Raw genomic sequence first — 569553 nt, 5'->3', positions numbered from 1 at the left:
TGCTGTTTTGTGACGTCAGCCTGCGTGCTGAATGTTTTCGAATCTTTTTGAGTGTGGACGAACGAAAGCTGAGCTCGGAAGAGTGATACTGTTTTGATGGAAATAAAGAATGATTTATTAAGAATTTTTTTGTCTTTATTCATAATGCACCCAGCCTCGGGTAGAGGCAGGCCCGCAACTGAACGAACTGTTTTAAATATATTTGATTTATATATTTTCTGTGTTCTTCGTAACACTAGTGCTTTTGATTTTAATGTTAAATTTCATGCATGCTTTTGTTAAATATGCAGGTACATTTTGAAGAAAATCAATTTGAATGCTCTAGGCAAGATGGGCGTAAAAAAACTCAAGCCCAATGCTATGCCAACTCTTTTCAATGTGCCTAATCAACACCTCCTTATAGAAGGAAGCCGGGACGCATGTTCCTAAAACGTACTCGCCGTACCCCCTGCTGTGACAATGCTGAATCACTATAGGCTGACCGACTTGCTACGTAAAAAACGTCACATGTTTGGTCACGTGACAAGCCGATTGCATGGATTCTGAACTGTTGTGAAAGTGTAATTTGTAGTTTGCTGTATAAGACGTAATAAATTTTGTATGCATATACAATTCTGAATTAATAATAAATCGCTAAAAGGTACAGCTGGTAAAGAATATAGAACACAAACCTTTTCAGACATAACGCTTGAAGTATTTTATTTGGACGGCATAAGATATGTTTACTAGGAAGACAAATTTCGGCAAACAAAATATATAATTATGCAAAAAAAATTTCGTTACCGGAGCATAAAAGTATTTATTATTGTACTTTAGATTTTCAAATATCAGAGGTTGTGATATAATGTAAGAGAATTTTGATTTAGCATTAGAGATTCAGTTTTGAGGGAGTTGGAGCTTGGCATGAAGGGATTTTTTATTTATTTTTTAATAAAACAAGATTGGTTTTGTATTTTTGAAAATTTTGGACAGAAGAACAGTTTAATCTTTTAATATTTCATTGGTATGTTAATATTTTCTGGAACTAAAATTAAAAAATGGAGGAATGTTAATATTTGCAGTAATAACCGATATTCTGAAAAAGAATATTGTTTTCGATTATTTAAAAATATAGAGCAACTTCTGATGATGTCTGTCTTTTAAAAAGGTACAAAAAGGCAAACTAGAACACTACTTTGTTATTGTCACAAGTAATGTATCAAAAAACATTGTTTCAGTTTGGGATGTGGGTATTCAGTGGCATACTAATTTATGTGAATCGCAGGAAAAAAATAAGCATTCAAAAACTTGGAAACGGTCATTATGGTATTTCTAGGCAATGTTTGGCATGGTGAATTAATAATTTCAAAAAATTGTGTAGTGGATTTGTCATTCGGAAAGCACTTTGCAAGGTTGGAATGTGCTCAGAATATCATGGTGTGCCTTGAATAATAAGAAGAAATGCTTACCAGCAAGGGTCAGAATTCAATAGAGCCAGGATTGTTGCCTATAGAGTGTGTGGATTATCGTTCTGTGATATCGCCCGTTGCACTACTCGACATCCAACCACTGTTAAGCGAATATGGCATGTATGGAATGCTGAGGATTATACTGAACGGCATGCAGGATCTCATTGCCGTCCCATGATTAATATCCGAAAGGACAGGCATATTGTGAGGTCAGCCCTCCAAATTTACAACCACATCACAGACCATTAGTCAGAAAACGGGCATATTTGCAGCATGCCCAGTATCTGCTCGTACGGTATGTCAACGTTTGCATCAGCATGGACTATCAGCACAGTGTCCATTACTTTAGCTTTCCTTAACAATGCAGCACAGAGAAAGATGGCTACTGTGGTGTGTCCAACAACAAAGCTGGATATAGGAGGCGTACAATGTCGTCTTTTCAGATGAGTCCCGTTTCTGTGTGCATTATTCTGATGATCGTATAAGTGTCTAGAGGCTCCAAGGAGACCACACATTGCCTGGTTGCATTCAGTATCAGCATAAGAACCCTAATGTGATGGTATAGGCAGCCACTGAGCACATGGCACACACATCTTTAGTTCGGATCGATGGTAATTTGAATGCCAGATCGGTACATTTGTGACATCTTACATCCAGGGGTTGTGCCCTATCTTTAAGGCCTGCCAAATGCAATCTTCCAACAGGATAATTCAAGACCACATGTTGCACATTGTGTTCTGACCTTCCTCGGTATGCAGTGCATTTGATTGCTGCCCTGGCCTGTACGGTCTCCAGATCTGTTGAAAATACCTGCTCGTGGTTTGCTGAGGACTGGCCTAGCAACCCTCTCCATCTAATACGATTGATGAAGTGTGGCATGGACTTGAATCAGAATGGAATGAGATGCCGATTTCTGTCATTCAAGTGAAATTCTACTCAGTGCCTAACTGGATAAGGGCCGTTTTTAGCTGCCAGGTGGAGCAGTTGTTTCGACTGATTTCGCACCCTTGTAAACCCCCAAGCTGCTTACAAATTTAATCATTTTATCTTCATGCCATATTATTTATGCACAACAAATATTTTTTTTTTTTTTTTGCTTTCCTTCATGCTATAGCAATTTTAATGGCTATTAGTGTATTATTGATTAACAGTTATCTAAGAGACTTCAAGAGTAAGTACTTTACATAGTTTATAAAACTATTGCATATTTCTGTATAAAAAATTATTGATGCAGGATAGATAGCGCCTAAAGACTTCATGGAGCCATCAATGGAGTTGACAACACATTCATATTAGATGATTTTCTTTTATACTTTTCCCAACCACCAGTAAATTGCAAATAAAAAACAAAGTGACTTACAATTACAACATAGCCAAACTGTCCTGAAGTAAACATTAACAATATATACAAAGCCAAAATAATTATATTCGCATAATATGTGCATGACACTTTGTTACTAATAAATATCAGAGTGTCTTGGATCAAATTAATATTTGAATATATATTAATTAGGGATATCTTTGAAGATATAATTAATAGCATCATTACAACAATGTAAAGTATAGTAAAACCACCCACTACTAGACAGTTACAGGATTGCTATATATGTGTACAGTGGTTCTCTGCTTCGAAATCAGGAACTCTCTATTTAATGGGGTATATCTGATAACGTGAAGTGTGCATTGCTGGAGGCTTGACTTATATTATCATCATGTTGGGAAAATATTTTGCATCATGACATAATTTATGTGCATGATAAGATACATAAAGCTGTTTTGAGTGATATCAGCTGTAAATTTAGAAAGACACTTGGTACACTCCCTTATTAAAGTGGCTTTTCCATAGGTCTTAGGCATTGTTTAAGATTACATAAAGCAGTCAAGTTGATTCATGATGAATTACTAACTCTATCTCAGATTTTATTATACTTATGAAAGCTACAGATCGTGTTTAATAAAAAACACCAGAAATAATCACTGTCTTATTGACTAGCCATTTAGTCGCTCTCATACCATTTGCCATTGTGGCATAATGATATAAAACTAATGCCTTAGTAGCATTGCTCAGTCAACATCATGATATTCATGAAATTTTCTAAGGGATAAATCAAACAAAAATGTAAGCAAAAGTCTTCTAAAAGATTATCTTCCCTAGAAAATACTAGCCAGATTTAAGACAAAAATACAGCATGTCTTCTGAGAAGAAAATAATTACTTACAAAATCATGTTCCCAACACTAATAAAGCACCTAATTATATATTAAAATTTCAAAAGATCTACACAATTGATATTCAACTAAGTCTTGTATATCTATTATTTGGCTTCATAAAGTAATATGTTGTCTAAAATGAAGTAGTCATATAAAAACAATATATTTTTCTTAATGATGGTTATATAAAATTTCTTAATAGAATGGTTTTTCTGAGTAAATGAATTAGAGTTTAAAACAATAAATATAATAGTGCTATAATAAAGCTTCGTAGGACTAAGGCTGGATTTCCTGCTAATTTGTAATTTAGATTTTTTTTCTGCTTTGTGAAACTTTTCTCTTCTTCATAACATCATGCTTTTAATGTACCTTTAAAAGCTAATTAATTAATTTTGACAAGTATTTTGCTTGAGAGATGATCTCATGGAAGCTACTAAATGATATTTGTCTCATACCTGCTTTTCTGAATAGAAAATACATGAAAGACCAAGCCAGCCATGACCTGCCTGAGATCAGTGTACAAATGTTTTGTGTCTTTAAATATGAAGCTAGGTTAAGTGATGTATGTTTAGTAAAACTTATATCTTTATAATAAAATATATCATAAATATATTATACATACATAAATATGTATCACAGAACATTTGCTTAGATACAGCTAGGATAATTTCTCTTGTTAATGTTATTTTGCACAGATTTTTTAATCAAAATTGTCTCTAAAGTAATGTGCTATAGATTTGTTTTGAGATTTAGAATGATGTCAGACAAAACTGGACAAACTTTATATTTTCCTAGATCCAAATTTTCCAACTTAATGGAAATAATGCTTATTCATCACATGAAGTAAAATTCTGAGAAGGAAAAAAAAAACTTATGAAAGCATTTTAATGAAAAATTAATAACAAACAGCAATACCGGTTTCTAGGAAATGATGATTTAAGTGAAAGAAATATTAATTAGAAAATATGTAAACTGACGTTTAACATGTATGTTACAAAAGTGCATAAAAGATAAGTTAAGTAAAATGTGTTTCATCAAAGAGTAAAATCTTCTATTAATGATTTACTATGAATAAATTATTAGTAGTTATGTGTACATTTGAGAAAGAGTATGAAAATCATCAGTACAGCGAATATGTTCTACTGATATTATCACTTAACGCAGTTACCATTTGACTGTTAATAGACAAAAATATAAAAATTTCCTCAATTTATTTGCAGAATGATTGTGGATGAATCTAAACAACATAGGAACATTTCTTTAGATCAGGGGTTTTCAACCATGGTATACAAAGAAGCAAAGTATTTTTAACTATTAAATTAAAAAATTAAAACCCAACATCCTGATTGAGTTTTTTTTCTAACACTCGTAAATTTATGTGATTTGAGCTTTGTTCAGGAGTGGTGGTGATATTAAAGGTTTTCAATTTTTGTTTAGATGGTACGCGTTAGTCAAAAGGTTGAGAACCATTGCTTTAGATTAAATATTAGAAGAAAATGATAATTGCAGTTTGTCTAATTTGTAGATTTCCACAATGATTTAATATTTTGGGGGGGTTAACATTAATATAAATAACTGTTGTAATCTTAAAACACTGATGGCCCTTAAAAGCATAACATTATTGAAGACGGGAGATAAAGCCATATTTATTATACAAATAAATTTTAATACATGGTTTAACTGTACATGTGTAAGCAAATCAGTTAGATTTAAAGTACATGGTTTAAAAAACAGTTAAACTTGGAGTATACCACCTCGTACAGCCATTGCATGAAGATAAACAGATACTGGATGTGCACCTAGAATATGTGAGAAAAGTAGATTTCAGTTATTACCAGTTTTCAGCTGATGTAGCCACGGGTAGACTGTGGTACGTTAGTTTTTTTATAATCATAGGCCTGATATATTCAGTGGATAACAGATCTGATGAAATCATAGATCGAGGGATTAATAGATCAATAAAAAAAAATGGTGGGAATTTAGGATTTGTTCTCTGTTATGTGCCATACATTCCTTGTTGATCACTAGTTCTAGACAACCTCTAAAGATAGACAGCAGTGAGCTTCGAAAACCTCAGAGTAATAATAAATGATTCATCAGATTTTAAAAACACTGCCTTTTCATAAATGGTATACATACAATAATCAATTTTTGGAAATGAACTAGAAACTAAAAAATTACCTCGCATGCTACATACATTTTATGAACATTGATCACATAGCACACTTCCAAATGGCTATTGATTTCACGTTTTTTGTACGAGTTTCCATACTGCATCATCTATCACATTTGAAGTCTTCGATTGGGCAAACATTAAGGAGTGCATTTTTTGTACATAATGTACTGTTAATATGTTATGTACAAAATGCACCTGGTGCTCACATGGTATTTTTGTACATAATGTAGCTGGTGCTCACATAACATACACAGCAAAACATTTGTTGTACGTAAAGAAAATTTGGATAATTTCTCATTCTTTACTTGGATTCAATCATTATAATATGCATAATATTTTCGATATTAGAATTTTTAAATCTGATAAATCATTTACAGTAGCCCTAAACAATAGCGCCTGTTCAACTGCACATTAAACATGGAGGCTGTTTTTTTTTTGGGGGGGGGTGTTTAATTTATTTGATTACAGTATAGTAACTTGGCTAAGGGTAGAGGTACTTTCAAAGAGAAGTTAGCTTATACATATTTCATATATGCAGAAAACTATGAAAACACACATGCAGCCAACCTGTTCGCTAGAATGTAAACCCAGGTCGAATTATCAATATTCAACTACTTTACTGCTTGGCTGCTAGCGAAGCCAGAGCTACATATTTTATCACCTAAATAGAATAACTGCTGCTTGCAAATTATGCCTTCCAGTTCCTGCCAAAATTCTAAAAATTTTGACGCTCCTATGTCTTGCTGCCCATTGCACTCATACAGGTTGCCCTGGCCACCGATGAGCATTAAACGTGAAGGCAACTGGAATGTAATGGACCATACGATTACACTTGGTTTCAGACCTGTATGGGGATGCATAATGCATGACATAATGCATTTAACGTGAAATTAGCATTAAACGTGAAGCAAGTGCAAGCATTAAACGTGAAGGCAACTGGAATGTAATGGACCATACGATTACACTTGGTTTCAGACCTGTATGGGGATGCATAATGCATGACATAACGTGGCATTTTTTTGATGCAGACCATGGATGTGATCCTTGATGGTGTTGATGTATTAAGATTTATCTGGAAAAAATTCATTTATATCATTTATCCTTCTATTTGCAAAGTTCTATGCACAACTATAGCTGTAGTCACTTATAATGTTCTAACGAGGGTTTGGTTAGGTTACTTGAACATGGCAAAGCATCTAAGGGCTGCTAATTTTTTCTACCAAAGTTAGCTGAAACAATGGTCACTTTAAAAAAAAAACTACTTTAACTTTTTGCTATGTAGCACTTACTTAGTTCTGAACTGAAGAATAATATAACTGTAAGAGCCATATATACAGATTATGTTATCTTAATCAATGAGTCAAACTAATGAGTTCATTCACCAGCTCAGGTAGGAAAACCAGATCAAGTAGGATAGTGCTTTTTTTTTTTTTTTTTTAACATAATTAAATATAAAGTATAAAGCATATGTGCTTTAAAAATGATGATTCAAATTGTGACAAAGGTATCTATTTATTATTAATACATGTCAGATTTTTAGAGGTAGTTATTTCCCAGCAATGATGTCTGTGCGTTTTCTTTGGTGGTAAAATAAAAATCTCATAGATTGAAATAATAATCATTCCAAAAGCATATTGCAATAGTAAAGTTCTGATATATGCAAATAAATCATTATGTGGAAGAAAGAAAATTGGTTTGAGGGAAGCACAGCTTATTAATTTTTGTTCATCACAGTTCACAAAGTATATAACTTACTCAAAATAATTCTAAAATGATGAATTTTGGTACTTTCTAATTTTCTGAACCTCACCAGAATGCTGTGAAAGAGTATTGATGGTCTAAACCATGATGCGAAGAAAAATTTATGTGGCTACACATGTCACTAAAAATCATTTATATCGCAACCCAAGTATACACATAGCATTTTCCCATACAGCACTTCTCCAGATATTTTCACCAGTGTGGTTGCAGATTATGATCCCTCCTATGGGAATTTCAGTACTTCAGCATTCAGGTGGACCACATACCACAGTTTCTGTTGTCTCTGGTAAAATCTTTGGCGATGTTGCTTTCTGCATGCATACAACATAAAAGGCATCACATGCCTCTCTTTCCTTTCTCATTTTAGGATTCTGGTGCCAAAATTTTGCAATTTTCTGTTTTTTTTTTTTTATTATTATTATTATTATTAAAAAGATTTATAGGGAAAACAACGGTAAAAAAAAGCCTAGAATTGTGCGTGTCTTGTATTGAAGAAGAAAAATGTAAAACAATAGGTGGTGGTGGATGCATCGTTGAAATAAATTTAAAGATATGCAAACAAACATCCCTCTCCTAACTCACCAACAAGTTTGCAAATGCTCTTCAAAGTTGCCAATGAGTTCATGACTTTTCAGTGCCAATGAGTTCATGACTTACCACATCTGTGGTAAGAATGTAAATTCCATATATTTTATGGCTGTTGTTAAAGATGGAATTAAACACAGGAATTTTAATTTAAATATAGGAATTTTAATTTAATAACTTATATTATTATATTTGTTTCCCTTAATGGGAGAGCAAACATAAATATTGGTGCAAAATGTAGTTTAAAATATTAATGGTAAATTTAAAATACATTCAAAATGCAATTTGTCACACTAGATCATCCCAATCTTCAAAAAAAAAAAAAAAAAAAAAAAGGTAATGAAGTAGAAATAGATAATGGAAATGACACTGTGTATTTTAAAATACAGTCAAAAGTCGTTAATCCGGACTCGTCGGGACTTCGGCGATTCCGGATTATCGATTTTTCCGGATTATAGATCATCAGTTTAAATCTCGTAAGATGGCATGCAGAAATTCTAAAATTAAAAATATGAAACCGTAATTTATGAAATAAAGAACAATTATGATCTAAAGGGTATCAAAATTTACAAAAAAAAAAAAAAAAAAAAAAAAAAAAAAAAGCTTAATATTTATTTGTTTATTTTATTAAACATTTCTTTCAATGTAAGTTGTTTAAGTTGCTTCGTTTTATGTGAGAATACTTTCTCTTTAATTCTATAAACAGACATAATTTCTTGTTCAATTACAAAGTTTCGCTATTCAAGGCCCGTTAATTGCTGTGCCGAGAATACCGACTAACTTGTCAATCGAAATTTTTTCGTTTTCACTAACCTCTCTGTCACATTCTTCATGTCTTTATCCATTTTTTGCAGCAATTCCACTTTTTGTTTGTTGGACATCGAAACATACTTTCGTTTTGTAGATCCTTTGGAAGTTCCAGCATCGGAAATTCTATTTGACATAATCGAAAGTTCAAGTTTACTTTTATAAAATTGCTCTTAGAGTCTGCAAAAAATAATAAGCGGGATCCAATTCGAAGATTAAGGAACAACGCAATCATGAACATTAACTGAAATAGATAATTTTAGCTTAGACCGTCCGTTATACATTAAACGCGCAGGCGAAAACGTATTCTGCACTTGAGCACACGCATATGCGCAGTAGTCAAGGTCTTAAGCGCACGCGTAAAACGCCTGTGCGCATGTGCCAACGCGGCGCATGCGCAGAAAGTTTTTAGCTTTGAGGTCCGGATTATAGATCATTCCGGATTATGGGTGTCCGAATTAACGACTTTTGACTGTATAAAGGAAAATTTAGGATAATCCAAGCAATGTTTATGTGTCTAAAAAGTATATTCCTTACTACCTAATGCATACTAAAAGTTACTGATAAAATTAACTGACAAGTTACTTTTAAAACAAGAATATTAAGAGCGATTCAAAGGTTATATTTAATTTAATGGACAGTAGGCAATGTAGGCATATATATTTTGCTGTAAATTGACTGGCAAATGTTATTCAGTAAAGGCAAAGATCCCACGTGTGCTTTCTCTATATAACTACTTTGATCTAGTCCATCATTAACAATATTTTCCCTGGGATTCCATCTCAGAGTGAAAACTGAGATAAACTTAGTTGTATAATTGTAAACTTTCTAATCTTGTTCTTAAAAATGTGGTTGTATCACGATAAAAGATTAATAAACTATGTTAAATATTGTTTTTCCAACATTTCATTAGCAAAATGGGTACTATTCCGTTTTGAGGACCGTAAAAAATTGCACCGAAAATGTATGGGCAAAAGCGCCAAATATAACAAACGCGTCCATTTAACAGCGCGCCAAATCTAGCGTACGCGCTGATTTCAGATTGCGTAAGTTTATATAGTTCTATATTTCTTAAAACGCCATTGAAATACTAGTTTAATTTTAAAATCCTTTTTTAATATCCTATGGATTTAACAATTTGGGAATTGCCCATGACGAAAAGTCGGCAATAGAATTTTGGGTAAAGTGCAGAATTACGCACTGTTTGACGCGTTTTTAACAAGGAGGTTAGAATTAGAGCTACTAGAGATACAGGCTGACTCGTCAGCCATTTTGAATCTAAGCTTTAGGGTTGCAATTTAGGTGTGGAGCGGCAACTTTGGCTCTTTAGCGCTGTCCGCTAAAATTTAACATTCTAGAGAATCCGAATTTCAGCTTTTTTCTGCACTCCTATAAAGATGTGTGGCTTTTTCCCCTTCTTTTGTCTGCAGTACAGATTCTTTCTCGTATTTTTTTTTTTTAAATTGCCAAATTTCTCGTATGATTCAAGTTATTTTAAAAGTTTCTAAAACATTTTCACATATCATATTTCAAATTTGTATTTTTAGTATTAATACAATTTGCCAAATTTGTATTTTTATGCTTTCTTTTTGAATTCCTTTATTGAATTTTCAATTTTTTCTTTTAAATACACGCATAATGTTATTTATCTCAAAATGTATTTTTTGACAAGAGCTTTCCCTCAACCACATTCTTAATATGGTTGAGGGAAATCCCTCAACCTCCATTAATTTAGGATAAGGTTTAATCTTTAATTTTTGTTTTTTTATTTTTACTATGTTATTTGAATTTTGCTCACATGGAATCAAGCGTCTATTACTGTAGCAAATTTGTTAAAAATGTTATTTTGTGTGTGTTTCCAGAAAAAGCTGCTAAACACTTTATGATTTTAAATACTGATTCAAGATATACACCTTTAAATTATAACGCTTTTAGAATGAAGTGCAGAATGCTATAAAAATTACTTCAATGCTCAGATGACTGTGGGATTCATAGATTTAATAGAGTAAAAAATTCTATTAATTTTTTTTTCTTTATTTAGCTATAAACAATATTAAAATAATACACACACAAATAAATAAAAATAAAAATAATACCTTTACATACAGAATTTACAGATACTATTTACTTATAAGTTTATTTGTTGTTGATGGTTACTTTTTATTATACTTGGAAAAATTATACTTACATACATATGCTCTTAATATTACACGTATCTGAATATTTAAATGATAATTCCATAACATAATAAGATTCAATCTATATCACAGCAAAGACAATACTTAAATCACAGTTCTTTTATTAATTAATTTGCATAAGTAAAAACATAAAAATATTATTTAGCTTCAAATCTATAAAATAAGTCCTCTAGTAACAAACATATGACAAACACATATAGTGAAAATAAAGATAAATAAATAAAAATGTTTTGCTTTTTGTTCTAATGTAGTGCAATTCAGTCTATTATATTCAAATTTTATTAAAACATACTGCAGTAATTGAATTTTTTCCATTATACATCAAACAGCTTTATATAGAAGGATATTATATTAGTTTTACTTTTAAAACTAATATAATATAATTAATTCTCATTTATATGCGGAGATGTTTGAATAAATGCAAAAAACCATGTCCCTGACACAGTTCATTTGGGGCTAGCAGAGAACCACGATATGGCTGCCCAAACCAGAACAGAACCCCCGCCATGTTTCACTCTTGGCAACAAACAGTCTGTATTATAGGCTTGAGATGGCGTTCTCCAGACGTAAACTCAGCTAGAAGTGGGAAACAATGTGAAAGAAGACTCGTCAGACCATATTATTCACTTCCACTGCTCTATAGTCCAGGCTTTATGATTTAAACACCACCTTTTCCTGTAACGGGCATTAGCGTCACTGATGAGTGGCTTCTCAATTTCAGCACGGCCAGCAATTCCCTGTTTATGAAGCTCCCTTCTAATTGTTTTGGTACTCACAGGGTTCGGTAACACAACATTCATTTCAGCAGTAACTTTTGCAGCTGTGGTCTTCTTATTTTTCGTCACAATTGCTCTTAATGATCGTCTGTCACGATCGCTCAGGACACACCTTCGTCTGCCCTGTGATTTAGCAGATGATGTTTTTCCGCTTTTCAAATATACGGAATAAATCTTCGATACAGTACCTCTTGAAACACTAAACACCTCGGCTACCTTGCTTACGGAAGCATCTACCATACGTGCTCCAACAATTTGCCCACGTTCGAAGTCTGTTAACTCTGACATAATGCAATGACAACCTCATATAACAGTACTCCGACAACAACTGAACTGTTTAGCACATTTACGAAGTTGTATAGGTGGCGTCAGTAGTCAAAAACGCCAGCGCCACCTACATTTCATTAAAATCAATCTTTCTTTTCAAACATGCATTTCACAAGGTGTTTCCATATTTTTGTCCATCCACTGTATCTCATTGATATATTATAAATATAGCTTAAACATGTTTTATGTGCATACCCAAAGGGGGTGGGAAGTAAGCCTTGATTCAAAATCTGTTTTAAAGCAATAAGTAAATAAATAAAATACACTGGTTCTATTAGAATGTCAAAAAATACTGTTATGTATTCTATAAACAAATCCAAATTATCACATCATACTATATAACCCTGGTACAAAAGAAGAAATGTCTGATTAGGAACATACTCTATTTATTTGGTAAAAAAGAAGAGTAAAACATATGCAACATCCCATTATGAAAAATCCTGCAAGCCATTACAATACTATAAGACATTAATTAGTAAGGTAAACATCAGTTGATCATTCTTTCACAACAGGAATAAATGTTTCATTTAAAATTCCTAATAACATGCCAAAACAGATTCACAATTGATGCCTCATTTAAGGTCACACAAAAGTAAATCCGATTTAGCTGACTATGAGATCTTCTATTGTAGAGGACTTTCTAAGGAGAACTGGCTTGTATTCACATTACACATGGGGAAAAACCACAAAAAAAAAAAAAAAAAACCAACCATGCAGGCAGCCTGTTCGGAAATAGAACAGAAGATGGAACTCCCAGCATTCAGTAACTTTAACCATTCAGCTGTTGGTGGGCCTAATTATTATTCGAAGAGACAAACAGCAATTTTTCAGTGACAACTACTCTACGTTTTTACAGACAGAACTGAACAGCAAAAACTTCTTAAACTCTTGATTAGATTCGTTTACTTTCTTCCTTTTAAAAGCAGGAGATGCAAAACTTTGCCGCTGCTGCCTTTTATTTTGAAGAAGCTTCTTGAGACCAATTCCACGGGCAGTCAAATAATATTTTATTATCTTTGTTTTGATATTGCAACAGGAGGGAATATTTACCTCGCCTGCTTTCTTACAAATCATATTAACAAATTCCACATCCATAGTTACATTTCCATGTATTATTTCGTCTAAAAAATTTTGAATTATTTTTTCACACAGAAGGCACAATTTAAAAATTTCTGGAGAAGGACATTTAAGCCCACCTAAATTTGCAAAATTAATTATGTACTGCTTATTTTCATCAATGGAAGGAGTATTTTGCTCACAAACTAAGAGAAATCGTGAGCATGAATTACAAGCATTTTTCAAAACAGAATTTATTGCAGCTCCTGCAATATAACAGACGTTATTTTCCTCACTAAGGGTGAGATTCTGTAGAGATACATCAGAAACTTCTGGTATGGTAACAGGCTCTAAAGCTTTTTTCTCCTTCAGAAATTCAAATTCATCTTTCACATAGTTTAATAAGTAAATATCTGAATCAGTAGCATAACTGGAGTTCTTAATGTCAGATATAAACTGAGATAAACAGATAAGTTTTAATGCTTTCACAGCTTGCAAAGCACTTGGCCTCAAACCAGCTTTTCTGCGTATCTGAGAAAATACATTTTCTAGAGCATCTTGTGTCAATCTGCTCGTCAAAATAAACTGAAAATCATTCAGAAAACATGCTTCTGCTAACTGTATGGCTGATAAAGTAGAAAAAATCAAACCAGTATGTAATGGTTTCCACCCTTTACCAATTTCTATAAGCTGTATAACATTAATAAATTCAAAAAGTAACTCAATTTTTTTGCTTTTATTTGTCACAGAAATTGAGTTCTTTCTACATCTAGAGGATAGCATTTGAAACCACTGACATATAAATCTTATCCACCATGCTGTTGTAAGAGCATTAGGGCTTATCTCTTTTAAAGCTACTGCCTTCTCCAATTCCACAGCTGTTTTAATTGAAAAAAACCTCACAGCAGAAGCAACATTCATTTTATCAAAATGTGAGGGGAAGAGGTCTTCTTTGCTGAGATGATGCATAGTTCTCAAACCACAATTTTGGTTTGTTTCAGTAATCCAGATATCTTTTATAAATCCTGCAGATACATGCAAAGTAACCAAATTTTCTTTATTGCAAACATAACTGGGCAGTTTTATACTATGATTAAGAGTTGCAGACCAGAGATTTTTTAAAAGATGTGGCACATCTGCAAATACATAAATAATTTTGCCCTTAATTTCAGTAGTGAAATTATTTCTTTGGTTTCGAGAAACAGATATTCCCAAAGAATTCCACAGGCTTCTATTTACTGCTGCCATATCGCTAATAATACCAGCAACATTAAATCCAACAGAATTGACAGCTTCGATAACATTGACAAGTTGTTTGAGCTGGCATCCTGTTACCTGTCCAGTTATCTCATGGGCAAACACTTGCTTCCATTTCAGCTTCAAACCTCTTAGTAAAATAACTAAATAGTGATTTTCTGTACCCTTTTGATTTCTTAATGTACATTTACCAATAAATTTACGTTTTGAAATATCAAAATCAGGATTGCCAGAAATCTCCATTTCATCCAATGATAAAATACAGTCTTTATCACTAGCATTCATTTTTTCTCCTTTAATTTTCAAAGGTTCAATCATCTCACTGATGACACCAAAATTCATTTCAAGACCTTGAAGTCTTTTATTTAAAGTGCTGTATGAAGGCACGGAAAACCTATTCTGTGCAAGTAATTATAACCATGCTTGCCCAAGGCAAATCTAACTTTGAGGCCTTTTATTATTCCCTCGTTAGACCATTTTGCAATGCTTCTACGAGGAATTTTCAACATTGCTATTTGTTCATCTGAAAGAAATGTTTTCACTCCTTTCAGCAATTCCTCATGCTGTACTTGAAGGTCATGAAGTTGAATTTCAGTGCTATGCTATTTTTTTAAAACATTAATTTCATTTTTTTTTTGGTTGCTGTAAGTTCTTTCAGTAATATTTTGTTCTCACATTGCAGAAGCGAGATCAATTCAGTCTGCTGTTTTATAAAATTCCTTAAAAGAACATCCTGGAATAAAGAAAAAATCTATATGAATAATCATCAAAGAAGGGGGGGAACACAACAAACAAACAAAAAAGATCTGAAAGGTTTCAGATTTTAAATTACACCCAAAGGGGCCTTTTTTTAACATTTTGTGTTTTACCTTTATTTATTAAATATCAAGTTTTTCAAACTTAAACTATAAAATTCAATTCAACAGCAATATTGCATGATAATTTTAAAATGAACATATCTTCAGAATTCCCGATTCATTGTCTCACACGCTGGAGATAAAAGTGTCTTTTCTGTACAACATTGCCATTGCTCGCTTTGAAATACTCAAGTTTGTTAATCAAAAATTCGTTAAAGTTTTACAACATATAAAATATATATTAAAAGAAATTCCGAATTTCAAATTTGGTCTTCCAGATGTCCATATTCACAGTAGAATTAAGTCATTCAAAATTTGATGGCTCTAGGTACCGTTGTTTTATCAGAATGCAAAAAACATACATGCATTTATGAGTCTTCATTATATAATTTCTTTAAATATAGTACAGGGGGATAATATTTGGTGGCAACAATTTGAAAAGTGATGCAGCCGTTTATAGTGTTTCAATACAAAACGAAAACAATAGTCCTTCAGGGACAAAGCCCCTTTGGATTAAATGTCAAACTTAAACAGATAATAAATCCACAAAATAAAAATGCAAGTTCCATGTCTCTTTTCCTATACTGTGGTGGGTTTTTAAATTTGACTCTATTGTTTTCAGCATTTTCTAGATTATTTTTGTTTTATTTTCTAATATTTAAAATTTATTTCACTTAAAAATAGATTTTTAAAATTTATTTCCAGCTTTTCAAGGGATCGATTATCTCCATAATCATGAGCAATTTAATAACACAAATTATCAACTTATATCACAGCCTTCACAAATGCTGATGAAATTAATTAAAATTAATTACAATTTGGTTGCAAGATGAATCTAAAGGTTGTTTTTGCAAACAAAACTGAAATTTACATAGAGAATTTGCAACTATTGATGAAATTAATTACATTCCTTTTACCAAAAAATTACTTTATAGAACATTTTAAATGCATATATGGAAGTAATTTAATTATACATTAGTTATCAACTTACATCAGAGCCTTCACAAATAGATGGTATTTCATTGCAAAATGAGGCTAAAGGCTGTTCTTGCAAACAAACCTGAAATGTACACAAAGAATTTGTAAATGCTGATGAAATTAATTACATTCCTTTTACCCCCCCCCAAAAAGTTAATAGAAACGTTTTGTATAAGCAAGCAATTTAATAATACACTAATTATCTTACATGAGATCCTTCACAAATAGATGGCATTTTATCACAAGATGAAGTTGAAGCTTGTTCTTGCAAACAAACCTGAAATATATATATAAGAAATTTAGAAATACAGATAATATAAACTACATTCATTTTAAGAAATAATTATTTTACATAACATTTTATAATTCATAAATAGATAATAAATTGTTAACACTCAAAATTCAAAAATAATTCCATAGCACAACAGCCAGATATAGTACAGCTGTTTAGCAACCATAAGACAAACAATTTCATATTTCAGAAATCGTATAAAAATTCATTAATATATGTAAAACATATGACATTTAATAGCTGCTCAAATGAAAACATAGAATAGATTCTTTACTAGCAGCTGTTATTTCATCAGAAGGTAATGCTAAATGTTGTTGCAAACACACCTGAGATGTACTGTAATGTACACATTTGCAACCACTGGTGAAATGAAATAAAGTGCATGATTATGAAGATGGAAACATTAAAAAAAACATAGTACAGTTTACGAATAGATGTTAAAAAACTATTAAAATTTTTTAGAAGTGCAAAATGGCAATTTACATCAGATACTTCGGCAGCAAAATTTATTTCTCCAAAATATGAAGCTGAAGGTTGTGGCAAATGAACCTAAAAGAAATTGTAATATATGAAATATGTGGAAGTGAAAGAAATTATAAACTCTGATCGGATAAAAATAAATACAAATAATCATTACCATTTTCAAAGTAACTCAACTTATAAAAAAGCATAAATACATTGGACAGTTCATAGCATTCATACTTCTTAAACATAAGTAAATATTACGTTAATATATTTTTTAATTTTAGAAACAGTGTTAATACTTTTTAGAAAAAGTTTATAATACTAAATATTTAATAACTGTTCAAATGAAGACTTACAACAGATGGTTCAGCAACAGAAATCGCTTCAGTTGATAAAGGTAAACCGTGCAGCAAGCCACCCTGAAGATGCAAAAATTATGAAACACATATAAGTAAGGATACCTGAAAATGCTGATAAATAAAATATACTTAATGTAATTTTAATAATAAATAATATAAATAATCCTAATAAGTTTTGTAAATCTTTAAACAAAAAATAACAACATTCAGACAAGACATATAAGACATTAAAATATACATTTAAATCAATATATTATAACTATATTATTGTATTACTCAAGATTAAAATTATTATTTTCAATATTATTTCTTCTACTTACTCCATACATATTTCTCTCTATTTATCTGGAATTTAAAATTAAGCAAAAAAGCAACTTTATTTTAATACAAATTTTGATTTAAACTCTTTTGACTTTGAAGGCAATCAGATACCGGTTTCTTTCTTTTAGGAGCAAATTTGAAGAAACCAGCCCCATGTATGACCGTCCTCGAAAAACTACAAAAACTTTATCCAAAAACTACATCAAATTGAGGTTTTATGCTTAATTTTCAATATATGATTATAATAACAAAGTACATACTTAATTATATATATAACAACAGCAAAATTTTAATTTTTTAATCTAATCTTAGGGACTGTAATTACAGCTTTATCACATAATGCCTTAATTTCAATATTTTTATTCTTTTATAAAGCAATTTAGTCCATTTGTAATAAAAACATATTTTTTTATGAAAACCATAGAAATAAAAAACACATACATTACAAAAATTGGATGTAACTTAACGGTGCTTTGGTAAACCAATGCCTTTTAGACGCTGTGGGGTCAACAGTTGTGGGGGATTAGGCACATTGAAAAGAGTTGGCACAGCATTGGGCTTGAGTTTTTTACGCCCATCTTGCCTAGAGCATTCAAATTGATTTTCTTCAAAATGTACCTGCATATTTAACAAAAGCATGCATGAAATTTAACATTAAAATCAAAAGCACTAGTATTAAATTACAGTTACATATATTATAATAATTTAAGAATGTAATTTTCTGATAAATTAAAATTTTTTTATGAAAATAGAACAAAATTTTTAAAAAGTAATCATGTTTGTAAAACTACTTAAAACATATTTCCTGCTCACACACTAAAAATAAATTTAAAGTACCTATAGTTAAAAATACAACATTAAGATTTGCTACTACAATAAAGGATAATAATGGGATCAAAACGATTCATCGAATATTTAAATTAATATTTAACTTCTTAAAAATGTCTAAAAATACAGAATATATTTATCTTTCTATAAAGAAAAAACAAAATCATTTATTATTTGGATCATACCATCCAGTTTTTAACATTGGCGCCAACTATCCGATTTGGCGACAATACATCAGAATCAAAACATAGAATGCTACTTTAAATCACCAATCGTACAGTAAAATTAAAGAAAGAAAAAGGCACATCACATTTCTAACTGAGCACAAAGTTTACATGAAATGTATGATATAAATTTTACAAACGGTATAAACTTTTCACGATAACAAAAGAAACAACATGAAACAACGATATTTTACTGCACAAACACATACACATTCCGCAGTTGATTTTGTACTTATAAAATCAGTTGATCGTCAATAAGTGACAGTTAAATGAAAATAAATATTTTAAAGTACCAAGAAGAGTAATTTTTCTAACATTCTATGGAAAAATACGAAGCTGAACTTACCTCACAAAGATACGCTCCTGGGCCCGGGATCCATTGATCTCGACGAGAATTAACTATCCATTTTCTTCGTCTTTCTTCATTTCTAGGGAAACGAAACATCCTAAAGTTATTTTTAGACTGATTCGAACAATTTGGTGCAGCACAACCACCCATTTTTCTGAAAATTAGGTCGGAATCGATCCACAAATATGTCAAGAAACCAGTGCTAATCCAATAGCGAATACCAACAAGTTAGCTTCAAAATGGATGATGATTCAGCTCCCCTTTATAGTAGCCTTAATCCGAACAAGTATGGCTGGAGTACGAGAAGCTTTACCACGTGACAAAACAAATGACGTCGAAAGCTCTATGTTACGTCTAAATTCTTCTAACCAATAGCAGCGAAGCAGCTCTCACAGCAGGAGGTACAGCGAGTACGTTTTAGGAACATGCAGCCGGGACACTGAAGCGAGGGAAAGCTCTGACGTCACAGGTAGTCGTCTCTGACCAACACCTCCTTATAGAAGGAAGCCGGGACACTGAAGCGAGGGAAAGCTCTGACGTCACAGGTAGTCGTCTCTGACTCACCTCGCTCCTTCAAACAAAATCAAAGCCCCGTAGTTGAGCCAAGAGCGACGAACGTGGAGCGGTTATTTGCGTTAGCGACAGAGTTTTTATATTGTCTCGTGCTTTTATAATTTCATACGATGCCTCATAAATGTGCTGTAGCCACATGTCGTGGTAATTATAAAAACGGACCAAAAGTGGCTGTATTCAAGTTTCCAAATGAGACTGAACTCCGGATGAAATGGATAAGGAGTCTACGAAGAAAAGATGGCTTTCAACCTACTAAACATACCAGAGTAAGTTCAATTTTACTGCATTTTTTATGTTTTGTATCTTTACATTTTTTTTTATTACTTTTATTGATAGGTATGTGATGTTTATGCTTACGATATTAGATTTTGATCTGTGGGTAAGAAGTTTTATGTTTGAAAGATTTTAATCTTGCCTGTTTTAATCATTTCAAAAAAATATTTTCCTTCAAAGTTTTATGAATGAAATAAAGTTCCATATAACAGGAATAATTCTAAATTTAGTAGTTACATAAATGCCAATAATTTGTAAATGCTTTCTAGTATACTGTGCAGGCAGATTCTGTAGTTATTCCAAATTTATCATAATTTATATGACAAGGAACTACTAAGTAATCATAATAGGTTTCATTTTAAAATTTTTGTAATGATATATGAAAGTTTGGTATGATGTATTTAAGGTAATTATTTGTATTTGGTAACCAGTGTTTGTTGTAAACAATTATCTCAAATATATAATTTTCTTTAAATGTAAATAAAGCTGTAATCATTATGATGAGCATTCCAGATTTTACAAATTACTTAAATTATACATGTAATTGAAATGATATTACTGGTTTTTTAATTCGTATTTCTGTATCAAATTATTTATTTAAATCATAGGGCTTATTGACTTCTGTTACTAAATATTAACATGCATCTAACTTTTGTACTCACAACAAGTTGATTTTTGAATATTTTCTTTTATAGGTATGTGAATTACATTTTCGATCAGATGAAATAATACGAGAAATCGAAATGTATGATGAGAAATCAGCAAAGTTAATTAAAGCCCCAATTTCTAGGCCACGTTTGAAAAAAGGATGCATACCTTCTCAGTTCCCTGATGGCCCATCCTACATGTCATCAAATTCTGTATCAAGAATGTCACCAGAAAAGAAGAAAGCTCGTTTAGAAGAGAAATACCTGGAGAAAGCGATAGAAGAAAGTTTGAAAATGAAAGAACGGTATGATAATGAACGATCATTTGAAAGTTTAATTGAATTCAATAATTGCCTAGAACATCAGATTTTAGAAACATTTTGGACAGCTGTACATACTGAAAATTCAACTATGTTACTTGATATTTTAAGTGACCCAGCTCCAGAAATTCAGAAATCGGTAGTAATAAATGAGGATTTAACAGTATGTGTTTATATTAAAAACATCGCTATAAAATCTATTGGTAAATTTGTTTTCCCTCTAAAAATTAGTAATGTAAATATGTTTCTAGAAGTACTAAAGGAAGTTGAAAGTCTGTCTCATAACTTACAAAATGAAGAATATATTAAGAATTCTATACAAATTGTGGATGATATGCTTTCAGAATTGAAAAGAGTGTTACCTGAAAAAGAAACTGAACTGAACTTCCTTTCAGAGCAAGTAAATAAACTAAATGTAAAGAAAGAGAAGTATCGATATACTCCAGATTTACTTATTTTTTGCAGTTTGTTAAACTCGATCTCACCGCATGCATACAAGTTTTTACGACATTCAGGTTACATTTCTATTCCCCATCCACGTACTATTCGTAGAATTTGTTCAACGTTTTCTCTTAATCCTATTACTGAGCAATTTAATGATGACTTTTTAGGATATGTTAAACAAAGATGCAGGATTTACAAGAAAATGATAAAACTGTAATTATTATGATGGATGAAGTGCATTTAAATTCATGTTTCGATTTTAAAGGAGGAAATTTGTGTGGCATGGCCTACAACTGTGAAAAAGCTGCTACAAGTGCTTATGTTTTTATGATACGTAGCTTATTATCACCTTTCAAGGATGTGGCACATATATTACCAGTTAAATCATTAAATGCTGAGGATCTGTATCAATATCTTAAGAAAATTATAATTGGTTTAGAAAATATAGGTTATAGAATTGTGGCAGTTGTCTCTGACAATAATTCAATAAATAAAAAAGCCATGTCATTATTTTGTATGCCTCCAAAAATTAGTATTGTGTATAAAAACCCTGCAGACTTATCTCGGCCACTATTTTTTGTTATTGACTCAGTGCACATCTTGAAGTGTGTCAGGAACAACTGGATAAATCAAAAAACTTCTGGGAAATGTTTATTTTATCCAAATTTTGAAAATTTTTCCAAGGTCGAAACAGCAGCATTTGCATGCATAAAAAGTCTCCATTCATTAGAGGCAGGCAGAATTGTAAAATATAGTTATGGTTTGACTCTGAAAGCTCTGTATCCAACCAATTTGGAAAGACAAAATGTCAAGCTAGCATTACAAATATTTGACAGTCGTCTTGCAGAGGCAATAATGGTTATTGGTAAAGAAAATAGTATTTTAAATTACGAAAGAACAGCTGAATTTATTAAAATTATATCTACATGGTGGTCAATAGTCAATGTCAAAAGTATCTTTAAAGGACACCATAAGATGAATGAGTATCAAAAGCCGTTAACTGTGCAAAATGATGATGTTAGATATATTTATTTAAATAAGTTACTTGAGTGGTTAGATCAGTGGAAACTTTTAGGCTGTTCTAGTGGTGGACTAACTAAGGAAACACATTTTGCATTAACACATACTAGCTGTTGAAAAAATATTTTCGCATCTAACAGTTACTGTTACACATTATTGTGAATTCCTTATTATTTTTTTTCTACTCATGTATGCTGTCTGTTTAACCTTGAGATCACTTGAAAAGTAATAGTAACGAAAAATTCATTTCTATGCATCTATGTAAATAAGTGTCTGGGTTGTATTTTAAGTGGTCCTTATTATTAATGTGGATATCAAATTAGTGTTAACATATGGTAAGATTCTTTATCATTATAATTGACTTGAAATATTGAAAAATTCATTTCCTTGCCCTTAATTTGTTGTGTAAAAAAGTGTCTGCGTTATGTTTTTATGTGGCCACTACTTTTATCATTTGGGTATAATTTTGGTGTTAACATGATAAAATACTTTATCAAAGTAACAGTTATATGTTTCAAAATGCTTACAAAATGTTATGTATATAATAACTGCCACTGTTATACTGGTAATGGGTCATTATACTTTTGTTGATATGGACAGATATTGACTGTTTTACATTCAGATGACTTGAAATATTGAAGAAGGCATGTCCTTTTTTTAATTTCTCATCGCGTAAAAAAGTGTCTCGGTTTGTGTTTTAGTGCGGCCACTACTTTTATCATTTGGATATAAGTTTGGTGTTGACATATGGTAAAATGCTTTCTCCTGATAAAAGTTATGTTTCAGCATGCTTACCGAATGATATGTACATTATATAACTCGTATATAATAACTGCCACTGTTATACTGGTAATGGGTCATTATAATTTTGTTGATATGAACATATACTGACTGTTTTATATTTAGATGACTTGAAATATTGAAGAAGGCATGTCCTTTTTTTAATTTGTCATCGCGTAAAAAAGTATCTCGGTTTGTGTTTTAGTGCGGCCACTACTTTTATCATTTGGGTATAAGTTTGGTGTTGACATATGGTAAAATGCTTTCTCCTGATAAAAGTGATGTTTCAGCATGCTTACCGAATGATATGTATATAATAACTGCCACTGTTATACTGGTAATGGGTCATTATAATTTTGTTGATATGAACATATACTGACTGTTTTATATTTAGATGACTTGAAATATTGAAGAAGGCATGTCCTTTTTACTTCCTTGTACGAAGCAAAAAGGAAGTATTGTAATCGCGAAAAGTTTCAGGCAGCATATTTCACCGAAAATATCCATTTTGACCGCTATCGAATGCAATTTAACGATGTTTTTGCACCATATCTGTACATAAGGACAGAATAAAATACTCTTTTCCTTCAAAAAAATTATAAAACTGCTTAAAAAAACTTAAACTAAAATTAATTCTGAAGAGAATTTTTCGTGGCTTCTGTACGAACGTATGTACGTACGTTCGTGCGTGCGTACATATCTCACATAACTCAAAAACGAGTAGCCTCAGAACGTTGAAATTTTGTATATAGGACTGCTATAACATGTATATGTGCACCTCGTATTTTGGTTGCAATCGGCCACACCAAACGTATATAAATATATTTATATATATATCCACTCTATGACTTGAAATATTGAAGAAGGAATTTCCTTGCCTTTAATTTGTCATCGCATAAAAATGTGTCTGGGTTATGTTTTAAGTGGCCACTACTCTTATCATTTTGATATAATTTTTGTGTTAACATATGGTAAAATGTTTTATCGAGGTAACAGTTATATGTTTCCAGCATGATTAGAAAATTGTATGTTTATAATAGCTGCTGCTATTATACTGGGAATGGGTCATTATAATTTTGTTCATATGGACATGCACTGACTGTTTTATATTCAGAGCACTTGAAAGATGATAATATTGAAAAATTCATTTTCGTGCTGTTGAGTGTTTGCTGCATAAAATGGTATCTGGGTTATATTTAAATGGCTACCACTTAATGTTTAGTAAGTGGTTATCATTTGGTGTTAACATACTGTAAAATGCTTTCTCATGATAAAAGTTGTGTTTCAGCATGCTTACAAGATGACAAGTTTATGGTAACTGCTGCTTTTATACTGAGAATGGGTCATTATAATTTATATTTTTTATATGGGCATGTACTGACTGTTTTACACTTAAAAATATTGAAAAATTCATTTCCTTGTCTTTAATTTGTTGTTGTGTAAAAAAGGGTCTATGTTGTGTCTTTAAGTGGCCATTACTTATATCATTTGAGTATAATTTTCATGTTACCATATGATAAATTACTTTATCAAGATAACAGTTATGTGTTTCAGCATGGCAACAAAATAACAGGTTTGTAATAACTCCTACTATTATTCTGGGAATTGGCTGAATAAAGGGTGTCTCTGATTAGGAGCACTCATTTCACAAACCTGTGATTTTCATGTGCATTTTGAAATTACCGGTGTCCCATAATTAAGACTGGTGGCTTTCTGGACAAATCATTTTGATATATTCTTTGCTTAAATTAAACAAGCCTGATAGCGAGTAACTTAGAAGATCACGATTTTAGCTTGGAAAAATTACAACAAAATTGTGTTGCATGTAGTGACCAGATACTTTCAAATTGGATACTGGTGCATAGGTAAAACATTTTTATTATTTTCTATATTTGAAACATTAACTGATAATCACTTCCTTTACACAACATCAATAAATGTTTTTACATATACTGGTGATGCTGACATCCATTTGCTGTTGAATGTATCTTTATATGCTTCATAAATAATAATAGCCATCGTATAAAATTTAATATCATTTGTGCACCTGAAGTGTTTTAAATGGTAATGGACGGTCTTCTCAAGTGTTTGCCCGATATTTATCCATATTATGGCAGTATCGTAATACATTTTGAAACTATTAATTGGCTGTTGTAAAAAGTTAATAACGGTGTTTGTAATTGCCAGACAAAATGGGTTGAAATTTAACGAATAGAAACTTGAACTTGCAGTATCAAAATTTAAATATTAAGGTCACATAGTCTCATCTTATTGTTTCTGATGAGACCCAATTAATATAGAAGCAGTTTTGAAATTTTCACACCTGTTAATAAATAAGAATTGATGAGATTTCTTAGTATGGCAATATGCTTAATGAGATTTCTGCTTCAATTTTTACAAGAAAGTTTGAATAATTTATTGATAAAAAGAGATCAGCTGGTTTTAACTTATTTGTATGTTATAACTTAGGTGTTGTGTTGTTATGCTGACTGCTTGCATAAAATTGTAAATAAAATTTTTTTATTTTTCACTTGTGAATCTTTATTTTCAAGTTCAGCTATATAACTAACACAATACAGTTAAGTACATATACAACTAATATTATTGGTTCTACAGATTTAAGCAATAATTTTAAATTGCACATTGAATTATTTGCTAAGCAAACCTCTGATATACTAATTTATTTGAAACTTGCAAGACACATAGCATATTATAGACAAAATTTAGTGCATTTTTATACCATTTTCTTTTAAAGACAAATTACTGATTGGAAGAAAAATGAAATGATAAGTAATAGTTTGTATGCAGATAATTTGGGTTTTTTTCATAAATATTAGAAAAATATAAAGCAATATTAAATTATGAGGGAAAAGTCAGAAATTCCTTTTTTGAGTTAGTATGGCTGATTTTTAACTTTTTAAATGCTGCTGTGAAACCTACAAGGAAGTATAATTCATTAAAGTCAAGAAATAAGAAACAAAAAATTCTTAAATTTATGTCAAATTTTATTGTGTTAAATTTTGAAGTAATTAAATTATTCATTATATATAATTGAATCTCTGAATAAAATCCCACCCAAGTATCTATATCAAATAGTGAAATCAACGTTAAGTACGGCACTAGCGCGCAGCCTGTTTTGTTTCGTTGCTCTCTCGGGGTTTCGACATAGACGACTACGCGTGACGTCACAATCCAGTGTCCCGGCTTCCTTCTATAAGGAGGTGTTGGCCTAATCCCCCACAGCGTCTAAAAGGTATTGGTTTACCAAAGCACCGTTCAGTTACATCCAATTTTTGTAATGTATGTGTTTTTTATTTCTATGGTTTTCATAAAAAAATATGTTTTTATTACAAATGGACTAAATTGCTTTATAAAAGAATAAAAATATTGAAATTAAGGCATTATGTGATAAAGCTGTAATTACAGTCCCTAAGATTAGATTAAAAAATTAAAATTTTGCTGTTATATATATAATTAAGTATGTATTTTGTTATAATCATATATTGAAAATTAGGCATAAAACCTCAATTTGATGTAGTTTTTGGATAAAGTTTTTGTAGTTTTTCAAGGACAGTCATACATGGGTCTGGTTTCTTCAAATTTGCTTCTAAAAGAAAGAAACCTGTATCTGATTGCCTTCAAAGTCAAAAGAGTTTAAATCAAAATTTGTATTAAACTAAAGTTGCTTTTTTGCTTAATTTTAAATTCCAGATAAATAGAGAGAAATATGTATGGAGAAATATGTATTCCAGATAAATAGAGAGAAATATGTATAAGTAAAAGAAATAATATTGAAATTAATAACTTTAATCTTGAGTAATACAATAATATAGTTATAATACATTGATTTAAATGTATATTTTAATGTCTTATATGTCTTGTCTGAATGTTGTTATTTTTTGTTTAAAGATTTACAAAACTTATTAGGATTATTTATATTATTTATTATTAAAGTTACATTAAGTATATTTTATTTATCAGCATTTTCAGGTATCCTTACTTATATGTGTTTCATAATTTTTGCATCTTCAGGGTGGCTTGCTGCACAGTTTACCTTTATCAACTGAAGCGATTTCTGTTGCTGAACCATCTGTTGTAAGTCTTCATTTGAACAGTTATTAAATATTTAGTATTATAAACTTTATCTAAAAAGTATTAACACTGTTTCTAAAATTTAAAAATATGTTAACGTAATATTTACTTATGTTTAAGAAGTATGAATGCTATGAACAGTCCAATGTATTTATGCTTTTTTATAAGTTGAAAGTTACTTTTAAAATGGTAATGATTATTTGTATTTATTTTTATCTGATCAGAGTTTATAATTTCTTTCACTTCCACATATTTCATATATTATAATTTCTTTTAGATTCATTTGCCACAACCTTCAGCTTCATATTTTGGAGAAATAAATTTTGCTGCCGAAGTATTTGATGTAAATTGCCATTTTGCACTTTTAAAAAATTGCCATTTTGCACTTCTAAAAAATTTTAATAGTTTTTTAACATCTATTTGTAAACTGTACTATGTTTTTTTAAATGTTTCCATCTTCATAATCATGCACTTTGTTTCATTTCACCAGTGGTTACAAATGTGTACATTACAGTACATCTCAGGTGTGTTTGCAACAAAATTTAGCATTACCTTCTGATTAAATAACCGCTGCTAGTAAAGAATCTATGCTATGTTTTCATTTGAGCAGCTATTAAATGTCATATGTTTTACATATATTGATGAATTTTTGTACGATTTCTGAAATATGAAATTGTTTGTCTTATGGTTCCTAAACAGCTGTACTATATCTGGCTGTTGTGCTATGGAATTATTTTTGAATTTTGAGTGTTAACAATTTATTATCTATTTATGAATTATAAAATGTTATGTAAAATAATTATTTCTTAAAATGAATGTAGTTTATATTATCTATATTTCTAAATTTCTTATATATATATTTCAGGTTTGTTTGCAAGAACAAGCTTCTACTTCATCTTGTGATAAAATGCCATCTATTTGTGAAGGATCTCATGTAAGTAGATAATTAGTGTATTATTAAATTGCTTGCTTATACAAAACATTTCTATTAACTTTTTTTAGGGGGGGTAAAAGGAATGTAATTAATTTCATCAGCATTTACAAATTCTTTGTGTACATTTCAGGTTTGTTTGCAAGAACAGCCTTTAGCCTCATTTTGCAATGAAATACCATCTATTTGTGAAGGCTCTGATGTAAGTTGATAACTAATGTATAATTAAATTGCTTCCTTATATACATTTAAAATGTTCTATAAAGTAATTTTTTGGTAAAAGGAATGTAATTAATTTCATCAATAGTTGCAAATGCTCTATGTAAATTTCAGTTTTGTTTGCAAAAACAACCTTTAGACTCATCTTGCAACCAAATTGTAATTAATTTTAATTAATTTCATCAGCATTTGTGAAGGCTGTGATATAAGTTGATAATTAGTGTTATTAAATTGCTCATGATTATGGAGATAATCGATCCCTTGAAAAGCTGGAAATAAATTTTTAAAATCTATTTTTAAGTGAAATAAATTTTAAATATTAGAAAATAAAACAAAAATAATCTAGAAAATGCTGAAAACAATAGAGTCAAATTTAAAAACCCACCACAGTGTAGGAAAAGAGACCTGGAAGTTTCATTTTTATTTTGTGGATTTATTATCTGTTTAAGGATAATAAATAGATTAATAATTAATAGATTTATTGTCTATTTTATCTATTTAATACAAAGGGGCTTTGTCCCTGAAGGACTATTGTTTTCGTTTTGTATTGAAACACTATAAACGGCTGCATCACTTTTCAAATTGTTGCCACGATATATTATCACCCTATTATATAGTGAAGAATTTGCATAAATGCATGTATGTTTTTCGCATTCTGATAAAACAACGGTACCTAGAGCCATCAAATTTTAAATGACTTAATTCTACTGTGAATATGGACATCTGGAAGCCCGAATTTGAAATTTGGAATTTGTTTTAATATAGATTTTATATGTTGTAAAACTTTAACGAATTTTTGATTAACAAACTTGAGGATTTCAAAGCGAGCAATGGCAATGTTGTACAGAAAAGACACTTTTATCTCCGGCGTGTGAGACAATGAATCGGGAATTCTGAAGATATGTTCATTTTAAAATTATCTTGCAGTATTGCTGTTGAAGTGAATTTTATAGTTTAAGTGTGAAAAACTTGATATTTAATAAATAAAGGTAAAACACAAAATGTCAAAAAAAGCCCCTTTGGGTGTAATTTAAAATCTGAAACCTTTCAGATCTTTTTTGTTTGTTTGTTGTGTTCCCCCCCCCTTCTTTGATGATTATTCATATAGATTTTTTCTTTATTCCAGGATGTTCTTTTAAGGAATATAAAACAGCAGACTGAATTGATCTCGCTTCTGCAATGCCAGAACAAAATATTACTGAAAGAACTTAGAGCAACCAAAAAAAAAATGACATTAATGTTTTAAAAAAATGGCATAGCACTGAAATTCAACTTCATGACCTTCAAGTACAGCATGAGGAATTGCTGAAAGGAGTGAAAACATTTCTTTCAGATGAACAAATAGCAATGTTGAAAATTCCTCATAGAAGCATTGCAAAATGGTCTAACGGGGGAATAATAAACTATGCATCATCTCAGCAAAGAAGACCTCTTCCCCTCACATTTTGATAAAATGAATGTTGCTTCTGCTGTGAGGTTTTTTTCAATTAAAACAGCTGTGGAATTGGAGAAGGCAGTAGCTTTAAAAGAGATAAGCCCTAATGCTCTTACAACAGCATGGTGGATAAGATTTATATGTCCGTGGTTTCAAATGCTATCCTCTAGATGTAGAAAGAACTCAATTTCTGTGACAAATAAAAGCAAAAAAATTGAGTTACTTTTTGAATTTATTAATGTTATACAGCTTATAGAAATTGGTAAAGGGTGGAAACCATTACATACTGGTTTGATTCTTTCTACTTTATCAGCCATACAGTTAGCAGAAGCATGTTTTCTGAATGATTTTCAGTTTATTTTGACGAGCAGATTGACACAAGATGCTCTAGAAAATGTATTTTCTCAGATACGCAGAAAAGCTGGTTTGAGGCCAAGTGCTTTGCAAGCTGTGAAAGCATTAAAACTTATCTGTTTATCTCAGTTTATATCTGACATTAAGAACTCCAGTTATGCTACTGATTCAGATATTTACTTATTAAACTATGCAAAAGATGAATTTGAATTTCTGAAGGAGAAAAAAGCTTTAGAGCCTGTTACCATACCAGAAGTTTCTGATGTATCTCTACAGAATCTCACCCTTAGTGAGGAAAATAACGTCTGTTATATTGCAGGAGCTGCAATAAATTCTGTTTTGAAAAATGCTTGTAATTCATGCTCACAGTTTCTCTTAGTTTGTGAGCAAAATACTCCTTCCATTGATGAAAATAAGCAGTACATAATTAATTTTGCAAATTTAGGTGGGCTTAAATGTCCTCCAGAAATTTTTAAATTGTGCCTTCTGTGTGAAAAAATAATTCAAAATTTTCGAGACGAAATAATACATGGAAATGTAACTATGGATGTGGAATTTGTTAATATGATTTGTAAGAAAGCAGGCAAGGTAAATATTCCCTCCTGTTGCAATATCAAAACAAAGATAATAGAATATTATTTGACTGCCCGTGGAATTGGTCTCAAGAAGCTTCTTCAAAATAAAAGGCAGCAGCGCCAAAGTTTTGCATCTCCTGCTTTTAAAAGGAAGAAAGTAAACTAGAATCTAATCAAGAGTTTAAGAAGTTTTTGCTGTTCAGTTCTGTCTGTAAAAAAGTAGAGTAGTTGTCACTGAAAAAATTGCTGCTTGTCTCTTCGAATAATAATTAGGCCCACCAACAGCTGAATGGTTAAAGTTACTGAATGCTGGGAGTTCCATCTTCTGTTCTATTTCCGAACAGGCTGGCTGCATGGTTGGTTTTTTTGTGGTTTTTCCCCATCTATAATGTGAATACAAGCCAGTTCTCCTTAGAAAGTCCTCTACAATAGAAGATCTCATAGTCAGCTAAATCGGATTTACTTTTGTGTGACCTTAAATGAGGCATCAATTGTGAATCTGTTTTGGCATGTTATTAGGAATTTTGAATGAAACATTTATTGCTGTTGTGAAAGAATGATCAACTGATGTTTACCTTACTAAGCAATGTCTTATAGTATTGTAATGGCTTGCAGGATTTTTCATAATGAGATGTTGCATATGTTTTACTCTTCTTTTTTACCAAATAAATAGAGTATGTTCCTAATCAGACATTTCTTCTTTTGTACCAGGGTTATGTGGTATGATGTGATAATTTGTATTTGTTTATAGAATACATAACAGTATTTTTTGACGTTCTAATAGAACCAGTGTATTTTATTTATTTACTTATTGCTTTAAAACAGATTTTGAATCAAGGCTTACTTTTCACCCCCGCTTTGAGTATGCACATAAAACATGTTTAAGCTATATTTATAATATCAATGAGATATATGTAAATGAAATAAGTCTCTTAGGTTAGCTCCTTTAATGAAAAAAGAACAAAATAAAAATGATATACCTTGAAAACAAGAATACTATCTGAATAGTGTTGGCTAAGATTTATTCAGATGGTTTTTTGCATTTATTCAAACATCTCCGCATATAAATGAGAATTAATTATATTATATTAGTTTTAAAAGTAAAACTAATATAATATCATTCTATATAAAGCAGTTTGATGTATAATGGAAAAAATTCAATTACTGCAGTATGTTTTAATAAAATTTGAATATAATAGACTGAATTGCACTACATTAAACAAAAAAGCAAAACATTTTTATTTATTTATCTTTATTTTCACTACATGTGTTTGTCATATGTTTGTTACTAGAGGACTTATTTTATAGATTTTAAGCTAAATAATATTTTTATGTTTTTACTTATGCAAATTAATTAATAAAAAGAACTGTGATTTAAGTATTGTCTTTGTTGTGATATAGATTGAATCTTATTATGTTATGGAATTATCATTTAAATATTCAGATACGTGTAATATTAAGAGCATATGTATGTAAGTATAATTTTTCCAAGTATAATAAAAAGTAACCATCAACAACAAATAAACTTATAAGTAAATAGTATCTGTAAATTCTGTATGTAAAGGTATTATTTATATTTTTATTTATTTCTGTGTGTATTATTTTAATATTGTTTTTAGCTAAATAAAGAACAAAAAAAAAATTAATAGAATTTTTTACTCTATTAAATCTATGAATCCCACAGTCATCTGAGCATTGAAGTAATTTTTATAGCATTCTGCACTTCATTCTAAAAGCATTATAATTTAAAGGTGTATATCCTGAATCAGTATTTAAAATCATAAAGTGTTTAGCAGCTTTTTCTGGAAACACACACAAAATAACATTTTTAACAAATTTGCTACAGTAATAGATGTTTGATTCCATGTGAGCAAAATTCAAATAACATATTAAAAATAAAAAACAAGAATTAAAGATTAAACCTTATCCTTAATTAATGGAGGTTGAGGGAAAGCTCTTGTCAAAAATTACATTTTGAGATGAATAACATTATGGGTGTATTTAAAAGAAAAAATTGAAAATTCAATAAAGGAATTCAAAAAGAAAGTATTTTTAACTAAAAATACAAATTTGAAATATGATATGTGAAAATGTTTTAGAAACTTTTAAAATAACTTGAATCATACGAGAAATTTGGCAATTTTTAAAAAAAAATACGAGAAAGAATCTGAACTGCAGACAAAAGAAGGGGAAAAAGCCACACATTTTTATATGGATGCAGAAAAAAGCTGAAATTCGGATTCTCTAGAATGTTAAATTTTAGCGGACAGCGCTAAAGAGCCAAAGGTGCCGCTCCACACCTAAATTGCAACCCTAAAGCTTAGATTCAAAATGGCTGACGAGTCAGCCTGTATCTCTAGTAGCTCTAGTACAGGCCTGCTCCACCGATTTGTGACGTCACAATCGAAGGCGATCGTTTCCACGGTAGACGCAGCCGACTGTTTCATTTATGTAGTGCGCAGCGTTTTATTTCCAACACAAAAGTGAAGTCAATTTAATTTTTACAACTAATATTTCGAATTTTAGGAATAATAACGTACTATGTTATATCGTAATGATATTTAAATATTAAATACCGATTTATTAAACAGAAAATAAAAATAAGATTTGAGTGATATTGTAAATTTAGCAGAGCTGATTTAAATTAAACTGAAACATATCTGAACTTTTATACGGAAATAAAATGGACACAAAAATTATTTATAAAAATTATACAGTATGATAATATCAATGAAAATATAACATATATAATGAACTAAACATGAGATGTTTTCATTTTGTAATAAAAAGAAAAAATATGTTAAAGCTCTCAGATGATTTTATATTGCTTAAATTATGAAGACTGATTTATACTGCTTGAATACTAAACAAACACATATAGTATTTCATAATAAAATTAATATCAATTCATTAATTCTAATATAATATTGCTTTATAATTGTTTTTGGTGCAATGATATTGAAGCAAAATGAACTCTTTCTTTTCTTTATTCCCATAAAGATTTTTCAAGATTCAATCAGAGATCCTAAGATGCTTTTTAATAATAAATACACATGTGGACATTAAGTGAAATACATAAATCTTATTAATACATTAATATATTAAAAGTATATCTGAAGTTTAGTTTACATATTGGAAAAAGATTCATTCTAAAGATGTTTTATAGCAAAAATATATTTCAAGTTCTCTTAAAAAAAGCAAGATCATAACTATGCAATCAATCCCAATGAGCATCATATCATGCTCCAAAAAATTCTTATGAAAAAAATCGGTACTTTTCCGTTTCGCCGGCGCAAATCTCGCCAAGCAGACTTTATTGGCGACAACATACAGTATACACGTAAAAAAATATTAAAAAAATGTTAGTTCTAAGAATTCTTTTTAAAAAAGAAGGCATAAACATTTTAATGTCGCTTAAAATTTTATAAAAAGCCAATAAATAAATACAACAAATTTGTAAAAAGACATTAAGAATTTACTATGCTTTCGTGGTTCAACATCCTGATTCGCCGGTTCATATCACGTGACCCCAAGCGATCTCATCTCACGTAAACTACTCTACAAAAATCTAATGCTCTTAGTAATTATCCACATTAATTTCAAGTTAAATCTTAATTTGGAACACAAGTTTAAATGCAAGAAATATTTCAATTCGTACGAATAGCTTACTCAGAAATTATGTAAAACTGCAGTGCTTTACTTCGCTAATGCATTCTCATTAGAATTGATGAATTTAACCCTTGACTTTACCTTTTCTATATTTTTCGGCTTCGGGTAAGTGCTGTGATTGCATCCTAATTAACTTAATTACCGAAAATTGCCTTAAACATAAAACTGAACTATCTGATAAAAATTATATGTAATGATATGCCAGTATTGAAAGAAACAATCAATCTGATAAGAAAAAGCTGCGACTTGTTTTGAAAATGAGGCGTAAAAGGTTACCAGCGAGAATATTTCGTTTGGCATGGGTTGTACCATTATTGGCGACTTTATCGCTTGCGCCGGCAAAACGGAAAAGTACCAAAAAATCTTATTAAAAATACACTCTTAATACATCTCATTAAAAATACACAATATTAAGCAATGAAAAATCCTGCGAGCCATTACGATAGTATAAGATACTGATTAGCCAGTTGAAATTATCATTTCACGTCTGCAATAAGTTGTCATTTGAATTTTCTAAATATTAATAATGGAACATTATTATTGCAGACTCTGATGCGAGGTCCACAAAAATAAACTTCATAAACTTGAATAAGTTTCTACGACTCACTGATATTACAATATATCATCTATATCATTCTATATCCCAAAATGGATATAGTTTACAGATGCTTAGTATTCAATTAATTTAGACATTCTTTTTTTTTCTTTTAAAAATATTTAAACTCTTTATACACCATATACTACTACATTAATTTGTATTGCTTAAATTAATTAGATTGATTTATACTGCTTAAATATTAAAAAGATATGTGATATTTCATAACAAAATTCATAAACATATTAATTTAAATAAAATTTTGATTTACATTTATGATTTTACATGCAATTCTATTGAAGCAAAAGCCATTTTTTTTCCTTTCTCATAAAAAGATTTCAACATTTAATCCAATATCTTAAGGTACTTTTTAATTATAAACATACAAGTGAACATTTTGGGAAATATATGACAAAAAAAGTTTTATTTTAAAGATGTTTTAAAGCATGAACATTATACGAGAAATCTTGTAGCATATCCAAAAATATATTATAAAATTCCCTGAAAACAAAGTGAGATCATAACTATGCAATCTACCCCAATGAGCACCATATCATGCTATAAAAAATTCTTATGAAAGAACATCTGATTAAATATACACTGTAAATTTATTTAATAATAGACAAATAGTAAAAGATGCATGCAGTATTAAGCAATAAAAAATCCAGCATATCATTACAATGTTATAAGATATTAATTATTAAGTTAAACATCATTAATTCACATCAACAAAAAGTTTGCCATTCAAATTTTTTAAATATGAATGCCAAAACAGGCTTATCATTGTAGCCCCTGATTTGAGGTCTACAAAAATAAACATGATTTAGCTAGTTGATTTGGCTTACGGCAAAGGATTTCGATTAATGTGCCTTGAACTACTACTTTGTTTTTTTTTTTAATCCAATCTATTAATGCTTGACAGTTTGAATCTGATTTAAATCCAGGTGGTTGTTCCATATAAATTGGTTTATTCAAGTATCCATTTAAATATGCAGTTTTTACATCAAAAATCTTATTTTGTAGTTTTCGTAAACATCATAATTTTCTTATTGATAGATCTTTCAACTAATTTCCAGACTTCATGAGCCTCCATTGAACTTAGTTCTTCTATCATTTCATACATCATACTACATAATCTTTTTTCATTGTTCTCGCTCGTCTTTTCTTCTGCTTTAGTTTTGGTAAAAATTGCTTTTAAATCATGATCTACAATTTGTTTATCTTAAAGCTTGTATAATTGAAGCTATATCTTTCTCTTTGTGGCGTTCCGACAGATACTTCAACTTCTATTCATGAGATGGCGCCACGTGTAAAATCCAGTTCTTAATCGGAGCAGCAAAGCGACGTCATTACTCACTCAGACTTCTCGACACACAACTGTACGCGAAGGTAGCATGAACTGTGTTCCGAGCTCTGTGTTGATCTCTGCAATGTAATTTAAATTGTAATTTAGTATTTAATATATTTTTTTGTTATAGGAGATTGTCTACTCTTATTTTCTTTAATTATATCATGCATTAAGCACACACGACCACCAAAAGTGGTGACCTTTTGACTGAACACGCTACTGAGAATGGATTTCCAACGACCCTAAGCCACGTGCATCCAAGGCATTCTGAAGAACTGACTACAACGTACCCCTTCAATTATTTCTAGAAGTATTGATATATATTGCTTGTGTTTTTTTTTCAAAGTCGTGCATATCATCGCAAGGAGCTTCAGCAAATCATCAATGTGATCTGTTCCGTTCCGCTGACTTCGCCAGTCATGCAATAATTCTTCGATCATTCAACGACAAATGTGCTACAACAGTGATTTTCGCTAAATGTGCCGCATCAGTAACTTTTGTGCAACGTGCTACGGCAAAATTCTTTTCTCAGTGTTCGAAAGTAGTGAATTGTTTTTTCATGTGCTACAGGAGTGATTTCCTTTTTCCTTCGAAAGTGCCTTAGCAGTGTGAAGTGGTGATTTTGTGCGTGCGCAATACAAAATTAACGCATTATTTTTTCTCAAATAGGGGTTTCTTTTCAAATGCATTTCGGTAAAATATTATTTGTGTGTGTAATTGCTGACCCTGTATTATTTGTGTGTGTATCGTTACGTAAATTTTTTCTGCATGGTTAAAATATTTATTGTTATCATGGTAAAATATCAATAGTGTATCCTCATGCTACAATATTTGTGCTGATAAGTGTTTATTATTTAAAGTGAAAATTATCTATCAGTATGCCCGACGATATTCCACCAGAGCCACAAATCACACGCGTTGCTGTGAAGCCACCGCCTTTCTGGAAAAATAATCCTTCATTGTGGTTCGCTCAGATCGAAGCACAATTTTCTATCGCTCGCATTAGTGAGGATTCTACAAAATTCAACCACGTAGTTGCAGGAATTGAGTCTGATATTCTGAATTCAGTGCATGACTTAATTCTCAAACCACCTGATTGTGATAAATACTCCAAACTGAAACAGCGGCTCATTGAAATCTATTCAGAAAGTGAATCTTCAAAAATACGTACTTTACTACAAGGACTTGAACTTGGAGATCAGCGACCTTCATACTTGCTGTCACGAATGCGTGATCTGGCAGGAAGCCATTTTAGTGATGACTTGTTGAAGTCACTATGGCTTTCGCGTCTCCCTAATAACATACAAATAATTCTCGCTGCTTCCAATGAAGATCTAACCCGTTTAGCAGCAATGGCTGACAAAATTAATGAACTTGTTACTCCAGCTTATGTCAGTGCTGCTAATGCTGCACCTTCCAGTTCATCCCTCGAACAACAAGTGGCTGAATTGACCAAAAAAGTATCTGAACTCTCTACAAGTCTTCATGCTTCACGGAGATACAATCGATCAAATCAGGGCCCACGTAATAAATTTCGTGCCCGAAGCAGGAGTCCATCTCGTCTTAATACTCGAACGCAGTACAAAGAACCCACAAGTAGCATATGTTTTTATCATATGAATTTTGGAGATCAAGCTCGCAAGTGTGTCCCTCCATGTACTTTTGAACAAGCGGGAAACTAAATGGGCGGTCTTCTGCTGGCCAACAGAATGTCCGCCACATCGACAGAATAGTACTGGCTGATTGTTCAACTCAGTTATGTTTTCTAGTAGATACTGGAGCTGACATATCAGTGCTCCCGAGAACTAAAACAAATGCTCACCAACTTAATAAACTTGTACTGTATGCAGCCAATGGTACCCAAATTGCAACCTACGGCACCAAACTATTGACACTTGATTTAAACTTGCGCCGGACTTTCAACTGGCCTTTTATTATTGCGGATGTAACTCAAGCAATTATTGGTGTCGACTTCTTGACACATTTCCACCTTCTAGTGGATGTCAAGAATAATTGCTTAATTGATGCTACAACTCAGCTGACATCACAGGGCCAAGCTTCTCACGTATCAAACGTACCTACCAACATAAGTGTTTTATCGGGCAGCACACGGTTTCATCGGTTATTAGCAGAATTCCCTGACATTTTAAACCCATCCAAATCAGGGCAGCATACTCATCAGCCAGAAGTGTATCATCACATTGAAACACATGGCCCAGCTGTATTTTCCAAGCCTCGTCGTCTTTCTCCAGAGATGCTAAAAGCTGCTCGCAAAGAATTTGAATTCATGCTAGCACAGAGAACCATTCGCCCATCTAAAAGTCCATGGGCCAGTCCACTTCACATGGTTAAAAAGTCTAATGGTGACTGGCGGCCGTGTGAAGATTATCGTCGACTTAATGCCATCACAGTCCCTGACAGATATCCAGTCCCACATATCCAAGACTGTACCCATCTTTTTCATGGAACAAACATATTTTCTACCCTCGATCTTGCCAGAGCATATCATCAGATCCCAGTGCATGCTGAAGATGTGCCTAAGACCGCAGTGACTACACCATTTGGTCTCTTTGAGTACTTATATATGCCATTTGGCCTTCGCAATGCTGGCCAAACATTTCAGCGTTTCATACACCAAGTACTGTCTGGCCTCGATTTCTGCATTCCATATTTTGATGATATCCTGGTTGCATCTACAGATGCGGAAGAACATTTTCAACATCTGCGTCAGATTTTCACTCGCCTTAAAGATCATGGATTAAAACTAAATCCATCCAAATGTGTACTTGGTCAACCCTCAGTTTCCTTTCTTGGATGTCTTATCACCCAGAACGGAGTTAAACCTTTACCGGAAAGAGTCAAAGCAATTAACGACCTACCTCAGCCCAAAACCATCTCTGAACTGAAGCGTTTTCTAGCAATGTTAATTTTCTACCGACGCTTTCTGCCAAATGCCGCAAAAACACAAGCCTGCCTACATGAGTTTCTGAAGAATAGCAAAAAAAATGATCAACGAGCTGTCCCTTGGACTGAATCTGCATCTGCAGCATTCGTGCAATGCAAACACGATCTGGCAAATGCAGCCACACTTTCTTATCACTCACCTAGTGATCAGCTCTCTATAATGGTAGATGCATCTGACACGGCCATAGGAGCAGTGCTTCAAGCCCATACCACTAAAGGACTTTCCCCAATAGCATTCTTTTCCAGAAAACTTACTACTGCAGAAAGGAAATACAGCACATATGACAGGGAGCTACTTGCTGTGTACTGTGCTGTTAAATACTTCCGGCACAACTTGGAAGGACACGACTTCATCATTTTCACCGATCATCGACCATTAACCTTCGCTTTTAGGAAAAACTCTGACTCATGTTCTCTTCGTCAGCTTCGACATCTGGATTTCATCGCCCAGTTTAGTACAGATATCAGATATGTCTCTGGTACTGATAATTGTGTCGCTGATGCCTTGTCTCGGGTAAACAATATCAACCTCACTACCCCAGATTTCTCTGAAATTGCAAAAGCTCAATTGCATGATGAGGAACTCAAGAACCTAATCTCAAATCCACAAACCTCCCTTCAGTTACAACCGCTGCACATTGATCCAACGCTTAAAATTTACTGTGACATAGAGAACAATAGAATACGTCCCTATATTCCTGTCAATTTTAGACGTGAAGTGTTTAATGCCTTGCACAATTTGGCACATCCTGGAATCCGTGCCACCAAAAAGCTGATCGCAGACAGATTTGTCTGGCCAGCAATGAATCAAGACATCACAGAATGGACTCGTTCATGTATTAGATGTCAACGGTGTAAAGTATCCCGTCACACTCACAGCCCCATTCAACAATTTAACCTTCCAGCAAGACGCTTTGATCATGTGCACTTAGACTTGGTTGGCCCATTGCCTCCTTCAAATGGTTACACTTACCTCCTCACTTGTATTGATCGGTACACAAGATGGCCTGAAGCCATTCCTATTGAAAATATATCCGCTGAAACTGTAGCTCGAGCATTCATCTCCCAGTGGCTTTCAAGATTTGGCATGCCTACCACCATCACTACTGACCAAGGCCGACAATTTCAATGTCACTTGTTCGCATCCCTCACCTCTCTTCTTGGAATTCGCCATATTCGCACAACACCATACCATCCATCTGGAAATGGGATGGTGGAACGCTTTCACCGATCTCTCAAACAAGGTCTGAAGTGCCACAGTAGCACACACTGAACAGAAGCCTTACCCCTAGTCTTGCTTGGTCTTCGCACAGCATTCAAAGAAGACATTGGTAGCACTTGTGCTGAAATGTTATATGGTGCAACCCTCCGTCTTCCAGGTGAATTCTTTCACCCAGAATCTACTCCAGTTATCGACCCTCCAACATTCCTTCAACGTTTACGTGAGACCATGAGCAATATCTCGCCAACCCCAGCATCTTCGCATAACCAGCCAAGCTATTTTGTACATCCTGCGCTTGAGACATCTTCGCACGTATTCGTGCGCAACGATGCAATTAAGCCAACTTTAACACCTTCATATGATGGTCCATTCAAAGTTGTCAAACGAACACCGAAACATTTCACCATCATCTGCAATGGCAAACAATCAGTGATTGGAATCGATCGTCTCAAACCAGCATTTCTAATGCAAGATCCAACAACTTCCTCATCAACATCACTCCCGGAAGAAAGCTTACATCCCGTAAAAGAGCAACCTAAAACTACCAGATCTGGAAGAAAGGTTAAATTTAACCCAAAGTACTTATAACGTACCGATGGTACTTGGGGGGGGGGAGTACTGTGGCGTTCCGACAGATACTTCAACTTCTATTCATGAGATGGCGCCACGTGTAAAATCCAGTTCTTAATCGGAGCAGCAAAGCGACGTCATTACTCACTCAGACTTCTCGACACACAACTGTACGCGAAGGTAGCATGAACTGTGTTCCGAGCTCTGTGTTGATCTCTGCAATGTAATTTAAATTGTAATTTAGTATTTAATATATTTTTTTGTTATAGGAGATTGTCTACTCTTATTTTCTTTAATTATATCATGCATTAAGCACACACGACCACCAAATCTTTACTACTTTTGATAATTTTAACAACAATCAACTTTAACGTCCTTCTAGTGTGAGGTAAATTAATTTTTTATCTCTTATTTCATCCCAACTTGAATGCTTTTACTTTTCAGAATTACAGCTGTATTTATGTAGGCATCTACAGATTCGTTTTGACTCATTTTCATTTGAGCTAATTCTTTCTACATTTGATGTGAATATCTTCTGTTCTTGCCGCCATTTCATTTTTTATTTTCTCCCATCATTTCTTTGTATTCTGTTCATTCACATATTTTAACGCTTATGGAGCTGTCACAGTCTAATTCATTAGATTTCTTGCTATCGCATTATCATCCCATATTTTCCAAGTTTTTATTTCACTTTTAAAATTAACATCTTCCTTTTTGTTGGTTCATCAGCTTCTATCACACTTGTCAATATTTTCAAACTTAATTAACTTTTGATTCTATTTGATCATATAAGGTAATTATCAATTTTATTTGCCCGTATAAGATAATTATCAACCAGCCCATTCGCCGAGATTGGAACTCCAGACCAAACTATCAGTTTTCAGCTATTTTACCACTCAGCCACTAGTAGGCAGCAGCAAGTTTCTATGGCTCAGTTAGTTTTTGGTCATTGGTTTCCTTTAAATTGTTATTTTTAACCTTACAGTAAATATTCTGCAATATATTGGAAATGCATGTGACACAACTTTTCAACAAATCATGCAATGATTTGCCACATTCACAAATATTATCATTCCAAATAATCCTGTTTTCAACTTTCTCTGTGATGAGATTTATTAATATACAATGTTGATATTTTGATGAAATATATAATTTCTCATTCATTTCAGATATTAGGATTGAAAATATTTTAAATGCAGAGGTATTAATGAAAAGCACGAATTCTGTTGGCCAAAATAAACCACCTCGATCAATAGCAGCTAAGTACGCAAAATCTTCCCAATATTCAACTATCATTTCTTTGTCAAGAATTAATTTTTTCCTGGAGAGATTACAATTTATATGTTTCAATACAGATCTACAAACATATCCAGAAATGTAAATTAGACACATTGTATCTTTTTCTGTAACATTAACATCGTTGGATTGATGCAAAACATCACCAAATTCCTTATCAATAAGTTGATCATCATTAAAATCTTCAATATCATTACAAGAAAAATGTTGTAAAATAAAAGAACCTTTCGCAGAAATTTCATTTTAAGCAAACTAATTAATTTTAGTTTTCTTTCCGACTCTATAATCTGCTGTAAGGATACATTATAATTACAGCCACTCATTTGTTGAAATTGACCAAAACGTCCCTCAAGGTTATCTGTCTGAAATTTTCCTGAAGGAATAAAAGGTAATTTAAATTCTTTTAACAAATACTTTGAAAGTTCATTCAATGTTGCTGTTGTATGGAGAAGAGCAACTTGGGCTTCTTTTGACAGTTTCCCCAATTTGTGACTTACAATTTTTTGTTGTTGGGGAAAAATCGTTCCATGATATAAGCCACGAACAAAACTGTGATAAACATTCTAAGCTTTTATCTTCTGTTGTCCTTATAGGCTGCATAAATACATCTCAAAACTGTAAGGCCTTTTTAGAGTGTTTAACATTCACAATTTTCCACCACTTTAAAATTACATCAATAAAATGTTTAGTTCTTTAAACATCTTTTCCATACCGAGTTCTATTATTCTGCGATTCAATTTGCAGAGCAGCTAAAATCTTTTCATCAAAAAGTTTAATAGCAGTACTTACATTCTGTTCCTCTATAGAAGACGGAAATAAAACTTTCCTTGATAAAGTTGGAGCCATTTTAATATTATAGTTTTTTTCTATTTTATACAATTTTTTAAATGTAGAACACTGGAATTGTAAACAATATTTGAGTTTTCAAATGACGGTATAAAAAATGTTTGGTTTGAATCGTTCTGATTGAACCAGTTGTTTCGTATAGATTTCGATAAATGAACTGGCTTTAGTGTAGAATTGGGTGCCCCTTCGATTGGCGACATTTTTTTAAAAATTTTGGCGATGAAACCTCACTTCTGGTTACCACAATAGTTTTAAATTTGTTTTAGCTTCCCAATTTTATTTAAATGAAAATAGATTGAGGTGCACATGGACATATTTAAGGCGCAATGCCTAGTTTGTGCAATTCTAGGATGTTTTTTTAAGTAAAAACAGATCGATGTGTACATGGACACAGATCTTATGCAATTCTTCGACTTCTTATTTTGGTTTTGTGTAGCGGCCATCTTGGAATTGTGACTTCCTGGCGCCGATCTTGGCGTCAAGAAGGAATCGCCAATAAACGAGGGGCACCCAATTGTAAACTTTTACCAATGAACTGTATCAAATAATGTAAATATAGGAAGATTATGCATGGTAGGGTTTATAAATGAGGATTTTAATGCACCAGCACAAAGCATTTTGAACATATTTCTGTTAATTCTATTATTGTCTTATATTAGAGTTATGATTCGATAGCCACAAGACTGTACATGGTCAATTACTTGTTTTGTAAATATTAATAATTGATGTGATGATAAGTTTTTTACGGGAAACATTGCTACAATATCTCTGTTTTTTGCTAATATAGCTTATCATAAATGTTTGCAGAGTTGTGGCCTCCATCTGCGAATTATCCGAAAAACCTAAAACACGACCACTTTTATACGAAACTTGTGGTTTTATATATATCACATCTAATAATAAATTGACAATTTTTTCAGAATCATTTAAAATTTCACATTTTTTTTTCAAATACATCCAGTGACTTGTTTGTAATCCAGAATCTGCTCGGCCAATTTTCAGAGATAACTTCCTTAAGTATGACGGATGAGGCAATATAAAATACTTACTGTTACGTATAATATTGTAGCTGTTTGGATTACAATAACATATAATATTGTAGCTGTTTGGATTACATATAACAAGACCAGGCAAAGAATTCTGCACTATACGAATGCTGTTTCATTTGCATTAATTGAATCTGTTCATACAAAAACTTAAATTTTTCAGAATGTGGATTATTTTCTGTTTCTGCACATTTCAACAGTAGTTCTGATATTTTATCTAAATCTAAATTGCAGTCATCATGAATATCAGAAGCAGAAAAACCATCCAAATGGCTAATCACTGTCTCAAGTTTAAACCATTTATCACATAGTTTTTCTTCTCCAAATATCCATTTGAACTTTTCAATGGGAATTTCATTTTCATTGAAAAAAACTCTTACATTTAAATCGTCCAATATTTTTAAAGATACAAGCACTTTTGAACAGTTTAAAAATTCTAATTTCGATAGCCAAAAGATCTTACCTTTGGTTATGAATATCCATGAAGAGGGAAGATCTATTTTTCTTGCAAAACCATTACTAATGCTGTTCCATCATCACGAACAGCTTTATCATCTCGAACGACAAATTTTTTCTTCAAAATGCTTAATGCATACACTACTGTGTTTGCCAGCTACAAAATCTTTGCGATTAATATTTTTTATCCATTTCTGAGAAAGTACAGGATACGAAGGAAATTTGAAAGTCGACACATGTTCATTACTGCTATCGTAATTTGATCGGCATTTAGGTACACTACACTTTCTTGGCATTCTAAAACACACTTTTTCTTATAAATTCGAATTCACAATATAATATTTTACTTTCCGGTAAAATACAAAATTTTTCAGAAGAAAAAACACATGTAAACAATTATCTCACTAGCACTAGTCCTACGGCGAAGCAATGTCAACTTACAAAATTGAAGGACTAAGATTATGACGTCAGATCATGTGATCATCAGATTGGAGCAGGCCTGTAGATATCTAGTTGGCCTTGGTTCAACTCAAACGGTGAAGCTTGACAGCCAAGTTCCTGTTATCGCTGTCTGGGATTACGTTTCACGCGTAAGTATAGATTTTTGTTTTATGTAATTTGATAACTATGGTAAAAAATATCACAATGTCATGCTGTTTTCTTTCCAGATGTAAAAAAAGGGATTTGATAATAATCAAAATATGTTAAATACATTTTAATGTTTCTGTTTATAGCTGGTATCTTTGTTCCTTAACATACAATGATGTATGCTAGGATTTAAACTGTATAATTTGAACGTTTTAGGTAATTCGTTTGATAATTTTCATGAAAAGTAAGACACCAATTGTTACTATTTTTATGAATTTTAAAGGTGTTAAATAAAGTAAAGCTTTTCTTTATGAATTAATTATTATTTATTTTAAAATTTTTTGAACTGTTAAGAATATAATTTGTGCATTTGATCAACATAAACTAACTTTCCTGTTGTTAAAATGTTTTTGCATAAATTTACAAATTTGTGGGCGGTATAGCGATAAAAGTAAGTAAAATATATTTACACAACTGAACATGTGGAAAGATGTATCCAAAAATATAGGTATATTTCTCTAATCTCTAAATTTTAGCTTAATTCAAGGCAATTTCTTTAAGATTCATAAATATGGAACGCGCATAAACCGAAATCACTGAATTCACATAAATCTGTTTTATTTTATTAATATTTATTTTCTTGTTGTTATAAGGTTGTTAGTTGTGAAAAGAATCTAAAACTTTCATTTAAAAAAATGCAACCTGTGACTATTTTTTAAGATAATTATCTGCTATTAGTTTCAGGTTAAATATATTTTAAATGATTCTTTAATAAACTACAATATTGTGAATAAATCAGAAATATCACTTCTTAAAGGAAAAACTGGAAAGTACACCCAACAGGTTGCTAATAAAACCTAAACAAATTCTATTTTTAAAGGCTTTAATGTTATGCACATGCATTTAGATTTCGAACTATTTCTTAATGACTTTCTGTACGTAGTATATTACGGATATCATCTTTATAACTTTGAAACAAAAAACTAACAATAGCGAAGTATTTCATTATAAATTTTACATATTTTTAGTGCAAAATACATGCACGGAACAACTTAAAAACACGTACGTTTCACTGCCGTAATGCAATGTTTCGAAGTTACAAACATGGACGCCGCTTGTTCGGCGGAGTTTCATTCCCCGATAGTGGAGGAAACTGCGAACCCTCCCTCCTTATATTCTAACCTCCTTGGAAAAATCAAGCATAGGTGTGAAGGAAAGGTATATAGAAAGCGCAGTTGCTAATCGGGATAAGGTTCGGAGAACAGCCTTGGTTGCGCCAATTTGGCTTCTTTAAGGATATGGGCGACATTTGATTATGCCAACGGAAGTAAATATCATGTGGGAAATAGGTGCTACGGAGAAAAGGAAAATACATGGGGAAAAACGGGATTAAGATGTGTTTATATTTGTTTGGTATCTGATTTTTAATTTTGTTCTGTTATGTTGCTAAATTAGCATTAAAAGTCGAGTAATGTACGGCTATTGCGAAAACGCAGGGCAATTACTTTTCAATCCGATTTTATATATGTATTAATATATCACATTCCTGCTCATATGATCTACATATGTATCAGATAACTAGCTACTTTTGACACTCATTTCTGGATGTGTATTATTTTACAACTTTTCCTGCTTTGAAAACCCAAGTATTGAAACATTATGTGTAGGCTTGTGAAAATATTATTTCAGATATTCTCGTATAATCTCATATTATTCAGTTCTTATATAACTATGATAGAAATATGCTTCTATTATTTACTTTAAAAATGCAGTATTTGATAGCCTTCCACATAGTAGCCATTCTAGAATTAGTTCTGTAATATTATATAATGTTAATTTAATTGTCTTATGCATTATTTTGTCTAAATATTCATTTTCATTAAGAATATATAATCAATGTAGCGAATGCGAGTTCAATATATTTTAAAGACAGACATAATAAACAAAAAATAAAAGGGAGACTACACATGCAACCAGATAAAAGTGACCATATTCTAAAGAAAGCTAATAAACTCAAAATGATGTGAAAGTATAGCCCATGCCATAAAATTCACTTAAGTATTATTTCTGAGTGGTAAAGCAGAACATATATATCCGAGTGCATTTTTTATATCTAAAATAAAATCTGTTATTAGTTGCTGATGAAAAAGTAAGAAAACAATTTTTATGGATAGAAATTTATGTAGCTGAGTATTGAAAAGTCTGATACTTCATCGACACTGAAATAGCAATTTATATATTGTATGAAAGTGAAAAAAAAGTGTTGTTTTTTGAAAACTTCAAAAATCTGAATAATTTTCAGAACATATTCTTAAAACAAATTAAGAATATACTGTTTCTTAGAAGTTATTTTTTTATAATTATATGCCATATACTTTATGTACAGATCAAGCATGTCCAAACTGAGAATCGAAATTCACAATTTACTCACGTTGTAATTTACTCATGTAATAAGCAACTCACGTTGTTTTGCTTTTGAATCATAATTGTCATTTGAAACAGAATTTGTGTGTCTTTTTAATAATTACTAATTAAATTTTTTGAAATCACATTGTGTGTATAATAATTTCAAACTATGCCTTATTTGCTAATCTCTGATAAGTAAAAACAAAAGTCAAACAGTGCCATACCTGTAACTACCATGCTGATATTACTCTTGAAATGTGTAGTGGTCATCAGCGTAGCAGAAAAGATAAATGTTTTTTTATCCTGGTAGCACCTGCATTCATAATGTACCTAAAATCGTACTGAATGCAATATAAATATCTGTGCTGTGATTTGCATTAGGAAATACAAAACATATCTAATGATCCAAATTTCCAACGAATTAGTTGTTATGTGATGCAGTAGTGAGGTTTGATCCCTATATTGATCCTGAAGTGGGCTGAAGGCCCACGCAATAGCAAAAAATAACTATACTTTTCTATAGCTCCAATAGTTTGAGAGCTTACAGTCTCATTCCCCTCATTTTTTCCATGCTTTTTACCATTACCATGAAGAGATTGTATAGATTAAGAGTCAAGTAAAAATCCATAGTTGTGTATTTTCAAATTACTGCTTTATTTTTACATTATTGTAAACAGCAGTATGTCGTTTCTCTTATTTTCAGTTTACTGCTATTAAAATCTGTTTTTAATTATAACCGAAAAAGAAAAATTGAAAATCTGAAGGAAAAGCTTTATTTATTAGCTATAAAAAGTAAAGTATAGAAAAGTTTACAATTCGTACATCCAAGGAATATGCTTCCTCGGATACCGAGCAAAATCAGTAACAGTTATTTTGGTACTGTTCTATTATCAAGGGACTGGATTCAGGAATGTATGAACAAGTGTTGGTATGTATGTGCTTATATGTGTATTTGTATGCACACATATATTTGTACTTATGCATACAATGAACACATACATGCATACATAAACGCATACATTCATTTCTGAACTCGATCCCGATAACAGCTATTTCTTTATTCGTGTAAATAAGCATTATTGTTGAAATAAGAAACCCTTGGCAATTTACTCAAAATATTTCTTTTTTATTGAAAAGCTTTGCTAATTTTGAAACATGATAAACACCTAATTGTGTTTCTTAAATATTTCTGAATTGTAACATGCAGCTCTTACTGACATGATGTCTGATGACTTTGAAACAGAATTAGGTAATACAGGAATATAACTGCTTCTGCAAATATTCTTAAATCTTTGTGAAACTTGCTCAGTCTTTATGAACCAACATGTGCAAAAGATCATTAAATACCAACAGGTGGTTTCTGGAGTTGGTTGCATAGTATGATTTTTACTGTTTTCAACTATTCTTAATTTTTAGTATCTACTCAACATTTTGTGAACTTATAAGTTCTACACAATAAAACATTTCGATTTCTGCATGGGTATTTCCATGGTTTTCCCTACCTGCAATTGGGTTGGCTTCATGGGTGTTTCCATGGTTTTCCCTATCTGCACCATGTATATGAGCTAGTTTCCCCGAGAAAGTCCTTCACGAAGGCATCCTCCCCTTAGAAAGAGAACCCTAGTTTGTTTTGCAATAATCAACTAAACCTAACCAATTATGACTGACAGTTCAAAATACCTCTAATATATTAAAAATATATTGAAAATATACCAAGTTTATACCTAAAATATAATTAAAATATACCAAGTTTATGAAACGAATTTACTTACATAATGTGAAGTGCCTAATTTCTTATTAACAGTTTCAGATATATACATACCTTAAAATTTATGATATACTGAGATTTATAATAGCCTGAGATATTTCAATAATTACTTTTGTAAAAATTAAGTAAGCTTAATTAATAAGCTGTTCACTAAAATTTTGAAATTCTGTAATAAATACAATTTTTTAAAATAATAAATGATAATTGAGTAATAAATGACGGACGGTCCCATTTTGGCAAACGTGCTCTGAAATGAAAATACACTCATATCCATAAATTAAGGATAATGCAAAATCAGGCAAAGGAAGAGTTAGAAGCAAAACGAATTTGACTTATTTGTAAAGCTTATTTATTAAACAAAAGGTAAAGAGCAAAAAAGGATGCTATATGTTTGATATTATTAAAAAATTAGCGATTTTTCTCCCTGGAGCAAATTACAAAAAAACCCTATTTACAAAAAACCAATATTACATGGTTGATATGATTGTTAATACATTGTATGTCTCCCAGACGATGCAATACAGTCCGTACAACGATTGACATGCTGAGTATCAAATTATCGATCTGATCTTGGGGGATAATATTACACCACTTAAAAAGCAATGCTCTCCGAAGTTCCGGTAGACATGTAGGAGGAGGTTGACGGGCTGCAACTCGTCGGCCAAGTATGTCGCACATGTGCTGTACTGGATTCAAGTCCGGTGAGAATGCCGGTCAGTCCATACGGGTGATATCCTCCGATTGAAGGCATTCACTTACGATGTTTGCACGGTGAGAACGGGCGTTGGCATCCATAAAAACAAATTGTGCGCCCATGACACCCCGAAACAAACGTACATGTTGTTCCAGAATGACGTCCCGATAGATTTGGCTTGTCATGGTTCCAATTTGAACTTGCAGGTCAGTTTTGGAACACAGAATAATTCCACCCCAAACGAGCACTCCTGCACCACCGTAACGGTGTCGCTCAATGATGTTTTCTTTTTGGTAACGGGTACCTGGAGCTCTCCATATGAAAGTCTGGTGAGAATCACACTGAAATCTAAACCTGGACTCGTCGGAAAACATCACACAAGCCCACTGTTGCGGTGTCCACAATGCATGCTCTCTACTCCAAGCTAACCGCAGGCGACAGTGAGTTGCAGTAAGTGGAACGCATCTGAAAGGTCTACGAGCATATAGACCAATCGGCCCTAAGCGTCTGTACACGGTCTGCCTTGAAATTGTCGTACCAGTGGCTGAAGAGAGCTGACGAGACAGGTCTGAGGCTGTGCTCCGCCTGTTTCTTTTGGCAGTAACTGCCAAATACCGTTCCTCATTCGGCGTTGTAACTCTGGGGCGACCTGTGCTGTAACATCTACTCACATTACCATCATCTTGGAATCGTTGCCAAAGCCTGGAAATGACTGGGCGATTCCAAGTTCGTCTGCTACTTCCAATTGGGTACGCCCACATTCCAGACGGCCGATAATTCTAACATGTAAAAAATCATCCAAATGCGTCCTTTGTGTCATAACTATTCGGTTATTGCACTGAAATGCTTATAAAGCGCCTGCGAACAATTTTACTTCTTTGCCTGTATTCCTTATATCTCACTCTCTTACACTCTCGTCATTGTGACGTACCATCGGTGTCATCTGGTTACTTCCTGAAATTCTTGAAGATGTGTGTAGTGATTTTACAGGTGATATATTTATTTTAGAGTTCGATTTCCGCGTGTCCGTATGAATTATCCTTAATTTATGGACATGAGTGTATATTTGAAAGCGTAAGATTGTGTATGCAAAATAAAGTGCAACTCATTAGCCAATGGTCTTGTATTTATCTTTTCCTATCATCGGCTGCTCTAGGAAACTTTTGCTTCAGCAGAATTCAAATGCCTACATGGCAGAAAGAATATGACATTCACGCCTTCTCTGAGATTTGATACATGAAATTGAACTAGGTTGAGGTGACAAATTCTCTTTGACTATTAGGATTATCTGGGTTACTTGTAGAAGGCTGACTGCTATCTTGGGGTTTAGATGAATCAAGATGACAACTTTTTTTCACTAGTTACATATTTAGTAGCATTTTTTGGAAGTTTTCTTCTGGCAATTTTAGAAAACCTTTAGATTTTCTTCATTACTACCAGCAAAATTATCTGGTTTCCTTTTAAGATGCAAGATTTCATTACTTTGTGTACTTAATTTATCTATTGTCAGGAAGTGTAGCCTGCTATAGAAATAAAAACCCATTCCTTTCTTTGCATAACATTAAGAGTTCTCCCCTTTTTTTGTTAAATATTTTTGGCAGTTTTCAAAGGTGAATTTATGCAAAGATCAATCTATGGAGTAGATTTGTCGAGCCAAACATAGTATTCCTTGATTAATGATTCCATACTCTGATCCAATTCTTGTACTAACACTTTGATAGTTTCAATACTACCTATATAATTTAGTAGTATTCTTATTCAGAATTATGTAGTATTCTTCAGTAAATGAAGTATCTATCTTGTTATGAAGTATTCACGCACAGGCTCATTCCAATCAATCTTTCCAAATAGAACAACATCACTCGCTCGCCTTCTAAGGCTGAAACCTGAATGTATGATATATACAAGGTATGTCTTATGAATGTGTACAATTATGATTTTTATGAAGGGTGCACTTTTAAACTGAATACTTTGCATAATAAGCATTGAGCAAGTTTTTAATTACACTGTAAGGATCCTAAGTTTTATTAACGTTTATTTTATTTTAAATCTTTACTATCACTTCTTATTTTCTACTTCTGGCCAGAATTAAAAGCTTTAACTTATTTATGCAAATTTGTCTTGCTAACGCTAATTTGTCTTGCTAACGTTAGCGCTTGCTAACGCTTACTTAAGTTGTGGCTTTTTGCCCAGCAAGAGAGAGGAAGGAGTTATTCGAAGCAGGCCGCTTGCCATAGTAGTTTTTACTCGGTTTCTGGTTGCTTTCAAGGCCAGAGGTTTAGTCCTCTTGATAATTTCAAACGTATCGTAGTTTTAGCAGCTCTCTGTACTACATACGGATTTTGTTAAATAATGGCCAATCTTAAAGTTAGGCACTTGTATATTAATCAAAAGTTAGTTTTAGTTAGAGTTTTAGTTAGTAGTTTTATATTCTTACGTTCAGACCACAAGTGGTTGGTCTCTGTATTCCGAAGTTCCGGAAATCTCTATAAAGATAGAAAAATAAAGGGTTTCGTATACCTTTCCTGTGAGTATTGTCTACTTCACAATTTATTGAACATAGCTTGAGTAAGCTTCCTGTTCCGAGTTAGGATAGTTCATGTTTCCAAAGCAAGCAAAGAGGAACACAAGTCCTGATAGTGGCGCCCGACGAAGAAGAATAACCATGGCCGAGTTTCAAGAAGAACCTGTGGTGCCTGCAGAGATGGCTCAGAATCCAGAAATGCCAGCTGCCGCCCTGGAAGGATTTGGGTACATCGTGGAGACCATGCGCGCATCGATGAAACCAGAAGCAACAAACATTCAATGGAAACTCACCGGTAACCAGTTTTTTGGAAAAATTGGATGACCACTTCATGCTGTATCCAGTCCATGAATTCCAGAATGTCACCTTAGCTACCAGCGCTTTGAGGAGCCAAGCGCTTAATTGGTTCAAATGTATAGGCAGAAACCTCTTGGGTCAAGCGGGAAGCCCCACCTATACTTACGAAAATTTCAAGACTGCCTTAGTAAAAGCCTTCCCTGTCGTAAGAAATCGTTCAAAATTAGAAGCGAACTCTTCAGCATATACCAGCAACGAATTGAAAATCTCTCAAGCTTTATTTTAATAAAAATTCACGTCTTTAAACTCTTGTATGGAAGCCCTCCGGATCCTGAGATAATCCAAGTGATTTTGCCGGGGTTACTTCCCCAAGTACAAGACTTTATTGAATTAAGGAATCCGACTACACTGGAAAAGGTATTTGAGCTAGCAATCCAGTTTGAAAGTAGAAGAACGGCGAACATTGAAAGAAGACGCCAGTACGAGCAACGAAGCCAATTTGGTGCGCCAAGACCACAGCAAAGGCAAGAACACGGCTACGGAAGCAAATCGAATCAGTGGGCAAGGAAACCTGAGTATCCAAAAACAACCGGCGAACGTCGACAGTTCAATAGTAAGCCAGAAAAAAAGTCTGAAGGCCAGCGGAAAAAGAAGGAAGGCATGGAAATTAAGAAAGAAAATTTAAACTAAAACGGATTTCTGCTGACGGGAGGGTGCGGAAATCCGAAGGCCAAGAAAACCCCTCTTCCTTCAAGTTAAATACAGTTATTGTGAAAAATTTGACTCTTCCAAAGATTGAAGTTTTGGTGAACAACATCCCAGCCACCGCACTCCTGGATACAGGCGCGCAGTGTTCCTGTGTGGCAGAAGATTTTTTTAGGAAGTACTTCGGTAGATACCGAATATATAATTCGGATAATACGACTGTGTTAGCTGCGCAGGGAGAAAGATGCAAATGCATAGGTAAAATAACATTATATATTCGCATTAAGGACGAACAAGTAAAGATCATGTTTTTTATTGTAAAAAATTTACAAGCACATGTCATTTTAGGGATAGATTTTCTTTCAGAGGCAGAAGCAACGCTGGATTTCAACCAAGTGTCCCTTAAGCTGACCATGCAACCAGTTCTGGAAGAAAAAAGAGAACCACCCACATTAAACCTCAACCACCTGCCTAAGGGAAAGCAACAAAAAATTCGACAAGTGGCTAGTGAATTTGCTTCGTTATTTAGTGATATTCCCGGATTAACTCAAGTTACTAACCATAGTATCGACACAGGAGATTCACTGCCAGTTCGCCACAAACCGTTTCGGTACGATAAGAATAAAGAAAAAATTATAGAGTGGCATATTCGAGATATGTTACGTAAAAAGATCATAACGCCCATCTCAAGTAGTTATGCCAGCCCGGTTGTGTTATGTAAGAAAAATAATGACTGTCCAGTAACACATCCGAAAAGGTGGCGTTTTGCAATTGACTATCGTAAATTAAACGCCATGACTAAATATCCGTTACCTATTATTGAAGAAATTTTAAGGAACATAACTTCTACGAAATATATGACTACGTTAGACTTAACGACTGGTTATTTTCAAATAGGTGTTAAACCAGAAGATGTGCCTAAGACTGCTTTTATAACCAAGTCTGGCACTTATGCATTCTTGCGTATGCCGTTTGGCATTTCAGGGACACCGGCAACATTTCAGCGATGTATGGACATTGTGCTAAGGCCTGTTCTAGGAAAGACCACATTTATCTATTTAGACGATATTATTATTACTAGTGATAATCTGGACCAACATGTACAGGATTTAAGACAGGTGTTTTCATTATTAAATGAGGCCGGTCTAAAGTTAATGTCGAAAAGTGCAAATTTGCAGCCCCTGAATTAAAATACTTAGGTTACGAAATATCTCAGAAAGGAATCCAGACGGACAAATAAAAAATAATCGCTGTGCAAAAGTATCCGCCGCCAAATACGGCGAAGAAGCTCTGTTCTTTTCTAGGACTTTGTTCATATTATAGGTCCTTTATAAAAGATTTTGCAGCTATTGCTGAACCATTGTTAAAATTAAAAAGGAAAAAGGCAAGATTCTCGTGGACGGCCGAAGCCAATAGTGCTTTCGAAAAATTAAAGCAAGCATTAACGCAAGCCCCTGTTTTGAAATTTCCTGAAAACGATGAGAATTTAGAAATTTCAGCGGATGCTTCGGATTATGTGGTAGGAGCGTTACTTTCGCAAAATCAGCAGCCCGTGGCAGTTTTTAGTCGAACTTTAAATCAAACACAAAGAAATTATTCCGCGACTGAGAGAGAGGCACTTGCACTTCTGTTAGCAGTGCAAAAGTTCCGAGTCTATTTTGGAAGGGCGCCAATCACAGTGTATTCTGATCATGCGGCGGTAACTAGATTGTACTCAGGGAAAAACTTATCCCCAAGGTTAATAAGATGGGCACTCAAGTTACAAGAGTATAATTTGGTAATTAAGCACACCCCCGGAAAGGAAAATATCGTAGCCTATGCCCTATCCAGAATAAAAATAGATGAAGAAGGTAATACTGTAAAGGTGGCAATGCTCACAGCATGTACGATACATTCCCGAGAAACTGTTATAACCGAACTGGGTAAGGACCCTGAATTTAAAAATATTTATGATTATTTAAAGGATCCTGAAAATTTTAGCCACCAAGATATTGTGGCGATAAGAAATAGGGCGGCCCATTACGAACTAATAGATGGTCTATTATTTTATACAAAACTACGAATTTCAACAACGAATTTCGACCTGTTATCCCAGTTAGTCTTAGATTAAATATACTGTAGGAGTTACACGACTCCCCTTAATCTTCTCATGCTGGTATTCGAAAAACCATCCAACGCGTACGCGAAGCAGTTTATTTTTCTGAGCTGCAAAAGTTAACAAGGGCGTATGTCCAGTCCTGCCCAACATGTCAAGCAGTTAATTATATTAATTTCCGCCCGGACGGATTTCTAAATAGCATTAGATCGGAATTTCCAAATGAAATAATTGGCATCGATTTATTGGGCCCTTTCCCAAAAAGTCAGTTAAATAAAAGTCGGTATCTCCTTGTTATGGTTGATCATTTTAGTAAGTGGACCAAAATTGTTCCCTTAAAACGAGCCTCCGCGAAATTACTTACTGATTCTATTTTAAATAAATATATTTTAAAATACGGGGCGCACCTAAAAGTTATATCGGATAATGGTCCTCAATTTGTAAGTAATATATTTGAAGACATGTGCCAAAAACTGGGCATACGTCATTTAAAAATGGTCCCGTATCGGTCGCAGTCAAATATAGCGGAACGGGTTAATAGAAAATTATCCGTAGTTATGTTAAAAATTTTCAGAAAAGCTGGGATAACTATGTAAATGAATTAGCTTTCGCCCTTAGCACCGCTAAACATGACACGACGGGCAAAACTCCTGCTGAGTTATTTTTAGGCAGAAAGATTATAACGCCGTTAGATAAATTATTTTATGTTCAATAAAGAGCCCCAGAATTTAAAATGGGCAATATAGAAAAATTAATTAAAGAAGCAAAAAAGAACACTGAAGTAGCACAAAGAAAACAGAAGCTCTATTATGATATGAAACGACGGGGAGTAACTTATAAAGTAGGGGATGAAGTGTTAAAAATTAAGCACTCACTTTCTTCAGCACCAGAAGATAAAACTGCCAAATTTTATCCACGATTTGAAGGACCATATGTCATAGAAAAAGTAACTCAGGCTGTAGTGGTGTTAAAAGCCAGCAATGGTGAAACCTGCCCCGCAAACGTTGACCAGATAAAACCATTTTATAATCGTAATAAAATGCCAATATTTCAAGATCTTTTGCAGGATCCGACACGGCAGGCAAAATTTCCAGAGGTGGAACAACGACAATCACAAGGGCATGCCATTAGTAGACAGGAGCAATTGAAAAGAAAGTTCCCCCGTTGGAAAACTGAAGGTAACAAGAAAAAGAAGCCGTTCCACCGACCAGAAAAGAGAGGGCACGACCACCCCCAGAATGAAGAAGGGAGAAGTACGACTAATGCAAAGAGAGCCAGGAGAAATGGCAGCAACTATAACACGGCTCCAAAACGGAAGATCTACCGATCGGATAGGAGTCTACGTAGCAAATGTCGACGAATTGATGAAGGAAGACCAGCTGCAGATGCAAAGAAGCAAGAAAAATTTGAACAGCCAGCAACGAGATCCAGGCAATAACGAGAGAGAGTTGTCCCGGTTCCGCCAAGACCAGCTGCCATCAAACGGCCGAGACCTCAAGCAGATGCTAAAAAGGTCTTCAAGGGTGACCGAACTGGAAGAAAAAGAAAGCTCATGGAGGAAGGCACCGAAGGGCGAACCCGCACAAGAAGGAAGATAAACCAGACGGTAGTCTTCGCCACTTTCTAGGACTGGGCAGAAAAAAGGATGTCTGAATATCACAAAGATAAGTAAAACTTTATGTTACTTTGAAACCATAAGTTAATTTTTCATTCTTACTGCAAGTGGCAGAATTCAAGAAGTTTTACCTCATGTGAGGCCTACCTTTATCGCCAAAAAGGCGAGAAATGAGTTGTTACCTATTTTGGTATTGTTTTTCAATTACTCGCGAGTAAAACTAAAATTATTGTATAATAGGAATGTGTAAATACTTGAATATTGTAAAAGCATTGATAATCTTTGAGAAAGGTACCTTAAGAAAATTGTAAAAATTATTGTATAAAATTTTATTTAAAAGATTCTGGCAAGAAAGAAGTTTTAGTGTGAAAGACTTTTGAAATGTAGTATTTCAATGTAGAAGAATTGGCACTTGTTTGGAAAAGAATAGAAGTTAACAATGTACTACTAATGTATGTTTTAAAATGCGTAAAATTAACGGAATGTTAATATGTCCTTATATACAATGTGAACCGTTATTTTAAAAGTTAGGAAATACTGTGATATGTTAAAAGTGAAAATATTAGAGTAATGCCAAATTTTTTTTTAACTTATTGGTGTGACTGTAAAAAGAGCAAATTATTGTAAATATGTGCTAAAGGTTGAATGAATGTAGTTAGGCTCTCTGACGCTACACTTCAGAGTTAGCTACTTTTCAGAATAGTACCTCAGGGTTTAGGGATGAATATAAGGTGTGTTCTGAGGTCTTGTTATGTTGAATTTTAACACGTTAGTGTTTTGATTGCAGGCGGTAGTGTTGAACACTTGTACATAGACACGCTCGTGTTTGGTGTTTTTCTTTACAACACATGTCAGAGAGCACGAGGAGATAATTAAATAACGTCATGAATGAAATAAGAATTTTAAAAGAGAAATATAAATATTCATGTTACTTGCCATTTGATTGTGTAACATTTCATTAAACTAGTTTTCCTTCCAGATCTCTGGAAGGATGGAAGGAACCAGATTTCAACTAAGAAACTCCTGTTTATAGATGCAGTACAGATGAAAATTACTTGTCCATGGAGTTGATAATGTAAAAACGACTTTTTAATTTCTAGTTTCTAGTGAGAAATGTTTGTAAAAGATTGGCCTCGCGTTAGATTCTAGAGCTAAAAGTTTTCAACAAGGTCGCTTTAGACCTCAGTTTCAAACTAATTAAATCTGGCGGGAAGTATGTAAGGATCCTAAGTTTTACTAACGTTTATTTTATTTTAAATCTTTACTATCACTTCTTATTTTCTACTTCCGGCCAGAATTAAAAGCTTTAACTTATTTATGCAAATTTGTCTTGCTAACGCCAAGTGCTTAAGTTGTGGCTTTTTGCCAAGCAAGAGAGAGGAAGGAGTTATTCGAAGCAGGCCGCTTGCCATAGTAGTTTTTACTCGGTTGCTGGTTGCCTTCAAGGCCAGAGGTTTAGTCCTTTTGATAATTTCAAACGTATCGTAGTTTTAGCAGTTCTGTGTACTACATACGGATTTTGTTAAATAACGGCCAATCTTAAAGTTAGGCACTTGTATATTAATCCAAAGCTAGTTTTAGTTAGTAGTTTTATATTCTTACGTTCAGACCACAAGTGGTTGTCTCTGTATTCTGAAGTTCCGAAAATCTCTGTAAAGATAGAAAAATAAAGGGTTTCGTATACCCTTTCTGTGTGTATTGTCTACTTCACAATTTATTGAACATAGCTTGAGTAAGCTCCCTGTTCCGAGTCAGGACAGTTCATGTTTCCAAAGCAAGTAAAGAGGAACGCAAGTCCTGATAACACAAGTATTATTGGGGGCACATGTATGAATACAAGTCATTTGCAAAATGACACCACAATAGTCTCCATATCACAGCTTAAAAACAGAAAATAAGTCCATAACTGTTCAAAGAAAAATGTAAAAATACAATGCAAAAATTTATTCCATCATAGCAAAAATGTGCCCACCAGTGCTTGAGCAGTAAAGTTGCTCAAAGCTGGTAGTTTGACCTGACTGCAATTCTAAGTAAACAGATTGGCTGCATGTGTAATGAGGATGCGAGTGAGTGTCTTAGAAAGTCCTCTATGAAAGCATGCTTCTGCTTATGCAAATAGCTCTCGCATACTTTGCCATAAACAAATCATGCTGATCAAACCAAATCAAATTCAAATAAAAATGAAAATCACAATAAAATAAGTCAAACTATTACTAAATAAGTAAATTAAAAGGTATGTAATTTGAGTTTAGCTGTAATTCTGTAAAATGTCCTATGCATTCTATGTTTTTTTCAGGAAGGGGGCAATTAGCTAATCTAGAATCAATATTATTGTTAAACATATTAATTGAATAACTGTATTGCTCTTACATGAGTAACAGATTTTACATGTTTCATTATTTACAATGCCTTGCAGATTTTCTATGCCTCATTATGTGTTAAATGCCTCATTTTGTTTTTATTTGGTAAAAAGGGGGATAATAAATTTCATTGCAAAATATTTTGATAGGTAGTTATGTATATGACTTATGATATGAACTCTATATTCAACTATCATATAAATACTATTTCTAATATACATAAAATTTAATTTTTATTTGCCTCTATATTCAACCCTCTAAGGTATAATATAGCATGGCTTAAGTAATAATTTTCACAATACAATGCATTGTGGAATGTGAAACATCAATACAGAAACATATTAAGTGCAAAGAACATAGAGAATAAAATGCCATTTTAATCATAGATATTTACAAGAAATAATGCTTGATTTTTATCAGAATTGTTCAGATGAACTGTTACTAACTGCAATACATGCATCACAATGACAAAGAAGTGATTGGCATATACTTTGAAAGTTATTCAGCAAGTCTCTGCTGCAGTGATGCTAATTGGCTGACAATGTCTGCAGTAGAATCAATCTCTGTTTCGTAAACAAGATCCACTGTCATTGTATTGCATGAAGTTTGCATTATCTATTTGTACAATTCATTTATAATAATTCTCAGATATCTTGCTGTAATCATAAACAATTACCAAGGACTTCAGTTTACTTAATTAAATTAAATAAATCCTGAAGGAAATATTGCAAAATTTTCACTATCACATTCTGTAAGTTGGAGATGATTTATATTTATGATAATTAAAATCAAAAATGAAACAAACTGTATGGTGTCTCTTCATGAGTCATAATTTCAAAGATCGTTTCGTTTCAGGAGTCAAGGTTGGGAGAGCATTAGAATTTCAAATCAAAACTTCAAGATTTCACAGAACACAGAAATAACATTTATTAACGATAAACTTAATGATATAGTATATTACTTCCGCCTATAGCGGCCATGAAAACATAATCAAGCATCAAAAAAGTATGACATGCGTCATTCTTCAAGTTCAAGCGTCAAAAGAAATATTTTTCATCGGCGCGCATCAAGAGCGCCACCTATCTACCGAAAAGACGGAGCATACTCCGCCCCGATGAACATTGGTTCATTACAACATTATTATAAAAATCTTCAATTTTAGATTTAAACAAGTTTCCCAAAAGTTCAACAGTATATCATATAAAATAAAAATGCATAATGACAAATTTAAATTGAATAACAACATTAAATTTAGCTCAAAATTTTACAAATAAAACATACTTACAATCTCTAGAAGGAAAACAAAATAATGAAACAGCTAAATTACCATAATCCACAATTCTGGCCCATTCTCTGAATCTGAAATATAATTGAATTAATAACAGTAAAGACACAAATTATGAATAAGCAATTAATGTTTTTTTTAGAGTCTTATTCACTCAATGGTAAGCGGGAAAGTTTATGTATAGGACGCTTCATTTCGCCCAATAAAGTTTTTAGTTTCACAACACGAACTTTTCCATCAGCACCAGGATATAGTTCAATTACTTGTCGAAGTCGCCACTTTAATGGAGGCAAATTTTCGTCCTTTATCAAGACTAAGTCATTGAGGGCTAAATATCCCTCAACCATTTGGTACGCCCTTGTAATTGTAAAAGATAATCTCTAGACCAACGTTTCCAAAAGCTCTGGGGGCCCACCAGCGGCCGAGCGGTAAAGTCGCTGAACACTGGTAGTTCGGTCCGAGGTTCGAATCCCGCGAACGGGCTGGCTCCATGGCTGTTTTCGTGGTTTTCCCCATGTGTAACGTGTATACGAGCCAGTTTCCCTTAAAAAGTCCTCCATGAAGGCATCCCTCCCTTAAGGCAGATAGCCCTCGAGTGCTTTGCCGTAATCTAATACACCACCACCACACCACCAAAAGCTCTGGAAAATTTTCTGTGTCAATTTCCATCTTTCAGCAGGGGTTAGCTTATTATTTGTAAGATCAGGTTCAGGAATTGCTGTTAATGTAGTCCCAATTAGGAAATGTCCAGGTGTTAAAGGATTAAAATCTTCAGGGTCAGATGAGATGGAAACTATTGGCCTGGAATTCAAACACGCCTCGATTTGTGTAATTAAGGTGTGAAATTCTTCATATGTCAGAACCTGGGTCCCAATAGTCCGCTTTAAGTGAATCTTCATTTTTTCCACTCCAGCCTCCCAAAGGCCTCCAAAGTGAGGGGCAGCAGGAGGATTGAAGATCCATTGAATATTATCACCGCTCAGGTAGTTTTGAAATGCTTCCTCAGAGGAAAGTGTAGCTATGTATCTTCTTAATTCTCGATCAGTCCCAACAAAGTTGGTTCCTATATCTGAAAAGATTTTTTTTGGGTTTTCCTCTGCGCGACACAAATCTTTTCAGAGATGCTAGGAATGCTTCAGTTGTTAGATCACTGACTACTTCTAGGTGAATGGCCTTTGTAGTGAAACATATGTAAAGGCAAACATAACATTTGTATCCCGTTCCCCCTCTTCCTTTCCTAGCTTTAATTAAAAAGGGGCCTGCAAAATCTAGTCCTGTATTCGAGAATGTTCTATCCGGCAATACGCGAGAAGCAGGTAGGTCGCCCATTATCTGACTGGATGTGCTTGTTCGATTTTTAAAACATTTTATACATTTCCAAATTATTTTTCTTACAATTTCTCGGCCATTAACGATCTAATATTTCTGTCGCAGAGCAGATAATGTTAATGTGCCTCCTCCGTGAAGGTTCACTTCGTGAAAGTGTTTGACTATCAATTCAGTAACTTGGTGACTTTTGGGAAGAATGATTGGATACTTTGTGTTTTCTGAAAGATTCGAGTTACAGAGTCTACCACCGACTCTAAGGATTTCTTCTCTATCAAGAAAAGGATTTAATTTCAGGACTTTACTGCTGAGATTCATTTTCTTCCCTGCTTTCAAAAGTCTGATTTCTTCTCTAAATTCGGAATTTTGCATGATTTTAAAAATCAAATTGCTTGCCTTATCCAATTCTTGAACTGTTAAAAAACCCTTGAGTTTTAAAAATGTAGGTTTAATATTGTGGCAGAATCTTAAACACCATGCAGTTACGCGTTTCAATTTTTTCCAGGATGAAAACCCGGATGTCAATTCAAATTCATCCTCTTGACCAATAACAGAACATACAGTAGTTTGACGCTGTTCTACCTGTTCCTCTTCCACCATAGGCTCGATCAAAGGATCAAAAGATGATGAAGGTAAATTTTTCTCTTTTATCCATACTGGTCCATTGAACCAAAGTTTATTTCCCACTAGATCAGAAGCTCTTAATCCACGTGAAACTATGTCAGCCGGATTGTCATTTCCCTTACAGTATTTCCATTGCGAAGGTGATACAACATCTTGTATTTCAAGTACACGATTAGCAACAAAGGGTTTCCATTTATCAGCGGTACCCCTGATCCAGTGAAGAACAATTTTAGAGTCACTAAAACAAAATACATTATCTTCTTGGATATTAAATAATTTCCTTAAATATTTAACTATTCTTGCGGCAATAATGGCTCCCATAAGTTCTAAACGAGGCAAGGTTAATTTTTTAAGTGGGGATACACGGCTCTTTGAAAGAACAAAAGACGTACAGCAAGAATCAGGATCACGAAAATATGCAACAGCTCCATGTCCCTTAAGGCTGGCGTCACAAAAGACAAAAAGCTCTATTTTATCGAAATTTATACATTCATCATTTAATATGTATTTTCTAGGAATACACAAGTTGAGAATAACTTCAATTTCAAAGTACCAGGTTTTAAATTTTTCGCTCATATAGCTGGGCAAAATTGTGTCTCAATCAATACCCATTTTCCATAACTCTTATAATAAGAATTTTATCCTGATAACAAAAGATGCAATGAAGCCAATTGGGTCAGAAATTTTTGCCACAATCTGTAATACCTTTCGCTTCGTAACGTGTTTCCAGTCAACTGGTTGTAAAATTTCTTGCACATCTAATTTCAATGTGTCCTCATCCAAATCCCAAATTATTCCCAGCAACTTTAACGTTTTCTTATCCAAATTATTTTCCTTATTAATTAAACCAATATCTTGCCAATGATTTTTTAAAGATACGGAATTTGATTCAAATTTTCTTAAATTCACACCAGCGTCTTGAAGAATTTTAACTGCATCAGTTGATAATGAGAAAACTTCTTCAACGGAGTCTGCTCCATGGATAAGGTCATCAACATATAAGGACTTATTTAACATGTCAAAAGCTTTGCTATATTTCTTTTCATAACCCTTAATATGATGTTTGATAGTGGCGGACAAAATAAACGGACTTGTTGTCATTCCAAACGGCACTCGGCACATTCGGAAAACCTTAAGGCCTAAACTATTGTCACTATCGTCGTAAGAATGATCAAACCACAAGAACCTTAAAAAATTTCTATCTTCACTATCAATTTGAATTTGGTGAAAAGCCTTCTCTATGTCTGCACAAAATGCAACTTTATGTACGCGAAATTTTAAAATTATGTCCAACAGGTTAGGATTTAAATTAGGGCCTGATATCAAACATTCATTTAACGATTTAGCTCCTTCAGACCTAGAGGAGGCATCATAAACTATTCTTATTCTTGTTGTTACTTTTCCTTCACGTATAACGGGCCTATGAGGCATATAATAACAGTTAGGTTCATTTTCAATAAACTTACATTGTTCAATAATCCCCTTTTCAACTTGTTCTCTAATTATATTATCATATTCATTATATAGGAAATCATTTCCCTTTAATTTATGCTTTAGTACTAAAAATCGTTGTTTAGCAACGAAACAATTATCAGCGAGTTGTGATTTATTGTCCTTCCAATAGAGTTTTGTTTCGTACCGGCCGTTATTAAATTTTAAACTGTCGTTAAAATGCTTAATAATATCCAAATCAGTTTCCGAAAATGTTTTGTTTTCATTTTCAATTCCTATCGAATACAATTTCCAAAATGACTGCAAATCAAGTGTGTTTCCTTCAACGGTAGATAAAAACGATGCATTAATTCAAGTATTATTATTTTTTACTTTACCCATCACTGTGTATCCAAATATCGTCGGTACTATAAACAAACCATCATTTATCATTGACATACTTCCTGTTTGTATATACCAGAATTGCTCCGCGCCAAGCAGAATATTTATGTTGTCATTAACGGGACTTGTATCCGAAAGTTCCAAACCCTTTTTAGTCATAAATTCTTTAATGTTTTGGCATGTTGATGGCGCCTGGAATTCTATTGATGATATTAATTCTATCCCGATAGCTTCTACAACAAGGCAGCGATCATCGTTTTTATTTTTTATTTTTAGACTATATACATCAAATTCTTGCGAGTTACCGCGCTGATTTCCAAACGAATAAATTGTTAGAGATTCTTTTCTAATGACTTGCAATTCTAAATCGCGCGCTAACTTGTGGGTGATGAAGTTTCGTTCACTACCTGAATCAATTAATAATCTTACGATTCTCGATTTATTTTTGCTTTGAGTAATAACAGAACATGTCTGTAAAAGCACACTATTTTCAGGTTTTAGAGTGTTACAGTGGGAAGTAGATACTAATGTTTTATTTTGCGTATCTGCGGATTTAACATCTTCCATTTCTTTCGATTTCAAACGGCAGAAAAGTTTATTATGATTTTTCTCGTTACAATTTTCGCATGGTTGTATTTTTGACCGACAATTCGATGACAAATGTTTTAGAAAGCATATGTAACAGCGACCTTCACGTTTTAATTTGTTTCATTTTTGTTCGTCGGAAAATTTCAAACATACAGACAGATGTATGTTCGTTTGATTTGCAGAATATGCAAAACATTTTTACCGATGTGTTAAAAGCAGAAGCTTGTGATTTGACTTTATAATTTTTGAACCCTTGTTTAGGATTAACCCCTGTGTATTTATTACCTTTTGAGCTATTAATCAAAATACTTGCTTCTCGGCATTCAGTTTCGATTTTAATGAACTCTATTAATTCACTTACTTCTATATTTTGGTTAGATGTTCTTTTTCTATGGAATTCAAGAGCTAAATCTTCAGGTAACAATTTAAAAATTATTGGGTTCAATAACTGTCCGTATGAACCGCTAGTAACATCTAAACTACTTGAATTTCTAACGCAGATTTGTAACTGATCATAGAGCTTTCTTAACTCAAAAACATTTGAAGAACTTTTAACTGGTTCTAACTGTAACAACATCTGCATGAATTTTGATATAATAACATCTTTACGACCAAACCTCTCTTCTAAACTTTTAATGCATAGATTATAATTTTCTTCAGATAAAGCATAACCAGAACACAATTATATGCTGAACCAGATAATAAACTTTTTAAATATGTAAACTTATCTATTTTAGATAAACTTGGATTAGAATGAATAGCATTATCATACGAATTAAAGAATTCAAGCCATTTACTGGGATCACCAGCAAATTTTTCAATATTTAATTTAGGTAACGTTACTGAAGCACTACTTGTAAAAATATTATTACCATTCAGAGTGCTACTAATACCATTACTAGTTGTAATTATACTTCTTTCAACAACTTCATTACTGTTAATTTTCTTTACTTTACTAACAATCTTAGCTTTAAACGTTATAATTTGTTCATCATACTCTTCACATACAAGTAGTTCGTTATCATATTCTTTTTCATCAATTATGAGAGCATCGATCCTTGAGTCAAGACTTTTAAGTTTCTCATGGTATTCAATTAACAATTCATATGATGAATTTAGATCTTCTAGATGTTCTTTACTTAATTCTTCCGATAATAATTTCTCAAGTTTATTTAGAAGTGTAGTAACTTTACTACGTACAATAGCACGTTTCTTTTTCTCTTTTGCTAAATCATCCATTATGCTTCGTTTTCAAAGATCGATACCAAGAACAAATAAATCAAAATTCTTACCTTTCAAAAGGTAATTCCCCTTTTCGCGGGTTTCAGACACCAAAAAAATGTGTATGGTGTCTCTTCATGAGTCATAATTTCAAAGATCGTTTCGTTTCAGGAGTCAAGGTTGGGAGAGGATTAGAATTTCAAATCAAAACTTCAAGATTTCACAGAACATAGAGATAACATTTATTAACGATAAACGTAATGATATAGTATATTACTTCCGCCTATAGCGGCCATGAAAACATAATCAAGCATAAAAAAAGTATGACATGCGTCATTCTTCAAGTTCAAGCGTCAAAAGAAATATTTTTCATCGGCGCGCATCAAGAGCGCCACCTATCTACCGAAAAGACGGAACACAAACTATTTTTAGTTTATTCTTATAGCATTTAAATCATTTAAATCCACTTTTATTAATTGCATACAGCATTATTTTATGACACCAGGAAATATTAATTTATTAAAATTTATTGAGACTTCTCAGTTCATAATGCTATATACATATATAAAATACTATTAAGATGAGGAAATGTTTAATGCAAATTACCCTTTCCATTACATAATGCATGTAACTAAATATGTGTTTAAATACTACAAAATATGTATCCTTCTAGCAGGTTTAATGAAATTTTTATATTTATACTGTAGTTAAAAATGAAATTGCATTTTGTCGAATTTTGAACAATTAAGACTTGAGAGCATTATCATGTCTAACAGCAAACAAATTTATCGCATACCTATTTCTAAAAAGTTATTATTATTTCTAATTCGTACAACAAATACTAAAAATATTAAATGTGCTATAAACTAAATATCAGACTGAAGCTACAAATGTCCCAGAAGAAATATACTGCAAATATGTTTAGTCTCAGAACTTAGGTCTGTTTAAGCCAGATATTTCTAGCAACTGTGAAGTAAAACTACCACTCTATAGGCAAATTTAAAGTTCTTCTGAATTCAGGTTACTGTACATAACTATGAATATGATATGAAAGCACACATTGACTTATTTTATTGCACTACGATATGAAAGCACAGATTGCAAGAAAGAAAGTACAAGAAAATGTTTATAGATTACTTGCAATCAATGCACATAAAATAAATACTAAAAAGCTATAGAATAAAACATGTTTGAACATCGATGAGTACAGGGAAGCATAACAAAGCAAATGAAAACAGAAAATAAAGCATTAAATAAATATTTACAGGTGCAAGACACTTATTTTTACATATATTATCAATATTTTATTCACTTATGTGCTACTTCTAATTTTATACTCTTTGCTTGATAAGAAAATAATAAACACAATACTATTTTCCGAATACGTATCCCGATCTGCTGCTACGGATAATCCCTTAGCAGGGAAAAAGTATCACCCTGTCCTCCTAGAAGTACGTCATCGGATGACAACCATAGCGTGGTCCACCATAATATGCTGTTTCTCCCCGTTTTGGCGTTAAGGCTGTTCTCCGAACTTTATCCGCCAATCGCATCTAACTTGATGATAACTAACGGTGCGAATAGCTAACAGACTATTCACACCACCTACGTTCGCGCATGCGCACAAGCAGCCCAGGTACCAGGCATTTTACGCCGATTTCCGTAAGGCAGGCGGCAGTGAGAGCGAAGGTTGTTAACCCTAACTGAGCAATAGAAAGGGTTGTTAATAGTTCACCAGGAAGAGAATAATTTTCAAGTAATAATTATCAGTTACAAAGACGAGGTCACTCTATATACAAGATAATGTTCAGCAAATGATAAGATAAAATAGGGATTTAATGATGGTTCTAATTGCAAGCGAGGGAGAGTAATTAGTTAAAAAATCTTTAGTGTATTGACAAAGAGGCTACAGAAATTACTTAAATTCTTTTATTTAACAGAGGAATTTTTATGCAAACTTAGATCCTATTCTTATGGCATAGGACTGTCAGAATTTATTATTCAGTAAGAAAACTTACTGAAAATGATAATATTCTTATATATTCATCACTTTTTCAGTATCCACACAGGTTTATAGGTTCAAATGCCATATTTCAAAATCAAAGTTTGTTTTGGCCTCCTCGGTGATTGCGGTGATTTGTGCCCAGAGGGCGCACCGCACAAAAAGTTAGTTGCGTTACAGAACGTAAGGGAAGCGGACACGCCAAAATGTCGGGCGTATTACCGCTAATTGAGGTAATTGCATCGTATCTGCCAGGTGGCAGAAAACTAGTATGATGTATCAATTCACATGCCAGGTGGCAGAATATGTCTATCATGTACATGCCAGGAGGCATAACGCTTGTAAATATGCCAGGTGGCATACGACTTGTAAATAAATTGTAAATAAATGTACAGTAAAATATCTTGGTGCAATAGATCAAGGAACACGCATCAACAACCTTCTGATCATTTGGATACGTACAATTTTTTCTGACCCACGCTATGAAATAAAACCTTACAAAATTTGATAAATCATTTGTGTGTGCAAATTTTTAAATCTAAATCTCTTACATTAAATTATTTCTATCTTTTAAATTACATCCCATTATTTATTTCAATTTAATTGATTAATGTGTTTGTACTCATATTTCAAAGTTCTTTGAAGCACTTTTTGTGTCCTGCAAATGCCAAGTATTTCCATAAAAAAATAAGCAGGCATACAAAATAATTCATTTAATAGTTCATTCATAATCTCTTTTAACTTATTTCATGTATAAATTTTCTACACAGAAATCTTCTGTCTGATTTCTAGTATCTTTTATCAGACGAAATTTTTCAAAGAGGAATGAATTAAAGGCTTGATTGCGCAAAACACATCTTTAAAGTTAAATGTATTCTAAGAAGTACAAAAAATGTCAACACGATTTTGCCTCCCCTTCAAATCAGTCATTTAAACTATTCAAACCGTTCAGGAAAAGGATAAACATTGCGAACATAAAAATCTGCCCTTTTTTATATATACTTTAATAAAAGGAAATGTGTTCCTTCTTTTGATAAGAAAAGGAACTCATTTTCCTTTCTAAACTTTTGAAAGTCGACAACGCTTAAAAAATGATAAATTACGCCAAGGTAGAAACCCGCCTTTGACAACTCAATGCGCATGCGTGGCTAATGTTGGTGCGAATAGCTTAAGCGGCTAATCGCACCGGTGGTGCGAATAGCATCGGCCTATAGAAAGAGGGGCAATTTCGTATTTCAGATGAGAGTAAAAAGGAACTTCGTATATTTTATACGAGTTCGAAAGGCCAGGAAGAAAAGATGGGACAAAATAAAGTAAAAAATAAATGGCCCAAAAGTAATGGAGAGGGGAAAAATTATTTATTATTTAAAAAAAGGGCTTATAGAAAGAAAAGGAAAGGAAGTAGGAGAATTTTGGTAAAAAAAAAAACCACGATTGTGTTCATGAGTGTAGTCAAAGGACGTTGATATCATTTACATTAAATAGAGTCTTCCAGGTGTGTGTAATGAGTGTGTTTTGTAAAGCTGAATAGATGTGTAGATGGGAGAAAATTAATAATAAAATGTAAATATTGGGGGTCCAGTCACATAACAGTAAAATCTAGTTTAGAAGCTAACTTTTGCTATAACAGGGAAACTAAAATTTAAAAATTTTTAAATTAAATTTCAGTTTTCGCCAAGAATAATTCACTTAACGAAATTCTTAATACATGGCAACCAAATTTCGTTTACCTTCCATTATGCCGGAGTAGAAAAAAAAAAGACGCTTCATTCTTAACTTTTTACACTGTGCATGAGCGGAAAAAAATTCACTTTGTTTTTACTTCCAAATAATTTTAGCAACGTGTGATGTTTTATCGCTTTCAACAAATATTTTAAACTAGCTGTACCCGCCCGGCGTTGCCCGTGCATTTAAAAATTGCAGATAAGTGAATAGCGCAGGAATAGTAGTGTAGGACATGTAGACTGTCTCCCTCTCTTCCCCCCCACAAGCTACAATAAAGAAATGAATTGTAATTAATCGATTTAATGTATCGTCAAAACAGCAAACTAACGCTAGAATAAAGAAATCAATTGTTACAATCGAACGTTATTTGAAAACAAATAATAATATCAGTGAGTCAAAAAAACCGTGATTAATTAATTATAAATAATTTTTTTAAAATTTTTCTAATTCAAAAATCGAAAATCGGGCTTCGAGGTCTGGTGGCCAGCCCCTTTGTGCTTCCGTATAAAAAATTCCAGGTCCCTGCGTGCGATAGATTTGGCTGGAGAGCTCGGTCAGACAGACAGACAGACAGATAATTAATTATAAATAATTTTTTTAAAATTTTTCTAATTCAAAAATCGAAAATCGGGCTTCGAGGTCTGGTGGCCAGCCCCTTTGTGCTTCCGTATAAAAAATTCCAGGTCCCTGCGTGCGATAGATTTGGCTGGAGAGCTCGGTCAGACAGACAGACAGACACATTACACTTGCTTTTATTATTATAGATTTCAAAACGCACCAATATATAAATTCACGCATATCTTCGGAAATTTTGAATAAAAACTGTAATTTTTTGCAGGTATGCTTAGAAGTACATCTGCTTTAAGATAATGATAAAAATTTTATAGATTATAATTCAAATTTTTTTTTTAAATTTATAAAAACTATTTAAAAATACAAATTTTTTAAATAAATAATAAAAAGTTGGTGAATTTTATTTGGAATGAACCTAAATTTCGAAATGTGAAAGGATGAATCAAATAAGTTTAATTAAAAAGAGAGAGATTAATAAATATACACCAAAATTAACACTGTAAGCGTAAAATATTTATTTTTCACATTTGATCAACAAATTAAACGATTTAAAAGAAATGTTCCGTTATTCCCCATATAAAATATTTTTATCTTTCACTTGCCAATGCTTTGCCATTTGGCAAAGCGTAAGATATTTAATTTTCCTTTCAATTTATTCTATCTGCTCTTGATTAATAACATACAGAAACGATTTAAAAACAGTAAATGATGTTCTTCATTCCAATAAATATTAACCATACTACTGGACTAATTATATATATATATATATATATATATATATATATATATATATATATATATATATATATAAATAATTATTTAGGCAGCGAGCTACGCAACTGGCTAGTTGATAAAATGTGTAACGCTAAGTATCACATGCTTGGTGTTGATTTGTCATTACGCTTGATTCAATAAAATTTTGTGTTGTTTTCTTCGTTATACATATATAATTATACTGGTTTCCAAAAATTAAAGAAAAATCACCAAAATAGCGATAATTCGTTCAAAAATAAGTCACTCCGTATAAAATTTGATTGTCTTATCAAATAAGAGTTGCTGAGTAAAACTGCAGTATGTAAAATAGTGGCCCTGGAATCAAAATACGCCATCTGCAAGGAGCATAAAACTGCATGTTTCAGATCAAGCCTTCAGATTTCGCTATGATCTCAGATAAAAAATCTGGAATAGCCAGTTTGTAACAATGACCTTCACGCATTATTTGCCCGAAGGACTGAAATTGTTGTGTAGCGAATTTAATATAATTAAGTGATTCATAAAAATTAAAATTTTAATTTGTAATTATTCAAAATTTGAGCTACACAACAAGTTTGGTTATATTCTTTTATTTTGCTTGTTAATTCTAGTGTAATCTATTTCGGCTATTCGAGTTTACGCGAACTGCGTCTTCAATCTTGTACATTAAGACAATGGATATAGGTGAATTTTCATGTAATAAATTCAGTTTTCCATGTTAAAAATTAATTTAATTTCTTAGTATCTAATATCATTAATTGCAGAAAAATTAGCTCTTTAATTTGACATAACTTTCGTTTTCCTAACTTTAATTGCATTTTAGTTATAAGCTTTAATTAATAGCTTTTTTCCGTTTTCATTGTGATTTCTGCTTTAGGGGAAGGAGTGCCCTCTTTCCGGTAAAATAGTCATTTTTTCGAGTTTTCAGCGCTCCTCCGTTGGGACTGCTTACAGGGTTGTTGAAATTCCAAGTTTCTCCCCTTCACTAGGCGTGGTTGTTTGGCGACTTAGAATTTCCGTTGGGGTTTCAAAGTGGTGGCTTGGCGAGTCTGTTAACATGAAGGAATGCTGTAGTTGCAACTGGTTTAACTTTTGGCGAGGAGTGAGTTGTGCCAAGTTGGTTATTCAGGCGCTCTCCCTTTTAAAGGGCTGTTTTGTGGGACGAGGTCACTTTTTGACACATTTTTGCTCTTTTGAATTGCTTTCTGATGCTGTTCGAGGCGACAGCGAATTCCGCCGAGGAAACGGACATTCGTCCCGTAAGAAATACGGGCCTCTTGGCTATGCGCTTTGAGCGCGGGCCTTAGTGGATTGCAATCTATGTCTTTGCAAAATTCCGTTCCTTCTTCAGCTTTTTTTTTGTGTGTTTGTGTATCTCAAGGAAAATATAAAGCAGAAAAGTTCTAGAAAAATGATGCGTGCTCCCAGTTCTCAACCATCTGATTGCCACTGTGGTAGTCGTTTACTATGCCATAGAAAGGAACCATTAGGCTTTAGCATACTCTGAATTGGAAAGTTAATTTACAACCGTTGCGTTTACGACCATTTAGAAATTGATTCGTGGTTTCCCGCTGATAGATTTCCGGAGTAATGGTCGGAAAATTTGTTCATCCTAATCTCCTCGTATCTCCAAATCCGGGACTATATTCAACTATTTAGCCGTAATTGGAACCTCGTTTGTTCATCCTAAAATGTACTAGAAAAATTCTCGGCTCCAGTGATCACTTGCTGCCAGCAGTTCTCCTGAGCTTCAATGGACTCTTTCATTTTTTTTTTCTTCTCCATGTGGTTCGAGTCTTCCTGCTTCCCAGCCACAGACAAGTTTCTTTTTTTTATGTTTTCTGTCTTGGTTACTTAAAGGTTATAGAATTCTGCAGTTAAATGATTGAATTAATTTAAATGTAAAACTTAAATATTTTTCTTTTAATTTGTTGAACCTTAAATTTTTTTTGTAGTTGACAAATTTAACTTAACTCTATAGAAATCATTGTTTTTTTTGTGGGTCGATTAAGTAAAAGTAGTAGATTGAATAAAGATTTATAACCTTATTAAAATTATTGTAACTTAACTTAATTGTAAAGAAAATTAAGTTCGTCAAGAAATTAGTTAATTGAACTTTTGGAGTTCCTTCATGGTGAAGATTGATTTGTAATAGTACCAGTATCTGAGCATTTTTGCTCGTCTCAGGATTCACTTGTTTGTAGAATTGTAAAAGTGTAACTATTTAAGTTTTATCCGGTTAAACAATATTTTAATAATCAAAAGAAAAAAAATGATAAATATTATTATGTACAATAACTATTTCTTTGTTTGATGGTATTGAGTGCAATAATTTCTTTCCTGTATTGATTATTCTGTATGAAGTGGAAGGCGTAACTTGTTAAAATTTATATTTTTTTTTCTCCCCGGGGAGGGTACTAATTTTGTTGTGTCGTTTTTGAAATTACCAATAAGGTAACCTACTAGTTGACCACAACACTAAAAATACTCATTTAACAATAAGATACTAGTGTCAATAAAAATTATCATTTTGCGTTGTGTTGAGTCCGGATTAACACTAAAATCAATTTGAGAAATAAACTGGTGAAAATCATGAGCACACAAAATGAATTAACCATTGATTGATCTAGGAAAAAAAACTTATTTATTTAACTCTTATTACAATTTATATATATATATATATATCCATTACTTGGAAAATCAAAATATATGCAGCAATTCAGTACTATTGTTTTACAAATCAAACTATTACTGAGTAATTATTTCTTAACGTTAGTCTTAGAATCTCTATTATAGTTACTTTAGCAATCATATAAACATACCAGAAATAAACTATAAATTAATGAACAGTACCCTCCCCGAGGAGAAAAAAAAATATAAATTTTAACAAGTTACGCCTTCCACTTCACACAGAATAATCAATACAGGAAAGAAATTATTGCACTCAATACCATCAAACAAAAAAATAGTTATTGCACATAATAATTTTTATCATTTTTTTTCTTTTGATTATTAAAATATTGTTTAACCGGATAAAAGTTAAGTAGTTACACTTTTACAATTTTAGAAACAAGTGAATCCTGAGACGAGCAAAAATGCTCAGATACTGGTACTATTACAAATCAATTTTCACCATGAAGGAACTCCAAAAGTTCAATTAACTAATTTCTTGAAGAACTTAATTTTCTTTACAATTAAATTAAGTTACAATAATTTTAATAAGGTTATAAATCTTTATTCAATCTACTACTTTTACTTAATCGACCCACAAAAAAAAAAAAACAATGATTTCTATAGTGTTAAGTTAAATTTGTCAACTACAAAAAAAATTTAAGGTTCAACAAATTAAAAGAAAAAAATTAAGTTTTACATTTAAATTAATTCAATCATTTAACTGCAGAATTCTATAACCTTTAACTAACCAAGACAGAAAACATAATAAAAAAAAAGATACTTATCTGTGGCTGGAAAGCAGGAAGAGTCGAACCACATGGAGGGGAAAAAAAAAAAAGATGAAAGAGTCCATTGAAGCTCAGGAGAACAGCTGGCAGCAAGTGATCACTGGAGCCGAGAATTTTTCTAGTAGATTTTAGGATGAACAAACAAGGTTCCAATACGGCTAAATAGTTGGATACATTCCCGGATTTGGAGATACGAGGAGATTAGGATAAACAAATGAGGTTCCAAATACGGCTAAATAGTTGAATACAGTCCCGGATTTGGATATATGAGGAGATTAGGATGAACAAATTTTCCGACCATTACTCCGGAAATCTATCAGCGGGAAACGACGAATCAATTTCTAAATGGTCCTAAACGCAACGGTTGTAAATTAACTATCCAATTCAGAGTATGCTAAAGCCTAATGGTTCCTTTCTATGGCATCGTAAACGACTACCACAGCGGCAATCAGATGGTTGAGAACTGGGAGCACGCACCATTTTTCTAGAACTTTTCTGCTTTATATTTTCCTTGAGATACGCAAACACACACACAAAAAAAAAGCTGAAGAAGGAACGGAATTTTGCAAAGACATAGATTGCAATCCACTAAGGCCCGCGCTCAAAGCGCATAGCCAAGAGGCCCGTATTTCTTACGGGACGAATGTCCGTTTCCTCGGCGGAATTCGCTGTCGCCTCGAACAGCATCAGAAAGCAATTCAAAAGAGCAAAAATGTGTCAAAAAGTGACCTCGTCCCACAAAACAGCCCTTTAAAAGGGAGAGCGCCTGAATAACCAACTTGGCACAACTCACTCCTCGCCAAAAGTTAAACCAGTTGCAACTACAGCATTCCTTCATGTTAACAAACTCGCCAAGCCACCACTTTGAAACCCCAACGGAAATTAATTCTAAGTCGCCAAACAACCACGCCTAGTGAAGGGGAGAAACTTGGAGTTTCAACAACCCTGTAAGCAGTTCCAACGAAGGAACGCTGAAAACTCGAAAAAACAACTATTTTATCGGAAAGAGGGCACTTCTTCCCCCAAAGGAGAAATCACAATGAAAACGAAAAAAAAAACTATTAATTAAAGCTATTATTAATTAAAATGCAATTAAAGTTAGGAAAACGAAAGTTATGTCAAATTAAAGAGGTAATTTTTCTGCAACTAATGATATTAAATACTAAGAAATCAAATTAATTTTTAATACGGAAAATTGAGTTTATTACATGAAAATTCACCTATATCCATTGTCTGTGCATCATTAGCGATGCACAGAGCTTGCATCGCTAATTATTATCTTCAGCAGGTTATCTTCAACTCATGGAATGGCCAGCTAGATCACGGAACCTGAAGCCCATCGAGCATGTTTGGGATGCTTTAGGAAGACATAAAGTTGCTCTCAGTCCTCCTCTTTAGACCCTAGCACATCTGCAATGCTTTGCATGAGCAATGGCTCTCACTTTCTGCGGAACTGATAGAATGCATAACTGACAGCATAGCACATCGCTATTTGTGTTGTACTGCTTTTAGGGGAGATCATATTCTACATTGAAGCTAATTTTCTTATACCAAACTGACACATCTGATATGTTCATTTTATGTTAATTTCTATAATACCATAACTGTCTGCTAATTTCTTTTCACGTTACTTTATATCTTAGTATATATTGTATATTGTGAGTCAGTTTCATTAAATTCTACATGTAACATTTTGAGTAATAGTCTTTTTTCTGATTTTTCTTATTTAATTAGTGTATTATTTAGGTAATAAGATATTTCTCCCACCTTCTTGGCATGCCTTCGTGGTGCGGTGGTCTGCACGCTCAGCGCGTAATTGAGAGGTCTGTGGTTCGATTCCCGGCGAAGGCGTTGCATATTTTTTCTCTTTCTTGCTTTTCCAAAAATTACCTAATGTTTCTACAGTGGCGCCCGAACTAAAACGGTTTTGGATGAGGATTCTCCTCACCCAGAATTTGCCGCTTGGGTTCCCTAAAAAAACCCATTCGCCCTGTAAAGGGAGAGTATGCAAGGTACTTCTCACGTCTTCTTGGCATGCCTTCGTGGTGTGGTGGTCTGCACGCTCAGAGCGTAGATGAGAGGTTCGTGGTTCGATTCCCGGCGAAAGTGTTGCATATTTTTCATCTGCCCTGCTTCTCCAAAAATTACCTAATATCTCTACAAAGTTAACATGTAGTTTTTTCTGCTGTCTCTTTACTTGCACATAAAATCTGAAACAATAGTATTAGTTTTAATTTGTAGGTTCATACATACCATCCTGGTGTTTTTATTATTTGAATTCTCAGTCTATATGTCACTAATGCAGAACTCAGCTGCTTTTTTCTTTGAAAAATTTTCACTGAGTTTTATAGTACTTTAGGTTATAGCCAAAGTGAGATTGAATTAAGATGGTGCAATGTGAATATTTTATACTGAAATCTTTATTCAAATATTTCCTCTTGGAATTTAAAAATCTGAAGTAAGTTTCAGTATGATTGGCTGCTACTGTTTTGTTTTGATTGGAATGTGGAATAAGAAATTTATTTTGGGAATGAAACCTAAAATTTAAACATAGCTCGAAGATTATGTAAATGCACTTTCCCGGGGAAAATATTCATATCAACAATTGTAAAGAGGTGTAAAGTCGAGGTTATTGTGTTTCAAAGAAAGGTATTTCTAATATATTAAATTTGAAAAGAAAAGACGTCTAGCTGAAGGTTAAAATGGAAAAATTTTTTTTTCACAAAAACCACAGATTAAGACTACTGGAACACGAATATCAAGAAAGTGTAGTCTGACTCAAAAAATCCACCGACTCAAAAATTCATCGGGACTGGGAATGTTTTCTGGCACTGTAAGTAAAATTATTCAAAAAAATTTAAGTTAAAAAAAAAATGATGTTTAAACATACAGTTTATCTGCTTTTGACAAACCATACTGACGAAAGAAAAAAAAATATAGAAAGTTATATGAGAAAACAAATTCTTCATTATAATTATAATCTACTGCGTAACTAAAACTATCTAACTGTACGTAATCCAAGGGCAGATAAAATCTCTTTAAAATTATATTTTCAAGGTCACCAAGGCAGCATATGATGATTAGTAATCTATATTAGCTTCCCTCTTGTTCCTTTTATTTAATCTTTCCCGCTGAGCCATTTATTCCACGCTTTTACCACCTGTGGAGCTTCCGCGTAAATTGCAGGTGCAATTTTAGTTACGTAACGATGTTTCCCTGTGTATTTAAGCTTCGGCTAAAACTTAGCGGCTTACAGAAAATATCCTTCAGCACTTGGTATACTTTAAAATGAAACGCAGCTTTAAGATTTGGTGGGAGGGGAAGAGGGTGAAGTAGAACAAAAACAAAGTAGAAAAGAAAGAGAAATAAAAACTGTAATTTGAAAATTTCAGTTTGGAATCTAACGCCTCGATGAGTTAAACTTAAATTAAAAAAAAAAAAAAAATACTTAAACATTTTTAAACGTAAGAGCCACAATCTTTTAAAAAAATTACAGTTAAGCAATTTTTTTAGAACTTAGCATCTAAAAAAATTTGAAATTAAAACTTGGTATTAAGATTGCAGTTTAATATATAAAACGATATGAAACGATGTAGTTAAGTTAGCCTTAGTTTAAGTCTCTCAGAAAATAGAACTATAGAACATAAAGTGTCATGTTTAAAATGAGCTTTATAGGCCAAAACTTAATGGTAGAAGAAAAAAATGAAATAATAGTATTTCATTATAAATTAATTTCCCATGGAGCTTTGGGCACTTATTTAATGAAGAAAAAATTTTAATTATTCAAGATATAGCTGTGGATTTATCCCACTGGATCGGTTGGGCACGAAGTTTGCATCCGATGCTCTTCTCTCAAGTGAGAATCCTTTTTATTTTTCCAGGATCATAAATTTGCTTTCTAGACATTAGGTATTTTTGATATGGGAGATGCGAAAATTAAGAAATGCCTTCGACGGGACTCGAACCTCGGACCTTTCGAATACGCGTCTAGTGTGTTGGCCATTACATCACGAAGGCATGCTAAGAGGGCGGGAGAAAGCCCTCATATAGCTTATAGCTTGCTGCAAATAATAAAAACGTAGAAGAAATGTTTATTATTTGAAGTAGGAAGATTAAAAAGTAAAGAAATAAACAAATTTAGAACTTTTATTATACTTTTGAGGAGTTCAAGATATTCCAAAGCGTATTCTTTTTCATCTTCATATAAAAGCTAAAACCAAAATAGCTTTTCGAATCTACTAATAATTCTAAAATTCACTGCATTAAATTTTGAAGTCCTTTCTTTTAGTAACATAAAACATTAGTCAATTTTACCAATTGGAAAGTTCTAATTTTAAAATGGCAAGCTATTAAATTCAGGGTGCTATATTACTATTACACAGGTTTCCAACAATTAAGCACGCGACGGCAAAATCAACAAAAAATGGAAAAATAAAGCTTTGATTAACACCAAATTGCATATTAAGGTAGAAAACAGGTTTATGCACGAAAAAAACTTTTGTACAAAAATGAAAATAATATTTAATTTTTATAAATCATACAATATCGTCATATTTTGGTTATTAAAAAATTAATGTTTAAAGTTAAAAACAAACAAAGCTTACATGAATAAGCTATGTGAGCCACTTTCTACAGATGTTCACACAAGTTTTACAGCGAGTGTCCATGCTTTCAGTGAGGTTATCAACGACCGCTAACTCTAGAAATGGATGAGATGCCTTCGTGAAGGGCATTTTAGGGGATTCTAAACTGTATCCTCATTACACATAAGGAAAAACACGAAAACGCTCATGCAGCTAGCCCGTTCGCCTAGAATTCAACACCGTTCAGACTACTGGTATTTTGCTGCCAATCGTTTGGCAGCTGGTGAGCGATGAGATAAACGAATTAATGTTCTAAGAAATTTCGTAGAAAATAGTAATAATATTTAAAATTAGGCAAAAAAGCAACCTTATTTTGGCATATATTTTGAATAAAACTCGGTCGATTTTGAAAGCGTTCAGACACAGGTGACTCTTCTTCAAGAGCAACAAAATTTTGATTGAAAAATATTGAACAAAACTTCGATGGCATTTATTTAAAATCTGCTCCAAGCTAAAGTTGCTTTTTTGCCTAAATTAAAATTTTACTAAGGAATGTTTCTTTACCATTTTATGTTCGCAGTGATAATTAAATAATTTTGGATCGCTATTTTGTATTTCGGGATATATTGAATATCCAAAATTTTACTTTTTTATTCATTTTACGGTATGAAAATTCAGGAGCGATGACATTCACAAACGGATTTAATTCATGTAAAGTAATAAGAAAGAATTAAACTTGCTTTCCAAACGAAATCTACGTCTTCCTCTATACTAATGATGCTATTAAAAGGCACTAATAAAGGAAAGTAAACAAAATATGTGTAAATCTCTAATAAATCAGACTGGATCGTAGTTAAAGTAATAAACAGAGGAGCGTTCTTTCACACAACATTTATTCACGAACACCAAAGACGAACTGATACATATACATAATTGACATCACAGTTTCTTTTTACAAACAAACATTACCGCCATCTATTGGCGATCTATGGATACACAATCCTAAACTTAACAGAAAGGAGCACAGTTTCCTACTCTTTCAAATTTTTACTGATACAACTTTAAACAAGATGACTCGTGAACTTCTGAAAGAAAGAACTTAATTATTTTGTTTTAATAATGATAAATTCTTAATGATCACCTCTGCATAAGAGGGTTCATTAATGAATAAAGTCATAATTAGCTGTTTGACCCACAGAGCGATAAAAACGTATTTTTCTCTCATAATACACTATCCTTTTCAGGACATTTTAAAATATTTTCCGTAAACCAGAGAAACCGAATGTCTTAATAAGGAATACTATGCACAAAATATTTATTTTTTAAAGTACTAAGCGGAATTAGCTCGTTAAAATGTTTTTGCTTTAGACATCAAGAGATATTTGCTTAATATGTAAATTGTTTATTATTTTCAGAAAAGGAAAAATTTTGTCTTTCAAGAGTGTGAGTTACGCCATAATTAGATAAAACTAGCTAAGTCATTGCTTGACGGGTTTTAAATGATTCACCTGTAAATGAATGCATAATATTTTGGGGTGCAGAAATCTTTCGTTATTTACATTAATGGTGGAAATGTTTATAGAAGTTATCAGTCGGGTATATTATAAATTATATACTGCCTGTGAAATTTAAACTTTTTAAATCTTGTTTGAAATTCATATATTATTACTAGTTTAAAATTTATACAGTCTATTTTGGAAGAGACTAAATCTGAAAAATAGTACTTTTTCCCTATAGCTCACACTTCATTCCAATTTAGTTTAACCTTCCCTTGATAAGTGCATTTATGCAGCGTGTTGAACTGAGCAACCGAAAAAAGATAAAAAAATTCAAGTAAAATGACTAAAAAATTTCCTTTTTTACTTCAGTTGGTTGTTCGGTTGTTTATTCCAATACACTAAAACGTATGAAGCCTACCTACCTGCCAATGTATGGGATACCTTCCTAGGAATTACAAAGGAAAATTGCTTCGTATTTATGTCCATAATTATGCTTCAATAGGAAATATTTTTAACGCTGTGGTAGTAGCTACGGTAAATTTCTATCAGAAAGATCACAACAGAAGGCAACAAACTGTTGTGACAAATGGTCTGCCTGGGAATCTTGGTTTACAAATTTGTTACCCATTCGAGCTGCACATTTTACTGATTTAAATGAAAAACTGTACACATTTCATCATATTAGATGCCAGATTAGGAGGTGAGCTTATAAAGTATTGTCTTCCTCCTTTCTGCATGCCTTCGTGTTATAACGGTAAAACACTCGGGGCGTATTCGAGAGGTACAGATTCGAGTCCCGACGAGGGGATTGCACATTTTTCATATCTCCTGCTTTAAAATAAACTAATGGCTGTACAAGCTACAAAAGCAACTTCTAGTGGCAGTAGCGTATATGGAGCATCGAATCTATAGAAAATTAACCTAAATGTGTTGCTTTTCTGGTATCTAATGTTTTACAAAAAGGTGTTAGATTGCCTTCTTTGGAAGCGTGAAAAGAATTTTACCGTCATTGGCGATCTGAATTTTCGAAATGGTTTTTACAGATCCTTTTTTTGAGAAGTATAAATAAATATTTAACAACGATATGTGGTTTGACAACAAAATTTTCTCGAGAAGTCTCTTCTCCGAAAATCAGAAACTTTAAAATATAAAGAATAAAAATGTTCAATAATCAGGACTTGAGATTTTCTGGTTAATCTCGAGACTTTTCAAGTTATAATTCTCAGCAGAGTAGCTGACTGATGCTAAAAATAGGATTTCTCAGTTGTGTAACTTTTCTTTTCAATCCATTTTCTGAAAATATCAAGAAAAGTGTGGCTGTTCTTGGGTTCCCTGTGATGGGGATTATATGAAAATCCACTTTGGTATCTTATATAGTTAAAAATTAAACATATATACATGGCAAATTCCTAATGTATTAGCAACCAGATGAACACCAACAACTTGGTCGCATTTAAACTCGAACATATTACCTGTTTATGTCATGCTGTTCATAAGCTGCAATACTGCATAACTCGAAATATATGAATTTTGAGTCTCTACAGTGGCGCCCGAACTAAAAGGGTGTTGGATGATGATTCTCCTCACCCAGAATTTGTCGATTGGGTCTCTTAGAAAAACCCAGTCGCCCTTTAAAGGGAAAGTATATAACATATTTCTCCCGCCTTCTTGGCATGCCTTCGTTGCTCATAGCGTAATTGAGAGGTTCGTGGTTCGATTTCCGGCGAAAGTGTTGCATATTTTTCATCTGCCCTGCTTCTCCAAAAAATTACCTAATGTGTCTACAAGGTTAACAGGTAGTTTTTTCTGCTGCCTCTTTACTTGCACATAAATTCTCAAACAATAGTATTAGTTTTAATTTGTAGGTCCCTACATACCATCCTGCTGTTTTTTTTTATTTGAATTCTAAGCCAGTTTATATGTCACTAATGCAGAACTAAGCTGCCTTTTTCTTTGAATAACTTTCACTGAGTTTTGTAGTACTTTAGGTTATAGCCAAAATGAAATTGAATTAAGATGGTGCAATGTGAATATTTTATACTGAAATCGTTATTCAAGTATTTATTCCTCTTGGAATTTAAAAATCTGAAGTAAGTTTCAGTATGATTGGCTGCTACTGTTTTGTTTTGATTGGAATGTGGAATAAAAAATTTATTTTGGGAATGAAACCTAAAATTTAAAGATAGCTCGAAGATTATGTAAATGCACTTTCCCGGGGAAAATATTCATATCAACAATTGTAAAGAGGTGTAAAGTCGAGGTTATTGTGTTTCAAAGAAAGGTATTTCTAATATATTAAGTTTGAAAAAGAAAAGACATTTAGCTGAAGGTTAAAATGGAAATTTTTTTTTTTCACAAAACCACAGATTAAGACTACTGGAACACGAATATCAAGAAAGTGTAGTCTGACTCAAAAAATCCACCGACTCAAAAATTCATCGGGACTGGGAATGTTTTCCGGCACTGTAAGTAAAATTATTTAAAAAAATTTTAAGTTAAAAAAAAAAAGATGTTTAAAAATACAGTTTATCTGCTTTTGACAAACCATACTGACGAAAGAAAAAAAATATACAGACTTATATACATTATAATTATTAGAATCATCTATATGGTAATAAGGCCCACCAGCGGCCGAGCGGTAAAGTCGTTGAACACTGGTAGTTCGGTCCGAGGTTCGAATCCCGCGAACGGGCTGGCTGCATGGGCGTTTTCGTGGTTTTCCCCATGTGTAACGTGTATACGAGCCAGTTTCCCTTAGAAAGTCCTCCACGAAAGGCATCCCTCCCTTTAGGCAGATAGCCCTCGAGGCTTTGCCATAATCACACACACACACACACTATATGGCAATATTAGAAGAATCATCTTCTTTGCAGCAGCAGTAATGGCACATATTTTAGGTCGGTACCACACTAACAGATGACATTAGTGTCTCTGTTGCATTTTTTGATTTCTCACATACACTGACTACAGCCGACTTTATTGAAATAAAGATCTCACAGATCAAACACGTTAAAATTTTATTATAATACTAATAATGGCATTGTACACTTAAACGACATTTCTGTGCTGAAAGTGAAAAAATAGTCATTGAATTCTTTTTTTTTACAAGATTTCTTTTAAAGAATTAAATTTTAAAATTTTCAATGTAGAAATCTCTAGAAGCAGGAAAAGTTTTCAATCCTTTCGGGCGAATCCCGCGAACGGGCTGGCTGCATGGGTGTTTTCGTGGATTTCCCCAAGTGTAACGTGTATACGAGCCAGTTCCCCTTAGAAACTCCTCCACGAAGGCATCCCTCCCCTTAGGCAGATACCCTAGTGTGCTTTGCCATAATTAAATTAAATACACCAATCCTTTCGCGAAGCAACAATGAAATAGTTTACAACAAGCGTTTTGCAATATACCGAAGTTTAATCTCCAATAATGCGATACCAAGCCGGATTTTACAGCTATCTAAAATTTGAAATATAAAAAATCTGTTGTGGATACCACATGACTTCCTTGTAAGGCCTATTAAATTATACACATTTTTGCTACACTTTATTTAAACTTCTTTCCTCGAATTTCATTAGCAGTATATTTCTCATTGAACTAATTCAGTTCTCGCTTCGCGACAAGGGAAAAATACATAAAAACTCAAAACATCATTAAAAATTATGAAATACTGAAAAATAAGAAACACCAAATGCAGTTACAAAAAAACTTTTACGGATGAAATTAGTCTCTACTCAAAAACAAGCAATTCGGCCAGCGGGCAGGAAGACTGATTTTTCGGTGTCCAGAACCGAAAGTTTATTTTTGGTCCCACTCGGTAAAAAGACACTTAAGTTGGTGCAAAAAAATCATTATTCTAATAAGAGTTTCAAATGTACACAAATGGCGTTTTCGTTATGCTTAGTAGCACTTAAATAACTTTTAAATTGTCAATAATTACACAACTATTGCATGCAGATTAACTAAACACATTAAAATCTTAACCGGAACATACGGACAACATAATTCAGTCACGTTTAAAGCAAAATTTACAATTAGCCAACATGTAAGAATAGAAAACCTGAGCTCCCCGAGCCGGGTAACAGAGTGTAACTTATATATATATATATATATATATATATATATATATATATATATGAGTACGTGTGTATATATACTTTTGATGCTGGCGATTGCATCCATAAAGGAAGGTGCACAATTTCATGTTATAGATGTCCCATATGGCAAAATTTCAACGTTCTGAGGCTATTCGAGTTACGCGAGATAGATACATGCACATACGTTCAGACGTCATGACAAAATTTCTTCTGAATCCGTTTTAAATGCATCTTACAATCTAGCTTGGGAAAAAGAGTACTTTATTCTGTCTGTACGTACATGTCACACAAAAAACATCATTTAAATAAATTCGTGAGCGGTGAAAATGGATATTTTCGTTAAAATATGATACCTGAAATCTTTCGAGTTTACACTACTTTCTTTATTTCGAACAAGGAAGTAGAAAGGTTCTATTTTGGAAACTTATGTAAATATAGACTATTATTGGGATATTTTGTGCTTATATTTTAATTAATGATGTAGAGCTTGAAACATTAAATATTTTATTTTGTGGTATATGTCATAATACGGTAGTATTATTAATAAAACCTAATTTCTTGTCTATAAACCTTTTCATCATTAGGAACCATGAACTTTTAGTAGTTCAACATAATGGAACTAAGCAATAGTCATATAATTTGAAAAAAAAAATATTATTAAGTAACATTAATTTTATAACTTTTTCTAGTTATTATTATTAACTGGACTCCTAAGGAGCCTTTTAATAATGTTTACTCCTTAATGCATCGATTAAGCACGTGAGGAATATTTAAAAACCAAGAAAAACTTTAAACACATGTATCTCAAAACTGCATCTTTCGAGCTTTGGCAGTATTGTAGCCTTGGAACGATATAATTCTTAATGTTTCAAGTCAGCAGCTATATCACCTCTGAATACTTTTTCGTTTTTGACAAAATTCGAAATCACTTAGAATTCTCAGAAAGTGCATATGTTGGCTTGAAATTTGGAGTGCTATATTCGTCAAGCGTTTTAGTTTCTTGACCAATTCCTTGTAAACATAGCTTTTAGAAAATTAGATCTTGAATTAAACCAGTATTTGACTAGTTGCAGCTAAAGAAAGTCAAATGATATTTTATGCATTTTGAACCAACTGTTTTAAAATTTTTTTTTTTAAGAAAGACTGCCGTAAAGGACAGCATCAGATTTAGAGTTTTATATTTAAAATGTTACACTCCCCACACGGTACTAAAAATAAAAACTCCTGAAAATGCACCATGATATTTGACAACTAAGCTGCATGAGATCGATAGTAACTGATACTTAACCTGTATTTTCTAATAGTCGTATTTTTTGAAATATGCTATAGAATGTTTTTTTTTCAGAGAAAGATTAGTGATTCTTTTGCCTACCATTTTAAAGTATTTCTTCTATTTTATTGTGTCAAACATTAATAAAAGGGACTTTTAATACTCCCGGAAACGTATAAATAGCCAATGAAAACGCGCAGAAACCTCGGGGATTAGGAATATCTGTTTGACAGCACAGCACACGAGAGTTGTCCCAGGGATGTTTTCTTGGAATCCATTGTGAGATACTGGCCTTTTCTCCCATTATACATGCGAAAAATAACAGAAAACTGCCATGTTTCCTTCCTATTCTTTGGGATTTCAATCTGGATCGAACTACTAATGTTCAGATAAAAATAATGAATAAGCGAAATCTTAAAGTTATTGGAAAAGAAAATATAATTAAAGAACAAAATATTTTTCAATACAGAGAGAACTGAAAATGCGAAGAGAAGTTATAAATGTTCTCTAGTTACGTGTTCAATTTCCAGTTCAGTTATATGGAGGAAATATAAATAAAAACGTATGAGAAAAATTTCAGTGATTTTTTTGTTTGTCTTTTGGCTGTACATGAACTTTAATTATTAAAGATTAATCATGGAATGCAAAAGTAAAAATAAAATATTTCTACGAAATTATATAGCAATTATTTTAATACTTTCGGGTTTCTTTCGAAAACAATGATTAAGCTCTTACAGTGATATGATAATCTTTTCTGACAGCTGCTCACGTATTTAAAATACGGACTGTAGAAATTTTTCGAAAACAAAAAGATTTATCCGCAAGAGAGATTCATCTAGGCAGGTTAATTAAAGAAGCCGAAGAACTGACAGAATTTGAATAATCTGAGTAGAAAGGCAGTATTTTCTTTGATTAAAAACCAAGATAAAAGTCTTCTTTTTTCCCCTTTGATAAAATTTTCTTTTTACTTAAAGATAAAATTTCTCTTTTCTTGGAAATTACAATATTGATGAGAAGTATTAATTGTATTTATAAAAGCAGAGGAAATTTCGTGTTCCTTTCTTTATTTCTTCTTTCCCCCTTTCTGATGGTTATGTAATACTTAAGATTTCTAAAACTGAGCTTATAAAAGAGTCTATTGCAGCAAATTATGATAAACCGATCATTAGTAGTTTCTATCAACGTGAGTTGAGTAAGGTTTGGATTAGATAATAGGAGGAAAAATGATTCATAGTAAGATTCTGTTATCGTCTATGTCACGTTACTTAACTAATGACTGTAATCAGAATTCAAAACTTTAGATTTTCTTCTCTTTCTTGAAGAAATGAAATTCGAAAATTCTTTATTTAGGTATAAAAAATAGTTTTTTTTTCTAGGTCCAAAGGGGTAATTTGCCTTGAAGGACTATTAATTTCCTTTTGGCATTTTGCGTCGAAAACTTTAAAAGGCTATATCACTTTTCAAATCATTGCTAGCATATATTATCGCCCTATCTTATATTTGTTTAAGGAAATTAAATAATAAAGAATCTCCATAAATTTATGTATGTTTCTCGCATTGTGATAAAACAACGGTACGTAGAGCCATCAAAATTTGAATAACGTAATTTTCCATAGAATATGGGCCTGTGGAAGCCCTAATTTGAATTTGAAATTTGCTTTGTTACCGATTTCATATTTAGTAAAACTTGAACGAATTTTTGATTAAAAACCTAAACGATTTCAAATCGAACAATAGTAACACTGTACGGGAAAAAAAAAAAAAAATTGTCTTCAGCGCGCGAGACTCTGTATCGGATATTTTAAGGATATGTTCATTTAAAAATTAATTTGCGATATTGATGTTGAACTGAATTTTATAGTTTGAGTACGTAGAACACAATATTTAATAAATAAAGATAACACAAAACGTTAAAAAAACGCCTCTTTAGACGTAATTAAAAATCTGAAACCTTTCAGACATTTTTTTTTCTTTACAATTTCTTATGTAAGTTATTATTATGATAAAATAGTAATGGGACAAAAGTCGACCTGTAAATTTTTAACACACGAATCAATTTTTAATGAACTTCGAATGAAATACTGCCAGCAGCTTATTTTTATGATTTAATTGTGAACTATATAATGCTGCTCTAATATGTAAGACAGACAATAAAATCATCTTCTCTTTTATTTTAGAAAAATAATAACTTATATTCTTGTTATTTGTATAATTAAAATTAAATTATAGAAAATTAAGAAACTCAAAAAGAATCTTTGAAGTTGTAAGACAACATGCGCTAAACAATTCTCTACAGGAAGATACATATGAGCCAATGTTGTCATTTGGTAAATCTTAAAATTAATATTCTTGTTTTTCTACTGATACTAATGATCATAAAGTTTAAACTCTGTTATTCTAATTCGTTCTTTGTTTCAGCTTAAGAAATATCTTTCAGATGCTTTAAAAATTTTACCGTAGCCTATATGAACTGTTATTGAAAGTAGGTTTTTATGCTAGAAGCATCAGTTTGGCGTAGGTAGTACCTGTTTAGAGAAAATTGTTTGGTGTGTGGTTTGTAACAGAAAAGATCCGTTGAAAGTATATTTTCTGTCCTTGAATTTATCACGCTTTCTAAGCGTAATTTACTAGTCTGTTTTTAAATAAAGCAAATTTAAATCTGAGACTGGTCTTAGTTGCACAGAAAAGTTTTTGAATTTTCGTAGAATATCCGCCAGGTCTCTCAGTTTCACGGATCGAATTATTCTACGGATTCTACGTTCTATGTGCTAAACATCTTCCTATAAGAAAAGCTATTAATTTTATCAGTATCTCATTTTTGTATTTATGAACATTACGTACATTTTTGTAGAAATTAGGGAATTATTTGCTCAATGGGATATCTGTTACGGACATGGTAGATTTACTTCTAGACTGTCCTTTTCTCTGATATTACCTACACTGGTGGTAGAAAATAAGAGAATTTTCCTACTTGGTCAATTATCTCCAGAACTGATGTACAGATCTTAATAAAATTTGGTGTGATATAAATGACATAATGTAAAAAACTTGCCAAACTATAATCGTAGTATACACGTAAGATCAAGCATAAAACTCATCGCCGCAAGAAAGTTTAAGAGCGGTTGCAAAACAGTGTAAAAGAAGTTAATATGAGGTATGAGCCCCTTAGCTCTCACAACGTCGCTTCATACTGGAAATAAGTCCGCGTTAGCTGCTGGTCCCACTCCTGCAGCAGCTCTGTTTTTGGGTCCTGGACTGTTATGGGTGAGGGAAGGGCGAGTTGAAATGGCCGTCGCAAGATCGTTCCAAATATATTCTATACCAGCGGCTTCCCACGTACACCTTTCATCATTGCCAAAAGAGCATTTTGTCCTCCTTTCCAAAGCTCGAAAAATATATATTATCATATTTATTTAGAATATTTTTACCGCGTGTTATAAGTTAATCAACAAAGTATAGAAAATATTGATAAATACTAAAACTTGAATTAAACCAGTTTTTAATCATTAGTTTTTAGTCATTAACTAAAATTAAATACTTACTATCGAAATAAAAGTCTAACTTCGTTCCTGCTTCTGAACCTACAAAATCCCCTCAGACGCCTGTTCTATAAGAGTATAAGGCTTACATTTACTTAGACTGCTCTTTTCTCTGGTATTACCTATACTGGTGGTCTGTAGATCTGGCTTTCTATTCCATCCGGTTAATACTTTAGAAAATCATCCACTAAACTATGAGGACATCTAGCCCTATAAAGAAGAGAACTACCATCCATGAAAACAAAATGAAAGAGAACTTCAATTGTGAAAGGTGAACATAGGAATCTACTATCTCTTCTCTAAACCTCGCAGTTACTCTATCACAGACATGAAAGTCTGTGCCACCATTCAATATGATGTTTACCTAAACCACCAAATCTCCGCTGTCATATTAGTCCTTTTCTCGGATCATGGAGAAGGTACTGTGTCCCTGGCTCTTTTCAGATAAAAAACGTCGAGAATCGGTGATTAAGCTGAATCAAGACTCGCCAGTGAATAAAACGTGATGTATGTTACGTTTCGTGAGCAGTGGAAGTAAATTTGTACTAAGTTTATTTTCTTAGTTTTAAACTGAAATAATTTAGCTACGTTATTTGCTACTGTTGCATTTATTTAGCATTTTGAGACTACCGTAAAAGTAGGAATGAAATATAGTCTGCCAGGTTTGTAGGTTAGACTTAATTTAGTTTAAGCGAACTGAGATTTTATATCTTAAATTTATGGCTTAAGACAGTAAACGACAGGTTTGGATAAGGTGCGATAAACAGGAACTGGGACAGTTTAACGGCAGCCAAGCATAGCAGCAATGAGAAATCGACTTCAGATATAAGTAAGTAACTTGGAAGTTTTCTGATGGAAGAGGAGTTTGTAAGTAATATTTGTTTGTTGAAATGCGGCAAAATTGTATCACTTATCCTTTTTTATTGTAGTAAAGACAAGCGTTAGTGGATTGTAAAATTCTAGTTGGCTAGATCTTTGCTTGAACTGGTGAAGCGACTATTTGCTAAGCTCAAATTGTATCAATAAAAATACGTGAAAAGGGTGAAAAGACCCTTTTATTCGACTCAAGAAACGTATTTACAGTTGGCACACCTGGTGTTTACAAATCTACGCCAATGCTTTTGGCAACATTTCAAAACAAAAATGTAAAATTAAAAATTAAGCCTAAGTGAAATAATGAGCCGAAGCTGTACAGAGATATTTAACGTGTAGCTGGCTATTAGCCCTACCACCGACATAGACTAACCGGCAATTATTATGCACGGCCATAAAACAGCAAGCTTAAATAGCAGAGAAACAACGTAGCCGAAAGACAGAACACGCTCTGTCTGAAATAATAATAGCTTAATATCATCTTTCTACCCTACTTTACATAACGAGTGAAACTGAAATCTCATCCTGGAAAGAAAGCATGGGTTGTAAACGAAAAACAATAGGAAAGATGGCTTCAAAATAAAATTAACTGTTATGTAAATTAGATAAATTCCCGCAGGATATTTTTTTAAATATCGAGTAGTAAACATTAGTTTATATATACTCATCGGTGTAATAATTATCGCACAAGTGCTGCTGATCAAATACTGAGCTATTTTGGATCAAACTCGGTGTAATTACTTGTCATAAAGCTTGTCTTAGCGGAGACATTTTATCTAATTCTAAACAGAATAAATTAAACTTTTAGGTTTAGTTTTCCTTGGCAATCTTATACTGTTAGGGGTCTAACTTCTTCTACATCTTGAAATAATCCTCAGACTCTGGAGATGTAACCTTACTTATACTCTGGAGATATGAATTTATTGCTGTTTCTCTACTTCGCACTTTACACAGTCTTTCTAAAAAAGAAAAGAAGAAAATAAGCCTTTTAGCCGCTTTTGTGTCATATTATTTTCCTTATCAAAATAACATCAATTCTTCTCAAAATTACTACAGTAAAATGAAAGTTAAATTGAAAATTGTGTAGTTTGGTTTCTGATAGCGTTTTATGGTATTTGATCTTTGAACGAGTTTGATTCAGCCGTGTGATAAATCTACATAAAGTTTTATACATAAAGTTTTATATACTGTATAAACATTTACTTTCTACGTTTTAACAATTGTATTTAAATTTTGGCTTCCTAAGGAATAATAGAATGAAATTGATTCTGGAGATCCGTAGTTTCCGAACGAAATATATTTTTGGAAGTTTATTCTGAAAGTAGATCAAACAGCATCAACAGAAAAAAATGCAGTTTGCTATTATTATTTTACTTTGCAGTAGAAACCAATCTTATTAAAAATATTTGGATATTAATTATATAAAAACTAATGAAAGTTAGAAAAGTAGAAATTGTTCAGATAAAATTATTCCATGAAATCTTAAAAAGGAAAACATAAGTGATCGATTTAGAAAACGGTGGAGAAACAGAAACTCGCAGAAGAGTAATATGTGTTATAACCATTTTATCTCGGCAGTCTCAAAAATCTCAAACAATCAATCTCAGAAAAGAAAAAAAAGGGGGGAGTAGCAAAAATACTTTGTCCTCGGTACTTTCTATGCATCCGGGTGCTTAAATCCGGAAATATTATTAATGCGGAATTCCTTTGCTACTGATATTCTTGATAAACGAGCTTTTCTCAGAACCTCGTTTTATTTACTGTTGCTTTTAAATTTTTCGCAAGGTCAACTAATTTTTTTGCATTGTTAACTGTATCTTTTCATTAGTTTCTTATTAACTATTCTGTCATTTTAACAGTTGATTAAACGACTTCGTGAAGTGAATAGAATATGCTAATACAAAATGGCGAAGTGAGGTTCGTTATGAATTATTCCTGGCAAAAGAAATCTTTTGACTATAGTTATGTTATAATATACTTACATATTTGTAAATAATTCGTTTTTCTATAGCTTCATACCATTATTTTTTTTTTACATAAATTTTGTACATCCGTTTGTTTATTAGCTTATTTCTGTAATTGGTGTAAGCAGGCTTCGTGACTTAGTAAGGAACTGTTATTATTCCTGTTACTGAACTCCCATGTCTGACCTAATCGCAACAGCCGTTCTAATAATTTTATCATGGAAAGGAGTACAAAATTGCGTCTGTCATTGTCCAGAGCCTTGAGCATCGCATAGGTGAATTATACAGGTAGTACAATTTTGTCCAATTTTATCCCAGATTTGAAGTAGAGCACCTCGGGTGGGGACGAGGGGTTTCCCAAACCTCTTTCTCTATCGCTAAAGAACAGAAGAGACCTTTCTCAGTTCACCATATATTTAGAGTGCCCCCATGCCGAAAAGGAAGTATACATTTACAACACCCATGCCTTCTCCGGGATTTGAACTCGGGCTTTTCTGTACGGTAATTAATCACTAGCCACTATCCCGCTTGGACCCCACCCCCAAAAAAACTAAGTTTCTGAGTAATATTAAAAACTTCTATATAAGCAATAGCCTAAAATCATTATACATTTTACAACAAAGTAATTTTAGTTTAATTAATACTGCAGGAGAGTTAGTTTCTACAAATTTTGCAGATTTTGCGCTCTTTGACCATTGTTGTCAGCCTCATAATTAAAATCACAATAAGAGCGAGACTATATTTGAAAACAGGTTCTAACTTTTCAGCTATTTTTAATAGCAATAATTAAGCTTTAATTCACATTATAGAGCACTGTACAGAGCAGAGTTCGCTTCCGCCCAGGATATCAGAACACTTGGCTGCCTGACGATTTGGCTTCATTACAAAGTTTGAAGCCAAGCCGTCAGGCGGCTTCTACATTCTGCTTACGATGAACTATTTTATTTTTAGACTATTTGGAACTGCGAATAATTATATTAAATAGTAACATACTATGCGAGAATAACAACATACATAATATGAGTACATGTACATAATAAAGGCACGATATCAATAACAGAGGAAGTATGAAAAATATACACTACTGGCCATAAAAATTGCTGTACCAAGAACTAAAGCAAATAGTAGAACCTTGTTTATCGTATATATACAACATAGTGAATTTGCAAGTTGTTTGAGAAACACGGAACTGCCACCTCTGGTAGCAACAAAGGCTATAATCCAGTTGGAGTCGCGTCGAACTGAGCTTGGATGAAAGATACGAGTGCATCATTCCACGCTCCAACTCTATGCCAGAGTTATAGTTACTGGGAAGTGATAGTGTATATCATTATCTCGCCATCTCATGACCAGATGTTTTCAGTAGGTAAGAGATCTGAAGAACGTATTAGATAGGACAATAGCGTACTCTGGAACGTACCAACCAGAGTTAATCAATCATAATGAATGGCGAGTGGAGACATACCAGTCTTTCGGCAAACCATGACCAGACGTTATCAACTGGTGAGAGATCTGGAGAACGGGTTGCACTGGGCAGCAGTCTAACATCATCTGTGATGAAGAAGGTCAGGACAGCACAGGTAACACGCGGTCACGCATTAAAGATCGAGTCACGGAAGCTTCGAAGATATGGCGCAGCCGCTAGCCTTACGACGTCAGAAATGTAATGGCAGTTGTTCACATAACCAGTTATACGAACACGAGGTGGATTAGTGGATTATTCAGTTATGGCAAAGCACACGAGGGCTATCTGCCTAAATGGAGGGATGCCTTCGTGGAGGACTTACTAAGGAAAACTGGCTCGTATACACGTTACACATGGGGAAAACCACGAAACCGCCCATGCAGCCAGCCCGTTCGCGGGATTCGAACCTCGGACCGAACTACCAGTGTTCAGCGTCTTTACCGCTCGGCCGCTGGTGGGCACGAACACGAGGTGATCGGGATGTGTATTCAGTGGCACCATGCCAGGCACTGGGTCGATGATGAATGCAAGTTGGGCACATTCGCTCTCCTCGTTGCCTCCACACACGACGTGATACTACTCCTGATTTCAGTGTCGTCGTTCGCGGCACAGCTTTAGGTGTATCGATGTCTGCTACAACGTCAGGGTAAGCCATAACAATCATCGCCGTTCTGGATAGTCCTTGATGCTACAGACATCATCAAACTGCCCGTGCTGACACTTTTTGAGCCAAGCTCCTGACTCCGGACACTTGAGAGGCTGTTCGATCCCTCTCTCGGAGTTAATGGCCCATGGCCTCTGATATCCTGCATGGCCTTCAGTATGGCCCTCATAGACCTATCCATTCCATATTCGCCAGACAGTCATGGAATTCCTAACAACATGAGAGGCAATGCAACAGAACGATAAACAGCAGTCTTCATAGGCCACAACCTTGTTATGGTCGAATTTCGACTCATGTTGGTAAGAATTTCTTCTACTAACACGAGGAAAGACACGATCTTTACACAAGGAACCAATATTCAAATACGATTTACACATCAGAAACCTGCTGTTTAGTTTTTTCCTTTATAGACAATGTAGATGTTACTACTGTTACCTGTTTTTTGAGCATGCACTGGAATGTTAATCATTTGCATATACCATCATATAGTACCTTTCCTCAAGCCTGACGTTTGTTACATGCCGCTTTCTTTGTGTAGCAATTTCAATGGCAAAAAAAGTATACAGAATAAAAGTATACTTGCGTTAGTTGAATAACCAAAAAGGAAAAATAAAATTTAAAGCGAATATATTATGCACGTCAATATCATTTTATGTTGAAAAGAGCATATTATACACGTCAAAAGGTTCTTAGAAGTATGCAGCGAAAATACTTAGATAAAAGGAAGAATAACACATATCAGCTGTTAGAGGCTACAATTGCATACTGATATAAATAAAATTACATCTTAATCTTTAACGGGTATAAGACAGTTAAATTATTACATAATATATTTAATATTATATGTAAAAATGCAGTGAATGCAATTAATTACAAGCTTTCACACTCATACTGTGATGCATTATGACGCTGGGGATATTGGAAAGCATTTACCTGAGATATTACGAGCAGAATTTCAACCATAGTTTCAGAATTTATTGTGCATTGTATTATTTTTTATATTATCCCAAAGAATTTAGTTATTAATGAAATTTGTAGGAGCGGGGATGAATGGAGTGTAGAAAATTCTCTGTTCTCTCTTAAACTATCAAACTGATTTCATTTGTAAATTCTTACTATATGCTGTGAAGTTTACTTTTTCTTTTTTTCTTTTTAGTTTTAGTTATACAAATATTTTGGGTGAACTGTGAGTGATATTAAAAGAATTTCAGAAATGCCTCATTACATTACTAAAATCTTCTGACCATCAATGCTATTTAAATATTTCCACGACTTACCTTTTCTTCTATATTCATGTTTTGCTTTTGTAACATTTTTATCAAACGAATGATTTTATTTGGCTTTTGAAAAAGTAAAGAAGAGAAATATTTCATATATCAATATAATACATAATATATCAAATGAGAACAAATTTCATGACAATTCAGTTTTTCGGAAGACAAAGCTACTTTCGAAATATTATTGTGACTCTAAAAGAGGTTTGTTAAATTAATTCGGTTGCATTCTTACCTTATAAAGCTGTTTTAAACAAATCACATGAACATTTGCTTATTTTAATTTGATGTAATAAACAGTATGACAAAATGCTGCTTTTTCCATGTCTATATAGCAAACATGTAAGCCTTACACGGCATTGGCACCATTGTTACTTAGCAATATACTGTTTTTAACAATGGCTACTGAGATATGTTTCACTAATTAAGAGTGCAGTAGATTTGTCCAAATGTTTTTGCGTGAAAATCCGCTTAATATTGTGTAAACTCTTTAAAGATTGCTAGATGTTCAGAAATAGCTATAACAAAAGTGAATTATAGAATCACGCATTAATACTTTACACATTAATTTATTTCCTCTGTTTTCCATATTAAATTAATAAAATCAAAAACATTTGAAATGGTTCGTAAACTAAGGCGTACAGTTCACGCCGTTTTTCTTTATTTCTATACATTTCGATTTCTTAGAAAATTTAGTTTTGGTTTTAAACATTCGGATAATTTTAAATTTGAAATATTATTAAGCAGACCTTATTAAAATCTTTGGCGAGTTGGACTGGGCCAGCTGCCTTAAGACTAAAACAGTGATAGAATCTACAAGTTTTGAATTAAGTATTTTGTGTAATGAGATCATTAAAAACGGGCAATTTAAAGTCAATTGTTTATATTCAATTAAAACTTTTGAGTTCGAAGTGGTATAGAAATCAAAGTAATTTGTCAGTATGACATTCGACATACAGTGTTGTCTAAGTTAAGTAAAGTATTTCGAGAAACAAGCATCATTAAATAGCGAATTCTTCTCGCATGCCTTTTGTTAGGAGACGAAAGAAACTTATGTTTGCAGAAAGATAACTACGATTCTACGAAGAACAGAAGGCGTATTCAAATAAATAAGGGTGAGATTTCCACTTGCAAATGTTCCTTCATTCTAATGTGAGTTGGGTTCAATTAAATATGCGTTTCACTCAAAATGATGGATCATATTATTACATTAAATTTCATATATTACATTAAATTCCATACTCACAATAATATTAACCCTGCATAAAATAATTATGTAAATATGTAGTGTTATCTATAAACTATTTTATACTTTTTAATAAGCAAATTAGATACAAGAAAATAGAACAAAGGAAAAATAAATACATAGTACGCAAAAGAAAGTGATGGTGTCGTATGTTCTTAAGCGTATGCAAGCCAAAATTACATAATATAATATTTCACAATACCGTAATATGAATGCATTTATATATATATAACCAGTTATTTTACGTTACATTAATAAACCTTCCTATCCTCCTTATTTCCATTTTTCTGTCAGAATGTAAATTTCGAGCTGGTGAGATATTCAAATAAGATAGAAAGTAGATGATATATAAAAGACGATTTTAGAGGGTAGAATCAGAGCGTGTTCTCTCTGCTAAAGGCCACGTTGCTAATTTCAATTCTTCGGAGAGTAGTATTCAATGACTTATTATAGTGTTATTCTCGCTATTAAGCTTGTCACGCCGACCTTTAGGTCAGAGCCAACTTGCATGTTACTTTAATTGAGTAGCCGTTAGGATAATTTATTTTTACTTAGTTAAGTCGCTTCATTATCTTTGATTTAAGCTTTAACTGCTGATTATGTTTTGTAAGAACGATGGGTGCCGTCTGTTAACTTTTCATTAGTTAAATAAAGGGTCCTCTGCACCCTTTCCTAGTCTCTGTGGAACCTTACAATACATAATTCACCTCTCGTCTTCAAACATTTCGTATATTTTACGTTTCCAAAAAATACTAAACGTTATATGTTTTACGTAATTAATTTACAAAATGTTTCTGAAATTTCAACTCGCATTTGGCATTTATATTTTTTTGAAAACTTAAACTTTTTATTGGTAATAACTATACGCTTAAATGGAGGCTATTATTTGTGTTTCAGACCATTCCAGTAAAACATCACAGATTTCAAAACTTCTTAAACCAGTAACATATCACAGCTTTCAAAGTTTCCAAAGTCCGTCGTTATTTTACATCATCTTAATACATCACTACGTTTTTTATGAAAATACTTAATTGCAATTTCTTAGCTATCACTATCGCAATTGTCTGCTTGATTCGTATTTGATTTCAGCCTTTAAAAGTCCACTTTATTATTTCCAGGATTCTTCACTCTGTTTTTGTTATTTTTAAAAAATTTCTTTCCTTTTTCCCCAGATGTAATTTTCCTGTTTGAAAGATCGTCATTTTGTGGTTAGGCGCATCTATTTATTATTATTATTATTTTATAACTGGCATCAGACACAAAATGTCAGAAACCGTTGTATAACGGAAGCGCATCCGAAAAACACAAAACTAATGAATTGTAGCAAAATTTACAGATATTCTTTCCATAATATTAGCCCTTAAAACTTATTAAGATAAGTTCTGGTCAAAAACAGTTACGATATTTGACAATTATGCAACAAAACAATAAATATTATCTAAGATGAAGCTTTGAAAGACCGTCCTTTTCTAATATGTTACAACAATGAAGAAGGTTACTTCTTCACACGAAGGTACGCTAACTCTGCAAGTCCAATTGTTTTAGCATTTTATAGACGTTTTTAACAGTGCGATTTAATTATCCCTGAAATTTACAATCCTGTTGCGCAAAACTAATTAAATTTAAAAAATATATACTCTTTTTCACTGATATATATTAATTGTTAGTTATACGCAAAAGAAATTCGAAGGAAGAGATATTAAGCTCATTGAAATTACAAAGATTGTCTTCGGTTTTTGTTTTAAAATTGATTTATTTATACCGAGACTGAATCGAAAAGAATTCTGTTACTTTGATAATTTAATGCCATTTCCCGTTAATGAAAAGGGCTCTCTTTTTTAGAAAGATGTTGTATATAAGCCGCTTTTAAAATTTAAAAGAAGATTTTAATGTTCACTTCCAAGACATTTAAAATTTGAATTTGTCAATATGGCTTATGGAACCGTTGAACTAAGATATATCTCATCTTTATATTACGATACAAGAAGAATTGATTGCATTAAAATAGGATGCTCAGGTATAAGTCTTATTCAAAACCCATGGTTACGTAAAGTTTTAAAAAGTCAAAACGTCACCCGACATTTAAAGTCATTTAAAAGTCACCCGAGAGAAATATCGCAAAATATAAACTGCTACTGAATAAACTTTTTTTCAGTTTTCTTACCTACTGAAAGCAAGTTTTAATAAAGTTAATGTTTCACGACGGAAAAAAGAAATAAGTTGAATAATTAATTTAATTAAGTTGAATATTAAGTTAATTAAAAATTGAGTTAAGCAATTTTATACGAAATATTCAAAAAATTCCATCAGCACACAAAGCGCAGTGATTACATTAATTAAAAGAGTTCCTGGGTAGATAGAATATAAGGCATTTCGTTTCTGAAACCTTGTTTAAAATTTAAAATAATAATATACAAAAAAATAATAAAACCTAAACCTACTAAATAACTTTTTTTCAAAACGTATGTTTATATTTCTATTCTAATTCCTATCCTTAAGCTATTTATATGAAATGTTTCATATTATGGTTATGTTTATATGCTGCATATGAATGGGTTCAAACTCAAATTACATGCTGGCGGAATTCATGATATGAAATCATCTAATAAGGCAGAATTTTTTTTTAACAAAATGATTTTTTCCAACAGAAAAAAATATTTTAATTAAATTTTAAATTTGGCTTAGTATATATTTCTCAAAACATACATAAACAGTAATAATAATAATTTAAAGGAAAAAAAATCAAATTTATATTTTTCTCTAACACTAAAATCTAAAGTTTTGTACTCGTAAAAGATATTGTTAATTAAATTTTGTAATTCAAACATACCGACAGCTAAAATTAAATTTTCAGACTGTCATTTATTTCAAATCATTTTTATATGTCTAATTAATCATTAGATAACTTGCTTTAAATCAATCTAAAAGTAAACAAATTATAAAATTCTCCAAACTTTCCAACTGGTACAAAACTTGTAAATAAACGATGACAACCTAGTTTTTTTCTCTTATCTATTAAGGTTTTCTTCGACACACACACAAAAAAATACATATGTGTGTATGTGAATAATTATGAACTTCTTTATTTCGTACTACAGCTTGGCATTTGATGGCGATTCGATTTTAATAAAGTTTGTAGCCTCGGTGAAAAATTACTAGAAATGATCTTCTTCATGGATTATGGATGCTTTTCTTATTAATTTTCACCTGTGAAAAACAGTTGTTCCCATTTCAATGTATTTAAAATAAAGCGATTATTATTAGTTCAAAAATTTATAACTGAGCATGTGATAATTTCACAAGTACGAATAAAATTTAATCAAATCTGTATTTTCAAATATTTGAGTAAGATTTATATCAATGATCGCTCAACGATCGTACTGCATTATAAATACGACAGTTGCACCCACTGCCTTTCAGTCTTGCAGATTTCTTTGCTCCTGACGAAGAAGGACTTGGACTTGTTTGCCCTCAAGGTTGCTGTGTTTCTGATTTTATGTTTCACTTGGGGTGTTTCTTTTTTTTTTTCTCATTTATGGTAGCTAATCTTGGTAATACAACCTAAAATAGCTTACGAGTAAAATCTGCTGATATCTAATATATATATATTTATATATATACCCATTCTATAACCTGACTCAGTAAGCCCAATTTTTTAATTCTTATATGTTGGTAAATTGTGTATTTTTTCTTTAAAATTTTTGAATTATGTTTGTTTTTCTTATGTTACCATTAAGGATTTTATATAGATTTTAATCTGCATGCAACAGTTGTAGAATTATCAGCAATTTTAAAGTGATGCTAAGCCATTTGTTTACGTTTGAAACTCTTAGTAGAATAATGAATTAAGTCGGTTTGTGGGCCAACTTGTGTCTTTTTGCCGAATGGCACCAAAAGTAAACTTTCAGTTTTGTGCACGGAAATTTGTCTTCTTGTGCGCTAGCCGAATTGCTTTGTTTTTCCATAGAAATCTAATCTTAATTGTAAAAATTGTCTTTTTAACTGTATTTGATGCTCAATGTTTTTCTGTGTTTTTTCAATTTTTAATGAAGATATTTTAAGGTTTTATGTATTTTTGCCTTCCCACGAAGTGAAAACTGAATTAATTAAATGAGAAATATATCTCTAATGAAATTCGAGGAATTAAGTTTAAATGATATGCAGCAAAAATGTGGATAATTTAATAGACCGCAGAAGGAAGTCATGTGGCGTCCACGTCAGATTTTTGTAATTTGTTGGCTATTGTATTGTTAGCAATGCTATCTTATTTTGCGGAGGAGGGGCAAAGAACAAAATTACAAGAAATTAACATTGCGAATATATTGCTTTACCTATCTAATCTTAATCAAGTATTTTGTTTCTTAAGTGAACGTAATGATTTAATCTAATGATTCTAATTTTCCCGTAGATGAAAGGTAGAGAGTATATTTAAGAGTACGTCGTTTTTGCAATTCGAAAAGGGGAATTACTTGTGGCATTCTGATTTGAATTTAAAATTAGTGGAAATGGTGCCGGAAGTGCTACGTATAATATTCCGTTATTTTACTATTTATGAGTTATACGATATGATGAAGACTGTCACCAGAAAAATAAATGATTAGATCTGAGTAAAATTTCGCAAAATAAATTATTTCCGCTAAAATTTTGATATCGAACTTTGAATTTTTTTTAAAACACTGAATTAATAAATTACCATCTCTGTTTCATTTCTTTTAATATATGTTTATTCATTTTTTTTGTTCAACGTTTTTACGATAAATGCTACTTTTCGAAAAATAATCTTTAAAGATGTTATCTTTGTTTATCAGAACATTTATATATGTATACAGGATGAAGCAGGGAAACAGAAAAATTTGAATTGATATTCAGTGCATGAATTAAGTCGGTTACAAATATATTTAACAAAAAATACGTTCCCGAGGATATTCCATTTTTTATGGTAAACGTAACATTTATGGCTTGAAGATAACTCTAAAAAGCTATCTGTAATGTCTCCATGTAGGTTCTGACAGGTTCTTATGGTAATTCAACGTTCCACAGCATAACATGTTCATTGGAATGCCAACAATTTTCTCTTCATTCCTCCTTTTTAGATCGGTAGTGATTGGAGGACGTCTGCCGTACTCGATATTTTTCTGACATCTCCACAGAAAATATTTACAGACATTGCGGTATCAGGAAATCTCTGTTATCATGGAATGTTACAGTTGTGTGAAACGATGCGACATCCAAAGAGCCGTCGAAAAACTACCCGAATTTCTTGGCAGTATTCTAAGAACATTACATTAAAACCACCAGTTTTGATATTCACATGTTTGAAGTTTTGCAGTCTTGGCAGAAAGAATTTTTCTTCCATAGCAACTTATTACACAAAAGTAACTGAGGCTGCAACACCATGTTATGTTTAGTTTTAGATAGTAAGTGCTTCTACCATGCGACGACTTCCTACTATAACCTTGGTACTGTGAAATGGATGGAGGAACCACACAAGAAAGTTTGTGCCTAATTAAGTGAAATGTTATTGTTACATGTATGCGGGGAGGTAGAAAAGGGCTTTCCGATATTCATAAGTGATGAATGTAATTGGCCTCTTCTTTAATTTCAGCCAGCACTTGTTCACAAAATGTTGCACCATGTGGTCATTCGGTTGAATTTATGCAAAGTTTGCAATTTTAACGATAAAATGTAGCTCCTTTGCACGACGCAGCAATCAAATGGTAACAACTCTTTTTGTTTTCGAACAGAGGAGCAAGGACTCCTCTCAATGGCAACCAATCTTTTTATTCTAAGATATACTCACAATGCGAATATTATTCGGGTAATTCTTCTTGAAGGTAGAATTTATTTATTCAAAATAGCGAGCCTGCTTTGTAATCGCCTGAGTAGACGCGTTCTAATAGTGACGTTTTAGCTCGTATGGACGCTGAAATTTAGTTTGTACAACAGCAGACATTTCTTACACTCTTCTCAATGCAGCATTATAATTAATAGTGTGCTCTGTTCCCTTTTTATGAATTGGGCCCTGAGTTTTAAAGCATCCTGTATGATCTTCGCCTCCCAATGGTGGTAGATGCTTACTCTAAATTTTTATAGAAATGCTAAAACAGTTGCCTATTACAAATAAAGTATCTTGAACCCGCACCTCAAATCAAAATTTACTCAAGAGATTACAGAAAGCTTCATCATCACAAAATCAATGGTTCTTTGTTACTTGGCTGAAAGCACATGCTGGGCAAAAGGTAACGAGGAGGCTGATATCCTAGCTAAAGAAACAGCTAGGGTCAAAACGAACAAAATTTATCAGTCCCATGGCGTGATTTGCACCTCAGGAAACTCGTAACTAGCGAATATAAATCTGAATGGCAGACAAGGAAGAAAGATGTATCAGCTATTCCCAAAAATAGACATTGCACCCAGTTCAATAACAAGAGAAATAACGTGGTTCAGACCTAGCCGAGTTACGGCCCCTTTCCCATGTTATGCAAGGAACATATCTACATCAGATCAGTGTGTATGTGGAGAAAGAAGCAACCCAGAACACTACGTATATAAGTGTTCTCTCATAGCTGAACATTCTCTAAAGTTACGAACTAAAAAGTGAAATAAATCTTTTTATCAGATATGCTATCTAGAGCAACCGTCTCAGAAAGGAAATCACAAACATAGTGAACTTATTGTCAACAAGAGGTACTGAGCTGTGCAACACAGTCTGAAATAACATAACAAAAAAATTCCATAATTGCCACAATATATACCTTAAGGTGACACTCCACGCAACTACAACATTCCAGCTATATAGCTGGACTCATAACAACGAAAACGTAATTAGAGCCTTCTGACTTGCCTAACTCTAAACCTCTATCATAAGAAAACCTAATAAATTCAAAAACCTAATAATTTATGCAGAACTTAGAATGCAACCTCAAACATCACACTTAACCATAACAGAGTAAAAAGGTTAACAGAACCCGAGCGTGTAAGTGTGAGGGGCACCAACTGTGAAAGTATCAATGAAAAAATGCAGTCGTTTCTTTCTAGATCTGATAAATACCTGGCCAAGCGGCAAATAGACCTAAAACCCACCAGAAAAAAGAAAGCCCACGGTGTGGAACGCATCGAATACAACGCATTGCACGCAACGCCTGTTGGGTCCCCTTGTGGCCCTGTGGAGTGTAGTTATCTGGATAATTAGTACGGCTAAGACAATACCCACATTGCCAGTGGTTAAACGATGGGTTAAACGCACTTCACCACATCCATATCCACATCCATACAATTGATGCGTTTGAGCTTGACTGTCATTTAATTCATAAAATATGATATTCATGAAAAGAGGGATGCGATAACTCTTGGAACAAACAGTTGAAAGGACCATTTATTTGAAGCTGTTTCAAAAATGAGACTCAATTACAGCGATTGCTTTTAATATATTACTAAAAACATTAAAGAGCTAAAACCTACGGAATCGTTCAACGTGAGAGAAAATAGTAACATCCGTAACAGACAGTATGCTAGAGTTGAGAGAACTATCTAGTCCTTTTTTTTAGACATAATTAGCTAATTAAAAATATAAGATAATTTGAAATTTTTTTCCAGCAATTAAATTTATTTGCTTAAAGGCATCGCATTGAACTATTGCCTTATTTGCAGAGGAAACACTAACTGGGCTCGAATTTGCCTCGCGACTTAAATTTTGGAAAGAAGTCTCAGAGAGGAATGGTGAATCAAGTAAGGCAAATCATCTCAAGGACTATATACCTACGGAGGGATGCTTTCGTAGAGGACATTTTTAAGGAAACTGACTTGTATTTACGTTAAACACGGGGCAAACTTCGAAAGCTCCTACGCCAGCCCATTCGTTGGAATTCTAATCCAGGTTGAACTAGCAGGTGTTTAGCGGCTTTACCGCTTGATTGCTGAAGATCAGAAAGTAGTGTAATAAATGCTACACTTATAAAAGTGTAGAGTGTTTTCATACACGACGTTAATTGCTACTGTAAATCTTTTTAAAATATTCATGAATCACTCTCATTTTATAAAATCCCCTTACAGTTTTTAAATTGCTAAAAATGAATTTCTCTAATATAACTTATAAGTAAAAGCGAACTTAACTCCGCTCTGTTCTTCAAGCTGTTTTATAATTGCCTATCGTTTTTCATTAACTTGCCCCGAAATGTTATTTTAGTCAGAAAATAACATTTCAGCATTTTCCTAAAGACATTTTGCTGTCGGTTTTCATAAACATAGTAACTGTACTTCTTTAAGTAATGTGTATGTATGCTACAGTGGCTAACAAAAGGCTTACTCAATTAAACCTGCGTTACTACTATCAGGATTATCTCAGAGTTGTGTTGTTTTGTACGAAATTTATTGAACGCTCGAAAGGGTTATGACAATTCAGCAAATTGTTCGTGCCAAGTCAAGCACGTTCTGCTGCCATACTCACGTCATTTCTGAGCTGTTACGTCAGTACTTCAGGTTGTTATCAAAGAGTTTCAATAAAACTTTACTTTCGAATTATCCGACACAAATCCCATAGAAACGTTTCAATTGCTTTTTCCTAAAACGATTTAGAGAGTTTAAAATATTTTTATTGCTCACTTTGTTTTATAAAGAGTATAAAGTAATTTCTTGAATTTTTTACTCTACTTATTTATCTATTAAAGAATTAAAATAAAGCTTTTAATTATGGAAGACTAAAGAAAGGAAAATCTTTTATCAGCTTATCATGAATAATAGGAAACGTAACGAGTAAAGAAATCATTGATATTATGAATCACCTGATCAATAAATATTATTGATATCTTTTAGACAAAGGGAAGAAGTGTCTATGATCTTAGCTATTGAAATTCGATACTAAATATCTACGATATTTGACGTTGCTTGTGTTTGAAGTTTCCGAAATTGCGAACATAAAGTGAGTTTTATCAGTGGGAAATGTAACAGAAAAGAGAGTAATTACCGTATTTGTTTGCATATTTCCCCAGTAGCTTTTTGGCGCAAGATACAGAATTTTTTTTAATACTCCCATATTTTCCCCTCTCTTCAAGGTGTTTTGAAAGTAAGCTTCTCTAAATTTTATGATACGTTCGTCCACATAGTGGTTGCTACGACTTAAAAGATATAGTAGAACTATAAATACAGATAATATACTATAGAAGCTCCAGCAACACTGAATGAACTGAGGCCTAGGAAATAGCAATGGACAGCAATAAGACCGGACAAGATTCAAGATTCATGGAAGTAGAAATGAAGAAATGTTTGCAATGTAAAAGGATAATATTGCGATAGTCACTAGTAGGTTGTCCATGAACACTTTTCAGTTATTATGTTCTTACTGTGAAAGTCTCTTTCGAAACTTAAATTTAAAACATAATTTTTCCCTCTCGATTTTCAGATGATAAAACTAGTAAAAAAAATAATAATAATATCTGAAAGCTTTCAGATTTTACATTACGCCTAAAGGAGCATTTTTTTAACGTTTTTGTGTGTTACCTTTATTTATTAAATATCATGTTCTTCGCACTTAAAACCATAAAATTCAACTCAACAGCAATATCGCAAAATAGTTTTAAAATGAGCATATCTTTAGAATTTCCGATACACAGTCTCGCGTGCTAGAGGTAATTTTCTTTCCGTACAGTTTTGCTATTACTCGCTTTGAAATCGTTGAGTTTCTTAATCAAAAATTCTTTAATGTCTGACAAAATATGAAATAGATAATAAAGCAAATTCGAAACTAAGGCTTAGAGATGCCCATATTCGCTGTAGGATTAAGTTATTCAAAATTTGATGGCTCTGGATACTGTTGTTTTATCACAATGCGAGAAACATACATTCATTTATGTAGATTCTTCATTATTGAACTTTTTAAAATATAATACAGTTTTGTAATATTCGGTGGCAACAGTCTGAAAACTGAATCAACGCAGAAAGTGAATCGACGCAAAATGCCAAAACGAAATTAATAAGCCTTCTGGGCTAAAAAGGGGGAAATATACGAGTAAATACGGTTCTCTACTCTCCGAAAAATGTAGTATGTACTATTCGGATTGCTTTTTGTTAGCTGAAACAATGATGAAAATGTTAAGGAAAGTTTTTAATGGGCATATTATAAAGTAAAACAATTAAACGTATTGAAAATTATGGCAATTAGTATAATTCTACATCTACTGTTTCATCATATGGATTAAAATATTCTGCTTTATAGTAGCAGCATGTAATGAGTAGATGAACAGCAAAGTACAATATATTAGGGAAAAGAATGATATTTAAAACAGTAACTATAATAGATTTTTTTCGACTCTGTTGAAAAGTCTGAAAATTCGCGTGATAGGTATGCTAAAGACATTATTTTGCACGCAATGTTAATATTTTCCAGGGAACATGGACTATAAATACCCATAACATGATGTGATGTGTAGCACAACATGATGTGATGTAATAGTCTCCGATAATTAGAAAGCCTCCGAGTTTCTTACTGCAAAGTACAGCATGTTACTTTGTGCTTTGCATTTGTCATCCATGTTCCTCAGCAAATGTTACACTCATAAAAGTCCAGATTTTGAATTGATATTTCATAGGCTTGCACATAGCCAATTCTTGGGGTGTTACTGTCCTGCAAGGCGTACGATATTTAATGCGTAATTCGAATTTGAACAATCTGTAATTATTTATCAAACTGAGCAATATACGAGTAAAAGCAATAAATGCACCTTTTAATAATGTAAGTCTTTTATTTTTAATAAGGAATGTAATCGGTGTAAATTAAAATCAATTTATTTTTGATACATCCTATTGATTATGATAATTTCAGCGAGCATTTACAACACTATTGAGATTATAAATTATTTCTTGTAATGCCATATATTACGAGTATGGTACGTACGTTTTAATATATAAAATGTAAATATGCTAAGTGTTTCCGATTAACAAATTACAGGAGTCACAAATATACACTTATTTGCAATAATATATACAGAATCATTTATCATTTGTCATTTATCGAAGAAATTAAATTAATCATTGCGAAATTATAAAAATGTTACTATTTTCTGTAACAATCTCCCAGCCCTTTCATTCTGTTTTAGTGAATTATAATTAAAAAAAAATAACTAACGCAGTCGAAAATCTAAGTTAACACACGAGTTTGAAACTAATGACTCAAATTTATTTTCACTCAAAAGCTAAAAGTATGTAGAAAACTGCTGTTTCTTGCAGCTTCATAACATAATAAGTAACTTTACATAATTAGTCGTAATGAACAAAGAATTCTAATGGCCATTTTGCTAGGCAGGTCCATTTCTTTTTCGCGCCAGCAAAACCTCCTCGAATATAGCATAAGATTATTCCAGGAAAATAAAATCTTGCAGATGGTTCTTAAAGCAGTTTAATGACGTAACTGTACACCAGGCTCTCTCCTGCAGCAGAATACTTACACAGATTTAGCGAAATTGTGATGATGAAAATAATCATTGCCTTTACGGCTGTACAATCATGAGCATAAGCATCTTTTTAAATGTTCATACTCAAACCTGCAAATCTGGAGAGAGAAAATTAAAAAGAATAAGAAGAGCACTAAAAGGTTCTCCTGTTTTTATCATATTTCATTGAGAACTTGAACTTAATATAGTAGCTGTGTTTAAAATGCAATAATGCTAAACAAAGTATTTCTTACAAAATATCGATGTATTCTTTGTCAAGATATTCCTGAGCAAGGGAAATATTAATAACTCATGATAGCAAATCCTTGATTAGAACAACGAAAAGAATGAAGATTGTCAAAAAACTAAAATATAACAATTTATATATTTAAATGTTAGCTTTTGTTAATTCATTAGAATTTTATTAGCAAGTGAATAACTGATAAATACTAATTCGTATTGCAAAGTGAGAATCAGTATTTAATCATAAACAAGAATGAAATGTGACTTCTCTTAAAGAGAATGTTAAAATCTGTTGGTAAACTTAAAATTTATTATTAACAAATTAATAACCGAGGTATAAGTCGCCTTTGAGTAACCAGGATAACACTGGATTTGCTTAACTCAAATTCACAGTTAACTCGAGGACGGTTAAATAAACACACGAAAGAGGGATAAATCATATTAGAATTAATGGAAAAATAGTATTAACGTTTTACTAACTTATTAATTTTTTACTAATAGTATTAACGTTTCAAGCAGTTTAATTCGGAGAATATTTTATTAGGTTATGTAAATTAGATCAGCATCCAAAATAAAAAGAACCCGCTGCAAATAATAGTAGAATAAGCCTAAATGATAATGAAGAATCTGCGTTATGAATGACATTAAAGATAAAAGAACTAGCATTAATATCACTGAGTTTAAATTCTTTCAAAGAAGTACCTTTTATTTTATGTTGCATAATACTTACGTAATCCAAATTACTTACTATTAAATCGCGTATTATTTAAGATAAAAACAACTTTTAAGTTTTATGGCATCATTCTTGTATTTTTCTTTTCCTTATTTTGTACAAGGCTGATGCTTTGCAACCGTATTTAATTTTATCTTTCCCGAGTAAACAAACATAACTTTTTTTAAGCAGAAGAATCGTTTAATATGCAACCCACTAATCTGACCCTGATTAATCGGCAGGTGACTGTAATTGCAAATGACTGTAATTTAATGTAATTTGCAGTTCTAATCAGCAGACTTAAATTAATTTTAAAAATGTCTCTAGTTTTTAAGTCTTGCATTTAACTGACACATTTCTGTAGTAGAATTCTCCTCCAAATGGATACAATAGTTTAAGCATAATGGTAGGCCTACTGTTCGATTGCGAGGGCACTATAACAGCATCTGCTACTACTATGCAGGTAATACTGAAATCCTAAATAACTTATTAATATGGGGAGAACAGCTGAAGGAGGTAGGTAGCACAGTTTATAAAGATTGTAGGGAGGCTTAAGCTAATCAATCAATTATTCGTGATTCTTCTAAAGCCCTTTTGTTTCGCTTTCATTTACTCTCATACTTCTGGAATGAGAAGGTAAATATGAAAAGGGATGTATAGAAACTATTTGATTAGCAAAATAAAAAAAAATCATCTTAAATTTCAATTGGAAATTATTTTGCCTTTCTAGAAATCTCTCTCTCGGGTTATTTAGGCTTAAATTTTGTATGGAATTCTTAATATTGTTTTATTTTTTAAATACTCTTGTACTTCCCAAAATATATAGCAGTTCAATTTCCATACAGTTTTATTTAACTTGGTTTCTCTTATAGAGTCATTAGGTTAATTGGAAGCAGAAAAGATGAAAAATATGCAACCGCCTTCGCCGGGAATCGAACCACGGACCTCTGGAATACCGGCCATTAATACACAATTCAGTGTATCAGTTTTATTAATGTATAGGTGTTAAAGGTTTCATTTCTAATAATGTATACATAGCCATGTAGGATAATTTATGTTCATGTATTTTTATTAATCGTCATCTTTCATATTTATCCACAAGTACCATCTCTTCAGTGTGTCGTTTCTAGTATTAATGTTTAAGTGTAGCACTTCTACTAATGTATATATAGCCACGTAGGACGATACGCGATTATGTGTAAATATTAATTGTCATCTCTCGCAATGATGCACAGGCATTACACTCAATGCAACATTTCTGTCAACTTACAGGTGCATAAAATGTCTTATTTCTATTCATGTACGCATAGCGCAGTAGGATAATACATGATTATGTGTTATCATTACTTGTTATCTTTCGTATTAATGTGAAAATATCATTGTCAGTGTACCATTTCTATTAATGTATAACTGCATCATTTACCATGTTATAAATGTATATTAATGTATAAGTGTATCATTTCTACGAGTATTACTGTATGTATAGCCACTTAGGATGATACACGATTACGTGTTACCATTATTCTTCATCTATCGTATAATGTATAAGTGCCATTTTCAGTATTTCATTTCCATTAACGTATAAGTGTTTAATTGTATCATTTGCACTAATATCTTAGCCAAGTAAGGTAATACACGAATATGTGTAACCTTTAATTGTCATCGTACACACAGATACACAATTTTCATTCTCAGTGTATCATTTCTGTCAACGTATAGGTGTGTATGTATCATTTTTATTGATGTGTGTATAGTCCAGTAGAATAATGTATGATTATGTGTTTTCATTTATCGCCATCATTTGTATGTGTTTATGCATATCATTTCTAGTAGTTTATGTATAGTCATATAGGATGACACACGATTACGTGTATTCATTGTTATCTTCTGCATTATTGCGCCAGTTGCGTCAGTGTTTCATTTCTTTTAATGTATAAGTGTTTATTGTTTGCCTATATCATTAATCACTTAAACCAATATACATATGTATCCAATGTACCTATACCACCAATGTACTTATGTATGAAACTTTTTATTAATTGTATACTGAAGCATATATATGCACACGCCCTTGTTTGGCCACGTCAATACCACATATTCTCCATTAATATATTCCCGATGCAGCCCTCTCAGGAAGTCGCCAGGGTTGTGTTGTTCTAAATAGGTGCGGGTACCGGACGACACCCGATTTGTCATATTAAGCCGTCCGGGTGTCCGGGCCCTGCATTCACCTGTCACCTGGAATACCGGCCTAGCGTGCTACCGTTACACCACGAAGGCACGCTATGGAAGTGGGAGAAATACCTTATACTCTGTCTGTTTATTTGGGATTAATACTGAAATTAAGTTTTGAACCCCTTCCACCAATCGAATTTTCTTTAAATGTTTTGCATATGTGCATTTGCGGTGATTCATGTTTCACAGGAAGTTTTAAAAAATTCCGTTTTCATCTTTTGTTTTAAATATAGTAATGATTTTTTTTTTTTTTAAATTCTTCTTTAACTTTCAAATTTACCATTGCAGAATTATGATTTTTGCGCATTACAAAAAATAAAAATATCTCCAAAATTATGTTTTTTTAAAGTTAAAACTAATGTTTTGTAAGATTCTCTACTGTGTACCTTAAGTTACAGTTGAATGTGAAGAATCTTAAAAACTATTAAGCGAATAATCGCTTGAGTTCGTGAGACCGTAAGTAAAACTTGGAAAGGTTTAAAAGACCTTTTATTATTCAAATAAGATTTAACAGAACTCCGTCTTAGAATTTTACAATAAAGCCGACACTAGGTCTTGAACTTAGGAAACTAAGAATTAAAACTTACTAATCTTAACTAAAAGCATAACAAAGATAGCCAAAGCTATCAAGATTCTAACGGAGTTGGCCCCTTAACGCTAATTGACTGCGAAGATACTAAGGGCCTAAAGTACGGCCGAGCGTAATAATAACTTAAGAGAGTAGCCTAAAATGGCGAACGCGAGCTGGCCAGAATCTCTGGTTTTCTCTGACTAAGGAAGTAAAACTTCGCGGTTAAAACTACGTTCTGGCCGAGAGATGTAAGTTGAAATTAAGAAGCGATAAGGAAAGGAAGTTCAACTCAAAATTTAACTGTTAATAAAATTAACATAATCCTTACAGTTTTATAAAGAAATCTTGTTGAGTTTTGGCGTTTTTTTTAAACTGCCCATTTTTTTAAATTGGCGTAATAAGAATGGATTTTAAATAAAACGATTTTATTCACAATTTTTAGTTGGAAAATCATAACTTTTTTTAAAGGTTTATTCATGGTTGTAAGTGATGATGAGATTGGATTTCTAAATCAAACATTAATTAAATGAGATGAGAATAATATTTATATAGACTAGTAAAATAATTTCCTTAGTTCAAAACACTGATTTTCTCTCTTTTTTTGCTCTCCTACATTTTATAAGCAGAAAAGTACAAAACGAAATGCATAAATTTTTTTAAAAATTACATATTTTTATTCAGATGCTGTAAAATATTTTCTTTAATTATAACAATGCTCTTAATCATATGTAACTAAAAAAACCGTAGGTTTTGTTATACATGGAATATATTAAGACATCAAAAAAATTTCAGTGTGAGTTACGTAAGCGATAGCATAAAAATGGCGTATAAAATCTGATTAGATTCCCTTGTGTAAAATTTGTTTTTCATAATTTTGAGTTAAAATCTTCCGTAATTAGCAGCCTCACGATATTATATGTTGTCGCATGTGACTAAAAATATTACAAAATTTAAATATTATTTTAGACGTTTTAGTATATTTGGTAAAAAACTTGTAATTAAAAAAATCATATTTTTATTTATTATTTTTTTAATTTTCAGTTTACTTGTTTATATTATGATTTGACACGATAACAGTTTTATTGGCTAGTTTTATTTATCTTTCCTTCCTGTTGTGACAGCCATGTGTTTTTGAAAGCCACTGCCAGCTCATGATAAAAACGGTACCATTACTATAAAAGTAACGCATAACGAATAACGCACAATCCCTGGAATATGAAAATCTTAAGCAAAACTCAATAAAATATTGAAATCGACAGCTTTCAACCGATTTTTAAAAAAAAAAAAAAAACACCTATCAATCACAGAGATCAAACATAGCCCAAAGCATCTCAAAAAAGAATTGGGGCCGAAAGGAAGGTGACGGAAGCACGTATTTTCACATATGTGATAGCCTCTGGGCAGCGTTTGCGGTGATGAGACGACTAATAACCAATGGGTATGGTCATTTCCGATTAAATATTCGATCACTTAAGGAAATAAATGCTTGATAGTTACTGCTATATTTTAAGATTACTCAGAAACACGTTATACTATACATGACTTTCCCCCTAAAACTGACTGTCGCGGCATAACAGTTGCTTGAAGTAAACCGGACTGCAGTCAGGATGAATATAATTTCATTGCTGCATAAAAATTTTCAAATATAATAAATTGTAAGTGTGCATTAAATATTAGATGAACTATTAGGGCATTATTTATATGAACAAAATCTTATAATTTTTTTATTGTAAAAAGTTTGCTTTTGCATCAAATGCACCTGTGACGAATCCATCATATGTGCTTGTTACGTAAAATCTGTTAATACTGTCAGCACCTTCTTGAAAAAACGTGTTGACGAAGTTGATGGTACTGTTCGATCAAATTCAAGTCAAGACATAGATAACATTGCAGAGTTTCATTTAATTTTCTTATTTTTAAGTATCTTTCCTATCAAGCCACATTTCATTTCCCTGCCAGACTGCAAATTTCCAGTACGCGAAATATAGAAATTAGGTAGAACGAAGAAAGTATTTAAAGGAAGGCTTTGCTGGGTGAAATCAGAGGGTGTTCTGCCTGCTTGAACGCCACGTTGCTAACCTTGATTCTTTAGTGTTTGGAATTCTGCGGTGTTGAGTTATTCTTGCCATTAAGCTTGTTTACGCCGACTTCGGTCAGAGTCAGCTTGCGCGATAGTTAAACTGTTAAGGCTATTTTGTACTTAACTTCATCAACTTTAAGTTCAATCGTTACCTTTTGATTTAAGCTAAAAACGTTAGCTTCTGTAGGCATGAATTGATGTTGACTATTAAACATTATCTAAGTTAACAAAGGGCTCAAAGTTAATACAGCCTTCTCATGATTATAGAGTACTTATTGATAATACACTAAATGGTTATTTCATAGTTGTTCTATATTTATAAACAAATTTGTAAAGGCTTTCACATAGTCGTTTTATAAGCTCCTGCATAACCAGTTGGTCACTTACACGTTCCCGTTTAAATCAGAAATAAATATCAGAAAGTATGTCTGGCGCTATTTGTGCACTTTATAATAGTGAAAACGTATTCAAAAAACTTTTTGACATTTTCTCGTACAGCATTTTAATATGCAAACTTATTGCGAGTTTCAGGCTTTCGCAAAGTTTATCTTCTGGAATTTAGTATTCTAAAATTTTCTATTAAATTTATATAACATGCATACAACAGACGTTTTTCTCACCTGAGAAATTTTAGTTCAGAGTACTTGATATGCGAACGCATTTTAAATCGTAAAATTAATGAGTTATGACATCTTTCTAGTGTTAAGGCAGAAGCTTACTAATCAGATAGTAAATTTCATTTTTCTTTTATTTACTTTTGTGTTCTCTTTATTCATGCAAAAATTCACATCTAGACGTATCATTTATTTTAATATACCAATTGTTTTAGAAAAATTGAAGCAATACTTAAACAAAACGAAAATGTAAAGAATTACGCATTTAGCTGGTTTATTACGTGATTGTACTATTCTTTGGTATTCATTATTTTCAGAATTTAAGAATTATGCAATTTTTTGGTATTCCTTTATTTATGAAACCGAAGTAAAGTTTATCTAACTCGTCGAAGAATGGAAAAGCAAAGAATGAACAGAAAAATTTGCTAAAATTTTGGAGACTTCTTGATAAATGAGCATAACCTATGATGAAGCAATAAGTATTGAAGCCAAAAATCTTCAAGCATCACAAATATTTCAAACAAGAAAGTGTGTCAACAAAAGATGACAATCAAATTGGTAAGCCTTAAGTTTAAATATAGTAATAATAATAAAATTTCGCAAATAATGAGAAGCCATCATTGAATTATGGTACGATTTTTATCTGAAATGCTAAATATTTCTACTTTCGCTGAGGAATTAAAGATAAGAAAATTGTATTCAAGGTTTATTCCTTATGCTTTGGTTAATGAATAAAAATCAGCGCTTTCTTAGCATTTTAAGCAATAATTTAGAAAGAAGCAAACAATACCGCTTTTCCATCCTCTATAAAATAGCTCGGAAGAATAGTTAACCCGGCGGAAGTCGCACCAAGAAAAGTTACTAGAGCGAGCGCGTGGGGTATCACATACCCCAATATTTAAAATACAATAAAAATAGCATAATTTAGTTTTAAAACTGTTTATTTTTTAAAAATTTTTTATTGTTTTGTTTACGTGTATTATAAATAAGTGAATAATAATTGGGTTTCAAAAAATTAATTTCCGACATTAAGGGGACTCATACACCTTAAAACCCATAAGATGTTCGAATAGGTGACTGTTGCAAGAATTGGGATAACTTATTTATTTTAAAAGCAATTACTACCAACTTTTTACAGCTGACTACATAATATAGCTGCTTTCTGAAATAGTAATCAGAAAGTTTGTGTTCCTACAAATATTTTTATAATTTAATCCGCTTTGTGACAACATTTTTCGTCATGTTTCCAACTTGCGCGCACAGTTTAAAACATTCTGTTTCATAATTTAATTCCATATCTAATATATAGCTTTTATAACATTTGGAAACTACTGTGAACCTAAAATTCTAAAAATTTCATGTTAAATTTTAATTTTATTTTGAGTTGAGTTTATAAAATGTATTTTATTAACAAAATTTGTAATGTTTTCGTCCATAAAATTTTTCAATATTAAAATATTCACCAGATTGTTGGTTCAGTTAGAAAATAGTGCCCATATAAAGAATTTCATCCAATTTCAAGTATGTACCATTAACCATTTTTAAAATATCGTGCGCGCAAGGTGGAAACATGGCGAAATATTTTGTCACAAAGAGGATTAAATTACAAAAATATTTGTGGCAACACAAACTTTCTGGTTACTAGTTTCCAAAGCAGCTGTATTATGTAGTCAGCTGTAAAAAGTTGGAAGTAATTGCTTTTAAAATAAATAAAATATCCCAATTCTTGCAACAGTCACATTTTCGAAGATCATGAGGGGTTTAATGTGTATGAGTCCCCTTAATAAACATTGCATTCACGTTTTTCTGTCCTTGGCGCGAGGGCAAAAAATTTAACACATCTTTCATACTTAGTTGTTTCGAATTTCATGCATTCGTTTTGATTCTTCATCGAAACTTCAGCTTTAGTTTTGCATGCAGTACGTCAATTTCTTGGAAAAGTATTAATCTCTGATCTTTGTTCAATACTTTTTTTCATTAATTGTAGTGCTAAGTCCTTCAAAAACAGACTTATGTTTCTTGTTGGTGGATTAGCAGTTGAATGTAATATAATTCAAGCATTTATTACAGCAACATTCAGTGCAGGAAAGAAAATTACCATTGGCCACCTTCTTGTTATTCTGGCAATTGAATAATTGGCTGACATTTCATCCCCCATATCCACTGCTCCTTTAGTCATACTATTAAAACACATAATTCCTGACGTTTTATTTTCTCCAATAGTATCATCTATAGTATGATCGTTATATAATGTTGAAAGCATAAGAACAGTTTTTCCTTTTTTAGGAACATCAGGAATTAATGTTTTATCTTTTTCGAAACCAAAACATTGTAGAAAATATTCTTAGTTTCATCTTCAGTTTCCGAAATGCAATCTTCATCGCTTTCAAATATTTCTAATAAATCTCACATGCCATGCGTTGCATCTCCAGTTCATAGGGACTCATTCTTTTTACCATAATGCAGTTAGGAATTTTTAAGAATTTAATGTCAAGTACTTTAAAATTACTTGCGAGTAGAAATATTTACTGTTACACTCTAGAAATAAATTTCTGAACTAAATATTCCGTCAGAAAAACACTTACACGGACAGGCGCGTGGGGTGTGTCATACCCCAGTTTGAACAAAATACCGATAAATCTTTTTCTGAAACACACAGGCAAAGAAAAAGCGGTTCTGAAAGTCAACCACAACTTGAAACTCAGCTACTGAAAGCAGCACAGAATTTCAATTTCACAAGTTAGGAATATTCCACTTTTATGTAGGGTTGGGGTATGATACACCCCACGCGCCTTCCCACGGGTTAAGATCTCTAACGCGATATTGCGGTTCTGATTCGAAAAGGAAAAGCGTCGAAGAGCTGGCGAACAATATTGTCCCCTGCAAAGAAGAAAGCAAGACAGAACAAAGCCTTCCAAGATGCATTTTTATCACTTTTCTTGATTAAAAAGGTATTATTTATGAATAATTCATGCGTGTATAGGACAAACTGAGAACAATATATTTTACTTAGAAGTAATGAAAAGAGCATGGAGCATTAAAAGAGTGAGAACTGAGTTATGGAAGAAAAGTAATTTTATTTGTTTCAACATAACGCATGGCACCTTTTAGTCGTAATCATGAAAAAATATCAAGCGAACGAGCCAATAAATTAATGCACTGGAGCATCCTCCATAACTCCCGATGTCCGAGGGTCTTCCACTCCCTTTCTTCCTACCACAACCTCTCGAGAGGACTTTATTAGACGTATTTAAACAGCCCCCATGCAGTACTATACATTTACAAACATTTATGCTTTCTCCGGGATTCCAATCTAAAAAGGTGTGTGTCTTCGCAAACGTTTTATTATGAAGATGACACTAGGAAATACTTTCCAAGTATTCCTAACCCACAGTATGTGATAAAACTACTCTTGAATTTCTTTTTGCTTCTTGAATATGACTTTCAAAGAAATGTCGGCATGGTTCCTGTAGCTCAAAAGTGGAAATGACTTCAAATATTTTGATTTAAAGTCCAAAAGAACATAATGCATTTTGTAAAATTATTGCTGCACAAAAGAATAATTTATAAATTTTTTTATTCCCCAAAGATCTGAAGCCTTAATCTTACAGAACTAAAAAACCAGATTCATGGTCATGATTCATGAACAACAAGATAATGTATTGCTACGTAATATCTATTGAGAGCCATCTCGTACATATATATGGCCCACCAGCGGCCGAGCGGTAAAGTCGCTGAACACTGGTAGTTCGGTCCGAGGTTCGAATCCCGCGAACGGGCTGGCTGCATGGGCGTTTTCGTGGTTTTCCCCATGTGTAACGTGTATACGAGCCAGTTTCCCTTAGAAAGTCCTCCACGAAAGGCATCCCTCCCCTTAGGCAGATAGCCCTAGTGTGCTTTGCCATAATTAAATACACCACACACACCTACATATATATACTATATATATATATATAGGCACAAGCTGTGTGTATAATCAAACTTCGCCATTTTTTGGTATTAAATAGTTAGAGGTGCAACGCCAGCATCTCTCTAGTACCATGAGTGACTGAAATGTTTCTGCACCTAGCTAACTTCTGCCCCACTTTTGAGGGAGAACATCCCGGAGGCGCCGGTACGAGGGTCTTCCACTCTGTTCCTACCCAGGACTTTGGTCCTGACGTGTATTCTGAGAGCTCCCTTGCTGCATAAACACTCTACAAATACAAAAATCAATGCTTTCTCCAGGATTCGAACTTGGGCTCATATTCATCATCGCTAACCACTATATCGGCCAGGAAAACGGATAAAAATTTAATGCAAAATGGATTTGTAGCCTAGAATTATACAATTTGGCCTAACTAAGCTGGCTCAAACTTTATTGGCGCTATTTAATTTCGACTAGCAAATGGCTAATGCCGGAGTATTAGCTGGTAGTGCATAAAGATGTAAGAGTCGCTGATAAAAGTTTTGTCTCTAAAGCATTGAGAATACGCCCCATAAAATGTCTTTAATATCATTTGCATCCTGGTAAGGGCAAGCGAAAAGGATAAGCTATACGAAAAATCTAAATCATGAAAATGGGTTAATTAGCATAAAATGCTTAATAAAGATTCATAATTTTTCCAGGTAGAACTGAGTAATTTTATCTTTACTGAAAACACATTTGCGGACAAAACGAAAGTGAAAGTAATTGATATTACACAATACATAATAGCGACAATGAAACAAAGCAACCATTGTAGTTATTGTCCGAACCCAGCTATAACATATGTGTAACAACGTACAATGATGAGTAATTTGCGTGATGCGGGAACATTGCACTTCCACGTTGTTCAATAGTAACAGGTGAATAGAAGTTGCAAGGCAGGGAGGATTGTAGTTAGTTATAAATGTTTTAGTGCTTCCGCAGCGTTCAGTAGTATTGGTTCAATAGAAGTTACAGCCGTACGAATATATTTTTATATAAAATGTATTACTTTCGTTCAATAATATCAGTTGAGGGAAATTTCAGGGCAGTAATCATTGTTGTTTGAAATATGTTACTTTTTTAGCGAACTAAAGAAACAATGAGCAGCAGGAAGTTATTTCATCAGAAATCGAATAACTATAATCGAGTGAGGACAAATTATGAGATGCGTGATCAAAGACTTTAGTGTCATTCATAACGTCATATCAGGTAAGAAGGAAAGCCCACAAAATACGAGAAGCGATTTAGCTTCAAGAAAGCTGTGGGAAGAATTGGTAGAGGTTGCCCACTAAAAATTTACTCAGTAAAGACGAATTTTCTATTCTTTATAAGTCAGGGGTAACACTTCATAGTTAATGTCATTAAAAGCAACTACAAAGAGTACAAGAGGCATAATATATTTCTTTACAGGGGTCTGATTACAGAGTTCATTAACAACTTACCTGCGTGATGACAGCGATTTAACCAAAGCGCTGGCTTGTTTGACGATCAATAACTTCTGTTTCAGTATCACCTTTCTATCGGATATCGTCAGAGAATACCACTGGATATCAAGAAAAAGACAAAATATTGTTTATGAGTGAAAGTTTTATTCAGTCTCACCTGTAATTCTAGACTTAGCTAATCTGTCGAAAGTTTGCAACATGGCATCTCACACCCTGAAAAAAAAAAAAAAAAAAAAAAAAATAGGTATGATAGTCATAGCGTAATTGTCTCTCCTTATGAGGTATTAGTTGGTAATGGACGCAGTGTTCTTGTCTTAAAGGTATCTTAGATAAAAAGTAGGTTGCCATATTTTAGACAGGTCTATTACAATGAGGATATCTTCTACAGTTAGATTGCTTCTAAATATCATTAGAGTCTAGACCTTTCGTGTAATCAATAAGGAATGTGAGGATATTTGGTGGATTAATTTTAGCTTTCCTTATTTCAAAATTCCGTGGAATACGTATGAGATTCTCTATGGAGATGTTTGTTGCAATTCAGCAAACAATGAGAAATGTCTATTAGTTGAAGATTGCTACAATGGAGGACTGCGTGATGTTCCCTTCAGAACCTTCAAAATGTTTCAGCTTTCTTTGGGGGTTCATGACTCCTCTCCATTTTGAAATAAATAAATAAAAATTTAAAAAAATCGGAAAGGTTTCTGATTTTAAATTACGTCCAAATTGGCGTTTTTTTTTTTTTTAACATTTTGTCTGTTACCTTTATGTATTAAACATCACGTTCTTCGCACTTAAACCATAAAATTCAGTTCAAGAGCAATATCGCAAAATAGTTTTAAATTAAGATACAGAGTCTCGCGCGCTGGAGATAAAAATGCTTTCTCTGTACAACGTTGCCATTGCTCGCTTTGAAATCCTTCAGTTTGTTAATAAAAAATTCGTTAAAGTTTTACAAAATATGAAATCGATAATAAAACAAATTCCAAACTGCAAATTTGGGCTTCCACATGCCCATATTCGCAGTAGGATTACGTCATTCAAAATTCGATGGCTCTCTGGACCGTTTTTTTTTATTACAATGCAAGAAATAGAGATACATATATGTAAATTTTTCATTATTTAATTTCTTCAAATATAATGCAGGACTCTAACATTTGGTGGCAACAGTTTGAAAAATGAAACGGACATTTATAGTGAACCAACGCAAAATCGCAAAACGAAAACAATAGCCCTTCAGGGACAAAGCCCCTATGGACTAAAAAAAAAAAAAAAAAAAAAAAAAAAAGGGAGGGGACAAATAATATTAAATTCCGTTTTGTAGTAAATCCATATCATACTATCACAGTGAAAAGGGCCCTGATACGGTGGTTTCCGTATGGAGTTTCTGAAGCCCAGAACCGAAAATTTTCTTATTGAATTATTAATTTTTGTGGTATTGCATGGACTAACGCTTTACCTAAACCGAACTCTTGACTGTGTGTTTTAAGCCCACCAGCGGCCGTGCGTGGTTGAACGCTGATAGTTCGACTTACTTTCAATTTTAAATGAACAAGTTGGTTGGATGGGTGTTTGCGAGATTTTTACTACGTGTAACGTGTATACGTGCTAGTTTCCCTTGGAAGTCTTCCACAAAAGCATCCCTCTCCTTGGAAAATAAGCGTCGCGTGCGTTGCCATAATGGAATAAATCAATGTGACTTTAATGATTATGGTGACCAACACTATAATGATGCCGTGTAGCACACACTGATATCCTGACACTTGAAAACAAATACTCATTCTATATTATACCACACATACAACACGAATAAGGCACTTAGAATATTTGCTTAGTTTTACAGTGGTAGTGCTATAAAGAATCCTGTCGAGTTTCATTACGTACGTACTGTTTTATTTTATTATTATTTTTTTACGTTTTAGAGATTTCGGAATAGAAGATTTTGCTTCCGCTCCTTTGTTTATCATTAATTTATTCAGTCGTCTGAAGGGGAAAAAAGAGGGATTTTATTTTATGAGTCGCAATTTATATAACTAAAAATCCATACATTTCTTACCTGTGAACCTCCCTTTACGGCTGAAACTTTCTTGAATGGGACTGAAATCTTTTCCTAATGAAAATTTAAAACCAATTAAGTAGGAAAAAATGTGACGTATATGGCTTCATGAATTTTATTTATACAGCTAGACATCCTTAAATTTAGAAAATCCATTCTTAAATCAGGTTCATTTACACTTGTATCAGCTTCCTGCCAGATCTATAAACAAAGGTTGAATGGAAGGTATCATTAAGTGACGATTAGATTACGTACGTAAATTTATCGAAATTCTGTAATATTCTTGGGAAAAAAAGAGACGTACACCTTTTACTAAAAGTTAGTAGATGTCATTTAAGTTGAATAATAATTATAATTTTAATCAACATTTAGTTGATTCCATAAAATTATTGTTTGTCCTAATTTAAGTGAAATAACGATAAAAAATTTTACATATTAGGTGACTTAAAAGAAAGAAAGGTAGATCATGCAAAATCAGCAAAAAGGTGGTCAATTGATGCCGATCAATTAGCGTGGTGCAAAATTCCCCCGTCCCAACCTGCAATTTATAAAAAGCGCTCAGTGTCTGAGAAACGCGATACATCCAGATTTGTTCTCATGTTGTACGAATGTAAAAAAATATTTGGGCCAATAACAATCATATTATCTGAACATATGATAACGAGTCTATGTAAGAAATTTCACAGTTTTGGCGAGTTTTGCATTTGGGTACCCGTAAAGGTTTATGTTATGGACATGTTAATTAAAGATTGGCTAAAATTAGCATTTCCGATTTTTACGTAAAACATATTCCCATATTTTTTCAAACGCAGATAGGAAGGCAGAAATAAGAAAGAAAAAGGCTTAAGATAATAGGTTCGCATACTTTTGATGAAATGTTATACAGCAAATCTGGCAAAAAATGTTAGCTAGATGTTTTAGTGACAGGTGGTTTCTTTAGTTTTGTCAACTACTTATGAAGCAACTACGAATTCAGACTCTTTCCTTTAACAGTTATCAAAACAATATTGCTCAATAACGGGAAAAATTAAAATTCTCAACTTTTATTCAAAATGTATCCTTCTAAGTTTATGATACATTTTGGATAAAAGTTTCTTCACTCTATATATCACAGCTGCGATTTTTGTCCGTAGTAAGTATGATATATAAAGATAACAAAATTTTAAAAAAATCTAGAAACAAGGTTAGTTAATGTAAGTTTTCCAAATTATTCGGATTTGAATATTGTTAAAACTTACTCTTTAATGTTTCAGATTCTAGTTTATTACCTAAAATGACTGTTTTCACGTTACGTTTCATTACGTTATATTATGCCACAAGACCTCCAACCGGATTCCGTCTAGTCGTTGCCCGGTTAAATAATATTTTTGAGAATAGCTGCCGTTCACCGCAAGAAAAAATGTTTAATTTATCATTGAAATTATAAAAAGGAATTTTCTGGGACAAACTGAGAAGATCGAAAATAATCGAAACATTTCTTAAAATAATAATAATACAAAATACACTTTAATATAAACAATAAAAATGCTTCTAACACCATCTTTTCATAAATTCATTCAGTTTTGAAAATTATGTCTCGGATCTGCTACTTTAAGATTTGTTTAAGAAACTATAATATTAAGACACAAACTATAATATGTATGTAAGTAAACTATAATATGTCCGTTATTATATTTAATATTTTGGATGCTCATTAATTACCAGTAGAATGCATCATTCAAATTATTATAAACTTAATAAAAGTAATATACATGTATTGATTTGCATATATATAGATAATTCAAAATTAAAAAGTAACAGTAATCCCAATTATATTTTTCATCCACTAGGTCTGACAACCTTCAGAAGGTTTCTCGAAGGTACTACCACCCCGCCCGTTTGAGAGACCGTAAAAGTTTTCTTTTCCCCCCCAGAATAGTACAGCGTGTTGTTTAAGTAAAAGCTACTACAAAGCATATATATATATATATATATATATATATATATGTTTTTAAATAAATTAAAGGTATATTTTTTAAATACACTGATGTAGTTAGCAATGCATCTAATTCATATGATTTAAAACACAAGTCAGTGACAACTTATTTAAACATTTTCACCATTAAACCGAAAAGGCAGACAAATTAATGAAAGAAGCTAGTGTAGTATAAATAAACGTGCAGTACTATAAAGACTGTGCGAGCAGAATTGGGTTGGAAAATAATCATGGAAAAATCAATTCTAAATATTCTAATTTTAAATGTTCCTCGAAAAATTCAGAAACAAGAGCAAGGTAAAGATTTATAAATGGAACTTATTTAACGAAGTTACCTTCAGTATCAGTCATGGCCTGCAGGAAACTTTAAGAACAGGCGCATTTCGCAAACTCAGGATCTTGAAACGTTTGACAGAATCTCTTCCTCAAATCAACTTTATTGCTATAAGTAGTTTTATTAGAGTTCTCAACTGCTTACCAGGCATAGCAGTCAAGACGATTGCAGTCAAGTGAGTTTTGAGGCTGCATATCAAGTGTAACAAGTTAAATAATCCATCCTGGAGCCATTTTTTATTTTTCAGATCGTACGGGGTAGTGTAGGGTTTTATTGTAAGACATAAGGTTTTGCTATGGAAATTTCTTTAATCTAAGGTTTGACTACAGTCGTTAAAAAGTTTCGGCACATGTTTGGTTTCTCTCAAGCCATTTCAAAGTTATGGGGGACATAACACTTCAGATCAGATTGATTTTGGGTCTTCCTGACAACTATGATCTTCACATCAAAATTAGAATCCTTTAAATGTTTTCTAAAAGTCTGAATTGTTCGAAATGACAACTTGGCTACAAAGTCGTTGCTGGTCATTAGGGAGAAGAGGGAGTAGAATATTCCTTCTCTACTACTCAGGCTATGCATACTTGCTCATTCTGTTTGGAATCTGCATTTTTCGAAGTCTTTACCGATAATGGAAAATACGGCGTAAAAATCATGGAATAAGAAAAGACCTATATTATCTGTAATTCTCCTGTTTAAACTAGCAGTTTTTATTCGAGCACCTTGTAATTTCAGAAGTCAAACAGTATTTTCTCGTTCGAACGTGCTGATGAGACAAAAGGCATATACTTAGAAGCTAAGTCTAAAGAGCCATTTAAAATATTCTATTCAAATGTTAAGAAGCAAAACAAACGAAAAAGGTATAATTTAGCTTCGAAATTTTAGTACTGTATATTTGCTTTCAATACTCTAGTTTTCCGCTGCTAATTTTTGTACTTTTTCAGATTAAGTTCATTTGAGTATGGATTTCTGGTAATTACATGATAATTGACAAAAATGTTTTAAAAGCCAAATATTACGTTTTTAACGTCATATACTTACTACAAAATAATGATTTAACACTTAAATTAAAATTTAATCTTTAACATTGGCTTTGAATTACTACTCTCTCCTGTTAAAACAGGAGGGGGAGCTATTATTTTACTATAATTGGCGAAATGTTACATATATCCTTTATATATATAAAGGATTACGGTACTTGTGTATACATTTGAATTATCTGTTCTCATGCTTGTCGTAACGATATCTTAAAAATATTAAACCATTGGTTATGCCCCTTAATGTTTTGAATTCAAATTTAATTTATTGCAGACATAAATGAGACAGATCTTTGTCTTACATATCGCTACTGTCAGATCATAAGTACAAAGGTCGTAAAATCTGAAAAAAAAAACAAATATTACAAAACCGTCGAAATCATCATGACACAGAAAAATTTCATTGCCATAATATCGAGAAGAAAAAATATACTCAAGGTGTCAATCTTTCTTACTAAAACTTCATAGTCATTACCAGAATGGATATTGCATTAATACTTTTATTGAATTTAAAATGTAGAGGAAATACTTAGAAAATACACAAGTCCTACTCCATTGCAAATGTCGGTTTAAACAGAAATCCAGCCATGTTGCTATTTACAGTCTCTTTATAATATAATTCACAATGTAATATTTTAATTTTTAAAGCTCAGCTATTTGTTTCTGTGTTGCCTTTTAAATATACAAGGATATAAACAGAAATTTATGAAAATATTATGAACAAGTTTTATTACCCTTGAAATACAATTAAAAAAATATAGAGATTGCTACTGAAAGATTATCAGTAAGTTTCAGTTTGGGGGTAAATGACAGTATTGTGGGAGAATAAGCTAGAAATTCTACAGTGGAGACATAATATTTCTAAAAATGCCTTTCATTTATCACAGTAATAGTATACAAGCAACAATAAAGACTATTGTAAAGAAGATATTGTCAAGAAAGGATGCAAAATTTTATAATGACATGCTTTGTTTACACAGATAAGCAATATAATGTTACATAATTTGGCAGATATATAAAAATATCTTTTGCGGGTGGATTGAAAATAAATTCTTTTTTGTCTTCGGTCAAAATTTTCTTCATTATGAAAATAAATGGTAATTAAAAATACCAAATATTATTTGTTGCAAATAATTTACGCTTTTCAATAGATGAATGTAAACAGCAATACCAAATATAACCAGGTGATATTTGTTATAAATTAAGTTTAACTAATAATTTATTTTAAATTCTCATTCAGTTTTTAAAATAGGATTTTGGTTATAAGGTTTTGGGAAACAGTATGACCTAAGCCTAAATATTTTTTTTATAACATATAAATAGAACACAACATGTATAAACATAGCCTTATGAACTAAGTTTTCACAAAATGTTTCTGTTCGTTACTCATATTCAGGGTGAATTGCCTTAGTTATGCTTATTCTTTGAGCTGGATTGTAGGTTCTAAATTGCTAATAGTTTTTCTTCTATTTTTAACGATTTCTCTTTTACTAATTTTTCAAAGCTCTAGGATTTCTTTTAATCTTGTTACATCAAATTCGAATTCTTTCAGCACTGTTTCATTCTTAGTATTTCTCGTTACCTAAAGAATAAGATAAATTAGGACTAGACTTTAAAAATTGCTTTGGAAGCAACCATATTATCAGTATTGCATTATTACTCATTATGTAATTTTTAAAAGGTTATTCTTATTTATTGCTCCCCATTTGTTGCCTAAAAAGTACTTTTATTTTTTCCTAGGATAAAATAAAAGTAATTCAATATCATTCAGAATTTTAACGAAAGCTGCAAAAATCAGCTTTTTTAAAGTTTCTAATATTAGATGCTCAGATCAGCTATTAACATTCTCATGAACGCGTAACCTAAAAAATAGATTTTTATAAGTTTTTGAAAGCATCCATACGATGCCAATGCACAAATAATGCTAACAATGTGAGCTCAAAAAGTGGAATAATCATATTTATTTGGCGAGATTTCATATAGCTCCTGGCAACCCTGCACCAATTGTGATCGTCTTTCTGCGGCTGGCTCCATAACTAGCAGGTGTCCAGAGCAGGCGGTAGTGTAGCCGGCGATTCCTCGCAACATTTGAATCGTAAGTGATTCTGAGAATTTTTTTGTTCTTTTTATCGTCTGCTCTGCATGTCAAAAAAGGTAGATTCCAGTTTGTCCAAAACAAATGGCAGTAGTTATTTCAAAACTTTTTTTTTCCCTTCTCTTCTATGAAAACTTTTTTTTCAAATGAATTACTCGTATTTAATATATTATTATTTATTAAATATTGAGATATTCTCTAAATCTTTCAACAATTTATTTTTTGTTTTTGATTAACAAAATACTTTAAATCAGGTGGATATTAGAATTATAAAATATTTAAAGAGGAAATTTTTGTTACTCTTAATACAATTTTTAAATTTATTACATAGAATATATTAATGAATTTACTTCATAGGTTCCATGTAAACCCATTTCCAGGCAGTTCAGGCCATTTTTAGTTCATTCTTTAGGGAAATTTAAATAAAATACATTTCTATTATTATTACTGTGACTAACAATGTCGTTCTTGTTCAGAAGCTCTAGGGGTCACTCGCCCCCGCACATAATTACATGCGCGGACAAGACAGAAATAACATTTCTTTTCGTTCGATAAATTATTTAGTTATTATTACAAAAGATGACATTTTTTTCCTTGCCGTGCGACGTATAATATAGTAAAAATCGTTACTTTCATTAATACATGATGCCTCTATTATTAAGCCAAAAAACGCAAATAATTAAGATGAATGTTCAAACCATACGAATAAAGCAATTACTGTATTGCTGTACATAATTAATGTAAAAATCCTTTGGAAAAAGCTTAGTATTGTCAATCAGTATAATTCAAAATACATAGAGAATAATGCTAAGAATTAAATTCGAAACTCTGATAAATTTAGCATCGAAAGTAGATTGGGGATGACTTCCCGGTTAATGCTGGACAGTCCCGGAATTTGAAACAGTGTCCTACTTCAGTGCATGTCTGGAAAATATACCGAGTTCTATAATTATGATTTTGTTAATCATATATGTATGTATTTTTGTATATAATTATATATACGGACTGAGGCATTTCTGTAAGATAAAAGTAGAAGAAATTCATTAATTCAATTATTATGTGTTATGGAAATATAACGGAATTCGGGTTGTCCATGTGAAAAAAGGTTTGTGAACGAATTGTGTGCTTTCTTTTTTAATTGTGGCTTATATCTGGAAAACAAGGTAATCATATCCACTCATTTAAGAAATTTTAAATGGATAAAATATTGAAATATCTGGTAGTTTGAAGGAAAATTATTCTGTTACAATTAATTTTATTTTTGCAAGAAAAGAAAAACTTTTTGAGGGTCTGATAGCTAATTAATTTATAAAGTAATGCATTTGAAATGATTTCAACAAATGAAAGAAGTTTGAGGGTCAAACTGAATTGTCACAAAACGAAGCGAGATTTTTTTTTTTTTTCTTTTTTTTTTTTTAATATTTTCAAAATAGGTTTTTCCCCTCCCTCCCTCAAATTTATAAATTGGAAAAATTGAACTATGTCTGACGTTACCGCAGGGCAAATATACATCATGCATTTCCCATATAAATAATATGTAGCTACTTTAGTAACTATTTTAATCACAAAATATGATATTTCTAAATGGTGTGAAGTGTTTAATTGGTACAGAGAACGAAACGTTCTGAAAGGAAATATATTGAGTATATAAATATTGCGTAAAATCTTAGAATGTAACAATATTTTTAAAAACTTTTTTGTTTTGTCGTTCGTGCTGTGAAAATTTAAGGATATTAAGCAACTGTTTATAATTAAAAATATTGCATATATTATTAAGTTTTTTTTAAAAGACGAAGAAAAATAAAAGGTAGTCATCAAATCTAATATTTTTTAATCAACTTCTTTTTATTGTATCCTTATTTAGATTTAAGTGCATATCATGTAATATAAATTAATTGTTCTGGCATTTGACCATTCAAGAATATTTGACTCCAAATAAATTCATTATCTTCCTTATCCAAATGATTAAGTATTTATATCGATTACTGGATTATGTCCACAACAGCGGAAATATTGTTGGTTTTAGAAAACTGCGTTCGGAGTTAAATTTTCCATTATGTCAGAAAATTAACTATCATTGATGACAATATTCCAAAAGAGAGGTTGATGAAACTAATGCGTATTTGTAGATGTTATAAATTTTTACTTTTTGATTTCTTGTTATTGCAAATTATAATTTTTTATTTAAAAATATTCATGCATTTAAATTATTGTACAATTATTTTTCATCGGGCCTTTTTCCACTTCATAAAAATGTTAAAACTCAGATAGTTTTAAATTCAATGTCTGAATAACTTCGGAAATTCAATACTTTCAATGGGGTAATTCTAAATGGAATAATTATTTTAATCTGAAAACCTCAAATTTTGATCTAACCAGAAGAAGTTATCCTAAATATCTTCAAAAAAAATTTTAAATATTAAAGCTTCAAATTTTAAAAAAGTAGAACATTGAAAAATTACGAAATAATTTTTTAAAAATTGTACGTAACAAGTGATGTTAAGAAAATATTTTGTTAATAACAACAAGGCTGTAAATGCTAAAAAGAGTTATCAGTTGGATGTATTATAAATTAAATGTGTTTTAATTTAATATCACTGTGTTACTAAAAATACATATGAATTATTAATGAAGTGCTTTTATTAAGTTTAATTAGGAATTGATTGATAAAATTTGAAAGACAAGTTTAAAATCTTAGGATAGGTAACTAACAATACTGTTAAGAAATGGCTATGCGTAAGAGCACATGGAAGATAAATCCTTATGTTCGCACAGCGTTGGCAAGGGCTATTCCGATATTCTTTCCTTCATTTGTCCATCAGTTTCTGAGGCATAATCGTGTTTATGGATATTATTTTCCAGGACAGAAATTTTATGTGTTAATCAAAAATAATGAAAACAATTTCGTAACATCTCCTTCGAGGTGTAAAAAAAATTAAAGCTTTTAGAAAATCCTCTAAGTTATCATCTCTTAGTTAGATAATTCTTGTGTGCATTACTATAATCAGTCAACCAATGTAAGCATTTTTTCAGTACCTAAAAGAGGCAAATTTTATCCTCAATGAAATTTCCTTACCAGCGGCAGGGTACGATTGCTGAACACTGATAATTCGATCCGGGTCTAAATCCCGATGAAGGTGTTGACCGCCTGGGAGTATTCGTAACTTCCCTCACGTCCAACTTGCATACGAACTAATTTCTCTTAAAACTTTCTCCAAGAAGGCAACCCTTTTCTTAGGCATAGACGGCCCCACCACTGATCAAATGTAAAAGACTACTGATTTGGTTTGGTTTATGCGATTCTGGCAAAGACTGAAGGACTATCTGCCTAAGGGTGCGATGCCTTTATGGAAGACTTTCTAAGGGAAACTGGCTCATATACACGTTACACATTTTCTCATATGTCACCTCATGCCACCACGAAAACGCTCATGCAGCCAGCCCGTTCGCGAGATTCAAACCTCAGATCGAACTACCAATGTTCAGCGACTTTACTGATCGAGCGCTGGTGGGCTTAAAAGATCGCTGAATACTTTAGTTTACCCTGGGTTCGAACCGAGACAAACGAGTTGGCTACGAGGTTGGTTTTCGTATTTTTCCCCATGTGTAAAGTGAATACTAGCCAGCTTTGCTTAGAAACTCCTCCACGAAGGCATATTGCTCTTAGACAGTTAGTCCTCGTGTGCTTAGCCATATTCAAGTAACCTTGCTTTAAGTAGATATCATTTGTATTCTTTGCCTTAATCAATTAATCTAATCTTTATGTGATTTAAATGAAAATAAAAGCAGGAAAGCAGAATTTTATTGGCATTTTTTTTACAATGCATATTGAAAGAGCAATATTTATATCTAAAATGATGTTTAAAAAATGAGATATTTTCTGTTCTTTATAAAAATAAGTATATCAGTTATTTTAAAAACTGTGCTATCCGGCATAACTCTGCTCCCTGAAGTTGGGATAACAAGGTTCTACTCTATAAATATATTTCAGAAACAGTGGGTAAAATTTCGTTCAACTATGTTATTAATTCCCATAAATTTAGTTTAAATCGAAAAGATTAATTATTGTCAATATAGCACTTTTATTACATTAATTTTTTGAAAAAATACATATGCTGTATTTCCGGGAGAACTAAACATATTTCACCAATAAATATCTTCAGTACAACAGCAGGAAAAAATATTATGAATGTTCTTTTGACATACAAAAAAAAAAAAAAAAAAAAAAAAAAAAAAAAAAACTGAAATGTTTCAGATTTTAAATTACGTCCAAAGGGGCGTTTTTTTAACATTTTGTGTGTTACCTTTCTTTATTAAATATCTTGTTCCTCGCACTTAAACCATAAGATCCAGTGCAACAGCAATATCGCAAAATAGTTTTAAAACGAGCATATCTTTAGAATTTCCGATACAGAGACTCACGCGCTGGAGATAAAAATGTTTTTTCTGCACAACGTTGCCATTGCTCGCTTTGAAATCCTTGAGTTTGTTAATCAAAAATTCGTCAAAGTTTTAAAAAATAGGAAATCGATCATAAAACAAATTTCAAATTTCAAATTTGGTCTTCCACATGCTCATATTCGTTGGAGGATTACGTTATTTAAAATTCGATGACTCTATGTACCGTTGTTTTATCACAATACGAGAAATATACATACATTTATGCAGATTTTTCATTATTTAATTTCTTCAAATATAATGCAGGACTCTAACATTTTGTGGCAACAGTTTGAAAAGTGAACCGACATTTATGAGTCCGACGCAAAATGCCAAAACGAAACTAATAGTCCTTCGGGATTCAAATCCCTTTGTACTAAAAACAGATATTTTAGTTATTTCTATTTTTGATTTTTTGATTTTCTTAAAGGAAGCAAATATTTTTACAGAAAAAAAAAAAAAAAAACAATATATTTGAGTTTCTAGAGTAAATATGCAGTGATTAAATTAGCACAATGAATAAATTCTAACAGAAGAGGCAACGTTTAAATACATTCTTGTAATTGAAAGTAAATTTAAGTAAAATTAATTGTAAAAATATTTAAATCATTTTTCTCTCTTGTTTACGTGTGATCACTAAATCATTCCATTTATGAGGAAATTAAATGGTAAATTTCAGATGCACGAAATATAGGACGTAAACTTAGACCTGTACTTCGAACTCAAAAACACTCTTTTTTTTTTTTTTTTTTTTTTTTTTTTGAATGTTCACATATAAAATTAGAGAGTTCATGTTTTACAAAACTCCTGTGTTGCAAACCCTGTTTCTCTGATCATGTAATTTATGAGGAGGTGTAATTAATTATGAAAAATGTGTATTGTATTCCCTTAATACGTAAATTTCCGTTCTGACGGCGGAAAAAATCTAGATGGAACACTAGTGTTACCACTGCGTGAAATATGACGTTTCTTTATCTTCTGCGCGTCATTTCACAAGCGAATTCTTAAAGTGCTGGAATTTTTCTTTTATGTATGATAGTTTTGTGATAATTCTCATTAAATTTACCGTTCACAGAATTATTTTGCACTATTTCTTAGTAAAATTTCCTTCTCTTCTGTATCATCTACTATGTAGGAGAATTTAGAAAAGTATCGGGGGGGGGGAGGAATTACTTCCGTGTAAATTTGATAGACCACCAACTCACAACTGATAATGCCTAAATACTTCTATCAGCTATCTCAAGCGGAAAAAGAAATGAAACGATATTATTTTCTGTAGCATTCTCAGCTGTCAATCAGTTTAAATTCGATGCCAAGCATTCTTTTGCTGTAGTATGCTTTCAGCTGTGAACATGCAATCATATTAGTTCCATTTCTGCAGAATATTCGTAAATTACATCAGTTAATCAACATTCAGTTACAATACTGATTTTGCGTTAAACAACTTTGCCCAAATATATAATATGACTGCATCTGAAGTTGGCTGGCATAAGCTGGAATTTTTTAGGAATAGTGCATTAGATTTATTTTTGGCTTGTGGCAATTTTAGTTTACAATGGATTTATCAGAACTTATCCATAATAGGAGTCATTTGAGTCTGTATTAGCATTCTTGAGCCACAAGTGTGCTGTAATAACGCATACCGTTAATCACAACATCCTAGATACCATCTTCAGCAAGCGTCAAATCCACAGTCCCCGTGTTTTCCTGAATTTTTTAAATTAAAATTAACTCGTCGTCCACCTTTCAAGAAATCCAAATAGCTACAAGAAGTATTCATATGCATCAAGGAAATGTAGGAATCTGAGCACTTTTCTTATCACAGAATAAGTTTAGAAATTCAAGTGTCATTTTTTAGATTATTCACTTAACAGAAAATTCTCAGGTATCAGAAACCAGTTCTCGTTTAGCATTCTGTATTTGTTTCCAAAATATTACAGATGTTGCATTTCTTTTGACCTAATTTTAAAAACTGTTAAAGAATACAAAATACTCTCAATGTGGCATTTCTTAATCCACGGTTATGAAACTCGAGACATAATAATCATTTATTTCTGAACTTTTCCTAAAATATGAATCGTTTCTATGACGTTTTCTCGTAGGTCATATTGTTTGTTCAACATTTCCTGCATTCATTATTAAGTTCGGTGCCCTCGGCAAGAAGGATGAGGAATACACACACTCTTAGAAAGAACACTAGAGGTTGCATAATTTAAACATCTTCCTCGTAAAATTTCAAAATAAAAAAATGATTTTCCTATGTAAATGCTATAAAATGCTTTCTTATTCAAATACAAAATAATAAATGATTTTCTTATTCAAATATATTCGAGATATTAGACTGCGATATTCGAAATGTTAGATGCGATTAGATCTAAGTATTTTCAGACTGCAATTATTTTATAGATCACAAATATGGAGAGGCTCAGTTTCTGTCGTTATTATGTCGATTCAGCTTTAATAGTGATTTATTGTTGTCTAATATTATTCTTTCAGTCTTCAAAATTCTGCGTATGATTTTTATCTCGAACATATGATCTTGCACAACTCAGCTCGTTTAAAAGAGCCAGCTAGATTATGAGAAAGTAATCTAACTTCACTCATCAGAATGCTGGTGCGAATCACCTTTGAATATTTCATGGCCAGTTTTCGTGGCTGATGGTACTGTTGTGGCTTGTGATGCAATTAAAATATTTTGTGCCTTGTGATGTGATAAAAGCTTTCAAAACCCTTGAAATTTCCATTGATAGATTTTTGTTGTATAGAGAAGGGTTTCTTAAACTTTTTTGAGTCGCGACCCCTTTTTATCAGTGACATTTTTTCGCGACCCCCAAGACCTCATAAGTATTGCGGAAATCCGACACACGCGTGACTGAAACTGTCAATTTTTTCACTTGTACTGTAATATACTATTGCAGTTTTAGGTCATTAATTTCTAATTTTAACACATAGAACAATGTGAAAGTTTTAAGTAAGTTACAGATGAAATGACAGCGCCACGTTCAAAGCAAGGAACATGAACGTTTATATTATAAAAAGAATGCGTCTCAACGTTTTCGTTTTTTTCTCTTTGTCTGTATTGTCTTATCTTGATCTATTTTCAGGTACATTGTGCAAAAGTATTTGGTAATTGTAAAATTATTATAATAAGTTAAAGAAATATCAAAACTGCTAAACATTTTGGCAACCCCCTGCTGCAGGTCCCGCGACCCACAGTTTAAGAAACCCTGGTATAGAGTATAGTCCTTAATTAATACTTTTTAACAGTTAAAAGTATTTTCAAGAAAAAATACTCAGCTTTTCTCATGATGTAGAGTATGCAGCACTTGATTTGGCATATAAATATCCAACATTAATGAAAGGCAAATCTGTATTTAAAGCGCTTTGGCCATCTGTTCTCTAAATTGAAAAAGAATGGAAATTATTGCACTGAAAAAAACCTGATATGACCGCACATGACCTCCAGCGAATTCTAGCACTTAAATAGCAACGAACTTAAAGTAAAATATCACTTCCGATTGATTGTTTGTAAATAAAATTGAATTGTTTTGGATACCTTTGTGTATATTGGTAAAAATATATAGAAAGTTTCCTAATACGAAATTTTAGATTATATTTTATTTATATTTGACCATAAGTAAAAATTGTTCGTTTTTTCCTAAATTTATTCCAACGTAGTCAAACATTTGCTCCCTAATTCAAAAGGGTTATTTTCCCCTTAGCCCAAAAGCCCAAAATTCAAAAGAGATATCGGCCACAAGCACAATGTTTCATAACTTCGAAAAATCTTCGTCGCTTGACTCGTCGTCATCTAAACCACAATTTATGCTAGCAGCGATGTAAAATAATGTTATTTTCACTTTTCCAAGCAAGGGGGAAAAGTAAATGTGGCGTCTTTCAATGAGAATTATTTTTGAAAAATCATGGCAACTAACTTAGTAGTTCATATAACGGAGCATAAAAGAGGATCGGTAGATCATCTTTATATGCTGGATCGGTTTATTGGTTGGATAAGGCTTGTTATTACGTTGGGTGGCAGAAATATAACAACAGATGTATTCCGCATTTCAGCCTTCAGATTGTTAACAGATTAAGTAGTTTTTATTTCATAGACCTAAATTTCGGATTTAAATTTAGACTTTCAGCAGTTCCGTTGTTCTGAAATTACTGGTCGATTACGGGTTTTAAATTATTGGTTCTGAAATTACTGCTGTGTCGATTTCGAGAGATTTACTGCATGTGAAAGAAATGAGGAGAAAGTATTAGAATCATTCAGGAATCTATCGGCTTGGGACTGATAACTGTGCGTAGTACATAGGAAAGTGAACTTTAATATCTTTTTTTAACTCCTGTTTTTTACATTATTAAAATAAAAGTTAAAGTACTAAACAGGAATTTAAATTGGAACAAGTGCTATCCTAATATAATGAGTGCTATTAGAAATTTGAGATAATGTAATAACTATGAAAATGCATTAATAAAGTGTTGATATTACGTACATTACTGAAGGAAAAGGAAGAAGCAAAGTTTAAATTAGCGAAATCGATGAAGACTATTGTATAGTTATTCGAACTAAGAATTTCAGTGAAAAAGGTAGATATTTTGAGTTTCCCGTAATTTTCAAATTTGTGTTTGACTGAATTTATTTTCCTTTTCTTTTCAAAGGAACTGTTCTTTTAAATCTGTTTTGATCTAAATTTTTACCGCATGTTCCATCTATCCTCCAGCCGCTATAACAGTGACAGTTTTCCAAAGATGTTTATTACCGATGCCAGTAATTGAACGGCTAATTATCGCTGAATACTGATAGCTGGTTCGGGTTCCGAAACTAGCGTGATGGAGTGGGTTAATGTTTGGTTTTCGTGATTTTCTTCAGATATAACGCGAATATGAGCAAGTTTCTCTTAAAAGATCTTCCACAAAGGCATCCTTCAGTCTGGACAGATAGCTCTCTTGTTATTTGTCGTATTCAAATAATCAAACCAGACATGTTTAGAGAACGTTTTTGAATTTGGTAATTGTTAAACTGACTATAACCACAGAATTTCTTTATAATTAATTATTTTGCTTCAGAATTTAAACTTTAGTTGTTGTTGCTTCTAAACGTTGAACATAATCTATATCAGATCCACGAATAACATTATGGCCAAAAGAAGGAAAGCGCCTGCCGTTGGCCAAGGCTTTGGGCACCTTATAGGTAACAATGCGCGTTTACCCGGCTGCGCCAGCTTCGATGAGAACAACTAGGGAGAATACATTCAAAACCTTCTACCTCACCTCTCTTCTTCTCAACCTCTCGATCGGACTTTCGGCTTGATGATATTTTAGGTACCCCCATGCCAGTAAGACGCTATAGATTTACAAATATTCAGATCTCGTGGAATGGACCCTATTTCCAGCAGTATGGCAGGTGGCACCACGAGTGACCACATCAATCAGGACAGCAATCTGCAAAATAGTTGCGACTTAAATCTGTAAAATAGAATAGGACGTTAGGTTGTGCTCTAAAAGAGAAAAAGAAAGTAACATTAAAAGATGATATTTAAATTTATTGAAAATAATTATCATTTTAATGAAAGATCTGAGCGTAAATTTCACAGATTTTGTATGCAGCACTTTGTGTTAACTAGCTAATTAACAATTAACAGAATTTTTAGACGCTAATAAGAATTATTGCCTTATAAATTGAATTTCAGAATGCTGCTGAGCAGAAAGTTATTTTGAAGTTGAATTCTTTTTTCAATGAGAAAGCTTTTATTTGCATTCATTGCAATGAGTCATAGCATTATTTGATTATGGCAAATCACTTGATAGTTATCTGCTTAAAGGAAAGGATGCGTTAGTGGAGGGCTTTCTAAGTGATACTGGCTCGTATACATGTTACACATGGGGAAAATCACGAAGACGCCCATGCCGCCACCCCTTTCGCCGGGATTCGAACTCGGACTAAACTACTAGTGTTCAGTGACTTTACCGCTTGGCCGCTGGTGAGCTTTACACCATAACCTTAAATGGAGCAAATAAAAATGGCATTTCTTCGTTCATCTGTACACATTAAACGTTTGTGTATAATGGCATACATTATAATTTCCATTAAACCGTGCATAATAAATAAAAAAAAATGATACTTTTATCCTATAGCATTGTGGAGAAATGAAACAAAAATATGGAGCAATTCTGATCTGACTCTAACTTTTTTTTTTATTTATGCTGCTTTTACAACTTGCACTTAAATTGCTACGTTTTAATTATACCTAAGGTGATGTGAACGTGTTATGGCGTAGCAGTTTTTTCATTAATAGTGCAAATAGAATAAAATTTAATAATAATGTTGAGAAGTATATTGTTCATAAATCATTCTGTTACCAAAATAAAAATTATGTCACATAGAAAAGCAATAATTTGCACAATTGTTAAATTTTTAAAATATGTAAGTGGCTAAACGAGATTATGGCGATTTGATAGAGTAACCTAACGCAACGTTACGTAGTAAATGGAAAGTTTAGGCTCTACTTATAAGTACAAAAAAGTTATTTTATTTTAATTTGAGTTATAAATTGTTTTTAATAGCAGCGTATTTCCATTTTCATCTGTTCCAATAAAAATCCTTTAAAACTTTTATCGTGATATTATGACAGAAATCTGTCATAGAGTAATTTAATAAAACCATTAAGGAACGATGTTTAAACTTCTTGTCCATGTTTTATCTGAGCAATGTAATCATTAAAGCAATAAAAGGAAGCAATTATTACAAAATACGAAATACGAAAAGTAATTGTTAAAAGCTTTTAGTTAAATATTTGCTGCAGAGAATGTATTTTTGAAATAAAAAGGAATTCAGTGATTCTGTTTGCACTACTTGTTCTCTTGGGTGACGATAAAATAGTTTGCAGACGAAAATCTTCATTTAAAGTTTTTCCCTACCAAAAATAAAAGAGTTGAATTTAATTATTCTTAAATAAACAATTAAAGGAATTCTGTATTGATTTATATTATAAAGCTTTTGTTCTACTTAAACTTAAGGCGCGATTTTTTCTCTTTCCTTTATTCTATTGCTATGTAGTCTCCTTTATTATTAAACTACTGTAGAAAGAATTTATTTTCTTTGAAGCATTTTATTGACTGTTTTATGGTATACACATAGATTCGAAAATAACTTTACTGTTTGCAGGTTTTTTTTTCTTTTATTTTTTGCAAAACCGCCACATAGGAAAAGGCATAAAAGGAAGATTAGTAAAATGTCCAAAAATAACAGCCATGGAAAAACGTGTAAAAAAATAGAGCTGTTTAATAAAATCTTTCGAATGGAGAATATTTTGTAGTTACTAAAATCTTTAAGTGTAACTCATGGAGGATAAATACTGTGTATACTTTTCGTTGGGTTTATGTTATTTTATAAAATTTTATAAACATTGTCTGACAACACACTTTTGGCTGACGTTGTGAGATATAAGTATCATACTAAAAATAAAATTTCCTTTCCTTATGTAATTTATTTAACAGATTATAAAAAAAGGCCGTTTCTATTACATTTCAATTGATTTTGTAAAGTTACTTGATCTAAGTCTAATAATGTGGTAGCGCGAAATGATACAGATGGCCAAAGTGCTCTTTGTGCTTTTTGACTGAAAATAGCGTTTATGACCGTTAAAAGAAACTTAAATGAAGTTCTGTAAAACTAATTACAGACATTATGAAACCAAAGTTTTTACGATATGAATTGGAACCCAAAATAATTTTGTAAAATGAAATACGCAATTAAAACTCTAAAAATCTTAAGGTTAATTTTTTTAGTAAAATTTGAAAAAATTTCGATATCAAATATTTTTTTTTTTTTAATTTTCAAGAATCTTGTTTAATCAAAGCGAGTATGCAGAGGAGCGAGTAGGTATTTCTATTTAACATAAACATTAAACATGGAACGCGCTCAGTTTCCTCCAGAAGGCAAAGAATTTGGCATGCAGAACCATCACAATTTGATACCGGTAATCTAGGTATAGTGAAATTGAAAGATTCTGAATCCTTTTTTTAATGAAAACTAGATATCAGCAAAATAGTTTTTCCGGAGTTCAGAGCTTAAACACTTCGTGTTTTTTTAGATTTAGGTTCGAAAGTTTCGAATAATGAAAACAGCTCGCAAATTTGGGTTTTCGAATCTTAGAGCTTTTTACAAGATCGGAAGGATTCGATAATTTGAATTTTTCATCCATATATATATTGGTGTTTATTTCCGTATCCAGCACCACATTTTGTTTTTAAGCCCACCAGCGGCCGAGCGGTAAATTCGCTGAACACTGGTAGTTCGGTCCGAGGTTCGAATCCCGCGAACGGGCTGGCTGCATGGGCGTTTTCGTGGTTTTCCCCATGTGTAACGTGTATACGAGCCAGTTTCCCTTAGAAAGTCCTCCACGAAAGGCATCCCTCCCCTTAGGCAGATAGCCCTAGTGTGCTTTGCCATAATTAAATACACCACACCACACACCATTTTGTTTTAAACACGAAGGATATTTTTGCAGAGAATTATCGCTGCTTCTGTAGTTAACGAGAAAGACTTGAAAAGGTTTAAACAAACTTTATGATTAAATGAGAACTTTGACATAAATGCACGACTCGTGCTTACAAATCAGACCACTACTTGTGGCGGTGTAACTTACAGAAATATAAAATACAAATTTCAAATTAAAGCTAAGTCTAATAGCCAAGGCCTACACAAAGAATTCAACGAGAAATTGGCTCATAACTTCTTAGCGACGTAACAATTTAAATATCGGCAACTGTAATTCAAAGCGGAATAATACAATCTTATCTGAAAAAGCGAACCTAGTAACGTAGCCTGAAAAACAGAGCTCCCAAACCTTACTTTAAATACTATCTCTTTCTACCTCATTTTGCATTCTGGTATGGAAACGGAAACGAGAAGTAAAGATCCAAAACATAAAATAACTATTAGTAAAAAATCATAGTAATAATCCTACAAACATTATTTAAGAATGTCATTTCTTCATTACCAATAAGTTCATTTTTATTGTTTATATTGCTGTTTAGAGATTTCAGGGGTAGTTTTCAGTTTGGGTATACAAACCGTATACAGTACGTAATGAATACATACATAATGAAGTGCTAATGGTACATAATGAAGTGATAAAAATTTACTGATCGAGCCGCGCGGTTATCTAGACTACGCAACGGTAAGTTAAGGTTTTGTCTATGTGCAGAGTGGAAGCGATGCAGACCGTGAAAAATTCATCCAAGTAGCTTAATGTAATTTAATCACATTACATTACTTATTGACAACGTGCAGTGGTCTTCCAGTAGTCGTTTTCCTGCATTCATCTGCTTTCCATATTTTTTTCTTCTTATTGGAAAATGAGAGATCTAAATTTCATTACACTGTTTGCACTGAGCTCTACATTATCTGATTAATTAACAATAAAAGAGCACAGTGTACCTATGAAAAACTTTTCTATACTTAAGCGAATGGAGGAAAGAAAACACGCCGTGTTAAGGTTAATGGACGACTATACTCGTTCATTATCATGGATGATCCAAACGCGGCAATATGTACAGTAACTATGAACTCCTTAAAGGTTTAAAAAAATAAAGTATAGTGAATAATGAAATTTCGATAAATTTTCTATTTTTGCTTTTCGAGAAAATGAGTTCTATTCTTTTATTTTCCAGGCATGTTGACAGTCTTTCTGATAATATGGCAAATATTGCACCAAGTTGTCATGTCAGTAAACTCGCGAAGTTTTTTTCCGCCCAGTGTTTTGCTGGTTGTTCTTCAATAATTGCATTCAGAATGTTCTTGTATGGTAAAACCTTTATGCACTTAGTTGCTTTTGTCTTTCTTAAGCTTCTGTTCTTTACATTCTTTAGTTTCAGTTTGAAAATTCTGAGTGTCATTGTCTTCAGCAAGGGCTGATACTATTACTTCTGCAGTGACAGAATCGCCTTCACTATGAAAAATCTGTTCTCCTCAGGCATGAATTAACATTAAATTTTTAGTTTCATTCAAAGACTTCACAGTGAGGATCTCTTGTTTTCATAGCCGGTATAGTGGTTAGTGACCTTGATTGCCATAGAGATGGACCCGGGTTTGAATCCCAGAGAAGGCATTGTTTTAACTGTCCTTCCTTTCATAGGAGGCAACAGTGGCCATATTAGGTGCTGCCATAATGAAATGGCCACCACTTCCAGCAAATGTAGTGGCGTAAGGCTAATGGTTCTTAAATAAAGCGCCGGCCATTAAAAAATAGATAAATAAAAAGTAAAAAAAGATAGACCTGTGATTAATAATTCGTACGAAAATTCTTCAGTGTTTTTAGTTATGCTTAGTTCGTCTAGTCTTTACTAGAACATATGATATAACCACAAAGCCTTTTTCTAAATCTTTTTCAATTCTATTTGAAAACGATTCACCAGGTTTTATTAAAAAGGTTCACAACAAAATAGATTTTTACTTAAAATAATATATATGATGGTTATTCTGATAATATGGCAAATATTGCACAAAGTTGTCATGTCAGTAAACTCACGAAGTTTTTTTCCGCCCAGTGTTTTGCTGGGCCAGTCCCCTAATACAAAATTTTTCAGTAAAAGAAAAGAAAGTAAAAGAATAAAACAATCTGTATTTGAGCTAGCATCACAACAACGCCATGAAATTCAGAATACAAACTAAAGGTAATATTAATATAGTTGAAAAGATCTGAAGAGGAAAATATAAGGTAAACCGTATTTCATTCTCCGTATTTAATCTAACACTAGGATGGTTTGTTGCACTGATAAATAATGATAAATAAAGTAACATTAGTAAGTTATCACAAATTAACAAGAAATATTTATAAGAAAAACTTCTATTTTTTTTTTTTTTTTTTTTTTTTTTTTTTTTTTTTAAGTACATTTTTCTTAAACAGCTTTTTTTTGGGGGGGGGAAGGAGACTTAAGACTTTTTATTCTATACGATTTTCAGATTTTTATTTCTCCTAGTTAAGGTCGTAAAAGACACATGTCCCATTATAACAATACAAATGCGGGTATAACATATACATTGATATCTTGAATCTTTTCAAACCAAAAATTCATTAAATTCACACAAAATATAACATGAATAAAAAATAAATTCGAAATTTAGGCTTCGATCAAAATTTGCTGGGTTTAAATGACACTACTTTTACACAGCGTGACGAATTGACACATTCACATACTCTACATTGCTTAGTATTAAGAGAATAGTAATGTTACGAATGAACACTAATGCAATAGTAAACATATGCATTGATTTCTTGAATCCTTTTTTAACACAAAATTCCTTAAATTCTCACAAAATATAAAACGAATGAAAAATAAGTTCGAAATTTAGACCTCGAAGTGCAATGTTCGGATGCAGGATTATGTACATTCAAAACCTGCTGGCTTTAGGTGACACTATCTTTACACAGCACCCTCATAATATTCTCCATTGTTTAGTGATAAGTTTTTATTATTTGGTCTTAAAATACTACACTTGATTTTTTTTCTGTGATAAATGATTGTAGTAATCAGCTTCTGAAAGTATTCTTTACCGTAAACCAGCAATTGTATTTAATAATTTTCTTTAATTTATTCCAGTAATTTTATTTTGCATTTATTTGAAATATAGCCAGACATGGGAAATGAAGAGTTATTTCTAATAAGTATCATTAACTGTCCACTAAATAAGCCGAAGGTTTTCTTCACAATATGACTCTTATTGCTAATTGTATGTTTCTAATTTTAGATTTCATTAGATATTTACAAGAATAGTAATCGCGCTCTGTAATTATCGTAAAATACAAACGTTAGCTAATTAAGAGGAAATTCTCGCCATATGTTTTCAGAAAGAATTCAAACAATCGATCCTTTATTTGGAAAACGCGGTAGACTGCTCCTATAAATTTTGTCGATATATACCTGCGAGTTAATGACTAAACCTATCCGATTCGTCTCTTAGAACTGGGTCTTTCTCAACATCGCAGAAAATTTCTAACCCACTGGAGCATTACGGTGAAGAGAATGGGATAAACTACATACGATGCGAAGAGGATAATTTGAAAATCTAATTAGTGCTACGGTGAATATACAGATAATTAATTCCCATATATCACTATCGCAAATGACATTCCTCTACCTTTTCGTCAATAAACCTCAATTATTACTCTATCTCAGGTCGAGATGACTAGTAGTCTGTTCCGAGTACAATATCTGACTCTTCATCCATCATTTAATGACTTCATTAAAGATGCTCATGTTAGATAACTCAACTTACGGGTTTAATCCTTTTAGTATATCACTTATCAGGTTCTGTGTTCCTCCTTACTTGCTTAGGGAACATTAACTGTCCTGACTCGGAACAGTGAGCTTACTAAAGCTATGTTCAATAAATTTGGGAAGTAGACAATACACACAGGAAGGGTATACGAAACCCTTTATTTTTCTCTCTTTACAATGATTTCCGGACTTCGGAATACAGAGACCAACCACTTGTGGTCTGAACGTAAGAATATAAAAATATTAACTAAACTCTAACTAAACTAACTTTGGATTAATCAAACAAATGCCTAACTCCAAGATTGGCCGTATCTTAACAAAAAGCCGTATGTAGTACAGAGAACTGCTAACACTACGATACGTTTAAAATTATCAAGAGGATTAAACCTCTGGCCTTGAAGGCAACCAGCAACCGAGTAAAACTACTATGGCAAGCGGCCTGCTTCTACTAACTCCTTCCTCTCTCTTGCTTGGCAAAAAGCCACAACTTAAGTACTTGGCGTTAGCAAGAGAAATTTGCATAAATAAGTTAAAGCTTTTAATTCTGGCCGGAAGTAGAAAATAAGAAGTGATAGTAAAGATTTAAAATAAAATAAACGTTAGTAAAACTTAGGATCCTTACGTACTAATGAATTGATGGGATTTAAATGTCGGAGGAAAGAGCCAAAGAGATCATTAGGACCCGATGTATCTCAACAACGTGAATTATTACCAGAATGCATGGTCTCAGCAACTTCAGATTGTGAGGTATGCTCCCAAGCTGAGAAATGTTTTCCTAGCAAAAAGATACTTCAGGCTTTGCGTTCGCTTATCATATAATTTTGCTCTAAAAATTAAAAATCTATGAAGTGTTATGTAATATTACTGTTAATTAAAAATGGAATAACACCTTTTCGAATCCGACTTCTGATCTTTAAAGCTTCTCGAATTACTCACTTAAGATTAATAATAAGAATGAAAAGGGAAAATATTATTATTAATAAAGCATATTAGTGAATGATAAATTTGAAAATTACATTTAATAAAAATTTTCATATAGTTGTAAAGTATTTTTTCCTTATCCGGCTAGCATCGGGAAGTCCGGAGTTTGAATCCCGTTGACAACAATGCGCAGGAATAAAATGCCTAACTGCACTGCTTCTACATGATGATAAAACATGATAATGCTGTAGACATTTTTCAGTTGCATGCAATCATGGCCTTTGACTCTTAATTTAAGTAATTATCATTTCTAAAATAAAATACAATAAAGCATTCACGTACTGGTAGCTTTAGCACAAACGAAGGCAGTGGACGTTCCGTTAACAGCATAGAGAAGCGTGAGAACATTGCGAAGATTAATATACTAGATTATGAAAGTTAAAATTCCTCTTCATTTCTATTAGTAGTTGAATGTTTTTGTTCGCAAATATATAGTTACGAATTTTGTATAATGTCACATGAGCGGCTTCAAGAACAGTGAAACTCTGCCGGAAAAACGCAATTAAGTCGATTTGACATTTAGTCTATTTGACATCTGACGAGGTATCTCGTTAAATTGGCCAGATATCGCAAAGCTGGTGACAGTTTTCGATTTTTGTTGTCAAATTTGGCGAGAAACGACCCAAAAGTCGCCAAACGCGATGACTATTTACGATATTTTGTCCGGTCCTCGTAGATCTATACTACCCGTAGATCTATACCGTTGATACTGTAATTGATCACTATATGTAATTGTAACTGTACACAACCCTTATTTATAATTGTAACCGTATTTGCCTTTACAGTTATTTCAAGAACTTGAAGTTTCTCGGCGACCGTGAGGGGGAAATATTTTAGACCGGAGAGAGTATCAGTTCTCGGTTTTTCAGTTCAGAGTAAACTTCGGAGCGTCGAGAGATCTCCGTGCGACCTTCACTCTTTAGATGCACTTTTCACTGCGTTATGTTTAACGTTCTTAACGTAGACTGAAGTGGTAACTACTTGTTTTTTGTCATACTGAGAGCTATACGAGTAATTTTGTGGAAAGTTCCAGAACTGTAATTTTTTTTTTTTTTTTTGAAAATAAATTCTATCAAGCGATTATGTCTTCTATGTGCATTCAATTCATTACGAACCCGAACACACGCAACAATAATAGTATTATTGGATAAAAGACAAATTTAAACTAAATCTAGAACTGGTTTCTCTTTTGCCGTTATGTAAGTATATGCGTCATGAACGTTCTGTGAAATCCATATGACAAGGATTGATTTTGAAATAACTTAGTTAAGAACATTTACTGAAAGCATACTATTCTTTTAAAATGGAAAGATGAAATAGACATATTTATGAGGTTTTTATAAATGAAATTTTATTTCACATATATGTAATGGAAAGCAAATTAAGAATACAGTTTTCAGAGGTAAAATGTTATTGTTGGAAATTAACAAGTCATTTATAATTTCTGCCTTTGTCGCAACTTGTGCTTTCCATGTCCTCACTAGAATTTAAATTAATTAGATAGTATTTAAGGTGAGGTTTTTTGATTGTAAATGACAGTAGGTTTCTACCTTTCGAGGACACGTTACTTCATTTCTTCTACTTCTGATAATTTTGTAATAATTCATCTTTGAGTTATTTGCTAGCTATATTTAAATTTTTACTCCAGTTAGAGTTTTTATCCAACTTCGATTTAAATTTAATTGTATAGTTAGAGTTTTGATCAAACTTAGATTTAAATTTAATTGTATAGTTTTTAACTACTAGGCTATGTTCTTAAATTTGAATTTGTCAGTTATTTTAGTTTACATCACCAAAAGTGGTGGTTGATTTTCTTAGTACGAGGAGAGAATTATGCTCAAAGGTCTATTTTGATAAAAACGTTTGTTGAAGTATTTTCAAGTCTGTATAGTTAATTTCCAGACACAGCAATAATTCGCTTTACGTTTATTAGGAGTATGAAATTATGTTTATGCTCCCAAAGCAAGTCAAACTCTATAAATGTATGCATATATTTATTAAAAAGATACAAATGAATTTTATTTGATGAAACACACAATTAAAGCTCTTAAACTTTGGACTAATTTTCTTGGTATAATTTATCAGCAAATATTTAATTACTAGTTTAAATTTTACACTTTTATAGAGATTTTATAAAATTAAAGTAAATATAGAGGGAAGAAGGTTATATCAAATGTTAACAAAATAATCATTATTTATGGAGTTCTAAATTCTTTCCACAAATTTAAGAAGTGGCATCCGGGGCCACCATGAGGTGACTACTGATCTGAGTGCACTGAAATTGTAACAATTATACTAAATGTTTTAATGAACTGTCCTATTAAACATTAATAAAAAAAAATTTCTGCGGTTTTCAGATAAATATTTAATGGGTGGTTTTAAAATAGACTTAAAAAAGTGAGCTCTCAAATTTATAGGATTTGAAGATTCGAATGTCTCATATTTACTGTCGCCATAGATATCTCTTCTTTCTACCACAGCTTATTTTCTTAAAAGCCTTTTTTCAGTGTGTGAAAAAAATGTAAAGAGGATTTTCCTTTTTACCGAAAAAGCCGAAATATAAGAAATGTCATTCCATTTTTGTTTTATATTTTGATTGAAAAATGTGTATTTCAACTGTGAACGATTTCGCTGGTTTAGAGCAGTTTTTGAGGATATTTTGATTGTAAAAAATACGATAGGAAAATACATTAATCTAAGCAGCTAAACATACAATCGTATTTCAAATCTTTCATATCAGCTGGAGCAGAGTCAGGACATTGGAACAGAAAAATGTAGAAATTGTTAAGTGGTGATGTGATAGAAACTAACAAACACACACACACACACACACATACATACAAAAAAAAGTAGTCTGGAAGGCATCGTATCTGAACGACCGCCCGAAAAGGTTTATTAAGATTTTATAGGCTTTCACTGAGCTCGCAATCTACCACTATGCTATTAAACTCACTCCTGATAACCCATTTGTTTTTAATCTTTTTAGATATATTATTAAGTGCCATTTTCTTCGCACTTACACCATATTCAATTCAACAGAAAATCACAAAAACTTTAATCGTAGCATATGTTTAGAATTCCGATGCAGTGTTAAAGTTGGCATACATTTTTATATTTTAGTCTTTTCTCAGTTCATTATACCAATGTCCAGTTTTCTTTTATTATTAACAGTTTGTGTGTTAACTTTATTTATTAAATATCACATTCTTCGCACTTACTACGCATAAAATTCAATTCAACATCAAAATCGCAAAATATTTAAAAACAGCATATCTTTAGAATTCCCGACAGACATTCTCTCTTGTTGAAGATAAAAATGTTTTATTCTGTACAGTGTTGCCACTGCTAGTGCTCAAATCGTTAAGTTTGTTAATAAAAAATGCATTAAAGTTTTACAAAATGTGAAACAGGTAATGAAACAAATTCGAAATTCAAAATTCGGGCTTCCAAGTGCCCATGTTTGGGTGCAGGATTATGATATTCAAAATTAGATGGCTCTAGTTACTGTCTATTTTCGCAGTGCGAGAACCGTTCATACATTCATGCAGATTCTTCATTATTTAATTTCCTTAAAAATAATACAGGGCGATAATATTTGATGGTAGCAGTTTGAAAGTGGTACGCCGTTTATAGCGAACCGATACAAAATTCCGTTTCGTGACTAATAGCCTCTTTTGGACTGAAAACTAATTTCATTCTTTTAGCCCTTAGCGAGCAATATTTACTATTCTCGAATTTCCGGCTCCAGTTCCATTAAATCCATTTCCGTCGCTGCTACCATCTGTGAGCCTTAATGTGTGATTGCTATCATCCCAATTTTAAGAAATGAATCTCCATTTCATAAATTAGTGTCATTCCTGTTCTTATTTTCTTCCTTTAGTGTTATTTAAGGAGCGATTTTTTTCTTTTTGTATATTAATATTGTAGAAGTATTTGAAATGGCACAAATCTGAAATTTTCTAGAATTTGAGTTCTAATAGGTTTTTGAATCCTATAAAAAAGGATAAGAAAAAGAATAAAAAGGGGAAAACTTGATATTAAAAGTTTTCACTAAAACAAAATTTAAAATCTGCGTTTGATAAAAAAAAAGTTTTGAAAAATATTTTATACTTACTAAGAAGTTACAACTTAAGCACAAATATAAAATTCTTGAATCTTAAAATTAATTTTCTCATCATAATTGGCAAAACATAATTGAGTATCAGCTCTGATTTCTAGAAATTCAAAATTCATCGTTCCAAATTACTATTAAGAAGTTATAAATGAAAGTTTTCTCAACGCATTTTGACGGAAAACAATTGAGTTGAATTTAATTAACAATTCAAAAGTCAGCAATCATGGCTGGGCAATTCAAATTATAAGACAACTGGAATCATTCGCACGATGCAGCCTTTTTTTCATCCAAGGAGGTTTAGTAGTTTTTAATCTATCTTCAGAACTACTGTGTGATACTGAGGATCATACTAAGGTGATACTGTTATTTAGGTACCACTGAAAATGCAACAATCGCGCTCTTTTTTTAAATGAAACAAATCAATTAAATTGGACATTAATAAAACAAATCCTTTTAAAAATTTTCTTTAAAATATTTTATTTTTTAATTTTATTAATTGTATTTTTTTATTTATTTTTATTTATTTATTTATTTATTTATTTATTATTTTTTTTTTTGTTTAAGGTTAGGATTCGGAAAAATCGAATGGTTAAAAAAAAAAAAATCGAAACGTTTCGAGTTTTTGGCTATCGAATCTTTTTCAAAATCTCCGGATTCGAATGGCTGTCCCATGTTTCTCATATAAATTAAGAGCTAAGGTCAATTATCTCTTTTCTTCACACCATTGTAGATTATGAAATGTTTCACAAGAACGTTCTGCTTTTATGAAATGGAGTATATGGTATACGTACACTCTGCACAAAATTTGGGTGAGTTCTATATCTCCCGTTCTATTAGGTCGTTTGGCGAAATTTAACTTGCGTTTTTCATGTCTCGAAAGTACGATACAGGATGTGAATTAAATTTATGTACAACTTTGTTTCAACATAGATATTTTGACACAAGGCTTGAATTGTAATTAATGATCGAAAATGTTTTTAATTTTCCATTTCCATGAAACTTGAATAAGATTTGAGATTCAAGAAAACTTTTCTCGTCATTCGAACAGTTCGAATCCAAACCTAAAGAATCTAATATCAACACCACATGACTTCTTTGCGCGACCTATTAAATATTCTTTTTAGAACAAAAACAAACTGTTAAATATTGTTAGGTACAACAATAAATTCATATTAAATATTTGATACTTGGATATTTATTATTATATTAACTAAACTGTTATTACATATGTAGTTAGATTTCGTTATTTTTCGAAAATTAGTTTTTTTTTAAATTTTATATTGCCCAAACATGAATATTTCCAACATTTAAAACACTTATATAATTGGAAGTACATGACTACGAAAATAAAGGTCGGGTAAGATTTTTTAAGCCGGGTAAGGGGTGGGTATATATCTATATACATATGATATGACCGATTGCTATAAAAAAGGAGATGCAAAACTAGATGTAACAGTCTCATAAACAGAATTTCAATTTTCTATGGCTAATCGTTTTTAAGTTATATGAAATATGTACATCCATACATATATATACGTATGTACGTACTGATGTCCGAAAAAATCTCTTTTGAATTAATTTTAAATCAGTTACAATCACTTTTGGAAAAACAGGTCCTTTATTCTGTGCGTACGTACAGACGTTCGCCCCCCCCCAAAAAAAAAGCCCGAACTCCTCTACTTCGTACAAGAAAGTAAAAAGCATAGCTCAAGATTAGTCTTACTTACTTCCAGTAGAAGCATTCCTTAAAAATATACTGTTGCTGTTTCAATGGACCTTGATCACTAATATCACGTCGTGGGGGTTCTCGCGGTGGTCATGGCGGTGCCACACTCTTAATCTTCCGAAGAAAATTGATGTGGCTCTAAGTTTACCAGTGTTAACATCTGAAATAATCTTCTTCCTTTTGTGCTTGCTTAAAGTAAAATATAAAAGATTTAAATTGTTAATCAAGTGTTTTCTAAATTACATTGAGAAAGTGTACCCCAGGATAAAAAAAATTAATTATATAATTTGTTAACTAAATTTCATTTGCATTGTTTTCATAAATGTTGTTTTCGTTTTAAAAACTGTATTCTTATATTTGTTTTTTTATTAAATGATGAATTTAATTTTTTTATTTATAGCTCTTAATATTAAATGAGAGTCTTCTCCCTTTTTCTCTTCTAATTCTGAAATAGAGGTTTCGGGCGATTCCAGATTCTTTTTGAATGCGGATTCAAGAAAAAAAATTCATTTCATCTCCATTTGTAAAAATTAGCAATGATCGTGTACACGGGATAATCGGCATTTTGTACCAATATTCAGTCTAAATCTCTTCCATTAGATGATTGGTGTAACAGAAAGTTGCCCTGCTTCAGTTTAGTGCCCAAAGGGCTTTCATAAATTGATGGAATGAGTATTGGTACCCTGAGGATACCAAAGTGACTATTATACTTTATCTAAAATCTTGGGCTGATGTAGGCAGATGCGCTGAATAAAATCGCTAAAACCAGAATGAAATATTGGAAAAGTTGTCTTCTATGGCAGGAACGTGATGTGATAGAATATTCAAACATGTTTTGGCTGTCATACGAAGTTTTGACGTGGCTGAAAGGCCTATTTACAGCCTCGATCACCCCAGATTCAACTTCATGTTAAACACCCTGAAGCCAAAAAGCCAGAACAGGCGCTTCCAGCAAATGTCATCTCACGTAAATTCTTTTTTTAGTAGAGAAAGACGAATGATAATTCGTTTAACCAAATTATCTGCCACGCTTTGAATCAGCAGTGTTGGCGCTCTTTAGTCTAGAGTACGCTTTGAAGCATCTGTAAATGTTGTTTATGGGTTATATACTGCATAATGACTGTGGATGTAACTGAGCGGCAAGAAGTGTGATCTTTGCCATTTACTTATGCTGCAGTTTTCTTGGTTTAAATTTTTTTCTATTTGATGTACAATTTACTGTGCTGGCTCACAGTGAGCCAACGGAATGGTTTTTCCTTTCTCACAACTATGATTGTTGATATCTTACCCTCTACTAAGCATATAATTTCTACAGTTCTACCCGCGGAGATCCCTTAAAATGAACTGCGACAATTTTAATATTTTGTAAATTATTAAGATTGGTAGATTATATAATGTAACTTGTATAAGTATATAACGGAAATCGTTGTAGTAAACGAACAAATTATATGCCTCTGACTTGAATTGTCGACACCTATAGCGGTTAGCTTGCGTTATACCTTATCATTATGTGTTAACCTCTGTTAGTCTACATACGCTTTTTATGACCATCTCTTATTCACTAGATATTCCAATTGAGTTACTTTTTATTTAAATGTAATAGTTTTGCTTACTTTAAGTTATTCTGAGTTGACTGTAATTTTTTGTTGTCTGAATTATGATTCTTATATTTAAAAACTAATATTATTACTGAAAATATTTATTACAGAGAAATAAAAAACAAATTATACGCTTTTTATGACCATCTCTTATTCACTAGATATTCCAATTGAGTTACTTTTTATTTAAATGTAATAGTTTTGCTTACTTTAAGTTATTCTGAGTTAACTGTAATTTTTTGTTGTCTGAATTATGATTCTTATATTTAAAAACTAATATTATTACTGAAAATATTTATTCCAGAGAAATAAAAAACAAATTATACGCTTTTTATGACCATCTGTTATTCACTAGATATTCCAATTGAGTTACTTTTTATTTGAATGTAATAGTTTTGCTTATTTTAAGTTATTCTGAGTTAACTGTAATTTTTTGTTGTCTGAATTATGATTCTTATATTTAAAAACTAATATTATTACTGAAAATATTTATTCCAGAGAAACTAAAAACAAATTATACTACTTTAGATACGCAACTAAGCAAAATTAACGTAACACAAAGTGCATTAGCTGTATCTGGAATTCAGTGGACTTCTATGAAATATTCTGAACAGCCTGCACACAAAGCCGAGCATAAATAGAAATCTGTCAATTAAGTATAGGCTTACTGTATGTGTTATTAATTAAATTTATGCAAATACTTGTATTTTTTAAAACCACAGGCCGTTGTTTGGATGATACATTTTTTTTTCTTTTGAGATACGTCATAATATCACGGATAAAAATAACATATAGTCCTTCGAATCAACGAACCACTAAATAAGTATAGAAATCTGGCTGGGTAGTTCATTTGCTAGTACAAGTAGCTCATATTAGCATTTAACACAGTTAAAGTGATACACTAAATGCTTTTAGTATCTTTATTACGATATTTGTTTCACAGAATAGGGAATAGTTTGTAAACTCGGTTAAATAAAAATTTGTCAATGTGAAAATTATTATTGCAATTCAAATATATTATTTTAATTAAATATCCTATACATGAATTTTTATAGCGAAATTATCGACTGAAAGGTAAAATATTTCTGATGGAATTATGCTAAAATGAACAATATTTAAATTAAGAATTGAGGATAATAAAATAGAAATTAGTATTATGGTTTAAAATTAAATAAAGTTTTCATCTCTTAAGAACTAATTTTAGCTAAACAATATAAATTTATTTTATGTGTTACATAACTTAGGGAGAGGAGTTTGGACATTCAGCTTTCACGCGAGTGTCATTTTAAATCATAGCCCTCCTTAACATAAATTAATAAAATTGCTTGCAGAATATGCTAGAACAGAGTTTCTTAAACTGTGGGTCGCGAATCCCATGGGGGTGTCATGTTACCTGCAGGAGGGCGTCGCCAAAAATTTTAGCAGTTTTGATATTTCTTTAACTTATTATAATAATTTTACAATTACTAAATATTTTTACATAGTGTATCTTTTTTACACAATGTTCACTCACGCGTGTGTCGGATTTGCGCAATGCTTATGGGCTTCCACAAATTTTTCGTAAATATTGTGTTGTCCTGGGGTCGTGAAAAAACTCTCAGTGATAAAAAGGGGTCGCTACTGAAAAAAGTTTAAGAAGCCCTGTACTAGAAGATGTTATTAGCTATGCAACATTTTTTTATGTAAATGCAGTACATGCATCATTTAAAAAATATAATTTTTTTATCTCAAATATTCATTTTTTATAATAGTGATTTAATCAGTTTTCCAATTAATTACTATTTTCTAATTATTTTGACATCCTGAGCTTAACAAATGAGAATAAAATAATTTTATTTTCAAAATATTTGTAAAAAGTAATTTATGGTGCCTTACGTGAACAAAAGCGTGAGGTATTTGATATTTTCTCGTATCGTTTCAGTAATTTTGTTTTTCTTTCAGATTCACTACAGGAAATGTTTTCAAAGAAGGAATAAAGAATAAAAATTCTTCTCCTCGAAGATTTACAAATGATTATTGAGCAACTGCATAGCAAAAAGCTATTATTTGTTCCTTGTACTTCCTTTTAGATTATACATCACCTACTAAACTGTCAAGAATTCGTCAGTCTGTTGATTTAGAGATGACCGTTGACAGCAGAAAAGATATCATTTTTTATTTTCTTAGAAGCTGATTCGACACTGATAGATGAAATTTCGTCTCTCATTCAGTCAAAAAATTAATAACAAAAACTCTTGAAATGAAACAGTCACGAACGGCAATTGTTTTATCGTAATTTTGCCCTGAATCCCAAGATAGCTTTTTGTAGCGCGAAAAATATGAAGTTTGACATCTTTGCTCTAGTTTGATTTTAATGAATTATTTATTACTTTTTTTTAGTTCTGACAACTATGTCTGAGACATATGTTCTATACAAGACATGTTTTATACTTTCTTAAGAGAATTAAATGCTACTCAAAACCAGTCTACTTGTCGTCACATCATCATCATACAGTCCATCAAATTCCACCCTTTTATATGAAGGATTTGAAGGAATGTGTCTGGCAAAATATACCTTTTTTGTCCTAATTTTGAGTGTTAATAAGTTAATTGTTTCAAAAGAATCCGTCTGATTGTTTATTTTGCTATCTTTTCTAATGAACTGTGACACTTTCACGGTAATGGACAGTCGCACAAAGTAAAAGTTTGTAAATTCATATTCGCAATGGCTATCTCACCAACTGCCAATGGGTCAGCTCCTAGACCCATGACATTGGCACCACCGTCGATGGGCAGACCAAGGAAATACAGTTTACCAGTCGTCTTCCCACGACCATCACTCTCTGTTTACGCAGCAGCAGCGGAGACTACAAAAGAATCCATTTCTCGTCGTAGAAAATTCAGTCAAGTGGGACAGGTAGTCGGCCATCGCCTGTCCACGACTATTGGATGGCGAAGTCCTATCTCACAGCAAGATGTAGTCAATCAGGCGAAGAGTCTGTGCGGAAGATATTTGAGAACTAAACTTCGGTCATGTTCTGCCGTCCACAAAAAGTTGGGACTCCAAAGGCTGAAGAGCGTCAGCAACTTAGCCTGTGGATCCAACACGGCAGAAATTGCTAATGAGCTCCGGTAAGTACTATATTCACCTTAACCTTTAGTATTTCTTCAAGACATGAGATGGATTTGATTTATTGATCTCCAAAACATGTGTTTCTCTAAAACACGTTCTCAAAACTGATATATTGCACTGCTGAGCATTTTCACTTTTTAATGTATTCATTCACACATTTTTTTATAAAAAATAGTACCCAGCTCCTCTTAGAAAAAATTGAATGTGGTTTTTAATGTATAAATAGTTAGCTTGCTTACATATATTTGTATAAAATAATACATTAACGGAAATTTAACACAGTTCTATAATTTTAGTAAAATGTAAATTTAATGTAAATTATGTGAAGAGCAATTAAAAAAAGTATTATCTTTTTCCCTATGTTGTATTAAAAATCTAATGTCTTAGTTGGAACCTTATAACAGAGTGATATGAGATCTTACATATAATATTATTTTACATACAGTCAACTCCCGACATCCTCCCTGGCATCGGATTGCAAATTAACCGTGCCATGTTTAAAGAAAGTTAAGTTTGTTTTAATGGGGAACGATGAAAAAATCACTATCATAAATCATAAGAATAAATCAGAACTTCCACAGAGATTGGAAAAAGTAAAGAAAATGCCTCGAACAATATCAGTGATAGCAGATGATATCTTAATAGTTAAGGCATTGTTTTTATCCAGAACACTACATAATTGAACTGTATATAAGCTGGAATATATAAACGTTGTTAAATAAGGCCATTAAAATGCACTATTAAATTGAAAGAAAAGTAAGTGCACAGCAATTAATGTTCCATTGAAATACAAGAAATTATTTAAACAAAAACATCGTTTCCTGTCTCGAACTGTAGTGTATTTTTCTAGTTTTATGTACTGATTAACTATTAAGTGAATTTATTCTCCAAATTAAACTGCAGAAAAATACAGGTAAATTGTTAATAGTACTCGTATTTTACTATTAATTATAATATGGGTTATTTTCTTCCTAACTACTGTCGGATTAAATGTGATTTTGGTCTAACCATGGGCATCGCCCCGTTTCTGCTCCGGTTAATCCGAAATCTACTATATTTTATTAATTAATTTTATCTGGCATTAGATTATAGCTAAACCCAGTAATATTTTTTTCTTATCACGAAATCATTTCTTTCACATTCTAACCAAGACCTTCAGGCGTAATAAATGAATGTATCTAACGTTGGTCACAGACCTGTGGGATATCATGGAGACATGACTTTGTGCAGTACACCATCCCAATACTGATCGATAGCATTCCTGAGGGAAGTACCGTCCGGTTTCGTATGTCTCTTCCCTAATCGAGAGTTGTACGACAGAATGTCCCGACGAATATTATTACGTAATTCTGCTATTTGCAGATCTGAAGCATTTAGTCTCAAAGGGACTAAAAAACAAGCTAGCCACTTTCGCTGAATATTCATTTGCTTACATTTGTTACATTTATTATCTTTTGAATTGTTTTTCGTCATTTTTTTGGTGTTGAATATCTTAAAACGTCAGTGAAGATCAAATTATATTTAATTGCTAAGCGATCTTTTTTAATGTGAAATTTATTTATGGTTTAAGATACCAAGGTTAGTTCAGAAAGAATCATCCTATTTAAAATTTCCATAGCTTTTATAACTATCAAAATAAAATGATGCTATATGAATGTAAAAAAAGGCTGTCAAGTTTTAGTTTAGGAGTAAGTCATACATTATCCACTCTTTCTCCTTAACACATCTTCATGTTTATCACACTGCCTTCTGCCCATGCATACTTAGAGTTGGGACTACTGATCGTATAATCAAAGTCTCATACTGATAACATCATTCTTATTGCTTTTACAACAATGTTAGCATGATTTTTCAGCTACCAATTTGCACCACGAAGAATAAATAGCATTTCCATGGTCGGAAGTGTGTGTCAGGAACAAAATTTAATCGGAGGCTTTCAGTGCAATGCGAAAGCAGTGCTCCATCACGTAAGAAAATATATGAGCGTATTGAGAAATTTGAAAGTGACCAGAAAATTATGATATCAAAGAGACAGAGAGAGCAGAACAACAGTCAGCCTCAATCATTGTCCAGAAAATTCAGGAAGCTCAAGAAATGGTACTGGTAAAGCGGCCACTTACCATCAGTGATGTAGCAGATTAGTTAAGGATCTGTCTGCAATGCAATTATCGATGACGAGCTCGAATTCCATAAAATTTGTGAGAGACGGGTGCCGAGAGGACTTGTAGAGACATTAGGTATTTTTGGAAGCAGGCAAGAGGAAAATTATGCAACTCCTTCGCCGGGAATCGAACCGTGGCCCTTTCAATTACGCGCTGAGCGTGCAGACCATTACACCACGAAGGCTCGCTAAGAAGGCGGGAGACATACCTTATATACACCCCTTTTAAAGGGCGACTGCGGTTTTTTTAGGGGACCCAATCGTCAAATCCTCTGTGAGGAGAATCATCATCGAACACCCTTTGAGTTCGGGCGCCACTGTAGAGACATTAGGTATTTTTTGAAGGAATTATGCGTATGGAAAAAGATAAAATTATGCAACGCCTTCGCCGGGAATCGAACCGCGGTCATCTCAATTACGCGCTGAGCTTGCAGACCACTACACCACGAAGGCTCACTAAGAAGGCGGGAGAAATACCTTATGGGTTTACCGAGAATAAGATAGCTTATCTTAGCTTATCTTAACAGACGATCGAAACATTAATCATTTTTGTCTGGATGTGCTTAGAACCCCCTTCCTAGAACTCATTCCTTTCCCTAACTATCATCTCTTTCTACTACTCTGCTTTGGGAGGTCGCAGATTTTCTACGGACCAAAAAATGTAGAAAGCGATACATACGGTTTTGCTCGAATAATCGAAAACCTTCTTAGAGGCAATACGCAAGCCTTATATTGTTGTACAAATTGTTGTAAAGGAAGGAGACTATATGGGAAAATGACGTCTCTACTTTTGTACAAATAAAGTGAAAAAAAAAAAAAAAGAAAAAAACAAGTGTGGCAATGATTTTTGACTTTTCCTAGTATATAAACAATAGATGGATAATATTTTTTTTAGAATGAATGGAATTGGTGTTTAAGCAACTGAAAGCTTTTTGCGTATTGTCATTTGCTTGGTGTAATTCGAACACAGTGGACTAGATCATTTAGTTTTAAACAGGTAGCCTCTACATCTCCTGCTATTGTAAACTATTTCTTCTTTTGGAGGCATGTGAAATATCAAGTGTTTGCTTTGTATCAATCCACAAGCCTAAACGAACTTAAAATATAAACATTTTCTTTTATACAATTAGCAGTGACACATAAAGCTGTGTTTGGCAGGAATTTCCACAGCGCCTTGATATTCGTGTCTCTAAAAAAAGTCACATCGAACATTTTTAGAAAAGATATTTTTCTCTGTATTTACGTTTCCGCGTAGCATTCTGTGTTGTTATTGTTTAGAACTATAAAGGTATAACGAAATATTAATTTAAAAAAGCGGATAATTTTTCTTCAACTATTTGTATATATGCCTGTCGCTAATTATTTAGGTTCTGTAATAAATGTTTCGTATACCTGCCTAGTACGAATACTGTACATACTGCAATAAATGACGTGTGTATTCCATAATATGTGAATTCTGCTTTGAGAATTGTTGAAGTTCTGTCGTTACAAATTTTTTAGAGTAGATAAAAAACATTTTGCCTTTCACAAAATCATTTACTGTCACCTTGTTATTTATTTTTCTGATATTCAAAACTTCCTTTCTGTTGTATTTCATAACGCAAAACTCGAAATGCTTTGAAATAATGTTTGGCAATTTTTCTTTTTGTGCCATGTTTCATATTGTTGCGTTTTTCTTCTGACACCAGTTGTTACGTTATATTCTTCCTTCACGTCGTACGGGGTTCGTGTGGATTTGGAGTGAATAACGACGACAGCACTTTATTTACTAATATTAATCAGAATAGCTCCAAAATCACTTTTACTGTCGTCGAAGATATACTATAAACACGCTGGAACATTCAGCGACGCAGCCTTCACATTGTCAGGCAATGACGGTGGAGACATCTTCACTGCAAAGCACCAGAGTACAGCTCCCTATTCTGCTTGGTCGTTCTCGGAAATCCACGTACTCTCGAGACTCTCCACGCTACAACTCGCGATGCACAGAGCACAGCTCCCGACTCTTCGGTTCAGTCGTTCCGAGCTCAACACGCTCTCTCGATGATGCACTTACCGCGATGCACTAAGAGACTCCTTCGGTGCACTCGACGACCCACTCGGCACTCACTGCCCAGCTGTCAAATCGATCGTCTCCGCACGGACTTAACTAGATGAGACACACACTCGACGAAGCACCCACTCGATACTAACTCGCTAGACGAGACACTAATTTGATACTAACTGACTGCGGACCAGCAGGGTTTATATAGCTTTCGGCTTGTGTTCGAGAACATTCTGGGCTAAACTGGTAAGAATTCGTTCCAGAAGGTTCTTCATCCATCCGTGGCATATCGCTAATTTTGTCTGCGAATTTCGCCAAATGTGGAAACCTTGTCTTATTTTGCCATTTTATGGCAACCCTAAAACAGCTTCGCAGGGAAGCCATCTTACCGCGCCTGTACATTTCGTAACAATATGCATTAAGTTTCAAAGAAGTTTCATGACTCTTCGACAGTTAGCCATATGCACTTGATACCGCTTTAAAAAATTGATCAAGTAAGGTTTGTTATCAGATTTATTAATTTTGGGCAGATGATTTTATCTTCGAAATATGCAAAAATGATGCTGAAAAAAAAAGCCGAATTTATTTTCAGAAATTAATTTCTTTTATTGGAGGAAGGAGAGAAATGTTAAAGAATGTAACGTCTATACACCGCTGATGTAAAAAGAAAGAAATAAGAAGAAATGATTTAGAGATCATACAAAAAATAATTTTACAAAATTTCGCTTTAGCATTTCTTCTAATTTATTATTATTAACAGTTATTTTAAACTTATTATTATTAACAGTTATTTTAAATTAATATTATTTAAAAGTAAAATTTATTTTTAGAAATCTGCAACCAAAAGCAGAACATGCGTTGCTATCTTTAGCAATGCTGATATTGAGTCCTCAAAAAATATTTTTAATATTAGCCCGGGGAAATTTTTATTATGAAATTCTTTGATTAACTTGGCATCTGAGAAAATGTTTTTCTTTAATACTGCCGCATAAAAACTTATGCTTCATAAAGCCGATAATACGGTACATTCGGAGCTTGAGCGATGCAGGATTATCAAATATACCGGATTATGGATTTCACCTAAACTAGTTAGTGGACGGCTGTTTTGTCGATGCCGAAAAGAATAGAAAAAAGGATTATCGGACTAAATTGTATATTGACGAAAATTTATATTTTTCACATTGTTGAATATGCTGAGAAATCAGATGGTATTTCTTTTAGTAACTCTGAAAGTATATTTAACGAAGAAAACTTATTAGTAAATAAATTAATTTATAATTTAATTACAATTAATCCGGTGAATCTTTACATTATGGTAACTTGGCGATTTTTTGGCGAAACTTTGGCGACCAACCCTGCTACAGCAACCTGCTAGTGTTTTTTTTTTTGGACGCCATTTTGTTTTCACGAAGTAAAGGCATGTTTTTTTTTTTTAACTCAACATTTTTTCCAACAATCTGCTAGCCGAATTACGCTTATGCTAGAACATTTATGGAGCAAAAGGGCTTAATCATGACGAAGATTAGGTGCGAAATTTGGAGCAAGTGTAGAATCGCCCATTGCTTGCCGCGTTTTTAAGAATTGCATATACACGGTATCCATGTATATGCAATTCTTAAAATTTAGTTGCATCACCATGATTCAAATTCTTAAAATCTATTTTCACTTAAAAAAACATCCCAGAATTGCACAAAAATGTCATTGCGCACATTCTTGACTTTATCCATGAAACACATCGACCTATTCTCACTTAAAAAGTCAAAGAAAATTGACAAAAATCCAATTCTCCTTACTCTTGTAAAAAGCGCCAAACAAATAAGTAGGCGATTCTGCACTTTAGCAACGAAATTGTTACTAAGTGCTTATTAGCTAAAATCCCCATTGGAATTTTCCGGAAAATGTCACATTACATGTCTCACGATCTCTCATTTCTCTGAGACAAAATAATCTGTGATTCGAACTGTGTACTTCTCAGATTATTGCTAAAGTCCTAGCTAGTAACCTTTATCGCCTTACCAAAATGTCGCCAAACTAACTGTTACCATAGTCTAAAGATTAGCCATTAATCCTTTTTTATTTGAAATTATCATAAGTACCAGAACATGATTATTCAAGTAAAATTGGAATGCTCATCAATATCATAGAGTCTTCTCTTAAAAATATTGTTCTTAGTATATGAATATTCAATATATTTCCAATATTATATAACTTGTTTCGCTTCGCATTTAATAATATAACGCTTCTATTCTCAACTTTTTCTAATTAATAATTCTCATCTTTTGGTGAATTGTAAAGTCACGGGTTTTTGTTTATCAATAATTTTAGCAAGCTGTGGGGTGCTATATGGTCTGCTACTGGTAATTAGTCCAACAACTCCAACAGATATAAAGCAAATTATTACTATGACTGGAATAACTACAAAGTCGTGGAAAAGTTTAGCCAACTTTTTTATTTAAAGAGAATTTGGAACAAAAATGCACTTTTTTACGCTAAAAATATCATTCAATATCATGGTGATGCAACTAAAGGGACAGATAAGTTCAAAATAAACGTGGAGCAGTAGTCAAAGACTGCGCAGTTAAATTTTACTCTATGTTGACTCAGTAATTCTAACCGTAATGTGAAAATCAAGTTGTCGGCAACGATATAATGCAAATCGAATAATTACAACTATCAGAGCTGGCAGAAACTGAAGGTAGCGCGCTCGCGCAGACCAGAATCACTGTCTTAAAATCCAAAAACTTTAGTTTAAATATTGGACATCTTATTTACATTCGTGGAAGGAATATGGAAAGGAGAAGTTAAAGTACAGATCCAAATCATAATGGCGAATTAGTTTTAAATAATAGCATTGCAAACCTTTGAAAATATTATAACTAATTAAAGAAATTAAACGAGATAATATTAAAGAAATTAAACGAGTTTAAACAAAGAATATAAAATGGTTAAAAAAGTGCGTAGCAGCTGTTGAGTCTTTCCAATTATCGTCGATGCTGGTAGCTCCGTATATAAAGGTTCCGGATTATAGTTGCAGGAAACCATTGGATTGCGAATGGCCGGATTTTTACTGTATTTAAGCTAAAAGGCAACTCCCGCCCAATATTCTGTTACTAATTTGATTCATTCCTTAAATTAGAACTATGGATTTGTGTGGAGAGATAAATATGGCATATAAATTTACAAACTATTTTTAAGATTAGCTTTTTATGTTGTAACTATTATTTCTATTATTGTTTAAATTTTGCATTAAGCTTTAAGTAAAAATACTTATGTATTAAATATTCTACTTGATCACCTTTCCTGTAGAATATAGGTCTCCATCTTCATTTTCAAGATAAAAGAGCGTTTTTGTAAAAGCAGGTATGTAATTTTCTTCCAGCGTCACAGGCCTGCGTTCAGAAAGAGATCAAAGGCACAGTATTTGCAGTTCATCGATAAAGCATTATGGGATTTTTCAAAGGCTATCAGTAAAAAATATAAGCTAGATACAATATGTTTTGGAATTTTCAAGAAACTTTGTCTCATTTTTCGATGCTTGTGACACAACTTTTTAACTAATAGTTCTGTGGGTAAAGAAGCGAAATTCCTCGTTTAAATATAGGAGCTTAAACATTGTTTTGATACTGTCTTCTTAACAATGAATGCTATGAAGAATATATGTAACGTTCCTTTATGTTAATTAACCAGTTATAGTATATTTTGAATCTTTATTGTCACTTTTCCTTTCCGTTTTCCCGCCAGAATGCAAATTTAGTTTGCGTGTATTTAAGGTGAGGTTTTTAGATTGTAAGCCAGAGCGTTTCCTGCTTCTCAAGGGCACGTTACTAGGATTGCTAGATGATAAGAATTTTAGTCTTTGACCTTGTATAATAATTACCGATAAATGATATCCACGCAGGTTGAGTTTTGAGTCAACTTCACGTTAAATTGATTGTGCAGCCTTCCGCCGCTAGCTTATTTGAAATTGATTGAATTGTACATTTGATTTACTGTTACTGTGAGTTATCTCGCCGCAAGTAGTTGGCTGAGTTGTAAACACCGAGTGTGCATTCTGTTCTTCTTTAGTTTTAAGTAAAGAGAGATTTTTACATCCTTCTCGAGTTTTAGTTGTTACTTTAGACTTAGCGATAACTTTCTTTACATCTACGAAGAGTTCCGACACTTTGGATGCTTGTAAAGAACACTAAACTCTACGTATATTTCAATACTAAAAATTCTTTTTAATTTTTTCTTTCCTTTTGCACGAGAAACGAAACTATATTATTATTATTATTATTATTATTATTATTATTATTATTGTTTCCTAATCTGATGGAAGATGCCGTGAACGGTTTCTCTAGTACCTTCCATTTGCAGAACCATTCCTCCTCTAAAATGCTTAGACATCCCTGCACACACTGCTGTTAACAGTGACGTAAAACCTTTACTATAAAACCTCGGTACTGTTTTTCGGATATCGTTTATTTTATGCCATAGGTGAGCGAATATAGTATAATGCGTAAAGAAAACCTTCCTATTTAACACAGACGCTTTCCTTTTTAAATTACTTATAGCTTCCCAACTAGAAGAGTTATCTCTTAATATCACGCCATTATCCAACATGCTATTTCAAATGCATTTTAGTAAGTGTGTTCAAACCTAAATAATGCTGTCATTTTTGTATGTATCTCAGCACCCCCAACAGAATTTGTGATTACATGACACGACTTATTCCTTTGTCGGTAATGACGAAAAATTTTTTTTCTAAGCAAAATTAAGTGCCAGCGTGGCTAATGGAAGAGAAAGTCTACAAAACTAAATATTAGATTTTCTAAGAACGGCTGTTTTCTCCTTCTTTGCCATTAAAGAAATTGGAAGTCTGGAACTTTTCTTTTATTTTGTAAAAGGATTACTGTTACGTGACCAGGCAGGAATGCTCCAAAGATATCACATACTTGCATTTTCGGAGATCAATCAGAAATATTATTAATATTTGAAAATTATTTAAGATAAATGTGCAGCTTGAATATTTAGAAATAACCTTGCTTTGCAAAAATTTGTTTTAAAATGTATTTTAGGCACATTTTTACTACAGGTTCATCACTGTAAATGATAACTAACAAAAAAAAAAAAAAAAAAAAAAAAACTGAAAGGGTTCAGATTTTAATGGTAGCCCTAAAGGGTTTGTTAAAGATTTTTACGTTCTCGCTGAGCTCGCGGTCTACCAGCCTGCTGTTGCACTCACTCCAGCTAACCCATTTCTTTTTAGCTTTATTATTAAGCATCCCTTTCTTCGCACGTACGCGATCTACAGTTCAGAAAAATAAGAAAATTTTAAAAAACAGCAAAAATTAGTGTTTAGGATTTCCGATGAAGTTTTAAGTGTTAGCATACATTTTTCTATTTTTTCTATCTTTTCGCAGTTTATATCAATGCACAGTTTTCTTAGTAAGATAGCTTACAAAACTTTTTTTTGTCTTTCTATTTTTTAACGTTTTATGTGTTAAATTTATTAATTACATATCGTGTTCTTCTAACTTACGCCAGATAAAATTCAATTGAATAGAAAATTCACAGAATATTTAAAAACAGTATAGCTTTAGAATTTCCGATATACACTCTCGCGCGCTGGAGATAACAATGTTTTAATCAGCACAATGTTGCCATTGCTCAAATCTTGGAGTTTATTAAAAATTAATTAAAGCTTTACTAAGTATGAGATATAAAATTCGAACTTCAATGTACACAAGTTATATTTTTATTTTATCTGCTATATTTTTATTTTATTTATTTATTTATTACTTTATTTTTTATTTTATCACATTCTAAAATTGCTGAAGTATCTGGATTTGGCAAAATTCCTTTAATATATTGTATATTAAGTTTTAGAAATTCTTACATTAAACATTCTAAACTTCTAAAATTTTGAGTTAAATTATTTCAGAAAATACTCTTAACATCTTCCATTAGGAAAGGAGCAGGAATAACAGTTCTATTACGTTTTGAATTTGTTTTAGTCAGTAGACATGTCTGTATTCAGCCTGAGTAGCGTAAGATTCGGATAAGCAGCTTATACTTTTCAGTAAAAATTTAATTCGTCGGATTTCTTCGAGAAACATATATACATTCATGCAGATTCTTTATTATTTAATCATATATTCAGGCAGATTCTTTATTTTTAATCATATATTCATGCAGATTCTTTATTATTTAAGCATATATTCAGGCAGATTTTTTATTATATAATTTCTTTAAAAGTAATACAGGGAGTTAATATTTCGCGACAACAATCTGAAAAGTGGTTCAGAGATTTAAAGTGATACACTTCCAAATCCCATTTCGAGAATAATCGCCCATTCGGGCTAACTCCCTTTTGGGCTAATGATCAATGAGAATCGGTATAATATGAGTAAAACCTTTCAGCTACGGGAATGGACATGACAACAGAGAAACAACAGAGAAATATGTTAATTTTAAAATTACATTGCGATATTGCTGTTGAACTGAATTTTATGGTTTAAGTGCGAAGAACATGATATTTAATAAATAAAGATAACACACAAAACGTTAGAAAAACGCCCCTTTGGACGTAATTCAAAATCTGAGACTTTTCAGATTTTTTATTTTTATTTATTCTTTTAAATTCAAATTCGGTTTATATTTTTTATTCAATGTAGAAATATTTGTTTGTTTTCCGCAAATAGATTAACGAGGAAACTAAACATTTAACAATTTTACTGTTTCACCATCGCATTGGCGACTTTAAAAATGGCTCGCTATTTTGATCATTTCACACTCATTATTGTAAAATTCACAAAATTAAAACTATCCAACGTCAGTCTCTTTTAAAATTTAAAAATTTTTCCGTGCTATGAAGCAATCTGTTTGCTGTCTTTGGAAAAAAGAATAATAACAAGTACTTATTAGGATATTTTCTTTAATGCCCTGCAGTATGCCTTTAGTGGGGTTCCCATTCGTCCTTTGGAATCACCCAAGTTCTCTTGCAAGCACGATTTTAAAGCTGTAATATCATTCTACGTCACACAATTTGTTTGCTTTCCATAAAGATTTCACTAATTCTTATTAATTTATTTATTTTCCAGTTTCTTTTCTGACTAGAAAAACTCAGCTTATTTTGAATACGCCGTCTCTCATACTACAGCAAAATCTTCATAACATGCACTCAATTAAATGCTAATAAAAATAATGGCACTTTTGAAGTTCTAAATTCGAATTTGATATTTAAGTCTATGAGATAAAAATATGTAATGGGATAATAACCTGAAGACTTAAATATGGAAAATATCTGTGCTATGTTTCTGCCGTATAACATAGCAAGTCTTATTCAACCAACGAAACAAGGAATTATCCGGAATATAAAGATAAACTACCGATAATTTTTTAATGCGTCGATGTGTGAACTTTGTAAGGAGTGTCCATGATTTTCAGAAATAATTCGCGAATAAAGACGTCACATTTACTTTGTCTCTTGCCTAAAAATATAGGGAACATTATTTTACATCGATATTGACGCATATTTCCATGTTTGAATACGTTCATAGATGGCGAGTTGGTTGAAGAAAGTTCTTCACAGATGTCTTTGATAATGCTAAATATTCGGAGAAGTGTGTGAACAGAAGTTAGTGAACAGAAGGTGCAACTACAGATATTATAAATAATTTAATTTATATTATAATAAATAGTATTTATATTTTTATTCAATGTAGAAATCGTTCCTTTAGTTTTAATGGTTTTCTTTAGACTTTTAGTTTTCAGCCATTGTTCTTTTAATTATAGTTTTTTTAGTTTATGTAAAATTTATTTATTAGCTCGGTTGTAGACAATTCTGTGTTCGTTACACTCTCTCAAGACGATGATGAATAATGAACATGTACTAGGGAATGAGAAAGATGATGATGAAGAGAATAGAAAGGAAAAAATGCAGACGACACGTAGTGCAAGAAATTTACGAAGCTGGAAGGAAGCTGACAAATGATCGCAGATTCTCGTAAAATGGGCTAAGCACATGATGTTATGATGGTTCACAGCAAATTTTTAAAGTTACGCCCGAAATCTTGTAAGCATGCATACAATCAAAGTTATACATCATTATACTAAAAAATTCATAAATGTCATGTGATAATATGTATGGTAATTGGGGTAATTTTAAAATGTTGTTTAATTTTGGTTTTCTGAAATAAGAAATCATTTGTGCATGATTTAATTTCAAATGATCGGTATGATTTCCAATATTATTTATTCAGTTGTGGCTAGTAAATTCAGAAACGCACCCAGCATTGACGTTGATGATTGTTTATTTAAATGGTCTTCATACGAAGACCATCTAAATAAACATCTGCAATTTCTGGCATCGCAAAACATGAACAGGTTAGTTTTAAAAATGCGTATTCAATTATCCGGAAAAATCTCAAAAACGACACCTCGCCGATGAGAGATTCTACTGTAAAATATCATTTGTTATGTTATTTTATATGTTATTATGTTATTTTTTAATCACATTTCACATTTAATACTCATGCCATTTTATTAATTTTAATTTTCATTCCAATTTACTGCATAAAACAATAGAATTTAAGGATTTATTAAGTCTTCTTCAGTCATCCTTCAGTCTTGTACGTGTAACTCGTCAGACCAATGGCAAGTGACTAAAATAAAAGTGGGATAAAGGCACATTACGTATCGCTGATTTACTAAAGAAAATGCACAGACATTTCAAACTTACACATTTATTATCTCAAAATGTAGCCAGTCTTCTGCGAATTGACTTTTTAGGTAACAATAACAATAAATAACGTTTCTTATTTTGGTAAAATTTATAATTATTCATGAACAAAATATTTCTTGGTATTCGCAATTGAAAAGTATGAAACAGAGTCAAGAGAATGAATATCCAAAACGTATTTCCTTCAAAAAATTTTAAGATAGCTGTTTAAACACATGCAACCACTTTTATCCATATAATATTCTTGTGATATATCAGCCGTGTGTCTATATTTATTCTCGTTAGCTCTGAAAGACATTTATAGGAGATATGAAACCTGACATCTATGGCAACTACTCATGCAAAGAAAACAAGAGGGAGCCTTCATGGGCGAAGTAGTTATCATCTTCTATTTATATTCGACATGGAGAAGTTTTTCTTTATCACTGTTAATTATACCTAACTACGTCTTTGAGTCGTAAAGGTCAAATGTAATATGGTTCGAGTTAGTATAGAATTTTGGATGTATTTGGTTCTATAAATATTTAATTAATTCTCGAACAATTAAGCTATTCATCTCATATTAGAAACAGTTTCAGAGTCTTAGTTCATTTAATCTTATTTAACTATAAGGTTAAAGTATTCCTTTATTTCTGAATTAAGTGAAATTCTTTCCGTTAGTGTTGCAAAGAATATTTTTGCCTTGTATTTCTAGGAATTTTCCGTTGAATTTTAGTTTAGGGTATTATAAATATTGGTTTCTTTTTTTTTTCCTCACGAATTTTGTTATTAGAAACAAACATCTAGAACTTTTTTTTTTCAGTTTTTGGAGAATGTTACGTGAGGCACGGCATTTATAATTCATTTAGTCTGGCAAATTTCGACATTCCAAGGAACAAAGAACTTTCATTTTTCATGCTCGCTGTAGAGTCATTAGGTTGTTTCTGGATGCAGGAAACGTGAAAAATGAGCGAAGCCCTCGCCGGTGTGCTACCGTTATACTACAAAGGTCTTCTGGAAGGAGGGAGAAAATACCTTATATAACCCCTCTTTTAAAGAACAACTGGGAATGAGGGGACTCAATCTCCAAATCCTCATGGTGATAAATTATTGTCCACCATCTATGAGTTTGGGCGCCACTTTTAGAGTCCTCAGGTTATTTTGAATTAGGAGACTTGAAAATGTACAATGTCCTCTCGCCGCGTCTCGAACCAGACCTCTTTAAAGCGCGTCGAGTATGCTTCCAATTACACCACAAGACACGCGAAAAGGAGGAAGAAAATACCTTGTATTGTAATTCCCTATTCTTAGAAATGGACCTGCAACATGGCGTTAATGCCGGCCATTCCACATCTCGGTGGTGAATGATCTTTTGCGCTCCATAATAATAAATTATTCTGTTCAAATAATTAAACAAAATCTGTTTAAGATACACTGTTGTATTAAAAAGTTCTCAGATTAGGCATGGTGCGTGCTAACAAATGGTAGCACAAGGTTGTACTATAGGGCTATAGGCTGCAGTAACCTTTAATCTTGGTAATGCCGTGAGCCAAGAAAGTCGATGTATTAACGTCAGGAATTATTATAGTGGTGGGTTTAGTCAGATTAGCGTTTACATCATGGATAAAAACATGAAACATGCAATCATGTGAAATTCAGCGTCAGACTGTGAAACTGGCTGCAAAGTTATTGAGCATGCTTCGACGAGTAATCGTCCGGAATGTTTTGAGTTGCACAGGTCCTTCAACGTCGGAGGAATGTCCCTCGAAGACGTGAAGTTATCCTTAAGACGTTCAAAGAGCGTCATTCCCTAAAATGTGGAACGAATTCGTAACTTTTGCATGCTGAACATCGTAAGACAATCAGCGACATTGCAGACATTGTCGTTGCGTCGTATGAACCATTTTCTAAGTCTTGGATATGGGATGTTAACATTTTATTCTCCATGATATTAATGCATCTTGTCACCAAGCACTGTTCATTTGTTTAGTCAAATATGGCAAAGCAAGAGAAGTCTATCTGCCTCAAAGGGGAGGGATACTTTACTGAAGGGCTTTCAAAGGGAAACTTAATGTTCAAAGGTATTTCAAAGATATTAGACATGGGGAAAATCATGAAAACACCGATACAGTTAATCCGTTCTCGAAACCCGATTAATTTATTTACATTTAGATATCTTACCTATTCAGCCACTGGTAAGCTTGCATTTGAATAAATTATTCCTGAATGTTAATTTGTCATGGTTTTTTCTTGTGGGCATTTTTACGAATTTCTGAAAAGTATTTAATACAGATTAAGAGTAAACGAATTATTGAATAAAAATTTTTATAACTTACTTTAACAATAAAGCCTAGAAGATATTCGAGAACTTTAAACTATAATATCTTTGCGCAGTAGTATGTGTAGGAATGTTTCTGAAATCACTTCCAAGGCACAAAATGTAATGCAATCAATATGCTCGTTACTCAGTTGCGTAAATATTACTAACTGACGAAATTACTTGAAATTTCGTAGGAGAGTAGGACTGACTAAGGACATAGAATGTTCACAAGCGTTCCAATTAAAATCTTGTTTTAAAGGGATACCTCAAATTGCGGCACTTATTTTCAATTTACCGCGATTCAAATGCTCACTTGGAACACCAACTACGTACCTTCAATCTCTTCAAAACATTCATTTCCAGTTTTTCCGTTTAAAATTCAACAGTGATACATGTAGATCTGTTCAAGTACTTGTGGCTGAACTTTTCCGCTTAAGTTAAACCAATTAATTTATTATGATACATGGCGAATAACGGAAACTTTTTTTTGAGTGCGCAGTGAGAACTCAGCAGTATCTAGATCTAGTTGCAAAAGTAGCTAAATTGACATCATTGCTACTGATTAATTTTGAAAGCTGAGTGTTAAAAGCGTGACGTTGTAGTTCAAGGTCTGTTAATCCACCCTCCCGTTCTCGATCTGAGTGTCGCGAAGCATCCATTCCGAGCTAGGGTTACGATCATAAGAGATCTAGGTTAGTGTTTGGATTGGAGTATAGAAAAATTATTCAACTTTGTACAGATCTGCAGTCAGATATTTTATAACTTTCACTATATTAAGTGAAATTAACTTTTCATAAAGGTGAGACTAAATCTTAAATTGTTTCGTATCCGAATTCTAGATGATTTTCGAATTTCTTGAATCCATCATATAAGAGCAACTATGAGAAGAAAAACTTATTTAATATTAAAAGTTTTTATGTAAAGTAAAACGTTTTACTACATTTTTGATAAATACATATACATTTCTAACTTCTGTTAAATAATTTGGGCTACTTATCTTTGCCGCCTAATGGTTGGCAATAAGCAGATATGTCTAATGGTCGGCAAATAATCGCCTGATACATAAAATAAGACTCAAAGTAATATAAAATATTATTAAAGCTATAATTATGTCATTAAAAGTGTTCCCCATGTAAAGCATATTACAGAAATATTATTCGCCTATTGAAAATAAAACTTATTTATTCCGTGAGCAGGTTTTGTAAATCAATAACTCTTCGTGAAAACAATTCCTTTTAAATTATTAGTGCTCCTACATAGTTTAAATTGGAGGTAGATTTTATTTATCAGGATGCTCGTGTTTTTCTTTAATAGATTTTTTATTCTAGTACTTCAAAAATTTCCTTGACATGCTTTAAAAATAATGCAGTATCTTAAATTTTGACACAATTATATAAAATAATTCCTGAAGAAAGTAAATAAAGTTTAGGGTTAAAAAAATATAAGTTGTACATAAGGAAGGATGCGATGTCTTTTAAGAGACTGTATTAACTCAGAGACTAGTAAAGTTGCAGGAAAATTATGTAGCATAAACGCGTTTCCCAAATCCAGCACTGAGAAGATTTAGGGCTGTGGTACTTGTCGGAGGAGCATGACTTTGCCGTAATCAAATAAACCAGACCATAGCATATGCCATCTCTCTGCACGTGAGGTAGCGGACGCCACTGCGCATATCGTAGCAGGAACTGTATATGTTTTGACAGGCTCATTGTTATAAAATAGTAAGCCCTCCGATTCTCTAACGAATCAAATAATGCTTTGAATTAAAATGACCAACCAATATTCCTGTGTCCTGTGCAATGTTCAGTCCTTGTTTTCACGAACGATCAGTCTCAAGTAAATTTTTGATGTACTAATTTGATCGCACTTGTCGAGCGCACAGAGAGGACTTAACTATTTGTCTGTTCATTGTTGAGGTAGAGTCATCGAGAGAACAGAAAGAACTAAAATATTTTACTGCTCAGTGATCTCTCTCAGATTGTTTTGGATCAACTTCATTTTCGAAAATATTACTTGCAAATATAAACACTTGGAGGGTTTTGGTCACTACTGCGGGAGTAACTATCAGGTTATCTTGTGTTGAGTGGCGGCAGGTAGCGTATCTGACTCCTTATAATGATTGGGTAAGGTTGTGAGGTTGCGTACTTTTACTGCATTTTAACTCAAAACATTATTTATTACAATTACGAGAAGCTCTTTACACACACACACATATATATATATGTATATATATATATATATATATATATATAATTCATAGATAGCATAGATAGGTATTAAAAATGAATTAATGAAAAATGAATTTTAGTCCTTGGTAGTGTGAGGAGTCTGCTAACGAAGTTCTCTTTAGTCGAGAGTACAAGAGCATCGTAGGTCTCTCTAGTCGAGAGTTCAGGAGCATTCTTCTGATGTTATTCCAATGGCGAAAATCTTCAGACTGAATTAGCCAAGCCTCCTTAATTTTACAGTAGCATTTTACATCCTCTGATTCGTTATACCTGGAACGATATCAGAGGAAAAGTCAGATCATTGGTTCATCACCCCTCCTGAAATCCAGAGGCCTTGACAACAGACAAGGTGCAGAACGTTAAAATATCCTGATACTACAGTCTGTTTATTATAAGAAAAGCTCTCGCCAGTTAGTCTGCAGCTGCCTATTGCCGTAGAAACGAGCCTCGACCCATTTTCCGTAGGGGTGTCTTGAAGACGAATGATAAACTGTTTTCCCCTTCAGCCAACAGTCGCCAAAAACAAAATAACAATAAACAACCCTTTGTTCGACTCTATTTGAAATATACTAGCCCTGTTGATATAGCGACCGCCACCTGCCAGACACTGTAACGGGGATGTACTTCTCGTATACAGACAGTAGTCATGAAGTTATGTCTCTGCGATGTCAAAAACATGTCGTGTGACACATCGTAAAGGCTGGGAGCAGTGAATTGCAGGAAACGCACACACGATTGACTTCTTTGTGGTCCGCCGCACCCTGACTTTGATCAGCTAAGTGCATCTGTAGTGGTTTAAAACTGAAATATCAAATTTAGTGTCATTTTCATACCCAGATATGCATATTTTTAAACGTAACCCTCTTTTTATAGTTATATTTTTTGCAATCTCAGCTGGTGTTGAGGTTACGATCATTATTTTAATAATTCGAAATGGACGAAAAAATAACCAAAACATTTAAAATAAAATGTGTTATTGTATTATTAAGTTCTGTTTCCTAAATAAGAAAGTACATAATTATTATTTTTGAAATACCCTCAGCTGCAGCTAGACGTCCACGATACACTTTTTCCCTCTTTTGCTTTCATTTTTCTTCTCCTTTTAGACCATATGACCACGATGGCGATGTCATTGCTAGCGCTAGGAATAATAACTAAAGTAAGAGTAAACAATAACTAAAGTAGACAACTAATGCATTAAAAATTCATTCTTCTCATTGTATCTTAAAACTAACATTAAAACATTGCGCAGAATGCAAATCATAAAATTAGGTCGTAATAATAAAGCTTATAACATACTAATAAAGCGTATAACATCCTATTCCACTGTATTATTGGAATCTTAAAATTTACAGTTTTAAATGTGTAAATAAAAAAAAAATAGCATCTTACCTATTTTCTAAAATAAAAGTTTTAAAATTTAGGATTCCGTTTTAAATGGCTTTACAAATCGTTGTCATACTTAACTTCAAAACAAACAATAATTAAACACTATCATATTTTCCAGTGTTTCCAAATACTGTATTAGTATTTTTGTACGCTAACAGTCCGTATAAACTTTGTGAATAAACATACCAGAAGACAAAAAAAAAAAAAAAAAAAAAAAAAAAAAAAAAAAAAAAAAAAAATGTTGAACCTTTTTCACAGCTCCAAGCAGTAACAATTTTTACAGGTGAAGATATTCAGAGCAAATCATTCTGATACTTTCATCAATTTACATACGAAATACAAATAGTATGGCGAATATATAAAAAAAAGTATGGCACATTTAACACTGCGTCCACGGCACACGCATTCTTCTTTAATAAAACATGTTTTGAGAAGTCTTTAATCATTACCATTTTGTTTCATTATTACATATCGAGTTTCATTTCCATATAAGCGTAATTCAATGCAACTATATGGGTGGGACTAACTTAGCGCGAGCTCGATCCTGTAAATGACGATCCCATGGCGATAACCCATGACGATCGAAAGATCCAAGATAACTTACTGCAGAAATCACTGCTCGCAAAATTCAGTTCCGTATTCTATTAAATATTTAATATTTTAAAATTTTTCCGTAAGTGCTAATAATTAAACGCTATTTGAAGACAGTGTCCTTTAGTTTATACATTTCTATTAATAACGTACTAATTTGAAAACAAGAGCATCGTCGTGTATGATAAATATATATGAACCTAGATGTATTTCAGTTTTGCACTAAAACCTGTTATGTAGAGTTGCATATTATTTATTTTTTCTTCCATTAAATTTTGTTTTCTAGTGATAAACGTAGCATATTTATGCAAAGTGAGCAAGCAAAAAACAATTGCTTGTCTTTTGAAATTTCAATCTTCTCTGTAACTGACATTTTTAACCTTGATTTATGATAAAGAATCCAACTTTCGAAATTACCTCACTTTGCATTCTGGCATTTTTATTTTATTTATTTATTAGTCCAAAGGGGCAATTTTCCCAGAAAGACTATTAATTTCGTTTTGGCATTTTGCGTTGGTTCACTATAAATGGCGGTTCACTTTTCAAATTATTGCCACCAAATATTATCGCCCTATATTATATTTAAAGAAATTAAATAATGAAGAAACTGAATAAATGTATATATGTTTCTCGCATTGTGATAAAACAACGGTACCTAGAGCTATCAAATTATGAATAACGCGAGTTTGCACCCGAATATGGGCATCTGGAAGCCCAAATTTGGAATTTGGAATTTGTTTTATCATATTTTGTAAAACTTTAAAGAATTTTTGATTAACAAACTCAAAGATTTAACAGCGAGCAATGGCAACACTTTAAGGAAAAAAAAAAAACTTATTATTTCCAGTGCGTGAAACTGTATCGGAAATTCGAAAGATATGCTCATTTTAAATCTATTTTGCAATATTGCTATTAAATTGAATTTTATGCTTTAAGTGCGAAGAACATGATATTTAATAAATAAATTAACACACAAAACGTTAAAAAAGAGCCCCTTAGGGCGTACTTTCAGATTTTCATTTTTCATTTATTTATTTTGTCTTTTTCTGATGTATTAAAAATTCTTCGCATAATAATAGTGAAATCATATTCATTTCTCGTAAAAATACATACTTCGAAATTTATAGCCGGTGAAATTTTTTTAAAGCTTTTTTTTGCTTTCTTTCGTATTTTAAACTATGTTTAAAACATTTCTCGCAGTCGAAAGTTATGAAGTGCAAAATCGTTGAAGACAGGGCAATTGATTGATGTCTAAGTCACTTACAAAAAATGCTACATATTTATTCCTTTTTATTTCGTGTTTTTTTTTTCTGGTACAGTTCAACATGACTATTATGAAAGATGACGGCAAAGAAATAACCATAAAAAAGGGGGTGTTCATAAGCATTGCAAAAACATGTAACCTGCTGACCAAGGACGTCATTTTCCACATCAAGCTTGGAATTTTAATGATCGTCATGGTTGTTAAAACTTATCACATTGAAAATACATTTTTCTGCAGACATTGTCGTGAAAGTTCATTGACTAGCGTCAGAAATTAAAAGCAAAAATGAAATATGTGAAACCACTATCTGAATGAACTGCGTATTGCCCCGACTGTAGATAATATGCTGTTTTTTTAAGTGGAATTTTGAAAACTAGTTGTTTTAACATTAAAATGCATAATAAGATAATTTATAGTTTATTTCTGAATCTTCACTAAATTTATTTACTTGGTTTCTGCCAAAGTATGGTATTTATATTGCAAACAAATCGTTGTGAATTTTGTATATACGTACATATCATGTTATTGAAATAATATGCTTGCAGTAACTCTTGTATAATGCAACATGAAAGACCTGAAGATTGTGAAAACCGCCAGAAAAATAAGGTTAGAGGGCAAGCCCTTAACGAGATAGTGCCAAGCTAGCGATAGTTTTGGCAACTAATTTTGTTGCCAGATTTGCTGAGAAATCTATCAAAGTTAGCAACATTTGGGTCCGCTCCCTGTACAACTGTAACTGGTCCTTCTGCATAAAACTGTAACTGCATATTCCTTCCAGGAATTTCCAAAAATTGAAAGTACTGGAAATTTCGCGGCGGGGAAAACTATATAAGACATAAGAGAGCAACGGTTTTCGGTTTTCAGTTCAGAGTTCAGAGTATTGAGAAATCTCCGTACGAGCTTCGCTGTTTAAATAGGCTTTGCATTATTTTATGCTTAACTTGCGTAGTTATTAGTGGTAATCATTGATTGGGCTCTGTCATACTGAGAAGATCTGTGAGAGCACTTTTGTGAAAGGTTCGAGCACTGTGAGGTGTTTATTTTGGGAAAATACATTTTATCAATCTGTCATCGTTTCTGTCTGCATTGAATCCATTACGAACCGCTACGCATGTAAAACATTAAATGCATTTCTTCCATATATCGTTATAATTTAGTGGTTAGTACATCTAGCTAGCAACTGATAGGCCTTGAGTTCGATTCCCAGTGAGGACACTATTGTTTCCAAAACTCCTATTCATAAGGAAAATCCGCATATTTTACAATGGCGCCAAAATTAAAATGTGGTGTATCTCGTAACAACTTTTTTAACTGACTAGCTGGAGTTTCCTTCATTCGAACTTTAAATGAAATTGGGAGAATGTAAGGAATTAAAGGCTTGTAGATGTTTTGGCGGTGAATGGGTCAGGACATTTAATATATATATAAAAGATAAAGTTCAAGATGAGCAAAAATTAAGATTATTCTATCTAAGGAATAAGGTGTGGGGGGGATATTTAAGAGGTCTCAGCATATATATGTGTATATATGCATATATAAAGACAAAAAGTAAGAAATCTAGAACTCATTTTACACAAATATCCCCTAAAAAGTGAAACCCAATACAAACAAATTTCAAAATCTTCAACAAATACAAAATAGGAACTAAAGAAATGTGAAATTAAACCCAAAAATTATTATATAAATATTCATCGGACTTAATAAAATCATCAAATTTTTACATCGGACTTAATAAAATTCCTCTTCTTTATTTTATTTTTCTGATATTGGTATAATTTTTGAGGTATCTATGATTTTTGGGTTTTAATTTCACATTTATTTGGTTCTTATTTTGTATTTGTTGGATATTTTGAAATTTGCTGGTACTGGGTTTCACCTTTTTTGGTGGCTTATTGTAAAATGGGTTCTAGATTTCTTTCGTTTTGTCTATCTATTTTATATATACGCACACACAAATAAGTTTTCTTGAACGTAATACATCAATTAAAGATCGTCACGTTTTACGGGATACTTAAATAATTAACCATATTCGTATATAGAGTTCGGAACTAAATGAGGTTGATTTGGATTATATTACTTGCAGATGGAAGGAACACATAATTTTAACCTGTAACAAATATGCTTAAATCTGTAACAAATATAAATATTATAGTACGAGAGTTCTGTTTAAAGGAAAATTTGTTTTACGTGAATTGTGTTGCCATTGCAATAAATGTTCACTAATATATTTTAAGATAAACTAACAAATAAAATAAAATTTAAAAAATGTTGGAAATTTTAACTTCATAATCATTGTTTCATGAAATGCAGTTTTTACCTTTTATTTGGTGATCTAAGCCTATTATAATTACTGCGCTAAAACACTGTTGAAATATCAATTTGAATATACTTTAAAAAAAACCCTCTTTTTTTTTGTTTCCCCCAGGTTGCTGGCCAACGAGCTGGAGAATTCTCATCCGAAGCTATTCCAAAGCGTAGCATCTAATCTAGGATTACATAGCTTTCCTTCCGAAGCTGTTGTACATAATGTGTTCGCTGCTGTTGCCGAAGAGATATTCCGAAACGACGTGACCTGGGGTCGTATCGTTGCTCTCTTTGCCATGACAGGTGCTCTTGCAATGGACTGCGTTAAAACCGGACATCCAGAATATGTCCTCGGCCTGGTGCAAAGGATGGGCATATTTGTCGAGAGTGACCTCGCACCCTGGATTTGTCAACAAGGAGGATGGGTAAGTATTTGAATTTCTTTTAGCTTTTTTAACCACTTTCATTTTCATGTATGTTAATGGACCAAGTAAGCCATACGACGTGTGGGTTGAGATAGCACGTGCCCAAGCTTTGTACTGATGATTGTATTCAGGTTTTATACGATATTCTGCTTAACATTATTCTTAGCGAAAGCTAGTAATAAACTGATGTTATTAAACACAAAAGAACTCGTTTCTGCACTATTTTTTACTCTGTCCGTACAGAATCTATGGAAAGTAGAGGATTATTCAAAATTATTCTCAATTCACTTCATTGCATTTTTTAACTGTGTCATATAAAATCTCAAAAGAGGAGTGTTTTTTCTTTAGATTTTTTAACCACATTAAGGCATTATGAGTTTCTAGCTATGTATGCTCCAACATATGCCTTGATGGACCAGCTATTTTTAATTTTTTCAAGGAAAATTGTCTATTGCGTTCATGACCCGGTTAACTCTTAAACAAAATGAAAATAGCTACCAGTTTGCCTTCACGTTTAATATGTCGTTGTCTCTAATAATAACATTTTAAACTTTTGATTTAAAGTGTGAAATTCATGAGACATCCTTTTAATATTAGCGATTATAATATTCTTTAGAAGACTACAAATATGTTTAATATTATTTAAGAATATCACTGCAGGATTAACATTGAGTTAAGTTAGTTCATAAGACTTTTAACTCATAAGACTTACAAGACTTTTCAGCAGTATATAAAATTAATAGTTGAAGATATTATAATTTTAATTAATCCAAACTGTTACGTTAAGACTCGGTAGAATAACTAGCATAATTATGTGACGCCATCCGTTGGAGGTTTATAGTAGCGGTAGATTTTCCATTGTAATCCAAATATGTTCATCATTCCATTACTTCCTGTCTATTGAAAAGGTTTTGTAATTGGAGTACAATTCGCACTCATAACATGTGATGCTGTCAGGATTTTCTAGGCTGAATGTTTTTCGAACACGAGTTCGTGGGAGTAATTGTTTTTCACTTATGGGACCGAATAGCAGCAGTTTTTGCTAGTTTTAATTTAGGCTTAATGTTTCTTTGTAAGTACGTAATGTTTTCTACTTTTCAATATGAGCTTTTAGCCTTAAAGTATTACGAATTATGCCATGAAGCATTTTGTAAAGCACATAGCGAGCAGTTAGCTTTTTCGACACTTTCTTTTTTTGCGATTTTCTAGATGAAAAATTTTTCTTTTACGTCTTTCCCTCAGTGCAAATTTGTCTGAATTCTTATTGCAATGTTACATTTTTTTGCGGCAATTTAAACATCGAGAATCATCTTTTGATTTATTTCACAATCTATCTGTGATTTGTTTTTATTAACATAAAATAAGTCTTTTTGCTCATACTATATGAATTCTATTGATTTAGGCATTTACTGCAGTACACTTTAATAAAAGTTAAAAATGAGTTTTACTAATTCCGTATAATTACATAATCCGCAATAAACAAGTTACAATTTACATACAGAAACCTACGCAGTATTTTAGAAGTGGCTTTGTATTTTCTAGCAATTTCATTTTATTTTACTGCCTTAATATTTTTCGAAAAGCAAATTGATTAAATGTGATTTATTCGTTGCTTAGCATCGAATGTTTTTTTTTAATTACCTCTTGCTTATATCAGCTACTCCTAAGACAAAATGAGATATTAATATTGTATTTGTAATTTTTTTAGTTTGTAATTGTTATAACTTAAAAATGATATAAGAGAAAGATTTTAAAATTGTAAAAATTAACAGATTGTGCATTAAATGTTTGAAAAAAAGACATTTTAATACTCTAAATAAAGGAAATTTTGTGTTACTTATTTAAACATGAATTTACTTATTTAAATAAAAATTTAGGGCTAATTTCTAACTTCTTACATTCGTTTGCAAAGTTTCATAAGTTTTAAAGAAAGCTAATACCTCTGCGTGCATTATATCATTAGACAGTTGCCAGACAGATTGTCTCATTTGTCACGTTATCGCTTTGTAAAATCCGATGATCACTTTGTCATGAGAAATTCGTCAAGATTGCGTCATTTAGCGTGGTAAAAGTAATTTATCTAAGCCTTAAATATGCTTAAATATAGCTTACAAACAGGATATTTATTTCTCAAATGTGTTGTTCTTTGTATAACTATCTGGAAAACAACTGTGTCTGCCTTTTGTGACAGTTGTAGTTATGCTACTTTTTATTGAACTTTGCATATGTTGTGCTTTTTTTTTTTTTACGGATAACACGTTTATGGTAATCGTTGTTCAAGAAGGGCAAACGGGCATGTGTAGCCAAATGCGTTTACTCCTTTCGTCTCTCTATGCAAAATTATTTAGTTATTGCAATATTTTAAACATTGTCTTTACTGTTGCCCTGAAATTGAACCATACTGCACTCATAAATCGATCCCATATGTGTTCAGCATTATATAAAATGTTTATGACATTAACTTAATTGCTTTGTAAAGGTATTCTGCATTTTCAGAGCCAGGAAATCGGCTATGCCCTTACTGATATTCAGACTACTGATGCGTAGTCTTCCGATGCCTAGTCGGATGTGCTATCAGTTACATTACGAGAGCATACGAGGAAGACGGAATAAATACTTAGATTCTTCCATGCTAAAGGGCGACTGGGAAGGGGGAATGGGACAAAATTAGTTAGATCCAACCGATGACGGACTGTTGTTGGACAATTGGAAGTCATCCTAGAGCTATTGCGTTTTTCCGCAATGGGAAGACATAAAATATAGCTACCGTATCTCGTAGATTCGAAACACGGGTCTTTCGACTTCTAGTCGGACGTGCTGCGAGTTACATCTTGAGAACATGCATGGGGTACACAATAATTCCTCAAAACTTTATAGATTGTATAATGTAAATGTAACCAAAAAGATCACTCAAATTGCATTGCAGAAAGACTTAATTCTGCTAAGTTTCAATTGTAAACAAATGTGGCTGCTATGGCAAAAAAAACATAAGGCTTAGCCGCACTTAAACAAATTTTAAATTGTTAATATTTCTACAATTATTGCACGCACCTTAACTAAAGGCATAAAGACCTTAACCGGAAGATAAGAACCACATATTTTAATCATTTTCAAAGCGAAAAATGCACAATTTGGCAATATGTAAGAATAAAAACTGAGCTCACTGAGCCAAGTAATACAGCGGATATATTTATATACATCTAATGCGGACGATTGCAACCAAAATGGGAGATGCACAACTACACGCTGTAGCAGTCCTAAAAATTTCAACGCTGTGAGGCAACTGGTTCTTGAGTTATGCGAGATATATATACGTACCTACGTACAGATGTCGCGAAAAAATCTCTTCTTATTCCATTTTAAATTAATTTTATAATCCGTTTGGAGAAAAATAGTCTTTTATTCTGTTCTTATGTACAGATGTCACTCAAAAACATCGTTAAATTGCATTCGATTGAGGTCAAAATGGATATTTTCGTTGAAATATGAAACCTGAAATTTTTCGCGATTACAATACTTCCTTTACTTCTTAAGTAAAAAAGCTGGGGTCGTTAAAAATGATAAAAATTACCCAGTTCTGGAGATCTTGCTCTGGTGAAAATTTTAATTTAATGATTTATTTAAATATTTTTATCAGTATTTCGAGTTTTACAAAAAATATTAGGCTAGATAAATTTCGAAAATATTTGATTAGGAAAACTTTTTAACGAATAGTAATAACTTATTATTAGAGTTTCTTTTATTTTCTGTTTCGTTTAGTACGATAAACTTAATTACTGATAAAATACAACTTTTCAGTATACTGGATTAAAATTTTAAAATTTGTTCTTAATCATTTCAAAAAAATTAAAATAGGAAAACCAAATTAATATTTTCTGTTTTAATGTTAACGGTGGCTGAATTAATTCCCTTGTTAATTTAAATTCTTCCCGTTAAGCGCTTTATTCCTCATTTTTCTTGAAGCTCAATTCGACGTTTCTTTTCTGCCATTTGAACGAGCAACTGAATAATAATGGTTCCAAATTTGTCAAGATGTCATTTTTCTTTTTCTGAATTCTTAACTCCTTCGCTTTGAATTAAGAAAACGCTGAACAATTACTGAAATAATTTTATTTTCTGAAGTATTTTTAGAAGGTTCATTAAGGAAGAAGGAAGATAAGAATGTTTATGAAATATTTAATTAAATTTTTTTTGTGTATGATGTACAGAGCTAAGAATATCGCATGCAAAGTAATTCAAATTATTTACATTTTCATTATAAATTTAATTAATTAAACTTAAATAGTTGAGTGTTCTTTCGTTCAAGAGCTTTTCTCTAGCTGAGATTTAGTACTTGCCATTTTTCATAACATAAAATCATGTTCAAAAATCTGATGTCGCCTGCACATGACCATTCGCCAATTCCATGTTTTGAATACTAACGATCTTATAACGTATCTATTCTTTTTGATCGCTTGTAAACGAAACTTAATTCGTTGTTTTAATAAATGGAGAAACCTCTAGTACGAAATTTTAGATATTAATTTATTAAATATAACTGACCATATGTAAAAACTGTTTTTTTTTTTAAATTTATATCAACATAATCAATTATTCCTGTATTTCGTTTTGTCAAGAACTGTATTTTATTGGGCAGTTGAATAACATGTAATTTAAATGGTTTTGAATTAAAGAAAATTAAATACTTGTAATATATTTAAAATAAATGTTTTGAAACCAATACCACAATCTAATTTTTTTCGATGTTATTTCTAGAGTATCCGCAAATCTAAATTCCTTTTGATCTGCATGTATATATTATCTCTGCGACATTTACGTATTAGTAAACCCGTTGCAGATTCGTATTCTTTGGTAACATCAAATGTACGAGAACTCTTAAGACTAAAGCGAATTATCGCTATGCCTTGTAAGTACTACATAGGCAGGGAAAGGGTGTAAAGAACCCTTTTATTTGAATTGACAGACGACACCACTCCTTTTTACAGAAGCCGAGAATTTGGCTTAAATCAAAGGTAAAGGATTAACTAAGAAGATTAAATCAGCCTAACGGATGCACAATTAGAATAACGCACAAAGTGGTTTTGACCTAAGGTCGGCGTACCAAGCCTAGTGGCGAGAATAACGCAACACTGCAGAATACTATTCACAAGGAAATAATATTAACAATGTGGCATTCAGCAGGCAGAACGCGCTGTAGTTCTATCCAAGCCTTCCTTTAAATACTCTGTTCTTTTTACCTCATTTGAATATCGTGAGAGCTAGAAATTTATATTCAAACAGGAAAATGGAAATGAAGAAGCGGTTTTAACATAAAATAACTTAAGTTAGACATTATACAGTAAGCAATCCTCATGAGTTTTTGAATGACACTTAAGTGAGACCCTATACAGTATACAATGCTCATCAGTTTTGGAATTGCACCTGAATAGTTTCTACCGTACGTTCCGAGAACAGAAACCAGTAAAACAATAAGTCTTTTCGAAATTGCTATTTGCCTTTTGCCTCTTCATCATCAGTGGTAACAAAGAATATCAAGTACATTTTTTAGTAACATGCCTGCATTACAAGAGATTTGAAATTATGCAAATGAAACGCTGTTATAAAAATTCTTCTTTTCTACGGCCTGATATAAATAAATATCTTATCTAGATATAATATAATGCAAATAGTTATAATATGGTGCTGCATTGTTTTAGATTAAACTCTTATTATGATTCTATATTTTTTCACACGAATCTGTTGAGTTCCAAGTAAAGTACCCCTTCCAGTTCATTTACAGTTCTCAGTCATGATATACATGTTCTCAGTCGTATATGCATATACGAGTTTTGAATGCCAAATTTCAGAAGTTTTAGATTATATCATAGCATTTCGTTTTACAAAAATCTGTTCAGAGCTTCAACTAAATTATCACTTCAAGTAAATCACACTTATTCATCATCATTATCAATTTTAGTCTAAATCGAATAAGTTGTTCTCTTGAGACAAAAATTTTAACTATTAAAATTGAAAAGTTTTAGATAATTTTAAATATATTTTTAAAAACTATCATGGATTTCAAGTAAGGTTACTTTCCCGGCTGTCTATTAAAAATTGCTACAAGCTTCAAGTATCACTTCCGGTTATCGGTTAAAAAATGCTGTGGGCTTCAAATAAACAGTAACTTCCGGTTGTTCAAATCAGTTCAATATCAAATCAGTTCCTTACTCGAATGAATTTAGTTTAAATACCGAAAATAGAAATTTTTTGGATGTTTGTTATAAAAAGTCATCGTGGACGAAGAAATCGACATCTACCGGACAGACAAATATTATCAAACATTATTGTAAAAATAGAAAAGCATGTTGTGGAGAATTCAAGATTATTCACTGAGAAACTCACTGTCGAATTTTTAGACTGAAAACATTACTTCCCTTATTAATGTATATACGTTAGAAAGAAGGGATGACGAGTATGCCATTTACCGTTCTTTTGTATATTTTCCAGATTTATTGCGCTACACGGCTTAGTTTCCACATGTAATTTTTTAAAATGCATCATACATTGTTGAGCAAAAATTAAATGGTCTTTTTATAACTCAATACCGCATTACTTTGTATCTCTAAATGGCGTGATAATATTGCCAAATATAATGGCCGTTATTGAAGTTTTCAAATGTATGTCTATTATACGAATAAATACAGAGAAATCGAAGAGTAATAAAAAAAGTAAGGATATACAAAAAATAACAGAAAATAGTAATATTTGAATGCTTTGAAAAGTATGGACCGATGTGGCTTTTGCACAAATTCATAGAAAGACATGGGATTTTTTTTAGTAATGAAAGATTTTATAGGCAGGATACTTACATTTTTCACTTGCAGGTTTAGTTTTAATTGTAACAGAAATATGTACAATGGGTACAGTGTATAAACCGTTAAACTTTTATAACAATACTGGAATTGCACATTGTTAAAAAATGCCATATTTATCAGCATTATTTTAGTAATTTTTAGAATTTCTTAGTTTTCTATGCATCTTATTTATGTCGCTGTGCTCTAAGTTGTTCAGGAAATATCATATCACATACAATATTTGTAAAAAAAAAAAAAAAAAAAAAAAAAAAAAAGTAGAGGTTATTTCATCTGAGGCAACAACACAGTTCGTGTTGCAATGCAAACGAAGTTAAAAAGTCTTTGAACTATTCGGCGTAGTATTGCATTTTTTGAAAAGAAACTCTACTTAGTTTTCTAAATTTTTGCCCTCTTATCCCTTGTTTTCTCGTATTAATATGATTCTTTAATGTAAACGTTTTCAAACAAATGAATTTATCATAAACGACGCGAAGACCAGTGAATGCCAAATACCAAAGAGGCTTCCCAGTGACTCCGTGAGTTATGGGAACAATGGAGCAAATGTGTGGAACTCTTTGAGCGTGTATATCAGCAGCTATATTATGAGATCTCGTATGTTTTGCTATCATAAACTGAGCTAGACGTTAGAAGAATGTTTAGAGAATAATCCCTGTCTTAACGCATGACAAAGTCAGGAGAAAGGCGTAAAGAACCCTTTATTAACTCGAATAAAGTTCACAAAATGGCACCAACTCGCCAACACTTTTGCTTCACTCAAAAAGGTAACGACTAACTTAAAATTAAATGACTTTAAATTTAGCCTAACGGCTTCGCAGGTTAATTACCGCGTAGGCTGGCTCTGACTCGAAAGTCGGCTTAAACAAGTCGGCCGTCAGAGAAATCTAATCGCTAGGAAATGAGAGATAGCAACGTAGCTTTCAAGCAGGCAAAACATGCTCTGAATTCACCTTCAAAAAAAATTCCTTTAAATACTAACTTCTTTCTACCTCATTTGGATACGATCACTAATTCATTTACATTCTGGCAAGAAAGTGTGAGTAGAAAGCGAGAGCGACTGGAAAGTCTGCTTCAAAATAAAATAAAGGGTGAATTAAGTAAATCCCCACAATATTCATATACAGTGTCTCACAAAAGTGATGGGACATTTGTGCTTTACAAAAGGAAACTGTAATAAAATAAATTAAAAAACATATAAAAATGTTTTGTGGGTGTGTTTCATACTTAAATTTAGTAACAATTATTACATAACATACATTTTCTCAAAATATTAAAATATTAATTAAAAAATACAATTGTTTGGAACGGAGCAAAAAATGGCTCACATAAGTGATGGGACACCATTAGATGCTACTACATACTACAATAAAAATATTTTTGGGTTTTTTTATTTTTACTCAAAAGCAATTGGCAATAATTTATAAAATCGTCTGCAGTATTTCTCTCCAGTTTGTTTTGGAATTTTTGTGTTTTTTAGCTCTGTGCAGCCATGAATGCTAAACGAAAAGAAACTTTGCTTGAAATTCGAAAATTAGTTATTAATTTGCATATTGAACGTGGAAAATCTATTAGAGAAACTGCTGAAACAGTTAACTTGAGTCATTCAACAGTTTTCAGTATCATTAAACGATATAAAAGGAACCATATGATTCAGGATAAAAGAAGACCTGGCCGATATATAAGCTATCCGATGGAATAAAGCGAATTATCGTTCGAAATATTAAAAAAAATCCAAGAATGAGTACTTCTAAAGTTGCTGCTGATTTACAAACATTATATAGAGTAATTGTTAATCCTGAGACTATTCGGAGAGTAATTCGATCTGCTGGATATCACAGTAGAGCAGCCAGGAAAAAATTCTTCATAAGTGAAAAGAATAGAAAACTCAGATTGGCTTTCGCAAAATCCAACATAAATAAGAATTATGATTACTGGAATGAAGTTATATTTGCTGATGAGAGTAAATTTAATATATTTGGTTCTGACGGTAGAATCTTGGTGTGGAGAAAACCCAGGGAAGAATTTCGCAAACATAACTTAATGCCAACAGTAAAACATGGTGGAGGAGAAGTTATGGTATGGGGGTGTATGTCGTCCGTTGGAGTAGGTAATCTTGTTTTTATTGACAGTATAATGGATCAGCGCAAGTATATTAACATTTTAAATCAAAATTTGAAATCTTCAGCACGAAAATTGAACCTTCATAACGATTTTAAATTCTACCAGGACAATGACCCCAAGCACACTGCTTTGAACGTTAGACTCTGGCTGCTGTATAACTGCCCTGAAATAATAAAAACATCACCTCAATCTCCAGACTTAAATCCCATAGAGAATATTTGGAAAGAATTGGAATCAAGAATTCGCAAACACACCATTTCTTCAAAACAACAGTTAAAATCGGTGCTTCAAGAAGAATGGGGTAAAATCACTCCAGAAATTACAAAAAACTTAATCGAATCCATCTCAAGAAGATTTAATCATGTTTTAAAAGTAAAAGGAAATCCAATAAAATATTAAAACCTTTTAAAAAGTAAAATTTTTGGATAAATATTTGATGGAAAAGTAAGTGTCCCATCACTTATGTGAGCCATTTTTTTGCTCCGTTCTAAACAATTGTATTTTTATTAAATTAATATTTTAATATGTTGAAAAAATGTATGTTATGTAATAATTGTTATTAAATTTAAGTATGAAACACACCCACTAAAAATTTTTACATGTTTTTAAATTTATTTTAATTTAATTATTTCTTTTGTAAAGCACAAGTGTCCCATCACTTTTGTGAGACACTGTACATTTTGTCAGCTAGTACGTATGTAAAATTAAAATTTCTGAAGAATTTGCGGATTAAAAAGGCGAAACGTACTTTAAAATATTTTTTCTTTCTTTTAAATATAATATGATTCCTATTTTACATGAATTTTTCTTGCTGCAAGAATGTTTCGTGGTTTCATATTCATCATCAGAGCTGCCCATTTTCTACTTACGTCATTTATCCTCGAGGAAAAAAATATATCTACAGAATACCATCTTTAAATCTGTAAAAAATGCTATGAAAGAAAAAATTAAAAAGCCCAACCCTTAGTATGTTGTTCCAGCTGGCTTAAAAAATATTTTTAAATAAACCCTTTGATCAAAAGGAATGACCCATTTCCGACTTGGAAGATTGCAATCAAAGTTCCAGCAATGTTTAGAGATGTCACGTGAAACAGGCAGACGATTTTTCATTTCACCGGGCGTTCAAAATAAAAATAAATAGATAAAAAGCTTGCAATTTTTTGTTCGTATGTTAAGACGCAGAATGGGAAGGAAAAGTTTCCTTCAGTTCGTTCAACATTCTCAAAAGAAATGCATTTCTGTTTAACATTTGAGTAACAATGTAAAGTTTAGTAAAAGCCTTAACTTTAAAATGTTCCTGAAATCTGAAAGCATATTCCGAATTTTAAAGGTGAGGTGGGCGAGGTGTAAGAATGGCGATAATTTATAACAATAACATAAAAACTTGGTATAAAAAGTTGGTAAAAACTTGGTAAAAGTGGTACACGTCAGAACGCTTTAATGAAATCATTGAAATTTTGCCTATAACATCGAAACTATTGTTTTCGTTGTTTCCTATAACTATTGTTTTCGTTTGCTGCAAATTTAGTGTAAATTACGAGTAAAAATGAAAACATTTCAATACGTACTTCAGATTTTTAGAATGATTCAGAAATTTCATAGCAGGCAATTTCCATATAAAATTTGAACTAATATAAGTTTGCTCTAATAAATTATAAATAATTGTTCATAATCACGAGAAAGACAAAACGCTTTTAATACGCATTCATTGCATCGTTGAAACAACTCATTGCTGTCGACAATTACAGTGATAGAAGCAATAAGGGCAATGAAAGGTGCCAATTAAAAATAAAATGTATCATTCTAATCTTATATATATATATATGTGTGTGTGTGTCTGTGTGTGTGTGTTTCAAAATTTTAATTTGCAATAATCATTTGACTCTCTATTTTAATTGGGGTATTTCCCTTTTCTCTCTTAAAATTATTGTACTTATCATATCTCTGTAAACTGCATCATTCCAACATTAATCTGCGTCATATGATTCCTGCATAACGCTTATGATGCTGGAACTTACACAAGAGGCTTCAAACAATAATAATTTCAATTTAGGAACCGAAACTTTTTATTAGTAAATGGGAATTAATTGTGAACCAAAACCAAATCATTCGGAACCCGGCTTTAATATATACAGAGGGTATTCACACATTTTTGTAACGATTTTGCAAAGATTTGTATATAAACAAACCTTAAAATTTTATTTTCTAGTATGTTCAACTTGATAGCTCTTTTGTTGAACTATCATATTGCATCCTGATTTCCAAGATAAAAGTCTTTTTCCTAAAATATCAAGGTTGATTTTCACAATCTTCCAGAATCTATCCAATGTTTTGGGATGCCACTTATAAAGCGCTTGTTTTAAAAGTCCAAATGCCCATTAATCCATAGGAAAGACATACATCAGGATAAAGCTCCAAGCCATACCTCTAAATCTCTTTTCTATTTTTTGAAAAACTGAGAAATGAAACCAGAATTCATGTAAACTTTGACGTTGCTTTGCTTTCATATTAATTATGTCACTTATTTTATTTATAGAAATATTAAAACATGCTATTCACATCTTTTTTTAGCAAATGAATAAGAATATTTCTCTTCGAACAGCGCAAAAATAGCCTTCGATCCGTTGTTTATTTTTCAGCGACATTTTAAAGAAAAAATAGTTTTAATGCTGCAGACGATAATTAAACTTTACTCCAATTGGAGGCCAGTCACATTTTTATTTTAAAATTAATATTTAAATTCATGAAGAAAATCAATCAATACTCTTGACATAATAAACTACGTCATTCCATTCCTTTCCCTAAATGCTGCTCAGCGAACCCCACGCAGCTTCTCAGATGGCTATGTCTTACTTTTAAAATCAGTGTACATTGCTATAAAAAAAGGAGGGACAGTTCTATATCTCTCATTCTACTGTGCCGATTGACAAAATTCAAACTGTGTTTTCCATTTCTCGAACGCGCGGCTTAGGATATATGTTATATTTCTATATAGCATTGTTCTAATACAAAATCGCCACAAAATCGGACTTCTTCTGAAATGACATGCCAATTTTTTTCCGTATTTCGATTCTACGACTCAAATTATTCCTAAATTCTAAATTCTGTAAAATTTGGTGCGAAATGTACGGAGAAATTCAAAAGTTTAACTTGGCGCATTTTTTTTGAGTTTGTGCCAAGAATAATTCACTTGGCGAACTCAAAATTAATCTTAATTTATAGCAAAGTATTTTGCTTTTCTTTTTTACTTCCTTGTACGAAGTAAAAAGGAAGTATTGTAATCGCGAAAAGTTTCAAGCAGCATATTTCAACGAAAATATCCATTTTGACCGCTATCGAATGCAATTTAACGACGTTTTTGCTTGATATCTCTACTTAAGGACAGAATAAAATACTCTTTTCCTTCAAAAAAATTATAAAACTGCTTTAAAATTAATTCTGAAGAGAATTTTTCGTGGCGTCTGTACGAACGTATGTACGTACGTGCGTACGTACGTATCTCGCATAACTCAAAAACGAATAGCCTCAGAACGTTGAAATTTTGTATATAGGACTGCTATAACATGTAGATGTGTACCTCGTATTTTGGTTGCAATCGGCCTCACCAAACGTATATAAATATATTTATATATATATCCACTCTGTTACCTGGCTTAGTGATCTCAGTTTCTTTACTCTTATATGTTTGCAAATTGTACATTTTTTTGCTTTAAGAATGATTGAATTATGTTGTTTTTATTTTCCGGTTAAGGATTTTATGCCTTTAGTAAATCTGTGTGCAATATTTTAGAATTATCAGCAATTTTAAAGTTGTTTAATTGCCGCTAAGCCTTTTTTTAATGGCGGCCATTGATGTTTACATTTCAAACAGGAGACTAGTGGATTTGTTGCCAATCTAGAGAAACTTAGCTTCGCAACAACAAAGATAACGCATTCATTTATTATTGCCAATTAAATCATGCTTAATTCTTTCTGGAATTTTTTCGAGGAAATAAGTGTTTGAGATTTACTTCGTAATTTTTAATATAGATATTTTGAGTTTTTATGTATTTTTGCCTTCTCGCGAAGTGAAAACTGAATTAATTAAATGAGAAATACTCAATCGTCTCTGAAAAACTGTTTCTTTTTTGTTTTGTTTGCTTAATTTCTTTTATACATCATTCTAGCTTTATAATAGTATTTGAATAGAATACATTGTTTGAATAGAACATGTGGCAACGATTAGATAATTCTATTCTTTAAATGATATAAATTTTGTGCATTATGAGTTATAATATGAACGAAATATATAAGTTAACTGTTATATACTTATTGGAATATATAACAGTTAACTTAGTTTCCGTTATATAATTATTATATAAGTTAACTGTTATATAATTATTAATACTGTTAAGTGAATCTAGCGCCAGAGTGTCGCTATGGTAAACAAATACTAGAGTGAATTTTAAAGAATGCATTTATTCTATTGTGGTTTATGCGCTGTCGGCGAAGTAAATTTAATTCAATCCACTAAGTTTAAAGGAAATGCAAGAAAAAATGCGTATAATTTAATATTCCAATACAAGGAAGTCATGTGGTGTACACATCAGATTTTTTTCAATTGTAGACGAGCGGGAAAAAGTCATCGTTAATACTTTAAATAATTTTAAGAAGGTGAGTAAACGACATTTGGTGTTATTATCGCTTAAAACAAATATAGCAAATTTCAAAACGCGCCAGTATGTAAATTCATGTATATCTTGGAAAATTGTGAATAAAAAACTCTAATTTTTTTGCAGGTGTGCCTAGAAATACATCTGCTTTAAGATGATGTTAAAAATTTTATAGGTTATAATTTAAATGTTTTTCGAAACATTCATAAAAATTATTTAAAAATACAAATTTAAAAAATAAATCTTAAAAAATGGGTGAATTTTTTGGAATGAATTTAAGTTTCGAAATGCGAAAGGAAGAATAAAATAAGTTTAATAAAAAAAAAAGAGATATTAACGAATACATACCAAATTCAATTAACATTGAGGAGCTAAAATTTTAGGGCTAATATTTTAAAAACTACTCGTGTGATTTTTACAAATCGTGGCAGTTTGGCAAAATTTGAGTCTTAAAATCGAAATATGGAAAACAATTGGCATGCCATTTCAGATAAAGTTCGATTTCGTGTCAAAATACCTATATTAGAACGATGCTATACGAAAGCGCGACTTAGGATATATATATCCTAAGTCGCGCCTTCGAGACATGGAAAACGCAAGTTGAATTTCGTCAATCGGACAAGTAGAAAATTGGTATAGAACCGTTCCCTCTTTTTTACTGAATTTGACAAAAGTTGAGTCAGCAAAGAAGTTCCTGTGACAACACTAAAAAAGATTGTTTATGGTGGGAAAATGTAGAAGGAATAGCAAAAATGTTCAAGATTGTACGTTTCCTGAGGTAGAAGCCATTTTGCTAAAATTTTTCATTCACTGTCGTGCATCCAGCATTCCAGCGAATGGCCCATGTTAATCGAGAAATCAAAAGAAATAGAACTTCGATTGAATGTGAAAGAAGCTTGCTTTTCAACTGGATGGATGCATAAATTTAAACGGCGGCCCAGAATCTTAAGTCTTATAATAAACGGAGGGAAAAAATGGAAAAGTGTTCCTGCTGAGTCGGTTGAAGTGTGGTTCAAGAATGTATCCACCAAAATAGATAGACATAAATTAAAAGACATTTTTTATGTTGATGAAACTGCTCTATTCCTTAAACTAATGCCTGCAAGAACACTATCTTTCAAAGATGGCCTGTTTCATAAAACTAAACAAAGTTAAGAAAGTTGCACTGTTTTACATTGTGCAAAGACTGGTGATACTGAAAAATGACTCCTTTAGTTATAGGAAAGTCACAAAAACCAAAGTGCTTCGAAGATGTTAGAACTCTGCCATTAGAATATAAAGCAAGTACGAAAGCATTGATGATTACGGAAGGTTTTACGGAGTGGCTGTGTAAAGATCTTAAGTTTTACTAACGTTTATTTTATTTTAAAACTTATATTTTATTTTAAAACTATATTCTCTCTTATTTTCTACTTCCGGTCAGAATTAAATGCGTTAACTTGTTTATGCAAATTGTACTTGCTAACGCCCAAGTATTTAAGTTGAGGCTTTTTGCCAAGAGTTAGATAGAGGAAAAGTAAACGCCTTGCCACTGCATTCCACACAGTTTTTCTAGCTGCTGTCTGCCTTTAAGGCCAGAGGTTTAGTCCTGTCGTTATTTGAAACGTATTGTAGTTTCGGCAGTTTGCGTACTACATACGTAATAATTTAAAAGGCCAGTCTTAGCGTTAGGCCATTGTGTTAAACTAGTTCAAAGTTAGCTCTTAGTTTTAGTTAGTTAATAGTTTTATATTTTTACGTTCAGACCACAAGTGGTTGGTCTTTGTATCCCGAAGTGTGGGAGCGCCTGTATATTATTGCGGAAAATAAAGGGTAACTAAACCCTTCTCATCTTGTTATCTCTTCAATACTCCTTAAGACTTCGTTTGTAGTTAAACTCTCTGTACAGTCAGGACACGCAATATTCCCGAAACAAATCAAAAGACATACAAGTCCTTACAGCTCAAGAAAACAACAAAATTCTACTTTTTATGGATCAGTGTACCGCCTATCCTCAAACGACAGACCTCTTGCAAAATATGAAAATTGTTTTCTTCCCGGAAAATAGCATTAGTGTAGTGTAACCTTTAGATCTGAGTGTCATTAAGAATTTGGATGTGTTCTACAGCTCAAAGGGTGATTCAGATAGCCTGTCAGAATATAAATACAGGAATACAAAGAACAGTTTAAATATTATCGAAGCTATGGATATGATATCACTTGCCTGGATTCAAGTAAAACCACAAACAATAAAAACATCTTTATTAGAGGGGTATTTTCGAACCCAGAGTCAAGTCAAAGTGTTGACGTTCAAAATGATGAAACTATAATTATGGATGAAGAAGATTGGAAACTATTGGGATTAGACATTTAATTAGAGGACTACTTAAACTGTGATGCCAAAATGGAATGACGTCATAATTATGCACATTTGAAACTTTCTTTGATCTATATATGTGGCGACTGATCTTGCACAGTGAAAATAACTGTTCGTATGATTAGATTTCTTTCAATGCTTCCCATTTTCCATGTAGAAATTTCGTAACAAGATTTCATAGTGTTGTTGCTTATCATCCTAAATTAAATAAAATCAGGTTCATCTAATTAATTATGTCCAAGAAAGAGATGGTAAGGCTTAATGATGGTCAAGACTTGCGCACATCATTGGTGACAGGTTTGCCCATTTCCCAATTTTGATTGACATAATTCCGAACAGAGACATAATCCCGGAATCCTATACCATTCTCCCTCTATCATCAAACTATCGAGGGGTGTTCCATCTCAGTGGAGTTTATATGCTCCTTGCCACAAGAACATTTGCAAACATCCATGCTTTCTGTGGGATTGGAAACCGAATCCAGTGATATAGGAACCTGCTTTGATATTGTCTAAGATTTATATGTGCTTGAAATTAGCTGCTATAACGGTACTTTAATTCAATCAACGCATTAAAATATAACCAAAGTTTATCAAATTTGAAACAATTTCTATTGAAAGGAAAATGTTTTAATTTCGCTCGTCAACTGTGTTTTATAGAGAATCATTCCATTGCAATAGATCTCTATGTGTAAACAAAATAAAAATAGATACGTATCCAAACCTTTAAGCATAAATTGAACTCCTTTAAAAGTAAAAAAATTATAATCTATAAGCGAAAGCGACATGAGGAAAATTCTCAAGTGAAAATCAACGAAAGAGTTACCGTCACTTTTTCTTCTATTCAGGCTTTTTTTTTATTATTATATATCATTTAGTTGTTAATTAATTATACGGACATAATTACAATACTGGCAGTTCAAAGCTTAATAATGACATCTCTGAATATTAACATAGGAACTTCAAGATATGTTTTTCGTTGAGTAATTTTACCACCGGCCTATCATTGCAATTAATAAAAACAAAAGAACGCATGCATCATTTTCGAGAACAAACAGAACCGATTTCGTTATGTCTTAATGGATAAAAAGGCATAATTCTTAACTAATTTGTAGGGTTTATATTTATTTTAACTAACATTTATTTTAAGTTTAAACTATCTTTCCTGTCAAGCCTTACTTTCCCCTGGAACTGCCAATGCCAGAGTATGTAAATTTTAGTAGAACGCGCAAGGATTCAAATTATCAGCGGAAGTATTCTGAGTTAAATAGAAAGGAAACGAGTTCGAGGTGTGCTGTTCTTACTTCACGAGCGCGGAGGTAGTTAGCCAGAAATTGAAGAGCCCCGCGTTTCGGCCTGTGTGCTTGCCTCGGAGAATTGTTAATCGTTCAACGTGATATTCAAAGTTTGCTGAATTAGCAGCGGTATTGTAAAACGCGGTGAGGTTTAGTTACTTTTAGAGAGCCTCGTAGTTAGAGTCTTGTTATTATTTCTTTTTCAGGTTCTTATTTTTATTTTATCGCCGTGTCGGCGTAGTTTGTGAGCGTCAAGAGCACGCAATTGTAATTTCTTAAGTTGAATAAAAAGGGACTTAAACCCTTAGCAAGACTCTGTCTATTTTCCAGTTTCAACAGTCACCTCTTGGTTGCGTGCAGGTTGGAGGCGCGCAACTCTACAAATTAATTAATATTAAACATGGTATAAATATCCGTTTTAGACGTTTCGTGAGTCATTTTAGTCATAAGCATAGAGGTTAAAGAAATCTACGACCTTGAGAAAACACACCCATTCACATTACTATCAATTAATTAAAGTCAAATTACGCCAAGTCTCAGAGTGAAGTAGAAATTATTCATATCTGGTTAGTTTCTTCGGATTGTTCACTTTGTACAACATTTGTCCGCTGATATTGATTACCTATGTTCGATTCCCCCACCTGGGCCCTACTTTTTGCAACCTCGCCGTGCTCCACAATTACCTCGCTACTGTTCAAAACCGATAGGTTCACTACTGATTAATGCCATTAGAACAATACTTATCTAGCTTGCTTTTCTCTACTTTTTACGTTTGTTTTTACTACATTTTTGAAATTCTGTGTGTCAATGAAAATGTTCAAAATTTACGTCGTTGAACGCCCTTACATGTCATTTACATGTCAGTGATGGTTTTATTCTTCTATAAGACAAGTCCGAAATATATCAGCTACACGCTTGAAATAAACGTAGTATGTTGTTATATACTGTAGATAAAAAATGATGAATGGTAGGTTAAATGTGAAACTTCATTTTTTGCATGTAAAATAAGTTTCCCATGCCTACGTTTATGTAATTAGTGCAGATGGCGCTAAACATGCGGTTGCAAGTCATAGTTACAACATAGGCATATTTGCTGTCGCCCATGCTGCAGCTGATCGTTGTTCAGATCATTCAGGCAATGATCTGGATAATTATTGATAATTGCATACAACTTTCAAACTAATGATCTGGCTAATAACTGATCATTGTCCAGATCATTCAGAACAATGATCTGGCTAATAACTGATTATTGTTCAGAATAATCGTGTGGCATTTAGAAAGAAGGGATGTGATTTTAATGCAGCATTTGCCGTTGATGGTAGGAAACAAGGGAAAACAACTAGTTACAATGCATAAATAACATCCAGAAAAGAAAAGTCTCTTAAAAGGACTCGCTATTGTAGCAAAATTTGTTAAAACTGGAAGCGTTCGAAACAGCGAGCAGTCTGAAGCGATAAAGTGAGTTTGACTGATAGTGTTGCATGTAGTTCTTACGTTTGGAATTAAACGTTCCACTACCGTTATCTCATTTTTCTCAGCCATAATGGTGTCATCTCACGATACGATCAAATGTTTAGTCATCTTTCTTAATCACCGTACATTTTACTAGAATTTTATTAATAATTCTAGAAAGATTCGATTAGTCATAAAGCATTCATTAGTAATAAAATAAAAAAATAAAAAAGGGCTTCAAAATAATTAATTGGGGGTTGAGATCTAAATTAAATTTTTTTGGGGATGGAGTTCAATATAATTAAGTCCTGTAAATTTTAGAACAGATTGAAAGGTAAATTCCATTCTTTTTTATTTTAGTACATCATTTTAAGTGAACGTACAGTTCTGGTCTTACAAACACACACACACACATATTCGTCTATTGTTTTTTAAATCTGTTCTGTCTATTTTATTTCCATGCATATTATCAGCATTAGAGCTTTCAGAATACAATACCATGATTAAAAGTTTCTAAATCTTGTGCTTTTAAAGTTTTTTATTGCTTCTTGACTTAAAAATATTGTGCATATTTACGACAAAAATACCAATAATTATATCGATAGCAGCAACCTTTCCTCAGTGACATTACATAAAGCAACTATCAGTTCTCTCATTTCGATCCATAGACATTGTTACTTTCTTATACGAAGTAAAGGAAGTGCTAAAATCGCGAAAAAGTTCGGGTGTCATATTTCAAAGAAAATATTCATTTTGACCGCTGTTGAATCGATTTGAACGATGTTTTTGCATGACATCAGCAAGTACGGACAGAATAAAGGACTCTTTTTTCCAAAACGGTTTATAAAAATGATTTAAAAAGAATTCAGAAGATATTTTTCCCTGACGTCTGTACGTACATACGTACGTATGTATAACTCGAAAACCAGTAGCCCGAAAATGCTAAAATTTTGTACACCGGACTGCTATAACATGTAGTTGTGTACCTGTCGTTTTGGCAGCAAGCGGCTGCACCAAACATATACAGCAATAATATGTTGTATAAATATGAATATACCCCCTCTCTTACCCGGCTGGGTGAGCTCATTTGTTTTTCTATACTTATATTTTTCTATTCTATTCTTATTCTTATATTATTCGTGTATTTTTTGCTTTAAAAGTTATTGAATTATGTTGTTCTGAAGTTCAGGTTAAGGTTTTTATGCCTTTAGTTAACCTGCATGCAATAGGTCTAGAATTACCAACAATTTAAAAGTTGTTTAAGTGCTGCTAAGCCTAAGGAAGCTGGCATTTATTTACATTTGAAACTCTTAGTAAGAATAGTGAATTAAGTCAGTTTGGGCTCCAACTTCAATGCCCTTTTGCCGAGTACCACCAAAAGTACACTTTCAGTTTATGCACCAAAAATCTGTCTTCCTGTCCGCTGTCCGAACTGCTTGCTTTTGCTCAGAAACTCTATTTTATATATATATAGTCTGTTTCCTATATTTTTCGTAAGTTATTATTTTTGGTAAATATTTAGTTTAATTTTATCTATTTATTTATCTGTAACTTTTTCTAAATAATTTTGAATAGATCGGGGAGAAAAAGATCTTTAACTTCGAAAACGTGCAGATATTCGAAATCTCGTGAATGATAAAAGATGTAATGAGAAAGAAATTGTTGTATAATCAAAAATGCATAAACCTTAAAGACCATGTATTGTACTCAAATTCGGAATGGAAAATATTACAGAGAAATGAGAGTGGCTCCCAAAATATAAAACGAATTAATTAAAATGTACTTACTAAATAAAAATATCTGATGTGTACACCACATGACTTCCTTGTACGGAATATTAAATTATACGTATTTTTTCTTGCATTTCATTTAAACTTACTAGATTGAATTAAACCTACTTCGCCGACAGCGCATAAACCACAATAGAATAAATGCATTCTTTAAAGTTCACTTTGTTTACCATAGCGACACTCTGGTACTCTGGCTTTACTTAACAGTATTATATTTCGTTCATATTATAACTCAGAATGCACAAAATTTATATCATTTAAAGAATTATCTAATCGTTGCCACATGTTCTATTCAAATACTATAATAAAGCTAGAACTATGTATAAAGGAAATTAAGCAAACAAAACAGAAAAGAAACAGTTTTTCACAGACGATTGAGTATTTTTCATTCAATTAATTCAGTTTTCACTTCACGACAAGGCAAAAATACATAAAAACTCAAAATATCTGTATTAAATATTACAAAGTAAATCTTTAAACGCTTATTTCCTCGAAAAAATTCGAGAAAGGATTAAGCATGATTTAAATAATAAATGTAGGCGTTATCTTTGTTGTTGCGAAGCTAAGTTTCTCTAGATTGGCAATAAATCCGCTACTCAGCTATTTCAAATGTAAACAAGAGCAATGGCCGCCATCAAATTAGGCTTAGCAGCACTTAAACAATTTTAAAATTGTTGATAATTCTAAAAATATTGCATTCAGATTTACTAAAGGCATAAAATACTTAACCGGAAGATAAAAACAACATAATTCAATCATTTTTAAAGCACAAAAATGTACAATTTGCAAACATATAAGAGTAAAGAAACTGAGATCACTGAGCCGGGTAACAGAGTGGATATATTTATAAATATATTTATATACGTTTAGTGCGGCCGATTGAAACCAAAATACGAGGTACACATCTACATGTTATAGTAGTCTTATATACAAAATTTCAACGTTCTGAGGCTACTCGTTTTTGAGTTATGCGAGATAGTACGTACGCACGTACGTACATACGTTCGTACAGACGCCACGAAAAATTCTCTTCAGAATTAATTTTAAAGCAGTTTTATAATTTTTTTGAAGGAAAAGAGTATTTTATTCTGTCCTTACGTACAGATATCACGCAAAAACATCGTTAAATTGCATTCGAAAGCGGTCAAAGTGGATATTTTTGTTGAAATATGCTGCCTGAAGCTTTTCGCGATTACAATACTTTTTTTTTTACTTCGTACAAGGAAGTAAAAATAAAAAAAAGGAAACTTCAGCTTGTTAAAAGAATTAACGTAACAGATAGGGCAATGAGAACAATACGATTGCCTATAAGAATTCAAGGTAATTAAGAAAAGGCTGAAATTAATATGCTGTAGCTAAAAGGCTAAAAATATAGGCTGAGGAACTTAAAAATTAAGAATTCAAATTTTATTTTTATACGACTGCTCATCCTTTCGTAAAAAGGCAGATTTATGTGATTATTTATCTTCAGGAATTTTAATTATTTTTTTAATCTTATGTAGCGAATTTTCTCTGCTAGCAAAGAAATACTGTAGTATGTTTATAACTGACAAGAGGATGATTTTATTTCAAAAAATCGTGAAACATTAATTATCAGTTAGAATCAAAATGTGATAACCACTGAAGATGTAGCAAGATTATATATTGTAAATGGAAGTATTAGACAGGCTACAATATATCTGTCGTTTAAAAACAACACTTTGTCTATGATGTGTAAAAAGTATTTGAGTTAATATAATATGAGAATACTCAGTATTGGAATACCATCTCATATTTGAGTTATTAATATATTTTAACTCAAATATGATATGGTGCTCTGAAACAAAATTATTTTCTCATGCTATTAAAATTCAACCCGTAAAATGAACCGTATTTCTGTTTTGAAGCTTATAATAAAGCAAAATTATTGTCTCTCAAAAAATAGTCTTCATCTGAATGCAATCGAAAATTTTTTGCTATTGTTAAAAGCAATGTGAAAGAAATAAAAAGAGCGCATTTAAAACCTTTTTCAAATATGAACTAGAGCAAATCCTTAATTATATGAATGTTTAAACTGATTAAAATGTTCAAGAAACCAAAAGCTTTCCGCACTAAATATTAAATTATTAAATTGATCTTGAATGTTATATATTCAATAAACTTAAATCCGTTAAATTTGAAAATATCCACTTTAAGTATTGTATATTAAGGTTTTGGAAATCTAATTTTTACTCAGCTAGCTTGCAAATCTTTTCTTTAATAGTATGTTAAAAATTCATCTAATGACACATTAGTTTCAGAGGTAGGATTTGGCAAAATGTTTCCAAAAATTATAATTTCCTCGTGTTTCTATGTTCTTTGGAAATAGTGTAACCGTTACATAATACTACACTCTTACGCAGTAAAATAACTAAAAAACCCGACCAGCATTCTTTAGCATTGTGGTTAATCCCAGGGTCAGTTCCAAGCAGATGGATTTGGTTTGGTTTATTTGGTTATGGCAAAGCACGCTGGAGCTGTCTGCCTAAGGGAAAAGATGCCTTAGTTGAAGCCTCGCTCATAAAAAAGCTAAGAAAATGCCTCGAAGCACATGAAAATGCCCATGCAGTCAGTCCTCTCTCCGGGATGCGAACCCAAATTGAACTACCAGCGTTTAACGCCTTTAGCACTCCGCTGTTAGTGAGCATCCCGGCAAGTGGAATGGCTGCATAGTATTTTAGGGGCTTTCCCTGGGCATAAAATAAATAAATGAGAGCTATTTTCTTTTAGATCCCTAGAAATACATCCCTGCTAAGGTAGGTAGCTTCACGTGATGTGCCAGTATCATTTAACTGATTTTAAACATCGTTTCGCTCTCTAACACTGATCGACGTATGGTTTCAGAATAAAATTTTTAATTAAGTCAACTTTCCCTGCTAAGAGTCTGAAAAAGGTATTAAATGTGTTTAAAAACAACTAAATATTTTACTATATAAACGAAATAAAATGTCTTCGCAGTTTAACATGATTTATTATAGGAAAATTACAAAATGTTTGCAGATAATACTGATGCATACAGACGGAAGTTCTGTTTTTTATATGCAGATACTTCCACTGAAAGAAACGCAATTTTTAATCATAACAAATTTATTAAAACGAGTGAAGAAAAACCTAAGGAAATGAAAATAGGTGTTTTGAAAAAAAATTAACATCGATATCAAAATGCTATAGCAAAAATTTCAGATTAGAATTATTTTGCTACAAGAAAGCTCTGTCTTTTGAAAATGCTTAGTACTAAATTGAGGAGGAAAACGTCAGCGTGTATCATTTAACGTTAATATATTTTACCACTAATCCAATTATTGACACTTTAGAAGATATATTCTCAGTTAAAAAAGGAAGAATTGTCCACTTTTTTATTTTTTAGAATTTAGGCCTGATTTTTATTTCAGTTCGTTTTACTTCGGATATCACGAATATTCGACGGCTATGTTGAGGTTTCGTAGAAGTTAATTATGCCCTTTCGTGTGAATTCGTATGGAGTTAATGTCGTTTCATATGAATTCATATATATTTAATAATGTCATTTCATATGAATTCATATATATTTAATAATGTCATTTCATATAATCAAATTCAACGGCTGAGTTGCGGCTTCATAGCAGTTAATTATGTCATCTCATATGAATTCACGTGGAAGGGATTATGTCATTCATGTCATCTCATGCGAGTTCATATGAAGTTCATTATGCCATTTTATATCAATTTATATGGAGTTAATTATGCTATATCATATTTCTCCCTTCTCTTTTCATTTTCTTAATTATGCTATGACTACAGACGTTATTGCCTTCGTGGTGTAGTGGTCAGCACACTCGGCGCGTATTCGAGAGGTCCGAGGTGCGAGTCCTGGCGAGGGCATTGCTCATTTTACATGCCTTCTGCTTCGAAATAACTTAATGTCTCTACAGTGGCGTCCGAACATGGATGGTGATTCTCCACCACCGGGATTTCGAGATTGGGTCCCCTAATCCCCAGTCGCCCTTTAAAAGGTGTTTCTCTTTCTCCCGCCTTTTTAGCATGCCTTCGTGGTGTAATGGTCAGCACGCCCGGCGAGTATTCGAGAAGTCCGTGGTTCGAGTCTCGGCGAGGCACTGCTCATTTTACAGGTTTCCTTCTTCGAAATAACCTAATGTCTCTACAATGTCATTTCAAATTCAACGGCTGTGTTGAGGTTTCGTAGGAATTAATTATGTCATTTCACCTGAAATATGAGTTAATTAAATCATCTTTTATGCTAACAATTTAGCGGCATCAGATTTCATAAAAAATCACAGCTGATAGTTTAATATTGATAATCTCCATACGATATAGCATAGCACGAATATTGAAATCGCAGTGGAAAAACATGGCAGGATCAATCCAAAAATACGGATTTCTTTTGACTATTGTGCAACCGTTGCGGTGAAAGCATATGTAACTATATTTTGCCTTTCCAGACGAAAAAAGAAAAACTTTATAACCGTGATTCATTCAGATGACTTACGAAAAAAAGAACATTCGCAGATGACAGTTATCGACCGAATCACTGACGAGTAAAACATGTCCTTGGCCAAGGTAGCTATTCCAAACCCGCATGAGAAGACAGAAGTTCCCTTGCCTCATTCTTTTCCTTTTATGAACTTCTGTGCAAGTATTTAATGGATGTAGTACTGTTCCCTACTACTGTTCTCGTTTTCTCGAGCGTGAAATGGTGGCTGAACACAGGTGATCGAATAATTGCATGCATCACCTGCTGCGTTGAGCGCCATTAGGAATTTGATGACATGTCGGCTTTGATGTAAAATATGTCTACAAGATGCTAAGTACATAGGTTTTTAAGAACTGGAGCTCTTAAGATAGACTACGAACATCGGCAGGGCTCGTTAAACGTTTGCGAAACCGGTTTAATCACAGTGTTATCTCGAGGATGCTAAAAGGATTCATTCCAAGCCTTCTGTCGCGATTATCATTATTCTTGGAAAAGTAACTGTCTTTCTGATATAACATAAAAAATGTTTTGCAGTATATTTTAATAAATGTTGAGTGACACTGAAGATGAAATAAAGAAATTTAATGTCATTATAATTTTATTACCGCAGTTTAATTTAGAAGTTATTGTACAGTATTCATTATAAACATTATTTAAGTTATTTTAATGATTATTGGATCTATATTTGTTTGATCATAGTTTGAATTCAGTACCAATATAGTTTCTGTAGGTGAAATAGCTTAAAATTGGCCTGATACGTGTTTTGTTCCTCGAAAGTATGTAGTTTTCTTATGAATGCGTTGTGTTATCAGAGGAGTGATAACTATAAATTCTGAACTATAGTTAAAGGCAATAGATCAGAGAACTGATTATTCACAGTGCCATATGATTCATGATGTGACGCGAAACACTTGTAACCTCAAAATCCCTAGCTATTTGCAACGTCAAAGAATCACTGCGAATCGATGAATCATCAATTTTTTCTCTTTCTGCGGTTCAGTTACTTGTAAGTGTTTTAATAAACTTTGCTGATCTGGTATCCTGGCAAAACGTATTGTCGGTTGGAAAATATTGGTTACAAACCTCATGCGTAAGCTATCCAAGGAAATAAATTCAGAGCTAAGCCTTGAATTATTAAATCTTTTCTTTATTAATTTAGAGCACGTGTCTGCATTTGGCATAAATTTACGATGAAATATAGCAATAACAATAGCAAATATATTATTGGAATTTTTTCCGCTTTTTTGAACAGCTCATTTTAACTACAAATAGTAATGAATATTATTTTTGCTGTATAGTGGATTTATTAATAACGTCTGTAGTTGAATTTATTCCTTTAATTATTTCGTATAGAACAAGGAAAGGAACGAAATAAAATTATTATTTGAATCATGACCAAATCCACATTAAGCGCTAATCTCTCTTGTCTCAGTATAAATTATATGCAACTTTATATGCAACTGAAGTAATAAAGGAATACGAATTAGAGTCCCTTCACATATTCTTATGACATATGAATAAATTTCAGATTGATTTTATTTGATAAAAATTTACTTTCCATACAAACTGAAGTCTTTGCAAAATGGAATACTCACCGAAATAAGTACTATTTACTTTCATACTTTGAATGCAGGAATTTTCGAACAATATTATTCCTCGATAAAATGCATTTATTATTTAAACGGTAATTTTCGTCAGCAAGTAAGCTACAAATTTATTTGAAAGGAAGCCTTTTAGTATTAAATTAACTCTTTTGAAAGAAACTACCTCTTCTTATCTTTATGTTAAGGAAACTAAATCATTTTCCAATCTGCAGTCAGTTATTCAGAGGAAGTTTTCTTTTCGTCTCTTATATATAATATCGAAAAGTATTTTGCAAAATAAATTTTAATTTAAGTAAAATCAAAATTTTCAAAACTGCATAGCAACATTATTTTGGCGAGATAAAATGTGACATTTATTTATTTATTTACAAATGTCTTTTTTTCCCGTTATATATTTCTGTTATCCACATGATTTTTTGTGTTTTTTAAATAAAAATCGAAATAAGAACTACCCATAAAAAATTCTGTTTCTCAAAAGCACCATAGATGTGATTAATCTTCATAACAAAATCAAAAGAAATTTCAAAGTCCAGGCATCGGCTTGATTTCGACTTGAAACCTCCCTTCGTCAAGATGGGCAGGTACAGACAGAAATGGAACAAATAAAACGAAAAAAAGAAACTGATTGGCGTCGTCAGTGCTGCAGTAAATGTAAACAACTAATTATAACTGATAGCCATGTTTCTAAGTTACGACTAACACAAAATGAGCGATTGAAAATAAAAATTAATTGTATAAACTTATTTTCATAATATAAAGTTATTGTAAAATGAGAATAAATTAAGACCTCATTTGGAATTCAGAGCGCTAACGCTATTTCTTTAGAAATGTTGTTAATCATTTTAATATAAAATATAATAAAACTCCATTTAATTTGTACCTTTCAGTAAGCTAATTCAATTAAATAAATCTACAGAGTGTTTATAAAGTCTCTATGTATTCTTGAGAAATACGTTCTGTAGAGACATTAGGATTTTTTTGGAAGCAGGCAAGATGAAAAATTAGCAACCGCCTTTGCCGGGAATCGAACCACGGACCTCTGTAATACCGGCCCAGCGTGCAGAACCACTACACCACGAAGGCACGCTAGAGAGGTGGGAGAAATACCTTATATACTCCCCCTTTTTAAAGGGCGACTGGGTTTTTAGGGGACCCAATTGTCAAATCCCTGGTGCGGAGAACCATCATCCAACACCCTTTTAGTTCGGGCGCCACTGTAGAGACATTAGGTATATTTTTGGAAGAAAGAAAGATGAAAAATGAGCAATCGCCTTCGCCGGAAATCGATCTTCGGACCTCTGGAATACCGGCCCAGCGTGCAGAACCACTACACCACGAAGGCATGCTAGGAAACAGAAGAAATACCTTATAGTTATAATTTCAATTTCTTTGGAGGCGCTCTGAAAGAATGCTCTCAACAGAGGAAAGAATAGCTGTTATTTGCGCCCGTACACGTCAATTTACGTATCAAGAAATGCAGAAGGACTTCGCTCGCAAATTCAGAAATCAAGCCCCCACCAGAGCAGCTATTAAAACCCTGTTAAAAAAAATTCAAGCGAACTGGTAGTGTTAAGGATGAAGACCATTCTGCGAGATGAAGATCGTTCTTCAATAACGGCACAAGGTGAGCAAAGCGTACAACAAAAAAAAAAAAAAAAAAAAAAAAAAAAAAAAAAAAATGATTACGCGTAGCCTCCAGGTATCTACACGAAGACCTAGCCGGGACCTCGGTATTTCGCATACTAATGTTTGGAAAACACTACGCTGTCATTTAAACAAGGATGCCTACCACATTCAAACTGTGCATAAGCTGGAAGCCGAAGACTATGCAGCTCGGGAAGCTATGTGTTAGAAGCTGTGGATAATGAAAACTTAATTTAGAACGTTCTCTTTATCGACGAAGCCACATCCCCATTTCAGTGGCCATGTTTATAGGCATATTGCCGAATGAGGGCTGATTAGCAACCAAATGTGTTATACGAATCACAGGGAGACATACGTAAAGTTAATGTATAATAATGTAGAATAACTAAGGTCTGTAGAACTTTCATGTTTGCAGACAGGACCATCCCTGGAGAAATTTATCTCGTTATGTTGCAACAATATCTTGAGCCACGCTGCATTTCATTTAAAATTATTTCCTCGAATTTCATGACAGATATATTTCGAATTCAATTAAATCAGTTCTCACTTCGCGACAAGTCAAAAATGCATAAAAACTCAAAGCATCTTGATTGAAAATTATAAAACACAGAAAATTATAAAACAGTTAAAGAAACAATTTTTACAATTAAAATTAGTGTTTCTGTCCAAAAACAAACAATTCGGGCATCGGGTAAGAATACAAATTTTTGGCTGCACAAAACTGAATGTTTACTTTTGGTCCCACTCAGCAAACAGACACTGAAACTGGTGCAGAAACTGACTTAATTCACTATTCTACTAAAAGTTTCAAATATAAACAAATAGCGGGTTCGTTAGTCTTACTAATACTTTAACAACGTTTACATCGCTGATAATTCTGCAACTATTGCATGCAAATTAACTAAACGCATAACAGAAGCATAAGAGCTACATAATTCAATCACTTTTAAAGGAAAAAAGGCATAATTTGCCAACATATAAGAATAAAAAAACTGAGCTCACAAGCCGGGTAGGAAATTTTGAATAAAACACTCTAATTTTTTTCAGGTATGGTTATAAATGCATCTACCTTAAGATCATGGTAAAAGTTTTATAGGTCATAACTGAAAATGTTTCTGAAAATTTTATAAAAATTACTAAAACGTACACACTAAAAAAATTGATCAGAAAATATCTGGGGATCTTGGACTGAACCTGAATTTCGAAATGCGAAAGAAGGAATCAATTAAGTTTAATAAAAAAAAGAGGTATTAATAAATATATACGAAATTCAATGAACACTGAGGAGTTAAAATTTTGAGAGCTAATTTATCAAAACTTACCAGTGAAATTTGTAGAATACTTAGCACTTTGGCATAATTTGCGTCACAAAATCGAAATATGAAAAAAAGCAGTATGTCGTTTCCGAAGAGGTCCGATTTTGTGTCAAAATGCCTATGTTATAGGTATATAAATGTATTATATATTCTATGTCGCGCTTTCGAGACATGGAAAACGCAAGTTAAATTTCGCCAATGGGCGCAGTAGAACGGGAAATACAGAACTCTACCTCCCCTCCTTTTTTTTTCGTGTGTGTGCGGAGTGTATATGAGTGCAGATATATATAAATCTTGATACATGAATCTTAATATCTTGTTGATGATGAGCGATGTAAAAGGTAAAACTTCGATTCGGCTCATCCATCACTCTATAGTAACTAATGTTGTTGATGATGAGCAGTATATTATTAATAAATGGCTAAGTTTACTGTGTAACTATATACAGCATTATTTTATCGTTGGAAAAGTAAATCTAAATTTTTCTGCTGCTAAAATGGTAAATAACCCATAAAGATATTTCTTGAATTAGTAATAACTCTAAGAATTGTTAATTTTCTAGGTTGCTTATTCATTAATACTGTGAAAACAGAACGTAACTTAACGAAAGTAACGTTGTAGAGTCATTAAGTTTTCGGCGGCAGAACACTTGAAAAACTAGTCAGGATTCGAACTCTGGACCTCTTGGTTACGCACCGAGCATAATGCCATTTACACCACGAAGGCATACGCGATTAGAGGGGGAGAAAACAGAAGGGCTCGATTATGGACGACTACAGACTTGAGAATATGTAGTAATATTCATTATTATTATTATGAAAGGTGACGTCTCGCAACTATTATTTCTTCTTAAAGTATGCAAATTAGAGAAAGTTGCACGAAAGTTATATCAGACTTATAAAAAGCAAATTAAATTGTTTGTAAAAGGAACGAAGAAATGATAGCTTCAAGACAAGAGCTGATTAGTTGCAACATCAAATCCGTTTCTTCTTTAGAACAGTCTGTCATTTTCAAGATTTCTCTGCAGGCTCTTGTAAAACTCTTCACATTTTGTTGTTAAGATTAAGCTGTCATTCATTTGTCTGCGACTATTATTTGATCCCTAATTATTATGCTTGGCCAGCTTCTATTCGGTGTTTAATAAAACATTAGTAATTTATAAACTCAGTATCGCTTTTGATTATCTTATCTCGGTCACTCCTGATTTATGAAGAATTTAATCTTGTTAAAACTTAAAATGAATTTCGAAGTCTTGATCTGATGTAAACATGAAACACCTAGATTGATTAATAAGATTAAATTGTGGATTTGACCTTTTGAAATGAAGCGCCATTTTTCAGCGAGAGAATTTCGAAAAGTTCTACATTGCAAAAGATCGTTTGTTTCATGTTTATCCTCTAATTAGATTAGCTTTTTTTTAAAAAAATATAATCAGGTTATAACACAAGACAGAGATCAAATGATAAGACGAGGGAGAGATTAGGATGGAAATTTTTCAGCATCTGAATTTTTATATGCAGAGCGTTTACAGTATAGAAGCTGAGTTCTTAATATAGCCTTACGTTTTTCGTTAATTTGAAAGCTATCGGCTTTTTCAACCCAAATTTTTTGTGTATATTTCTGTTGCGGATCATTCTTTGATTAATAGCCTTCTAACGTCTTCTTCCAATTAGTTTCATTTTTTTTAGTCGAACCTTGTTCACACATTTTTTCACATTCATAGTGTTCTATTTCTAATTATGGCCAGTGTGTATTAATTTGCTTTTTATTTTCATAAGAATGAAAATAAAAAGGAAATAAAAAATAAATATTCATGCGAAATTAAACTAATAATATTAAAAAGTAACTTGTAATGAGAACCTGATCTATCGTTTTCGATGGGTTAATGGGAAAGTGTGAAGAATGCGGGAAAACGATTAAAAGAGGAAAAATTACACATCGCAAATATGTAACATAATAGAAGTAAATTCTATTTATTGTGTTCGGCATAAATATATTACTATGAAAAGCTACTTTGTTTGCAAAATTGTGTGTAATATCTTATATTTCTTGATTGAACTTAGTCTCTATTAAAATACGACTGTTTTATCAGAGGTTTCATTTACTTGACGTCCTTTTTTTTCGGGGAAGGAGGGGTATGGCAAAGGCCACAAATGTTGTGTGGCCCTACCTAACACATGGGATGTTTTCGTGGAGGAGTTTCTAAGGGAAAATGGCTCAAGTTTACGTTATACATCGAGAGAAACACGAAAACACCCATGCAGTCAGTGGGTCCAAATCAAACTTAAACTGCCTGTTTCAGCCTACTTTCTATTTTAATAATTTATTATGCCAAATTAAATAAAATTAAATAAATACTAATTGGTGTTTAGATCTGACATCATAACATAAATTTTGTAAGAATCTTCATGCGCTGGGATAGAAGCCTTTGAGACTATAGTAAAATAGTCCAATGTAGTGAAAACTAGACAGATGTTGTTATTTTATTTTCGAACATTACATTACATGGTTTATTTACGCTACGTAAAAACACTAGCACGTTCTTTTCGAACTTTGCTCATCCTCACTCGTCCCTATCTGTGATGCTTTTTTTCGAAGAATCCGTCTGACCCCGCTTAACCTTTTCTGTTTTGCCTCATCCCTAATATGGTCTGTGACCGAGCAAGCAAAGACGTCCGCTCCTTGGTGTGGGCGTTCACAGGTTTCATCGAGAAGGGGCCTGTGTTGAGGGGCGTAGCCTCGCACGTTCACTAACCTCTTGTTGTCAGGCATTAACACAAACTAAATCGCTCAGCTGTGCTATTAAATAACAGTTTCTCTTTCCAAAATCGTATGTGATATTCTCCTCCCACGTGTTATCCTTTAAAACTTTTGGCGCCGTTACGACAGACACCTGTTCAACGCCGGTTCGGAATACAAATTACCGGTTTTGTCTCTTGAAGTGCGTGCTGCTTGTATTTGCCCTGCATTTGAATTGCAACTTAATTGCAGTAGCTAGAGGTTATCAATATTCACTCGTTCTCACCTTTTCTAATTTTATCTGCCGATAACGCTTTAGAGTCTATTCAATGTCTATTTCTATTTCTTTTTGCTTTGTAATTTTTTTTCTCCTTCCTTTGCATTATTCATCATTAAAATTGTAACACATTAGGAAAACAATATGATTTTGTTTCTGTTAAAGAATCTGTGAATGAGTATCTGAGAGCTCTGTGGAGAGACAGTAGCCTCCAGAACCACCAAATTTTGAACAGAGATACATACATAGTCTTGCATGTGAGCTTATGCGCCTCAAAGCCCGAATTTCGCATTTCAAATTATTTTTTACTTATTTTGTTCGAATCTAACGAATTTTATCTTTTAAAAGATTTATGAAATTCGTGTATATTAATTTCTCATGCATATTGTTACAACGATAAAAATTTGAAAACTAAATAGAATAAATGTCTGAAGTCCAAGAAAAAGAGGGCTGTTAAGTGACGCTTGTTGCTCATTCTCTAAATAAAAGCTTTCCTTATAAATATTTTTTGTTTGTTTATTTGTGATTATTTGCTAACATTATTTTAGATATTTTTATTTTTTAATGCATAGAAGCATCAATTATTTAGCAACTAAGCGCACAGAATTAACTATGGATCAGTTTGTTTCCTTCCTTCAGACATTCGTATTATTATTATTTTTGGTATGCTATTCGACTTTTCACCATGTATCGATGGTACCGTATTTAATTTACATATAGAATTTATTTATTTATTTTTGTTGAAGAATTTGATGATGGAAAGACAATAGTTTTTCTGTAGCAATTACAATATATATTATTTATGAGCTAAAACTTCTACTTTCTTTCTTCCCAAACCTAGCGAATCTTTCTCTCAGACAACACAAAAAGATCATGAAAGGAGTTTTACGATAATATCTGAAGATATAAAATAGGGCTGGACGGTCTAAACCTAATGAATACTGAAGAATTTTTCATACGAATTATGTGCATCGGTCAAGCTAATTGTTAAGAAATTAATTGGTAAGCTAATCGAAATGCAGAATACAATCCTTAAATACCCACGTAATGACCTCTGCCTAGCTTGAATTGACTGAAGAGATTCCTCAGCGCAGACAGAGACTTTATCAACTGAACTCTGAACCATAAAATTTGTATAATTTGAATTTTAGCTAACTCAATGGATTGTGATGTGATAGGCTGACATTACGACACGTTTTTCTTAACCAAGTGCAACGTGAAAGGAAAACACGGAAAAGATCGCGGAAAGAAACAAGAAACCTTGAGGGGAAATTAATTAAAATAGCCATACATAAGATAGAAAGTAAGTATAAATCATAGCGTTTTTAAGCTATCGTGATACAAAGTAAAGTGGTGACAAAACATCGCGGTTTGAAAAGCATCGCGGTCAAAATAAAGAAGTTACAAACCATTGTTCAATCTATAAAAAGTCACCTCTGCTTTATTTCTAACCCTATACTTTCTAAGACTATATTTTAAAACTGTGAAGTTTTTGCGCTTTTTTATTTTTCATATGATGTTTTAGAACTGCGATGTTTCCTGCTTACTATTTTTTCTACCACCATGTTTTGTATGAGGATATTTTTCCTTGCGTTGTTTTCTCCACTACATCTTCGTTCACGATGTTTTTGGCTGACACAGATGGAGAGGGCCTCATTCACTGACAGTTTTTCCTTCTACTTATAATGAATTAACTCCAGTGTAAGAAGCTAAGGCACGGACGGGGATAGAACTCAACACCTTTCCAGGATTGATGTTTGTACTAATTTAGCTATTTGCAGCTGTAAATCAAATCTTAGTAACGGAACTATGAAGCTATGAAATACTGAACTATGAAACTCATGTGCTTTGACTTATTGGTCCAGCCATTGTTTGCGCTTATGACAGGTACATATTTTCGTAAGCATCTATGTACAAATATCTTATTGAAGTATTTTTTATTTAAAAAAGTATTATTTATAACACACCAAAATAAGATATTGTCGTTTCAGTTACACTGTTGCATTCAGCCTCATTTGTGTTTAGTTAATTTTCTTTTTCAGTCAGTCCCTGCCTTTTCTATCTAAAATAAATACCTGATCGCGCTTATCATTAACATATGTTTGCCATCTGGTTACTACCCGCCTAATCCACCCTGTTATTAAAACCTTATTTTATTCTAACCCATTATTTTTAGTTTGTAAAACTTTCCTTCCTCTTCTGATTTCAGTTTTCTATCAGAATGTAAATTTTAATGACGTAGTATGCAAATCTAAGGGAGTTCGGAATCAGTATTTAAGCAGCGGTTTTAAGAGTTCGGGAGGAGTAGCAGGGTAGTTAGTTTCCCAGTTTATGCCGCGTGTTTGAAGTAGCCTTTTACGTTAAAAGTTGGGTGCTTAGCCACTCTCTTAAGTTATTGATATTCTAGGTTCGCCTATGCTGCGTGGCAGGCGATTTAGCTGTTTAGATGGATAAGGAGCTAGTCGTGTAGCACATCTTACTTATTGTGTGTGACTTTACATTTTTATTTTCTGCTCGAGTTATTTAACCACAAATGGTGGTAATTGTAAGGACCAAGAGAATGCAATCTTTGCTAAGTTTAGTTCAAATAAAAAAGTTATTTAACCTTCTTCTGCAGTCTGTTCTCAAAGACCTAGCGAGAAATCGCTACTTTGTCTTCAGTAGGGTCTACCTTTTATGCTTCGAAAAAGACATAGAGTTTACAACATTACTACCCGCCTTTCATTTTTACTTTGAAGGATGAATATCATACCATAGTGTGCTAAGTAACTGGTACAAAGCAATTTTTTTAAAAATTTTTTTAATACTTTATACACATACCTTCATATACACTGATAATAATAAATAAATAAGAAATATGTCCTGGCAAAAAAATTACCTCTAGAATTCGCTTAGGAATTACCTCTACTAGTCTTGTGCATATACGTTTTACTTCTTTATCATGGAATCATACTTTTATAGCATTCTTAATCATGCGTTCTTTTGGCGTACAATCAATTTTGCTCCAACATAGCCTTTTGAATTGTGGCATGGAGCCCTGTCATTTGAAATGTCCTTCTAAATATTTTCGAGAATGGGCACAATCCTATGTTTTAAAATTTATGTATGATTCGATGAATTCATCATTCGATAGATTTCTAGTGCCATTTGCGGTAAAAAAACAACAAAGCATTTTCCAAAACAATTGTTTTGTGAAGTATTTTACGGTTTGTCGGACATTTTGAAGTCTTGTTAATTCACTTGCTTCGACTAACAACGTTAGATGTGTAGCCATGGACAAATATATGAATCTCATCGTTGAAAATGACTTTTTCCAATCATTAGTGTTCCAAGATTTGTATTTTTTTGGCCCACAATAATCGCTTTGCCTCATTTGGCGTGTCAAAAGTTGTTTTAAATAAGCTTTTTCATATTTCGATCAGCAATGGGAAGTCTATGCTACACGTTTGAAGGATGAATATCAACACCAATAGATAATATATCTCTTTTGAGGTATGTGCTAGTTTTATTGAATTAATAATGCCATTTTTGGAGTACGAATCGATCAGATTTTTGAGTTGGTTTCCTTTTCCTTTCACTTTTGCCGTTTTATGGAGAAAATGATCCATTTTTATTGTATCTCCTCCGAATTCGAGAAATACTCGGTTTTCCAACATCGGCCACTGAAGAAATATTTGTTACAGTCATGGATGTTTGATTATTAAGCGCGATAATCTTTGCTCTTTTTTTAGGAGTTATATCCATTTTTACTGCACTAAAATAAACTAATGTAAAAAGTACTTAAAATTTATGCATAAGTAACTTCCTCTTCTCAAAGCATCAAGCTTAGAAATTGTTTAATAATCCTAATTTACTGTCTAAACCAGTTCTTAGTCAAAAGCTGATATTCAGATGACATTTAGACAGATAAAATTGCCTTGAGGGACCTGCTGGCGCCAGCTAACAGCCAACTTAAAATGTGAAAAAATTTGCTTTGTCCCAATTAGTTTGCACACTATTGTAATTTTCTGTTAACTTATTTTGTAATAGACACCAATAGCATTTGTAATAACTTAGTACTTTAAATTTAATGGTGTTTTATTAGCGGAAATCTTAATCTTTTATTAAATCCTCAAGATCAAGGAAATTTTAAATAAAAATTCCCCACGCTCACGTGCCACGATTTGCCAACTTCGAAAGCAGCGCTACCAATTGCAATATTTCCCCAAGCAAAAATGGAATATCTTTGGAGAACTTGAATATTTATTTTTTATTCACTACAAACTGCGCTGAACAGAAATGAAAAAAAAATGCAGTCGGTTTGGCAATGGGATTAATCGTTCAGCGAGAGCAAATCCAACTATATGATAAATTACTACTGATTAATAATTCTTTCTTATGAAAATAACTTTGCCGTTTTAACAAGATCTGGAAATGTAACTCTTAGATTTAATTAGAACAAAAATAATTTATTATGAAATTAATCAGTTTGTTGGTCCCCTTAATACATATTTGATTGTCAAGAGAATGATTATCCTAGAGGACTCTATATTATAATTATTACTATGGATATTTATTTATTTTCTCTGAAATAAAATAAAATCTCTCTTAACGAGACCTAAGAGAATTTTCTAGGTAATTGAATATATGGTTCTAGAACTTAACTAATCATGTTTTGCGATGCCTGTTTTAGAACCAATAGCATGCAAAGTGTACGTGATCGCATTTTTCGAACTATCGGTCACTATTAAATAAATAACATAAAAAATCGAAGGAATTATTTAAAATGCATGCGTATAATTTTTATACTCTGAAAAACCAAAATTGAAAAATATTTTCATTTTGCCGTATATATTATTACATGAGACTCACTAATTTCTTAATGGAATGGCATATAACTTCGAATGTCTGTCTGCTTACAAGATTGTCGCCGTAGTTTTAAAATTTCGCTGCATGCATAATGAAGTTTCATAACACATAAATTCCTACCACATAAATTTATTTTCTCTGCCTGCTGTTTTCATCTTCATCTTCTCCCTCTTCCTCATCATCTTTTTTCTTTCCCAATAGATGCCGTATTATTTCGTCGTTATGTTGAGAGAGCGTGACGAAAGCAAAATTTTCTGTATCCATTCAGGCTTGCACCACAATAATCTTATTCGAACATGTAACTAAATCCAAGATGTCGGACACGGGCGCCAGGCATGTTTTACAACCGACAACATCATCGACACTCGACTTGTCATCTAAGAATATGATCTCATATTCCATAACTTACGTCAACATTGATGTTAGTAATGTTCTTTACAGCTTGCCAAGTAAGAGACAAGATAAATCTTGCGTCTTTTAATATTTATTGTTCCTGAAAATTTATAGATACTACCTTCAAAGTTCACACATAAACGCATATAAAGGATTCGGTAGTTCATCTTTATATTCATAGTTCATAATTATATTCATAATTCCTTGGTAGAATCTGAGAGGCAGAAACATAACACAAACGCTTTCCACATTCAGGTTTTCAAATTTTAAATCTTATAGTCCTAAATTTAGGTATTTAAATATAGACTTTTAAAACGTGCAGTTATTTTGATACTGCTGGTTATTTGGATGCTGGCTACGCGGTATTTTACTATGTTGTTTACTTTCAGAGGTGGTCACTCACTAGAGATGGTTACCGAGAGAGGGTTCGCTTTTCTAATAAAAGAAATGTATACTAACTTAAAGTTTTGTAAACATCAAATCCTACCCTTATTTCGGATTTGTTTATCATAAAAAACATTTATTCCGATAAAGTCAATAAGTGTGTCTCTTCAACAAAAGCGAAGAGGATTCCGCTGTCTTCTGAAATATATTGTATTTATTAAGAGTCTTTGATGCCAAATAGTTATCATTTAAAGTTAAATAAAAAGTGTCTGATGATAGGTTCTTTTAATGGTGTTTAACACATTTGTTATAATGAAATAACATTAGCTGTAATCAAAAAGTAATTTAATTTTGTTTTAAATTTCAAATAAACACTTTTCATCATTTTTAAATGTATATTGCCACAGACACCGATATTAATGTGATACTTGTGTCCTAACTTGTTATCAGATTTTAAACTTATTGACACTGTATAGTAGTGAAAGTAATCAACTTATTTTGGAAATGGTGAAATAATTAGCTGAATTACCTGCAGAAAGTATTCCCTGAATGCAAGCATGAGCTTCATAGCAGATTGAAAGCATGTTTATAGTTGAACATTTCGGGCACTTCAGAAATTTCTGCTTTATCTAAATGAAACGAATTTCTTCAGCGTCTGAATGACACTTCCTTGACCTCTGCTGGCGCTTCATCGATCATATCCTAAGGATTCGCCTAAATAATTCTTGTATTTTCTTTAGTAGAGAAAGGTCTTCTAAATCACTCGTGAATGAAAAGGGCATTTCCTGCATTAGTTTCTCAGAGACATTTTTATCGCTCATAGTGCTTCCTCAAAGACATATCTGCTCAAGTTTTTATACAGAAAGGGCTACAGAGATAATTAAATATTCATTTACAAGGAGTTCTCATATTTTAATTAAAATCTATCGGAAAAGCTCATAGTAAGCATATTTTCTTAAACTGTAAGTTGATATTACCACTTTTAGCGCAATGTAGTCGACATTCGCTGCAACGACTATTCGTGGTGGAGAATATTTCATCACAGTGACCTGTACAAAATGATCCCAACTGATGAAAGGATATTTAATCCATTTTATTAATGCATAATGATATATAAATAATATAATAATTTCTATAGTCACCACTCATTATAATGTGCTTTTTCTTTTGGGCTTAAGGGATGTTTATAGCAACCTCAACTGTATTGTAAATATTTTCTAGTTCTGATGCTCTGTTTTAAGTTGTGAGCATATTGTTTTTTCGAAACACGTTATTTACGTATAAATACTTTGATTTTGTATTAGTATAAATTTTATACACATAAATTATGCTCATTAAACATTCTTTGGTATTCTATATCACGAAAACTGAATTTCAGTATCTTTCATGATAAAAATACCAAAAATGTCATTTGCTTCAGCTAACTCTCAGCTTTGAAATTATCTTTTTCCTGAGAACGTTAAATGTTTTTATGTTCCATGATAATAGTTGACTAGATTACATTCGATTTCATACAAATGAATAATTTTCGAATTAGAGACTGCTATAGTTACTTTTTATTTACCGTATATACTCGCATATAAGTCGATACCGCGTATAAGTCGACCCCCACTTCCGAAATCGATCGAGAAACTTCGAAAAATTTTTTTTAAGTACTACATTTATTCAAAATCATCTGAGGAATAAAAGTAAATATACAATAAAAAATACCTTGGTAAATAAACAAAATCAAAATCCTTCAACGTCCGATTCATGGTCAGATTCGCCAAGCATTTCATAGAACTCTTCTGTTGTCATTGGCTCATCATCATACATATATTCAGTCTCGAACTCTGTATTGTTACAATCACTACTAGAGCCTTCGTCGTCATTTTCACTTTCAAAAACAGCATCATTTTCCTTGCCGTCTAGTTCGTTGCTAATACAACAGTTTTTAAATGATTTTATAATCATTTCAGAGGGTATTTCGTTCCAAGCATCTTTAACCCACTGAGCAATTAATGTAATATCGGGCTTTTTAATGTTGCCCCCTTTGTAAATGTTGGTCGACCGGAACTAATCCACTCTGCCCAATATTTTCTAACATTTACTTTGAAGGGCTTATTGAGGCAGACGTCTAGGGGTTAAATGACGGATTTTAATCCTCCCGGAATTACGGCCACAGTCGGTTTTAGGTGTTTTGTCACTTCTTCAGAAAAGTGTCTACAAAAAGAATCCTATACTAAAAGCGAAGGTTTTTTGAAAGCTGCTCCCGGTCTTTTATCCCACACATTTTTTAAGACGCGGGTATATACGGTATTTATTTTTAGTCCAAAAGGGCTGTTTGTATCCACACATGATTTTTCCTTGTTTCAATTTTTTGACTGCATTATAAATAATGTGAAAACTTCAGTATATTCTACATATCTTAGAATGGCTTTTCATTCAGAATTCACTGATGAAGAAATGACAATTAAAGTGTGCATGTAAATAAATGCAAAATGAGTAATATCTTGAGTAATTTTTTGTATCGGAACTTTTAAATATCATTTAAATCATAAACATTATGAAATTTTTATGAAATAGATCACAATATTCTCTTAACAAGTAGCTTTCAAAATCTGATTAGTTTTGAGAAATATATTCCTAAAGAGGAAACACATAACACTCTCAACATACTTGAAAACATTGCTAGTATTTTCATACGTCATGCCATTTCGTTTTTCTGGTATAAGAGATGTTCCGCTTCCTTGACTTGATGAGTTTAAGTTGTATTTTTGTCACGTATTTCGTGATAAATGATTCCGCAAGGAATGTTTTGAAAAGAAGAGTAGCTAAGTGGACAAATAAGATAAGCGTCAGTGCATATATAATCAAACTTATATCAATTAAATGACATGATTGGACGATGGACACAATTAAAACACTAATCAGATCTTTAGATCTTTTAAACGGATTTATAAGCAAGACATATTTTGCTCACTAAAAAAACGAAATTATACATAAAACTGAGAGGATCATTTCGGTGACCAGTTTCGAAAACAAAACCCACAACGTGCCTACAATTTTCTTAGGAAATACTTTTTTGATCAGGGATGGAAGATAGCTTAATTTTTCTATGAAATGAAATTGAGGTATTTTTCCACTTTGCTTTAGAGTAATTTATTTTTGGGAACTGAGGTGGGAGATAGGTTTTATTTTTCACTTCCAAATACGGAATGAAGTGTTTTTCATGGAACTTGAACAGAATCCCAAAAAGTTCTTTTTTCTGGATATCAGTATTCATAGAAGCAACAGCTGTGCTTTCGTTCATTTGATTGTATAATATCTTTTGAAACTTCCTGAAACATCGTCTTAAGAATACGACTATGCTAGGTCTAGCTGTAGATAACACAGTGATTTATTGTATCTTACATTGCATTTATATTTTTCGTCTCTGACAGAACAGATGAATAACGTTTTGTATGAAATGGCGTAATCAGAAATAAAAGAGACACTTTTGTAATAATAAATTTCAAACATGCATCTGATAATAGAATTTATTTTGCCTTAGTTTGAATATATGTTTGACATATTCTATCCAGTGTCAAGTGAATTGTCTTATCCTTCTATAATTGTTCTCCTATATTGCAACAAAAAATAAAGGCCACATGCACTTTTTTCTAGTTTGCGTAGGTCTTGTAGCAAAAAAAAAAAAAAAAAAAAGGCAGCCATGTTTTTTTTGAATAAGAAAAATAACTTATTTCGTTTTATTAAATAAGAAGCAAAACATTGGAATTTGGTTTATTCCAGGCTATTCATTACGTTGATCATTGAAAAACGAATTGAACAAACTTCCTTGATTAAGTCTTCTATTTCTTTCCATTAAAAGAAAAGAATCATAAATCCTGAATATACTGATTAAAGATTGCTTACTAATAAAAGATTTTGTTTCTGAGCATTTACAGTTTCACGAGTCAGTATGATGGCACAAAGAGATTTCTTTCAAATCATGATATTACAGGATCTGCAAGTTAATCTTTCTAAAATGCTAGTGAGTCTGCATCTTGTTTGCTCATGTTATGTATGACGACATGAGTTAAACTATAAAATGAACTCCGTTCATATCGTTCATCGCATGAATTCTGTAGAGAGAAATTAGTATACGCCTATGGAAAATACAAGTCAAAGACAGTTTAGTTACAAATATTGTGTTAGGAAAATATCATAAAATGTAGAATTTTTTCTTAAAAAAATGCCTGCAGAGAATAAACAAAAAAGCGTAAAAATTTTGTTACTGTTAGAGACATTTTAACATAAAACAATAGATATAAATGCTTATATTTTTAATATGCTCGTAAATACCTGCAGAAAAATTCGATGTTTCATTACAAAAACATGTTTCGAATCCAATTTCACTAAAAAAAAATTTTACTTTAATTGCTTTTAATCTTGTCTCTGATTTTAATAATTTTTATTAGTATGTAAAAAAACAACATTCTAATATGGGTATTAAAAGATGCTCTATTCTACGTTTTCAACGGTCATGAAATGTTATGAAAAGTATTTTTATATATTATTTTTATATATAATATACCAGAAACATATTTAAGTACGTTGCATTATCATCCTGACGAAATTAACCCTTTCAGTATTTTTATAATAACAAAGTAATTAAATAAGGAACTTTGGTTTTAACAATTAAAAAAATTCGCTACTTTGATAAAATTTATTATCTCATTAGAAAAATAAAAGTTAAAAGAAAACACCAACAAAATGAAAACAAACATTATTTTTTTTAAAGCGGGTCCACCACGGCCTATCCATCGGCCCGGAAATGTCCCATCCAAGTAACTGCGGACCCGCACGTGGTTATGGGTTGGTGCACCATCATGATGGAACCACATGCGATCACGAACGACAGCCGGAACATCCTGCAGCACCGGTACCATCTCTTGCAGAAAAATATGATAACATAAGCCATTTGTACTTCCAGGTAAGAGGTATGGGCCTATGAGGTAGTCGTTAACAATACCCGCCCACACATTCACTGAGAAGCGGGTTTGGAATGCATGTGGACGTGTGCCGTGTAGATTATGAGTTCCCACACGTGCATGTTGTGGCTATTGAAGATGCCGTCCTGTGAGAAAGTTGCTTACTCCGTGAATAGCACATGGGAAATCCGCCTGCGCCACACACTGCTGCAAGAAAAATGACAAAAATGAACTCGAAGAGGGTAATCTGTCTCTTACAAGGCCTTGGACTCCCTGCAAATGGTATGCGTGCAAACCATTTTCATGCAATACTCTCCGAACGGTAAAATGACTCAGCTGCAGACGACGTGCAATAGTCTCTTGTACTTGTCTGAGGTGATTCATGCACAATGTTCAAGATTTATTCTTCAATGCGAGGTTGTCGTGAACTTCTTCTTCCACTCCTAGTGTCAGAGGTGGCTTCAAATGACGCGTTTTCACACAGAGACCGATGCAACCTCTCGAACATTGTGTGCTTTGGTATACGCCTGTTTGGAAAACGTTCCTGGTACAATCATAGCGCTGGTCTGCCGTTCCCAGCAACAGCACCATACATGAGATGTATGTCAGCTTTTTTCCTGTGCGTAAACTCACCCATCAAGCTCGACATCAGAGTTGCGAATGATCCTCTGATGCATCGGATCGTGGTTTATCCGGCTCACTACCGCCTTCTACCGCTGCATTGCCAGCCAATCACAGCTGTAGTTCCTATTACTGTTAATGTTCCCTTTTTTGAACATTTATTGTGAATACTGTATTGCTGCAAAGAACCACTTTGCGTTGAAATTTTGTACATAAAACACATTTTCCTCTCGTGTCGTTTTTTTGCGTTCCTGCCTTAACCCCTCACTTTAAACCCCACATTCCTATACAAAAAAATGCATGTTTTAGTACGCTCTACCCCCCCTCCAAGTTTGCCCCATGATCTATGAAACACCCTGCATATTCATTCCTTTTAAAAAGAGTGAGCGAACGTTGAGTCAGCAGTCCACTGATTGATTTTTGATTTGTGCGTAATTTTCGTACTATGTTATCTGAGCATGCTTTACTTGTAGAGCTGTTTAACACTACCGAGTTCACTGCTGTGGGGACTTTCAGGGCATTCACAAAGTGCACAAAGATCTGTTGTAGCACTCAGAGGTACGATTAAAAAATTCGAGGAAATTGGATTGCTAGGAATTAGAGCTATCAGTTAATATTTTCTGCCTTGTTCCCCAGACATCACTCCATGTGACCTTTGTCGGAGGGATACCTTAAATCTATTCTATATATTAGTGACATTGTAAACCTGAGTTCTTTGAAAGAAAACATAAGACAGGCTGTTACTAACAACCATATTACCTACAGTATCGGAGAACATTGTATATCGTGTACAATATCTTGTGCACATTAATGGTCAGTGCATCGAGAATGTTACATCTGGTGTAGAGGGTGCCTAATGCTGGTTAATAAAATACACTGGTTATCATAAATTCAGGAAAAATCACGATTACTGAAAAAGTTACATGTAGAATTTTATAAAACTTACCCACAATATATAACACATAATAAGGTATCCAAAAACATAAAATAAAATTACCAGACAATTTTGGTAGTATAGAAATTAGCACATGTATAAAATGAACAAATCGAAGATGTCAGTTTGCTATAGTAAAAGTAACTTCAATATGGAATATAATCGCCTCTAGAAGCAATACAGTACATTCAGCGATGTGTGAAGCTTTCAATTGTGCGGTCTATCAGTTCCATAGGAAGCGAGAGCCATTGCTCTTGCAAAGCAGTTGCAAGCGCTGCAAGTGTCTAAGGGGGCGGATTGAGAGCAACTAAACGTCTCCCCAAAGCATCCCAAACGTGCTCGATAGGATTTAATTCTGGGGATCGAGCTGGCCACTCCATGTGCATAATTGTTTTCTGTTGAAGATAATCGTATGCGATGCGAGCCCTGTGTCGTCTTGCATTGTCGTCCTGTAACAGGAAAGCATCACCTATTGCCCCGGCATATGGGCGCACATAAGCATCAAGAATGTTATCTCTATAAATCTGAGCATTCACGGTTCCCCTTGGAAAAACATGTAGGTCTGTGCGTCCACCCAAAGAGATGCCACCCCAAACACAGACACTGCCTCTTCCGTATGCATCTCTTTCACGGATGTTGGACGGATGATAACGGGTTCTAGGTTCTCTTCATATCAAATAAAGCCTACTATCGCGTTCTACCTGGACTCATCCTTAAAGAGAATAGCCCTCCATTGCTCAAGCGTTCAGTGGACGTGTTGTCGTGCCCACTGCAAACAGTCCCTCTTATGGCGTGATTTGAGCGGCACGCAAATGGTTGTTCGCCTCGCATACAGACCACCTTCGTGAAGCCTTCTACGCGCAGTTGACGTTGACACCAACCTTTCGGTGGCTGCAGCAAGGGAGGATCTAAGAAGAGTCGGAGTAGCGGTTCTATTCCTGCATGCACATAATGTCAAATATCGGTCATCGGCGCTCGTCGTAGCAGTTGGCCGTCCTTGGCTGAACCTCCTAGGTGCTGAATCTGTGATTTGAAATTGCCTCCAAAGTTTATGAACTACAGAAGGACTCACATTTAGCCATCTGGCCACTTCTGTTTGACTTTGTCCTGCCTCTAGTCTCTCAATGGCTTTCTGTCGTAGTTCTGCAGGCAAATGATGCCTGGAGTTCATTGTTACGAATTGGCTATCTCAGATTTCTGATGTCACTATCACAGTGAAATATTTAGACTTGCTCTCGCAGATGCTCCTCGCAGATGACGTATTCCGAGTGCAGCGCCACTAATTTGCATATTGGAGTTTTATTCAGCTACTCTTACTTGGCAACATATTCAAATTTTACACGGTTTGGCTTATTTTTGAATGAGTTATCGCTATTTTTGTGATTTTTCCTTAATTTATGATAACCAGTGTATTATCTCTGAGTTTTCCTTCTGTATGTCATTCATTTCTGTAAGTGGATTTTTTTAATAACCATACCATTAATGAAATTTTGCGTAATCCGGTTCCCACAGCTCTAAAATCTCTCCTACCGGCGCTTGTAGTTAATACTAAGTTCCTTTTTGTTTTGTTTATTTATTTATTAATTTATTGCAAAATTAATCTCCACATACATTCCACAGTGTGTATATGTAATTTGGTTTTAGTCCGTTTATTAGTTTCAGCTGCAGATGCCTTCAAACAGAAAAATTTGTTTTATGACAACCATCTATATATATATATACATTTTTGTTAGGCATTCTAAATACAATAATAATAATCAATTAATCAATCAATCACGTCATGTACCATTTTAATTTTAGTATAATAAATATAAGTTGTCATTTTATTACAAGAAAGAAAATTTCCTCAATTTTTTATGCTTAAGAAATTACTACTATTATTATTTTGTAATTAAATCTACTCATACTTGAGTATTCTCAACTGCAAGGCAATAATACTAGCTCTATTCTATTTATGCAGTGAGTGTATATAAAATCACTTTTTAGAATAGGCTTTTTTTTCGTGTGTGTAGCATAGACATCTGGTTGTTGTTGCAAGGTACAGACTTTTTCATATCTGTATCTTGTTAAAAAGGATTAATGCTCAGAATTTTCGAGGTAAAACCTTTTGCTCAACCACATCAAAAGCAGGATTTCTTTGCAAGGAAAAAAGCCAAACTGTTCCTCTGTTATTACTTGCTATGTTGGGTCCTTTTTTAAGATGCCAATATATGTTCATCCAATATAAAAAGCTATTATAATAATTCCTATTCATATGTGTATTAAGATATGAAGCGACTATAACTATATGCGTTTTTAAGTAAAAGCGAAAAACTAGGAAGTATATTATATAACTTTGGAGTATATTGCTTTAATTTCTAGACTCATGATTCTAAATTTTATCGGAACTAATATGGTTTTATCTCAGATTCTTCAAAAAGGACATTGGACATTTTTCCTGCATAGGAATAGATTTATCGTAAACGAAAAACTATTGAACTAAAAGGGTAGGCATTTTTATCCAAGGTGTATTTTACAAACAGCAGCATTTTACTAATTATTATCTCTGCCTTGGTAAAACGGCAAGACCACAAGAGGCTATATTTTTTTACTTCGATTCAACTATAACTGAAGGTGAAAGAGAGAAAAATTAGTAAAAGTCATGCAAACTATGTCACACGTTTTATAGTTTTAAACAGAAGGGCATACTATCATTTTACTATTATTCGTTACTTAAAGATTTCAGCTATTGTATTATTAAGTAGAGTTTTATTTTTTATTTTTCCCATGACTCCTAAATGAGTGTTAAATTTTGTAAAGGATGGAAATATTTTTTCAAAGGATGACGAAAGCCTATTATCAATATTTTTGCGGAAGTCCTCCTCTTTCATATTCTAAGGATATCATATATTTATTTTTTTTTGTATTTCTGATGCGTCGCATTTTGAATTTGCAAAGCTGATTCGCTCTTTGAATAATTGCTGTTATAAAAGTTAGTTTTTTTCTTTTTTCAGAGACAGTTTATTAGTAAACACATTCTTCCCACTAGTTCTCTCTTCTTACTCGCTTTTCCCAGTGGAACAACTAATATTATTGAATTAATATTTACGCTTAAGGCAAAAGGTATAACACGAGAAAAAGTTATTTCTTTACTAAATCGTTTGTTATTAATCGGTCTAAGAGTATTATAGCACCAAAAATGAAACATTTAGTATTATGTGATACTTAGAAAATATATGAAGTTCTCAATCAATAATATTGCTGATATATGTAGTAAGTTCTGAAAGAGAGGATTTTTCTCCCACTACCTCAAAACAATAGTGACTCATGTAGCAGGTATGCAGTCTTCGACATCAGTATAAGCGAAAAAATAAAGATATCTTAACCTTTAGATGTAACTAAAACGTTTTCGAGCACATGAATAAAGAGGATAAGTTCCTTGCCAGTCACATATCAGCCCAGACGACAGTTCTTGAGTTCAGGAACACCTTTTCCACACTTCGGAAAACATTCGATAACATTGATATTGCCTATTCCACTGCGTCTTGGTAAAATGGTCCAAAGAATAGCCCCATAGTAGTAGGGGTAAATTAATAGTTCTCTAACTGGAAAGCGTCTCTACTCCATCCACTGTTCGTACATACTGGAAATGTTGAAGGAGCACCACTTTGAACACCATGGTTAACCAGACTTGTACCTGACTTTCAACTTAATGACATAATTTTCCCGCGGCAGTTTAATCAGTACTTAGCTGCATGCTCATTGTTGTCGATACTCGCTATTTTCCTTCTTGCTTCGATCTAAAAGTCTAAAAGCACAGTTCTTCTCTGTAGTATACTCCCATACAACTTTCTTCACCGGACCAGCCGCCTCATTGGCGAAGAAAACTACGCAAATATTGATATTCATGAATCTCAGCCATCTTTCTGAGAATTCAAAAGTAATTTTTTTTTTTTTTTTTTTTTTTTTTTTTTTTTTTTTTTTTTTTTTTAAGAAAAGGTGCGTTTTTTGAAAAATACGATACAAATATTTATTTAACAAAGTTGCATCTTCGTTTGCAATTATACGTTTTTGCAAAGAAAAACTGCAAAATTTTGTGTGAACGTTTTAAGCCCAATCATTGTATAAAATATTCTAATATCGAGCTGGCATGTTATTGTATTATCTCTAAACGATCCATATGATCCAATTAAGATTTATGTTCATTTCTGCTTTATATTGAACGAAATTTTATTTCTCCTGTCTCTCGAAATACGCAAAAATCATAAAACGTCTCAGTTTTATCTTTAAAAACTGGGTAGCGGAAGAAGAAACGCTGTCTATGCTGTACTTTGCGTTTTTGTTTCGAACGGTACATACTAATATTTTCAATATCACGGATCGTATTGATGGTAGATAGTATTCACATTGTTTATAAGTTTTTCTAATTGTATTGCGTGCACCACGGACACCATTAGGCATTACAAGAAAAGGGAGGGATGCCCCGTGGAAGATTTTTCTAAGGCAAACTGGCTTGTATCCAAATTATGTATGGGGAAAACCATTTAAAATGCCCATGCAGCCAGCCCGTTCATTACGATTTGAACCTCTGACCAAAATACCAGTTTTCAGCGGCTTTAACCACCCGGCCGCTGGTGGGCATTATTTTACTTTGATGCTGGGGCGAAAATGCCCTAAGAGGACAGCATAAGACACAGAACAAGGATAAAAATACTTTTATCACAAACCACAGAAGAAGAGTAACAATGCTTGTTTTGGCAATCGTGCCAAATATAAATACCATATACTATTGGAGACCACTTATGTTCATACCTGTTATGTTCATATACTTAAGTTCTTTAAATCCTACAGTAGAGAAAACAGCCAGTGCAAGAATTACTGTCTAAATAAATCCAGCGTTAATGAAATTTCTTTTTTATACAAGCTTGCATTAAATAAGCACGCGTAATAAATCTGATTTTCTATAGAAGAAACACACACTAAAAAACGAAGTGAAGATACAAATATTAGTTTAATATGTTAAAATATGACACTTTTCCATAATTCGGACATTCCAAGAAAAACTTGTGGATAAAAATGAAACTGCACTGCAAAATTCATGGTTGAAATTCTGAGTAGATCCGTTGTTTCTTTTAGATTGAGAACCCAGAACAAACAGGAAGCTAGAGGTAATTGAATGTTGTACAGATCATTAAACAAAAGCCTAAAAGAAAGTGGCGCAATTTATTATCAAGTGGGAAAAGTTAAAAATGTAGCTGTAAAGTTTCATTACACAATCACAAAGAATGTAGTTTATCCAATTATGTCTGCCATGCGGAACATCATTTATTTCGCAGTCCCCGCTGTTCGACTCCCTCTGCCTATAAAATGACAGAAAGAAATGCATTAATGGAAGAAAATCTTCGTCCAATGAAAAGAAAAAAAATCTTTCGCTATCATTCGCAGAGAAGATTTAACAGTCTCCAAATTAAAAATCGTAAAATACATTTTACTCTTTAACATCTACACCATATAATTAACATCACTTCCTCGTGTTTCTCCGCAATAGTTGTAGTGTCGGATTAAAATTTCGACTTCTTTTTTGATATCTAGAAGTTTGAAAAGGTTGTAATACTGAGCTTTTCCTCCTTATGAAGATATCTTCAATATTTTTGATCAACTGTACTTTTAACTGAACATTCTTGGCACCGCCACAGAGCGATTTGAAGATATTACTACACCTCAGCCATTAGTTTGAAGACTGCTTGTTTCTGAGCTCAGTCTGTAAAAACGTACTCTTAGGTTGAATCGTAATATGCAAATATTTTCAAAGACACACATTGTAGAGACTATTGGGATTTTTGGAGTAGGAAACTTTCTTCAGAATTCAAACCGCGGTTCCTCCGATGGTTATTGATGAGCTAATACTATCACCGCGAGAACACTTATACGGGATAATGTGAAAAATGCAATATTTCCTCATAACCTTTATAATTTTTCTTTCAGATTTTATTATTTTCATTACACAGGTAATAGGGATTCTTATTAAGTAGAGATGGGAGGAATCCTCAATTTTTCTCAAATTCGAATTTGAACTCTAAAAGATTCTTCAATTTCCTGAAATGTTTCGAGTCTCAAATTTCTCACATCCTTCTTAAACGAATAATAAGATTTGGGATTGTTTTGCATAGAATTACCCCAAGAAAAGTTAAAAGATTTTGACTTAACAATAGAAGTTTTTAATTATAGCAAAATGTCAACTCTGCGCATCTAACTTAAGGCAACAGTTTTTAAAAATACACCTATATTTATTAAGAAACTAAAAATGAAAATTTTCTAGAATCATTTTTTTCAATCGAGAAAGTGTAGATGGGACAGATTTATTTCAAGAATTAATGTAGACAAATAATGAATGCGGAATGATAAATTATCTCGAGAATTCTTATTATTAAATTATTATGATGGAATGGCAGATTCTGTACACATAGAATGCTAGATTCTATCCCAAACATCAGAATCTCAGTCAAAACAATAAGCCACGCATCTAGAAAAACGTCTTGATCCCTATGAAATTGATGTCAGTAATAAAGGGACAAAGTGTTTAAAATTGGCTAGCAATTACTCTATATCTTAAATAAATATTTATTTAGAGGATTAAAGGATATTAAAGATGGCATGGTCTCATTCAAATGTCGAGTGCTTTCAGATATACGATATTGCTCATTAAATTCACACATGCAATGTTTGAAACCGACATCTTAACACTTTGTATATATTAAAGAACTCTATTAATAACGTTTCTGTATATGTTTGATTGGAGCTCCAGAAATCTAACAGAGCAAGGTAAGATTACATCGCTACCTAGACATTTCCGGAAGATGTTCGTTACGTGTTCATGATATTATTTTACAGACGGAAGGATCCGAGACACATAACAACATTTTCACAATATAATACATGGCAGAACATTGCAACACATTATGGGATTGTTAAATACCGCAAAAGATCCCTAGAGAGGAGCAGCTTCGCAGACAATAGCTCCCCCCCCCCTCGGTAACGCCAGAAGCCGCTCTACAACTGCGTGGACTGAGCCGCGTTGGTTAACGCTCTTCCGTACACTAATTTTCTGGTTATTTGAGCAAAGTTAAAACATTGATTCATCGATGACTACAACACTACTTCACTCCTAAAAGCTTAGCTGTCGAGCTACCATCATAATAAGCTATGCGCCGATGCTCAGGAATCAGTGGAAGATGCTGCAGTGGATACTGGTAAAGGAGTCTAGTTTCTGTTATCTTTCTTGCAAGGGTAATTCATTACATTTAACATCTATGAGATGTAGGGTTTTGAATGGCGGATATTGCAACTATCGGTGCACCTAATGTCATTATTATAAACTTTCGGCAAATCGATGTCCTGTTGTGGAACACCTTTTTGGAATCACTGACCTGACTGGGTCATCACGCCGATCTTAAGTCTTGCGATTCGTCGATATGAGCCTCCCTACTTCAACGATATGCGACTTCTGTCGAATTCGCTCAATTTTTAGTTGTATAATGCCGGATGGTTAGTGGGGATTCGTGTTCTCATTTGTTAATGGAACAACATTACTATATAAGCAACCTGGAGTGACACTATGGCACAGCAGTACACCTGATAATATGTGCTTTAAAACGCACTTTTCTTGTACGCCTTAGACCCACTCTGTGCTTTCATTTGTAAGTACGTACGAAATATTTAAAATTTAAGCTGATATTTTATGGGTGCCAAGATTTTATTGAAAGCAGAATGTATTTTTAAATATGTAGTTTCTTACTTAGGTAATCACCTAACCAGGTGGATGAACCTGCAGTAATTCATGTTTTCAAAATATTTAGACAATTTTAACCAGTGGAAGAATGTTTCTGAATAAAATTAGATTTTTTTCTGCATTCAATAAATACTGGACCAACCTCATTTAGTATTAGAATTTTAAATCTTGCAAACAATCATTGATTAAAACTTCTATTGATGTAAATCATTTTTACCTCATTACGCTTTTAATTACTCGTATTAACTTTACGTTTTTATTTTTATGCTATACTAAAATAGGATAAAAACCAATTTAAATTATGTTGATATTTTACACATTATTATTATTAAATTGCAATATCCCATTTCACAAATTAAAATACCAATTTCTACTTAGATATTTTTGTGGGAAAATGCAAATTTTAAATCCCTAAATCCCAATGGTAGTTTAAATTAAAATATAATAAAGATCAGTTCTATTTTTTAAACATTTCTCCAATTTTAAATTCCATTAACTGAAGTATTTAATTTTAAAAACGCAAAATTTTTTATTACGAGTAAAATGGTTGAGGTTAAAATAAATAGCGGTTTAGTAAATGTGCAGAACGTTTCTATGATTGTGTTTGATTCTGAAGACAAATTTTTGCATTATTTAAAGCTATTTTAATTTCTATTGTGTTTCATTTCATGAATAATTCATTATCAGAAATTCTAGTTTAAATTAGATTTTCATTTCAATAACCATAAGTGTTTCTCTGACTCTTTTCCCTCCAAAGCTTGCCCGGTCGCAAATAAAAATTCCTTCTTGCTTTCTTTTTAAGCTCAAAAATTCTGCAACATCGTTAGCAAACAGGTAAAAAAAATATTTTTTCCCCATTTCGCTGATTAATTCCTCATTAGTGTTTTTCAACTTTTCTTATTCTTCTAATGATTTTCTTTAATAGTAGTAGGTTTTTTTCATCTGCAATATGCCATTTTAACAGGCATATGAATCTGAATGTCAAAGATTCTAGTGAAAGCCAATTAACGAAATGCTGTCTTCAAATGCTACATCTTTTTATTTATATACTCCTTTGTTTTGCAACAAAACATTTTCTTTTTAAAACAGAGGTAACCCAGATATGACACATCAAAGAAGATATTTTTTTCTTCCTCTGCTCTTTCGCAATTTAATTGCTAAATTTTTATTGGTGCTTTTCATCCTTTCTACAATGAGATATATTTATTACATAATTTTTCTGGTATTTTAGTACGTTTCGCCCAGTTTTTTCGTAGCGCTTATAGTGTATTCTTAAGGTACATCGTCATTATTAAATGAGGGATATATGGAATAAGTATAACGAAGATTCTTATATAGCAGGAAATTTTAAATGTGCTTATTATTATTTCATTAGCAGTGCTTAGGCTTTTACCTCTGGAAGAAAAATTTTTTCTAGTTTTTGCTTGAGCTTCGAAACCGGAAAGATAAAGATCCATCAGAATAGAAAACCTTCCAGGCACCGTGAAGTATACCGGATGCTTCCTATTAGAATAATTTGCCATTCTTCATTCAGTAAGCTTCCCCTTTTCAAGAACCTCTCTTTTGAAGTTAATTGCTACGTGTGTTTTGTTCTAGAAATAGTTCCAGAGATCTGAAAATGGAAAACTGTCCTACAGCCATGTTGACGGAATATTTTCTTAGTGTGATAAGATCCTTACGCATCTTTTATCTGGCATGGTCCCCATTGTCATCTCCAGTGCAAATTTATATTTTATACCACAAAGATCTTTTCTACTATTAACGCTGAAAAAGTCAGCTTCGACCAGGAATCGAACCTGAGACTTCTGGATCTCTAAATTATTTCTTATCTACCATTGAATAATTTATGCCATAATTTTAATTTATTAAATTTCTTTCTCCTCAGCTTGGATACCTCTTTCTGAACATTTTCCTTGTTACTCACTTGAAACTGTAATAGTATATCTACTAATTTCTCCTTGCCATGTTGATTCTTTATTACTTAGTAATAAAAATCTTTTGAATATATCTTCTGACAGTTTACTTCTAATACGCATCTAAATCTTCAAGTGCTTTTTTTCCATCATATTTTTCGAATTTATTCTTTTTCCCGTAGATTTTGTAGCTCATTATCTGCACCTTGCTCTTATTTTTCAGTGTTTTTTACATTGAATTACGTGTTGATCTAATTTAATGAATCGCGTTTTCTCTTTTTTGTAACAATACTTATGTTTGGGGAGAAAACATGAATAAAAAATCATAGCCTCAAGAACACATCATTTATTCCATGTGTTGTGATGAAGAATTTTATATAAAGGTGGTGCAATAATTAAGTATTAAAAACTGATAAAATACACACTTTAAATCTTCCCTACAAATGAAAAATTTGACAGTTAGTACAACTGCAAGTAATTAGCTCACAAATATACTTCACCTTTACATTACAATTTTAAATTCTTTAACTGTACTGTCATAGACAGTACAATTAAAGATCCTCACATATCATCAGTTGGAAGCCAATATTCTGTCGCTAGCTAATTAGTTATCAATCTGAACACTCTCTTTTGAACAGGAACACAATTCTAGGATAATCACACAGCATCAGTCGGAGCCATTAGCTAATATTCTAAGTCGCTAGTTAATTATCAGTGCAGAATAGTCTTTATATAATTCTTCGAAAACAGGTACACAAATCTCGGAATATCGCACGCCATCAGTCCAAGCCGGACTTTTATCACTTAGCCCTTTGTTAAGTGTCTGTAAAACCGGAACACTTCTTCCATATGGGGCAGGAATATTTATACTTCATTTTTCTACTTCATTTTTGCTAAATTCTTCTTCCATTTCAAAGCAAGTCAAAGCTAACACACCAAAAAAGCCACTTTTTAGACAAAAATCTTTCTTTTTTAACTTCTGATGTAATTATTAATCAAAAGCCGACTTCTGATGCAACCATCCCTCATTTGAACTTAATTGGTCAATCACAGTCCGCCATAACATTTTTCGAGCCAATTACAATCACGTAGCGATTAAAATTAGGCACTGCGCATATTTTTCTACATCGCCTCAAAGGCGAAGAGGGTATATTTATCAATTCGTTCACAAGGAGAGGTCTCCGACTCTCACGTACTGATAAAGTCTCTCAATAAAATAATTAGTAGAAGTTTGTCAACCCTAATTTTCTATATATTTAAACAATAAATAGCGCCATGTTGGAAGTAAAGCGTTTTCTTTGCAAAGCTGCCGCGTATATTTACCACCTATAGCGAAAGGCTTTCCGACCTTCATTGCGTAAGGAGAATCTTTCAAGCGCCGACCGTTCTTCTTTGCAACTCCATGCTTTTCGCTTGCTCATTCCAGGTATTCTCTTTCTCTACAACAAGAACATAATGCAAAAGGATCCATTATTAGCAATTTAATTGTTTAACTTTTACTGGCACCTACATTTTACCGCTCCACCCCTATTTTTCTGGAATTTCCTGTCACGGAATTCACAACATTTAGAAATAACACTGAAACCAGAATCTCTAAATAACACATGATTAGGTAAATATTAAACAAACTTTTTAAACTTTTGCTTTGACTTGACATTTTTATTACCCTCTAATTGCCACATTTCACAGATACTAAATAATGAAATTATTTTCTGTTGAAAAATGTTTTAGTGAGCGAGAAATAGCTATTTCATTTAACAGTGTTCCACTGAAATTTGTAAAATTCCGTTCGTAGATGAAAACATTTAACTTCGAAGTTTGACCGAATTTATGAATAGCAGCTAACTATAATAATGTGTGGTTATGGAATACGAAGCAAATCAATATAAAATATAAGTAAAATTCAACCGTGGAGATGTAATAGTTTTATATGAAAACTTTAATGATTTCCAGGAAAACTGACATATGGTTCCTTTTATTGTTGATTAAGGAGCCCACATAAATTTCCTTCAAAAGACGTAGAATATTTTTAAAAGCTAACGTTAGGTAAAAATTGAATTTTAAATAACTACTAATAATTGACAAGATGTCTAACGGTTATATGATAAGAGCATTTTGTCACGGAAAACTCTTATTTCAGTTTACCTGCATTAGTTCTAATGTGTGTTTAATTAGGGGACTTCCATCCTTTTGGGCTGGATTTTTATAATTGGAATTTCTTTGCACAATGGAACCGCTTAAGGTACTCTGTTTCAAGCCACTTTTAATTGGTTTGTGGTTAGGGTATGAAATTCCATCACTTCAAATGGTCAATTAGGAGATTAATCAAATCCATCGTGAGCTTCTCTTTAATCAAATAATGCGCTTCCATCAGGTTTAAAAACACGATAAATATAACCCAATCTCAGATAAAATAATTTGCAAATGGGAAGCCTGTTTTCTGAAAAATACGGATATACAGAAATATAGAGCAATGAAAGTAATAGTTTTCGATTAGCAGCAGGTACGTGCCTGCACTGGTTTTAATTATACTAACATTTGAATCACTGGTTTATCACTGGTTTTAATTGTACTAACATTTGAATTTTATCATTGGTTTTAATTGTACTAACATTTGAATTTTTTACCTGCGAAAATATTGCTGCCTGAAAGGAGAATCATTTAATATTTTTAACATTTAATCAAGGAAGAATTTTAGGTTAAATATTTACTGTGTTTATTTAGAATCTCTTAAACATTATTAATACCATTTTATATAAGTTGGCATGCTGAAGAAATCTTGTTCATCAAACTATACGGAAGATGTAAGTAATGAATTTTTAAAGACTTGAAATGAAAATTACTTATGTATTATTATTTAAATTTTCAGCACAATTTTTAAGATATGTTGTCCTCATTTTAAACCTGAAGCTTTGTAGAGCATTTACCTATTTCCATTTTTTTTTTTATTATTAGAATGAATATGTTAAGAGACATTAGGTATTTTTTTTTTTTTTTGGAGACCGGAGAGATGAAAAATCAGCAAACGCCTTCGTCGGGAATCGAACCACGGACCTCTGGAATACCGGCCCAGCGTGCAGAACCACTACACCACGAAGGCACGCTAGGAAAGCAGGAGAAATACTTTATATATTTCCCTTTTTAAAGGGCGACTGGGGTTTCTAGGGGACCCAATCGCCAAATCCTGGGTGAGGAGAATCTTCATCCAACACCCTTTTAGTTCGGGCGCCACTGTAGAGACATTAGGTATTTTTGGAAGCCGGAGAGATGAAAAATTAACAACGCCTTCTCCGGGAATTGAACCACGGACCTCTGGAATACCGGCCCAGCGTGCAGAACCACTACACCACAAAAGCACGCTAGAAAGGCTGGAGAAATACTTTATAATGTAAGCTAAATAGTGCCTGGCTTATTAAATGTTACAATTTCTTCGAATTAGTATCGAAACATGGAAAGAATGTTTTTATATTAAATGAGTATTCTAAAAATAATTACAAATTAAGAAACTGGTTTGTGAAGGGCATTAACGTACAATACTTGCAAGAGAAAAAAACAATGTCAATAAAATAAAACTCGCATAAAAATGTGTATTAGAAACTTTTGCTTTTTTTTTTTTTAATTATTATGCAGTATTTACATTCTGGATTACGAACAATTAAACTAGTACATACTTTGTTCAATAAAAACAACTCCCAAATATTGCGAAATCATTGTTGTTATTCTGCGTGTTTTTCTTGAGCATTTTTGTATTTTGTGCAGACAATTTCGTTTTAAACTAACCTTTGTGATAAGAAATTTTTACATATTTTTTCAATAAATAAACTCAGTTCTTTAGACAGGGTTAATCCACTCCCGGTTAGCTGGGAGTTCATTGCTTTACATTGATCCAAATATAATATAATATAGTTTTCCGTAAAAATTCTAGAAAATTATTCCTATCTTATATGCAAAATAAAATATTTTAGGATAATTTATTTATTACTTATCCTTTAACTTTTATTTTTAAATATATATATTTTTAATACATATACATATACATGTAATAGGATGACTTGCAGAAAACTGCAACGGATTGGCGATGTTTCTCTGCGTTATAATTTCGTGAGCCTTTATCGGGTAGTTAGAAAAATGACACTTGAAGACAGATATAGCTGTAAATTCCACACATAATTTTATTCCTTGATAACTAATTCTTATGACGCATATTTCTTTTCTTTGCACATCAATATTATGGGTATGCTATATATATCTCACATTTTTATGCAGATTACATTTTTAGAGCTGTGGACAATAGCTAGTAGAGATTGAACGACACCTCAACGAGTGAAGTAGCGTCTTTTGTGCAAGAGAGCTAAAGTGCGAAATTATCCAATATGGAGGCTCGCCAAGAGAAGGTTTTGGTTTAGATTAGAAAGGTTTCAATTCTCAGAATCTTGAGTTCAAGTTTCGAATTAACTATGTAATCAACGTTACGCAAGCCATATGACATAGATTAATCTACAAATGGAGCAGTTCAGGAAACTTATTACTACTTTTAGAATACAGAGAGGAAATACCCAAACTAAATATGACTAATTAATAGGCTATTACTAAGTTAAATTATGACACTGATTTACATATTTTTACCTTGCATACTCCATATACCGTACATTCAGGCGTATAACGTGCTTTTTTATTACAAAAAATGAGATTGAAATTTACAGGTGCGCATTATACGGCGAATATAAAAATGCTAGATTTAAAAATGAGGAAAAGATTTCTATGTGAGCTTAAATGCTGTTACTTGCGATTCTGGTGTTTTCCAGGATCCAATTCGCAACACTTCTTTCTAGGATGAGACATTTTGTTACTGCTTTTCGCAAAGCACATTCATTTTTTAGCATATTAATTATTGTGATATAAATTTTCCTTCCATTCACTTAAACAGCTTTTACCAATACGAAACGTCTTTGCTGCTGCACGATTTCCATTTTCTTTCGCAAACTGAATAACTATTTCAGCTAAAGCGAATGCGATTTATTAAAGTTTTCGATATTCACTTCAAAATCATGGTTTCTAATGACTACAGAAAGAGAAAACATTTGATTCCTAATTCCGGGAATTTATTCAAATGGGAAGTGCATTCGTATCGCAAAATATTCCCTTTTTCTCGAAATCGTAGAATGACATGTGTGCACAGCTGCATTGAATGCAACTCACCTTCTTGGCAGAATTATTTACTCCCTCAAAGCACCCCCCATATTGTTTCCCTTATGGTTTGTCAGTCGAATATCTCATTTTTCGAAAGCTTGCGAAAAATCTTCTAATGAACGACTTCAAAAGATAATAGCATCGCACATGTATCTACCAGGTTTCTTCATAACGAAAACGATGTGCGTTATACGGCGAATGTATCTAAAAATTAAATATATTATAAATAATATATATATATATATATATATAATTAAATATATGTAGTATTTTAACTGCTTTATACGTTATTGGCACTTTTATCAGTTTTCGATATCCGTCATGGCTGATGGTTAAGGCATACACATGAAGATAACAAAACGGGATTTCTACAGACCACCGATCTTTGTTTTCGCACGTATCAAAAAATCATCCTTTTGCAGACAAGATATCTTTTATTCATAGTGAGAATACAATAATTTCCATGTACACGGGTTTTAAAAGTACGACATAAGCATTTTGGATAGGGCAGCATAAGCGGCTCATTGTTGTTTGCAGGGTAGAAGCTAGCAAAAGGAAGATGACGTAGTTACGTTATCGGCGCTATAGCGAGTAGGAAAAGTGAATGCTGATTCAGCAAAATGTTATGTTTAGTATGCAAATTTACATTAGCCAGTCTTCAAAACACTATTAATCGATTTTTTCTATTGTTACAACAATTCATCTCTAGACATTTTCTATTTTAAAAGCATTACTGTATTTTTATTAGTTTCATACACTAAATACACTAAATACATTTACTATTTATCCTAAGTTGTTTGGTGGTATTTTTTAAGTTGCTGTTGTTACTAACCGTATAAATCTTTTGAACGAAAAGGAGAGTACCAAATATGTCATTTTATTTAAAAATTTTAAAAGGATTCATTTAAAAGTAAAAGTTTCCAAACTTTTATCCTTTGTTATCCTTTGCGTTGAATCCTTTGTTTTATGCTCTGAACCAGGGTTTCTTAAACTGTGGGTCGCGACCCCCAAGGAGGTCGCGGGACCTGCAGCAGGAGGATTGCTAAAAATTTTAGCAATTTTGATATTTCTTTTAACTTATTATAATAATTTTACAATTACCAAATACTTTTACACAACGTATCTGAAAATAGATAAAGATAAGACAATACAGACAAAGAAAAAAACGAAAACGTTTCGACGCATTCTTTTTATAATATAAACGTTCATTTTCCTTGCTTTGTATGGGACGATGTCATTTCGTTTGTTACTTATTTAAAATTTTCACATTGTTTTATGTATTAAAATTAGAAATTAAAGTTGATGTCCTAAAACTGCAATAGTATTTTACAGTACAAGTGGGGTCGCGACTGAAAAAAATTTAAGAAACTCTGCTCTGAACGTAGACTGGGCAAGATCTTACAGCATTGCAGATGATATACTGTGGTTAGTGTTTTAAGCGACGCGGTTTAGATTCCATTAGATCAAGCTCTTATATTTGGATGAATAGGGTATATAAAATTTAGATATTAATATCCTTTCTTCATAATTCAATAGAAATTAAAATTTATTGCAGAAAGAGTCATTTTTCTATATTTTTTTTCTTTAGATATGATAATGGACGAGTGAAAAAATAAAGTACACACGGGCAAATGTATGTACTGCTTACTAAAACAGAAACAAATTCCTAAACTTCAATCGATCCTAATTATATTCAGGTTTTCCATTTCTGCCGTAGGAAGGAGAAACCAATACGTAAATTTTATCCCTCCGGAAGTCTGCTGCAGTTGCTGGAACACTATCTGTTTTAAAGAACTTTAAAAAAGAAAAAGAGTGAGCGTTCTATTTCTTGTAATTTTAAAAGTCTTTCTGAAATGCAGTTCCTAAAGTTCACCTGAGGGAAAAGGTAAAAAGAAATGTTAATGAAAATAGATGTTTTTATTTCTTTCAATGTGAATTATTAAGCACTGAAAACTTTGGAACTGAAATTTTTAATGTAATATTTAGTCACTTTCGAATGTGCTTTGAAACAAATTCCTAGATATCTTATTGAAATATTGTTGCTTTTTACATCAATTATTATTTTTTAAGTAAGATTTAAATTTATCTTTCATTTTTAAGATATTTATTTGTGCTCTATTTCCGAAGAAACTCCGTTTCAAACTACTGAATATTGTTGAAATTTCTGTTGTTGATACATATTTTTATTTATTACGCTTTAATGGAAATTGAAAATTCGACAAAAACTGTTATCAAGCCTTACCATTACCGCATTCGCTCACTTCATCTTTTTATGTCACAATCTGGTAATTCTGGTAGCATTTTAAACGTTTTCCATTGAGACTGCTTTGAAATTACGCCAAACAGAATTCATAGTCGTTTCACAATTCCGTAGAGAGACAGAGATCTTCAGTATGGCAATTTACATTAACCAATCTTCCAGAACAGTATTAATTGATTTTGTCTGTTGTTACAACAATTCATCTCACGACATTTTCTGTTTTTAGAGTATTACTGTATTTCTATTAGTTTCATACACTAAATACATTAACTATTTATTCTAGTGATATATCCAGTTTTTTGGTGGTATTTTTTAAATTACTATTGTTAATAACCATATAAATCTTTTGAACGGGAAGAAGAGTAACAAACGTACCTTTTTTTAATTTAAAAATGATTCATTTAAGACTAAAAGCTTTTATACTTTTATGCTTCATAAATCCACTAAAAATGAAAATATTAACTCATACAACCCTTTGATAGGCAGATCATAAAATTACAGTTTTAGTATAACAATGACAATAAAATAACATATGTACACAATATGTATATATATATATATATATATATATATATATATATATAATTATGAAGCTAGGTGGTATGTACAATACTAAAAAGACCAATTTGGTCGAACACTTTTGCGCAATATGCTGCAAAGTTAAGGAAATGAGAAGAGAAATTGTAGTTAGCTCTCCAAAAAGTTACCAGGAGCTGTGGCTCCAAGAAAAGTTCAACACAGTTTTTTTAAAAAACAATGATATTGAAGGGTGAAAAATTAGGCTACACGCGAAATAAAATGTAAAATATAAAACGCAGTAAAATACAATAGTTGGATACAAGTTAAAGGCAAAAAATACAGTAAAATACCAATCTATGTGACAAGTTAAAATATATAAAAAAACCAATAGATGGAACAAGTTAAAACAAATAAAACAAATAAAAACATATAAAAATTATAAAGCGGAAAATGGTAAATTAGCTCAATTCGAGGTCCAACCTGGCTTTTCAAAGGAAATTTCTGGTTAAACGTCGTACCAAGCTATCTCCATTATATATATATATATATATTATTATTATTATTAATTCTGTATTCATAAATTGCATAGATCGATCTATACAAAAAATGATACAAAAATTTAAAATGCTTTATAAAATAGGAAACACTTTATTCGGTAATGTGCGAGACTGTTTCACTTGATACACTCACCCAGTCCAAAAGGGTTTGAAGTTGTTGGGGTTATTTTTGATACCCAGCTTATGTTAGCTTTTTAACATAATTAAAAGATGAAAACTAACTTCGCTTTAATAAGTCGTGTTTAGAGTATCAAATGTTTGACTGCAGTTCTTCACAGAATCAAATATTCCTCCTTCGTCCAGGTCCAAAAACTAATTATTGGCTTTTTGAAAGGCATGGTTTTCTAAACTGTCGACGCAAAATATTTGAATTAATCCTTCTTTATTATATTTATTGTTTCGGGGTTCATTTTTACTAACTTATATTTTTACAAATTAAATGTAAAAGGAATCTGCAATTCATATTTGCATTTCATCAGGAATTGCAAGTACTACATTAAAAGAAGTTTGGAATGGTTAACTGGACACTCAAGTTAGCGACAGAGAGAAAGATGCGTCGAAATCGAAACAGGCCCTTTTATCAGGCCGCATGTTTAGCTATTAGCCAAACTACATAAAAGTATTGAAAGAAAGCAAGAAAAGTTTGTTACTTTATAGAATACAAAACATATAATATATCCCTTGGTTACTACTACTAAATAAATAAATACATAAAAAACGAAATTTTTCTTACTGGGAAAGAACTCATATTTGGCAATTTGAAATTATTTCAGTTTCCGCGTTTTAATTTTTTTAATTTTGTTTTATTTGTTTATTGTTTCAATTCAAATTTTTCAAATTTTGACATTTGAAAGTTATTTTGTTGAAACCGGCTCAGCCTTGATAAATTTTTCTGTGCTATAAAAGTGATTTGTTAAAAAAAATGCAATTGATCATTGAAGATTGAGAACTGACCGTTGAAAATCGAATTTTTTATTATGACATTATAATATAAAGCTTGTATACTGACCATTGAAGTTTGAAAACTGACCGTTGAACACTGAACGTTTTATTATGAAACCCTAATGAACAACTTGTTTATCTGGTTATCCCTCGCAGAGATATTGAGAACTGCAAGATGTCGGTCATGCTACGAAACAGTATTAGCATAACACAATATTGTTGTTCGTTGGTTGAATAACTGATTATGGCAAAGTATGCAAGGCTTTTCTGTACGAGGAATATTTTTGTGCAGATCTTTTTAAGGAAAACTGGCTGATCATGCATCAGTCCGTTCATCTAGGGTTGTATCTGCGCGGTATTTCTAGTTCTTGAAATAAGGAAGCATCTGTACCAGATATGATAAATTAAATTTTATTATCTTTTAAGTTTCTGTGTAAAGGAAAATACGCACTTTGTAATAACAACTGATTGTTAAAATACGAACAACCTGCAAAATTTTTCGGGAAGGAGAAATCTAATTGCACATTTTTCTTTCCGAGATAAATTCGTTAGAAAAAATTTTCCAAACAGTTGTTTGTCTCAAATAGGGGAATACTTGATCACGTTATAATAGAAGTAATTATAAAAGAAAGAAAGAGAGAAAAATAACAAAACTGTCCATGACAGCTAGCTTAGTTTGCTGGGAATGGAAACTGGTTGGTTGAGATTCAGCGAATGTGAGTATCTATATTGTTAACTGAGAGTATTTAATAAGTGGCAAAATATTATAATTTTAATCTTTAATTTAACTAAAGGAAGTCAATTTTTACATTAATTATTTCTGTTACCTTAATTTATTTTCATTCCAGTAATCGGATGTATGTTTGATGCTGATTGGCTCTGGACAATTACTTATTTTTTTTAAAAAAAAATAGTTTTCTTTAAATTTCTAAACAGTTTCTAATGCAATATTTACAAAGCACCGTTAATATTTTTTGCTACTAATTTCAGCTGCCGGTGTTCCACAAAGTATATATAGCGAGGCTTACTCAAGCAAATTATAGCACTAACAAAATACGCAAATAAATGTATATTTGTTGCACTGCAAATGGACAGATAATAATAATAAGCAAATGAAAAAATAAAATAAAAAGCAATAAATTAAAGAGAATTCAATAATCTAAATTGAGAATAAAATCCCGAAAAGCAGGAGTTATTTCTTTAGTTTGAAAAAGTTCAGGAAAAAATGGTGGCTGAGATACAGATAGATCAAAATTGCATGACGTATCTTTCTCTGCTGGACATGATGAAGGCCGCTACCACAGCTGCACAAAGCATTTGAATGAAGACCAAATCATTTTCTGCATCAATTCACGTAATATATTAATGACGTTAAAGTAAGTGCTTAATGTGAGAGTTGATATTAGGAGATAAGCAAAGTAGAGCAAGATTTTATTTTTCCATTAACTTGTGTATGGGACTTAAATGCTCATAAAACAGAAATTCAGCATCCTTGAAGTAGATAATAAAGGAATCAGATGAGTAAGTTAAGGCATGATACGGATACCTATCCGTAAAATGTCTTAAAATTTAAGAATAAAAAATTTAATCCTTAAGGATTAAGGGCTTAAAACTTAAGAAACTTCCTAGCACTTGTGGATATGTTTTTCCCAACGGCTTCTAAACTCAGTTTTATTTAAGTCGATGTCTTTGATTGTTTCTTCATATGTAACGATTCTCAAGATTTTAGTGTGTAACGCTATTTTCGCTATTTGTTAAATGTTAAAAGCATTTGCTATTTTTAAAAAGGTTTTAAGATTTTCGCGCAGATGGGGTCGAAAAAATACATTCTATTTAAATACTAATAGAATTTTAACATTGTCTTATATTATTAGTTAAATGAAAAATAAATATTTCTGTGTATGAATGAAGTTGTGAAATAACCGAAAGTTATTAAAGCATTGCCCTCTACAGTCAAACTTTATTATATGAATTTCCTTAAACGCCATTGATTATGAAATATTCGTTGGAAATGTGTCTTTATATTGTCTCATCCAGCAATTATGAGATACGTGGAATAAAACATTACATAAGAGGCTCAGTTTAGTGCAGATGTTATGCAAGCAGTTTTATCTCATGCAAATTCTATGACACCTTCAATTTTATTTTATCAGTGTTTGCATTTGATTTTGAAACAATAATTGCTATTAGTCATGGTAAATAAAGGCACAAATTTTAGCGTTATATATTCATTTAAGATTTATCTTACAACAGAGAAATTATCTTAAAAATGGATTATCAAAAATATTGAAACAAGCCTGTTTGTTTCAATTTTTTCCGTAATTTCTCGTAAATTATTTCGATAGTTTATGATACGTTGAATATCTTGGCATGTACAGTCGATTATCTGCCGCTGAAATGGTTTAGTGGTTAGTCGAAGGTGACTGCTAGCCTGCGTCCAGGATGTCTGCCGAAAACATCGCGGCAAAAACATCACGGACGAAAACGTCCCGGAGAAAATAGCGCAAGGCGAAAACGTCGTGGTACAAAACATCGTCAAAGAAAAGAAAGCAAAGAGAACTCCGCAGTTCTAATACGTCTTGGTACAAAATATTAGTCGAAAATAAAGTGGTTTAAAAACATCGTCGTCGAAAATATCATGGTAAAAAATAAAGCACCTAGAAATCATCGTGCACATGCGTTTTATCAGGTTTTAAAAGCTGTAAATGCATTTTCGCATAAAGATTTGGAAGCGCAAGAAGGAACAAAGAATATTTTTAATTTTATGTTTGAATTTTTTGAATCAACTAGTAAACTTCTGTTAAAAACGTAAGAAGGAACTTAAGCATTTAAAAATTGAAAATGAGTACAAAAGTAATGCAATTTAAAAAAGCGTAATAAAATGTTAAATTTATATAGTTAATTAATAAAGGCTATTAACAAATTAAGCTTTTTTATGAAGTTTTACTCATAATTTTTCATGAAAAATACAGCCTAAAAATGTTTAGGTAAACGAAGATAAATAACTGCATGAGGTTACCTCTATAAAAATTGCTTAGTTAATTATCAAATTACTTTCTTTCGCGTTTGTTAATCTGATATTGTTTTGTTGAATATTATATTTTGTTTTGTTTCTGTTTATTCTTAAATTATCGTTAACATTTCATGCGCTTCCAAATTTATGCGAATATGCATTTACAAGTTTTAAAACCTGAAAAACGCATGTGCGCGACGCTGTTGTCATGCGATGATTTTTAAGTGCTTTATTTTTAATCACAATATTTTCGACGACGATGTTTTAAACTACGAAGTTTTTGAACCGCTTTTTTTTCGACGACGATATATTTATTGTACCACGACGTATTTAGAACTGCGAAGTTTTCTCTTTGCTTTCTTTTCTCCCACGATGTTTTGTACCGTTGCGTTTTCGTCTTGCGTTGTTTTCTCCTCGATGTTTTCGTCCGCGATGTTTTGGCCGCTATGTTTTCGGCTTTAACTCCGTCCAGTGTTATGATTCTCCTGCTTACGGCTTGGTTTCCCAAATGTAAGCTTTGCATTTCTTTACTTCATTAAATTACTATATAATAGAACACACTGCCCTCGTATTTCTACGCAAGAACAGCAAATTCTACATATGTAGATGTAGGAACATGCAGCGTTTGTCTTCCTACTTTCTAGATCTTTGTCATGTATAAGTTTCTCATGCTGTATAAATTTAATGAACTTTTACATCCTGTGAATATGTTCAAAATGATTCCACTTGTGAACTTCATAAATTGTATTGCATTCTCAAATCCCTGAGCTCTCAGATTCTTACTCGCAGTGTTTTTGACGTTAGCTTTAACTCCGTGGACACTTCTTTAGTATTATTAGAACATTACATTATAACACTGTGCTCCCAGTACATACTATATTCATCTCATTATGTTTATTTGTTGTTTTTGTTACATCCGAACAGAGGTTCTGAAATTGATTTGTGTATTTCAAAATTGTGTTAAAATTATATTATAATTTCTTTATGACCCAAATCAATAGTTTTAATAAGTACTGCATGCGGGGTCTGCGATGGGATTGCACGATGTACCATAATAAGTAACTCTAAATCCTTTGGAAAACTTCATTTGCTCATCTTCTCAATCTTCCTTTGTAAACTATTGTGACGCTTTCAATTTTTTCCCTTAAATGCATGATTTTTTATTTTATTTCTAAAAAGTTATATTTAATTCTAAGAAAAGTTTATTGCACATGGAAAATAATGAAAAAAATCAGAAATCAATATTATGTATAATATGTTAATTTTTTCTTATGTTGCATATCTGCTACAATGTGCACAAAACGACAGTTTTCCTTACATTCTACCAATTTTAAAAAAATTACGTTAGAAACATATTTATTGTGGAATACGTATTTTTTTTTTAATAAATGTGTATTCTGTATGAATAACAATTGCCAAACTATGTGGCCTTATGGAAATTTTTGTAGCAGTGTTTGTCTTTGTTGAAGCATAGAAATACAAGGCATTTTGTGCATAATACATGGGTGAATCCATTGCAACTAGGCATTTTGCATCTGTTTCTTTTGACATTCCAATTTGGCCACTGATCTATTGAGTCTTGTTCATATTATTTGGTGGTACCACAACCCTGGGACAATTTTTCCTTATTGTTTCCCAGTTACCCATGTATTTCGTTGCTTAGTCTTCCTCTTTTTATCAGTTTTTCCCATTTTGCAGAAAATCTCAGCAACTTCAATTCTGAAAGGCAGTTGATTCCAAACTTGAGCTCTGGGATAATTTTTTAATGATATCTCTTTATATAAGATCCAGGCATTTATTACTGCTAGATCAATCAGACCCTGAAAAACCACCTTTTAGTTTTTAGTTGTAGAGACATTATGTATTTTTTGGAAGCAAGAGACTTGAAAAATCAGCAACTTCCTCGCCGGGAATCGAACCACGGACCTCTGGAATATGCTCCCAATGTGCAGACCACCACACCACGAAGGCACGCTGAGAAGGCGGGAGAAATACGCTATATACTACCCCATTTAAAGGGCGACTGGGTTTTCTAGGGGAACCAATCGCTAAATCCTGGGTGTGGAGAATCATCATCCACCACCCTTTTAGTTCGGGCTCCACTGTAGAGACATTAGGTTTTTTTTTTTTTTTTTTTTTTTTTTTTTTTTTTTTAAGCAGAAGACTTGAAAAATGAGCAATTCCCTCGCTGGGAATCGAACCACGGACCTCTGGAATACGCGCCCATTGTGCCAACGACCACATCACGAAGGTACGCTAAGAAGGCGAGAGAAATGTCTTTTAGTGTTTTCCTATGGCGACCTAAATGACTGTCCAACACGTCTACTCCATCCATATGGTTATTATAGATTGCAACAACTTCTGGGCATTCAATTTCGTTCCAATTTTTTGCAGATCGCTCGAAACGCTTTACTGCCTCCATCTTGTGTGCGTAATATCAGTCTGCTGTCTGTGGTTCACCCTGGAATATATTTTCAATAATGAGGCGACTAAATGTCCAGTAGCTTCCGCTATTCCCGACGAATGCTTTTGAGTAACTACAGTACTTTGAGTACATTTGAAGGGCTACGGGAACAATCAATTTCTTAAATGTATGCAATCATTCTCAGGAAATTTACAGAAAATCCTAAGAAGCAACGACACCATAGTTAAGATATCCTTATTTAGGTGCAAAAAAGGGGAACTATAAATGTATAAAACATATTATTTATTCTGGAGTTTCTAATATCTTACTCCAGGTATTGTACGCGTTTTCAGCAGCATTTTAATTAGAAATATAATTATATTTTCCTCTGAATTATATCTATATATCTTCAGACTCAAATGAAATGTTTCGCCATTCTTGCTATGAGGGTATTGTGTCTGTTGAATTACTTATGAAACGAAATAAAGGCATCTGGAACGAAATATGACATTATGCATGCTATATACTGAGCATTTAAGAATCTGTAAACACAGCTGGACAATGCCTGTGGTTTATCTGGATAGAGCAGGTGCTCCAAATGCCGTGATTGGTATTTTGTAGTCCTTGAAACGCAGTCTTTGAACTTGTTCATTTCCGCCATAGCTGCAGAAAATGTAGTTTTTTATTCCAGGTGGCTGTTGCGTGGTATGCTTGCAAACACCTAACGAAGTAATAGAGACATTATGCAGATTTTAGTGTTATATAAATAAGACATGTTAAGCAAATCTGAAAGTAATTGCAAAATGGTTCAAATAATATTTTATTATGTTTATTCAAAATGCAAATGCTTCTTCAAAAATTAGGGCGATAATTATTATCTATAATTTAAGTTTATTAAAAGCTGTGAATAATTTTAAAAAATCAAATGATTCCGAAACGAAAAGGATTTTAAGTGACATTCGAAGTATATTTTGATTACAAAAATTCTCCATATGTTCGTAATTCTCAATTGGATATATTACAAATTAAATCTATTTTAATAGAATCATTTAGATACATTTACTAAAGAATAAATATTAAAGATATTAAGAACTGAGTTTATTTCTCTCCTATTGCCTAACATTTTAAGCAGCTATAATTTGAAAGGTAAATTAAAGATCTCATGCCACATCGACTGGCAGCATTCTAGAAAAAGGCTATTTGTGAAGCCGTGTAGAAAATTAAAGATACAATGTCTTGTATAATTTGAGCATTTGATAGTTTTCCTTGGAGGAAAATGGGGTGTAATTTAATGTAATAATATATTTATTGGCCCAAAAATATAGGAAAACTCAAATTACATTAAGATAGCGATATTAAACCATCAAGATAATCGAGTGACATCAAGATAAAAATATTTCTAACAACAGTAACTCATTGTTAGATGGCATGTTGTCGTTTTTTTTTTATATATATATAAAATTCTCAGTTGGGTGTATTCCAAAGTACGTGAATTAGCTATATTATTTATTAGAAATATAATTAAAAATAAAATTAAATTATTAAGAAGTCATTATATTGCTTCTGAGCCATACAATTAATTGAATAACATTTTAATATAATTTGAAGGATAGATTAAAGAACTTTTACTAGATTTAAAGTCAGTACCTCTGATTCGATATAAACGCTTAAATGATAAATTAGAAAAAAAATTTATGCTTTGTGAAATGAGGATAGTCACGTGATTTATAGAAACCCTAATACTGTAAGTTAATGTCGTATAATTTTAAGTAACATGATGCAAAATAATTAAAGGTAAGAGCTATAGATTTTTTAACGGCGTTTTACGCCAAACAATAAATAAATGAACCAAGAACTGCGCTTGGACAGAATAAGAGAAAAATAAACACAATTATTATGATCAGCACTTTTATGACTCTAATATAAAAATTAATATGTTAAGGTTATTTCTACAAAATACTAAAATGTAACTTTTGTCAGTATTTTTAAAATTGCGTCGGGTTTGCTTTCTGCTGGCATGTCTAGCCTGGAATGATTTTTGTTAAGTTAATCTTAATCACAAGTGGAGCTTCCTAAAGGAAACTCCTAAAGGAAAAACGATATCAAAAAAATATATATCATTATTTATTGTCAAGTGGATCTATCACGTTAATCATACTCATAACTAAAGGCAAGCACAAGGTAGGTCCCATGGGGTTATAAATACGGTCTCACCTGTTGCAAGAATCCAAACTGAAATTTATGTTTCAGTATTTAGTACAAGATCTATGCAAATAAAATTTAAAATATAAGTATCCTGAAAGAAATTATGATCCACTGAATATTTTGCAACAACGGTTTTGATACTCAAACTGGAAACTGTTTGCGACTTAGACGGATTGATGCCAAGGCTTTTTATAGAATATGCTGTAGACATTGCCATATTAAATTTTTTTAAATTATCGTGCGACAATCGAATGCTTTCTAAGCAGCAGCCAGCACCTGCTATAACACCCTATTTTATTAACTCTTGCCTCGTGTTATTAACCTAGACATGTCCGTTGCGACTGCAAATAAAATTTCCGAGGAGTCAAAAGATGATGAACCTTTATTTGACTAGATAAGCTGAAGTGCACTTCTTTTCCTGGGTCAAAGTGAATGGGGGGGGGGGAAAGAACGAAAGTCTGTATTGATCGATCCTCCTGGCTTCGAAATTGCCTTTGCCATTGATTGATTGCACTGTTCCGGTGGAAGTTATTCCGGTGTATCGAACTTTTTGCTCTCTTCGTATGTTTTCTCCTCTTTTCCTCAGAATCTTCAAGTTCTTATCACAATTTTATCCCCTACTTGGCTTCTCTTGGAGCAATAAATGATTCAACGGTGCTATCTATTTCTCTATCCATCATTCTATTGCAACATCTCAATTTTGTTCTAAACCTCTTCCCAGTTTTTATAGTCCCAGAGAATAAACTTTAAAAGAATTTTCATGTGAAATTGATCATTGCGAAATTAAGTTGTCACACGTATATGGATGCATTTCTAGCCTTTCTAAAGAAGCGATGTGGACTGAGAAATTTATATTACAAGCTACGTTTATAGGATTAAGGACAATGAGTGTTTTTCTCCTTCCCGCTCCTTTAATTAAATGTAATGGTAAGATAAGATAGAATATAGTTTTATTTCTAATTTTCCCATAATATTACTTTTAAATTTTAAATTAAAAAAAAGAATTTAAAGTTGCACTTCAAGCTTTTACTGTAGTATAGAAGGAACTGTTGATATTTTAAACCGATGTACTTTCTTGTACTAGTAAGTAATTTTTGAGTGTGTTTTTAAAGCTAATTAATGTTATAAAGACGTTATTTTGGATTTACTCCATTTCCCAAATATTTTTTATTTTTTGTATTTAATTACTATAACTTTATTTACGTTTAGCGATGTTTCAAAATTTTAATTTCTTATAAAATTTTATAATTATAATTATTTATAACTTTAATTTCTTTCTTTTTCTTACATTCGGCAAACAACTGGGATAACATTTGGAACACATATTATTCTATGCAAAGCAACAAAATAAAAACTGCCAATGCATTTCATTAGTTATCATCAAAGTTATGAGAATTTGTTAGAAAGGTAAGAGAAATGCCGAACCGAAAAAAACTACATTCATTAGCCCTTTCAACAAAGCTTATTTTGGCTCCAAATTCGGAAACTCACTTAAAAAAATTCGCTGATCAGCGTTCCCAATCATCTAGATATTTATCTGCTGAAATCTTTCATTAAAAATTATTTTTAATTAAATCCTACGAAAATTTGAAGGGCGTTATCATAGCGATGGAATAAACGATGAATTAATAAAAGAAAAGCTGAAAATATCTCGGACGAAAACATCGTGGAAAAACGTCATGGTACAAAACTTCGTGACAGAAAAGAAAACAAAGAGAAAACATCGCAATTCTAAAACATCCTGCCACAAAACTTCGTCATCGAAAATAAGCAGTTCAAAACCTTCGCAGATTAAAAACATCGTCGTCGAAAATATAGTGGTAAAAAATAAAACAGCTGCAAATCAACCCCCCTGACTATATCGTAAGTTACTTATCTTCCTTTTGTGTTCTTTCTTAAACTACATTTTTCATAAAAAATTACTAGTGAAACTTTATAAAAATTTAATTTATTCATGAACTTTATTAGTTAAAGTGAGTTTAAAACTTAAGTGCTATAAGTTGCATTAATTTTCTACTCATTTTCAGTTTTTAAATGCTCTCCTTCTTGCTTTTCCAGCAAATATTTGTTAATTATTTGAAAAATGTGAAACGTAAAAGTAAAAATATTCCTATTTGCTTCTTGCGCTCACAAATCATTATGCGAATATACATTTACAACTTTTAAAGCCTGAAAGATGCATGTCTGTTATCTTTATGCGAAGATTATGCAGCTGCATTATTCTTTACCACGATATTTTAAACGACGATGTTTTTAAACTACGAAATGTTTTTAAACCTCTTTATTTTCGACGACTATATTTTATACAACGATGTTTTTGAACTGCGATGTTTTCTCTTGCTTTCTTTTCTCACACAATATTTTGTGCCACGACGTTTTCGCCTTGAGTTGTTTTCTCCTCAACCTTTTCGTCCGCGATGATTTCGGTGAATACCGCTACATAGACTTTTTAGAATAAGCTATTTCATTATCTAAACAAAGACTGCATCGTGTTTGTCGAATTTGATGTACGTGCATCTGATGTTTGTCTTCTTGATTTGTGATATATTTGAAAAAATTCATCGTACCTGTCCCTTATCTATAAGACTGCATCGTGTCTGTTGAATTTCACGTCCGTGGTGAGTCTGCTATTTGGCTTGTTGACTTGTGGTACATTTCTATTTTCTATAAAATTGCATTGTGTTTGTTGAATTGTATGTACATGGTAAGTTAGAGAAATGTGTATGTGTGTGATTATGTCATCGAATGACAGGATCAAGGTTAAAGAAAAGCAGAAAGTCCAGTCTTCCAGTTATAACACAATACAATCTATTCGAATCGCTTTATCGGTGCAAACTACTCATCGTTTTGAATGGTTCCAGCCTTTACCTATGCCACTGCATCAGTGCTACCTCGAACCCTTACCGCGTTTTGGCATTCGATGATAACAATGCTGCATTTAAACGTCTCTGAAGTCCTACAGCCTTATGATCATTCTGGTCAACGACCGGTTGAACGGTCAATAACCAGATCATTGCCATTAACGCATCATCAGATAAGTAATGTTTAATTATAGCATGTGTAATTGAAAATGCGGACGTCCGTATTGAAATTCTAACTTGTTGCCGCAGGTCGTGATTCTTATTTCCAATTTTTTTTAAAAAGTTAAAAAAGTCAAAGAAAAGGTTTTACGTTTAATATACCGCTTGACATTTCCCATTGTTGTAAAGAAAAACACACTATTTTTACTTTAGTGTTTGATAATACATCTGCTATTGTCAAGGTTGGATTAAGACTTTTAGATGCCGTAAGCACTTGAAAGATTTTAGTGTCCCCACATAAATTTACACCTGTTTCCCTTTCCTTGATGCCCTAAATATGTACGTAATTTTCTTATTGGTTAATACAGTTCTAGTTATTATCAAGGTAATCATGTGTACTACTTATCTGCTCAATTTAGAGGTAATACAGATTGCCTATTTAAAAATAAGAGTTGCATTTTATATTTTGTTATGTGATTAAGACATAACTAACACTTTGAAAAACCTAACACTTAACTGCACTTTTTGATGACAGACCTATAACGAACATCTTTTTCCTCACTGCTGAGAACTATGATCTAATACATAATTATGAGTAAAAATATCTTTTTGTCTATGAACTTCAATCAAGACTATTTTTCTTACTAAGATGAGCTTAGCTTTCATATCAGTAAGCGAATAACTTTGATAGTAATCATGCTTTTCTTCGTTAAATATAATCGCGTCAAATTTTCCTTGATTTTGTTCTCAGATTGCTGGTGGAGCAGCCATAATTGCGAAATTTGTCTAAGACTGTAGAAATCTTTTATGTATGGACTCATTATGCCTGAATGAAAATTGAAGAGAAAAGAAAAAAAAATAAAATGGTGTAGTAAAATTTTCAGGTTTAGCTTTTGTTTTTGCTATGAAGGTTCTTAATCTTAGCATTTTCTATTGTTACTTGCTTCCTTGAAAAGTAATTGCAGCTCTTTTATTTTCACATAAATGCCCATATTTGATTTCATTAAGAATATAGTAAAGAAAATATATATAGTTTGATGTTTAAGTGTTCTGCAAGAGGCGCATAATGAGAAGTAATTTTGTCTTGTGTCTCGAAAAAATTGAAGCACATAATGTATTTCCGTAACTGAATAAGCGATTTGAATGAATTTTGCCAAAAACTGGCCCAGAACTTTCTCTGTCTTACAATACCGTCTGCTTAAAAAAAATTGGTTGTTACTTATAAGTGAAAATGCTTGGAAAACTTCCAAGCAGCCAATTCGTTACAAAGGAATCTAATTGTAGGACTATATAAGGGATTTTACGGATTTAGTGTAATATCATTGGCAAGATCCATTTTTATTTAGCACCATTATATCAGCACCTATGGAACATATTTTGACCTTTAGCCAGAATTAGAGAATCTTGTTAGCATGACACAAGGTATGAAATTCTGAGTGCAGACACATTTTAGTTCCTGAAATATAGAAAATATATAACCCCCTCCTTTTTTTTCAATATCTCATTTCATCATTATCAAATTTTTCAACCTGAATTTTAGCAAAATAATTTTAATAATTTTGAGAGCATCAGCAAAATGTGAATGCACTTTCTCGAGCGCCTAAGTTAAAAGACTCAATTCACCCACCAAGTTCTTTGGAATTTTTTATGTGTTTCACGTATGTTGGGTTGGGCTGCCGACGGGCGGAAGACCTGCGCGTGGTCCAGATAAACCACTGCTGACCCTGAACTTGTCTCCTGACCGGTCTTCCGGTCGATCTAGTTTCCAAGCAGGGAGGGAATCTGGTTTTTGGAGGATATCCGCTATCCTAATAGAAGGCGTTAAAAAACGATAAAACTAATAATAATAAAAAAAATTGCGCAACCTTTTGCACCGCCCGCTTATGGGAAGCTTCGGAATGTAGGTGATAGATGAATTTCTGCAATAAGTAATATGCAAATTTCCATTCTTCTGAGATAGATTAAGTTCCTAAGTGAAAGAAGAATTTTTGATCAAATGCTTAAATACACACTATTTTTTAAGCACACCTTAATTCTAAATTTAATAATTTCACTTAGTATTCGCTTTCGGTATGAAAAATGGAAAGTGCCGTGCAGAAGTGGCTATGCTAATAGTTATGCAAAAACAGAAGTAACAATTTCTCAGCCCGCACACGTTTCATACTTGCAGTGTTTACACAAAATATAACTAGATGTTTTTATTAAAATACGCACATCAAAATGTGAACTTTTTATGTAAATTTCAATATTTTGTTATTCTTAGGTATCCTCTAAATCCAGTTTTGTTAGTCTTCGTTTCTGTTTATAGGATACAGCAATGGAGCAATTCTGTTCCATGCCTGTTTATAGCATACAGCAATGGCATATGTTTTCGCACGAAGTATTTCTTGGACGAAAAGAATGGATTTGGTTTAAGGCATATACATGTTCAACGGTCGAAAAGACTAGTTTTAAATTTTGCTTATGAGAATGCACATGCATTTGCACTCTTAATTTATATTAATATTCGTTTTTTGCTTAGTTTGCATCTTTATTCACTAAATTTCAGATAAAATACACGTCTAAAATCTTGAGTTATGATATCCTCAGTATATTACACTAGGTTTCCCTTATTTTGTCCTATATCTGCGTTGTGCAATGCATATCAATAACAAATTTTTGGACAGATTTAACATTCCTATACCAGAAATCCATCAAATTTTTCACTGAAGCTAACGTTAGCCGCTAACATCACGCTTGGTGATTGTTTGGCGACATTTTGGTCCCATTGCTGTGTAACTGTAACCGATCCTATCCCTATGTAACTGTAACACTGTATCCGGCCCTATGTAACTGTTAAGAATTTCTCCACGTTTTCTATATTTTTTGCAAACTATTTTAAAACACGAATTTTTTCTCTGTATTCGGCAACTTTAGAGTTTTGTTGTTGTTCTCCAGTTAATTTAAAAAGTAGGTGAGTAATTCTTATTCAGATAAATAATTTGAATTAATTACTGGAGAAAAATATTAAATATGCCATCAAAAGGCATGAGTTTTTGAGATCATATATGCAATGCCCAAAGGGGCGCTTTATTCATTTACACATACATACATGTTTCGAAAGCATTTAGGCTAATGCTCTTTGAGTTAAAAATATTTAAAAACAACATATTTTTAGAATTTCTGATAGACGGTCTCGCGCTGAAGATAAAAGTATTTTATTCCGTAGCCATTCGTGCTTACAGGTGTCCATATTCGGCTGGAGAACTACATTATTCAAAATTTGATGGCTCTAGGTATAGCTCTTTTTCACAATGCGAGAAACATACATACTTCATGCAGATTCTTCGTTATTTAAATATAATACAGGCCGATAATATTTGGTGGCAAAAATTTGAAAGATGATACAGCCATTTATAGTAATTCGACGCAAAATGCCGTTACGAGACTAATAGCCCTACTGGGCAAAAGCCCTATAAACATTTTCCGTGAACTTTTTGAACAGAGGAGTCCGTACCTAGCAATTACTTTCGACAAACAGATTAAAAAAGTGATTTTAATCGAGACTTCTTTAATTCTTCGTCAATCTGAAAACAGTTTGGAACAATAAACTTATTTTCTGTACATACAAGCATCAGAAATAACATTAGTTCTTCTGAAATGGTGAATGACGCCATTATTATTATTAAAAAAATGTTTGAACACTTATTTTCTGGTCAAGAGAAATTTTTTAAAATATAAATTTTGCCCCAAAAAGTGTTCCTAAATTTTAACATAGAAAACGCCCATCAAAAATATTTTTATTACACCGGAAAAAGAGAAATATTTATCTGCTTCTTCCCTATGATTACCATGATGGGAATAAAAAGACAGAGAAATTCGAAGAAAAGAGTGTAAGCGAGGAAAACAGGATTTAGATCTTTATTCAAACTAAAAAACACACTATTTGAAAACTAAAGTAGGATGAAAAGAATGCTTAGGGCGCAGCTGGTTAAAAATGAAAATTTCTCTTTAGAGAAGAAATCTCGGAAATACTTTGAAAGGGAATAAAAATTTTATTATTTTCTACGATACGGAAATATATTAGAATGCTGGTAAGAAGATTTCTAAAACAAATAATAAGGCAGAAACTACTTCAGCATGAAGCTAGATTAAGATGCCGTCTGCAGAAAAGGATTTCCTTGCGGGTATACGTTTGATGCACGCGCTTTTTCTTAAAATTTTCAATGAAGCTATGAATATTTTCTTTTTTAATGAAATCATGAAAATTTCTCTTGCGCTGCACGATATCTTCATTTAATGAAAGAACCTTTCATCGTTTCGTGGTTGCACGCAAACATCTGCAAATCTCAAAGAAATTAAGGTTATGCGATGAGGAATTTGATGTATCTGAAGACATCCAAGACTTATTTAGAACCTTTCTTTGTACCAGTTATCTACTGTAGTTTACTTTTTTTCTAATTTTCAATTGACATGTATCTTCTATTATTCCCTTGAAGCATGCTACATTTCAAAATGCTGATATTCGCTTTTGCACAGTTCTTGTACAACATTTTGTAACCAAAAGCACAAAAACTCGATATTTAAGGGAAACAATTTTACCACGGTTTTGGAATTTTCGAATTTTGCTTTCTGTAGCTAACTTTGAGAGTTCCTTGCTCTTATATTCTTCATTCTCAAGAGTATATATGGCAACCTTTAGATCTCGAATTCCAAGTTCAGAGAAACCTATTCTATAACCACCTGACTGCATATAAAAGTTCTCTTCACGAAGTACACATAAAGTAAGATGAATAATTTCCGAACAATTTATTCATCTGGATCCAACTTGGTAAGGTATAACTCAAATTCTTTGAGTTTGTTATACAGTCACGGAATCGAATTTCTGATAATAAGAAGAAATTCTACACTTTCTTCGCAGTTACTGAGAACTGAAATTCACATGCAATTCTAGCTAGAACTCGGCAAAATGCCTTCAAATTAATTAAGATTAGTTTTATATGACCAACTTCACTCCGCCAGATATAATTCCTTTGCTATGAATACTCCCCACAATGAGAAAATTGAATAAGATAAAACTTTGGTATGTCAAATACTTTGGCTTAAAGGTATGTCAGTTCAATAAATGGTAATTGATGTTATAAATTTCTGCAAATGCTGTGTTCAGTAATTATTTGGTGAGGAGTTAAATGGCGATAAATGGAATTTAGCTGTTTACTTGGATGCGAAACTGACATCTCTAACAGTTAGAAACTATAATGTTAATTGTTTAGCGATGCCTTCTTTATATAAGCAGAATGATTTCTATAAGATATAACTAATTTCATTATTTAAAAAAAAAGTGTATAAAATTCGCTTACTGAGAACAATAACATCTACTTCGAGGTCTGAAATATTAACGTACTTGTCCAATAAAAATATTGTGTGATCTGTTGAACTTTTTTTTTCTTTATATTTTTAAATTATTAAAAAAAATCCAATTACATAAAATCTCATGATTCATTATAACATCAGGTTTTAACAACCCCTAACTATACTTCAGTAACTGCAATAATATATCGTGTACCTCATTGAAGTGAGCCATTTTCATCCAATTCTATTTTTTTTTCAGGGAGGAATTCTTTGCTTGCCAATTGGAAAACCTGGATCTCGTGAATTTGATTCGAGACGGTTGAAAACATCCTGTTATTTCTCTATCGTGAACTTAGCGCTGTAGGTTTTTAGCCTAAAAGAGATTTGGCACTTTGCCATTTGTGCCGGAATCAAAGGTTTCCGCGACATAAAAATCATTCTCAGTATCTCGATCCTTAAAAGAGAACAAATTAATTCAAAGAAAAAAAAATGTAGTTTAATTTAATCTGTCAAAAGGAAAAAGTTAAAAATTAGGAATTTAGAATTTGCTATCCGTATTTGGAAAATATACACGTGATGTTAAGCAATAAAAAATTAATTAAATATTTGATTTTAGTTTCATTAATATGCATCGATTATTGATTTTTCTCCGCAGGGTGCCTGCGGAGAAAAGCCCGATGGTCTGTAAATCATCGGGGAAATTTCTAAATATTAAGCAGAGTTGTTACTTAAGGAATAATTCAGCTCGGCCATTGGTGGGCCGTTCATGTGGAAAATACCACTTAGTGTCCTCAAACAGTTATGATAAAACAGTATGGAATGGTATTCTATCCCGCATGAATGTCACAAAATCTAGTCCTTGCTTTTCTTCTGGGTTAGGAAAAATTACTGTGTTATGGCAAAGATACTTCAAACAAAGATTATTTACTCTTATAATTACAGTACCGTCTAGTAGATATAATTGTAATTAATGATTTGTGTCATAAAATTCTAAAAAAAAAAAAGTAGTTTTAAGCAATTATTTGTTAATTGCGTTATTTTGTATTGCAAATTGTCTCAAATACAAATTTTAAAATATTTACCGACTTTCGAATAACCCTATATAAGGATGTTTTAAGAAGACTTCCGGTACGGAAACTTAGGAACTAACAGTTCATAATCTCATTTACAAATGGAGAAGGCCACTCAATCCCTATGCAGACGGCCTTCCCGGCCGCTAAAATCGATTTCGACAAGAGCTAATATCCTGTTCAATATTTTTATCCCCTTAGTTGTAGCTTCGGATCAATCATCAGAGCAAACTGAATTTCAAAGCAAATCACTTAATCTTTACGTCCCAAAGGATGAGCGAACCAAAGCACTTAAATTTAAGCTTTAATGAATAGTCCCATAGTTCCTATTATGAATGCATGTAATCCGCATTGTGACCTTCATATAATTTACATGAAATATCCGATTTAAAGTCAAACGTTTGATACTACGCATATTTTGCGAGTATACTTTATGGAAAGTAATGTATGTAAAATGCGTTTGTAAAATTTTGAGCACTTTGAATGCAGCAAAAAATTAATAGTAATACAAATATTAATTTTTATGCTCAATTTGGCAGCCCTTTCTTTTAGCTATCAATCTATGCCTTAATTTCCATGGCAAAAGAGCATTTTTGAATTTTATCATGAGTTTTTTTTCCCAATACTTCTTATTCAGCTTTTCATAGCCTGCCAGTTGTTCTCGGTCGTCATTTAAAGTGCCCTTTTAACACTCCGAAGCCACAGTGTCAGTGTCAATCCGAAGTCCAGCTGCGTCACAAAGGGAACTTCGCTAGAAAATTTGGAAAATGCATGTTTTATATTAGTCTTTCCTTTCTATATTACAAATTTGATCCATGGCTTGATGACGATTGATTTATTTTATTGTGGTTGATAAAGAAATCGTATCTTCGTTTTTTAATATGGGAGAAAAATACGCAGAGTTTTATCTTAACAAATCTTCCGTCTCTTCTTAACTTTAGTTTTATACTGCATTAAAACCCAACTATAATCCTTAACTCTTTTCTTAATTTTTTCAGACACTTGAAACCAAGTTTCAAAAAAAAAAAAAAAAAAAAAAAAAAAAAAAAATCCAGTAAATGGGAAAACTTAGAAAGTTTCCAAATCATTTCTCTCTTTCTTTACGATAGTAAATTGAGTTTTCTGTTACAGTCTTTCGAATATAACCGTGCTCCATCTATATTCACAACAAATTTGTTGATTGATTTGTTGAGTGATTTGCTTTGAAATTCAGTTTGCTCTGATGATTGATCCGAAACTACAACTAAGGGGATAAAAATATTGAACAGGATATTAGCTCTTGTCGAAATCGATTTTAGCGGCCGGAAAGGCCGTCTGCATAGGGATTGAGTGGCCTTCTCCATTTGTAAATGAGATTATGAACTGTTAGTTCCTAAGTTTCCGTACCGGAAGTCTTCTTAAAACATCCTTATATAGGGTTATTCGAAAGTCAGTAAATATTTTACGATAGTAAATTGAGTTTTCTGTTACAGTCTTTCGAATATAACCGTGCTCCATCTATATTCACAACAAATTTCCATTTTTCACATGAAAAGTTATTTTCACAGGGAAAAAAATACAGTGTTTGAGCTTATGCTCTGAAAATGAAATCTTTGTCTGTCTTTCCTTTTTTTATTTCAATTCTTATTTATTATTTTATTCACATTGCAGATACATACAGGGTGGTCATAAAAAACCTCCCCCGATATATGAAGTCCTAGTGGCCTATCCGCTCAACCAATGAGAATGAAATTTCAGGTATTATTATTATTTAAAGGTATGCGCTCTAGATTGTAATGATCTAAACAACAGAGCTCTCACCGTTACGGTTACAGTGAAAAAACTTCGAAATTTAACGTGCCAGGCTTCGTAGAGGATAACACATTGCGTGCGGGAGATTGTTGACAATAATGGCGAATGTAGCATTGCAGAAGGAATGTGTATAATTTCCCATTTTATAGAATCTTTCAATTCTGACAAATCTTGTGGATCTCATGTGTACACGTTAGATTTCAGATAACCCGAGAACCAGAAATCCATCGGAGTGAGGTCGAGGGATCGAGGTGTCCACAAAACTGCAAGTTACGGGAGATGACTCTATCTTCAAATGCTGTACACCTTGAAAACTTGTAATTTCAATAAAATGCACGTTTTTCCTTCTTCTCTCTTGTGTTGTTATTGATGTTTTACAGCGCTGTTCATTGCATACGTTTTACCGGACAATTTTCGTTATACGTGTGTAGGGATTTATATTTATTTAAAGTTTTAAAGTTGAGTTTAGACCTTTCTTGTAAGCCTTCATTCCCCTAATTGCCAGTGGCAGAATAGTTAAATGTTGTAGCGCGCGGAAGGAAATGCAAATTTTCTACTTTGAAGGAAGTAGTAGTTAAAAGCCAAGTTTCGGTAGGAGAAAAGGAAGAGTTAGGCTTTAATCGCCATCGCTGCCGTAGGTACGTTTACTTACTGCTGGTTGAAGTGGCTAAGTTTGCATTGTTTTGCTGCCACTAGCTTAGAAGGGATTCGAAGTTCGGGATCTCGCTGCGCCCTGTAGGTTAGTTTTATCACTAGTTAATATTTCAACTTTTAGTTTCAATTATCTATCTGACTTTCAGTTACCGCCCAAGCAAAGGCGAAGTTTGTTAGCGTCGAGTTGACGCATTGTAAACTTTAAAGAGTTAATAAAGGGTACTTTAACCCTGCTCCTGTGTAGTTTCCTGCTACTCCAGTATACAGACAGAAGTTTTTCCACTGGACTCTACACGTGTATCGTTTCAAAGCCATATATGATTTTTCAGTATGCTGTCAATATGTGCAGAAACTTTGAAATTTTTTTCACTGTAACCGTAGCCGTGAGAGCTCTTTGTTTACAATTATCACAGTCTCGAGCGTACACCTTCAAATAACAATTTCTAAAGTTTCATTTCGATTGGTTGAGTGGATAGGCCGTAGGGCTTCATATATCGTTAGAAGTCATTTTATGACCACCCTTTATTCTGTATGCTGATAATTGTCTTTCCATAGGTGGGTCTTCTTTTAGGTTTTACAACTGCAAATCTAATTTTTAAAATAGTTAATGCAAATGTTTTTGGGTAAATGTTTAACGTTCTCTTCTGTTTATATTCATTTAGTTGCAGAATCAATCGTAGATCAATCTACTATCATCGTAGATTTTTTTACTTTGTTACGAATATTGAATTTTGTTCTAGTCTTAGGTATTTTGATGATAGGAATCTTACATCAATTTTTTATTAAAAATGAGAATATTTTCTTCAGAAAATGCAGCAACATAGCCTTCTATCCATTCATTAATTTTAGGTGCCATATTAAATGTTTGTTATTTTTTATATTTGTGCAGCAAGATGAAACAAAAGAAATGTGATGATCGAAGGGCTATAATAAAGGCACTTAACTGAGTATTAAAAAAGTAATTAAAAGTAAATTAAAAAGCCTATGACTTGTGCTAAAGCTGCAAAGTAATAAACTAATAAGTTATAATAAGAAAACTTTCCATATACCATCTCAAAGGACTATAAATTCAATTTAAAACCATCATTGAAAAAAAATTAAGTCAGAATTTAAATTAGTATTTTAAATAGTAATTTCAACTTCTTGTTAAAAAATCTGCAAAAAAATCTTAAATCTCAAAAGTAAATTCTAAATATTAAAAAAGTAGTTATTGTCATTGATCACAGGATTAGTCGACTTATCAAGAGAATCCGCTTGATAAGTCGATGAAAAATAGTACGAAATTATTAAAAATAATGATTGCGTAAATTCAGCTGTAGCTCATATCACTCAGCCAGCATTTGAATTCTTGATTAATTTTCTATCATACTGAGGAATATATTTGCTGCTTCAATAAGAGGAAACCGTGTGAGATTTCTTTCACAATGCATAGAAATAAATTATTTCTATAAAAATAACATGTCTTAAGTTGAACTTTGTTTTTTACTGCATTTTTAAACGAATATAATTTTATGTTTTACATCGCTTAATATTAATTCCTGTTTTTTCATATTATGAAGTATAATTATCAAATATAATTTTAATAGTCTTGAAATGAAAAATCTATTTGATGATTAAAATAACTAAACGAATGTGAATCTTTCCACCAATGATATGAAAAAGCAATTTTCCTTTATATTTTTCAATAGCATGATTACAAAACGTGTAACCAAGAGAAGCCTACAGTTTGTGGAATGAGGTTTCTTTTTTTTAACTCCATTATTTACTTCTAGGAATAAGAAGAAGGAAGGCATTATAACTGCTTTCTGACACAGCTGAAACTTCAGTAAATTTTCTTCACAATTGTTAATCGTCAGGTGAAGGGAGTGACTGTTATTATAGGTATCATTTGTCATCATTTGTTAATGTGCGTGACACTTAACTCTGCGCCTTCGGGTTTAATTTTGGAAACAATTTAGACACGTATAATGAATAAATAATGCCTACATTAGCTGGAAAATACACTAAATGATATGTTTTGTTTTAGCAAAAGGTACAGATGACAAGTATTATAAGACAGATTATAAATATCTGTAAATATCTCTTCTTTACTAATTGGCAGCGTTTTCGTGCTTTGTTCAGAAAGCGAAAAGAAATACATGTTTCTATCAGTATTAACAACACTGATTGTGGTAAACATTTCTGAATAAGATCCAAAGCTTTTATTAATAAGTAACTAAGTAATTTATGATTATCATTATTTGAAGACATTGTACGACCTTCGTCTATAATTAAACACTCGTGAAAATGTTGCATTTTACGTATGAGGAATAAATCATTTATAGAATCAACTTTCAAATAGAAACTGTTCTAAAAAAAACTTAAATATTACAGACTTATAAAGGGTAACATTTGCTTTTTACTTGAAACTATCACTGAAAAATGCCTTCATTTAAAAAACGATTTGCTCATTTGTTCTTCAAAGCTACTCTTTATGGTACTATAATTACTAGTTAAAAATGTAACATATGAATTTTAAAACTAGATGTAAGGATTATGTTAATTTTATGAACACTTAAATTTTGAGTTAAACTTCCTTTTCCATCGCTTCTTGATTTCAACTTACCACTTCCGGCCAGAACGTAGTTTTAGAATCACCTCTGAATGCTAATGAGGAAGAACGGTATTTAAGCGCGAAGTTCTACTGTCTTGGGTAGAGAGATACCAGATATTCTGGTCAGCACGCGTCTGCCTTTTTTAGGGATTAGTTTAGTTTGATTCTTAGTCTCTTAATTTCAAGCCCAAGTGTCGGCTTTATTGTACAACTCCAAGACGGAGTTCTGTTAAATCTTATTTGAATAATAAAGGGTCTTTTAACCCTTTCCAAGTTTATTTATTGTCTCACGAACTCAAGCGATTATTCGCTTACTAGTTCTTAAGATTCTTCACTTTTAACTATAACTTAGAATTACACAGTGGAGAATCCTACACAGAAGCAATAAGATTTCAAACATAATTTATTTAATTATCGAAAACAGAACAAGATTTCATTCTCTTTCTGTTTACTCACTTCTGAAGTCGTTTAAAGATTTCTTGATATAGAGCAGGGGTGGTCAACTTTTCTATGTATATAATCGACTTTTTTACTTAAAAATGTGTCGGTATATCTACTCTTTTCTACTATTTTGACATTAACACATTCAAACTTGTATCTTGTATACTACTAACAGAAAATGTGTAAAGGAGTGCTAAACCTGTATAATATTTTATTAGTAATATTTATTGATCGAAAAATGAGCCGCAGGAAAATGCACATTTTTTTGAAGAAGAAAGATAACCGAATTATCAGGATTATTCAAATGTACGGATGGATTATGGTCCCATTTAATCCGCATTACTTAAATTCTATTGCATTACGTAGACGAGGCTCATCCCATATGCAAAGGGTTTCCTGCACCACATTACTGGTAATCTGCCAAAGTTTCTAGTGTCAGTCAGGTTTGGTCTCTACATTGTTAGTCAGATTTTCTGCGTGTGATCTCTTGCTTAGTACCGTAACTCTCGATTTACCAGTTTAACTTGATATAACGAGAGCGACATCCATAGTTACTTCAAATTGAATAATGATCTGTGTTAAAAATGTCTCGTATAACGTTTTTTAGATAGAGCCTGGTTAATCCGCAGGTGGTGATTCGAGATTTCATAGCACTGATCATCTAAAACAACCATCGAACATAAAGAGCCCATAAACCTACACAGCATTTTGTAGCTTAGGCCTTTTTCCTTAAACAAAAAATGCAATGAGATGTAGCACCATTATATGGGCTGTGTAAAGGTAATTGTCTTCTCGTTTTCGGTAATGGAAAAAATTCCAAATTTAAATTTTCTGCAATGTTATTTATTTATTTATTTATTAGATAACGCCACTAAAACGCTGTTTTTAAATTTGAACATACAATAAAATGGCAAGACAAAGAATTGAGTAAAACAACAACCAATTTTGGGGCTGCATCTAAAAAACAAATAAATAACTAAAAGCGGTAGATCGCATACTACATGATTACCAAGAGAGCTCCATGATGCTTAGAGAAAAAAAATCTTTTCTGTGTTCTTATCTAAAGATTCAGAGTGCTTCGCTCAATTCTCATAAATGTCCAGATATCATTTTCGTCAGTTAGCATTATACACTGTTTTCCATTGCAAATATCAGACTAATTTGACGTTTTCTAAATATTTTGCGCCTCTGCCTTTATTTCATTGTGACTGTTACCGATTCAAAACATCATGTCGATCTGTATTGGATATATAGAAGTACTCTCTGATTATGAGATCCAGTAGGTATGGGATATTCTATGTGCTTTTGAACTTCTTGATTTCGTAGAAATTCGAAGAAATAAATATATTTCTTCTTGCAGCAAAGTTCTGCATTCATAAATTGTCGTAGTCGCAACTACGATCCATATTTTTAATTTGGGATTCTTATGCTTTATTCATTGATATTTCCATGGAAACATATTGAAAAAATTTCTTTTAACTGTCATCTCAAATTTGGTTAATCATTTGTTTTTGGCTGAATAAGTACTTTTCTTTTCATTGATAATGAGCAGCCATCCACTGGGTTCATCCGTTTAGTTAGCTTTTCGGCAAAAAGCCCCTTTAACGAAATTATAACTATCGGCTCGTGGTATGTCCCCCGTGTCTGTTCTTGGGAGATAAAGCAAATATGTATATCCAAAAGTGGAAAGCTTGTCAGCCAGTTAACAGCAAGCGATCTGGCAGGGAATGAGGGGGTATGTCTTGAGTTCAACCCTTCCGACGTTAGTACAGTAAGAGATAAATGTGATTGAGCTTGTTCAATAATTGAAGAGGAACAGGAAAAAATTACACAGTAGGGAGTAAGGGGGTTATCCACGAAAGCAGTTACCTGTTAGTTTAGTGTGCGCAATTCTTGTTTAATGTTAAGGCTAGCAGGTGTGCAATTCTTGAACACCAAATTGCATCTCAACGCCTACATTCTCACGGACTGCATTCAGCTATGGTCCATCAATTCTATGCGCTATTTAGGCATTATTTCAACTGAGCTGAGAACGTCGCGCTTTGCGCGATAAATCATGTTTCAGATTTTAAATTACGCCCAAAGGGGCGTTTTCTTAACATTTTGTCTGTTACCTTTAGTTATTAAATATCACGTTCTTCGTACTTAAACTATAAAATTCAGCTCAAAAGCAATATCGCAAAATAGTTTTAAATTGAGCGTATCTTTAGAATTTCCGATACGCAGTCTCTCGTGCTGGAGATAAAAATATTTTTTCTCTACAACGTTGTCATTAATTGCTTTGAAATCCTTGATTTTGTTAATCAAAAATTCGTTAAAGATTTACAAAATATGAAATCGGTAATAAAACAAATTCGAAATTTCAAATTTGGGATTCCACATGTCCATATTCGCAGTAGGATTACGTCATTCAAAATTCGATGGCTCTATGTACCGTTGTTTTATCACAATGCCAGAAATATACACACATTTATGCAGACTTTTCATTATTTAATTTCTTCAAATGTAATGCAGGACTGTAACATTTGCTGACAACAGTTTGAAAAGTGATTCGCCGTTTATAATGATTCAACGCAAAATCGCAAAACGAAGACAATAGTCCTTCAAGGACAAAGCCCCTTTGGACTAAAAAAAATTGTATTTATGAATGTAATTTAGAATTAAATGTATCGGCTATATTATTTGCGTATTAATATATAGTTATATATTGCGCAGCATGTAAAATGTTGAGGATTTTGCATGCAGCGCAATAGAATTTAAAAATTCTATATCAGCATTTCAGATTTAAAATCTAAAATGCTGATAATGAATTTTTTTTTTCAGATAAAGCTTGCGAACAGTTTATACTAGAGTCATAATAAAATTTTGCTTGATTGATGCATATCGCAACATAATTTATTTCCAACTATAGTCAGTAAATAATTACATTAATCAATTATTAATTCATCCTAACGCAGATAAAAGTTGAGCGCTGGTATAGTTAATGTTAATACTCACAGAACCAACAATTCTGTTTTTAAATTTCATTATCATGTTAAGAATACTGGTATCATTTACGCATGGTATAAATTTACGTATTTTCACCCTCAAGAGAAAAACAGAGAACAATCAATTTGAATAATTCGTAAGATATATAATAATATAGTGTCAGATATCTTTAATAAAATTTCGAATATATTGGAATTAGAAGAAAGAAATTTTTCTGCATTTTAGAAAGTGCGCAGATTCGCTTATTATTAGAAATCAGCTTTCGCTTTCTTCAACATATTACAGTTTCGCAACACGGGTAATTGACTTCACAGTTTTCTATATACATTCTATTTGAAGAGAAAGAAGAAACTGTTTGCTCTGTTGCTATGTGAACTGTGACTCTGCGTTTTAACTGAAAGAAGCTCAGAAAGCTCTATTTCTTTCGTATGGTATTCATATGATTTTTTTTAACTGCAGTTTATAAAATCCTTCAATTTAAGTAATAAGAAATATTCATGCTAAACTGCGCCTAAATTTTCTATTTGGACTTAAATTTATCAATTTTATGTAATCTATATCTGCTTGTGTAATCAGCACACTGATTAAGGTAGCTCTTGTTTATAAAGGCATATATGTAATTTATCAATCGATTTAATATTTATTGCTTCTGCTATTATATCTTCACAAATATTTTCAGTTGCTTAGTTTACTAAAGATCTAGTCTTTATCTCTGGTACGTGGAAAGCTCTAAACGTATTCTAATACCACATCCAGCACTTAATTTTTAAAATTAGAAGGGCTGGAACTCTGTAGAATAGAATGCCACAGTAACAGGAACAAAAATAGATAAAACAATAAATAATTAAAAATTAAATAAAATGTAAGAGATGAAAATATTATTAAGTTAATAAAAATAAGTAAATAATCGAAATATCTTGAAAATTAAATGATAAGAAATAATTTGATAATAAACATAGATGGCATATAAATAGCAAGTAGAGACAGAACTAGAGAAGACACAAAAACATGCAACTCGTTGTATTTTGAATTTCTGATTCTAAATAAAATCGATGATGCAATGCAAAACTGTAGATTTAAAGTAATTAGTTAATTTTAATTTTACTATACAAATGAATTAAAAATAATAATTATTTTTACACAATATCAAACTTATTGACATGCGCCGTATGCATCGCATGCCCTGAGACGACGCCCCTTCAGGCTAGATACATCAGAGTATATTACACAGCTCATTTCCGTGCATTACATTATTTGTATGCACGGAAAGAAGCAAAAAGGCTAATACAACAACCTTCCATTCAATTATGGTAGTCAAGACTGTAAGAATAATGCTGACCAGCAGCAAGACATCATAAGTAAACTCCTAACACAATTCTCAAATGCAATATTAGCAATTAATAATATCAAAACGACAAGACTACAAAACACTATGCCAACATTACAAAATACAGAACTGTAATACCATAGTATCGTTGTATAATGCTGTTGAGGGAACACGATTAAATAGCAAGTAAATTATTATATAACATTAAAAAAATAAGACTGTGCGAACAATTTGCTAAACAAAATTGTTAAAAAACACAAAACTGTAACAAAATACACACTAATGAAATGTAGACATGATAATATTTACATTAACGCTTCCATGTAAGTATAGTTAAAAACAAAAATTATATTTACCTATAAATTATTATATTTATGCTGCAAAACAATGTATTGATATAACATTAGTAGCATATTTACTCAGATAAATCATACAGCAAAAAAAAATAAATAAATAAATAAATTACTGTGTAATTGCAAAAACCTTCAAATTATACGCAGAAAGTCAGTTGAACTGGTACTACTATATTAGAGCATTGGAAAAAGACTGAATAAATACTGTTGGAGTCTCATCTTTGGTTGCCATCTTCTAAGTTTGTAATTGCTATATTTTCTTTTAGGAATTATGTTGCTGAGCTTAAGTTGGAAATTAATTATTTTGAGAAAATTTCTTCGGCTTTTTGATTAACGCTAGCTGTTCCTTTCGATATCTCCTCACACCACCTCTAGTCTTTATCTCGTTTTGATCTCTTCCTTCTTAATTTCCTTCGAGGATTTACTGTACTTGCGGTACCCCCGCAGCTTGCAGATTTAATCTTAAAAATATGGAGCGTATAGCTTCCAGCTTCTCAGTTTTATACGCTTACGTTTAGGCAGTATCATCAGACTTCTGGATAACATACATTGCGTCAGTTAACAGTTTACAGCAAAGTAAACTGCTATAGAATAAGCTAGAGGTAAGGAAAATTCTCCTAAAATCGCAAGATATATCGCAAATCACTGGTATAACTCATAGAGTAAACTCTAAATCAGTAATCACACAACTGTGATTCGTTCACTAAGTCTTCACTGAACGTATTCCTGATACTTTGATACTTAAGTTTAGACTGGTATCAAAGGGAATTTTATGACGCTATTGCCATCACCTCAGATGAAACCGATTAGGGAAAATATCGGGTTGCCCTGCCTTCTGGAAGCTTCGGTAAAATTTCTGTCCTAGGTTAGTGCCAAATGGGTGCGAAATCGCCAAATGTCGCTTTGAATGATAAAAATTTCTGCCAAGCCTATCAGAACAGTTTCTGCTTATATCTTGGCTTATAATTGATCTATTTATTGAGTTTAGATGTTGTCGATTTAGAATCACAAAACCTACAATCTTGTACAAGAAAATAAATATTTATAAGTAAAATGCATGGCCACAAATTCATTTAAACAAAAGTAAAACCTAAAGTTATTATACAAAACAAAACCAATCAATAAAAATGTACATAGCTTTATAACATCACATTAAAAAACAAAACAAAATAAAATAAAAACAAGTTCTTGTATAAATTTTCAACAGTATGTCTTCTTACTCAAATCGGGACAGATTTACTCCAGCGAAATAGCAATTTTTTTCTTTGAGAGTTAGAGCAAAGCTTTTGAAAATTCTTTAACATGTTTCAGTTGCCAATAGTTTTGGTTAGAAAAGGCTGTCAAAAGATTAAATGAAAGTAAAAAAAAGTCTTTACTGCATAATAAATAACCATTTTCTAAGATTCTCTGTCTTTTTTCTTCATAAGCTGGTGAAGAATTAATTCTTTCACCAGCTGCCGAAAAACGGAATATAATTTGTCTGGAATAATCCAGATGCTCGCTCATCTGATTTATTATGTCATTAACTTGAAGTTAGTGTATTAACTTCGCTCTGTATGAATAATTTTACTAAGTATTTTTGGTATGTAATATGAATTCATCTGTGGAAATTAAATGACATCACTAAATATGTTTATCTTTAAATATAAGAATATAAAACTAGTATTTTTTGTTTTCCCATACTTTCAACTTATTAAATTAGTACTGAGATGACCGAGCACGAAGTTAAGCCTTAAATCAATTGCAAAGCATTCGGAGTTGAATGCTTTTGCACGTAACATTGTTAATATCTTTTTATAGAGGACGGACTTTTATTTATGTTGAATGAGGAGAAAAATCACGTAAATCTCATGCAGCCAAATTGCGTGTCTGTGAACTGCATTTAGAAACCGAAACTTAGAAAATGTCAATACTTTATGTGCTAATAAGATATTGCCATTTGCTATTGTAGGTAGTAATCATAGAGCCATGGACAAGTTCATTTCCCAAATGGCTAAACATTAAGTGAATGCGGAGACCATGGCTGCAGCTGCTTGACGGCTGTTCTGTTTCACGTTATAGGCTACATTAATCATGGACTGTCCTATTGCTTAATCACTTCAAAGGTGGCCTGAGAATCAAGTGCCACTACACCTGCCACCAAGCTTCAACACCTCAGTGATAGCTTCCGTCTATTCCTTGTGACTTCCATTCATTCATTCGAGCAAGTTCTAGTAATTCATACGAGATGCGTATTGCAGGGCAAGACGCGATTACTGCTGCATCATACACTGAGCCTTTCGCCATGGGACTGCAAAACATTGATCCTGGTGCTAACGACAGAAACCAGTTTTATTTAAAATGATGATATGATTTCAGTAATTTGTATATGTGCTCTGTTCTCCTTATCGTTGCAGTCCCAAACACGTCTTGTAAAGCCAGTTTCAAACGGATCATTGATTATCTGTTAAAGATGATGCGCTGCTGCTTTATATTTGTGTGTGTTGTTAAGCTTCGAAACGTGAGTGTTTGGCAATGTGTTTGATACAGCTGTATGATCGCTAATTGTCATTCGCATCAGATATCTATCCTGTCTTTTGTTTATGTGTCAGAGTCACTTGAATCTCTCATAGCAATGGATTTACTCTCTTTTTACTTACTGAAGCCATATCCTCACCATTTTGGTCGAACACTTATATTTCTGTCAGAAAATCTGACTTTTCTGATATTGATATAGCTTTTACTTGGCCAAAGCCTTAATACTTGACTACATTATTATTTCATGTTCTTCGACTGTCCATATTTAATCATTCTTTGTACCGTCTGCTAGAAAACATAATATTAGCATATTAGATTGTCTGTGCATTCTATTATGATAGTCATTTAAGGAATTTTGTTAAAATACAGGATTTCCAGATGTGCAATTGCGATAATTATTTACCATTCAACTATAAAGTTTCGGCCAATTAGGTCGTAGTTTATCATATTGCAAATGCGCTGCGTTTAATTCATGCGATCATAAAATAACTGCCATGAGTTGTCAATACGCATAGTTAACTACTGTTGTATAAATGACAACAATGGTAATGACTGTGTGAATTAGGTTATAGTCCATTTAAAATTGGTCATTAATGTCATTGTTCGTATTAATTTACATGTTAAAAAGGAAAATATTATTTACTGACATAATATTCTTCATTCACTAATTTATGGAGGATGTGTAATTTATTCCGTGCCTTCTGGTATGTTAAATAGTTGATTAAATTACATCAAAGCACGTGACGGCTGTTTTCCAAGGAAAGGATGCCTTCTTGAAGAACAATTCAAGACAATCACTTTATACATAAGGAAGACTGGGAAATCTTTTGTAATCATTCCTTTCGCTAGGAAACAAATCCAGTCTCCTTCCTTTAAGATAGAGATTAAATACCACTTCTCCTTCCTTACTTAGGCCTATCTGCTATTTAGTGGCTTATATAGCAAATGGTAAATTTTAATCTGAATTAAGCCAGAGTTTTCTTTCAGTGATTCGTAGTTCAATATAAACTGTAAATTTCTTCATTGCAGACTATATAATGCAAAATATATGAATATCAGTTATGAATGTCAGTTTTTACTGAATATCAGTTAGATTTTTGAATGCTAATAAAAATGTTAGGAAACTTAAATTGCAACATAATTTTGATCTCTTTCTGAACTTTTAACAATGCCAATAACAGCTTGTAATTGCAGTATTATGGGAAGGCAAGGTATTTTTTCGTGTCAAAAACGCTACATCCCAGTTAAGCAATTATAAAAGTAATAGGGAACTCCTATAGATTCAATATTATATGTTAATAATAGTAATTGTAGTAGATATTTAGACTTCGGTCACGAAAGAATTTAGAGCTACAAAAGCTTTGTCCTCTCTAAAATGTGTTTAAAGATCATCCCACGTGAAGGCGTTGGTTGGTGTTTAAACAGATGATACGCATTGCTTCAGATTATCGTTTGCTGAACGACATCATTTCACACTGCAGTAACGAACAACTGCGTCGCGTGAATTTCAACACTCATTTTTATCTGTCTGTGAAATGGTTTACTAAGTATGAGGAAAGTTTAAATAGTTCTAAGTATGCTGAGAATTCCTTTAAATTCTTTTTTTAAAGTATGCATTATATTTACTAGAAATTATGACTCCATTGACCATAATACTCTCCTTATAATTTCTGCAATTTTCATTTCTCTAATAAATTTCAAGAAATACAAATTATTTTTGATAAGAGCAGCTATGATTTTGATTAGAATGAAAGTAAATTTGCGTAATTAAATAGAGTATATTACAATGGCATAGAATGGCTATTACAGTTAGCCGTAGTCATGCTGTTTCTATGCATTAAAATTTCCGATGTGGTTTACTTAGTTTTCAAACAGTGTAATCACTGTATGTAAAGTGTAGTTAAATTGCTTCTTCTCATTCTGCAGTATCTTTTATCAAAATACTCATTTATAAAATCTTGCCAAACTGTATAACAAAAGTAAAAATTTTAAAAAAGTTATATTATCGAGCAATTTGAATCATTAAAACTGTGAACTAAAACCGTGAAGGTGAAGAAATTAATCACTGTATAATGATTATGTAATGATACAATCAAATAGTTGCATGTAAAGTTATCCTAATGTTACTGCAGAGGAAAATTCCGAAAAAACAATAATTAGAAAGTCCTCCCCTTAGGCAAGGTAGCTTTCGCGAATGCTTTTCCGTAATTAAATAAATCAAACGAAACCGAAAAAAATAAGCTTTAAAATTTATCAGAACAGGGATGTCTGTTTGTTTATTGGTAATAATTCATTGTAGTCAACTTAGCAGGGGTATTAAATTTTTACTGAAATTGTACAATAAGCAGTAAAATAGATGTAAACAAAAATTTTACAAATGTATTCCTTCTGCAATAATGAAGAAACTGTCAGTCGTTTGCTTGAGACGTTGGGCATCAATGACGACAAGATCATAAGTCCAATTCCACCCTACGTTTGACCAAAAATTCTGCGAGAGATAGAATTCGAGATTTTCATATTCCTCTATCCCTACCACCAAACCTATAGAGAGGACTTTCGGCTTGACAAGTTTCATGTCCCCCTATATTACAGCGACATTATACACTTACATGCATCAATGTTTTCCCCTGGATTCGAATCCCAGACCAGGAATTTGGCTGCTAATTTTTATATCCACCATATCTTCTTAGAAGTGGAAAGAAAAGTAAAAATAAATAAGTGGAATCCAGTTTATATAAATGTATGTGTGGTTAATCGAGAAGAAGAAGAGAAGAGAGGTTCAGCAGTGGCCGGGTAAATAAGACCACTGAACACTGATAGTTCAACACGGATTCGACTCCCGGCAAAAAGACTGCCTGTAAATGTATTTTCTTGAACCTGTATGAGTGAATTCAAGCCATTTTTATTTTAAAAAGTTTACAAAAGAACCCTTTACTTAGATGATAGCTCTCATGCTTTACTTTAGTCTATTAAATGCGCAATAAAGAAACGACCGAAGATAAAAATTGTGTAACAGGCAACCGAAATGATTGGTAGTTGCGCGTCAGATGTCAAACTGCATCACAGTGCTTCCGCGTTTTGAAATACTGGTAAAAGGGTGTGTAAGAAAAGGAATGCTCCTGGACTTCTCTAATGTTTTAGTTAACATATATACTACTTTCCTTACTCTGACTTCTTACTGACTGGAATTAAATTTTACTGAGATTAGCCAAATATATATATATATGTTTGTTTCTATTATAGTTCATTGTAATCTTATTAAGATATTATAAACACTTCTTGTCGAATTTTGAAAGTTTTCTGAAATCTACATAGTAAAAAAGCAAATTTCAGCCATTGTTTAGGAAGATTAATTCTTTCTATATAATTACATTTCTTATCTGACACAGTAAAAATAAAAATTTGTGTAAAAATAAAAATGAAAGGCAATATATCTGCTTAAAACCGATAAGCTGATATACATCAACGTGGTAATGAGTTACTTATATAGGTAATACGTCTTGTACATTTTAGCCCTGCAATTGTTTTGAAATGTACTGCTGCTGAAGATCTTGTAATATGGCTTAAAACGCTGTATTTGAGAAATCTACAGATGCGCAAATCACAAGGGCTCATATGTGGAGCGAACGTAATGAACGTTCGTGAAACAGTACGTAATGAGACGTACTGTTTCTTCCATTTCCTTTCAAGTGATGTTTGATGCAATTTTGTACTACCAAAAACAATAATTTTGTAAGAATCATAACTTTGAACCCCTCATTTTGAAAAAAAAAAAAGTATTGTGTTAGTAATAGTTAGGTTTTTAGTTAATCTTTTTGGTTTCTTACTCATTCTGTGATGGATCCTCTAGAAAGCGCAAGTTACATTAAGGAAGATAAGCATTATGATCATAAAGATGATATCATGCGTTTTAAGATCAACAAAAGTGTATTTGCTTAGTATTTTCTTAGATAATTGTCATTGCCGCCAAGCAATTAAACTAGAGGCCTCATGATGTCTAATTGCATTGATTATTTAACTGAAGACGCAGTTTAATTTAGGCAAAATAATTTCTCTTCTCCGAGATCCTTAACCATCTTGTCATTATAAAAACATGCGTTGTAAATATATTTCGTTTTGAATCATAATTATGCTGTGCCTAGACTAGAAGTTTCCTCTATAATTTTATGTCGCAAACTTGATAATTTAATGAAATTTTAAGTTGATTTTCATTTAACGTTTTGATTTTTGCTTGCTTTCGTTGTTACCAGCAAGATAGTTCCATATTGACTTCATAAATGTTGAGTAGTGTAAACATAGATTTGGAGATGAGCTTTTATAATTTGGTTGTTCTGAATGAAAACGTATTCCCATTGTTAGCGCTAAAATGCAATCCACTTCTTCTAACTCAAGAATAACTGCACTCGAATTATGTCAAATGCATGTTTAATGGATTATTTTTTATTATTGTTGTGTCTGCTTGCTAACGACGAGATGAGAAGTTTGAACACGTGGATTAAGTATCAGACGTGAAAGATAGCGTTTGTAATATACAGTTATCTCTTTATCACAAATGTTTATTTGAAAGTCTATGCCTCATTGAAAACGTTAATATTACAACTTCGTTTTCTCGAAGCTTGAAACGACCTGAGTTTTATCTCTAAAGATCCTCTCGAAACGAAAGAGTTTCATGATAACCGCAACTAAATAAACATTAAGGAGTGTTCTTTAAGAGATAACACGTTCGCTTTTTCCTTGCATTTGTAAACGAATACATATGTATCTCGGAGTATTTCGTTCGCAATGCAACAAAGATAAATAACTCATTAATCATAGCAACGTTATAATCCAAAGACTGAATCCGTTTTCTTAAGGAAATCCTGGTTGACTACAAACAGAATTAATGAGACAGTTTTTCAAATGTCTAAAATTTTGTATTTTATTTCTTATATTTTTTTATTTCTTGACAAAAACATCGCCACTCTGTATCATTTTCCCTAATGTCATGTCCTTTGTAAGGATAATTTTTATTTGGGAGATTGCCAAGTTCCTCATCAGTCACTCAGTTTCTAAGGAATTTCACGCCGAATTATTTTTTTTTTCTTGATCAAAATCAATATTTTTTGTTTAATTATAATACGATTAAAATTTAGAGCATCGTGGTATATTTCCTGCTTAATTTTTAATACGTTTGTTTGTTTAAGCATCTATATTAAAGTATCCATTCTATGCTAAGTTTGGGTCTGTTACATTACGTTTTAGTAAGTGCTGTTCGCACATTTTTTAGACAATTCACAATTTTGCTTTGCTGTAAAAAAATATGCTTGAATGTTTTTTAACTGCAACTATATTTTTGAAAGGGTAAATTATCTTCTTCTACTTGACAGTTTTGTTTTCGCGCAAAATATTGCTTTAAAGAAGCATTGGATGGAAGGCTGTGTTTGTGTTCTTTCCGAAGACAATTATTCGTATCTAATTATTAAAAAAACATCGTGAAAGCTATTGTTTTTCTATATCTTAAGTTACGATAGGTAATGTTGTCAATAAAATAGAAAAAAGTCAAAATTAGTTTCAAGTGGAAAAATTGTTCCAAATCTCATAACCAAGGAAAAAAAGGTTGTTTCGAATACTGCAAAGGTAAGATTTTTAATGTTCAAAGAAAATCCATTAAGTCAAAAGACAGTAACAAAATCATTAAGATGCTCAGCGTCAGCTAAACTCAAAGCGATTAACGCTGATTTTAATCTTAAAAGGGCGAAAAAACATAATCTGCATCGTCTTTCTCCAAGACATATATCGCCGAACGCAAGACGCGCTGCATAATTCTTTATGAGAAATGTTTATCTAAAAAAAAAAATGGAAAAATTTTGTCACAGAAGACGAATCTTGGGTTTACTTAAATTAATGCAATAAAAAGAGATCCATTTATTATCATCAAAGAGGAGAAAAAATCTTAAAACGTGGTTCAAGGAATGTAAAGAAAGTTTTTCTAAGGGATTTATGATTGTTGCTAGATTTTCATATAACAGCAAATTCAAAATAAAGAGAGTGGAGAAAATGTCAATATCAACTCCACATATTATCGAAAACATATTTTATACCTAATTTTTAAATACGAAATACCTTCTCTTTACACAGACGGGGGGCGGTCAATCGGTCGAACTGTATCAAGACAAAGCCAGCAGCAACACCTCAAAGTCTACTGTTAATGTCCTGGAAAAAAATGGAATAAGAAGCGGGTATCAAGGCCATACCCTTCACTCATATAACCACTAAATCTGTTTGATCACAAATGTATTTTTGCACTTTCGGACTTTTAAAAAGCGTGTTGTCCAAACGTTGGCCTACAACCTCTTAGAAAGCTGTTCGAGAGCAATGGGGTAAAAGACCTCTTCGGATACTACAGAAGCCTTTATTGTCCTGGAAATTACAGTTTACAAAGATAGTGAAGAATAAGTGTTACCAAACAGAATATTTATAACGCAAAATTTTTAGGTGAAATGCATCTGTAAAATACAAAGAAAATCGTCTAAGAAAGGTGTGAACAGCCTTTGTACTAGGAACCTTAATTCCATCATCAAACAGCTGAGCACTATGCATTACAGGACTAAAGAATGAGGAGATTTAGGGAACATAAAAATTTTAGGTCAAATATTTCTGTTATTACAATAAAAATCGTATAAAAAATGTGCGAGCAGCCTCTGTGTTTGCATCATTATTATGCTAAGAGCTCAAATCATTCGAGTCTTTTTATAAAGTTGGAATTTACCAGCGGTGATAAATGGCTCTTTAAGTTCAGATAGTAGAGTATCTACTCGTAGGGCAAGAAGTTGAGGACTCGATTTTCAGTTGGGCTATAAGTCTTCGTGACAGAACAAGAGAGCTGATCAGTTTTAGGAACTGTTTCCATGTCTGGTTTAAATATCTGTAATTTCCAATTAGAACCAGTGCAACGAAATAAGATATTTAAAAGAGTGGTCTCAAATTCAAATTGGACGCTGACCGCAAGTTTTAAACTTACTAAATATTTGTTAACATATTCCTAAACGAGTATAATAATACCGCATAAGAAAAAAAATTCAAATATATATTTATTTTCTATTTGGTACCTGCAAGACTATACACTGGTGTGCAAAAATTAAGGACGAAGTCGGAAAATTAGCATATCAGCTGAACGAAGAGGCAGAGCGGACAGAAAGACTAATCAGGAGATTAAGTAAGGTGATGTACGGTAGCACATGCGCAGATATACAGGTAGACGTAATGGGGGAGTGTCTGAGTAGTATAAAGCATGCTGTCGGTGTAAGATCAGTATTTCTGGCAAAGAGATTGCACGCCGTATAGCAGTTAAAATCACACCGAGTTGCTGCCTCAGCGAGAAATGGCGAATAATCAATCTGTTAGACGACATCTGGATGCTTTTACCCGAGGTCGAATCATTGGGAAGTTGGAGGAAGGCCACAGTGTGACAAGTGTGGCTGCAGAGTTCGGAATTGCTCACAGCATCGTTTCACGACTTTGGAGACAATTTCAAACTACAGGAACAGCTATCCGGGGGTTTAGTAGTGGTCGTCCACGAGGAACCACACCCGCAGATGACCGGTATATTGCCTTACAGGCCAGAAGAAACAGGCGGCAGACAGCGGGAGAAATCGCTAGACACACGACACAGGCTACTGGACGACCGATATCGCGTTTTACCGTGGCCAGAAGACTGCACGGTGGTGGTCTGTTTGCACGACGCCCTGTACGGTGTGTACCTCCAACGCCTGCCCATCGGAGAAGGCGTTCTCTGTGGTGCCGGGAACACCGGAATTGGAGAGACAATGAATGGGGACGAGTACTCTTTACAGATGAGAGCAGATTCAGTCTGAGTAGCGATTCTCATCGCATACTCATCTGGAGAGAGCGGGGAAGCCGCAATCATCCCTCGAACATCATTGAAAGGAACAGGTATGGAGGTGGCGGTGTTCTCGTTTGGGAAGGCATCATGCTTGGTAGTCGTACAGACCTTCACATCTTCGACGCAGGTTCAGTCAACGGGACCCGTTATTGTAACGAGATTCTTCTTCCATATGTGCGTCTTTTTAGAGGCGCTATGGGTCCGCAGTTCCTTTTCATGGACGATAATGCACCATGTCATCGCACAGTAGCTGCCGAACAGCTCTTAGAGAGTGAGGATATTGAACGTATAAATTGGCCGGCACGATCTCCGGATCTCAATCCCATCTAGCATGTATGGGATTTTCTAGGCAGACGCTTGGCAGCTCGTACCTTACCACCAGTAACGATTCCGGAGCTTCGATTGGCGCTGCAAGACGAATGGGCAGCAATGCCTCAACAACTCATTGACACCCTCATTCTCAGCATGGGCAGACGCTGTGAAACCTGCCTAGCAGTCAGGGGAGATCATATTCCCTATTAAAGACCGGATGTTTCTTGCTGGACACCCATCACAGGGATGTTTCGGCCTCCAGTCGCATTGCGCTCCATGCTACTTTTTCAAGAAAGCTTCCTTTTATCCCTCTGATTTCTCTTTTAGTAAGTGTTGCTTACATTACTCATGTCCTTACGTATTGGGGATCTTACGGTATTAAATGTGTTGATTTGGAAAGCTTTTGTACAAAGTTATATTAAAAAAACCGTCTCGTCCTTAATTTTTGTACACCAGTGTATTTAGAAAGCATACCTTATTTAACTCATTTCTTCACATAGAACTTTGGTTCTGTTAGACCAGTCATTTAGATGTTCGATTACGCAACCCATTTGAAACATTTTGTCTGTTAAACACATTGGTTGTAAATATAATATGAGTTATCAATCATTGCTATATTTATTGTCAACCGTTGCTGTATTTTTCTGCCTAATAGAACTTAAAACCAGGCCTCTAAAAATAAATCTAAATCTTAAAAAAGCTCTTGTCTTGTATTAAGTGTTTACGATCATTAAATATTAAGCCTTTTATTTGCATCTTGACAAGACATAACGTTATTGGTAGAAATCTCATTCATCTTGACGAAACAGATTGTTCATTTATGTTTACAAACAACAAAACACCTGCTGAAGATATTTTCCTTCTTCCTCGACCACCATCTCGAAAAATGCCGATAACGAAGAAACGACAAAACGCTTTCAGAATCGAGAGACCTTGAAGCGAAAAAGATAATGGTACCTGACGCTATCTACACATACCAATGGTGTTCTCGGGATAACCAGACAATAGGCCTCAAAATATCTGAAGTGAAAACCTGGGACTCTACAGCTGTTCATTTGGTCATCGCATGTAACAGCCCAGTGTAAACGAAAACAAGTCATGAAGATAATAAAGCCATGTCTTCCTATAAACTTTAGCGATATCTATTTTTTAAAGTGAATGAACTAATATTATACATCTGTATTGAGCGTAGTGATGTATTTTAGGTAAATTTCTCTTGCCTTTCCTTTTATTCAACGATTCTTGCCCTTTTTATGGATATAAACTTCTTAAACATATTATATTAGTTACTCAGTAATATCCTAACACTTATGCCGCCAACTGTCTAGAACTATGGACCATACAATATGAAAAACGTCTTAATAATGATACATAAAAATCATTCCAGAAATGTAATTATCGTTCTATAATTTCTCAGATTACTAACACCAAGATATTTCACCCGTAAAGCTTATCATTTGCACCCACGAAATAATTCGAAAACGGCAAGTGCTTAATTGTGAACAGGCAACAGGAAATCAGTCACAATCACATGCTCATTTATTGTAGTTTTGTGTAGTTTTTTCCTCCTCTAGATTGCATTGAGGTGTCGAAGTTGTTGTTTAACACCTATATATGGACTATATTTTCTGGCTTTCTAACAGGCAAAAAATGGATTTTTCATTTCCTAAAATCATAACAAAATGTTTTGGTTGTACGGACCAAATGTTAATCGGTTAAATATTGTATTAAGAAGTTTTTAGTTCGCATTCCGATTTCAGCAGCTCTTTTATTGGTATTATTTTTTAATACTTTTTATTTGAAACAAAATGCATTCATAAAAATAGTATTTAAGGCAATAATTGAGTAATGATTCTTATTTTTTCCAATTCCTTATTTCTCCATTACTTTTCATCAGCCTTTAATTTTAGTAAACTTGCTAAGTTTTGTTTTAGAAAAATTGATAAAATTACCTTATCTTATGAATATAAGAATAAAACATAAATGTCTTCAAAAATCAATTAAATATTTCCTCACCTAACTGTAATTATTTACTATCTTCATTATAATTAATTAAACCTATTTTTCTATAAATGTTTATATTATAAGTACGAGTATTTAAAAATGCTGCTGGAGATTATTATAATTAAAAGTATGTCTTATTATTATTATTCTCTTCTCTTTTAATCATCCTTAAAAACGGCCGTTGCATTTGAAACAACCTAACACATCGCTGAAAAACAGAGAAGTAGATTTTTTTCTCAACTTCCAAGTGATAGTTCTAATCACTGAGATAAGGTAATATTAATTATTGGAAGCTAATTTAATATTTCTAATTACTGTGATCAAAATTTGGTCTGGGGGAAAACTCGAAGAGAAGGTTTGGAAGCAGAATTTACTTCCAACTCTAGAACATAACAGAAGAGGAATTACGATGTGCAGCCGCTCGAAACAGAATTCTTAATTTTATTTAAGGTGTTGTGGATAAATACAAGTGTATTGGTATATTAAAATGAGGTTTAACATTTTTACAAAAATATTTGTAACCTACAAAATAATTCCAAATTCTACTACAGTGACGGTAAGCTTATGTATGTCCTTACTCTGAATGTGCGACTTTGAATGATGTTAATTATCCTAAAATTGTTAAAACACCTCTTCAGTGTGAAGATTTAAATCCTTTTGAACATATTTAACTGGAAATGGAGTGTTATAAGGTGTTTTCTCCCTCCTTTCTGCATGCCATCATGATGTAATGGTAGCACACTCGACGCGTATTCGGGGGGTCCAGATTCGAGGCCCAACGAGAGCATTGCTAATCTTTTACGTCTCCTGCGTCAGAATAGCCCAAAGACTCCAGTGACGCCCGAATTAAAAGGTGGCATTTGATGATTCTTCACCACAACGATTGGCGATTGGGTTCCATCATCCCCACTCGCCTTTTAAAAAGGTTCCTCCCTCCTTTCTGCATGCCTTCGTGGTGTAACAGTAGCACACTCTGCGTGTATTCGAGAGGTTAGGTTCGAGTCTTGGCGAGAGCATTGCTCATTTTTCATACCTCCTGCTTAAAATAACCTAATGTCTGTACAGTATTAAATTTGAAAACAAATTATTTCATTAAAACAACAGTTCAAACCACTAATGCAAAATGAGAAAAGAACAGTTAGGGTGAAATAATAATAAAAGGTCTAATTAAATCCAAGTGAAAAAGATTAAATAGCGTTTTAAAAGCTGATAATATTTTAATAAAATTTTTTAAACATTTTTTTTCTGATTTTTATTTAAAAGCATTCTATTGAATAAAAATCAAAATATGACTTTTGTGAGAAGATTCTCCCACTCAAAAGAGAAAATATTAATTTTTGAACTGAATGTTTTATTCTTGAAGAAAAAATGTTTAAAATATAAGGAAGAACACATATCTTAAAGAAAATCATGTTCATATTTTCAGTTCAATGCATTTAAAAGTTCGACAAAGATCTTCGAAACTAAAAGTGTCCGATCCCTTTCGTGTGATCCTTCATGAGAACACAACTGTTTTAAGTTCTGTTACACTGTGAAAAAAAAACACCGTTATTGTCTTAATGTAAATCCAAACAAAAAAGTTACAGAACAAGGAATCAAAGAAAAGCCAGTTTCTACAGCTTTCATACAAAAGAATTTGTGAAGCCTGGAGTAGAATTAAATCCACATTGGAACGAGCTTTATTTATTATAGCAAATTTAGAAAATCGTAAATTATATCAATGTAAACAAATTATTCAAATGTACAATAGAGGAAAAAGACTTGAAATTTGCTTTATTGTTTTAAGCAAAAGTTTACTAAACTGAAAAAATTTGTTCCGTATTAAATCAAATGATATATTTTATTGCATCCCAGACTTTTATAAAATTCCCAGAACTTTTCGTAAAAATTTCGAATTCTTTGAGTCTGGACTTTCTGTCTAAAGAATTTCAAACTCATTTGGTTATCTTAAAATTAGTTTTCACCTTCTTTTTAGTAACTGAACTTAAATAACGATTTTTTTCCTTTTGCGTAAAATTTAATATATTTTCGAAAAGTAGTCGATAAAAGAAGAAAGTTTATGCGCTGAATCTTTCATCAAAATACGTACAATTTTTTTATTTTAAAATCGTTGTAGTATATTTCAATCTAATTTTCAGGGAAGCAGACTTTATTTAATTTGTCCAAATAAAAGGCATTCGTAATAAATTTGACAGAAAGCTTTGTAATTATAAAGCGTAATATTTTCCGAACTTGTTTTATATTGCAATTGAAATTCATAATCAATGACTTGAGCAAAATACATTATTTTCTTCTTCGAAGTCTGGTGTATTGGCAATATTTTGATATTGTTGTGCCGAAGTGCTGCAGCAAAGTAGTATCAGTCTAAATTTTATACTCAATAAGTATTGAAGTGCATTAGTGTGTACTTGTATTAACAGGCTTCGAGGTTTCCAAGAAATTAATTTTTTTCCCTGTTTTAATATTTTGTTTCTCTAAATAAAAAAAAGTCATTGAGGAGCTAAAAATTTCATGAAGATATGGATTAACCATTCACTTTGAAATGGAACCTTTAACATATGTTAGAAGAGAGAAACAGATTCGTGAAGTCAGGTAGTGAGATAGGATCGTATGTAATAGTGCGGTGCGTACCACTGGTTCAATTCCAGTCGAATGACCAATTCAACAACAATAGTTTTATTGAAACTATTAACCAACGAACCGTTGCTTTCAACCAAAGAATCAAGCCGAGGCAATACACCTTTAAAACTAAGCGCCTATATTTACATACTAAAAAATAGATTTGTAAATTTTGAACCTAAAACGCATTCTTAAATATACAGAAACTTGAGAAAACTGTTAGTTTTTTTCAATCGTAGTAGTTTTAAGGCGATATATCTGAGATTATACTTTACAGTAAGTTTGCTTGCTACAATTTTTTAAATGTTTACGACCCTGAGAAACATCAATTAATTTCATCAATGATATTTGCCAAGAGTAAGTTTGTAATATTTCTTAAATTATCCCTTATGTTCAAGATGTTTGCCGCAAACTCTTGCAGGACATTTTTGGTTGAAATGCAAAAATTTATCGTTTGGTCATCTTCAAAGTAATATCTACGGAAATACACGTACTTCTTACAGCGTTCCTAACATTCCTCGAAGCACTGGATAATTCCTGTTTTGATAAGCCACAAAATGGCCATTACATCGTTTTGGATTACCTAAATAATGTGGAATTATTGAACTTACAGTATCATCTAGGAAACCGAGAACAACGAAGACAGAAAAAGAGATAAAATTGATGGCTGTAGCATTACAAGGATCTGTTTTTGGTTAAAGAGATTCAAGCTTCTTTGTTAAAATGCCGCGTTCTCAAAGTAATGCGATATCCTACTCTTGGCAATTATCATTTAAGAAAAGAAATGAGTGAAAGATACTTTAAATGACTGAGAAACACTTTAATTTCGTTTGTATTACAACGTGAATGAAACTGTCTCGACTACCAATTCATACATTCATTTCTGCACAATATGTTGATGCCCTCTAGCGGCTTAATTAAATAATTTAAACTTCACACTCAAAACATTTCCTTGAACGTTCTGAATGCAGAGATATTAGGAAACCGTAGCAGTTAGTCAACTGTTTATTAACTCTTAAAATTATTTTTCAAAGACATTGTAAACAACAATGAAAACATTTTCTACTGTATTTTCTTGAATAAAAAGATTCATAAGCCTCATAATCATCGTAAAATTTCACGGAAGGCTAATAGTAAATAAATATTGTACATATTTAAAAAAATGGACAAAAAAATCTGAAAGGTCTGATTTTAAATTACGTCCAAAGGGGCGGGTTTTTTTTTTTTTTTTTTTTTTTTTTTTTTTTTTTTTTTTTTTTTTAACATTTTGTGTGTTACTTTATTTATTAAATATCATGTTAACTTAAACCGTAAAATTCAGTTCAATAGCAATGTAGCAAAATAATTTGAAAATGAGCATATCTTTAGAATTATATGAAATCGATAATAAAACAAATTCCAAATTTCAAATTTGGGTTTTTACATGCCCATATTCGCAGTAGGATTACGTCATTCAAAATTCGATGGCTCTATGTACCGTTGTTTTATAACAATGCGAGAAATATACATACATTTATGCAGATTTTTCATTATTTAATTTCTTCAAATATAATGCAAGATTTATTATTTGTAGTAAATATATCTCTTTAATTTTGAGAGAAAATATAATAACCAGCTTGCTGATAATTAAAACGAAACTGAGCACTTATTTTAGAATAAATTATCTCAAGAGAAATAAATAAAATGTGAATAGCAAATTGATTTGCAGTATAACAATGACTGTTATTGATGAGAACTCAGCGTGTGTCTTTCTATCGAAAATTTATCAAATGATGTCTTGTCGCAAATGAAAGCAGAAATGTTTCATCCTTGTTCTCAAATTGATCATTCTTATTAGGGTTTTTATATAAAATAGAACCAAAAGACAGATGGTGCATTTTATTTGATACGGCGTAAAGTGATAAATGTAGTATTGACATTAGTGGCTGTTTTATTTGATACGGCGTAATTTGATAAATGTAGTATTAACATTAGTGGCTATTTTGAATAAAAGTGGTAACTGGATATTAATTCTATAAATAAGTAGATGGAAGAAATATTGTAACAGCAGCTAATAATGAAGCTAATGTGTACAGTTAACTCTCTGTTATCCGATACTGCTCTTACCGGCTTCCAGCCCCATTTTAACATATAATTCTTTCCCTGTGAATTAAATTTCTTTTGCGATTTTAGGAAAAAGACCAAAACGCTGTACTCAACAAGAACGTATTATTTCGTCTTAAAGGTATTATCAATAAAACACATCCGAATGAAAAATTTTAAAGCTATAAACAAATATTAATGAATATTTTTTAATGTGACTTGCAATGCTGCTTCGTCTCTTCTTTCGGATTAGTCTGATATTAATTTGCCCATGGTAAGCTTCTATAGTACCCTTTAATCGAGAATCTGTTGTATTACCATAATAGTTCAACTCAACGGGCGTAACTAATTCAGTTATAAAAGCATTAAAAATAATTCAACTGAAAAATTTCTATTCATATTTTCTCAGATTATACAACGACTGTGCTTAAAATTATATCAAATGTTAAGTAGTTAAAAGCTATTACATTAATTTCGTAGAACGTAATTAGCATAAATATTTTACGTATGTAGGAAGATCAAAAACGTTTCCATTCAACAGGCTTATAGATCCGTGCATGTGTCCTAAGCTGGCAAACAGGAAGGTCATGCTAGAAAAGCCATGCTATTGATAAAATATCCGTTACACTTAGAACTTATATGTTTAACTTTTGTACATTTTGATAGCATCTTATCAAATATGTCCGAAGGAGATCATTGTGCACTCTCTCCTCCCTGCGGAAACTCTGCTGGTGGATGATCAACTAGTTCTGGACTTTCGATTAGTTCAATTTGAGTTAAGACGATATGTTTTGATAAGCTTTATAAAGAAATACTCTCTTTAAAGAATTCTCTATGATCCATTCTCTCAAAGATCCATTCTCTCTATCAAACTCTGTATAAAGAAATCATTATATAGAAATCTCTATAAATATTCATAAATAATTTATAAATCATAAAGAAATATCCATATATCCAGTGGTCATAAAACATAGACTAAACGCCCTTGAAAAGGAACCCCCTTCCTTCAGTCCAGGTCAAATATGTCTGAAGTAAAATTATTTTCATCCGTCTTCTGAAAATTTCTGAAGGGCCTTGATTCGACTAGGTGTTGGTGTATTGAGAATACGCCAAAGCACACTAGGGCTATCAGCCTAAGGGAAGGGATGCCTTCGTAGAGGGTTTTCTAAGGGAAACTGGCTCGTATACACGTTACGCATGGGGAAACCACGAAAACGCCCATGCAGCCAGCCCGTTCACGGGATTCGAACCTCGGACCGAACTACCAGTGTTCAGCGATTTTACCGCTCGGCCGCTGGTGGGCCTGATGCGACTAGGATTGTGACCTGAAGGAATCTGTGCTGGATATTTTTGTATAACAATCTACAGATTTTTACTAGTAACATATCTCGAAGATTCTTCAGCGAACAAGTTCATTAACGTTAGTAACAATTCATTAGCAATACATTGAACTTACTGCGCTGTAAATGCCTCAAATAGAAATTTCTTGATCAGACCATTTTAAAGAAAATTGTTGATAAATAAAGCTGTAAAATTTTAATCACCTTTAAAATTTTCATCATTTTCATTAGGACTCCTAGAGTAATTTATTCTGTTTTCTCTGTTTACGAAATAAAATGTTTATCTGTCTGAAATGCATTTATTTTATCGACGGTTACTGCGTGTTTTAGTTAATGATTTGAATTAAACAATCTGTATGAATTAATTAGCTTTTCAAGTTCCTGCTTGAGTAGCTTTTTAGCAAAATGCAGAGGAGATTTAATTAATTTTGAAGCAATATTTAAAGAGGGGATAGAAAAAAATTGCTTTCAGTGATTAAAGATAACAAAGACATTTTAAGGCATTTACCTGATCGATAATTTTAAAGCAGAAACATATTTTAACATAAAAATCTAAACAATTTAATTATTTAACAGATAAAAATAGTTGTCTGGAAATCATTGTCCATGTATAAAATATGAGAAAGAAAGATTAATCATTATTAAATAAGCAAATATCGATTTTTGGACCGAAAATACGGCCGAGATTAGCGTTCGTGTTTAGTTTTGATAAAACCAAAAATGAGAATGAAATGGGTTTTTAACAGCTTTTCGTGATATTAAAAGCACATCGAAAGATGAACACATTAAGCTGCGTTATGTGGTTAATATAAATTTATAATAAAGCAGACATCTGACAATTTTACCAATATATTTGTCATTAATATTTTTAAAATATTAATAAATGCATTTTAAAGGATCTAACATAATCCTTTAAATTAAGCAGGGAAAGTTATTTCATAATAACAATCGATGTTTCAAGTCACAAAAATAGATTTTGTTCAAGCAGAGAAATGTTGTATATTTCGCAAATGCTGGATTTTAAATTAAATTTGGAGCTACTGTTAAAATTGCTTTGCAGAGTACTAGTAAAGAGATCTTTATTTTTAAGACTGTTTTCTAAGAATGGATCTGAAATATTTTGAATTATCCAAACATTCATTTCTGATTTCATGCTCTGCTCATATATTTGCTTTCCTTTACAAAGTTGATCAGTGGCCGAGTAGATTAGACGGCTAAATGCTGCTATTTCGACCCAAGCTTAAGCCCCCGGCGAATCTGTCCGCTTCAGAGACGTTTCCTTGGTTTTATCCTAGTGTAATAAAAATTCGAGAGAGTTTCCTTCAAAACTTCCTCCCGAAAGCATTCCTTCCCTTAGACAGAGATGCTTGAGGTCTTCCGTATTTAAGAAATTAGAAAAAAAAATTTCTCGCCTTGGAGGAATGCATGTAATTAAATGTTTGTAAACAGAATATTTTAGTTCATTTGTCTGAAACTCTTAAAAGTATTCAATGTATACAATTAATATTTTATATTAAAAAAAATAAGGTCAAAGTTTTAAATTTTTGCAGCTATATAGTTTTTAAAATTATTTCTTGGTTTAAATTCCCTTTCTTGTTTACAAGAATTTTTATGCTACGTTTAATTTACACAGTTTGATGTTCTTTGTTAGCATAAACTGGTATCAAACGCCTAGCAAACTAGGAGCAAATTATCGCTTGATCTGAAGTTAACGACAGAATCTTGGGAAGCTTTTAAAACAGATGCTGCACTAGTTATTTAAAAAAGAAACATTTTAGTTAAGTTTATGTCTTGTCTGCTTTTCTGGAATTTAAAATTCTAGTCTATATAAAAAATGGAGTTAAGTTTATGTCTTTTATGTGTGTGTTATGTGTATTTATGTGCAGTTTGAGATTTTATAAAAGTAGCATAGTCACCTAGGTCTTTACTAGAAAAATGCTAAGAAAATTCTTAACTTACATGTAAAATTGGGTGGTTTTAGATCAAAGGAGTGTTAGACCAGAATGGTTATTAGTTTCAAAACGACATTTTGAGTCGAATCATTATAAACGTCTGTATCACTTCAAATTGTTGCCATCGTATATTACTACCTTGTATTATATTTAAGAAAATTAAATAATGAAGAGTTTGCATGAATGTATGTATGTTTCTCGAACTGTGAAACAACGACGGTACCTAGAGCCATCAAATTTTGAATAATGCAGTCCTCCACCAAAATATGGGCACCAGGAAGCCCGAATCTTGAATTTCAATTTTTTTTTATTATCTATTTTGTGTTTTTTAAACTTTAACAAATTTTTGATTAAGAAACCCAACAATTTCAAAGAGAGCAATGGGAACACACTGTACGGAACAAAATGTTTTTATCTCCAGCGCGCGAGACTGTCTATCGGAAATTCTAAAGATGTGCTGTTTTTAAATATTTTTATCACAAAGGGGCGTTAGCTCAAATGCTCTCGGAACGTGTATGAAACGTGTAAATCTCTCGGAACGTGTAAATGAAAAAAACGCCTCTTTGGGCATAATATAAAATCTGAAAGCCTTCAGACATTTTTTTTTTTATTCTTAAAATAGTTCTGAAAAGTAGGCATATGGAGAGTATACTTTATTCAACTTCATTTTTTAGCTTAATTTGTTTTAACTGAAAATCTATTTTTATACAAAATAAGGCAACCGCTATGAAAGCTTTTTAAGCTACAAGGTTCGATTATTTTACCATATTATGGCCTTCCGTTTTCTTGTTGAAAATATTCTTTTTTTTTTTTTGGGAGGGGGGGACTTGATTTAATTTTTTGATTTATTTATTTACTTAGCAGAGTTGCTTCCTTATGGAGTACAGTTTATTAGGAATTGTTTTCTTTCGTTCATACATGGTAGTAAATGTGTATGGAACTGGGCCTAAGATATTTTCGGAATCCGTATCACATACTACTTCTCGTAATTCAGTAGCTTCGGTTTTTTTTTTATATGTATTCAATTAATTACTCGACTTTGCTTGTAATTTCAGTTTGTCAGCATTTATTAAAAATTTCGTAATCTACGTCATTCTAATATTTAGGGCCATGTTCGTTTTACTTTTATATGATGCTTTAAAACATTCTTAATTTCGCTATTTATTGCAAACATCGGTGAAATATAAATTAATCTTTTCACAACAAAGTGTTTTAGGATTGTTTTTATGGATTTTAACGTTAGCATTGAAACAGAAAAACATTAAGTTTAGTGCTTCTAAAATTGAAATAAATTTATGAGAATTTTTCTAACATATCGGCTGAAACGTGGAAAGGCATATACCGGTCGTACTCATATAGGTTACTTAATGAACTACCTCCTTCAGGCATGCCTTCGCAATGTAACGGTTAGCACCTTCGGCGCGTATTCGAGAGGTCCAGGTTCGAGTCCCGTCGAGCGCATTGCACATCATCTAAAGGGTGGCAAATTTTCATCTTTAAAAGCCAATGTAGGTGTTTTCTGGAGGAAACACAGATGATCAGAAGTTAAGCGTTACTTAATAATAATCTATTTTTATTTCATTTTTAATACTTCATCAATATGATATAATTTTTATGTGTCTGACTGGTTATTTTTATAGCATCACAGATATTTACAAAAGACTCTGTATGTACTCTGTTACAGAATGGAATTTTTTTAATTTATCATCTGGGAACTCTAAAAGTATGCTTTTATTTCGAAGCAGGAATGATGAAAAATGAGCAACACCTTCGCCGGGACTCGAACCATGGGACTTTCGAATACGCGCCGAGCGTGCTGGCCACTACACTACGAAGGCATGTTAATAAGGCGGGAGAAATACCTTATAAAATGATTGCAATAATTGTACGATCGTTAATTTTCAATTAAATATTATGCAAATGGCACAAATTACATGCTTTATAACTCTAGCGATTTAAGATTATTTTCGGAGCAGAAATCACGGAAAATTAGCTGTGCCGTTGCTGGGATACGAATCGCGGCTCTCTCGGTGTTTAATGGAATATGGAAACTTTTACATTCATTCACGTGCCATTATAATTTCATTAGATTTTTAGGAGCAGGAAGAGCAACAAATCGGTTAAGCCCTCGTCGGGCTTTGAGCCATAGATTTGCTACTTCTTACACCATGAGAGCACGCACGATAAAGGATTGCGTTCTTTATAACTCCATTTAAAATTTTAAATGTGCCTACAATAATTATTTTTTTAGTTTAATACCTATTTAACTTGAATTTTAAGATGTAATTAAATTAAAATAATTTTTAAAAAATGTAATGCTGTATTATTACGAAGCATTTTACTCTGTAATTTACTTTCATTTCTTTTATATTTTAGGTAAGTACTTCCTGATGTCCTCTCACTTATGTTTATTGCAGCTTAAGGTAAGGTAGATTCTATATTAAATTTGCACTCATTTCGATATATCAGAAGCTAGCTTCAAAGATATGCTAGTACAATAATGTCATAAATAAATCATTTTTATAAAGAAAATGTTTAGATTACAAGTCATTTTATTGCTGTTTAGCTTTTAATTATTTGTATACCGTTATGTATTTAATATGTTTCTAGACAAAAGCTCAGAGGTATGATTTGGTCAGTTGTTCTGAAACGACGCTTCGCAATTAAATTTAACTGTAGAACCGTATTGCAATAAAACATCTAGCGGCTTTTATCTCCCTAAAGCGACAATCTGTGAAAGTGGCTAATATTTCAGAGAACATAAATAAACATTGGTACTGGGCATCACCTCCACAGATAATCAAAATCATATGGAATGTGAGTAGCCATCTTAGAGGGTGTTTATTGTATACTGTATGCAGCCAAACGGATCTCTATGACTGTTTTTACTGTGTAAATAATATATATACATTTATAGAACACCGATTAGAAGATTTAGAAAATTTCGTTATCTATATCTGTATCTTGCCGCATAGACGGAAAACTGGTTAGTGATTTTGACTGTCCTACCGAAGGGCCTGTTTTCGAATCCCGAGAAAGCATGGATGTAAACTGTCTTTCCTTTTCATAGGAGACATCGGTAGCCCACCTATTAGGCGCCTCCGTAATAAAATGGCCACCGCTTCCGGCCGTAGTCGTGGCTGACGGCTTTTGCCCGCCGTTAGAAATTTAAAATAATATATCTGTATCTTATATCTAGATATTTTGTGGGAAAATTTCTGACGTAAGTATAAGGAGACTTTAACAAGTTTGAATAATAGAGGTTTTTTTGTATTATTCGGCTAAAAGTTTCCTATCAAATTTATGTTCTTAATTCGATATTCCCTTTTATTGAATACAGATATTAATTTCATTTATCTCTCTGCCGCTTTTGAATTAGTTCAGATGTTTTTATTACTAGCCCAAAAAGGCATTTTGCGTTGATTCACTATAAATGGCAAATCACTTTTTAAATTGTTTCCACCAAATATTACAGCCCAGTATTATGTTTAAAGAAATTAAATAATGAAGAATCTGCATAAATATATGTATGTTTCTCGCATTTTTATAAAACAACGGTACCTAGAGCTATCAAATTTTGGATAATGTACCTCTCCACCCGAATATGGGCATCTGGAAGCCCAAATCTGGAATTTGTTTATTATCTATTTCGTATTTTGTAAAGCATTTATGAGGAGTTTTCAAAGTGAGCAATGGCAACACTATACGAAAAAAAAAAGTATTTTTATCTCCAGCGCTCGAAACTGTGTACCGGAAATTCTAAAGGTAGGCTCTTTTAAATATTTTGTGATATTGCTGTTGAACTGAATTTTATGGCTTAAGTTCGAAGAACATGATATTTAATAAATAAAAATAACACACACACACACACACAAAAAAAAAAAAAAAAAAAAAAAAAAAAAAAAAAAAAAAAAAAAACGCCCTTTGGGCGTAATATTGAGATAGATGTTGTCATAAACAGACAAAGATAGCGAAATTTCATTTTTAAGTGCTATTATTACTCCTATTAGAATTATGGTATTTTGTTATATATGCTTAGTATTGTCTAATTTTTAGGTTAACTCTTATATTCCCCCCTTAAAAAAAACAGACAAAAGCGCTGCTTAGCTGCTTACTATCATTCAAGGTAATTTTTTTAAGCCCAAAAGGGTCAGGGGTGGTCAAAAAGGAGGGAAACCCCTAATATCCCAAAAGGAACACGTCTCGAAACACGTCGTCTGCTTTAAATGCGATGTTTCACTTTTCATTCGAGTATGTTGCCATTCGGAGAAATGTAAGAGATTTTTCTTTCAAGTTGAATCTGTCTATTAACAAATTAAGCTATACAAAAACAATGGATGCTTTTTTTTTTTTTTTTTTTTTTTTTTTTTAACTTTTCTGTCCGATTGATTTAAGCGAAAACGTATTTAATTCATAATATATCTAATTAAAAATATTGAATTTTTGTAGAATTACATTATATATTTTTCACTTTTAAGTATGTTGAAGATATATAATGTTCCTATGTTAATCTGAAATGCATATCCATCTAGTATCGTGTAAAATGTTTCGTTATTCCACTTGGGCCATCTGTCTAGATAACCATATTAAACTTTAAAAGAGCCCTTTAGGACGCTAGTTAAAATCTAAGGTCTTTCTAGTTTTTTTTTTAATTTGTATTTAACATGGAACTTGTATTTATTCTATCACTGTTACATAATCCGAAACAAAATTAATGATTTAAAACAAAATTCGAAATGATTATATGAAAGCTGAAGCAATACTCGATATAAATTGTATAATTTATGGCCATGCCATGTAGACTTAAATGTTATATAAGCTTGTGTATGTTGTGTGATCTCAAATCTGTATCCGTATTTTCAGTGGCCTATATTAGTTTTAATTACATATTTAGCAATTTCGTTTTAAGTGTCAACGTTTTTAATGTAATGAAGCTATAGTTTTCGTTTACGGCTTATTTGATAGTTAAAGAAGGCCGTTATAAAACACAAAAATTTTGAGAATCGGAATTTTTGTTCAGCCACAGTAGAAGCTCAAATTTGGGCAAAAATACACAATATTTTGATGACGTCACTGCGCGCGCACGAGGTAGGTTATAACATCGTTAAGTTCGATGTTGGAGGCAAAGTTGAGCGGTTGTTAGAGCGACATACTGATTTTTTTGGAGAAAAATAAATATAAAATGCCGAAAAGTAAAGATGCACTAAGAATATAGCGCAAGAGAGAAACAGAAAAATTAAAGAAAGATTTATTGAAAGAAAATAAAGAATATTTAGCTTTAAATACATTTTTGAAAGGGAAAGAACACAACAAGCGATGTTATGAAAATAATAATAAAACAAATCGGCTGAAGTTGTTCGTTTTCAAATATGTGCTTCAACTTCTACATCTGGCAATAATAAATTGTCAAATTTGGCTATACCTTGACCGTATTTTAGTGGAGAGATTCTTCAACGGTGTCTGTCTAATAAAATAAATTGATCAAATTGTGGAAAATTTAAAATTCTTAGAAACCATGCCTACCAATCTAGACCCAGCGGCCGTTCGAAAAAAAAAATGTAACAGACAGTTCGAAAAAAAAAATGTAACAGTTTTTTTGGCATGTGTGTGTTTCTTAAAATAATAAGCATTAGTTTGTTTCCCTTAATTAATCGAAGTATTGACAAATATGTACACTGTGGGGAAAAAATGGGACAGTTCTATATTTCCCTTTCTACTGGGCCGATTGACAAAATTCAAATTGCGTTTTTCATGACTCGAAAGCGCGACTTAGGATATGTATTAGATTTATATATAGCATTGTTCTAACATAGGTATTTTCACACAAAATCGGATTTTTTCTGAAATAATTACCAATATTTTTCCATATTTCGATTCTACGACTCAAATTACGCCTAGATACTAAATTTTATAAAATTTGGTGCTAAATTTACGGAAAAATTCAAAAAGTTATCTTGTCGTAATTTTTTTAATTTGCGCCACTTGGCGAACTTCTTAATTTACGACAACCAATTTTCCTTTCCCTTCCATTATGCCTGACTGGAAAAAAAGGTACCTCATTCCTATCTTTTTACATTGTGTAAGAGCGGGAAAAAAGTCACTTCGTTTCTACTATCAAATAATTTTAGCAAAGTATCTAAGCCACATTTGATGTTTTAACGCTTTCAACAAATATGCCAAATTTTAAAACGCGCCAATGTATAAATTCACGTATATCTTCGGAAATTTTAAATAAAAATCTGTAATTTTTTGCAGGTATGCTTAGAAATATGTCTACTTTAAGATGATGGTAAAAATTTTATAGATTATAATTCAAAAAGTTTTTGAAAAATTTATAACAATTTCTTTTAAATACAAATTTTTAAAATAAATCATAAAAAAATGGGTAAATTTGATTTGGAATGAACCTGAATTTCGAAATGTGAAAAGAAGAATTAAATAAGTTTAATAAAAAAGAAAAATTAATAAATATATACAAAACTCAATTCACATTGAGGAGCTAAAATTTTGAGAGCTAATTTTTTAAAAACTACTCGTGCAATTTTTACAAAACCTTGTACTTTGGCGTAATTTGAGTCGTAGAATTTAAATATGGAAAAAAATTGGTATGTTATTTCAGAAAAAGTTCAATTTTTATGTCAAAATACCTATATTAGAACAATGCTATATATAAATCTAATATATATCTTAAGTCGCGCTTTCGAGATACGAAAATCGCAAGTTGAATTTCGTCAATCGGCTCAGTAGAACGGAAGATATAGAACTGTCCCTCCCTCCTCTTTCTTTCTTTCTTTCTTTTTTTTTTTTTTTTTTTTTTTTTTTCCCGCAATGTACAAGCACATTGGTGGTCCATGTAGGAATGATCAATATTCTTTCTCAAAACACTAAGTATGCCTTTGTAGGGATTTATATTTATTTTAAATAACAAGTTAAAGCTTAATTTTAAAACTTTTCTATAAGCCTTCATTCCCTAAATTGTCAGAGCCGGAATAGTTAACTTTTGTAGCGAGCGTGAAGAAATGCAAATTTCTACTTTGAAGAAAGTATTTAGAGGCCGAGTTTCGGTAGGAGAAAAGAGAGTTAGGCTTTAGCTGCCAACTCTGCCGTCGATACGTTTGCTTACTGTTGATTCACGTGGCTTAATTGCATTTACTTGCTGCCACAAGTCTTGAGGGGGGTTTAAGTTAAGGGATCTCGCTGAGCCCTGTAGTCTAGTTCTATCATTTGTTAATATCTTCAGATTTTAGTTTCGTTATTTGATTTGCAGTTACCGCCCAAGCAGAGGCGAAGTTTGTTAGCCTCGAGTTGACGCATTGTAAATTTAAAAGAGCAAATAAAGGGTACTTTGACCCTTCTCTTGTGTAGTTTTCTGCTACTCTAGTTTTCATATAGAAGTTTATCTACTGGACTCTACACCTTATACGCATATACGCTCAGAAATAAAATGTATAACGCTTCAGCCTGCCAAGGCCATGTTGAATTCAGGCTTCGCAAATTATCTTGTTAATATTAAATTTCATTTCAGCTTAGAATTTATGTGGTTTTTATTATTTTTGTTCACCTTTTTTGATAATTCGCTCAGTAATGAAATGGGCATATATGCAGTAGAAGAGAAATGGCATTAGAAAAAAGCTGTTTTTAAAGAGATTTCTTAAGTTAGAGTATGGAGAATTGTATCCTTGCATTTTTAGTTTAAATCGTTTTTTAAATGTTGACCAAGGAGATCAGAATTTCTGTGCATTTAAAAAAAATATACACTATACGAGTTGAATAACTCGATCAGAAAAATTGTATTGGATCTGTGAAATTATTTTATTCTTTGAAAGAAGGATACTGATCGCTTTATAATTGTTTGTTGCTAAAATTTTCAGTATAAATACTTTTGAATAAAAGATATCTGTTTAATGAAAGTATTCGAATATATATCTTATGATAATCATTAATTTTGGAATGATACACTTATAAATTATTAATAAATAATTATAAATATGCTTCTATTTTAAAGACAGAAAGCGCATTCATTGTCTGCACCTCTGTGTTACATAAAAATGCCATTTTTCTGCCTACTGGTTGGGCTCTTAAATACTTTTGAGTAATTAATATTTTCTGTGGAAAAAAATGACACGTATCCATTTTGAAATTAATGTATTATAAAATTTTGCTGAAAGAGGAATACCTAAAATCCTTGAAAAAAAAGTGGAAATTATTTTTCTTTTCTTTACTAGATAGATTCTCATTCCAATTCGAAATTAAAGCATTTGAGTTTCAACATAATTTTCTAATTCGTAAATCAGTGTATGCTTGAAGTGATTATTTAAAAGGTATGTTTTACTACTGGTCAGTATTTATAGAGCATATTTCTCTCTTACTTATTCTTTTCAATAACTCTGGTCTGGAGAATTAACATTCAAATTAATGCAACAGTTTTCAATAGACAGTGTGTAGAAACATTAGGTATTTTTGGAAGCAGGCAAGATGACAAATGAGCAAAGCCTTCGCCGGGAATCGAACCGCGGACCTCTGGAATACTGGCCTAGCGTGCAGACCACTACACCACGAAGCAAAGCTAGGAAAGCGGGAGAAATACCTTAGCGGGAGAAAGTGTTTGACAATAAAATTCCTGGACTGTTGTTGGTATGAGGAAATTAAATGAACAGTATTAAACTGTGATCATAAATGTTCAAAATAATCTCTTTTCTTTTAGATGCACATATTTGATAGCACCACTAATCCACATTCAAAATCGATTTTGAAATCATTTACCAGAAAGTGCTCTTAACTTTTCTAATAATGCTTGTTTTGAAGGCATGAAGATCTACGAAACGACGTCTTATGACATCATTTTCAATTTGAGGGACAGAAAGAATTTAGACAGAGCAAGAGAAATGGTTCAGCATGGTTAGATGACGACGCACTAGCACACTCAGTACTGACTTTAATAAAGCTCTTAACGTCTGGAGAAAACGTCTGGATGAACAGGCGGCTAGATTTTCATATTTGGTGGCCTCACACGATGCAACTTCCTTTATCAGGTGATTAAAACTTTCAAGACAGAAAGCACAGTTCAATTTTCACGTAATTTCCTTGGGGTGGCTAATTAAAAGCAATCCATTCTTTGGGTCATTGCTAACGTCTTCTCTTCACTGTCATCGAACATAACTTTCAAACAAATAACTGCGTAATAGAGCATTGTCTCAGAAAAATAATTTTGATAATTTCGTAATTGTCTATTGCTTATTTCCTTAATCTGCGGCAAAACTTGATACTCACACAGCAATCCATGCTAACGAGAACAGGATTAACTATGGTTAAATATTTTTTTAATTGAACAGATCTTCACTTTTCAAATTTTTATGCGACTTCCAGAAGGTGAAATTTACTGTTTGATAACAGTAAATTTCCCCTCCTGCAACACATTTTTGTGTTGGAAGCAGTTTTGGAATTTCATTGTCAAACCATGTGTCTTCTGATCCATAATTACTGATAATCTTTTATAATAGTTGATCCTTTAAAGTGATATTTCTTCCATACAGAATGAACTATCGCTTTTGAATTACAAAATATAGCTTTGTAAGAAAGATAGTAATCAGCGTGATGTGGATGATAATTTCATATTGCATGGATATTACACTTTTATTAGCAACTTGTTTCTTTATACTTGTATTTGCTATCCTAGATTACGAACTTCTTTTAAAATCTACACATAATACAGTAAACATCAAAATGACTAAGCTGATCATCAAATGTTTCCAATTTTGGCTTATGCATAAGTTATTTAGTTTTTAATTAAGTGGCGCAGTCACTGTATTACTCTTAATTTGCTTAAGAGGAAACAGACATGTAGAGATTTTTCATCACTACTAAGCGTTTAGGAACTTCCAAAATATGATAATGATAAAATGTTGAGATGCATATTTTTCCTTTGCCATCAGTTTCTTTAAATAATTGAATCATTTCTACACATCTTGTATCAAGGAAAGAATTTGCAAAAATTTGTCAGTAAAGCAACTCCACAAATCGTGATCTGCATTCAGATTAGTAACTTTACACTAGAAGCATGTTGTAGATAAACACGTGAATGTAAGCATTTTACTATGTCGAAAACACGTGCGTGTCTTTTGTAATGTGCTCGTGAGCACTACGTAATTATTGAGGAGGATATTTTTAAACACGAATGGTTTAATGTAATATCCAACTTCCACTTTCATATATGCATTTTTCGTAATATTTTTAAAAAAGAAATATTAAGATTTTGTATGCAAACTTTATGTAGGTATAATATTAGGGATGATCTCTGCCAAAATGTTTCATAGAAACTTCAAACGTAAATCATTGTGCAATCTGTGTTTCTGATTTCTGTGTGAGTATGTAACAGGAGACATATCTGGTTTTTAATGTTAGGAAGTTCTTTGGTGGTGTCTTTCCAAAAATTGAGTTAACTTTACACAACATTATATTACGTTATGCTTCAAGTCATTTATCGTATACTTGATTTGGAATGTATTACCATTGCGTGGAACATAAGATTTCCAATTTATCTCCCACTCAAACTAGAGAATAGCTAGTTTCCAGAATGTGTGGCATTCAGCATGACTGTAAGATCTTTGATTTATAGTTCAAATAAAATTATTCAGCTTAACATATTCAGAAATTTAAAAACAGTAAAAGTACATTTCAATAATCTAAGTGTTTATCTTATTTTTAATAACCTGCCTGATATGATAAGAACATTTAATTTACAGTATATCCAGTTGATAGCTTTCATAAACGTTTGCATCGTTACAGTAATGAGAAAAAAATATTTCTAACGTCTTATAGTATTTATTACGTACCGCGATGCGAATTGTTTGGAACTTTGTTCCATACTACAGTTAACTCACGAATTATCGGAGAAATACTTGCGATGACATTTACCGTTAACTCGAAATCATGATTAATCCGAGGGCAATTAAAAATACATGAAAGAGAATTAACCCAAATTATAATTAACAGAAAAATACTATTAACATTACCTGTTTTTTCAAGCAGTTAACTCTGGATTGTAAGTTCATTTAGTTACGTGAACTAAATCAGTATTCAAAACAAAACGAACAGATTGTAAATGATAACTGAAGAATAAACATCAAGTGAAATGAAGAAATTAAATTCCTCCTATAGCTCACAATCTGTATCTTCTTCAAATTTTCAATCGTTAATAAAATACTTTTTATTCATCCACTCAAGTTCAAATACATTTTTTTAAACTTGTAGTGGATGACATTTTATGTTGATACAGTTTTTTCACATAATAATAAAATAAAAATTAAATTAAATAAAAAATTCAAATTATTAAAATAAAAATTTCTTTGTTGACCTAAGTAGGAATTCACTCTAAAAAATGTTTTATATTACTTGTTGACACATACCACAATATTTCCGGAAGAACTTGAACAGTCATTAAACTTGCCTTAAAAAGACAATTAGAGCTTTTTGTTTTTTCATGCATAATATTCACACATTTCCGCACAATTAATAGCATACTGCTGTGGATAAATATAACTCCCAAATATTGTAACGTTATCTGCTGCGATCTAATGTTACTCCACACATTTCTCCTATCCTTATTCTGCCCACCAGCGGCCAAGCGGTAAAGTCGCTGAACACTGGTAGTTCGGTCCGAGGTTCGAATCCCGCGAACGGGCTGGCTGCATGGGTGTTTTCGTGGTTTTTCCCATGTGTAACGTGTATATGAGCCAGTTTCCCTTAGAAAGTCCTCCACGAAGGCATCCCTCCACTTAGGCAGATAGCTTTAGCGTGCTTTGCCATAATTAAATACACCAAATACACACACCTTATTCTGTTTTCTTTGGACAGTTCTGTTTTACGTTGGTGTGTGATAATAGTTTTTTCATAATTCTACAGCAAACAAACTTAACTTCTTGCTCGGTTACTTCGCCATCCGTTTATCTGCTTCCGATTAATCGGGAATTAATTGAATTTTTATTTAGGAAACAATTTTAGTCTTCATGTTTTGAAGATCGTCCCTGTCTGAAGAAGAAAAATCTTCAAAATTCAGGTTTGTACTAACATTTACATAAAAACAAAATATAGAAAGCTATAAAAAATTGTAATGCAAATACTAATGTAATTGTTTAATAAAAATATATCTTCTTAAATTATTGTTAAGTTAACCTGTCTAGTCATTTGGCATTTTTATTTCGGACAAGAAGATTGGGGAAAATGTGCAATGCCCTCACTCAAACTCCAGACCTCCTGACTGCAATTCGAAGGCGTTTCACATTACACCAAAAAAGGCACGCAGTAAGGAGCGAGAAAATACCTTACAAACTAACCGAATGTATTAATAAATAAGTCAAATAAACGTTAGTTACTGTTAGTTTTTAACCATAATTATTTATTTAAGAAAGGCATTGGTGTATTCATTACAATACATCATTTAAAAAGCAATTAATATATTTATCGAGGAAGAATGTATTATTTATTCATTTTATTCTTAAAAGGGTGTTTAAATTCGCAGAGATATGAAATTCAATATTATCATCTGCTATCGTATGTCACTGAAATCTGCTATCGTATGTCACTGAAATCTGCTATCGTATGTCACTGAAATCTGCTATCGTATGTCACTATATGACTGCTATCGTATGTCACTGAAAAATTCTTTTCATTGAAAATTTCAATTACTTTGATTAAATATTATTGAATTTTTAAGAACAGATAGATGAGCAATCACCCTACATACGATACTGAGAAATAATTTATGGTCCTTTTAATTACAATAAAATTGGTGCGATGTGTTTTGCTTCTTCCGGTTGATGATAATGACTTATTTTAATTAAACTAATTCATTCAGATAAGCTATTCGCCAAATATAAGCAAAATAAGAAATTTCAAGAGTGAATCACTTCAGTTTCTTCAGTAAATTTTTGCTCTCGTGATTGAAAACAATATTCAACATTCACTTAAAATTATTCAGTTAAAATTTATTTACATCTAAACACCTAACATTTTGTCCTTAATAATTATTTCAAGATACTTACATCCTATAACATGTAGTTGTTTAAATCAAAACTTTTACGGACATTATTGAATCCTTTTAACTGAACAAGATATTTCGAGGCATTTCTAATCTAAATGCTGCAGAAGTCCTGTTCATATTACCTGCAATCCAGTTTTATTATGTATAATTTATATTTAGATAGAATGAAACTATTATGTGGCAAAGCTCGCGAAGGTTGCTTACGGGAGGAGTGCCTTGACGGAGTACTTTATAGAGCAAACTGGCTTGTATTTTCGTTTTGCATGTGTAAACGCGCGAAAACCCCCATGAAACAGTCCATTCTCCGAGACGTGAATTGTTCAGAAGTTGTATTAACTCAGCCATTAAGGGTCTATGTAAAACTAATCTGCACAGAACTGCTAGATCAAAATGTCGAAACACGTGACTATGATTTCATTATTGTTTGTCTCCAGCTATCATGAAAAAATAACCTTCTATCTATTCATCTTTAATGTTTCTCCATGTCTTTAAGCAGTCAAGAAAGAAATGTATGTATTTTGTGCTACATATACAGGGTGGTTATAAAAAAACCCTCCTCTATATATGAACCCCTAGAGGCCCATCCGCTGGATCAGTCGAAATGAAATTTCAGATATTGTTATTTAAAGGTATGAACTCAAGATTGTGATGATTGAAAACAAAAGATCTCTCACGTTTACGGTTACAGTAAGCTAATTTCAAAATTTTCGAACGCTAGCACCCTTCTTATGCAAATTGATCAGCCCATTGAAAAGCCATAAATAACGCTGGAACGGCACGTATAACGAAAATTGCAGGCGTAAAACATTTGCAAACGATAGCATTATAAAGGACCAATGACAAAACAAGAGAGGGAAGGCGAAAGCACTTTATTGGAATTGCAAGCTTTCAACGTCTACAGCGTTTCAAGATAAATCATCTCCCGTAACTTTGCAGTTTCGTGGCCACCGCGATACCCTGATCCCACTCCGACGGATTTCTGGTTATCTGAGACCGAAGGTACACATCAAACTCACGAGATTTGTCAGAACTGAATTATGCCATAAAACGGGAAATTATGCAGATTGCTCCTGAGGTGTTTGTAATTGTTGTCACCCGCATGCAATTCATTAGGGTCTGCGAAGGTGAGCCCGTTAAAATCTTGTAGTTTCTATAAAAGTTACCCCTCCTCTGTGTTCTTGTGTTTTATAAAGTCCTTCCAATATTCTTCTTCGAAAATGTTTTACGCCGACAATTTTCGTCATACATGTAGCGTTCCTAAGCTATTTATGATTTTTTAATGCGCTGACCAATTTGGGCAACTAAAAACTGGGGGTTGCCTTTTAAAAAATTTCGAGATCTTTTCACTGCGATGAGAGCTCTATTGTTTAAAAGCATCACCATCTCGAGCACATATCTTCAAATAACAATATCTGAAATTTCATTTCGATTGGTTCAGCGTATAGGTCGCTATGTGTTAATACATCGGAGGATTTTTGTGACCACCTTGTATAATCCAATTATTAAAGATCAAACCTCAAATAAATTGAGGTTGAATTGAGAAGTCATCTGTACTTCTCTATTATTTCCCCTGTTAACATCAAATTCAACAGGAGGAAAGATGTACTAAATCCTTTCTGAGTGGTAACATCCTTTAGGTATGAGAAAATGGAGCATTGCAGAGAAAAACCTGCATTAACCACAGTAGAAGAACTGAACTCCTTTCGACTGGTAAGGTGATGTATCGGTCGTTCGTGTCCCTGGTCTGTTCATCTTTATCTTTGCAACCACCGTTGCGTGTAGATTTTGATTTATAATTTGTCTGAGTGTCACTTCTGGCGAACTCTTTATTCTTTCTGCCTCTCTCCCTTTTGCTGTTCCTGTACAGCTAAAGAAATAAATCGTATTTTTCTTACAAGACCAACAATCTATCAAGTTTCAGAACTCATTTTCACCGAATGAATGTCTTGGAAAATATTGTGAAAGGAGCGATATTTTGTAGCTTTGAAAAGTGAATTTTTGAAGCTGTTTAGATCTCATATTAAAATAAAATCTTCTAATAAGGTTACATTTAGAATGACCAAAGCCCCACATTATGCGGGACAGGCGGCTTTAATATGTGTTTTGAAATAGTCCGAAATATTGTGAGTAATTGTAGTGCAATGTATTAGTGTCAGTCCAAGTAACGATTAATATATTTTTAAGAGATAAGAATCAGAAATGGAAAAAACCATTCTTTAATGGGATCGGATCAGAACGGTTCGCTCGCTGAAATCAATCGGTCCTTTTATGATTGACCGCTCACTGACAATAACCTCAATGAAAAAGATCCATAATAGTGAATGAATTAGGATAGTTTAGCGAGGATGGAGCAAAGAGTGGAAAGAATCGAACGAAGAGAATGATCTAAACAATTGACTTAATCTAATGCTACTCGTATATCCTAGAACTAATTTCTATCAACTCTAGTTTTGAAACTTTCTACATAGAACGAACAATAATATTCTATAATTATTTGTTTCTAAAAGCTAGGGACGTGAAAAAAATTAAACTCACTTTTAACATAAGAAAATAAACATTCTTTTTTTCCGAAATCAAATTTTTCTAGCATGCTTCTCACAAGAGCTCCGATCTTTTTTCGCCAATTAGACGTAAGTACGTTCTGTAAACTAAGTTAGTAAACAAATAGCCGATCTCTATTACTGGCACGCTTCCGATAAGAGCTCTCTGTGAAATGTAAAAGAGCTAAAACTCCGTTTTTTAGTATCGGAGAATATTCACTGAGCAAATTGAATCAATCCTTTGAAGCAGTGCCGGAACGAATCGTCCAAATCTAATCAGAACAGAATATGTGAAATACCACTGATCAGCAAGGAAAAAATATGCTTTCTAAATTAGTTTTTTTTTCTCCTGAATTTAAAATTGGTATTCAATATTTTTCATTACCAACAATATTAATGATGCAAATAATATTAATATATCGTATTGCCAATATGTAATATAATTATAATGCAAATAAATTAACTTGAACTTACAAATGTAATTTTCCCTTGAAAAGCCTGGTTGGAGGTCCAATTGGGCTAATTTACCATTTTCTGCTTTATAATTTTTATCATTTTTTAGTTTTTGCAATTTATGTTTTATTATCATGTTTTAATTTTGTTTTAACTTGTTACGTCGATCAGTTTTTTATAAGTGTTAACTTTACACATATCACATCGATAGGTTTTGCTCTTTTTTTTTTTTTTTGTGCATTCACATGTTTCCAACAATTGATTTTAACAGTTTTTTGTTCTGTATTTTATTTCGCGTGTAGGCTCTTTTTTCACCTTTCCATGTTAATATTTTAAATATTTCTTAGAGCCACAGCTCCTGGTAACTTTTTAGCAAGCTCTCTACAATATTTCTTCCTATTATATATATATATATATATATATATGTGTGTGTGTGTGTGTGTTTTCTTAACATATATACATATAACATATTTATATATATATATATATATACACAATCTTTACTGTAATCATCTGATGAACACCCAAAGTTTAAAGTTTGCTGCAGTTGCATGTATCTCTGATTTAGGTAATAAAGAGCCGTAGGCATAGCAGAATGTGTTCGTATTATTTTTAATTACGATATAGTTAATAAAAATCAGTCATTTACTGTCAGTTTGTTAGATTGATAATATTTAATAAAAACCAGTCATTCACTGTCAGTTTTATAAAACATAGCAAAGGTTACTATAGGCAGAGTCAGTGCCACAGCCGGTTCGGCCGCACCGAACAGCAGAATTTAGAGGTGGCAAAATTTGTAGAATTTCTAGAATTAACGAGCAACAAAATTTTGGAAAGCAGATTTCTTAGAATTTAAGCGAGACATTAGGTAGGAAAATTTACGAAAAGCAAAATTTTTAGAATTTAGGAAAGCGCAAGGCAGCAGAATTTAGGATTCTCAAAGAGTGTTATCGGGCGGCAAAATTATACCTTGGACATAGGCTCTAAATCAGTTAGCGAACGAATAGCAGATCTGTATTCATGACAGGCTTTCAGAAGGCATTCTTGTTTGTAAGTGGATAGTGTCTTTTCAGCATGAAGGCACTTAAATATTCTAGAGCCGGAAGGTTCGTGGTAGGAGAAGAGGTGTAGGAGACACTCGGATTCGTCGTCTGGGGGAAGGGGATTCTCCATCAAAATTGTAGTGAGCAAGCCAGTCTCTTTTAATATTCCCTATAAGATGCCGAAGGCCTAGGCTAACGACAGCGCTACCCCTTTCTTCTTGACCACGATAAATTTCATGGAACTAATCTCAGGTGAGGCGAATTAGTAATAAGAGCAACATTTGGAAAATGCAATAACAAAATTTAATCTTTGCAAAAAATAGTAAGTAATGTAATAAAAGTAACAACAATTCATACAACAATTTTGGTAAACATGCATGACGGAAAACAAAATAGCTTTATAGAATGGTCATTCAATGATGGATTAGATCAATCTGCTTTAAAATGAAAGTGTTCTCTTTTAGTGAACAAACTATTGAATTACAGAGAAACCTTCCTAAATCAACCACCGACAACGCCAGATGATCTGGATGTCCTGCGGAGATTATCGCTATGCGGTGAGGTGGGGTGCAATACTGTTGTTTTTTTAATGTTTTTAAAAATACTGGCGCCTATCTGAGGTGATCTTTTCAAAGAAGTTATTTCCAGAAGAAGGTTTATTGTAATTCAGTTTAAAAAAATTTCCCTAAAGTGAACTGTTCTTTTTCTATGAGGTAAACCACCAGCGAACTATCTAATAAAGTTGATATTATTTCAGAAAAAGATTTCTAAAAATGGAAATTTATTAAGCAGCGCAGTAAAAGCATACAAAGTAGTTTTTTATGCAATGTTAATTTTTTTTTTAATTTCGTGTTTTTTATAAAGTGCATGTTCTCGTAAATACTCATACTTTTAAAAAATAACAGTACGATTTATTTTTATTATGCAACTGTTCTAAATTCCTTAACGATATTGAATAATAACAATTACAATATGTAAAAAAATAATAATTGTGGTAAAAATGAAAATTCAAGCCTTTATTTTTTAAATTATATATATATATATATATATATATATTGCATCATTTTTTTTATTTCAAATCCTTAAAACTTGCATAGTTAAAAATAAAATATTTGGAAGGCAATTTTATGGCTTACTTTAGGGAACAAGTAATCAAAAATAACATTATTATCGGAAATATCGTATATAAGAGTATCCCACTTTCAGTTTTTTTTAAAGGTAATTTGACTATCCTAAATAACTCTGTCTCAGTTCGTATGAACTAGAAAACGATGTATTTTATATTATGTGTAAGCGGAACATAGATCGATGCGTTTTGGTTCTGAAACCATCTGTCCAGTGATACAAATATTTCCAATGTAATGCCTGTGATTTAAGCAGGCAATAAGTTTCGGAGAATTATTTTTAATTTGCAATGGGAGATTTGTTCTTCGACGACAGTACATCGCATTTGTAATGTTTACGAAACTCTAGAATCTTATTACTCCCCAAGGCAGCGTTTTTTTTACCTTTCCCTTTTTTTAATATACAAAAGGTAAATTTTAATGATGAATGTCACGGTGAAATCATATTTTTATGCTGTTAAAATATAAAAATGAACACCCGGTTATAAGTACAGCTAAGTTTTTGGTTTTTAAAATAACCTGTATCCTTTTTCTTTCTCTCTTCTAATCTAACACATTTATTTGGTATTTGGGTACAACAAACTACAAGTCAAAGTCACGTCTTTATTCGTATATTTAACGAAATACGCAAGATATGCAGGTGTCTCACAGATTTGGATCCTTTTTTAAAAAAAGGTACAAAATCAATTATTTTGACAAATTAACGCGTGATTTCCAGTTAACATATTGTCACAAAAACAGTTTCGATCCTTATAAGGTAAGCTTCAGTTAAAATTCTCATTGATAGGTAATACTAAACCATTAATATCACGAAATATATAAATTTAAAAATAGATGTATAAATAACAGCGACTGCTATATTATTAGCAACAATAGGAAGCTGCATTATGATTAGTAATATAATATGTCCACAAATGCAATCGAATAAATGCTGTACAATCTTCATTTTTTCATTCTGTGATTCTAATAGGTCTTCCTTCGTCTAAACTTTAAGCTAAACTTAATTCTCGGAACTTTTCTCCACCTTCCAGAAACAAGAAATCTCTCATTGTTTTACGTTTTATGCTTAAAATTCACTCTGATACACTAGTTTGTTGATTATATGTGATTTTTTGAAAGTATCCAATTTATGGGACACTTCTATTTGTAATAAATCAGTCAACAAAATTCTTTGGTTTTGATTTTAGACTTCATTCATAAATATTCATAAACTTTTATAAATTAACACACCTTTTAACCTTTCAGTCAAATTGCGCAGTTCTTATTGAGAACACTCTGCGTACGCTCTCTAAACAGCATTCTATCCTCTTAGAGCCTGCTAGCTGAGATCTAATACGAATGGTTCTAAATGTAATATATTGGCATAAAATGCTAAAGCTAAGTCTGGCCCATAGATTTGCAGTCTTAGATGCCTTCGCATATTACTTCATATAAACAATGAAATAAGTAAAAATCAAGACAGAGAAGAGAAACACGCTAAAGTAAAATATAAAATTAGCAAAGCAACAATCTTGTATTTAGCGTAGATTTTAGTCAAGACTATCGATTATGAGGGCAAACAGGTACAGGTCTCTTTTCATCAAAACAAATCTCTACAAAAGGGAAGGACACGGCTGTATTTAAAATTTCGTGATGCTGGAAAAGGCAGTATTTCGCCTAGCAAAATAAATCCCTAATTATCCTTCACAACATAGCAAATTTAATATTTTACCAAAACAAATTACAAGAATACATGCGCCTGCACCACTAACCAACGTACAGATACGGTTACAGTTAGATACATAATATTTCCTTTTACTTAAAGTTGCAGTTAAGAAGTAAATAAGAATTCAAGAGTCCATTTGAAATTAATCCGCCACATACACAAAAGGAGTAAAGCTAACAAGAACGTAGCGCCATCTATTTGCAGAAATAGTAATAAAAATTGAAAATTAAGTTAATAGAATGTTAACTCTATTATTATTATTATTATTATTATTATTCGGTTCTATTAACTTATTAGAATGACTAAAATCTACGCCAAACACAAGGTTAAAGCTGGTGCTGCTAATTTAATAAAACCGGTATCTAGTCAATATCTTTAGATCTATAAAAAATAAAAATCTTGATTGTTATAAATATTGCTTGTATTAAACAGTTTCGCATATATATTTGAAGTTAAATTTTCGTGTGAAAAATAAAGCTATGAACTAATGTTATAAATTTAAAACAAGAAAGACGCATGTCTTTTTATCCATTTTGTAATATGAGTACGTTCTAAATATTCGTAAATTGTTTAATTTGGATTCGTATTAAATAAACATCTTCCAAGGAAATTATTCAAATTATCCGAGTTATTGATGAATATATACTTTAAAATATTCAAGTCATAGAATTTCATGCTCAGAATTATAATACGTAGATAGATATCTTTACATTAAAATTTGACCATAGCATTACTTTGAACTGGAAATAGATGATCCGTGGTTTTTGTGTTACGAATTTTTATTCTGTTGGTTATATCTTATAAATTTCTAAACATTATTGAAACGTTTATATTTTCAAGGGCGAATTTGTGAAATGGAAATTTGTCCTTACTTGGGCTTTATATGCCCTTACTTGGGCTTAAGGATATATGTTCGTTTTTTAAAATTTAATTATTATTAGTTAATGGTTTCATTGCTTCTTGGGAGATGGAACTCCTCTTTATTGCGACATGCTATCAAATCTGCCTTTGAATAGCTTTGTAATGCAGCGGCAGTTTACTCCGTTGCAATTTTCATACAGTCCTACGCATAAGCTTACTAAACAAACGTTTGTAAAATTATTACCTACCTAATGATGGGTATTACGTGTTTAATAACCTATATTATCTCTTTTTTAGATAATGTACTAATAAACTAATAATTCAAGCTTAGAGAACAATGAGATATCAAGCAAAAGTCTTAATACTTAGTCATTACTATCTAATGTTTATCTTTTAAGAGATTTATAAACATGAAAGTTCACTTAAAATTAATGGTGATATAATATTTAAGATAATATGTTGAATTTATATTCTTATCAAGCAAAACACGATTGATGATTACATAGCAATTAAATATGTTGTTTTTATCTCTGGGAGTAATTTTAACAAGAATATAAAAGAATGATTTTTCAAATTAACTATCCATTGTGAAATGGCATTTAATGGGATAATTTATCAGAATTATTATAATTATAGTCTGAGACGAGTACCATTTTCTTCAAGCTGTCATTCGTCTAAGTAGTCAGTAACTACCAACTTACGTAATTACATAGATAAAAATAAGTAAATACATGTCTAAAATTTATTAAGTACATTTAATAACTCATCTCTTGAAATTGGTAGTATATTTAAAGAGCAAACATTTTAGTAACTATAACAGAATTTATTATATCAGAAACAAAAATTGGAATAAAAATTATTACTCTTCCTCAATATGATTTTTATAAGAAGTAATGCTTAATTTAATCATTATCATCGAGCTGTAGCTTCTGGCTATCAGTTTATTGGGGAAGCAAAAACAGAAAGATCTTGATAATCCATAATATGTCGCTGAGACTCCACTTTTAATTGCTCAGTTATTATTAGAAAAAGCATGAAAGCAAACTTGAAGTCTATTAATAAGTTAGATATTTGTATTAAATCATAGATTAAACTCGCCTAGAATATATTCTTGCCAAAATTATACACAGGAATATGGTAAAACAAATAAAATTACTTTTATAAATAAAAAAAGAAAAACTTAGCAAAAACGTAATAAGCATCAGAAAGTCTTGTAGTTGCTTGGACTTTAGCATAGTATTTTAATTCTTTGTTTGTCAGCATATATTTCATATTATCGAAAAATGTAGACATTATCTCCATATCAGGTTTATTCACTTTTTTAAACTGATTTTTTGCTTCTTTTCAACATTCGTCGGCTAGGGAAAACAAAAAAAAAAAAAAAAAAAAAAAAAAGCCTTTGCTTTGTTTGTTACTGTTCAAAGGGATCAGACTTCCCGGAATGTGGAGGATAGTTCATTTCAAGATACATCACAGAAAATAGGCAGAATTATGTAAATATTCGCGGATTTTTTAAATACTATTGACAAGAATTTTATTTGTGCCTCTCCATCGATTTTTTGAGGAATCAGAAGTATGTTTAAAAATTAAATAATTGCGCTCTCCAGATGTGAATTTGAGGGAATTCGCAAAATCCACCGACAGACTGGCTAATGAAATAATTTCTGGATTTTCATTCAATTGCATTTCTGCTTGGATACTGAGCAGTGAAATTAAATCGAAGAAAAATTTTAAATAAATCACCTTTTCAAAATATTGTAGATACCAGTAATTAACTTTTCATGAAGAATTTCATGATTTTCATGATGAATAATTATACACAAATAAATTATTCAGTGAATACGGTCTTTAGAAAAGCTACAAAATAGCCCCGAAACTAAACATTTTTCCAAGTATAAGACTGAAACTGAGCGAAATGGAGCGAGACTTTTCCCCCATGATTGGAAGAAACAATAACTACTTACACTTCAACAGTACTTACGGGAAAGGACAATAATTCCTTAAATACTGAGTACTTACTTTCAGATAATTTCTATTTGGATTGAATTAAATTGAACTAATTCATCACGCCGCCCAATCAGGATAGTAGTTAGCGACGCTATCTGCCGTACCAAAGCGCCTGATTTCGAATCACGGAGACGGCATGGATGTTTATAAATGTATAGTGTCTGTGCGACGTAGGGTCACTCTAAATATGCGGCGAGCCGAAAGTCCTCTCGAGTTATTTGTGTTAGGGAAAGAGGGAGGGAAACCCTCGGGTGCTTTCCTTCAAAAGTGGGGGCGAAACTGAGCAAACCCGTACTGTCGCCTATATAGTGCTCTTGCCAACGACCGGCGCAATCTTGACCCATTGCTATGAGAATTTCGTGGGTTTGCTCTGATATCATAGATCTGATCTGATGTTACTGTCGATCGGATGAAATAAGCCACAACACACACCAATAATAATAATAATAATAATAATAATAATAATAATAATAATAATAATAATAATTACGTTAAGCACACAAAGGTTACCTATCTAAACGGAGAATTTTCTAAAGAAAGTTCACTGTTATATATTTTAACCACAAACTTTCGAAAACCACAAAAAATCTCTTTGAGTTATCTTTTGTAGTTCCTTAAGCATCGAGCGGCCGAGCGGTAAAGACGCTGAACAGTGGTAGTTCGGTCTGAGGTTCGAATCCCGCGAACGGGCTGGCTGCATGGGCGTTTTCGTGGTTTTCCCCATGTGTAACGTGTATACGAGCCAGTTTCCCTTAGAAAGTCCTCCACGAAAGGCATCCCTCCCTTTAGGCAGATAGCCCTCGTGTGCTTTGCCATAATTAAATACACCACCACACCACTTTAAGCATCGAGGATAAAGGGAATGTTTATTTCGGACGGATTACCAATGCTCCGCGGCTTAGCTATTCGGGTCACAAGTAGCCTAATTCGTATTTAGCAATAGGATTACTTAGTTAGCTTTGAGAGTAAGTATGTGTTTTACGTCCAAATAGTATTCGGTCGAAAGCACCAACGACTATTTGTAATATCTGACTTCCTTGTGTCATACATATAATGTTAGACAAAATGGCTCTGATTTTAATTTTAAATTCTTTTTTGGAAATCTAAGTGAGATACAAATACCTTTTTAGTTTGATTTTAATTTTGGATTTTACTCATGTTCGCCAGTCTATTTTTGCTGAATAGACAGACCACTAGAATATAACACATGTTTGTAATCTTAATATATCTTTATTTACTAAGTAACATATGCAAATCAGATGGTGAGGGAACAAAATTAGTTCCGAATCATTTTTCTTGAAGGTTAAATTATTGTTATCTTGCATATTTAAACGCTAAATTTTCGAAAACGCTTCTTAAAAAATTTAACAGCTGAAAAGATAGTGAATGGGAAAAGATAGCGAAATAAAAGTGAAAATGATAATTTAGCTCGATATATAGATGATTATCATAATTAAATTTGTAGAGTATTTCTTCACCCTTACCGCGTGGTACTGGAAACAAATCCGAGAGGCAATTGGAAGGTCCGAAGTTCCAGTACCGCTGATTTCTTACATTTTCTGACTCATCAAAATTGTAATAGACTCTACTATTTCTAATTTCAACTGTCTGAATGGAATGTCATAGAGCAGAATTCTGAACTAACGATTTGTGAGCAGCAGTAATTAAGTAGAAATTTATAGCAATAAATAAAGGAAATTAAAATGATATAAAATCAAGGATTAAGCTATAAGTTTGTAAACTGTATTACTGTGTCTGAGACAAAGATTCAGACTTTAATAATTTAACAGTTAATCCCAAATGGACGTTAGCTTGAACAGTCAAACTTTATCTGTTAAAGTTTACTGCTGTAAACATTTATTTAAGTAAGTTTATTTCTTGTAAACACCTTTTCGCAGAATAAATCGCATAAAACCTCTTAGTTGTGAAGCATCTAAATATTGAGAATACGGCTGACTGAGATGGCTGAAGATTTGTCTTTTCCTTCTTACACAGCATGGTTGGGGAATTAGGTCCTGATAAACTTATGATAAATCTAAAATGCATTTGATATATGCAATCTACCTAATGCAGATGTCAAAAAGACTTGTGCAGTGGCCTTTCAAATATATTTTTTTTAATTACTGTCATAGAGATATGAAATTTTGCATGCATGTATATTTTACATATATCAAATATCTTTGAAAAACATTTCTGACTCATGGCAGTTTCATTTTTTTAAATTTCTTTTTAATTAAAAAAATGTTTTCAAAATGCTCTATGCGTGGTAATTCTTTTTATTTCTTGTTACCTTTGCTTTATTTTTATTGAAAATGCATTACAAACACAATTTAGGGAATTGCATAACATTTTAATTTGTAATTAATATTTCTTTTACATGTATCTATATTTTGGACAAAATTTCGCACTTTATATGGATTTTTACGTATCTTTTTTATGAATTTGTATTCAAAAATGCATACCAAGTTTTTTTACATGCATACACAGGAATCTAAATTACACATTACAATCATTTTGAACATAAACTAAAGCGCATGGAGCATTTTGAAGATGTAATAATCACGAAGATTTCATTTTGAGAAAAATACATTTTAAGAATATTTTTGCACTTACTTTTAATACTTACTTCTCGGTATGCCCTAAAACATGATTTTATTTAATATTGTTTTACTTATGCATAATTGTTTTTCTACTTATAAAATTTTATAATGTTAAGAAATACATCATATTATTTTAGAAATTTTTCAAACACATTCAATAAATTCAATTAAATATTTTTTAACTAAGAATCAGATTCAAATCTTTCTGCACCATATGTTTCCTCGTCTTTATTTATATTTTCGTTATGTTTAGCTACTTTACACGGTTTGTTTGGTAATCCTTCTTTTCGTGTATTCAGTCGAACACCTCTTTTCGCTTTGGTCTGAACGAGGTTTATCTCTCCTCTGTTCAATAGATATTGAACTTGAATTTATATCTTCCTGTTCAATACCTAAAGTATTTAAACATTCAAAATTAAAGTCTTCCGTAATAATTTCGAGTTTGTTTTTCGAGACAAATATTTCCTTGGGGCAGCTCTTCCAAATGACACTATGTAAACTCGCCTTAGTGTTTTGTGTTTTTCCAAATATGCATCTTGCCAAAAGTTCATTACTGGCTGGTCTTTGATACGCTGGCAGTATTTTGGATAAAACTTCTACTGTTAGTTTTGTTTTCATCATTAAACGACATTTAGCTTTCTTATTTTTGGCAGTGCCGTGTTTAAAAAAAAACACCATGATATGACACCTATTGGGCATTTATTGTACCTGGGTGAGTCATCCGAGGAAGAACAGTGAAACAATCTTGCATAAATTATAGTCTTCCTATCTTGCATATTCATCAAATGTCTGTTTACCTTTTTACTGACATTTAAATGTCTCTTTAAATGTCACTAAAGAGGCAAACAAGCATATTCAAACGCTTATAACTTCTTTAAAAATAATTTTACACGCAAGCTGCTTTTTGCAGATGATAGAATATTATCATATGAAATTGTTCCCCAATTTTTGGTCGACTTTTGCTAAAATCATCGTCTACTGCCCTCTTAAATGTACCTGCAGTATAGTAAATCATTTAACTTAAAGCATGTTGACTAACAGAGAATTAAATACCTTAATTTAATTTATTGACTGCTAAAAAGAAAATGAGAGACAGAATGAGCGTGCAGAAATACTGTGTTAATCTATACTGCAGAAAATGCATCGGACATAAATATGTTGGGACCACTGAACTGCGGCTAATTGCTGAATGCTGTTAGCCCTAATAAGGACATCAATTAGTCTCTTCTGTCTAGAAGTTTCAACATGGAGAACATGCGCGTGTAGTTGGGCTGCTAGGATTAATGTGCTGCAGATCAAATTTTGACTTCACAATTTGCGCAAATGTATTTCGTGTTTAAGTGTCAGATTCATTCAATGAATCATGTAAACAAAAAGCAACAAACGTAATAGAATATACAAAATATAGTGCATATAAAAGTAAATATATATGTAGAGGTAGCGCGGGTGCTAAATTTTCTCGAATCCCAATCCGGTTCCGAATCTCCAGAATTCTTCAAACAAGAATAAGCGGAAAAAATACTTAGCATTGGAATTTTTAAATAGAAGAAAATTTGAAATCTCCTAATTATAGTTATTTAAAATATAAAACCGATATTTATGAAAATGATACAAATGAAATTTTATAAATGAAATACATATTAATGATTCTTGAAATTCGAAATAGTATTCTCAACATAATTTGACAAATAATATCAAATAATATTTGGGTACCAGTTCATATTTAAAGTAATAACCCAAATTCAACAGCTGTAAGAATACCTGTTAGCTTTATTGATAAACACCTACAGATAAGGGCACTGAGGGAGTCGAGTACATTGTCTCGAGACCATGATTTTACAGGGTGAATCTAACGTTCTAAGGATCCCCATTTTGTTGCTAGATGCATTATTTGTGTATCTCATCATTTACTGGTGGATTTAGGCAATACCAATAATTTCCGAAACGGAGGTACATTGAGAAGTTATAAAGTGAAGTGCAGTGCAGTGCGTTCTGTGAAATGTTTTATTTTCTTTGAAAACGGGAACACGAAAACTCGCGTTTAGCATCTGTTGCCGAGAAGTATAATTTGAGATAACTTTTAATAATAATTTCTCCACTGAGTCATTAGTCATTATCTCTTATGTTATGAATAACTAGATGTGTAATTTGGTTGTTATCACGTAAAGTTACTCATTCGCACCTTCGGTTTGTATATCGTAATGAAATTGTAACAAAAATCTTCCCTGAGATGTATATATAATTTTCCCCTTGTGTAACGTGTATATGAGCCAGTTTCTTCTAGAAAGTCCTCCACGAAGGCATCCTCTCTCCTTAGACAGATAGACCTCGCGTGCTTTGCCGTAATCGAATAAACTAAATCAAAATCCCCAGAGATATTGCCGTATACCGAGTAATGACTAGAGTAAAACTCTGAGGCAGAGAGAAATGAAATCTTTTCTCGTGAACAGAACTGACTGCGATTAACGGTATTTACCTCACTGAAGTTCTGTAGTCATATAACCCGAGGTTATTGATTATTTTATGAACCCAAGCCCTATATCGGTTGTATGTGTTTTAGCGAAGCAGCTTAAGGCGGCACTTTAGAAATGCCGTGCAGTGTAATGGAATTTCTGACATTCAGCCGGCAAAATTATGCTACGTATTACTTTCAACAGTGTATATTATGTGGTGCGATTTTACATCCGTTCTGTGAGAAATTTACTTTATTATTGCTGCGTATGCTTTTAATATAGAAACGATGTATTCAGATTCGAAATATTATATTATTCATTGCCTTAGAAATGAATGGAAATTACTTATATTGTGCATATTAATATCACAGAAAACATTCTTTTTTAGCAGTTATTATCGAAAGCAATGTTAGTATAAAGGAAACAACTTTATAGGATTCAAAAAAAATTGTTGATCGTTATGAGAACGATAGAAACACAAGTATCGACCAACTTTTTTTCAGTGAGAGTGAATAGAAAAATTCGCACTAGAATTAGCTCTATGAAATTGGGATAAAATGGTAGAAAATTATTTGTTACTTGTGGTATTTCGTTTGTTAAAAATTTATTTTCCACCTTTCTTTTATGCCTCGTTTCGTTACGTACTCGCTGAATCCAGAGATTTATGCAGACTTTTATTGGCAAGCGGCATAGTGTACACTGAAAAAAATCATAATCGCATGAATTGTAGTACAAACGTTGCTTCAGCCGCCAATCTTGAGTTGCATCAAAAGCCGCTGTTCGACTAAAAATATTGTCGAACGTTTTTGCCGGATTGATAAGTGTGTTTTAATTTAGAGTAAGTTGTCCGATCCAAGTGTTATCGGTAGACTTCAAAAGGAATGCTGACATTTTAGCCAGTTAAAGTTTTGTATTTTTCAGCCAGTTTTGAAAAGACTAGGAGAATTAGATCCTGTTTGTTTTATTTTAATATAAACACGCAAGTAGTGAAATAAATAGAATTAAGTAAATATTTTATAATTCTTATAGGTTTGGTTCTTTCACTGTCAATTTAGCACTAAAGGCGATTACTTTCATGAGTGAAAGTGATATGGGTATCATGATAACATGGATGAGTGTTTGATATATGTATTTAATTGATGTCAATATTTGGTACAGGTATTTAACTTCAAACACTACACTATGAATAAAAGATATTTGCATCATATATTGTCAAAAATCTATAAAGCTTTCTTAAAACTGATATCAGCCTAAGACTAAATTTAGCTAATGTAATAAAAGTGAAATAATTTAATTATATAAACATGTTGATAGAAGCTTCTTCGAAGTGTTTATTTTCATTTTCATTTCGCCGATTTCCCATCCTGCCAAAATAGAAGTTCTTATCATTTGAAGAAAATATTAGTTACAAGCCCACCAATGAAATAAATGCACAGCTACATCTTGCATAATTCAGTCCTTTAAATCCCCATGTGGCGTTAATTGACCATAAAATTTGCTATTTTAAACTTCTCGTTTTAATTCTAAGATTTTATGCTTTGCGTTTTTAATTTCTGGGGATTTTAATTATTAACCAATAGGCCTACCGTAACCTGTTTAGCTTGAAAGTAAAATTAGCATAGCGAAGTCAGATTGCATTGTTTTTAATCTTTATTTTTTAAATTATTTTAAATATTTTCCCCATCTTTTTTAAACTTTAATGCTAAAATATTCAGACTGTTAGATTGATATCTGAAGTTTCATTTTTGGCGTTTCAGTTGATTTGGATCTGTCATGAGGACCTGCATTAGCTAAATTTGTATATTTACTTATTTTAGTCTTTATTTCACAAACTTATTAAAATGACATTTACAATAAAGTAAGAAAGCAAAATATCTTAAATTATAAGTTAACATATACCAAGTGACAAAAAAAAATCTCATGACCGTATTAAACCGGTAATGATGCTCAGAGGGTTAATCATTTAAATTGGAAATGCATTTAAATTTTCTGTCCGCAAAACGTTTCATTTCCTTTAACATCCGTAAATGGTATATCACATATGGAATGATACATACTACTAATAATATACGCTGTATGACCATCTGTACGCAACACATTGGTTCCATTTAGGAAAACTACATTCAATTATGGTGGGAATTCCATCTCTTTTCCAAGTGCTTCGTTTCTTAATTGCTTTTATCCGGAGATTGAGAACACTCCCGTTTCCTCTTTAGAATAGCCCCGCAATCAGTTCTTCCTCGCGGGGTAAACTCATCCTTCCTAATATTGCAGCTTTTCCTTTTTACAAAATTCATCTGAAACTCCTCTCGGGAAATATCTCATTGAATCCATTCGCGGATAAAACGTCTTCGCTTAATTAGATTTCTTTCCGTTCCGTTTCGTCTACTCTTAAGCGAGTCGTTTCAATTTATCATTTATTCATAGCTACGCCGGTGAGAAACCCTTTGCTTTGGAAATTATCGAATCCTTTTAATGTGCATTATAAATTTTTCTTTTGCGAATATTTTTCTTCGAGCACTGAATCCGAATTTTTATATTAGTATATATACTTATTTTTTAATATCGTAATTTTTCAAAGGAATAGTTATTAAATTTTGCTTCTCTTTTAGTTTTTCTATTTTCAAATCTGGGCTAACAATTTAATCGTAAAAAAGATTTTGAAAAGTTGCCAGTATTGTGTCAATATTTTTCCTTGATTGTTTATTGCATGCGCATTGCCATTTAATGGGAATTACTAAACATGTTGAACGCTACGCTAATTGCCGACTGCGAGCACTATACTGTTCCCGTCACACTAGGGTTTATCTGAGCTGACGGAGACGGTTTTATGTGTCCACTATCTCCAGTATACGTGAAGTTCAAGTTTTTCAACTAAAGAATAACTGGTTTTCTTGACAGAGTTGAGTAGTGTCGGCTGTGACAGATGTCTCCGTTAGCTCAGGTAAACCCAAATATGAACCATTTTTAATCAGGAACTGAATATATAAAAACTGAAAAAATAATGCCTTGATATTCAGATTTTAATTTAAATAAACTGATTTTTAAAAAATAAAATAATAGCATTATGAAAAAAAGTGTAATTGCCATTATTAATTTTTGGTAAAAAATTTACATATTAATGTTATTTGATTGTATTAATGTCGATGAACCTAACAATAAGAGATCATTTTGAACGTGTAAAGTAATCTATCTCCCTTACACCGGACGAATTCTATGAGAATAGTTTAAGGCAGGGTTTCCCTACGGAGTCGGTATTGACTCCCTGGGGGTCGATGAAATTTTAAAAGGTGTGAATGATGATCAAGAGGGTCGACCGGAGTTCAATAACTGAATATGCATGGGCATGATCAGCATAATGAAGATCCTATTGATTACAAAAATAATATTATATTGCAAAATTGATAAAAAGCAAAAGCTTTTGCCTTCGTTTCTGAAGAAGAAGGTCCTGTGTCCTAGTGTCCTTGAAATCGCTAAACTTTTATTCATAATTTACGCCAAACTAGGGCTGCTTTTTTGCCAGGTTTTAAATCTTACATTGACGTGTTTCTCTTCCAGTTTTATTGTTATTGTTGCATTCTGTCAAATAATTAAAAATTTATTATTAGTTGTCATTTGAATAATTCTTAATAAAATTATTTCTAGTTCTTTCAGTTATTTAAAATAAGAAAATCGTAAACAAAATAGCTTTCATACGTTTACGTGTGGTTATGAATGCTTAGTTTATGGCTTACTATTCCAACCACTTCACTAATCAATCGCATTTTAAGAACTAGTCCTTCTGAAATGGCAAAACTTGACAAATGGATGCTATTCGTTCTCTTTTTTGATGAATTCCAATAAAACAATATCGCGAAATGGGGAGAGTAAAACCTATTCTTGTTACAGTCAAATTTTGTCACTCTTTCTCAAATAAAATTGCCATTTCTTTTTCCTGCTATTTCTCTCTACTTTGTGGAAAATATAAAAAATAAAATGACAAGAACTGACTGTAAGGAAAGCAGAAACCACAGAATATTGAAAAAAACTGTCCGAGAAAAGTGCCTTAACGATGGCGGAATCGATAATCTCTCTTCTGCTGTAGAACCCTCTCGCAATTTTTCCAGGATTTTCAGGAAATAAGCCCCTTAGTATGAAAGAGAACACTTAATGAGAAGTTTTCTATCGAAAGAATGACGGTATTCTTCTTTTCGTGTTTGTGATGTTCGCGCCAGGCGTTCTCTCATCTTAGCAGCTCATTAATTGTAAATGTCAAGTATGTCGCACGTCCGTGGTTTAAACATCCATTATATGGATCTTTAATTAACCAATAACAGGTTTTGTGATTCATGAGGTGTTGTTTCTTCAAAGGCTCTGCATAGACTGGCAAATTTAAGAAAATGTAAGCAAACTAATAAAATAAATATTCTTTGGAAACTCTTATCACAATCTTTTGTGGTCTGTTTCCGAATTCTAACTAAGTGAAGTACGTTATTGATTAGGCATTGAGATGCTGTTAATGCATTTTTATGAAAGTTTTTGTGTTTGGGGGAGGAGAATAAAGAAATCTGAAATACTCTAAATGAATTAATAGACAAAAATTTATAATCTTGAATCTTGATTATCCTCTAGCATAGTTAAATATTATCTGCTTTGGAAACCAAGTAAATATTATCTGCTTTGGAAAACAAGTAAATATTATCTGCTTTGGAACCTAGTTTTCAATTCAAAGTTTTTCTGTGCTTCTATGCCGCTCTGTGGCCCGCAGCACAGGGAAGGAAGGCGAACCCTCCTCCCCGAGTTTCACCAATGTTTTTTGCCGGACGAATCTGACCATTGGTAATGATCCCTCCGCAGGTTCACCTACGCAAACCTTGTTACGACTTTTACTTCCTCTAAATGATCAAGTTTGGTCGTCTTTCCGGCACGCCGACGCGACCCGAAAGCCGCTTCGAAAGCCAGTCCGAAGACCTCACTAAATCATTCAATCGGTAGTAGCGACGGGCAGTGTGTTTGTGGATTTAGCTGATTAAGCTGTGAATGACATTGAATGAAGCACTCATAAACTTTCTAGTCATGGCGAGAATAATGATAAACGTGGCAGACATAGAGTTTGCATATTAAATGACTGGAATTTCAGAAAGTACCACTAGCTTGATAGTCACAACATCACAATTTTTTGACGAATTATTTCTTGGACATATTTTAATGCATCTTTTTTGTTTGTTTGTTTTTTTGTTTACACAGCACTTTGTGTGCTATAAGCCCCCGCAATTTTATATGCGTGTATCTCCTATTCAAATAATAGATAAAAGCAAGAAAAGCGACGAGACTGTTGTTAGGTAGGAAAGTGAAGAGAGAAAAATCAGCTGGGGTATTCGGCAGCTGGGGGTGTTTATAAATTCGGCTTCTTTCTTTCACTTCTGAATGGTGATTGGAGAAGAGCTTTACAGCATTGCCTATCATTGCAGATGAAGTGATGAAGTAACTGTCGCAGAACTGGTTCTTTGTAGCGGATACAGCTAAATTAAAGTTAGGAATCAAAAGCACTATTGCTTAAGTTAGCAATTTTGGGTTTCATATTGCTTGATCTTACATATTTAAATTTTTAAAAAATCTGATTTTATTCTTTCTGAAGATTGATACTGGTACTTTGCAATTAAAACAATTGTACAAAATTTTGAAATTATCATTTCTAAATATGAAATCAAGTAGTATTATTCATATTAAAGGCATCTTCTGGAAGTATTCTCCTTGCATGGAAAAAGCAAGCAATAAAGGAATATCTAAATGGGAGAGTACATGCTTACAAAAATTTATATCTCTTAAAAAATAGTTTTAAAAAAACGAAAAGCATAGTGTTCATCTGCATTTGTAAGTTCATCTGCATGTGTAAGCATATGGCTGAATGCGAAACATATGGAATTCTTCATCAAAATCATTTATCCTGAGTTAAACGAGCATACACTGTGAATGATGATGAATCATGGATTCATTTTAAAACCTACAGTAAAAGAAAAAAAGGACTAAGATCTTTTTCTGAAAAGGAAACAAATGTCATACAAACCTGACCTTCAAGAATTCGAAAAAAAACTTTCAATAAATATGTATGAGTGTTAAGACACAATAACACGCCGAATAAATACTAATTCAGAAGTCAAATCTTCAGCTGCAAAACCGCAAATGAATTTCATTTGCGGTTTTGCAGCTGAAGATGATGGTTCGGCAAAACCATCGAAACTAGTCCTGTGAAAATTTTGTAAATTAACGCTGATTTTTGTTGTTTGACTTCTGAATTATGTATGAGTGTTGTTAGTTTCTTATACAAATGTAAAAGTAAGATTATAAAACATCGAAATCAGATCAGAATTTTTTTAGGAAGGAAAGCTGTTATTAAAAATATTATAATTCTTTATTTGAATAAGAAATCCATAGAGTAGTTAAAAATTGCAGGGATGTGGATAAGTGATCAATTATACATTTAATTCCAGTACTCTGTTTCTTAAAAAATAGAAAATGAGACTGATATTAAATCAATATCTTTTGTTCGTATTCAAAGTTCCTTAATCTGCCATTACGTATTATTTAGGTTTTGTAGTAACAGAAAAAACACCTGTAATAATCTGTTAATTTAGAATAAAAGCTTCAAGGCCATTTTTTCCCCCTGCCTCATAATCATGGTAATGACTGCTGCGAAAAATGGTCAGGTTCTCTGATTTACTGAAATCACCTAATTCCCTCTGTGCAGTGATGACGACACACGTTACGATCGTAAATTGCGGGAGTATAATTGTGACTTTGAAGTACCCATTTTATAGTAATAGACATAAAACGCTGCATAGCTTATGAAAAGAGAAACCGAGCCAATCACTGCTGCTAATTATAAGAAAAGCTCTTTTATTATAAAAAACCGAGGCGTTGATTGAGAGTTAAGAGAAAAGGGCATCAAACAGAACATTTTTGAAGCAAGCATTTTCATTCAGCGTCTTTACGATAATGCAGCATATTCGTTCTAAATTAATACAAACAAGCTTTGTAGAACATCTAACTTTCATTTTGACTAACATAAATATTCCACATTGAAATTTAGTAACGACAGACTGGCAACTTTAATATTTTGCTAAAGGATTAACAGAAGATTAAACTGTTAAATAGCAACTGTTAAACTGTCGTTATGTTTAATTTGGAAGATTATGTTTAATCGCTATATAGCATAACGACAGTATTTTATTTAATCTGGAAGATTAAACATTATGCAGAAAATCTGGAAGATTAAACAAAATTTTATTTGTGCATTAGGAATTATTTTCTGTTTGCAATCACAGAATTTTTTCTGAGCAGTATGGAAATATTTTATTACTTGGGATTATTGAAAATCCCCATTTCTTTCAATATAATTTTTGTAAGAAGGACCAGAATAAAAACGAAGTAGGGAAATATTATTTTTTAAAGAAAGGGGAGTGTAAAAAAAGGAAAAATCAAAATCACTTTTCATTCTAACGGAAACGAAGAAAAAGTCTTTATTTTTTTATTTTAAATCTGATTTCAATATTTAGAAACGAATCAAAGTTTCCACTTCTGAAGATTATTTTTCCCTTTCTGTGGAAAATAATCTTTCCGAGTGGCGTTCCGCAAAATTGTGCGATTTCTTAAAGTGTCATATTCCCAATGATATTTACGATGAGAAAGAGCCGGAAATTAAAAAGAACTATTTTACTTTTCTGGGTTTGTGAGCGTAGATATGTATATATCGTACAATTCGAATCCGCAAATCTACTTAAAGGGACTAGAGAAGTTTTTCTTTTTCATATTTTTATGTACGTCTTTCAAGGACAATGTGAAGTCAGAACAGGGGTTTTCAACAAAGAGGGAATTCTCTCCTAGAGGAGTTTCACACTTTCTAGAGGTGTTTCACATTCAAAAGTCTTTCTGTTCTAGTTGACGACCCTAATTCCAATCCATCTTTACCTTCAGCCTTTAAGGAAATTATGTTTTAGTTTTCTTGTTTCATCAATAGATGGCGCCAGTAGTTTAACTTCTGTCCAGGCATTCTTATCTTATCCGTATATCTTATCTCGTTCATTTACACTTTGGCAGCTGAGGCTGATGTTTCGCTAAAACCATCGAAACTAGTCCAGTGAAATTTCTAAATATAACGCTGATTTTCATTGTTCACTTCTAAATGATTATTTGTTAGGCGTGTAATTTTAATCTAAATTTTAGACTGTATAACTATGTATTCTTAAGTTCTTGAGACGAAGAAATTAAATTTTGACTATATATTCTTAAGTTCTTGATATGTTCGTGAAAAGTTAAGTCTTGACTATGATTTACTAAGAAGGTCATTTTCAAGTGCCATGGGACATTTTTTAACTATACATATCTAGTTTTGAGACGTTTCTGTGACAAATTCGTTTGCGATACTTTTAACATTGCACACTGTAACCGGTGATATCTCAAGTTCTACTCGAATTATTTATTCAAATTATTTAGGTGTTTCAAATACTATTTACACAGAATTTAACACTATAGTATATAGTTAACTGACTGAGTAAGAAAAATTCAGTAATTACGTACAAACTAAAACTGAAGCAAGAAAAATATACGGAAAACTACAATTGAATGAAATATAAAACAAACAGTAAAAGAAACTTGAAAAAAAAAATCTGAAAATTTCAGATTGCAATTTTAACACCTCAAAGAAAATTTACTAATAAAATCGTTTTTAATCTAAAAATACTAAAAAGTATATCAAAGTGCACGAGGTATTCCTTTTCTGTTCTTTAATAAAAATAATATCTATATTCTGGGCAACTCATAAAGATGAATGCTGGCTGTTGAATAAAATTAAAACTGAATTTCAGAATATTTTATTCATTTTAAAAGCTTGTCTTTTGATTCTGCACTTGTTTTTTAATATCAGGTGGCATTAAAATTAGATTAAAAATTCAAAATGGTAAAATTGAGTTTCAGAATATTTTATTAAATAAAATATTCTCAATTAATGTTTTATTAAATTATTATTAAATAAAATTGAATTTCAGAATATGTTATTCATTTTAAAAACTTGGTCTTTTGATTCTGCATTTCTTTTTTAAAGTCAGATTGCATTAAAATTGATTTTCCTTCTGACATTAAAAATTCAGATGGCATAGATTTAAATGTCAGATGTCAAAGAAGAAAATCAAAATATTAACCATACAATTAGTAAAAGTAAAAAAGCTGATGTGGACACTGCATGACTTCCTTAAATACTATTTTTAGAACAATTAACTGATATTCAATATTGTTAGATATTTATTGTTAGACTAACTGCATATATCAACCGTTATTATATAGGAAGTTAAATTTCGTTATTTGTCGAAAATAAATTATTTGATAATTTGACATTGCCCAAATATGAATATTTTCGTCATTTAAAACACTTCTGTAATTGGAAGTATATGACAACGATCAATGAATGTGAAAATAAAGGCTGGGTAAAGACTTTTAAGTCCCCGGTTTCAATCTGCAGTACCAAATTTGCGTTCGGTACTGCAAAGTGCAATACAAAAAGTACGCAACTAGCTGTTATAGCAGTCCCATATACAAATTTCAACTTTTGAGGCTGATCGTTTTTGAGTTATGTGAGACACATACACACATGCATACGTACGTACAAACGTCATGAACAAAATCCATTTTAAATCCCTTTTAGAATTTCTTTTGGAAAAAAGAGTCCTTTATTCTGTCCTTACGTACAGACATCACGAAAAAGAATCACCCAAATGGATTCGGGAATGATTAAAATGGATATTTCCGTTGAAGTATAATACCCGAAATTTTTCGCGATTCGATTTCATTTTGAATGCTGGTAATGATAGCAGTCGATCTTCTTTGGTTATAGAAACTTATTTTATTTATAACACTCATGGTACAAACTCATGTAAACTTATGGATAATAAAACTCACAGTCATATTTTTCATCTGCTATTGGAAAACAAAATGTTTCTCGAAGAAAACTGCACCTTTTCAGCTACGAACAAATTTATACTTTTTTCATTGAAATTTTCGAGTAATGAACACTTTACAGCAGTAAAATAGTTCGGTGTAGAAAATGAGTATTTCTTGACTCATTGTTTTATCTAGTAATTATCTATTTTGACCGAAGCATTTCAGGTTTCATATCCCATGCTTTTCGGGACAGCTGTTAACAACATGGAACATAAAAGAACGGAAACCTTTCTGTTTTTGCATCCTCATTATGTCACTCTTAATCCCTCAAAGAATCAAACTGTTTTGTTGCTATTTTTTCCTCTTCGGTTCTTCATTTTATTGCTTTCTTTTGGTTTTGCTCAATCCTTTTCCTTCCCATAAGAACAAACCAAACCAAACAATTTACATCCGAAGAAAGATGTCACTACAGAAGTTAGCCCTTTGAGCTGCAATAGCTGGTTGAAAGATTAAGGTTTATTTTTATTACTAAATAAATAAAAGCACTATCATCTCCACTCGTCTACACATACCGCTGAAAAACTTTTAATCACTTTATAAAGCGTCAAGATTTCTTGTTGCCACCATATTAAATTAGATATTACTGTTCAAAATTTTACTTTGTTCCGGGACCGAGAATGCTGATATTTCGAGGACAATTTCATTTACAAATCTATGTTTTCATCTACTTTTAGGACTAAATAGCTGTAAAAAATAAGTTTATCGTTCACTTATACAGCGTTTAAAGTTTATGCTATTATTTTTTAAAGTGAAATCAGTTCCATATTATAGATATGAACTACTAAATTTGTTTTCATCGGGTTGTTTGATATTTAACATACGAGATATTTTCCAGTTGTACATTTGTTTACTTATTGATCTTTAAATAATACGATAAAGAATTTGACACATGTTATAATCAGATCGTATAGACCTATGAATAAAATTATGTTTTTTGCGAATGTTTTACAAATGTATGATTATTTGATGAAAATAATGGTTGCTAATTTGATTTTCAAAAGAAATATATTCAGTGTTTTCAATAAAAAGGATGCAATTAATGATATATTCATTGTATTTCTCAGATTTTGAAAAAATATTTAGGTAAAATTTCGGTAATCAAGTATATACTGTCTACCGCTTTTATTTAAGTATTTATTTCTCAGATGGTAGCACTAAAACGTTGTCTCTGAATTCGAACGTGTGATAAAACGGCGGAGAAAAAGAAATGATTAAAGCAACATCCAATTTTAGTACCGCCATTTAAAAAACAAATGATTAACTAAAAGCGGTAGATTGCGTACTACATGATAAACGACATATCATGATCTTGTCCTTGGAAAATCTGTATTATATAAGATGAAAGTATCATATGCGCGCATTTAAAGGACGCGATTTTTATCGTAAGCATTCAACGCGAGTTTTTAGTTACCTATACTACACGGATGATTCAGTTCCTATAAGTTAGATAACTTAACCCCACGCAAAGTCCATGATAATTCTTAAAGAATAAAAATACGTAAAAAAAAATGAAATTATCGGTAATTAAAGGTTTTTATAACAAATTCAAAATTCGTGTCGTTGCGTGCACATGGGTTCGTTATGGATTCAATGCGCACAGAACCGATAATAGCTTGATAAAATCTATTTTATCCAAAGAACACTGTTCTGAAACTTTCCATAAAAATACTCGTTCAGCTTATTTCAGTATCACAGAGCATAATCAGTAATTACACCTCAAACTACTAAGAACATCAAACACAATACAATGCAAAGCGCATCTAAAAAGCGAAACTCTTACGGATATCTCAATACTCCAAATTCAGTCCTGAACTAACAACTGATGCTCTATCCGGTCTTACATAGTTTTGTACCTTCCACTTTTCGAAATTACTGCAAGGAATATGAGAGCCGGACATGGTTACAGTTACATACAGGGATCAATTACATATTCCGTGACATACATAGGCTAGGGGAAATATCAGTAACATACAGGTGCATAGAGAGAAATTCAGTGACATACAGGGGTTAGACCAAAATGTCGCCAAGTTTGGAGTGTTTTGGCGATTTCTCGCCAAATTTGGAGACAAAAATTAGTCGCTAGAGCCATCGCCAGTTTGGTATCTAAATCTTATATCCAATATGTATATCTAAATCTTAACAGGTTAGAAATTAGTAACATAATGACCAAGAAAATCACTTCTGTCAGTGATGTTGGAATTAGTTGTTAACTTTTGCAGGAAATATGTAGTAGGTAAACTACGTTAATTTACTTATTGCCGCAAAACACTCGATAGTTATCTGCCTGATATTAAAACATTTTCGACGTATCGGTTATTTTTTTTCCTTTGGGGCTCTAAATAAGCCTTGTGGTAATACATAAGTTATAACTTTACCGAGGAGTGCATTTTATGCTTGATTGGTATCATAAATATGACGTCAATATGAGCTAACAATATTTTTTTGTCTTGCATGTGGGACCCGTTTGGCAAAATGGCATCATTTATGTGCATTTATTCTTTCTCAAAAATGGTGAGTATAACTTGAAAGTAAAATCACATCTTCCTCGCATATCAGATTTTTTTTTTTTTTTATAAAACTGCGGAAAGAAAGGAATCCTTTAATTATTACTTAATATATCCGAGGAAAATTTCCTAAATTTTGAACATAAATAATTTTTCTTATCATTATCTACTTGTGAGTAGTAAAAACCGAATGAAAACTTTACTAGTATTAATAGATTTTTTATAATGCCAGCCGTATTTGAAAATATGTATTCAAAAATAATTCAGCAGTTTTCTTTGTTCTTATTTTTTCATAATTTAAGTAATAAATTTCAAACAATAACTGTTTTATTCGCCCAAATATGAAATCACTCAACAATTATTTCATTTAGTGGTTAATTTAGTCAACTTTTGTAGGTTTTAAGAACTTTTCGATTAGGCGAGAAAAAGATGTATTTCAAATGCGAAAGTACTGTGAACTTCTGAAATTCGGTAAATAATATGATAACAACATTTTCAAAATGTCATTAATAAAAATTCCAAAATCGAATTTTGGTTATTGGTTGCTCATCGTTATGAAGTAAATTAAAGAGGAATTACTCATGTTTCCAATCAGTAAATATTTTAAAACGAAACTGAGACAGTGCGTGACTTTCTATATTTTAGATTCGATTTTAATTAAGTTATAGTGAAAAGAGATTCTCTGTTGCGATTGCATAACTTTAAGTTTGTAGTTTGTAGTATTTTGCGTAATTTTCATTAAGAAAATTATATTTATCTGTTAGCGTTGATCCGCATATTTTCTACTTGAGCTCTTGTATGCATTTTATGGTCCAAGTATTATCGATTTTATTGTTCATTGTCATCTTAATCTCTTCATTTTGTATTTTTTTCTGACAATTTAATCATTTATTTTTATCTTTTATTTATTTGTTTATTTATGTACTACTTACTGGCACGGAGAAAGGAAATCTAAAATATTTTTTGAGAAAAGAAAAAAATAATACAGTTTGTTTTTCCTATTTGTATTATTTTACTTTATATTTCCTTGTTATTTAAAACTAATTTGACATCTCTATTTGTATGTTAATTTAATTAATTTCATAAAATGCGTATCATGTTGAAAAAAATAAAAAACAGAGCTACTACTCAATTGTGTGAACACCTGGAAATGTCTTCTGCTCCGAGTGATATTTCTGCTCGATACCGAATTGGCTAAATCAAGATACGGAAAACTACGGATCCAAAAATCAGTAAATATCGAAAAGCTTCATGTTTCACTGAAGATGCATTGTATGATAACACAGTCATCAGAGAACTATTTAAAACTGGAAGGAGTTTCATTGTTCAATTGTTTTTTATTGCATATATTGCCGCTAGATGTCTGTTTATCCATAAAAGAAGATAAAATCTTTGAAGTAAATACCGAATGTACCAATCACTATTCTTAAGCACTGCCTAAAAATGACCTACGATGTACAGACGATCGAAATAGTTATCTCTTGATTCTTTCCGTAAAATGAAAGTAAAAGTTTTATAGCGAAGAAGTAATACAAGATTATAATGCATCTTGTATGAATATCATCACAAAATCGAATGCATGAGTGACATCCAGACTTGGAAAAGTCTATTTTGTAGCTAGTTAGTGTAATGCTGATTTATAGCAGTGGTAATTAAGAGTAAAGCAGTGTAATATTAAAGATTGCAGCGTGCAACACTGTCCAGTCGATGCCATTTTAACTAATATATATATATAACGAAATTATTTTAAGAAACCGTTAATTTTGTATTACACCCTTTTTAAATTGTCTTACTATATCCTATAAATTCATTGAAATACGAGCATTTTAAGTGTTTGCTTCCTTCAAATCACCCTGAACACGTCGGAAAAGAATTCGAGTTTGAATTTAGTAACTGAAATCCTTCAATTTTGAATAATATAATGATCAGTTTATCATCCAGCTTCTCAATGAACTATTTTTAAAATTCCACTTTTCTAATTTATTTTCAGGCTTCGTATATTACTTCAAAATAGTTTATGCGTGAACAGAACAGAATTTCGAAAGCTTTTGTTAAATATTACATTTTATATTATATGGAAGAAAAAGGAAATAAACAGAAAGAAATAAAAGCCCATTTTGTCGAATAATCGACTACAATTTTTCCTGCACAAACCACAAAATACATTTTAGCAAGCTTACTCGGGAAAACTGGGTTACGAAAGGAAAACTGTATCTTTCTAAAAAATACCTATATCAAACTGCTCATAAATTAAACCAAACAATGCATTTACTTTTTCTTCTTGCCTAGATACTACCCCTTGACTTCAAAAGAAACCATGTGACAACTACATAAGGTAACAAACACACAAGCCTTAGTAACACAAAAGGCGGAAAAGACACACGTCATAAAAAGAAGTAAAGAATTTTATTCGCGTGGCTATTGTTACTGATTTCCTTATGTGGTATGGTGGCTAGAAATCAACATAACAATTATGATTAAGAGATTTTCCATGCCTTCGCTAAAACTCAAGTTAAAGAGGGTCGGATATTCAAATCTCCAGCTTGGCACCGCGACGTGAATTCCGTTGTGTCTCTTAATCGCATTTATCTATTTTTTAATGCGGTATTTATTATTCTAACATCAAAACAAGCTTTGAGAAGTCTATAAAAATAGCCTTGGGATTTTATACTTCTACAATTTTGTGTCGTAATGTATTAATGAAATTAGATGTCAGATTTAGACATCTAAGTACTTTAATATTGATTGAATTTGAAGTATCTTATATTTTATCCAACCAATTTGACCGTGAAAATTATTTAGCATAATTAGTTAAGCTTCTCCGTAGCTTCACTGTTGATAATGCTACCATAATAAGAACGTTCATTTTCGAAATGTTAATGATTAAAAGATTCAAATATTTGGATGTCGCACTTTTTTCATTATTCGAATCTTTCTGATCCTAACTTTAAAAACTGATAGACATTTTAGTTCAAAGCTTTGCAGTGCTTAATTTTACTGATTTCCTATAAAAACGAAGAAATCGTTTTAGTGAGCCTAGATTACAATATAACCTGGTGGCGGCTCTGAGTGCCGAACTTTTTATTTTCTGAAGACAATTTTGTGTTCCATGTTTAGTATTTACTTGTGTTAACACTTAAAATAATTTTCTCTCCTCTACACTTTGAAAGAAAAAAATTCGGGGAAAATATAAAAAATCTGAGCGATTGCACAAATGTTATTTGACAAATTGTATTAAGAGAACGAACCTCGTCTTTCAAGAATTTTAGTTACATAGTTCATTTATTTAATTTCATTCGCATATTCTTTTTAAGTCTAGGTGTATTTCTAAAAACTCTATTTTTTATTTTCCATTAAGCACAGAATCAAAAGTTTGCTTTAAATCGAAAACCCTTAATAATATTAAGCGAAATTACCTCTAAACCAAAGTTAAAAATAATCCATATTTGTAGTGATAATAACATTTTTTTAAATTCAAAACTTAATTTAAAAATATCTGATGTGGGCACAACTTAACTTCCTTGTACGGCCTGTTAAATTATACACATTTTTAACTGCACTTCATTTAAAACTTATCTCCTTGAACTTTTAGAGGAGTATTTCTCGTTCATTAATTCAGTTCGCACTTCGCGGTTAGACAAACTGCGTAAAATCTCAAAACATGGTCATTAAAAATGGCTAAATACAGAAAAAACTAAAACACTACATACAGTTAAAATAGTTAAAAAAAACAATTTGTGCAATTAAAATTAGAGTTTCTACCCCATACTAGCAATTCAGCCAACGATCAGAAAGCAAAACTTTCAGCGCACAAAATTGAGAGTTAACTTTTGGTCCCACTGGGTAAAAAGACTCTGAAGATGGTGCACCAGCTGGCTTAATTCACTATTCTACTAAGAGTTTCAAAGGTAAACAAATGACTGCCTCGTTAGGCCTAGCTGCACGTAAAGAACTTTTAAATCTAATAATTAAACTGAAAACCAAATAATTAAACTGATAACCTAATAATTGTTTTAATAATAATCTTTTAAACCTAATAATTCTTCTTTTATTGCATTAACTAAAGATAAAAACCTTCATTTACCAACAAATAAGAATAAAAAACAGACCTCATAGAGCTGGATAATAAGATGGGTAAATATATAGATATGTGTGTATGTGTTTGATGAAGCCGATTACAGCAAAAAAGGGAGGCGCACAATTAGATGTTAGAGCACTCCTATATACAAAATTTCAACGTTCTATGTCTAAACGTTTTTGGGCTAAGCGAGATACATACACACATTCGTACGTTCTGACGTCACGAAAAAAATCCCTTCTGAATTCATTTTACAATCTGTTCCGGAAAAAATGATCCTTTACTCTGTCCGTACGTAGAGATACCACTCAAAAAATCGTCTAAATGGATTCGAGAACGATCAAAATGGATGATTTCTCTGAAATACGATATCCGAAATTTTTCGCGATTACAGTACTTCCTTTACTTCGTACGAGGAAGTAAAAAGGAAACAAGTATTTTCAAGGTTTTAAACACTACGGTTTGAAAAAAAAAAAATATATATAGGGACCTTGATTCTTAAACCATATTACTGTCCAGATATATTTTAAGATGCTGATTTAAATGTATGTTATGTCGAATTAGACAGTAAAAATTAAAATCCACCCTAAAGCAGCCTGCATTTATATTTACTTAATGAATTTATGCAGCTCTTAATAAATGTGTGGAGCGCGCGTTCGCTGTGGTGTCTTACTTTTCAACATACTGCATTTTCATCCATATAAATTGGCAGTGGTGCAAAAACTTAATTCACGCGATTTTCTTTCACAACAACAACAAAAAAAAAAAAAAAAAAAAAAATCATGAGAAGCCGTTTTTGGCAATATGCCTCATGATGCCCTTGTGTTCTTTAGCGATGAGGCTCATTTTCATGTTTCCAGGTTGCGTGAATAGGCAAAACGCGTTATCCTGGAGTGGCACGAATCCACGAGAATTTCATGTGCAGCTCCTCCATACACAACGTGTGACTGTTTGGTGTGCATGGTCCAGAATGGGTATCATTGAACCACCGGTTTTTTGAGAATATTTCTCTGAATGTCTTATCTCCTTACGGGGAGATCTTCAGTGGCCAGCGCGCTCGCCTGAGTTAGCCCCGTGTGATTTCTTTCTGTGGGCTATCTGAAATCTCTAACGTTCAAAGACTCTGGCTCAACTGAAGAACAACATTCAAGCTGCTATCGACAGCATACCCGTTGGTATGCTATTAAAAGTGGAAAAAAAACTTCAAAACTCCACTGTCTCAATGCGTTGACCAGAACGGAGGCCACCTTAATGATATTATTCTTAAACCATAAAAAAAGAAATTTAAGTGTCTCTCTATAACTTGGAAAAATCTTAAACTGATATCACTTATACTATTTGTGTTATTCATTTTTAAAATAAGGTAATTTCCCACCGCCCTCTGTACTTGCAATACTTGCATTAAAGATAGGATAAATCTTGAATTTTCTCGATTCCGAATCATAGAAGCTCTCACATATCTCCAATCCTTGATAATACGAGTAAGAAGAAGAAAAAGAAAGAAGTAAATTTAATACATTTTAATCAATCTCGAGAATTAAGTTCTATCGAAGTTTAACTGAATATATAGAAGCGGAAACGCTAATATCAAGCAATGAACTGGGCTAAATTCAGTGTTGACCAATGTTAGTCTGAGGTTCATTTTTGTCTAATTATTTCACACTCGTATTTTAGATTGATTTCTCTGTTTATCAAAGCCTCGACATCAATTCTGATACTTTTCTGTGGAGTCGATTTTCTTTCATTTTCCGCCATGCCTATTTATAATGGCAATACGATATTTCACAACTTTCTTTTTTGAACATTTAATATGGTTTTGTTTTATTTATTTAAAGTCGAATTTTTCTCCCTATTTCTTACTTAACCGTTAATGTATTTAATCTCAGAATTTTAATCTTTTTGCAACCGGATAGATTAAAACGTGGTCTTTCAAATGAAGTTTTTTCTGAATCTCCAAATTCTGGCTTTTTTTTTAAAACTACCGATTTTTTTAGCTATCATGCGGCAGTTAACAGTGGCGGAATTTTATGTCAAAGGATTAAACCTGTCGTTATTAGTAATCCTAATTTTGTTTTTAGTCGCATATGACTTAAAATATTAATTTTAGTGTAGTAATTTAAAATATCAAAATTAAAAAGCCTTTGATATATTATGTTTTATATTTAAATTTTTCTTATGAAATCCTTCATAGAAGTGACACGAAATCACATTAAATTTACCTTTTACAATGAGAATTGCCAACTACAAAACGTCTGGTGAGAATACAAATTATTCCAGTGCAAGATAAAATGTAGAGTGGATACCTATACACGATCGACTCTAATACTGAATAAAATCGGTACAAACCCAAAAATGCGAAAATGTTAATATTTTTGAAAGTTTAAACGTTCACTTAACACTCACGATAAAAATGTTATATCTTTTCATACCCTGTCTGATATGGAATGTCATGACTTCAGAAATGATAAACGAAATCAGCCGAAAACGTGCTTGAAATAAAATCCCACGAATCTCCGGAACGTCAAGAAGAAAATTTTGCCCCGAGTCGGGAAGCTCGTTGCTCCATTCATATTCATCGATCTAACTCGTATTCTCCCTCCTTTTCGCTCGAATCGATGGATTTTCTCGGGGGCTAACAAAGAGGGTTGATATCGGTTCCGAACTCCTTCTGTCTTAGGGCAAATTAGTAATTATTTATGTCAACCAAAATTTGTGTCTGTCTGCTTGACAGTTTCTCTGAACTGGTGTTGTAGCTTGTGTTTTCCTCTTTGACTTCTGAAGTGCCAGAGAAATAAAAATAAATAGCCCTTGAAGAATAACGGGAATTACGATGTTTTTCCGTTACAACACAGGAGTATGACCAGTATCATGGAAGTAAATTTTAGTGGAAAAGGGTGCATCAAATATTCAAATAGCATAAGAAAATTTTACGTGCATAGTGTGTATTTAATAACGAATTTCAAAAGCCATCTTTATGTATTTTACTCAGTTAGATAAATAAAATGCAAGGTATAAAAAATATAATTAAGAAATGTTATATAAGAAAAACATATTAAGCAACTAGGTTTTAGATGCATGTTCTAAAAAATGAACAAAAAAATTTAGTTGTCATAATGCTCTTGATTGTATGTAGAAAAATAAAATCGTGGACTGAAAACAGTATTGAATTTTAATGCAAGTTGACCGAGAGAAATTTAAGTAACATGAATGTGCGTACACTTTCATTATCACTCCTATACTATCATTTCTAATGTTTCATAAGTTCTTGATTTTCTATTTTATTATTTAATTAAAATTCATTATTATTTGCAGCTCCACGAATTTATTTTAGTTACATATGCTCGAAAAGAAAGCTTTCTTCCTTTTTTACTAGAACTGAGTAACTTTTATAAGGTATATGTATAACTGACAATGATAAAAAGAATTGGTGCAGTTGAGGTTATGCAAAATGTTTAGTATTTCTTCATACATGCATGTCACTGGTTGCATTTACCAATGCGTATATTAAGTAATAGTCATCTCTGTGGAAGCTGTTTCCGCTCAGAGAATGACACACTTTTACGAACTTAAAGGATTTTTAATGTAGTCTAATAACTGAAGCTCGTGAAATGGATCGTAACATTTTGGAGGTTAACATATGAAGTTTAGATTTTCTCATATGATACTTTACAAAAATGTGCCGCTTTTGCCAGAATTCTGGAAACTCACGAGAACGCCATTCACTTGAGATGACTTTCGATGACCGTAGCTTGTTTCAGCTGACGAGATTCATTACACGGGATAAAGACACAGCGCTCTGAAGCAGCACCGGAATTCGATGCTGATGCCTCAGCAAACATCACCCTGAAGACTTTAAAATGTTTTATTTCATTGTAATGGTTTTGGAAGAAGACACGTTACCAGAGTATCCTTGCATGACACAGTGTTATGTTGCTTGCCCAGATTCTGCAGTTTGGATTCTGAACACTGGGTAGCTGTAAATGAATAGCTTGATCTGACTAATCGCCTTTTCAACTGTTTCCGGTAGTTGGAAAGATCTGTAAGAAGAGAAAACTTTATGAATATATGGATCCTATGCGTCAACAGACTATTATACAGGCTGTGGTGTATCCGTAATGGTTTAGGATTTATTTAGTACGCATTCAATTGAATCACCTGTACCTAGAGCTGGGTTAACCGTAAAATAAGCACGTGCTTAGTATATCACAGAGAGGAGATTCCACGAAAAATGTGCTTAAGAACCCAAGGAAACGGGGCACCATAAAATTTTCGCAATGGTGGTTTTACTGTGGTACACTTCAATCAAGAGCAAGAAAGAAGGTATGCAAAAAAAGAAAACAAAACAAACAAGCAAACAAACAATAAAGATTAAATGTATGATGTAGAGGCAACAAAATCTTGTAAGTGCTTAAAGTATCTAAAAATCTGATTCGACTCTTCTATACTTCTACAGATATCTCAGACAGGTGAACGCGCATTCATTCTGATGGGTTACACTTATTCATGACCTACTTTCATTCTGATGAGCTTGATCTCATCTAACGGAACAATGTGTAGCTATACAATTCTATTGATGCCAAATAAGGGTTGAAGTAACAGTTTAGTTTGACGTCTCACCATGATCACAAAAGTCATAAAATTTCAACGTTATCAGTTTTATATAAGACGCTATGCAACATGCTGTGAAAATAGAAATTATATACCTCAGAAAATCATAAAATTATAGATTGATCTGCAGTAAGTGTGGTATTTATTGCTTGCAGAATACACCAGCCTACACTTGGAGCCCCTTTCTCTGCCATAATCAAATAAACCAAACCAAACCAAGCTACACTTAAATGATCATAGGATTAAAGTGATTACTGGTGTTATAATGAGATTGTAATTATCGGGGAAGGGGGAGAAATATCGGTTGACGAAGCACTGCTTTATTTTGGGCCATTATTTCGAAGCTAACTCGAGGTTGATAACACCTAATTAAAATCCGAAACCACGGTATCTCAAACAGCTTCATAAAAAGGCTGAGCTGTTTTTAACTAGTTTGTAACAGATTAAGTTTTAGGGAAACGTGCTTTAAAATGGAAATTCCAAAATAATATTGTTCATCATTGTATAATTCATAATATTATTTATCTATAAACAAAGTAGATTGCTCGTTAAAAGCTATTAACTTCATTACTTAGATACAAAGTTTGCATTAACTGTTTGTGCAGTTTTTAAAATGTTAAGATGAAAGTTATTTTGACTAATAATGAGTTTGTATCACATCAGAAAATATCGTGAGAAAGAATAAACCTTTGAAAATGGCATAATGTATCCTTTCTGATAACAATAACATCCCATTTAAATTTTCATAAAAGCTTAAATGTGTATTTCATGAACAATATCAGATGTTAGGTTTCTGGAGAACTACATGAACCATTAGAGATATAATGCTGCTTTAAAAATGCAGAAAACATAGTAAAAACTGTTTTCTGATAGGAATTGAAGAATTCGCTTTCAGAGATTAGCGATACGATTTATCAGTAGGGAGAAATTCGTTATATATTTCAAATAGAGTATCAGACACGAGTTAAATTTTCCCAGATTACCTAATCATTTTATTTTATCTCATCGTTATGAAGGATATTTATATTTTTTAAATCATTCGAGGATCGTTACCTGAATTGTTCCATAGTCTTTCAGTTACTCTATATTTCCGAATGTAAGCTGATACGTGTATAAACTGAAAAGTAACACTTTGATGCAAAATTTTAAGATAGAACTGTGAATTGATTGGTTGTCTAACTTAGATTTATCATATGAACTGAAGGCGAATGCCAATTTATTTACATCTTCCGTCAAAAAATAAATGTAAGAACATTGCAGAATGAGCAGTTTTGGTGCCAGGATTTTCTGTTTCTCAGCTCCCCAAATTTTGAGGTATGCATATTATTTGGCAATTGCATGACGAATTTTACTTTCGTTCTCAGTTGCCATAATATTTCTCTAAAAATCACAAGATTCTTTCAAAATCTTACATGTGCTCTCGCTTTTACCAGTAAAATGAATTTCTTCATTTATACTGCATAAAGAAGAGACGGCGTATTCTGCTAAGTTATTAGCCCAAAGGGTGTTAGCCTAGAAGTGCTATTAATTTCGTTTTGGCATTTTGCCTTGATTCACTATAAATGTCGTTCACTTTTCAAATTGTTGCCACCAAATATTAGAGCCCTGCATTATATTTAAAAAAATTAAATGTTGAAGAATCTGCATAAATGTATGTATGTTTCTAGCATTGTGATAAAACAACGGTACCTAGAGACACCAAATTTTGAATAACGTAATCTTCCACCCGAATATGGGCATCCTGAAGGCCAAATTTGGAATTTGTTTTATTATCTGTATCATATTTTGTAAAACTTAACGAATTTTTAGAAAAACTCAATGATTTCAAAGCGAGCAGTGTCAACAATGTACGGAAAAAAAAATTATCTCCAGTGCGTGAGACTGTGTCTCGGAAATTCTAAAGATATGCTCTTTTTAAATTATTTTGTGATATTGCTGTTGAATTAAATTTTATGGTTTAAGTTCGAAGAACATGATATTAATTAAATAAAGTTAACATAGATAACGTTAAAAAAAAAAAAAAAGCCCCTGTGGGTGTAATGTAAAATCTGATAATTTTCAGACTTTTTTTTTCCTTTTTGTTTGTTTGTTTCTTTTGTTGTACAGTGCTATGAACGAAACTAAAGAGAATATTATCTAGGAGTCGCATGACAGCTATGTTAATTCTGAAATAGAGGACGGACGATGCTATTCATCCAGACTTTTTCTTTCAGAGACAGATTTTCGAGAATTGCTAAAAACTTCCGAGTTAGATACGATATTGAGAATTTTAATTAAAGTATATCAGGATTAAATTAAATTAAATTAATATTTTTCAATCATTTTTTAATGTATTACTAGTAAAATATTTTGAACTCGTATATAAGTCGACTCCAAAACTTCAGTAATAAAAGGTTTGCTAAAATTTCTTAACTTATACATGGAAATGTACGGTAAACGGAATCCAGTAAAAACATCGTTGTCTCAAGTTGAAGTACCGTATTATTTACTTAAAAATATAAGTTATTTGAAAACAATATATGCTTTTCTTAATATTCAGTCTTAAGAATATAGCTCTTGAAATGGAGTGATTTAAATAATAAAAATCAATTTAATTCATGATCTGATTATATTTAATATTTTTATAGAATGACGTTGGATTTTTTTTATTATTTATTTCACGCTTTGTAAAGCTTTAATGAATTTTTGATTAACAAACTCAACGATTTGAAAAAGAGCAGGGCTACACTATACGGAATAAAGCATTTTGATTTCTAGTTCATGAGACCGTAGGTAGGAAAAAATATGATATTTTTTAACATTTTGTGATTTTGCTGTTGAATCGAATTTTATGTGGCGCATGAGCGGAGAACATGATATTCAATAAAATATTTAATAAATGAATTTAACGCATAAATAGTTAATAATAAAAAAGACAAAAATTATTAGCGATCTCACTAAGAAAGCTGAATATTGATATGATGAACTGAGAGAAGACTGAAAAACTTAGAAAAATGTATGCTAGCACTTAACAGTGCATAGGGAATTTTAAATATACACTGGTATGCTGCTGTTATATTTGGGTGATTTTGCTGTTAAATTGTATATAGCGTAAGTGCGAAAAAAAATAAAGCCCCCCCCCCGAAAAAATGGATTAGCAGGAATGAGCGCATGAGCAGACTGCGAGCTCAGCGATAGCGTAAAATACCTCAACAAACCCTTTGGGGTAACCGTTAAATTCGGAAACCTTTCAGTTTATTTATTTATTCAGATATGATCAATTTGCATTTGCTTAACAAACAGCAATTTAAGATTAATAAATGAACATTTGATTACTTACTGCATCATACTACACTAGTGACTGTCAACCCATAGGTCACCGGTAACTAATTGCCTTGAATGTTATCGGTATCCTTCCGTTTAATTTTATTTTAATAATTTATTTCAATGGTCTTAACGGTCGCATTCGGTTTGATTTTATTTTAATTGTCTACTCAACTGATACACTGCTGGCCATTAAAATTGCAACATCATGGAGGAAAGCAAATACAAAAGAAAAAAAAAAAAAAAAAAAAAGAAGATATTTATTGTACGTAAACAGTATGGCATGAAGCCAAAATGATTAAATTTGTAAGCAGTTTGGGTTTGACAAAAACAGGCAAATCATTCTGTGCTGCTTTAAGTCTATGCCACACTTCATCAACCGTATTAGCTGGGGTTGCGGGCCAGTCTCTCAGAAACCCAAGATCAGATATTTTCAATGGGTGACAGATCTGGAGACCGTGCAGGCCAGTTGACAGTTGAGAGCAGAGTCTGAACACCCGTGTGGCAACAGCTGTCTTGACGGCATGAACAAGTACCGGTGTGATACCGTTTACGGCCTCTTCCAGGTTGAACTCCTAATTTCCCCGTTTCTTCAAATCTCTTAATCATGGCCCGGATATTTTTAGTAGATATTGGTCCACGCCGTAGGTTCTTTCTACGATGAAATTCACGAGCTGCACCATAAGCATTTCCCTTGTTTTCTTTAAACATCTTCCCCAATAACACACGTACAACTAAAGAGACCGTCATTAGTACAGCCGGACACATCGACTTAAAAATGACAACGTCTGCAAACGTTTTATACCCTAACTTGTTTTGCATAAAACTTCGTCTTCTTCCCAAGCATGCAAATCTCCTACAACTGACAGTTTTTCCCGGTTTTGCATTTTATTACTCATAATTCTTGTTCTGGATTGTTAATATTGTTCCTGTATTCCGTTTTGGTCGTTTATTGTGTTAAATTTCATGTTTTCCCGAAAAAGCGCCCTCAGGTGGACATTTTGGAACTAAATTTTTTTTTCGAAATTCCGTGAGCGCATGTCGTGTGTAGCCCATATACAAAATTTCATTGCATTTAGTTCACCCGTCTGCGCTGTAGGATACCTTTTATAGGGGAAGTTTAATAATAACCACCCGGTACGTGTGTGTGTTTAATTATTATCGTTTAAAGACACATACGTGTACATATAGTCCCCAAATGGTGCTATCATTGGTTCGCGGCTTGTGTTTGGCTTCTTTTTCACAAGGACCAAAATACGGGGTAGATACATAACGGAAAAGTATCTACAATAGATATGAAACTTTCGGAGAAGAAAAGCATTGCTTTTTATTTTTAAACTGTAATTCGTTCGACACTGTAATTCGTCGCTTCAGAAAGCGACTGTTGTGGTTGAACCATGGACAGGCTACGATGCCCCATTTCATCCGTTCCCATTCTGATCAAAAGCGCAAAATCGAGTCACTTTAGTCGAAAGTACCTCCCAAAGAAAATGAGAAATAATCGAACGCAAGAGTTTATGAAAAAATATTGAAGTATTTTTGAAAATATTAGGAATTCTTATTTGAAGACCACATGTAAAAATTATTCTTTGATTTTAAGTCGTAATTATTAGGTAATTTATTAGCAAAGAGCCATTAAGTAGTTGTAACTTTACTACCTACAGTTCCACTTACCTGGATTTGCTGAATTTCTGTGTCTGGGCTAAATGAAAGTAAGCTTGTTGTTAATTTATTTACACGTTTTTAATTCTTTTCTGCGTCAAAAGATTAATAAAGTGGCAAAATATTTTTCTAAAAGTATTGAATTAATTTATTTTAATATATACAAAAAGTAGATTGGCTTACGGGTTTTTTTCTTTTTAAATTTTTTTATAGGTTAATTTATGTTATACAGTGTCTCACAAAAGTGATGGGACACTTGTGCTTTACAAAAAGAAACTGTAATAAAATAAATTAAAAATAACATGTAAACATTTTTTGTGGGTGTGTTTCATACTTAAATTTAGTAACAATTATTACATAACATACATTTTCTCAAAATATTAAAATATTAATTTAATAAAAATACAATTGTTTAGAACGGAGCAAAAAATGGCTCACATAAGTGATGGGACACCATTAGATACTACTACGTACTACAATAAAATTATTTTTGAGGGTTTCTATTGTTACTCAAAAGCAATTGGCAATAATTTATAAAATTGTCTGCAGTATTTCTCTCCAGTTTGTTTTGGAATTTTTGTGTTTTTTAGATATGTGCAGCCATGAATACTAAACGAAATGAAACTTTGCCTGAAGTTCGAAAATTAGTTATTAATTTGCATATTGAACGTGGAAAATCGATAAGGAAAACTGCTGAAACAGTTAACTTGAGTCATTCAACAGTTTTCAAGATCATTAAACGATATAAAAAGAATCATATGATTCAGGATAAAAGAAGACCTGGCCGACCATCAAAGCTATCCAATGGAATAAAGCGAATTAGCGTTCGAAATATTAAAAAAAAAATCCAAGAATGAGTGCTCCTAAAGTTGCTGCTGATTTACAAGCATTATATGGAGTAATTATTAATCCTGAGACTATTAGAAGAGTAATTCGATCTGCTGGATATCACGGTAGAGCAGCCAGGAAAAAATTCTTCGTAAGTGAAAAGAATAGAAAACTCAGACTGGCTTTCGCAAAATCCAACATAAATAAGAATTCTGATTACTGGAATGAAGTTATATTTGCTGATGAGAGTAAATTTAATACTTGTATTTGGTTCTGACGGTAGAATCTTTGTGTGGAGAAAACCCAGGGAAGAATTTCGTAAACAGTACTTAGTGCCAACAGTAAAACATGGTGGAGGAGGAGTTATGGTATGGGGGTGTATGTCGTCCGCTGGAGTTGGTAATCTTGCTTTATTGACAGTATAATGGATCGGTACAAGTATATTGACATTTTAAATCAAAATTTGAAATCTTCAGCACGAAAATTGAACCTTCATAACGATTTTAAATTCTACCAGGACAATGACCCCAGGCACATTGCTTTGAACGTTAGACTCTGGCTGCTGTATAACTATCCTGAAATAATAAAAACACCACCAAAATCTCCAGACTTAAATCCCATAGAGAATATTTGGCAAGAATTGGAATCAAGAATTCGCAAACACACCATTTCTTCAAAACAACAATTAAAATCGGTGCTTCAAGAAGAATGGGGTAAAATCACTCCAGAAATCACAAAAAAAAAAAAAAAAAAAAGTCGAATCCATTCCAAGAAGATTAAATCATGTTTTAAAAGTAAAAGGAAATCCAACAAAATATTAAAACCTTTTAAAAAGTAAAATTTTTGGATAAATATTTGATGGAAAAGTAAGTGTCCCATCACTTATGTGAGCCATTTTTTGCTCCGTTCTAAACAATTATATTTTTATTAAATTAATACTTTAATATTTTGAGAAAATGTATGTTATGCAATAATTGTTACTAAATTTAAGTATGAAACACACCCACAAAAAATGTATACATGTTTTCTTAATTTATTTTACTACAGTTTGCTTTTGTAAAGCACAAGTGTCCCATCACTTTTGTGAGACACTGTATATGTTATGTTATCACTAACATGATGATATTATATCAATTTTCTCTCCATGCTAGGAATTTTCGCCATATAATTGACAGTTTATCTGCAGCAATTTACATTTTAATAACATTTCCATAAAAGGAAATAAAAAGTAATTTTATTATTTGAATTCTTTTGAAGAAAAGTGCGCTTTCTGTATTTTATTTTACAGAAATAAAATGATTTTATTTTTGTTGTTGTTTTTGGGGTGTTGAGAGTGGATGCGTAAAGGAAGCGTGGTAGCCCACCTAAGCAGAATACTGAATGTAAGTAACATAAAAGTTTATAATTGATGCTTTCTTTGAACTTATAAGGTATTTCTCCTGCTTTCCTAGCTTGCCTTCGTGGTGTAGTGGTTCTGTACTCTGCACCAGTATTCCAGAGGTCAGTGGTTTGATTCCCGGCGAAGGCGGTTGCAATTTTCCCTCTTTCCTGCTTCAGAAAATATACCTAATGTGCCTACAGTGGCACCCGAACTAAAAGGGTGTTGGATGAGGATTCTCCACACCCAGGATTTGGCGATTGGGTTCCCTAAAAAACCCCAGTCGCCCTTTAAAAGCGGGAGTATGCCTTCCTAGCGTGCCTTCGTGGTGTAGTGGTTCTGCACGCTGGGCCGGTATTCCGGATGTCCGTGGTTCGATTCCCGGCGAAAGCGTTGTTAAATTTCATCTTTCCTGCTTCCAAAAAAATCCTAATGTCTCTACAAACTTAACAGAAGAGATGAACAAGGTATTTGTCAACCTATGGTATGTGCATAAAAGCATGAAATGGATAACAAGTAATCTTGGCAATGATAACTTCTGCGATATATTGGGTTAGGTTTGATTATGGCAAAGCACACGAAAGTTATCTGCCTTGCCTAAGAAAAGGGTTGGCTTCGTGGAGGACGTTTTAAAGGAAACTGTCAGAAATGTTTTGTAGCTAATCGTGATTACTTTTAAGACCAATAAAGATATTTGTATGTAACTCTTGTTTCCTTTATTTTCTGAGGCCATTCACCGAACTTTTCAGACGCACATTGTATAAAGGTTAAATAATAGGTAATATCTTGGAAAAACGTTCAAGTAATTTCATGACATATATACAATATACAAAAACGTTGTAAGAATTTCAAATAAGTAAATTTAATATGCAAATTATATATATATATTATATTATATAATTTTGATTAACTTTTATATATATATATATATGCATCCTGTCACCTGTGTTTATTTTATGAACTTCTAAACCCATTTACTGTCGAAATTTACAATTATGCAGGCTATAATTCTATGAGCACTGTCATTTGTAAGTACCTCTTTACTGCATTTGGTCTACATCAAATTGCTCATTAACTTCGTCACGAAATTCGAATACAGACTGGCGTAATGATTACAGATTTCTTGCATCTCAGATCTTAATTGGAAGACTGAGCTAACTGCGTGTTTTCGATGTCATTGCAAATACAGATCTTGCGTTGATAACTTAGAACTATTTCAATTTCATTTAATGTACGTCCTATTCGAAATCATTTGGATTTAACACATTTCCGGCAATAACCTCCTTTTCCAAATAGTCCGTTAAATCAAGAATTTCTATATTTAGATTTTCCTCTGAGAACCTGACGTACAAATCAATATCACTATATGCTGAATTTCCCCAGAATATAAACAACGGCTTTTTTTCTGTTATTCCATCGCTCTCCCTCAAATCGTCAATATTTTAAGAAATAAAATTTTCTTAAATTTTATTGATTTTGAAGAAGTTGCTTTGAATGCACTTAAATAAAACGGAGCATTTTATTAAAAATTTTATTATTTTACTCTCCTCGAATACATATAACATATCTATTCGCAAATAGAATGACAATTAGATAGTATTAGTTTTTGTTGGTTTTAATCCCGTAACCGATAATATGAGCTGTAATCCAAATTTTAGCACTGGTACGGAAATCGTAAGACTAATGATGTTTGAAAAACATAAGCAAGTGTGAAATACTTCTATCTGCATAGCTTTTCTCTCTGCAACAAGCAGCTAAATTTAGATTCTTTGATGTTGAATGTACTAATTCTTTGTCCTAATTTACGTAAAATTTCTAGTCAAACCGTCATATGACGTTTGCTTTATTGAGTAATAAATGAGCAGACAGTATTTACGTTTTATCAGGCAAAGTAAGGCTGCTTTGAGGAAAACGATTTCTGTTATTGTTTCTAATCGGATTGGCACAATCAAGCATACAGCAACTCAACATACCATGCCGCAAAATGAGACTGAAAAACGGTTTCCTGCTCATCCGACAGCTGCGCAACTAAAGTATATAATGTAAGCGGTTTGGAAGATGTGGAAGAGGAATAGGGACCAAGCCGAGTAGGATTTCATGACGTCAGTGAAACGCAAACTTTTAATATGCCCAGTGCTGAGTTTTGCCATAGCTATCTGAAAACATTTAAAGTTTTCTCGCTTCAGAGGAAGGCTAGAACATTTTGCCTCTTACAAAACAATGATTAGGTGGAACTTATCAATCAGCATTTGCTTCTCCCCCCGCCTTATAAAGGAGTGGATTTTCAATGGGAGAACACAAAAGAGTCGGAAGATTACATCCCTCTTCAGCAAAAAATCAGCGATTTCATTGCCATGTGCCCTAGCGTGGGATGGAGCCTATTGAAAATATCGAACTTCTTTAACCTACAACTGATGATTTGGAAGTTATGTTTTAACCGGTCCCCCCTTGTCATCTGAGGCCATATTTTTAAATGCTGTATGAAACTTCTACTGTCAATCAGAATCCTAATAGATTCCTTTCTTTCGAAGGTTACAAATAGATGAGTTCTGATCTGAATACCGAGTAGTCGTCTGAATTTATAAAGCTACATCGAAAACCACATTCTGCTGTTTTGATACACATTATTTCCTGTTCCAGTAAATATTACAAAAACCTGACGAAATTATTTGTAGTGCTGTTGTTATATTTACTTTTTATTCAAACAAGGATACTCGATATTAAATTAATATCAAAGAAGGAAATCAGCAGTAGTACAGAATAATCAGATTCACACGGATGCTCTGGTTTCTCTTCATTTTGCGAGATAATCTTTCCCTTTTTCCTAAAAATAAGTGCCCATTTTTATGTCTTCTTTGCACGAAGTAAAGGAAATATTGTAATAGCGAAAAATTTCGGGTTTCAGATTCTAGCAGAAATATTCATTTTGACGGTTCCCTAATTCATTTCAACTCTTTTTTTGCGTGACGTCTGTACGTGCGAACAGAATAAAAGACTCTTTATTCCAAACGGATTCGAAATGGTTTTTTTTCGCGATGTCTATTTTTAGTTATGTGTCTATGAATGTATGTCTGTACGTATCTATCTCACATAAGTCAAAAAAGATTAGCTGTAGAACTAAAGGCTTCTAAGTATGGGACTACTATAACATCTAGTTGTGTACCTCCCTTTGCTATTATAATGGGCTGTAACAAAAGTGTACCCATCCTCCCTACTCGGCTTAAAAGTCCTTACCCAGCCTTTATTTTCGCATTCATGAGTCTTAGACATATACTTCCAATTACAGAACTATTTTAAATGAATAAAATATTCATGTTTTGGCAATTTCAAATCCAATAATAATAATAATTTTGGTTAATAACCTAACTTTAAATGTCTTTAACATTTAAAGTCTAACTTTAAATGCAGTCTCCCGATTCCTATTCTAATATTTGTAAAAGTTTTATATTTTTTTATATTCATTATGAAAGAATAAAAATACAAGAAGTTTGACTCCCGTGCGGCAAAAATTGACCGGGATACTGAATGTCAATAAATACAGTTTTTTATGTCATTTTCAACTTGCTTTGAGGGATCGGTTAATTAAATTAGAATAAGTCGAGGAAATAAGTGTAAATGAAGGACAGCAAAAAATGTGTATAATTTAATAGGTATACGAGGAAGTCATCTGTTATCCACATCAGGTTTCTTAATACATTGAACTCCATAAATGTATTTTAGAATAAAGTAGTACCTATCTGAGATAGTTTTCTTCATTTTAAAGTTGAGACAGCTAGGGGGAAACTTTGTTCTGAATATAATTTGTAACATTATTACCTGTATGTGTTGCATATGATGATATAAAATATAATTAAAAAAGATTTCTATACAATAAGCTTTTATTTAAAATCCGTATGTACAGGCATTACGTAAAAAAATCTTTGAACTGGATTCGAGAACGGTCGAAATGGAAGTTTCCGTTGAAATATTATACCCCAAAATTTTCGTGATTACAATACTTCCTTTACTTCGTACTAGAAAGTAAAAATGATAAAGTCGCAATAAACTAAAACTCATAGCAGTCACTAACTGGGTGTTGATTTTGTGTGATGTTAAACTTGAATAATGTGATATCGGACCATGTTCCTGAGCATTTTCTACAAATTACCAGTACCCAGGTTCGAAAGTATCCGTTATCGGATATTGCTTTCATTACCAATCTAGATATTTTATTGCATGCCCTTTAGCAGACCAAAGGACGCGGCATTTTCTAATTCCCGCAGGCTATACGACAGATCTGGATCAATATGCTTATGATCATATTGATCCAGATGAAACATCGCTGAACGAAAAAAATGATGAAAACATCGCTGAACGAAACCTTTGGATAAATATCTATGTCTTAAATAATAATAATAATAAATAAATAACATAAAAGAGAGAGAGAGAAAGCTCAGTGTACATTAGTTTCCCTTAAACTAGTCTTGCCTGTTTCAAAAGACACGTAGAATATCTCACCTGATTTCCAAATATGTAAATTTATTACAAAAACACCCACGTATTTAAACATCTTTTATGGTTAATAAACGTCGAATAAGTATTTATTGTTTTCTGTAAAGGAATTTGTGGCTTGACAATATATATATATAAGGTAAAAAGGTATACATGTATATATATAGGAAATTCTTCATGCTATTGCTTAAAAGCAAATGTGATACTGTGGTTCTCGTGTAAAATTTTTTTAACACTATGTAAAAATAAATTGCAATTACAAAAAGTTTAAATGCAAGAAGTATGAAATTCTTAACAAGACAATTGAAAAATAAAAAGTGAATGTAAAACTCAAATCAAATTTGAATGTTAAAAAATGTTGATCAAAGTTTAAACAATCCTAAAACATTTTAAAATAAATACAAAAATTATTTTAAAACACTAGTAAAATTACTAAGAAGCGGTCTTGATCGCACAGGTCTTCTTTAGTTTGTTCTTCTTTCTTCAATTATATGTATATATATATATATATATTGCCACTAAAGGGAAATATTTGTTGCAAGTGCCCATGTTCGGTTTCGTACAGAAGCGATATAGTAGACTAAATACATAGCTACGTCTTGAACAATTAATTTCCTTCTTTACTAAATAAATATGCAAATCTCAAAGTAGCGTTAATTTACAATTAAGATATAATTATAAACTCATGGCACATTTTATTTCATTTGGCACTGCCGTTTTTAGCCCAGAAGGGCGATTAATTTCAAAACGGCATTTTACGTGGATTCACTTTTCAAACAGTTGCCACCAAATACTATCGCCATGTATTATATTTAAAAAACTAAATAATGAAAAATCTGCATGAATGTTTCTCGCATTGGGAAAAAATAATGAAACTCGTACTGGGTAGGCATTCCACAGCTTTAATTAAGCAGTTCTTTCCTGTTATCTGATAAGTTAATCACAAAAAACTCCTGACGCTGAATGTTCATGGAGCTGAACTCTTGAAAGTCAAAAGTAGAAAAAACGCTGGATATAAAAGGTGTTGCCATTGCTCTCTTTGAAATCGTTGAGTTCATTAACAAAAAATTCCTTAAAGTTTTACAAAATTTAAAATAGATAATAAAACGAAATCGAAATTCAAAATTCGGGCTTCCAAGTGCCCATGTTCGGTTTGAGAACTATGTTATTCAAAATTTGATGGCTCTAGGTACCGTTATGTGTAACAATGAATGAAACACCTGAAAATACCAGCGACTATAGTGTTGAAAACTGAGTGTACGTGCGGTCATTGATTGTACATGCGGTGTACGATTGCAGGCTTGCCAGTTGCCAACTTAAGTTTAAATGAATTATTATTCTTTATTATAAATTAATTTTTGTTGACATATTATATTAATATATACACATTTTACGTTATATTAAAAAAATATATAGTAGCAAAAAATGACGAAGGGAAATGGTGAAGTAAGAGGAAATTCGCAAAATCATATAGACATAAATTCTGGTATCAAAGATTTGTGAAAAGTAGCAAATCTGTGAAAGTAAGGCTGAATAATAAATCCCATTCAAATCAATGGGAGATGAAAAATAAAAGAAAAACGATTATGAAATACTGAAGTTCCCCCCCCCCCACACCAACAAAGAGTCTAACCGGTCGAATCTGCTCTTGTGAACGGGGCTTAAAGCCCCGTTCACAAGAGCAGATTCGACCGGTAGCGAAAACCGGTTCTTCCAACGTGTCCCGTTCACATGGGACAAGCATTAACTGCCTCGCCGAATTGGAGGCAGAACTTGGTTGAATGTTTCTTACCTCTCGGGAGCAGGGCAAATGGGGAGATTTCCCGTACTATACTGCGCGGTTCACTTAATTTTAGTTACTGCTCGCTGGACTGTCAGCGAAACAATCGCGCTGATAGATGTCTGGGGATGTGATAGCATCCCCCCCAAAATTAGACAGAACTGTACAAGATACGGAAATTATAGGCAAATACAGACAAGGTTTATCTGATGCTAGTAATCCAAAAATATCGTTCAAATTAAAACTAAAGTTAAAACAAGTGCATATCGGCTTCAACGCAAAAAGGGACTCGGTACCTTTTGAATGATTTTTTTTTAAATTTAAGCATTTTCATCTACTTAATAATTATGAATCATCCATTTAATAATTATGAATTTTATTAAATGGTTTTGTGAGACAAAATAATTTTGAGCTGAAAAAAAGTTTTTGCTAGCATTTTTTTTAATTTAAATTTTTGAAGAAAAATTTTACGATTAAAATGTCTTTCTTCTCCTACAATTTTCAATGTCTCCCCCCCCCAGTTTTTTATTGTATTTATTAGAGTGTTCTTAATAACTTCAAGGAATGATTTTGCAATTAATGAATTAGTTTCTGAAGGGGGAAAAATACACTTTTATCTAATATCTTTAAAACAAATATGATCTCAGTCACATTTTCATTTCAAATAATTTTTTCCGAAAGTATTTTGCAAAATCCATCCTTGTTTCTATAAAGTATATAATTTTATATAAGCAGTAAAAATAATAAAAAATTTAATCCATACCTGTATATGTTTTAGGAGTAAAAGGATTTATTGGAAAAAGTGCAAAAGTTTCTCAGTTTGCATTTGCAGTTTAAAGAATTCAAACTGTCTAAATAGACATTTAATCATTTCAAATCTTTAAAATTTTATTACTGACTTTCAATATACACATATGTATATAAATCAAACCTAGCGCTATTTATTCAATTGGTAAATATAAACATAAATTACAATCCTTTTTTTAAAACCTTATGTGGCCAGAAAAATTGCAAAAACTCAAATACGCAAGCAGAATTTTTCTTTACCTGTTTTTGTTTTGTAAAACACGTTCAAAACAATTTTAATACATTAATTACTTATAATATTGCTGCGTGCGTACGGGTTTGTAATAGATTGATAATAGTTTTTAATAGTTGTCATTGCACTCAAATCCGATGATAGCTTAATTAATTTTATTTTATCAACATAAACACTTCAAAGTTCTGGAATTTTCCACAGAAATACTCGTACAAGTGTTTAGCATATCACTAAGTATAATCAGTAGTTATGCTTCAATCTAAAGAACGTTAAACACAACGCATCTTAAGAGAAAGTTAACTCAGAAATATCTCCAATCTCAGGCTGAACTAACAACTGGTAACAATAACAACTTATATAGCGTAAATAATGTCATAAAAATAGTGTGGTATAATGAGATTATTACTTTGAAACCGATGTTTCGAACTGATGCCCAAGAAGAACCAATATTTTCCATTCTGCTTCATTGCATATCTTTCAAAAAAGTACAAAATCATCCATTTAATTTCCTTTATCATTTTTTTTAATGCGAAAAGTTTGTTTTATAAACTGTGAAAATGTCGGAAGTTTGTAACCGATATATTTTTAGATATGAAATTTTAAAATTAATGGGCGTCAAAAAGTCTAAAAATATGAACGATTTTCAAAAATTCTCCCAAAATATTTTTAAAAAAAATTACGCTAAAAATTTCATTTAATTTTTTTTCTTTCACAGTGTGTTATGGTGCAAACTATAATATTCTGAGATTCTCAGTTTATTTGTTAATATTTGCAAAAAGTAGTTTCAACTTTAAATTTGAAAAAAAATCTAATCCTCTAAAAATCAAAAGCGTGACACCACATCCACAAGCAGTGTATGTACAAAGTTTGAGTTCTATGTCATATCGGGAAGCAGTTTAAAAATTCATTACCATCTTTTAACCATAGCGACAAGCACCAAGAGTGAACTAAATAACAGCTTATAAATAAATAAAATAATAATAATAATTAAAAAGCATATATTTTTCAGGAACCATTACGAAAGTTCAGGTATCAGTTACGAAAGTACAAATTACAAAATTAACAACAGTAAACCACTTTAAAAATGTGTGAACAGTATTAGAAATCTGCCAATTCGGAGACGTGATTGTTCATAGAGGCTTTAGGTGTAAAGGGGAAGGAAGACGGTGGTCTTCTGAACGGGTCCTAAAGACGAAACTCTTTCATGTCTCCTTTTTCTCCCCTTGCTAACGGCAGCTGTGCGAAGGAGCGTTGCATGTGAACGGGGCATAAGAGTCTATCATTTTTCTGAATGAAGTTTTTGACGATTTAGACACGTGCCGAGCAAGCTAATAATCAACAGTGGTTAGAGGAGGGGATAAGGGAACATATGCACGACCCCAAAATATTTTTATTGTGATCACACAATGACGGACACGTTAAACGATTGGCGGACGTCATAGTGTCCGCGGGCATAGGGTTGGGAACCCCTGCCTTAATCAATTAACCTAGCTTTTCATGCAAATGGTCAGGTTTACTGTGTGCTTCATTCATATAGCGCCCACCAGCGGCCGAGCGGTAAAGACGCTGAACACTGGTAGTTCGGTCCGAGGTTCGAATCCCGCGAACGGGCTGGCTGCATGGGCGTTTTCGTGGTTTTCCCCATGTGTAACATGTGTACGAGCCAGTTTCCCTTAGAAAGTCCTCCCTCCCTTTAGGCAGATAGCCCTTGTGTGCTTTGCCATAATTAAATAATCCAATCCATTCATATAGCAATTTTAATGGCCAGCTGTATAATTAATTAAAAAATTTCTTTAATCTATGAGTAATTTATATATTCGTAGATTATGCTCATGTGTGCAATTAATTATGTTTAGTATGCATGCGCCCAGGCGGTATAGTGGCTAGTGACGCTGCCATTTATACCGATCGACCCGAGTTCGAATCGTGGAGAAGGCATGAATGTTTTTGTAAGCATTTGTTCAGAAAGGAGGCACTATAAATACATGACGAAGACTTATTGATTGGTGGCAGCCCTCAGACTGCCTCATGTGAACCTTTCTATCAAAACTGACCTGTCTGATAATTTAGAAATGCACAGGTGCGCTTCTGCTTGCACCTGCACTTGTTTAGTATTCTCTCGATTACACAGATCTATGTATAGTATTACATATTGACAAATTCTCCATCACAATGCCCCCCTTTTTTTCTTTTTGTTTAATTCTGTGTAATTATTAAAAAAAAAGTACAAAAAAGACACTCCTCTTTCTTGCAATTTTTCATTAACATCCACCAATTTTGATGGAAATTACTATTTATTTGAAAATTAATATTTATTCATTTTTATCGTAACATTTCAAATGTAAAAATTTAGCTCATTATAATTAGCTACATATTACATAAATCGAATTATAAAAAATTAAGTTTATTGTCAGTTTTTCTTCTGCAAGCATGAACTTGTTCCCTTGTACCCAAATATCCAACAGTAGTTCAATTACCAATATTTTAATGAAACTTCAGCCAATGCTCGTCTAAAAGATTTCCCAAATTTTGAAGAAAAATTCCAAATCAGAAAGACTGCAAATTGAAATTGCGTTATCTATATATGCTATAATTTGAAAATAGTTCCATACAATTCAGATATATTGTTACCTCAAAAGTTTGCTATACATCTTTTTTATTTTTTTTATTTCTAAATGCTACCAAGACCTGTTCTTTATTCCGTTTAAGTTATTTTTGATATTCTGGCTTCAGAAAGATGTCTAACTTACAATCCGACAAACTATCTTTCATTTATGCTAAAAAAATGCATATTTTAAACAGCAGAATCTATCTTCTTCAATCAAAACTTAAAAAAACACTTTATCGCATCTTACGTGAATTTGAAGTAAATAAATTTTGATTGTCTATTAGTGCTTCAAGTGTCTTTGTAAGTATAGGCCATTTTTATCATGTAATTGCTTGTCACTTATCCCACTATTCTATTCTAACAACCAATATTATTTCATAAAATCTTACTTGGAAGTCCTATTAGTAATAACACTGCCTTTAGATCAGCCCAGAAATTCCACTAATGGTCTATATCAGTCAGTTTGAAGTCATATTCCTCTACTGTCATAAGTCTCTTTCATGTTTATTATGCAAGCTACAGGAAGAGAAGAAAATTTCTGCATGTTTAGGAAATTAAGTTTCCTCAGTTATTTAATGAATCGATGGAAAGTTACAGGTGTTTATCAAAATAATGGAACATGTGAATAAAAGTGACATTTAAGAATGCATTTTGTACAACCCTAGCTACCATTTTTATCTTTTTTATTTTTATTTATTTATTTATTTATTTTTAATATAAGAAGTATATATGACAGTAGTATGAGGTAGCTGTAGTGAAGTTGTTTACGTCTTGGATTTCCGTCAGAAGCGCAAAATGTCAGACTTCACAGATTTTTAAAGAGGCCAAATTGTAAGACCCTGACTAGGTGGAGCAATTGTGTCAGGAACATCCAAGCTATTAAGCATTTCTAGAGGTACAGTGTCTTAAAGTCATGACAGCATATACACAGTGCAAACCAGTGGATGGAAGGAGAAGCTGAATGAAACAGACCAATGGGTATTGAAGCAGATTGTAATGTCTAAAAAGGAAACAACTGCAGCCAAAGTGACTGCAGAGCTCAATAAGCATCCAGATTCTCCAGTGTCAATAATTACAGTTACAAGGCACCTTCATAAACAGAATATTTATGACAAAGCAGCAATTTCCAAATCACTTGTCACACAAGTTAATGACAAACGTCATGTACAATGGTGCCACAACCACAAAACCTGATCAATTGATAAGTGGAAGACAATTATATGGTCAAATGATTATCTTTCACACTTTTCCCACAACAAGACAGGTGCACATGTGGAAAACACCTGCACAAGCACATGATCGGGATTGTCTCCTTCCAGCTGTCGAACATGGAGGTGGAACAGTCTTGATATGGGCAGCTGTGTCCTGGTTTTCTGCTAGCTCAATCATAACCCTGTAAGGAAGGATCATTGGGAAAAAGTACACAGATGTTTTAGCTGATCAGCTCTCCATCCTATGATGCAAACTTTGTTTCCTGCAGGATATGGAATTTCCAGGATGATAATGCTCCTATTCATGCAGCGAGACTTGTTCAATCATGGTTTGATGAACATAAGGATGAAATGAAACACCTACCTTGGCCTGCAGTCCCCCAACCTCAATATAATGGAACCGTTATGGTCTGTTTTTGAGTTTTCGATCCAGAATCGATATCCTCTACCAGAACTTTCACAATATCTCCATGAAGAATGGTACAATATTCCTCTACACACTATTCAGCAGTTGTATGATTTGATTCCCAGGCGAATCCAAGCTGTATTACATGCCAAAGGCGGTCATATTAATAAAGAATTTGTTATAAATCTACACTGTTTCCATTATTTTGATAACCAGGCTGTAGTCTTCTGAATTATATATGAGCACTCTAAGTTTAGGTATCAATATTGATATTTAGTACTGCCCCTTTAGTTATTTATTGTCATATGGATGTACTCTTTGCATAATTACACAACAATAGCATTGTATTATAACTAATGTTCTAAGATAAAATTTTGTCAACTGGCTTGATAAAAAAAAAAAAATTGCTTAAATAACAAAGTTTTCTGCTAAAAAATGCCCTTTCACCATAAGGAAAGCAGCTTTTTTCTCAAAAAAGTTAAGAGCATTTGAACTTATCAACTTTTGAGAAAAAAGTCCCCCCCCCCAAATCACAGCAAAATGGTATTTTTTGTGGCAGAACAGTGTATTAATAGAATAAATAATGAAAACTCATTTGAATTAGTGTAATCATACAGTTTTTATTGCTTTTGAATATTTTAAATGGGTACTTTTTGAAATAATTATCAGAAGATATGATTTCAAGTTCAGTTTATTTCAATACATGGTTTAAAATAATAACAGTTATTCAAAATTTAAAATACTTCTTTTTGCTAGTATAACTTTTAAAAAATACATATAGTAAATTCTTCCTATGGACATCTATAATTCCAGAAATTTTAGTACTGAGGCTTTTTAATGTCATCAGAAATACTGGTTTACTTAAGAGGTAGTCACTAAGAGAATGTATTTGGAATAAGATATGTGCTTGAATTAAAACTATCATCCTATCTTATTCAATACTAATAATTAATTCAAAATTTGCTAACATAATATATACAATGAAATTTTTGACAACTTCTATATGGTATACAGGTGTTCATTAAAAAGCATTACTTTTACATAATTAATTATCTCTGTTATAAATAATAACAGTAAAAGAGTTGAGGAATAAAAATAAATTCTTAACAACTCATTTCATTGCAATGTAACATAATTTTAAAAATTAACAGGAAATAACACTGCATATGCAATTTTATTTTATGGCCTAAGAATTGAGTTAAACACAAACACTAATGCAATGAAAGTTTGATAATCCTGAAAGTTTATCACTTTGGTAATGCTTAATTATCAAATATACTAGATTATACCTCTTATCAAGATAATGCAACAAGAACAATTTTATAAATGCAACTTAGCCTATTGTAAGAATGCAAAGCTTACATAAAACATAGAGTATTTAATGACTGAAAGCATACCAGAAGATAAACTGCAGAATGTCCATTATTTGCTATTCTTAATCAGTTTATATTTTGGAATATTATGTTTTGCTGTGGTCTTTCCAACGTTCAAATTTACAGCTTCTTAACACACGTGATTGAGAAAAATACAAAGTAGTGTTTATTACTTCTCCACTGCTTTGTGGTTATCATGGTCTACAAATCTCATAAATGTATTAATTTTTTTGCAAATCTGTTTAGCAAATTTCATCTTGAGAAAGTTTGTCTATTTAATTGCTCAAAGGAACATTATGGGCTGAGTTTAGAATGATTCATCATAAAGTTATCAATATTTTAATTTTCTTCAACAAAATTTAGTTACATCACATTCCATGACGATATCCCCAAAATAAATGCCAAAGACCTTACAGTTCCTTTTGAATAACACATTCATAATCTTGTATGATAGCACTCCTATCATATATATATATATATATATATATATATGCTGGATTTATTGAACTTTTAATGCATTATAATATTTATTAAAATTGGTAATTGAAATATCAAATTAAAAATGATATAATTTGATTATCTTTTTCTCTTTTAGGCTACTTTATTAACAAGATTCAAAAAGGATAGTACCACCAGTTATGTTAAAGAAGTTTTATGCTCTTTCATAATTGTTCTTCTACTCATCATCCTGTGGTGGATTTTATTATAATTGAAGACTTGATCCTATTTCCTTTTCTTTTTTTGTACATGTTTTGTGAATAAAATAAGTTATTTCTTAAAAAAAAAAAAAAAAAAAAAAAAAAAAAAAAAAACTTAATGTCTTATTTAAAAATCTTATCACTCTTATTTAAAAAATTATACAAATTATTTATTTTGTGAACATTTTAGACATGGAGATAAGATCATTTATTAGAATTCCGCCTATCAGTGGCTTAATGGCTAAAGCCATGAAAAATCAATAGTTCATGCTATGTGTATGAAAATAAAGGTTATTTTTCAGCAAATGAAGAAGTGTTGTTCCATTACAAAAGGATTACAAAGCTAATTTTATTATGTGCCTGTAGTGAAAAACTGTTGGCAGATCTAACAGCATCAAATGAGTTTTCAGAAAAATTTTTTTAATTACACAGAAGAAAGAAATTTGCATCCACTGTTTTTATCAAGTGAAGTCTGTATAATTTGGTTTAACTGAACATTTTATTATTTGGCTTAAGAGTCTAGTCCTGTAACTACCAGTTAAGAGAGTACTTTCTGGTATTTCTAAAAGATGTTCTTCATACCACAGCCAGTCTTCACATCATCATTCACATGTAGATCTACAAACTTTTGTATATCTTTTAAAACTAAAGGCAGTCCAGTAAATGAAAACTAGAATTTTATATCTGCAGTATCAAATTAAATGAAATTAAAACTTAGATATGTAACTGCTGAATTTCAATGCTTATTTAAAAAAATAATAATCATACAAAAAATAGGACTATATTCAGTAAAGAAAGCTGTATTAATTTAATATTTTATGACAAGAAAAAATGCATAATGAACATTTATTCTTAATACTAATTAATAAGATTTGATATTTTTATTTGAAAAATTTTGCTTTTGTAAAAAAATGACAGAACATTACTTATATCTAAAATACCTAAGTAAATACACAAATTCTAACAAGGAATTATTTAATAACAAACTTGAAATAATGTGGAAAGTTATATATAAATATATATCCTCCCTTCATTTTTCAATATGCACAAATTTGATAAGATATCAGTTTTGATATCACTAGTCTTGTCCAAATGGCAAGATATAAATATCACAATAAAATGTGCAAGCATGAACAATATAAGAATGCCCAAGTTTTAATAATCACACTTAATTATAAGCACATCTACAATTCTTACACACTTTACATGAATATATAATAAAACAGCAGAAATGCTAGTTTGTACAAAATGTTTAACATAACAACATGCTTAATATATTGTTAGAACTAAAAGTGGTACTTAAAAATATGGAGTGTGAAAAATATTAATACTTTAAAATTAATAAAATCTAGTTGGTAACAATATTTTGCACTAAGCAAAACATGTAAAAAAAGCTTCCATCATTCTATTTATGGCATTATTTAAAAATATGGCAGTACAACAGAGACAATTTTACTGTATATAAATACCCAGGATATTTGATTTTCCAATACATGTACTTATACAATGTACAAAAGGTATTTGTACTATGTCAGGTTTAAGTCATATGTGTAGCATTTAAAAAATGCATAATGTAAGCAGATTTATGCTCAATCCAACCTTCAAAACAGTTATCATATCAAAAATTTGATTTTTGACATACCACCTTTTTCCCAATAATTCTGATTCAGACCAAGGTTTAAAAACTTTTCATATTTTAGAATTAAAAATACATTCTTATGAAAAACTTAAGGACACTACACTGAGTATGCAATTATGCATCAGGAACATAATACATACTTAGATCTATAATTTATTTACAATAAAATTATATCTCAGCTTTCATTTAAAAGAATCACAGTTGCCAGATTTATGTCATTATTACAAGTCTGGAGGGCACGGACGACATTCTGACGATCAAATCCCATTTCAACTAAAGTTTTCACCTGCCAAAAAAAATTGCAATATATATTTAAGTCAGAAAAATTACATATCAACAATTATTTAAAAATACAACAATTATATAGCAGTAAGTTTTGAAAATAATCAAACTTTGGCAAAGGGAAAAAATAAAGATTGACCCTTTTCATCTAATATTAAGGATCTGAAACTGGTGGCCCCCTAATGGTAATCAAATCTTGGCAAAATAAATAAATAAATAAGGATTGATTCTTATCATCTAATGTAGTGTTCTAAACTGGTAGCCGCTGAAGCAATTTTACATGGCATTTCACATTATTTTTATTACCATTGGAAATGAATGTGAGTAATGCCCCAGAAAACCTAAAAATAGAACTAATTAATTTACACTGTTATATAAATCTTATTCAAAGATTTAAAGACAGAGATTTGAATGACTCCCCTCCTCCACAGACACTTCTCAAAACATAAATAATAATCACTTTGTTTGAGAGTACATTTATATGTGAATAGCACTTTTTCCATGGTTAATTAGTGCTGATTAAAAAATTAACATTTAAAGAAAGAACCAGATTGACCATACACAGCTACAATTCTTAATGAAGACAGTTTCCAATATTTTTTTCTTTCAGGTTAAAAACTATATCAAAATTGAGATGCTGTGAGATATTGCAGTAATAAAGAAGTTTGTGATTATTTACATATAAATATTATTTCTGTATGCATCAAAGGAAAATTTAATAAATAAAGGAAAGAGAATATACTGCCATTATCTATTCTCAAGTTTTATACCTTTAAGAAAGTTTTTGTTAAGTTGTTTATTTTTAAGTAAGTTATTTACTGGTATATTTAACACATTAGAATTACAAGAAATTAACGTCAGCCTGAAAATTTGACCAGTTAACTGTGGCACTCTCGTTTAAGAGTGTGCGCTGTTTTGTATTACCAGAATCGAGCTATGACGAGTATATTCGTCAATCATAGAGTAAGTTGTGCTGGTAAGATATTGGATGAAAAAGATGGGTTTATTTTATAAAATTAAAAATATTATTACTAATATTTACTTATTTGGTTACATAAGCATGTATTACACACATATTTAACTAAAAACACAATAAATTAAATATATTATATATGTATAAAAAAGTAAGAATTTAAATTCCTGCTATGGAGTGATATTCAACAAAACAGGGTTATACACAATGGGACTTTGCAAATCGAACACGAGTAACACGATTCCTTCCTGATCTTATGTTTGTAGCAATGAGAACACCTTCGCATAGGGTTGTTTTTTCCCGATGTTCCCGATATATAATCTGGAACATGATCCCACCTAACTGGCTTATATTAGGTCTAAATGGCTGCATTTGTGTTGATTTATTTCTTTCAATTGTACACGTTGCAAAAGTGTCTTCAATAAATTTGAGCAAAAAGTTGATACGCAATAATGTTCCATTATTTTTTTTTATATAATATGAATGCATTCAGACACACAATGTCTAAGAAATGGAGAAATACCTTTTTGTAGTACTTTTTAAGTCGTTTTCTTGCTGTGAAGTACGCTATGATAATTCCATCGCTCATATCCACTCCACCCATTTTTTACTATATTTAATCACTAGCTCCAGTTTCTTTGTTATTATTTTTCTTTTCTCTGTTTCTATTACGTTGCTTTATACACGCGTTGCTTACACTGCTTTATACGCATGACGAGTATACTCATCAATATATAAAATTGTGCCGCTTCTCCATGACGAGTATACTCGTCAATCACAGTTACTGATTAATACTTAGTTATCAAAAAGTTTCAATTACAAAGTATAATTATCAGAATTCTAGTGCAGGTTTAAATTTTAAACAGAAAATAAATACAAATTGAAATTTTTCCTTTCCAACATAATTATTAATATGTATGTATTTTTTATAAGTATTTAGTAAGTAAAATTTAGTTTTATTAAAAATCTTTCTCATTTTGATTTAAAAAATTCAGTCTATTAGCAGGTTTCAAGTCACGCATGTGGTCCACATACAGTTCTGAGACCATTGATCCAATACAAAGCTTTCTCACACATTGGGGGAGGGGGGAGATTCTACATTTTAATGTTCTTCAGTTATAATCCATACTCTCGTAAAAAAAAAAAAAAAAAAAAAAAAAAAAAACTGAAAGCATAGCTTTCTCTTTAAAAAAATTACATCAAAATAAATTTCTATAGCCCACTACTTCAAATACCTATATTACTTAGACAGCCATCATTATATGTTTATTTGTTACATAATTACTCTGCAAAAAATAAAATTTTAGCAACATTTGTTTATATTAAAATATGCAAATAGAAAACGAAAATTTGGAATCTTCTATGCAAAGAACATGCAATTATTTTTTTCCAACTGAAAGGAATTCTTCCTTAAAAATACATTTTCAAGAACGAACACCAAACACAATTATACATTTTTCCCAACCCAATTTGGAAGTGCAAAATTTGCTAGACTTTTCATCCAGACCTGGTTTAAGGATTCATACATTTCATTTCTTACAACATGCAGATTCGTTTACTGTTGAATAAGAGAACCAAACCTATTAAAGTGTATGAATAAGAACTAGGCATAACTGATATAATTGCAGTTGGCAGGAATACTTATGTTACTGTGCACAATGGTCAAGTGTTCAAAATAGAAAGGAAAAACTGAAAGTCCTAACTAAATTGACAAAATGAACAGAAGTATTCCCTCGCCCCCCAAAAAGAAAATAAAAAATAATGCTGGGCAAGTTCTTCTACAGCAGTGAATTTTCAGCAGTATTCGTAGGGATAGTGGGAAATGTTTCCTTTTGCAGGTCCCAAACAGAAAAATTCAGATCTGGGAAATTCAATGGGTTTTTACTACAGCATGAAAAACCACAAGTAGCGTCATGGGTCTTTATACTATGATTTTTAAACAAAAGACTGGATATTTTTTAAGGATCAGCAAAACTGAGAAATAAACATAAATTAAAATAATCCAGATCACGTGGATTCATGTTCTGCTGAATTTATCTGAAGAAAAAGCAAAGAAACACTAACTTGTCCAAAGCAATTTTATCTGCAACTGTTGGTTTGCCGCCAGAAAAGTGGCAAAAATCCAACATATAAACACGAAATTGTATACAAGGTGATTGTAAGTAATTAAAATTCAAGTTGTTTTGTTATTCTCATATCATCAAATATGATCTGAGTTTTCCGATAGCATGAAATCATAGTGGCATATATATGTTTTTGAACAGCACTAAACAGATCCAATCTGCATTATGTACTATGAAAGAACCAAAATATAGAGGCTGTTCGCACGACAATTTTCATTGTATTTACAGAAACATTTACCCCCCTTTTTTTTAATGTTCCATTTGATTACTCTTATTTCTGACTATCTTTCTGCACCATAATTTCCAAAACAATAAAGCTTTTTTTGTAAATGTTCCATTTGATTAATTACTCTTATTCCTCACTTTCTTTCTACACCATAAATTCCAAAACAATAAAGTTGCCCCCCCCGAAGAGGAATGTTATCCCATTCCTCTTAAACAGATTGTCAAGGAGGGTTGTAGGTCAACGTCTCAACAATCCACTTTTTAAAAAAGTCTAAAAGTGCAGAAATCCATGGATGATACTTCAGGAGATTTAGTAGGAATATGAGTGAAGAGAATAGCCTTAACACACGCTTCTTGTTTTATTTTTTCCAGGAAATTAACAGTGAATTTCGAAATGCAGCTGCTTGCTTTGTCTTGATGCAGTTCCACCGATTGATGGCACTGCGAGTAAAGAGAAGGTATTTCATATTTGAAAACTGGGTATAAAATATGTTCCTGATAATATGTCAAGTTTACCTTGTCAAGTTTTCTGCACTCTCTTTAATTTTTATTTATTGTTATATCAAAAACCAACAGCAATCATAAATTCTTTTGAAAAATTTTCTTTAGATTCTTTGAACCATGTTCTAAATTTTTTTTTCCTCTTTGATGATAATAAATGGATCCCTTTTTATTGCGATCATTTAAATATACCCAAGATTCATCTATTGTGACAACATTTTTCCATTTAGTCCAAATAATTATTTCTCATAAAGAATTCTGCAGCATGTTCTGCTTTCAGCAATATGTTGTGGAGGAAGACTATACACATTACATTTTTTTTCGCCTTTTTAAAATATATTTTGCACAAAACAAAATTGTCAAATAGCAGATGCTAATTTACATTTTCAAAAATATTGTTGCAGTTATTTTTTTTTCACCAGGAAAGTTGTCCAAAAAATGTGCGAACACTTTCTGTATCTAATGCTCTATTACAGAAAATTTAATACACATAGGTAAGGAAAAATACACTACATGAAAATTTCCTCATTTGCAATATTATGAATTAAGAGGTTAATGTAAGTTTTATATGAAGTAAAATAATTTCATTGTGAAGTTACACACATTTTCTAAAGCATGAGCATCAAAAATAAATAAATACACTGGTTATCATAAATTAAGGAAAAATCACAAAAATCACGATTACTGAAAAAGTTACATGTAGAATTTAATGAAACTTACCCACAATATACAACACATAGTAAGGTATCAAATAATATAAAAAGAAATTACCAGACAAATATGGTAGTATAGAACTTAGCACATGTATAAAATGAACAAATCGAAGGTGTCAGTTTGCTATAGGAAAAGTACCTTCAATATGAAATATGATCGCCTCTAGAAGCAATACAGCACATACAGCGATGTGTGATGGTTTCAATTATGCGGTCTATCAGTTCCATACGAAGCCAGAGCCATTGCTCTTGCAAAGCAGTTGCAAGGGTTTGAGGGGGCGGATTGAGAGCAGCTAGACATCTCCCTAAAGCATCCCAAACATGCTTGATAGGATTCAAGTCAGGCCGGAGACTGAGCTGGCCCTCCATGCGCATAATTGTTTCCTTTTGAAGGTAATCATCTATGATGCTAGCCCTGTGTGGTCTTGCACTGTCGTCCTGTAACAGGAAAGCATCACCTATTGCCCCGGCATATGGGCACATATAAACATCAAGGATGTCATTTCTATAAATCTGAGCATTCACGGTTCCCCTTAGAAAGACATGGAGGTCTGTGCGTCCACCCAAAGAGATGCCACCCCAAACACAGACACTGCCTCTTCCGTATGCATCTCTTTCACGGATGTTTGACGGATGCTAATGGGTTCTACGTTCTCTCCATATCAAATAACGCCTACTATCGTTTTCTAGACTAAACCTTGTCTTATCCGTAAAGAGAACCGCCCTCCATTGATCAGGCGTCCAGTTAAGATGTTGTCATACCCACTGAAAACGGTCCCTCCCATGGTGTGACGTGAGTGGCACACAAATGGCTGGTCGCCTCGCATACAGACCACCTTTGTGAAGCCTTCTACGCACAGTTGACGTTGACACGAACCTTTCGGTGGCTGCAGCAAGGGAGGATCTAAGAAGAGTCGGAGTAGCGGTTCTATTCCTGCATGCACATAATGTCAAATATCGGTCATCGGCACTCGTTGTAGCAGTTGGCCGTCCTTGGCTGAACCTTCTAGATGCCGAATCTGGGTTTGAAATTCCCTCCGCAGTCTATGAACCACAGTAGAACTCACATTTAGCCATCTGGCCACTTCTGTTTGACTTTGTTCTGCCTCTAGTTTCCCAACGGCTCTCCATCGCAGTTCTGCAGGCAAATGATGCCTGGAGGTCATTGTTATGCATTGGCTACCTCAGATTTCTGATGTCACTGTCACAGTGAAATATGTGGGCTTGCTCTCAAGCATGGACTTTTATGCTCCTTGCAGATGACGTATTCCAAAAGCAGCGCCACTAATTTGCCTATCGCAGTTTTACTCAGCTACTCTTACTTGGCAACATATTCAAATTTTGCATGGTTTGGCTTATTGGAGTTATGAGGGAGTTATTGCTATTTTTGTGATTTTTCCTTAATTTATGATAACCAGTGTACATAAAACAATACACTTTTTTTTACCAACAATAATTTTAAATTTTCATTATTACAGCTAGATGCTTCTCCCAAACAGCTAAATACTAATTAATTTTAATAATGCAAACTAGTATGACTGGTTAAAAAAATGCCACTTTAGAACAAAAATCTCATATCTGATTTTAAAATTCTTAAAATGAGATCCCTGGTTGATATACAATAACATTAATCTTAGTAACAATCATAGACATATTTTTATTTTAAAGACAAGATAATTCCATGATATTTTAACAAAATTATGGCTGTTACAATGTAGTTATTAAAACTAAAAGAATTTGTTAATGAAATTTTGTGTTTGTCTTTGGTGCTTTCAAATAAACTGGTCTAGCTCATTTAATATTCTTCTTTAACATTAAATTCCAAACAACTTTAAAAAAAACCTGCCACATTTCGTACTTAACATTTATTTATAGTAATACCTTTTCCTCAACTGAAATTAACACCACTTTTCTGAAATCAAGGAAAAACAAATAAAAAATAACTTCTTTCTTGAAAGTTCTTGGGATTCTATATCAGGTAAAAATAGAAGTTTTATTGAAAATTTCTATGTATTCTATGACTAACACACCATAATCCTTCTTGACCTGCACTGCAGTTAGAAATATGGAATTTAAATATGTGAAACAAAATACATAATAAAAGGAAGAAGCAACATTTGCAGCACACACAAAACAAATAATTACAAATCATGGAGAAATAGTGGACTAGATTGGAAATAAATTTTTTTTTTAAAACTTAACTGTATACATTTTTCTCTCTTTAATTTTATAAAACTAGTGTCAAAATAAGGGTAAAATTTTAAATTTTAAAATTGAATTCTGTTAATTTAAAATTTGATGTATTTTCTTTACATACATTTAAATTTATTTAAAGGAACAGCAAAAATTTTACTTATTTTCACATCTGAATGATTTTCAGAACACAGATTATGAACAAGCCTTTTTTCTTCCCTCACCCGCTCTTCTAAATAACATTTGCACTAAAACACTGAATTATATTAAATATGCAATATTTACTATTGATAAATATTTTCAGTTAATACAAACATTTTAATAATTATATCTGATTTTCCTTCCTTGATGAAAATAACCAAAATTAAACCAAATATATTAATTCAGGTTATTTTAAATTATTAACTGCTTGATGATTAAATTAAATCACCCATCCCTGATTAAGCCTCGAATTTTTTACCTGATCTTCTTGAGGTGGAGAAGTAGAAGCAGCAGCAGCGACAACAGCATGATTCTGATTGATACCATTTCGTATGTCCCCTGAATCTGAAAAAGAAAGAACACACTAAGATATTTATCGAATACACCTTCTTTGTGTTATCCTTACAGACTAGATAGTGGCCTGTATAATAAATAGTATTCTGCTTTACAATATACACGAAAAGGGGTTTTGACCAAATTTTACATATTTAAAATCACATTCAAGCATTTAAAAAAAAATGCTGGCATCTGAAACATACTTTCATAAATTTTAATTTTCCTTGTACAGAATATAAGACAGGGAATGCTGATGTAATTCCAAAAGATAGAGAAGAATGGTTAGTTTTTTAAATTATCCATACATATGGAATTATAAAATGCATAGATAAGTTTATTTCTTGAAGTTCCTACCTGCAGAAGTAAATCAATTTGTTTAACACTATATAATTAATTGCTGCTAAAAGCTTCAGTTTGTGCCATATAGGAAACTTCAAATAGATATCCTTAAGCAGCTTTGTTTTCATCCTTCATTATCATCTTTAAGCCACATACTTAATCTTATTCTATTAACTTTGATATGCTCTTCACTTGTTATATATTTTATATGGATCACTGGAATTTACAAATAACAAAATGGGAGCCACCATGTCTTCAAATTACATAATGTTGTCACACAGTTTATAATAGTCTAATTTCTGTACAATGAAATTATACACCACCACAGAACTGTGCTGTAGAACAGCAATATTGTAAAGTGCACACAGATAGTAAGAACATGTTTCGAAGAAAGATCACATTTAAAACAGTCATATTTTTTTTTCATTGCTGGTGCAAGGATTGAACATTAGATAAATTTTGACAAAAACTTAATTTAAACAGCAGCAAAAATGTTAGTTATTATTAAAGTAATATTAATTTAACAAAATAAAAATGGAGGTTTTTTTCCTTTTCTTTTTTTAATGAAAACATATTCTGCAACTCTAAAGTCAAATCATCAAGAAATACAGAAGTTTACATTCAAAGACAATTTGACACTATTGAAGGAAAGTATTTACAACCTGTGCAAGAATCTAATAATAAGAATAATAAGTATAACAGATCAGTCCCCCCCCCCGGCAAATTGTTTGATAAATGTTGCTACTTATTAATTATGGTGTCAGTCTTCGAATCAGGGATACATGAAACTTAACCAAAAAAATTTCTGAGAGACTGTTAAAATCTTATGAATTATGAAATTTATACCATTAGAATAATAAATGCAGAAACTAATTATTATAATACATTACACTGAACAGACAACTGCATAGTATTATATAAACTTTAAACTGTTTACATTTGATTTCTTTTTTTATTTATAATTCATAAAATTTCTATGGTCAAATTCAAATGCAAAGATTCTGAGTAGCAAAAGGAAACACGTTTCAAGTTTTCATTTCTTTGACAATTAGCTATGCATTCTATTGTTATTTTAAAATCTTTCAAAAATATTCATATTGAACGACCTTTTTCCAATTTATTAAAATTTATTATTAGGCATTTTACTATTCCAGAAAGTAAAATGGTTTTTCATATCATGTAAATACTTTGTATGCTTTATTAAGAAATGTCAAAGACAACTGCAATATTATGCACTACGTGTCAAGAGAGATAATATGGAGGACTACCAAAATATCTCATTGGATATTTTCAATCACCAAGCAGACAAAACGGATACAAGTGATCTGCATGAAGTTTTCCAAGATCAGAGTAATGATTAAATTTTAACACTAATAAAACACAATCAGTGGCATACATAGCTTCTTGTCTAATAGTGTGTTAGACAGTTTCATAATTTTGCAATACTTGCAAGTGAAAACATAAATCAGACATTAAGAGTTATGAGACAGATAAAAGTGTATATGACTTAACATGTTAAGTTAGAACTTAACATGCTGTATTCTAACTTAACATGCCGCCGCCTATTAGATATGGAGAGAAACTCTCACTTGGCCATCTGGATTCAGCTAAGCAACATACATTATAGCAGAAGTTAAAAGTACTTATCATACATATGAAATAACAAATTTGCAAGTGCAGGAAAATTAGGCTTCGTAGCATTTCCTCTAGTTTTTCACTAAAATGAACATGTTTCATGTTCAGATTGTTAATATTTGTTTAATTTAAAAGTTCAGGATTATAATCCCTAGAAAATATTGTTGGCATATTATTTGGCATCTTTGAACTGTGTATAATGGATCTTATCTTCTTGCATATGAAAATCATAAAAGTGCATTTATTGTACTTTATTTCCTTCATAAAATGTGTTTAATAACTGAATCATGCTTACAAGATCTTGTATCTCTGTACAAATATTATTGCGTTATTTTCTTCCTTTACGTTTGTACGGGGTTTATAGATTTGCAGTGAATAACGGCGACACTTGATGGAGTATTGAAACACACTTTATTTAGCCAATATTAATCAGACAGATCCAAAGTCATGTTTCACAGTCATCGAAGACTCGCTGGAACAATCAGTGACACAGCCTTCAGGTTATCAGGCTATAACAATGGAGACAGCTTCACTGCAAAGCACCAGAGTACAGCTCCTGACTGCGTGGTCATTCTCGGAACTCCACGTACTCTCGAGACTCTCCACACTACAACTTGTGATGCACTTGATGACACACAGAGCACAGCTCTCGACTCTTTGGTTCAGACTGGTAAATCGGTCCAAGGTTTGAATTCCGTGAACGGGCTGGCTGCATGGGCGTTTTCGTGGTTTTACCCATGTGTAACGTATATACGAGCCAGTTTACCTTAGAAAGTCCTTCACAAAGGCATCCCTCCCCTTAGGCAAATAGCCGTAGTGTGCTTTGTCATAATTAAACAAACCAAACAAATATTTCGCATTCTACTTCCCCCGCATATTATACTTTTATTAATTTATTGTTTTAGTTATTATTTTTTCATAATTAGATTCTATTTTGTTTATTTTTTTCTCAGATACCACCTTATAGTTACTTTCATAAACTATCATCATTCTAATATTAACATGTTCACCAACTATAAGTATACTCAGAGTTTGCATATGAGCCTGACAACTATGAAAACATTCATATAACAATTACCAAAATTATAGTTTGTATATAAGGCTGCCAACTATAAAACATTCATACATTAATTACTAAGCTCCTATGTCAAACATAACATGTTAATTTAAACTAAGCATGTTAATTTGGACTCCTGGTTTGGTAAGAAAGTCAGCAGTATTGATATAAGAAAAACAGTCATCAGAAATACAATATACTGTACTTGTAAGTAGAATTATTGTAAAAAATGCATATTCATTGCTACAAATAAAACAATTTTTTAAGCTTTTCTCAGCACGTTAATATATATGTGTCAATATATGATTCTGTATAATACATAAAAAATAGAAACATTTTTATGAAAATATAAAAGTGTATCATAAACTTATCAGTGAATCATGTAAATTAATTACAAATGGAAGAATTTAAAGCAATTTTCTCCATGTATGGTGGTGTTTATTCCTAGCACACACAACAATCATGAGTTTCATATTGTCATTTGTTTTGTGCATGTACTTAGCATGCCTTTGTCACGTAATTCTTTCCTCCATAGATAAGTAAAGTTCCAAATAATGTGGACCCAAAATCCTGATGTCATTCTGTAATGTTTGAGACTCATCCATTCCTACATAAACTGAAATACATTCATCTCTAAATTTTATTTCCTTCTATTTATTATATTTCCAGTGAGTAAACTGTAAAATGCTTCTATATTTTGGATGTATACATCAAAATGCCCATTGCCAATTTACCTGCTACCAAACTGTCTTTTGTAACACAAAAAGTAAAAATATATTTGACCAGAAAATTCTAAAGACTAACACAAGATTATTCATAATTAGCATATAAAACAAAATATTAACTGATAAACCAATTATGTGTGTGTGATTATGGCAAAGCCTCCAGGGCTATCTGCCTAAGAGAAGGGATGCCTTCGTGGAGGACTTTCTAAGGCAAACTGGCTCGTATACATGTTACACATTGGGAAAACAATGAAAATGCCCATGCAGCCAGCCTGTTCGCGGGATTCGAACCTTGGACCAAACTATCAGTGTTCAGCGACTTTACCGCTCGGCTGCTAGTGGGCCGATAAACCAATTATGAAATTAATTATTTTGATCTTGCAGAAGAGAACATGTTTAGTATGCAATAACAAACTACACGCCTGAGAAACATGACAGTAACATTAAAAAAAAAGTAATATGCCTGAATAATATGTAATTACTATTTTTAAAGGAAAAAATTTTTAATAGTTGTATTGCTTACCTGTGGAAGTACTTGCTTCAGGCTGATGACCTCTTCTCAGAAAGGCTGAAGGATTAAAGGCATTGTTCCAAATATTCTGATTATGAAAACTACCAAACAGACCACCATCATTATTGGGTGGAACAAGTCGCTCAGCATAACCTTGAGCCATTTGCTGGCGATTCTGGAGCAAGTAAAACATAAATCTTTTCCATTATATGACAGCAGATGCCAAACAATTTTCAAAGTATACAGTCAGTAAAAAATTTTGGAATATACTATTTCATTTTGTTCTCTGTTCACTGAATTAACTAACCTAAGAAATTAATATATGTTAAGAAAAATTTTAGCTTATATGAAATGAACTAGTGATGAAAATCCATTTTCTCGCTAGATGTATTACAAGCTAGCACATATGTCAATTTAACAAAAACACTGTTTGACACATACTGTTCTATGTTCTATAACAGAAAAGATAGCAAAACTTTCATTTATAATATTTGGAGCTTTGTAAGCTATATACCTTAATGCCTTGGCATTATTTTCAATTAAAAATCTAATGTCAGAATGTTTATTAAAACATTAGATTTTTTAAAAATATTTTACAAATCAGCTCATAAAACTTAGAAAGACTTTTCAAAAATGGTGGTTTGTATTGCATCTATTCATGTTCTTCCTTACCATATTATCAATAATCCAATTCTGAACTTATAGAAGTTTAAGTATAATTTCAGTAATTCACAAAGCCCCTTTATACATTGGAGAACAACGATTTATAGTGTAAAACACATTTTAGTGTGATAAATAATTTTTTTAAGCATTTTTCGAGCTTATAGCACTTTTGACTTGTTTTGTTCCCCCCCAACCTGTTAGTGGTTTGCATGTTAAAGCATATAACATATTTTGCTGCCTAATATGATACATATTTTTGTATAAAAAATTATATATGCAAGAAAAATAAAGAATATGTAAAAGATAAAAAATTAGCAGCGTAAATTAATTTCCCTTCTCTATTCTAAAAATAGCAACATCTATTTGCACTGCGTCATTTCAAGAAATTTGTCACATGACTCTTACATAATTCTGGTGATGTAAACTGAAGTAAAACTCAAACAGCCAATAATAATTTTACAGCAATATTAATTATCCAATTAAAATGCTTAGAGAATCAAAACTAACTCAGTTTGACTTAAGATTTCATCCTGAACATTACGCACTTTCTTTCAACGCTTTGCCTTAGCTCGACTGTAGTCTGTCGACTCCTTCTTTTTTGCTGCAAATGTATCAAAAATGTAAGTCTTTTGGAATAAGCATATTTAATGTGCCAACTTGTGTGTAGCCGCAACATATTGCTGAAAATAAAACTGAAGATTTAATCTGCCTTCGCCTCCAATTTCCTAGTCATTATGGATCAACACTTCTGCGCCATCAAAATTCCTGCTTCTGAATATACATGTATATTATATGCACCATTATTCTCATGCAATATTTATATTAATAATTTAGGAAAAATATGTGCAAAAATAAATAACATTTTAACTACTTGTAAATATAAATTAATATTTGTAATTACAGAATTAATAAATTCTATAATTTGAAGATCAGGAATTAAAAGGTTATAATTTACTCTACTCTAAATAACAAGAAAGAGAAAAATATAAATAATATAAAAGACCACGAGAATATCATAATCATACATTAGAGTTTCCTCTTTCACGAGAAGCTCTATTCAGCAGCATCTGCTGTTCTAACATCTCAAGCTGTAGTTGCCTTTGGATTTCCAAAGTGGCACCCATGGGGACGGAACCCTCACTTGGAGGGGAAGAATCAAGAATCCAACTGAAACAAATTCCAGCACATTTTGCTACAAATTTGGGTATTTTAATTATATCTAAGATATGTAGAACATTCCATCTGCAGATAATTCCAGCTACCTATATAAAAAGGAAGGAAGAAGAAACAGTTATAATGATATAAAAACTGCACATCATCATATATTCCTAAACATTAATATATATATACAGTCAAAAGTCGTTAATCCGGACTCGTCTGGACTTCGGCGATTCCGGATTATAGATCATCAGTTTAAATCTGGTAAGATGGCATGCAGAAATTATAAAATTAAAATTATGAAACCGTAATTTATGAAATAAAGAACAATTATGATCTAAAGGGTATCAAAATTTACAAAAAAAAAAAAAAAAAAAAAAAAAAAAAGAGCTTAGTATTTGTTTACTTTATTAAACATTTCTTTCAATGTAAGTTGTTTAAGTTGCTTCATTTTTTATGTGATAATACATTCTCTTTAATTATATAAACAGACATAATTTCTTGTTCAGTTACAAAGTTCCGCTGTTCAAGTTCTATAATTGCTGTGTCGAGAATACCGGCTAATTTGTCAAATGAAATTTTTTCGTTTTCAATAACCTATGTTACTTTCTTTGCTATCGGAAGCGAATTATAATGACGAGGAATTTGATTTAAATCATGTCAAAGACAGAGTACATCGAGATGAAATACTACATTTAGTAAGGAATTATAAGCCAAATAAAATAAAAACATCTGCCCTGAAGATACGGATAGTGCTGGCAGATCAACTTCCAATTCATTGCGTGCTGCGGCGTTAAAGATAAACAAAGGATATGCCTTTATTTATTTTTTCCAGCAATTCCACTTTTTGTTTAATGGACTTCGAAACATACTTTCGCTTTGTAGATCCTTTACATATTAGTAAATATATATCAGAAATTCTATTTGACATAATCGAAAGTTCAAGCTTACTTTTATAAAATTGCTCTAACAGTCTGCAAATAATAATAAGCTGAATCCAATTCGAAGATTAAGGAACAACGCAATCTGCAACATTAACTTAATTAGATAATTTTAGCTTAGCTTATACCTTCCGTTATACATTAAACGCGCATTCGTAAACATATTTAGCGCACACGCTACGGCTGCGAATATGCATCAACTCGACGCATGCGCAGAAAGTTTCTAGCTTTGAGGTCCGGATTATGGCCGTCCGAATTAATGACTTTTGACTGTATATAGTATATATAGTTGCATAAGAAACTAATAGTAAAGTTAAATAACTTTAAATAAATAATTAAAGAATTCACTTGTGCCATTGCTGAAAGAATGAAATTTGAATTTAACAAATATTCTCTAATATACAAAGTTAATTTAAATTTTAAGCTATGAAAATTCAATTGTATACAAATAAAAGATTAATTATTCCTGCAAATTAATTTGCAATATCTTTTAAATTCAGAAAGCATACGTAAATTAAGTGCAAGTATTGAAAAACACGATAAAATATTTAATAATCCAAAATAGAATGCTAATTTTTTTAATTAATTGCATAAAATGAATAACTGCTGAGCAGGCAGGAGACAGATCTCTTCCAGGGGAAATTGCCTCCAAACCTAACTCTCCAATTATTCAAATCGTGTTTCATTATCCATATAGGCATGGCTAAATTATTCAAAACCAAAAGTAGTGAAGTGCTTAAATAAAATTTAACTATAAAAGAATTCTGAGAAATTTAGTATGTAAATCGACTCGGAAACAAATTCTTTTAATTAAAAGTACATTGCTAATGTAATTAAGAGTATAAATTCAAAGTAATTAAAAAACTCTTTGCCTATTCTAAAACTTCCCCGACACAAATTATGCAAATAAACCAAAATAAACAAAATACAATCTATAAAAATAAAAAAATAATACTAGAGCAAGTAAATAGGCAAGTAAATAGTAAGTTTAAATTTAACTTACTATTTACTTGCATTTTTAGTATTTTGATTTTTAGTTTAAATTTAACTTAACCTTGTAACTACATATTTTGTACGCCGGAGAGTGGAGCTTTATATTTTAGAGGATATTTGTTATATTATATATATAATAATTTATAATAAGAAAACCTTCCATATACCATCTCCACAGAACACAAATTCAGTTTAAAACCATGAAAAAAAATTAAGATTGTATCATTTTTTATTTTCTTATGATTCTGAATTAACTTTTAATGTTCTAATATGTTTACTTCTGTTTTTGAGTTTGAAAATGAGAGTATAGGGGATATGTCTTCTAAAGTAAGCATCTCGTTCAGATTAATTGTGCTCTTATTGAGAAACTTTACTTTTAAGATTATTTGCTATTTTGTTTTATAGGATTCTTTTGGCTTAAATGGACTGTCATTATTAGGATTAAGTATTAATTGTAACTTATGGTTTGGATCTAGCAAATAATTAGATGCTTACTTGGAAGTAAGATGAAACACTCTACTAATTTAGTTGTTATTAATTAATGGTAGATTGGTTTATCCCCTTGATAAGTCGATTACTCTGCGATCAATGACAATAGCAACTTTTTCAATACTTAAAATAGTATTTACTTTTGGTTTTTGTATTTTTGCGATTAAAGATTTTTATGTTTTTAAACAAGATTGAAATTACTATTTAAAATATTTAAATTCTGACTGTTTTTTATCATTCATGGTTTTAAATTGAATTTGTGTTCCTTGGAGATGGTATATGGAAAGTTTTCTTATTATAAATTAATATGAATTATTGGTTTGTTACTTTGCAACTTTAGTGCAAGTCATAGGCTTTTTAATCTACTTTTAATTACTTTTTAAAAAAATTTATATATATATATATAATTTATTTCCTAAACCGTATTGATTAATTGATTATATTATCTCCTAAGTTTAATTAAAGTAGAATTATTTTATATATATTAATATAAGTGAAAATTCCAGTGGTATTCTGAGAACAGAACTATTCACATACACTTAATTCTACTATTTTAGCTTGTAAATGCAGCCATTTTATCCCACTGGTAGTTCTAGAGGTCAAACGTTTATGAATTTTCATGCAATTTCTAATAATTCTCTAACCTGAGATAAATATTTAAGAAAAATTTTCTATGATTTTATTAATTGTACTTTGTGGATTTTATTTAACATGTGAATTTTTTCTAATTATGAAAATATTCCAGAGTTTAAAAGTAAATTTGCAATAAAAACTGCTATATTATAAACTTTTTTTTCCCAAATTTTCAATTCTGCTACTGCCATTTAATTTTTTAAATTTAACTACCTTAATTCATAATGTAATTATGAGTACTTCCTTATTATAGTGGAGCGCAAAATTTAATCGTTCATCAACCGAGATTTAATGTACTGCGAGATTTCAACGAGATATCTTGATTGATAGCTATTCAGTCTTGGAGGCCACTATAATATAGAAGAACCTGTAACTGTTATTTTAGCATTAATGTGAAGATCAATAATATATAAATACTGCAAGATCTCAGGAAAAGAAAATATGGATGAGAAACAAAAATTTTAAACAATAATAATAAAATAGGCTAATAGAGAATATTTTACTGTTATTAACAAAATGTACTTGAGCCGTGACTTTTACAGATGAAATCTTAATTTCATAAACTACATATGAGAGAATGGTACCTGCAGCATTTCTTTCGGATATTATATTTATAAATTACCTTGTATGTTAAATCTGGGCAATATAAAAACACTGATAATATTCATGATAGTATAGTTAAATAACCTATTCTTAAATTCAAGTATCTCAAATCACTCAGTGATTAAAATAACACAAATAAAGAAAGCACGATTTCCTTTTCTAATGCACCACTTTCAAACACTTCATATGAATTTACTAATTTTCTTCATTAACATTTTTTTCTCATTTGTCAAAGAAATTAGGCTCCTTAAAAAACTGATTTTAATAGATTATTGAATTAGCAGGTTTTTTACAAAATTGAATTTTTTTAATTACATACCCTAGAAAAGCGAGCCAAATTAATGGTTATCATAAAATTACATATAAGCCTTGCTCACATGCAAAGAGAAATTGTCCTAGTTTCAAACACTGGTCTTGTTTTCTCGCCCAAAACTGTACAAATGAACAACTTCTGGATACAAGAATTAATTCAGAATGAAGTATTGAAAACTATTAATTAGAAGAATAATCAAAATTTGGAAAAATATCATGTTACAAACCTTTAAACCAAATGTTCTTGATGTAAATAGTTTTATTAGAGATTCAAGAAATGAAGTGACATCAATCATTAACAATTGATTTTAACAGTTGCACTAAATTATTCCTGAAAGTGATCTACCATTATCACAAAGATTTATAAAAATGACTATGCTCAAAAGAGGGAATGAAATTTCATAGACCTACAAATTTTCATATTATTATCAGTTTATCATTTTTTGTGACACAATGTAATGACAACGAAACAATGGATTCCACATTGAATGTGAAGAGGAAATACTATGAATCACAAAAGCACCTGGCCTTTCCCTCCCAAAGATTGTAAAAAAAAAATTCTAATAAATTTGATACAGAGTATGAAGCATTTGATGCTACCCCAAAATCGATAAAATCTGTAGAGTGAATTCTTCATAACAAATTCACACTTTACTCATAAATTTATTTTCTAAACATTATTTATTGCATTTTCCCCCTTAAAAATTTTGTTGACATGCATTGTTTCATAAAATATTTTTTAATGACTTCACTGACGTCTTCATAAAATAGTAGCTGCACAATCTGTATGTTTCATTGCATATATTCATGTCTATTTTAATATCTTGATTTAAGAAATAGTTTCATTTTTATGAACACCAAGTGATTTATTAAGTCCAAATTCAACAGTATATTATCACAATGTTTCATGCAACTGTATGCAGCTTAACCCATTTGAGACCAATGCCCCATAGGCACGACACAATGATTCCACTCTTACCAGCCCAGCATCGCTTCTACATGAAGAGCTCCGATAAATCTTCTCAGCCCAGTGTTGTGTATGCATAATTTGCAAATAGAATGATTTATTTGAATTTTTAATGCCAGTAAATGGCACTAAATGCTAATGATTTCACACTAGTTGAGTCGTGATATTTGAGCTTCATGTACATGCATCAGTTTTTGTTCTGTGTTTCTGGTTTTGATATTTTGATGTAAACAAATTGGGAATCACAGTTCTTTATAAGTATGCATGGGAGTTAAAAGGGCACTAATGTTTTTTTTTTATTATTATTATTTCATTAAAAAAATTCATTTTTTGCTGTTTTTGTTCTTTGCTTTTTTTCATTGTTAGAATGTCAGGAAGTGTATCCATCTTATCGTTTTTGTTGACATTATTTATTTTTTCTGTGCGCTACAGACAAGGAAAAGCGAAAGCAAACATTGTATTATAAGTGGAAAATATGCAATATAGGACTGTGCATTGATCTTGAATTATTCCACACACAGCAGAATTTTTAAATTAGAATTTAATTACCTACAGATAATTATTGCTTAATATTCTTTGTTTAAATTTAATATCTGCAATTTTGTTTTCATGTGTATAGTATTTGTTTTCATGTGTATAGTTATAATTTTAGTATTTTGCATGTTTCATTTATTTCTATTAATGTGATATTCTTTACATTAATACATATTAAGAATTAGTATATTGAGTACATAACTTCAAAAATTGAAGTCATTATATTGAAATGCTGATTTTATATGAATTTTTTTATTAGGCTTAACTGCTGAAAATGTGTGGGCTGGTGGCGACATTCTATTTTGGAGGTTCGGTCCTGTGACTGCACTTTGTTCTCCCCATGCTGGTGTTACTTTTGTACAGCTGTATGAGGTAAAATTCAATTATCTGCAATCAATATCAAATTTAATGTTAACAATTCCTATTGTGACAAATAATTACACATTCGGTATGTAGAATTATTAAATATAAAAGGCAAATACTAAATGAACTTACTAAAGAACAAATACCAGATATCATTGATGCTTCATTATAACTCATAACCTATAAAATGCAAAGTCATTAATTTAGAATATATTAAAAAACAAACATCTTCAGACAATTTCATGAATATGTCATTCATCCTCATAATTATATTGCTCTACAAATGAATATGCATGTCTTGAAATAAATTCAGTCTGATTGTCAGTTATAATAGCATACTCTCATTACTCAATAATTAAAAACTTACTACAGTTGTTAATATATAAACTCACAGTAATTAAAAGGGTGAAATTTTAAAATAAAAAATGTGACGATGTTTTCATCACTGTGTTATACACAAGTAAAATACACAAGTCATACCCAAATAAAATACTGCTCAAACGGTATGGCAATTACCGTTGCTAACTGCTGTGCCAAAGGGCCTGGATTTGAATTCCAAAGAAGGCATGGATGTTTATAAATGTATAGTGTTCATTTGGCATGTAGGCATCCTAAATATGGGACGAGTCGAAAATCCTTTTGAGAGGTTGGTGGTAGGGAAGGGTGGGAGACCCTTGGACATATCCTCCTTACTCTCCATCAAAACCGGGGGCAGAATTGAGCTAAATCACACTGTCACCAGTAAGCTGCACGAGGATGTTGCCAACAACAGCATAAACTTGCCCTCTTTGCCAGGAGGAATTTCGTGGACTTCGGCTGACTACAGGTCGGCAGACCTTGCAAATGTTAATAATGCTGCACATACGCAAATCATTAGCTTCCAACGGGGAATAAGCATAAAAGAGGTGAACACACAGCAGGCTTTTCATATCGGAATTGCATTTGCCTACTGTTTAGCTGAGCAGATCTACATATGCCTGATGTACAAAAGCAGAACTCAAACCAAATCAAGTCTATATTTTATTGTAGAAAAGCCCACACATCTTACCACAAAATTGCTGTATATGGTGGTTTCAAGAGGGGCAGAGAGTGATGTGCAGGCTAATATTTAAACCAACATTTAAAAGGATAAGCATCTTATGTATATGGTGGGCATGGGACCATCAATCAATGTGGGAATGGGACCAGTGTTTTAATCAGATCATGCACCCTATCTCAAGAATTAGATTGTGTAGCCATCACCATAAAAACATGCCTTGATTTTCAAGCTATATTTATTAGCAGAAAGAATGGTAGTTCGCAACACTGCACCTCATGCTTAGCACGAGTTTTGTACTTGTTTCATTCACATTTACCAAATATAATCATTTGATTTGGTAATTAGCAATGTTCTTAAATAGAATAATTTATACTTTTATGCACTAATTTTTTATAGAAACACTCAAAAAATGCATTATTTTCATTCAAAAAATCAATTTTTATCTACAAGAAGTGATTGCAAGTTCTTTCTGATAAAAGTTCCCATCAGCAAAATGGTCCAAGATATATGTAATATTTTTTTTATACACGCAATTTCAGTTTATTTTTTACACATTTTGAACTCTAGCAAATTAATAAAAAGTGTATACTATGTTCTAAATCTATATTTTACGATGAGAATTATCTTACAAACATTTTTAAAATGCATGCCTATAAAGTTTAACTCCAACAGTCAGAATCTTTTGCAACAAGATTTTGATTCATATCAACCAATATTTATTCAAGACAATTAAGATTCAATCGCTCTAATTTGTACATTTTTCCATGACTGAAAATTAAGATTTTTTTTCATCCTAAATATAATTTAAGCTTTTATAACTGTACTTAATTCAGCTCCATAACATTGGCAAACTGCATAATAATGTAAAGAAATAATTTTGATTTTATTGATTAACCCTTTTGTGGGCCGTGGGAAGGCTACTTCCCACCTACATGATCCTGGGAAATACACCTGTGGGAAGCACAAAACCCACTATAATATATTGGCTTTGGTATTATAACGTTGGGAACTCTAATTCCCACTTCAGTATAGTGCTGCCATCTGTGTTCAATCGATTGAAAACAGAATTAGCACATTTGTTTTGAAAGTTCGAACGCATTGTGTGAGATCTGTTCCATTGAGACACCTGTTCTGATTTGGCATTTGCATTGCTATACGATTCTGCTACAAATGTAAGTAAACACTGTTTTTATTATAATAATGTTCTCTTATTTTGTATATTTCTGCAGTAACTATATAATACTGAACAATAAATAATGGGTGAAAAGTGAAAATGCTATTGCATCATGTATGAAAGACACGTGCAATAGGTATGTTGGAAAAAATTAGAATATTTTTGAAAATACATTTGAAAATATCATTCAGTTCTACTGAGAAAGAAAAGGATTATTTTGGCATGATTTTTACTGAGGAAATTTTACAGAATATTGTTGACGAAACTCATATGCAAAGCAACCTAAGAAAAGGAAGAGATTGGGTCATACCACAAAAGACATTATCCTGAACTGGAAAGAAATCACATCAGAAGAATTGAAAGCATGGGTAGGTATGCATATACTCATGGGTATACATCAATTGCCTGAACTGAAAAAATACTGGAGCACAGACCCTATTCTCAATGTTCAATCAGTAGCAAGAATAATAATCGCAAAGAGGTTCAAAAAATAACTGAGACTTTACATGTAAACGATAACAGCACAAATCCCTGTGGGCAACTTGGGCATGATAAATTCCATAAAGTCAGACAATCCTCTCACAGCTCAATGATTCCATACCTAAAGTCTATGAACCTTCGTCAACATCATGAATAGATGAACATATGAGAGCTTTCAAAGGGAGAACTTCATTGAAGCAGTATATGCCAATGAAGACTATAAAAAGAAGTTACAAGGTGTGGTGTTTAGCAGACTGTAAGACTGGATATATTCAAAAATTTGAAATTTATTGTGAAAAAGAAACTTCTGATAATAAGGATAAAATATTGAGCTTAGGGAAAACACTAATAACTATACTAACGGAAGATGTGAAACAAACAGGTCATCTTATAGCCTATGATAACTATTTGACATCTTTTAGGCTTGCAAAAAGTCTACTTATAAGTGGTCTTTTTTCTGTGGGGACTGTGAGGCCGCAAAGGAAGGATCTTCCACCGATACTGAAGGCTAATAACAAACTACAAAGGGAGAAATCAATGTTCCTAGCTAAGGAAGGTGTTGCTGCAATAAAGTGGATAGACAAAAAGGCTATGTTTGACAAAAAGGCATTGTTGACTACTGCACACAATTCAGCGATTATTACATCTGTAAATCGTACAAAAAAGGATGGTACTAAAACTGAAGTACCTTGCTCTAAAGCTGTTGCCGTATATAACGATATCATGAGAGGGGTTGATTGCTTCGATCAAAGAAAAAAAAGATACCAAATATGAAGAAGATCTGTAGAATGGTGGCGTCGTATTTTTTATTTTCTTACTGATCTTGGCATCGTAAATAGTTTTATACTGTGGCAAGTAAACAAGAGAAACAGAAGTTTAGACCAGCTAACATTATCTATAGCATTAGCTCGTCAACTAACAGACGGATATTCCTCGAAAAAGGAGAGGCCGTCCTGCAAGCTTCCAAGCAAAACTATGTGCAGTTCCGGATGATATACGCTTAGCCAATGTAGGAAATTATATGCCAAAGATGGCTTCCAACTATAGATGATGTAGGAAATGTAGCACAAAGGCCCAAGAAAAGAGGACCTGCTATATGTGTGCAGTATGTGATGTACCCTTGTGCATTGCAACATGTTTCTCATCTTTTCACGGCAAATAATCGCCTTTACATTGCATTTTCTCTATGACCATAAAAGGTCCCGTGGGAAGTATACTTCCCACCCCTAGAATTTAAATGTAAACAAAAATTTGGCATAATAAAATATATTTCCTTAAATGCTATTGTTTAGTTGGAAAAAAAAAAAAAAAAAACAGGAGAAATTCAAAAGAGAAATAAATGGCCCACGAAAGGGTTAAGGATGAATTTTTCTTAAATCAGCTCCATAAGATTGGCAAATTGCATAATAACATAAAGAAACAATTTTGATTTTATTGATTGGGAATGAATTTTTCCACATTGCATTGGACTTTCAAATCAATTTAATTATATTACAAGATATATAATCTTAAAAAATCATTGTGATATGTTTCCAACTTTGATGAAAACTGTTGTTAAGAATATTGACATAAAAGAATTAACACACAAAGTGATGGTTAAGAAGGAATTCAATAATACCTGTAGTTAATTATGTTGACATGTGAATAAAAAATGACAGCAATAGATCTGAGGGCAGAATTTAAATAAATATGTAGTTAAATACTGATACATGAATTAATGTACAATAATGGTAGTTAGTAATAAATAAGGAACTAAATTACTAAAACCAAATCTCTCATTTTCATTCAAATCAAATCTTTACAGAGACACGGTTTCCAAGATTATATTAAGAGCTCATAAAATAGTACAGCTATTTAATATAATAGTTCAGAAACTTATTTGATAACATTCTATGAGATACCAGTTTTAACTTACCTATATCTGTTTATTGTTCATATATGACTCCAAAATTACTCAAATGCAGCTCCAACTCAAAACTAATTGTTCTGGACAAAAAATAGGAAATTAAAATACTTTTATATTAAATCCTGACAGAAGTGACTGTTGCTGTGTTCTATCTGTACATGTTGCATATCATAACTTGCATCTGCATTATACCAAAAATTATTAAACGAAAAAAACTTTTCTGGAAGGGAGGAGAAAATAAAAGAAACATTGTAATACAATTAACAACTACTTTTTTAATATTTTGATGTAAATTTTAATTTATTCTGAATTTCAGTTATAAGTTTAAAAAAATCCCATATTTGCCTTGTTCAAAATGCTATTTATTTTGCTTGAGAAATTACAGTTTGTCTTAAATTCACTATTTTGAAAGAAACCATGCTCAATTTACTTACTTTCCATGCCCATTTAAGAGATATAAATGTTTTAATTAGCTCAGATTTACTGCAGCTATTAGCATTATTTAACTGTGAGCACACTTTTCCATTGTTTGCTGCTAGTGATATCATGACTGCAATACCAAGTCCTTGTTTTCATGGTGGCACAGTAAACAAATATGGAGTGGTACAATAAACAAGTACATTTATTATGGATTGCTTACAATTTGGCCATTGCTTAGCCTACCTTTAGTTGCACAAAACAAATATTTGTTATTATAACAGTACTTTCAAAGATGTACATCGACTAATATGACATTATCATATGATCAAAGATGTACAGAACATTATCTTTATAGATGAATCCTACTTTTTCATGTAGCACCGTGATGGTTATGTCTATGTGTGGTGGTACTATGGAGATTAACTGCTGTAGTTATTATTCATCATTATACTGGGATAATACATTAGAGGCATGAGATGCTATTAGATGAGTCCCATTTATCTATAAGTAGCATATCCATATTCTTACCAAGAAGCATTCACAGATGTTAGAATAAATGGTTTTCCTACATATTCAGAGCCTCAATGGAGCTACTTACCAAAAGGCCAATGTGCACAACATGTCACAACATCTGACATTTCCTCAATATGACAGGAAAAACAGCTGGACACCAGCTCTGCAATGCAGACAATATATATATAATCAAGCAATACTTTCACCTATGGAAACTGGATCTGCTTTTATCAATATGCTTTACAAATCTTCATCAACTGAATTCAACTGGTCAACAATTTCACAGAGAAAAGAACAGCAGTAACTACAAATAACTGTAACAGATTAATTCAGAAAAGAATTTAAACTCATAAACTGTTATACTAAGCTGTCATTTAAAGTCTATTACATTCTACATTCAGCTGTGCAGCCAGTCACTCCGCTCAAGTTTACATATTTTATCCAAACTACTAGAAATTTCAACCGTTTCATCTCAGTGTAATAAGATATTTATAAAAGAGATGTGGTTCTATTAATTTCCCCCCATTCATGATGTTGTAATTTTACTGGCCAGCAATATAAATTTACATAGTAGCTGAAATATATTCAATAAATACATTAGAACATGTTATTCCAAAATTATTCAAATAATTTACATGCATTTTTAAATACTGAAACCATAAAAGTTCCACAATACTGTATATTCAAATTAAATTCAATTTTCTCACTAAAATCATGTTGCAAAGAAATATTACGATCATCAAATTACCTGTAGGCCTACAAGGTAAGTCAATGTTTTTCCTGTTACTGGAACACCTAAAATGTACGTCTGTGCTACTCGAGGAATGTCCATAAAATAGTTAATAAATAAGGGGAAGATCAAGCCATACCTAAAAAAAAATTAAGATTTATACTACTAAAAACTAAATTTCATGTTTATCTGAATCCCAGCTCCTCTAACAAAATTTATTCTAAAAAGAAAAAAGAATATTTTCTTTTTCTTCATCTAACACTTGACGATGATTTAGGGGAAAAAATAATTATTTTAATAAACGAGCAGTGATCTATTGTCATATCTATTTAAATGATGTAGTATATTTAATGACTTCCTAAATTAGGCTATAAAAATTTCCAGCTTTATTCAATTAAGTATCAACAATAGCAACTAAAATTTTATTGCTTTACTATTAGGTTGACAACTACATAGTTTCATTTATTTTGTTTGTAATGTGAACAGTTGAAATGTCTAAATAAATACCTAACAATTTAAACCTATTAACATTACTATAAAAAAGTATTCTGACCATTATGGTTAAATATAAATATTTCAAAACTGAAATAATGTATTCACCAGTGGCGGCTCGTAATAAGCATTATGGAAATGCAGCATCCCCTATTCCACTACACATTTAGTTGTATATTATTATCTTTAATATTTAATATAGTGAGACCTTTTAGTCCTTAATTCTTTCTTTTCACTTTTACAATACATAATCTTTAAGCTTAACGTCAGTAGCCATCCCCCAGAATGTGAAAAAGGTATGAAAGTCTTTGTTTGGAACTGCGCGCTTCACAGTTCCAGCGATGTAGTGTTTGGTTGTTCTGCGCATGCGCACACAGAAAGCAGGTACACTAGCCAAGGGAGAGAGAAGAGCACTGTCGCTCTTGCAGTGCCAAAATTCTGGCATGTTGTTGGAAACGTGATTTCTTTTTACTCCGCACATGTAGTTTTCTTCCACAAGGTGGAACTTCATCATACGAACCGTAAACAGAGTTCATGAAAATTTGCAACCTTAAAAAAATGACCTTGCTGAAATTCAATCAACATCAAATGCAGATCAAACTATTGCAAAAGCAACAGGAATTTTAAAATATCTAAATGACGATAATTTCAAGTGATGATTACAGCTTTTTTATCAGATTATGCCTCCTGTTGAAATAATATACAACTAAATGCAATCCAGAGAAATTAGTGTGTTTAAAGTTAATGAATATATAACAAATTTTAAAATTGCTATTTTAGAATTAAGAAACTCACTGTGAGAATTTTTCAAAGACACTGATGGCAGAAGCTAAGGAAATGTGTGACTTTATACTATGTACTGATATAATGTACTAATATTCTTCCACTAAACACTTAGCAGCTGCTAAATTATTTAACAAGAAATGCTTTGCTAGTTTTAGGAATGAACATCCTGTAGAAGAAATAGTACTGACCACTGAAACATATCCAATGACTGACAAAGAAAAGCTTCAAACTGAACTAAAAGTATTCTATTGTAGGTCTGATATCCATGAATACTGCAAATTAATTGAGCTGCTGTAATTTATCTTCGAAAATAATCTAGATGATGTTCTTAGTGAAATTACGAAACTGATAAAAATTCTCTTGAGAGTTCCCATGACTACATCAGAGGCAGAATGCTGCTTTTCAACACTGAAAAAAAAAAATGAAAACTTTTCTAAGATGTACTAGGAATTCAGAAAGACTAAATGCCCTAGTATTGCTTTCAATAAAGAAAAATTTCCTCAGTTGTCATTGAGAGATCAAGGAGAAAATTATTCATCTTTTCGTGCAAATTAAAATAAGAAGAATTAATTACATTTTTATATGACAAGATAAAGTTTGAACTGTAACAATTTAGGTTAAAGTAATTACAAAATGTTTTATTTTTTCCTTGTAAGATTTCATGAAGTTTCAAAATAAATTTTATTTTTATACATGTTAGTTTCCTTTTACACAATTTTAAAACAAAGGTTAAATTTTTTTTGGAACAGCACCCCCACTCATTTTAGCTATGAGCCGCCACTGGTATTCACTGCAGACTATAATGATTTGTTAACTAAATTTAATGAGTACTTATGCATTCAGGGTTCATACACATTTCTGCAAGTGGAAATTAAGTTCTTTTAAGGACCATCAATGAAAAAGAATTAAGGACTTATCAATAAATAGGAACTGAATAAACTAAAGCAATTATCTGCATCTGAACATCACTTTTGTAATTAAGAATGAAATAAATCTTTAAGTAGAATGCATTACTATTAAACATAATCTAATATTTAACTTAATTATAAAACAAATTCAAGAATAAAATCAATTTCATAAAATCTTTTAAGTAATTACATTAAATCATTACATTTCTTGAAACATGTACATCTTACATTTATAACGGTCCCACACATTTGAAAGAAAATTAGTGGATTTTATTTAAATTTCACTAACAGTTAGCTTTATATTGATTCTTTCTTTTATGCTTCATTTCATCATGTACTTGCTCAGTTCATATGTTTATGCAGATTTTATGGATGGCATAAGTTAAATTTAGAAGTAAAATACTAATCAGCATGATTCATAACAGCAGCTTGGCTGTTGTCACCATGGCTGTTTGCTTACAGACAAAAAGTCACTTATCAGAACAGATATGAATGCCTGACATTGGTATGGTTGCTAAGTGCTGAAAGTTAGCTGCACTTTGTCTGGCCCAGTTAGGAATGTTTTTTCCATATATTGGATCAAGCAATGTGGAATTCATACATAATATACAGAAAAATAACATACATGAAAAAAATCCCTTTTTTTATTTCCAGCTAGCTGTGATCTAGAAAATCTTTGACAAATATTCTTCTGCTATATGTTCATCAATGCAGTCTAGTGATGATAGTATGAACTTTATTCACCTTGTAGGGAGGTATTTTACAAGCCACATACCACCAAATTCTATAAAAAAAGGAACCTAGAAGGCAATGTGCTGTGTGATGCTCCAAAAAAGACAACATTTGAGAAAAAAATACATAAAGAAACTCGCATTTGGTGGAAGGAGAAGACAATGTGCTGTGTGCTGCTCCAAAAAAAAGACAACAATTAGAAAAAAATATGTAAAGAGACACATTTGGTGTGAAGACTGTAAAGTTGGATTATGTTTAGAGCCATGTTTCAAAGTTTACCACACTAAAACAAATTTGTGGAATAACAGGTGAGCAAAAGTAATACTATTAGCTGTAAAAATTAGTTAACATGTATATTTATCAAAATCAAAAAGACACTGTGGATTTTTATATTTTTATTCCATGCATGCTAAAATCTCGTGAGTCGAATTGTCTGTTTTTTAAAAAATTTAAAAACTACTAAAATTCTCGCATTATACTCATTTTATTTATAAAGATGTGAATAGTAACATATGAAAGCAGAGAAAATATTTTTTAAAAATGCCCCATATTTCAAGACCAAGAATGTATCAAAATCAAGCCGTATGCAGAGTTAATAAACCTCATGTTGTCCTTGTGTTTTTGTGTACACAAATGTTTGAGAACATCGGCCCTCCCACCGCACAAAATCAAAACATAGCAATAACAAATAATACAAATTGTAAATGTGTAAGGATCCTAAGTTTTACTAACATTTATTTTATTTTAAAACAGTACTATCACTTCTTATTTTCTACTTCTGGCCGGAATTAAATGCTTTAACTTGTTTATGCAAACTGTCTTGCTAACGCCAAGTACTTAAGTTGTGGCTTTTTGCCAAGAGAGAGTGAGGAGTTTTAGGAAGCAAGCCGCTTGCCACTGTAGTTTTACGAGTTTTCACTCTGTTGCTGGTTGCCTTTAAGGGCAGAGGTTTAGCCTTCTTGACATTTGCAGATGTATCGTAGTTTTAGCAGCTCGGCATACTACATACGTACCTTTTTTAAATAAAGGCCAGTCTTAGCACCTTCGCACCGACTGTCACGTCTATGTGCCAGCAACGAACACACTCACTTCCCGGCCAACACGCAGGCGTGCCAGAGCGTTTTCCCGTTCAGCCCCGGCTGTCATGTATTTGTGCCAGTGTCCTGAAACATTTTAAAAACTATAATTTCTGCCACAAGATGGCACTGTACGTCCATATGGTTTCAGATACATGTACATTAGACCTTCTACTCGAAATGAGAGAAGCATGACTCACATTCATGAGTTTTTGATTATATAAACAAAAGGGGAAATAAATGTTTCCAAATGGCGTGATTTATGACGTCTCTTTAAATTCGCACGTGGTAGTTGTTTATTGTAAGTAGAGCAGTTTTATTTTCGCTAAAGCATTGGATATTTCGGTTTGCAGTTCAGTTTTTAGAAAATAATTAGATCTTGTTAGATGTGAATTCTTTCTGTTTTTACCGTTGCAATGTTGAAGCGTCGAAAATGTTTAACAGAGCAAGAAATAGCAGAAATGATGCAAAATATTTCAGATATTGATTCTGAAATTCTGACATTGATCCTGAAAGATTAACTGAAAGACATTTTCCAAAACTTTGTTCAGAAGAGACTGATAAGAAAATGAGACGACGATGCTTCGTTTGTTCACATTCCCAGAAAAATCCTCCAAATCGGCAAATGAGTTATTACGAGTGCAAGGAATATAACGTAGGACTGTGCGTAGATCCCTGTTTTTAAATTTTTCATACAAAAAGAGAATTTTAAGTAATATACTTAGTTTTCAGATGTATAATATTAAAAGTCATAAAATGGTGAGTAATGAAAATAAAATGTGTAAAATATGCATTTAAACAAGAAATAAGGTAATTAAAGTATATATACAAATATCTATAAAGCATAAGCCGTTTATATACTCTATAGAGCATTATTAAACAATGCGTTGATACTTTGGAAATTTCATGGATTTAGGCTTCATAGCAAAAAACTCCCGGCCCTGGACAGACGCTCGCATAAGACACTGCCGGCCTCCGCGAAAAGTGCGCGTTTGCACTATCCGGCGCGAAGGGGTTAGTGCTAGGCATTTGTATACTAATTCAAAGTTAGTTTTTAGTTAGAGTTTTAGTTAGTAGTTTTTACATTCTTACGTTCAGACCACAAGTGGTTGGTCTCTGTATTCCAAAGTTCGGAAATACCTGTAAAGTATTGAAAATAAAGTATACCCTTCCTGCTTGCATTGTCTACTTCACACCTTCTTGAACATAGCTTGAGTAAGCTCCTGTTCCTATTCAGGATCATTCATGTTTCCAAAGCAAATCAAGAGAAACACAAGTCCTGACAAATGTATTATATTTCCTTCAGGAAATAACAGAAGGAAAGCCATCTGTATATAATTTTTGAAAAGCACATGAATATTTTACCTTTTTCGCAGACATAAGTAAAATAAAGGATCGTAATTTTTTAAATTATTTCTTCAAAGCACGAGCATTTACACGGCTCAGCAACAAGATGAACGAAAAAACAACCTTGATCTTGCTTTGTGCTTATTGGCTAATATACACTAGTTGGCATGCAATGGCACTCGATGCTCACTGGAGAATTTAAACACAACATTTTCAGACATGTGCTCTCACTCACAATGCAGAAGTGCACCATAATTTCATACTGATGAAACTACTTTTGATACTACTGATGTTTTCTATGTAATTTAGTGAAAAACCAGATGCTTTCTGATGCCCAAAAAATCATTGCGGAAGACCCGACCAGTCCGAATCTCAGACTTTGTACTGTAATTAAAAATATTTCTCATAAATTATATGCATATTTAATTAGAAATTTTCATAAAATAGTCAATGCATAACTATCAAAATCATATTCTTAGAAAGAGACTTTACATTAAATATACTTTTGAAAGGATTACTTTCTGATTCTTCAAACACAGAATATTTTTGTGCAACAAAATAATAAAACAAGTAAATAATTTTATTAAACTGTCTGCATTTCATGCAATCTATACGAATAATAAAACTTCTACTGACAAACCCCAAAAAGTTACCTTCTAGCTCATTAAAAAAAAATGTATTATATTATACCTAAAAAAATTCCAACCTAAATACCTCAGATAAAAACCAACTCTTCATTTTAATACAAACATATTTTGTGGGAGATAAAGGGCATATATGTAAAGTAACCTTACTATAACTAAGCTCTGATTTGCTGATGGTACTCTATAAAAAAATTATTATTTAAATATGATGATTTATAATAAAATAAAGCAAATATGTTCCCTTTTAATGTTAATTTAGGAAAAAAAATAGATTTGCTTAACATATAACATACATTTTAAATCCAGATGAATTTTTGGCACTAAAGACATCATCTTATATTAAAATAGTTTCAATGCCTCTCTTTATGCTTGTTATTCAGTTGTGAACATTTGCTATGCTTCATTCAAAATACCATCCTCAGGAAAAATTAACATGAATAGAGAACTTATAGGTTTCAAATAATACTAAATATGATGGTTATGCTTATCAATAAAGCTTATACTTACGGTCCAGTAGGCAGGAATGTGATCTCAATATCAAGTTTTCGAAGAAAAAAAACTGTCATTAACTCCAACATTGTAGCAACAGTACATGCTGCTAACAAATACGACTAAAATATACAAAGAACAAAATAAAAATACTGTAAAATGAATAATCAAATTGTGAAAATGAAAATATCAATATGAAAAAATAATTTACTACTATATTTCATTTCAGATTTTTTGAAGAAAAAAGTACTTACTGAGAATTTATGTGAACCATATCTTCTTTCAAAAATTCTAAAATAATAAATTAATAAGCAACCACAAACTAAATCTTTGGTATCCAAAAACGTTAATTTGGAAGTTAAAACTCTCCATACCTGTAATTTAAGAAAAATACAATGTATGAAAAATAAAGCAAATAATAAAAAAGTGTTTCCAACAGAAATATATATATATATTATTGCAAATTAGAAAGCAATATTTATTGCTTTTCTGTTATGACAGCTCTTTTATTTTACTTATCACATTGTAAAATATTCATATTATTATTATAGTACAAAGTCTTTAATCCGGACTTGTCAGGACTTCGGCGTTTCTGGATTAGGGGTTTTTCCAGATTATAGATCATCAATTTAAATCTGGTAAGATGGCATGCAGAAATTATAAAATTAAAAATATGAAACCATAATTTATGAAATAAAGAGCAATTATGATCTAAAGGGTATCAAAATTTACAAAAAAAAAATAAAATGCTTAATATTTATTTGTTTACTTTATTAAACATATTTTTGTTTGATGGACATCGAAACATGCCTTCACTTTGTAGGTCCTTTGGCAGCTCCAGAATCGGAAACTCTTCTTGACATAATCGAAAGTTCACGCTTACTTTTTTATAAAATTGCTCTAACAGTCTGCAAAAAATAATAAGCCGGATCCAATTAGAAGATTAAGGAACAACGCAATCTGCAACATTACCTGAAATAGATAATTAGATAATTTTAGCCTAGCTTATACCGTCCATTATACATTAAACGCGCATGCGTAAACGTATTATGCGCATGCGTAAATGCATATGCGCATGCATAAAGGTATTATGCGCATGCACAGAAAGTTTGTAGCTTTGAGGTCCGGATTATAGACGTCTGGATTAAAGACTTTGTACTGTGGTTACAATATTTAATAAGTGGCATAATTATGAAAATGGTATCTTATAAGTGGTGCATTTCTGAAGACCTAACAAGTATTTCTAAAGAATAAGTAAGAAAGCCAAATCTAAATCTCTCGGTAATTTGAATATTATTTATGTATGTTTCATTGATGCCTTAACGGTGAAGAACAAGAATCTGAGATAAAAGAAAATCTCCTGTTAAAATAAAACATGTAATTATTTTCAAATATTATTTTTATCTTCATTTTGTAAAAAAGTGCATTTATTAAATGTATTTTTAATTTGCATTTGCACATAAAAGAGTTTCCTGCAAAGAATGAATTTCTAAACATTAATCATGTTCCTTTTTCCAAAATGGGTGAAACTGCTCTGACTGCCTTACACAGTAGATTTTTGATAACAAAGATAAAATTTCACAGTGAAATTTTCTCTTTTCAACAGAACTGGACTTCAAAATCAAGTAAAAAGGCAAAGTACATTTTGAAGGCAATTTGACTTAAGTTACTCTTTTTCAAGAAAACTACATTCTATCCCTTCTCCCCCCTTATTTTTTTTACTTTGTTGTTAAATAAAAATACACCCTAAGACTAGAATGAAGTAAAAAGAGAAATGCTAAAAAATATTCAATAGTCTTACCATTCTGTTATGCTATATAAATATGAATGCCTTAAACAGCACATTTATTCCTTTAAAATACAAACTTTTTTAATAAACGAATCTTCATACAAATGAAGTGCAGTTAAAAACAGTCCCCGCCCCCCAAAAAAATCTGCCCATACATGCAACTTTTGAACTGTATGTCTTTTGTTTCAAATATCAGCATGTTACTACTAAGCAATGTTACTACTTAACAATAAAATGAACTAAATGCATAAATAATTTGCAACCACTAAAAAAAAAAAAAAAAAAAAAAAAAAAAAAAAAAAATGCTTTCAAAGCTTTTCCAAATTCACTGCTTTTACGAACTTATATAAATATGCAATTTCGCAAATTCAATGATTGTTCATGTATTGCAAACATTCCTTTGCAATACATAAACAAAGATAAAAATGAAAAATCAAAATAACTTCGAAGTTTAAAAAGTTTCTTGGATATGGAAAAATCTTTATATAAAAGAAGTACTAATGCAAAAACTTACTTCATATTTTTCAAATATATTAGGTACATTATAAACCACATATTGCTTAATGTGAGCTAGAAGAGGCACATTTAGGGCACAAGATGTTAAGAACATGCAACCAAGGATCCCTTTAGAAACAGGAGCTTTATCTAAAGAGAAATATTACATTAAACAAACAGAAAAACAAAAAGCACAGACATAAAATGAGAAATGCTTCGTAACACAGAATTCTAAATCACATAATACTGTTATGAATTTTGTACATAATGTAAATAATTTTAGTGAAATCACATGTGAATATATATATATAGTAAGATGAAAATTTAGAGAAGTGAAACTTTTCTAGAAAAGTAAGTTGTTAGGCAAGTAAGTTGAGTAAATGGCTATCTCGCTGAATTGGCAAGACATCACCAAGCTGGCAATGGTTTTGGCGACCACTTGACATTTTGTTCTGGTCCCTGAATAACTGTAATTGATAATATAATTGAATAAATAAAACTGATCACTAAATGCAACTTTAACTGTGTGTTTTTACTGATATTTATACATCTTTTCCAAGAAAAAGAAATTTAAATAAAGCTATGAAATACTGAAAACAGACAAGGGAGAACTGAATATATTTTTTATTGCTGGACACAAACTTATTATCGAAAATATATTTTTCATCAGCATGATTATGGGTGCCTTACACACAACACAATTTTATACAAAATATCACATTTTAGATAACAGCATGACAAAACAAAGGAAGCGGCGTAGCATCTTGACTGCAAGAGAGCTGAAGCTAAAACATGCTCACCTAGAGAAGGTTTGACGGTTTTGGGGTAAAAGTATATTTATGGGTGACCCTGGGTGAAAAATGGCAATTTTTGGTGGTACACGGACACTGAGTTTGTGCAAGTCTTTGACTTGGTATTTTGGCTTTGTGTAGCGGCGATTTTGGGCCAACTATTTTCACTTTAAAAAAAAAAAAAAAAAAATTGAAGAATTGTACAAACTTGCCATTTTGCCCTCCCTTGGCTTAGTCCATGCACACATCACTCTTTTTTCACTTAAAAAGTCAAAGGAGAAGCCAACAAAAAATATATAATCTCAATAAACTACATTTTAAATCAAACAATGAAATAACATACAAAAGGAAAATTCATCTTAGCACTACACAAAGGAAATATCTACTTACCTTATTTATAGTCTTCAGTCAAATAAAATTCCTTAACAGCATCAAAAACTTCCTAAAATTATCTGGACTAGAATCTGTACATTGGCATTGCCACATAAATTCACAAAAATAAGACTAAAAAATATCCTCCAATGTTGGACCATACGCATTTCCTTCGTACAAACAGGATGCTAATAATGGCTACTAAGAAAACCTTCATTTACACATCAGTCAATTAATGCTTTTTCCCTTTCGTTCCAAATCATTCAGAAACTTCAAATTAATCTTACCACATTCAGCCATTTCACCAAGTAAACCACAAAATAGCAACGTACTTCCTAATCAATATTCAACACACAAACAAGCCTTTATAAATCTTTTCCCATCATTAAAATTCACTGCAATCATCAACCAATTATGTCATATGGTTCCCATAACATTCAACTACTCAGGTTACCATGACTGAAACAACTTGGTGATAATCCAAGGGGATTAAATATACCTTAACCTGTGTATATAACCTGTATAACCTATATGATATTAAATATACCTTAACCTGTTTTGGTTTAGGTTAAGGTTTCAGTTCTAGAAAGTTTGAGTTCAGGTTCCAAATTAGTTATGTCATCAGCATTACACCATTACAAGAGGGACTGATCTAGAAATGAAGCAGTTCATGAAAGCTATGATTTTCTGATGAGAGGGGAAATACTGCTATCTGATTCACGTATTTTTTACCTTACATATACAGTCAAAAGTCGTTAATTCGGACACCCATAATCCGGACCTCAAAGCTACAAACTTTCTGCGCATGTGTCGCGTTCACGCATGCGCACAGGCGTTTACGAGAGTGCGTAAGACCCTTACGGCTGCGAATATGTTTGTGCGCATGCGCGTTTAATGTGTAACAGAGTTATACGCTAAGCTAAAGTTATCTAATTCAGTTAATGTTGCAGATTGCGTTGTTCCTTAATCTTCGAAATGGATCCGGCTTATTATTTTTTGCAGACTGTTAGAGCAATTTTATAAAAGTAAGCTTGAACTTTCGATTATGTCAAATAGAATTTCCGATATATATTTACTACAAAGCGAAAGTATGTTTTGAAATCCGAAATCTGTTTATCAATTTCACGCTGCTCTGCGGCAGAGGGGGGGGGGGGCAGAAACGTCATTATTAGATTATGATAGATTAGAACGATTATGTCAAATAGAATTTCCGATATATATTTACTAATATGTAATTTGTATCTACAAAGCGAAAGTATGTTTTGAAATCCGAAATCTGTTTATCAATTTCACGCTGCCGATTGGAAGTTGATCTGTCAGCACTATTCTTATCTTCAGGGCAGATGTTTTTATTTTATTAAACTGATGATTATAATTAATTATTAAACTGATGATCTATAATCCGGAAAAATCGATAATCCGGAATCGCCGAAGTCCCGACGAGTCCGGATTAACGAATTTTGACTGTATATATATATATATATATTGTTTCAAAAGAATAAATTGAATTTAATTGTAGATTAGTTCGAAAATTAAATCTTTTATATGTTTGCACATTTTTAAATTATTTTAACTTTAAATTTGCTTTTTACGTATATACATGTTTGTTAAACATATATATATATATATATAATTAAAGAAAGGAGAACAATTTTTATCCTAAGAGTTTTGATGAGCTTTTCAAAGTAGAATAAATGCAAGCTATTGCACTTATGAACAGAATGACATGTGTAATATATACATCTGGAAATTTGGATTAAAATTTTTAATAAAAAGTACATATATTTTTACAGCATAAATAATTATGGAATAGTTGTGTACCAATTTTAATACTGTATTACTTTGTGGAATGTATCAACTTTATTAGTAATCTGGAATGACTGACAATTTCTTCATTATTGTTAGGAATAAGATCCATACTACTGTTACAAGTATATTATTCTCTATCGATTTCTTATACCAATGTATGTAAAATTATAATTAAAGAATCAAAGTAAGTCCAAACTTTTGCTCCTGTCGAATGAAGATCAATATCTTAATTATAGAACTAATAAAATTATAATTTTTTATATATTATTACTGTAAGGAATAAGATCAACTATTATACTCTAAATTTTAATACTGTTAGATAATATTACATTTAAAATAATGAATCTCTCTTAAAGCTAATTTCTGCAAATTTTAGATAACTTTCGGAAATCCTAAAAATTTCAACATTTCCCATGAATTTCAGATATTTTCCCTTATTTTCAAATTAACATTGGAATTACTAGATTATTTTTCATACTTAAATAAAGGCAATATTGTTCTCTTCATAATTTATGAGAAAAATTTGATATAAAGAATCATTCTCTTTAATATATACCCACAATATTACAAACATAACTCACATAACTAGCTTTTTTACACAACAGGATTCATTTGTTTCTTTTTCTTCCTTTATCTCAAGTATGTATATTTAGACAATTATTACAATATGGCAAATTTAATTGAATGACAGCTCCTTACAGCAGAAATAAATTGTACAGCTTCGTATGTTATGCAATTTCTCTACATTTTTTTATATTATACTGTAAGGTTTATCTTAATTTATCTAACAGTTAATTTTTAGTTAAAAGTTACTTTCCTGTCCTCTCTAAATTTCAGCTTAAGACTACCGGCTAGAACGTATTTTCAGAATCAAGGTAAGATGCAAATGAGGAGAAGAAGTATTTAACTGCGAAGTTCTACTGACTTCGTTAGAGAGCCAGAGATTCTATGCAGTGCATGTTGGCCTTTTGGCTATACTCTCTCTAAAGCTATTTTTACGCTCGGCCATACATTAGGCCCTCGATAGCTTCGCTGTTAGTTAGCATTAAGGGGCCAACTCTGTTAGAATCTTGATAGCTTCAGCTATATCTTTTTAGTTATGATCAGTTATGTTATATTTCTTAATTTCTTCAGTTCAAGCCCGAGTGCAAGCTTTAATGTAAACTCCAAGAAGAAATCTTCTGGAACTTTATTTGTAAAGGGTATTTAACCCTTCTTGAGTATCCGTTCTCTGTATACCGAACTAAAGCGATTATTCGCTTATCAGTTCTTAAGGTTCCTCAACTTTAACTTAAAAGACAGAAATCTTACAATATTTCTAACAAATATATACATACAGGATGTACCATAAATGCTGCGACAAACTTCTAGGGGAGGTAGGGCACATCATACGGATTAAGAATTGCATAGGAACCCATGCCCCGAAATGTCAGGGGTAAGTGGCAGAAGATGGGAAAAGAAGCAAAGGTGATTAATTTGAAACATTTATTGGACATGAATACAAATAGTGTATGACAGCTTGAATGTTTCAACAGATGCTCGAAGTTTGCACCATCAGATGCCAACCGTGCCCGATACCAATGACTGTTTGAATGCCGTGAATTATTTGATCTTTCTGGAGCAGGTTCTTTCTGACTTGCTTGACGATGTTCCACCAAATGTGCAACATGTGATTCCAAAATGATGGGGCATCTTCTCAGTTTGGACTGGATGTTCGTAGCCATTTGAACAGATCATTCCTACATCAATGGTTTGGACATGCTCACTGGATTTATCAAGCCTTGATTTCTTTTTGTGGGGAGCCATATAAATTATCGTATATCACGATTCTGTTGGGCATGGGATCTCGCGGCAAGACTCGCCTGTGCAACTGCTACAATCAAAGAAACTCCCGGTGTGTTTGAACATGTTCGGCAATCAATGGTCCATCAGTGTCAGGCATGTTTGGCGTCTGATGGTGCAAACTTCAAGCATCTATTGTAACATTCAAGTTGTTAAAACACCATTTGTATTCATGTCCAATAAATGTTTAAAATTAATTACTCTCTTGTTTCCTTGCACATCTTCTACCTCTGCTACCAATTACCCCTGACATTTCTAGGTATAGGTTCCTATGCAATTCTTAATTGCTATGACGTGCCCTAGAAGTTTGTCATAACATTTACGATACACCCTGTATATTGAAGAGAATTAACACATACTCCTATGTTTGACAGTATTGCATCTTTCTGGAAAAATAGGATAGTTCGAGTTCTCTAAGTAAATCCATAAGGCCATAATTATACAGTATATAATACTATAAAAATTAAGGGGTAGAGTAGACTTTAAGGTACCCCTTGTATTATGGCGAAGTTGTTTGATTTATTGCCAAGTTGTTGTTTCATTTATGGTAGCCTGAGTAGTTGAATGTTATGGAAACCCTATTGTGCCATAATCAGGTTCATGATTCTGGGAAATTTTGAATCATGGGATGTTTTGTAAGCGTTTTTGTGGTGTGTGTGTTGGTTTGATTCTTTAGATGGTAGAATGGGCGAATGTAGTAAGATTAATTTGAAGTTTCTGTACGCTTTGGAGTGAAAGGCGAAAAGAGCTTTAATTGACTAGTGTGTAAATGAAGGTTTGCTTAGTAGCCATTATAAGTGTCCTGTATGTAGGAAGGATATGCGTCTAGTTGAACGTAAAAACCATTTAGATGGATTTGAATGGGTTTGTAGGAAGAAAGGTTCAGATGGTCACTATGTGAAGCGTTCGATCAGAAAGAGTACCTGGTTTGAGTATTTTGATAGTCATTTGAGTATGATTGATATTTTGATTTTTATGTTGCTCTGGGTGTATGAAGCGAACTCGAAAATCATAGTAAGTGAATATTTGCTTTTGGTAGTGCTTAAATGTATAACATGTTTTTCCTTTTTTATGTTATTTTATTGTGTGGTTTAAAATGTATTTTATTGAGATTATGTATTTTTTGTTTGCCTATATTATAGAATTTGGTGCTCCTTTGACTTTTTAAGTGAAAATATATCGATGTGTACATGGACAAAGTAAAGGGAGGGCACAATGCAAGTTTGTGCAATTCTGGGATTATTTTTTAAGTGAAAATAGGTCGACGTGTACATGGATAAAGTTAAAAGAGTGCGCAATGCCATTTGTGTGCAATTGAGGGATTTTTGGTTAATCTTTGGATTATGGTAACTTGGCGATTCTTTGGGCGAAAATTTGGCGACCAACCCTGCTACAGCAACTTGCTAGGCATTTTTTTTTTTTTCCTCAACATTTTTTCCCAACAATCCGAATTACGCTTATGCTAGAACTTTTATGGAACAAAAGTGCTTAATCATGACGAAGATTAGGTGCGAAATTGGGAGAAAGTGCAAAATCGCAAACTGCTTGCCGCGTTTTTAAGAATTGCACATACATCATTGTTTGGACGTGTACGGTATCCATGTACACGTTGACCTATTCTCACTTAAAAAAAATCCCAGAATTGCACAAAAATGGCATTGCGCACACTCTTGACTTTATCCATGTACACTGCTAAAGTCCTAGCTAGTAACCTTTATCGCCTTACCAAAATGTTGCCAAACTACCTGTTACCATATTCCAAAGATTAGCCGGATTTTTTTTAAAGTGAAAATAGGTCGACGTGTACATGGATAAAGTCAAAGGAGTGCACAATGCCATTTTTATGCAATTCGGGGATTTTATTTAAAGTGAAAATAAGTCGATGTGTGCCAAAAATCGCCGCTTCGCAAGCCAAAATAACGAGTCGAAGAACTGCACAAAATCGGTATCCATGTACCACAAAAAATCGCTAAGTTTCGCCAAGGGGTACCCTAAACTATATTTTTACCAAATTAAGATACTCTTCTGTTATCAGAAACGTATTCAGAAAGGTATTTATGTATGCATGTATGGATGGATGGATGAGTTCATGTATGCAATGTATGTATGTATGTATGGATGTATTCATGTATATATGTATTTATGTATATGTATACACACACATATACACATATACATATGTACATACATTTCTGAATCTAGACCTGATAGCAGAAGAGTACCCAAATTAAGTACAGATAAGAATTCACATGCCGCAAATACAAGTTAAATGAAGCAGTTCAGAACATATGCAAACACTTATGGCTTGAATAGATAGAAAATAAGAAAAAAGGGGGAAAAAACAGCAAAACTGAACATAAACACTTCTGTACAAGGTTGTAAAAAGAAAGCTGATAGTAAAATTGCTGATGAGTTACTTCGTCAAAAAAATCAATTGTAGAAAATAATCTTTAAATATGCCTCAGACCTTTCTTAAATTCCATACAAACTCAAAGTACAATCAAAAGTCTTTAATCCGGACTCGTCGGGACTTCGGCGATTCCGGATTATCGGTTTTTCTGGATTATAGATCATCAGTTTAAATCTAGTAAGATGGCATGCAGAAATTATAAAATTAAAAATATGAAACCATAATTTATGAAATAAAGAGCAATTATGATCTTATAGGGTATCAAAATTTACAAAAAAAAAAGCTTTATATTTATTTGTTTACTTTATTTAACATTTCTTTCAATGCGCACATGCGTAAAGCATACATTACGCATAGTTGAAATTAGAAAACTATTTGATGTGTATTCGTGATATTTATAATGATGAGGAATTTGATTTAAATCATATCAAAGACGGAGTACATCGAGATGAAATACTACATTTAGTAAGGAATTATAAGCCGAATAAAATAAAAACATCTGCCCTGAAGATAACAGGGTTCATAGCCACATTTTAGTTAAAAAAATAAGCACCTATAATAAGCACTTTTCAAGAACATTTTAAGAAAAAAATAAGCACCTGTCTAATTACATTATACACAACTGCATAACCTTAAAAATTAGACTTATAATTTAAAATATGAGAAATGCAGTATTTATTAAGAAAGAATAAGCATTACCTCAACCATGGAAAATAATTACTTTTTTTTTTTTAATTTTAAATAATAGTTCAATTTACAGAACTAGTTTACAATGAGAGGGAAAAAAAAACTATGCAGAACTAAACTATAGTACAAGATTTAATGATGAAATTTCAGTTCAAAATAGAGAAAATAAATAATAATAAGGCATATTTATTGTATTCACTTGGAACCTAATAATAAATACAATTTTATTTTTCCACTCATATTGATATTTAAATAATTTAAATCTAAATTCTGAACATTTTCTAAATTTTCATTGTATATCAGTTTTCTCTTAACAGATATTGCAAGCAAAGTAATTTAAGTAAAAAAGAGGAACATTTCTGAAATCAGAAGACAGAAATTTGCTTCATGCAGTCATCCTTTAACAGTAAAATCTTAACTAACCCGCATACTTGGAAATTGGCGAATATTCGGACAGTCGAGCGTAACTTGTAAAAGAGGAGCAGAGGGGGGGGGGTAGACTGTAGCCGCTCTTTAAATTTTTCCGCTAAATAAATGCTTTTGTCATTTCGATATGCGCATCATATAAAAATAAACCAATGGAACTGAAAAATATTCTGCTTAGCAAGCACAGTAAAACTCTTTTAAGTGTTCATAAACAAATCTCGGACAGAACATCAAAATTAATTATCTCTGCAAAATATTGCAAGCGTTATTGCGCAATACGTGCGCCGTATTTCTTCCCTACGTGATATTACGCAATCGGAATCAACAGCTGCCGGTATTGGGAGAATAAAGAACTAAATAACTGGGGTGTTTTTCATTCTAATTTTCAACAGACGGCGTTAAATTTTCAGAATAGAATCATTCTTCGCTTGGGTTGGTAGAGCGCAGAACTTTTAGTCCTATTCAATCCAGATTGGAAAGTGACAAAAAAAAAAAAAAAAGTCCGTTGCTTGTTTTGCAGCGAACTGTAACAGTTTCAATATTCGAGATTTTGCGGAGAAAGGGGAGAACCTCCCAATCTTCGTACTGTATAATGTATTGGCCAAAAAAACAAAATTATTTTGACTATTCGATTACTTTCCCTTTATTTATTACTTTCGCATTTCTTTGACCAATAGAACGACGGGCACCTGTCTGTACTCTTCGTGCACACCAAAGGTTATGTTAATGCAGAGAAAGGGGAAAAGCTATTTCCGGGAGTATGATTCACCATCTGACATTCCATATTAGGAAGAAAAGTTGTTTATTTAGTTTCGGCTTTGGTACCCTGAAAAATAGGGCGTTCATTAAAAAAAAAAAAAAAAGCACTTAAAGCAAAAAATAAGCACTAAAAACAAAAAATAAGGGCTTTAAAGAAAAAGTAAGCACCCTATAAGGGCCTTTATATTTTATTTTCAAATATAAGGACTTATAAGGACCGCTACGATCCCTGGATAAGGATAGTGCTGACAGATCAACTTCCAGTTCATTGCGCGCAGCATAGTCCCCCCCCCCACCGCAGAGCAGCCTGAAATTGATAAACATATTTCGGAATGATTAGAGAATCAAAGGATATGCCTTTATCCATTTTTTGCAGCAGCTCCACTTTTTGTTTGATGGACATCGAAATATGCTTTCGCTTTGTAGATCCTTTGGTAGTTCCAGAATTGGAAATTTTTTTTGACATAATCGAGAGTTCAAGCTTACTTTTATAAAATTGCTCTAACAATCTGCAAAAAATAATAAGCTGGATCCAATTAGAAGATTAAGGAACAACGCAATCTGCAACATTAACTGAAATAGATAATTAGATAATTTTAGCTTAGCTTATACTGTCCGTTATACATTAAATGTGCATGCGTAAAGGTATTATGCGCATGCATTAACGAATTATGCATTGACGCATGCATAGAAAATTTGTAGCTTTGAGGTCCGGATTATGGACGTCTAGATTAAAGACTTTTGACTGCATACAATATAATGTTTATTTAATTATGTACAAAATATACGGAGTGCCGGAGGTTACCAGCACTACGAAGGATATTTTTTACTCTCAGTTTTTTTAAATTTATGTAGCAATGCTAGTACACAGATTCTAGTTCAAATAATTTTAGGAAGTTTTTGGATGCTATTAAGGAACTTTTTTTTGACTGAAGACATAGAAATTTCTAAATAAGGTAAGTGGATATTTCGTTTGTGTAGTGTTAAGATGAATTTTTCTTTTGTACGTTATTTCATTGTTTGATTTAAAATGTAGTTTATTGAGATTATATATATTTTTGTTGGCTGTTCCTTTGACTTCGATGTGTACATGGACAAAGTCAAGAGAGTGCGCAATACCTAGTTTGTGCAATTCTCAGATTTTTTTTTTTTTAAAGTGAAAATAGGTCGATGTGGACATTGAAACTCAGTTTGTGCAATTTTTTACTTGTTATTTTGTATTTGTGTAGTGACGATTTTTGTCACAAAGCCAAAATAGCAAGACAAAGAATTGCACAAACTGGCTAATCTTTGGAATATGGTAACTTGGCGAAAATTTGGCGACCAACCCTGCTACAGCAACCTGTTAGTTTTTGTTTGGAAGCCATTTTGTTTTCATAAAGTAAAGGCATGGTTTTTTTTTTTTTTTTTTTTAACTCAAAATTTTTTTCCAACAATCTGCTAGCCGAATTATGCTTATGCTAGAACTTTTATGGAACAAAAGTGCTTAATCATGACGAAGATTAGGTGCGAAATTGGGAGAAAGTGCAGAATTGCCCACTGCTTGCCGCGTTTTTAAGAATTGCACATACACGGTATCATCCATGTACATGTCGACCTATTTTCACTTAAAAAAAAATCCCACAATTGCACAAAAATGGCATTGCGCACACTCTTGACTTTATCCATGTACACTGCTAAAGTCCTAGCTAGTAACCTTTATCGCCTTACCAAAATGTGGCCAAACTACCTGTTACCATATTCCAAAGATTAGCCCACAAACTTAGTGTCCATATACCACCAAAGGGCACCCTAAATATATTTTTACCCATGACTATTTTCATTATGATCAACCAGGATAGTGGTTAATGACTCTGGCTGCCATACTGAAGAACCTGGGCTCGAATACCAGAGAAGGCAAGGGTATTTGTAAATGTATATTTTCTGTGCAGTATGGGGGCACTTTACATATGTAGCAAGCCAAAAGTCCTCTTGAGAGGTTGATGGTAGGGGAAAAGGGATAGGAGACCCTCGGATATGTCTCCCTGGGGTGCTCTCTCTCAAAATTGGAAGCACAAATGAGCTAATTTCGAGTTGTCACTTATATGGTGCTCAAGGCTCCTGCCACCGACAGGCACATTTGTCTCCCTGCTATGATGAATCCCATGGGCTTGTGCTGACCATTGTTAGGCAAGCGAGATTGGTAACATAGCTGGTTAATGCAAGCTGTGTAAAGTGGTAGGTATGTCTGTGTGTGTGTATATATATATATATATATATAAATTTGGTACTACTGACTGTAATAAAAAAAAGTGCAAAACTAGATGTTATATATACAACCCAGTCCCATAAATAAAATTTAAATGTTCTCTGGCTAACTGTTTTTGACTCTTATTTTTGAGTTATGCAAGATACATACATACATATTTACAAACATCACAAAAAAATCCCTTCTGAATCCATTTTACAATCTGTTTTGGAAAAAATCCTATTATTCTGTTTATACATACAGCATGCAAATGGATATTTCCCCTGAAATACGATACCCGACATTTCTTGCAATTACAGCAATTACAGTATTTGTTCTACTCCATACGAAAGTAAAAAAACAGGGTTGATCTTTACATTACGGTAACTGGTAGTTTGGCGACATTTTTGGAGGCGATAAAGGTTACTACCTGGGACTTTGGTAATAATGTGAGCAGTACTGAGTTCCGATTACGCATTATTTTGTGTGGGGGAAATGAGAGATCATGGGATATGTCATGTGATATTAATGGACGAATTATGGTTCTTTAATCGGAAGAGATCATGGGATATGTCCTGTGATTTTAATGGACGAATTACTGTTCTTTAATGGGGAAAAATCTGGGAATTTTGTATTTGGCTTTATTCTGTGTTGTGTGAAATAGTGTTTGTGAATTTTTGGATCCCATGGCCGTAAGTAAAGTGAATTCGAAATGGGTATTTAGTGGTATTGAAAAGGATAGTAAGAAATGTTTTTTAAGGTTGTGTGAGAGAGAAATAAACATGTTTTATTATGTTATTTATTTTACGTGGTATCTTGCTTTGAAAGATAAGTATGATTTTAAAGATTCTGAAAGAGAATGAAGAAAAGTGTATCCGCCACGTAATGAAGATTCTGAAGGAGATTAGGTAAGTTAGTATTTTTAATTATTTTTATGCATTGTTGGAAATGTAAGGTGGAAAGGAATTTGGTATTATTGGGAAAATTGTTATTAGCAATGATTTAGTTTAAAGTAATTAGGATTGTAAGGTAATTTTTATTAATTGAATGTATGTGCTCATGTATATTTTAAGTGGTGTTTTTGAATTTAATTATATTTTAATGAAATGATAGTTATTTTGTGAATTTTATACTTGTAGGAATTTGGTGTATGTTTAAGTTGAAATAAACATGCATGGAAATAATTTAAATATTTGATAATAAATATTTGTAATGCTTCATGTATGAATTCGTTGGTGATGTGTATAATGTAATAGATGATTTAGAGGTAAAAGTTTTTGGATATTTTATTTATTTTATATGTAGAAATGTTCATATTTGTAAAGGGTAAATACTTTTTCGCGATCAGGTAATTTCATATATGTTCTTTTTAGCGGGTTTAAAGATTGAGAAAATTGTCATGTATTTTCGTGAAATTTTTCGAATTTATGAGAAAAAAGCAGTGTACATGGATATAGTGAAGAGTGTGCGCAATGCCATTTTTGTGCAATTCTGGGATTTTTTTTAAGTAAAAATAAGTCGGCGTGTACATGGTTTATGTGTATGTGTTATTTTGAAAAACGCGTAAGGTGTATGGTATTATGCACTTTTTCCGAATTTTGCAGTGAATATTTGTCATGATTAAGCAGTTTTGTTTGATAAAATTTCTAGCATAAGTGTAATTCGGCTAGTAGATTGTTGGAAGAAGTGTTCAGTAGATAAGAAGAAAAGAAATATGTCTTTACTTCGTGAAGACAAAATGGCGGCGGGGAAAAAAAAATAGAGGGTTGCTGTAGGGGAGTTGGTTGCCAAATTTTCGCCAAGTTACCGTAATGTAAAGATCAACCAAAAACAGATATATTGGTACCAGGAACATAAAATGCAGAACATAACAGAAAAATGTATTTGGGCTTTCAAACCAATCTTCAAAATAGGTTCTACTTCAGAATCTAATTATTAATCAGAAAACTATCAGAAACTTAGAATGCAGACTAGGCACAAATACTGTTTCTCACAAGAAACTGTAGCTTTTAAGGTGATAGATAATACTCATACAGTTAATAGTCAATAACGGTTTGCCTCAGAGGCAGGTTTCAGACAGCAATGCTTCCGAATGAAATTGCATATCTCTTCTGATTTAACAGAATCACAACCCTTCATTATCTTTTGTCAATGTAAACTATGCAGACTAACAGGATGGATATCCTATAGCCTTCCTTCAACATCTCTCTGAGAATTGAAGCAATTTTTGTACGAAGAATAATGTGACACATTTGTAATTATTATCCACTCCTGTTATGTAACATATTCTTTAGTGCTACTAAAAAACGCGATTGGGGTTGTTTTATGTATCACATAACTTAATAATATTTCGCTTTCTCTTAGCGTTTCCTCTGTTTCATACAGCCTGTACATTTAAAAATAATATTGAATACATATTGTTGGTGAAATCGTTATAATAACTAATATGCCAGGTAAAATGAGAATGTAGAATTAATCATTTAACATCAATTACAACTACAGAATTAAAAGAATGTAGAAAAGGAGTAGCGTACAAATGAATTGTAAACTTACAAAAACCTGTCGAACTATATTGAGACAATATAGCAGCCATGCCTAGCATATATAGAAAAGTTCTTCACAATCGCTTTTAAATACTATTTACAATCTTATAGATAAAAGCGAAGTTATTACTATATCCTAAAAAGACAACATGAATACACAGAATCATAATAAAGTTACATCACATCCATTTCCGTAAGGAGAAATACAGTTTATTTATAACTGTTCCCATATCCGTAAAAACACAACTTCAATGAAAGACATGTGACGTGTTTTTTCCTATGAAAAAAGCAATATTTTGTTAATAATAAATATATTAATTAGAAGCTCAAATTAATTTATTAATTTTAACTTTGAATTTTTATTTTATCATTTATTCTTCCAGTTTAGAATTTACTTGTTCCGGTATTTTACTTTGACTACGACTGTAACGATGAGATTTTCGAATCTTGTGATTTTGTAAACAAACACTTGAATGCTGAATATGAATGAGCCACAAGAAAGTGTTTTGCCTATTAGCAAAAAAGAAATTCTACCGAAAAATAAATTAGATCGAGGCCTGTTTCTTTTAATGACAGTTGGTGTTCCGGCTCTCGCCATATGGGAAACAGTAATTTTATTTCGCTATCATTCCGAACTCGATTTGTTTTCATGTAGCCTCATAGTATTTGAAATCATATTGTTAATGAATGTGCTGGGCAATTTATTTTATTTAAAACATGTAGATTCTTCTGGGAAGCATAAAAAATTACCATCAGTACTGAGACCAAACTGGACATATTGCCACTTTTGCCAAATGAATTCTCCACCGAGAGCTTATCATTGCCCTATTTGCGATGAATGCATCTTGAAAAGAGATCAGCACTGTATGTTTGCGGGTTGTTGCGTCGGCTTTTACAATCACAGATACTATCTCATGTCAGTTATGTATATCATGATAGGTAAGTATGTTTTGTGTTATGTATATATATATTATATCAATTATCCAATCAAATATACGTTCAGAAAATGTAATATATATTTATATTTTTATAATATCGAGACAAATAATATAACATTATATAGTTATAACTTTTGCAAATGTTGCTTGCAATTTTAGAGTTATTTTATAAAATCAACTATGTTTTCATAAATTAATTGTTGATACACTAATCATCAGCTGAGGATATAAAAATATATATACTTATATTTGTGATATATATTATGATATAACTGCTTTCGGATATACTCTTTGGGAAAAGCAGAATCACCCATTGCTTGGCACGTTTTTAAGAATTGTAGAATACTCGGTATCCATGTATACATCGACCTAGTCATCAAAAATCCAATTCTTCTTACTTTTGTAAAAAGCACCAAACAAATAAGTGGGCAATTCTGCACTTTACCCTATGTTTTTTTCTATTTAATTTTTGTCCTTGGAAAATATTTTTAATAAATACTCATAATAATGTTTCCAAACACAGAAAACAGTGAATATTTGTAATCTGCTTAATTATGTACAGAATTTTCTGCTTAGTTTTTTTCTAGAAATGTGTTCTTTCAGAATGGATATGAAGGCAGATTTCAAATTACATCTTATTATTTGAGCACCCCACCAAAAAAAGGGGGTTTCAGAAAGATGGAAGGATTACAATACCTAGCTGCATAACCAAATTACTTAAGATTCCTCCTAAGATGTTCCATCTAAATGGTATTATAGGAATATGTGTTTTGGTCTGATAGGCTTCTTCTCTTTTATCGTACTGAAAAAAGTAATGTTCAAACAGCATTTTTGCCTTAGTTTCATCTTAATTATTCTTACTAGATTGTAAGTTTTCCAGAGCTCTCAATATGTATCATACTTAAGACACAATAACACGCCGAATAAATACTAATTCAGAAGTCAAACAACAAAAATCAGCGTTATATTTACAAAATTTTCACAGGACTAGTTTCGATGGTTTTACCGAACCACCATCTTCAGCTACAAAACCGCAAATGAACAAGATAGGAAATAATGATTAGATAAGATAAGAAAGCCTGGACAAGAATAAGCAAGTGGCGCCATCTGTTGGCGAACCCAGAACTAAAACATAATTTCTTTAAAGGCGGAAGGCAAATTTGGATTGGAATTAGGATCGTTAACTAGAACAGAAAGATTTTTATGAATGTAAAATGCCTCTAGAAAATCCAGTTCTCCAATGGAAGATGTTTTTTGAATAATTTTGGCAGCATAAAAATTGAGAGTGTGGTTTTCGGACCAACAATGTTGAGCAACAGAAGACTTCTGTGTTTCCTTTTTTCTAACATATGCCTCATGTTCCTTGACGCGAAACTTCAAGGCTCTCTTAGTTTGGCCAATGTAAATTAAACCACACTGGCAAGGAATCCTATAAATACCCCAGGAATTCATATCCGGAATGGGGTCCTTGAGTATGGAACTCGGAATTTTATTGATTTCGGATTAAACAACCCGAAAGTTAAATTTCTGCAAAATATGTGCAACTTTTAAAAGTTGCACATATTTTGCAGAAATTTAATATATGAATGATGATATGAATATTTAATATATGAATGATGATCGGATATGAATTCCTGGGGTATTTATAGGATTCCTTGCCAGTGTGGTTTAATTTACATTGGCCAAACTAAGAGAGCCTTGAAGTTTCGCGTCAAGGAACATGAGGCATATGTTAGAAAAAAGGAAACACAGAAGTCTTCTGTTGCTCAACATTGTCGGTCCGAAAACCACACTCTCAGTTTTTCTGCTGCCAAAATTATTCAAAAAAAATTTTCCATTGGAGAACTGGATTTTCTAGAGGCATTTCACATTCATAAAAATCTTTCTGTTCTAGTTAACGATCCTAATTCCAATCCAAATTTGCCTTCGGCCTTTAAAGAAATTATGTTTTAGTTCTGGTTTCACCAACAGATGGCGCCACTTGCTTATTCTTGTCCAGGCTTTCTTATCTTATCTAATCATTATTTCCTATCTTGTTCATATGGGGTTTTGTAGCTGAAGATGGTGGTTCGGTAAAACCATTGAAACTAGTCCTGTGAAAATTTTGTAAATATAACGCTGATTTTTGTTGTTTGACTTCTGAATTAGTATGTATCATACTGTATGCAACCCTAGAGAAAATGCCATAAATTTGAATTATAGAGCATAATCAAAACAAAATGAGCAATATGCATTTATGACAACCAAGCACTGATTTATCATCATGGTATTTTTCTCTGATGTAATGCAAAAGGAGTTACAGTTAACTATAAACCTATAACATTTCTCTGTCCATGTTTTCATAATAGATTACAATCAATGCCAGTGCCAGGGCTGGTGCATCTGCAGTGAGTGGCAGACTGCAGTGAGTGAGGGACAGCAAACTTTCTGGCGACCAACCCTGCTACAGCAACCTGCTAGTTTGTTTTTGGATGCCATTTTGTTTTTACAAAGAAAAGGCATCTTTTTTTTTTTTTTTTTTTTTTTTATTCAACATTTTTTTTCCAACTATCCGCTAGCCGAATTACGCTTTTATGGATGCTAGAACTTTTATGGAACAAAAGTTCTTGGCTAATCTTTGGAATATGGTAACAGGTAGTTTGGCGACATTTTGTAAGGCGATAAAGGTTACTAGCTAGGACTTTAGCAGTGTACATGGATAAAGTCAAGAGTGTGCGCAATGCCATTTTTGTGCAATTCTGGGATGTTTTTTTAAGTGAAAATAGGTCGACGTGTACATGGATACCGTGTATGTCCAATTCTTAAAAACGAAGCAAGCAGTTTGCGATTCTGCACTTTCTCCCAATTTTGCACCTAATCTTCGTAAAAAAAAAAAAAAAAAAGAAAGAAAGAAACATATTTTTACTTTGTGAAAACAAAATGGCGTCCAAACAAAAACTAGCAGGTTGCTGTAGCAGGGTTGGTCGCCAAATTTTTGCAAAAAAATCGAGAAGTTACCATAATTCAAAGATTAACCAAGTTCTTAATCATGACGAAGATTAGGCGCGAAATTGGGAGAAAGTGCAGAATCGCCCACTGCTTGCCGTGTTTTTAAGAATTGCACATACACAGTATAATCCATCTACATGTCGACCTATTTTCACTTGAAAAAACATCCCAGAATTGCACGAAAATGGCATGGCGCACACTCTTGACTTTATCCATGTACACTGCTAAAGTCCTAGCTAGTAACCTTTATCGCCTTACCAAAATGTCGCCAAACTACCTGTTACCATACCGAGAATTTCTTTTGAGCGCGAAATTCGGAGCATTATTGCGCGTGCTCAGTGTGTATTTTAAAATTTAGAATTTCTGTTTGGTGTAGATGATAATAGATGTTAGAGGTGCAGTTATTTTAAACAATAATTCAAGAACATTTTGAGAATTCCTTACTTTTCGTTCTTCGACTGAGCGGAGTGGATTACCCCTTTTCAGACAAGTGAAAGTATTTTAAATTTTCAGTGTTTTGTAACAATTTTAAGTGTTTGAAACTTACTATGTTACTTTTAAAACGATTTTTAGTTTTTAAAATTATGTTTTTCGAAGGACTGGATTTTCATATTTTAAAATTTTTTGGAAGTGAAAGTATTAATTTTTCAGGGATTTTGTAAGGATTTTATGTTTTTTAAACTTACTATGTTTTTGAAACAATTTTAGTTTTTAAAGTTAATAGGTTTTTTTGAAAGGATTTCCATTTTTAAAAGTTTCCCACTTATTTGTTTGGTGCTTTTTACAAGAATAAGAAGAATTAGATTTTTCTCAATTTTCTTTGACTTTTTATGTGAAAATAAGTTGATGTGTACAAGGATAAAGTCAAGAGCCATTTTTGCCATTTTTGTGCAATTCTGAGATGTTTTTTTAAGTGAAAATAAGTCGATGTGAACATGGATAAAGTCAAAGGAGTGCACAATGCCATTTTCGTGCAGTTCTGGGATGTTTTTAAGTAGGTCGATGTGCACATGGATACCAAGTTGGTAAAATTCTTAAAAACACATCAAACAGTGGGTGGGCACTTATGTTTTTTTAAGTGAAAATAGGTCGATGTGTACATGGATATAGTTCAAAGGAGTGCACAGTGCCATTTTGGTGCAATTCTGGGATTTTTTTTAAGTGAAAGTAGGTTGATGTGTACATGGATACCGAAATTGTAAAAAACACGTCAAGCAGTGGGTGATTCTGCATTTTCCCCAATTTTTTATAGGTGAATGTATTTCAATTCTTCAGGGTTTTGTAATGATTTTAAGTTTTTGAAGCTTATTATGTTTTATTAACCATGTTTGTTTTTAAAAATTATTATGCTGTTTTTAAGGAATTTTCAGTTTTCAAAATTTTGCTTCAACTTTTTTTTTTTTTTTTTGGTACTTTTCCGTTTCGCCGACGCAAATCTCGCCAAGCAGACTTTATTGGCGACAACATACAGTATACACATAAAAAATTTTAGTTCTAAGATTTTTTTTTTTTTTTTTTTGAAGGCATAAACATTTTTATATTGCTTAAAACTTTATAAAAAGCCAATAAATAAAGACAATAAATTTGTAAAAAGACATTAATTTAAGAATTTACTATGCTTTCATGGTTCAACATCCTAATTCGCCGGTTCATATCACGTGACTCCAAGCGATCTCATCTCACGTAAACTACTCTACAAAAATCTAATGCTCTCCATAATTATCTACATTAATTTCAAGTTAAATCTTAATTTGGAACACAAGTTTAAATGCAAGAAATATTTCAATGCGTACGAATAGCTTACTCAGAAATTATGTAAAACTGCAGTGCTTTACTTCTAATGCATTCTCATTATAATTGATGAATTTAACCCTTGACTTTTCTTTTCTATATTTTCGGCTTCGGGTAAGCGCTGTGATTGCATCCTAATTGACCTAATTACCGAAAATGGCTTTAGACATAAAACTGAACTATCTGATAAAAATTCTATGTAATTATATGCCATTATTGAAAGAAACAATCAATCTGATAAGAAAAAGCTGCGACTTGTTTTGAAAATGAGGCGTAAAAGGTTACCAGCGAGAATATTCCGTTTGGCATCGGTTGTACCATTATTGGCGACTTTATCGCTTGCGCCGGCAAAACGGAAAAGTACGGAATTTTCAGTTTTCAAAATTTTGCTTCAACTTTTTTTTTTTTTTTTTTGTATTTATTTTACCTGTTCACCATTGTAAATGTCATGCCTTGCGTAGTGTCTTCTGGAGGGGTTGCACTTCCAGGATACAAGGTGCAAGAGTGCGCCAAGTTAGCGATTTTGAAAAACGCGCCAAGCAGTGGGCGATTCTGCACTTTCCCCGAAAAATTCTAAAAGGATAAAATTTTTAGAATTTAGGAGAGGTACTGAGTGGTACAGAATTAGGAAGGTACAGAATAGTAAAATTTAGGACCTGCAGAAATTGCACCAGGCGGAAAAATACATAGCATTGGCTTTGATTACAGTGATAGTGTCATCTGTCGATGATAGTTGGAAGCTCCAATATAATATATGTAACATATCTAGCTTTTTATATCCTATAAGACAGTATTGCAGTGCATACTAATACAGAGATAATTGATTTGTAAACTGATGGCTTGACTTTATGATATCAAAAAATTTAATACATTAATGCAGACATACTGTTGCGTGCGTATGAGTTCATAATTGATTAAATGTGCAAGTCCGATAAAAAGTTTTAAAAATTTATTCTTATCACAAGAAATGTAACAAAACGGTAGGCTTTTTTCCCTCAAAGATATTCATACAATATTACACAGTAATTATAGTTTAAACTACTAAAACGTTAAATAGAATGCAATCCAAAGCACAAAGAAAGCTAATCTGATCTCAGAATTACAGCAGCTAAGTAAACAACCAAATTGAGATGTTTCTCTCCACTTTTTAAATAAGCCATGTGAGACAGTTCTTACAATTTCTGGAAGTCAAAAGAGTAGAAATACAATCACAGCTAACACACTAGTCAATTACATTTATTCAGTTTTAAATATAAATTACAAGATATCTATTTATTAAATGCGTGTGCTCCTGTATTTTTACTTTTTTGGCGTAGCTTTCTCTTAAAACTCGCCATGTGCTGCATTGCACGGGTAAATAAAACAATTTTTATTATAATTCTACTAAAAATAGCTAATTAAATATAGAATCCATAACACCTTCCCTAACAATAATTCCTTCCCAAGGACTGCACATCCCGGGCAGTACAATCCTACAATCCCTGAATAGGAAGCCAAACTTACAACTAAAGCATCAATTTAATACTACACCTTACATTGCAATAACAAGCAACATAAACAATAATTGCAATAAGTAACTTTAAACAAATCAAATACTAAATAAATAAATTAGTACACAAATTTACAAATTTAGAAACAAAAAAGACCATGGTCTTATGCTATTTATATTATATATACTATGTACTATGGCCATAGTAAGGAGCTAACCTGTTGTAATGAACGACTTTAGGCTTAGAGTTCGATGACTTACGGATCCAAACCATGATGTCATTCAGTCTATTTAGGTCTGTATATGGACCATCCCAAGGTGACTGTAGTTTAGGACTTGGTCCTTTCCATTGAGTCAGATTCCACAACCACACCTTGTCTCCTTCGTTGAATCGATGTCCAGTAGCTCTGGGGTCATATTGGGTCTTCATCTTCTCCGTTGCAAAATTTTGTATCACTTCAAAATGAGCCTGGAGATCTTGGATGTATTCCTCAGGCATTGAAGGTGCATCCAGATGGTGACTAAATAAAGGATCACAGGGCAGGTGGAGGTCACAATCGATGAGCATCTGGGAAGAAGAATAGTTGGTAGTCTTGTGTTTCTCTTTGACCCTAGTATGATTTCGGCAGATTTCTGAGCAGGGTCTTTCAGACAATACGTTGGCATTACCAGGTGAGAATCCCTTCTGATGACGGATAGTTGTGTCCTCTGATGCTGAAAATAGTTTGTTATTTCTGAAGCCCAAGGAAAAATTATATTTCCTTAAGTCCAATCCGAGTATGCAAGCATCTGTAATATCTGCCACATATGCCGTGTGATAATAGGTGGCACTTCCAAACGTGATGTTTACATTTAACTTCCCATCTATGTTGATTTCATCACCAGACGCAGTCTGGAGGGTAACACAGGATAACATCCAAATGAGTGTATTTTTAAATTGTTGAGCTAAATCTTTCCTAATGATGGTAACATTAGCTTCTGTGTCAATGATTATATTGCAAGGAAATCTATCGATATGCCCATTGATGAATAGTACATTATTGTTGCCACTCACTGCAGAAATCTTGAGTGCTTTAAAACAGGTTTTCCACTATTGTTATTGAACTCCACTCTGCGTTATGGTAATTAATTTGTTTCCTTCGTCATTGCTGGGAAATGGTCTTATTTTCCGTGTATTGGGATGTTCTGCAGTTCCTTCATGCATGGTCTTCAGATCCACAGTTCCAGCACTTTGGTTTCTTGTCACTCCTTTTCAGTCTCATTGCATTTAATTGTCTGTCTATATCATCTGTCTTATTTTTCGTACCCAGGGGTGTTCTGCAGTTCTTTTGTATGTGGCCTTCAACATCACATTTCCAACACTTTAGAGTCAGTTTGTTCTCACTCTTCTTTAGAGTCAGTTTGTTCTGTATCAAAGCATTGACTTATCCGGATAAATCATCTAAACAAGCCATCAGTTGATCCACTGGCTCATGGACTTGCACATCTCTGACTAGGTGGCGGTCTCTACGAGTTGCTTGCTGGGCTGTCTCAAATTTCATGGCGTACACTAGAGGACTTTTTAAGTCCTTCACATCCATCATTCTCAGAGCTTTCTGTATTTCAGGATCCCAGATGCCATCGATAAAGTACTGCAGGGACAGGATTTCCCTTGTTTCTTTCAGGCACTTCGAAAAGGTGAGACAGAACAGCCCTTTCAACATCTGTGGTGAGCTCCTGAAGTGTTTCTGTGGGCTGGATTTAATTGAAGCTTACTGTAGTCTTTTAAAAATTTCTTGCCAAAGCACAGCTCCAATGTACCAGATAGAGCTTTGAAGTCTATGGTTTTCTGGAAGAGTTTGAAGAATATCTGCAGCGTCTGCTCTCAGAGAAGCGACAAGATGACAGGCCTTAGCTTGGGAATCCCATCCATTCGCATCTGCCACTACAGAAAATTGTGTCTTATATACTTGCCAGGAAGTCTTCCTATCATACGTGGATAGCTTCAGTAAGGGATGAGCAGGCATGGGTAGAAATTTAAAACCCTGTTAACTTCTTTGGCGACAGCAGCAGAAACCCTCTGATCAATTTGTTGTTGGACGGCAGAAACTCTTTCTTCAATTTGCTGCTCCAGAAACTCTTCTTGAATTTCTCCAACTGTGTCTTCAGCTGTATCTATATTCCTCCTTCCATAGCCTTGAACTTGTTTTCTATTATGCAGGTAATTTCTGCTTTCATTTCTTCTTGACCTGCTTCAATCTTTTCTCTTTTTTTTTTTTTTTTTTTTTTTTTTTTAAAGTTTTCATCTCTTTCTTAACTGATTCTTGACCAGCTTCCATCTTTCTTTAACTGATTCTTGATCAGTTTCCATCTTTACTTGAAGAGCTTTCATCACTACTTTAACTAAATTGAGACGGCCCCTTTCACCTTTTCTTGGAAAGCAGCAAATGGAAAATTTTTATCAACTGCCTTAATTCTTCTTCCGTCGCTCTAGTCACTGGGATTCAATTCCACTTCTGATCACCAAAAAGTGTTGCATGCGTACAGGTTCGTGAATGCACAAGTCTGATAAAAAGTTAGTAAAATTTATTCTTATCACAAGAAATGTAAAAAAACGCTAGGTTTTTCCTCAAAGATATTTGTACAATATCACACAGCAGTTATATTTTAAACTACTAAAACATTAAATAGAATGCAATCCAAAGCACAGAGAAAGGTAATCTAATCTCAAAATTATAGCAGCTAAGTAAACAATAACTGAGTAAACAACTGAACTGAGATGTTTCTCTGTGGCTTTTTAAAGCCTTATAAATCGGCCGCATGAGACAGTTCTAACAATTTCTGGAAAGCAAAAGAATAGAATTACGGTCATAGCTAACACAGTAGTCAATTACATTTATTCAGTTTAATTGTAAATTACGAGATATCTATTTATTAGATGCGCATGCTCCTATATTTTTACTATTTGGACATAGCTTTCTTTTAAAACTCATCACATGCTTCATTACACGAGGAAGTAAAACAATTTTAATTAAAATTCTACTAAAAATTGCTAACTAAATACAAAATCCGTAACAACACTGTCTCATATGATTTCATTTAAAGAAGTTTCTTTTATGTAGCATACTTTAGAATAAAGTTGTAGCATGTAATATAAATTATATGTTAGTGTCTTATTTATAGTATTGCTAAGTTTTTGAGGAAAGAATTAAATAAAAATTGTTAAGTGCATAGTGTGCTTTATAGCTTACATAATTCAGAGATCAAATATATAGTTTTAAGTCTAATTGTTTACTAAAATAAATTATTCTTATTACTTCTAGGTTCATTGTGTGCTGCCATTTTCCAGTGGCCTCATTGCTTGGAATCTATTGGTGGTTTCCATTTATTACCTATTTTATCTATGGCTGCTCCTCACATTGCAGTATTATTTGGTTTCCTAAGTATATATGGTTTTATATGCACTATCACTCAAATTATTCTGATGGCTGTCTTTATCTTAACTTCATATTTGTTGATTGTGCAAATACAGTGTATATTCACTGGTCAAACTATTCATGAGAAAAGAGCTGGTATTACAATTTATGATCTAGGTTGGAAAAAGAATATCTTGCAGGTACTTGGAATAAAATGGTATATGGCTATATTGTGTCCATTTATTTCTTCTCCTATTCCAGGGGATGGATTAAATTTTATTACATTTTATGATTTAGAAGAAGTAAAGAATGTTTAATTAACATCTACAGAATATACAGCAAAAATGTCTGGTATAGAATTTTCATCTTTCAATGTATGCCAGATTAGTTAACTAATACAGAACTCTGTTTTCTATTTTAATAAAATGAAGAATTATGGAGCTTCTATTAAAAGCCAAAAGTTCGTGATATTTTTACACTAGTCAGAATGTTAAATGAATTTTCAAAAATGAGTAAATAGAAAACTTCCAGTTTTCTAAGCAGCATCATTTACACTGTTTGCATGATATTTATCATGGTTGGTGTCTTCATTGAGAGATCCAATGAATCATATGTATAAAATGCTCAATGTGCCATGCAAAATGTATTTCTCTTTGTTAAATTGTTACAGAATATGACCGAACATTTATGATTTTTCAAGTGCATTCAAAGTGAGCAATTTATCTTAATGGATAAAAGATCATCAAAATACTTAGCTTCATAAAAGGTATTAAGTGTTATACAATGTGGCAATACTTGGAAAAGCTTTGAATGTTTACTTAAAACATTTTAGTTGATTTTTTTTAATTTGAAAGACTAATAATTTATCGTAAGAAAATATTTGTTTCATAATCTTTCAGTAGGTAAACAGATATTAAATAGTTTCTGAACTAAAACCGAGAATTTCATTTTTTGTTACACCAAAAAATGTTCAAGAGTGTTAATAATGAAACCAATCATATTATAAAGAGACCTATCACTTTTCCAAATCATGGTTATCTTCATATTATGTATATATATTTAGATTTTTTAACATTATTTCTCCTCTACATTATATTATGTGAAACTTGCAAAGGCAAATAAATCTCAGCCATAAAAGAACATAAAGAATACAGAACTCTGTTTTCTATTTTAATAAAATGAAGAATTATGGAGCTTCTATTAAAAGCCAAAAGTTCGTGATATTTTTACACTAGTCAGAATGTTAAATGAATTTTCAAAAATGAGTAAATAGAAAACTTCCAGTTTTCTAAGCAGCATCATTTACACTGTTTGCATGATATTTATCATGGTTGGTGTCTTCATTGAGAGATCCAATGAATCATATGTATAAAATGCTCAATGTGCCATGCAAAATGTATTTCTCTTTGTTAAATTGTTACAGAATATGACCGAACATTTATGATTTTTCAAGTGCATTCAAAGTGAGCAATTTATCTTAATGGATAAAAGATCATCAAAATACTTAGCTTCATAAAAGGTATTAAGTGTTATACAATGTGGCAATACTTGGAAAAGCTTTGAATGTTTACTTAAAACATTTTAGTTGATTTTTTTTAATTTGAAAGACTAATAATTTATTGTAAGAAAATATTTGTTTCATAATCTTTCAGTAGGTAAACAGATATTAAATAGTTTCTGAACTAAAACCGAAAATTTCATTTTTTGTTACACCAAAAAATGTTCAAGAGTGTTAATAATGAAACCAATCATATTATAAAGAGACCTATCACTTTTCCAAATCATGGTTATCTTCATATTATGTATATATATTTAGATTTTTAACATTATTTCTCCTCTACATTATATTATGTGAAACTTGCAAAGGCAAATAAATCTCAGCCATAAAAGTATGCAAGTATAATCTACATATGAATACTACAGAGCATGAAAATGCAAAGCTAGATTCGTTAAAAAGTAATTGTAATAATAAATGTTGCTAACTGGTTTCTAGAAACAGAAAAATTTATCTTTGTTAGTATGTGAACATGACTATGTAGAGTATTAAAATACAAATATGTAAAATGATTTTCTGATGTCTTAGGCTTATTAATGCACTTAAGTTTGCAGACGTAGTTGGCATAAAGAACTACAGAAATGGGACTATTACAAAGCTTTTAAGTAACATTGTTTTAAGTAAACATTCATTTTGACAAAGGGTGTACCCATACCAGCCAATCCTATCAGGAAGTTGAAGTGAATTCAAGTTCATCCAAAAAGAATGAAGGTGAATCTCCACCAAATAATAATAATAATAATAATAATTAATTTATATATATTGCTTGAGAAAATTCGAAGAATCTTTTAACCAAGGGGGAGTTAATGCTTTTCATTCTGTGACATATAAACTTAGAAATCACCTTCCAAATTTAGCCTCACCATATCATTTATATTTGAATGAAAAGCAAATTTTGAGAAAAGAACTTGATGATACTTTATAAAAGGATTTCATTAAAATATGTGAATCTAACATGCTCCTTCTTTGTTTAATATCAAAACTGAAAGGAACTTTTAGACTGGGCATAAACTATAGGAAGTTAAATGCAATCTCCATTCTGGATAAATATCCTTTGCCTCAAAAGATAATCTGCCGCATAGTTTTAAATCGACTAGTCTTACATGTCTACTAATCTCAAATATATTTTTCATCAAATTGAATTTGATTTCCTTGACAAGAGCATTTGTATGTTCATTTGAAGCCTTTAGGTTCAGCCTGAAAACTGGCTTTTGGTGTATGGAATGTCTATGTAGCCAGTACTCCATACAAATAAACATCATGAGTATTTCAATCAGAACTGCTAAAAAAATTTTGTGTAATGAAGTGCTAGAAGTAAAGAGTCAGTGCAGTCTTATTTTGTTCTTTTATAAAATTGTGAATCAGTGAATTATGCCATTTCTGATCTTAGTGGTTTGATTAATAATCTGTTAAGCAATTTAATATCAAAGTTTTCTTAAGAAATGTGCTGGTTGTTTTTTAATGCATTTTTAAATGCTTAAATTTTTAAAAGTCCTGCAAGTAGTAATTTTTCTTATCATTTAACCCTCTGACTGCTTATTCTGCTGTTTCCATGGACAACATTAATGTAGAAAAATTTGCTCATCCCATGGTATCCATAGGCATGCATTTATTATATCTGTTAAAAGTGTATTGTGTTGTTTCAATATTTAACCATCAGCAATGCATTTTGTACTGTATTTAGATTTTAAATCATGTTTTGTTCAACATATGGGATTGGTTGTCTAGTAAATTTCATGAATTGAGATGTAAATTTCAAATACAAAATAAAATAATCTGAAATTTTTTAAGCAATATTGTTTAAAAAATTGAGCAGTCAGACGGTTAATAATGGAGTATATATATTACATGCATATCTTTTAATATTTTAAATAAGTATATATTGAGAAAAATCAATCAATAAACATTATTGCTAGCTGTCCCCCCTCCCTTTTCCTTATGAACTGGTAAAAATTGTTTTCAGCTCCTTTAAGAACAGATTCAAAGCAGTTTTGTAGAAAAATATGTATTCCTGAAAGCATTTTACTGCAAATTCTTCCATTGCAGTATATCTATAAAATCCTTGAGAGCTTGAACTACAACATAAATAATACTTACAATAATGGTGATGCTGGCTGGTTAAAAATGAAGAACTGTTACGCACATGGTTGCCAGCATTTGACAAATTCTGAAAATTTGGTTTCACTAATACTTAAGTAGTATTCATATATTTCATCTGCAGTGCCAAAGAGTACAAGGATATCTTACATTCTAAAGTTTTCCAGAATAAACATTTTCTGAAACATTCTGAATGCTTATCTAAAGTTGTTTAAATACCTGAAATTATTGCAAGAACTCCTGTTATTTGTGTTGGAGCATCAAAATAACTAGATGTGTTTTACTATTATTTGATAAAAACAACCATTTTTACATTGAGTAGATTGCCTCAATTTATACAAAATTAAAATAAAAGGGAGCGAAAAACATGAAAACAATATTTTTTAGCTTAGAAGTTAAATTTAGCTGTAAGACATTTGATATAACTCATAAATAAATGTAAATAAGATTACAATTTCTTTGAATACTTATGAGGCGATAAACTGAATGATTATGTATTGCTGGAAATGTAAATTATTAAATATTTACCTAATTATTTATAAATCACATTTGCTTTGATAATTTAACAAGACATTAACTTACATGAGTGAGGATTTTGTGTATGTATTTGTATATATGTAATTAACACAGCAAGAATTCATTTTCAACTAGGATTAATCTGTAGGATTTTGTTGCAAACTTAATTTTAAGGAGATTTTATGATTTTTGAATATTGTCATTTTATGTGAGACTAAATATTTTCTTTGTATTCACTCACTCATTGCCTTGTTTGTTGTTTACGTGTAATTAAAAAAATACTATGAAATATATAAATATAAGTTCTGCTTCTTTAAAATTTGTATAATTTTTTTTTGGGGGGGGAAGGAAGGTTGATTTTAATTATGAATGTCTCTTTTAAAAATCATTATGAAAGTATTTACTGAGAACTTTATGTATTAGTGATCATAATCAGTATTGAAACTATTTAGAACTAAGTCAGGGCTCTCGAGTCAGACAGGCTGCTAAAAGTGGCTCCTCAGCTTTCCGTCAATTACATTATTAGATCGTTATTTAATTTTTTCTCACACATTGGTAAATCATAATATCATACAGAAAGGAATAAAGTAGCTCATTCCTGTTAGGTAGACCTGAGCTACCATACTTTCTTTGTTATTATCTTTATTTTTGAATGTATTTATTCCATTTAATGTATTGCATCTGCTTTGTTAAAGTGTTTTGCTTGTGTATTTTATCAGTTTGAAGTGTATTATGAAATTTCTTTACATGTATTTTAATCTGCTTAAAAAATTATAAAATTCCCACTATCAAGATGGGAAGGCCATTGTATGAAATCTTCAAACAATTGAGCATGCTAACATAATTTTAAGTTTGTGATTTTAATCTTCAATATTTAATTTGATCTTTATACTATGTGTACAAATCAGTGATCCTTAAGTATTAAAATTATTATATTGTATTATTAATTTTAAAATGCATACATTTTATTTTATTGTTCACAGTTTTAACAGAATTGTCACTTAGATCAGGGCTGTTCAACCGGCGGCCCGCCAAATTATTTTTACGGCCCGCAAGTACATTTTACTATAAATAAATTTCTGTTACTAAATTATTATTATTAATAATATTCAAATTATTTTATTATGTGAAAATTTAAATCTAATTTGAATTTAAAGTAGGTACTATTTAGTTTGCGTAACTTCACTTAACCTGGCTGAATACAGTAGTAATCCGTTTAACGTCTGATGATGGTTGGCTAAACATTGGCAGCACATATTATATTTGTGGTTGGTTGTTGTTTATCTATGGTTGGCGCATGTGATGCGCACACTACCCTGTGCTATTTGGTTGATTCATGCAATCGTGCGAGTGCAGTCTTGTCTAGAATTTGTTGAGGGGACACTGTTTTATAATATTATTAACTTAATTTCAGGATATTTATTTAATAATTAAAATAATTATTGAATATGAGTGCTACTAATGAAAAAATAGACCTCGAAAATCGAGAATTTCAAGATCGCTGGGAGATAGATTATTTATTTAGTCTGAACAAGAATGGTAAACCACAGTGTTTAGAATGTTTACAAATCACAGCTGTGTGTAAAGAATATAACTTGAAGCACCATTATCTTTCCATGCATGAAAAAAGTATCATTCATACACGCGAGACATGAAAATACCACTAGTAAAAAAAATGAAAAAGCAACTGGATCATCAAACGATTTATTTTAATCAAGAACCAAATTTCAAGAAGCATCTGTAGTTGCATCATTTGAAGTTTGTTTAGAAATAGTAAAGGCAAAAAAGTCATTTTTGGATAGAGAATTCATTAAAAAATGTTCTATAAAAATGGCTCAAGCATTTAATGACAATGAAATGGTAAGAAAATTTCAAACAGTATCACTTTCTCACCAGACTGTAAGCCGACAAGTAAATGAGATTAGCATGCATGTCACTAATAAATTAGAAAACCTAATCAATAGTTGCTGCTATTTTTTCATAGCATTGGATGAAAGCACAGACATTTCCAATACAAGTCAAATGCTTATCTTTATAAGAACTGTAAATGAAAACTATAATTATTCAGAAGAACTTTTAAAATTACAATCATTACACGGAACAATAAAAGGTGAAGCTATTTACAAACAATTAAAATGTTCAGTAGAGCAGTATGGCAGGTTTGACACGTGCACTGCTATTGTAACCGACGGTGCTAGAGCTATGACAGGCAAAAATACTGGGCTCGCAGGACTTTTGCAAAAAGAACGAATAACATGTCGTATATTACACTGTATTATCCATCAGGAGGCATTATGTGGTTTATCCGTACAACTAAAAGACGTAATGGACAAGGTTTGCAAAATTACTAATTTAATTCACGGTGGAAATCGTTCTCTTACACACCGAAAATTTAAAAAAATTTTGGGTGAATTTGAAACTGAGTATGGAGATCTGCTTTTACATAGTAACATTCGTTGCTATAGAATAGTAACATTCGTTGAATAGAATAGTAACAACGAATAGTAACATTGTTGCTATAGAATAGTAATTCGTTGCTATAGAATAGTAACAACAAATAGTAACATTTGTTGATTAAGTGCTGGAAAGTGCTTGAGGAGATTCTTTACACTTCGAAAAGAAGTTCATCTTTTTCTCACAGAAATTGCCGTCGATAAAAATTTGACGGCAAATTTAATTGGTGAAAATTTTATTTATTCACTTGCTTTCCTAACGGACATTACAAATTATTTAAATATTTTGAATAAATCCTTGCAAGGACAAGATCAAAATATGCATTGCCTTTATAAATATGTTACTGGATTTAGAAACAAATAAAAGTTGTTACGGTTTAATTTGGAGCAAAATAATTTATTTCATTTTGAATCTTGCAAAGAGATCAATGAAGGAATGTAATATAGAAGCGAATTTTAAAATATTTCTACCAAAATTGGATATGCTAATTACAGATTTCAATGAAAGATTTTCTCAATTTGATGATCTTAAACCGTCTATTGATTTATTTTGTGATCCAATTAATATTGATATCAACTCCGTTGATCTTAAATATCGAATAGAATTATGCAACCTGCAGGCTGACCCATTTTTTACATCTTGTGGAGTAACTGGAATAGAAATATTCAAATTTTTTAGATGAAGAGAAATATCCAAAATTGAGAGATTTTGGACTTCAAATTGTATCAGTGTTCGGAAGTACGTATATCTGCGAGCGTGCATACTCCGATATGAAATATATAAAGTCAAAATATAGAAACAGTTTGAAAGATTCCACTCTTGAAGATGTAATTAGACTTGCCACAACAAATATTGATGTAGACATAAAAGATATTGTTGCTAAACAATTATGGCCACAATGTTCTCATTAATATATTATGAATATTTTAAAGTTTTCTTTTTAGTATAAATAAAATATTTTTTAATTAACATAAAGTTATTTTCATTTATCAACCTTCTTGGCCCCCGAAATGTTTGGGGAAAAAAATCTGGCCCGCGGGCTATGATAAGTTGGACAGCACTGACTTAGATAATGCTTAGATTTTATTTTAAATCTAGCCAAAATAATTTTTCATCCAGAATAATTTGATTGCTATAAATGCTATAATTGTACTCCTAAAGTTGAATGTTAGTAAGTGATGGATTAAAATAAAATGTGGAAAGACTTTTAACTCCTGCAAATTTAAATATTGTAAAAGTATCTAAAATTTTCAATAATTTTTAAATTATCTATAATTTTGGAAATTTAGGCAGGAGAAATGTGGTTATTATTAAAGAACATTCATTCAAATTGAAAACTAGTACATTATAATTTTATTATTACAGTATAACAAGTATTCAATTTTTTATTATATCTGTTTATCAATCTAAGAATTTAAAATTTGCAAAGTGGTCTAATTTGTACGTATTATAAGACTGTATTTAAAAAAAACTAAAATTTTGTTTTTAAATTCTTTCATTTATTGAATATTTTTCAGATACAAATTGCACAAAATTTTATAAATGCATACAAATATAAGTAGTTTTATTTGTATATAATATTAAAATATTCCAGATATAGTAATTAATTTATGAATCATGAATTTATGATCACAGTTGAAGTTTTATCTTATTTAAGCTATGTGCTGAAAGCTGAAGCATTTGTAGAAGTATTTCTAAGCGTCATAACATTTCTGTAGGTTTCTTTGGAGCATTCGAATATTTTTTTTTAATTCATTAAGAACTTTTTTAGGTGTAACTTTAAAAAAAAAGTCTATCTGTTTTGTAGAAAAATTTTGAAAGTTGTAAAGTTGGCATATAACTAATAAGGAAACATCATTCAGCATGAAATTTCATTATGCAGTTCTTCCTAGAATTTTAAGCATGATAGATATATCAGTAAAGATCCATTTCATAAATCAGTATTTATTACTTTGCTGTTTAAAATATATTTTAATTTCATTTTTGTATTTCATTGTGAGCATGTACTGCTTCAAATCAGTATTCTTAAATTATATTAAATTCAATGTAAATTTTTATATAAAATGTTTAAATATGTTTTAAGAGCACTAAATAGCATTGGATCATTGAGTATAGCATATTAAGGGCTCAAATAATTGTTATTATGTTTTATCAGAGCATCTCTATTTATCTGTTGATCTCTATTTTTACAATAATTAGTGCCTAATGGATATAATGCATAATCTAGTGTTCTTTAACCCTTTCTGGCACGCTACCTTGTAAAGTCGGAGTTTTGATTTAAAAAAAAAAATGGTAGGCAGTCTAATTAGGCCTAGAGGTGTACACAAGTAAAATTTTGTGAAGATAGCACTTATCGTTTTAATTCTGTGGGTCACACTGTTTGAATAGAGCTTTGAAAAGAGTGCTGAAACGAGCATTGTTGTCAATGAACTGACTGATTAGATGCGGAGAAACAAAGAATACAGGCTCTCAGTTGCCCTAGATTATCGGTGAGCCTGATCTGGGCACGCCTAGGGTTTGCCGTTTGATTTTAGGCAAGATTTCAAGTTACAAATTTAAAACTAATATAGAATATGGAGATTAGCATACAGCCAAAAAATTAACATAGAAATTTCTTTTCAAACATTTCCTTTTACACCCTAAAAAAATCTGGAAGTTTTCTTTGAAAAAATGAAGGTCTTAAAAAATTAAACATGGCTAAAATATATGGACTGGTTTGTGTTGAGCTGCCATCTACTATAAATAAAGAAGATTCAGAGTAACTTATAGTAACCTTTAAATCCTTTTTCATTCAATTTTTCTGTGCATACAGAAGGTAATTTTTAGGTGTGTCCAGACTGCACACACTGTGCTGCAAAGGGTTAAGGCACTGAGTTTGAGAAAAATACAGTGTATCTGTTATTATTAAGTATATATTAATATTTTATATTTTTATGAGCAAACTGTTAAAAAATTCAGATTAAAACATGTAAACATTTGTGTTCACTGTTATAGATTAACTATAGTATTATTTTTAATGATAAAATTTTAAAACATTTATAAGTTGTATATTTTATTGTTTCTGGAAAAGTATTTCACATAGCTTATTTTTCTGTCAACGTGTGCAGTATTTTTCTTTAAAGCTTTGATTGTTTTAAGATATTCTTTTATGTCTATAATCAATGTTTTGTCTTCAATGGAAAATTTGCTAATCCATTGCTTTTGACATTATTAATAAAGTGTTGAAACCGGCATTTTCTTAAATCAATTTACAACATTGCCAAGTGATTTGTATTAAGTTAGATGATATATTTGTTTATAAGGTCAAAATATATTTGTTTGAGTAAAGAAAGTGTGCAGTTTTATGAAAAAATATTTTTATGTTAAGTTGAGGGGTTTTTATTGCTATAATTTTATTAAATTTGGGCATTTTTCCTCAGTAACCCACCGGATTACATATCATAAAATATTGCTAAAATGAAGTGAGTTGATATTTAATTGAATATAAACTACTGAATGCTGGTGATTGCATGTGCACATTAATTTTCTGAGGTTTAAATTAGCTGTGTGAGAATTTTTATGCTTTCCCTTTATGTAGTGAATAAGAATCTGATTTTCTCAGAAAGTCCTTCATGTCCTTCATGGGCCCAAGCTTCATGCACTAAAATTCAGTCATGACATATTTTGATGTAGAATTTCTAGCAAAATAATTGTTCATTATTCTAGTGAGTGTATTCCACTCTTGATTGTATTACATTTGTTTCACTTCATCCTAAATTATTATAAGAATATAATTTTAAGTTATATTTTTCTTTGTTTTTCATCATTTACAAGTAAATAGAAATATTGGTGTCATAATACCATTTAGGTATTCATGTAGTATGTGATCTACCATTTTAGTTAGTTATTTCATAAATGGCCCCACTGAAATGCTATTTTTAATATAGAAATAAATACGAATACATAAATGAAAATGATTCCATTAATTAATTTAATGATTCATTATTTTTTTTAATCCTCTAACTTTAAATATTGCGAGGGGTGAGTTTTAAAAAAGTTTGCCAAACGCTCAGTTTTTATCATAATTCAGGAAACGTTATTAAAAGCGCAATGCAGGTTACAAACACAAAAATGATGAATTAATCATTATGTATGATGTATATACATTCAGGGATAAATAGAAAGGGCTAGCTCATTTCTTTGTTTGACTCCTCGCCGACGCGAGCCTAATGGGGGGACTTAACAGGCAGTAATCTGACGTCACTGTGATGCCACCTGTTTTGATTTCCCGCGTTTAAAGCTGTAGTTTCATTCAGCTGCGAGACGATTTTCTAGAGGTTACATATCCCAAATTAATTTTAATCATATATATATATCTGTTTTCTAATAATGTATATATTCAAAATTGAAGAAATAAATGAGCCTAAATAGATTGTAATATCAATGAACATTTTTAATGACAGAGATTAACTTAAACATAGTTGCATACAGCAGAAAAAAAAGGGCGAAAAAGTAAACATAGTTGCATACAGCAGAAAAAAAAGGGCGAAAAAGTAAGAATGGTATACACATACATAGATACGTAATAAACAGTTACGTCATCATCACCGCGCGGATAAACGCGAACGGCGCATGTGTCAGAAGAGGCTCTCTTAAGCTAAACGTTTATTATAATTTATGATACAACAATCCCCCTTTCGACGTTTGGCGGCTGAAAAAAAAAAAATAAACATTAATCATTTACAGTTATTCCAATTAATTTACAGCACTTAGAATGTTTCGAAGCAGTCAGTGTTTTTGTCAGTACATCAGCAGGCATTTTCTCTGTTGGCACATATTTAACGTCTATTTCATTTCTTTCATAAATTTCACGAATGAAATGATGTCTAATATCTAAGTGTTTAGTGCGTGAGTGATAAACAGCATTTTTCATAAGCTTCTGTGCACCTTGATTATCACAATATATAATGGTTGGATAATTAGCAGTAAAATTTAATTCCTTAAGAAAACGACGTAAATAAACTGCTTCTTTGGCACTTTCTGAAAGACTGATGTACTCTGCTTCAGTACTTGATAATGCAACAGTTTGTTGCTTTCGTGATTCCCATGTTATTGGATTTCCAGCAAACTTGAATAGGTAACCTGTATACGATTTTCTAGTATTAACATCAGACGCCCAATCGGCATCGGTATATCCAATAAGTGCTTTTCCAGTCTTTCGAAATTTTAAACAATAATTTTTAGTTCCTTTTAAGTATCGAAGAACGCGCTTTGCAGCCAACCAGTGTAATTTTCCAGGATTGTTATTAAATTGGCTCAGGTGACTGACAGCATATGTAATATCCGGCCAAGTAAACACAGAAAGATACATAAGCGAACCAATTAGACGGCGATAAGGTACATTGTTCATTTCTTCCTTTTCAGTTTCAGAAGGACACATTTCTTTACTTAGTTTTACACTAGGATCTAAAGGAGTTGCTACTGGTTTTGCATCTTGCATATTAAACCTTCGTAGAATATTATCAACATATTTCTGCTGAGATAAATTAATAGAATTATTATTTACATCTTGATTAAATTCTATTCCAAGACAACAATGAAGTTTGCCTAAATCTTTAACATGAAATTCTTTAGAAAGATAACCTTTAAGTTCAGCGTATAAATCACAGCTATTTGTTGCTATTATTAAGTCATCCACATATAAAATTAGAATTAACTCACCTTGAGATGTTTTCATCCTGTATACACACTTATTTGATTGTAATGGTTGTAATCCAAAGTTTTTGAGTTTTTTGTCTAATTTTTCATACCACTGTCGTCCACTTTGTTTCAAACCATAAAGAGACTTTTGCAAAGCATAAACATAATCAGGATTATTTTGGTCTTCAAAACCTTTAGCTTGTTCCATGAAAATTTCTTCTCTTAAATCTCCGTTAACATAAGCCATAACAAAATCTAGTTGATATAACATAATGTCTTGTTCAGCACTGTATGCAATCACAGTTCTTATAGAACTTGCTCTGGCTACTGGAGCAAAGGTTTCATTGAAATCAATTCCAAGTTCCTGTGCAAATCCTCTAGCAACCAATCGAGCTTTTCTCTTTTGAACTGTTCCATCTGCATTATATTTCGTTCTAAGAACGCAGCGACATCCTATTACCTTTTTGTTCTGTGGTCGCTTTACTAATTTCCATGCACCATTTTTAACAAGTGCTTCATACTCACTTTGCATAGCCTTATGCCATTCTTCAGCATAACTTCCATTTAATGCTTCTTCTAATGTCGGATTTGTATCTTCTTCAGCAATTTGTGCTTCTTCCTTTTTTATGTTTATATTGTGGTACTCCTTTTTTGGTCTTCATGGCTTCCAAGTCTTGACTTTCTTTGGACGACCTGGCCCCCTTTTAATCTGCATTTCAGGCAGTGCTTCGGAATCAGAATCTTCATTATCAGATGATTCTGCCATATTTGAGGGGTCTTCTGTTATTTCATCAGCCGATATTTGCTTTACATTCAGAGGTTCTTCCTTCTTTTTATCAGAAATATTTTCAAAATATAAAACTTCTAAATCTTTATCATAATTAGTAGAGTTTTCAAATTCATCAGTGAATCTAACATCTCGGCTTATAACGATTTTTTTGGAGTTTTTATTCCATAGCCTGTATGCTTTCGATTCATTTGAGTATCCTACAAATATATGTTCTTCTGAACGAGGATCGAATTTCCCTTTAGACCTTTTATTAAGTACAAAACATTTATGTCCGAATACTTTGAAGTGAGATACAGTTGGCTTGATGCCAAAAAATAACTCATAAGGTGTTTTGTTTACTCCCAGGCTTCGATTCGGGCAACGATTACGAATATAAACAGCGCAGTTCAAGGCTTCAGCCCAAAAGGATTGGGGAAGATTACTTTGTAGTAACAAACATCTGGCCATTTCAGTTAAAGTGCAGTTCATGCGTTCAGCTCTCGAATTCTGTTGAGGAGTCATTGGTGCAGAGAATTCTCGTTTAATCCCGCATTCTTGAATATATTTATTAAATTCTTCTCCGCGATATTCGAGACCGTTATCAGTCCGAAGGATTTTTATTTTCTTTCCTAGACGATTTTCGACCGCAGCTTTGTATTTAATGAATGCCTTTTTTACTTCATCTTTAGTTTTAAGAAAACTGACTTCGACATAAGGCGATTTGTCGTCTATGAAAGTAACAAAATAACGGGAACCAGCATGGGATGGGACTCTCATAGGTCCACACAAATCTGAGTGAATCAAGTTCAGTAATTCATCACTTTGAAATTTTGATTCTTTTTGAAAAGGTTGCACAGTTTGTTTACCTCGGATACAGACTTTGCGGTCTTTTAGAGATTCAGTGTTATTAAAATTTAAATTTCTAACCATGTTATCAGACTTAAATCTTTTCAAATCAGACTCATTTAAATGACCTAATTTAAGATGCCACTTTACAAAATCACTTACCTGTGCTATTGCAGCTGTTTCAGTGCTTGGATGTATATAATAAAGATCACCATGACGAATAGCCTGCACTAGTATAAATCCATTTGGTTCTATTATTCTAGCATGTTGTTCTGTAAAAATCACTGAACGATTATTTGCAGTAGCTTTAGATGTTGACAGCAAATTACATTTTAATTCCGGAACACATAACACATTTTTGAGCGTAAGTTTGTCTTATTTCCGTTAGGTACTGTTATAAGGACAGTTCCAATTCCTGTAATTTTTGCTGTTTTGTCAACTGCTAACTTTATGGTTGAATTCGTTCGAGGGTGAAATTCTGAAAATAACCTTCTGTCATTGCACATGTGAGATGTACAGCCACTATCTAAGCACCATGAGGAGGTCTTCTGATAAGCATTGTTTACTGCTAAACTAATCTGCTCTTCGTAATGAGAAGCCATCATAGAACCTTGATTTCCCTTATTTGATTGCGCATATTTTCTATCAGCTATTTTATTTCTGCATTCAGATGCCTTGTGCCCAATTTTCGAGCAGTAATTACACTTCAAATTTCGAAAATTTCTTTCAGCTGGAAAATTTTTGTTTGAATTTACCTTCCATTTTTCATTTTTCTTCTGTTCTTGATTTCGTCTTTTATAATCAGTATAGTATGCATTCTGTGAATCTTGAGACGTTTTCCCTTTTCTTGCTTTCCATTCTTCTAACATTTTGATTTTCAAAGATTCGGGACTAGGTAACTGATCTCTTGATTCGATGGCGCATCTAAAATTTTCAAAATTTTCTGGAATACTATAGAGCAGAAGAATCGATAATAAATCATCAGCTATGTCAATTTCCATTTGTTTAAGCTTATCAACTATTTCGAAGAAATTATTCAAATGTTCAGATATCGTTTCGCTTTCCACCATTTTTCTAAATAAAAGCTGTTTTAATAATGTAACCTTCTTCGCTGGTCCTTTCGATTCATATACGGCTTTGAGTTTATTCCACACAGCATTTGATGTCACACAATGCTTTATATGACACAGTTCACTAGGATTAATAGCAAGAATTATATCTGCGCGAGCTTTTTGATCAGCTTGGAGCCATTTCTTTTTGTCTTCGGTTCCTTCAGCAGGTTTTAGCGCTTTACCGGTCACATAATCCCAATGGTCGTTTTTAATCAATACTGCTTCTATTTGTAATTTCCAACTGTCAAAATTATCTTCTCCGAGCTTTTCTATAGTAGTCAAATGCGACATAATGTAATACAGTCTCTCACAGCCAAAAAAACAAGATTGAGCGCTATAAAAATAGGCTTAACTGAACGCTGATCAGTTCTTACCGTTGATTAGACGTAACAGTTCTTGCACTGAATTAGGCTTAAGAGTTCAATGCTCGAAAACTTCAAAATGTTCATTTTAAAATAAGTATTTTGCTAATTAGGCACAGTTGAGACGTTCCTGGGCCCATAACCATTGAAGAAATAAATGAGCCTAAATAGATTGTAATATCAATGAACATTTTTAATGACAGAGATTAACTTAAACATAGTTGCATACAGCAGAGAAAAAAGGGCGAAGAAGTAAGAATGGTATACACATACATAGATACGTAATAAACAGTTACGTCATCATCACCGCGCGGATAAACGCGAACGGCGCATGCGTCAGGAGAAGCTCTCTTAAGCTAAACGTCGTATTATAATTTATGATACAACAAAAATAATTTATATATATGTAATTTTAGTCAGTTTTTATTTTATATTCTATATTGTAAGGTATCGTTTACGTAATATGCGCTGTAGTAACGTGCCGTAGCACTTACAGAAGTGCGAAAGGATGAGATATTTTATTTCATGGGACCAAAAGATCCAAATGAGATTTTGCTTTTGACGAAAGAATGGATACACAAATGTCAAAGACAAGATTTATTAATGTGAAGAGCGGTAAAATCTGTTTTCTATGCCGTGTTTATGAAGATGATATGAAAAATCGCTTTTTTGGATAGCCACAAAAAGAAACTGTTGAAATGGAATGCTGTGCCGAAATTAAATTATGATGACAATATAAATCGAAATTGATGATGACAATAATAAATCAAATTTTAATGATTTTGAAATAAAACTCACAAATGAAAATGTAGATATTCTTGAATGCCCTAATTTTAAGGATTGATAATTTGAAGAACAAAATAATATCCTTAGAAAATTGTATTAAAGAATTGAAAAATAGAGAAAAGAAAAATTTTAGAATGTTTGTTGAAAAATTAAATAACTGTTTAATTGTTATATAGATATAAGTATAAATTACAAAATTATTTAAAAAATATCTATTATTATATTGAATGGGAAGAGAATTATAACAATGTAAAATTTACAATTAGGCAAAAAATCAAACGTAGGTTAGCAAAAATGTTGCCATATATATCATTTATGTTTAAAACTATGTCAATGTAAAGTTGTTTTTTGAGTAAATTTAAATAGCTGCTATTATAGTTATCTTAGAAGCAGTTTAAAAATTCTCTCAGTTAGCATGCAGGTAAAAAAATGATTAGAAATAAACATGCATTAAATACAAATAAAAATAAATAAAAAAAACCTGCAAATAAAAATAAAAAAAACCACGGAACTTTATGTTAAAAGAGTAGCACATTTTATCTATTATTTTAAAATTGAGTAAGTATTATTAAATTTTTTAATGGTTCAGTCTAAAATGCATAAAGCAGTAACATTGTTTCTTCCAAATTATAGCTATCTTTCACACACAGCTCATTTTAAACGCTGGTTCAAAAACGCTAATTTCCAAGCTGTGAATTACATCTGCGCGCTCAGTGTCATCATGACTACGCCATCACTTCTCTCTTTCTGCTTCAGGGGGGAAAGCTCTATGAGCTAGCCCTTCTCTTCTAAGTCCTGATATACATTACTGTTGTTCTTCCACCTATTATTCTTATACATAGCATTCTGTTTTTGCTGAAAAAAAAATCAAAGAATTCACAAATTCAGCATTGTACACCTTATACATATTGTTACGTTTTTCTTTTCTGTGACACCAGTTGTTGCGTTATTTTCTTCCTTCACATTCAATAGGGTTCGTAGATTTGGAGTGAATAACGACGACACTTGATGAAGTATCGAAACACCCTTTATTTAGCAATATTAATCAGATAGCTCCAAAATCACTTTTACAGTCGTCAAACTGTTATAAACACACTGACACGTTCAGTGACACAGCCTTCACACTGTCAGGTAATAACGGAAACAGCTTCACTGCAAAGCTCCCGAATACAGCTCCCAAATCTGCTTGGTCGTTCTCGGAACTCCATGTACACTCGAGACTCTCGACGCCACAAATCGAGATGCACTCAACGACACACAGAGCACAGCTCCTGACTCTTCGGTTCAGCCGTTCCGGAGCTCAACACACTCCCTCGATGATGCATTAACGCAATACACTAAGAGACTCTTCGATGCACTCGGCGCAGACTTCGAGACGCTCAATGACTATCAGCTCGCTAGACAAGGCACACACACTCGCCCTCTCGACGAGGCACTCTCTCAATACTAACTATCTCGCACTCGACGAGGCGCAAACACACACACACTGACTGCGGACCAGCAAGGTTTATATAACTTTCGGCTTGTGTTCTAGAACATTCTGGGCTAAATCAGTAAGAATTCGTTCAAGAAGGTTCTCCAGCCGTCCATGGTATATCGCCAAATGTGGCAACCCTGCCTTCCTTGCTATTTTATGGTAACCCTAAAACTGGGAAAGCAATCCCACTGCGCCTGTACATTTCATAGCAATATATTATATTAGCTTTATAGGAATAGAGAATATTTGTTAAATTCAAATATTTATATTATATGCGTTATTGTTTTTTTCTTCATGTACACAGTGATCTGTTTTCATTTAAAAAGCATTAAAGAATTGGGTAAACTCATCTTCGCTCACATTAAACGTTACATATATTGTTTGTATTGTTTTTCTCCCCATACGCATAGTGATCTGTTTTTCTTTAAAAACATCAGAGGCATAAACTCGGCATTGTGCATTAAACACTATATATCGGGATTTAACGAAAGTTTCCCGCTGGTGGTGTGGCTACACCGGACGTGGTTAGAGCGGACACTCCAAAACTCATCGTGGTTAGAGCGGACACACTTTTTCCCATCTGAGAACAGATAAAGAGTGCAGATAAATAAGTAAATAAATACTTTTAAAAATCGCAAATATAATTTAAAAAGTTATTTTAAGTGGCAAATCTCTTTCACATGGGATAACCTTTTTTTTTTTTAACCGAAGTTTTCTGTTTTTGCACTCAATTATCGAATTACAAGGATAAATATATTTTTGCAAATCAAATTTAATTATTTATATTAATTTGTTAAGATATTATAGTGCGAATGCATTTTAAACACAGCGAAATATAATAAAAATAAAAACTGTTAGAGAAATATTTAAAAATTAATAGTAACAGTATAATGAAGGGTATGAACGAATTTCAGAGATTTTGTGGAAAACTGTATTTTAGAGTCAAATAAATATTAGAACAGGTGCAATTGCCATGTCAGGTCTATGGTTATAAGTGGTAAGTGTTCTATAAAGAAGTCATCATGCATTATCTGTTTATTTTAAAAATTACAGTCGTTCCCACGGATATTTCCTCCAGGACACGATCATTGCTGTATTCGGATTATTATCTCTTAATTTTAATTGCCTTGCTTATCACTTTTATTTTTAGTGTTATATTCGGCAAAAAAAATCTTAAAAATTACGTAAATATTCAAGTATAGAAAAGGCCCATGAGTGTCCAAGCGGTAAAGTTGTTGAATACTGATAGTTCGGGGGGGGGTTCGAATCTAGGACCTCAAAGGCATCTCATCCTTTTGGCATCAAGTCTTTTTCCATAATTAAATAAAGCAAACATCATGAAGTATAAAAAAATATAAAAACACTAAAAAATAGTAAAAATATTTAATTTAAAAATTCTTTTTTTTACATAAGCATTCTCAAATAATGTTGACTTCCTCCAACTTTTCCTTACTTTCTAATTATACTCGTACATTTTTTTCCTATTTCTTCTCACTGTTTTAATACTTATGATGTGAAGATGATGGACTTTTCCCATAGGTACTCTGAAATAAAAAAAATCTTGGTCCTTGGATTCGTGAAACTATAAATAATATTTGATTTTCCTAGTAAATATTAAACATTCTGAGAATAATAACATATTTAATATGTTATTATTCTCAGAATGTTTATTGTAACTATTTATTCAATAAAAAATTAAATTTTCGTTGTTTAGAATTTCAGTATCATTGCAAACTGTCAATCTAATTAATAAATTTACCAGATGTTGAATGTAAGTAATTTCTCTTTAGAAAAACCCTCTATATCTTAAATAGAATATCTTCACGCTTATTATTTAAAAATTAGTTGGAATATTTAATAGCATTTACCAAAATATTAATCATTGGAAAGTCTCGAGTAATAAATTAGGTATGTAATGGCGCTGAAAATTTGAGAACTGCTTAACTAAAAAGCAGTAAATTCTTAAGATATCTAAATATGCCTGACCTAAAATGTTCATTTGCTACCACATTTAAGTGATAGTCGTTTCCAAGCATACAGTGGTTTCCCTAAGTGATGAGATGATTCTAATGCGCAGTGCCAGTAGCTTACGAAGTTACTAAAAATAAGAGCTTAGCATCGAGTTTTTGAAACTATTATCTTAATTGTATGCTAAACAAAATGTTATTTAATTGCAGTTTAATAAAAAAACTGCGATCCATGAAAAATAAATTACAGCAGACCGAAATCAAATTGCCTGAAGAATCTTTTACATTTATTGGAAGTGACTGAACATGTTTTATTATTATTATTGTTATTATTTTAGAACTAGTGTTTACTTATTTCTGATATCATAAATTTAATCTCTATTTTGAAAGAAATGGCATGTCCTCTTCCCTAACACACATATTTTTTTGCCATATGTGTTCAGTAGCATGGCTGGTCAACCCGTCTTATCTAGGGTATTATTTTGCGTATTTTTCGTGCATCGATTTTTTTTAATCGTGAGAGGGGAGAGATCAGTTCATGCTCTCGAAAACGTTGGGTATTTCGTTTTTACAGAATTATAACCTGAAATGCTAGAAACAGAGCCTATGCACGTTATATGAGATTATAAATAGGACTTTATCGGCTAAATGTTTATATTGGAACGGCTCAAATACTACTTAGGAAACTAAGTAGCCATGTGTCACTGCAATACAGTTACGCCAGCGCCCAGGAAATTTCTCAGTTTCATAAAAATAAAAGTCTTTTGACTGCATGTTGGACCATTTTTTTCTTAATAGCAAAAACCTGCGCACTAGACTTGAATGTTGCCATTGTATGTTTGTTTTACTCCGGTGTTAAGTAGTGCATTCATGTTTTATTACAGATTATTATGGGGCGTAAAAACTTGACTCCGTGCTTTATATAATGCTTCCGAAGTTGTGCATCTACAACCAAACTTTTTTTTTAATGTTGGTCATCAAAAGATGGGAGACGTACCTAGAGCTCACCTTGCTATTTTTAACTACTGTTTCCACTGTCATTCGATCTTTAACTAATGTTTTCTTACTATCAGTGCTTAACAATTTTTATGACGATGATCCTCCGATAAACCAGAATTAATATATCAAGGGCTGTCCCCTTCGTTTGAGGTTTTTGGCCGACAAGCGTGTGGCTCATTTCAGAGGCCTTCTGAAAAAGAGTTGCATCAATTATACACTCTAGATTGGGAGATACACTTGCTTCACTAATGTTTAAGTCTTGAATAAATCTGAAAGTGAATGGCATTTTCATTTGTTAAAACTATACAAACCATACTGGATAACGACTCGCCGCGCAATACTGTTGAACTAATTTATTATTTTATTTGTTTACTTCAGTTTAAGTACTTTAGACCGCCCGGTGGCGAAGTGGATAGCGCGTCGCGCAGCTGCGCCTCAGGTCGGTGTTCGATCCCCGGGCTGGGCAAGGTTGACTCAACCTTTGATCCCTTGAGTGGGTCGATAAAATGAATACCAAGTTCGCTTCGGGATTAAACACATTTAGTTCGGGATTAAACCGGGGAGTCCTGCGGCAAGCTGACCACTTGTCCAGGGCATATGCTGATGCACTCCGGGACTCCGGGGCCCAAAGGTCAAGAAAGCAGAAAAAGGGCACTGCAAGCCGTGGCCCACTAGGGCTGTTCTGCCACTGAGTTTTATTTATGTAAAGTTCGACACGTTTTGAAGCAACTGATTCAATAATGATATAATTCAATACTTTTACTGAACACAGTTATAGCAGATATGATATAAAATTTGCATATTTGGCCACTGGCCTTTGCTTAAAATAGTATTCCGTACTACATTTGTAGATAAACCTTTGAAAATATTTATTAAGCGTATTTCAATAAATCTTGGATGTATAAAATATTTATTCAATGATTTTTGAGTTAAGCTTATAATGTTTAACTAATTAAAATGTAATGAGATTTTACTATTTGGAATTTTTACTCTGTTAATATCATATAAAAAAATATACTTAATTTTTAGAGCCCTTCCTACTCATAACGGTAAGGCATTTTTTTATAAAATTCTGCACCTTATTTTGACAAATTTACTAGTGAAAATGCAGTTCAAATCTCCTTCTAAGCTTAGAAATAAAAACCATATAGGCAGGGGGTCTAATATGCAAGGTTCACTTTAATCATCTACAGTAGAAAATTTATCAACAAATGCCCCTGTTAACGGAGCCGATGAGCAATTTAAAGAAATTATTGGTAAAATGTATTAATATCAAAAAAGAACAGTGAAAGTTAGTATCATTCGCGAATTTTATCAGTGATGAATCTTTTTGCCTTTTTTATTAGTAAAGTATCATTTAACGGCCTTCTTGTTGTAGATTATATTAAAAAAAATGTGCTTTACATGTGTTAAAAATGAAAGCAAAGCCAACTGACATTTAGTTCGTAGACATGTGCCAAGGGATATAAGGAAGACGTTTTGGAATGGTTAAACGCGAACCAAATTTTCAGATTCTGAGTTACGAAGAAATCATTCCCTACCAGGTATATCCGGAGAACAATAAAAATTGCAGTAATGCTAAAAATGACAATGAAACCTACAATGTGTTCGGTTTATTTGATTATGGCAAAGCACTTTAGGAATAATTACGTAAGGAGAGGGATGCCTTCGTGGAATATTTTCCAAGGGAAAACTAGTCCATACGTCACATATGGAGAAAACCACGAAAACGCTCATCAAGCCAGCCCGTTCGCCTAGAATGGAGCTCAGGTCAAACTACTAAATTTCAGAGACCTTTACCGCTCGGCCGCCGTACTATGTGAAAATTAGCCATGCTTAACTTTTGGTTTTGTTAATTGCAAAGCAGATGACGGCTACCTGCCTACGTGTGCTTCAATGAAGGGATACATTCGTAATTTTTTAGGCGAATATTGGTTCATATAAACGTCGTATTAGGGGGAAATCTATGGAAGCTTCCTTGCAACCAGCCGTTTTGCCGAGATTTAAACCCAGGTTGAACTACCAGTATTCAGCGGTTTTACTCATTGTCCTTTAACAGGACTTAAAGAAAAGCTTTTTCACTTTTAAAGCAATGTCCTGGTGCTTCTCTTGTGGATCTGTCGTTGATCAAAAATTGTCGTGATCGTGCGAAGTAACTATGAAAGCTGGAAAAGTAGTTATCCTTTTTAGTAATGGTCGTGATCGTGCGACCATTACTAAAAAGGATAACTACTTTTCCAAAAAATTGTGTCATGACAAAATTCCACAATTTGCTTAAATTTTGATACAGTTTGTTTATTCCAGTTTTTTTTTTTTTTTTTCCCCATTAATTTTTTCAATCACGAAATTAAATCTTGTACGGATTATTTATTAAGTGAAAGAAATTATTATCTAGTAGTGAAATTGTATTTATTTTATTTATTAAAAGTTTGTTAAAGTAAAAAAAATTGTATGTATTCACTTATATTTACAATTTAAAATAAATTAATTCAGAAAATTTTGTCGAAAGAAAAATTAGCCAGATTTAAAATTTACTCTATATTAACCAAGTTTTCGATTTTCGAGGTGTCCCAGTTATCTCGGGCCCCCGAGCGGTAAAGTCGCTAAAAACTGGTAGTTCGGTCCGAGGTTCGAATCCCGCGAACGGCCTGGCTGCATGGGTGTTTTTGTGGTTTTCCCCATGTGTAACGTGTATACGAGCCATTTTCCCTTAAAAAGGTCCTCCACGAAGGCATCCCTCCCCTTAGGCAGATAGCCCTAGTGTGCTTTGCCATAATTAAATACATCAAATACACCCAGTTACCTCGGTTAATTGAAGTCCTATTGTGTTATTGTCCTATTGTGTTATAAAGTTATGCAATAACATTGAGAAAATACTAAAATATATATTAAAATAACTATTGGCATTCAATTTATTTTAAAACGTTCATGTAGTTTAAGAATTATTTATGTATTTTTACTTATGTATAAAACAACACGGAATTTAGAATTTAAAACTATTTGAAGAAATGGATAATTCATGATTGTTTTTCCTTTGATTTCGAAATAAGTTGAATAGTTTTGAATGCGCTATTAACAGTTTTGAAATGATCTTGAGTAACACCGGATGTTGCCATTAAAAAGTTTCTTACAACATATTAATTGCTACCTATTGCATTTTGATTCCATCGTGTTTCCGTTTCATTTTCAAATTTCAACCTTCTCAAGAGCGAAAACCTTAAAAGAATCCTTTACCTAAGAATAAAAGTTATTTCCAGAAAAAAGTGCTATTCAGAATTACGCGATCGGCAAATCTAAATGTCTTCATCTACGTCAAAATACTTTGATTCATTCAGAACATCAGTGTCTCGCTTTCGATAATGTTGAACCAATTCAGAAAATGGTAATTCATTATTTCCTTCTTCTGTGAAAAAGCAGTTAAACATCGCAATCGTAAGTAATTCTTCATCTTAAATAGTTCAAAAAACAGCGTATGAGTATCGTTTTCCATCTTTTATTAATGTAAAGCATTGAAACTAAGCTAGGAAAGTGGAATATCTTTTTGTTATCAGTTGCTGCAATCAAGTCTTTAAAAAGCAAATTTAGAACATTCATTTTCATTTGCATCTTTATCCATAGACCAAAAGTATCTACAAGTATTTATATTGGGCACCGAGAATGTATCAGGTTCTGCGGTAGGTAATGTTTTCTGAAGTAGGTTTGAAGAAATAAATAAAAATAAACAAAATATTAATTTAATGATTTGTGCATTATCTATATGAATCAATAACATTCTTTGTACACTGCAATGGGATTTGTTAATGTTCAGCTAGCGTATTGGAGAAAAAGTTTTGAAGGTCCTCAAGTGCCTCATGGGATTCGTATTCTTTTCCATTAATGAACTTTTTTTTAAGCTTTGAACCATCAGTCATTAGATGGTTCCAAAAGCAGATTTTTTTTTTTTTTTTTTTTTTTTTTTTTTTTTTTTGATGATGATGAATTAACCTCAGGGCCGGCGCCAGGCATTTTGCCACCCGGTACAATATGTGCTGGTCCTAAATTTTGTTACCCGGTGCCTTCTTGAATTCTAAAAATTTCAGAATTTCCTAAACAGACAGAAAGATTAATTATAAATTTTCTAATGCCAAATCTTTTTAAAGAAATAGATTATAAATCGTCAAACATATCTCAAAGATTTGCATATTAATGTGTACAAATTTCAGAGTAAAGTTTTCTCTCGTTATATTAACAAAATTATGTTAAATTTTATTTCATTCATTTTCTTGCATTATTTGCAGTGTTTTACAATTTATTTTTCCTGCTATTGATTGATGCAACTATAATCGACGGAAAATAATTGTAATTCAGTAAAGGATGGGAAGAAATGTCTAAATTCCTCATTGCCCTTTAGAGGATGAAATTTTTTAAAGTTTATTATTTTTGGCTTGATATAATTGTTGCTAAATTTCGTAACTGGGAAAAGAATAGTCATCTTTTCGGTTTTGCTTAGGATGAAACCACAACAATGGCATTTTCATCCGCATTGTAGTGGTTTTCATCTAATGACTTTGCGGAAGTAGAAAGCAAGCAAAATAAACATAAAGTGTGACCAAAATTTTGTGGCTCGCTGGAACATGGAATAATAGCAGCAATTATTTTATGGCTTATATTTAAAGAATTACCCACTCCTTCAATAAATAATTTCACAGGAATTGAAAGGTGAATTGCTAAATTTCTAAACAGTGAATAAAATTTCCATTTTCTAGCAAAATTAGACAGTAGCTATTGAAAGGAGTTACTGTTTCGGTATATTTATTTTTAAAAAAATCTCATCAGTGCACCACATGATGTCCTTGTACAGAATATTAAATTATACGCATTTTTCTCTGCACTTCATTTAAATTTATTTCCCTGAATTACATTAAAGATATATTTCTCATTCAATGAAGTCAGTTCTCGTTTCGCGAGAAGGCAAAAATAAATAAATAAATAAATAAAACATAAAATCTCAAAATACCTTTATTAAAAATTGAAAAATATAGAAAAATATAAAATATAAAATACAGTAAAACAATTTTTGCAGTTAAAGTTAGAGTTCCTATGCTAAAACAAGAAATTCGGCCAGTAGGCAAGAAGGCAGACTTTTCGGTGCACAAAACTGAAAGTTTACTTTTGGCCCCACGCGGCAAAAAGACACTGAAGGTACAAAAACTGACTTAATTCACTATTCTGCAAACATATATGAATATATGAATAAAATCATATATATATGAATAAAATCAGTTTATGAAGTAGTATATGAGCTCAGTTTATGAAGCATGAGCTGGAGCTCAGTTTTTTAATTTAGAATGTTAATTTTGAGGTCGCCAATTATTTTTTAAAGCAGCTATCGTATTTTGTTATATCTTACATATCCCCCTTCAAAAGAAAGGTCGGGAGAGCAGGGTGGTAGAAAAGCATTAGTAAATTAGTGAAAGCAAGAGAAAATTTACTATATGAGGAAAGACATGAAGTAGTATCAAGGGCATAGCCTGCAGGTTTACCTATATCCCGTATTTATGACCTTTCTCATACATAGATTATGTAATACTTAAACAACTTATTTAGTCCGTCATAGCTGTGGTTAATACAGATGAAGATAATAAAACATGAACTTGAAGAATTTCCAGTCGTTATTTCCACGCATATAAAATCATCTCCATAGATGTTTAAGTAATCATAATGAAATCCGAGACATTTCTATGATTCAATCATAATGAAATGCGATGAATTTCTATGTACAGTGATTATTAAAATTAAGACGCATGCAAGTTAGACGGGGAAGCACAGCAATGAGCTATTAGCAAGGTGGAAGCTAGGAAAAGAGTGACGCAGTTCATTTCCGAGCGGTATTTATACAAAATACATGCAGAATGTACTCTAAGCTGTGACTGCTTAATTTGAGGTTGTTATATAATCATGGAATATTTTCAATTTGGGAAAACAGATGAATGTAGAAGGATGTAGAGCACCAAATTTAGAATGTTAATTCTGAGGTCGCCAATTATTTTTTTGAAGCAGCTATCTTATTTTGTTATATCTTACACACACACACACACACACACACACACACACCATATATATATATATATATTGTTCAAATTTTGTATTTAAATAGGTAATTTTAGTAGAATTATAATTAAAATTGTTGTATTTCCCCATGCAAAGCAGCGCGAGACAAATTTTAAGAGAAGACTATGCTGAAAAAGTAAGAATACAGGGGAAAGTGCATTAAACTTTGAGTAAATGGATATCTCGGTAATTTTAATTGAAACTGAATACACGTAATTCACCACTATGTTGCCTGTAACCGTAATTCTATTCTCTTATTGCTTTCCAGAAATCTCTAGAAGCAGAAAGTACTAGAAATTTCTCGTGACCGGCTGAAAACTATCAAATGCCAGAGGAAGCTCAATTGCTTAGTTATCTCAGCTCAATTGCTTAGTTACTGTTGTTGGGAGTTTTTTAGTTCCGCGAGAACTGAGATTAGCTTTCTCTTTAGATGCGCTTTGTATTTAACGTTTTTAGTAGTTCGGAGTATAATTACTGATTATATTGCTTGAATACTTGTACGAAAAGCTCTGAGGAAAATTCCAGAGTTCTGATATATTTGTTTGATAAGAATAAATTTTATTAGACTATTATCGGACTTATGCATTCAATCTATTACGAAACCTTACGCACGCAACAACATTTATATAGTTTGCTACCCAAAAGGGAGGTGCACAACTGCATGTTATACCAGTCCTATATACAAAGTTTCAATATTCTGAAGCTCCTCGTTTTTGTGTTATACATACATATATACATACGTACGTACAGACGACACTAAAAAATTTCTTTTGAATCCATTTTAAATCCTTTTCCAACCCGTTTTGGGAAAAAGAGTCCTTTATTCTGTCCTTACGTACAGATGTCACGCAAAAACATCGTTAAATTGCATTCGAAACGGTCGATATTTTCGTTGAAATATAATACCTGAAAATTTTAGCAATTAGAACACGATGTATACAATACAATATTTCGTACAAGGAATTAAAAAGAAAGAAAATAGAGAAATTTTCTAATTTAATGTGTCATAAAATAATATTGTTACTGTTGAATAACAGTAACAATATTATTTTATAACAGTAACAATATTATTTTATGTGATTATTTAATATCAAAAAATATTAATAAACAAAAAAAAAAGTATTCAACAGTATTTTTTTGTCAAAAATTAATTTTTGATGATAAGTAATTCTGATCACTTGTCTAAATTTGGAATACGATGAACACTGAAAATTTTACGCATAATATTCTATTCCTTTCGGACTTATCTTTAAATTTTCAAAGCCTGTGGGCTTATGGCATCCACCATTTTTTTCCCGCTCACCTTAGATATCCCATTGAGCCGCTCAGATGGTATAGTGGCTAGGAGAGCCAACTGCGATACCAAAGGGCCCGTGTTTAGAAGGCAGGGTTGTAACTTTTCATCGCTTCAAAAATAGGGGACAAAGATAGTCCACATATAAGATGACTCCGTAATAAAGTGACCACCACTTCTGGCCTTAGTAGTGGCCAAGCCGAGGTCGGCTGAGGCTCGCAATCCGGGGGAAAAAATATGTCATTTGTAACTTCCGATGCACATCCATATTATTCTCCCTTCAGACATTATATTTAATGAGGTGGACACGTCGCGCTCTGTCAATATTCGTGTCGATAACTTGATACATACAAGTGGAAGTGAATGATGGCTCTAATGTGGTAGCGTACTAGTTCTTTTCAGACATCTTGAACTTATTGATAACGATATTGTTTTACAGATTTCACAATACAGTATCCCATAGCAAGTTTTCAAAAACTCAATGTTTAGCATTCTATATTTCAGAAACACAGTGCATATGAAAGGAAGTTTCTAAGGAAGAGACAAGATTTGCCATGAGAACGAACACAAATAGGAAGAAGTTCGAATAACTGCAACGTTGAAATTAAATTAAATGTTTTGGTATAAGAATACCAAAAAAAAAAGGAACGGAAATAAGAGATTTTATTTTAAATGTGGAGTAAATCATGGAATAAATTAAAATCATATGTAAATCAAATGCCTTGCTTTATTGAACTTCCCATAGCTAGGTAACCAAAACAATGAAATTAACTAAATAGCTACGCCTTAAAACAAATCAGTCGATTTCGTATTCTTCAATTACTTCTGTTTTCATGCTCTCATAATTCAAAAGTAAATTCTTATTCGCATGTTAATAACGAAGCAGTTCCTTTATGAATTCTACCAAGAAGCCATTCCTCCCTTTAAGCAGGTAGCCTTTATGCGCTTTGTTATAGTTAATTAAGAAAACAACAACTACCATCAAGTGCTTACTTTCATTGATGGATTATGCTCAATTAAAATTTATGCTGTATTAACCCTTTGCGCTCGAGGCGCTTTTCTGTCGGGTGAACCAGCAACTCGAGAGTAATCAGCCACTCTCACTTATATCATGAGTTCCTTATTGTTAACTTAAAATAATTTTAGACACAATAAAACACTTTAAACTCGTATATTTTAACATTATACATATTTTTTAACTTAATTAAACATATGTATTAAACATTACGTTCTAAAATTTTGCTTCGTATGATATTTTACAAAACAATCTCCAATATGCATCCTTGGCTTGTCGGGGCATGCGTCACAGTAGTATACAGTTTGTCGCCTTTGGGACGTTCTTTGGGAACAACCTTGCAATCTTTTTTAGCCCCCTCAAAATAATATGCAGCTTCCCATTTAGTCGGATCGCTTCAGAAATGCTGTGGGAAGTAGAAGCTGTGCTGGGTTGTTTTGGTCGAAAGTTTCCTCTCAGTTGATCCACTAAAGTTTTCAAATAAATTGTAGGTGACTAAGCGGCTGTTCGTTTCTCTTCTTCTTTACTGATTTATAAAGAATGTATGAATTGATGGAGCAGATCTCCAAACCCCCCAAAAATAGTTTTCGCCACCATTTTACGGATTTTCTTAAAAAACAATATGTCGAAGCCAGTTGGTCAGCTCGATCAACACCGCTCATAAATTTGATGTAATTTACAATAACATGGGGTTTTTTATAACGACTTAAATACTGCCTCGTAGAGTTCTTCTTATAGGAGTTATTCCCGCATTATTTCAAGTAGTCAAAGCCGTCACAATCCTCTTGTCCTTCCACGCAAGAACCAAAATATTACCTTTACGATATGCACATGTGGTTCGATTCTCAAATTTTGGCTTTCGTATTTCACATGGTAGGTGCTTTCTATTTGTCATGATCGTCCCAGTTAAGTGGCACTTTTGTTTGCGTAATTTTCCGCCAATATGTAACTCGTATAATAACGTTCCGTGAACATGTGTTGTCTCAGAACACCGGGAATTTTATCCTGTATCATTTTGTATAGATGTAGCGGTATTCTGGTTGATACCGGTAGATCGGGTCTTATCAAATTCTCTGTTGTTAGAGATCCATAATACGGCAGAATAGCACAAATGAACCCGGTGTTTGAATCTGCGGGCGTATAAACCCGAATACCCCATTTTGTAGGTTTCATTGGATTGTACGTTGTAGGGTTTATATTTATTTTAACTAACATTTATTTTAAGTTTAAACTATCTTTCCTGTCAAGCCTTACTTTCCCCTGGAACTGCCAATGCCAGAGTATGTAAATTTTAGTAGAATGCGCAAGGATTCAAATTATCAGCGGAAGTATTCTGATTTAAATAGAAAGGAAACGAGTTCGAGGTGTGATATTCTTACTTCACGAGCGCGGAGGTAGTTGGCCAGAAATTGAAGAACCCCGCGTTTCGGCCTGTGTGCTTGCCTGGAAGTATTGTTAATCGTTCAACGTGATCTTCAAGTTTGCTGAATTAGCAGCGGTATTGTAAAACGCGGTGAGGTTAGTTACTTTTAGAGAGCTTCGTAGTTAGAGTATTGTCTTTAGTTTCTTTTCAGGTTATTATTTTTATTTGACCGCCGAGTTGGCGCAGTTTGTGAGCGTCAAGAGCACGCACTTGTAATTTATTACGTTGAATAAAAAAGGGACTTAAACCCTTAACAAGACTCTGTCTTTTATCCAGTTTTCACAGTCACCTCTTGGTTGCGTGCAAGTTGGAGGCGCGCAACGCTACATTGGCGCCCGAACACTTATCGAACTGAAATGGCCGAAAATTGGATGGAAGCCGCTGGACAACACCAAGAAATGACAAGCCAATTGGAAGGATTTGGATACCTGGTCCAGACTTTGAGAGCGTCAATCAAGCCCAACGTCAATTTCGACGGAAAAAATTCGGTGGCGATATTTCTAGAAGACCTAGAAAATCACTTTCAGCTCTACCCTGTTCCTGAAAGACAAAAAGTTGCCATCGCCACATCCGCACTAAGAGGACAGGCCGCGCTATGGTGGAAAAATATAGGCAAATTTTTATTAGGGTAATTTGGAAGCCAGACATATACATTTGAAAATTTCAAAAAATCGTTAGTAAAGGCCTTCCCCATAGTGAAAGATCGCGCAAGGCTGGAAGCCGAACTATATAGTTTCTATAAACGGGATATAGAAGAATTGACGGACTTTATTGTACGAAAAATTAAGCTGACGGATATGCTGTATGGGAAGAAACCCGATGCGGAGATTATTGAAATAATCTTACCAAGATTGTTACCCGCTGTTCAAGACTACTTTGAAATTAGAAACCCAAGCACACTGCAGGAGCTCTTCGAATTGGCTGGCGGTGAAGTTTCAAAATCGCAGAATAGCGGAAAAAACTAGAGGGACAACGTATTCTCAAAGTACCCGAAGGAAATCTTCAAATGAGGAAACCAGAAATGGAAATCGTTCTTATGGGGGAAAGAGCTATCAAGCTAACTCATCGAAACTCGAAGGTCAAGACCCAAAAAGAAAATTCGAAAATAAACATCCGCGTACCCAGAAGGCACAGATTGAAAGGAAAGCTTTAAACGAGTAGAGGGGCCTGTGAAAGGGAGGGTCCAGACCCCGGAAGTTTTTAAAAAACCCTCAAATAGACATTTAAATACGGTCATCGTAAAAAACTCACAGCTACCAATTATACAAGTCCTGGTTGACGATGTACCAGTAGAAGCCCTCATCGATACAGGAGCAGAAGGAAATTTTATGAGTGAAAATTTCTTCAAAAAGAATTTTTATAGGGTACGATTATTTAAAACCAAAAATACGGAAATTATAGCGGCGCAAGGAAAAACATGTCACTGCATCGGGAAATTATCATTAAACTTACAGGTAAAAGAGGAAAGCCTCAAAATATTAATTTTTATAGTGAAAAATCTGCAAAATCCTTTTATTTTAGGTATGGAGTTTTTAAGGGCCGCGAGGGCCAAATTGAATTTTCAAGACAGTTCCGTGGTGTTGGAGATGGACCAGAGGGTGGTGGAACCTGTGGAGACACCGCAAGTGGACCTTAGCCATCTGAATGACCATGAAAGGCAAGCAATAGAGCAAGTGGTGAGTAATTTTTCTAATTTGTTTTCAGAAAAACCAGGAAATTGTCAAATAGTCACGCACAAGATTCAATTAAATGCCGAAAAACCTTGTAGGACTAAACCTTATCGGTACGACAAACAAAAAGACGTAATCATCGAAGAACATATTCAGGAGATGTTAAAGAATAAAATAATAACGCCCATAAATAGTGAGTACGCGAGTTCAGTCGTACTATGTAGGAAAAAGAACGAGTTTCCTCCTTCGGATAAAAGGGCTTGGAGGTTTGCTATTGATTACAGAAAACTAAATAGTATTACTAAATTTCCAGTTTACCCTTTGCCGGTTATAGACGAGATCATTAGACAGATCAAATCGACAAGATACATGTCTACTTTGGACTTAACGTCTGGCTACTATCAAATAGCTATGAGACCCGAAGACATACATAAAACCGCGTTTATAACAAAATCGGGCACTTATGCATTTTTACGAATGCCCTTTGGGTTGTGTGGGGCCCCATCAACATTCCAGAGAGCTGTGGACATTGTTCTATGTCTTAGACCAGGTATGTCTAAGCCTGTCCTAGGAAAATCAACTTTAATTTATCTAGATGATATAATTATAACGAGTAGTACATTGGAACAACACATTAATGATCTAGAACAAGTTTTTAAATTATTAAAAGAGGCCGGTCTTACAATTAACGCCTCAAAATGCAAGTTCACAACTAAAGAACTTAAATATCTCGGTTATAAAATTTCGCAAAAGGGTATAGAAACGCAAGATTCAAAAATAAAAGCTATCAAGAATTTCCCACCGCCCAACACCGCCAAGAAACTTTCTTCTTTCCTTGGGTTATGTTCTTACTATCGATCTTTCATAAAAGATTTCGCTAATATTGTTGAACCACTCTTAGTAATCAAAAGAAAAAGGGGTAAATTTACGTGGACAGCGGAAGCAAACACAGCATTTGAAAGATTAAAAGAAGCGCTCATTAATGCCCCTGTTTTAAAATTCCCGGAGGGGGACGAAAACCTGGAAATTGCAGCAGATGCGTCAGACTATGCGGTGGGTGCGGTTCTTATGCAAAATAACCATCCTCTGGCATTTTTTAGTAAAACATTGAATCAGACACAAAGGAATTATACAGCTACAGAAAGAGAAACATTAGCCGTATTAATGGCTGTACACAAATTTCGAGTTTATTTCGGCAAAGCGCCAGTAACAGTCTTTTCGGATCATGCGGCTGTTGGTAGACTTTACTCGGGGAAAAACCTAACGCCCAGGTTAATAAGATGGGCTTTAAAACTCCAAGAATATAATATCAGAATAAAATATAAACCGGGTAAGGAAAACAATGTAGCTGACGCACTTTCTCGTATAAAACTGGACGATGAAGGAAATGAACTTAAATGCGCCGTGTTGACTTCAAAAATTTTAGATTCTAGAGATACGATTATTACTGAACTGAAAGCTGATCCTGAATTTGGAAATATCTATGCATATTTGAAAGACCCCGAAAGCTTTGAGCACACAGACATCGATGCGATAAGAAATAGAGCAGAAAACTATGAAATAATAGATAATTTATTATTTTATACGAAACCAACAAACGAAAATCTTGAGTACAAACCAGTCATCCCAGCCTCGCTTCGATTAAGCATTTTGAAGGAATTACACGACGCGAAAACAGCGGGCCATTTAGGGGTCAGAAAGACTTTAAAAAGAGTACGCGAGGCGGTATATTTCCCGCAATTATACAAAATAGTAACGGCGTATGTCAGGTCCTGCAATCAATGTCAGTTAATAAATGATATTAATTACAGCCCGGCCGGGTACTTAAATAGCATTCGCGCTACATTTCCGAATGAAATTTTAGGCATAGATCTTCTTGGTCCCTTCCCTTAGAGCGAGTTAAATAAAAATCGTTTTCTTTTAGTAATAGTAGATCATTTTTTAAAAATGGACAGAAATTGTTCCACTTAAACGCGCGTCAGGCAAAACAGTCGCAGATGCATTCTTACACAGATACATTTTAAAATACGGTGCACCGATAAAAGTCATTAGCGATAACGGAAAACAATTCATTAGTCAAATATTTGAAAACATATGCAATGGACTTGGCATACGCCATATCAAAATGGTTCCGTATAGACCACAGGCAAACATAGCAGAAAGAGTGAATAAAAACATAGTAAAAATAATTCGCAGCTACGTGAGCACACATCACAAGCGCTGGGATGGCTACATAAATGAATTACCTTATGCTTTAAGAACAGCAAATCACGATACTACGGGAAAAACCCCAGCAGAATTATTTTTAGGCCGAAAATTAATTACGCCTTTAGATAAATTATTCTTTGTGCAACAAAGAGAGCAAGAGTTTAAACAAAAAGATGTGCAAAAGCTTATTGATCAGGCGCTTAAAAGCTCGGATACGGCAAGAAATAAGCAGAAAACATATTATGATAGAAAACGCCGTGAAGCAGATTTTAAAGTTGGGGATAAAGTATTGAAGCGGAAATTTTCTTTATCAAATGCCCCAGACAATTTTACGGCAAAGCTAGCTCCAAAATTTGAAGGTCCCTATGTAATTCAGGAAATCAAAGGAGTAGTATTATATCTTAAGAACGAGAGAGGGGAAATCTGTAAAGCAAGTCCCGACCAGGTGAAAAAATACTATAATCCAAATGATTTTGAAATCCTTAAAAGTTTCTTGCAGGACTCAAGTCTAAACGAAGTAGAAGGTCCAGAAATAACAACAACTATTCCACCACCCAAGAAGCAGAGAACTGAAGAGAGACCTAGCCCTTCTACAACCCGGACGACGGTATCAAAAAGAAAAAATAACTTTCAAACTCCAGCATTTAAGAAAAACAAGAATACAGATGCACCGCGTAAAGAAATCGTGGTAAAGACCAAAACACCACCTACAACGGATCGCAGGAGAAATTATACATCAAGGAGAACGCGCACACGGCCACAGAGTCAGGTGCCAGCAAGGCCGCCGTTCCGGAAACTGAAACGGCAACAAGAGGAACAAAAATACCAGGAACAGAAGAAATTCAAGAAGGACTCCAGACCGGAGGACGTCAAGACCAGCCGTCCCATGGAAAAACGGAAATGCCAACAACCAGACGATTACTCCGCCAAGAGGCCAGCATGTAGAGGACGCAAAAGAAAAACTAATGTGGACGACACTCGGAGGTCAGTAAGGAGAAGATTGACGTCCATGAAACCGATAACTTGGGAACAATATTGCCACAAAAGAATGACGGAGTTTCAAGCATCGAAAACTCAAAGATAAGTTAAAATCTTCTATAAATTTTTTTTTTTCTCTTTTGTTCCGAAATGTTATGTATAAGTACGAAGTTCTATGTTTTGACGAAAGTCAATATGTCTCGGTTGAGACTTAGTTTTGTTTTACTTTATTTAGCTAAGGCAAAAGTATTATTTTCTTTAAGTATAAAAGCTAAGAACAAGCATTTTCTGTTGGTCGAAAGACTAATTCTGTTATGTTAAAGCCAAAAATTGGCCGAAGACAAAAATAACTTCGTATTCTTGTATTAATAAGAATTTTACTTTCAGTGCCGCCAGCTTGGCGAAGAATGAGTAAAGTAAAAATTTATTTCTCTTATTCATTTTATGGTAAATTGTAAAAATCATATGTATTAAAATTTTGTAAATGTACGTAAATACTTGAATGTTATGTAAAAGTAGAATTTAGTCTAGAAGCATAAAATTTTAGATGCTAAAAGTAAATGCTCAAAAGCAATGAAGTCAAAATTTAAGTATTAAATTGTAGATAAAGTCATGCTTTAGAGCGAAAGCCTGCATGTTTAAAGATGAATGAGGGGGAAGTTAGAATGAATGTGTTTTGTAGGGTTCTCCACCTACACTTGAATTTTTAAGAATATTAAAGTAGCTCATCGAGTTATAGAATGTCGAGTAAGGTGTGTCTATTTGGTCGTTGAATTCTAACAAATCATGGTGGTCAGGGAAAGTGTTGTAAGACTAAAACACTAATATTCCCGTTTGACACCACACATGGTGGAGAGCCAGGGTAAAGTTAAATTAATGCTTGAAAAATTGAATGAATGTGAATTAAGCAATAACTAAGAAAAACGAATCGTTTAAAAACAAAAATTTATTGTGTCAAGAAAGTGTAAATTATAATGTATTTAGAAAGATACTGATACTTATTCCTTCCAGATGCTGGAAGGAAAGACCAAGATTGATTGATGAAGTCCAGGAAAAGTTGCTGTAAGAAGAGAGAGTTATAACTATCAACAGAATTTTAGTATACAATTTGTTACATAAGATTTTTTTGTGTAAACGAGGTTCTCGACAGTTAGTTCAGAATTATAGAAACTTACAACAGGTCGTTTGTAGGACCTGCTTCCAAGTTTTCCAAATTCTGGCAGCGGCAAATGTAGGGTTTATATTTATTTTAACTAACATTTATTTTAAGTTTAAACTATCTTTCCTGTCAAGCCTTACTTTCCCCTGGAACTGCCAATGCCAGAGTATGTAAATTTTAGTAGAACGCGCAAGGATTCAAATTATCAGCGGAAGTATTCTGATTTAAATAGAAAGGAAACGAGTTCGAGGTGTGATATTCTTACTTCACGAGCGCGGAGGTAGTTGGCCAGAAATTGAAGAACCCCGCGTTTCGGCCTGTGTGCTTGCCTGGAAGTATTGTTAATCGTTCAACGTGATCTTCAAGTTTGCTGAATTAGCAGCGGTATTGTAAAACGCGGTGAGGTTAGTTACTTTTAGAGAGCCTCGTAGTTAGAGTCTTGTCTTTAGTTTCTTTTCAGGTTATTATTTTTATTTGACCGCCGAGTTGGCGCAGTTTGTGAGCGTCAAGAGCACGCACTTGTAATTTATTACGTTGAATAAAAAAGGGACTTAAACCCTTAACAAGACTCTGTCTTTTATCCAGTTTTCACAGTCACCTCTTGGTTGCGTGCAAGTTGGAGGCGCGCAACGCTACAACGTAATGAATGATATGCGGCCTTTGAATTTGACAGTTGACTCATCCACACAAATCTGCTCTCCGGGTACAAAATAATTGAAGAACCTTTCATTTATATACTCGAGGAAACCAGATACTAACTGCAAACGGGTTCTAGGGTTTGTGTTTTCTGAGGGTATTGTCGAGGTGAAGTCTCCAAAATATTTGACAAAGTCGGTCTCTCGTAAACGTGTCTGGGTAAAACGGAATATAACTAGTATCATTTTTCGACCAGTATTTTTGTATGTTTGCCAGTGGCATTGTCCCCATATTTATGATTGCCCCAATAAACGCCCAAAATTCGGTAACTGTTGCATCGTACCATGATCGCCATATAGAACGGGATGATAAGGTCTTCCCTTCCACCTTCCTTGCAGGGTTTTAGTTTCCTGCACTATGTCAGTAACTAATTCGTCGGTGAAAAATAATTTGAAAAAAATCTATTGGTTCTTTTATGTGTGCAAATACGTGCGGTCCTACTTGTCTTTCACCGGATACAAACGGTATTCTTCTGGGGATTTCTTTGGATTCTGTGCACACTGTCCATTCTGACGGTTCAGTCTCTTCTGTACAATCACTTTGGCTTCCAGATTCACTATCGATTATTCGGATTTTTCGTCTTCTTGCTCCTCTAACGTCGTCACTATCTTTATCACTTCCGTCTTCGTTCTCATGGGCAAGCTGTCTATGTAGTGATGTAATTTCGTTCGTTATTTCCGAAAAGTTAACCTCATAAGTAACTTATTCGTCGTGTTCCATACTTATTGGGTTCAGTAACTTTGAAAGAAATACTGCGATCGGCAAGAAGGTTGAGTTCGAACTGATGTCGAAGATGGAGTCCTACCCGCGGTCGCAAGTATTTTTGAGATAAGACATTTAATCGCATAAGCATTGCAAAGACAACCTTTATTTGAGATAAGACATCCCTATAGCTATTCAGACACCTCGTAATATCATCTACAAAATGCCAAGTAGATCTCTCAAACGATATTCCTTAGGTCAAGCACAAATAAACATATCGATTCGAACGGTGCCTCTCAGGCACCGCTCGAGTTATCGCATCACATGCAGTTGTGCCTGAGAGGCACAGCTCGAATGCAAAGGGTTAAAAGATGTCACTTAAAATGAATAACCTATAAAAATGGAAGCATCAAAGATTTTAATAAGCTATGTAAATTAAGAGGAATGAAATCTGCAATTCATTCAAGTATTGCCAAGTATCTGGGAGGAATAATCTTATTTCACTGATGTGCGAAAAAGGAATAATTTCTATTTCGACTTCCCCCGCAAGGTGCCCATGGGAGTTTTCAACATAGATTCTGAAAAATCTGATGCTATTTTTTTGTATAGCTTAAAATCACCGGTTATTTCTTTTCGGAAATATAAATTATAAACACTTACATAATATGTTTTGCATATTAATAATTTTTAAAAGAATTTAATTTTTTTGACCAAATAAATTATGAACATTTTAAGAACCGTAAATGTTACACTTGTGTAACATTAATTAAAATTCATAAAATTTCAATGAAACAAATCTAAAATGCCTAGAATACTTTACCGTAATTTAAAATTACTGAACATTTACTCATTTCAGCATACATAATTTTAAAACTATGCAAAAAAGGGGGGAGCTAACAACAGATTTTCTATATTTTGCAATACAGTTACAATACGTTAAGTCCTTTCTTGATTTTGCACCATTGCATTGCAAATATTCTTTAGAATGTGCAATCGGACTCCTTTTTTCAACTTATTTTGATTCTGTTACATAAAATTTGTCTTTTACCTTTTCAATTGTGTTAGCTAAACCTAAACATCCAGTAATTTTTGCTTTTCTGTCTTATACTCTTTCCTGTTAAAATTATTTCTGTGTCATAAATTATTCACTTAAACCTTTTGACTGCTTAAAACAAATTAATAGAGAGCAAGGTCTTTAGATAACTTACTTATAATCTTCACGTAATAGTTCTATGGGATATTGGATCATATTCAGATATACATAGGAAAAGCACTAAAATCCCTTGCATCCAGCTCATTCTTCAGAAATTGAGCCAAAGTTGAATTACCAGTATTTAGCGATCTTGTCTGTTGGGTCACTGGTGGCTGCCAAGTGCCATTTCGATTTTCCTTGTTTTTATTATTATTATTTATTAAATGCATAATACCACAAACAGCACTTAGACTCATCAATGATTTAACAGTTTAAACATTTTTACCAAAGACATAAGAGCAGCACTGAAGAAATTTATTCTTATAAATTTTCTCTCCCCAAAATAAGCTTATCGCTATTTTCAGAAGAAAACTGCTATTTATCAGCTTTTGTTATATGTCTTACATCTTTAAATTGCATAATAGTTAAAAATGAAATCATCATTCTTTATTTTTTAGGTTTTAAATTCACTAATCCAGAACTCTTCGATAAGTTTGGCGTAACATTTAAAAGTTTTACGGCGATATCTAATGCATGCATTCCTGTTGAATTACTTTCAATTTGAATAAGAATATTTTATGAGATCACAAGGCACGAAGAAAATTTAAATGCATGTAATCTGTTTTAAAAGATTATGGTTGTCTTAAAAAATAGGAGGAACCCTCTTAATAATTTTCTTTCAGTTCTAGAAATATTTCAGTTTTGCGAATTCTTAATTTTCTTTCAATTTTTTCATTATATTCTTAAGTTTTTAGCCAACAGTTTCAACACGTTTAATCCTTGCACTCGCAGTTTGTTCCACAGAGAGATTCATCAGAGTCCGTAAGCGCCGCATAATACAGAAAATAAAATAAACACTCTTTATACCACCCTAACGAAGTTTACTTTAAGGTATCTGGAATCCTCAACTTTTCTTGATCCCCCCCCCCCTTTAAAGAAAATTCTTTTCAACAGAAATATAAAAGTGGAATAATCTCTCTAAAACCAGTCTTTATTTTTTTTCTGCATTTTGATTTTTATATTTTATTAAAAGCTCTATTAATTTTGAATTTTGGATTCGCAGGGACGATACTCTTCATCTGCGCATGCGATCTACGTATTTGCGAGATGCTTATGATTAGACATTTCATGGAGTCCTTGTCCATCACTCTACCAACTTCTCGCGGAGAAGCACGATTAAAATCATTCACTGCGCTATAATATGAAAAAAGTAGTAGACTTTGTTTCTGAGTACATTTCGCCTATTAGCCTTATTATTTGGCAGCTTCAATTTTCATCATCAGCCTCATTATATGGAAGCTGATGATAACTGTGAAAAATTCCACAACAATAGAAAGTGTTCAATTCTTATCACGGCTCACCTAAGCGTAAGTATATAAGACAACTGGTAGTTCAGACTGGGTTCAAATCCTGGCAAGTCCCAGTAATGGCCGAGTGGGTAAGATGACTAAACACTGGTAGTCTGACTCATGATATAATCCCGGTGAACTGTTTGGCTGCATGCCAGGTGGGTTTTTTTTTTTTTTTTTTTTTTTTTTTTTTTTTTTTGGTGTGTGTGTGTGTGTGTGTGTGGTTTTCCTATGCGTAACATGATCAATAACGAGCTAGCTTTTCTTAGAAAGTCTGCCTTAAATGCATTCCTCTCTTTAAAGCAGATAAACCTCGTTTACTTAGCCATACAGAAATAATCTATTCCAATTAACTGAAATTCCGCGAAGCACGTGAACTACATAGACATTTTCATAGTTTTCTCATGTGTAAGCTGGATAAGGACCATTTTTCTTTAAAAGGTCACCACGAAGGCATTCATAAGATACAGTAATAACCCATAGGAAGCGTTTCCACTGTGCAAAACGCTATATTCCCAGTTTGACTCAAAAGATGAGCCTGCGTATGCAAAATTTGTTTTTATTAAAAGCTCTATGAGCATTAATCTAGAAGAGCTATTAATTTCGTTTTGGCATTTTGCATTGGTTCACTATAAAAAGTCTGAATCACTTTTCAAATTGCTGCCACCAAATATTAGAGACCTGCTTTATATTTAAAGAAATTAAATAATAAAGAATCTGCATGAATGTATGTATGCGAAAAAACAACGGTACCTAGAGATATCAAATTCTGAATAACGTAGTCCTTCACTCGAATATGGGCATCTGGAAGCCCAAATTTGAAAGTTGTTTTATTATCTATTTCACATTTCATAAAACATTAACGAATTTTTGATTAACAAACTCAACAATTTCAAAGCGTTCCATTAACACCAACATCGCGTGCATATTCAGTTACGTATATTTTATGAGCAAGTTTCCTTACATTTCTTACTGGTATTATGTTGGTAGCGTAGCAACGTAAAAAACGTTACATTGTCTAACGGTATTTTGCGTCGAATGACTGTATCCCTTTTCCAATCCCGTTTTGAATCCCCCGCGAAAAAAAAAGCCCCTTTGGGCGTAATATAAAACCTAGAAACTTTCAGATCTTATTTTACTTTATTTTTCTTTCTCTCTTGCTTTATTACTGTTTTAATGCTTGCGAATAGTTTATTAATTTCCAACAGTTTTTAGTTAAGTTTTCCTCAAAAATTTAATGTTTGGATTTCAGTTTGGACACTACTATAGATAGAGCAACATAAAATTAGTGGTAAATTTCTGGATTCATTCTTAATTTTGAAATCAAAGCTCGAAATCCTTTTTTTCCCTTTGATTTAAATTTTCAATTTCAATTTGACGTTTCAAAATAATTCAGATTCGATTTTTTCCTTCGATTCTTATATTTTGAATTCAGCAGAAAAAAAAAATGAATTTGTTTAGTGGGAATTACTATTCAAGGACTCAATAGTGGGATAGCGATGCAACAAGTGCACATTGCAACATTGTTGTCCTGCAAATGATTTACAATCGTTATTTCATACATTGTAATATTTATAATATAACCTTGTTTACCAAATAAATGGGAACGCGGTCATTTTAGATCACAATATTTTTCATATATTTGATTGGCTTATTTGTATAAAAAAGGAGTATATTTTATTATTTTTGTACTTAAAATTTCCCAAAAAATTATTACATTTTCTCCACAATTTCCTTCCAGACATTTTACCATCTAGGTGATAAAATATGTGCTATAATCACAAAAATTGGCAGCATTTCTAAATTCAATATCTGTAAAAACCAAAATAGTTTCAAACATAAAGACCTAATGTATGGAAAAAATTATTGCTCATGTAATGTCAGTTTTGGTGTGATCATGTAGAAACTGACAATGAAGGATTGTGCGTAAGAAGGTATTTGCTATCACAGTCGGTTGAACACTTCTTTATTCTTGAAAAAAACAGTATTAAATTAAAATAACACAGCTTAGTCGGTGTAATATGCACTCCATTCCTCAAAAATTACATTCGAATAGTTTTCTCATATCAATAACAGAGGAATTTGTAGACTATGATATGAATGACAATAAAATGAATAACATACTTAGGGTTTTGTTTTATTTTTGTTAGTTAATTAAGACTTTAGCTCACAAAATTTAGCATTATTATTCGCTAAAAGTTTTTTTTTTTTTTTTTTTTTTTTTTTTTTTTCATTGTAGAGACATTAGGTATTGATTTTTTGGAAGCAAGAGATGTGAAAAATGAGTAACGCCTTCGCCGGGAATCGAACCACGGACCTCTGGATTAGGCGCCCAGTATGCAGACCACTACACCACGAAGGCACGCTAAGAAGGCGGGAGAAATACCTTATAGCATTATTTAGGCGCAATTGTCATGAGCCTTATATAAGAATCATATGACAGAGTTTAATTCTGAAACGATGCAAACGTTTTAGAAACGTACTGCTATTTTTAAGATCGAAGGGAAAATAACCGTATTAAAAGGGAAACTTCAGAATTTTATGTTGCATGTATACAAATGTGAAACTTATCACTTCTAAACGATAAAACTAATATCCCACGGACTTACAGAATAGTTGTAAAAACGCACAGTGAATACGAGTATTAATATAAATATTAGTATTGACTATATTGATTAAATATATGATTATTTTTTAAATGTGTCTGATTGTAAAAATTTTTACTGCCATATAAATAAGTTTATTAATTATTTATATGGCAGTACTTTATGGTTTTAATATAACCATAAGTTTATTGTTAAAACCATAAAGTTGATTTTAGATATCTTAATTAGGAAAATTGTTTCTGTCAGTGGAAGTATCATAAATTTCATTGTAGAACAACAAAAGCTCACTTTGAGCATAATACAGAATTTTTTATACTAATTTACTGATATTTTTATGCTATCCTTTTCAATAATTTATTTTTACCTTCCGGAAACTCTAAACGAAAGTTTATTAAAAGATTATTGAATGTCAGGCAAATTTTAATTGATGCATTTGTCCGATAAAAATAGTCTTGAAAGCCTTGTGCTCTACAGTCCGCTATATTTGTTCATAATATCTTGAGATCATTAAATAAAATTACAGAAATGAAATCCGAAAAGTGATAAACATAGGTAAAAGTAATATTAAAAACCACTGAAGATGAATTGTTTTCGGATTCAGTGATTCGAAGATTTTCTTTTTCTCCATCGTTTTATAATTTTGGATAAACGAGATTTTACTGCATTTTTAGCCCAAAATGGGTTAGTCTCGAAACTGAATTTTACGTCTGTTCCTTATAAACAGCGAATCACTTTCAGATTGCTGCCATGAAATATTATCGCTATGTATTACATTTAAAGAAATTAAATAATGAAAAATTTGCACGTAAAATATGTACGTTCTTCGCATTGTGAAAAAACAACTGTACCTAGAACCATCAAATTATGAATAATGTAGTCTTCCACCCGAACATGTGCACTTAGAAGTCCGAATTTTGAATTTCGAATTTTATATTTCATATTTTGTAAAACTAATGAATTTTTGATTAACAAACTCAACAATTTGAAAGCGAGCAGTGGAATACTGTACGAAATAAAATATTTTTATCTCCAGCGTGCAAGACTGTCTATCAGAAATTCTAAGGATATGCTGTTTTTAAATATTTTGTGATTTTGCTGTTGAATTGAATTTTATGCGTCGTAATGTGCGAACAATGTGATATTTAATAAATAAGTTACCACACAATCAGTTAATAATAAAAGCGCAAAAAATATTAACCATTTTACTAAGAAAGTTAAACATTGATATGATGAACTGAAAAAACTATAAAAATGTATACCAACACTAACAATGTATCAGGAGTTCTAAACATGTACTGCTATGCAGCTTTAAAAATTTTTTAACTGTATGCCATGTAAGTGCGAAGAAAAGATATGAAAATACTTGATAATAAAACTTAAAAAAATAACGCATGTTAGCAGGCATGAATGCAAGAGCAGACTGGTAAACTGTGAGTTCAGCGACAGTGTAAAAAACCTTAACAAATTCTTTTGAGCGACTGTTAAAAATCTGAAACCTTTCAGATATTTAACAATGATTTTTAACAAATCTATATTCGTTTAACGTTTAGCTTTTTGCTTAATTTTAGGCATTTTTGCAATCGCATTTTTTTTTTTTATTTAAATTCTTTTCTGTTCCTCATATACATGTACAAGTGAAACTATCTACTATTTTACTTCGGTAAAATCCCGAGTATGGGCTGACGTCTTGGCTTTCTATTGCGGCTTCATTCAGTTTTACCAACCGGTAATTTGATGATAATCTAATTGGCACTTACACCATATTAAATTCATTTTAACCCTTTCAATGCGGATTTCACTCTTTAAAAATGATCGGTTGACGTAGCAATTTATGACTACATGTAACGCGGTTTTTCCTCAACAGACTTGCAGTGATAATACCAGCTCTGCAATACAGTTCATTAGAAAAAATGTTTCTCTAAAGAAAAGTCCGTAATAAGAGTTGAGAGCATAAACTAAGGGTGTGGTACGCCTGAATCTTTTCGTAATATGTATTTTAAGGCTGGGTAAAAAAGAGAGGAGCAGCCTTAACATTGAATACTTCCGGGGTGGCGTTTAGAGGGAGAGATTATAAATTAAAAATTGAAATTTATTGTTGTCTGGAAGAAATAATGATTTGAATTAAATTTCAAAATTTTTAAATGCTATTCTGTTTTGAAACATCGCTGTCAACTTACCACTACATTGTTACCACTAATACCACTACATTGTTAAACTAACATTAAATGGGCTTTTAATATAATCTTAGTTGCGCATAAAGTCATTTAATAAAAAATTAGCAATTAAACTATGAAATTTTTTAATTAATGTGCTGTAAGTTTAATCTTCTTTCGTATTTTATATATTTATTTAAAAGCCGTTAGTTATACCTAGGGTTAAAACTAACCGCAATTTTTGAGAATGAGCAATTAAAAAATGTATTTCACATAAAGGTCTTTGTGAATGGTAGACTCTCGAACAAACCATTTGCCATATTTCTTCGAATTTTAGACGCACTTTTCCACCCTTTAAAGCATTCTTAAAAATGGGTTACGTTTTAGAATTACAGATTTTTCCGAATCCTAATTATTCCCAAATAATATGTTTCGGGAAATAATAAATTTAAATTAGGAATGCTTCTGTTGCCCACAACTATAAAACGATTATTAAACCATGTGTGCTAGATGAGTTTCAGCATTTGATTTCAATTATTTTATTTTACGATAATCAAAATCTTTCTCCCCATATCTAAAGGAAATGAAATTAAGGGACGCGTTTTATAATCGATAGAGTCTTGGAATCAAAGGGATACGGTTCTATTATTTACAAATTTTGTTTTAAAAAATGTATAACTATTTCCTGATGCTGAAATGGTCTAATCATCGCAAAATTAAAAAAATCTTTGTGCTCATGAAAAGTAAAGTTTATGTCCAATATCATATCCAAGTATTTTACAGAGATGTTATGGGAACTAACAGAAATGCTCGAAATAAGCTTTTGAATACTATAGGTTCTATAAACTTAAAACAGTACTTTTCACCATTATTGACATTCATTTCCAGTCTTTAAACTACTCGTTTATAATATCTATTTACGATATAATGAACATTAATGGGAATGATGGCAGCATTCACATTAATATAATGTGCAAAAGTAATTTCTTCGATACTTACTTACACCATATCTTTTGTTTTTCAGCCTATTTGAATTTTGTGACTTTTAATCCATCGCCACCTATATTTTCTTGTGTGCATCGTATTTAGCGAAACTAGAGCAAACAAAATTACAATTTTGATTGAGCTATTTCACTAAATGCTATGCTAACTAGATTGATGTGTAGAGACATTAGGTAATTTGGAAACATGAGTAATGAAAAATTAGCAAATCAAACCACGGACCTCTGGAATACCGGCCCAGCGTGCAGAACCACTACACTACGAAGGCACGGTAAGAAAGTGGGAGAAATACTTTATAGGTGTTCAAAATTCATTATATTTTGACACGGAGGTATTTTATGTCAAATTTTATTTTTGAAGCACATTGCAAATTTTATATTTAACTAGCCGCTATGCGGCCAGCCTTCGTCTGGCTTTTAAATGTATTGGAAAAATATCTAAAGGGCACACCTGGGACCAATGGTCCCGTAAGTTCGTCCAACGTTTTTTCCCTTTATTGAGATTCCAACCCCCCCCTGCATATGGCCCTGGTATATAAAGCAAACCAGAAAAACATATATATCTTGAATTTTTAAATTGTGTACAAGAATTTAATTAAATTGTGTACAAGAATTTTGTAACAAAAGTTTACTCTTATAATATACTTTTAAACTCTTATAATGCTCAATTTGAAAATTTTAATACAATAATAAATTAAAATGAAGTATTTTGTTTTTAAAGAAATGAGATCTCATCGTCTATCGTAAAACATATTGCCACAGTTAATAATATATTATTTACTCTACAGAGTTCACAAAATACTGCACTAGGTTTCACAGTTCGTGTGTCTCTTCTTTAGAATTGAAAAATTTCTATGGTATATCCCAATAAACGTCTCTCCTTCAATCTTGATTGTACATGCTGAGCAAATTCTTATTACATATTAATTTATTATTATAAACTTAAATCTACTTTTAAATTCACTATGAACTGACGACTGTGGGGTTATCTCTTATAGATTAACAAGCATTATATTCGGAAGAAGAGAGTAAAAATGTACAGCTAATACAAGGTAGACAAGAGATTTAAATAAAAGTAACTCAATAATTAGGAGTAAAAAATAATTAGGAGTCAAAAAGTGCATCGCTGAAATTTCCGTGCACAATTTCACAAAAGCCTTTATCAGTCATTGGGTGATCAGCAATTCTTTCATAATTTTTAGAAGAGAAACTGCTGTTACACATTAATTTCTAATTTATGTACGGAGACCCTGCGTCTTAGGTGCTCATAAACAATGTAATTTTAAATACCCGGTGTTCGAAAACATTAACCATACCTAAAGATTTCCAGTTTTATTCCATATTCCGTATACAACTGCAAAGTATCTTTTAAATGCGCTTCTGTTCCTTAAAAAATTAAATTGATTTATTACATATGTGAGCCGCCCAGACGGTATGGTGATTAGAGGAGGTAAAGCGCTGAGTTGGCTTCCGACCCAGGTATAGATATGTCCATGCAGAATTGATTACCAACTCGGCGGGAGTCAACCACTAGCTACCAGGCCGCAGCCCTGGACAGCCTCGGCTGAGCAGACGACATTTATAAAATGCAAAAAAGAGATATACATATCCATACAAGGCACTTGAAGAAGGGTACAACAATGTACAAAGAAATATATACATGTGCATACAAGGCACTTGAAGAAGAGTGCAACAATGTACAAAGAAATACATACATGTGCATACAAGGCACTTGAAGAAGAGTACAATCAAAATATATGTGTATACATATAAATACAAACTCATATACAGGTATATAGTACACACTTACATACATAGATATTCCGAAACAAATAAAAGTATACATACTCTCATTCATATTGATATATACACCCATACATATACGTTATCATGATAGTTAAAGTTTACAAGAAGCATGCCATTGAGCTACGCGTGATCCTTAATATGAATTAGGTATCATAAATAAAAGATATAAACATGTACACATTACAGCATTCAGATACAATACGAACTTTATGTATGAAGTATCTTTTTATATATGTATAAGTATCTTTTTAATGCGCTTCTGTTCCTTAAAAAATTAAATTGACTTATTACATATGTGAGCCGCCCAGATGGTATGGTGATTAGAGGAGGTAAACCGCTGAGTTGGCTTCCGACCCAGGTATAGATATATCCATGCAGAATTGGTTACCAACTCGGCGGGAGTCAACCACTAGCTACCAGGCCGCAGCCCTGGACAGCCCCGGCTGAGCAGACGACATTTATGAAATGCAAAAAAGAGATATACATATGCATACAAGGCACTTGAAGAAGGGTACAACAATGTACAAAGAAATATATACATGTGCATACAAGGCACTTGAAGAAGAGTGCAACAATGTACAAAGAAATATATACGTGTGCATACAAGGCACTTGAAGAAGAGTACAATCAAAATATATGTGTATACATATAAATACAAACTCATATACAGATATATAGTACACACTTACATACATAGATATTCCGAAACAAATAAAAGTATACATACTCTCATTCATATTGATATATACACCCATACATATACGTTATCATGATAGTTAAAGTTTACAAGAAGCATGCCATTGAGGTACGCGTGATCCTTAATATGAATTAGGTACCATAAATAAAAGGTATAAACATGTACACATTACAGCATTCAGATACAGTACGAACTTTACGTATGAAAACCTGGCACAGCATAAATACAAAATTACATATTGTACATACATATCACATACTCTGTTGCTGACCTATTGTACTAGCTTATATAGACTTTTATGACTACTATCTTCCAGTGTCAGAAGAGTAATTGCTAGAACAGTAGTCAATTATTGTTTTCAGTTTCCGCTGGGCAACTCTGTTACTTTGTAGATTCTGGAACCAATTTGGCCAGAATCTGGCTCGTGGTTGCTTGAGGCTGTTAGGTGCTGTGTGTGGACAGGAGAACACAAAATGATCTGGATGACCCTCCTCCCCACATTCACAGTTACCATTCTCTCTCAAGCCAAAGCGGCGGAGGTATGAAGGAAAGGGCCCATAACCAGTGAGGAAATACGTCATGTAATTGCTATTAGTTTGGATTGTCGTCTTGACCTTGGAAATGAGATTGTAAACACGTCTCCCTGTGGAGGCTTGATCCCAACGTTCTTGCCATATTCTTAGGAGCTGATGGAATGTCCGACTCTTTAGGTCCGAGACTGGTATAAGTGTCGGGACTTCTCGCAAAGTGGATGAATCCGCTGCTTCCTTTGCGAGAATATCTGCTCTCTCATTTCCTTCTACACTGACTACCAATAAGTATTTGGACACCTGTGATAGAAAAGAAAAACTAACTTTATTCAAAATTGGGTACTGGTAGAGCCACCACGAGAGGTAATTATAGCGTGGACACTCCGGGGCATACTTTCCACAAGTCTTTGTATGACAGCTAGTGGTATTTTCTTCCACTCGGCTTGGAGAAGACATAGACGTTCCTTCACCGATTTTGCACGGGTAGTGCACCCCTGAATTGGGCGATGCAACTCGTCCCAGAGGTTCTCGATAGGGTTCAGGTCTGGACTCTGGACAGGCCAGTCCATTCGATGAACTCCATTGGCACCATACCAAGCCTTGGTTAACGTCCAAACATGACAACTGGCATTGTCGTCCTGAAAGTAACAGGGGTCCAACCCGTAAAACTGCCACAACGTAGGAAGCACATTGTCATCCAAAATAGTGCAGTAGGCATCGGAGTTGAGCTTACCATGAATGGGGACCAAGGATCCCAGCCCATACCAGGAGAAACACCCCTAGACCATAATTCCATCTCCGCCGAATTTGACTGTTGGCACAATGCATTCTGGAAGGAGACGGTCTCCAGGTAGACGCCAGACCAAGACCCTGCCATCTGAACGGTAAAGGGTGAACCTTGATTCGTCACTCCAAAGAACCCGTTTCCACTGATCTACGGTCCAATTTCGATGTGCTTTGCAACACATTAACCGAGCAGCGCGGTTGGACTTTGTGATCAAAGGCTTATGGGCAGCAGCACGACCATGAAAACCAAGCAGATGTGCTTCCTTACGGATGGTATTCTTTGAAACAATACTCCTGGATGCCTGTTGAAACTCCTCGCGGATGAGGACCATCGGTTTGGTGCGGTTCTTCCGAATTTCTATGGACAGCATTCGTGGGTCTCTATCTCCCAGTTTCGTTGGTCTGCCGACTCGGGGCACATTTCGACAATCACCTCTCACCTTCCACCTCTTAATCATATAGGCCACTGTCGATTTTGGGTACTTCAGATCGCTAAATATGTCCCTTAAGGATCGGCCACATTTGTGATACCCGATAATTATACCTTTCTAGAAATCAGAGAGCTCCGAACTGCGAGGCATCTTGCATGCGACTAAAGCCGATGCTGTTTCCTACACGATATATACCGGCGGAGTCCGTGACGTACCTTAGGACCGCAGATATCGTTATTTACATAGGTGTCAAAATACTTATTGGTAGTCAGTGTATTCCCGTATGAGCGGGCACCCAGATGAGTGAGGGTCTTTGCGATGCAGGCATGTGTGTTAGAATGTCTCTAATGCTGCTGACGATAGGACTGCGAGACTTCAGCCACGCATAGTTAACTACTGATGAATGCGTATGCTGTGTACACGACGAAAAATTTAACGGAAATTTCTTTTCATTTACAAATAAATAAGTAAATAAAATAAACAGTAGTCATAGGCCAAATAAAAATTAAGAACTACTGATTTGTTAGTCAGATAAGCCCAGATAAGCCGGAATTTATTTACTCGGAACTTTGAAAACATATGTAGAAATAGACTTTTCTTGTTTTTGCCCTCGCGCTATGTTTCTGAATTGCTTTAAAGCAGTGGTTCTCAACCTTTCGACTAATGCATACCATCTAAATAAAAACTGAAAAATTTAAGTACCACCACTACATTTTATAATGATTATTTTTCTATTTCTGAATAGAAATATTCAAAATAAATATATTAGTTATTTCTTTTAAAATTGCATACATAAAAAGTATATTAGATTAAAAATGGGTAACCCATTTTTATTATCAAAATTTAAGTTATAATACTTTAATTCTAAAATTTAGTGCGAAATTTGGGCCTGTTTAAGAGTGACAAATTTCTTTGTGTCTGGTCTTATTTCACTTAGTTTTAACCGCAAATCAGGATCCATTTTTAATTTTGTTCTGTATTTAATTTTAAATATTACATGGAAGAAAATCCTTGTTCACACAAATAGGTTGCGCAAAAAAGCAATAAAAATTTAATAGATTTAAAGTTATTTTTGGTTCAGCCAAAAGTTAACAGGTGTATTATTTTTTAAATCTTCAATTAGAGTTCGATCACAAGAAATTTCTATCAGTTTTCCTTTTCCTTCGCGAGATTTTTGAATTTAATAGTTATAATACTTTGTTTCTTTGAGAGAGAGAAAGTACCACCTATTTTTCTCTTGCGTACCACCACTGGTACGTGTACGAACGGTTGAGAATGCTTGCTTTAAAGTAATGCTGTAAGTCTCTGTAACGTGCAACAACAAATTAATTTAACTTCATTTAGCATTTCTTTCTTGATGTATTTTTGTTCGATGTCTCATTCCATATTTACTGTTATGATAAAAGTTCCTCTATTGAAATTTATTTCATTTTTGGGTATTTTGTTTCAATTAGAGTAGACAATACTGGAACTTACACCAGCAATTTCATTGTGGGGAACAAATTAAATATTGTTGCAGAAGAGTATTAAAAAATAAAAATTTTTTTAAAAATCTTAAAGGTTTCAGATTTTAAATTACGTCCAACGGGGCGTTTCCTTAACGTTTGTCTGTTACCTTTACTTATTAAATATCACGTTCTTCCCACTTAAACCATAAAATTCAGTTCAAGAGCAATATCGCAAAATAGTTTTAAATTGAGCATATCTTTAGAATTTCGGATACAGAGTCTCGTGCGCTGGAGATAAAAATGCTTTCTCTGCGCAACGTTGCCATTGCTCGCTTTGAAATCCTTGAGTTTGTTAATAAAAAATTCGTTAAAGTTTTACAAAATATGAAATCGATAATAAAACAAATTCCAAATTTCAAGTTTGGGCTTCCACATGCCCATATTCGCAGTAGGATTACGTCATTCAAGATTCGATGGCTCCATGTACCGTTGTTTTATCACAATGCGAGAAATATATATACATTTATGCAGCTTTTTCATTATTTAATTTCTTCAAATATAATGCAGGACTCTAACATTTGGTGGCAACAGTTTTAAAAGTGAAACGAACATTTATAGTGAACCAACGCAAAATCGCAAAACGAAAACAATAGTCCTTCAGGAACAAAGCCCCTTTGAACTAATATAATAAAATAAAGTTGAAAAAATAAAATTAGGTACTTTTAAATACAATTACGAACATGATCAGAGATAAATCTTAGATCCATAAAATGTGGGAGGAAAGGTCAGAGACCTGAATAAGTACGTTGAGTGAAGCTCGTGTTTTGAGTCAGAACTTCACAGATTTTGAATCTTTAAAAATTAATTGTAGAAGTACAGAAGGAGAAAAAGATTTAATTATTGATGAATGATGCAGAACAGAACCTGTATGATGGAAAAATGACCTTTAATTAGAGCGGGAGATGAAAAGTATAAAGATGCCATCATAGAGGTTCGAACCATTGATCTGAACTCTTACAATATCGAGCTCTATCTGCTGCTCTAACGTTTACATGGAAAGAAGGAAGATAAAACTGAAGCTACTTAAAATGAAGAAGGAAATGTTCCTACATTTAAAATTTGTGCAAAGATGATGATGTGAAGAAAAATTATGTATGCAGACCTAATATGTTGAATAGATGTGCTGCGTACGGGCACTCTAGCTTTGCCTGTCCTAAAACATTTGCAATTTTGATATAGGAAGAAAGCAGCAATCTACTTAGGAGAAGGTGCAGAATGCAAATGCATAGTTATCCAATACGGAAGCTTACTAAGAAAAAGCTTTCGGTTCAAATCAGCTACTTCATCATCGTTATGTAAAAGTCATATAATGAATTAATATAGAAAAAGTTATTGCTACTTTTAAAACAGAGAGTGAGCACACATAAACTAAAATAAGGAATAAAGGGTTCATTGCAAAATTAAAATTAATAATTTGCTTTTATATTTTTTATCTTCCAAAAACCTTTTCAAAGAGAAAAATGTATGGCGACAAGAAAGCCTTTTTAAGAGGTTCGCTGAAGTATTAGCAGTGAAGAGAAACGTAATTTGAAAACTACAAATCGTAAAATTTGGAACCAAACTAATTACTTAAATTATTGCAAAATATAAATTAATATTATATATAACATAATATATATGATATTTTAGAGTCCTATTAAATTTTCAGTCCAAAGTATTTCTGTTTTAGAGTCCACATAAACATATTGGTTCAAGGAAGGCTTTTCAAAGCTTTTCACACAATATCACAAATATAAAATTTTGGTGCTACTTTGGTAGACGTTTTGACTGTTTTTTTTTTCCGAGCATTATGACTTATAGTAAACCCATTGCTGGACAAGTTATTTATGGAAATCCATATTTTGTTGTCATTTTATTTAAAAAATAATGCGTTTTATTATGCATAAATTCCGTGTTTTAAATATTATGTATGGCTTCTAAATATTAAAAATCAATTTAATTTTGCGTTTTTATTTGAAGTAAAATTTTATTCTTTATGATATTGGTGCTACTTTGGTAGACGGTTGCACGGATTTTTGGCGATTTACGTAGGCGCGATTTCTACAGACGTCAGCCATCTTGAAAAACGCTGTTTTTACGCATAGTAAAGTATTCGAAACTTAAAAAAAAAAAAAATATCGTTAGAAATAATGGATTAATTTTTTTGTTGAAAATGTCATTTTTTAAGATGGCAGGCAAGTGTAAATAAATACATTTACTATGAGTATAAAATACTAAAGTAAGGTTATTATTACTTTCATATAGCAAAGAAGAGAATAAAAACACCGCTATAAAAACATTGTGCCAACGTTTAATTAGATTAAAATATTACTGAAATTGAATATCGAAGTAAAAAACATCATCCAACATTTAAAAGAATTAGAATATAATTAAATTTAAATACTTTAAAATACGTTATATAGAATATAATATATATATATATTATATAGAATAAATACATTTACTACGAGTATAAAATACTAAAGAAAGGTTAAATTATTACTTTCATATAGCATAGAAATAGAATAAATATACCACTATAAAAACATTGCGCCAACGTTTAAAAGAATTAAAATATTACTTAAATTAAATACTTTAAAATAAGTAAATAAGAACGCTTCGTACACTAGAGCTAAAATGACAGCAATTAGTTTATTGTCAGTAAAAAAGGAGGAATGTCTAATAATTTTCTTACCGTTACAGCGGTTATTTCTTCCAACATGACCACAATATCATATACGGCCGTCTCAGAATCGGCTCTTCTAACGGTCTTCATCTGTGATCTACATTTTCGCACTTCATTGAAGAAACAATTAGCGACGTTTCCTCCAAAAATTTAAAATAAATTTCCTCTGACCCTTGTAAGAATTTATAAATAAATCTTTGATTAGGAAAGCCAGGCTGGCGAAAATAAGGTCTCAAAGGACAATTTTTTGATTCCGAAACCAAAAATTCTTGGTACTTATCAAAAACAACATTCATCTTTGAAGGAATTCGAAGATATGAATTAAATTTTAAAATGGCGCGGTAATGCACAAATTTTCAGCAACCTATCAGGGAGCTGATTACAGCTCATTAATGCACAAATATTCTATAACCAATCAGAGAGCTGATTACATCACGCCTAGAATTAAAATTATTTAAATAATCATACATAATAAAATCATTTTAAAAAAGAAATTCAAAATTAAATTGTATTTTGATATTTAACAGCCATAAATAATGTTTAAAACATTAGATTAAATTTATAGATATTAAAACCAATTACTTTTAAAGTAAGGTGACGTCACTGATTACATCATCCACAGCATAAAATTTCATAAAATATGATAAGGAATAAAATTTTTATTTCAAATAAAAATGCAAAATTAAATTGATTTTTAATATTTAGAAGCCATAAATACTATTTAAAACACGGAATTTATGCATAATAACACGCATTATTTTTTAAATAAAATGTCAACAAAGTATCGGTTACCATAAATAACTTATCCAGCAATGGTTTTACCATAAGTCGTATTACTCGCCAAAAGAAAAATTGCCAAAAACTCGCCAAAATCCGTGCAACCGTCTACCAAAGTAGCACCATGATATTTTATATAATTTTATGTTGTGGATAATGTAATCAATAACATTACCTTGCTTTAAAAGTAATTGGTTTTAATATCTATAAATTTAATCTAATGTTTTAAACATTATTTATGGTTGTTAAGTATTAAAATACAATTTAATTTTGAATTTTTTTGAAAAATGATTTATTATGTAGGATTATTTAAATAATTTTAATTCTATGCGTGATGTAATCAGCTCCCTAATTGGTTAAAGAATATTTGTGCATTAACGAGCTGTAATCAGCTCCCTGTTTGGTTACTGAATATTTGTGCATTACCGCGCCATTTTAAAATTTTATTATTCATCTCTTCGAATTTCTTAAATTTCATAGGGAACGGATATGTCCCTTTCAAAGATTAATGTTGTTATTGGTAAGTACCAAGAATTATTGGTATCGGAATCAAAAAATTGTCTTTTGAGACCTTATTTTGGCCAACCTGTCTTTCCTAATCAAACATTTATTTGTAAATTGTTACAAGGGTCAGAGGAAATTTATTTTAAATTTTTAGAGGAAACCTCGCTACTTGCTTCTTCAGTGAAGTGCGAGAAATGTGGATCACAGATGAAGATCGTTAAAAGAGCCGCTTCTGAGGACGGCCGTATATGGTATTGCGGTTCACGGTGGAAGAAATAACCGCTGTAACGGTAAAAAAAAGTATTAGACATTCCTCCTTTTTTTTTACCGACAGTAAACTTTTAAATGCTGTCATTTTAGCTCTAGTGCACGAAGCGTTCTTATTTACTTATTTTAAAGTATTTGAATTTATGTAATATTTTAATTCTTTTAAACGTTGGTATGATGGTTTTTAATTCAATATTCAGTAATATTTTGATCCAATTAAACGTTGGCGCAATGCTTTTATAACGGTGTTTTTATTCTATTCAATTGCTACTATATGAAAGTAATAATATAACCTTACTCGCATTTTATACTTGTAGTAAATGTATTTATTTACATTTGCCTGCCATCTTAAAAAACAACGTGGTGCTACTTTGGTAGACGGTTGCACGGATTTTTGGCGATTTACGTTGGCGCAATTGTGGCGCGATTTTTACAATCGTCAGCCATCTTGAAAAACGCTCTTTTTACGCATAGTAAAGTATTCGAAACTTAAAAAAAAAATAAATATCGTTAAAAGTAATGGATTAATTTTTTGTTGAAAATGTCGTTTTTTAAGATGGCAGGCAAGTGTAAATAAATACATTTACTATGAGTATAAAGTACTAAAGTAAGGCTATTATTACTTTCATATAGCAAAAAAGAGAATAAAAACACCGCTATAAAAACATTGTGCCAACGTTTAATTAGATTAAAATATTAGGTACTTTTCCGTTTCGCCGGCGCAAATCTCGCCAAGCAGACTTTATTGGGGCCAACATACAGTGTACACATAAAAAATATTAAAAAAATGTTAGTTCTAAGAATTCTTTTTTTGAAGGCATAAACATTTTAATATCGCTTAAAATTTTATAAAAAGCCAATAAATAAAGACAATAAATTTGTAAAAAGACATTAATTTAAGAATTTACTATGTTTTCATGGTTCAACATCCTGATTCGCCGGTTCATATCACGTGACCCCAAGCGATCTCATCTCACGTAAACAACTGTACAAAAATCTAATGCTCTCAGTAATTATCTACATTCTACATTAATTTCAAGTTAAATCTTAATTTGGAACACAAGTTTAAATGCAAGAAATATTTCAATTCGTACGAATAGCTTACTCAGAAATTATGTAAAACTGCAGTGCTTTACTTCGCTAATGCATTCTCATTGAATTAATGAATTTAACCCTTGACTTTACCTTTTCTATAGTTTCGGCTTCGGGTAAGCGCTATGATTGCATCCTAATTGATTTAATTACCGAAAATGGCCTTAGACATAAAACTGAACTAGCTGATAAAAATTCTATAAAATTATGTGCCAGTATTGAAAGAAAGAATCAATCTGATAGGAAAAAGCTGCGACTTGTTTTGAAAATGAGGCGTAAAAGGTTACCAGCGAGAATATTCCGTTTGGCATCGGTTGTACCATTATTGGCGACTTTATCGCTTGCGCCGGCAAAACGGAAAAGTACTGTTAAATTTAGATGTTTCGACACCAAGGTTAAATAGCTTTACTTCAAGGTACCATGTTATATCTGAAATTCCTATATGTTAAATGTTAAATATGAAACTACTTGCCGTGAAAGGTTTCTACTTCCTCTTAGGGAGGAAAACTAAACTCTTAAGAATTTGCCAACTAACAAACGTTTAGTGATCGTATAGTGAAACGTGTACAGCATTTTTGCGTTGTGAAAAAAAATGCATCCCGGGACCGCGCCGTGAGAGGATCGAATAAACACACAAAAAAATATATATAACTTATCTTGAGGGGACATCTTGAAGTGGAGGACTCGTATCTTATCAAGCGTTGATGTCGGCCGGGCTCATCTTGACACTGGTTCTAAAAATGTAGGCGCCAATTCCCACTGTAGAACAGAAACAGGAGCACTGCTGCCCAGGACGGCTATCCGCTTGGTCCTGAAAGTCCTATGTCAACACGCAGGTAACTCGTTCAAATTTCGCCTCTTTACCAGCACGCCGCAAGGAAGAGGGTTTTCAGCTTCAGGTCAGAAACGTTTTTTCTAGGCAATTACGGCTCGCCTGTTCTTACTCATCCCAAGAGCAAGCTTCACGAGTAACGTCCCAAGTAAGTTCCACCCGCCAGTCAGTAAGAGAGAGAATCCAACTCGAATTTTCTTCAAGCCAGTTTTCAAGAGCAACGTCCACAAGTCCAGCAAGCCCGAAAGTCAGCGAGTCCAAAAGTGAGTGCGTCTCGCCTCTTAACCAAACGCGGCCGGGGAGCATATTTGCCGCTCCCCGCCGGAAAACATCTCTCTTCGTAATTACATTTTGTCCAGCAAGCCCGTAAGTCCAGCAAGCCCGAAAATCAGCGAGTCAGTCCGAGAGTGAGCCAAAAAGTGAATCCAACTCGAATTTTCCTTCGTCTCCTTCACAACGCGGGCTCCCACTATGGCTTCACTTATCGCCCCCTTAATTATGGCAAAATCTTCGTTTTCAACTCCAGAATGCGGCAATAAGGGTGATCGCGCATGCGCGCCCTTCTTCACTTAGCCAACAACCGGACCCTCAATCGCCAAAAACCTGAATGACTTACATTGAAAGACAAGTAGCAACCTTTGACCTTTCTGTCACGTACTTTCCTCTCTTAAGGTCAACTAACAATGAAAATTCTTTCTCGAACATTCTAAAGGACAAAGCGCGCGAAATCATGACTTGGCAAAAAATTGCCTCCCTTTCCCTGCTTCTTTCACAATGAATAAAAGTTTGTACAAGATTTGCAAATAGAGGAAAATAAATAATATTCTTTTAAACTAAATAATATTCCCAGAAGCATCTGTTTTTCCCCAAAATTAAAGCCTTAAAATAAATAATTCAGAATCAAAATAAAATTTAAATTTCCATAAATCAGAAAATCATTCCCCTAATTTTTATAACGCTATCAGACAAATTCTCTACATAACAGTACCAAATAGTACTGAAATTGAATATCGAATTAAAAACCATCCTACCAATATTTAAAAGAATTAGAATATTATTAAATTCAAATACTTTAAAATACGTTATATAAAATATAATTAACATTAAAACATATGTGACAATAATTATCTCAGCAATTTTTGAAAATAGTGTTTAATTTTTTTAACAAAAATTGAAGTATACAATTATAAAATAAAAGAAAAATATGTACTTACATTTTTTTGAGTAATTTAACCTCTTGTTTATTGATAAGTACTACAAAAAAATCGAAATCATAATTGAATCGGATCTTTTAACCATCTTCATCTGTTATCCAAATATCTCGCACTTCATTGAAGAAGCAATTAGCGAAGTTTCCACCAAAATTTCCTCTGACGCTATAAACAATTTATAAATAAATCTTTGATTAGGAAAGACAGGTTGGCCAAAATAAAGTCTCAAAGGGCAATTTTTTTACTCCAATACCAATAATTCTTGGTAATTACCAATAACAACATTCGTCTTCGAAACGGAGATATCCTTTCCATTTGAAATCCGAGGAATTCGAAGAGATGAATAATAAAATTTTAAAATGGCGCGGTAATGCACAAATATTCAGTAACCAATCAGGGAGCTGATTACATCACGCATAGAATTAAAATTATTTAAATAATCATTCATAATAAAATCATTTTTAAAACAAATGCAAAATTAAATTTTATTTTAATATTTACAGCCATAAATAATGTTTAAAACATTAGATTAAATTTATAGATATTAATAAAACCAATTACTTTTTAAGTAAGGTGACGTCATTGATTACATGATCCACAACATAAAATTATATAAAATATTATAAACAACAAAATTTTTATTTCAAATAAAAATGTAAAATTAAATTGATTTTTAATATTTAGAAGCCATAAATAATATTTAAAACACGGAAGTTATGCATAATAAAACACACTATTTTTTTAATAAAATGACAACAAAGTATTGGTTACCATAAATAACTTATCCAGCAATGGGTTTACCATAAGTTGTATTACTCGCCAAAAGACAAATCGCCAAAAAGTCGCCAAAATCCGTGCAACCGTCTACCAAAGTAGCACCAACAACGTTTTCAACAAAAAATTAATCCATTATTTTTAACAATATTTATTATTTTTCTTTAAGTTTAGTATACTTTACTATGGGAAAAATACGTAAGAGCGGCTTTTTTCAAGATGGCTGACGATTGTTAAAACCAATCAATAGCGCCGAAGTAAACCGCAAAAAATCTGTGCTACCGTCTACCAAAGTAGCACCAAAAATTTAATACACCCACCACTTATTTTGAATAGTGAAAACAAATTTCAAAATTTTATATTTATTTCTATACTTAAAAATACTTTTTAACATCATAAATATATTAGTAATATTGCTGAAATTATGGTTTTACTGTTTACTGAAGTATTGCTGGAATCTTTAACTTGCAGTTCCTTATTTTATCAAACTGAAAAGCCCTGAAATACTTCAAAATAAATATATCCATCTATTGGGCATATCCACTTTGGTTGACTGGTGTGCTCACTGCATCAGGGGCCAAGGAATGCTCAGGTAGTTACTTATAAAGGTCTCCGTTCCTTGTAAAGGCAATTGGTCTTTTGAAACTGCGATAAGCATTCCGTTATCCTAAAAAAATAAAAACTTCCCTCTATTAAATATAAAAATAATAAAACGAAAATAATAATCATAAATGAAAAAAATTTAGCATTTTTTCACAATGCGGGGAGCCTTCAAAGCGGCGGGCAGCCTTAACATATTCTATATTTGCATACATTTATTCATTTTCTTAAATTTTTAGTATTTCTGTATTCAATACAGCTTATCAAAATAGTATTAAATATTTTCTCCCTACTCAAGATTAGAATTTTACATCTATTTTTCTGAAGTAATATCCAAAATTACTTCATTCATTTTTTTATATTTAGCTCAGTCGTAAAAAAATTTCAAACTGATATTCAGAAATATGATTATTAATATAGTGATAACCTTCTCTAAATAAAATAATTACAAATCTGTAAATTCTTTCCTTATTTTATGAAATAAAATCATTAAAATTCAAATTTCTTCATATAACAATTTTATCAATTTTTGAAATCAAAGTTAGTAAGAAAAATGTCACTTTGTAATGTAAAAGTGATTACGGAAAAGTTATTTCCTAGAACATAATTTCAAGCATAATTATCAATCTTGTACCGGTGAAAAATAACCTGACTACTAATTTATTATTGTAAGGGCCCCCATAGGAAGCAATAAGCAACACTCGGTTCGGTTACCTTCAAAGCACTTTCTTAATCATTTTCACGTTATAAACACTGAAAAATATTTATTTGATTTCAATTTGATTATTCATTTCTTATACATTGTCTTGAATTTTTCACACAAACTTCGACTTGAAGAGCTGGCTTTCCCTCTCCAGGCGAGCGGGCTAGCTGCATGGGCATTTTCAGGGTTTTGCCCATGTGTAAGGTGACTACGACCCTGTTTCCCAACGCCGAACAGCGGCCGAGCGGTAAAAACCGCTGAACACTGGGTAGTTCGGTCGGGGGTTCGAGTCCCGGCGAATGGGCTGGCTGCATGGGCGTTTTCCCCATGTATAACGTGGATACAAGCCAGTTTCCCTTAAAAAAACCTCCACACGGCATCCCTCCCTTTCCGTGTAGTGCCTAAGGGCGGAGTACGTAATAATAATTAAAAAAAAAAAAAAAAAAAAAAAAACACCTGTTTCTCAAAGGAAGCCCTCCCTCCACGAAAGTATCATTTTCGATCGGCGGACTAGAAGCGGTGAAATGGGAAGTGATACATTTTAAATCGGGATCTTGTTTTTTCTGAACCTGAAAAAAACCGAGTCTAAAGAATTCTTCTTGATTTTACTACAAACTTGAATTATAAAGCTATAACAAAATTAATCCATTTAAATAATTCAATAATGAAATATATAAATAAAACGTAAAATTTAAAAAAGCCAATGTAGCCAAGAGTAGATGATATCATCTCTTCTGATGGGTCTTTCTGGGATGTTTATGACGGAACAAAGGCATTGAGCCTTTGTTCACATTAAAGCTATTATTTAATATTAAAGGAACATATTAAAGCTGAAATATGAAATCTAACATGCTTTTCTTACAATATTTTATTTTTAAAAATTTAGAATCGAAAAATACATATGTTTCTTTATGTTTTAAATATTATATAAGGATTTGGAAACCTTGTTGAAAGTAGAGGCTCGGGGCCACATGTCCCATTTGTCCCTCTGGAAATCAGGCTTTGTAAAGAAATACGACTAACAGATAATTCTTTTCATAAATCGACTCGCAGTTGAAGATTTATTTTTAAAAGTTGCTTTACTTAATGTAATACCAACCACACAAAAGCCAACGGAAGTGATTGAGAATTATTGCTTAGTTATCACGATTTAGCCATTTTCCTCTTTAATTTTTTTTTCTTGATATGTCATAATTTGATAATCTTTGACCTTCCGGTACGATATGGAAATTGCTACTGGTGATATCACAGAAAGAAACACTTATCTGACTCAGAAATAAAGCTTTCCTTTTATGGTATTAATATTTATTGATGCTTTGATACAAAGTGTTTTAATTTAAACCAGGGTTTCTTAAGCGTTTTTCAGTCGCGACCCCTTTTTATCACTCAGATTCTTTCGCGACCCCCAGAGCACCATAATATTTACGAAAATTTTGTGGAACCCCATAAGCATTGCGAAAATCTGACACTCCCGTGTGTAAAACTGTCAATTTTTTCACTTTTACTATAAAATTCTATTGCAGTTTTAGGTCATTAACTTTAATTTTTAATTTTAAGACATAGAGCAATGTGAAAATTTTAAATAAATAACAGACGAAATGACAGAGTTACCTGCAAAGCAAGTAAAATGAACTTTTCTGTTATAGAAAGAATGCGTCGAGACGTTTTCCTTTATTCTTTGTCTGCACTATCTTATCTTTATCTATTTTCAGATACATTGTGTAAAAATATTTGACAATTGTAAAAAATTATTATAATAAGTTAAAAAAATATCAAAACTGCTAAATTTTTTGGCGGCCCCTGCTGCAGGTCGCGCGAACCCCAGGGTGTCGCGACCCACAGTTTAAGAAACCCTGATTTAAACGAAGGCAAAATAGATGAACAAAGTGAACTTTCTGTATCTACGAATTAGTACTGCAATCTTACCTCAAATATTTACAAAAATCAATGTTACTAGATAAAATAGTTTTTTTCCAGCTATTATTTGATCTAATGTTTAATATTTAGGTATTTTATTATTAGCCACTATTAAACGTGATAAAGAAATAATGCATCTATTCTAAAATTCCGATGCAGGATTAAACATGCTTGGTCACTATGTTCAGGAGATGTTAATACACACATTAAACAATTTTCTTAAAATTTTACAAGAGGAGTGTATTTAACGTTTTACGTTAAATTCGTTTCACATTTTATAAAAATTAAAATATTTTCCTCGTGCTCAATTATTTCTGAGTAACAAAGTATCATATTTTTAAAGGGAAAAAAATCAGATATAAATAAAACAACAACTTACAAAGTAAAGAATCATTTCCGATTAAGTAAATAGGAAAGCTGTGAGAAAAGCCAGAGTTTCGAACGTGCGAAAGAACATAATTTCATTACACATTGCAGAGAACAGTACATGTGCAGGCATGTTCATAGTTGAACAAATGTCACTAAGTATAATATTGCTGGAAAAATGCAAAACATTTAATGTGAAGAACTTAAGACTGCTCGTATTTACATATGAACTTATGCTTAATGACACACAGGAACCTTGATAGAAAAGTTGCACTAAAACTTAGCATAAATAGCATAAAATACACGGGGCGAGATAAAGAATGTTTGTCTTGAAACGGCGTTGAGGAAGATGTGAGTCGCATAAGGTCTCACGCAGGTCTTTTCTGCAATTTATATAGTCCAGGTTGTCTGCAGAGTTGAAAAGGTTAGTTGAATGTTCTTTAGAATTAGAATTTTTCATTTTCATCTTTAATAAATTCACAAATGGTACGCTGCTTCAGATCTCTGTGTAGGGCAGTATTTCTGATGTAGCAAGGTGCACCAGTAGTAATTCTACGAAAATTATTCTGAAGACGCTGAAGAATGAAGATAGAAAGGCATACATAACAATAAAATTACTTACAAGGGACGAGTTGGCGAGCTTGGCCATTTTCTTCCCCAAAGGAATACCGGGCCCACCAGAGACCGAGCAGTAAAGTCGCTAAACACTGGTAGTTCGGTCCGAGGTTCAAATCCTGCGAATGGGCTGGCTGCATGATCGTTTTCGTTACTTTACCCATATGTAACATGTATACGAGTCGGTTTGCCTTAGAAAACTCTACGAAGACATCTCTCCCCTTAGGTAGATAGCCTAGTGTGCTTTACCATAATAAAACAAATGCAACCAGCACGTAATATATTCCAAGCTATACAGAGGTTAAGTAAATAAAAATGCGCTGGTAATTTCAATGTTATGCATAACAACCGTGTAACACACGTTTTATTAGAAAACTAGCAAGACTCTGTTACGATTACGTAAAAAAAATACTGCAGGCTGTAGTACACATTATTACGGAGTCAAGATATTTTACCTCTTCTAAAAAGTATCGAAAGATCTTCGATGTATTTTATGGGAAGAGAAATAAGGTGATAACTGTAGGCATTTTTAACATTACTTATTTAAGAACTCGTGGGAAAAGGGCAATAAATAAACTAATAAAAATGTAGAGCAAGTTAAAAGTTGAGTCATATACTGATAATTCGTTACACTTGGCATTGACTAGAAAAATTGTATTTATTATTATTATTTAAAGTACAAAGAACCTTTAAATACCACGAGAAGGATAACTTATACCACGGATTCAAAAGACAGAAATATTTTATTTACTTATTTGAGATTTTTAATTTGTTTTCCTGTTCTTATATAAGTTATAACAGCATGAGTGAAACTGCTTTCTTTGGTGTATAAGCTACTGTTACGTTATTTCCTTCCTTCACGTTCGTACGGTGTTCGTGCGGGTTGAGTGAATAACGACAACACTTGATGAAGTATCGAAACACACTTTATTTACCAATATTAATCAGAACAGCTCCAAAACACGTTTTACAGTCGTCGATGAACTACTATAAACACGCTGACGCGATCAGCGACACAGCCTTCACACTATCAGGCAATAACGGTGGAGACAGCTTCACTGCAAAGCACCAGAGTACAGCTCCCTACTCTGCTCGGTCGTTCTCGGAACTCCACGTACTATCGAGACTCTCCACGCTACAACTCGCGATACACTCGACGAAACACAAAGCACAGCCCCGACTCTTCGGTTCAGTCGTTCCCGGAGGCGTAATGGCAGACCGCACATTGAGTTGAACAGTGTTAAACGAATGTCGCATACTGTGCATGCCCAGAAAACAATTTGGCGTAATTACTACGTTGGCGCGATTTGAAAAGAAGGTAAATACGGTATATAGTAGATGTACCGCCATCTGATTGTAAACAAATCTGGCGTTTAAATCTTCGTAGAGTATAATGTAAATGTAAATTAATTACTGTGTTAAAATACTATTTTTTGCTGTACTGCTCAAACAACTAGAAAGCTGAAATTATTGCGAAGTAATGTGAAGCAGTGTTTGCATTCAAAATGTAAAATATAATACCTATCAAATTCTGCACATTCCTTTGGAACTGTACAAATTTTTGTTCAGAAAAAGACTGAAATTTAGGATATATTAGTTGAAAATTTATTCATTATACTTTTTAAGCAATAAAAACAATTCAGGATTTACCATACGTTCCATTCGTACATACATAAAGAAACACTGAGGAATATAACAAGTGCTTGCAAATAACACTGAAGAAATTTTACAATTCCTTAATGTTAGTTATGAAATTCTTTGAAATGAGAAAATAAAAGCGCGAATATACGCTAACAAACTAAGCGAGATACTCCAGTTTACAATTACTGAATTAATAACATGTAAACAAATTACATTTAAATAACGAATTATTGCGAACACATGCTAACAAATATTAAATGCACTGTTATTGACAAAGTACAATGAAATATATATTAGAAAAATAAGCAAGTGCAATCGGTATGGACGTTAAAATAATTAATAAGCAAAGTTCCACAACATTACAGTTGTAAACATCATTCGAACACACTCGACAGCCATGGTGATCACGAATAAGCTAGCGTAGGGTTGCTTAGTCGCCAATATTTCTCCCCGCGCCAAAGGTACACCAACAAGCATGCGCAGTAAGCGAAATTTGCTTAACATTGTTCAACTCAATGTGCGGTCTGCCATTACGCTTCCCTGAGCTCAACACGCTCTCTCGACGATGCACTAACCGCGATACACTAAGAGACTTTTCGATGCACTCGACGACCCACTCGGCACTCGCTGCCCGGCTGTCAACTCGATCATCTCCGCACGGACTAACTAGATGAGACACACACACTAACTGACTGCGGACCAGAACGGTTTATATAGCTTTCGGCTTGTGTTCGAGAACATTCTGGGCTAAGCCGGTAAGAATTCGTTCCAGAAGGTTCTCCATCCGTCCATGGCATATCGCCAATTGTGTCGCCAAATGGGTAATTTCTCGGCAAATGTGGCAACCCTGCCTTCCTTTGCTATTTTATGGCAACACTAAAAGTGCTTTGCGGGAAAGCCATCTTACCGCGCCTGTACATTTCGTAACACTACATAGCATTGAGTAGGATATCTGTGGATGTTGAATTAATTTCTGTTTAACTGTTTTCGATACGCGAATCTACAGCATAGTCAACTTTTAATAATTTAAAGTTTAATGTTTATTTAAAGTACTAATAAAAATGCTGATAATAATGATAATAATAAATGCAAAAAGAAAATGAGAAGATAGTACTGTCATCAAGAAACGTAAGAGGCTCCCTTTAGAACAAAAGTTCAGTTTAATCAAACTTCGCGAAGAAGGTGCGTCATTTGCTAAAACAAGCATTTAAAAAGGAATGTACGAGTCATCAGTTCAAATACTAGCAAAAGGACAGATCATAGATAAGAATAAAATAGATGATACTGAATTACAAGAAAGAGCATGTGATTTATCGGTTCCAAAAAATTTCTAGTCTCGTTTCCATCGGCATCAATTACTACGTTGCCAATGAATGAAATATGTGAATTTCTAATAGAGACAAATGTCTTTGTAGCTCATGAGGGATCAGTTGAAACTAATAAATAAATAAAATTTATAAAGAAGAATCACAGTCAGACCTACAAGTATAGTACTTGAACAGCTGTTTCAATTTGTTAAAAAAATTAAATTTTCGATTAGGTTCTGTTTGAGCAAATTACGTTGTCTGTTTAAAATTACGTTTAAATTACGTTTTTAAAAATGTTTATAAAAAAGAAACTGTTTAGTTACACATGTATGTGAGGAAATTTCTCAATATTTTCGCGGTAAAGGCCTACGTGTAAATAATGTGTTGATACATAAAATTAGCAAAGCAACAGTTTTATATTTGGCGTAGATTTAGTCAAGAACTCAATCGATTTAGAGGGCAAACAGGCGCATGTCCCTCTTCATCAGGAGATAAGAAATCTGTAAGACTGGAAAGCAGCGGGTGCAACATTGTATTTATGTGTGTGTGTTACGTATTTCACTTGTCTGACAGTAACATCGGAATAAGCCCACGAAATTCATCGTGCCAAGGACAGCAAGACCGCGTCTGTCGTTGGCTAGAACTTAAGTACCATACAGAGGTGACAGTAAGACTTCTCTTACTTTCCACACCCAGTTTTGATGGAGAAAAACCCGGGGGAACGGGTCCAAAAGTCTCTCACCCCCTCTTTCCCTACCACTAGCCTCTCGAGAGGACTTTCGGCTCACCATGTATTTAAAGTGCCTGCATGCCGCAAAGACACTATACATTTACAAACACCCATGCCTTCTGCGGGATTCGAACCCATGCCTTTCGGTATCTCAGTAGGCTTCCCCAACCACTTTACCATCTGGGCGGCAACATGGTAGTTATATCCTATTGCAGAAAAGTGAACGCAAAGGTAGAGCCATCTGTTGGCAAAACTAGTAACGAAATTGAAAAATTAAGCTAATCGAATTTTAAAAGTGTTATAAAGGACTGGGTTGGACTTAAAGTCATTAATTAAACCGGACAAATCTTTGTGAATGTGAAATGTTTCAAGAAAATCTAATTCACCAATTGAGTACGCTTTTTGAATAATTTTTGCAGACCCAGAGTAATGTTAATATGTCAGAATGTGTTAATATATCACAAATTATTTTGAATTGCTTTTAAATTATATGTTATATTATTTCATATTTTCTCTTAGAATATTATTTATTTCCATGCATTTTTATAGCATCAATTTTAATAGCATTCTTTTAATAGAACATCAAGCATTCTTTTAATAGAACATCTATTTTTGTGTCAGTTACTGTTGTTTAAAATCAGCCACCCCCCCCAAAAAAAACTCTTAACCTTTTTTTTTTTTTTTTTTTTTTTTTATTGAAAATTTTAAATCCTTGTGCACCACATAGTATTACACAAAGCTTACAGAGATAAGTAAAAAAAAAAAAAATACAACAACACAACACAAAATAAAATAAACTTACAAATTCACAGATGATACGTAAGAGATAAATTTACAGAAAAAAGAGAAAGCCATTTTATGTTGGACAAAAACATGAAGAGGGGGAGGAAATGTAATATGCACAGAGTTTAACTTAGAAATGAGTTCCTTTCGTCCTTCCTTGAGCTTTGAACAATAGAACAACAAATGTTCGACATTTTGCACTCCTCCGAAACTGCATGAACACAAGTCTGCACTAGATAATCTAAATCTCTTCAGATATGAATTGAATTTACCATATCCAGTTAGAAATTGAGTAACTTCAAAATTGCAGAAAAAGTGTTTATTATTCAGTCTGTGAGGAATGGAAGGAAAATATAGTTTAGTCAAAGAGGCAGTAGTTCATTCCACTCGAGTATTGTATCATCCCTACTTTTGTTCTTGTAAAATGACTTAGAAAGTATCATTGGAGTAATTACTTGAAGATGTATAGCTTGTTTTGCCAACCAATCAGCCCGTTCATTTCCTAGATTGCCAGCGTGGCCACGTACATGAGAAAAGATGACATCAACACCTTTATTATTAAGGTCTTTAAGAAGAGCATGGGAAGTCACAATTAATTTATTATATGAGAAGATATTCCTAAGAGAAAATAAGGATGAAAGAGAATCAGTGCGAATAAGAAATTTAGCACTTAGCGAACAGTTGTTAGATATCCACTTAATTGACTCACTAATGCACAGTAATTCGGCTTGGAAAACACTGCATTCATTGGGAATTCTAAAGAGTTTGTATTCCAGTTCAGAACCATTATGGAAAACGACATAAGCTAATCCAACTCGATTATTAATTTTACTGCCATCTGTATAACACACAACAGGGAAATTATCATCAACAGAATTGTCATAAATGATAGTTTGAATTGGCAAACGATTGGCAGGATGAGGAAGATCTTCAAACAACACCTTGGCATCGAACATAAATTTACTGATGGCATCTTTAAACTTTTTGTTATACAAAACATGAAGGTCAATCGGAGGAAATCCTGAAATTGCGAAACAGGCTTCATAGCTAATTGTTCTGTAGCCACGCACAACTCTTAGTAAAATTCTTCTTTGAATTCTGCGAAGTATACGGGAATTAATCTTCTTTTCTAAAGCTGTTCCCCACACTCTAGAAGCATAGCAAATAAAGGGGATCCTGCTTATAAATCATATCAATAACATTAAATTTTAAACCAAAAGTATTGCAAGAGACACGATTAAGTCCTCTAAGTATATTTTCACACTTATTGGATAAATACATAATATGATTTTTCCAACAAAACTTATGATCAAGAATAATGCCTAAATATTTAATTTCATTCACCGTTTCGAGTAAGGTATTATCCAAGTACAGTTGTTGGTTAGTATAGCTGACATGCTTTCTTTTAATTATTATAATTTTAGATTTATTAGGATTGAATTCCAATTTCTGTTCTCTGGACCAATTGGAAATAATATTAGGAGTAGATTTTTGAATAACTCTTAAGCAACATTAAATCAACTCCAATTTGAATTTTTACTGTAAATTTATTTTTTGGAAATACAAAATTTTCTTAAATAACCACTAAACTGATTTTAATCGGCAGTTTTGCTAGATTACAGGAAATTGAAAAAAATCGGTAAATTTACAGTCCCTAATAATATTTAACACTTGTTATAAATATGTATAGATTATTCGAAGATCATCAAAATTTTTAAAATGTTTTAGTTCAAGATTAAAACAGCACCTACCATTCATGCTCGTTTGGTTTATTTAATTATGGCAAAGCACTCAAGGGATATCTGCCTGAAAGGAGGGGTGCTTTCGTGAAGGACTTTTCTAAGGGTTTGGTTTTTCGTTTAATTGATTATGGCAAAGTTCATTAGGACCTAAGGGAAGGAATGCTTTCGTGGAGGACTTTCTAGGAGAAACTGGCTCGTATACTCGTTACACATGTGGAAAACCACAAAAACGTACATGATGCTAGCTAGTTCGCCTGCACTTGAATCTAGGTCGGAACTACCAGTGTTGAGCGATTTCACCGTTCGGCAGCTGGTGAGCTCTTTTCTAAGGGAAACTGTTCATATAGACGTTACACATCGGAAAAACTGTGAAAGCGCTCATGCAGCCAGCCCGTTTGCCGGGATTCGAGCCCCGGACCAAACTAACAGTGTTCAGCGACTTTACAGGTCGTGGGCCCTGAAATTCATGCAACCAGCAGCAATATTAGGTTTTGGTTTATGTATATGGAAGTAATTATTAACAGTCGACTGTTGAAAACATTACTTTATAACCACACTGCTTTAAACTTTAGTTTATAATATTTTTTTTAATTATTATTTCACATTTCTACTTTTCCTCTTAATTTCATTGATTTGTTCAGTTAAATAAATATCAGTATTAACAACGTATCTATTGAACGTAATTAACATACTGAACGTACGAGTAATTAAGATATCATTTTTATCAGCAATACATTTCCTGAAATGAAACCGCTTCTAAAGAGAAGAAAACAAAAGACGCGTGATTTATGCGCAACCCCGTGAGAATGATCTTGAAAATCATGGTGGGGATGCAAGTTAACGATCTCACTTCATGCAATGTTTATACTTCGCGTCATAAATTATCCTTTTTTTCCACCGGACGCGCGATACTACTTGCATACGTCATTGAATAAACCAATTCATAACTGACGAATGCAGTTCGAAAAAAGCCCGCCTTCAACAAATAACGCATAAAACAAAGCTCACATATTTAATCATTTATCGCCTCTTGGCTACAAAACTGCAATTTAGCAAAGAAACTTAACACATTTTGAGTTTTTAGCAACTAGTGTTCAGCGGTCTTATCAATTCGGTCTCTACCGGGCCACAGTTTTTACTGAGTGCTTGAGATGCTGTAATTTATAACTATGCTATAATTACTAACTGCATTCGGTCTTCAGATTATTTGCGTTTCCTTCAGAATATTTAATGAGATTATTTTGTCTACATTTTCATCAATAATTTGCAGATTTGCAACACTGCCATACAGCTTCACTCTAAAACTAAATCGTAACAACTGAACTAAATTCTATATTTCAGACTCTGCATTTGCGTTTCTCCAAGTTATTTATTCTCTCACATGGATACATACCTTAAATTAATCACGGAACATGAAATTTCTCCCAAAATCGTGATTTTCCTTAACGTATCTCGAGTTAAATCCTTGGCGTTTTTTCTTATGCACTCCGTTAATGCTTCCCTTTCATGATCAGCCATTTAATCCATACAGCCGAAATAATCTGCATTGATTTTCTTAATTAGCAACGCTTCCTCCAACTAAACATTGTACCTCTGAATGTTAAAGTTTAGGCTTCTGTTTTACTGTTTTGGTATAAGCATACATTGCCCTTATGATAATATAATGTTTTTCTTCCTTAAACAATTAGGCATTTTGTAGAGAAAGAATTCTTATCACACATATTATAAAAATCCTACTTTTGCACCGAGGATGAGGCGATAAAACAGCCTTCTTCCTTTCTTATTTATTTTTATCATATTGTCTGTTGCATCCTCCTCCTCTGTGTAACGATCCGTCCCATTTCTGACAGAAAAATTCTTGGAGGGCTACTCCGTTTGTCTCCCACTCCTATTTTTCTACCTCCTCCACAGGACTTTCGAATGGATAGTACTTTAAATCCTGGCGAATGGGACTTGCATGAGTGCTTTCGATGTTTTTGCTTAAATTTTAAAAATGCTTAAATACATCTTTCACATTTGCATTAGGTTTACATTATTTATACTGTTTCATTGTTATTTACTGTTTATCAAAAAACTATTTTTAAAACTTTCTTTTTTTAAATTTAAAAAGTCATTTTTTGCAACATTCTTCTGAATAGTGTGAAAAGCTGTGATTAGAATATTATGAGAATATCATGATTTAATATAATTACTTTGAATAAATACAAAAGTGTACAGATATAGTAGTTAATATGACTTTACGAAGGGACGCGAATTTTGCCTCAGGAAAAAAAAATATGTAGGCACGACTCTTATAGTTAGTAATTTGATTATTATATTAAAATTAGATATCGTAGCTTATTCAGACTTTCAAGAATTCGAAGTTAAGAAATTTTCAATTTCTTTTTCCGAGCGCTAGAATATTAAAAATATTTAAGATACATTTTTAATGTTTTTAATTCACGTATGAAAACTGGAAGATTTAATATATTATTTTATTATTTATTTCGTCAAAAATGTCAAGTTATTGTACTAGAAGCATGAATGATATTTATTCCTTGCGATAACTTGCTTGTCGTTACTCAAGAACTAAACTTTTTTTCACGATTACTACAATGTCACGCATAGAACCGATTAGCTGATAATTTCTTTGACATGTTTCCTTCTCTACGCTTCAGAAATTCAATTTTAGTATTTTTCATGTCTCGCACAGTTGCTTGCAGATACTATCTTACTTCCTTGCGCTTGTGTAACGTGTGACGTGTAACGTGTGACGTGTAACGTGTTACACTTTTCCTTCTCTAGTAAAGTAACCAAGTACATGCTAATAGAAAACTAGCAAGTGTACCGCATAAAAACAATGTCAGAAAAAATGTAGTAACAAAGTGTCCATTTAAAAAGAAGACTTCCATTCATGAAAGTATGGGTGGACAAAAATATGAAGTTCGACTTGAATGAAGAGCTATGCAAATGTATGGCTATGTACGGCTTTATAATGTAAATACTGACTAAGTAAAACTTAAAACTAAACAGGCAATAAAATATAAGAAAGTGAGACAAAAGTTTTTTATTCATTTTATTGAAAACTTCTTAAGTAAAAAATAATGACATTGCAGACTGAAATTGGTGTAAGTTAAAAAGAATTCTTATACAAAATTATTAATTGATTTAAATTCCGACTCATAAAGAGGAGGTAAAGTGATCTAACAATAAAACGCATTTCTTCTTCCTGGCAAAAAATATGTTGTTTCTGTACGCTTAAAATTATCTGAGCCACTGAATTAATAATTTAAATATTTTCCATATTCTGAAAATTAAAAACGCCTCCTCTACAAAATAAATTTTCCAATCAAATAATTATAAACAAAACGTAAAGTGCATAAAATGTTCAATTTTTTTTTAAATGGCACTCGCTGCAAACATATTCTATACAGATAAATTAATGAAAACAGAAATTTAAATAAAAATAATTATAATTGCTTCTTGAAATAAAGCTATTAAACTGAACTGTTTTAGTTCTGGTTTCGCCAACAGATGGCGCCACTTGCTTATTCTTGTCCAGGCTTTCTTATCTTATCTAATCATTATTTCCTATCTTGTTCATTTGCGGTTTTGCAGCTGAAGATGATGGTTCGGTAAAACCATCGAAACTGGTCCTGTGAAAATTTTGTAGGTATAACGCTGATTTTTGTTGTTTGACTTCTGAATTACTATTAAACTGATATAATAAATTTAATTCGCGTCTGAATACAATAGTAAGAAATAATTACACCAGGAAATTATTACACAGCCAAAAAAATAAGTACTTAAATGTTGAACAATCAGGAAAATTGACCATTAGATGCCGGTGATCTCAAGAAGGGGACAATGGAATCTTCAGAAGGGTTGCTATTGGCGAATTTTAATCTCATCATGCAATAATACCGAAAAAAAAGTTGATTTAGAAAAACTATCTTTAAATGGCAGCAAATTATCATTTAGCAAAAAGAAAAATGAAAATAAGCAATAATTTGTTAATAAAGGAAACAATCTTCACGATAATCGGCTGACAATAGTGACTTCAGAAAACAGATGGCCAATTTGTTAATTAAGGAAAGAGTCAGAAATATTTATACAGATTGGGGGGCAAATTACGGAATTTACATTTATACCCTACAAAATTTTTCTCACATATTCGTCTCATTCTTCCTATTATGTTTAAGAATATATTTCATACCGTTCATTCGTCTCATTCCACCTATTAGGTTTAAGAATGAACTTTATCAGGACTGGTATTCCTCTTTACTTGCCTTGGAAACATGAACTGTCTTGACTCGAAACAGGGAGCTTGCTAAAGCTATGTTCAATAAATTGTGAAGTAGACAATACACACAGGAAGGGTATACGAAACCCTTTATTTTTCTATCTTTACAGAGATTTCCGGACTTCGGAATACAGAGACCAGCCACTTGTGGTCTGAACGTAAGAATATAAAAATATTAACTAAAACTCTAACTAAACTAACTTTGGATTAATATACAAGTGCCTACTTTAAGATTGGCCGTTAATTAACAAAAAGCAGTATGTAGTACAGAGAGCTGCTAAAACTACGATACGTTTAAAATTATCAAGAGGATTAAACCTCTGGCCTTGAAGGCAACCAGCAAACGAGTAAAACTACTATGGCAAGCGGCCTGCTTCTAATAACTCCTTCCTCTCTCTTGCTTGGCAAAAAGCCACAACTTAAGTAAAGTACTTGGCGTTAGCAAGACAAATTTGCATAAATAAGTTAAAAGCTTTTAATTCTGGCCGGAAGTAGAAAATAAGTGATAGTAAAGATTTAAAATAAAATAAACGTTAGTAAATCTTAGGATCCTTACAACTTCATACCGTTAGAAAATCTTCATAGGTCACTACTTCAGCTTTTAATAAAAATGTTTACTATAATTTTTCCCTCAAAATCTAATAAAAATTATTTCAATTTAAGCCGACAGAGTCCATAAAATAAAACATGTAAACCAAATCAACCCAACATATGAAATAAAAAATGAAATTTGATCCAATATAAATAAAATGAAAATAAAAAATAAAAAGAAGAATTAATTCTTAAAATCTGTAACATTAAAGCACCAAAACTTTTCAAATCAAAAAATATTTATTCGACATGCGCCCAGTGGCAAAATATCTTTGCTAAGCCTAATATGAAATTAGATTAACTACGAATTTGAGACTGATTAATAATAATAAAAATAGTTTAAAACAAACTTCTATTGTAACATTAAAAATAGTGTATCAAATGTAAATAATTTGTAAACGTAAAAAACATGGAATTACCTGGATTATAAATCCGGAAAAAAATATACATATATGTAAAATGTAAAATTTGAAGGATACTTAATTGATAACAAACCTTTAAATTTCTAATTTTCAATTCAATTAAAAAAAGTCTTGAAGTCATTTGCATTTTCCCTGCAGTCATTGCAGTGGAAAAACTCTTGCCCAAACGCTGTGCAGGATTTAAAAAAAAAACGCTATGAGATGAGAAATACTTCGGCCACGATATTGCTGTCAACGCTTGTATCTAAAGGAAATGTTCTGCTTGGTTGCTTCTATTCATTATTAAAAATGCAACACGTGATAATTAAAATTGTGGGGAGCAGATTGTCCCCATTTTACTGTGTCACGCGATGTGTCTGAATAGAGTAATCAACAATTAATAAAGGTACTTTTGAATTATCAAGTGATTTGTGATTCTTCAGAAGTTACGTATATAGTAAGACGCCACCAATATGACCGCCCTTTCCATTTATCTGCATCGCAGCAACCTCCAGTTATGAATGTTAGCGAATGGTCCTAAATAGTAAATTCTCTCATCGGACCAATTTATTATTACATATGTATGTATATTTCAAATTTAGATATGAAAAAAGAAATTCATTGATTTTCCTTTGATACCAATATAAAATTTTTAATTCTGCATACTTTTACTTAAACATATCATGTGATCATAACTGTCATAGTCTGAAGACTAACTTTATTCTATTTATTTCTTAAATTTGAAACATGATTCTACAAAAGGTACTTAGTAATATGATATTTTTGAATTATTTTGTATAGCATTAAGTATAACATTTTTCTTTTAAAATTATATTAGCAGTTTGTACTGTTTTAATTAACTTCCTTGAAATTATCACTATCATTTACAATAAAATAAAGTGTAAACTGCAGAAGCGCATTATTATTTGAAATAATTAGTAAAACTCTAGACAATTGGGAATACAAAAAGGAAAAGGGAGGCTCTAATGCAACTATGAATGTCAAAATCCTGTACACAACTGTTTGTATTCGAAAGACTTGTTTTCGTTACCTTCTAGGGTATTCTTTTATAAATATTTATGGGGCAAAATCTTCAGAAAGGTCATTTATGCTAGATATTGTTTTAAAAGCTTTGAGTGAAATTCGCTCCTATTCGGCCAAGGTCATTCTATTATAACTCTGATGCAATTTTACATTAACATCTTTTTCTATTTCCAGCTGCTAAGACAATCGAAAGGCGTGTGCTAAGAATTCATGTCTTTCTTTACAAATTCCTTTCCACTGCTTACATCGCATAAATATGCTTTAAGAATAAATTTCTTTGCTTATCATGAGAAAATGCCTCAGGGAAAAAATATTGAAAAAAATTTATTAAATATCACAGCGATCTGTAAGCAAAAATGATTAGAAAATAGATGTAACTAAACATCAGTCATCTATTTTATCTTGGGTTATGCCCAAGCTCATGAGTAACGTGTTTGAAATCCGATTGCGCTAAAAATGTTGAAGGAAATCATAATATAAGTACATAAATCAACAAAAGTTTACTTGACGTAATATAATCTTTGAGGACTTGACTGAAACCTGGGTAGCAAACAAATCTACACTTTGTAACATTCTCATTATGTTGAAATTATGTGATTTTAGCACGCTGAAGCCTTTGCATAAGGGTTGAATCTATGCAAGATGGAGTTTTCAAATACCGTCACAATGATAACTGAAAAAAGTTAGGTAGTCCTTAATATATATATATAAATTACGTAAAACTTATCTTTGTTCTTTTTGCTCGCTGGTTATTAAATAATAATTCATTTAATATTTTCTTACCGAAGGCAAATTGATGCTCTTGCGGGATAATATTGAAATACACTCTGTTCGTCTTCCGATAATCTTGAAATTTAATACACAAATACCTCTTAGCAAGAGATGCAAAGAATTGAAAATGCATAGCCCATAAATGCACAGAGGGGTTTTAAATAGCAAGAGAAAGAGAAACTCGCATCCCAAAATATATGAATATTATATTGCTTTGTTGTAGTCCGGACTATTTACGCGGTAGCGTTGCTTACATTAACAAATTACAAGAAAAGAATCATTTAAATTCAACAGAAATCACATTGCCTTGAGGGAATCAGATTGATCTTACCGGTTTACCGCTCGGCACAACAGCTCTAATAATCTCACAGTAAAACGACTCTGTTATCAGTGATTCCGTGAGAAAGCCCAAACCATCAAGATGGGAACGATCTCTTAAAAAAACTTGATTGTAACAAAAGAAAAACAATTGTAAATAAGCGAAACTCTTATATTTGTAAAACAAAGAAAGAATAAATTATTATTCCTCTATTGGCGAAACAAAATAAGCAGCCTTAAAAACTGAGATCAACCGGGAAAATCCTACTGGGAAGAAAATATCTTAGTTTAATTGGTATACTGATGACGGCAAATCTGGTGAGTATTCTTTGCTTCCCTAGAAGAGTGCGTGGAGTGTTATGTAACGGTAATTAACTAGTATTCATAGAGAAAACCTGGACACCCCCCTCATAAGTTACGCCGCTCATTGAAAATTTAACCTGGAATGACTTATGAGTGGTTAGCAAATTTATCCATTAAGCAACTGACTAGACAGTTATATATGAGAATAGTAATAAAAATCCCATGTTCAAGAGCCTGTTTCGTTGCCACGAATCGAACTTCAGATGAAATCACAAGGGTTCAGAAGATCTACTTATTTCTAATTTATTTACTTGAAATTATGCACATACTATGAATATAGTGTATTAATTAAATAAGAGTGCCAGTTTATTTTCCGTACATACGAATTGTCAACTTGAATGATAATTACAAATACAAGTGATTGTCGTTTGAGTTCATGCTCAATCTGAAATTAAAGTTTCAAAATCATAGTCTATTAACTATAATTAAGTATGGGTAAGTTATTTTGTTGATATTAGCTTTAGAATGGCATTGGATTCAGAAAAAATTTCTGCATATTTAGAAGGAATCAAGCATGTATCCTTCAAAATATCTATAAATCATTAGTTTTCCTCTGAAATCAAATCTTTTCCTTCAAGATAAGTGTAAATCATTTTTTTCCTGTAAAATTAAAGACAATCTAAAGTTGAATTTCACCGAAATTTATATTTGAAATCAAAGTTCTATCTTAACTAAACTTTGGCTTTTTTAAGATTAACAGGAGGATGGATGGAGGGTGGGTAATTGATACATAAAACAGTCTCATAACAGTCCGCTATGCAGATTAACTTAAGTAACGGTATTGATGAGATTATATCAAATCAGAGTTCATGATCTTGTGTATCATGCGATTTGGATTGAATTCATACAATGCAGTTAACAAAATACATTACAGTTCACTGTAAATGAAGATATAAGATTATATATAATTATTTGCAGAAGGCAGTTCTTGAATCTATGTATAAATCATAGGTACTAAAGTTCAGTAACAGGAGCTACATAGCACAAGGAGCAGAGGTCGGGGTCACATTGGGTGGTCACCCACCCCAGTACTGCAACTGAAGAATGCTGCTGAAATCTCCAGGAATTAAACTATGAAAATAAAATTCTGAAGTGGTAAGTATACGTTGAACTTTATATCTACGTTACTCAGGTATGTAAATTATATTCAGAATTTTTTTTTTTTTTTTTTTTTTTGTTTTGTTTGTTTGTTGAAGGGATCAGTTATTAGATAGAGCTGATAATTAAAACTTAAAAAAAAATTAGTACTATAAACAGAATTTCTTCAAAATAAATTAAATGATCGATATTCGTATTGATTATGAATATAAAATATGATTTTCTATTCGAAATGAAAATACGAAATAATATTCAATGAATAACAGTTTTTAAGCTCTTGAGACAGCTTTTGCAATGTTTTTAGCTTTTGTTCATTTTTTTTTTCTTTCTATTTTCAAATACCAAATTCATATGCATTTTCATTATTTTATTTATGTTTTAATATGGATTTCGAAACAAAAATTTAATTAAAGAGGTACTATTAGTTTCCACGACAAAATCGCAATGAACTTATATTAAGTTATAAATTTGGCAAGGGAGAACTGTTTCTAAATTTTATTTTGGGAAGGAGAAACAGTTTCATTTCTCTTAAACGGAAATTTACAGCTAATATTTTCTGATGTATTTTCCTATATTTAACTATTTTGAACACCACCATTTTCTAAAGCTTGGTTTTATTAAATCATCAAAGGACAGATTTCTGCTTTAAATGAAAATCGTCACTGCGTTACCTTTTCAGAGAAGTTTTCTACAGTTAGCAACCTACATTATGTAGTAAATAATTTTTTGCAAAAATACTGTTCTTTGGTTTACCTTCATATATTTTTTTTAATATTTTCAAGTTTTTCCCTTCCCTTATTATTTTATATTAACTTATTATTTTTTCTTATTTTGGATATTTCAAAATTAGAAACGCGATGTTGCTTATATCATATGCTAAACATTGGAAAGTGGGTAACCATCCTTTTCTCAAAGTTCTTGCACCCCTATATACACACATCGTCAAAAAGTGCTACATCCAGAAGGAAGTGTTTGCACTGAAATGTTGTTTGGAAAGCAGTTAGTAGTCATCAACAGCAATAAATATTTAAAAAATCACAAATATATATTGCATAGCTTAAAATATGCGATATAACTCTCAATAAACCGTCGGGTCACCATTTTTTCTAATGCATTCTACTACACGTCACGACATGAAATCATAGATGTCCCTAACGTAATCTTGAGTTAACTCATTCTGCAGATACTGAACTCTGTCTTATTGTTCTTGAAAATTTTGACGCAGCGGGAGATTCTTGAAAGAGCGGACTATAGCATCTCAAAAGCTTTCTGTTGGAGACAGGTCTGGTAACGCGGTTGGCCATGGCTCCAAGGCAAATCCTTGAGATGACAACAGTATAAAGACGAACGTTTTCCTGCTAGTTTATAGCAGTTGGGTGGAAGTTCACAAACGGCAACCTTCTGTTCGAAGAATCTCATTAACTTATGTGACATCAGACTGTGAATCTGCCAGTGTTTAAAAGCAAGAGTAATTGGGAATCGCTTGAAATCGCATTCCTTGTTATAACATCCATCTAGATCAGGGATTCCCAACTGTTCTCTTGCTTCGACCTCTTTTGAAATAATGGTTTTCTTCGTCAACCCCCTATCGTTTTCTTAACATACAGCAAACAACATAATAATAATGCAAGTGTTTACGCAGAAAAACTTATAGATAACAATAAGACTAAGAATATGAAAAATATTATATTAGATTTAATGTTTTATTTATTAATGTGTTATTATTATTATTATTTTTGATTTTACAAATATGAAAAAGTTTTCAGAAATAAAATCGTATTCCAATATTGCAGAAGTTCGATTTTAATTGAACTAAGGCTGCGACTAAACTAAGGCTTGATGCATTTTTCATAACGTTTGGCATAAAATTGCTTCTTCTAAATTGTTTCTTTCTTTGGCATAAAATTGCTATCTCGTTCAAAAATATTCAACCTGTCTCCTATTTTCCATAGTAAATTATTGACTTAACTAAAGCTTGCTTCTACTAGATAAGAAGAGGGAAAATTTGGCGGCTCGGTAAAGCTTTTATTTTTGATATTTCTCTCACATGCTTTTTAAATTCCAAAACTTAGAGTACCCATGTGTTTTGAATAAAACTTGTGCTTCAGCCCTCTCTTTCAATGTAAGCAGCTCTACTTGTGTCATAATTTTAGTATATTGTTTCCGGCTATCAGTTAGTTAACACCTCTCTGAAGGATCATTCCGTATACGCAGGAAATAATTAACAATTTGTTATAAAAATCGGTTACAAAAAAAGCATAATAAGTAACTTCAGTAGCTTAAGAAGAGCGTGGTTATGAACAAGTTCTTAATTCTCAAGAAACATCGGCAATTGCCAAAATCACTTGTAGTGCATTGTCAAAATTCAGCTAAACCTTTGAATAACAATGAAAACAACAAGTCGTTCTTTGAAACTTTGTTGTTATGCTAATTTCAGCGCATAATTTTATGCGTTATTACAAGCACCTTAATGAAGTCCCAGTCAAGAAACCATGCGTACGGAATCCTAAAGAAAAATTCAAAGTTGGATAAATAAAATGAATCCTAGGCCTCGTGAATAAAATAGTCTTGCCAGTGAGGAGCAGAAATTTCCTCACAGATAACTGAAGTTCTCCAAATAACTATGAAGGAAATCAACGAACAGGTAAAGTCATGGTGCACTTTTGATCTGTCACAGGAAAGCAACAAAACAAGATAGAAATGTGAAATCTTCACCAAACAAAAGGAAAACTCTCCAAGTTTCCGTAGTATGATGTGTAAGCATCCGCGCACACAGGTGATGATGCAACACTGCGAACTGCGAAGCAGCAGATCAGCCCATCCAGGCCCACGCCAGTCGAGATGTGGACCGTACAGAGGAAAGTTCAATGTGTTCTGTGGCTTGCCAAATTCGAATCCGTGACCAAAGTGCAACGTGAATATCATCGCGTGTACAACGAACCGCCACCTCATAGGAATAACATTAATCTGTGGGATAAGCAGTTGAAGGATACCGGCAGTTTGTTGGACAAACCCCATTTTGGCAGGCCATCGGTCAATAGCTAGTCTGTAGAGGCTATATGGATGAGTTACCTAAGAAGCCCTTACAAACTGCAACTGTTGCATGCTATCAAACCGACAGGTAGACCCAAAGGATTCGCGTTTGCTAAAGATATGCATCATGAGATCAACAATGATAACCGATTTCTGCAAACGTTTGTGTTTAGCGATTAGAGACATTCCATGTTAGTGGACATGTTCATTGCCATAACATCCGAACATGGGCTGCTGACAATCCTCATGCCTACTCGGAGTACGAACGTAACAGCCCTAAAGTGAACGTGTGGTGTGGGCCTGATGCATGATAAAGTGATAGGACCATTTTTCTTTGCGGAGTAGAGTGTGACGGCATGGATGGAGCCCACATCGAAATGCACTGAATAGGTATAAAACTTTAAGAGGTTTTTCTTTTGTTTGGTGAAGATTTTCCATTTCTATCTTGTTTTGTTGCTTTCCTGTGACCGATCAAAAGTGCACCATGATTTTGCGGACGCACGCTCTTATGGAGCTGGGAATGAGCTGAAAATATTCTCCGACAAATCAGGAAGGGGAACGGTTGTCAGGTGATGACTATATCAAATAACGAATATAGGAGAGAACTGAAACAATTTGCCCGTCGACGGAAATTATGAAACTTGGGTAATTAATTTGAATAAAATGGAAATTTTATGATTTTACGCATCAAATTTTAGTGAGAAAAATTTATTAAGGGATACAGGCATCTCTGAGGAGGTGGGTAGTCTGAGACCTGAGGTTGTAGTCTTTAAGTTCTTATTTGACATTGTCAGCGTACTGTACGAAATCGTTATCTATGACGTTTCTGAAGAGTCGGTGGATGTAGTCAATTATGGGATCAATTTTTAGGTTTCTATGAATAATTTCATTCTTAACAGAGCAAGCGGTGCAAATGATTTTTCTGAGAAAGATGTTTTGAAAAGTCTACAGCTTATTGAAATCTTTTAATGTGTCGACACTCCAGACTGGGGAGACCTAGGTGAGAATGGGACGGATGATTGTAGCGTAAAGGCACTTTCTGCGTGGGATGTCCAATGAGGAACTGTCAAGAAGGCACTTTATCTTGAAAGCCATCCTAAGGGCGTTTCCTGTAAAGCTCGCGATGAAAGCATTACAGGTGAGAGCGCCGTTGAAGCGGACTCCCAGGTAATTGCTGTGGTCACTCGGGTATTATTTCGTTGAAGAGACTAAGATCTTTGTTGATGCGTAGTCTCTGATGTCTGCGGAGAAGTAAGACTTGATTGAAGGAGTAATGTCTTTGATTTCGACGCATTGATGCTGATCGTATAGTTTGAACACCAAGCCTTTATCGCGTATATTTTGTTCTGAAGCCTAGCGTGGTTGAGGTTCAAGGATTTAGACCAAATAATTGTATCATTCGCGTCACAAACAGTGAAGCAGTTTACATCACCTTCGAACAGACATCATCATGTAAACGAGATAAAGGATGAAGTAGAGAATGGACCCCTGAGGCACTCCGGCTTGAATCCCGCTGCTATCAAAACAGAAACTGTCTTGCCTGATACTGAGAATACGGTCGCTTATGAAAGAGTTAATTAACAATACTATTTCGCAACTGGTCTCCAATTGAATTAAGTTATATAAGGCCTTTATACCTTATATAAACTCATTAACAGATTCAAACGTTTGTGTTAATGAATGCCTTTGTGCCAGATGATCTTTGTGGCCTTTGTTCATGTCAGATGACTTTTGCATGCAGAATACGGTCTTTGTGCCAGACGATTTCGAAGCCTTTTTCCACATCTAGCATAAGGAAAGCTGCTACCTGATGACACTGCTCACAGTTTCAACAATAAGGACCAACTGCATTATAGTAGACATTCCTTATCTAAATACGGACTACTGATAGGGCAGTGCGTTGAGAATTCTCTCTAGTCTAGTAAAAATTAATTTTTTTAAAAATCTTTCCAGAAGAAGATAGAAGGCTAATCATGTTTTCAACATACCCTCCATGATGCTGCTTCTGGCGCCGTTACAGTCTGTGGTGATATTGCTGTAGTGTCAAAGGCAGTTATTATAACTATCTCCCTGTCTGTAATCAGGTGGCATACAGTCTTCTGCTATGATATTGGCACTTACAGGATGCTGCATGGAGGAGATCTCTACTTGCTTAATATTTCTAATCATGGCAGATAAAGTGGTTCTCATAGGTCGGAAAATTCATAGATTATCAGAGTTTCAAACAATACTTAGCAAATGAAAATAAAATTTGGTACAGAATTATTTCATAAATAAAAATAGATGATTAAATTCTTACTAAATGCATATTTCAGAAAAGATACATAAAATCTAGTTCTGCAGATTTCTCAGAAAGTAAAATGACTGACACAAAGTGTATCCACCTCAATCAGTGTGCCTTCCTGCGATTACTGAGATTGTTGGAAAATATTTGTGGGAATGCTTTCTTCCGTACAGAAGTTTAATTCACAGAGAACTCTGAGAAGTCTTCACAGCCTGTTACAGGAGCAGCATAAGAATTAGCATCACACATGTGCTATATAGGGCAGCTGTCTAAAGATCTAGTTGGCTATTCCATCTGGAGAATACCAACTTCTTTGAGGAAATTCTTAACTAGCTGAGATCTGCATGCCATAGATTTGTCACCCATATAAAAGAACCGAGATTCGATAATATCCTGGAAGGGTCACAGGCAGAATCCAAAGATCTCTTTTATATAGAGTTATACAGTCACATCTCATCTATTGAATATGTACAACCACATTAATGGTACAGCGTATAAGGTTCGACAGTATATTCAAATATTGTACTGAATCCATACTAGCTAGGATATTTTATGTACCTGAAGCTGCAATAGATTGCCTTCAAAATTATCTCCTAATACCCTAACCAGATATAATCATCCAAAGACCATCGTAGCTGAACACAGTAAACTTGCTCCCACCTAAATCCGTATTATCACCAACTTTCATGGCCCTGAATTTCCCATAAATTGCTCCAAAAATTACCTCCTCATTAATTAATCAGATGTAATCATTCAACAATCATCGTAACGACTACAGCAAACTTCCTGTAACCCTGTTAGAGTGTTGGCAGGGGAACAAATTTCCACACCCTTGGGACCTTTGTTCGAATACCGGAAGAGGGAAAAAATGTTTATGAATGTAAAATGCCTTTGCGGCACGGGGGAGCATATAAATTACTGTCGAGCTGGTGTAGGGAAAGAGGAGATATGAGTCCCTTGGATCCGCCCTCTGACGGAGTTAAACATTGGCAAAGTTCAACAGCTGACACGGTAAAACCCAGCTGATCAGCTGCCTCGTTTTCCGTGAAAAATAAACTTACTTTCTTGAAAGAAAAGCACTAAAACCATTTAAAAATCTTATTTTAATACCTTTTGTAGTTTCTTAAATATATTTGAAGAAAATATCTGTGTTTTATTATTGGTTTGTTGAATTCATACAAACAACCTTGAGGCATTTGTTTGGATTAGCTTCGGTAGTTTTCCGAAGTATTCCTACACTTCTCCGAAATCTTAGACCATTATTTTATTATAAATTTAGTCATAAGCATTTTTGCTGTTTAAAAAGATTTTTTTCACTCTTTTTTAATACTCAAACCTGGGAAATTCGTCACGTTTAAGCAATCTTCTTTGAATTATTGTGTCTAGTTTCATGTCAAAAAACCTCAAAGGCACCCTATGCAGAAGGCTTATTGAGCCATCTGTAATCAAATTCGAGAGTAAACTTCAAATGCTGTCTATTGTAAAAATTTACAAAGTGCTTAAGTATTCATGATTTTTTTAATCTGTGGTCTTAACATTATAGATTTATACAGAAGAACAAATGCATCTTATTATGATAAATTTCATTAGAAACTAACGATTTCATTGATAAAATATTTAAATATTTAATGAAGCAGTCAAGTAATGTAAATAGTCTATAACTTCGTAAAAATTTTTAATTGAAATTAAATAATGACTAACACAGAATACATATCCTTTTTTGTCTTCTCTTTCTAGAATACTTAACTTAAAACAGTTACGACACAGTTTTTGTTACAAATAAGAGCAAAAATCTAAAATTGAGGCAGTAGAAAATTATGAATTATTACCAACAGTGCAGCATTTATAACGTAACTTTCAAGTTTAAAACCATAAGTGATGAACAATGTAATTTAGAAATCTGAAAAATAGCCGCTGGGATTCTTAATAATATTTTCATGTTTCCCAATTTCTTACAAGATTACAAGATTATTAATATGTGCCATTTGAGCCGAGCATTTCATGTGACAGAGGTTCAATTGCCGGAGATTGTTACTGTCATGAAGTTATCTTTCCCTATGTGCGTCTTTTGCGGGGCACCGTTGGTCCCGATTTTGTTTTTATGGATGACAATCCACGACCACACAAGACTTATGCTGTTCAGGAGCTTCTGGAAAGAGAAGATATTCACAGAATGGATTAGCTAGTATGCTCCTCTAATTTAAATTCCATTGAACAAATATGGGATACATTAGGCAGACGCCCGGCTGCACGACCTTACCCATCGTAGAACACGAAACAACTGATACAGATGTTCTTTGCAGAATGGGAACACATTTCCCAAGAACTGTTAGATAATCTAGTATTGAGTATCGACAGATGGGGACCATTACAGTTAGGGGAGGTCATATTCTTTACTTAGGTTCTTTGATTTGTTGTTCTTCCTCTTAGCCAAACAGTTTTTCGTACCAACGCCGTTCTCTCTTAAAACCTTTTTCTGTTCGTTCAGTACTGTATGCGTCCTTTCATTTTTTCCAGTTGATGTTTTGCAGAGTTACCGCCAAAATCAGAGAAGTTACTCAAGTTTTACACACTAGTGTATTATCGAAGGAGAAAGCAGATTCCTTAAAAGTATTATTTTTCAAGGGAAAAAAATATTAAAACCATGCAACTGGCAACAGCAGTTTTACAAAGTGAATAGGCTGTATAATGGTTAGCATTGTATGATATCAGAACTGTAGTTGTGCGCATTCCTAAAACGCCTGCACACAAAACATGAAATAGTAATTCAATGACAAAGCCGTTTGCGGGGACTGAAGACTTCCCTACTTTTGAAATAAAAGTTTCAAGAAATGCGGTGCTTTTTATTAGCGAAAAAAAACGCTTTCAAAATTTCCTTCAGATACACTCATATTTGTAAAACATTGCAGCATCGTGAAGAAATAATCAGATTAGAAAGACTTTAAGCCAGGCACTACTCAAAATAATACAATTAAACTGAATTTTTTTGTTGTTGATTTTGTTTGTTGTGGGGGGGCTTATTTTGCTTGTTTTTCCTGTTGAACGGTAAATATTTTCTTATTACCAAACTCAGCGATATTTTTTTTTTTTATCTAGGACTTCCCTTCGCTACTTGGGACAAAGCAATCTCAACAGAACAGAAGTGATAAAGGGGGCATTAACTCGTATTTTTAATTCAAAACAACTGATAATCCACCAGTGAACTAATTTTATTTAAACTGATGAATTTGGCATGACGATAAGATTTCGAATCCTAAGTTTCGCAATATTTATTGATAAACAAATGTTAAAAAAGTGGGTGATTAAGTAAAGTGGTATGGAAAATAAAATAGAATTACAATAAAACGGTTATCGATTGCATATTTGCCTTTCTGTTGACTGAAAATGTCCAATTTAAAGACTGGTTAATTCGAATTACGAAAAGTATACCAGGTCTATCTGTCTATGAGGAGTGATGGCAACGAGAAGGATTTTCTAAGGAAATGTGCCCATATCTACGTTTACAGATGAAGAAAACCATAAAAACCACCTTGCAGCACAACCGTTCACAGTGTTGTCAGATCATATGATTTTTCGCAAATTTGCTACTTTGGACAAAATTTTGCGGCTAAAATTTATGTGTATGCGATTTTGCGAAATTTTTTCTACTCTAGCAATTTATTGTGCTACTTTTTGAGATTTCAAAAATTTTAATTATATGGTAAAAACTTTATAAGTTAAAATAATGTGTCTGATAAAATAAGTGTAAACGAGTTATTTAAGCTTAAATAGAAGTTCGCGTCTGGCAATCCTGAGATCACAGAGCAGGTGCAACTAGTTTTCAACTCCAATATTTGATGTTTTCACGTGCTTAATTGATTAATTTATTTAATCTTTAAAGTTTACCAATAAGCCAATGTAGCTGTCATATGGGTACTTTCAACCAAAACGTTGATCAAAACCATACAACGAAATAAATTGTGTTTGGAACTCTTAGATTCTATACTTCGAACGAAGATGTCAGTGGAACATTGGATTTTTCCTTATTAAAATTCTGTAACAAAAAATTCAGTTTTAAATACAAAAGGCAACTTTTATTTACTTATTTAGCATATCCGTCTGTAATTTTTCTCTTTTTGTATGCCAAGAAATTCTGCTCAGGAAGAGGAGATTATATAGTTTTAATAGTACATATTGGTTTTTTACATATATATATTTGTGTATGTGTGTGCGTGTAAAAAAACAATATATACTCGTGTTATTTTCCTTTTGTGTAAAGGGCAGTTAAATAATTTTCGTTTGAACTCAAGCAGCAAATATGATATTGTATTATTGATAGACAGGAGAATTCTATAAAAATATCAGTAACGAAAAAATATTGCAAGAAATATAAAACAGAATTATACACTATAATACTAATATTGATGATTTTATTACTTTACAGAAATTACTTTAAGCCAATTTTCCCCCAATTCTATGGTGATAACGAAGCGATTTGTAGTCTAAGTGCCATACATTGGTTACTCAAACAGAAAAAGAAATGAAATTAATTTTCCTATTATAATACGTATTATTCAGGATTAAACAATCGAGGTGACTTTGAAAATCAAAGCAAAATCAGTTTTCTAAATAACAACACAAAGAAATTTAACTTCGAGAAGAACGAGAATTTTATTAGTAATCAGAATCTGATAAAAATAAACAAATCAACCAAGCAGAAAGGAAAATTCACTGAAAAGCATTAACACTTAAAATAAAGCGAAAAATAATGAATTAGGTAAATGAACTGCTAACTCAAATAAATTACTACAAACACGCTAACAATCTAAACGTGAGGAAGCATTTAACAATGGATATGAACAAATTAATTTAAATATAAAAACTTAAATCATCTGAGAATTAATTAAAAGAAAAAAATTAATGTTTAAGCTTTGGATATAAGGAAAACTCTTCATCAAAAGTAAGATACGTAATTAAATTGACTAAGAATCGAATTAGAGAACGTAACTTACGGAACCAATGGAGACTGAACTTGTGATGACGTCAGAATTCATGTGAACATGCGCAACTATGACATCACAAAAATCACGTGATTTCTGACTTCATGTGCTACGTTTTTCGACTTTTTGATTCTTCTGCTAATTAAGCTGAAAAATTTCTGGCAACACTAGATTAGAATCCGGATCAACTAGCTGTGTTCAGCGGTCTTATCCGTATAGTCTGTTGACTGCCTCTTGGTTTTCCAGAAACATAAACTACATAGCGTTAAAGCGAATACGAGCCAATAATTCTTAACATACCCCATTCGAGAATTCCTTGGATGGTTCCGAGGCATTAACGTTTTTTGATCTCTACTTGGCATGGTGCTCTTAGCCTGTTGGCTGTAAATAGAAATATAAGCGCTACTGCGCTACTTAGATCAATATTTAGGTAAAAAAAAAAACATGCAGTTTTTATTCCCGACATGAAAAAGCCCCCTCCTCAAGCAAAACAATTTCTCTTTGGGCAGATAGTGCTCAAATGCTTTCCTTTAATTAAAATCAACGAATCACTTTGAGCGTTGGCCCATATATTAGAGCCCTTGTGTTAAACAAATATAATAGTGACAAGTATTCACAATTATTATTCTTTCTGTAAATTTGATCATCATATTCTTTAATATCAGCAGGAACTGATTACTGTCCAAGCACCAACAAGTGGCGAACCTACATATTCAGATCCTAAAAACTCCCGAAATCATGCAATAATTGTATAGTTATGTTATATAATTTTAACAACTAAAGCTTATTAATGCCTAATTATAAAAAATTGAATTTAACTTGAAAGAATTATTTCATATTTGTAAAACGATGATATCCTGAAAAATGCGACATTCGTGGCTTTTCTTAAGAGAAAAGTAAGATTGTATACCCCATGTGCCTACAGCCCTAAGTTGTCTTTTTCGGGTCCAGTCTACCAGACGTAAGTGCAAACATTTGTATTTGACAGAATCATAAAATACCTTAAATCAGCGATTTTCAACCGGTGGTACGCAAGAGAAAGACAGATATTTTTAACGCAAAGAAAAAAAGTATTTTTAACTATTAAATCCAAAATTCTCGTGAAGAAAAAGAACACTTGATAGAACTTTTCTGTGATCGAACTCTAACTAAAGATTTCTAGAATGACACACTCGTTAAATTTTGGCTGATCCGAAAAAGAGAATTTAAAGGCATTTTAAATAAAACTATTAAATTTTTATTACCTGTTTGCATTTTGTTATTTTGCGCGAAGTATTTTTGTGAACAAAAATTTTCTTCCATGTTATATTTGAAAAATAGATATAGAACAAAATTAAAAGTGGATCCTAATTTACGATTCAAACTAAATGAAATAAGACCAGACAAAAAGGAACAGATATCTCTTAGACAGGCCCAAATTTCGCACTAAATATATAATTAGAGTATTATAACTTAAATTCTGAGAATTAAAATGGCAACCATTTTTTAATCTAATATTTTTTATGTGTGCACATTTAATACAAATAGCCAATAGGTTGTGCAGATGGCAAAATATTTATATATATATTTAATATTTTTATATAAATATATAATTAGAGTATTATAACTTAAATTCTGAGAATTAAAATGGCAACCATTTTTTAATCTAATATTTTTTATGTGTGCACATTTAATACAAATAGCCAATAGGTTGTGCAGATGGCAAAATATTTATATATATATTTAATATTTTTATTGAGAAACTGAAAATTAATGATTTTAAAATGTAGTGGTAGTGTAAAAATTTTTCAATTTTTGTTTAGATGGTACGCGTTAGTCAAAAGATTGAGAACCGCTGCTTTAAATTATCATATTTCGCGCCACACGTACTAAGTAGCAGTCTCTTGGCGACAGCATATGTTATTGGCGACTGAATGAAAATGAAATTTATTTTAGCAACCCTATTTGCTCTCCAACACCCGGATTCAAAAGAATCGCGTTTTTCCCCGGCACATCTCTGCTTCATGCAGATAAAAGCGCGCAATCACCTCTGATCTTTCATACCTCGTAGATTGTCTTAAGGTTTGCGTTTGAAAACCATTAACTTGAGAAAGTGAAGTATCAGACACCAGAGAATTTTCGAGGTGGTAAGTTTATTTTATTCGTTAATCCTTTTAAAATCCTTAATAATGCAATTAACCAGTATTCTAACTTTTCATTTTATTATTTTTTAGTTGCTATTAGTTTAATCTCCCGCTTAGAAGTTTTTCATCGTTTTACAAATCCATTAAATATCATCGTTTAACAAATATCCTTAAAATATTAATTTTATAAGATTTCATTTACTATATTATAATAAACTCTAAAAAAAATAAGTCTTAATTGAAAAATTGTTAAAACCATTTTTCAATTAAGACTTATTTTTTTTAGTCATTTTAAGAAGTGCAGTAGTTGTTCGGTTGCATTAATCTGGAGTTTGACAAACTTTAGGCCTCAGTATTTCAAAATTTCTTGCAGTTTATTAACTTTAGTTTGTCATTTCAAGGCCATGTGTTTTCTGAAACGAAGAGAAATGTTGTTCAACTCTAGTATGTGATTTGTAAAAAGGTAATCTTTTCTGGCCCTGAGCTTAGTTTTCATTAGATGAAAATTTTGAATACTATTTAATTCAAACATTTAAGACTAGAATGATAAATTTTCATTTTTTATAACTTGTGCCTCATGACTTGGGCACCTTCGTTTTCTTAAACTGCTAGTGTTCTTGCACCCAAGTTTTCTTTGTAAAATGTCTACTAGTGTTTGTTAATTTATGGAACTTTAACCGCTATAAACGTACTTGAAAAGTGTAATTGCTTATTTCAGGGTTAAAAACTGTTTTTATATGGACTTCTGTTTAAAATTTATGCTTAACCAAAGTCTGCTTTTTAAAAATAGATAAAGTAAACTGTAAAATACTAAAGACATAACTTTATCTCATTGCGGTATCGAAATACTAGAACCGGCATCATTAAGATTAAACTGCAAACAGTAACTTCTTACTCTATTTGCCTCGCGTAATTTCATCGCCGAATAATGTCAATATATGAAATTTAAATTCCTTTTTTAGATGGTAATCCGTGAGATATATCTGACTTTGTAGACTTTCAAGATTAAAAAAAAAAAAGTCTCAGCTTTCTAAGAAAATTGCAGAAATTCGTTTGCTAACTGAAAAGATCTGTATTATTCCTTTAATAACTAGCAGAAATACCGACATTTTTCGCAAGATTTGCTTAGAAATCCAAAGACGTATTTAAAATGTCGCAATTGTTACGCCCTGCATATTGTTTTTATGTCGAAATATTAGACGAAGTTTTAGATAAATTAAAAAAAAAACTTTTTGGATATTATAGAAAATTCTGTTACTCACGATTCGTTCGCCAAAATTTGTAGTATTTGTTTACGCAAGTAAGAATCCGCCACCCTTGGTAACAAAAGTACGAAGCAGTCTTTCGAATATTCTCAAAATTTATTGTCACATGCGTCTAATTATGGGAAAGCACGCGCAAGCTGTTCGTAAATGTCATCTTCGGGAGACAATAGGGAGAGAGAAAAATTACTGAAAGCTTCCTTTAATGCATTAATTTAATGTTCCTTTAATTTCTCTTTAATACATTATTTTAAAAACTGTGTCATATAAAGAATTTTAAGGAATTAAAATTTATTATGTGCTGTTTTAGCGTTATCGCATTCTTTCTATAACATCGTAAAAATTAGTATAGAGACAATTTTAAATTAAACTTAATATATTTGTTATAGCACGATTATCTTCATGTATATCAAATCATAAATTGTTGCAAATATATGATATGAACTGAGGTGTCTGGTTAAATTTAAATAAGAAGAAACTAGAGATTAAACACCGAAAATAATCGCGGTCTTTATTTAAAAAATAGCACCTGCTTTATTATTTTTAACTGAAGGGGGAAAACTAAGCTTTCATTCAAAGCTTAAAGCCTTTTTATGAATGAAAATGCTGTTCTTTTAAAAGATTATTCGGAATCTGGTATTGCAGCTGGTCATCCCCGGGTTTAGTCACTTCCCGCTAAATTTGGCTGTTCTTATGTTCTATCTAATGGGCATAGTTTCTTTTACCCTTCGAAAGTCCTGCGGCCTGGTTTAGTACATGTATAACCTTAATCTCAAACATCGCATACGTAGGAAAACAAGTGATAGTTAAATATAGTTTTCTTCTGATTTCTTTTCTTAAACGCATCTTGAAAATAGTGTGCATAATAACATTCTCGTTGCCTATATTTGGGAACACTGTGCACATTATCTCTAATTATAATTACCAGCAGCCGAGTGACCAAAGCTATGAAACAATGTGAGTTCATCTCGTTCCTATTCCCGACGGAGTCCACTAGTATCCGACTGGTAAAACTACTGAATTCTAGAATTGGTTTAATCCTAGTATCCGGTACACACGGGATTTGGCTACTTTTGGCGACTTTATGATGAGCAGTAAAAAACGGGACATATACGATGAGTAGTTAACGAGTCATTCAAAGAAAATATGTAGTTAAACATAGTATATACTATGTGTGTATATACATATACTATGTGTGTATATATATATATAGACGTTCTTTGGATCATTTTTGGTGTTAATTTTCAAAGTCGCGCCAAGGCTGCACCGTATACTAGAATTTTACCCTAGAATTTTGTCCCCGGCTGGAATTCCAGCGGCTGGGCTACGAATGGATGTTTTTGTATTTACCCGCCCACCACCGACCGGATCATGTTCAAAACGTGCAGTTAACGTTGCTATTTTTGAGTCGTGAAGTGAATTGAATTATTTAATTGTCCGGAATTAATAATAAATTTCACATGACATGAGCGTGCAGAATTAGTGTTTCATTAATATATTGTGCATATTAAAACTTACTATAATTTTATTTTGGAGGGAAAATGTTTTTTTTTTTTTTTTCTTCAAATAATTGTCTTAATTTAATTACTAGAAAGGGCGATGAACACTCTCACCGTTTCTCTTACTCAGTCTGTTGTAAATCTAGGTCACCATCGAAGCCGCAGCTGGATGTGGGTCATAAATTGTTGATTAAATCTAGAAATTCTACAAAGTCCTTTGAACTAGTCAGTTTACAATACCGGTGCTTTTCGGAGGAGGTGCGTAGGGGGAGTCGTTTGAAAATAAATAGAAATACTAAGTTTATTATTTGTTCATTTTGCTGTTTATAGAACATAAAAAATGGCAATAGAGGAACGTACTTATTTTCATTCGTTTTAGAATATTTATTTAATGTTTTAAAAGATTGAGCTTTTTGAATAAATCATGTTTGCTAGAACAGAAGCATAGACAGGGCTCGATTAACATAGCCTGAGAGTCTAGCTATTTTAGAAATAATGAATGATTCGAAGACTTCCAAATATTTGGATAGTTTTCCGTTCTGTGCCCTCCTTTTTTCAACCAGCATTTACTCAGGAACCATACTACCAATATCTGTAAGTAAGCATGGCTCCATTCCTGTTGCATTAGCAGTATTTAACAGTAAAAAGAATCATGCAGTGGAAACTATTATAACGATCAGCTTTCGTAGATGATTACTCCTGAAAGTGACCATATTTTTCTTTGAACAGAAGTCATTATTAAACACTAAAGTGATTTTTTTTTCCTCTGAAGACTCAAATAAGATTTCTGCTTGTTTACGTACATTAAATCTTTATCAAGAACTGTTTGCAAACTGGTTTAGTTTCCTAGGCTTGAAATAATATGAACTGCAAGTCACAGTAATATTGAACTCCTTTAGATTTATCAATAAACTTTTAAAAAAAACCATTCCTTTCAACAGAGGGGTATTCATTAAAATTATGTATTTTATCACTAGTCACACTTGTAATTACTTCAAAAAAAGTAACGAATTCCTTTTGAGTTGCCTCCATCTTTAAGTATATTTGACTTCCATTAAATCACGTACTACTAACCGTAATCAGAGGATCATTGTCTTGTAATAAGTGTATCAGGACTCCAGAGTGATGATTTTTTTTTCAACATCTTTGACTTTTCAAAGGATTTGCAGAGATCCTTTTTAACAACCTTTTTGTATTTTAAATTTTAGTAATAAAATTACGTGTAACATAGAGCTGCTTTTTGTGGATAGGTTACTCTTTCTCTAGAATATTATAAATTTAACCTTCAAGAAATTGGCCAAATTTTTATGATCCTAGAGGGCTGAGAACTAATTTTTGCGATATTTGTTTATTTGAAAGTGATGTTTTTGGATATTCATGCCTCATCCCAGCGACTGAATTTTGGCTAGGAACTGAATTTCGAAAGGGGTAGCTGCGTTCTAGCTGATGGCAGTCTAGCTGATAATTGTTCATTTATTTCCAGCGGATACTTGCTATCCGTAATATAAAATCGGTATTGAACATATTTTACCTTATAATAAATTAATTGAATTTTTTAATTTATATTTGGAAAATGTTCAACAAATAGTATTTTATTTATGGGCCCGTAGATGCCGACTTTTCCAGTTATTCACAAAGAAAAGGTTGTCATTAATTTTGCTCTGTTAACTATCAGCCAGTATGCTTACCGTCCAGGCCCCCACCACTGGTCGAGTGTTTAAGACCGCTGAATACTGGAAGTTCGACCGGGCTTTGAAATCAGGTGAACGGGCAGGCTGCAAAGATACTTTTCTGGTTTCACCTATGTGTATCGTGAATACAAGCCATTTTCCCTCAAAACGTCATTCACGAAGGCATCCTTTCACTTAGTTAATTACCGTATGCTTTACCATTTATCTATATAATTTACCCAACTTTATCCTCCCGCTTATTCGGGATACTAGCTCACCAGCGAGCGAGCGGTGAAGTCGCTTGGCACTGGTAGTTTAACTCTGGTTCAAACCCCGGCGAACGGGCTGTCTGCATGGATATTTCTGTGGTTTTCCCTCATGTATAATGTAGATCCTTTGAAAACCCTCTGCGAAGGCATCTCTCCCCATAGGCAGATAGCCCTCGAATTGCTTTGCTTTAGCCCAGGGTTTCTTAAACTTTTTCCAGTCGCGACCCCTTTTATCACTGAGATTTTTTCGCGACCCCCATAATATTTACAAAAACTTTGTGAGACCCCCCCCCCATAAGTATTACGCAAATCCGACACACGGTGAGTGAAAGTGTCAATTTTTTTCACTTGTACTGTAATATACTATTTCAGTTTTAGGTCATTAACTTTAATTTCTAATTTTAACCACTAGCGCTACGACTAAACTTCACGGTTGCGGTGCCGTGCGCTACAATATAACAAGCGGTAAAGTGTCTCATTGCGAGTGCAATTCAGAGCTGTAAATCGAGAAATAAACAATCTCGTTGTTTAGGCAACGTGTGCACCACGTTGTTTTCCTTTTTGCGATAAATGCCTATCGACGTGGTGTTCACGTCGCTCGCGGTTTGATACAAAAGCATCTCTACGTGCGTGGCACGTCTTTTTAGCGCAAGTGGTTAAGACGTAAAAATTTTAAATAAGTAGCAAACGAAATGATAGCGTCACGTACAAAGCAAGGAGAATGAACGTTTATATTATAAAAAGAATGCGTAGAAATGTTTCGTTTTTTCCTTTGTCTGTATTGTTTTATCTTTATCTATTTTCAGATACATTGTGTAAGAATTTTTGGTAATTGCAAAATTATTATAATAAATTAAAGAAATATCAAAACCGCTAAAATTTTTGGCGACCCGCAGTTTAAGAAACCCTGCTTTAGCCTAACATGCGGGGTGCTAGTTTTAATGAGGCGTCCAACGTGTTAAAAGTTTAAATATGCTGCTTTATTGCTGCTAATATATGAAAGATCACAGTGAAAAACTCATTTTAACCGAGGTTCAAAAACTTATCATTACTTTTGTATCGCTTATCCAGAGTAAGAAAGTATCTTTCCGTTTTATTATTCATTTTAGAACTCGCTGACAGTAATGTGCTGTTCGATAATAACCTCTTGAAATTTTCCATGTTAGTTGAAAAGGTTTTTTTTTCTTTTTTTTTTTTTTTTTTTATTCCTGCGTTCACTGGCCTTCCAGTTGACCGAGTGAATAAGAAGGCTGAACACCAGCTGTTTGACGAGTTCGATTCCCGCCGAACGGACTGTCTATACTTTCCTTTCAAAAAAAGTCCTCCACAAACTCATCACTCCCCATAATACAGCCTTTATATGCTTTGCCATAAGCGATTAAACGAGCATATATATTTCATTGTTATGGAGACTTTTATTTCTGGAATACATTGGGAAATTCATCTAAAGCTTTCAAACTATATTTAGTGTTATGTAAATAGGATCTGAAACTAATGTTAAATACAATTTCCTCGCACTTTAATTTCGCGAAAAATTACGCAAGTCGGTTTTTCCATAATCTCAAATTTTTGTAATCGGTTATACAGTGTTTCGCCATAAGAATGTTGAAAGATTGCGAAATTGATTAATCCTTCGTACCATTTGCATGATTTTTTTTTTTCAAAAATTTCTCAGTAGATCACCTCTTTCGATACATATTCATGTTTTTTATTAAATCCAGTTCGTTAAAGATGTGCAAGATTGTGGAAAAAGGTTATAGACAAGACTTTCTAGTTTGCATGTTTTACTAAATGGAATATTTTAAGAAATACTTGAGATTTGAAATTTTTCTTTTTAATCATTTCTTTTTTAAACTTTAATGTAATTTTAATGATAACCCCAAAACGCGTCTTAGAAATTTTTTTAACTAACTTTTGAAATGGTTTAACAAATATGCTTTGCAAACCTTAGGAACTGATTAAAAATGGGTCAATGAAATTCTTAATTTACTGTTTCTATCTATATAAACAATGAAATACTTTACTTCCTGTTAAATTAATCTACTTACGAGTTGTGTTTCATACTTCTAATTTTTTTTACTGTGCGGTGGCCAGTTAGGTAAGACCTCTGAACACCGAGAATTCGACCCAGGCTCGGATCTAGGTGAAAGGAGTGTGGATTTTCATGTTTTTCCATGTGTAACGTAAATATGACTCAGTTTCTTTAGAAAGTCGTTTCTCTTCTTAGGATGAAGGCTCTTGTGTGTTTTGCTATAATTCATTAAACTTCTAATATTTGTTTTTAATTATTTTTCTTTCCAGTTCTTGGAGATGGACGTTTGACGATTTTCGTTAAAATCTGATAGTTTTAATTTGGAAATAGTAGAAAACTTTTGAGTCATGTCAGTTGTCGCTTCCTAGGTAAAAATCCCTTGTGTTGTATTCTAATCAAGTAATTCAGTAATATATATATACGCTTTGCGCATTCACAGATTGGCTAAAGCCATAAAATACTGGTAGTTCATCAGTCATTTGGATAGTTTATTCCCAATGAATAAGTGGGCTGACCAATGGGTTTTTTCCATGTATTAAATCATGTGAACCAATTTCTTTGTCTTCTATGAAGGTCTATATTCCTTAGCAGATAGTGTTTACCTGTTTTGCCGTACTTCGTTAATCAACGAGCAGTTTCGCTGCCTTTGCCGACTAATAGCCAGTTGACCAAAGCTAAAAAGCACCTAAAAATGAAACCCGTCTATTGAACGTAGCCGCACCAGTTGTTATATTGAAACTACTGAATATTGCGAGCTTATTCTGGGTTCGATCGCAGGCAAATGGATTGGCTGCATGAGTGGAATTTTTATTTAATTTGAATATGAACTAACGTTCTCCACGAATGTATATATTACTGAAGATAGCCGTATGTTTTGCCATATTCATGTAAACTACTCTAATATATTTACGGTGACTGAACGAGCTAGCTGCTTGCAGTGTTCGTGGTTTCCTCACAAGTACTTAAACATGGGATCATTTCCTTAAGAAACATCTCCACGAAAGGCGTTTTAGACAGATAACGCGAATGATCTTCGCCATGTTTAAATAACTCAGTTCATTTAATACCCAGAAATTGCCCTTTACAGTTAGCTAGAAATAAGCCAAGTCAAATTGGCCTATTGCACGTACAATGGAATTTATAACATTTGGACCAGCCTGTCCGAGTTGTAAAACTCTGATTAATGCTCCCCCCCCATGTAATTCAACTGTATATTTACAACAATACAAATGAAGAAACATTCTTTTATTGAATTTTATTGTAAACAAAAATTATATGATAGAAGTTTAAATGTATATTTGTGTACTGCTGTGCAAATCAAACTGCAAATCGTTTTTTTTTTTCAGTAAATTAAAAAAAAATTATTAGCTTAAAGACACTGCCTAACAACTATTTCAACTAAAATAAAGAAACTAACTTTTATTTACATTAAGTCAAATTAAACACAATGGTTTTTGGAAGAGTTAAAGTAACAAGAATCGGCATAATATTCATAAATTTGCCGGACTAGTTTCTAAGGTTTAAACCTTCTACACTTCCGTAGCTAAAGCTTCTGAATTTGCCCTTCTGAAGCTAACTTCTCCGATAATCGTTATTCGGCGAATTATATCTCAAAAACAACCTTATTTTTATACCTCTGTAAAGTTAAATTTTTAGATGCCAAGCAAAATGCATAATGTATTTCTGTTCAGTTAAGCAGAAATATTATGCATTTTGCTTTGCATAAAGTTGCAGTTGAAGTTACAGTGACATTAGGTTTATTAATTTAATATAACAAAAGGTGCGTAAACTTATCAGATGTATGTTAGTTTTTTAAATTTTTTTAAATTTGGCTCAAATTTTAAAACGGATGAGTTGTTTAGTTACAAAAGTACTGGTAATCGAGGCTTTACAAAACGCGTAATTACTTTCCCATTAATCTTTTATCTTGCCAACACTAGACTAATTCGACCGAGTTTTTAAATTTCGCTTTATGCAGGTGCATTTAAGTTAAAAGTACTCTAAAAAACGTACACTAAACATTTTGATGCTTGTAATTGAAAGCAGCAGAAAAATTTTAGAAATGGAATGCTTCACCTCTAGAAAGAAGAGATTCGGATAACTGAAGTTCCAGATAACACAGCAGGCAGATAATTGGAATTTGACTATATTTTCTGGTTTGCGAAATCCGCAACTGCATATGGCATATGGCATGTGGTATGTGGCAGATGATCTCTTCCATATGTTACGCGAAATGTGGCAGATGATAATGTCTACGCCAATTATAATTTACAACTTTTCAGAAGGTATATGAAAAAACTGAGACTGGCATTTTTGTATCATTACTCTTCAATTAATGGTATTTTTATGAAAGTAAACGAAGTACGCTATATTAATAATCATGGTTCTTTTATGCATCAAATTTTAAACTAAATCCTTCGGAATTACCTTTATTGGTAATTAAATTTAGAATTTAACTTGGTTATATTGCACATTTATGCGTAACTATTGCTTTCTGAAACAAATAATTATGTATTTTTTGGGCGTTTCGGATTTGTAATAAATCAAATATTTTCTACGAAGTTTTGCGCACAATATCATAAATACTGTTATTAAATAAAATGTTGATAAATACAAAGTTATCGATATTGTTGGACACGATATCCATAACTTTGTATTTATCAACATAATTGTGTAAGACAAACTTCACTAGATTCCTAAACATGCACAATAACTCGACTAGCACTGGAAGAGGGTATGAAAGTCATAAAACATTTTCATTCATTTTAATCGTTAAAATTTAGCTCAACTTGATTAATTGCGTTTTTTTAAGAATAGAACAAGAGTTGACAGATTAGATTAGCCAATGGAAAAATGATTGTCCATTCAAATCTCGGCGGTTTTCAAAAAAAAAAAAAAAAAAAATCTGAACTGCTTTGTCGTAGTTTAAGTAATCATCTCCCACTGTTAATTTCTCTCGTTAAATAAAACTGCAGAGTGACCTTTTATACATTTAATATTAAATAAAAATGCTGCTATTACTACTGCAGTAGCAGCATATTGATAATTACTGCTCTGACAATAATTAAAATTCTCGGATTACGTTTTTTACGACTGAGCTACATTAGAAAAATTTCGAAAATTTCTAGCATAATTTATGCAGAAGACTTCTTGCTCACATATGGAATTCATACTAATATGTACTATATATAAATTATTAAAAAAGCACTAAATTGCAGTTTTTGCATTTATCATCTTTTTTTTTTTCCTTTAGATTATACATAAATGTAGCCAGAGCGTAAATTGCATCGGGGTCCTGCTCCGGAACTTCATTTTTTTTTTAGATAAAACAGTTACTTTAGTCGGATCTTACCGTAGTCCTAAAGAAGAGGGCCCCGGCACTTTTATGTAACTGAACCGCAATTTCAGCAGAAAACTAGTTTGATTTTGAAAATTTTATTTTAAAGAATCTTTGAAAAGATATTCTTACTCGAGTTCATCAGCGGCCGATGGGTAAAGTCGTTGAATACTGGTAGTTCGGTCCGGGTTTCAAATCCCGGCGAACAGGCTGGCTGAATGGGCATTTTTGTGGCTTTTCCCATGTGTAACGTTTTATACGTGCCAGTTTCCTATAGAAAATGCTTCACGAAAGAATACCTCTTTAGGCTCGAGTGCTTTACCGTAATTAAATAAACCAAACGGAATTCTAGCTTGAATACATACCTCTCCTTACCTGGGAATAAAATTCTTGGAGGAAGTTAGGACCTTTAAAGAACGAAAAGAAAAACCACCAAAAGCTTATTCTTCAGAGATGAAAATGAATTTGAGAGCGGGTAAGCATCCAATATTAGCGACTTCCCGCAAAAAGAGCATTTTGGAACGATGCAAGCAAATGTAGGGGACGAAAAATGTCACTTGTTCAAAATCTTGCATTTGTTCTCAGCTAATATACGGGGTACGAGGAAAGTTTTCCGCTGTCGCATTCTACTTGACAGCTAGATTTAAATTGGCCGGAGACCGTGATCAGAGACTGCTGGTCAGGTTTTGTCTGTTTTCTTACACATTTTCCGTTAAAATTTCCTTCTTGCTCTATTACTAATCTAAATTCTCACCAGTGATACTTTTAAACGTTTTAGTTTTTTTCATTGGTTCGCAAGAACGTTTCTATCATCCCTTTAATGCATTTTACTGTATATTCAGAGGTTCAGTCGGAGTTCGGTTGATGTACGTCTTGGTTTTTAAATGAAATTGTCGAAGCACCAATTACGCCTTTGTTTTTGAATAAAATTGTAATTCAGGTCGAAGCGCCAAATAAGACGAGGTCCAGTATCTTATTAACTATTTACCATTAAATTAATAAATTTTCACTTACCTCTTTAGATTTTAATTGTTCAGTTATTTTCTTATTTCATTACTTTCATTATTTTTATGTATTGAATTATTTTACTTATTTTTATTTCTGCCTCTTGTCGGCTTTCCATAGGGCTTCGGCACTTCTTATTTTAGAAATTGAACCCCGAATATTAACACAAACGTGTCTGAAAAATATTTTTATAGAAACTTGCATGTAATCGCTACTTGGTATGCTCATATAATATCGATTTTAATGTAAATGAAAGCTTTATTTACAATTCTTAATATTTAAATGCAGATTATTCACCAAAGAATGGATTACAGTAAATAATGCAAAATTAAGGCATTTCATATAAATCACCTGCCTGTGAAAAGTATTCAAAGCTTTTAACGTAAAGCAATTATATCAATATATATTGAATTACCGAGATTACCACAGAATTCTCACTTGGTATTAGATCGGCAGAAGTTTGTATTTGACAGAAATACGACGAAACAAAATTAGATCTGAAACCTGTCTAAATTCTCAGGAACAAAAAAACACTGCAAGCTGTTCAGATGTTTTGCAGTTATTTCTGTATTCAGCAAGCCGCACTCTCCGAAATTCGCAACATAAGTTATCTTATAAGGAAAATATGTCCGTTCTTTTCCAAAAATTATCTTTCATATTCAATACATACTCCGTAATATCAGATAAAACCAGATGCTTAAAATTAGCTATACGTGATAAGAAACATAACTGTCTTTTTCCGTAGTTGTCAAGATGTGTACCGGTTTGTAAATACAATCGAAATGGTAAACATTTTACGAACTCCGGTTTTTCGTAAAAGAATTTCAAGCAATATGCATTAGTTAATAGAATGCCCTCGTATCCATGGGACATACCGCGGATTTCAGGACATTTCGAACATTTCAGGATAATATCGAATGTTATATTTGTAACAAAATAAGCATGTAATAGTATTCACTGAAGTTTAATTTATAAATTTGATACAGTTAAGACTACATATTTTACTACTTATGAATATTGATACACACTTGTATTACTTTATATTCTGCATTGTTAATACAATGATTCAAAATTTACTCTCCAAAAAGTGTTGCTTTCGCTAAAATGGTTAAGACCATAATGGCTTCGTTTAAGTTCAGAGCTAGCTGCATGGGCGTTTTTGTAGTTTTTCCCCTTGCCTAACGTAAGTACGAGCCCAGGTTCCGTTAGAAAGTCTTCCACGAAAGCATCTCTCTCCATAGGCAGATAGTCCTCGAGGGCTTTGCTATTAATTAAATAAACCAAACCATTTCAGTTTAGAACCTCTCCTCGAATACGCTTGAGATCCTTTGTTTGTTTCAGCAACTGAATTTCACATTTGGTTACATGCTATTTGTCACTTGGCGTACATTTTGAAATTTCAGAGGTTTCACTTCTCTTGTGAACAGCGATTTCATGCAAATTTTACATACATTGAACCGCTGATTCAGGGCTACGATTGCATGCGTTAATTCTCTTTCCAAAAGGAAAAAGTACTAATAGCAGTTAATTTCTACAAAATTTGGAAAAGCGTGAGGTTGGTGATTTATTAAATATCATTTTTAATTAAATCTTTAAAAGCCAGTTTTTGACAATTTATAAACAAGTTTTTTCAGCTAACATGATCATATGAATATCAATTAATTTATTAGCCTACGAAGAAATTGTTATATCATAATGCTGTAATCCGTTCTAAAAACGCAAAGTAGCGTTAAGTTTTATAAATTTCAACTTTTATGAGAAAGCAGCTGCATAATAAATTAAATAAGTATTAATTCTGAAGAAAATATTAGAATAACCCATATAGGAATTAATTCAGAGTTCCATTTAGAACAAGATTTAAGAAATTTAGCTTAACGAGAAAATTGTAAATTTTTCAGGAAATTTTATTACTTTTTATAAATATACTATTCTCCATACAACTTATGTAAAACAGCAACAATTTTTTTTTTAATTTCCGACTGAGCTAAATTATTTATATTGATGGTCAATGCTGTTATGCAGAAGAATGTAAATGATATGCACAAAGTTATGCTAATTTTGCACTTCGATACTCTAAATATAACACTTTTAATAGTATCAACAGGAATATATCATTACTGTACGATGACACTCTGTGTTAAATAATACAGTGGTATTATTCCATAATCCTTACGATTCTATGAGTAAATGCAAATTTTCTTTCTTGAAACGTGCATTACTTAAAATAAGATTTTTGCTATGAACGAAGCGATGCACGAAAGATTACTTTTGAAAATCAATCTTCCAGTTATGCAAATAACCCTTAAATACTATTAACCAACGAACCTGGAATAAAATCTCAATAAGATGTACCCATGTCTTCAAAACAGGGTTGCTTCAGTTTATTAACCTTTTTCTGTGGGCTGATGCATATGTCTCAAACTTCAGTAAACTATGGAGATTTAAAATTGGCTGCTTAATATGGAATATGAAGTTCAAGATCCTGTCAATTAGTTTTTTCTTTTCATCCTGTCAAAAGGGCATTTTAAAACAGGTGACTAAATTCCGCTAATACTTACAAAATTGGACTCTATAATCCCACGGGAAAAGGTTAACGCAAGTTTTCTTATCAGGAATTTATATTCTTTATCATGAATTTTTATAGCATTAGTGTTAGTTCGAGAAATGTTGTTGCTAATCTCACTTGTTTGATCTAATCAGAACAAGCCCACGAATTTTATGCTGACAAGGAGTAAGAGATCGTGTTTGTCGTTGGCATCAGCCATGAGCACTGTGTAGGTGACAGAACGACTTTGCTCAGTTTCGCCCTAATTAAAATGAGTACCCTGAGGGGCGGGGATATCCTACTCCTCTTTCCCTGCCACCAAACCATGGAGGTAGGAAGTTGGATGGAGTGGGCCTAAACCAGTTTCCCATACCCTTCTTTGGTGACCAAAACATTGGATCCCTTCTTTGGTGACCAAAACATTGGATCCCTTCTTTGGTGACCAAAACATTGGATCCCTTCTTTGGTGACCAAAACATTGGATCCCTTCTTTGGTGACCAAAACATTGGATCCCTTCTTTGGTGACCAAAACATTGGATCCCTTCTTTGGTGACCAAAACATTGGATCCCTTCTTTGGTGACCAAAACATTGGATCCCTTCTTTGGTGACCAAAACATTGGATCCCTTCTTTGGTGACCAAAACATTGGATCCCTTCTTTGGTGACCAAAACATTGGATCCCTTCTTTGGTGACCAAAACATTGGATCCCTTCTTTGGTGACCAAAACATTGGATCCCTTCTTTGGTGACCAAAACATTGGGTAATTTACCATTGAGTTCAATGGGTTTTGACACTCTCGGATGTAAATGTTTTGTAATTACGTCGTAAATATGCATATAAATGTATATATTTTCTTTTTCTACAATACTTCAGAGTCCTAAGTATATGAAAAGAAAACAGTTTTAAACAACATTTCATTCTGAACGGAATTAAATGTTATACTTTTCACAGAACAATTTGCTCAGAATGGTTTAATTTGAAATATTTTCACAAGTTTTCGTTAATTACATTAGAAAAAAATTTTAAGGTAATTCGATTTGATTCGGTTAAAGATTACAAAAATTAAGATCAAAGTTTATTGTATTATTAAAACTATGCATTATTTCTTTTCTATTTATAGAGCTTCTTCCTAAAATACTTTCTCATATATGACATGATTTTTTAGCTTCTGAGGCATCTTTTAAATCGAAAACTAAGTCAATTTATAATTAATGCTCTATTCGGTCCATTTCAAATTAGAGCACCTTTTAATTTAATAGCGAAATAATTTAAATAGTACTTAACTTTCTCTGAATATTTCTGAAAGAGAACAAAGTAAGAATTATTTTTTAAATATTATTTAAAACTTGTAACCGACTTATTGTAAAACTTAAGGGGAATAATTCTTTTAATTATACTTATTAGATTTTTTTACCCTTGATTTCAACAATACATATTCCAAAACTCTTCTTTATTACATTCTTAAATATGCATCTCATAGAAATTGCTTTACAATACCTTTTAACAGATTGCTTTCCAGTACGAACAATTCTTGCTTAACTAGTTTTATAACGCATTTGTCAACAGGATGTCAGTTTATGTTTACAATTCAATGTTAAGGTTATTATATATATTTAGATAATATTTATAATCATTATAAATTTAAATACATTTAATAATTAGGTTTTTTTACAGTAACTTTCACAGTTGTTTATGAATAAATAAATCTTTACTTCAAATACATTTATAAATAATTTAATAAATATTTACGTGTTTTGTTAAATGCAGATACATGCTTTTGAAAGCACATGCATAAATACCATTTTTCAGTTCCGTCATGTGGAAATCTTTAATTTCTGTGCATTCGCTATATTTTTCGAATAAAGAAATTTACACTAATTTAAAAAAGTACATGTTACAATAATGTGTGGATGTGAAAAAAAAAATTATTTTATTTAAAAGATTTTTGCATTTGGAACATAAAATAAAAGTAGCGAATACTCTATCAAGGGTATCGAAAGATATATACAATTTTAAAGGTACGGTGAGGTATTTTTCATTCTTTAAGCATAACTTTTTGTTAAAATCTGTTTTTGTAGTTCAGCAGCTTAGAATTTTATAAAACTAATTCATAATCAAAATCGCTGTTAGTTATCGAAAAATAACCAAGATATGATTTTTGCGTAAATGTCACTAAACTATACAAATTGCTATTATCCATCACACTGGGAATTTTTCTTTTATGCAGAAGTGTCCCGTTTTTCGATTTGTATGGAACTGTCGTGTGTCGAAATACTATCAGAGCGCCGTCAAGCGAGCTTCTGTCTGTAAACAAAAAAACACCCCATCTGGTGACCGAAGCTTCGGAGCGATGCTTCACTTCTCATGCCGGATTGGCCACTCCTTCCTTTCTTACCTCCATGCACCAAACCATAGAGGTAGAAAGTAAGCCCGACTTTGCACCAAATACTGGAGGACTTTCGATTCGCCGTATATTTAGAGTTCAGTCAGTGTTCCATGCTGTACAAATAACTATAGGTTTACAAACATCCATGCCTTCTCCGGGTTTCGAATCCAAGCCTATCGGTACGGCCGTCAGCTTCAATAACTAATAATAGTTTCTAGGCAGCTCGAAACATGTGAATTTCCCAAGTGTTTGCAATAAGTGAATTTTTAAATTGGAAGTGGACGCCGTAACAGATTGCGAAGAAAGTTTGATTGAAGCACACATGTAAACTTAGTTTTTTTTTTTTTAAATTTATTGAAAAGTATCAAGATTGCACATTGAAAAAATAACTGGTGAGGGAAAACTACTAATTTTATTTCTCCTTTTAGGCAGAAATGCCTGAATAAAATTGGTGTGATTTTAATTTTTGAACATCTGTCGCTATTGAAGTGTTCTCTTTGGAAGTACTATATTAAATTCAGGCCAAATACTTCCAATTTGTGTTATTATTTATTCCAAAATTTTAATTTGTGGGTTTTACATTTTGAACTTACTTCGAGTGAAGATTTAGTCATCTATAAAATATGAGACTATGTTAAATGAACCTGAGCTTTATATCAAAACCTAATAGAACTCGCTCCTGGAAATTATTTTTCTATAAGCTTTCAAAATTAGTTTATAGACACAGAAATGTTGAAAGTGACATCATTTTTGAGATGATTTATCATTTCTGAAATAATTTTTCTCAAAGGGCATTTTATTCTGAAACAGATGATAATCATTAAATTAACTTTCATCAGCTAATCAAATTCGACCACAAACATCAAACTAAGTTGCTTTTCGGCTCAGTCTCAACCAGTTAGTTGCAAGAAAGATTGAGTAATTTCTTTTAATATATCGCGTTCGAAAAGCAAATATATGTTTGAAAATTGTTGGTAAAAAAGCGTGATGTCGTGCCCACGTAGTTAAGAATCGCAAAAACAAAAGTATGAATCAACCGAACGTTTAATACTTATAACCTTGAAATAGAATCCATCATTTGTAGACCTTGAACGTCTCCACTGCACGTAATATCCTGAATACTGTGGAACAAAAGACCCTCAAAAGATGAAACATCAAAAACTTTCGTAATGTATTCTTTCGATTTTGTTTTTGGTTGAAGATCTATCGATGCTGAAAAGTAGAATTCCACGGTACACGCGTTTTTAAGCTGGGTAAATGTTGGGGGTTCCCAAAGGTTGCTTGCAAAACGCGTTGTTCAGTCAAGATTTTTCCTTGATGGATGGTAGTGCGTTTATTGGAAGTACCGAATGTTAATAGTTTTTATTCTTTGCTATGATTGAATAGCAATTAATTGAGTTTTATTTTGTTAAATGAAAGTTTCATTCTTCGTGCAATTTTACACTTCGCGTGATTAAGTGTCGTAATGCGTATCTGTGGTTCTTTGTCTGACCGCTAAATTTCCTTTCACTTCCTGGATAAAAAAAATTAGCTTCACTTATACGTTTTTCCTCTGTTTTATAATCTTAAAAGTTCCTTCATTTAATGTTTGCTCAATATTTTTCACACGCGATTGTTTTAATTTAAAAAATTCGACAGTATTTTCATTGAGCTCCGGATAATCGGTCCGTAATGTTTAATCTAATTTTCCCTTAATCTTTGCCGTTGTATGAATGAAATGAAAATCAAATTCATTATGCATTTTTATTGTAACTTAAGTGTTTCAATTTGCCGTATATGTGTGTTTTAAAAATATATTTTTTGAAAAGATGTATTAAATTCATTTAAGACTCAAATTCCTACGAGCGAGATCAGTGTTTTTCCCGTTACAGGACAATACGTGACAATTTTCTTCAAAACGATATATTCTCCAACTTAACACCTCCAGCGAAAAACCAAACATACTTTCATTATCCAGCCATTTCGACGGTGCCGGCCCATCAAGTTGTCCACTAGTTTCGACCCAATTTCAAATCTCTGCGAACAGGCTGATTAGATGGGAACTTTCATGATTTTTTTTTTTCCTGCGTTAATGAGAATAGGGGTAAGTTCCCTTAAATTCCTTAACGAAGGTAACTCTTTCGCTAAACAAGTAGCACGTATTTACTTTTCCACATTATAAGGAAATTATCGGCTGTTATAACTGTTCTAAACATTAAAAATATCTTAGGTTAATTATTTCAATAACAACAACAAAAAAAAAAAAAAAAAAAAAAAAAAAAACTAAATAGAATGAATGGTACACTTTAAAAACATTTTATTAACAGTGGTTTCAATAAGGGGACATTATTGTAAAAAAATTAAGGTGGCCAAAGGGCAACTTTGGCACATGTATCATTGCATAGAAATTTAGTCGAATAAGATAATTACTGTCCTTATAACGAAAACTATTAATATCAAATATTAATTTTTTAAATTGTGATTATCCTAAGAGGTAGATTAAAAAATCAGAACATTTTAAATCTTTGCATTTCTGTAATTTTGTAATGAATTCAAAGACTTACTCTGCGCAGAAATGCATAAAATTACAAGTTTTTTAACAAAGAATTTTATTATGGAATGTTTTACTTATATAGATATATTAAACGGAGGTGTATTTTGAAATGATGAATATATATCTCTGCTTTTGAACAGTCACTGACAGATCTGCGTTACATAACTGCATGAAACAGCATTTTTTCTGACCCGATAAAAAAACAAGGACTTAACTATATTTATACAGAATAAAACATAACCCCCTACATTTTGCTTCTCTTATTAACTTTTGAAGATGTAACTTAATTTCTGAAGAAAATAGTGATAAGCCGTAACTTAAGTATAAATGACTATCAAAAAGTGGAGACCCACAATCTTGTTATTTTTGAGTATTAAGCTGCCTGAAGTCATAAATTTACTTATGACTATCTCATGCCTCACTAGCGGCCGAGCGATTAAAGACTGCTGAAAATTAACTCGTCCAGAGTTCAAACCTAGACGATTGTGCTGGTTAAATGGCTGGTCTTCGGGGTTTTACCACTGTGTAATGTGAATACGAGCAAGTTTCCTTTAAAAAGTCCGCTATGAGAATATCGCTTTCCTCGGACGGATAGCCCTCGAGTGTTTTACCGTACTCAAACTGACCAATCTGTCTTTTAAAAATATCAAAATAACGAAAAAATATTAAGTGTGGTACATTAATTTTTGTGGCTTTTATTTAAAAATCGGACACTGCGGCCTTTGTTTCATGCCTTTCGCTACTTTCTACATCCAATCACCAATGTTCTATACAAGTTGCGGTAAACTGTAAGAAAGGGTGTGTCCAAGTATGCGGATTTCGATACCCTTTAATTTCTGAGAATTGAAATATAAAAAAGAATTGTAATCTTTTCGATTATATTAAATAGCATGCAATTAAATTATTTATAATGAGCGAAATGGCATTTTAGCAATTAAAAAATGTTTACGGTAGTCGAGAATAAATACCAGGAATTTGACATTTCAACAGAAATGATTTTAATGTTTAGAAAAAACTTAAATTTCTTAATTCTACATTTTATGCAAATACTTAGTAATTTAATTTACAAACAGTTAAATTACGCAGATATAATTTAATTAATGCATTTTAAGTTTTCTAATAAAATCGGTGAGAATTCTTCAAGCTGTTCCCTTTTTCAGTTTCTTTCATAAGTTCGTCGTTTAAACGTAATTTTATATTACGTACCATACCATACCTATACCTGAAACCATGAAAGCAAATCGTAGGGAAAAAATTGGTTTTCTTGGGGTAGGGGGTTAAACAATTATGAATAAAAAAAAATTTGAATTAAAGGTTATTTCATAAAGCATATTCATATTTCCCATCCACGAAATTTTTCTAGTTTAAAAAATTAGAAAGCGAGATCTCCGTACCAAGTTTTGCCTTTGGCATCCAGTTTGTAAATCGGACGTCGATTGCCGCTTTTAAAATTTACCAATATTAAATATTTTGTATTCTTTCATGAATGAAGAATCTTCTGATGAACGTAATTAGGTATCTTGTCAGTAAACTCTGCAATCGTTAAATGTTGTTACATATATCCAAATTCCTATTCTACTCCAAATCTTTCTTCCGAAGTTTTTAATCGGTCCAATTCAATCTTTCTCTCAAAGTTTACTTTTAATAACAAAGAAATAACCTACTAATTCAGAAATCAAACAACAAAAATCAGCGTTATATTCACAAAATTTTCACAGGACTAGTTTCGATGGTTTTACCGAACCATCATCTTCAGCTGCAAAACCGCAAATGAACCAGATAGGAAATAATGATTAGATAAGATAAGAAAGCCTGGACAAGAATAAGCAAGTGGCGCCATCTGTTGGCGAAACCAGAACTAAAACATAATTTCTCTAAAAGCCGAAGGCAAATTTGGATTGGAATTAGGATCGTTAACTAGAACAGAAAGATTTTTATGAATGTGAAATGCCTCTAGAAAATCCAGTTCTCCAATGGAAGATGTTTTTTGAATAATTTTGGCAGCAGAAAAATTGAAAGTGTGATTTTCGGACCAACAATGTTGAGCAACAGAAGACTTCTGTGTTTCCTTTTTTCTAACATATGCCTCATGTTCTTTGACGCGAAATTTTAAGGCTCTCTTAGTTTGGCCAATGCAAATTAAACCGCACTGGCAAGGAATCCTATAAATACCCCAGGAATTCATATCCGGAATGGGGTCCTTGAGTATAGAAGTTGGAATTTTATTGATGGGAGAATAAACAACCCGAAAGTTAAATTTCTGCAAAATATGTGCAACTTTATAGCTAATTGATGGAAAGAAGGGAATGACAACAGAATTTTTATAATCTCCTAAAATAAGAGTGTGGCTTTTAGTGTGTTGAGATGACAATTTTTTAACTGCTTGATTAATAATGTTGGGTGAAAAGCCCCTGTCAATAGCTATTGCTTTTAAATAATTTAGTTCTTCATCAAGGGCTAGTTTGGAGGAGAAAACTTGAAGAGCACGGAAAACATAGGAATAAAATGAAGCTAACTTTTGTTTAGTCGGATGACATGATTTAAAGTGTGGTGGAAGGCAAACCGATGAAGGTTTACGGTAAACTGTAGTACTGAAGTTGGATGTGTTACGTGTGACCAGAATATCGAGAAACGGAAGAGAATTGCAAGTCTCAAGTTCAAAAGTGAACTGAATAGCAGGATCAATAGAATTCATTGTTGAAAGAACTTTATTTAAATCATCTTTATTACCTTCAAACAGGGTAAAAGTATCGTCTACGTAGCGGAACCATGCCGGGAAGTTTAAAGTTTCAAACAATTTTGATTCATAATAATGCATGTAGATATCAGCCAGGATGGGACTGAGGGGGCTTCCCATGGCTAATCCCTCAGTTTGCTTGTAATATTTATTTTGGGAAACAAAATGTGTTTGTTTCAAACAGAGTTGAGTGAGAGAAATTAGCTCATCAATTTCGATGCAAGAGAAATGAAATTCGCGAAGTCTGGTTTCTAGACATCTTAATGCACCCTCCACTGGGACATTGGTGAATAATGATTTTACATCAAAAGAAACCATGAATAAATTACTAGGAGAAATGTTTTTAACCTGTTTTACAAACTCTATTGAATTTTTTATGGTGTAAATGTTATTGTCTAATAGAGTGGAAAATCTAGAAACTAAATATTTAGCTAATGGATACGAGGCAGTACCTAAATTTGATACAATAGGGCGGAAAGGAATACCACTTTTATGAATTTTGGGTAGAGCATATAATCTGGCACAATTCGCAACAGATGGGATAAGCGAATGTTTTAAGTTGCTTGAAATGATTTGCGAAGATTTGATCGCAGTTTTTATTTTTGACAAATCCGAAGGTGAAGGATCTTTAGGGATCGGATTATATGGTCCTTCGTTTAAGAGTTTAGTGACACCATCGATGTAAGTGTTCTTATCCATGACGACTATCTGGCCACCTTTGTCGGCCTTTGAAATGATAATATCCGGGTTAGAATGAATTTCGCGCATTATAGCTCTTTCTCTCGCAGTTAGATTTGGTTTCAAAGGTTTATTATTGAATTTCACATTATGAGCGATAAGATGCCTAATCATTTCTTTCTGTGAATCTGAAACTTTACTGAACTTGAAAGCTTTTTCGATAGGAGCCAAAATCTTTGGAATCGAGAGTTTACAGGTTTGTGAGAAGTTAAAATTATATTTTAGAATTCTCTCTTGTTCTTCTGAAAGACTAACTAAAGTTCGGTAAAACCATCGAAACTAGTCCTGTGAAACTTTTGTGAATATAACGCTGATTTTTGTTGTTTGACTTCTGAATTAGTATTTATTCGGCGTGTTATTGTGTCTTAATTAAAGAAATAACCTGTTATAATCGTTGTCTTTCTTTTAAACTGATTGATGATTTTTCATTTTATACTTTAATGAATTTCTAAACCGAAAACAGGTGGTCCTTTTTGAATGTAAAAATAACTTATGTGCCTATTATATAAGTATTTTTGGTACTATTCCGTTTTGAGGACCGTCAAAAAATTGCAGCGAAAATGTATGCGCAAAAGCGCCAAATCTAGCAAACGCGCCCATTTAAACAGCGCGCCAGATCTAACGTACTCGCTGATTTCAGATTGCGTGAGTTTATATAGTTCTATATTTTTTAAGACGCCATTGAAATACTAGTTTAATTTTTAAATCCTTTTTGATTTTAAATCTTTTTTTGAAATCCTATGGATTTAACAATTTGGGAATTGCCCATGACGAAAAGTCTGCAATAGAATTTTGGGTAAAGTGCAGAATCATCCACTGCTTGACGCGTTTTTAAGAATTGCACATACTTGGTATCCATGTACACATCGACCTATATTCACTTAAAAAAAAAATCCCAGAATTGCACAAAATGGCACTGCGCACACCCTTGACTTTATCTATGTACACATCGACGTATTTTCACTTAAAAAGTAAAAGAAAATTGACAAAAATCCAATTGTTTCTACCCTTGTAAAAAGCGGTAAAAAAATATGTGGGCGATTCTGCACTTTACCGAGAATGTTTTCAAAGAAAAGGCATCATTCATTATAGAAAATTGTTTAAAGAACCAACGAAATGAAATTATACTTTAGCGATAACTCGGTAGCGAAATAGCGATGCAGGCATCCATTCAGTTATGTTTAGCAATTTTTATATAAATTATAATGATCTGAAATAGTTATTTACTCTTGTGCTTCCATTCAGTCATGTTTAAGCTTTTTATATAAATTATAATAAAAAAGTATTACATGAAATTAACCTTTCATCTAAATTAAAACATCAATCTTAGTTATTTACTATTATACTTCCTTTGGGTTAGGGTTGTCGCAATTATTTTTGGCAGCACTGGCATAAACAATAGTTTAGCGATTTTTTACAGCCCTCAAAACCGAATAGTACCGTATTTTTAGTATTTTGCTGTATTGTATTTAACCAAAACATTCAATTTAGCATAAAATGAATGAAAATAGCATGTATGAAACAAGCATGGTTGAAGATATTCTTGATAAATCGATTTCCTTGTAATATCAAACTTGCAATATCGGATAAATTTACTAAATTAATTTAATAAAATTTTGGCAAAATTATAAAGTGGTTTTAAATTTTTTTAAGATTTCAATAACACAATTTTTCTTTCGTCTATCATTTTTATATAGTAAATGACGTAAATAAGAGAGTCAGTTGACATGATCTAGAAAAGAATTATATAATTAAATTTCAAAGACTGTGTAACAAAATTGATTTCCTAACATGAACTTTAATTTTAAAATGTTTGAGGTTAAATATTTATGCTCTAAACTTGTTGTGACATCAATTGTTGTGACATTAACTTTTACTATCCATGCATAAATACTGATAAATCCTGGCTACATGGAAGATTTTGACCCCCCTTGTGCCAATGAATAAGAAATAAGATTCCAATGGAAAATCGTCCACGAAAACATTGCTTTAGCCCTGGAGTACATTGCCGTATTCGACCAAGTATTTCTAATAACATGAGTTTGGCGTCTCGATTTATGAGCAGTGGCCGAATGGGGAAGGCTGTGAAACATTGGTAATTCATCTGTTTCTCTATTCCTGGTGGCTGAACGGACTGGCTTATGTTTTCGTGTATTTCCGCGTGCAACAAAAATATGAAACAATAGTAGTTTTTCTTACAGACAGGTCTGTAAAAACCTTGATCAAATAATCCAATATCCTTGGTACGTGAGCTATAAAATTAATTATTTACACGGCACCTTAACAAGTACTACTTTTCATTTTTATTCTATTTTCAAATCATAATTTCGCTGCCTTTTCTTCCGACATGTGAGGAAAAATGCCTCTATATATTTCTTTTGACTGAAAAAAGATTTTAAAAATAGTCTTCTAAACAACTAACCTTAACGAATGAGGACGACGGTTTGTTCGATTATGATATAAGTTTTTCGCGGATCATTAGGCACAAGTAAAAGACATACACACTCTCCCAAGGTTGAAGAATGGAAACAAAAATTGCAGATAAAATAGCGAAGTCTCAGTATAGAACTATGAACGTCTTTTAAAGAGCTCAGAAGCGTAAATTTGAAAGACAAGGAAAGGCAAAAACCACCACCTTTATTTTATTGCATGCATTCTACAGTTATGGTTCAAGATTTAGAGCTCATTTATAGTACGATGAAAAAGTCTGTTATAAATAGGGTTGGTGCTCTGATTTCTGCAAAATTTGATATTTCGCTATTTACACGATGGCGAGGATTAATTGGTTGATAATTGTATTACAGCTAACTGACGGACTTTTATAGGTAACTTCTGTTTTTAGATTTGGACATATGCAGTGCATACTGTTATACTTATGAATTTTTTCTGTCTCTTAAATATTTCCTTATATCATGATTTAGATTGCTTTAAAATTGTGGAAAACATTTTGGACGGACTGAAATTTAGACCTTAATCTTGACAGATTCTACTGATGCAATGATATCGCCTGTTTCAAAGTAAAAGTGTGGTCAACATTGCGTTACAAATAGTTGAATAAAATCGCTGACCGCATTTTGTGTCATACATTTACAAAAGAACCATCACTATTTTCCTTTTTAGAAATTTCTATACTGAAAAAAGAATGTCATGCATCACATTTTCATTCATTTCTCTATTTGTTTCGAAACAATTTTACTATATGCAAAATGGTAACCGTGACTGGTTGGCGAAAGGAAATGAATGAAATCGACATCCGACAATTAGGATGCGCTTTTCCCGTCCGATATTCCTTGTTTCGAACGTAGTGGTACATTAACAGTATGTCCTAAAGAAAGTTCATCCTGCATGCAGGAAGATGTTCTAAAGAGGACACGTGCGTTTTGTTGACTTCCCTTCAATGAGACCATTCGATTTTATTCGAATGAGCCAACCGAGAAGTCGGTCATTTACCTTAGGTGAATGTGCCAAATTCTGTACTGCGTTAAATTTCCAATTTCTGAATATAAATATCAAAGTATTACCTAGACTTTAAATGTTGGTAAAAACTATTTAATAGCAATATTTTAATTGTAAATTATTTTTAATGTAAATTTCTGTGTAATGCCAATATATTGAAATATAATAAACCAATTAATATTTTATTCCTTATATTAAATTCATCGATCATTAATCAAATAAAATAATTACATTAGTTTTATTTCTGTCGAGGATTTATGATTTTGCTACATATAAGAAATGAGCCACGACTTAAGCATAAGTCTAGCATCAAAAGGTGCAGCTGTGGATAAAGCACTTACACCGGTAGTTCGGACTCTAATTTGAGCGGGCAAGCAAGCTGCATGCATGTGTAGTGTGAATAAGAGCTAGTTTCTTTACAAGCCCTCTTAAAAAATGCATCAGTCTACTTACGCAGTAGCCCATGTGTACTTTGCAGCATTTAAGTAGCATTCGGTTTAGTAGTTTTCTATACGTACTTCGTAAATGCGAACCAGTTTCGTTTAAAAGTCCTCTATGAATGCATCTCTCCCCTTTAAGGGGGCTGACATCAGAGCTGTAAAGTCGCTGAAACTGGTAGCTCTACCTGAGTTAGATTCCAGACGAACAGGCTGGCTGCTTGGGGTTTTCGTGCTTTTTCTTATGTGAAACATGGATACGAGCTATCTTTCCTAAGGTCTCTCACGAATATAAAATGCTTTCGCTATTCAAATAAACCAAATCAAATCGAAACCATCCTGTTAAATGACTTGGTTTAGCCAATTAATCAACAAACCACCTCATAGGATTCATCCTTAGGATCCTGGAGATAGTTCGACAAGAGAATGAATGACATTTCGAAAAATTTGCCTTCGTACTTTTAGATTTTATGCGTGAGGCGACTCATATCTTTGTTTACGTCAAGAGGATTACCCGTCTGCCTGCAGCATCTGGAAGAAAGAATCTCTTGTAGCGATATTAATTTTAATATTACGTGTTATTGGAATGGTAACATCGACTAGACCTATGTGTGGAAGGAAAAGGTAGTAATTTTGAACAAATTTAAATGCATACTTGTAATGCTTAACAAGATGTGAAGTGTTCTGTATTTAAAATCAACGCATTTTGTTGTCATGACTATGAAAATTTCTGCGTTATGTTTTGGTATATAATACGATCACGGTATATAATATAGTGCATTATTCAGTCACAGGGAACTCGCGGATGTTCTACATCTTCAGCCGTTCATCCACTGATTGCATAGATTGTAATGTCTCTTTTTACCTAAGCTGGAAGTTTTTACAAATGACTATTTGCATTACCATTTGTCTGGCGCAGATAACTTTGACAGGTTTCGTGCCAAATTACAATAATCCAATCCAATCATCCACTGATTGAACCACTGAAGTGGGGAGGAATCTATCAACATAATTTTATATTCGCTTTGCAAGAATTCTGACGCAGATCAAATTATGAATCATTTGAAGTTTATTCCATATTCAACATGTTCTATGAAAGAGGAATTGAAGATTTCTTGCGTCATCTTCATTGAGTTTTAAAACGTTTAGTACTTAATGCATCACGAAGGCTGTCAATAAAATAGAAATGCTTTAACTTGTTTCTGATGTGATTCATATAACCTTAAATAATCATTCAATATTTTCAAGGCAATCAACCTTTTTCCTGAATTCTTGAAAAAAAGAAATCTGGTTAGAGAATTATTGAAGGTGAAGAGAAATCAACATCTACCTATCTTTCAAGTGCATAATAATACCGTTTTTTAAAGAGCTGCTTTACAAGACTTAAAAATTTCACGCTAATGAGTTTATTTTGCATTTTCAAAACAGATGTCTTTAATCTCAATATATTATTTTAAGTATGAATTGTGTGCATAAAAATAGATAACTTTTGCTCCGGAATTACAAAATGTTTTTTAATAGATACGTAAATAATCCTCATGTATTTTATAAGGGAAGGGACTGCCTTCGTTGAGGTCTTGTAAGGAAAAAAATGGTGCTAATTTACGTTCTTTTATTTTATTACGTGCTCCGCCATAAGGCACTACACTGAAAGGGATGGATGACCCGTGGAGAACTTGTTAAAGGAAACTGGCTCGTATCCACGGCACACATGGAGAAAACCATGAAAACACCATGCAGCCACCGCCTATATTTAAATGGCCTTGGTTGATATTTCGAATGCAAACTACTGAGAATTTCAAAAATTTTGATGCGATACCCATTGTCAAAACTGCCATCATAGTTTCTGTACTTTTTATCATATCAGCTATAAATGCCATCTTGAAATAATAAAAAGCTAATAGCCGCTTGTGGTCTGCTTTAATCTATTAACTAAACGGTTAATCGAAATAAAAGAGCATTAAAAAAATGAATTTATTTCTCCATTGTCTTTAACATAAAGACCAAATATCTTTTTTCTTCAAGCATGTGTAATACATCACCTACTGCTGTGCTTCGACGTTCATCGTGACCTTACCTGCGGAATCTACCTATTGAAAGAATCCATGAAATCAGGTTTTATGTCAAAATATGATTTCAGCGGGTGACGTCAGAATGATCTCAATAAAGTATTAAGGGAGTAAAGATGTTATATTTCCGTTTCAGTCGCTGCTTGGCGAAATAATTAAACCTTCAGTAGTTACCTTATAAATATTATTTAAATAAACTGCTGTCGTGCATCTATTTAACTGCATTACTTGTAAACTACAAATTCATTCCAAAAAGAGCAAGAACTAATTTTATGTAGTTAATTTTCATCATACTTCCCCTATTTCTAATGCTCTTTTTACATGTAAATAGTGGCGAATACAGGATTTTGGTGAGGGAGAAGCTTGAGGTCATTAAAATCCTTAGGACAAATGGCTTTCATGTATTTTGCCATAATATAAATAAGCGTAATCCTTTTCTTAAAAATACATGAAATTCATTTTTAGAAGCATAGCTGTAAAATAAATAAAAAATACTGACATGTAAAAAAATACTGACTTTAAGGACCATGCATCTCACTTTCTGGTTGAATTAAATATTTTAAATACTTTTGATGCTACAAATCGTTAAATATGTAAATATTTTTTTTTTTCATTGTGCATGGAGTTACAAAGTGCCACAAAAATTGTGCTTCTTAATTCTTAATAACTAGTCTTACGCAAGTTTTTTTCTTCTCGCATATACTGTCCCAAATAGCACTGCATTAAGGGATGTCGTTTTAAATGTACATCTCTAGGCTGCGTAAAACAAGGATAGGATTTGTCTTTCATTATTTACCATAGGCGAGAGGATAATCGCTGAAGAAGGTAGCTCGACTTGGTTTTGACGAACAAGCGGATTGAGTTTCCATTTGTGTACCCTGAATTTTTTTGAAAATTTTCCATGAAGGCATCGTTTCTAAGACAGATGGCCGACGCGTGCTTTGCCGTAACCGATTAATACAAATCAAATTTCATAATGTTATAAATATTTTTAATTTTATTTAATTGTAAGAAGTTGGGAAATTTTTGGCAGTTTCTAACGGAAAACTTTATGAACAAATACTATTTACAATGACTTTATGAACAAATACTATTTACAATGAAAAATAATAGAAAACACTTGTAACAAAATATCCTTTCCAGTTTCACCTTCAAAATTTTTTAATTGATATAAATTTTGTTCATTTTTCATTTTTTCCACTATCTTTTCGATACTCAATTATGTGTGAAACAAAAAGAAATAACCAACACGTAAGTACCTAAACAATATGGTTAAATAAATATAAGAGGCAACTTAATATAATTACATTTATTCACGACTATTTTAATAATAATAACCGAATGATAAAATCTTAAAATGTCAAATTTAGCTAATAATTGGAATATACCAGAAAAATTCGTACTAATTATAGCGTTTCAACCGGAAGAAAAGCTAAACTCCTCAGTAATGAATTACTTAAAGGTATTGAATAAATGTTTGCTTTTTTAAACCGTTCATATTCGTAGTTTTCATGTCTATTATCTAACAGATCTTCACTGAAAGAGCCACTACACTTTTTTCATAATCAGAAGGTACTTTTCATTTTATTTAATCATCAGCATGGAATTTGATAAGCTGTTCTTGGATCTGTTTCAGAAAACGACTAGCTCATATCATTCTTTTCCATCAGAGCTGCAATATGGATATTTTTGTCACTGGTTATTCAAGCTTGAAATTTTTAAGCCATATTAGCTGATGACGCTGCACTTCAACTTTCTGTTTTATCGTATATTCATTATTTACCTTTCTGCCTCATTAATGGCCTTCGTTGGTTGGCACATCTTTTGGACGAATACTGATAAATCAAACTTTGCAAAGAATTTCTAATTTAATAATATCAGAAAAGAATAGAAATGCTTGTAATATGTAGTTTAGAGTGACCAAAGCAAAAAAAATGTTCTTTCGAATGAAACTTCTGACAAAATGCTGTATGTTCATTGGCAGTGAACAGATAAGATTACTAAGCATTCTGTTTGCTCAACCAGGTTCAAACCCCGCCAAAAGATTGTGTAGCATAAATACGAACCATTTTCCTTTAGAAAGTTCCTCATGATGACGTCCCTCTTAGGCCTCATTAGGTAGACTGCCCTAGTGTGCTTTGCCATAATCTAATAATTACAATATGAAGATTAAGTGCATGTAAGCTTTGGGCTTGTTAAACTGGCAAGCGCATTCATTGGCATGGGCTTGGTAATTGGCAAGCATATGATTTTTGTATCACATCGTGAGATTTTCTCTCTTCTATTCAGAAATTCAAAATTATAATAAATCGAGTTATTCTTTGAAGATTTCTAGTCGTTATATTCATTACTCATAGGCTAAATAATAACTGAAATAACATTAAATTATTCTTTGTAACTCGGAGAAAATACCTTACCTTTTCAAAATGAATGACTGTTTTAAAGGAAACTTATCTCTTTTAATATGGATAAAATATTTTGCATTGTTCTAATACTACTACTGACGTCGAGTACGAACTAGTTTAAACCATAAGTTATATTTTAGAGGTGGGAGAACATCCGGAATTTCGGTAAGAAACATCTGTAGCTTTTTTCAGTTTTTTATATTCAGTTAAATTGCATTACGTTATGTTACCACATGATTTCTTTCATGCGCCCACTAGCGATCAAGAAGTGAACACTGGTAGTTGGATTCGGCTCGGCGAAAGGACCTGGCAAAAAAGCTGAGTGCATGGGAGTTTTCGTGGTTTTCTGGAACTGAAATGTGGATACGAGACTGTGTTTCTGAGAAAAGTCCTTCAAGAGCAGGCAGATAGCCCTCTCGCTTACTTTAATCTATCATTCTCACCCACCACAACTTGGAAAATACTGCCAGGAGTAAAATCCTTCATTTTATGTTCTTCACCATGTGGCAACACTGAACTTATCATTTCTCAGATGCTTTGCGATTCGACTTGATATAAAATCTTATGTCGAATCAAAACAGCGCATTACTTAACTGAACTTTTAGAAACATTGTACATATTTCTCAATAATTTGAATGTTTATTACATTTAATACATGTAACTGATGTATTAATTTGTAATGTACTGATCAAGCATTCTAATCTGGAAAATTTCATAACGGAATAAGAACGTTATCAGTATACTATATTTAACTTAAAAAATATGGAACATAAAAGACCAAAAATTTCAAATTAAAACAATGTTTTTTATTACTTATTTAACTAGTCTTAAACAGTACAATGAAATAAACGACTGAGAAAGGGCAGATCATATTAAAGCCATGAGAAGACTAACAAGCCTCTTATCTCAAGAATCTCCTGCTGGAATATGAAATATTAATTATTCCCGTTTCATGCATTTAATTCAAACGCAAAGCTTAAGATTTTATCTGTGTTTGCGCTGTGCATTAAATACCGCCTTCTAAAGTATTACAAGCGATACACATGAAGAATTAGCATTCCAGGCCTTGTCATAAAAAATATTTATAAGGCGAGGATTTAATAGAGAATTTATAAATAGCGTCTCTAAATTAATGATGTCGTATAAACCCCCGTGCTTTGAATTTGATTGCTTGGAAAATTAAAACGTTCTCCGCTTGGATTCTAATCGCAAGAACTTTTACTTTACTGTTTTATAAAATATTCTTCAAAGCATAATATCAGACACTATTTGGAGACGGAAACGTCTTTCATTTTTACTGTAATTTTTTAAAGAATTCATTATTAGGTGCACAAAGGATTATTGTTTACGGTGGTACGTAAAGAAGCGCTATTTGTTAACTACTACAATATTGTTATGAATATTCAAGATCTATAAATATCGTACGTTTCGTAATTTTGCCGAAGGAAAAGGTAAGCGTCGCAACATCTAATTTAGACTTTGTCGTTTTGAAAAGCATCACAATTAAGGAAATCCGTTTTCATCACAGGAAATGGTGAACTGCGTCACTCTCGAAAGAATTCTTTTGTGTATAAATGAGTAAAGTCCAACACATTTAATCACAAGTGATTAGCTCTTTGTTTCCAAAATGTTCTAGAAACGAAGGTTTACTTAAAGCTACAGTTAGCTATGTAAAAATTTTAAGCATTATTTTCATGAAGATAAGACTATTTCTGCAATTAAAGGTAAGCTTTAAAGAGTGTCATTAACTTTAAACTAAGCTACACTTAATGCAATGGCGTATAATTCGTAAGAAACTGATTTGAGTTAACAAAATTAATTTCTTTTATTGATACCTTGTTACAATTAAATGGTGGTGAATATGGAATTTTTATTTTAATGTATTCATTGAGTCTGCAATGAAAATCTTTAGTTGGTGCAGTATGGGTGCTGAGCACAGCGTTTTATTTGTTTTATTTGCATAGAGAAAATCTTGGAAATTTTATCATTTTAGTGGAAATACTAAACTTATTTTGCCTTAAACTAATATTCCTGTAATTTACTAATTGAATATCTTAAGTGCTCAAGAAGTAATTTAATTTATGAATCTATAAGATCTGTGACTATGTAAAGGTGAAATCTCAGTGCACTGAAAAACTGACCCTTCTTAAATTTAAATAAAATTTCTTTTCATTGAAAATAAAACGGTGACGAATTCTTTTAATACGGCCATAGGTAATGTATATGAAATGAAATGCTATCGATTCCTAAATTAATATTTTGCTTAGATATCTCCAGTTCTTCCAAACTATTGCGTAGCAGATGTAATTTATTTTTCCCATATTTTTTCAAATTAATTCTATTATTTGCTCTTGAAAATTGCGGTCAGTTTTAATTTAAAAGGAAGTAAACGAATTTTTCTCGATCAAATTCTCTATAATTAGAGATTTTTAAGCTTATATATGCATTAAAGCGCAGTGGGCACTTGAAAATAATCTTCGTTTTCTGAGTATTTTAATGTAATAATAAAAAAATTACTATTTTCCGATACCACAAAATGTGAAATCTCTTCCCAAGAAAATGCAAGCAAAATTCAAATTGCATACATCACCAACTGAGCAGCTCAATTGAGATTTTTCTTGAACATCACCAACTGAGCAGTTCGATTGCGATTCCAGGGTTCGTACGGTCCTTAAGAGTCCTTAGATTTTTTGGAATCGATTTTTGGTCCTTAAAAGTCCTTAATTTTGTCCAAAATCAGCAGAAGGTCCTTGATTTTAATCATCTGAAATTTGTCTTTTTACGACTGTCATTTTGAGTGTGAATTAGCATTTTGAGGAATATTTTTGGCGATTCACTGCCGTATATATGGTTATCTTTTGAATGGGTTCATGAGTTATAATTTGTTTCTATTTCTAGTATAAATGATGGGATACTCGAGTTTCTAAGCAAGAAGTGAAACATAATCATTTCGAAATTCATTTCTCCTAGTAAAGAGCTCTTAAACAACTTTTCGCTTTTGGGGATGTGAATTCGTTTATTAAACGGTTCTAAATTTGGCGACTTTTCAACATTTTGGCGATTTTAAGATTAGTTTCTATAGAAACTTTTTAATTCCGAGATCTGAGAATTTTTTGTTTTCCGAGAACGTTAATAAATTTCATTAAAATAATGGTAATATATTGAAATTATATTTAAAAAATAACATTAAAATGAAACATTTTTATTTTTCGTTGTAATATTATAAAGTTTCATTTTGACAACTTATCATACAATATTTTTAATCTGAAAAATAAACAAGTTATAATGCTATAAAGCACAATTTACGAAAGAGCTCTTAGCAAAAGCAAAATTAGCTATGTAATTAATTAAAAATGTCTTGTTTTTAATTTTTCATAGTAAGAGTTTTTCCCATGTAATTGTCTCAGAATATTCAAAATTCTCTGAATGTGCATCTTTCTCTATAAAATTATTTTATACTTTTCCCTCCTATTGTTTCTCAAAATATTTCTGGCTTTTTGCTGTTACAGAATTGGTAGGGATAATTTTCTTTAGAATTTTAAGACATTGCAGCTTGGAAAGTCTAGAAGGATTTGAAGGCAAGATTTATAGACCCACGATTCTAGAAGATTCGAGAAATTTATGACAATGAAAAATGTCTCCATAGTATCAACATGTAATGGATGTATTTTACAGAAAGTTTACGCTGAATTTCTTAATTTTTGGAGAACGTCTGGAAGAACAATGAAAACATATTTGAATGTATTATTTCTGATACTAGAATCTTAACATGTTTATCTTTTCATTATTTTCTCTACTTTTCACTACACAAAAGCATGGAAAATATCAAAAATGCTTCTGATCTTATCCCATGAGCAGGCATTATAGAAAGGGATTTTTTTATTAATAAAGAAATTGAAAACTTACAATTTAAGATTCATCTAATATTTCTTAATGCATCATACACATAGCTAGAAATAGGCATTTTCCCACCTGATGCAATCTCTGTGGATCCTAAACTCTGATGCCTAGTGCCTATCTAAATTCTGCTTCCAATGCCTGCTCTAAATTCTAAACGTTTTGCCATTTCTAGATTTTGTTCTTCGGTGTGTCACTAAATTCTAGAAATTCTGCCACATCAGCTTTGTAACCGTCCTTTACTATATATATTTCATATTGCTTCTGAATGTTCATATTACTAAAGAAATAAAATTAGCCGCTTTTTCTGTACGTTCTATTTAGTGTTTTTTAGAATAACTGAAATCCTTAATTAAATCCAAAAATTCTAAAATGAAAAGGAAATGCTTTGAAGAAAGAAACTGAATACATAAAGAAAATTATTCTTCAAAAATGTGTAGTTATTATTATGTAAATTACCCAATAGTTTATAATTTGAGCCTTTACTATAATTTTCTACTTCTATTTCCTCATATGATAGAGTTACTAAGCCAAATTAAATTGTATAATCTTTGTTCACTAGTCCACATTATTAGTTTGAATTTGACTGTTTTTGTTTAATTACGTCACCATGAGCTGTAATTGATTTTGTTAGCATCAGAACATGCCTTTATGTTCTAAGCTCTTTTTAAATAAGAGGCTTATTTAAACCTTTATCTGGTATTAGTTAATTACATACAAAGCGATAATATGCTTCACGCCTGTCGGGAGTTTTGGACTATTTAACTTTTACCAGATCAATTAAACCCTCATAGATACATTGTGGAGAGGTTGACAAGTTAGGAGATAAAGACGCAGAAACTAGCGAGAGCACTGATTTGCACATTGAGACAAATCTCGAATTGTTAGAAAAGATGTTTAAAGAGAAGGAAATCTATATAAACTAGCCAAAATGTCTGGGAAGGTTCAAATTAAAATGACGGATAAATATTTTGTTGACTGTTGTTGTTACAAAACGTAAATGTTCTGTAGCTTTTAATGCGTAATTATCTTAATATCGTTTAAGAATCTGTGTCATAAATTACACATACTTTAAACTGAAATTTTATTAGATTTTGATTTTAATAGGGCTTTTTTAAAATATTGTTAAAAAATAAAATTTAATAGTGGTCATGTAAATCCATAATGACTAAGGTTATCAAACTACCTAATTTAATTATTTATAACTAGTTGTGTACCCTTAAAAATTATCTCTACATATTAAAGCGAGTTATTGCCTTTCATTAATATTCACTGTGGTCACAAGATAAAATATAAAAATGTAAAAATTCAAGTAAAACATATTCTATGCATCTACTTAGACTTAAAATAATACAAAACACATTATTACCTCTGATGCTTTAATGGCTTATTGGAACCTTAAAGTATATTAACTGGATTACAACATCTGGAACTGTACACGAAGCTACGACAATAACTGCATCAAACAGAACCTAACTTTTTTCAACACTTGCCAACCTTGCCTACATCAGGCCTTTCAGGTTTGTTCTAATCAGCAGGTCTCTCTCTCTAGACAAGCAGCAGTGCTGACAACATTGTCTTTTGTTATAAGTCATGCTGATTATGATATTATTTCTCAATTTAACTATGCAGTTTGACATAAAATCTACCTGCTTATTTACTAAACCTCTAGACTGACCAAGTATGACAAAATGAGACATAAAAAAAAATCAACATAAAGCTAACTTTTAGTAAGACGTAAATGTCACTTATCTACTTTCAAATATGACCAACAATTACAAGTGTAAAATATTTAATGCTATTTGATAAATTGCAAAGTTTATTTTATTCTCAAACTTGTTAACAATTATGTTAATTCATGTTTAGTAATAATGCGTACTACTTAGGGATCTATTTTAGTTTTAGGATGTATTGCAAAAGGGAAATTCAGGCATAGATAATATCTTCAATTGAATTTATTCAGTTTCCATTTGCTCATAGGTCCTTAATTTTTTTTCATTAATGGTCCTTAAGTCCTTAAAAGTATTAATTTCCTTGTGCAAAATTGTGTACGAACCCTGGCAGATTTTTCTTGAGAAAGTTCAAAAGCTGTTCTGAAAAATTTTGAATTCAATAGGATTTGAACTTTATCAACTGTAAATAATTTACAAAAAATTCTATGTATATGCGTTATGAATTTTACGAATAAAATAAACAATACTGTTGTCTTCGGGATTTCAACTGAAAACTATTCTCTGAAATACTTAAATATTACGACTATCAGCACCTCTGGCAGAACTTGGAACTTAAATGGTAGAATATATATTGCTAAGAGCATAGCTTTGGTGTTTCTTGCTTATTTCTGCGAGGTGCATGTGCTCTGTTTTTATAAATGTATTTTCTTTTGATATTCTGTAATTCTACTCGCTTTCTTCTGTAATTTTTGTATATTCCCGCCATGCAATCTTAACTAGTCATTCATTCGATATAAGGGGGGGAAAATTAAGATGCAGGGAACTTTTCTTATTAAGAGTTACTTCCATAGAAAAGTAAAACCAGAACTTTAAAATGGGTTTTCTTCATTTTTACTTCAAAATTTCAAATTAAAATGCCAGATTATTTTTCTATTATGCTAATTAGTATTACCATTATTTTGATTTAATTTCAATAATATATGAAATTTTTGAAGGATCAAACATGAATAAAATTGGTTAACGAAAACTGTAGCGTTATTTAAAAATTGTAATGATATGAGGAACGAAGAAAAATTGACAGGCAACTAGTTCTATAAAAAAACGTAACCGCTGAAATCTGAAGTGGTATTTTCTTTCTTTTTAATTCAAGTTTCCATTCTTCAAATTAAAAATTTATTTTTCCATTTAAACTATTTTATTTAATTTCAGAAATATGTGAAATTTTTTAAGTACCAGACTTAAATAATATCGGTTAATGAAGACTATTAACATTAATATTATTTTAAGCAATAATTTAATCTTTAAATATAGCGCTAAGTTCTAGTTTAATTTCATTAATTTCAAAATATTTAACTAATAGTTTGAAGCTGTAATAATCCACAAACTTGTTAATGTGAGCCACAGTGAGAACTTTTATCTGGCAATGAAGTCTGTTGTTGAATTCGTGCCACCCAGCTGGGTATAGTGGTTGGTGACCCTGACTGCGATACCAATGGGCCCGGGTTCGAATCCCCGGAGAAGGCATGGTTGTAACTGTCCGTCCCTTCATAGGAGGCAACGGTGACCACTTATTAGTTGCTTCTATAATGAAATGGGCCCTTAAAGTGGCGCAAGGTTAGTGACTATTATTAAATAAAGCACCCGGCCATTAAAAAAATAATTCTGTGTTTTACTAATACTATTTTAACCCTCTCCGTATTTTGATTGAGGCCCTTGTACATTTTTCCACCAGAAAGTTGCTTTATATTCTGTTTCATAAAAGTTTAATATTCTCGATTAAAATTTTGATGCAGGGAACCTCCCGAAGATGACCACTCATTTTTCCAAATAATTTTGGTTTTCTTAGGCTTGGAGAATGATTGTCGATGATATTTAGTGCAGTTATTTGTTTTCAATAATGATGGTAACTTTCATAGATGATGGCCTTGGGAACGTTGACGCCATATGGTTTCACTTTTTTACGAAGGAATTATGTAAAACGGTACAAATTTCTTGTAACGCCTATCGCCCTTGTTTCTCGCAATGCTTGCGCTAGCAAGTACGCAGTAAAAAAAAAAAGGGGTATATAGAGGAAGGTGAAATAATAATAAAAATGACTTTTCATTTTTCTCACTGCAATTAGAGCAAGCTAATATTTATTAAATGGTTTCGAAAACAGTGGAAGAGATGAAAAGGAAAAATACAACGAAAAGAACAGTGTGGTATATCAACCGGGTTTTGTGCGACGCCTAGTTGACCTTCAAAAGCTCAAAACTATTCAAGACTCGCAGTAAATTTGCCCACAATTATAATTCTTTCAATGTCCTTCATGATAACTAACCATCATTATGGTCATTTTACAACAATTAGCAGGCAGTGTTCTACCTGTACACCATGGAATCTGTTGTACATTTTCTACTTAAATTCTTATAAAAATTAGAATAAAGAGGATTTTATCTGGGTTGCAACGTTATATAAATTTAACACCAAGTATATGTCTTTTCGGAGACATTTTCAGATCGTATAGAATTTCTAATGAAACATTTAACGTGTAGTACAAAATGCTTCAGATTTATATGGATAATATTTAATCACATAACACAAGGCTTCGTTAACTAACTGATATGTACTTGTACATAGGGAGTTAGCCTAAAAGAAGTAATATTTTCAAAGCTTCTATTTCTCTTAGACATTTCTAAGGAAAAGTGTTATGAAAAGGTTTTAATAACATAACTGAAATATTTACATCCTTAAAAGATTATGCTAGCTTACCTGAAATTCATATATTCTTTGCGTGCCCCTTTTCTAACATGATAGTTATGGGTGCGATTTTCAAATTCTTCCCAAACAAATCTCAGCATGACTATGCCGAAAGCGTGCATTAAGTTCGTTCAAACATCAGAAATAGAGAAACGAGAAAACTGGGTGTTTGATGCAGCCCACAAGATGTTGAATCCGGACTTCTTGGTGATCAGCATGGTAGAATCGTGCTCTGGTCGTGGGATTCTGTCACGAACAGAGCCGGATTTACACTTGATGAGCCCTAAGCTATTTTAAATATGCTTAGGGTACATAAAGTCTATTTTAAATATATTTATTAAGTCTGTTGTACTATATTTCAATATTATAAATTTGGGGCGGGGCCGTCCGTAAGCTGTAGCTTGTACGTAAATCCTGCGCTGGTCACAAAAACAAGCAGAGGTTGCGAAATTTACGTACCGTATAAAATGATACTAAATATTTTCTACAGAAAGTAAATGCTTTTCGAATTATAAACATTTATTCGATACCTGTTAAGCTAAACATACATCGTGTACGCAAAATTCCTTACCATTATTTTATTTTCACTACCGTTGGTCGTACACGTATATTTCCAGTTACAAAAATGTTTTAAGTAACGCAAAACTTAATGTTTCGCACTTTTAAAATTAAAAGAAATCAATTTCGTAAAAAATACTAAATCTAACTTTTCATGCGTTTCTCCATTCCCTATACTTGTACATGGGAAAATGTTGTACTCGTTATATTAAAAAATAAATAAATAAATAAATAAATACAGCACAAAATGTTTTAAGTCGCGGACGACAAAAATTGACCGAGATAGTTAATTTCAAAATTCGTGATTTTTTGGACGTCATTATTCGATTTGTTTGATAGTCTGTTAAAAATTTGAATAATTCGAGGTTGATTTTTTTTCTTCTTAAATGCCATTCGATGATATTATTTGTGATTACGATACATATGCCGAAAGCATTTTCTCACAAGTAATTTATAAGTTTTCGAAGTTGTATTTTTAATGCGTTATTAATACTCTCATGAAGTTTGATTATTTAAGAATCTTAATCAAGCAATTATTAAAACATTCATTAGAGCACAAATATTTTTCATTTTCAATTAATGTAAATAATATTACGAGTTGCCTGCATCTCAATACTGAAGTTCACCGGTGTTTTTGAAATGCAAATTCCATAAAATCCTGTGAGTAAGCTCCCCAATTTGAAAATTTTATATTGATAAACATACGATTAGTATTCCTCTTTACAACAATCTGCGAAGAAATTATCGTCAGTTAATCACCTAACATCAGAAGCCTTTATCTAAACTGATTTTATTTTTAGTTATGTATACATGCAAAAATTTCGCTTTTTAATTTGTGTACTGCCCCTAATTATGGTTCCGATTTTAACTCTTGTTTCCGTCAATGTTTGTCATACGGGACTCAGAAATTTGTGTTTTACTTTTTATAGCGAATACAAAATTTTGCTAAATATTAAATATAGAGTCCGGGGAATGTTTAAAAACGAGATTTCGCATTTTATGCATTCATTTTTAATTAAAAAATATGGAAACGTGAAACTTTGCGCCATTTAAACTATTTTTGTAACGGGAAATTATGTCTACATCCAACGCTTGGTTGCGACAATAAAGGCCGGATAAGAACTTTTGTGGACACTGTGTGTACTGTTTAACTGATGTGGTGAATTGTTCTGAAAATTTGCTCAAGGAATGAGCAGAAGTCGTAGAATCATGGATCCTATATACGTGTCATGCGAAAAGAAATAGCTCTTTCAAAGCATTTTAACGAAGATATTCTAATTACCATCGCGCAATTTCCTGCATTCGACTAAACAAATAAATGGAGAATTAAATTTCTGTAGCAGATAAGATTATTTCGTTTCCACAAATGTCAGCCCTCCCAGTAAATCTTGTATATATTTCAAATCTTGCACTGAGTCAGTGGATCAATCCAATTTTCTGATATTTGTTCTTTTTACCTCATTTGTAAAATTTGAGAATTTTCGCATTATTATTCTCTCGCATAAAATTTTCATTTTTCATATATGAAAATTAGGTTAAATAATAACGCTAAATATGAGAGCCTCAAAGCGTTCAGTAACTAATAACGTATTATGTTTTCAGAAGACTAATTTTATTAGCATCATGAGTTTTTCAAAACGGTGCAATTATTCTCAAAATTTTATACACGGATATCTTCGTAATATTTCGGTCTTTTCATTAGTACATTAAAAGAATTATTAGCTGTCGTAAAATTGACTATAAATCTTAGATGCTTTAGCTGTTAGTAGAAAATCTTTTATTTTATATTAAATAATCTTGGAAAGACGTGTCGAATTACGATATAGATAGGAAGTCGAGTCTTTATTCATCTGCGTAGTGAATACCTAGGCAAAGTTCTTGAAAGAAATAAAAAATGCAACGTACACACAATCATAAAAATTTTTAATCTGAACGGTTTTAGATTTTAAATTACGTCCAAAGGGGAGGTTTTTTTAAATATCATGTTCTACGCAATCAAACTATAAAGTTCATTTCAATACCAATATCGCAATTTTAAAATGAACATATCTTTAGAATTTCCGATACAGTCTCGGGCGCTGGAGATAAAATGTTTTTTTTTCGTACAGTGTTGCCGTTGCTCACTTTGAAATCGTTTAGTTTTTTAATCAAAAATTCGTTGAAGTGTTACAAAATATGAAATCGATAATAAAACAAATTTAAAATTCAAATTAGGGCTTCCACGGGCCCATAATCTATGGAAGATTACATTATTCAAATTTTGATGGCTCTAGGTACCGTTGTTTTATTACAATGCGAGAAATATACATACATTTATGCAGATTCATTATTTAATTTCTTTAAATATAAGACGAGTGATAATATATGGTGGCAACGATTTGAAAAGTGATACGGCCTTTTCAGGTTTTCAACGCAAAATGCCAAAACGAAATTAAGTCTTTCAGGGCCAAATTGCCCCTTTTTGGACTAAAAAACATTCGTGATTATTTATTGTAATGAGAAATGACAAAGCTGTTGTATGGAGGGATGTCACGAAGACCCGAATTACTTTTTATGTTACAAATTACTTTGTTTTGAAAAGAGTAACTTTTTATTATTTCTTTATGCGTGAGAAACACCTCGCATTAAACTTAAACGATGTTATATACTTTTCACTGTTTTTTTAATTTAAAATTGGGGTTTAAAAACCCTGTTGGGACATAATTCGGGGATTTTATTGATGGGACTTAAGGAAATAAAATGCTCACTTGCTGAAGGAACAGTTTTAATACTTACAAACTTGAACCTAGCATCCACAGAACATGTCATCCTTCATTAAAGATAACTGATTTTGGTTTTACTTTTTTTAAAGTATGCTAAAATGCCTTAGATCTGATTTTTTGATTATGATCTGATACGGTTAATATTTCTGAAACTTTGAATCCTAAAAATTAAGCTTTAACTTTTCTCAAGTAGCAATATGTTTGAATTATCATTCAGAATTGGAAAAAATTGCATATCAGAAAGGTATTTTCTCACAGTAGCAGTTTTACGAGTTATGTCCTTGTATATGAAATAAAAATTAACCTTGAACTATATCTTTGTCAAATTTTATGTACAGATTTTCATATAGTACGTTTTTCTTTCAGGAATAAACATGGCCAGTAAACTACTCTTTGCAATTGTTTCCTTCTGCATCATCACTGCAATCAAAAGTCAGTGCATAACAGTTAATGATATCATTGTCAACGAAACAAGCATAGGAGCTGCTGTGCATAACCTTATTGAAGGCAGCACTCGTTTCAGTCTGGATCTCTTGAGAACACTTAATACAGACCAAAGATCAAATAAAGATTCAAAAGGAATTTTCTTCAGTCCCCATAGTGTTTGGTCAGCTTTAATGGTTGCGTATATTGGGGCCCGTGGAGCTACGGAGCAAGAAATGAAAAACGTTTTGGGAATAGAAGATACAGATAAAATAACAACGTGGGAAGCCTTTAAAAATATACAAAACTGGAATATTAACCAGCAGAGTCCTTCAAACGGTGGTGGCTATAACTCTGCTAATCGTATATACTTCCAAAACGGTACCGAATTTAAAGAATGTATTCAAGAAATTCTAGATAGCGACATTGCGTTTTTAGACTTTCGCAAGAAGCCTGATGAAGCCAGAGATGCAATCAATTCTTGGGTCGAAAAACAAACTCAACAGAAAATCAAGGATTTAGTTCCTGCTAACGGAATTCATTCTCTTACTAACATGGTTATAGCCAATGCAGTTTATTTTAAAGAAGCTTGGCAGCAACCATTTGAAGCACACAAAACAGCACGTCGTAGATTCACAACATCATCACGACAGGAAATATTTGTCAATATGATGCAAACGAGAGGTAGATTTCTTTACGGTAAAAACGAAGAACTTCAGTGTTACGCTCTTGAATTGCCATATGCTGGCAATGATTTAAGTATGACGATTCTTCTTCCCAACAATCGATATAATGGCGTAGACATCCTCGCTAATAATTTAACACCTCAGCGCCTGAGAAACTTGCTGGCCGACATGTATCCAAGAGAAGTTATGGTAACTATTCCAAAATTTAAAATTGAAAATAATTTTGAACTCTCAATGGTGCTGAATAAAATGGGATTGAGAACTCTGTTTGATACGAGACGAGTAGATCTGTCTGGGTTTACTGGACGAAAAGAATTTACTGTTGATGCCGTTCTTCACAAGAGTTTCATTGACGTAAATGAAGAAGGAACTGAAGCTGTAGCCGCTTCAGCCATTATAACTTCTCGAAGTGCGCGACCCATTGGTCCAGCGTCCTTTAACGCGGATTATCCGTTCATATATTTTATTCGAGACAATCTCTCCAATGTTATTCTCTTTCTCGGTACTATGAAGAAACCACCTGAATTTGGTAGTGATTCATAGTCTTTACCTTAAGACATTGTGATATTTTTATTAATAACAACGCAAAGCACTTGCAGCATAACACTTTACATCACGAGTTACTGTAGCATCTAGACTAAGATATATATAACAGCTGCAGTCACCGATTTCTAAATTTTGTTCTGTAGTCCACCTTATTTTGTACATAGAAACTTTTCATATCATTGAATTCATTTGTTAGAATCTTCATTACTGGCAGCTCTAGTGTCTGCTAGATATTCTTAAGAAATGAAGCGTCATAGTTTCAAATTCGCAGTTTCATTAGAATACATAATTACTTTATATACATCTGTGAACCAATTTAAGGTTATGTGTATGTCTATAAAGCTTTGTTCAAAATACTTTGTTTTATTGATATTAATACTGCAAACCTTTGTATGTATGATAAAGAAAAGCAACCTAAATAATGATTGTTTTATAAATTTGTTTTGCAGAAGTATAATTCACATCAGAAAATTTAAACATACAAAATATATAGTAACCTTATTTTTCAATGCGATGGTCCGGGTGCATTAAGTATTGCATACACAGAAATTAAGTTTAGGAATTAAAGATGCACTCTAATTTTAGTACAGCAAAAGACAGTCATAACTTGTAAGTATGTAGACTTGACATTTTTTGAAACAGATATCTGCCAGAGATAAAATATGTACTTCAAATGAAGTAAGAATGCGAAATTATCAATTCTCAGATCGATTATACACGGAATATTACTGCGTATTTATCATTTGCATTACAAACGTTGATATTAGGAGAGGGGAAGGTCTTCATTATTTTTACAAAACATTAATTCTACAATTTTAAGTTCTAAAAATTAGATTTTATTTAAAAATATAACTCATTATTTCTAAATTTATTATGAGACAAAAGCAATTTATTGTTTATAATAATGTAGCTTCAAGTATAGTATTATGTAAAAAAATACCTTTTAATTAAAATAGACTTCAATATGTATTTAATGACCCAGTTTATCTTAAGTTATGTTCAGAATAAAATTATAAATGAGTAGAATTGTGATAAAATTAATTCAAGAGAAATGTAAAATAATGAAAATACACCAATTCCATAATCTAAATATAACATTTTCCGTTTTGTACAACCACATTATAAATATTTAAAAATAAAATTTTACTCTTTGCCAATTTCACTATTCAGCATATGCTCTTGGAGGTCACATCAACGAAGAGCAGATCAAGACACCTGCAGTTTTCTGATCTCCGATTAATTGTAACCGATACATTTAATTCTACTTTTCTAGAGTACGGAGATGGCAATATGGAATTCTGGCTGCCTATAATAGTTCTACGATTGTTCCTTACATGTTGGATACGGATCAGATTCAGTTAGCTATGTCTGTGCGGTATTCACTTTCAATGGCAGTTAGCTACTCAGGCCTCGGTTGATTTTCAAGTGATTTATTTCCGCGAAATTTCCATATCAAAATTGCTTTCATTTTGTACAATCATCTTGATCACAGCTTGACGCACACTTTCATTGCCAGCACTATGACATTATTTATTAGTAAGTCTACACTAAATAAATGCACCGATTTTTCAGTTGGAAAAAACCAAAGCATTTTGAAGTCTTTTACAGCAGTTTAAAGGGGTATATTTATCTCAATTTGAAGCATTACACAGGCATGGAATATTGCACAAGAGGTTTTAAGTTTCCTTAGTATTAAAGACCTTCCGTACAATTCCGTTATAGGGACCATATAAAATTGCAACGAAAATGCATGCGCCAAATCTAGCGAACGTGCCCGTTTAACCGCGCGTAAATTTAGATAGTTTTATATTTGTAAGTCGCCATTGAAATATTGGTTTAATTTTGAATTCTTTTTTGTAAACTCTATGGATCTAACAATTTGAAATTCTAAAATCAAAACTATTCGGAAGCCCCAAAATCCTCTTCCTTACAGCCGTTAAGTTCATATATTTCTGGTGTCATTAGATGGCAGTATTAGTATTTTGTTAGCTCCAACTGAAGATGAACGGCAATACAACTGTACACCGGAACAGTTAGATGCGTGATTGTGTGCCGCAGCTTTGATTGCTCAATCTAAGTCGCTAATAAGCAGAAGTGGGAAAATTGTTGAAGCACAAACTAAAGCCCTTTCACTAGAAGAAAGAATAGAATAACTATGGACGTGTTCTTCCGCTATAGTTGGTTTTAGGCGGATTGTGCAGGGAATCAAATGAATGTTTCTTAATCGCTGCTCCATATCGATCGGCAGAAACCTTATTGAACGTCATAAAAGAAAATATCGCACAAGGAAGCACTATTTACTCTGATTGTTGGAAATCTATTAAGTCGGATAAACAATGAAAGATCGACTTTGAACATTTTCCTCTCAACTACAACAGTTTTATTAACTCCGAAAGTGGGCGTCATACGAAAACAACAGCGGCTGTGGGGCAGTGCTAAATGGTGTAATAAACGCTATCTGGTAACTGCTCCATAGGCAGTTCGATTCTTATTTGTCGGAATTTATGTATAGACATTTGCACCAAAAAACTGATTTTCCCTGAAATGTTGGGAGATATCAAAGATTTTATGCCCCCTGTTTAATTTCATATGTAGCCCTTTTTTAAAAATTAATGAAAATTAACATTTCATAAAATTTAATAATCTTGCAGTTAATTACTATTTCTTTCAGTTATGTTTAGGCGTGTCTATAAATTATAGCAATAAAATAATCAGAGATGGCTATTTACTATTTTTCCATTCAGTTGTGTTTAGCCTTTTTTTATAAATTATAATAATAAAAATGTATTATATGAAGTTAACCTTTCATCATTGAAATAATTATCTTCGTCATTTACTATTATGCTTGCTTTCCTGCATTATGGTTACCATATTTATCATTGGCATCAACAAAAATTTGGCAATATTTTTACGGTCCTTATAACGGAATTGTACCAAACATTCTTATATGCAGAGTAATCCAAAAGTCGGTTAACTTTTAAAAATTCAATAATTCAGAGAATTAAGTACGTAGAGAGCATAAAATTGACATTCAAGCTTGAAATGAAATGGTGGTTTTATTGAAACCTTAAAGAAATAATTAAAAGAATGGCCGACAGGTGGCGCTGGACATAAAATATTTGTCAGTGATGCGGCATGAAAAAAATAGTCTACAAAACAAAATGTTTTGTTGGAAAGATTTGTGGGATAATTATCGTTATTTTCTAATCATTCATTCACATAATCAAACTGGTTCTCGATTGACAATATCGATCCCGATTGCGTAAGTATTGCTTCATATTTCGTTATGCGGAAGTTACATAACGTGTTATTAGCTCTCTTAGCTACGAGTTAACGGAAAAAAATAAAAGATCACCTAAGGAAATCGAACATCTCATCAAAACGTATTTTGAGGTGGGACGTACCAAATCGGAAGAAAGGGAAGGTCTTATTTTTCTTGAACTACGAAGCATAAACACCTTATTACGTCACCTAAGTCATCTCTGAAGAGAGCAATACTCCTTCATGAACTAATACATCGGATGTAATCAACCATGAATCTAAAAATACCGATACATCTGTAAAAGATACCTAAGTTCCCAGCAGTAAAAAGATGGCACCCACAATCAAACGGACAGCTCCCAAAAATTCCAATTAAAAAACACGGCCGAGCAGTAAAAGTCGCTGAGCACTGGTAATTTGTTCCGGGGTTCGAATTCCGGCGAACGAGCTGATTGCCTGAGCATCTTCGTGGGTTTCCCCTTGTATAACATGTATACGTGCCAGTTTTCCCTTAGGAAGTCTTCAATGAAGACATCCTATTCTTAGGCAGATAGCTCTCGAGTGGTTTACCATAATTAAATAAACCAAACCAAAATAAGAAAACTAAACCCAGCGACGTGAAGAACGATAAATCTCTAAATCGGGTCACTACCACTAAAATTCAGAGACCTAGATCCCGAGGTAACCATAAATGATGAAAATCAATCTGAATCCGAAACAAGCGGTTTTCAGAAGCCAAATAAATATGCAGAGAAGATCGTACCTTGTAATAATAGATTCTCAAATAAGTTGGAAAACATTAAGAAAGTAAATTGTAGAATCTCTCCATACTGATAAGCAGAAAGTAACAATCTCAAAGTTAAAATATACAGGGCGATTCTAAATTGCTTTTACAAATTAAGAGGGGTGATAGGACCCACCAAGACTAGCAATAATTACCATAGAACATACATAGGGTCGCATTCCAAGCTGAGAGGCAGAAAAGAGGAAAGTAGAAACGCATCGAGGAAGAACAAGGAGACTACCAAGAATTAACCGTATGCAAATTTGCACTCAGAAGAAACAATACTTTGCTCTTAGTTGGTACCAGAGAAAGTCAGAGTAAACGGTGTCCTTGAAAACTGCACATCATCGCTTCAAGTATTACCTTGATAACGTCGTCCGAAGCTTTTCATGAATGCTATGGCGGAGTTCATGTACGAGGAATCGGCAGCTATTCACCTCGCATACGGTGAAGCAAACGGGAATGAGTGCGAATATGCAGACGAGACCGCCATACTAAATGAATAAATACGAGAAAAATCAGTAAGACTATGCTGCTTAACTAAATCAATAAATCTACACTATGATCATGCTAAATTACAGGAAAAATTAATGTAATTATATTTTGGTTCCATAAATGGAAAACTGCAATAAATTCTCAAACGAGTTCAATTGTACTTTTTAGAAAAACTTCAAAGTAAACGTAGACCACGTTTACCCGAACTATCAGCTTTTACCATGTGACGACTATATCGAGTAACGATTCAAAATAGAATCAATGAACATCTTATAATTAAGAATAACCAATACGGATTCCGTCAACGACACAATACTATAATGCAATTTTTAAATGTGGTAAAAACAATTGCAGATATGTTCACCAATAAATCCAGCACTGCAGCTTGTTTCCACGATCTAGAAAAAGTTTTCAGTAGAATCTGGCATCCCGGAATAATATACAAACTTATCTCTGTTAAAGCTTACGCGAATATTGATCCTACTTCTTAATTCATATTTAAAATACCGCATCTTCCAAATCAGAATCGGGAATATATTGTCGAGTAAAAAAAATTATCAAAGGAGCTGTACCGCAAGGTGTAGTCTTAGAGGAACTCTCAGATTACACCTTTTCTTAATTAGAGGAACTCTTCAACATTTATCTCAACGGAACCCCTATATTGCAAGGATCGGAAAATATGCTGATGATACTGTTATCATTGAAAGATCTAGAAACTCCCAACATGCCACAGATAGTTTACAATTTCATTTTAACATTGTGCCAGACTGATGCAGTAAAATTAAACGCAGACAAATGTCATTCTATTCAGGAGATGTTGCAAAAATCGTAATATCAACTTCACATAAAACAACCGTCCACTCCCAATTATAATTTATGTTAATATCCTGGAGTCGTATTGGATGAGCAGTTAAATTTTAAAGAGCATGTTAATTATGCGCTCAGCATAGAAAATGCCGCCTATATGTCCATCTAGAGCTTAAGTGGTCATTGTTAAGTTTATGATTATGTACCCTTAGATTGTCAATAGATGGCAGTAGTGTTTGTAAAAAGAAACTGTGATGTCATAATTATGTATATGTACAGTGGTGGCCAAAATTGTGGACACTTTTGGAAATTTTTATGTTTTTGAACTTTGTATGCTTATAGAAAACGTTGCGTTTCACAAAATGCAAACTTGTACTCGTATATATCATTTTAAAGAGAATTTATTACTTAATTCAAAACAAAACAAAAAATTCAATTATTTGCAATACAAAAAAAGTTAAACGATAATAGTTATCGATATACATTAGATAGTGATGATTGCAGCGAGTTATCAGTACTTAGTAGGGTACCCTTTATTTTTGATTACAGCTTCACACCGACGTTTCATTGAGCTGAGAAGAGTTTTAAGCTCTTCTTGCGTTATTACATGATACCAAGGAAACAATTATAGCCTCATTCGAACAAGAGTTTTCAAATGGTGCCACAAATTTTCGATAGGATTGAGGTCAGGACTGTTTCCTGGCCATGACAACAATTTAATGCTCTTTGTACAAAACTACTCTTTCGATATTTTGGCCGTGTGGCAAGGAGCAGAATCCTGCTGAAAATTAAACTAAGCATTGTTGGGAAAGAGAACTCTGATGGAAGGTAGAAGTTTTGGTTTTAGAATAGTGTCAATGCATTTTCTGGCATTCAGTGTCCCATGAAGGCGACCAATACCATCTGCTGACATGCATGACCAAATCATACACTAACTGGGTTATTCACAGTTTGCTTGAATGCAGTCAGGATGTAGCTCTTCTCCTATTCTACGTCTTACATATTTTCGCCCATCACTACCGAATAACGATATCTTAGTTTCATCACTCCATGTAACTTGTGACCACTGATCATCTGTCCAATTAATGTGTTCCTTTGCCCACTGTAGTCTTTTTTTTTTTTTTTTTTTTTTCGTTGCTGAAAATTAAGGCTTTTTTTTTTTTGTGGAATTCTACCTCTCAGTCCAACATCTGTTAATCTTCTCCTGATTGTTCTTTAACTGACAGAAACACTAGCATCATTCAAATCACTTCTGATGGCCCCTGATGACATTTTTCTATCTTGAAGACATAGTCTTTTTATTCTTCTGTCATCAATAGATGTGGTGCACCTTTTTCGGCCTTTTCCTTCTTTGTTTTTTTGTTGAATTTGTCTCCTGATATCGTAAACAAAACTTTCGAACTCCAGATGTAGTCACTGAACCATCCAACTGTCTTGCAATTTCAGCATAGGAAAGACCACTTTCTCGTAACACAATAATATTACATCTCTTTCTAAGTGTCCAATCTACTCTTTTATTTGATGTCATTGCTTCTTGACTAAATATTAAAAATTTTTACAAAAATTCCTACTTGTAATTGCAGTGTATAAGAAACAGGTCCTCCTTCTACAGAACAAAGCAAAATAATGAATTGTTTCAAGCGTAAACATGTCAGCTTCTACTGGCAGTTACTAACACTTGATTGGTTCTCAGAACAAGAACAGTGATTGGCCAGGAAAGCTAGACATTACAAACCACTTCATAACTGTGTTTTTTATTTATATTAAAGTACATATAACTTTTTTGTATTGCAAATAATTGAATTTTGTGTTTTATATTGAATTCAGTAATAAATTCTCTTTAAAATGATATATACAAGTTTGCATTTTGCGAAACGTAACATTTTCTATAAGCATACAAAGTTCAAAAACATAAAAATTTCCAAAAGTGTCCACAATTTTGGCCACCACTGTACGTATCAGTTCGTCTTTGGTGTTCGTCAATAAACGTTGTGTGGAATAAAGCTCCTTTGTTTATTACTTTACATTTGATCCAGTCTGATTTATTACAGACACATATTTTGTTTATGGTGCCTGCAAACCGGGATTATTACGAACCAGAAAATCGACAGACTGAATAGTTCGGAAATGGAGGGCTTTCTTGAAAATTTGAAAAGGAAACGATCGGTTGTAAGACAATTAACTACGAAACTGATAATCAACGTCGAAACGAATTTAGCAAATAATATTCCGCTAAATGAGAAAATTGAAATAATTGAGGATTTGTATGAACAGCTGATAGAAAAAAATCAACGAACTGAAAAGTTTAGATTCCGAAATCGAAACAAAAGTAACTTCGGAAGAGATTGAGAATGAAGTTATGCTAAGTCAAGAATACCAGGATAAAACTGTTGGCTAATCTTTGGAATATGGTAACAGGTAGTTTGGCGATATTTTGGTAAGGCGATAAAGGTTACTAGCTAGGACTTTAGCAGTGTACATGGATAAAGTCAAGAGTGTGCGCAATGCCATTTTTGTGCAATTCTGGGATGTTACTTTAAGTGAAAATATGTCGACGTGTACATGGATGATACCGTGTATGTGCTATTCTTAAAAACGCGGCAAGCAGTGGGCGATTCTGCACTCTTCAATGACTTCGGGATTTATGTATTTTTCAGGGTCATTAATATTTCGGAGCGTAAGTTCAACTTTCTTTCGACGCCAGTGGTACTTCGGTCTGAGGTTCGAATCCCGCGAACGGGCTGGCTGCATGGGTGTTTTCGTGGTTTTCCCCAAGTGTAACGTGTATACGAGCCAGTTTCCCTTAGGAAGTCCTCCACGAAGGCATCCCTCCCCTTAGGCAGATAGCCCTCGAGGCTTTGCCGTAATCACACACACACACACACACACACACACTTTCGACGCCAGTGCTTCGCGTTCTTCTCGCCGAAAGTATGCAGATTTAAAACAGTTTCTCCTTTCACTGATAATTGTAATTTTCTTGATAAATCTTCTCGAATTGCAGAGATTTGGCTACCGCCGTCAAGAAGACATCTCACAATACAACTCTTATTTCTGCCCTCAGCCACAGCATACACCGTTTGAAGCATAATATTAGATCCAGTTTTGGCAGAAGAATTTTGAACAATTTCCGCCGATGTTTTGGTTTCCTTATTTTTTACACTGGAGACAGCTGATGTGGGATTTATTCACACACTTTCATTATGTTTACCGCGGCACTTTTTGCAGGAAAACTGTTTGTTCTTACAGTTTATAGCTAAATGTTTACATCCAAAACACAGAAAACATTTTCCTGTACGTTTCAAAATGTTGCGTTTCTCTTCAGAGTTCAGCTCAGTACATTTATATTTCGCATGATCTTCTTTGTCACAAAATGTACATTTGTATCCAATTGTTGATAAAGCTGAAGCAGTCGGAAATTTTGGTTTATAATTCGGATAAACTTTCGTGCGTTGTTCATTTTGACGAATGCATGGTTTCTGATCCGTTTTCGCAGAGTTCATTAAACTTGCAGCTTCTTGGCAGTTAACTTCCTTTTTTAAGAATTCTATAAGTTCTTTTATATCAAATCCTACTTCCATTTTTCGACTTCGATTAAATTCCAAATTTAATTCCTCTGGAAATTTCTGCAAAATGATAGGACAGAGACTATTTCCATAACTTCCAGAAGTAACGTTTAACGATTCTAAATTTCGAATGTTGACTTCGCATTCATCGTACAGCTCACGCAGTGCTTTAACATTTGAAATAATCCCCACTGGTTCAAGAGATAATAATTTATTCATATGCGAAGTGATGACAACATCTTGTCTTCCAAAACGTTCTTTCAATATTTCTATTGCGGAATCATAATTTTGGTCACTTAAAGCGAAACCGGAAATGGCATCCAAAGCATTACCGCCAAGTAAAGATTTTAGGTACGCAAATTTTTTCAGTTTTTCTCAATCCACTATGATTGTGAATTGTATTTTCGAACTGGTTCCAAAAGTCCAACCATTTATACGAATTTCCGTAATAAGTTCCGATTTGCAAACGTGGTAACTTCACTGTTTTCGTTTCCTCTGGAAATGTAACATTAGCCGTTTCGTTCTAATGAACTGTTCTAGAAGATTCCGAATTCTTTTTCAAAAATCGTTGCATTCTTCCTCTCCATATAACAGTTTCGTTAATCGTTAATCTTCGGATTATGGTAACTTGGCGAAAATTTGGCGACCAACCCTGCTACAGCACACTGCCAGTTTTTTTTGGACGCCATTTTGTTTTCACGAAGTAAAAGCTTTTTTTTTTTTTTTTACTCAACATTGTTCCAACAATCTGCTGCTAGAATAACGCTTATGCTAGATCTTTTATGGAACAAAAGTGCTTAATCATGACGAAGATTAGGTGCGAAATTGGGAGAAAGTGCAGAATCGACCACTGCTTGCCGCAGTTTTAAGAATAGCACATACACGGTATCATCCATGTACACGTCGACGTATTTTCACTTAAAAAAACATCCCAGAATTGCACAAAAATGGCATTGCGCACACTCTTGACTTTATCCATGTACACTGCTAAAGTCCTAGCTAGTAACCTTTATCGCCTTACCAAAATGTCGCCAAACTACCTGTTACCATATTCCAAAGATTAGCCGTACCAGTCATAACAAATGCCGATATACGAGTACCAGATGTAGAAATAAAATCCAACCTCCAAGCATTCGGCATCATTTTGACAGATTAAGTTTATGGTTATATATCCTTAGATTGCCAATAGATGGCAGTAGTGTTTGTAAAAAGAAACTGTGATGTCGTAATTATGTATATGTATGTATCAGTTCGTCTTTGGTGTTCGTCAATAAACATTGCGTGGAATAACGCTCCTCTGTTTATTACTTTACATTTGATCCAGTCTGATTTATTAGAGACTTACACATATTTTTAGTCATAAATCGATATTATACCTAAAAGTGAAAAGAACTCTTTATTTTACACTTATCTATCCTACTCTTTCCTTCGGAGCTCCAATCTGAAAAAATCACTCCAAAAACCTACAGTGGGATAATTTGGATTTTTCAAAACAAAATTCTCAGAAACATAATTTCTACAAATCTATTGCAAGGTCTGACTATCAACATATTATTAATTCAATCCAACGATTCTGCACTCCTACAAGCGGCCAAGGACGGTTTTTTACAGTGCAGCTTACTAACTCATACAGTCAAAAGTTGTTAATTCGGACACCCATAATCCGGACCTCAAAGCTACAAACTTTATGCGCATGTGTCAAAGCTACAAACTTTATGAACATGCGTTATTTATACCAAGAGAATTAATCATTTACAGATGATTCGGCTAATTATGCTTTATGGATTCCCTGTCTGGGCTGCAGATGCACTCTAAAACAAGAGATATTCTTCAATCTAAAAACAAAGCCATCAGAATTATGGTGTGCTGGTTCATTAGAAATTTGGTATTTCACAGAAACCTGAAAATTAACTTGATTAATCAAGAAATACTTACATCAGTACACAATTTTAATAAGTGTTCAAATCATGAACCAGAAATTATATAGAACTAGCGGGCTGCGGCCACAGAAAAATTTACAAGTTCTACGTTATAGAAAATAAAATGTATTAAAGCATTTCAATATATTTTAGTAATACAGTCAAAAGTCGTTAATTCGGACACCCATAATCCGGACTTCAAAGCTACAAACTTTCTGCGCATGCGTCGCGTTCATGCATGCGCGTAAGACCTTTACGGCTGCGAATATGCATGTGCGCGTGCGTAAAATATGTTTACGAATGCGCGTTTAATGTGTAACGGACGGTATAAGCTAAGCTAAAATTATCCAATTCAGTTAATGTTGCAAATTGTGTTATTCCTTAATCTTCGAATTGGACTCGGCTTATTATTTTTTGCAGACTGTTAGAGCAATTTTATAAAAGTAAGCTTGAACTTTCGATAATGTCAAATAGAATTTCTGATATATATTTACTAATATGTAAAAGATCTACAAAGCGAAAGTATGTTTCGAAGTGCATTAAACAAAAGTGGAATTGCTGGAAAAAATAAATAAAGGCATATCCTTTGTTTATCTTTAACGCCGCGGCACGCAATGAATCGGAAGTTGATCTGTCAGCACTATCCTTATCTTCAGGGCAGATGTTTTTATTTTATTTGGCTTATAATTCCTTACTAAATGTAGTATTTCATCTCGATGTACTCCGTCTTTGATATGATTTAAATCAAATTCCCCATCATTATAATTCGCTTCCGATAGCGAAGAAAGTGACAGAGGTTATTGAAAACGAAAAAATTTCGATTGACAAATTAGTCGGTATTCTCCACACAGCAATTATAGGACTTGAACAGCGGAACTTTGTAACTGAACAAGAAATTATG

At 32.4% G+C, this 569553-nt stretch overlaps 7 protein-coding genes and 1 non-coding gene across 12 annotated transcripts; 4 read left to right on the top strand and 4 right to left on the bottom strand.

Moving 5' to 3' along the window:
• Window positions 1–11592: 11592 nt before the first annotated feature.
• LOC146996891 (uncharacterized) lies at window positions 11593–14626 on the bottom strand. Its single transcript, XM_085817924.1, has one exon. The coding sequence runs from the start codon at window positions 14590–14592 to the stop codon at window positions 13126–13128; it is 1467 nt and encodes a 488-aa protein (XP_085674050.1). The 5' UTR covers window positions 14593–14626; the 3' UTR covers window positions 11593–13125.
• Window positions 14627–16533: 1907 nt separating this feature from the next.
• On the bottom strand, window positions 16534–19516 carry LOC146996890 (THAP domain-containing protein 2-like). Its single transcript, XM_085817923.1, has 5 exons — window positions 19272–19516; window positions 18315–18491; window positions 17550–17612; window positions 17212–17277; window positions 16534–16713 (listed from the first exon to the last, which is right to left on the bottom strand). The coding sequence occupies exons 1-2, from the start codon at window positions 19422–19424 to the stop codon at window positions 18336–18338; spliced, it is 309 nt and encodes a 102-aa protein (XP_085674049.1). The 5' UTR covers window positions 19425–19516; the 3' UTR covers window positions 16534–16713; window positions 17212–17277; window positions 17550–17612; window positions 18315–18335.
• A 299-nt stretch (window positions 19517–19815) lies between these two features.
• Window positions 19816–25861, top strand: LOC118192331 (uncharacterized). The gene is made up of 2 exons (XM_085819120.1): window positions 19816–20113; window positions 20816–25861. Exons 1-2 carry the CDS (start codon window positions 19958–19960, stop codon window positions 21746–21748), a joined length of 1089 nt encoding a protein of 362 aa, XP_085675246.1. The 5' UTR covers window positions 19816–19957; the 3' UTR covers window positions 21749–25861.
• Window positions 25862–128547: 102686 nt separating this feature from the next.
• Window positions 128548–361889, top strand: LOC118192399 (bcl-2-related ovarian killer protein homolog A-like). Of its 3 annotated transcripts, none has more exons than XM_085819119.1 (4): window positions 128548–128621; window positions 155707–156876; window positions 180001–180304; window positions 361747–361889. In XM_085819119.1, exons 2-4 carry the CDS (start codon window positions 156470–156472, stop codon window positions 361759–361761), a joined length of 726 nt encoding a protein of 241 aa, XP_085675245.1. In that variant the 5' UTR covers window positions 128548–128621; window positions 155707–156469; the 3' UTR covers window positions 361762–361889. The 3 variants fall into 3 exon arrangements, with proteins under 3 accessions (XP_085675245.1, XP_085675243.1, XP_085675244.1); XM_085819117.1 differs by having other exon boundaries at window positions 361730–361889; XM_085819118.1 differs by lacking the exon at window positions 361747–361889 and adding an exon at window positions 260403–260753.
• A 24-nt stretch (window positions 361890–361913) lies between these two features.
• Window positions 361914–412032, bottom strand: LOC118185161 (ubiquitin-associated domain-containing protein 2-like). The gene is made up of 10 exons (XM_035354974.2): window positions 411838–412032; window positions 397981–398111; window positions 395932–396051; window positions 395696–395799; window positions 389222–389342; window positions 383074–383121; window positions 376974–377210; window positions 375298–375460; window positions 370942–371027; window positions 361914–363757 (listed from the first exon to the last, which is right to left on the bottom strand). The coding sequence occupies exons 1-10, from the start codon at window positions 411884–411886 to the stop codon at window positions 363647–363649; spliced, it is 1170 nt and encodes a 389-aa protein (XP_035210865.1). The 5' UTR covers window positions 411887–412032; the 3' UTR covers window positions 361914–363646.
• Window positions 412033–412250: 218 nt separating this feature from the next.
• Window positions 412251–432283, top strand: LOC118185163 (putative palmitoyltransferase ZDHHC24). The gene is made up of 2 exons (XM_035354975.2): window positions 412251–412766; window positions 422336–432283. The coding sequence occupies exons 1-2, from the start codon at window positions 412301–412303 to the stop codon at window positions 422743–422745; spliced, it is 876 nt and encodes a 291-aa protein (XP_035210866.1). The 5' UTR covers window positions 412251–412300; the 3' UTR covers window positions 422746–432283.
• A 32829-nt stretch (window positions 432284–465112) lies between these two features.
• Window positions 465113–465185, bottom strand: TRNAR-CCU (transfer RNA arginine (anticodon CCU)). The gene has a single exon. It is a non-coding gene; the product is annotated as a tRNA-Arg (tRNA).
• Window positions 465186–514000: 48815 nt separating this feature from the next.
• On the top strand, window positions 514001–558262 carry LOC118205341 (leukocyte elastase inhibitor-like). Of its 3 annotated transcripts, none has more exons than XM_085819113.1 (2): window positions 514001–514157; window positions 556532–558262. In XM_085819113.1, the coding sequence occupies exon 2, from the start codon at window positions 556540–556542 to the stop codon at window positions 557815–557817; it is 1278 nt and encodes a 425-aa protein (XP_085675239.1). In that variant the 5' UTR covers window positions 514001–514157; window positions 556532–556539; the 3' UTR covers window positions 557818–558262. The 3 variants fall into 3 exon arrangements, with proteins under 3 accessions (XP_085675239.1, XP_085675240.1, XP_085675241.1); XM_085819114.1 differs by having other exon boundaries at window positions 514008–514154; XM_085819115.1 differs by lacking the exon at window positions 514001–514157 and adding an exon at window positions 546239–546260.
• Window positions 558263–569553: the final 11291 nt, after the last annotated feature.

The sequence above is a fragment of the Stegodyphus dumicola genome, chromosome 6, assembly GCF_044657685.1.
Source record: "Stegodyphus dumicola isolate Sdum_Otavi_A_Nest chromosome 6, ASM4465768v1".
Lineage (NCBI taxonomy): Eukaryota > Metazoa > Arthropoda > Arachnida > Araneae > Eresidae > Stegodyphus > Stegodyphus dumicola.
This window is presented reverse-complemented; position numbering and strand designations above follow the sequence as displayed.

Excerpts from the sequence above, each read along its gene's own strand:
- LOC118192399 (XM_085819117.1), top strand. The coding sequence starts at position 156,470 with ATGGCTATCTCACCAACTGCCAATGGGTCAGCTCCTAGACCCATGACA. Across the intron at positions 156,877-180,000 it reads GAAATTGCTAATGAGCTCCG|GTTGCTGGCCAACGAGCTGG; the intron begins GTAAGTACTATA and ends TGTTTCCCCCAG. Across the intron at positions 180,305-361,729 it reads TTTGTCAACAAGGAGGATGG|GCTACTTTATTAACAAGATT; the intron begins GTAAGTATTTGA and ends TTTCTCTTTTAG.
- LOC118205341 (XM_085819113.1), top strand. The coding sequence starts at position 556,540 with ATGGCCAGTAAACTACTCTTTGCAATTGTTTCCTTCTGCATCATCACT.
- LOC146996891 (XM_085817924.1), bottom strand. The coding sequence starts at position 14,592 with ATGGCAGCAGTAAATAGAAGCCTGTGGAATTCTTTGGGAATATCTGTT.
- LOC118192331 (XM_085819120.1), top strand. The coding sequence starts at position 19,958 with ATGCCTCATAAATGTGCTGTAGCCACATGTCGTGGTAATTATAAAAAC. Across the intron at positions 20,114-20,815 it reads AACCTACTAAACATACCAGA|GTATGTGAATTACATTTTCG; the intron begins GTAAGTTCAATT and ends TTTCTTTTATAG.
- LOC118185161 (XM_035354974.2), bottom strand. The coding sequence starts at position 411,886 with ATGCTAGGCATGGCTGCTATATTGTCTCAATATAGTTCGACAGGTTTT. Across the intron at positions 375,461-376,973 it reads GTGAAAGAGGAAACTCTAAT|AATCGCCAGCAAATGGCTCA; the intron begins GTATGATTATGA and ends TACTTGCTCCAG. Across the intron at positions 371,028-375,297 it reads TGAAGCAAGTACTTCCACAG|ATTCAGGGGACATACGAAAT; the intron begins GTAAGCAATACA and ends TTTCTTTTTCAG.
- LOC146996890 (XM_085817923.1), bottom strand. The coding sequence starts at position 19,424 with ATGGGTGGTTGTGCTGCACCAAATTGTTCGAATCAGTCTAAAAATAAC. Across the intron at positions 18,492-19,271 it reads CAGGAGCGTATCTTTGTGAG|GTACATTTTGAAGAAAATCA; the intron begins GTAAGTTCAGCT and ends TTAAATATGCAG.
- LOC118185163 (XM_035354975.2), top strand. The coding sequence starts at position 412,301 with ATGCTGAATATGAATGAGCCACAAGAAAGTGTTTTGCCTATTAGCAAA. Across the intron at positions 412,767-422,335 it reads AGTTATGTATATCATGATAG|GTTCATTGTGTGCTGCCATT; the intron begins GTAAGTATGTTT and ends TATTACTTCTAG.